Source organism: Globicephala melas, chromosome 8 (assembly GCF_963455315.2).
Source record: "Globicephala melas chromosome 8, mGloMel1.2, whole genome shotgun sequence".
Lineage (NCBI taxonomy): Eukaryota > Metazoa > Chordata > Mammalia > Artiodactyla > Delphinidae > Globicephala > Globicephala melas.
This window is the reverse complement of record NC_083321.1, coordinates 5,713,223-6,273,749: the sequence shown is the minus strand read 5'-3', so window position 1 is coordinate 6,273,749 and position 560,527 is coordinate 5,713,223. Positions and strand designations below refer to the sequence as shown.

The 560,527-nt window shown below is 49.0% G+C and overlaps 23 protein-coding genes, 1 long non-coding RNA gene, 1 other non-coding gene and 1 pseudogene across 71 annotated transcripts in view; 12 read left to right on the top strand and 14 right to left on the bottom strand.

The window, feature by feature from the left end:
* The window catches only part of CD248 (CD248 molecule), a 2,507-nt gene extending 1,755 nt beyond the window's left edge, over window positions 1-752 (bottom strand). The window contains exon 1 of the mRNA XM_030833523.2: window positions 1-752. This exon is cut by the window's left edge and continues 1,755 nt beyond it. Within this exon, the coding sequence (XP_030689383.1) occupies window positions 1-752 (752 nt within the window).
* Window positions 753-12,456: 11,704 nt separating this feature from the next.
* RIN1 (Ras and Rab interactor 1) lies at window positions 12,457-17,612 on the bottom strand. Its single transcript, XM_030833510.3, has 10 exons — window positions 17,481-17,612; window positions 17,158-17,338; window positions 16,946-17,060; window positions 16,781-16,853; window positions 16,547-16,638; window positions 15,655-16,392; window positions 14,746-15,051; window positions 14,300-14,431; window positions 14,023-14,174; window positions 12,457-13,075 (listed from the first exon to the last, which is right to left on the bottom strand). The coding sequence occupies exons 1-10, from the start codon at window positions 17,564-17,566 to the stop codon at window positions 12,590-12,592; spliced, it is 2,361 nt and encodes a 786-aa protein (XP_030689370.1). The 5' UTR covers window positions 17,567-17,612; the 3' UTR covers window positions 12,457-12,589.
* Window positions 17,613-19,003: 1,391 nt separating this feature from the next.
* On the bottom strand, window positions 19,004-25,769 carry BRMS1 (BRMS1 transcriptional repressor and anoikis regulator). 7 transcript variants are annotated; one of them, XM_030833517.3, is made up of 11 exons: window positions 25,618-25,769; window positions 22,874-23,019; window positions 22,716-22,806; window positions 22,473-22,600; window positions 22,246-22,325; window positions 22,065-22,161; window positions 21,400-21,492; window positions 20,187-20,251; window positions 19,652-19,691; window positions 19,409-19,518; window positions 19,043-19,139 (listed from the first exon to the last, which is right to left on the bottom strand). In XM_030833517.3, the coding sequence occupies exons 1-11, from the start codon at window positions 25,767-25,769 to the stop codon at window positions 19,074-19,076; spliced, it is 1,068 nt and encodes a 355-aa protein (XP_030689377.2). In that variant the 3' UTR covers window positions 19,043-19,073. The 7 variants fall into 7 exon arrangements, with proteins under 7 accessions (XP_030689381.3, XP_030689377.2, XP_069902191.1 ...); XM_030833521.3 differs by lacking the exon at window positions 19,409-19,518 and having other exon boundaries at window positions 19,004-19,139; window positions 25,618-25,747; XM_070046089.1 differs by lacking the exons at window positions 19,043-19,139; window positions 25,618-25,769 and adding an exon at window positions 23,541-25,565 and having other exon boundaries at window positions 19,151-19,518.
* Window positions 25,770-26,018: 249 nt separating this feature from the next.
* Window positions 26,019-28,290, bottom strand: B4GAT1 (beta-1,4-glucuronyltransferase 1). Its single transcript, XM_030833516.2, has 2 exons — window positions 27,125-28,290; window positions 26,019-26,883 (listed from the first exon to the last, which is right to left on the bottom strand). The coding sequence occupies exons 1-2, from the start codon at window positions 28,178-28,180 to the stop codon at window positions 26,692-26,694; spliced, it is 1,248 nt and encodes a 415-aa protein (XP_030689376.1). The 5' UTR covers window positions 28,181-28,290; the 3' UTR covers window positions 26,019-26,691.
* Window positions 28,291-28,764: 474 nt separating this feature from the next.
* Window positions 28,765-28,846, top strand: TRNAS-GCU (transfer RNA serine (anticodon GCU)). The gene has a single exon. It is a non-coding gene; the product is annotated as a tRNA-Ser (tRNA).
* A 5,188-nt stretch (window positions 28,847-34,034) lies between these two features.
* SLC29A2 (solute carrier family 29 member 2) lies at window positions 34,035-42,731 on the bottom strand. Of its 6 annotated transcripts, XM_060302901.1 has the most exons (13): window positions 42,536-42,725; window positions 41,981-42,178; window positions 41,669-41,750; window positions 40,076-40,236; window positions 39,703-39,842; window positions 39,183-39,317; window positions 38,440-38,537; window positions 38,134-38,218; window positions 37,431-37,567; window positions 37,064-37,169; window positions 36,880-36,965; window positions 35,811-36,010; window positions 34,035-35,164 (listed from the first exon to the last, which is right to left on the bottom strand). In XM_060302901.1, exons 2-13 carry the CDS (start codon window positions 42,028-42,030, stop codon window positions 35,053-35,055), a joined length of 1,392 nt encoding a protein of 463 aa, XP_060158884.1. In that variant the 5' UTR covers window positions 42,031-42,178; window positions 42,536-42,725; the 3' UTR covers window positions 34,035-35,052. The 6 variants fall into 6 exon arrangements, with proteins under 6 accessions (XP_060158884.1, XP_060158885.1, XP_060158883.1 ...); XM_060302902.1 differs by having other exon boundaries at window positions 35,811-36,006; window positions 41,981-42,731; XM_060302900.1 differs by having other exon boundaries at window positions 41,981-42,725.
* Window positions 42,732-63,505: 20,774 nt separating this feature from the next.
* Window positions 63,506-69,106, top strand: NPAS4 (neuronal PAS domain protein 4). 2 transcript variants are annotated; one of them, XM_030834024.2, is made up of 8 exons: window positions 63,506-63,820; window positions 64,548-64,699; window positions 64,878-64,980; window positions 65,099-65,372; window positions 65,554-65,663; window positions 66,010-66,145; window positions 66,267-67,684; window positions 68,378-69,106. In XM_030834024.2, exons 1-8 carry the CDS (start codon window positions 63,646-63,648, stop codon window positions 68,404-68,406), a joined length of 2,397 nt encoding a protein of 798 aa, XP_030689884.1. In that variant the 5' UTR covers window positions 63,506-63,645; the 3' UTR covers window positions 68,407-69,106. The 2 variants fall into 2 exon arrangements, with proteins under 2 accessions (XP_030689884.1, XP_060160363.1); XM_060304380.1 differs by lacking the exon at window positions 68,378-69,106 and having other exon boundaries at window positions 66,267-68,366.
* An 11,224-nt stretch (window positions 69,107-80,330) lies between these two features.
* Window positions 80,331-83,239, bottom strand: MRPL11 (mitochondrial ribosomal protein L11). Its single transcript, XM_030833509.3, has 5 exons — window positions 82,965-83,239; window positions 82,494-82,589; window positions 81,977-82,070; window positions 81,733-81,892; window positions 80,331-80,607 (listed from the first exon to the last, which is right to left on the bottom strand). Exons 1-5 carry the CDS (start codon window positions 83,085-83,087, stop codon window positions 80,502-80,504), a joined length of 579 nt encoding a protein of 192 aa, XP_030689369.1. The 5' UTR covers window positions 83,088-83,239; the 3' UTR covers window positions 80,331-80,501.
* Window positions 83,240-92,931: 9,692 nt separating this feature from the next.
* LOC138842771 (uncharacterized) lies at window positions 92,932-115,851 on the bottom strand. Its single transcript, XR_011377608.1, has 3 exons — window positions 115,543-115,851; window positions 106,857-106,997; window positions 92,932-98,797 (listed from the first exon to the last, which is right to left on the bottom strand). It is a non-coding gene; the product is annotated as an uncharacterized lncRNA (long non-coding RNA).
* Window positions 103,393-115,435, top strand: PELI3 (pellino E3 ubiquitin protein ligase family member 3). 4 transcript variants are annotated; one of them, XM_030833500.3, is made up of 8 exons: window positions 103,398-103,569; window positions 104,719-104,871; window positions 105,412-105,483; window positions 107,590-107,719; window positions 108,316-108,417; window positions 109,215-109,409; window positions 109,727-109,915; window positions 111,320-114,314. In XM_030833500.3, the coding sequence occupies exons 2-8, from the start codon at window positions 104,720-104,722 to the stop codon at window positions 111,887-111,889; spliced, it is 1,410 nt and encodes a 469-aa protein (XP_030689360.1). In that variant the 5' UTR covers window positions 103,398-103,569; window position 104,719; the 3' UTR covers window positions 111,890-114,314. The 4 variants fall into 4 exon arrangements, with proteins under 4 accessions (XP_030689362.1, XP_030689360.1, XP_030689361.1 ...); XM_030833502.3 differs by lacking the exon at window positions 109,727-109,915 and having other exon boundaries at window positions 103,393-103,569; window positions 111,320-115,435; XM_030833501.3 differs by lacking the exon at window positions 105,412-105,483 and having other exon boundaries at window positions 103,399-103,569.
* DPP3 (dipeptidyl peptidase 3) lies at window positions 115,471-150,777 on the top strand. Of its 3 annotated transcripts, none has more exons than XM_030833475.3 (18): window positions 115,471-116,071; window positions 117,262-117,536; window positions 126,452-126,541; window positions 127,151-127,288; window positions 127,870-127,944; window positions 128,566-128,659; window positions 132,282-132,412; window positions 132,522-132,652; window positions 132,727-132,785; window positions 135,488-135,682; window positions 135,901-136,013; window positions 136,378-136,470; window positions 137,954-138,016; window positions 138,116-138,240; window positions 138,364-138,484; window positions 140,163-140,342; window positions 147,536-147,698; window positions 150,127-150,777. In XM_030833475.3, exons 1-18 carry the CDS (start codon window positions 115,909-115,911, stop codon window positions 150,297-150,299), a joined length of 2,382 nt encoding a protein of 793 aa, XP_030689335.2. In that variant the 5' UTR covers window positions 115,471-115,908; the 3' UTR covers window positions 150,300-150,777. The 3 variants fall into 3 exon arrangements, with proteins under 3 accessions (XP_030689335.2, XP_030689334.2, XP_060158872.1); XM_030833474.3 differs by having other exon boundaries at window positions 117,259-117,536; XM_060302889.2 differs by having other exon boundaries at window positions 116,051-116,076.
* A 256-nt stretch (window positions 150,778-151,033) lies between these two features.
* On the top strand, window positions 151,034-169,425 carry BBS1 (Bardet-Biedl syndrome 1). 5 transcript variants are annotated; one of them, XM_060302895.2, is made up of 17 exons: window positions 151,034-151,440; window positions 151,785-151,861; window positions 151,977-152,011; window positions 154,989-155,261; window positions 155,377-155,423; window positions 155,565-155,603; window positions 155,726-155,798; window positions 157,701-157,889; window positions 158,739-158,845; window positions 160,028-160,148; window positions 160,323-160,481; window positions 161,593-161,662; window positions 162,252-162,410; window positions 164,907-165,040; window positions 166,111-166,200; window positions 167,010-167,096; window positions 167,330-169,425. In XM_060302895.2, exons 1-17 carry the CDS (start codon window positions 151,394-151,396, stop codon window positions 167,414-167,416), a joined length of 1,794 nt encoding a protein of 597 aa, XP_060158878.1. In that variant the 5' UTR covers window positions 151,034-151,393; the 3' UTR covers window positions 167,417-169,425. The 5 variants fall into 5 exon arrangements, with proteins under 5 accessions (XP_060158878.1, XP_060158879.1, XP_060158877.1 ...); XM_060302896.2 differs by having other exon boundaries at window positions 151,041-151,440; window positions 166,066-166,200; window positions 167,697-169,425; XM_060302894.2 differs by having other exon boundaries at window positions 151,047-151,440; window positions 151,788-151,861; window positions 166,066-166,200.
* A 4,645-nt stretch (window positions 169,426-174,070) lies between these two features.
* On the bottom strand, window positions 174,071-180,058 carry ZDHHC24 (zinc finger DHHC-type containing 24). The gene is made up of 3 exons (XM_030833506.2): window positions 179,719-180,058; window positions 178,268-178,545; window positions 174,071-174,681 (listed from the first exon to the last, which is right to left on the bottom strand). The coding sequence occupies exons 1-3, from the start codon at window positions 179,997-179,999 to the stop codon at window positions 174,386-174,388; spliced, it is 855 nt and encodes a 284-aa protein (XP_030689366.1). The 5' UTR covers window positions 180,000-180,058; the 3' UTR covers window positions 174,071-174,385.
* Window positions 180,059-180,398: 340 nt separating this feature from the next.
* ACTN3 (actinin alpha 3) lies at window positions 180,399-193,650 on the top strand. The gene is made up of 21 exons (XM_030833473.2): window positions 180,399-181,078; window positions 184,533-184,647; window positions 184,826-184,945; window positions 185,248-185,334; window positions 185,416-185,503; window positions 185,980-186,058; window positions 186,149-186,230; window positions 186,976-187,061; window positions 187,381-187,473; window positions 187,915-188,145; window positions 188,271-188,418; window positions 189,433-189,583; window positions 190,143-190,251; window positions 190,347-190,487; window positions 190,747-190,929; window positions 191,609-191,743; window positions 191,839-192,018; window positions 192,443-192,589; window positions 192,685-192,750; window positions 193,226-193,384; window positions 193,467-193,650. Exons 1-21 carry the CDS (start codon window positions 180,929-180,931, stop codon window positions 193,623-193,625), a joined length of 2,709 nt encoding a protein of 902 aa, XP_030689333.1. The 5' UTR covers window positions 180,399-180,928; the 3' UTR covers window positions 193,626-193,650.
* A 252-nt stretch (window positions 193,651-193,902) lies between these two features.
* CTSF (cathepsin F) lies at window positions 193,903-199,074 on the bottom strand. Its single transcript, XM_060302887.1, is given in 14 exon segments — window positions 193,903-194,445; window positions 194,524-194,582; window positions 194,994-195,084; window positions 195,175-195,239; window positions 195,327-195,446; window positions 196,310-196,390; window positions 196,471-196,567; window positions 196,656-196,801; window positions 196,905-197,018; window positions 197,589-197,664; window positions 197,782-197,925; window positions 197,927-198,022; window positions 198,339-198,437; window positions 198,699-199,074. Coding segments are annotated over 14 exon segments (1,476 nt in total). The 5' UTR covers window positions 198,912-199,074; the 3' UTR covers window positions 193,903-194,370.
* Window positions 199,075-216,004: 16,930 nt separating this feature from the next.
* Window positions 216,005-219,572, bottom strand: CCDC87 (coiled-coil domain containing 87). Its single transcript, XM_030833471.2, is given in 2 exon segments — window positions 216,005-217,002; window positions 217,005-219,572. Coding segments are annotated over 2 exon segments (2,730 nt in total). The 3' UTR covers window positions 216,005-216,840.
* Window positions 219,573-219,706: 134 nt separating this feature from the next.
* Window positions 219,707-233,029, top strand: CCS (copper chaperone for superoxide dismutase). Its single transcript, XM_030833472.3, has 8 exons — window positions 219,707-219,867; window positions 220,186-220,258; window positions 226,755-226,892; window positions 227,097-227,274; window positions 227,864-227,924; window positions 232,387-232,464; window positions 232,536-232,639; window positions 232,721-233,029. Exons 1-8 carry the CDS (start codon window positions 219,829-219,831, stop codon window positions 232,872-232,874), a joined length of 825 nt encoding a protein of 274 aa, XP_030689332.1. The 5' UTR covers window positions 219,707-219,828; the 3' UTR covers window positions 232,875-233,029.
* Window positions 233,030-247,790: 14,761 nt separating this feature from the next.
* RBM14 (RNA binding motif protein 14) lies at window positions 247,791-263,940 on the top strand. 3 transcript variants are annotated; one of them, XM_030833458.2, is made up of 3 exons: window positions 247,791-248,231; window positions 254,020-255,484; window positions 256,261-257,143. In XM_030833458.2, exons 1-3 carry the CDS (start codon window positions 247,895-247,897, stop codon window positions 256,466-256,468), a joined length of 2,010 nt encoding a protein of 669 aa, XP_030689318.1. In that variant the 5' UTR covers window positions 247,791-247,894; the 3' UTR covers window positions 256,469-257,143. The 3 variants fall into 3 exon arrangements, with proteins under 3 accessions (XP_030689318.1, XP_030689319.1, XP_060158864.1); XM_030833459.2 differs by having other exon boundaries at window positions 254,020-254,130; window positions 256,261-256,418; XM_060302881.1 differs by lacking the exons at window positions 254,020-255,484; window positions 256,261-257,143 and adding an exon at window positions 263,801-263,940.
* On the top strand, window positions 263,869-271,480 carry LOC115840480 (RNA-binding protein 4). 2 transcript variants are annotated; one of them, XM_030833467.2, is made up of 4 exons: window positions 263,869-264,003; window positions 265,124-265,547; window positions 268,690-269,377; window positions 271,065-271,480. In XM_030833467.2, exons 2-3 carry the CDS (start codon window positions 265,136-265,138, stop codon window positions 269,367-269,369), a joined length of 1,092 nt encoding a protein of 363 aa, XP_030689327.1. In that variant the 5' UTR covers window positions 263,869-264,003; window positions 265,124-265,135; the 3' UTR covers window positions 269,370-269,377; window positions 271,065-271,480. The 2 variants fall into 2 exon arrangements, with proteins under 2 accessions (XP_030689327.1, XP_060158867.1); XM_060302884.1 differs by lacking the exon at window positions 268,690-269,377.
* An 18,245-nt stretch (window positions 271,481-289,725) lies between these two features.
* On the bottom strand, window positions 289,726-300,088 carry LOC115840479 (RNA-binding protein 4B). Of its 5 annotated transcripts, none has more exons than XR_009564758.1 (4): window positions 299,636-299,765; window positions 298,840-299,263; window positions 291,019-293,566; window positions 289,726-290,409 (listed from the first exon to the last, which is right to left on the bottom strand). XR_009564758.1 is itself a non-coding variant. In XM_030833462.2 (4 exons), exons 1-3 carry the CDS (start codon window positions 299,651-299,653, stop codon window positions 292,899-292,901), a joined length of 1,110 nt encoding a protein of 369 aa, XP_030689322.1. In that variant the 5' UTR covers window positions 299,654-299,765; the 3' UTR covers window positions 289,726-291,240; window positions 292,890-292,898. The 5 variants fall into 5 exon arrangements, 4 of the variants coding, with proteins under 4 accessions (XP_030689322.1, XP_030689323.1, XP_060158866.1 ...); XM_030833462.2 differs by having other exon boundaries at window positions 289,726-291,240; window positions 292,890-293,566; XM_030833463.2 differs by having other exon boundaries at window positions 289,726-290,328; window positions 292,890-293,566.
* Window positions 300,089-305,679: 5,591 nt separating this feature from the next.
* On the bottom strand, window positions 305,680-344,319 carry SPTBN2 (spectrin beta, non-erythrocytic 2). Of its 5 annotated transcripts, XM_070046087.1 has the most exons (38): window positions 344,044-344,319; window positions 336,897-337,075; window positions 334,368-334,466; window positions 332,133-332,284; window positions 331,527-331,700; window positions 330,618-330,709; window positions 330,380-330,460; window positions 329,972-330,087; window positions 328,032-328,144; window positions 327,722-327,909; window positions 326,136-326,253; window positions 325,418-325,576; window positions 324,781-325,083; window positions 323,479-323,632; window positions 322,380-323,250; window positions 320,626-320,763; window positions 319,530-320,286; window positions 318,639-318,841; window positions 318,205-318,295; window positions 317,816-317,962; window positions 315,282-315,545; window positions 313,845-314,069; window positions 313,501-313,590; window positions 312,888-313,148; window positions 312,678-312,808; window positions 312,264-312,468; window positions 311,260-311,634; window positions 310,327-310,571; window positions 310,093-310,231; window positions 309,728-309,812; window positions 309,211-309,407; window positions 308,735-308,877; window positions 308,570-308,645; window positions 308,436-308,486; window positions 307,777-307,997; window positions 307,349-307,522; window positions 306,851-306,893; window positions 305,680-306,522 (listed from the first exon to the last, which is right to left on the bottom strand). In XM_070046087.1, the coding sequence occupies exons 2-38, from the start codon at window positions 337,051-337,053 to the stop codon at window positions 306,289-306,291; spliced, it is 7,272 nt and encodes a 2,423-aa protein (XP_069902188.1). In that variant the 5' UTR covers window positions 337,054-337,075; window positions 344,044-344,319; the 3' UTR covers window positions 305,680-306,288. The 5 variants fall into 5 exon arrangements, with proteins under 5 accessions (XP_069902188.1, XP_060158862.1, XP_060158863.1 ...); XM_060302879.1 differs by lacking the exon at window positions 334,368-334,466; XM_060302880.1 differs by lacking the exons at window positions 334,368-334,466; window positions 344,044-344,319 and adding an exon at window positions 343,376-343,468.
* A 12,824-nt stretch (window positions 344,320-357,143) lies between these two features.
* Window positions 357,144-445,762, top strand: TOP6BL (TOP6B like initiator of meiotic double strand breaks). Its single transcript, XM_070046086.1, has 16 exons — window positions 357,144-357,298; window positions 359,285-359,426; window positions 364,782-364,835; window positions 396,076-396,185; window positions 403,102-403,185; window positions 404,362-404,417; window positions 405,157-405,228; window positions 406,734-406,929; window positions 414,349-414,499; window positions 417,899-418,045; window positions 422,142-422,263; window positions 424,514-424,624; window positions 428,130-428,228; window positions 441,531-441,609; window positions 445,319-445,506; window positions 445,606-445,762. The coding sequence occupies exons 1-16, from the start codon at window positions 357,269-357,271 to the stop codon at window positions 445,669-445,671; spliced, it is 1,707 nt and encodes a 568-aa protein (XP_069902187.1). The 5' UTR covers window positions 357,144-357,268; the 3' UTR covers window positions 445,672-445,762.
* On the bottom strand, window positions 429,141-433,316 carry LOC132597686 (histone H3-like centromeric protein A pseudogene; annotated as a pseudogene).
* Window positions 445,763-445,765: 3 nt separating the features above from the next.
* On the top strand, window positions 445,766-458,951 carry RCE1 (Ras converting CAAX endopeptidase 1). Of its 9 annotated transcripts, none has more exons than XM_030833441.2 (8): window positions 445,766-446,086; window positions 446,242-446,344; window positions 446,439-446,522; window positions 446,773-446,851; window positions 447,383-447,550; window positions 447,677-447,748; window positions 448,018-448,080; window positions 458,432-458,951. In XM_030833441.2, exons 1-8 carry the CDS (start codon window positions 445,902-445,904, stop codon window positions 458,938-458,940), a joined length of 1,263 nt encoding a protein of 420 aa, XP_030689301.2. In that variant the 5' UTR covers window positions 445,766-445,901; the 3' UTR covers window positions 458,941-458,951. The 9 variants fall into 9 exon arrangements, with proteins under 9 accessions (XP_030689301.2, XP_030689308.1, XP_030689305.2 ...); XM_030833448.2 differs by lacking the exon at window positions 458,432-458,951 and adding an exon at window positions 448,381-449,047 and having other exon boundaries at window positions 447,703-447,748; XM_030833445.2 differs by lacking the exon at window positions 458,432-458,951 and adding an exon at window positions 448,381-449,047.
* PC (pyruvate carboxylase) lies at window positions 450,909-557,748 on the bottom strand. 6 transcript variants are annotated; one of them, XM_060302874.1, is made up of 23 exons: window positions 557,644-557,729; window positions 552,837-552,875; window positions 478,261-478,932; window positions 473,489-473,624; window positions 473,189-473,373; window positions 472,636-472,801; window positions 472,397-472,542; window positions 472,157-472,274; window positions 471,717-471,868; window positions 469,748-469,866; window positions 467,331-467,493; window positions 465,004-465,186; window positions 455,708-455,852; window positions 455,254-455,343; window positions 454,942-455,163; window positions 454,273-454,429; window positions 453,454-453,694; window positions 453,097-453,346; window positions 452,627-452,871; window positions 452,362-452,541; window positions 452,035-452,283; window positions 451,620-451,760; window positions 450,909-451,539 (listed from the first exon to the last, which is right to left on the bottom strand). In XM_060302874.1, exons 4-23 carry the CDS (start codon window positions 473,622-473,624, stop codon window positions 451,291-451,293), a joined length of 3,537 nt encoding a protein of 1,178 aa, XP_060158857.1. In that variant the 5' UTR covers window positions 478,261-478,932; window positions 552,837-552,875; window positions 557,644-557,729; the 3' UTR covers window positions 450,909-451,290. The 6 variants fall into 6 exon arrangements, with proteins under 6 accessions (XP_060158857.1, XP_030689274.1, XP_060158856.1 ...); XM_030833414.2 differs by lacking the exon at window positions 478,261-478,932 and having other exon boundaries at window positions 557,644-557,748; XM_060302873.2 differs by lacking the exons at window positions 478,261-478,932; window positions 557,644-557,729 and adding an exon at window positions 557,117-557,284.
* Window positions 459,152-462,576, top strand: LRFN4 (leucine rich repeat and fibronectin type III domain containing 4). 2 transcript variants are annotated; one of them, XM_030833438.2, is made up of 3 exons: window positions 459,152-459,550; window positions 459,999-461,357; window positions 461,881-462,570. In XM_030833438.2, exons 2-3 carry the CDS (start codon window positions 460,009-460,011, stop codon window positions 462,440-462,442), a joined length of 1,911 nt encoding a protein of 636 aa, XP_030689298.1. In that variant the 5' UTR covers window positions 459,152-459,550; window positions 459,999-460,008; the 3' UTR covers window positions 462,443-462,570. The 2 variants fall into 2 exon arrangements, with proteins under 2 accessions (XP_030689298.1, XP_030689297.1); XM_030833437.2 differs by lacking the exon at window positions 459,152-459,550 and having other exon boundaries at window positions 459,654-461,357; window positions 461,881-462,576.
* Window positions 557,749-560,527: the final 2,779 nt, after the last annotated feature.

The window sequence follows — 560,527 nt, the reverse complement described above, 5'->3', positions numbered from 1 at the left end:
TCTGCCTCCTCCACGCACTCGTGTTCACAGCCCCCGTTGTCCGGGCCGCAGCCAGTACCGGGACACAAGGGCCCAGTCCGCGACCAGCCCACGCCACCGTCAGGCTGCTTCACGCAGAGCAGAGAGGCTTCTCTGCCAGCCTGGCACGGCACGGCAGCCACAGAGCCGAAGGGCAGCCACTGAAACTCTGCAGAGACCAGGTGGAAGGGCGTGGTGTAGACGGCGGGGCCGGCCTGGCCTGCCTCATCGGGCAGCGCTGGGCAGGAGCCCTCGAAGCCAAACTGGCACAGGTAGCCATCGACGGCCAGCGTGCACGAGCCCTCGAGCCAGCGATGCTCGCCACTCGCCTCAAGGGCCGCACAGCGCTGGGCCGGGCAGGGCCCACCCGTGGCGGGCTGGGCCCAGTTGGTGAAGGCCGTGTCCTGGTCCCCTGTGGTCCACGTGAAGCCCCGCAGTGGGCGCTGAGGCTGGCAGTGCCGGGCCTGCCGCTGCAGCCCGATCCACAGCAGCCGGCTGGCCGGGCCGGGGCCCACCAGGCTGTCCACGCGCCGGGCCTCCTCGGGGGTCCGCGGCGTGGCCAGGTCGCCCCCCAGCTCACGGCAGGCCCGCCAGGCCTCCAGGAAGGTGCGGCGCCGCGGGAAGAGCGCGTAACAGCTGCCGGGGCCGCAGGCAGCGCGGGGCTCGGCGGCCCAGGGGGCCTGGCCCAGCGTAGGCACCGCGGCCGCCCAGGCCAGCAGCAGGCGCAGCAGCATCGCGACGCCCCCTGACTGGCCCGGGCCCGGCCGGCAGCCGCTCTTGACAGGGGGAGTGACTGGGGCCTCCGGCGGGCGGGCCGGGGGCGGGCCCGGGCCGGGCTCAGGCCTTGTAAGGAGTGGGCTGGGGCCGCTGCCAGCTCCCTTCTCTCGCTCCCCGGGGGCCGCCAGAGCAGGAAGCAGTCGGGCGGGGGGCAGGGGTGGGGGGTGCTGGGAGTGGGGGCAGGGGAGGGGAGGAGGCGCTGCTAACGGGCTGGGAGTCGAGAAGAGGAGGCTGGACGACCCTCAGAGAACTCCAGCGCCGTCTGGGGCTCTTGGCAGAGGTTGAGGTCGCTTCCCAGAGACTCACAGAGACCCCAATCGGGACACACTGACCTCATCACACCCGTGAACAACTGCTTGTCATGTGTGTGGAAACATGCTCTGACTCACGCTCTCACATCACACACGTGTGTATGCTCCTGTCCACACACAAGAGCACTCTCTCGATACTCTGTCCTTTCGTCCCAGGTTGCACATACTCTGACATGCTAAACCCTTTAGGTGTACATGCGAAAGTGGTGTGGCGTTCTGCAGGCCCTAACACAGGAAGTCACCCACCTTCGCATGCAGGCCCTGGACGTGGGAAGCACCTCGATCACACAGGCGTGGGCATCCACAGCCCTCATTTATATACTGAGCTCCTACCTCTGCCCTCAAGCCTCCTGGCTCCAGCTGGACCGGGTGTTGGGGGTGGCCGGGGAAGGAGGAGGGGCAGGGGGCTGCCCTCCCTTCACCTCTGCTCAGCCTGGGGCCCTGGGAACCTGGACTTAGAGGGGGAGGAGGCGGCCCCCAAACAGGAAATGCTTCTCTGGGCTCCCTACTGCAGGAGGGCAGGGTGCATGGGGGAGGGGGTGGGCAGGGTGAACAGGGCTGGCTGGGAGGGGACTGGTGAGAGGCCACGTATGGACATGGGGCGCACAATGGTACACACGTGTGTGTGACACAGCCGTCACATGTGTGGAGCTCTCCTTGCCCCCAGACAGGGCCTGCTGCGCAGGCCTGGCTGGGGTCCTCTTCCCGCCCCTCCTGGAAGCCTCTGGAGGCATGTGTACTGAGCCCATTATTCAGGATGGTCCCTGGGGAGCTGGTTGTCAGATTAACCCGTGCACACCCACTGCACTCTTAGCAGAAATTTGAGCCGGGGCGGGGATGCTGAGAAGAGGTTCTGCCCCTCAGCGTGCTGTCGTGATCCGGCTTCCCACTCTGCCACAATCGGCTGTGTGACTGCAGGAAGTCGCTGACCTTCTCTGGGTCTCCACTTTTCTTACTTACAAAACGGGGCTAACGTGTCAGGGCCCTTCAGCTCAGCAGGGCTATTGTATCATGGCACTCAGTGTGTGCAAACGTGCTTTGTCAGCTGCAAAGCATGAGACAAATGTTCCTTAGTCTTCTGAGCAAATCTGGGGGGGGGGGTCGGGGGATGGAACCAGGGCGGCTTTGCTAACCTTCTTACAGTGGCAAGGCTGGCCTTGCAGACGCGGCCAATCCCCTTGAGAACCAGGACTTTAGAAGGGCTTGCTATATGCCAGGAAGGTCATTCTTTCAAGGTTTACATCTGTGAAGCACAGAGAATTATCCCCCTTCTCATGAGAGGAAAGTCAATGCGGGGCAGTTCATCCTTCCCCTGGCTCAGACCCAAAGCCTTGAGGTCATCCTTGACTCCTCTTTCTCCCACACCCCACATCCAATCTCTCAGAAAATCCTGTTGTCTTCACCTTCAGAACAGATCCAGAATCTGACTGCATCTCACCACCTTTGCCACCCATGTCTGGCCCAAGCCACTACGCTTGTCCATTTAGATTTGTGCAACACTCTCTCCTCTGGTCTCTCTCTTGCCTTCTCCATCCTGCCAGAGGGATCTTTTTAAACCCCAAGTCAGATCCAGTCACCCTCCTGCTCAGAACCCTCGAGGCCCCCGTCTCAACTCAGAAGAAAGGCCAGTCTTTACCACGCTCGGCCTCCAGGCTCTTGTGATCTCCCCACAAACTCCCTCTCTCATCCCTCTCCCTTCCCCTCATTCCCTCTGCTCCAGCCACTCTGGCCTGTGGATGTTCCTTAAACTCACCAGGCACATGTCTACCTCAGGGCCTTTGTATTGGCTGTTCCTCTGCTTAGAACACTCTTCCTGAAAGATGCAAAGTCTCTGCTTCTTCACTTTCTTCAGGTCTCAGCTCAGGCATCAACATCCCAGACCACCACCCTCCTCCGCCATACGCTGGGGCTCCCTGGCCCCCTGGTCTTGTTCCATTTTTCTCCTTTGCACTTACCCCTATCTGACGTGGTATATATTTGCTTGCTGGCCTGAATTCCTCAATAGCCAGGGTTTCTTGCCTTCGGTATTATTGAGATTCAGGGCTGGGTAATGATACTTTCTAGAGACTGTGTTGTGCATTGTAAGATGTTTAGCAGCATCCCTGGCTTCTGTCTAGATGCCAGTAGCATCCCTCCAGTTGGGACAATAAAAAATGACTCCTTGGGACTTCCCTGGTGTTCCAGTGGTTAAGACTCCACGCGTCCACTGCAGGGGGCGCAGGTTCCATCCTGGGGAACTAAGATCCCGCAGAACTCACGGTGCGGCCAAAAAAAAAAAAAAGACTCCAGACATTGCCAAATGTCATGTCCCCTGGGGGCAGCATTGCCCCTAGTGGAGAACTCCAGCCCTAGGAGACTGCGAGCTCCATTTGGGCAGGGTCATTGTCTTATTCCCTACTGTATCCCCTGAGCCTGGAAAGCTCCTGGCCCACAGATGCTGCTCAATGGGTTTTGCTGAACGAAAGAATGAATGAACGCACGCATGAATGAGTGAATGAGACTCAGCTAAGTGAAGAATCTGGCTCAGTGCAACGCAGGGGGGGTGATGCGATTCTGCCTGGAGCCAAAGCCCACCTGCTCCCCACATTCACCCAGCCTTCCCCAGAAGTCATACCATCCCAGGCCTGGGAGATCCCTGGAAATCAGCAAGCTTTTTTGTGGGTGGGTACACTGAGGCCCAGGGAGTCTCAGAGAGTTTGTGTGGGAGGCCTCGGACCCTTCTTCCAGTTCTTTTTGCTGCAGTGCCCTGAGGAGTCGTTGGAGCAGTCTGAGAGTTGGGTATGATGTCAAGAAATGAGGATGGAAGGAAGGCATGATGGGAAGAAGGCACAGCCTAGACAAAGTTACTGAGCTGGGAGAGCTCAAGATGTGTTTGGAGAATACAAAGGACTCTGCCGGGCCCGGAGGGAGGTTTAGGGTTAGAGGGACAGTGAAGACTGGAGAGAAAGTATCAGAAACGGGGTAGAGGCCTGGCCTGGAAAGCGATGGAGCTGCCCCTGGAAGGCTGGCCTCCATCATGGGGGTCACAGGGAAGAGGCGTGATGAGAGATCCCTGTGGCTGGTATGTGGTGGGTGGAGGGGGGACTGGAGGCCAGGGACCAGTCAGGAGGTTGCTGCAATAGTCTGGGAGAGGGGAGGGAGCTGGCTGTAGATCTGGGTAGCAAGGCGGGGCAGGCTGGGGAAGGCAGCCGCTAGAGGCTCTTCAGGGGCGGGCGGGGGCTGGCCAGAGCCTGGTCCAAGGGTGTGGCGGTCCCAGTCATGATTCGGGCAATGGCCAGTGCTGGGGCGTCTGAGGGGAGGCTGCAGGCCGTCTGGCGAGTGGGTGGGTCAGATCAGAGGTCAGGACTACAGCCTCAGTGGGGGTGAGGCATTGGGGGGCAGGCAGGAGGAGGAGGGTCAAAGGCCAAATTCCAGATGGCCTGGCTGGGCAAGTGGAGGGAAGCCTGAGCCAGGAGGCGGGCGGTAGTGGGGAGGAGTGGGACACCCTGACCCCAACAAGACTAAGGGTTTGGTAGGTAGAGAATGAGACTTGGAGATGCACCTGGGTGCCCAGTTTGGGTGGGCATCTAGCACTCACTTACCCCCCACCCCCAGGGCCATCCATGTTGGGAGAGGTGAGGTGGAGGCTGCCTAAGGTTTCCTTGGTGGCGCAGTGGTTAAGAATCCACCTGCCAATGCAGGGGACACAGGTTCGAACCCTGGTCCAGGAAAATCCCACATGTCGCGGAGCAGCTAAGCCCGTGCACCACAACTACTGAGCCTGAGCTCTAGAGCCCGCGAGCCACAACTGCTGAGCCCACGTGCCACAACTACTGAAGCCTGGGCGCCTAGAGCCCGTGCTCTGCAACAAGAGAAGCCACTTCAATGAGAAGCCCGCGCACCACAACAAAGAGTAGCCCCCGCTCACCGCAACTAGAGAAAGCCCATGCAAAGCAATGAAGACCTAACCCAGCCAAAAATAAACAAATGAATGAATGAATGAATTAAAAAAAAAAAAAGAATTTCCTACCCTCGTCAGGAGAAGGTATTTAGTGGGCACAGCATCATGGATTTGGGGGTGAGGGGATAGAGGGGGGCTTGTTGTGGTCTTCATGCCAGTCCCGTTCAGCCGGACTCATCTTGGTTCCCCCATAGCACAGAGAAGATGCTAACTGATGCAATAAATGCTTGGAGGATGGGGGGATGGATGGATAGATGGATGGGTGGGCGGATGGATAGATGGATGGATTTAGGAATGAGTAAGTGGATGGATGGATAGATGGCTAAGTAGATGGGTGTGTGGATGAGAAAATGTTTAGATGCGTGGTTGGGTACAGGGAATCAGGCAGAAATGCTAATTTATAATTAGCTGCCACTGTGATGGATGGCACACTCAGAATGTAACCCTATGGGTCTGTAGGAGTGCAGCCCAGGAGGACGGGACAGCTTGGGTCACCATCAGCAGGCAGCATGCGTGACGCTTCCCGGTTACCACACAGCCTGTTTTCTCCGTTGGGGCCTGAGGCCAATGTGTCTCCCTGGCTGGGGTGGGGACAGCTCAGGACACCAGGCGTGGCTGACTCACATTGGGAGTCAGGAGGCTGGGGTTCCCTGCTCTGATCATGGCCCTTTTGGGGAGAGCTCACCTCAGGAGGGCCATGGAAACAGAAGCCCACTTCCCCAGAAGGAACGTTGTCTTCCAGCTACTGGGACAAGCCAGACGGTGATTCTGGATGCAGTATGTGGGCCTGTTGGTGTTGGGGTGAAGGCGGCTTGCAGAGGGACTGGCCCTCAGAGGGCCCAGTGGAGCAGCCAGCATGGGGGAGCCGAGTGTGATTGGGGGGCGCCCCCCCGGGCAGGAGTCCTAGAGAGCATTGGCATGAGGGCCGCTGAGCCAGCACATTGCTTTGTGTACAAATCACCTCCTTTCCTCCTTTCTCTTTTGTCCCCATCCCCCCACCTCTCTCCATTTCTAAATTCTTCCCAAACCACCCCAGCCTTCAGGCTTCAGGAGGAAGGGCCAACGGGTGGGCGGGAGGCGCCTGGTCTTGGGCGGGAGAGGTCCCAGGGCAGGAGTGGGGAGGGAGGGGAATCTGGGAAGGAGGGGGTTGATTGCGGCCCCCTCCCCTGCCCCACGTGCTGTGCCACACCCTGTGTGCTTCTGGATGGGAGAGACCCACAGGAGGGGTGTGTTGCTGGACCAGACAGGGTGGGAGAGAGAGGCTTGGAGAAGGTGGGACCCAGGATGAAGGGTTGTCTTCCAGGCCTGGCCCCTGGGGTAAAGGATTCTGACAGCTGGAGGGGGCTGAGGTGGGGCAGAGGTGTCTTTGTCATACAGAGAGACTGTGTGTTTGTGGATGTACCTTGGTGTCTGTGCATGACCGTGTGTGTGTGTGTGTGTGTGTGTGTGAGCATGCGCGCACGCTTGTGAAAGCCTGGCACTGCTGTGGGTGTGCACAGCTGGGTGACGTGTGTGTCCTCGAGGGCCCGCACGTGTGCCCACAGCTGTGAGGGGAGAAGCATATGGCTGCCCCTGGATTGCCCAACCTGGGCCCAGCTGGAGCCCCAGTCTCTCTCCTGGCAGATGCCTGACCTGAACATCTGGCCACATCTGCCCAGGGGGCCATGAGTCCTGGAGCTCCCATCAGAGCTAGAGGGGCCCGGCCCTTCCACTCAGTGTTCACACGGCCCAGAGAGGGACGAGGCTTGCCCTAGGTCACACAGGCGGAGGCAGAGCGGGGACTGTACCCGAGCCTGGGGATCCCAGGACAGGTGCTCTCCCGGCCCTCACTGTTCTTGTCCTCCCTCTGGAGCCCTTTGCCCGTGCAGCTCCATGGAGCATCCCTGAAGCTGGTCCTGCCTTGGCCCTGCCATGTGCTCCAGGGACGTCCCGGATGGCCCTTCTCGGGCCACAGCTTCCTCATCTGTGTGAAGGGTACCTATGCGAGTGGACTCTGATCCCTGTGGCATCTGGCAAAGGCCTGCCACCCAGGGTGACCCACTCTTCCCCGTTTGCTGAGGACTTGCCTGGTCTCAGCACTGCAAGTGCTGTGTCCCTGGAGCCCCCTCAGCCCCGGGCAAACAAAGATGGTTGGTCATCCTGTCTCCAGGGACATTTCTCTTTCCACCACATTCTTTCCATTGCTACCCTGGTCTCCGCCCCTGCCGTCTCCACTGGCACCTGGAACTTTCCCCTTCTCTTCCTGCCCGTTCACATTCCCCGGGGACCTCTGTGTCTCACTGTCCCTCCCTCTGACTGCAGGGTCTCTTCCTCCCTGTTCCCCTCTTCCCTCTCTGTCGGGGTCTCTAGCTCCCCTGTCTGTCTCTGGGGTCCCTCTTTCTCCTCTCCTGTCCCCAGCATTGTCACCTTGTTGGTTTCTGGGGTCTCTCTGTTCTCTGCCCTCTTCTGTTCCCCCCTCTCCATCTCTGGTGTCTCACCCGCTCTGTCTCCCTGGTCCTGTCCCCGGGTCTCTGGCTCGCCACCTTCCCTGGGTGGTCCAGGCCTCCCTCGCTCCTCTCCCCCAGCTCGCACCCCCAGTGCTGGCTGGGGTGGGAGCCAGGTCTGGGGGCTGTGACCGGGCTGGGAAGGGGAACCCAAGCAGACATGGTATTTACGTTAGGACTTCAAAGTGGAGCAGAGCCCGAGGCGGGGGTGGTGAGGGCTGTCGGGGGTGGGAGGGGTGGGAAGATGGCGGGCAGAAGCCAGACTGAGGTCAGCTCAGGCCCCTCCCTGGTGAGGGTCTCCTTGGTGACACACACCTCCCCCGTGGGGACACTGAGACCCAGAGTAGGAACAGAGTGGGCTATTTTGGTGCAGAGTTCCAAGAAAGGCACTTCCTGCACCCCCGCCCTGTCCCCTCCTTTCTTTCTTTCTGTCACCCTGCAGGAGCAGCTGTGTCCTCTGAGCATCAGCCCGGCCTGGGAGGCAGGGGCTCCGGGGCCAGCAGGAGCAGAGGGCTGCATCTCAGCAGGAAAACATCCCTGGCGCTGGGACAGGAGCGCGTTCTCAGCTCTCTGGCAGAGGTCTTGCCTGGCAGGGCAGCGAGGGTCTGTAACCCTGTCGGCCCCGACTGGGCCAGGCTGGTTCAGCCCCTCGAGGCCTCTGGGGGCCACTCGGGCTGCCTGCCCCAGGGCCCAAGGGGCCAAGATGGCCGTGAAGGTCACCCCACCCCTGCCCCCCCACCCTTGGCCTAACCCCTGCTAAAGACACCCAGCTGCTGGGGCCAGGAAGGCACGGGGTCAGGGGCCCAGGCCATGGGCGGGGTGGGCAGGAGGGACTGATTGTCTCATCCTGCGACTCAGATCTGTGTCCTAAGCCCCTCCCAGGAGCCAGACCCAGCAGACACCCCTTCAGCCTGGGCCACCCCCTCGGGAAGCCCCCCTCCCAGACCAGAGGCTTGCTCTGGACCCGAGACCCTCTGATCTGAAGCCCACCCAGGCCTCCAAAGCCCCTGCCCCTGGACCAGTCTCCCCCCCGCTTCCCCAGGCACTTCCCGTGAATCACTCAGGCTGGAATCTGATGAGCTCAGGCCTCCCCACCCAGTGCTGCCGGCCTCTGCCTTCTGCCTGGCCAGTGGGGTCACCACGCCCCCAAGAGGGTCTTCTCAGCAACTCCCAGCCCCCAGCAGGGTCCACCATGGGGTGGGGTAGCTGAGTGGTGGCAGGGATAGGCCACGGCTGGGGGTGAGATTAGTCAGGAGAAGGACTTGGACCTCTTTTGCATCATCAAAAATGTATGTGTGTCGTTATGTTGTATGTGTATCTCTGTGTGTGTCTGCACTTGTCTCTGAGTTTGTGTGTGTGTCTGCACTTCCACGCCTGTGCAGCGTGGGAAGCAGCAGGCATGTCCGAGAGGGGGCCTTGGGTATGTCAGCGGCAGTCCTGCAAGGGTAGGTGTAAGCGTGCCATGAGGGTCCTTGTGGAGCAGGTCACCACATGTCTCTGTGTTGGCCTGTCTCCATGTATGTGCGTCAGGGTGTCACATTCTGAACCCGAGAGGGAGAGTGTGAGGGAATATCTCTGAGTTTGCAGATCTAGGGATGTCTGCGTCAGGGTGTGGCTCAGAGGAGGGGCCAATGTGTGTCACTGTGTCCCATCCTGCAGGGCATGAATGGCTAACCGTGTCAGGGTGTCCTAACACTCTGGGTGTTCCTGTTAAGGGTGGCGGTGCTCAGGCTTCACTGTAGGTGACCCTGGCAGGGCAGGGTGTCACACAGCCTGTGTGCAAATGTGAGTCAGGGTGTTTGCGTGTTAAGCTGTGGACATGAAGGCGGTCACAAGGCCATGGCGGGGAGTTAACTGCTTGGTGTTGAAGTTGAGTCAGGGCGTTTGCGTGTTAAGTTGTGGGCATGAAGGCGGTCACAAGGCCATGGCGGGGAGTTAACTGCTTGGTGTTGAAATTGAGTCAGGGTGTTGTGGGTCTCAATGACCGCTTTCCTCACCACCCTGGCAGGGTCCTCTCTCAGGCCACCCCACAGGCCTGGCTCCTGAGCCTGCCTGGCCAGAGAGCCCTGGGGGGAAGAGGCCGCTCTCTCATTCCCTTCCCAACCTCCATTAGCAGGATCCCCATTCGCAGGACGGTCCCAGGGCCCTTCCTGGCACCAGGCCCTGCACAGGTCCTCTGAATGCCCTGGGTCCCCGGGGGGGCCTCAGGAGAGAAGGGAACCTGGCATGTGACTGGGAGTGGGGCACGCCCGCCCCCTGGTGGCAGCAATGGAGGATGTGCCGCCCCATGTCCCAAGCCATGGGATGAACAGTTAGGCTGAGTCTTCAATCACTCCACATATATTTACTACATGCCAGTTCCGGGCCAGGCATTGTTCTAGGCCCCCAAGATTCAGCAGGGAACAAGGCCGACTTGGCTCTGGCCTTCTGGTGAGGAAGACAGACAATAAACAAACTCACACAGGGAACTACTGTGAGGTGATAAGTGCAACATTTCCAAGTGAGGAAATGACTCTGCTGCTCCTCCAGAGATCCAAGCGTCAGGGTTCCAGCCCTGCCCTGCAGCAGTGGATGCTGGAAATGGCACGGCACCTCTCAGAGCCCTGACTTCCTCTTCCAGAAGGCCAAAGGTGGAAGGCAGTAGTGGGAGTGTGGGGGGGGGCAGTACGGAGTCCGAGCGCACAGTAGGCCGTTACTGCCCAGATCACAGCTGTCTCCCTCTGGCTGGGGCTGCGGATGCTTGGTCCATACGGACACAACAGATTGCTGAGTGGATGAGTAAACAACTCCTTCTGTTTTGGAGGATTGCAGAATCCGAAGCTCCACGGAACCTGGTGTCTGAGTCCTCTGCCCTGTAACAAGCCACTTTGCCTGAGCAAGCCTCAGTTTCCTCATCTATAAAATGGGGACAATAAGATCAGTTCTAGACCAGCCTGTCATTGCCTGCCCTGCCTGGAGCCCCAACCCCTGTCTCATGACCCTTGGTCATGCTGATTTATCTGGCCGGGACCCCTAACCCATCAGAATTTCTTCAGAAGGTAAACCAGAAGATTCAGGGAGCAGGCAGGGCCTGGCAGTGCTCCAATGAGCCACTGCTGGGGGCATGCTGAATTCTCAGAGCCAGGAATTAGGACTGAGCATGGGAAGGAGGTGGGAAGGGCTTGCAGAGGCCCCCTCGCAGGGGCCCAGAAGCCTCAGCCAGCCCTAGTTCCCATGAGACCAGCTCTTCATCCGGCCCTGGGGTTCTCTGAACACCCCCTGCAACCATTCCAGGTCCTTCCTCTGAGACTGAACTTGAGACATCCTGTGTTTGGTTCCCAGAACCCAGCCCTCCCTTAACCTCCCAGCCCGCTGCCCTTCCCTCTTAGTTATCAAACTCCAATTAGTGGACAACATTTATTGTGCGCCTGTGGAGTGCCCAGCACTGTACAGGGCACTCGGGTGGGTGCGGGACTGGGGGGGACATACAAAAGAGTGAAGGGAGACTCCCCACCAGCGAGAAGCTTGTGGGGGGCGGGTAGAAGTGGGGGAAGTTAGAGCTGCTGATGGCCTAGTGAGAAATTTGGGAGCCCTGCAACCTGGGCTGTATCTGGAGGGTCTGAAATCCCAATGTCCAGGATTTCTACCTTCCAGCTGTCATGTCTGATATATGAGCTGATGTCCCTTTGTGCTCAGTGTCTGAGGGAGCACCTCAGAGACTGGCTAGGGTCCTCCTTCCACCAGGGGCTAGTTCCTTCCCAGGGAGTGGTCCCCTGAGGCTGGCCTCATTCAGACCCCTGACTCCCAAGACAGCTGAGGGCCAGAGGTCTTGGCCCTGGCACTGTCCCCAAGTTGCCTGGCAGCTGCCAGACTGCAAACCCCGTGACCACCTACACTGCCGCTGCCCTGGAGCTGCGTTCGTCCATCAGGTCACCCTCTTGGCAGCTTCCTGAGCCATGTGCACCCCCTTGTGGTTGTTGCTGGTATTTTCTTTGCTCATTTGTTGCCTGATCCAGGCCTCCCTTTGGGGTCTACCGGACCTTGAGGGTTAATTTACTGGTGGTTTAGAACACAAGGAGTAGCTGGAACCTGACCCCTGGTTTGGGTGTGGGGATCCCAATGGCCTCCTGTGTGGTGTCTTAGGAGTCACTTTCCCAAGCCTCAGTGGGTAAAAAGCCAGGCCCTGTGTCCCGTAAAGCTCTTGTGAGGTCCAAGAGAGTCAAGTGCAGAGAAGATGATTTCCGAATCCTCACCTCACTTCAGAAGCCTGTCTCCTCTGTCCCATTCCCTTGGGACATCACAGTGCCTGGGAGGACTTCCCATCTTGGGGAAAGACCAGAATGTGGGTGTTCTCTCAGCTGGACCCGACCCAGTCCCCAGGGCTGCCTGGAGAGCCTCTCCCTTCTGTGAGAGTGAAGAACAGACCCTTGGAGAGGTGTGTGTATGTGTGTTGCTAGCATCCAACCTCCTTCCCTCCCCTTTCCCCTAGTCTGAGCTCTGCTTTGCCACAAAACCATCCATTCTGACCCATGGAAGACTTCTGGGAGAAGGCAGGGCAGCAGTAGCACCCCGACTTCACAGACGAGGACACTGAGGTTCGGAGGTGCTTGGCCTCCAGGTGGTCTGGGCAGCACTGGGCCCCAACATCTTGCTGCCTCCCCAAATCCTCCTGACACCCAGGAGTGGGTGGGGCCTTTCAGGGCCTTGAAGCCCCACCCTCCACTGCCAGAGGTCAGGCCCCTGTTTGATTTGTCCCCTGTTGGGCACACTCACCACTGCGGGACGGCTGGCCTCCAGCTGGGGGAGAAGGATGAGAGGCCAAGGGGCCTTGGGCCCTTCGTCTGGGCCCCCCCCCAAAACCCCCTGGGCTTTACTCCAGTGCCCAGATGTGGCCAGTCCAGGCACCTCCCAGCAGGTGTGATCAGAGGGCTAGACAGTCAGAGGAGGTGGCAGACACGGAGCGGCCCGGGGTGGGGAAGACTAGGGGGCTGTGCCTTGGCCAGTGGGGTGGATGGCTCTGAAAGGCCTTCCCCCCAGGCTCAGAGTTTTCTGCCCCAAATGGCCCTTCTGCCCACTCCCAGCTACTCCTCTGCTGCCTGGCTTCCCTCAGCCTCTGGCCCCCTTGGCTGGGCAGGGCCTCCCCTGGCCTGGTCCTCGCCCCCCTCGGCCATCGTCTCAGACTCTCCCCTGCTGTCCCTGGGACTGGCTTTGACCTTGGTGTCCCCATCTCCCCAGCCCCCTTTCTCCTGCTCCCTGCCCTCTGCCTCTGGCCTCCCACTGCCCTCCTCTGGGGCAGCCCCCGGGGAGGTGCCCTGGGTCTCGCGCCACTCTGTCCGGCGATAGATGAGGTAGCCGGTGGTGGGGAGCTGGTGGGCCAGGGCTCCGGGGGGCAGGCGGTGGTAGTCCTCCTCCTTGTATAGGAAGAGGCTGAAAGTATCAGGCTGGGTCACCCGGAACTTGGTGGCACAGAGCTTATTCAGCATGGCAATCGAGGCCCCTGGGGGCACGGCTAGCGTCTTGGAGGTACAGCCACTGCTGGGGTCCTGATAGGCTACGCGGAGGAGGTGCTGTGCAGGAGAAGCAAAATCAAGAACTCAGTCCTGCCTGGTGCGAATCTGGCTGCAAAGCTTGAGGTCTCAGTAGAAGCTCTGCAGGAACAGGGCTGGGATGGTACATATCCAGTGGTAGAACCAGTGGCAAAAGCTTTGTGAATAAGGTGAGCTCTGAGCAGGGGCTCTGAGGAAGGGAGGGATGTGCTTGGGCTAGCGGGTCACAGCTGCAGGCTGGAAGGACGCCCCAGCAGGCCTCTACAGCCTAACAATCCTACTCAGGTAGAGCTTACTCTGCGCCCTCAGTACTTGTCCTGAATTAACCCATTTCATCCAAATATCAACCCCAGGAGGTAGATACTATTACCCCATTTTATAGACAAGAAAATTGAGGCACAAAGAGGTTATATAACTTGCCCAAGCTCCCAGAGCCAAAAAGCAGCAGAGCCAGCATTTGGATCCAGGATCTGGCTATCAAATCTGGACTCTTAGCCAAGGCTAGAAAGGGTCTCTTGACTGCATGGAAGGAGGGTGAAGGGCAGAGATGCTGTTTGGCTCTGAGGACACCACGCCTGAGCCCAGATGGGAGGGTATGGGGGTCACGGGCTGGAAGCCTGAGTCCAGTTGGGGGCCAGAAGCCAGGATCTGCCTGTGTCCCTTTCCCTCCCCATGTCATGTCTCAGTTTCCTCATCTGTAAAATGGGGATAATAATGATCCCACTTCAGAGTTTCTGTGAAGATTCAAGGCTGAGCCGCCAGAGCACTGAGCACAGTGCCGGCTCGTGGAACGCAGCCTCCAGAAAGCCTGGCTCGGACGTGTGTTACGCACGGGGCGCTGTTTCTGTCGTGGGCTAATGCAGGACTGGCCTTTCCCCTTCCCCCTCCTTTCCTGGGTCTCATTGGGCAAAGGAGAGGACTGCGCCAGACAATGCCAGACTCCCCCCGGGGGTGGCCAGTCCTGTTACCTGGAAGCTGTGGGTGGCGGGCAGGCGGCGCTGCTCCCAGAGGCTGAGGGAGGACTGCAGCTCCTGCGAGGGGCTCAGCGGGAGGGTGTGGGCCTCGTTCAGGCCACTCAGCAGGACCAGGCTGGCCGAGAGGCTGGTCAGGTAGTAGCCGCCTGGGACACAAGGGGAGGAATGCGGCTCAGGCTGGGCGTGAGTGACCTGCTCCTTCTGCCTCCTCTGCTCAGTCAGGGCGCCCCAGCCCCACCCAGACAGAAGGGGCGTGTGTGGGGTTCCTCACCCTCTCCAGTGAGCAAGGCAGGCTCCAGCAGCTCTGACATGTACTCGGCCTCCAGCAGCAGCTCAGGAAGGTCGCACTGGGCCAGGACGAGGCTCAGCAGTGGGAGGAATTCATCGGCCCCTGCACCCTCCCCTGTGGTGGTGGAGGAGGAAGCTTCAGGCTCCTCTGGGACCCCAGGGTCAGAATCCACTACTTATCTTAGACAAGGACCCTCCCCTCCGCCTGCCAGGCCTTGGGCACTGTGGTCTCTATGGCAACCAGGGGGCAAGGCCTGGGGAGTGGATACTCTGCTTTCTGGGCCACAGTTTTACCATCTGTGAAATGGGAGGGTTGGACCCTTTTTTTTTTTTTTCCCCCCTCCCTGCTGTGCCATTCCTGGAGCCTCTGCCTGGTGGCCTGCCTCTGACTTGGCAGGAGCCAGTGGGAGGTGGTGGGAGGGGGCATACCTGCCTGGGTCCTCAAGGCTGTGTAGAGCAGCTTGCAGGCCTGCAGGAGCCGCTTGACCTGGGCGCTGGGTGAGTAGGCACGAAGTAGCTGCAGTAGCTTCTGGCGCACCTGTTCCATCTCTACTGGGGAGGGCAGGCTTAAGTGGGACCCAAAGGCTCTGGGGCCCTGGGCCCGGGCCAGGCAGAGGCCTTCAGCCAGGCGGCCCAGGGAGCCGTTGGTGGAAAGACGGCGCCGCAGGCGGGCCACCAGGATGGGCCGGAGAGGCTTGAGCACGGAGCGATGCAGCGACTTCTCCAGGACGCATTCTGCGGGGGAGAGGTAGGCTGGGGTCAGGGGAACCAGGGGGGCAGAGTCCCTGGGAGGAAGGGCATGATCAGGAGAGGAGAGGGATGAAAAAGAGGAGGAACCTTGGGACTTCCCTGGTGGCGCAGTGGTTAAGAATCCACCTGCCAGTGCAGGGGACACAGGTTCGATCCCTGGTCCGGGAAGATCCCACGTGCCGCGGAGCAACTAAGCCCGTGTGCCACAACTACTGACCCTGTGCGCCACAACTACTGAAGCCCGTAAGCCTAGAGCCCGTGCTCCACAACAAGAGAAGCCACCACAATGAGAAGCCTGCTCACCACAACAAAGAGAAGCCCCTGCTCGCGGCAGCTACAGAAAGCCTGCATGCAGCAACGAAGACCCAACGCGGCCATAAATAAAATAAATAATAAATTAAAAAAAGATTTGGAAACTTGGTGACAGGCAGGCAGGCGGTGGACAGAATTTGCTTGAATGGTGGTGAGACAAGGTGGGTTTGTAAAGCCGCAGAACAGACTGAGAGACAGGCTGGCAGTGTGGGGAGGCAGAGAGAGTGGAATGCGGAGATAGTGCTGAACCGGCAGAGCCCCGGGCTGGAGTCTCACCCAGCCTTTCTGGTGGCAGCAGCTTCTCCGGGCCCAGCTCCGCGCTCAGCATGGCTCGGGCCCGGCTCAGCGCCTCGCGGATACCCTGCAGCTCCTGGGTCTCAGGGCCGGCCCGCACCTGGGTCAGTAGGTCCTGCACCAGCTGGCCCACGGCTGTGTGTCGGTCCTGCATCAGCGCTGCGGCTGCCCGGCCCACCTGCCGCTCGGGCGCCAGCAGGGAGCAGAAGGCAGCGCTCATGGACCGAAGCAGCGGCCGCCGGCGGCCCAGGCGGGGTGAGGTTGCTGGGCTCCCCTGGGACCCTGGCACCCCCTCCTCCTCTGAGCTGCTGGGGGAGCCGCAATCCACCTCCTGGAGGGAAGGCAGTGGCGGGAGGCTGGGGCCGGTGCCCCCTGGCACACGGTACCCCACTGAGCTCTCCCTCCGCAGCAGCTGGCGAGAGGGCAACCTTTCTGTCTGGTTGGGGGCTGTCCCTGGCAGCACTGGGACTGGGGGAGGCGGCACAGCTGGTGGAGACAGGGGGCTGGAGGTCTCTGTGGACACACGCACTTTGAAGCTCCTCTTGAATTTCTCCCGCTTGGTGGGGCCCAGGTCCCCTGGGAACAAGGGGTTGAAGAAACACAAGGCAGCTCCAGTGCCCTGGTCCAGCTCTTGTGGGGACCGGGGCTTCAGCCTGGGCAGCAGTGGGCCTTCAGATGGGCCTGGCTGAGCCTTGGTGTTGAGGGAGGAGCTCCAGAACTCTAGGGAAGAGAAACAGGTTGGGGCCTCAGGGGGTTCAGGGAGGGGGCCCAACCGAGGGAAAGGCACAGGCTTCAGGCTGTGTGCCCATGCCTTCCCTTTCCCTCTTGGCCTCAGCTTGTCCATCTGAGCAATGTGTAGCAGGGGAGCCCTTACCAATGCCCAGATGGGAGATGGCTTCCAGCTCCTTGCGGGTGGCTGCCTGGCAGATGGCTCTGGGGAGCTGAAGCGGGAGGAGAAGAATGTCCCTGAGGCCGGAGAGGGGAGCAAAAAGTCAGGAGTGAGGAAAGCTCCGGGCTGTGGGCACTGAGAGCGTCTGTGTGGGAGGAGGACAGGGTATCCCAGGGAGTAGGGCCCCATGGACAGCAGGCGCCCTGCAGGCAGGCTCACCGGGTGTGGCAGTAGGCACAGATGAGCTGGACCAGGTCCAGGAACACAAGCTCTGAGCCCTCCAAGGAGACGCCTGAGAGACGGGAAGTGAGGTTGTTCTCTGGGGAACCCCGGTGCCCTGCCTTGATGGTTTCCAGCCCCTCCCTCCAGGCCGGTCCCTCTCACCCCCAGGGCTCTCCTGGATGTAGTGGCTGGAGACGAAGGAGGGGCCGCTGGCCTCGGGCAGCCGCATGCACAAGGCTTGGCACTGGCGAGTGTTAGATTTCCGTACCAGGAATGTCTGCGAGTCGACAGGGGTCGGAGGCTCAGGACCTCCGCGTCCAGCCCCGCTCCCTCCCACCCTCGGCCACCAGCCCCAGGGGTGGGGGAAGACTCACCCCGGGGGGCTCGGTCCTCAGCACGTGCAGCGCGGCCGCGGCGTTGGCCCGCAGCTGCAGCCACACGGGCCGGGTAAGCAGCAGGCGCTCCCGCAGGCTCACGGTGCGCCCGGGCTGCTGAGGCCCACCTGCTCGTGCCCCGCCGACATCAGGCACATCGTACAGCGGGTCCTGCGCTGGCCTGGGGGCAGGCGCCAGACCTGAGCAGGGGGCCAGGGGCTGGGAACCTTGCCCAACCCTCTCCCCCTCCTTGCCCAGGACAGACCCAGTTCTGTGGTCCCCCCGCCCCTGCCCCACCGGGTTGCCCTTCCAACTTCACTAACTTTTCTCTCTCCAGGTGCCCAGGTGCGAAGCTGGTTGGGCTGGGGGCTCCGAGAAGGCCTGCTCCAGACTCTCCAGGGGCTTCCATGGCTGGGAGCTCCTTCGGTATCTCCGGGGACTCAGGAAGAGAATCCAGCCCCCAAGGCAAGAGCACTCACATTCCCAGTGGTGAGTAACACTTCCTGAGGGCGGTTCGCCCTGTCACAGCCGCCAGTTAACTCTTGTGTGTCCACTCAGCCCGGGCAGTGCCTGCTTCCTCTGTTCTGGGCCCAGCCTCTGGGGGCAGGGATCGTCTCCATGCAAGTGGCCCTCCGAGGGCCCCAGCTGTGGGGCTACCACCTCCACACAGTGCGTCCTAAAGCCTTGCCAGCCTCCTCGAATCATACAGGTGGGCAGAAAGGGGTTAAGCAGGGCCTATCTAGGTCCCCACAGGCCTCGCCTTTGGGGCATCTTTAGGTCTGTGGTCAACTGCTCATCTGTCCACGGTCTTGAGCTCAGCCTTGTGGGAGAGCGCCCCCTACAGGTCACCGATGACGCATTCCTGAGCTTAACTTGCGTTTTGGGATTTCAGGTTGCCGTGGAGAAAGGATGCTGTGTCTCCATGGAAACTAACCTCTTTGCTTAACTGAGGTTCTGGGGGCGGTTCTAACAGTCAGCGCTAAACAGGGGGGAGTCTGGCTGTGAGGTCGTCAGAACATGGCGCTGCTGCCAGCTGCCTCCCACGCACACAGGCTCTGCCAGCCTGCCTTGCCAATCTGCCAAGTGACTGGGGCAGGTGCAGACATGATCCAGTCTCCAAGCACCGAGTACCCAGTCCCCGTCCCCACCCAAGGCCACGTGCTCTGCCTGTGCCACATGTTGCTTCAGACGTTGCTCACCAGCACCAGGCAGTCCAGGGCCCAGCCCCCCAACCTCTGGGGAGCAGGCAAGTGGGAGAACCCCCCTTCCCCAGCCTATACTCCAAGTTCGAGTGGGTAGGCTCCCGCTAGGCAGTGAGAAGAGGTACCAGGGACCCCAGAAGAGACTGCCTGTCACAAGCACTCTCCATGAGAGCCCTGATTCCCTTGCAAGGTAAATTAGACACACGCCGGTCACGCCAGAGTCCCAGAAAAGGTTTTAATTCCAGTCCCTGAAATCTGGGAGGCGGACACCAGGAACCGCCTTGAGAAGGAAGACCTGGGGAGCCTGCCTGCTCACCTCCAACAACAGCCAGGACACAAAGGTCCCCCAAATATCATTTCTGACCCAGAGTTCCCGCGAAGTGGGACCCAGCTCACTGGCTCGGTGACTAGGGAGCCGGGTCCAAGGTCAGCAGAAAGGATGTTACTTTGGCTTAAGATGAGACACATCATCATCAGGGAGGGCACCGCGAAGGCTGACCTTCGGTGGGGGCAGGTGGTGGGCTGGCCGGGGATGGAGGAGACAGTGTTGCCTGGCTAAGGCAGCTCCAGGCCACAGTTGAACAGGGCCCCGAGGAGGGGCAGAGGAGGAGTCCAGACCAGTGGCGGCTGGAGGGGAGGGCCACAGCAGCACTGCAGGGCTGGCTGGGCAGACGCTGAGGGGCCTGTCAGTCTGCCTTTCTGCAGCAGGTAAGTTCAAATGCTGGGTTTGCTGCCAGCTGCTCCAAGGGCCCCCTGGCTGTGAACAGCAGGGTCAAGGTCCTGGGGGTACACAGGAAGGGAAAAACCACTGCAGGTGAGAGGACGCCGAACCAAGAGGGAAGCAGGCACTTCATGTGCGGCACTGAGAGGAGTGGCCTCAGTCTGGCCCAGAGCAGGCAAGGCCAGGAGGGCACAGGTCAGCTCCACACCGCTGATTCCTGGGCCTCTCTGGTACTCTGGGCCCGCCAGGCCGGCTGCTAGGGCTCAGCACTCCACCCTCCCTAACCAGAGCTGGCGGGGCGGGTCCATCACCTAGCCCCATTACTCACCCCCACCGTAGCTCCCACAATGCCCTCACACCCAGACCGTCCTGACTCTCTCAGGTCACTGATCTGACACAGTCCCTGCCTCCCTCTGGGCTCCTTTCCTGGAGGCTGGGCTGGGGGAGGAAGAACAACCCCAGTAGTTTGTGGGTTTTTTTGACCAGGGATCAAACCCGCGCCCCCTGCAGTGGAAGCGTGGAGTCTTAACCACTGGACCGTCAGGGAAGTCCCGACCCTGCTGGTTCTTACCATCTGATTTTCTCTTCTGAGGGGACACGGCTGCTCTTGCCTGGGTGGGTAAGAAGAAAACCCCCTGAGAGCCTGCCTCCAGCTTGGCAAATCCCCCTTCCACCATCAGCCTTTCTGAGGTGGAGGTGCTGCTGGGTCCGGGCTGCACTAGAGGGGTTGCCGGGATATAAGACCCTTTCTAGGCAAAGGTTTGATGTGCTCTCCAGTCAGAGACTCAGGCAGCCCAGCTGCTTTCCCGCCTTCCTGCCCTCCCTTTACCCCCACCCCCATCAAAACCTGCCCTGCAACAAGGGGCTGATGTAGACTAGGAACTCCCTCCTCCGGAACAGCCTCAGGCCAAACGAGGCTTGTGAGCTCAAGCAATGCCAGGGAACCTGGGCTGAAGGCAGAGGGTGCCGAGGGCTGAGCAGAGAGCTTCCCAGGCCCTCAGGAAGTCCACACGTGGAGCGCCTGCAAAGCCCAAAGCTGGCATCTGGTTGGGGAGGGGGCACTGCACTGCCAGCCCCCATCCTGAGACAGGCAGCACCGGACCCACCTTTTTGATGGCTGTCCAGTCCTCCAGGATGTCGATCTCCTGCAGCATGTACACGATGTAAGGGCCTGCAATGGGGGTCAAGGAAGCAGGAAGCCTGGTGGAGGGGGCAGGTGACGGGCCTTGGCCCGGGAGCTCCAACACTCAGAAGAGGCGGTGCTGTGGACATCGGGGCAGGGAGCCGAGGACCTAGTTAAGAGCTCAGGCTCCACCTCCAACCTCTTGGCCCCCCGGTTCTCGGCAGGGTGGAGAGGTGGCATGGCTATGGCCTATTTCACCCACTCCACAGGGGGCCTTCCAGTCTCAACCCTACCACTCCTCAGCTCCCCTCACCTATTCTCCGGTCTCAAGGTCAGAAGGCCAAGGTCCATGCCACCCACTCAGGGATCTGGCCCCTTTCCCCATCTACAAAGAGACTCTAGTCTCCTCTGTCCTGAAAACAACCCTCCTTCGGTCTCACACTCCCCTGTGGGGACCAGCCACTCTGTCCCCCTGATGTCTCCACACCCTCACCTCCCATTCACCCTTCAAGTCTCTGCAGTCCAGATTCTTCCCTCCCTCCCTGCGTGAACCTGATTCCCACCACCAGGAGGTCAGTGCCCTGAGAATCTGGTTGCTGCAGGAATATGAGGGGTGGGGTGGGGTGCACAAGAGAATTCAATTCAATTCAACTCCGTGCTGCTGTGCCAGGAGGGAGGAAGGCACAGCAGGCCCTGGACCAAAGGGACGCACGCCTGGGGCGGGGCAGAGATGACCATGCCCAGATGGGAGGCAGGTGCCCCAGTTTAGGTACAGGGGTAATATCTAAATAGCCATTTCGGCGGGGAAACTAGGAGAGGCTTCGTGGAGGAAGTAACAACCGAGACGAGCACTGAGCAGGCACATGGGCAAAGGCAGCTGATAGGAGAACGGAAAGTCAGCAAAGGCATGGGGGTGGGAAAGCCTGGGACGTCATGGGAAAGCCAGAAGGGCCTCAAAGGAGAGCTCACTCCGGAAATTATGGGGAAATCTCTGGATGGATGTTTCTACTTTTTTACAGTCCACACAGCCTAGGAGGACCCCGTAAAAAATCCCTGACAGCTGGATTTGACTGGACATGGCCACAGGATGCCAGATGACCATAAATGAGTCTGGTCTGCCTCTGTCTTGCGTGTCCCTCCACCCTCCTCCGCCCTGACCTCTCGCCCAGCTCGGGCCACCGTGGGGGAAAGGATACCGGAAACAAGAGGGGCCTTCTTCCTCTTGCTGGGCTGCACGGAGCCCCAGGTCTTCGAGCTGCCTCTGGCGTGCAGTTTGTCATCCCACCACTCTGTGCCCCAGACCAGGGTCAGGATTGGGGTGCCGGCCATCCCAGGACGCCCCACCCCTGTAGCCTGTGTCCCTCACCCGGGCCAGGCCAGCCCTTCCCCATCACTCGCGCCCCTACCCCAACCAGGGCAGTGCAGAGAAGCCTGGGCTTGGGGTTGGAAGCTGAGTTCAACCCTGGGAAAGAGGTCACTGTGATTTTGTGAGGCTCGCTTTCTTCATCTGTTTCATGGACAGGGGTACGATAATAATTCCTCCCTCCCCAGTGCCCTGTATGAACGTCGGCCTGTGGACATGGAGAGGACTTGGCCATGGCATGTGCGTGTGTCAGAATGACACCTCCGTTCTGGAAACTGAGCAGGGGGGCAGGGGACCCGCTCTTCCTGAGTCCCCACTGTGTGCCAGGCTCTGGGCTAGGCGCTTCCCTGGCTGCTTTCATTCAGTCCCCACAGTGACCACGAAGCAGGTCCTCTTACAACCCCCCTGTGCAGGCAGGGAAGCTGAGGCCGAGATGGGGGGCAGGCACTGAAAGCACAGGGCCTGGGGCAGGGGTGCCCAGCCAGCCGCTCGCCTCACCAGAGCTGATGTCCAGGCTCTGGCGGTCCTCCTCCAGCCTCTGGATCCGCTCCTGCAGCTCCCCCTGCAGGGTGTCGTAGAGCAGCAGCTTCTCACTCTGGAAGAGGCGGAGTGGCTCAGCCAGGCAGGCCGGGGTGGCCACTTCCGTCCCCACCTAGCACCCAGCGCCCGGCACATTCACCTCCAGGTGCTGCTTGGCTCCCTGCAGCTCACACTCGTACTTGTTCCTGATCACGTCCAGACAGAAGCCCTTGTAAATCCCTGTGGAGGGAGGGAGAGGGAGGTCCTGCTTGGCCAGGGACCCAGGGGCCCATAAAGGGGGGCCAGGGGCACGGGTGAGGCAGAGCAGGGACGAGAGGGGAAGGGGCCAGAGAGCCATGGCTTCTGGTAGGGGAACAGGGCACACACCTGCCACCTGAATGCGGATCTTGAGGCTCCGCTGCAGCCCCCCGAGAGGCTCTGTGTATTCGGGCGCCCTCTCAGCTCCCACCTCCTCCAGCCGCACCCGCAGCTGACTCAGCCGTTCCCTGAACAACCTGGGAGGTAAGAGGCAGCCGCGCACCCGTGTGCTCGCCCGTCAAACACGAGCGGAGCACCCGCTCCACAGCAGGCCCCAGCCAGCCCTGCCCGGCCCCAGGGTCCCTTGCTCACTTCTCCTTCAGCTCCGAGAACTGCTTCTCCAGGTCCAGCATTTCACTGACGCACTCGCTGCGGCGGCGCTCGTAGCCCTCATCGTCCATCTCTGGGACAAGAGGCCAGTCAGGGCGGGCAGAGCGGGGGCGGGCGGCACGCGGGCGTGTGGGGCTCACCTGAGCTCTCCTCCTCGGACTCGGTCTGGCTGCCGCTCCGTTCCTCCTCGCTCTCTTCCTCCTCCCCATTCATCTCGGCGGCTGAGTCGCCCTCTGCTTCCATCTCCTCTGTGTCTTTGCTTGGAGGCTGGACGGGCATCTGGGCTCTGGGAGTAGGAGTGGAGCCATCACTCGCCACTGCCCACAGCTCTGAGCGGGAAAGTGGCCACTTGGGAAGTCAAACCAAGCCTCACTGCTGACGGGGACAACCGGGGGGGTGACTGGACTCGCCACACCCTGGGCACACACTGGGTGGGGCAGGTGCAAGTGGCCCTGCCTGCACATCTCCCGAAGCCTGGGAACCACAGAAATGCCCATGCCCTTGGACGCTGCCAGTGATCCCAATCCCGGGAAGAGTGGCCAAGGTGATGATCCATAACATGGGAAAGGCCAAGGGTGGGCTCCCCACTGTGGGACTGGGCCCAAACATCTGACTGGGGCTTTCAAGGCCCTACATAGACTGGACTTGAACTGCTGGTCCGGCTCCTTCACCCCACCTTCTAATGCTTAGTTCTCAAATATACCATGCACTTCCTACCCAGCGCCCCCCGCCCACCGTGCTGCTCCTTCTGCCTATGATGCCACCACTTCTCTTCCTGAGAACACTCTACAATGCTCATCTTCTCACCGTGCTCAAATCCTATCTCCCTCTGCTTCCTCTAAGACCTCACGTCATCAGTGCTCCCGTCTTCTGCATCCTCCACTCTCCCTCTTGACAGCTCTGTCCCATGAAACTTTAGACGCGCTCAGGAATTTCCCACCATATAGAAAAAGCAGAAACACAAAACTTCACCCCACTCCACTCAATCGCCCCCCGTTTTCCACCTTTTCCAGGCCTTGCTCTTCCTACTTTCACCTCCCGCTTGTTCCAGTCTGTTTCTGTATCATCGCTCTCAGCTGAAACTGATTCTGCAGAGTTAACAGATGACCTCCTTGTACCTAATGCCAGTATTTTTTGGTGCTTACCTCAGGTTGACTTCTCAGCAACACTGAACACTGTTAAGCATTCCTTCATTTATTCACTCATTTAATCTTTATTGAAAATCTAATATATGCTAGGTACCATCAGACACCACGGTAGGAGGCAGGCACAAGTGTGACAGAAAGACAGTCTCTGACCTCAAGGAGTTTACAAGTTCCTGGATGAGAGAGAGGCCAAGAAGCAGATCATTACTGTGGAGTGAGAAGAGCTAAGATGAGGGGCATATGGGAGAGACAGCTAAACTGGGACCTGGAGCCTGCTGCAGTTTTGAGGGCAGAGGAAGATGGGCCAGACAGATGAGCTGAGCTGGTTGAGGGAGGGAGCATTTAACCAGAGTAAGTAGTGTGAGCAAAGACCCCGAAAGGAGAGAAGGGGCAGGGTTGGGGGCACCTGGGTCTAAGCCTCAGAGAGAAATCTGGGCTGCAGAGATCTGGTCATCACATATAGTGAGTTCTTCAGGCCTTGGGAGAGGGTGCAACCAGCAAGGCAGAATGTGTGGAGTGAGAAGGGGCTCGTGATGGAACGCCCAGGGTCACCAAAGGGGCAGATGATGCGACCCCTGCAAAACAGAAGGAAAGTAGCAAGAGGTGGAGGAGGGAAAACTCAAAGCATGGAGAGAACTTCAGAATGAAGGAGACGTGACAGTGCCAAGTGCGGCCAAAAGATCACTCAAGAGGAAGAATAAATAGTCTTCTCAACAGATCATCTCTTTGTCTACTGGGGGCTTCTGGTTCACTGTGATATGCTTGTCTGGGCACTTCTCTTGTAGTCCTTTAGTTCCGTGTAGACACCCTTCCTTATTTATTTACATGTCTATTGGCCCATTCTCATGTCTGTCTCCCCAACCAGTCTGTAAGCCTCACCAGGGCTGGGCTGCACATGCGCTTTATTCGCCTAGCACAGTACTAACTCATTCGATGACTGGAGGATTTGCAAATACAAATTAAACCAAACAAACTTTTGCAGGGCAGGGATTGGCTCTTACTTCTTGGTAGCCCCCGGCCTCTGTAGTGGTAGCAAACGTCAATTCAAGTAAATTAACTGGCCTAGCCTAGAGGACAGTTTCGAAACATTCCTCAATGATTTCACAAATGATCTGACCCTGACCTGAAAACTTCGGTTCTCCAAACCAGCCTCATCTTTCCCATTCTCAACCCTCAGTTCCTGCATTTCCCAAACTTCGCAATTCCTCTTCACTGTTAAATATATTAATTTTGGAAGATGCAGCGGTAGGTAAGTCCTACCTTTCCGGACCAGAAAGGGTGAGGGGTTGGGGGAGGTCTCTCCAGCAGTCTGAGTCTACTGGGTGAGCTGAATTAAATCACAACCTCCCCCTCCTTACCTTGGGTATAAAAAGAGAATAATAAAGATTGCAAGCGATAAGGAATGGAAAAGCAAATTATAAGGCACTGTGTACAGGCAGTTTATCTCTCAGAAAGTGAGCATGTCGAGGGCAGGCCTCCTCGAAAGGAAGATTCTTCCCTACCCTCGAAGAAGCCAACACAGCCCCTCTACGGCGCGCCGAGAGCCCCCCGTCCCGCTCCATCTGCGTACGCGCGGGCGCGGGCGGGACAATCACTGGCTCTTCCACGGCCAGCACCGGTCCCGCGGCCGCCGGCACGCATCCGGCCGGTTAAGTCTCCGCTTCGGCCCTGGAGATTGGGCCGGCTCCGACCCACTGGCCGGAGAGGGCGAACCAGGCGCCAGGGTTGGCGTTACGCACCCGCGGGGAGTGGGGCCTCCGGCCTCACGTCCGAGACTCCCTGAGAGGTGCCGGAGGCAGCCGGTACTGCCCACCGCCGCGGAGCTCCCAGAAGCGCCGAGAGAGCCTTTTTTCCTGAGGCGAGAGCCTGTCCACGCTTCCGCATGAGTCATCAGCTGGCGCCCGTCGGAGTGCTCACAATTGGACAGCTCGGGGCTAGGCATGCCGGGATACCGCGGGCCGGTTTCCATAGCAACCGACTGAAATTCACACAGGCTTTCAACAGGCAGGGAAGGCCCTCGTGCGTTTCTTGCTTTGCAGCCAGCGCGCCTCGGTCCGCAGCCACCACCCACGGCTTGAAAGGGGAGAGCCCGCGACCTGCTCCCCCACCCCGCCCGGTTCAGGAGAGTAATGGAGCCAGCTTTAGGTGTGAACACTCATTTATTTACACATTGTAGTCGGTAGGCAAATTACCCAGCCCAGCCTATTCAGAGGTCCAGATCTCAGACTCCCACGCACAGAGCCTGCAGACCCATCCCTTCTCCAGGGCCCCCGAGACGGAGGCCTAAGACAACCAGGAAGTTGCCCAAAAGCTAAGAACTAAATTCAACGCCTTCAACTGATTTCTTTCCAAAATGCCCATTTTGTTAAGTACTCGGACTTCTCAGCTCTGCCCCATTCATACTTTTTGCTCTCCTATAGCCCACCCACCCAAGAGTGTTAATAACAATAATAATAACAACAATAATAATACTGTAATAATATTAATAATACTTCACATTTGTACGAAGCTTACAGAATGTTTTCACATGTAGCATCTCATCTGAACCTCCCAACAGTTCTGTGAGGTAGGTATTCTCACCTCCCTTTAACAGATGGGGTAACTGAGGCTCAGAGAGCGAACGGGATTTGCTCAAGGCCACACAACTAGTGGTTAAGCTAGGACTTGATCCCAGCATCCCATACTCAAGTCCAGTGTTCAAACACCACAGCTACCACTGTAAAGTGGAGTGACATTTCTTACCCCAGTCAGGCCTGAGGCGCGGCCTAAGGAGTGAGGAGGCTGAGACTTCTCAGACTAGGGGAGGGAAGGGCTCAGCAGTGACGCGGGGAGTCAGGGTACTTGGCCTTCAACTCCTGTTTGAACTGACGGTAAAGGATCTTATTGTGCTGATTTTCGGCCTCTTTCTGGGGATGGAATTTCAGAGCTTCTTTGAAGCCCTTATGAACCAGGAAACCTTCGTTCAACACCTCGAAATCGAATCCTGCCACGTGCAGCTCACAGGCCTGTGGGGGAAGAGACAGGTCAGCAAAATTTGATGACATTCTTAGGGCAGAGACTGACATCCCTGCTCGCTCCAGCATTCCCATTCCTCTGGAGGCATCCTGGATCTTCCAACCATCCAACCACCTCCTGAACTATGATCCCTCCTGCCTCATTGCCTCTTTTCCATCCAGAGCCACTCATAGCTCCCTGACCCCACCATCCATCCTGCCCCATTTCCCCTGCCCTCTCCCTTATGAGCACCTGGCTGATACGATTGAAGCCATACTGCCGAAAGCGCTCGTCGAAGTTGGGCACCTTGCCTCCGGCCACGTAGAATGGCTCCCAGGGGTCTTGCCAGGGCACCACGTAGGCAGGCCTCAGCAAGGTCTCTTCTGGCAGGTTGACCCAGCGGGAGTAGTTGGTGGGCGCCTGGCAGGGGGTGCACAGCCCATAATAGAAGGGCCGCACCTCGCCCACCTGGTAGAGCTGCAGCAGCTCGTTTTTGTTCGTGGGCATGCGGCGGGCTCGACGGATCTCGAAGGCAGGCACCACCAGCGCTGTGCCCGCCCACTGCTTGCTCTGATCCAGCATTTCTCGCAGGCCTCTCCACAGCCCCTCACTGGGCACCATGTCCACGTCGATTACCAGGGCATAGTTGGCCCCCTCACGAGCCAGATTCCTCAGCAGGTTATTGGGGTAGGAGACATTGGTGCCCAGCGCGTAATTGATCCCGGGCTGGGCCACCCTGGCTAGCTTGTCAAAGACCTCCTGGCAGGACCGCAACAGGGCAAACTCCCCTGGCTCCCGGGGGTCGGGCACGGCGGCCTCATAGCGTGAGGGGCACACAAGGTGCATGGCAACCCTGGCACGCATATCGGGGCAGTGGCTGCTCAGCGCGTAGGTCAGCACCGTGGCCAGCTGCGCCTCCTCCTTGGTGGCGGCGAACACCGACACGGATAGCGGGCCCTCCCAGCGCTCCAACAGGCCCGATAGGTGCAGCAGGTTGTCCACACTGGCGTGAGTGGCCAGGATCACATCGTTGGGGTCCATGGTGGTCTTCAGTAGGCCCCTGTAGACGCGATAGTCGCCGCTAGCGTCCAGGACGCCTCCGGAGGCCAGCGCGGTGCGAAGCTGCGCCTTGACTTGGTCCACCGACCGCGGGGACGGGGGAAAGAATTCAAAATATTGGTCTTGCTCCTCCTGCCCGTGCAGCCCGGACAGCAGCGACAGGTAGAGCAGCTGCAGCATCGCCACCAGCATTAGCGCGGCCAGCAGCAGCTGGTAGAAGGCGCACCGTATGGCGTAGGACATCTGCATGGCTCTCGGGGCTCGCGGCGCGCAGCAGAGACCACCGGGCCGCAGCCTCTGCCTGCCGCCGCAAGCCCGGATTTACCGCAGCCTGCCGAGCGCGGCCGAAGCGAGCCGAGGCGAGCCGAGCCCCTCGCGCAGCCGCGCCCGCCCGCCCGCGCCGGCCTCGGGCGCGCCAGCTCGCCCCCTGTGCGCCGGGAGGAGCTACTGCATTCTCTGCCCGCGCCGCGCGCTTTGTAAACGCTGGAAACTGGCCGCCACCGCTCCGCCGCGCCTGCTGGGTTCCCAGAAACAGGCACCCCCCCTCCTCCGGGTCAGTGCGCGACCTCCTGGACCAAGCGCGTCCTGAAACCCCGGCGCGCTCGTCCCCGACTTAGGGAGGGGAAATTGTGGCAGAGCTTGGCTGCAGAGTGGTGAAGGATGGCGCGGGTTCCCGCCTGTGGCAGGCGGAAAGGAACACAAAAAGCCCCTTTCTGTCCGCCGTCTCTCCCTCCTCTAGGTCTCATCACGTCTGTACTGAGGAATGCTTGCGAGGGTGCCGGGAGGCGCGGAGATGAGAGATAAAGGAATGTGGAAAAGAGTGCTGCACGTGGGACGAGGTGGCCGAGTGGTTAAGGCGATGGACTGCTAATCCATTGTGCTTTGCACGCGTGGGTTCGAATCCCATCCTCGTCGGTCGTGTTTTACAGTGGAGATGATTCTTAATTTTCACAACCCGATGTCTGGAGCAGCGGGTCAAAGAGAACTGAACAGGAGGTGGGACCCAGTTCCGTCCGGACCGGGCCTCTCTTCTGTCTTTGTTCAACCTGCATTCCTGGCCGTTTCATACTCCAGGTACCTGGACCTTATGGGAGGAGGTTGGAGGTGTGCTTTTCCTTCTCCCTAGAAAGAGGGCCCGGGGTTTGGTGGCACCTAAAAACCAGAACCGGAATTCTGGCCAATGCTAAATTGGGGGCCAATATGTTTTCCGCAGGAACTAGAGAAAACCACCCTGGAGGAGCTGCTCTGTCTAAAGTACTGGAACTTGACGGTGGCAGTGGCGGTGATGCTTGATCATTTAAATTATTAATCTATTCAGCGCACTGATTCCCCTCCCCCAGCACTTGTCCCAGGGCAGAGACCTTGTTTGTATCCACACACCTGCCTCCCTAACACACACACACACACACACACACACACACACACACACTTAAGCAGAAGGCCTCGAATATCTAACACCAGTCAGCGTACACAGAAGGTGCTTGATAAGTGTTTGTGGAATGATTGCTCCATGGACTCTTTCAAAGAGGAGAGGCTGTGGGGAAGGGCAGGTACTTTGATATGTATTGTAGTAACTGTTCGAGCGCTGTGAATCTTGGAAAGGTGCTTTAGGACAGTCAGGGGAGGACCTGGAACGTCAGGATAAGGTGTTCGCCGGCTACTCCACACACAGTAGGGAGCCAAGGTTGTTGAGTTGAAGAGTGATCAGGAGACCTATATTCTGCGGCTCCAGCTTGTGGAATCTGATGCTGTCTCCAGGTAGACAATGTCAGAACTGAGTTGTGTTGTAGAGCACTTAGCTGGTGTCAGAGAATTGCTTGGTATGGGGGGGAAAAAAACCACGCATCAGAATTGATGCCAAAATTGTCTGTATAGAAATAAAACTGAATTTTGTGTATTCTTGAATCCTGCAACTTTGCTGAAGTCATTTATTAGCTCTAATTGTATGTGTCGGTGTGTGTATTCTTTAGGATTTTCTGTATGTGTGTGTATCACTTGTGATTATGGATAATTTTCCTTCTTCCTTTCCAATTTGGATGCCTCTTATTTCTCTTTCTTGCCCAGTTGTTCTGGCTAGAATGTCCAGTACGAAGTTGAATAGATGAAACGGTGAAAGCAGGCAGCCTTGTCTTTTTCCTGATCTTAGGGGGAAGACTTCAGTCTTTCATCATTAAGCATGAAATTGGTTGTGGATTTTTCATAAACACTCTTTATCAGGTTGAGGAAGTTCTTATTTATTCCTTGTTTGTTGAGTGTTTTTATCTTGAGAGGATGTTGGATTTTGTCAGATGCTTTTTCTGCCTCAGTTGAGATGATCATGTGGTTTTTCCCCTTCATTTCATATTTGGTGTATTACAATGATTGATTTTTGCAGGTTGAAACACCTTGCATTCTAGAGTAAATCCCACTTGGTCATGGTGTATAATTCTTTTAATATGTTGCTGGGTTCAGTCTGCTAGTATTTTGTTGAGGAATTTTACATCTATATTCCTAAGGGATATTAGTTTGTAGTTTTCTTTTCTTGTGATGTCTTTATCTAGCTTTGGCATCAGGGTAACGCTGGTCACATAGAATGACTTAGGAAGTGTTCCCTCCTCTTGTATTTTTTTGAAGAGTTTGAGGACTGGTGTTAATCCTTTAAATGATTGGTAGAATTTGCCTGGGAAGTCATCTGGTCCTGGAGTTTCCTGGGAGGTTTTTGATTACTGATTCAATCTCATTCCTTGTTATAGATATGTCCATATTTTCTATTTCTTCTTGAGTTACTTTTGGTAGTTTGTGTGTTTCTAGGAATTTTTCCATTTCATCTAGGTATCTCATTTGTTAGCATACAGTTATTCATAGTGTTCTCTTATAATGCTTTTTATTTCTGTATAATCAATAGTAATGACCCCCTTTGATTTCTGATTTTAGTAATTTTCAGGTCTTCACTTTTTTTCTTAGTCTACTCAAAGGTGTGTCAATTTTATTGACCGTTTCAAAGAACCAACTTTTGGTTTCATTGATTTTCTGTGTTGTTTTTCATATTCCATTTTGTTTATCTCCAATGTAATCTTTTTTTTTTTTTTTTTTGGCCACATTGGGTCTTCGTTGCTGCGCACGGGCTTTCTCTAGCTGCGGTGAGTGGGGGCTACTCTGCTGCGGTGCACAGGCTTCTCATTGCGGTGGCTTCTCTTATTGCGGAGCACAGGCTCTAGACACACGGGCTCAGTAGTTGTGGCTCACGGGCTTAGTTGCTCCGTGGCATGCCCACTCTAATCTTTATCATCTCCTTCCTTCTGCTAGTTTTGGGTTTAATTTGCTTGAGATCCTCCTTTTTAATGAGGCATTTACAGCTGCAAGTTTCCTCTCAGCACTGCTCTTGCTGCATCCCATAAAGTTTAGTATGTTACCTTCATTTCCATTTGTCTCAAAGCATTTTCTGATTTCTCTTTTGATTTCTTTTTTAACCCATTAGTTATTTAGGGGCATGTTGTTTAATTTCCACATATTTGTGAGGTTTCCAGTTTTTCTATTATTGGTTCCTAGTTTCGTTCCACTGTGATTGGAAAAGATACCTTGTGTGATTTTACTCTTTTAAAAATTATTGCAGGGACTTTCCTGGTGGTCCAGTGGGTAAGACTCCACGCTCCCAATTCCGGGGGGCCCGGATTGAATCCCTGGTCGGAGAACTAGGTCCTGCATGCATGCCGCAACTAAGGAGTCTGCGTGCCGCAACTAAAGATCCTGCATGCCACAACTTAGACCTGGTGCAGCCTAAATAATTTTTTTTTTTTTTTTTTTTTTGCGGTATGAGGGCCTCTCACTGTTGTGGCCTCTCCCGTTGCGGAGCACAGGCTCCGGACGCGCAGGTTCAGCGGCCATGGCTCATGGGCCCAGCTGCTCCGCGGCATGTGGGATCTTCCCGGACTGGGGCACGAACCTGTGTCCCCTGCATCGGCAGGTGGACTCTCAACCACTGTGCCACCAGGGAAGCCCCTAAATAAATATATATTTTTTTTAAATAAATATTTTTAAAAAATTATTGCAACTTTGTTTTGTGAGCTAATATATGATCTTCCCTGGAGAATGTTCCGTGTGCACTTGGGAAGAAGGTATATTCTGCTGTTTTTAGGTAGAGTGTTGTGTGTATGTCTGGCCTGTTTGGTTTGGAGTGTGTTCAAGTCCTGTTTCCTTGTTGATCTTCTGTCTAGTTGTTCTATCGTTTATTGAAAGTGGGATCCTGAAGTCTCTATCATTGTAGAGATGTCTGTTTCTCCTTCAATTTTGTCGATTTTGGCTTCATAGTTTTTAGGACTTTGTTGTTAGGTGTGTATATGTTTATAATTATTATATCTTCTTGATGGAGTTACGCTTTTACGAATATATAATATCCCTCTTTGTCTCTTCAATGATTTTTTAATTAAAGCCTATTTTTTCTGATATTAGTATATCCACCCCAACTGTCTTGGTTACTGTTTACATAGAATATCTTTTTCCATTCTTTAACTTTCAACCTATTTGTGGTTTTGGCTCTAAAGTGAGTTTCTGGTAGATAGCAAGCATATAGTTGAATCATTTTCAAATCCATTCTGACAATCTTTGACTTTTAATTGGAGAGCTGAATCAATTTACAAACCAGCAGGTGTCCTCCTCATAAAAAGGTGAGCAACTGGAGGATAAGGACTGACCTTGCAATGTTTGTGTCCCTCCACCAAGCCTGTCTCAGTGCCCTCCACACAGAGCCCTCTCCAACTGTTTGCTCATGGACACTGGCTGCTTCTGAGGGAACCTGGGCCTGTTGGCAGAGCTGTGTCAGGCTGGGGATGTGGCGGTGGCCAGGGGGGCTGGGCATCAGGAGAGGGATGAGCCAAGTGTAGCCCATCAGCCCAAGAATTTTTCTAACATCAAAACCAGCTGCATCCTGATCTGATGGGAAAGTTGGGCTAGGTACACGGGGAAGGAGGACAGGAAGAAGGAATTCCATGTTGTGACATCATAAGGATATCTTTCTGGGCCCATCGTCCACTGCTCAGCCCAACCCGGCTGAACGCGGACCAGTACCACTGGGTTCCCCAGGGTGGCTGGGTCTGGCAGGTCTAGGGAGCTTTTGGGTACAACAGACAACAGTCTCTGAAGGTAGAGAAGGAGAAGGGGACCTAGGAAGTACTGGGGTCCTGCTCCCACCAGTCCCAGCCAAAGGGTACAGCTAGGTCTAGTGGTCTGCACAAAATAATCCCAGAACTACAACTACCATTTAGTAAATGTCAGTCTGTACTCCAGTGCTTTCTCCAGGACTGCAGTCTCCAGGAATCCCAGTTCCCACTGCTGGGAAAGGGCCTGGCTTCGAACCCAGGACTGTGGGTCAGGGCACATGCACTTAACCACCAAGTTAAACGGCCTCTGTAGAGGCAGCAGCCTTCTCTTCTGTGTGCCTTCTCCTCTCTCTAATCCCCTGGTTAGGCCTCAGGCCTAAGGCCCTTCAGCGTTTGTCCCCAGCCCACTGCCCCAGCCTCATCCTCTCCCGTCCCTTTCCTCACACCCTAGGAGTTTCCGCTCCCCCGTGACCTGTCGCCAGAAGTCCCCACTGTTCCCTGAATATTCCGTGTCCATGCCTTCCACATTTTCTGGTACCTCTCCTGGGATGCCCCTCCCCTACCTCAGCCCAGCAAGCTCATATTCATCCCTCAAGGCCCAGCTCAGGGGACACCTCCTCAGGGATGCTTGCCCCAACTTCCCAGTTGAGATCACTGGCCCCCTCTTCTAAGAGTTTCATATTACACATTCTGCAGTGTCCTCACAAGCCCCATCACAAGTTACATTCTATTTCCCATGGCCTTGGGAGGAGGGTCACAACTCCTTCGCTGTGGGGAAGCAGAGGACACCGGTGGGGGAGAGAGCGATAGTCATCCATGCGGCCAGGCACTCTGCCCGGGAGCACAGGGCTCCTTGCAGGCCAGTACCCCTGAGCCATGATGTGGTCAAGAGGGCCCAGCGCAGGGATGCCCACAAATCCCTGCCACTCTCAGGGCCTTGGTCATCCCATCTGTCAAGTGGGTACAATCATCCCCACCCCACCCAGCTCATCAAAGCCAATAGAGCTGAAAGCACTTTGGAAAGTGAATTCATTGTACAAATGGAGAAGGTTATTATTAGACCCAGGAGCAGGGTCAGAGAGAAAAAACAAGCAAAAAGGTGGAGTAAGTGCTTAGGGCTCTCGCCTTGAGCCCCTCAAGGAAAAGGGAAGCAGGCCGTGGGCAGGAAGAACAGCACCTACAGGGAGGTGGGGGCTGGGTCCTGGCTCTGCCAAGAACTGGTCACTTCCCCCTGGGACTCGGTTCCCTCACCTGTACAGAGGGGAGCACAATCCCTGCTGGCCTCCCTCCAAGGGCCTCAGTGTGGCTTCAGTGAGACAGCGGGTGCAGAAGAGCTTTGCAAACTGTAAAGTGCGGCGCACACATGCAGGCTAACTGCAGTTCTGCGACCCAGGCCCAGCTGGGCTCTGGGGAGTGGACACAGTAAATGCTGGCGACGAAAACCCTGTTTGAGGCCCAGAGGGTCCTTCGAGCACCCTCAGATCCTGAACTCCTTCTCCCTGTCCCCTCAACTTCCCTGGAATCCTCTGTTCTGGAGTCCAGGAGACTTGACCATGGTGTCACTGAGGCCTGGAGAGAAGAGGAGCTCCTGTCCAGGGCTGGTCCCCACTCCCACTCTGAATCTGAAGCTGCGGCCACACGAGCCACACAGTTGGCAAGTTCCCACCTGTGGCCTCTGAGCCCCAGCACTTGGCCAGTGAGTTTCTCACGATTAACAAATGCACTCCTGGTGGTGAGGAAGGGCCATTGTCCTCGGCCCTCTTTTTCCTGATCATCATCCTTTCAGTGAGGTCTGTGTGCATCTAGATAGTCTGTCTCTGCGTCAACTCCACTCCTGGGGAGGGTTAGAATGGCAGGTGGTGAATTCTTCCTTGCAGCACCCGAGGTGGCCACCAGCCCAGGAAAGAGAGCAGCACCCGCCTCTTCCTGGGACCCTCGGACCGCGGGGCCCCAGCCCAGCCGAGGCTTGAGCCTGGCCCACCATTCCCCCTGTGCTGGGTTTCAGCTCCGAAGAGAAGATGCTGGGAGAGACCTGGACGGAGCACTTCAGAGCAGCGCCTTGAGGAGGAAGGAGAGCGAGGCTCCACAGGAGAGCCCCAGAGCCAGGAAGAAGGTCATGAGGGTGCCGGCCACCTCCCTCTCATGTGGCAGCACCTGCCTAGAACACACAGGAGTAGGAGCTCTTAGAAAATGTCAGGCCCAACCTGGACCCAGCCCTGTGCCCTCCGCCCTCCTAACAACAGGACGCCTGAGTTCTAGTCTGGGCTGACCCAACCTCTGGTCGCTATAATTAGGCCCTTCTCTCTGGACTCCAGTTTCCTGATCTGTAAAATGGGGCCACTGGACATAGACATCTCTCACGCCCCAGGGGCCTAGATGCAACTGCCTTCCTTCCTGGCAAAATGTCCCCTACCTGGTCCTCCCGGTCACCTCTGCTCTCCCCGGATTCTCAACTCCATTTTCCCTAGAGTAAATAGCCCAGGAACTCTGCTTGTGATCAAAACCTTAGCTCCCTTGCAACTGAGAATTTGGGGGAGTAGCTGGGCCCTAAGGAATGACAGTCCAACCCATTTATTTCACAGATGGCGAAACTGAGGACCAGAGAGGAGGCCCCAAAATCAGTGCCTGGGCTACTTTACTGGGAAGGAACCTCCCCAGCCAAGTCCTCCTCTCCCCAGCTCTTGGCCTGGGACCGGCTCAGCAGTTAAAGCCTGACCTGACAGGTGGCACCAGTGAGGCCCCTCAAAGAGCTAGCCCACCTCCCTGCTCCCAGGCCCTCCCCCCCACCTTCCCATCCCCCAGACCTGGGCGCCAGGCACATGGTGAGGGACACCAGGTAACCATTTGAAACAGCAAAAAGCAGCATGAAAGTGATGAAGTAGGCGTCCTGTGGGAAGAGGATGGGCAACCGGGACCTCTTGGGCACGTGGCACAGCATGAAGAGTGGCACAAACAGGACGCGCAGGCAGACCAGCAGGGGCAGCAGCCGGCTGTCTTTGTCTGGCTGCGGCAGAAGGTTGGGGTGAGGGTGGTCCCTGGGAGCAGGGTCTCTGCTCCGGGGACACCCCAGATAGACTCAACTATCACTTCCCCTGACCTACTCCATGTGTGCCAGTGAGGACCGAGCACTTGGGCCTCTGGAGAGCGAGCGGCTGGGCCAAGGCCACCCAGCAATCAAGGACCAGCCTGGGGCTAGACTTTGCCTCTCCTGAGCTCCAGTTCGTGCTCTCTCCACGGCAGAACTAGACAAGCATCTTCGGTTTTCAACGTCGGTGGCTCTGATCACCCCTGGGTTCCAAAGACCCCTTTGGGGAAGATGGGTTTGGAAGCTGGGGATCCAGGCCCTGTCCTGGCTTGGATGCACAGCTTGTGGGATCTTAGTTCCCCGACCAGGGATTGAACATGGGCCCTTGGCAGTGAGAGCTCGGAGTCCTAACCACTGGACTGCTGGGGAATTCCCAGAGCAGCTGCTCTTTGATCTACTTTGTTTGTTGTATGTCCTTGGAAGTTTTCATGTAAAGAAGCAGCATCTTGGCTAAAAGCAATCTAAATACTAGGAATCTTGTCTGACCTCCCACGTGGTGCAGGAAACTCCACATAACCGCCTCTAAGCACCAGGGCCTGGGCCCTAGGCTGGATGCTGGAGACACAGGTCAATTGGACAAGGCTTCTGCTTTCAAAGAGTTCACAGTCTAAGCCCTGGCTTGCATATCTCCAGGGGCCAGGTGCTCACTGCTAAACCAGCCAGCTGTTCCATTACCAGACCCAGACCAGTGGGACTGTTGGGACATCACCTTTCTATGCTCTTTCACACCCTCTGATCCCCGACTGCTTCCCCAAACCGTCAGATCACCCCAGCCTAGGTGTGCTCACCCACAGGAAGTAAGAAGTCAGGCTCCGTCCCAGACAGTCCATGACGTTGAAGAGAAGGAAGCAGCAGATGGGGTTGAAGAACTGACCTGGGAGGGAGAGAGGGCTTATCCTGGTCCTGGCTGCCCTCTTCCCTCTCTGCCCTTCATTCCCACTGCCCTGTCCTCTTCCGCTTCCCAGCACTCACTCCACTTCCCAGGGCTGGTGGAGCTGGTCACCATGGCTGTGATGGCTGGGAAGACGGACAGGGTGACTGTGAAGACCAACACGAGGCACAGCGCCGTCAGCCAGATCTGGGGGTCGGAGGCAAGGGTGTGAGCAGGCAGGCAGACCCAGAGCCCAACACGCAGCCAAACCCTCCTGCTCAAGCCCTGGCCCAGGAACAGGGCACTGGGGCCTGGCCCAGCATGTCTCTGATCCACCATGACCCTGTCACCTTGGGTGGACCAGGTGAGTACAGGCCTCAGCGCATTCTAAGAGTCTCTGGGGACGGCTGGAGAGAGCAGCCCTCTCTTCCCCAGGGGTGGTGGTTGGGGGCTATATCCAAGCCAAACCTTCTGGAAGACAATGAAAACTGAAGGTTTCCCTGGCTTCTGGGGTTCCTCTGGCTCCATCTCTGTCTCCTTCTCAGGGTCAAGGTCCAGAGTCAGCACTGCCCTTTGGGGGCTGTTGGGAATCCCGTTCTTCTCATCTGGGGCAAGAGGGGAGGGCAGGGTCATGCCTGTGACCCACACTTGTGACAACCAGGCCCGAGGGAAGGAGATTCCAAGCAATTAAAACAAGTGACCCTCCACCAGCCCAGGGTGCAGGCAAAGAATTAACAATGGAAAGATGCCGAGCTACTATTTATTAAGCCCACACTTGTGCCTGGCAGAGTTAAGCACCTTAAATGGATTATTTCACTGCCATTGCTTTACAAATAAAGAAACTGAGGCTCAGAGGGGTTACATGACTTGACTAAGGTCACACAGCTTGGGTGTTATGAAGCTAGAATTCAAACTCAGACACACTAGGATCTAGAACTTGTATGCCTGAAGCTCTACTGCCTCCCCATTTTATAGAGGAGGAAACTGAGGCCCAGAGGGCAAAGGGATGACTTTAAGCCCATTGACTTCCCTTCAAGATCTTCTGCCTCTGATTACACGAGGCTACTAGGGATGAGGGTTCTAGTTGGGGACGGAGGGGAAATGCTTCCCTGTGGTGGTGGCTCTAGCCTCTGCTGGGACCTCCACCTCCCTGGCAGGGTCCCGGGCTCACCAGGCTTGAGGAGCTCAGCTTTGGTCTCCAGCTCTTGACCTTGTGCCTTTGATGGTTTCTTGGCCAGGTAGTAGCGGGCAAACTTCTGCAGAAGGAAAGCGTTGTCCCTGCCTGGCTTGGCTGAAGTGCCTGGATCCCTCCCCACCCTGTTGACTTAGAGGCTGGGGTCCCCCAGTGGCTGACTCCTTTGGGGATCAGGGCTGGGCCCAGGTCCCCTCTGCCTCCTTTGGCCTCTCTCAGGGCCTCAGACTCAGAGCTGTATCTGTGATGCTCTGAAGTGGGCCTTGAGCCCAATACCAGGCTCACCAGGTGGGGCAGGCTCAGGTAACACACGATGGACATGAGGATGCCCACGCAGGGCGTGATGAAGTACCCCAGGGCGGAGGTCTGGGCATCCACGCCACCTGTGCAGAAACTTCAGCTGCAGAAGGGAGGTGGCTGGTCCACCAGCTCCCGCAGGGCTAGCAACTCTTTTCCTGCTTCGCATTATGCATGTCTCAGATTCACCTCCCGGCATCTTCCACTCCTCCCACTAACAGATTCAGGACCCTTGTGCCGGGGGCCCCAGCCCAGCCCTTCACTCCTCTCGCTCTTCCCCATGTGTCATTTTTGTTGAGCACCTACTATGTGCTCATTATTACTGCATGCTCCTTACAATCTGAGGATGGAGCTATAATAATCATTCAGGTGGGGAACCTGACACAGGTAAGGGCCAGCCAATGCCCCCAGCTAGGGAGCAGTGGAACCGGGATTCAAACCCAAGTCTATCTGAATCCCAAACCTGTGCCCCCTTCCCTCAACCTCAGCCTACTGCCACATGCCAGTGCTGGCCTCAGGGATCCTGCCCCTGGCCCCAAGTTAACCCAATCCTCACCTAGTCATTCTCTCATTGTATAACTCAAGAGCCCCAAACCCAATCCCCAGCTCCCCCATCACCCCATCACCTCCATCTCCACCAAAGCCCAAGGCATCCTGCTCTTGGCACATTCTCTCTGCTCCCCAGATTCCCAGAGGCCACCCCTGCCCTCCAGCCACCCAAGTCTACTCACTGGCCATGGACATGAGCATGGCAAGAGCAGCGAAGATCCCAGCCAGGCCCTGCCCGCTGAGGAAGAGGGTGCTGTACGTGGAAGGCATGGTGCCCAGTTGCCCAAAGAGGCTGCCCTGCAGAACCGCACAGAAGGCTGTGGAGGGACAGGATTGGGGGCCGCTGCTCAACTAGGTAGGCCTTGGGGACTCCCTGGAGGAGGTGTTGGCAGGGTGCCTAGGGGACTCCGGACTAGGTTGGGTAGGCATGTTCCGAGGTAACACCCCACATTCATCCCTCCTCCGAGGTGCAGCCCTAGGTGTGAGGGGCTAGGGGCCAGGAGACCTGCTCTTAGGTCACTGTGGGGCCTTGGATGAGTGACTTTTCTTCCCCACTGGGCCTCAGTTTCTCATCAGGGATATGGGTGATGCTACTGCTGTCTTCCCTTCTTGGATACCTTGGGCCCTTTCAGTAAAAAGAAGAGGCTGGGCTGAAGCCCTGGGAGGCTGGGTGGGGAGATGGGGAAGGACAGTGGTGCTCACAGTTGATGAACCAGACAGAGGCCATGGTGATGGAGAAGAAGGGCTCGGGGCTCATGTCCACCTTGACCAACACCGCCGTCAGGGTAAAGAGCAGCAGGATGACCAGCAGGCTGCCCAGAATCCGCACAGTCTCAGAGATGCTGCTCAGAACGGAGGAGGGCAGCGTGGGCATCGCTGGGCCCAGGCCAGGTGAGGGGAGGGGGCAAGAGTCTCATCCCAGGGCTGGACAGTGGGGGCTGGGGAGAGATGCAGGGGGGAGGGGAGGAAGCATGGGAGGTCTTCCCTGGGCCCAGATGGAGCTGCCTCAGCAAAGGCGGGGAAGGGACAACAGAGGGATGGCCTGGCATTGAGCCCAAGGGGCAGGGCTTCTCACCACTGGTACAGGAAGGAGTTGAGGAGTGTGAAGAGCAGCAGAGGCAGCTGGGACAGCAGTGTCACCCAGTTGTTGAAGTTGAAGGTATCTGCAGGGCTCATGTGGTTGGTGCCCAGGGTCTCAGTGGTGCCGTTGGCCCCTGCCAGACGCCCCTGGAAGTACTGCCAGGATGCCAGGGGAGTGGGGTACAGGGTCACCCTACAACCTACCCTCAGGAACCCCCCAGCCTTCTCCCTCTGCCTCCTCCCATGCTTGGGATTGCTCCGTTAACTTCTGCGGGACTGACTCTCTGTCTTTGCACCGTCCCCAGCACCTGGCACACAGTTGGAGCTCGATGAACGTGCATTGAATTGAACGGCTGAAGTCTGGGACCGAGCCCAAGCACTAAGAACCCCCAACTTGGGCTTTGCTCCATCTCTGGATCACCCCTCCTGTCCTGTGCCCTGGCTCCAGCCCCCACCCCCACTCCTGCAGCAGCTTCCAGGTTCCCCAGTACTTATGGAGCTCCTACTGTAAGCCAGGCTCTGGCCCAGGTGCTGACCAACTGCTTTCTCTCTGGAACACACATCCTGCCACGACTCTGCTTAACTCCCCTGCTCCCCGTCCATGGCTCCCTGTTGCCTGCAAGGCAAAGCCCCAAGGTTTTGGAACAGCATTTGGGCCCCTTCAGAACCAGACCCTGGTCTCCCTTTTGGGCCCCATTTCCTGTTCCGTCCTGCTAAGCTCCAGTCACCCCAAGCTCTGGCCCTTTCTCTGAATAAGCTGGTACTCTCCTGCCTCTCGGTGTCTTTGCAAGGCTGCTGTCTCTGCCTGGAGTGCCCTCTCCCCTCCTACCACTCCCCTCCCCCAACACAAATGCTTTACCCAAGTTACAAATCACCTCTTCCGTTAAGCAGAAGGAATTGCTCCCTCCCCTGGGGACCCACAGGGCTCTGCTCCAAGCCTGGGATGGCACGTGTCATGTTACATTATTTATACTTCTTATGCACCCATCTTGCTCTCAAGACCATGGGCTGATTCATCTCTGGGTCTCCAGGGCCCAGCACAGAGCCAGGCACTAAAGAGGCATCTGGAAAGTTGTTGCATTTAATATATAAGAATAACCCAGTCCCAAGGAGAACACCAGCCCCACATTCCTGCCTTCCCTTGAAAGAATGTAAGCTCCGTGAGGATGAAACCTTCCTCTGCTATGTTTCCTTCTGTACCCCCAGTGCCAGGAATTCTAGGTGTACATTAACTATTTGTTGGATGAATGAATGTAATTCATGCTATTTCAAAGAAAACCAAAGGCTTGGATAACCCAATTTTTGAGTGACTAGCAAGGAATAATGACAAACAGGGGAAGTAGGTGGGTAGCTCCTTGCTGGTTCCACAGGATCCCCTGACCTGGTGGCCTTGCCCCTCTAGGATCTGGGCATCCCTCAAAGCTTGTTCGTCCTAGCCATGAGAGAGGCACCTCCCCTCTCTGAGGATCCTGCCTCAGCCGACAAACGGACGTAATGTGGAATCAAAGGCGGCGTGGTGGGGAAAGGCAGCTGGAGGGACGGACGGTGGTTGTGACCGTGGGGCTGTCACTCCAGCCATGAGTCTCACCGGGATGGCTGTGATGAAGAAGTTCCAGGGAAGGAGGGTGCCCAGCCCCAGGATGAAGAAGCTGATCCCGACCAGGTGGTAGCTGTGAGGATCATTGAGAAGGTCACCCGGAGGACGTCCCGCTTCGGCGGCCCCTCCCACCTCCCAGGGCAGCTCCTCCAGAGAGCGGACTACAACCCCCATCACCCAGGCTCAGGCACCCGAGGGAGGCGGCTGACGGGAATTGTAGTTCCAGCTGGTCTGCTTTGCGCTTTGGAGAGCCCGAAGGGAGCGGGTCTGAGCTGCCCACGGCCACCGGATCCCCATACGCACCCCATCCGGTCCCCAACTCGCCTGTCCTGCGGGGCGTCTCCTCGCGCCATGGCCGCCCAGCGGGATGCGCCCGGGTGGGAGAGAGATGGGGAAGCCGCACCTGCACCTGCTCCGGGGCCCGTGGGCCGAGCCGGGGACCCAGGAGGCTAGGTCTTGCAGGTGGTGGACAGGGGAAGGGGGGGTCGGGTCTCCCCGAGTCTGGAGCGGGGTAGGGGGAGGCTGGAGCCGGGCAGGGAGCCTCGGGCCGATTTCGCCTAGTCTCAGGCTCCGCAGGCTCCGACCTCGGCTCCGCCCCCGGGGCGGGGACAGAGGGTCGCACCACCCCTCCCGACCTCAGGACTGGGGACTCCAGACTCCCGCGTCTGACCCCGGCCCGACCGTGCCGTCCCCGGACCCCAACGCACCCCGTGCCGCCCAAGAGGCGGTGGCCCGGGAAGATTCCCCCGCCGCCTCCCCTCTCTGCGGGCGCCTGGCCCGGACCAGTGCGGGCGGGGTGGGGGGAGGTAGTGGGGAAGGTGCCCCCCCACCCCCGCAGCGGAGTGCTGTGGAGCTGACCTGGCTCAGTGTTCTCCCGGCTCCGCCAAGTCGGAGGTGGTGCCGTGGCGCTGCTAGCGCCGGCTAACTTGGGAGACCGCCGAGGGGCCGGGTCGCCGCGCGCCCGCCAAGCCCCGGCCGAGGGTGTAATCCGAGAGCGGCCGTTGCTGGGGGAAGCCAGAGAGACCGTCTGACGCCAGCGGTCCTGGCGGGCTGCGCCTAGATGGGTTCCCCGGGAGGCAGAGGGGAGGGCCAAGTGCAGGTGCCGGTCTGGAAGACAGACGAACAGATGGACCCTTCTTCTCCAGTGGGTGCCTGGGGAAGCGCCGGGACTTTGGGGCGCACAACGGAGGGGCGAGTCCCACCGGGGCCTCCAGGCGGGTTTCCCGGTGGCGGTGTGGCTGAGCTCCGGAGCAGTGAGGGGCTAAGCAAAGGGTCCGGAGGAATGAGTGAGCCGGCGGTGAGCCCAGACCCGCTCCCTAGCCTCGCCTGGTGCCCTCCTACCACCGCCGCTTAAAAAAAAAAAAAAAACTTTCAGCGGTCCCACCTCACATCTTATCAAACATTAAGATGCATCCACTTCCCACTTTTTTCCGTTAAAAACTTTGAAAGGTGATAGACCATTGCCCTTTTGTAATTAATTCTCTCTAACTCATATAATTTACGAGTGGGTTTGTCTTCTCTTCAATCGCCATGCGTATTGGGGATGCTGGAGAAATAAGAGGTTTTAAATCACAAATTATTTTCATTAGTAATGACATTTTTTGGCCATTTCCAGGTTCTTGTGTTTTGTTTTGTTTTGTTTTTCTCTAGCCAACTGTGAGTATGTGAAGCAAAGACTGTACTTACCTTTTTTTTTTTAATATTTATTTATTTGGTTGCACTGGGTCTTAGTCGTGACAGGCGGGCTCCTTAGTTGTGGCTCACCGGCTCCTTAGTTGTGGCATGTGAACTCTTAGTTGTGGCATGCATGTGGGATCTAGTTCCCTGACCAGGAATTGAACCCGGGCCCACTGCATTGGGAGCGCGGAGTCTTAACCACTGTGCCACCAGGAAAGTCCCTACTTACCTGATTTACTGTTTATTGCAAACATCTAGCGCCACTGCCCGGTACATAGCAGGTGCCTGATAAATGTTTGGTTAATAAATGGATTGCAGTGATATACAAATGATTTTAGGGAGAACGGAGACATCATTAAATTACAGTGAGTGAGAAAGTTATTCTCTCTTCAGTTTGCTTTCAAGCTTTCGGAGTACAACAAGGGGGAAAGTCTCAACTGCGGTGCTAGCATGTTTCTAACACCTGTTAATCTCTCTCTCTCTCTCTCTCTCTCTCTCTCTCTCTCTCTCACACACACACACACACACACACACACACACAAACTGGCCTCAGGGCTTCTGCTGACAAATTTACCTAAATAGAGATTAATAACTTATGTTAATTCTATCTATTTTTATAGTTACTTTATTTTTAGGGCCACTTATTTTAGGGCTACTGGTTTCCTATTTATTATAAGATATACTTTTTCTTGAAAATGAATTCATTTATACACTTAATGGGGGGGGCACAGCTGTGACACAAGTTTCCATGGAAGTACATGAAGAACTGAGGTTTAAGGAACATTGCATTTGTGAGGCTGTGAGCGAAGACGATGAAGGCGTTTCACCGAGAGAACAACCCGTACCACGGTCAGGGACATAAGAATGCCGACACATTCTGGGACATACAAATAGATCCCTTTGGCAGGCACTGCAGGAGGAGGGGACAGAGCTTCTGCGACAGCCGGTCTAGTTATGAACGGCCTGAGGGCTGAGTAAGGAGTGTGGATTTCATTTTAAAGGAGGGGTTCTCCACTCAATCAGACTCAGTCATCCTTCTAAGAGAAAATATTTTGTTACTATCCTGCAGTGAAATTCATCCGTAATAAAACCTATCTATATATGCAAAAGTTAATGTCAATAAAATACCCTAATTGTACTACCCAGGCTAGAGAGAAGTATCTAGTAATAAAATAATGTGTGTTTGAATATGTTAATGCTCAGGCACAGTGAAGCAGTCTGATTCTGGCCCCTCTTTATAAAACTACTGTTCATGCAATGGCTGTGGATGCATACACAGTACAGGCGAACCAGCCACTCCAAGACCACTAGTTTGCTATTGGTGATGTGATTTTCTGAAAGGGTGACCAAGTCTTGGCAAAATTCCAAACAAAACAAAGTGCAGCTGTCCCTCTACATAGAGAGTCTCTGCGTTACTGAAAAATGCAGTGTATACTCGAACCTTACAAATAATACATTTTATCCATACATGAAATGTGATTAGTCTAAGAGAAAATTATCAACATGGTTTTCAAAAATAAATAATAGATTTTATTTTTAGTACTGTTTTAGATTTACAGAAGAGTTGAGTAAATAATACATAGAGATCCATATACTCACCCTTGCACTCCATTGTCCAGTTTCCCCTATTACTAACATCTTGTGTTAGTGTGGTACATTTGTTACAATTGTTAAACCAATATCAATATATTATTATTATTTTTAAAAATAAATTTATTTATTTATTCATTTATTTAATTTTTGGCTACATTGGGTCTTCGCTGCTGCACACGGGCTTTCTCTAGTTGCAGTGAGTGGAGGCTACTCTTTGTTGCGGGGCGCAGGCTTCTCATTGTGGTGGCTTCTCTTGTTGCAGAGCACAGGCTCTAGGCGCGTGGGCTTCAGTAGTTGTGGCACACGGGCTTCAGTAGTTGTGGCTCGCGGGCTCTAGAGTGCAGGCTCAGTAGTTGTGGCACAGGGGCTTAGTTGCTCCGCAGCATGTGGGATCTTCCCGGAACAGGGCTCGAACCCGTGTCCCCTGCATTGGCAGGCGGATTCTTAACCACTGCACCACCAGGGAAGTCCAATATATTATTATTAACTATAGTCCGTAGTTTACATTAAGATTCACTCTTTGTGTTGTACAGTCTATGGGTTTTGACAAATGTATAATGTCATGTGTCCACTGTTACAGTTTCATGTAGAATAATTTCACTGCCCTAAAAGTCCCCTGTGCTTTACCTATTCACACCTTCCCTCCATCCCCTGAACCCCTGGCAACCACTGATCTCTTTACTGTCAATATAGTTTTGCCTTTTCTGAAATGTCATATAGTTAGAATCATACAGTACATAGTCTTTTCCCAACCTCAGCACTACAGACATTTGGCTGGATAATTCTTGGTTGTGGGAGCTGTCCTGTTCATTGAAGGATGTTTAGCAGAGTCCTAGACCACACCCACTAGATACCAGTAGCACCTTCCCCCAGTTGTGATAATCAATGTCTCCACACATTGCCAGTTTGCCCTGGGGGCAAAACTGCGCCTAGCTGAGAACTGATGTTCTGGAGTCTTTGTTCTCAGCTCTGTCAGACCCAACACCCTCTTTTTTTTTTAATTGAAGTATAGTTGATTTACAATGTTGTGTTAGTTTCAGGTGTACAGCAATATATATATATTCTTTTTCAAAATATTTTCCATTATAGATTATCAAAAAATATTGAATATAGTTCCCTGTGCTATACAGTAGGTCCTTGTTGTTTATCTTTTTTATATGTAGTAGTGTATATCTGTTAATCCCAAACTCCTAATTTATCCCTCCCCTGCTTTCCCCTTAGTTAAACATAAGTGTGTTTTCTATTTACAAACATTCTATTTCTGTTTTGTAAATAAGTTCATTTGTATCGTATTTTTATTTTTTAAAAATTTATTTATTTTTGGCTGCGTTGGGTCTTTGTTGATGCGCACGCGCTTTCTCTAGTTGCCGTGAGCGGCGGCTACTCTTCATTGCGGAGCTTGTGCTTTTCATTGCGGTGGCTTCTCTTGTTGCGGAGCACGGGCTCTAGGCACGCGGGCTTCAGTAGTTGTGGCTCGCGGGCTCTAGAGCATAGGTTCCGTAGTTGTGGCGCACGGGCTTAGTTGCTTCGCGGCATGTGGGATCTTCCCGGACCAGGGATCAAACCCGTGTCCCCTACATCCTTAACCACTGCGCCACCAGGGAAGTCCCCACACTCGTTTCTATCTTCCTCCCTGACATCTCTTTGCTGATACGGGCCATGAAGAATTGGGGATTATTGTTGCCACAGTATAACATGCCTACCATTACAGCTCTAACTTGTCAAGAAGTTCTTCCTGTTACTCTATTTAAAATTCCAAACCAATTTCCCCATCCCACAACCCTGCTCTACATTTTCTTTTTCCATAAACTTAACACCTCCTAATTTTTTTTTTCTTTTTTGGCCACGCCACATGGCTTGCAGGGCCTCAGTTCTCCCACCAGGGATTGAACCCCTGCCACAGCAGTGAAAGCCCAGGATACTAACCACTAGGCCACCAGGGAACTCCCTCTCCTAATTTTCTTAGACAGAATGTCCGTTGTTTGGTCTGTCTGTCCTCACTAGACTGTAAGCTTCACAGGGGGAGAAACATTCATCTGGTTCGTACACTGATGTATCCCAAGTGTCTTGAGCAAGATCTAACATGAATATTTGTTGAATGAATGAATAATGCTTTCCTACTTGTATATAACAAGTTTTTTTCCCCCATGAATGTTAATGGGAATCTTTCTGTATCTGTGGAATCTAGTACCTTCAGGATATAGCTTTGTTCTATCCTTTCATGTGATTCCTCCTCTCCCTTAGGACATGTGTGCTTTTTCCATCTATGAGCTCTTTATATATAAAGGCCATTCCTTGTTTTGGAAAAGTGTGATACTATATCTTTTAATAATTTTACTGTGCATTGTTTTCTGATCTCTTCACTGGGAATGCCAGTTATCCTATGTTTGACTTCACTTATGAATCTTCCATCTCTATCATCTTCTTTATAATCATTTTACATTGTTGCTCCCTCCCACTATGTTCTGGCTCAGATATAGGAATCTTACTCAATTCCAGCCAATGAAACCAATGGGATAGACCTGTAGGGGAGGGCGTCTGTCAGAATCCTGGGACCGAAGCAGATAGCACAAACTGGGACAACAGTATTATCTACAAAGCTACGGTTTAGAGAAACAAGGGTCGGAGAGCAAGAGCAGAGGGCCATCACCACACCTCAGCCTGAATTTAGAAAGTGGGAGCTGTATGGAGAGAGGGCTCCAGTCTTTGATACAGAAACTGCCACCAGTCCATGGTGGCCCAGCAGAAATGGAGCTGGGAGGTTTGAATACCTCGAACTCACTCTCCTCCTGCCTTCTATTCTCTTGCCAAGGACTCCTGTTGGCCACATTGCCTGGCAACAAATGGGCAAAGGAGCCCACTGATGCTATTGTAGAGGTCGCCCTCCCAGGGCTTGGAGCAAGCTAGAGAAGGTGGCAAGTGGGTCTGGAGGTGCAAATGGAAAATAACCAGTACCAGAGATTTGGTGGGGAGGAAGCTTCCTCTCTTCTGAGAAAGAGATCCAGGAATAGAAAGACCCGCTCTCTTTCTCCTCTGGATATTAACCACTGACGTCAGCTTCTCCCATTCAAACCATGAACCTCATGCTGAGTCTGGCAGAACAGAGACATGGGATGATCCTGAGTCCTTGACGATATTCTCAGAAGTTTAAATCAACCACCCTTCCTCTGGATTTCCCCATCTGTGAGATATTACATTTAATTATTTTTAAACCACTTTGAGTTGATTTTCTTTTACTTGCAGCTGAACGCTTGATACATGGATGATAGTGAGCTGCCTTGAGTGGCTTCTACCTACTAATAAATAAAGTTCTGTGGATTCAAATTTTCTATTTATGGGTGGTGCTTGTGAAACCTAATAGCACAATCTTTTTTTTTGGCTGTGCTGTGCAGCTTGCAGGATCTTAGTTCCCTGACCAGGGATTGAACCTGGGCCAGGGCAGTGAAAGTGCCAAGTCCTAACCACTGGACCGCCTAATAATACAAATTCAGAACCGGGTAAACATCAATTCTAGGAATGCAATATAGAATAATGAACCTCTTATAAATCAAAGTGTGAGCAGGCATAATTCACTGTCACCATAACTGGCTGTCGTAGGGAAACTCATGGAGGCTGTGGTAAGTTAACTGCATTCGTGGCCCCAGTTTCTGGCCTCTCTGCATCCACACCATTTGCCCTGGAACTCTGTGGTCTCCTCACACTCTGATGCAGGGTTGAATTTGTAACTGATTTGGCCATATAGAACGTGGAGAAAGTAACACAATGTCATGCCTTGGCCTCAGAAGGCTTTGTATGCCACTTCTCTCTAGGAACCCTGTCACCTCCGTGTGGACAAGCACAGGCTTGGGTGCTAGAGGATGAGAGACCACATGGAAGAGAGCCCAGCTGTCCCTTTCAAGACTATACTGGACCAGCCTACATTCAGCTGATCCCCAAACATGTGGGAGATCCCAACCAACATCAGCAGAATTGCCTACCCAACTCACAGCTGACCACAAAGCATTAACTGAACACATCCAACACCAGAAGAACTGCCCAGATAATCCATAGACTTGTGTGCAATAATAAATGTGTAATGTTTTAAGCTACCATGCTTTGGGGTTGTTTGTTACAAAGCGATAACTAACTGATACAGAATCTCAAGGATTAACAAATCTGAACAGATATGATGCACAAAGATTCACATAAAGTGCACAAAGGTTGACCCCACTGAGTGTAGGAATAATGTGGAATTTTTAATCTCTTTTTAAAAAAATTATTTATTTATTTACTTATTTGGCTGCACCAGGTCTTAGTTGAGGCACTCGGGATCTTCGTTGTGGCATGCAGGAGGGATCTAGTTCCTTGACCAGGGATCGAACCCGGGTGCCCTGTATTGGGAGCACAGAGTCTTAACCACTGGATCACCAGGGAAGTCCCGGAAATTTTTATCTTCAACCAGTGGCCTACCTGCAACACGTGGATTATGGTTGGCTTATAAGAATTTACTAGATATGGCTCCAATTGAAAATGCTCATGAGACAGTTCACAGCTCTGCCTGGTGGAAATTAGAACTGAACCGCTATGGGAAACCACAGCTGAGAGGTACATCCTTGTGGCCATCCCTGGGAGCCACTCAGGGACAGATATGGAATTGGTGGGAAATTACACACGTATGATCATAACCTAATGGTGGAATAGTGAATGGATAAGGAATTTACCAACTGGTCTCAAACTGTCCTACCCCTAGAGACTTTCTGGAGCTACTAACTGTTCCAGAGACCATTGATGTCAGGAGGCAGAAAGGGTCTATATGGGCAACTGTAAGCACACCTTGTAAGAGAAACTTTGGGGTCAGAAAGAGGGGACACCCTAATATCAGTCAGCAGCTGGAGGAAACAGTAGGAAAACATTTAGGAGAAGCTACTTGGGGACACATCTGGGAAAGTCTAGATAAAGGTCACTTCTGGATGGATTTCTCCAGCCCTTTCAGAATTGCCATATTGGCAGCAAATCCTGTTTACAAGCTCACGGGAAAACAGCAGAGCCATCCAGGATGAAGGAAAGGGGTTGACTTAGTTGGCGTCCCTTGAATGGGACAAGATGGCCATTGACAGGCCTTGGAAGTCCACGATCTGGTAAGTGGAGTTATTGTCACCCACGTGGGGACAACAAGCCTTGTAATTGATGGTTTACTGTAAATTCCTGAAAAACCTAAACCATGCTGGTTGCAGTGCCTTTAGCTTTAGAAATTGTGACCAGCAGCCCCTTGGATTCCCTTTAATGGTTAACACTCAATCCTTTGGCATCCTCAAGTGGCTTAGCAAAGAATAATGGGTAAGACAGGAGCTGCAGCTGAGGTACAGGGTTTGAATCTCCACGAATTCCCAGTTGAAAACAGAGCAACTAGATAATATAACCAAATCCTGTGGGGGATTTTTACACCAAAACTAGGTGATAAAGTGTGTCCTTCAACCCAAAATACAAGTTGGTAAGAACAAACCATCAACAGCCCCCAGAGACCTTCATGGAGTCAGCACCTCTGCAGGAAAACAAGAAAACCATAGACCTGAGAACAGTTACTCTCTGGAAAATTCACAGGTCAGTTTTAAAGCAGCAAGCTGAAACCAGGAGGCATTAATTTCACCCCAATAGTAGACAATAGCAAGGGACCCAGCATAAGCAGGAAGACTGCATTAGAAGATACCAATACAATTTGAAAATATATATATATAATATATTATATATATAATATGTATATTATATTATATATAATATATTTTTATACTATATTATATATATATAAGACAAACTGGAACATCTAGGACCTACGAACTCTCAAAACCTCGGGAGGTGAGGGAGAGTTCCTGCCCCTCTCCTGACCTTGGCCTACTCCATTTGCTCCATTGTCCACGGAGGAATAGCCCGGGATGAGCTAGTCCCTCAGTCTCTCTTGTCAAAGAGGTAGAGTCTCAGAGGAATGTGCTGGACTCCCTGTTGTCCAGCCACCTCATCCTAAAATGCCTAGATCAGGGACCTAGAGGCCTGGGCTCCATCCATGGCTGCTCAAACTTCGGGCAAAACATTTCACTTCTCTGGGTCTCAGTCTCGTTATTGGTAAAATGGGAATAATTTTAATGAGTGCTGTCCTGCTTATCTCAAGAGGCTATGAGCTGGATCAAAAGAGACCATGGGTTTGGAAGTGAAGGGGTCACAAACGCCTTTCGCACAGTCATGAGTTCAGGTGGTGGTTCTGCCCGGTACAGCCGTAGGATCTTAGGCAAGCCCAACTTCTCTAAGCCTGTTTTTCTCACCTGTAAAATGGTAGTAGCTGTGGTCATCGTCACCATCTTCATCACCATCTGCATTGCAAGGTTGCTGTGAGAATGCAATGATATGGGGGAAGCCCTTAGCAGCGATCGACACATCGGGAGCAGTCATTAAACGTTAACTACTGATGTTATAATGATGTCTTTGTTCATTAGGGTCTTAATGTGAGGACCGTCGAGATCCTTTATGCTCTTCCCTCTCACAAACGCTAGAGGACGATATAGACGGCGAGACCCCAGCCACAGCAAGCCAGACGCAGCGACATTACCCGCCACGCGGTGGCGCTAAGCCACATTATGTCATTTTCCGCAGAGTTTGGGGAGCAGAGAGAAGTGACGGAGTGGGAAGGTAGATGAAGGTAAAGGGGAACCCTGGGAACTGAGGATGCTTGAACCAAAAGATCAGGGATCCCTGCCGGAATTGAGTAGCTCCCGAGTTCCCAGGACATAATAGAGTCAGTAGAGATGAATGGGTCTTGGAGCCCTTTTGAATACGAGGGCACCCGCTCCTCCCAGTGCCGGGTCTGCATCCCCTTTCCTGGGGCAGCCTCTAAGCCTGGACGCCTGAAAGAGGGAGCGCGCTCCTCCTTCCTTCGCGGTAGCTCATTCATCTGCGGCCGCGGCACGCCGTTGCCATGGAGACCTGATGCAGGCTATGGGGAGGGAGGCCCCGGGTGACGTCTGCGCTGCTAGCAGCTGGTCTCTCGCGGCCTCCCAGTTCTTGCCTATTTTGGAAGAGAGCCGCAGCCCTTCTGCTGATGCGCGCGCGCTGGCGCCTTTTAAAGGCAACCGGCGGAGTGGCGGCTCAGCCAGAGCCCGAGAGCTGCCCCCGCCCCCGAGCCGCGACCCCCGCGCGGGGCCTGGGCCCGGGAAGACTCCGGTGCCATGCCCCCGCCTCCCAATCTTAGCGTCCTCCACTCACTTTGGGGAAATTTCAACCTCGGAGAAAGGAGGTCCTGCCCTTGCCCCCCTCCCCACCACATCCCCCCATCTCTCTCCAACCGGGAGACCCTTCTTCCATAGAAGCCTTGGAAGGAAACAAGATGCCAGGCCTAGCGCGTTTGGGGATCCTCTCTGGACAAGGCCACAGAGTGAAAACACCAGGTGAGGACTTCTCTGCTGGCCGGGCTACACTGGGTCTCTGGTGACCCATGCCCCTCCAGCCTCCTGCCTTAGCCTTTTTCTCCTTGGGCACAGCCTGAGGTCAGGTTAGGATCTTAGCTGGAAGGACCCTCACCAGTTTCTCCAACCCTCTTATTAAACTGAAAGAGAAACTGAGGCCCAGAGAAGAGTAGTGACTTGACCAAGGTCACATGGCACATTCCTGGACAACATGGGCCAGAGCTCAGGGATGCTGACTTCCTAGCCAAAGATCATTCCCCCGGTGCTTAACATTGAGAATAGCGGGCACGGTGTGCCAGTCTCCGGCTCCTGCCTTGTACCCAGTAGAGGGGCTAGATAACTTTTGCAGCAGTGGCACCAGCTGCTTCTTTTTCCCCAGCAGAGTCCAGACCTAGGTAGGCTTTCTGGATCGATGATCACTTTGGGGAAGCTTCTGGATCCCATGGACTCCATGACCAACAAACCAGATTGCTGCTTACAAACATCTGCTTCCGTCAAAAGCTTATGGCAGCCCACCAGCTCTCTGGAACTTTCTGGAGCCAAACCTTCATCATACTGCTTGCAGATGCCAGTTGGCTTCTGGTTGGAGATGTGGCCTTCAGGCTCTGGAAGGGCTCGCCAGGGCCCTGTGGACCCAGCTCTTTGGACTCCGCCCCCCCCCCCAGACAATCCTGATGATGCCTGTACTCTCTCTGCAGCACCTGCAGGGGTGTTTGACCAGGACTCACTGAAGACAGCTGTGAAGTACTTGACCGAGGTCAGGTACATGCCCGAGGAGCTATCGATACATAGGTTTCCAGACATCTCTGGGCCCCTACTCTGGACCAGGGCTGGGGCCCCAAAGGTGGATATGATCCAGCCCAACTGTGGGCACCAAGTCTGGCAAAGGAGAGAGGTTCATGTTCTGGAGAAGTTAGCCCTGGACTTGAATGGCTCTTCCCAGGGGCATCCATTGTTAGGGCCAAGCCTTCAATGCACAGAAGGGGAAACTGAGGCAACCCTCCAAGAGACGTTATTTGCCAGGGTCACACAACAAGTCAGTGCATTGTTGAGACTAAGACCCTAGAACCCTGCCTCCTGGCCCAGGCTCTCTCTCTACACCTTGATCTCAGAGACCAGCCTTTGAGAGGTGCTCAAAAGGTCATTGTGCTGTGAGCCAGGTCCTTGGTTCAGGGTCCCCCTCTACTAAGTGTTGGCTGTGTCACTTGGGCCACTCCATTCTCTGCATGAGGCCTCAGTCACTCCAGGTGGATGATCTCTGAGGGGCCCCCACTTCAACTGTGAGTCTGGGATTCTCTGAATGGGGTGTCTTGCCAGGCTGTGGACCCTCTCTGTGGTGGTCTGTGGGACACTTCTGGGGGTGTTTTCTTCCTCCCACCAGACCGAAGCTAAACAATACTGGAAGTAATAGTCGCTTCAACCACAGGCTGTGCAGACCACCCGAGGATGACCTGGGGTCTGTTTTATATACCTTGGAACCTATCAGATTCCCCCAGGGGTGAGTCCCCTGGAGCTCTTAGCACAGACCTGTGAAAATGGCCCCTGATGGGTTGGGTTTGAAGAAGGAAAACCATACCAGCCCTGTGCCCCCATGCCCTCAAGGCCAGGTCTGCAGGGCCCAATACGGGCTGAGGACTTGGTCCTCTGGGAGACTTCAGGCCCACTGAGACCCTAGCACTGGTCACATGGGCTCATCCCCACCTGAAAGTGGGTCTCAGGGCAGCAGCGTTTGACTTCTAAAGCCTGAGAGGCACTGGCCAGGGGAGACCTGGGCCCAGAGATGCTCAGGGTGCCGGAGATGGGAGGGCCCTTCCAAGCCAAGGGGTCCAACCCACTCACCTGCCATTTTGCAAATAGGGAAACTGAGGCCCAAAGAGAGGAAGGGACTTACATAACACCCCAGTAGGCTGGTGGCAGAGCTAGGACCAGAACCCCTGTCTTTAGATCCTCCTGTCCAGGACTCTTTCCCCCCCCCGCATCGAACATAATCTGCTGACGTCTAGACTGAGCCCACCTCCAGGTCTTTCCAGACCTTCGAATCCTTGACAGAAGGCTTCTCCAGCCCTCCCCTGTCTGCACTGGCTGATTCAGGAGCTTTCCCCTCAACCGGTGGTCCTTTCTCCTAAAGCTTCCTGATGTCCCCTTTCCATTTGTCTAGGGCTCATCTTTTCCTGGTTCCAGAAGCTTCTCTGTCAACAGATGATAACTGCGGCTAACCCCCCTTCTTGCCACGGTTTGACCAACTCCCTGCAGTTCCAACATTCCCAGGGGTGGGGGGTCATCATTCTCCCAGCTCTTGGGGGGTCTATTTGTTGCTCCTAGGGCTTCCCTTCTGTCACTGGCCCGGGCCCAGGCCTGCTGCTCTTCCATGGCCACCCCAGCCTTGCATCCCATCAGTCTCCCCTGGGACTTCATGGGTCATTCCCTGCAGACTTCCTCTCTGCTGGGCCCAGGTTCCAGTGGAAATAACAATAACAACCCAGGCGTCACTGGGTTGCTGCGAGTTGTGAATGAGTTAATGCATGATTAGGCGTATAAGGCACAGGTAAGTATCCATAAACTCTCATGTTATGAGGTGCATTAGGTGATAAAAAGGAGTCCCTTGAACCTGGAGCCTATGATGACCTAGGCACCTGGGGGGAGAAGGGGCGAAAGGGCCCGGAGGACCTTTGGTAACAGGGAGTGACGGGAGCCAGGAGGGTTTTTAGCTGGGGAAGAACACGGTCAGGTTGGCTTCTAGGAAAATAACAGGGGGAGCTTGGTCGCTGAGCACTGCTAGGGGCTCCATCCCCGGGCTTGTTGAGCAGTGCGGCCGCCAGCCGATGCCCAGGGAAGGAGCGTACGGGGACCCAGGCCAGAGCCCCTAGTATGACTTTGTGTGCATCCCTCAACCTCCCCAGGCCCCCAGCTGTCATCTCTGTCCTTCTCTTTGGAACTGCTGCAGCCCCCAGCCTGCCCCACCCCAGCTGGTGCTCTCAGACCAAGCTGCGCCAAGGCTGCAAAAAGCCAGTGGGTGTCCAGGCCCTGTTCCCACACTTACAGTGACAGAGCGTGTGCTACCTCCCAAACCAGCCCATGCTATCTCTTCAGAGCCTTGTTCAAAATCATATTTTCATAAAGTTAACAATGACTGACACTCCTTCATTCAACGTTGATTGTACTCCTTTTGTGTGCCAGGCATTGTTCCAAGTACTTTAATGATTTAACTCAATTTCCTCATCAATCCTTTTTTTTTTTTTTTTTTTTTCGCGGTACGTGGGCTTCTCACTGTTGTGGCCTCTCCCGTTGCGGAGCACAGGCTCCAGACGCGCAGGCTCAACGGCCATGGCTCACGGGCCCAGCCGCTCCGCGGCATGTGGGATCTTCCCGGACCAGGGCACGAATCCGTGTCCCCTGCATCGGCAGGCGGACTCTCAACCACTGCGCCACCAGGGAAGCCCTCTCATCAGTCCTTTGATGTAGGTGCTACTATTCTCCTTACATCCCTATTTGACAGACAGGTAAACTTAGGCACAAGAGGTTAAGTCACTTGCCCAATGTGAAGGAGCCAGGACTCCGAGTGGGCATCTCACCCCAGAGCCTCCTTCCTGGCCTCCACCCTCTCCTGCTCCTGCTTCTCCAAGCCTCAGGCTCCCTCCCACCCACCTGCCTTCCCACAAAGAACTTATTGGCTTTCTGCCCATGAACCCCTCTGCTCAAGGCTGAGCCACTTCATCTCAGTCCTGCCACAGGCGCCAAACCTGGTCGAAGTGGAGATTGGCCTCCCTTACCAGTGGCTGCCCCTCTGCACCTTCACACTGTGCATCTGTAAACACAGCTGCGGGCTTTGGTGGCTTCTTTTGTGGCTACATGTCCTGTGTTGTCTGATTTATGATACTGCACTCCGCCCACCCCACCCCACCTACTCATCACAGCTGAACATGGTCAGCCAGTCACTTGACACCTGGCAACTCAGCCCAATCACACCTCCTCCGGGAAGCCAACCCAGACTCCCAGGCTCCATCATCCCTCATTTTGCTCTCCCCAAACACCCTGTATGCCTTCCTCCCAGCAGTCATTCCACTTAAATGGCTTGATCAGGTTCTCACTTTCTCACCAGCCTGGATGCTCCCTGAGGTTAAGACCAAGGCTGTGTTTCTAAACCACTGCATCACCAGTGCCTAGCACAGAAGCTGGCACAAACTCAGCCCTCAGATGTGTGTGCGTGAATGAATGAATGAGTGACATACCTGAGGCCCTGCTCTGGGCCGGACCCTATGCTGGATGCTGAGAATACGAGACCAGGCATAGACGCTGGTGGGGGAGACAGACAAGCAAACAGGCGGTGACAATGTAGGATGAGAACTGCACTGATGAGGAAGCACAGGGGGCCGCGGGGGGCATTGAGGAGGGGCCCTGGACCCAACCGGAGGACCAGAGGACAAGGAGTTAGCCAGCTGGAGAGCGGTGATGGAGAGGATCCTGAAACTGGACTGAACTAATGACTGAATGTGCGGAAGGTCTGTCTCCTCCCCCAGACCTCCAGCTCCCTGAGGGCAAGGCAGGCATCCTGCACTCCTTTCTCCCCTACAGTGCTTGGGGAAGTGTTGGGTCCCTGAACTGCATTTAAAGAGTGGTTTCAGTTGATTGATTTTCCTTCCCTCCTTGGAACATGGCTGGTCTGACACGCTCCTCACTGCGTTGCTTGTGCCACATCTTCTCTCAGCCCTGCCTTCAGACCCTGCCCTAGAAAAGCTGCATCTTTTCCCACCTGAGCTACACTCTCCCCCTCACACCCTCTCCATGGTTCCGTGCCCCTCACCTTCTCTGCTCAGCCCACCCACCTGGCTCTGACCGTCTCAATGTGTGGGCGCCAGCGTGTACCTTCTTCACATGAGATTTGTTGATTTCATAACCATAAATAGATGAAATGTTCTGAATACTTCCCTATGCAAGTAGAATTGGGGGAGTGATAACATAATGAAAAGACCTTAAGAGAAAGAAAACAGCCTGCTAGGGTGCGCCTTTGTACAAACCAACATGAGGATTATATTTTCACTGCAGACTGGTGGACCCTAGCCCCAGGATGGGGGAGGTTCTTGGGAATCTGTTAGAAAACGTTTACATGGTTTCAAACTCATGGATTCAAAAGAACAACCTAGTTAAGAGTAGCAAGAAGTAGAAATCAGGAGACCTGGGTTCTAATTCTGGATTTATCTCATTCTAGCTGTGTGACCCTGGACAAGTTACTAAACTTCTCTGAGAAAGTGGATAGAGATTCTTCCCCTGGGTTAGACTGGAGGCTCTAGGAGGCCTGAGACCCCACAGTACTGTCATTTTCCTCCCAACAGGACATTTTGTCTTCTTGTTTAATACCTTAATCACCACCCAAAATGCAGTCTTGAGACTGGGGTTGGGGTAGGATGGAATGGAGTATCCTGACTCTTCATTGCTAACTCCAACTCATGTTGCCATGGGGACAGGATGCGGAACATCAGTTCTGCATGGGGAGGCTACATCCACACAGCTACAGAGTGGCTAGAAGCTAGTAAGGAGCCTAGCCCATAGGGCTTCCCAATCTCTTCACCCTTAAGGAGTACAGGGACACTACTGCTCCATGGCATTTGGAAGAGTAAAGGGAGATGAAATGACATTTTGGTATGCCCTGGGTCCAGAGAGCTTCTGGTTGAGAAAGAGAGAGATGAGCAAAGATATTCCTAGCATGAACTCATCCTCTACTCCAAAAGAAAACAATCTTTTTCTGTAAAGTGTCAGTTTGTAAATATTTTAGGCTTTCAGGCCATATGGTCTCTGTTGCAGCTGCTCAACTCTGCCATTGTAGGGTGAAAACAGCCATAGACAATATATAAACAAATGGATGTGGTTGTGTGCCAATAAAACTTTATTTGCAAAAGCACTTTGTGGGTTATATTTGGCATGCAAGTCAGAGTTTGCAGACTTCAACTCTACTCCAAGGTACAAGAGAAAGCCTGGACTTGGGAGCAAGAGCTCGGCTTAAGGCTCAGCATCGCCAATAACTTGCTGTGTGACTTTGAGTAAGTCATTGTGTCTGAGCCTCAGTTTCACTGTTTATCAAATGAGCATAATACTATCAACCTGATTTGGCATGAGAATAGGTCTAACAGGTCAGAACAGATCTGAAGTTTTTTCATCCCTCTGTTCCATCACTTCAGGTAGAGCTAACCCCCTCCTCAGGCCATGCCCTTGCCTGCTGAGGTTGGGCAGGAGCCTGCTGGAAGGGAGGAGGTGTTTCTCTCTAGAATCAGATTCTTGGTCTGGCTTTCCAGTCTCCAGCCCCAAGTGACCCCATTTATGCAGCAAGCCAAACACAGGAAGAAATGAGGAATCCCTTCGTTTCCACCATGCAGTCATTTGGCAGGAGGCTACAGTTCACTTGAGAAAGTGATGTGGCTGCAGTGGCTGGTGGCCAGGCTTCAGAGGAGGCATTTGAGACTCATGCTGGGACTAGAGTTTGGAAAGGTAAGCTTCAATGCTCTTCTAGATTGTTCACCTATGACCCCAATTTCCCTGGGGTCCAAGTCAAGCAGCTGCACCTGTGGTCTGGTGGTGACTTGCAGCACCACCAATTGCCTTAATGGACCTGTCTTGAGCCATCTTGTCTGTCTGTCTGACCTGACAACCACTGAGATTTTGCATCCTTTGGCATCTTGTCATCTGTTCCGAAGACCCATCAAGTGATTCATTCATTCATTCATTCATATTTTCCCTCTCTCTCTCTCTCTCTCCCTCCCTCCCTCCCTCCCTCTTTGTCCTTCTCATAGACACATTTGTCCAGAGCCATACAGGACACACCTTGACAGCTCCCTGTCTAGATTCTTGCCCCAAGTCTCCAGAAAATTAGCCTTAATCAGGAATCTCCATGCTGTTTTAAAGAAACAGACTCCCCATTCACCCTCCAGCTCCCTCCCAGCAGGTCATCCTCCCTGAAATCTCTGGAAAAGATATACCTTCTCTTCTCTGATAGAGGCTGAGGGGTGATGTCCCTCCAGGTCCCCAGTAAAGCCATGTAAGACAGGGGCAAGGGATCTCACGGCCTGTTCTTGCTATAAAAATCCCTTTTTCGGAAAAAATAATAAAGAAATAAATCAGCCAATCCCTCCTCGATGCCATCACCTCTTCTTGGTGATTTTTCGGGGAAGGAGTGGGTGGGGTTGCCATGGCAACAGATGCGAGCTTGTCTCGGTAAAGAAGGGACCTTGATATTTTTTCTCTCTCTCATTCTCTCTTTCAGTTGTGTATGTGTGTGCGTGTGTGTGTGTGCTCTGCGCATGCTTGTGCCCACACCAGGAATTTTTTTTTTTTTTTTTTAGAACTAAAGAAAGCCCTTCTCTTTCCTCAGCTCCCCAAATATGGAGTGATGGAAAACCATTTACTCCTGCAGGCCAGGGACAATTCAGGATGGTTCAAGAGAAAAGGAAGAGGTCATACGGGGCTCCTTTCCTCCATCTTTTAGCTAGAGATTGCATGCAGAGAGACCTTCACAAATCGCTGGGGTCCAAGAGCTGGAGAGAAGGGAAGATGTTGGGTGGAGAGAGATGATTAAGGCATAAATGGTGCAAGAGCCCAACAAGTGACATCTGAGAGAGCAACAGAAGGTGCATTGAGGCTAGGGATGCAAGCAAATCCGCACACACCATCAGGTGCTGGGAGAGAAAGGCACAGAGCCAACTCAGACGTGGACACAAACACACACATGTACAGGGAGGCACACAGAAAGCTGCAGACATATAAATACATACCAGCACAAACATAGAACTACACACAACACAGGAAATCATAGACGTTCTTAATAAAGACAGGCATAGACGCAGGCATAAGGAAATGCATAGATATAAAGGGATACAGACACACAGCTATGAAGACACATGCGAACAGACATACAGAGGCCTACAAATACAGTCATGGTCAGATGGACAGACAGACACACACGCACATTCTCAGAGTCTGGCCCCCTCCCTTCAATTGCCCAAGCATCCCCAAGCAGCAGTGCATAGCTGGAAATGCTGCAGGCTCACACAGAGAGTTTGGGTGGGTGGCTTCTGCTCCCCCAATTTCTTCTACAAACTCACCCCAAGGCCCCCTCTGAATTCATTCCCTTGCCCACTTTCTTATAGTCAATGGGCTCTAATACCTCCCTCATCTCAGACTTCCAATTCTTAGCCTGTTCTGCTGCTGCCGCCTGCTGCTTGGGAGGGGGAGGGAGGTGTGTGTGGGGTGACTCAGCCAGGCCAGGATGACTCACACTGCCAGTATTTTTAGCAGCGGCCAGGAGCTCTCTAGCGTGCCAGCCGCCCCCCTCCTCCTGCTTGCTATTTTGGAACCATCACTGGTGATATAAATAGCTCCTCTCCCACATACTGAAGCTGCTGCCAAGCTATTTTTGGTTCTCCACAGTTAAAAATAGCTTTAAGGAGGTGGGATGCAAGGGGTGTGGGAGTTGGCCTGGGGAGAGAAGACATTGGGGCATACAGCGCTTCTCAACTTGAATCAGAGTGGGCGAGCTAGGATGAGCTCTTCTGTGCCCCCTCCCTTGTCCCTTTCTAGACCCTTCTTCTCTTCCAGAGTGCCTTCCCCCCCAGTCCATTCTGGAAAAATCCAAGGGCTCTTCCCTTGAGCCCAGTTTCCCCCCCCCGCATTTACTTCACTCCTAGAGTTCAGATATCCTGCCCCCCTACAATCCACCCCCTTATTCATTCTCAGAGGACAAGGGCACAGCCAGCTGGGGCCTCACTGTGAGACCTGTATGGATTCAAGCTCTACTTTAACGTCCCATGTTCCATATGACATTCCTTGGGATAGTTCAGGACCACGGACAGCGGCGAGTGCCCCATTCTTTCACCGCGGCTCTGCTCAGCTTGCTGGACCAAACCAACAGGCACCTCTGGTCATGGAGAGGAACACTAAGAATGCCTCTCAGTCAGGGATAAAGAACCAATAAGTGAATAAAACAGGAACACTGCCCTGGATTTTCCTACAGGAAAGGGGTCCAAAGATTAAGGGCTTGTCCAAACAGAAGCTTGAGCGAGGGGTGGGTGAGTACGTCGGGGGTCAGACAGAGATGAAAGTGGAACAGAGATACGCTTTCTGAAGGAACCATTTTTCTGTCACCCAGGTAAATAGGGTTAGAGATAGTGGCAGACAGACATACCCCTTCCCTCCATCTCAGCTGTGCCACTGAATACGGGAAGGTTGATGTGGATGGACCCAACCTCTCCCAAAATACACAAGAGGTCAGGATTGGGCCCTCAGAGACCCCCTTCTTAGACAGCCTTCTTCTCAGCTGTCTCTCCTCCTCCCACTCTACCTCTCTTGCTTCCACCCTTTTCCACGAGGAGTGAAGACCCCAAATTTTGCTTCTTGGTGTCAAAGTTTATCTCCACCCCTCCTACGTGGCTTTCTACAATCAGGCCAATCCCTTTCCCCCAAATTTTAAGTGGTCCCATCCCCAGCCCCTCACGTGACTTCACACACACCCTTACCCCACAGAATTCGATTTCAGATAAAATGTCCCCTAGCCCATTTCTTTCCCCTTTGTTTGGGGGAAACAAAGGCACCCTTCAACCCCAGTAGAGAGTGACCATCCGTGCAGAAAAGAGCAAGAAGAAAGAGGGAAATGATAGGGCAAAGTGATATGATGTGGAGACAAAATTGACAAAGAAGAGAGACGACAGAGAGCAGAAGGGGGACGTTGGGGGGGGCGCAGAGGGCGCACATAGTTGAGATAGACCACCAAGCCGGCAATGAGATAAAGAAACTAGCTGGTGCGGGGCGGTGGGGGGTATGTGGAGAGTTGAAGATGGAGAGACAGCGAGGAATCCTACCGCCGATGACGGGGAGGGGGTTGGAGGGGAGTGTGGACAGCCCGACGGAGTTAAGGGGTCTCTGGTAGGTGCCTGGATCGTGCAGAGGGTCCAGCACGGCCCCCTCGCTTCTCTGCTGCGTCCCCATCCTCCCCGCTGGAGGCAGGGGGGAGCCCTCCGGAGCGTGGCGGAGGCAGCCAGGCCCCGCCCGCCGCTGCCGCCGCCGCAGCAGCCGCCGGAGGATTCCTGTCCTAATATGGAGCTGGGATTCCCCCGGCCCCGCCCCCGCCCCCGGCCCGCGGGGAGACGAGGCTTGCACTCGAGCGGGGGGGTGGAGGGATATGGGGGTGGTGGCGGGGGGAGCCGCTGGCTCTGAGGGCTGGCAATGGGGGAAGGGATACCTTGGTGTAGACCCAGATCCTCACCAGGCCCTGGGACCCTGCCTCAGTTTCCCCCGTCAGTGGCTGAGGTTAATTAGTTGACAGAGAAACGAAGAGTCACTGCCGACTGCGGCGTTGGTGCAAGTGTTCCTATTCTTGGCTGTGGGAAAGTAGAACCAAGGCCAGATTCAGCTGGTTCCTCTCCCTCAGGACCCTTTTCCCACCCATCCTAGGGACATAGAGCCCCACCGGCCTCCCCCTGCTAAATCAGCAAGGCCCGGCTTTGGAAAGGGGGGAGGAGGAGATATGTTCTTTGAAAGTGACTAAGGGAATCCCGGATTGAGTAATCCCTAGAGAGAAACCCCAGCTGTGACCTATCCCACAGAGGCCAAGGAAGGTCCTTCTCCCCACCCCCATCGCCCCGCCCCAGACGAACTTGACCTTTGGCAAATAGGGAGGGGGGATTTGTGTACGACCCTGCTCCTCCCCTTTCCCTTATCTCTTCAGAAAAATCATTGTCAGAGCGAGCCCCTCTACAGACTTTCCTGCCAGGGGCTTCAGACCGCCCCAACACTTGCCCTGTCCCTTCCCTCAGCTGAATACATTAGGATACCTGGGTCCCTGCACCCCCTTTCAGGCCTTCCTAAAGCAGCGCCTGCCTCTCGGCGCAGCTGCCGCCAGCCGCGGCCCCCTCCGCAGCCTGCGTTCTCCCCCTCCTCCCGGCACCCCTCCCGCTCTCGTTCTACGTCATGGGATGACGTCGGAAGCCTGGGAGGGAGGAGGAGCGCGCCCCCCCAACCCCAGCCAGCAGCTCCCGCTGCAGCTTGCTTAGCCCAGCCTCCCGCCCCCCCTTTCTCTAAAGCGAGCCCCCCACGCCTGACAGGAGCTATATAAGGCGGAACAAGGCAGGCAAGGGGGGCAGCGCAGCCGAGCGGAGCCCAGGAGAGGAGACAGAGAGAGAAAGAGCCTGAGCGAGAGACGGGGAAGCAAGGAGGAAGCCACCGGTGCGTCGGGACAGGAACGCAGGTGTTCGGAGCGCCCGAGCTGGAGCTCCGCAGCCGCTAGTCATGTATCGCTCCACCAAGGGCGCCTCCAAGGCGCGCCGCGACCAGATCAACGCTGAGATCCGGAACCTCAAGGAGCTGCTGCCGCTGGCCGAAGCGGACAAGGTCCGGCTGTCCTACCTGCACATTATGAGTCTTGCCTGCATCTACACTCGCAAGGGCGTCTTCTTCGCTGGAGGTGAGCAAACTGGGGCGGAGACACGAGCTGGCGCGCGCCGGGGAGAGTGAAGCAGAGGGAACCCACTGGGACTGCCGCAGGTCTAGGGCAGCGTGTCGGCGAGCTGGGGTGAGAAGGAACTAGGAGAACTCAGGAATTCCCACTTTTCCTCCTGAGTTCTGTCCAAACCTCACCTTAGTTCTGAATGAGGATTAGAGAGCCTGGATAGTGTCCCTGGTGCCAGACTTATGGGAGGGGGAGAGCCAGGACGGAATGGCCCCAGTCCCCACCAGCGTAGAGGCGCTCCGGGGAGCCAGCGAAGGGAAACCCGGGAAGTTACAGGGACGGAGCCGCCAAAGCCTGGGGAAGCACAGATGCTGTTCACGATACTGGAAGGGCTCTTCTGCAGCCGGTGGAGCGCTGCCCGCGGTGCTGACAGCACCACCGGGTTGCAAGGCACTGCCCGCGGTGCTGAACGCTCGGTCGGCTTTGGAGCGCTGTCCGTGGTCCTGAAACACAGACCCGCCAAAGCCCCAGCCCCGACTTAGAAGTCGAAGGGCTCGCTGGCTGGAGAGATCCAGCAACAGGTTCCCCGGGCAAGAGCTGTGGGCAGCAGGTCAACAGGTGTGTGCAGAAGCAGGTCCATGAGAAATTCCTCAGAATTTTCTGAAACCCGGTCCATGTCTTTCTCACTTCTGCTTTGCTTCCCAGTCTTACTCCTGACTCACCCTGTCTTCTCACTCTGCAGGCACTCCTCTGGCGGGCCCCACAGGGCTTCTCTCAGCTCAAGAGCTTGAAGACATAGTGGCAGCACTACCTGGATTCCTGCTTGTGTTCACGGCGGAGGGGAAGCTGCTATATCTCTCTGAGAGTGTGAGCGAGCATCTGGGCCACTCCATGGTGAGTGCTGAGGACCCTTTCAGCTTGGACTGCAGCACGGATGGGAACACAATGAGTTTTCCACTTTTGAGAATCTGGGAATTACAGGGGAGGAAGTTATAGCCTACAAGATGCTATGTGCCAAGGATTGGCTCTTGCTGCCTTCATTAATGGTCATCTCTCCTTTACCTTTCTCCAGGTGGACCTGGTTGCCCAGGGTGACAGTATCTACGACATCATTGACCCAGCTGACCACCTAACTGTGCGCCAGCAACTCACCCTGCCCTCTGCTCTGGATAATGGTGAGAACTCCTTTCTCCTTTCCTCAATCCAATATGCCTCCTGCTGCCCTGCTCCTTCCCATTTGCCATCTCTCTCAGCCATTCACTCTCTTACCAGTTTTTCTCTTCACTCACCTAGATCGCCTCTTCCGCTGTCGCTTCAACACTTCCAAGTCCCTCAGGCGCCAGAGTGCAGGCAACAAACTGGTGCTTATTCGAGGCCGATTCCACGCTCACCCACCTGGGGCCTACTGGGCAGGAAATCCTGTGTTCACAGCTTTCTGTGCTCCACTGGAGACAAGACCCCGCCCTGGCCCTGGCCCTGGCCCTGGTCCTGGCCCTGCCTCACTTTTCTTGGCCATGTTCCAGAGCCATCACGCTAAGGACCTGGCCCTGCTGGACATCTCAGAGAGGTAAGCCCAGAGTGTTCAGATCCCAGGGAAAAGGCAGGTCAGAGGTGAGGGGACCCTAGATTCTGGAGTCAGGGACAGGGAGGATGGGATCTAAGGGTGCAGAAGACCTGGGAGGGAGTGAGATGCCTGGGTATCAAGCAGGGAAAACAGAAAGCTGACCTCATCCTTTCCACCTTCCCAGTGTCCTAATCTACCTGGGCTTTGAGCGCAGTGAACTGCTCTGTAAATCATGGTATGGACTGCTGCACCCTGAGGACTTGGGCCACGCTTCTGCTCAACACTACCGCCTGTGTGAGTGTCCAGAGAGGCTGAGGACAAGACAGGGAGTTGGGAAAGGGCATGGGAAACCTGACCAAGAAGGGCTGTGATCAAGACTGATGTCGGGGAGATATCAGAGGCTAACAGCTTTGGATGCTATAGGGTGAACACTAGGGCAAGGAGTCAAGGTGAGAATAGAATCAGAACTGGGGGACTCTGAGTGGTGAGGTCAAAGTGGGGAGTTGAATGGTGCAGGTTAAGGTAGTCAGAAAAGAGGATGTCATGAATACCCCAATTCAGTGGAGAGGTCAGAGAGTGGGGAGAATAGGTTGTGCTGTCTGATGGGCGTCCTAACTCTGCATCTCTTCTTTCTCCTCAGTGGCTGAGAGTGGAGATATTCAAGCAGAGATGGTGGTGAGACTGCTGGCCAAGCCTGGAGGCTGGGCATGGATTTATTGCCTTTTATATTCAGAAGGTCCGGAGGGTCCCATTACTGCCAATAACTACCCAATCAGGTGAGCTGCAAGCCAGGGGCCTGGGAGGCAGCTGAGGTGGACATGGAGGAGATACAAATCAGAGAACTTCTCTGGGAATGGACACCACACCCTTACCGGCTGCCTCTTCTCTCCTCTCCAGTGACACGGAAGCCTGGAGCCTCCGCCAGCAGTTAAACTCTGAAGAAACCCAGGCAGCCTATGTCCTGGGCACCCCGACCATGCTGCCCTCATTCCCGGAGAGCATCCTCTCGCAGGAGCAATGCTCTGGCCCTAATCCACTCTTCACCATGGGGCCTCCCCGAAGCACCAATTTCCCCAGTGCTCCTGAGCTGGGTGCTGTCTCAACACCAGAAGAGCTTCCCCGACCCCCCAAAGAGCTTGGCTTCAGTTACCTGACATTCCCATCTGGCCCTGAGCCTTCTCTTCAAGCAGACCTGAGCAAGGATCTTGTGTGCACCCCACCCTACACGCCCCACCAGCCGGGAGGCTGTGCTTTCCTCTTCAGCCTCCATGAGCCCTTCCAGACCCACTTGCCCACTCCATCCAGCTCTCTCCAAGAACAGCTGACTCCGAGCACTGTGACCTTCTCTGATCAATTGACGCCCAGCAGTGCAACTTTCCCAGATCCACTGACTAGCCCACTACAAGGCCAACTGACTGAAACCTCAGCCAGAAGCTATGAAGATCCTTGCACCTCCACTTTCCCAGATCAGCTGCTTCCCAGCACTGCCACCTTCCCAGAGCGTCTGAACAGCCCTGCCCATGAGCAGGTGACTTCTCCAAGCACAGCATTCCAAGCACACCTGAACAGCCCCAGCCAAACTTTCCCAGAGCAACTGAGCCCTAATCCCACCAAGACTTACTTCGCCCAGGAGGGATGCAGTTTTCTCTATGAGAAGTTGCCCCCAAGTCCTAGCAGCCCTGGTAATGGGGACTGCACACTCCTGGCCCTAGCCCAGCTCCGGGGCCCCCTCTCTGTGGATGTCCCCCTGGTGCCCGAAGGCCTGCTTACACCTGAGGCCTCTCCAGTCAAGCAGAGCTTCTTCCACTATTCGGAGAAGGAGCAGAATGAGATAGACCGTCTCATCCAGCAGATCAGCCAGTTGGCTCAGGGCATGGACAGGCCCTTCTCAGCAGAGGCTGGCACTGGTGGGCTAGAGCCACTTGGCGGGCTGGAGCCCCTGGACCCTAACCTTTCCCTGGCAGGAGCTGGCCCCCCTGTGCTCAGCCTGGACCTAAAACCCTGGAAATGCCAGGACCTGGATTTCCTGACTGACCCTGATATATTCCTGGAAGAGACGCCCGTGGAAGACATCTTCATGGATCTCTCTACCCCAGACCCCAATGGGGAATGGAGTTCAGAGGATCCTGAGGCAGCAGTCCCAGGAGGGGCCCCATCACCTCGCAACAACCTGTCCCCAGAAGATAGCAGCTTCCTGGAGGACCTGGCCACATACGAAACCGCCTTTGAGACAGGTGTCTCAGCATTCCCCTACGATGGGTTTACTGATGAGTTGCATCAACTCCAGAGCCAAGTTCAAGACAGCTTCCATGAAGGTGAGTTGAGCCAAAATGTTCAAGAACTCAAGTTCCTCTCCTGCCAATGAGGTGCTGGGTGGAGTTAGATGAGTAAACTGCCCTCTCTGTTCCTCAGTTTCACTAATAGGATAAGATCACCTGCTGTGTAGGATAGCGGTTAGGATAAGAACTAATGAAAACAATATGGAAGTTCTGGACAAGTAGGCCTGGGGGGCAGAGATTAGGGGTGTGGGATAAGATGCAAGAGAATCTTGGGTAACGGTTTGTGCTTCTTAACTCTACGAGGGACCTAGATCAGCCATCCCACCCCATTTTACAGATGAAGACAGTCAAGATCCCGAAGTTAAAGAAACTCCCCTGAGGTTGCACAACAAACTGATGGAAGCGGGTTTAGAGCTCTATCTCAGTATTCTTTGTCCCCCAAAGGGAATACAGAGTGAGAGCTTATAGGAGTTTGGGAAAGAGAGTGGGACTCAGCCCCTGGCCCCGACAGAGTGTCCCTGCTATGGCTCCATCCTTTCCAAAACCACAGACATAATTTCACTCCATTCATCCAAACTACTCCCGTATCTTCTGAGCCTCTGGTGATCATTCAGTCATTGGACCAGCGTACTGGAAGCCCATACTATGTGCCAACAGTGCACCACATCCTCAGCCTGTCTTTCCTAATAGGCCTAACTGACTGTTGTCTCTCTCTCTCTCTCTCTGCAGATGGAAGTGGAGGGGAACCAACGTTTTGAATAAGTCTGTGACTTAACGTCGTCAAGTATGGCATATTGTCATCAAGACATGGAGCCGCTCTCCACCCCCCCGGGATTGTTGGGGGGATTCTGGGGGCCAGAGGGGGATAGATCCGATTCCCCAGGCCCTGCAGGATTTGGGGGGGGGAGGTGGGAGGGCAAGGGAGGGGAGCTTCTTTTTAAAATTTAGAGACATCAAGCAATCCCAGTTTCCATTTCAATCTGTATTCACTCGTAGTGAGTTTCCTTGAATGGGATTTCAAGCGGAGAATGGGGGAGTCTCACTTCCCCCGCCCCGCGCTGCCCCATGGGCCTGGGCCAGTTCTCCACTCCTGGGGGCCAAGCCACCCCTGGGCCTTGGTGGGGGAAAGGCAGTGCCCACCTGGGCCAGCCTGTGCCCTGAGGGGCTCTTGACACCCACGTAGAATTCTCTACACACCAGTAACGGGATTTCAATTCCGATGGACTCTGCCGCCCTGGCGGCCCTTCTTGTGACTTTTGCGCCCCGCGCCTGGGGTGGGGGGCGCGAAGAGACGCTACGTTCCTTTCCGATGGAGGAAGGCAGACCTGCCGCCGTCACACGTGTGCTTGCACGAGTGCGTGTACTTGGTGCGGGACTCACCCGGCTGCCCAACTGCCTGGGACTACCCAGGTGGTCACCTCGTGGTGCTGCGGTGACTTTGTAGCCAACTTTATAATAAAGTCCAGTTTGCCTTTTTGGTACACCTGGTGTCATGCACTTCTGTGAAAAGGGAAGGGCAGTGACCTGAGAAGGTTGAGAGGTCCCAACAGGAGCCTGGAGGTTAGGAGGTAAACTCTGGACCTGCTGACAGCCCTGGCATTTCTTCATTCACTCATGCACTCATTCATTCATTCACTCAACACCTGAGTGTTCTGTGTGTGGCCCACCCTGTTCTAGAAGCTGAGAGTTTGGAGCTGAAACAGATGCTACGTCTTGGCTTCAAGATGCTTTGACATCCAATGCTAAAGGGTACTGGAGTCTCCTCTCTGCTCCGGGCTTGCAGTGCTTCCAGTGTGGGAGGGAGCAGAAGTGTCTGGGGATGGGTAGGGGATTCAGCTTGGCATTTTCCTGGACATGAGTTTGGAGTTTCAGAACATGAGTTTCTTTCTTCAGCCTGGCCCTACAGGCAAGCAGCTTCCCTGGATTTAGGGTCCTGGATCTCTCACTGGAAATGATAACCACCTCTTTTATCCCTGAATGGGGCTTTCAGCTGACAAACAATTTTATATCACTTAGTCGCTGCAATAAAGCCTCTGGACAGGTGTATAAGCACCATTTCATTGATGGAGAAACTGAGGATCACAAGGAAAAAGTGATTTTTTTACTCCCACAGTTAGTGAGAGCCACAGGTGGGCAATACACCCACGTCCTCTGCCTCCAAGCCCTGGCCTGTCTCCTCTGCCAGATTCCCCAGGAAGGGCAGGCTTGGGATGGAGCAGGGGCCTCCTCCCCTCCCAGTCCACAAACTAGAGCAGACCCCAAACTTCTGAGCAGAATATAACTTAGTGGATCAAGAGGAAAAGTTTCCCAAAACACTGTCTTCCTCTAAGCTTGAGGGCCATACACCACAGGATATGGTGGGGGCAGAAATGAAAATTAGGAGCCAGAAAGAGCTGGATTCAAATTCCACCTCCACTATCTGCCGAGTAGGACGTGAGCCTCAGTTTCTTCACAGGTAAAATGGGGCTGAAAGAAACGGCCCTGACCTCCCAAAGATGCTGCTAGGACGTGATGGGGCCTCTTATAAGCTGAGGAGCACAGAAAGGACTTAAGTTATTAAACTGAATTAGAAAGCAATGGTGACCACGAAGGCTTACAAGTTTCTTTCTCAAGGTGGGGAAGGAAACTCCAGGCCCCAGTCTCCCCCACCCCAGCCCACTGAAATACGGGGGCTGGATTCCAGGAGCTGAGAGCACAACACTGAGAATTCCCTAAACCTCCTCTCATTCCAAATCCTCCAGTTCTGAGGCCATGCCCTTCAGAGGTCCTATGGGAAGGCATTCCAGGGACCTGTCACCTTTTTTCCACCTTGGATACATCCTTGGGTGAAACAGGAAGGTGCAGTGTTACCTTCTGCCTTCCTGTGCGTCTATTCTCCAACTTGAACAAAAGAACTGGACTGGAAGCCCCAAAAGGACCCTGTCTCTGCTCCACCCCCCACTGGTGCCGATCACAGGGCCAAACACACGGCAGGCACACTAGAAACATTTTATCGAGAGGACCACTTCTGAAGGTCAGCCTAATAAGAACCTGAGTAGGAAGTTACCAATTTCTACCACAAGAATTTTGTGCCTAAGTTCCCCAGAGGGCCAAGCATTGTATCTTTCAGCTTTGAACCTTAAGTGACCATAAGCTCAAGACACATGTTGGAGTCCCATCTACAAACCACCCCTGGTATGTTAACTAAACTTACTGTGGCAATCACTTTGAAATATATACACATATCGAATCATTATGTCGTATACCTTAAACTTATACAGTGTTATATGTCCATTATGTCTCAAACGCTGGGAAAAATTGTTCATTTTCTAGTAAAACTGTTCATCAACTGAAAAAAAAAAACCTAAAACCTCCCTGGTGGTCATCAAAAGCAAGGAAAGTCTGAGAAGCTGGGACAGCCAAGAGGAGCCTATGGAAACATGATGACGAAATGTAACGTGTTCTAGATAGGATCCTGAAACAGAAAATAGACATAGGTTAAAAACAAAAGGAACCCAGGAATTCCCTGGCCCTCCAGTGGTTAGGACTCTGTTCTTCCACTGCAGGGGGCATGGGTTCGATCCCTGGTCTGGAAACTAAGACCCCTGGCGTGGCCAAAAAAATAAAATAAAAAATTAAGGAAACCTGAATAAAGTGTGGACTTTAGTTAATAACAATGTATCGATATTTGTTCATAAATGTGACCAATGTGCCATATAAGTGTATGATGTTAATAACAGGGGAAATAATAGTTGTGGAGTATATGGAAACTAGTATTTTCATAACATTTCTGTAAATCTAAATATATTCCGAAATAAAAAGTTTCTTTAACAAGTAAAACTAAATAAATGAACATTTAAAAACTTTTAAAATGTGAGCAAAAAAATGAACACCTCACTGGTGTTTGGTGGTGGCGGTAGGTGATAGTAGAGTGTGCGTTTTGATGAGAAGACATCTCAACATTCTGAATGAGAGATCCCGGCAGCCAAGTTCAAAAGAGCCAATGGCTCTACCTGCTGGACAGAGAGGGATCTGCTTCTGTTCCTCTCACTGGCAAGGTCCCTGTGGCTCAGAGCGTCATACCTTAGCACTGGTGGATAAACGGAGGCCAGCGGGGAGGAAAGGACTTGTCCGATGGCACTACCAGAGTCGCTGCAGAAGCCAGATCTGACCCTCAGCCAGTTCCCTTCCCACGGATTCCAGACTCTGCCCTGGGAGCAGAATGTAGGAGAAAGAGCACAAGTTTTGGGGCCATAAAGACTGACCCCAAGGGCTGGCTCTGCAGCCTCATTTTTTTTATGTGGGAAATATTCACAGTAACTACATGTGCCAGGAACGTTTCTGGGTGCTGGGGACGCAGCAGTGAACAAGACAGACAAGATCTCTGGGCTCACAGAGCTTACATTCTAGTTGTGGGGAGATGTAACCAAAAGTAAGTAAAGTCTCAAAGGAGCACACAGAATGTGCAGTAAGGGACAGAGCCAGGCTGCTACGGTAGAGAACCACAGCTCTGGTTCAGAGGGTCCTAATGCAGAGTGGGTGACAGGAAGCCCTTTCCTAGAAGGTAACATTGAGCTAAGATATCAAAGACGAGGAACAGGAGTAAGAATGTTCCAGGCCAAAGGAAAGCAAGAGTAGAGGTATTTAAATGGGAAAAGCTTTGACCTGTTTAAGGACGAGCAAGGAAATCAGTGTGGCTGGATCAAGGCCAGCGAGAGGAAGAGTGGTTGGAGAGGAGGGAAAAGATTACTCAGGGCCTTACACCACAATAAGAAACTTAGATTTTATTTCACATGCAATAGGAATTGATTGAGGAGATTTAAGCAGGGGAATGACATGATTTAATTCACATGTTTAAGCCATCCCTCTGACAGTGTGTGGAGAAAGGATTAGTAGAGGCAGGAGTGGAAGCCGAGAGACCAGCTGGGCTCCTGCCGTGGTCCAGGCAAGAGGGGATGAGAGCTTTCACCAGGCACAGATGGGGGTAAGTGACTGGATTGGGGATACTTTGGAGACAGAACTAACATGATTTGCTAATGTGTTTAGAGGGGCGTGAGGAAAAGAGAGGAGTCTTGTGTCTCTGACTTTAGTAACCGGGTGAAGAGTTGCTGTGTATTTAGCCTGGGATGAGATGAATATCAGGACTTTTGTAGTCTCCTCTCGTGCCCAGCAGGACTAACTGAAAACCTCTCTGGATGAGGGCATATCCATCTTAGGCCTCAAGGAGCTTCCATAAATAACGTGTCACAGGCATTGAGCAGGACACAGTCAAAGATAACCAGACACACAAAGAAGCAAGACAATACGGGCAGGAACTAGCAAAACAGATACACACAGTGCGTATATCGGAGGGGTCAGTTACTGACTTTAAAACAACTATACGTTTTCATGTTTAAAGCAGTTAATTACCAAGTCAAGAACATCTACAGGGAACATGGGGAATTCCCTGGCAGTCCAGTGGTCAGGACTCAGTGCTTTCACTGCCGAGGGCCCGGGTTCAATGCCGCAAGCCGTGTGGCGTGGCCAAAAAGATGAAAAACAAACAAACAAAAAACACTTTAAAAAATTAAGTAACTCACTAAAAAGAAAATGGTACAAATGAACTTACTGACAAAACAGAAATAGAGTCACAGATATAGAAAACAAACTTAGGGTTACCAAGGGGGAAAGGGAGGGGGATAAACTGGGTGATTGGGATTGACATATACACACTACTATATATAAAATAGATAACTAATAAGGACCTGCTGTATAGCACAGGGAACTCTGCTCAATACTCTGTTATGGCCTATATGGGAACAGAATCTAAAATAGAGTGGACATATGTATATGTATAACTGATCCACTTTGCTGTACAGAAGAAACTAACACAACATTGTAAATCAACTCTACTCCAATAAAAATTAATTAAAAAAAATAAAGTCCACAAGGCAAGTATAAAAATAAATAAATAAATAAGAAGTGATTCAAATATGCAAAGTTTAAAAAAAAGGAACATCTACAGGGAACACGAAATGAAAACAGTGATAAGCAGACTTGAAAAAGAACCAATAGATTTTCTAGAAATACGATAAAAAAGATGAAAACTGAAATTAAAAATTCAATTGGAAAACAATTGGAAATGGAAAATTGGAACCCGTATCAAGGGTTTTTTGTGTGTTTTTTTGGCAAAAAATGATAAAACAATGTGCTGAGTGGCCTGTTTGTACATTGTCTGAAAACCATGTGGGTATCTTAATATATCACAGGCTACTATAATCTATACTAGGCCAAGTTTTAGTAAAAGTACACAATCCAAAATATTATTTTCTATTTCACTTATTTGAGCAAAATAAACTCACCCTATTGATATAATGAACACATGTAATTAAAAATCATTATTTGAAATAAAAATTGGTGGCATATACTGCATATGAAGTATAATTATGTCATACACAGTGCCAGAAACTCAGGACCAGTCTCCCCATCGAGACATCAGCCAGATTTCAAATCTGCACAGGGATGAATGCTAAACTCAAAACCTCTGAGGGGCAGAACTGAATTTCCCCAGATTTTCAGAGCTGAAGAAAATCAAGTGCAGAAGCAATTCAATGGAAGAAGAATAACGTTTTCAACAAATGCTACTGGGGTAATTAGACGTCCGTGGCGGGGGAGAAAAGAATTTCAACCTAAGCCTCATACTTTATAAAAAAATTAACTCAAAATGGGTCACAGACTTAAATGTAAAACATAACTATACTGTGGATATGGTTTAAGAGGACATGGTGCTTAAGAAGACATAGCTAATTTCAAACTTCTTCGAATTTAAGATTGGCACTATATACCCATGATGTGCTTACAAGCAAACCAGGATGTCTAGATTGCTTCTTAGTTACACCCAAGTAGCCATGTATAAGGATTTTAGCTTCATCTTCTTTCCTTTTCACTTTTGATACAAAGTCCCTGCTAGAAGGCTTGGAAGCAGACTCATATTTTCTATGCAAATATCTATGCAAATTTTTGCCTGGAAATGCCAAAGTTGAAAATAACAAGAAATAGTTTCTTAAAAGGTTCGATGAAGTCACACACACATAAAGAGTCAGCTGATGGGCTTCCCTGGTGGCACAGTGGTTGAGAGTCCACCTGCCGATGCAGGGGACATGGGTTCGTGCCCCAGTCTGGGAAGATGCCACATGCCGTGGAGCAGCTGGGCCCGTGAGCCATGGCCGCTGAGCCTGTGCATCCGGAGCCTGTGCTCCGCAACGGGAGAGGCCACAACAGTGAGAGGCCTGCGTACTGCCAAAAAAAAAAAAAAAAAAGTCAGCTGATTCTCACAAGGCAAGTAAAGCCATTTAGGCACAGGATAAGAACTCCTTAAGAAAACACAAACTGCCTTATGAAAATGCAAGGCCAACCTTCACGATTGTTTTGCAAGTTGAAATATACCTCTGAGACTTCATTCCAGCTTTGCTGCAGGCCAGTGACTAAGATTATCTACAGAATAGATGAAAAAAGCAATGTAATCATCGTTTAGTTGGAAGACATCTGACACAGTGCTGTAACTGAGCACACCCAAATAGTCCAGGGGAAGAAGTAGCCACACAATAGTTAGAAATCATCTGCTCCTCTCACTATGGAGCTGTGGCAGAAGTACAACAAAAATTGAAAAATATAAAAGGTGCAGTATGGAAGTCACTAATATCATCAGAAGCAGGGGGTGACAGCAGACCTCATTCACATCACTCAAATAGGAAACTTGGAATAAAATGCAACAATATATAAATTTTTCAAAAAGAAATGGCCATGGCTTTTTTTCTTAAAACGTAGGTTGAATTGAACCTATACATAATATATATATTGAGAGTGAGAGGCAACAAGATCTTAACTTCTTTGCACTCTTGTTATAAAAAAGTAAAACTTCAGAATGATTTTTTATAATCCTTTGAGAAGACTGCATGTAAGAGCACCAGGAGAGTAAGTGTTACATCTCCCATTCCTAGAAGAACAGTGGTCCATGAGGTGATTTATGAGGATTAGGAAAGTTAGACTCACCCAAATATGATGCACTATTTAAGATTTATTGTTCTTGAATAAGCAGTCCTTCCTCTAAAATGCAAGTGCCCCAATAGGATTAAATGCATGATTGTTGTTAAAAATTCATGGGAATTCAGCAAATTAAATGCTTTCCCTAAGGCCAACTGAGTTTCCATCAAACATACAAGGAGATTATATCTAGCTAAGGAGGAGGAAAGTATGTGCCAGGCTGGATAACCAAGCTGGGGAAATGCTAGGATTCTGGAAGCTACCTGAGAACACAAATGGAAGAGTAACATTTGGTCCTTCAAAACATTGTACATGTCTGACTTTTCCTACTCTTTTTTCTACCAGTAGCAACTTCAAGCTCCCTCTGAAAAATTACTACTAAGACTGTAAATGAAGCAGAAATTTTTTGCCGTCTAGAAACTAACCAAGATATAGCAGAATAGGTATAGTTTTTAAAGAAAGTCTACTGATCTCCATGGTCCATGTAAAGTGGCGCATCCCTAGCCATGACCTCAAACGAACCGTATTTTTTCTTTGCCTCACCTCACCATTCTCCTTTCTTCTGTTTTATATTTCTATCTCACCCCTCCCCACCTTGGTATTCAGAGTTTTGGTCCAAAAACCGGCAACACTGACATCACCTTGGGAGCTTGTTAGAAATTCAAAATCGTGAGTCCCTCCTCAGATATTAAATTAAATTCTGCATTTTAACAAATTTCCCCAGGTCATTCATAAATAAAGTTGTTTATCAAATAAAAAAAAAGGGGGGGGCTGCCCTGGTGGTGCAGTGGTTGAGAGTCCGCCTGCCGAAGCAGGGAACATGGGTTCGTGCCCCGGTCCAGGAAGATCCCACATGCCGCGGAGCAGCTGGGCCCGTGAGCCATGGCTGCTGAGCCTGCGCGTCCAGAGCCTGTGCTCCGCAATGGGAGAGGCCACAACAGTGAGAGGCCCACGTACCGCAAAAATAAATAAATAAATAAATAAACAAAAGAAGACACAGCTATAATAAAGTTTTCATGATGTGGACAGAGAGCTAAAAATAAGCCATAAATATAACATTTTAGGAAAAAACATAGGAGAAAATCTTAGGTACCAAGGGTTTGGTGAAGAGTTCTTAGGCATGACACCAAAAGCATGATCCATAAAAGAAAATAATTGATAAATTGGATTTATTGAGATTGAAAACTTTTGCTCTGTGAAAGATCTTGTTAAGAGGATGAAAAAACAAGCTACACAATGGGAGAAAATATTTGCAGACCACATACCTGACAAAGAGCTCCTCCCTAAAACTCTCAAAACACAGCAGTTAAAGAAAAACACAACAATTCATTAGAAAATGGACAAAAGGGAATTCCCTGGCGGTCCAGTGGTTAGGACTCGGCACTTTCACTGGGCCCACTGCCAAGGGCCCAGGTTCAACCCCTGGTTGGGGAACTAAGATCCCACAAGCCACACAGTGCAGCCAAAAAAAAGAAAAAAGAAAGAGAAGAAAATGGACCAAAAAATGGAGACAATTCACCAAAGAACATAGATATATAGCAAATAAGCACATGAAAAGATTTTCAACAACCCTAGACATTATGGAAACACAAATTAAGACCACAACAAGATATCACAACCCACCTATTAGAACAACTAAAATAATAACAACAACATCAAGTTCTGATGAGGTTGCAGAGAAACTGGATCATTCATATATTGCTGGGGCAGTGTAAGTAATGTAGTTACTCTGGAAAATAATTTTGAGGTTTCTTAAACAACTGAAAACACAATTACTATATGACCCAGCAATTGCACTCCTGGGCATTTATCCCAGAGGAATGAAAATTACATCTTTCAAGAATAATCCCTGTATTTGTAATAGCCAAAAAGTGGAAACAACTAAATGCCCTTCAATAGATAAATGATTAAACAAATTGTGGTAAATCCATACCTTGGAATACTATTCAGCAATGAAAAAGGAACAGACTATTAATACACACAACAACTTGGATGGATCTCAAAGGCATTAGACTGGGTGAGAAAAGAAAACAACCTCAAAAGGACATATACTGTATGAGTTCACTCATATAGCATTCTAGAAATGAGGACAAAGACCTCCCTATAATAGAGGTAGAGAACAGAAAAGTGGTTGCCAGGGATTAGGATACTAGGAGAGAGGTGGGTGGGTGCAACTATAAAGGAGAGAAGGTAACCAAGATGGGAGCTGTGGGGATTAGGATGACCTAATCTTGGAAGTGACATGACAGCACTTCTGCCAGTCTTGGTGACATAGACTAACCCCAGCACAATGTGGGGGAGTGTTAATTACTAAGAGGTAGGGTTCGAGAGCCATTTGGGAAGGTGGCTACCACACCAACTAATTCTGTTACAAGAGCATCTAAAACATAATAGGAAAAGGTGGAAAGGATGTAAAAAAAAAGATATATTGTGCTGACTCTAAACAAAAGAGAGATTGGTGTAGGTATATTTAATAACAGACACAACAGACTTTGAGACAAAAAACATTACAAGCAAAGAGTAAATGGGAGATGAAAAGTATAGAGTCTGTTTAGACAATTCTTTTAACTGTTACAGTGAAAGAAAACAGAGCAATGGGGGCTTCCCTGGTGGCACAGTGGTTGAGAGTCCGCCTGCCGATGCGGGGGACACAGGTTCGTGCCCCGGTGCAGGAGGATCCCACATGCCGCAGAGCGGCTGCGCCCGTGAGCCATGGCCGCTGAGTCTGCGCGTCCAGGGCCTGTGCTCCGCAACGGGAGAGGCCGCGACAGTGAGAGGCCCGTATACCACAAAAAACAAAAAAACAAACAAACAAAAAAAAACCCAGAGAAATGGGGCAGTGGCTAAAGGGCGATGCGAAGCAAGAGAATTGCTTGTTCTTGAATGATACTAGAGTATATGTGTGTGTGTGTGTGATTGTTGTTTTTCTGGGTTTTTGTTTTTGGTTTTTTTTTTGTTTTTGTTATTGAGTTGCATGAGTTCTTTATATACTATAGATATTAACTCCTTATCAGGTATACGATTTATAAATCTTTTTCCCTTATTCTGTACATTGCCTTTTCATTTTGTTGACGGTTTCCTTTCCTGTGCAGAAGCTTTTTAGTTTGATGTAGTCCCATTGTTTATTTTTGCTTTGTTGCCTTTGCTTTTGCGGTCAAATAAAAAAACTCACTGCCAAGAACAATGTCAAGGAGTCTGTTTTCCTCTAGGAGTTTTATGGTTTCAGGTCTTATGCTCAAGTCTTTAACCTATTTTGAGTTAATTTTTAAAGTTTCATTCTCTTGCAAGTGGTTGTCCACTTTTCTCAACACCATTTATTGAAGGGACTGTCCTTTCCCCATTGTATATATATTCTTGGCTCCTTTGCCATAAATTAACTGGCCATATATGCAGTTATTGCTTCAACCTTTTGAGATAAGCACTATTTTCTCTATCTTATAGATGATGGATCTAAAGCACAGAGTAGTTAAGTAACTTGCCCAAGACAACACAGCTAGAGAGAATGGAAATGAGTATGGCCTCTGACTGATAACCAGCAAGAAATTGAGGCCCTCATGCAACTGCTCAGAAAGAATTAAATGCTGCCAACAACGAGGTGAGTTTGACAGTGGATCCTTCCCCAGTCAAGCCTCAGATGAGACCACAGCCCCAGCTGACACCTTGATTGAAGTTTTGGGAGACCCTGAAGCAGAGGACCAAATGATGTTCATCACAGGGTTGTGTGTATTTTTTTTTTTTAATGCAAACAACAAACGTACCCAACAGTTGAGGACTTGGTTAAATAATGGTCTACCCATAAGGCAGAATACTAAGTAGCCATTAAAAATTGTTTTAGGAAGATGATTAATAATGAAAAAATGTTCTAAATCATTGCCAAGTTACAAGTAAAAGTAGAATACAACAGTATCTAGAGTATGACCCAAATTTGTTTTATTCTTAAAGTATTATATATAAACACAAAGAAAAAAAAACAAGCAGAAAAGATATATACCACAATATTGCCAGGAATCTCATCTAGGTGAGGGGATTACTTGAGGCTTTTCTTTTCTTGTAGGGTTTTTCCTATGCTTTCCAAATCTTCTCGGTGTAAAACCAAGTACCTAGCACACAACAGGTGCTTAGTAAATGTGAATCCCATTTTCCCCCCAACTCCTCCTCTTTTCTCTGAGGGGACAATAGTCCTTGATATTATGACTAATGGGAAAACAAAAGGCCAGGGCTTCCCAAGGACTCCTCCCACCATGGGCAGGTACCTACCGATGCTTTGCTTCTTCCATGGGTCTGTAGCCATAAACCCCACAATAATTCACATTCAGATATCACCTGACTCAGAGCCAGGGTCAGCTTAATAGAGGGGCCTGAAGTAGCCCTTGGGATCCAGGGCACTCCATGTAGCAACCCTGCTTGGGGCTGTGACCTGAAGTCCCCAAAGGGTTCTGTCTCTGTTGAGGTGGCAAGTCCCCAAGAGATAGGAGGCATTTCTGATGGAAGCAGAAACAACATCTGCTGCCTCTGTACACCCAAGTCCAGCAGCCATGCCCCCACCTACCTTGCCCTTTCTCTCACCCCTGGAAAATGGGAAAACACAGGATTTTCTGCTACCCCTGCCAATTCAGATCCTGGGCAGTCGCTCTGCGTGGATGAGGTCCCCTTCTCTGGGGTCCCAAGGCAGAAACTGAGAGTGGGTGACAAAAGATGTTTATTCACATTTGATCCTTTTGATATAACCACACATGCATACATAATTTAAAGTCAGAAAAATATAATCAGGTTGATGTGACCTCCCTTCCTCCCCGCTGGCCCCGCCTTCCCAACTGGCCCCTTCAAAATCCTGGAGGGTGGGGGGCAGGGGTCACTTCTTGGCAGCTTCTGCCTGGGCGGCCAAGTCTGCCTCTCTCTGAGCAGCCAGGAACAGGGCTCGCTCCTTCTGGAAAGCTGCCAGCTCTTCTGAACTGAGGCTGCAGGTACAGAAAAACAGACGGTAAGTGAAGGGCCGGTCACTGGTGGGGAGCTCACAGCACCATGTCACTGTCTCAGAACCCCTCTCCCCTCCTGCCCCCATACCTTTGCTCATCTGTTTCCTCTGCCAGAACTGTCACCCCACTATCACCCCTGCCTTTTACTCCTTTCTTAAAGCCCTACTCACCTTTTGAGGATGAGCACAGCTACACCCTAGTCCAAATTAACCTGCCCTTCCTCTGCGCCCCAAAACATTTTGTGAAATGAAGTCATCAGGTGGTGCACGCATATCTCTTTCAGAGCAAGGATCAGATTCACTCACTTCTGTACTCCCAATGCAAGTAAAGATCTGAGCAAAGTAAAGTCTATCCCTGTTCCACGCTTAACCCCACTCCTCTTGGGAAACAACCAACCGTAAGCCTTTGCATGGGGTGTGACACCAGCAGCAAGAGGCCAGCAAAGGGTTGAGTGTTGCCCCTGCTGTCGTCTGGCCAGAGGCTCTCCCACCCTACATCTCACTTCAAGGAAACAATTTCTGAGGCCATCCGAAGCCCCATGAGGGGGCCTGCTGCTGGCCTCAGGATCAAGTCTGAATTTGAGAACCAACTAGTCCGTTTGGCTCACGTCCTACTATGTCCCATTCTGCCTCTAGCATTATATACCCAGATCACATTGAACTTCTTTGCTCCATTCCTTCACCTTACATCCTTCACAGGGACTTTTCTACTTCTTGCAATGCTTGCCCCAGTCCTTGACCTCACTTCCCAGGGCTCTGCTCCCTGTTCTAAGGATACCTGTAGTTCCTTTTATCAACACTGACCATCTGGCAGTATACTGCTCCATTTATGGATCTGCCTCCATCTCTGGACTCTGAGTTCCTTAGCGAGCAAGGTCAAGCACGGCTACTTCCTTCCTAGCTGCATCCAGTGTCCAGAACAATGCCTGACACATGATAGGTACTTAACAAGTACATTCCAAATGAATGAATGAGGCTCCCCACTCCCAAGAATCTAAGATCCATTAACTCAGAAGCTGACTCTCCCACTCACTGGACCCCCAGCTTTGTCCCAGAGTCAAGAACTTTCCAGGCCCTCCCCTCACACTGAACTTCCCCGGAAACTCACTCCTTCACCACACGAATGCCCAGGGAACGGGCAGAGCCAATGATGGAGCGGACAACAGAGGACAGGGGCACATCCTGCAAGGCGAAGGCGTCATCCTGAGCTTTGACACGGGCGATTTCATACACGTGCTTCAGTGTCACTAGGCCTGCCACCTCTTTCCCTGGGAGCAAGGAACAAATAGCCCTTCAGGTGTCACTGCCTCCTTCCAGAGCCCAGAAGCCCAGATGGCCACCCTGCCCCGTACCTGTGTGCCGGGCCCCCTTCTCAATCCCAGCAGCTGCCTTCAGGAAGTAGGAAACAGTGGGTTGGCCAATTTTGATTTCAAATGTCCTGTCAGGCTGAAAGGAAAAAAGACACATGAGAATCTTTCTTCCCACCTCCCCCAACCCCTGCTGCCCCAGCCCAGGGAACTTCTAACTTCCTGTCCCCCCTTCCCTCAGCTCACCTTCCTTCCCTTTAACTGACAACAAAACCACAGAAGAAACAAATCTGCAACAAACGTCCCTGTCACTTCTATTCCAGGTCCAACTCTGCTCTGGAAGCCCCAGCAAGTTGGAGAAACAAAAGAAAGATCTGCAATATGGCAGCGCGGGTTCAGGAAAGATATGGCCTAGTCCCTACTGTATAAATGGGGAAAGTGGGGCCGGGTAACCGGAAAACACTTGCCCCAAGTTATGCGCAGAGTAGCAACCCCAGGTGACCAGCTCCAGGGCCTGGGGAGAAGGAGAAGGAAACTGGGGATCAGAGTCCCGACTCCTCACCTTCACAAAAATCTTGGTAGGCAGAGGAATGCCTTCTTTGATGTCCTTGGTCTTCTCGTTGAACTCCTTACAGAACTGGTTGATGGAAACACCTCGCTGTGAGGGAGGCATAGGGGTCAGCGTGCGGAGGAAGGGACGGCTCCCTTTCCCCCGGAGGCTCCATCCATTCTCTCCTCCGTCTTCACTTCCCTAAGCTCCCATTCTCTTTTCTCTACCCAGATCCAACTACCATTTTATGTGCCACATGATTCGTATGTTTCACGCCTCTCTATCCTTACAACAGCTCGTGGACGAAGAACAGAGGAAGCTGAATCTCGAAGAGGCTGTGTAACTAACCCAAGGACATACAACGTGTGGGCAGCAGAGCCGCGTTTTAAACCGAGGCCGCTCTGGCCCAGCCCGCACCCGCCACCCGGGTTCTAGCTCCCACCCTCCGACGCCTCCCACGCCAGGTTCCTGCCGCGGCTGCACCTGACCCAGGACTGGGCCTAGTGGGGGCCCGGGCATGGCCTGGCCTGCCCGCACGATGGTCCGGATCACACCGCCGGCCTCGGGCTTCCTGAGGGCCCGAGTGGCCCGGCTTAGCTTCGACATGAGGCGGAGTCCCCGGCCTTAGATCATCTCAGGTCCACAGCAAGAGCTAAGGCTCCTGGCGCCGCCACCTTGGGTTAAAGGTCAAGGGTCCTCACGTTAGGGTGAGGCAGATGAAGCCAACCAATAGCAGCGTTGATTCATCCTTCCGCTCTCCAACTAGTAAGACAAGGAGGATGAGATGAAGCGGAAAAAACTTTTAACTTGCTACCTTAAGACTGAGGAAGGACCCGAATGTCTCAGATACACACGTTCCTCCTGGAGAGCACACAGGCAGTGCCTCAGACAGCTAAACTGGCAGGTGGCCCTTAATATCCGCACTGCATTGTGGGTATAGTAGTTTTGACCGCGTATGCGACTCCCACAGCTTGCTATGTCCTGGGGCGCCATCTGCTGGACATAGTGATAATCCCTGGGTTGGAAAATAGTTTAGCGCTCCTTCTTAGGAGTGGGGATCTCTTCACTTTCTGAGCCTGTTTCTTCACCTGTTGTTGAAAGGGAAGATGGTTAAGACTACGGACCTTGGAAGTAAACTGCCTGGTTGCTTCTCTTGCTGGCTGTGAACTTGATCAACTTATTTAATTTATGCTCAGTTTCCCCCTCTGTACAAAGAGGATTATAATAGGTAGTACCTACCCCTGGGATTGTTGTGAGGATTGAGTCAGCAAAGTGCTTTAGAACAATACCTGACACCTAGTCAGCACGTGCTCTTCACTGTACAATAAGGACAAAACCTTGCAGAGCTCTTGTGAGGCTTAAGAGGCCCAGAACGTAGTTGATACATCACCTGTGTCCAATAAAATAAGCCAGCATCTTCTTCTTCTTGTTGTTATTATTATTAGCATTTGCTACTTGCCAGGCACTGTGCTAAGGGCATTATTATCTCATTTAATCCTCACAGTGGCATGATGTATATTGTTTTATTATACCCCCTTGACAAATGAGAAATTGAGGCACAAAAAGAGGCCCTAAAACACCGACCCTGTGTGTGACAGGGCTGGGAAAGAAATATGAGATGATCTGATTCTAGACCTTGTTCTGTTTACCACAAGTCTGTACTGCTGTAATCCCTGGTTAAATGATATAATCCATGTAAAATGATATGATCCATGTGAAACCACACTGTAAACTGTGAGACACATAAACTTTTTATTCTGCATTCGCATTGGACTCCCACTAAGGAAATGTGATTGCTCCTGTCTCTGAAGTCTACCAAGTTCTTATAACGCTCAGCCTCATAAACCTTCTCAAGACTCTGGAACCAAGAAGGCTCTTTGATTTACTAGCTGTAAAACCTGGGGCACAGTAGTTAACTTCCCTGTGCTTCCGTTTCCTCACTAGTAAGATGGGGCTGAATATGATACCTACCTCACAGGAAATTAGTTAATTCAGGTAAAGCACATAGAAGAGGGCCTGGCCCAGAGCAAGCCAAGCTGGGTAGGATTTATCTCTGGGTGCCCCACATCACTCAACCTATATTTACAAATTTATTTACAAATAAAGAAATAAATCCTTCCTGAATGAAGGAATCAGGAAGCAAATGGGCATGGCAGGTGCTCAGGGAGCCAAGAATGTGGCCTGGCACAAACTGGGCTCCATTGGGTGCAATTTCCACTTGCTGTCAATGAAAGGACAGTTTTGATTACTCAGCTCTTACAGATGATAAGGAAGCAACTCCCTAGTCTGCGTTTGGATATGTGGGAGGCCAGACTGTTCAGTGGCGAAGATGAGCCCAGACAGGCGAGTGAGGACCCGATCTCACGGGCCTTGCCAGCCTGCTAAGGAGTGCGGGCTATACAGTAGGAAGCCATTGAAGAGTGTTAAGTATTTGCATCATATTTGCATTTTGAAAAGGTGACCCTGGCTTGGATGTGTAGAGGGATTGGAGGAGAGCAGGGATTTGATGCAGCGAGACCGATTAGGTCAGGGCAGTAAGACGGTGCAGAGATAACGGTAGCTTGGGACCAGTCCAAGAGATACTTAGAATATAGAGTTTATTTTAGTCAACAAATGCCTGTGTAGTATGAAGTGTGTACATCTTTATGAAGAGTAACTCTTTTTTTTTTTTTTTGTGGTACGCGGGCCTCTCACCGTTGTGGCCTCTCCCGTTGCGGGTCACAGGCTCCGGACGCGCAGGCTCAGCGGCCATGGCTCACGGGCCCAGCCGCTCCGCGGCACGTGGGATCTTCCCGGACCGGGGCACGAACCCGTGTACCCTGTATCGACAGGCGGACTCCCAACCACTGAGCCACCAGGGAAGCCCTCAACCAGCATTTTTAACAAAAAAGAACAAAACAGAAAACAGCAGAGTACATCACATGGAGTAAAGGTACATGTTATCTCATGGAACCTGTGTTTCCCTTGTGTGTGTGTTGGGCCACAATGAAAATGTATTTCTTTTTTTTTTAATTTATTTATTTTAATTTATTTATTTTTGGCTGCGCTGGGTCTTCGTAGCTGCACGGCGTTTCTCTAGCTGCAGCGAACGGGGGTTACTCTTTGTTGCACTGCGCAGTCTTCTCATTGCAGTGGCTTCTCTTGTTGCAGAGCATGTGCTCTAGGCATGCAGGCTTCAGTAGTTTTGGCACACAGGCTCAGTAGATGTGGCTCACAGGCTCTAGAGCACAGACTCAGCAGTTGTGGCGCACGGGCTTAGTTGCTCCGCGGCATGTGGGATCTTCCCGGAACAGGGCTCAAACCCATGTCCCCTGCACTGGCAGGCAGATTCTTAACCACTGCGCCTCCAGGGAAGCCCTTTTTTTTTTTAAAAGTTAGTTGTAACTCATTTTCTTTTTCTTGGCCTTGCTCTTCCCCTACCAAGGATCACACCCAGGCCCCGGCCAGTGGAAGCACAGAGTCCTAACCACTGGACCGTCAGGGAATTCCTGAATATGTATTTCTTACATGCTCATGGCCAAAATATATAGAAAGTCATTGCAGTGGCCTGGGTGACCCTCAAAAATAATGTTGCACCTACCTTGTTCATTTCTGTGTTTCTGTTGCAAAATAAACTAAGGCATATTAAAATTTTTAAGAGTTTATTTGAGCATAATATCATTCAAATTGGGCAGCATCCAATCTAGCAGATAGAAGGGAGCTCCGAGGAGCAGTACAAAATGAAGGACTTTTATAGGCAAAAGGGAGCAGGAACAAGGAGGTTATAAGAGGCAAAAAAGTGGGTTGGTTATTGCAAGGTCACCTTCCTTTAGGGGACGGCAGGGATCTATCAGGGGTCTCACTAGTGCTGGTCAGGTGATTTCTGTTGACTGGTTTAAGATTCTGGGAGAGTGGATATTGTAATTAAGTCTGGTGATGTGAGACTTAGCATAAGTGACTCCACTTTGGGCCTGTTGTCTTGTTTTTCAAACAAGTCCAATGCCCGACCTAGCACCTGGCAGGTCTACGTGGTTAGGTCTTTGGGAAATACTTGTGGGGCAAGTGCAATGATCCTTGCATATATTACCTCCTCTATTTTGGTTCCAAGAAAGTAGGTTCTTGTCTCGTCACAGAAAGAATTCAGAGATGAGACACGGAGGCCAACAAAGCAAAGCGAGTACAATAGTACACTGTCAGGAGGGAGAGCAGGCAGGCTCAGGTGAGCAGCTGCCCTGAGTTTCTTTGGCAAGCTGGTTATATGGGGTGTGAAAATGACTGGGCAGAATATTCATTGAGGAGGGAGGGGTTTTGGTTCATATTGCCTGAATCTCATCCCAGTTCCACCTTCCCAAGGGGAGGAGGGATTTTTACCCTTATTTGGTCTTGATCAGAAGTGTCATGGAGTCTTCATGGGTATTTCTTGGTGCAACACAGGTGTCATGGTGCGTGATGGGTACTTCTTATTTGCAAGGCTAATTTTATTGTAATGAGAGGGTAGTGAGCAAAAGGTTACATTCAGATGCTGGAGATTCCTGCCTTTTACCACCTTTCTTTGTTGGCCTCTAGGACCCCTGGCGTTCACAAGATGTATGGTTTCCTGGACCTGGCCTGTGCTCCCCTTTCTCTGTTCATATCTTAGCTAACTGCCTGTTCGAATACTTCCACCTCTGTGACCCTAGTCTCAGCACCAAAATCTTTCACCTGGATGAGAACAGCCTCCAACAGGTGTCTGCTTCCACTTTGGCTCCTCTGCAGGCCCTCCTTCAGCAGCCAAAAGGGGTCTTTCTAAAGCTTGTCAGGTTTTGTCACCCCAAAGTCATCATGCCACTCACCTACTCCAGTGACTTCCCACTGGAACCCAATTGAAATCCTAATTCCTTATCTGCCCTATAAGGCCCTTCTCCTCCCTCCCTCCCTCATTCCACTCCAGCCACACTGACCTCCTTGTTCTTTGTGATACTGTGATTTATGATGAATATATACAATCGCCCCTCAGAATCCACGGGGATTGGTTTCAGGCCCCCTCCACCCTACCTCACCCTCCCCTCCCAGATACCAAAATCCAAGGATGTTCAAGTCTCTTATACAAAATGGCATAGTATTTGCATATAACACATCCTCCCATATACTTTAACTTAGTTATAATACCTAATACAATGTAAATGCTATGTAAGTACTGTAAGGTCGGATCTTAACAAACGGCACCACAAAACTGAGGAAAGCTTCAAGTGAGCTTTATTAGGGAGCGCTCCCGGGCGAGGTGCACTGGTCCGAGAGAAAGGGGCCAGAGAAGTCGCGCCCGGGCGAGGGTTGGGCAAGATTTTATAGGGGACGGAGGGAAAGGGGTGTGGTGAATCTGGGAGGGCGCAGGGTATTCCTTATTTGGTGGTCTTTTCGGGTATCCTGGGGGACCGTTAGTCCCGCCCCTCGAAAGGCGGGAAGGCTGGGCTGGGTTCAAAGTCCCCAGGTCAGTTCCTGGAACTGGGTGGACCGGAATGTCTCCAGGGCAGTTTCTGGAACTGGGTGGTCCCGAGAATTTCGTTCTGATGCAAACTGAATCTGATTGTGTTCCCCTGCCTCGGGCCAGTTGGCCTTACATCCCGACATCCTTGGTGTAATGGGGTGGCGTTCTGATCTCTGGCTACTTCATGCTGAATGGGGGCATCGAAAGGGGAGTCGGGAGACCAGAGGTCCGAGGCTTAGGGGAGACCAGTGGGGGGTTCTGTAGGAAGCAAGGTGTAAGGACCGAGGAGCATTTGGTTTGTGGCCACCCGAGAGACTTCCTCCATGTGCCTGCGAAGGAACCTAAGAAAACAGGGAGCAAGCATGAGCAAGATACAGATGAGAATTAAGGGGCCTAAGATTGGTGTTAGCCAGGTATAGAGGGTGGATTGCCACCAATTGGGAATTGGGGAGGCGGACTGTTGGTGTTTGCGTTGGAGTTCTTCTCTTAAGCGATGGAGGGCTTTTACGTTGTCTTACGTTGTCTTCGAATCCTGTTTCATTGATGTAATAGCAGCATTCCTCCTGTAGGAAGAGGCAGGTACCTCCTTTGTCGGCCGTCAGGAGATCAAGGGCTCGTCGATTTTGGAGGGCAACTCGGGCTACTGAGGTGATCTGGCGCTGGAGGGAGGTGATGGAGGCGGCAGAAGCCTCGATGGCTAGCTGGAGTTTCTGTTCTAGGTACACTGCGTGTTAGGGCTCCTCCCCCGATGGCCGCAGCAACAAGAGAGGAGGCTAGGGAAATGCCTGCGACCATAGGGAGAAAGATGGCCCTTTGGCCCTTAGGTCGAGGGCCCGCGTGAGTGCTATCAGTTAAGCCCTTTGAGAGGTTGTCCCTTCTGGGAGGCTGTTAGCCTTGATAATAGTTGAGATAGTTACCACCGCATAGGCTGCCCGTCGGAGTCCGTCAGGACCGAGTATTGAGCTACCGTCCACAAAGAGAGTGCGGTCCGGATTTGAAAAAGGGGTGTCAGAGTCCCTCTCTTGGTGGTTTGAAGGGTTCTATGACATGAGGGCAGGAGTGGGATGGAAAACCCCCGGTGCCAGAGATAGGCAGGAGGGAAGCCGGGTTCAGGCGAGGGGAGAGATCAAGAGAAACAGCTGGGTTTTCAATGAATATTAGGTGGAACTCCTGGATGCGGGAGGGGCCCAGGAGGGAGAGAGACTTGTGGCCTAGGAGGTCTACCAGCCGGTGGGAGGAAAACACGGTTAGTGCGTGGGACAGAGTCAGTTTGAGTGTTTGTTTGGTCGGTTCGGCTGCCGCTGCTAGGACCCGAAGGCATGGTTGCCATCCCCGCTTGGTTGGGTCTAGCTGTTTGGAGAGGTAAGCCACGGGGCGGTAGGAAGGCCCTACAGGCTGGGCAAGGAGTCCAGTGGCTATTCCAGCCCGTTCATCCACAAAAAGGTGAAAAGGTCGGTTTGGGTTAGGCAGAGAAAGGGGAGGAGAAGATATCAGAGCGTTACAGAGGGTGAGAAAGGCCTGTCGAACGGCGGAAGGAGAGGTGAGGGGTCCTTGAGGGGTTTCTTTAGCGGCTAAATATAAGGGTTTAGCGAGGAGAGCAAAGTTAGGGATCCAGTGTCGGAAAAATCCTATAAGGCCCAAAAAGGAGAGAATTTGTTCCGCTGTTTCCGGAGGCTGGAGTTCACGGATAATCCGGGTGCGGTCGGCTGTTAGACCTTTTGTGGTAGGGGTAAGGTGGAGCCCCAGGTAGGTTACAGAAGATACAGATAACTGAGCCTTGGCTGGGGAGAGCCGATAACCGCGAGAGCCAAGGTAATTGAGGAGATCTGCAGTATGTTGTCTTGAGAGGCTGAGAGACGGGCTACAGAGGAGGAGGTCATCTACATATTGAAGGAGTGTGCTGGGGGTAAGGGAGCAGGAAGTGAGGTCCCATGCCAGCGCCTGACCGAAGAGGTGAGGACTGTCGCAGAAGCCCTGGGGAAGAACTGTCCAGGTGAGCTGACTGGAAGTATGAGTATCCGGATCCGTCCAGGTAAAGGCGAAGAGGAAATAGGAGTCGGGATGTAGGGGGATAGTGAAAAAGGCATCTTTGAGATCCAGAACCGTAAAGTGGGTTGTGGATGGGGGGATATGGGAGAGCAAGGTGTATGGGTTTGGTACTACTGGCTGGAGAGGAATCATGGCCTCATTGATTATTCGGAGGTCCTGGACCAGGCGATAATCCCCAGAGGCCTTGCGGACAGGCAGGATGGGGGTGTTGCAGGGAGAGTCAGTGGGGATAAGGAGTCCCTGGTTTAGGAGTCTGGTGATAATAAGTTGTAGGCCCCTAAGGTGAGTCTCAGAGATAGGAAATTGGGGCCTTGATGGAAATTTGGAGGGGTCCTTTAGGCGGATGAGGACGGGGGAATGGTGTGTTGCTATTATGGGCTTAGAAATATCCCAGACTTGGGGATTGATTGGGTTCGGTGTGATTGGAAGAGGGGGATAGGAGGGGGAGTGTTCTAGAGACAGGCCGAGAAGAGGAAGCAGGAGTTGGGAGGAGGGGACCTTAGGGTCAAGTCTAACCAGCTGGAGGGAGGCCCCTAAGTGGAAAAGGACATCTCGGCCTAGCAAGGGAACTGGGCAGGATGGTATGACTAAGAAAGAATGAGTAAAAGGGAGTCCTTCGATATGACATGGGAGTGGACCGGTCTGGAGTGGGAAGGGTGGTTTGCCATCAATACCCATGACCGAGATCTGGGAAGGAGAAACTGGCCCGGAATAAGTAGGCAGGACCGAATAGGTAGCCCCCGTGTCCACCAGAAATGAGATGGACTTACCCGCTACCTGTAGCGTTACCCTGGGCTCGGCGAGGGTGATGGGGGTCTTCGAGTCCAGGCGCCGTCAGTCGTCAGCCAATCCCAGCAGTTTGAGTGGTAATGCCGTTGGGTCGGCCTGCCCTCCGCGTGGAGACGCTGAGGGAGGGCCAGTCGTAGGGCAGTCACTCTTCCAGTGGCCCGTTAGCCCGCAGCTGGGACAGGGCTTAGAAGGTGGTCGGGGATTGGGACATTGGCGAGCCCAGTGGCCTTCTTTTCCGCATTTGAAGCAGGCCCCCGGCGGGGTTGCCCTTTGCGGACCCCGTGGATGCTGTGATCCATGGGAGATGGCCGGCCTTAGGGCGGCTACAAGAGCTTGGGTTTGGAGGGCCACCTTCTGGTGCGTCCGAGCCTGTCGGCTGGATTTCGCCAAATCCTCACGGCCATTATAGACTTTAAAGGCCATTCTTACCAGATCTCGAATAGGGGTTTGAGGGCCGTCTTCTGCCCGTTTTAATTTCTTTCGGATGTCCGGGGCTGATTGGGTGATAAAATGGGTGGCTAGGACCGCTGCCCCTGCCGGGGTGTCGGGATCCAGCCGGGTGTAGAGAGTTAAGGCCTCTGTAAGGCGATTGAGAAAGATAGCTGGATTTTTGTTAGGTTCTTGGGTTATCTCTTTTAGTTTTTCAAAATGGACTACCTTATGAGCGGCAGCCTGCATGCCAGCCAGGAGGCATTGGATCATGAGGTCGCATTAACGACGGCCATCTTGGCCATCCTGATAAGTCCAGCCTGGATCGGTGCCAGGTACGGCAGTGGCTCCGACAGGCATGGAGCTGTCGGTAAGGTGAACCTGATCTGCATGGTTTCGGGCAGCAGTTTGAATTCTTTCCCTTTCGTCAGGGGTTAAGGTAGAGGACAGAACCACAAAGATATCGTGCCAGGTTAGATGGTAAGCTTGAGATAAATAGCGAAATTCTTTGATGTAGCGGGAAGAGTCGGCAGAAAAGGAGCCTAGTCGCTTTTCTATTTGAGAGAGATCTTGGAGAGGAAAAGGGACATGGACTCTGACCAGTCCTTCCGCTCCTGCTCCCCTCAGAGGGCAGAGGAGATTTGGATCTTGGGAGTCTTGAGAGCGTGTAAGCAAGGGGCGTGGGAAGAGAACTCGTTGAGGGAGGCGGGGGAGCGGTTGGAGGGGCTGGAGCGGGTTCGGGAGGAGGAGGGACCGCTTCAGGGTAGGGTGGAGGTTGGAGAGGAGTTCTGAAGGGGGGAGTGGTAAGAGATTCAGGAGGGTCGGTTAGTGGGGAGGAATCCAAGGGGATTGAGGTTTTGGACGGAGGAGATGTTTGTTTGGCAAGGAGGATTTGAGAGGTAGAACAATTGACGCAAAGGGAGGGGCGGGAGCGCAAATACCAGAAAACCTGGACATAGGGGACCTCAGACCATTTGCCCGTCCTGCGGCAGTAATTATTTAGATCACGGAGGATGTTAAAATCGAAAGTCCCTTCAGGAGGCCATTTGGATTGATTGTCTAGAGGATATTGTGGCCAGGCCACAGTGGAATAGAAAATAAGCCGTCGGCGACGGAGATCTTGGGAGAAACCGAGGGCTGTAAAATTGGCTAGGAGACACCCCAGGGGCGTCTTAGGATCTGGTTTCGATTGTGAGGTTCCCATGACCCCCAGTCTGTCCTTGAGTGAATGGAGAGGGAGAGAGGCGTCCCTGGTCTCAGTCTCCAATTCACGGCAGGTCGGAGGGCGGTCAGGCGATTGGGACGTCTCCACAATCACCCGAGGCTCGGCGGGTCGGAGAGCGGTCAGGCAATTGGGACGTCTCCACAGTTGCCCGAGGCCCGGAGAGAGGACGGAGGAATCCCTGACGCGGCCGCGATTAAGGACAGGGAGTCCGGTGGGCAGGCACTCTGAGGGTCGGAGGCAACAAGGGAGGGGGACTTACCCCGTTTTCTGCCGGATCGGGTGGATGAGTAGAGGTTCCCTGGTTGTCTCCTGGGGGAGGGGAGGAGCGGCCCGCGCGGTAACCCGCGGGGCTTGGTACCCCCTCCCGGGTTTCGGCACCAAATGTAAGGTCGAATCTTAACAAACAGCACCACGAAACAGAGGAAAGCTTCAAGTGAGCTTTATTAGGGAGCGCTCCCGGGCAAGGTTCACTGGTCCGAGAGAAAGGGGGCCAGAGAAGTCGCGCCCGGGCGAGGCTTGGGCAAGATTTTATAGGGGAAGAAGGGAAAGGGGTGTGGTGAATCCGGGAGGGCGCAGGGTATTCCTTATTTGGCGGTCTTTTCGGGTATCCTGGGGGACCGTTAGTCCCGCCCCTCGAAAGGCGGGAAAGCTGGGCTGGGTTCAAAGTCCCCAGGTCAGTTCCTGGAACTGGGTGGTCCGGAATGTCTCCAGGGCAGTTTCTGGAACTGGGTGGTCCGGAATGTCGCCAGGGCAGTTTCTGGAACTGGGTGGTCCAGAGAATTTCTTTCTGATGCAAACTGTGAATCTGATTGTGTTCCCCTGCCTCGGGCCAGTTGGCCTTACAAGTAGTTGTAAATACAATGTAAATAGTATGTAAATAGTTGCTGGTGCAAGGCTAATTTAAGTTTTGCTTTTTGGAACTTTCTGGAATTTCTAAAAAACAAATATTTTCAGTTCCAGATTCGATGTAGAATCCAGGTTGGTCTTTGTCCCTGTTCCTGGCACAGAGCTCCTAAAACCCTTGGAATTTCCTAAGTGATAAGAGCCATAAAGGTGAAAGGAGAGCCTTTTGTTATTCATAATAATCCCCTTTCAACAACTGGTGACTTTATGTTAATGAGGTGATTTTCTGAAAACCTCTAGGTAACCAGAGGATGGTGACTGGTTGCCAGGGAAACCAACCACGTGACTAGAGGATTGGAACTTTCAGACCCATCCCCCAACCTCTGACCTCTGGGGAGGGGAAAAGGGATAAAGAGTTGACTTAATCACCGATAGCCAATGATTTAATCAATCATGCCTACTTAATGAAGCCTCCATAAAAACCCAAAAGGACAGGGTTCTGAGAACTTCCTTTTGGTGAACGTGTGCAGCTGCTGGGAGGGTCTTGTCTCTGGAAACTCCATGGCCCATCCCCATACCTTGCCCTGTGCAATCTCTTCCTTCTGGCTGTTCATTTGTACCCTTTGAAATATTCTTTGTAATAAACTGCAATCGTATAAGTAAATTGTTTTCCTGAGTTCTGTGAGCAGTTTTAGCAAATGATGGAACCCAAGGAGTAGGTTGTGGAAACATTTTATTTTTATTTTTTAAAGTTTTTTTTTTGAATTTTATACAGCAGGTTCTTATTAGTCATCTAATTTATACATATTAGTGTATACACGTCAATCCCAATCTCCCAATTCATCACACCACCGCCCACCCCATGCCGCTTTCCCCCCTTGGTGTCCATACGTTTGTTCTCTATATCTGTGACTCAATTTCTGCCCTGCAAACCAGTTCATCTGTACCATATTTCTAGGTTCCACATATATGCGTTAATATAAGATATCTGTTTTTCTCTTTCTGACTTACTTCACTCTGTATGGCAGTCTTTAGATCATCCACGTCTCTACAAATGACCCAATCTCATTACTTTTTATGGCTGAGTAGTGTTCCATTGTATATATGTACCACATCTTCTTTATCCATTCATCTGTCAATGGGCATTTAGGTTGCTTCCGTGACCTGGCTATTGTAAATAGTGCTGCAATGAACATTGGGGTGCATGTATCTTTTTGAATTATGGTTTTCTCTGGGTATATGCCCAGCAGTGGGATTGCTGGGTCATATGGTAATTCTATGTTTAGTTTTTTAAGGAACCTCCATACTGTTCTCCATAGTGGCTGTATCAATTTCCATTCCCACCAACAGTGCAAGAGGGTTCCCTTTTCTCCACACCCTCTCCAGCATTTGTTGTTTGTAGATTTTCTGATGATGCCCATTCTAACTGGTGTGAGCTGATACCTCATTGCTTCATTGTAGTTTTGATTTGCATTTCTCTAATCATTAGTGATGCTGAGCAGCTTTTCATGTGCTTCTTGGCCATCTGTATGTCCTCTTTGGAGAAATGTCTATTTAGGTCTTCTGCCCATTTTTGGATTGGGTTGTTTGTTTTTTTAATATTGAGCTGCATGAGCTGTTTATATATTTTGGAGATTAATCCTTTGTCGGTTGAATCGTTTGCAAATATTTTCTCCCATTCTGAGGGTTGTCTTTTTGTCTTGTTTGTAGTTTCCTTTGCTTTGCAAAAACTTTTAAGTTTCATTAGGTCCCATTTGTTTATTTTCGTTTTTTTTTCCATTACTCTAGGAGGTGGATCAAAAAATATCTTGCTGTGATTTATGTCGAAGAGTGTTCTTCCTATGTTTTCCTCTAAGAGTTTTATAGTGTCCAGTCTTACATTTAGGTCTCTAATCCTTTTTTTTTTTTTTTGGCGGTACGCGGGCCTCTCACTGCTGTGGCCTCTCCCGTTGTGGAGCACAGGCTCCGGACGCGCAGGCTCAGCGGCCATGGCTCATGGGCCCAGCCACTCCGCGGCATGTGGGATCTTCCCGGACCGGGGCACAAACCCGTGTCCACTGCATCGGCAGGCGGACTCTCAACCACTGCGCCACCAGGGAAGCCCTCTAATCCATTTTGAGTTTATTTTTGTGTATGGTGTTAGGGAGTGCTCTAATTTCATTCTTTTCCATGTAGCTGTCCAGTTTTCCCAGCACCACTTACTGAAGACACTATCTTTTCTCCATTGTATAGCCTTGCCTCGTTTGTCATACATTAGTTGACCATAGGTGTGTGGGTTTACCTATGGGCTTTTATCCTGTTCCATTGATCTATGTTTCTGTTTTTGTGCCAGTACGATATTGTCTTGATTACTGTAGCTTTGTACCATAGTCTGAAGTTAGGGAGTCTGATTCCTCCAGCTTCGTTTTTTTACCTCAAGACTGCTTTGGCTATTCGGGGTCTTTTGTGTCTCCATACAAATTTTAAGATTTTTTTTGTTCTAGTTCTGTAAAAAATGCCACTGGTAATTTGATAGGGATTGCATTGAATCTGTAGATTGCTTTGGGTAGTATAGTCATTTTCACAATATTGATTCTTCCAATCCAAGAACATGGTATATCTCTCCATCTGTTTGTGTCATCTTCGATTTCTTTCATCAGTGTCTTATAGTTTTCTGAGTACAGGTCTTTTACCTCCTTAGGTAGGTTTATTCCTAGGTATATTATTCTTTTTGTTGCAGTGGTGAATGGGATTGTTTCCTTCATTTCTCTTTCTGATCTTTTGTTGTTAGTGTATAGGAATGCAAGAGATTTCTGTGCATTAATTTTGTATCCTGCAACTTTACCAAATTCATTGATTAGCTCTAGTAGTTTTCTGGTGGCATCTTTAGGATTCTCTATGTATAGTATCATGTCATCTGCAAACAGTGACAGTTTTACTTCTTCTTTTCCCACTTGAATTCCTTTTTCTTCTCTGATGCCGTGGCTAGGACTTCCAAAACTATGTTGAATAATAGTGGTGAGAATGGACATCCTTGTCTTGTTCCTGATCTTAGAGGAAATGCTTTCAGTTTTTCACCATTGAGAATGATGTTTGCTGTGGGTTTGTCATATATGGCCTTTATTATGTTGAGGTAGGTTCCATTTATGTCCACTTTCCAGAGAGTTTTTATCAAAATGGGTGTTGAATTTTGTCAAAAGATTTTTTTGCATCTATTGAGATGATCATATGTTTTTGTTTTTGTTTTTGTTTTTTTTGTGGTACACGGGCCTCTCACTGTTGTGGCCTCTCCCGTTGCGGAGCACAGGCTCCGGATGCGCAGGCTCAGCGGCCGTGGCTCACGGGCCCAGCCGCTCCGCGGCGTGTGGGATCTTCCTGGACCAGGGCATGAACCCGTGTTCCCTGCATCGGCAGGCGGACTCTCAACCACTGCGCCACCAGGGAAGCCCCCAACTGCCTTTTGTAGTGGACACATTTAGGTCCAATCCATGACCTTGATGTTCCCCCATTCTCTGAAAATGCACCTCCAGTCCATGGGGTTGGACCCAGCAACTATTTTTATATGACGTGATCCTGCCTATCTGTAGTTGACTGGCCAGGAGCGAGCATCTCACCCAAGCTGGGCCAGAGTTCCTCCCCTTGTGATTTTTCATCAAAAGTTAGGAATTCTATTCTCAATTTGGACTGGCTTCCTGAAAGGAGAAGATATCAAAACTTGGGAGATGTGGAGCAGCCACTTCCTACCTCAGAACAAGTATGTTGGTCTGAAGGGAGGGAAGAGTGATGCCAACATACAGAGAGACAAAGAGACAAAAAGTGGGGAGAGACGGTTCCTTTCAGGTTCCTGCTGTCTGTTGCCACTCCTCAGGAAGAACTGCTTTCAGGTTTCTAAGGGTGTCTGTCAAGGTTCTTAATTTCAAGTACAGAAGCCAATTCTGGTCAACCTAAGCAGGAAGAAAATTTATGAAGGATACTCAGTAACTCACAGGATCTCCAGGCTGTTCAGGGAACTAGGCACAGTAGCTAGGCAAGTGGGAACACACCCAAAATCGTGACACAGAACTGGTCCTAAGAATACACCACTGCCCACGCTGGGCATAGCATCTTCACCACTGGCACCGCTGGCGGAGGGCTGCAGATTCTGCCGTTGGAAATACTTTTACTGCTACTTCTGAAATTGGACATAGCCACTGTCTCCTCCACATCTGCTTCTTTAGGAAATAGCCTCTGATTCAGTCTGAAGCAGATGCCTCTGCCTGGAAGAATCTAAGACATGTGTCTGCACCCTAGATGCAAGGGATGCTGGGAAAGGGAATACCTGGCATTTTCAACCTTTATAGTTGGAACTAGTCTCTGTCTCATCAAGTTGGGTTCACACACACACACACACACAGGAAAAGGTTTCAGATTATGGACAGCCAAAAATATATCAAATGTCTCTCACACTAGGATTCTGTAATACCCTGTTGCATCTAATTATGGAATCTCTCCTCTTTTTTTTCCTCCATATACAACCCATAAATAATACAGAAATTGGTGCCAGGAGTGGGGTTTGAAAGTAACAATCATAAAAACTATGGAACTGTCCAAATATGGTAGAGGCTGAGTTGTAAGTAGGGATAATTTTCATGACCTAGGATGGAAGTGGCAGTTCTTGTATCCAGTGGCAAAGCAGTTAGTTCAATTATCCCCCAGTGTCTCTTGAGACTTAGGTCAGGTGCCCACCAAGGGTGAAGCTTTGGCATAGCAAAACCAGTTTTCCATGATTCTCCAACTCTACAGCAGAAAAAAGCTATCTCTGAGTCTCCATTCCAAATTCCCAACAGACATAATGTGATTGGCCCAGCCTGGGTTACGTTGGCACCCCTATTCCCTTTAGCTGTGGCCAGGGAATGATATCACAAAGATAAACATGATTCTGGGGATGCAGCACTGGGGATTAAGGGATTAGGGAGAAGTAGGTTCATTGGTGTGACCCAAAGCAAGTACTTAATAACACTGTTGATCAGTGGGTAAATAAATGAATAAATCAAGCTATCAACATTTGAAGCTCTAGGGGCCCTTCTTATCCCTTCCCATAGCTTTTCTTCTGTCTGTGCACCTGCTGTCACTGGCTTCCTCAGCTCCTCTTCACTCACTCTGGCCATGGCTATCTCAGCCTCACCAGCCTCCTCTACATCCTGACTTTTCAGCTGGAACAACTCCCTACCCATTCAAATTACAGAATGTGAGGGTTTGATTGAACCAACTCTTCTTTTTTCTTTCTTTTTTAAAATAAATTTATTTATTTTATTTTATTCATTTTTGGCTGTGTTGGGTCTTCGTTGCTGTGTGCAGGTTTTTCTCTAGTTGCAGCGAGCGGGGGCTACTGTTCATTGTGGCGCATGGGCCTCTCATTGTGGTGGCTTCTCTCGTTGTGGAGCATAGGCTCTGGGTGCGTGGGCTTCAGTAGTTGTGGCTCACGGTCTCTAGAGCGCAGGCTCAGTAGTTGTGGCGCATCGGCTCAGTTGCTCCGCGGCATGTGGAATCTTCCCGGACCAGGGTTTGAACCCATGTCCCCTACAATGGCAGGCGGATTCTTAACCATTGAGCCACCAGGGACGCCCCTGAACCAACTCATCTTATTTTTAACATTTTTATTATAAAATACAATAAACAAACCAAAAGCTCACACAACATAAATGTAGAGCTTAACAAACATTAAACGAGCACTCAGGTGAGTGCCACTCTGTCAAGACACCAAACAGCAACCTGGACAGCACCCCAGACAGCACCCCAGAGCGCCCGCTGTTCTCCTTCCAGCCTGATTTTCAGGGTGTTAACTTCCTTGCCTTTCTAATTAGTTTTACCAGCAAAGTAAGCATCTTGAACTGACATAGCTTAGTTTGGACTATTTTTGAGATTTATATCAATATAATTATAGAGTATGATTATATAATTAATATAATCAATATAATTATATAATTATAGAGTATGAATTCTGCTGTTTAGCTTCTTCTACTCAATGTTATTATTTTTTGCTTGTTTTGTTTTGTTCTATTTTGTTCTTTTTTAGTAAAAGCTATATTGAGATATAATTCACATATCATACAATTCACCAATTTAAAGTGTACAGCTTAGTGGTTTGGGGTATGTTCATGGATACATGTAACCATCACCACAGTCAATTTTGGAACATTTTCATTACCTCAAAGAGAAACTCATACCCTTTAGCTATCACCCCTCATTCCACCATCCCTCCCGGGCTAAATGAGCACTAATCCACTTTCTGTCTATAGATTTTCCTATTTTGATATTTCTTGTAAATGAAATCATACAATATGCAGTGTTTTATGACTGACTTCTTTCACTTAGCATAATGTTTTCAAGGTTGTAGCATATATCAGTACTTTGTTCCTTTCTATGGCTGAATAATATTCCATTGTATAGATATACTACATTTTGTTTATCCATTCAACAATTGATGAACACTTGGGTTGTCCACGTTTTGGCTATTATGAATAATGCTACCATAAATATGTGTGTAAAAATTTTTGTGTGGGCATATGTTTTCATTTCTCTTGGGCCTATCCCTAGGAGTGGAGTTGCTGGGTCACATGGTAACTATGTTTAACTGTCGGAAGCAATGCTGGACTATTTTCCCAAGTGGCTGCAGCATTTTACAATCCCACGGTCAGTGTGTGAGGGTGCCGATTTCCCCACATCCTGACAACACCTGCCTGGTTTTTTCCTAGTCTATGTGTCATCCTTTCCTGTTGGAAACTGAAGATTTTAGATAATATATTGTGGCACCTTTGCATTTGCCACCCCCCAAGGGCTTACTATTGTTATTTGCTTGTTTAGTGACTGGGTGGATTATTTTAGTAAAGTCCATCCCCCTTTCCCACAGCCTGAGTTTAAAGCCTCTGTCCTTGGTCCTCAGTCTGCATGCCCACCGCAGTCACCTAGGATGACTGATTTGGGCAGAGCTCTCCTTGACTGACTCTCCCTGACCACACCCAGCTGTTAAACTCCACTCATTGCCAGCTGAGTTCTCTATTGTTTTCAACAATGTCCTAGAACATAAATTGTTCCACAAGCTGATCCAATCAAGTTTGGACTCTGAAGGAATAGGGTTTGGATCCCTAAATCTATCTGAGGGGTCTGTCTTTTCCCAGCCCCACGCTTCTATCTACAACAAGGCCTCAAAGGCACAGCTCAGCATCTTAGCTCTTCCTTATCCATTCCTCTGCAAATCTCTTAGCCCAGAAAGCGTTTGTTGTTGGTTGGTTTGTTTGTTTGTTTTCAACATCCTTTCTCAACTAGATGCACAAATACTCTTCCAAACTGTTTATGCCAGCCCCTATCTCTGGGCACTTGAACCCAAGAATTGAAGAAATACGGGCTGTATCTTGTTCCTTTCTTTGTCCCCTTTTTAAAAAGCAATAGGGTTGGGACTCCCCTGGTGGAGCAGTGGTTAAGAATCTGCCTACCAATGCAGGGGACACGGGTTTGAGCCCTGGTTCGGGAATATCCCACATGCCGCAGAGCAACTAAGCCGGTGCGCCGCAACTGCTGAGCCTGCGCTCTAGAGCCCACGTGCCACAACTAATGAGCCTGCATGCTGCAACTACTGAAGCCCACATGCCTAGAGCCCGTGCTCTGCAACAAGAGAAGCCACCACAATGAGAAGCCTGCACACCGCAGCAAAGAGTAGCCCCCACTCGCCTAAGACCCAAAGCAGCCAAAAAAAAAGAAGCAATAGGGTCAAGATCTAGATTGAAGAGAGAAGGGAGGGGCTGAACAAAAAGGTTTTCAAAACAATACTGCACATTTTTATCCCACTTCAGGAAGGTACTATTATTATTCCCATTTTATAAATACAGGAAGTGATGCCTAGAGAGATTAAGAAGCTGGAGTTCTTTTTTTTTTTAATATTTATTTATTTATTTGGCCGCACCAGGTCTTAGTTGCGGCACACGCAGGATCTTTTAGTTGCGGCACGTGGGATCTGGTTCCCTGACCAGGGATCAAACCCAGACCCCCCTGCATTGGGAGCGCGGAGCATTTGCCACTGGACCACCAGGGAAGTCCCGAAGCTGGAGTTCTTAGGACAGAGCATGGGCCTTAGAGCCAGAAGCCAAGGCTGGGACTTGAGATTCTGTGTCTGTTGGTGGTGTTCCAACTCACCCTTCCTCTCCCTGACCTGGACAATGCAATGCTTCAATCAGGCTCATCACGTGCTCCCAGAGGTCCCTCCTGGTCTGGCTGTACCCACCATGCAGCTCCAAGCCCAGTGCTCTACCACAGGAGAAATCTCTGCCTCCTGGGACAAAGCCTTGGAACTTCTCTTAGCCCTTCCTGCAGTCTGGTGTCGGGTCGTAGCACGGGGGCTCTGGTCAAACGTCAGTTCCATACTTGCCTGGCTGTGTGACCTGGCTGCCCACCCCCACCCCAGCCTCACTTTTCTCATCTGTAAACTGGGAATTCTAACAGTAATTCAGTACGTGTTCACAGAGGGCCTGCTCTGGCAGAAAATGTGCTGGAAGCTGGGAGTGCAAAGGGGAGTAAGACTGTTGCAGTGTCCCTGTGTTCTATTATGGCTGTGCATACCTGGCATGCAGGTGGGCATACTGTAGGCAGTCAGGGATGGAAGCTACCCTGTGGTGCAGGATTTGTATGACCTGCTGCCGGCAGCTCAGCAGTCCAGCCTGCCCTGTGGTGGCCTCTCAGGGAGTTTCTCTTTGATTAATGACTGCTTTTGTCCTCAAAGGGTGTGCTGTCAGCTGCTTTCTTGTTTCATCTGGCTGCTGGGGCCCCAGAACAGTTGGCAAAGCAGTTGGTATCTTGGACTATTTTTAGGTGGCGGAGTTAGTGGGGTGTGTGGATGTGGTGGGGCCCAGGAGGAGTCTTGGAGACGGGCAGCTTCATAAACAACAAGTTGGGGAGACGGAGGGGAAGTGTGCCCCCTCTCAGGAATGTGTGGGCAAACTTTCACTTATCCTTCTTGACTGGGGCCAAAGGTGGCCTCCTCTGTGCAGCCTTCCTTGATTTCCTCAATAAAACATGCACTCCAAAGATGCAAATGAAAGGTCCACCCTCTGGGCTTCCCCCAGCTCTTGGTTATAGTTCCAAACAGACCAAGAGATAATGAGCTCTAGGGGTCTTATCTGATGCATCTCTGGGTCTCTCTGGCTCTGCACCTCTGAGTGCTGTCCAGCCTTCCCAAGTCATAACAACAAGGTATAGAAGTTAGGAGTCCGGACTTTGGAGTCACATAGCTGAGATCCACTCTTGGGCCCTTTCTAGGAAAATAACCACGACCAAGTCAGGTTCCTAAATCTCTGTTTTCTCATCTGTAAAATGGGTGATTATAGTGCCTGTCTCCCAAGAATTAAAGGGCTTATTTTGTTCAAAGCACAGCACATAGCACCTGGCACAGACTGACAGACGAGATCTCTTGCAAGCCCAGGACCGGAGGGGACTGCAAATCCCCAAAGGTCTCCATCCCCTTTGCGGCATCTCAGGTAGTGTGTGCAAGCTGGCGGGAGAGAGAGAGGAGTTCCTAGACACCTGGGGGGCCCCGAGTCAGCCGGAGGTTGCTCAGCGAGAAAGCAGCCGAGCTTGGTGGGGGAAGACAGGTCTGCTACTGGAGTCAAACGCGGCGGCTTTCCTCTCCTTCCTGCTGACGCACACCCCCTCCTCCGCCTCCTCTAGTATTTTCCTTCTCTCTCCTTCCCGCCCCTGCCTCTCTCCTCTAATTCCGCAGCTTCCCCATCTGGGAGGCGAGTTCTCGGGCAGGAGGTGGAGAGTCCCTGGCCTAAGGTGGGGAAAGAAGCCTCCAGTCCAGTGGGAAGGTCCTAGACCGCGGTGGGGGAGGGGGCGCCAGGGTCTCAAGGAGAACTCGGGAGTCCCCAGAAATGAGGGCGGGGTCAGGGGAGCCCGAACTGGGGGAGGGGTCTCGTAGACTACCTAAGAGTCCCAGAGCTGGCAAAGTTGGGCGGGGGAGTTCCTAAAATAGAGTGGTGGGCGGGGCTTCCAAGGGCCCGAAGGCGGGGCCATATAAGGGGCGTGGTTTCCTGCGAAAGGGCGGGGCTCCGCCGACTGGGGAAGAGCTTCGCCGCAAGGGGCGGAGTCTTGAGTGGGGCGGGGCTTACACGGGGCGGGGCATAAGGACAGGGGGCGGAGCGTGGCTGTTGGCGCCTGTACCCCTCCCCCGGCTCCGGGTGTCTCCGTGACGAGGCAGCGCGGAGCCGCCGCGGGCCGGGCCCATCCGGCCGCGGCAGCCCCAGGGCCGAGCAGGAGGGAGGCGCGGAGGGAGAGGCGCCAAGCGGAGGCCGGAGCTCGGCCAGGTGAGGCCGCCGGGGCGGAGGGGGCGGGGGCTTCGCCGGGCGGGCCCCAGCGGACGCTGGGGGCGTGTTTGAGTGTCTGGGTGGCAGGGGTACTTGGTCTGAGGGCGGGCGCCTGTGGCTCTTTGCGCGATCGCGCCTGCTGTGGCGGGTCGAGGGTGGACTCTGCGCCCGTCCGGGCACTGCCCGCGGGGCTCGGGTTGTGCTGGACTGTGTGTGTGAGGTGTGAGCGCGCGTGTTTGTGTGGAGGGGCCGCCGGGTGTGTATCTGCGTATGTGCTGGGCTGTCATTGTGCCTAACCCGGGCGCGGGGCGCCGGCCTGCCCCGGCGCAGTCCCTCCTGCGCTGGGATATTTTCCAAACAGGCTTCCTGCGGGGACCGGCTCTGCTGCAGCCCGAGCGGGAGGGGGGAGCGCCGCCCCCACAGGCCTCCAGAGACCCGGGCGGCCCGGGGACTGCAGACTGACACCTGAGGGAGGGAGGGGGGTGCACCGGGGAGGGGTCCAGAGGCCTGCCCGCAGGGCGAGGACAAGATGGGGAGACTGGGGCAGATGGATGGGGAGGTAGAGGTGGCCAGACAGGCGGAGATGGGGAGGAGCGTGGGTAGAGAGATGGCGAAAAGGACAGCGGCGGGGACAGAGAGTCACTGAGAAAACAGACAGACAGACAGAGGCCTAGACCGGCAAAGGGGCAGAAAGATTAAGATGGACAGGTAGATTCCAAAAACGTGACAGAAGTGTTACTCAGAGGTCCTGGGGCTGAGAGCCAAACCCAGGAACTGAGTGAAGGATGAGCAGTAAGGGCCCCCAACTCCTGGGGTGACTTTCTTCCAAGCACATCCCAGACTGAGGTCCTGGCCAAAAAGAAGCTTCTGGCCACCCCAAGTTGGTCCATCCTTCTGCCCCTGCCAAATATTCTGACCCTCTGTGCAGCCCCACCCTCTTGGTTCCATCCCATCCATCTCCCTTCCCTGGTATCCCAGCAACCCTGTCAGTTTAGGGGAGGCAGAAGTGAAGTGGTTGCCATAGCAACAGAGTGGGTGAAAGGTCACTCTGTTGTTAGCCTAGGTGGCCTGCAGCAGGCTGGAGCTGGCATTGAGGGGGCTGGGGTGGAAGGCTGCAAAGCTCTTTTTCTCCTCTTCCACTCTGCCCAGAATGGTGTTGGAAGGAAACCCTGAAGTGGGCTCCCCCCGAACCTCAGACCTCCAGCACCCAGAGAACCAGGACTCTTGTGTCCTCTCTTCTCCCAGTGAAGATGCACAGCCAGGGGAGGAGCCCATCAAGTATGGTGAACTCATCGTTCTGGGGTGAGCCTCCCTGGTTCAGGTGGGGCGGGGCACCAGGCACCCCACAGGACAGCCAGACCAAGGGCCCCGGCTCTCCCCACTTAGGGCCTTCTGCTGTTTGTCCCTCCTCACCTTCCCAGCTGAGAGACAAAGTTGACCAAGCCCACCTCAATTCATAATTATTATTTTATCTTCCCATTTTTCATAAATTACTGAGACAACTCTAACTGCCCACCCACGTTTCTGAGCAGAAGAAAGTAACACCAGCTGCCTTTCATAAAGCACCTAGTGTGTGTAGTCTGAGGTGAAGAACTCTGGTTCTCCAGCAAAACTGCTTGGTTCAAATCCTGCCTTGCAAGTTGCTTAACTTCCCTGTGCCTCTGTTTTCCCATTTCCAAATAGGGATGCTAATAATAATACCTCAGAGGGTTGTTGGAAGGAATGAATGAGGTGATTTCTGTAAAGCACGTAGGACAGTGCCTGGCACACACCAAGTGTTCTGGGAGGCAGGCCTGTGCCGAGCCCTTTCATGGACATTATTTCATTTCAATCTTCACAAAGATGCTGTGAGGAAGGAGGTGAGGAAACCGAGGCTCAGAGAGGGGAAGTGACTGGCCCAAGGGCACACAGCTGGTAAGTGGCAGGGCTGGGATTTGGACCCAGGTCTTTTTACTCTAGGTCTAGTGAACTTTTGCTAAGCTACAGCTGACCCTCATGCTACAGATGAGGAAACTGAGGCCAGGAGAGAGGAAGAGACATGAGTTGGTGGCTGAGTAGAGCTCATCCCTTCCTGGTCTTCACCTGACCAGGATCTCTGCACCACCCACCTAGCTCTTGCCCCAGGCAAAAATTCCTCTCCTTCCTCCCCTGTCTGTACCTCCTTTTGGCCTCTCTCTCTACCCCAAAGAAAGTATATGATAAGCTATGTTATCATTGTGATGATTATTTAGAAATAATAATGGCTACTGTTTGTTGACATGTACATGCCATGTACTTTTTTTTCAGTAATAATAATAATAATAGCTAACACTTACCAAGGGCTTGCTATATATATGCCAAACTCTGTGCCAAGCATTTTTAAATGCTTTATCTCCTTTAGTTCTCACAATGAACCTGTGAGGTAGGTCCTGATAAATTAACCCCATGTTACAGAGGTCATATGATAAGCGGGAAAGCCAGGATTTAAGCCAGGCCAGTCTGAGCCCCCAGCCTGTGTCCTGAACTGTCCCACCCCCCATATGTGGGAAGAGCTTACAAGGGCAAAAGTGATGCCCCTCTCAGGGGTGCTTGCATTAGAAAAGCAGCTGCTTTGGAATTCCCTGGTGGTCCAGTGGTTAGGACTCCACACTTTCAAAAAAAAAAAAAAAAAAAAAGCAGCTGCTTGATGTCCCAAAGGAAGAGCTGGCATTGCAGCTGAGGGTGAGGCCACTGATGAGGGAGAGCTCAGACCTAAGGGGACAGGCCCTCTTGACTGCCATTTGTTCTCTGCAGGGCAGTGAAGCCCCACACTGGCTGGACATCAGAGCCACCTGGCGAGCACATTGGAAAATACCCATTGACAGGCCCATCCCAAACCTACAGAATCAGAATCTCCATGTGTGAGGCCGGGGAAGATTCTGATTCAAGTGGTCCTCAGCTGTATTTGCCAGCTATTCATCCTTTTCACTTCCTGCCGCCAAACCTTCCATGGCTCCCCACTGCTTATGGAATAAAGTCCGGAATCCTCAGCCTGGTGTTCAGGGCCCTCCCACCAAGTTCATTTTCCCCTGCTGCACTTTACCACCCAAATCATCACTCTGTGATCTCACCAAACCCTTCCAGCCTCAAGGCCTTTGCTCAGGGTGAGCCCTCCTACAGAAAGTCTTCTGCAGAAGAGGCTGGAGTCAGACAGACCCGAGTTCACATCTAGACTTTTCCCACTGACTAGCCTGGGACCTCAGGCAAGTCATTTTATCTCCCTGAGCCTCAATTTTCCTCATTCGTATAATGAGAAGAAAGATACTTGCCTGGCAGGACGTTGCACACGTTCCATTAGGTAATTAATAATGCGAAGCACCAAGAACACGGGAGGCTCCGGTACATGGCAGCGATCAAGGTTATGACTCACTCCATCTTTGCCTTCCACAATCATTCCCTCCGGACGAGAGCTGGAAAGGAAGGTAGAAATTTGATGTGTGTGGCGATATGGAGGTAGTGGCATTGTGGGTCTGTTTTTTTTCTTTCATTCTGGTTTCCGGTAGTACTTGTGATATAATTAATGACAGTTTGCTAAAGGTGAATCCTTTCTAGTTCTTCAAGGCCCAGTATGGGTGTCCCCTCTCTTAGAAACCTGATCCTGGGGCCAGAATTCCCTTCTCCTGTCTCTGGGCCTGGGGCACACTTGGCTTGTGCCTGGATCATGGCAGGTGGCACCCAGGTTCCTTGAAAAACTTAGGGCACAGAACTGACTGTGGTGTGTCACTATACCATGCCAGCACCTGGCACCCGGCCAGGCATGGTTCAGGAATCCAGAAAACACTGGTTAATTGGATGCAAGGCCTTTTGAGGATATTCTGACCCCCACCCCACTCCCCGAAGGCACCAATTGGATAGAGTAGGGTCTTCTAGTTGTGGGTGGTTCTAGGGCTTGTTTATTAAGGTAGGATCTGCCCAGAAGTTGGCAGTTCCTCCTAGTCTCTCAGGGGCTCACTTTCTCTCTCTCTCCCTGCAACCCTTTCTTCTTATCCCTCACATCCACAGCTACAATGGGTGTCTGGCAAGTGGGGACAAGGGCCGCCGCCGAAGCCGCCTGGCACTGAACCGCCGGCCACACGCCAATGGAGTGAAGCCGGACGTCATGCACCATATCTCCACACCGCTTGTGTCCAAGGCAAGCAGCTTGTCCTAGCAGTCCTGGGTGCTGGTCTTCCCAGTCCTACCTGCCCACAGCCCCGCTGGAGCAGGGGAGCCCACTGTGTCTTCACTCACTGCCCCAGAGAAATGGTGCTGGTGGGAGATCCCTTGCCATGTGTTACAGTCTGCACAGTGTTTCCTTGACCACCAGACCCCATTCGTTGGATGGAAGTGGTCAGCATCATTTTAGAGGCGGCCAAGGCTCAGAGAGGGGATGTGACAGTCACACAGCAATGACAAAGGAAAGGCCTTTGGCTGCAGAGGGTTTGGGTTAGAATTCGGGCTCTGCTGTTTCCAGCTGTTAGAACTTAGGCCAGTTTCTTCTCCTCTTGGAGCTGCAGTTCCCTCAACTGTAAATCGGGAATGATAACCATGCCTCCTTCGGGTGGCTTTAGGGATCAAACAAGGTAACCTGTGTAAAGTGTCAACTGCACAATACACCCTCTGCAAAGGGTGGAGCCGCCCCTTCCCTAGGAAGTGGCCACTGGGCCTTGGGCTCCAGCTTCTGGCTTAGAGGCTCACCCTTCTCCTGGCCACATGCCCGGGAAAGTGACTTCTCCTTTCTGTCACCAGGCACTGAGCAACCGTGGCCAGCACAGCATCTCGTACACACTGTCCCGGAGCCACTCGGTCATAGTCGAGTACACACATGACAGTGACACAGACATGTTCCAGGTATGCTCGGGTGCCTCCACAAGCCTTGGCCACTGGACCACCAGGCCTGGACACTCAGCTCTGCAGGTGTTCCAGGGGGTGGCTCGTGGCCACGGGGCAGGTACTTTGTGTCCTCAGTGCAGTGGATCACTCTTCAGATGAGGAAGCAGGACACCCCAGTGAGGGTTGTTGACTTCCCAGTCACACAGGAAGTCAGTGGCTGGATCAAGATTCAGACCCAAGCCTGGACTCCCACCTGCGGGAGGCATACAGTTTAGGAGTTCAGAGTGTGTTGTGAGAGTCGCACTGCCTGGCTTCTGCTCCCAGCTCCGTCGGTTAGTAGCTGGATGACTTTGGGCAAGGGTCGCTTAACCTCTCTGGGCCTTGGTTTCCTCATCTATAAAGTGGGGCCCATTATAGTCCCACCCCAGGGCATCGTTGGGAAGATTAACTGAGATATTGCACACGAAATGCTTAACATGATATATAGTAAATATTTACCAAAAATTCACTATTTTCTACTAACATCTGAACATTCCCAGACTATGGGTGTCCGTTACCCTTTCACTGTTCTATCCGCAAATCAGCTAGTTTTTAATTGAGTGGGGTGCTTCCAGGAACTGGGGGGGAGACAGAGAAGGAGAAACACAGACACCAGTGATTGGATGTGGAGACCCCCAGGGAGCTGGGATGGTGCTGTCCCCTCCTTGTTTGCTGACCCTGCACACAGAGCAGCTGCTGGGAACCCTGGGATGGGAAGCCCGCAGGACTGACCTGTGCACACAGCATTCCTGTGCCTGCCCTCCCCTCCCTCACAGATTGGCCGCTCCACGGAGAACATGATCGACTTTGTGGTAACAGACACGTCCCCTGGAGGAGGGGCTGCCGAGGGCCCCTCTGCCCAGAGCACCATCTCCCGCTATGCCTGCCGCATCCTCTGTGACCGCCGGCTGCCCTATACCGCCCGCATCTATGCCGCTGGCTTCGATGCCTCCAGCAACATCTTCCTTGGAGTGAGTGAGCCCCCCGGGCAGGGACCAGCACTACATCTGAGAGTGAGCCGAGGGGTAGGCTGGGGAGGGGCAGCATCCTGGGGTGATGGACCAGCCTGCAGTAATCATAACCATGACCTATGCGGGGATTAGCAGCCCCACTTAACAAATGAGCAAAGCGAGGCTCAGAGAGGTCAGGTGACGCCCAAGGTCACGCAGCGCCAATTCTAGTCCTCTCCGGGCCACCTCTGAGCTCGAGGGTAGAGGGGCAGCACTCCTGGCTCGCAGCCTGCTGGGGGCCACTCGGGGATGTGATCTGATCCCACGTGTGGTCCCAGGAGCGGGCAGCCAAATGGCGGACCCCTGACGGCCTGATGGACGGCTTAACCACCAACGGGGTCCTGGTGATGCACCCAGCAGGCGGCTTCTCTGAGGACTCGGCCCCGGGTGTCTGGCGGGAGATCTCGGTCTGTGGGAATGTATATACTCTGAGGGACAGCCGCTCGGCACAGCAGCGGGGGAAGCTGGTAGGTGGCCTGTCCACCCTCCTCCCCACCCCCTCATCCTTCCTGGGTCCTCCCAATCTCCCCTTCCCCCTTCCCAAGCCAGGACAGATGATCTCCAGTCCTGCTGCACAAGGGATCCCCAACAGGGTCCATCTGGGGGCACGTGCCACTTGCACCACAGAGGGGAACAGACCAGCATCTCCAAGTGTAGCCCACATACTACCGGAGGTCCCTGGGGTGATGTGAAGTGGCACCCACACAAACACACCGTGCAGTACCAAGTGGCTTTGAGGATGCCAGCAGCTGAAAAATTCACACCCTCCTATGAGGGTGACACTTGGCCTGTGTGTGAGCAGTTTGTAGCCTGAAATGTTGGCAGTTTGTAACATGTCTGTCGCGTTCACACGGGTTTAGCTTTATTCTCTCCCAGCAGGAAAGGGCCTTGGAGTAGTTCTGACACAGGTGACAGTGAACGCTCCATGTGGTACAGACCAGAGAACTACTGTTAGGGGCTGGGAGAGTCCTAGAGAGACATAGGGGCTTTGCCCAACGTCATGTGGCGAAGATCCTCAAATGGGCCACGCAGAGCTTTTCCTAGGTATGAGCACCTCAGGCAAGGAGATGCCAAACCTCGAGGAAAAGCATGGCTTATCTTTCCAGAGCATCAATTCTATTGGGAGATCTGGGGAAACATTACTTTTTAAAATTATGCTTTTGAACGTTTCACTAGGACACACTTATTGAGCACCTACTATGTTCTGGGCATCGTTCCAAGTGTTTACATTGATTCATGAAAACCACTTGCTATACAGGGAAGTAAAATCCATCTTGAGGATAAGGAAATTAAGACACAGAGAGGATAAGTTACTTGACCAGGGACACAGAGTTAGTCAATACTGAGGCCAGCATTCACACCCCGATGATCTAGCGCTAGAGTCCTTGCTTTTAACCTCAACCCTTAGGACCCCTGCTTTGGGCTAAGTCCCAGCGTTTTGGACAGAGGAGTTTCTGGCCTCTGCCATTAGGGGAGAGCCTGGGAAAATGTTTTAGAAAACTCCCATTTTGGTCCAGGCCTTCTGATTTGACAGATGAGGTGACCAAGGCCCACGTTCCACTGAGTGTAAGGAATGGTGCCTGCCTGGGTGTTTTTTGTTGTTGCTGTTTTTTCGGACGTGCCTGCCTGGGACCACTTGCCTCCCCTCCCACGTGGCTTCTCAGTCTTTTCTGCTGCTCTGCCCCCACCCTCCCCCCTCCTCTGCCCCAGTCCAACCCCCTCCTCTGCCCCAGCCAACCCCACGGGTCCAGAGTGCTCTCTCTAGGGAGGTTCAGTGGGATGGATGGGTGGCTTGACTGGGGTCACGGCGGCCCAGTGGCAGGGGGTTCAGGAGCCTCTTGGGCAATAAGGCTCTTCTGCTGCCCTTGCAGGTGGAAAACGAGTCCAATGTGCTGCAGGACGGCTCCCTCATTGACCTGTGTGGAGCTACGCTGCTGTGGCGCACGCCGGCGGGGCTGCTGCGGGCGCCCACGCTGAAGCAGCTGGAGGCCCAGAGGCAGGAGGCGAATGCAGCGCGGCCCCAGTGTCCCGTGGGCCTCAGCACCCTCGCCTTCCCCAGCCCGGCCCGTGGCCGCACGGCACCTGACAAGCAGCAGCCCTGGGTCTACGTCCGCTGTGGCCACGTCCACGGCTACCACGGCTGGGGCTGCCGACGCGAGCGGGGCCCCCAGGAGCGCGAGTGTCCTCTCTGCCGCCTCGTGGGGCCCTACGTGCCCCTGTGGCTCGGCCAGGAGGCCGGCCTCTGCCTGGACCCCGGGCCGCCCAGCCACGCCTTCGCACCTTGTGGCCACGTCTGCTCTGAGAAGACTGCCCGCTACTGGGCTCAGACGCCACTGCCCCATGGCACCCACGCTTTCCACGCTGCTTGTCCCTTTTGCGGGGCCTGGCTCACCGGCGAGCATGGCTGTGTCCGCCTCATTTTCCAGGGGCCGCTGGACTAGGCTCCCTGGGGGCCCCCTGCTGCCGCGCCCGCCTGCCCACCCAGGTCCCCCACCTCCTGCAGCCCAGAGGGAGCTCTGCATGTGGGACTCTACCTGCTGGCACATCGCCACACCAGATGGACGGGTTGGATGGATGGTGCCCTTCCCCTCTTAACTCTGGCTCCAAAGGGGGGTCTCTGGGACCCCTACCTTGGTCAGAATGATGGGGCCCTCAGCACCAGCTCTGTCCCGGGCTGATGGAGGGAGGCTCACCCCTACGCCCTGGCCCTTCCTGGGGCATCCCACATCATGCCACCTACACTGTGCCCCTGGGGGAATGAAGGGGCCATGGGCCCCTGACCCCCAGCTTAGGCTGGCTGTGCCCTGAGCCTGCCGACCCAGTTCCAGATAATCACCCTGCTGCTGCCCTGGGTTCCTCTATAAACCTTGCTGCTCAGCTGCCCTCACAAATCCCTCGTGTCCTGCATGTGTGCAACGCCTCCAGCCCCTAAGGGAGTGCCGGGTGGGCAGCAGGCTGGGACCGACATCTGCGGATACCTACTGTGGGCAGGACTCCTTGCCAAGTGGGATCTGGGGACACAGAGACAGAGACAGTCAGACCTGGTTCCCTGCCTGGTAGAGTTCACAGCCTAGTGGATGACAGACCAATTACTGAAGGACAGCATGGCTTCCTGTGTGCTGGGATCAGAGAATCACCAGGAGCTGTGAAGCTGGTCTCACTGGAGGGTAGAAAAGTGAGAAGTGAGAGAGGCTTCACTGAGGAGGCGCATAAGGGCTCTGCCTCGTTGGACTGCTGGGAATCCCCACAGGAAGGATCCACAGGAAGTGGTGGGGGGGTACTTAAGGCAGAAGGGAGGCCGAGTACAGGCTCAGGTGTAAGTATGCAGGGAACTGAGTGAGAGGTTCAGAGTGGCTGGAGCATGGGCTTCAGGGGGCAGAAAGGTGGCTGGAACGAGATGCTGGCGCCATGCTGACAGGGAAGATGCTGGGTGAAAGTTCCGATTCTCATTTCTGGACAGTCAGGAGTTGAGCAGGGGCGGGGGGGCGGGGAGAGGACTCGTGGTTCCAGAGTGTTTGCTGTGACACAAGGGCTACCATCACCGAATGCCCACTGTGTGCCCTGCACTGTGCTAATGGTAATAATAACTATGTTCATTGAGCACTCACCAGGCACCAGGCTCTGCTTCTCAGAGGTTTTATTATTTAATCCTCCCAGTAACCCAGGGAGGGAGGTGTTACCATTTCTGTTTACAGGGAGATTAAAACACATGCTCCAAGTCACACAGCTGGAAAGTGGCCAAGTCAGATTCGAATCCGCAGCTGACTGCCTAGCCTCAGAGCCTGCCCTCTCCCCATCACACTGGGCTGCTTTCCTTGGACAGGGATGGAGGGGTCTGGAGGGCAACCCAGGTAAGGGGAACAGCATGGGCAAAGGTGTGGCAGGGAAAATGCTTGATGACCAATGAGGTGGGTGTGAGGAGGCAGAAAAGAGGAATGAAGGCTGGGAATGTTGGGCTGGGGTCTGGTGGGCCTTGATTGCCATAGAGGCCAAGTCTGAACTGGATCCCTATTCATCTTGGCTAAGTGTCGCCTCTTCCTGAGAGCCAAGGCAAGCTCGGGGTGCTGCTGGGATTGTCCCAGAGCTTTCCTGGGGCAAGCAAGTTGGAAAGACAGGTAGATGGAGGTTCTGGAAATATAAAAATCTGAAGAAGAGGCTCTGAGTACCAGCCTGACCTGGGCATCATCCCCAGTGGAAGACAGAGCCTTAGGGAGTACAGATTCCAAGGGGAGGGACCTGCCCTAATCCACACGGTGGGCTGGAGCCACAGAGACCAGACCGGGGACTGTTGAGAGGAGAGAGGGCACTTGCTGGTGGTGAGAGGAGGTGATCAGACTCTTGCTTCTAGAGCATCACACTGTCACAGAGGGGGAGCCCAGATGGGGATGCTGGGGTGGACTTGGGAGCATTGCAACTACACACACACACACACACACACAGCCAGAGCAGTAAGAATCCAACTCTTTCCAGTTCCTCTCTTCTCACTCTTTTGAGAACCAAACGGGGGAACACTCCCATGCCATTTCTGTCAGGGAACCTCAGACTCTCTAGGAGGAGAGGCAAGCAAAAGGCACACGTGCCACACGAGGGAGAACTCAGAGGTGTTGGTGGAGGGGATCAGACAGCCCTGGTCTTGGTTCAGCTCTACCCCTTTCCAACTCTTGGAGCCTCAGTCTCCTTAGCTGTTAAATGGAATAACAGTCCCTATGTTGCCAGGTGGTTGTGAATGTATGGAGGACACCTGTAACATAGTATGTACTTAATATTACTTCCTCACCTTCTCCTTCATTCCCATGGGCAAGAGCCAAGGTTGGGGATGGTCATGACTCCAGGGATTAGACTGCTGCATGTGACACTGTGTGTGTGTGTGTGTGTGTGTGTGTGTGTGTGTGTGTGTTGGGACAGGTGGAGGGGACAATGTGGTGGAAGGCTAGACCCCAGTTCAGGGACACCTGAGGACTTCCTGGGTGGCCTTAGGGAAGTCAATGAATCCATCAGCCTCCATTTCCCCATATGTGCAACAGGTAAAATGATATCCTATCTCAGGGTTTCTGCAAGAATTAAATGGGATCCTCCATGTCAAGCTGCTAGTACAGACCCTCAGGAAGTGCTCATATTAGCTGTGAAGATAAAAATGCAGCTCGGTTGGGGGTTTCCCAGGAGTACTGGGATCTTTCCTTCGCCTGAGCTGCCCACTGGTGTCCATGGAAGGCACTTCCTTCTTTATCTGTGTACATTTCAACCTCTCCCAAGTCAAGGAAGACTTTACACGCATGTTAAAGACAATGAAAATCGAGGCACAGGGAAGAAAAGTGATTTTCTAAGGACACAGACCAATTTATTGAGCTCCTCCCTACAATGAAAATCACCATCAGAGTCAACAGTTCACACCACTGTGCCAAGCAGGGCCTTGGGCACTTTTTGTGAATGAGAAACTGGTGCCACTCGTGGGTAGCTGCTGCTCTGGGCTGAGACACAGGTGTGGCCAAGGCTGGCAAGAAGGGTATCCCCTCTCTTCCACCCCTCTCTGCACAACACTAGGGGGCAGCACTACCCTGTCAACACTTCACTCAAGCCTACAACATCCCTCCGAGTAAAGACGATTTTTAGCCTGGTTCTCTGGCTGAGGAAGCCAAGACTCAGAGAGGTAAAGTGTCCCACTCAAGGACACACAGCCAGTAGGCAGGGGAGGCCTGACTGGACCGTAGATGGCCTGGCTCTGCCCCACCTCTGACTTGGGACCCTCACCATGTTCCCCACGTCGCCCAGGCTGGGCGCTTGGCCCTTCCACATGCCATTCCCCGCCCAGGCCATCCTCCTGTGAGTCTCTCCAGACATCCAAGGCTCGGCTCTGCCCTGGGCAGCCTTTTGGGGTCACAGGCGGCTTTCTCATCCGTCAGGCACCCGGCAAGCACCAGGGAACTGCCAGGCCCCTCGCCCCTTTGTGCTGAGGAAACTGAGGCTCGAAGATACTCAGCTGCAGCCCCCATCAGGCCCACGGTAAGTCGGTAGCGGTGCAGGGAAGTACTTGGGGGCGTTTCTCCGCGCCCCCCACACGGTAGGACCATGTCAGCCCTGGCAGGAGCCCGCTCACCTGTAGCCTCGATTCCCTGCGCGAAGGGTTTTGCAGTCTCGGAAGAGTCTCCGCCCCCTGGCCCTCGACTCCACCGAGGAAGGACCACATCACTCCCACGGTGCAGGTTCCCCCATACAAAACTGAGCTCGGGGGACTGGGAGAAACCCCAAAGGAGAGCGGAGGTCAGGACTGTGGGGGGGTAATCCCCACAGTCCCCGCCTGGACTCGGGGTCCCTTGCCAGCCCCGTCTGCCGGAACTAGGCCGCCACCGGCCAGGCCACTGAGGTTCCTGACCCCCGCGCGGGCGCCACCTGCCGACAAAAGGCCAAGGCCACAGGGGCCGTTCTGCTTACGACGCCGTGGTGCCTGGGGCGGGGAGCCGGCATGCCGGCGAAGCTCGCCTCGGCGCGCCTATTGGCTGAAGGCGATGCCCGTCCGGACCCCGAGGCCCGGCAATTGGCTGGTGGGGGCGGAGTTCGCGGAGCCCCAATGAATGGGGGGGAGCCGGAAGCAGGAAGTGAGTTTGCGATCGGAGCAGCTGCTGCAGGTGAGGTGAGGCGCGGCGCCCGGGATTTAGGGTCACAATGTGTCATCCTCGGGGGACAGGGCGAGTCTGGGCCGAGCGCAAGATCATTCTCTTTCTGCCCCCCATCCCGTACCCCTGCCAAATTCATCGCGGCCCCGAGGCCAAGGAATGCTCCAGGCAGCAAAGGGTTAACACTCCTTTTAGAGCCCAGGGGATTGTGCTATTGGGGAGCAGCATCGGGAGGGGCGGGGGAGGTTGGAAACTCATTCCTAGTAAGAGAGGGCTTTGTGGAGTATACTCTGGGTTGGGAGACACCCGGATCCCAACCGGGCAGTGAGACCTTCGGTAAGTTGCTTGGCCTCAATCTCCCTAACTGTAAAATGAGTTTTCTCCCAACTCTGAATTTCTGTAGCTAGGGTAGCTCCCCTGGCTCAGTACAGGGAGAGGACAGGAGGACGGAGGACCGAAGAAAAGGCAGAGGGATGAGGGTGGGACAGATGCTGGGATCAGTGAGAGAGGAAGAGTTCAGGGAAAATCATTTACTGCTGTAGGTACATTCCATTCGATAGGGGTGACCTCGTGACCTCGTGACCTCATCTAATTTGCATACCCACCTGGTGAGGCTGGGGTTACTATCAATCTCATCTTACAGAGGCTGTAATGGAGGGGCAGAAAAGTAAAACAATTGACTTGATATTAGGAGTCTGGGGCTGAGCCAGGATTGGAACCTGGGTCTTCCAACTGGGACTTTGTCCTTATGAGCACAGTGGTGGGCAGAATTGAAGAACCTGCAGGATGATTCTGAAGGAGGAGGCTAGGAGGTCAGAGAAGGAGGAGGGGAGGAGTGAGGCCTGGGGCTGGGAATCCAGAGATGCAGATCTCTGCTTCTGACCTCTCCCTTGTGTTATTAGGCAAAGCTCTAGCCTCTCTGGACATGTTTCCCCAACTGTAATACTAGGTAGTTGGATTCAGTCTTTAAGTTTGAGAGGCCATGGGCCAAACATTGCCTACCAGAATATTTTGTAATCTCCTTGGGTGAGTCACCTAACCGTGGCTGAGCCTCAGTTAGCATATCTGGTGCATGGGTACAGTGGTATTCCCTTCCTCATGGACTTTGGAGAGGATTAAATCAGACTGTGAGAGTGCAGAGTCAGGTGTGCAGTTGGCGTGCGATAAATGATGGCTGTGATCATGGTGATGGTTCTCAGCAGGGCCCATGGCGGACACCCAGTACATCCTCCCCAATGACATCGGCGTGTCTAGCCTGGACTGCCGCGAGGCCTTCCGCCTGCTGTTACCCACAGAGCGCCTCTATGCCCACCACCTGTCACGGGCTGCCTGGTATGGAGGCCTGACCGTGCTGCTGCAGACCTCCCCTGAGGCCCCCTACATCTATGCCTTGCTCAGCCGCCTCTTCCGTGCGCAGGACCCCGACCAGCTGCACCAGCATGCCCTGGCTGAGGGCCTTACCGAAGAGGAATATCAGGTCAGTTCTCTCAGGCCAGCCTGCATTTCCTGAGTGGCTTCTGGGTGTGAGAGGCCAGGAAGCAGGGGTACAAAGGACTTTCTGTCTCTTTGCATTAGACGAAAGGTTTCAAACACAGGGACATCCCCTCCTGGAGCTTCAGTCTTCTCATCTGCAAGATATGCGTGAGGATAGTCTGTACCTCTTAGGGTTGTAGCAACCTGATGCCAAGATAAGTGGTGGCTGCTGTGATTATAACAAGGGCTGTGGAGTAAAGGAAACAGCTGTGGAGATTCGGAGGCGGTAGAGGAATGAGTCCAGTGTAGGAATCAGGAGGTCTGTGTTCTGACCATATCTTCCTCTACCGTGTTGTGTGTCCCTGGGCAGAATGTTCTGCCTGTCCCCTTGTTTTTGTCTGTCTGTGGGTCTGTTGGCCAAGGAATACATTAATGCATTCTTAGTGCATTACAGAAATGCAGAAAGACACAAAACAAAGCAAAAAGATCATTTGTTCTCAGTGTCCTCCCCAGAGGTAACCACTGAAGATGGTGGGATATATAACCTTTTCAGTCCTCTGCCTGTATTGCATACCTGTACATGTACATATGCACATGTATTAGTTCCTTATTTTCTCTTTTACATATGAGATCACATTCTATGTATGCTTATGAGTTCTGCTTTTTTCACCGAACACCATGTCTTGGAGAACTTACATGGGGTACGTATAAATCCACCTCATTCTTTTTTATTGGCTGTGAAGCATTCCACAGCAATGTACACTATAATCAATTTAATCTTTTCTTTATTGATGGACATTTAGGTTTTTCTCTACTCTTCTTACAAACAATACCACGATGAGCATACTTACGCACATGTGTGAGTAGGATCTATTTGTAGAAGTAGAATTGCTGGGTCAAAGGCTCTGTACATTGGCAATTGATTGGTGCTGTTAAATCATCCTCTGAAAAAGCTTCACCAAGAATGTATGAGGATATGGTCTGTCTTTCTATATGTAAAATAAAGGGATTGGATTGCTTATCTCTGCGCTGAGGCCCAGGCTGTTTCTTCTACGTTTTTTTGAACTGTGAGTAATCACATCCCGTCTCTAGGCCTTGATTTACTCATTAAAAGAGCTAATAGCTGGGGAAGTACTTATTAATGGAAAAGTGCTACCCAAGTATTCATTATTTTCAGTGGGATTCTTTTGTTTGTAAGTAACAGAAACCCACCTCAAATTGGCTTAAATGAAGAAAAAAAAAAACCTTGACTCCCAGTCTGGTCTGGCATGTAAGGAAGCTGAAGAAATTGAAAAATCAACAACTCTTCTTAGATCCTTAAGAGAAGTGAGGTCACAGGGCAAACTGCTGCCCCCAAAATTGGAGAGACAGACAGGCAGGTACAGAGAATCACAACTTACCAGAGCAAAAATTCACGAGCAGAAACCTCCACAGAACCAGTGCTGGGGTAGGAAAACCTGAACTGTAACTGACGAATTGCTGGAGGCTCAATGTGGACAATTCTAAGAGTTAAAAACTCCAAGGGGACCCAGTCATAAGGGGGGCCCACAGTTTGGGGGAATTTACGTCCAGGAGCTTGACCTGGTTCTCATAATGAATTTCAGAGAAAAAGTCCCTCATGCTCCTCACAGGAGGAGAGGAAAAGGAACCATTTTTGAAATATGCTAGAACATTCTGTTCTTCCTAACACAGTCTGCCCTCAGGAAAAACTGTTTAACCAGAACCAAACCTGCTAGGGTTTTATCAGAGCCTAACTGATCTGGAAGAAGGGAAATACCCAGCTCCATAGCTCTGACCATCTGTCCCACCTAAGAGGAGTGGTGGGAACATGGGACTGAGAAGCACATGTGAAGTTCATAGTCCAGCAGCAAAGGCACACTAAAGGACTGAGACCTAATCATGGGATTCTAGAATGCTTCCCCTGCCCCCACACCTTACCATCACCTTAATAAAGGCCTATTTATGACAGTTCCTTTTACCTAGCACATCATGTCTGGCTATCAAGAAAAAAATTCCAAAATATTCTTAAAGGCAAAAAACACAGCTTGAAGAGACAGAGCAAGTATCAGAACCAGACTCAGATATGGCAGGGATGTTGGACTTATCAGACCAGGAATTAAAAGAACTATGACTAATATTCCAAGGGTGCTAATGGAAACAGCATGCAAGAACAGATGGGCAGTTTGGGATTAACATATATACACTACTATATATAAAATAGGTAAACAACAAGGACCTATTGTATAGCACAGGGAACTATACTCAGTATCTTGTAATACCCTATAATAGAAAAGAATCTGAACAAGAATACATATATAGGGCTTCCCTGGTGGCGCAGTGGTTGAGAGTCCACCTGCTGATGCAGGGGACATGGTTCGTGCCCCGGTCTGGGAAGATCCCACATGCCGCGGAGCGGCTGGGCCCGTGAGCCATGGCCGCTGAGCCTGCGCGTCTGGAGCCTGTGCTGCGCAATGGGAGAGGCCACAGCTGTGAGAGGCCCACGTACTGCAAAAAAAACCCCAAAAAATCCATATATAGATATATACATATATATATCTGAATCACTTTGTTGTATACTTGAAACTAACACAATATTGTAAATTAACTATACTTCAATTAAAAAAAAAAAACAGATGGGCAATGTAGGCAGAGAGATGGAAATTCCAACAAAGATCCAAAAAGTGCTAGAGATCAAAAAAACACTAATAGAAGTGAAGGACACATTTGGTGGGCTTATTAGTAGACTTGACATAGCAGAGGAAAGAATCTCTGAGCTTGAGGGTATCTCAATAAAAACCTCCAAAACTGAAAAGCAAAGAGAAAAAAGACTGAAGAAAACAGAATAAGATATCTAAGAACTGGGACAACTATAAGCAGTGTAACATATATATAGTGGTAAAACCAGAAGAAGAAAGAAAGAAACAGAAGAAATATCTGAAATAATAATGACTGAGAATTTCCCCAAATTGATGTCAGATACCAAACCACAGATCCAGGAAGTTCAGAGAACACCAAGTAGGATAGTAAGTGCAAAACAAAAAAGAAAAACAAACAAAACCTACATGTAGGCATATCATGTTTAAACTACAGAAAATCAAAGAGAAAGAAAAAGTCCTGAAAAAACCCAGAAGGAAAAATTATCTACAGAGGAACAAAGAGAAGAATTACATCTGACCTTTCAGAAATCATGCAAGCAAGAAGAGTGGGCTGAAATATTTACAGTGTTGAGATAAAAAGGCACCAACCTAGGGCTTCCCTGGTGGCGCAGTGGTAGAGAGTCCGCCTGCCGATGCAGGGGACACGGGTTCGTGCCCCGGTCCGGGAAGATCCCACATGCCGCGGAGCGGCTGGGCCCGTGAGCCATGGCCGCTGAGCCTGTGCGTCCGGAGCCTGTGCTCCGCAACGGGAGAGGCCACAACAGTGAGAGGCCCGCGTACTGCAAACAAAACAAAACAAAACAAAAAACAAAAAAAAAAAGGCACCAACCTAGAATTCTATACCCTGTGAAATTATCCTTCAAAAGTAAAGTGGAAATAAAGACTTTCTCAGACAAACAAAAATTGAGGGAATGTGTTGCCAATAGATCTGCTTTGCAGGAAATGATAAAAGTTCTTTAGAGAGAAGGAAAATGTTATAGGTCAGAAACTCAGATGTACAGTAAAAAAAGGAAAGGCACTGGAGAAGGAATAAGTAAAGGTAAAATAAAACCTTTTATTTTTCTTATTCTTAATTGATCTCAGAGATAACAGTTTGTCCAAAATAATAATAGCAGCAACATATCCAACTATGTGTGCTTATGTGTACATGTATGTATATGCTTATGTATGCTTATGTAGAAGTGAAATGAATGACAGAAGTGATATGAGGGAGATGAGGCAAGAATTAGGATCCTTTTGTTATTATAAGGTACTCAAACTGCCCATGAAGTGGACTTGAATTAGTTGTAAATGTATATTGCAAACTCAACCACTGAAAAAACTAGAAAAAGAAGTACAACTGATATGCTAAGAAAGGAGAGAAAATGGAATCATATAAAACGCTCAGTTAAAACCACAGAAGGCAGAAAAAGAATGGAAGACAGGTGCCAGCATGGTTGGGTTCTGGTGAAAGCCCTCTTCTGGGTTGCAGACTGCTGACTTCTCACTGTGATTTCACATGATGGATCATTTGAGCTGGCTCTCTGGGATCGCTTTTGTAGGGGCACTCATCTCAATGAGGAGGGCTATTCCCTCATGATCTAATCTCCTCCCAAAGGCCCCATCTCCTAATACCATGGCCTTGGACGTTAGGTTTCAACATACTGATTTTGGAGGGACACAAACATTCAGATCATAGCAATCGATAAACCTCTAGCCAGGTTAACTAAGAAAAAAAGTGAGAGGTCGCAAACTGCTAATATCAGAAATGAAAGAAGGGACATCACTACAGATCCATGGGCATTCAAATGATAATCAAGGAATACTATGAAAAATTTTATGCCCACAAATTTGATAACCTATATGAAATGGACCAATTCCTTGAAAGACATAATCTGCCAAAACTCACACAAGAAGAAATAGATAATCTACATAGGCCTATATCTATTAAAGAAATAGAATCAATAATTAATAAACAACCTTCTAAAACAGAAAACATCAAGCCAATATAGGTTCACTACTGAACATTTAAGTTAGTAGTACTAACTTAATTGATACTAAACATACCAATTCTCTACAATCTCTTTCAGAAGAGAAAAGCAGAGGGAATAATTTCTCACTCATTCTGTAAGGCCAGTATTACCCTAAAACCAAAATCAGACAAAAATTACAATGAAAGAAAAGAAAACTACAGACCAATATGTCTCATGAGCATAGATGCAAAAATCCTCAATAAAATGTTAGTAAATTGAATCCAACAACATATAAAAAGAATCATGTACCATGACCAAGTAGGATTTATCCTGCCAATCTGGTTCAACATTCAGAAATCCATAAATGCAAATCATCACATCAACAGGCTAGAGAAGAAAAATCACACGATCATATCAATAGATGCAGAAGAAGCATTTGGCAAAATCCAACACCCATTCATGATAAAAACTGTCAGAAAACCAGAAATCTTACAGCTAACATCATATTTAGTGGTGAAAAACTTTCCCACTAACATCAGGAATAAGGCAAGGATGTCCCCTCTCACCACTACTTTTCAACATTGTACTGGAAGTCCTAGCTAATGCAATAAGACAAGAAAAAGAAATAACAGGTACACAGATTGTGAAGGAAGACTTAATACTGTCTTTGTTCACAGATGACATGATTGTCTATGTAGAAAATCTGAAAGAATCAACCCAAAACTCTTAGAACTCATAAGTGATTATAGCAAGTTTGTAGGATGCAAAGTTAATACACAAAAGCCAATTGCTTTCCTATATTCCAGCAATGAACAAGTAGAATTTGAAATTTAAAACAGAATTCCATTTACAATAGCACTCAAAAATGTTGAAATACTTAGTCGTCAATCCAACAAAATGTGTGCAAGACTTATATGAGGGAAACTACAAAACTCTGATGAAAAATATCAAAGAAGAACTAAATAAATGGAGAGAAATTCCATGTTTGTGCATAGAAAGATTCAATATTGTCAAGATGTCACTTCTTCCCAACTTGATCTATAAATTCAATGCAATCCCAGTCAAAATCCCAGCAAGTTGTTTTGTGGATACCGGCAAACTGATTCTAAAGTTAATATGGCGAGGCAAAAGACTCAGAATAGCCAACACAATAATGAAGCAGAAGAACAAAGTTGGAGGACTGATAGTACTCTAGTTCAAGACTTACTATAAAGTTACAGTAATCAAGACAGTGTTCTGGGGCTTCCCTGGTGGCGCAGTGGTTAAGAATCCCGCCTGCTGATGCAGGGGACACAGGTTCAAGCCCTGGTCCCGGAAGATCCCACATGCCATGGAGCAACTAAGCCCGTGCACCACAACTTCTGAGCCTGTGCTCTAGAGCCTGTGGGCCACAACTACTGAGCCCACGTGCCACAACTACTGAAGCCCATGTGCCTAGAGCCCATGCTCCGCAACAAGAGAAGCCACTGCGGTGAGAAGCCCACACACCACAATGAAGAGTAGCCCCCGCTCGCCGCAACTAGAGGAAGCCTGCGTGCAGCAATAAAGGCCCAATGCAGCCAAAAATAAAAATTAATTAATTAAAAAAAAAGACAGTGTTCTGTTGGCAAAATAATAGACTAATAGATCAGTGCAGTAGAATAGAGAGCCCAGAAATAGACCCCCATAAATATAGTCAACAAATCTTTGACAAAGAGCAAAGGCAGTACAATGAAATAAAAATAGTCTTTTTAGTAGGTGATGCTACAACAACTGGGCATCCATATGTTAAAAAAAAAAAAGAATCTAGACACAGACCTTACATCCTTCACAAAAATTAACTCAAAATGAATCACAACCTTAAATATAAATACAAAACTATAAAACTCCCAGAAGATAACATAGGAGAAAATCTAGATGACCCTGGGTATGCAGGTGACTTTTTAGATACAACACCAAGTATGATCCATGAAAGAAATAATTGATAAGCTGAACTTATTAAAATTAAAGTTTTCTGCTCTGTGTAAGACACTGTCAAGAGAATGAAAAGATAGGTCACAGACTGGGAGAAAATATTTGCAAATATATGTCTAATAAAGGACTGTTATCCAAGATGTACAAAGAACTCTTAAAACTCAACAGTAAGGGCTTCCCTGGTGGTGCAGTGGTTGAGAGTCCGCCTGCCGATGCAGGGGATGCGAGTTCGTGCCCCGGTCCGGGAGGATCCCATGTGCCGCGGAGCGGCTGGGCCCGTGGGCCATGGCAGTGGGGGGCCCGCGTACCGCAAAAAAAAAACAAAACTCAACAGTAAGAAAATGAGCAACCTGATTTAAAAATGGACAAAGACCTTAACAGATATTTCACCAAAGAAGATATGCAGATGGAAAATAATCGTATGGAAAGGTGCTCCACATTGTATGTCATTAGGGAATTGCAAACTTAAAAAACAAGATGCCATTATATACTTATTAGATCAGCCAAAATCTAAAACACTGACAACACCAAATATTGGCAAGGATGGGCAAAAATAGGAACTTTTGTTCATTGCTGGTGGGAATGCAAAATGGTACAACCACTTTGGAAGAGAGTTTGGCACTTCCTTATAAAATTAAACGTACTCTTGCCATACGATTCAGCAGTCATGCTCCTTGGTATTTACCAAAGTGAAAACTTGAAGTGAAACTTATGTCCACAAAAAAACCTGCACACGATTTTTTTTTTTTTCGGTACGCGGGCCTCTCCCTGTTGTGGCCTCTCCCGTTGCGGAGCACAGGCTCCAGACATGCAGGCTCAGTGGCCATGGCTCACGGGCCCAGCCGCTCTGCGACACGTAGGATCTTCCCGGACCGGGACACGAACCCGTGTCCCCTGCATCGGCAGGCGGACTCTCAACCACTGCGCCACCAGGGAAGCCCCTGCACACGATTTTTATAGCGGCTGTATTCATAACTGCCAAAACTTGGAAGTAACTGAGATGTTCTTCAGTAGCTGACTCAATAAACAAACTGTGGTACATCAGACAATGGAACATTATCTAGTGCTAAAAAGAAATGAGCTATCAAGCCATGAAAAGACATGGAGAAAGTTAAATGCCTATTACTGGGTGAAAGAAACCAATCTGAAAAGGGTACACACTGTATGATTCCAACTATATGATATTTTGGAAAAGGCAAAACTATGGAGATAGTAAAAAGATCAGTAGTTGCCAGGCGTTGGGAGGGAGGACGGGCACAGAGGATTTTTAGGACACTGAAACTACTCTGTATAATACAGAGTAATGTATCATACATAATGGTAGATATATGTCATTATACATCTGTCTAAACACATAGAATGTACAACGCCAAGAGTGAACCCTAATGTAAGCTATGACCTTTGGGTGATGAGGTGTCAATGTAGGTTCATCAGTTGTAAGAAATGCACCAGTCTAGTGCGGGCTATTAAAATGGGGGAGGCTGTGCCTGTGTGGGGATAGGGGACTTTGGAGTAATCTCTGTGCCTGCCGCTCAGTTTTGCTGGAAACCTAAACCTACTCTATAGAATAAAGTCTATTTAAAAAAAGAGAGAATTACTGGCTCACATAATTGAAAAGTCCAGGGCTAGGGAGGCTTCAGGCACGACCAGATTCAGGGGCTCGGTGATACCATGGTGATGCAGTCATCATCTCTCAGCTTTGCTTTCTTCCGTCACCCCAGTAGGGGAGCTCCAGGGGACTCAGGCCTGATGAGTCTTGGTATAAACCGGAGGCTCGTTGCCACTGGGAAATGTCCTGGTTGGGCTCTTATTGGCCACCTTGGGCCTGTGTCCAGCCCTGGAGTTGGGGAAGGGAGATTTCGCCCTATCCCAAAAGGAAAATGTGAGGCCTTATTGCCAGAGGAAGGGAGCCTAGATTTGGGGCCGGCAAAAACCACAGAGTAGTTGACCAAGGCCCCTCCAGCCCTAACGTTTGATGCTTCCGGTGCTGGCTGCCTGCCAGGTGAGGGCTGTGGACAGCCCTTCCTGCAGAAGGAGGTGGTGTTTGCACTGGGCCTCGGGAGTCACATGAGAGGGCGGCAGGTGGCTGGGAGGGTGCTGGTGTAAAGGGAACAAGGTGCATGAGGGCTTGGATGTATTTGGTAGCTGTTGAGAAGACCAGTTTGGCTGGACGATGAGTGTGTGAAGACTGGGCTGTGAAAGCATGTTGTGGCCAGACTGGGGCCTCCCAGGATGTGGGTCCTGCCCCGCCAGTCTCCCAGCCTCACCCATACTGCTTCCTCTGGGGTGTTAATATCCCAGGAGGGAACCTCCGTGGGGTAGGGAGGCTGTGCTTCCTCTGACCCCCTTTCCCCCAGGCGTTCCTGGTCTACACTGCAGGTGTCTACTCCAACATGGGCAACTACAAGTCCTTTGGTGACACCAAGTTTGTTCCCAACCTGCCCAAGGTGAGCTGAAGACGGCTGGGAAAGGTGGGCAGTTTGGGGCCGGTGGGATGGGGGGGCGGGGCATGCAGCAGATGGAGCCCCAGTGGGAGTCGGGCCCTGAGAGGAGCTTTGACCTTGTCACTACCACACTGCACGGCCTTGGGTGCTGCAGCCACCTCCTGACCCTGCTGACCCGAGGGACGAATGAGCGGAGGCTGTGAAAGGGCTCTGTGCGCTGTTAGGTGCTGCAGAGGTGGAGCCTGCCTGTCACCACTGAGGACAGCGGAGGAGCCTGGGCATGAGGAGTCCCTCTCTGGGACCACGGGGCTCAGGCCCATCTGGGGCAGAGGCAGCTCTTACACCAGGGCTCTCAGCCCCTGCTGAGTGCACGAATTGCCTGGCGAGCTTGTTGAAATGCAGCTTCTGACCCAGCAGGCCTGAGCAGGTGGGGCGTGAGGGTCTGCATTTCTCGGGCAAAGTCAGTGCTGCCGGTCTGTCAACTGCACTCTGGGCCAGAAGGTCTTAGACTGTGGGAGAAGAGCTTGGGGGTCGATGGGGGCAGGGAGGGGGGCACTCCAGGAGGCAGGTTCGGGTGGTGTGGCCAGGCCACGGGCCTCCCTCCCCCTGCAGGAGAAGCTGGAACGTGTGATCCTGGGTAGTAAGGCCGCGGAGCAGCACCCGGAGGAAGTCGGGGGCCTCTGGCAGACCTGCGGGGAGCTCATGTTCTCTCTGGAATCGAGGCTTCGACACCTCGGGCTGGGGAAGGAGGTGAGGCCCCCCCAACCACACTGGGGACTGGAGGGCATCCTTGGGGGCCGCCTGGTATGGAGGGAGGGGCACCCGATGGGGAGGCAGCGGGCTGTCCGTCACGCCTGAGGCCAAGCTGCCCTCCACTGCAGGCCTCAGCGCCATCATTTGTAAGCAGGTTGGATGGAATGCTTTCTGAATGCCCTCCCAGTTCTGACATCCTGGGATGCCATGTGCAGGAGGAAGGAAGGAGAGAAGCTGAGAGCTGGAGGGAGCTGAGGAGGGGGCATGGGAAAGGAGGGGGCCAAAGCTTCCCACCTCTGGAGGCTGCTTGGGAGCTGCGTGGGGTGAGGGATGCAGCAAACCGTAGGGGCGGGCCCGCGAGAGGCTGGCACAGAGCTTCAGGAAGGCTGGACTTGGGCCTCTGTTTGTTGTTTGTGTTGTAATTTTTTCCCCCTGGAAAGAGTTGGAGAGGGACAGTGGAGGCTGCTGAGAGGAAGTGGAGGAAGCCAGAGGCTGGAGAGGGTGGCTGGGAAGGAATTCACCAGCTTCCCCAACCCAACTCAGCAACGCCTACTTCCCATCTGCCCCTTCCCCGACAGGGAGTCACCACCTATTTCTCTGGGAACTGTACCATGGAAGATGCCAAACTAGCCCAAGGCTTTCTGGACTCACAGGTTTGGGGGTTGGGGAACTCGGGGTGGTGGTTTGTTGGGGTCCCCTTGGCACTGGCGCTCACTCCTGTGTCTCAGCTTGGGCCCAGAGGCATGGGCATCTTGGGTCCTTGAGGTGGAGAAGACTTGGGAATCCTCGTCTAAGGGTCAGCCTGGCGTGAATGAAGATGTCCCCGTGTGTGCCCTGATGGAGCTGCCCCTGCCCCACCCTGGGCTGAAGGGCCTTGTGACAGCCTCAGGGCAGGAGGACACAGAACATCAGAGCTGCTTGGATTGGGCTGGGGCATCCATGTGTCACTTTCACCTCCCAGCTCAGCCGCACAGCGACATTTCCTTATCTGTGGAATGGGACCTGCCTCCTGTACCCCGGGTTAGCTGAGGTCACGAAGTGTCTTGCACAGCGCTTAGTAAAAGTTAGCGCTTAGTGTACTGAGCAGAGCGAGAGTCTGCCCTGGCCTGCCCCTGCTCTCTCCCCTCGCAGACAACTCAGGCACGTCCACCGGAGGCCCCGGACTGCTTTACCTGTGTATCTTCTCTCTCTGGTGTGACCCACTTTCCCTCCCCCCACCCCACAGCCCGCTCTGGACTTACTCTCCCCCAAACCCCTGCCCTGGTCTTTTCCAGAACCTCAGTGCCTACAACACACGGCTCTTCAAGGAGGTCGGCCAGGATGGGAAGCCCTGCTACGAGGTGCGGTTGGCTTCTGTGCTGAGCACAGGTGAGCTCACGCCCCTTCTCCTCCTTCCTGTGTTCCTGGACCAGCGTGGAGGGGGCCAGAACCCAGGACAGGGTTAGCCGACTATGGTAGCTGCAGGCAGTAACCACAGTTGTAATAGTTACGGCACACGTTGATCGAAGGCTTGCTAGGTGCAAGCCCTAGTGCTCAGCAAATGGTGTTCCTGTGAGGTGAGCGTCCCCAGCCCCGGTGCTGCTGGTGGTGATGTAAACCTAAGAGGAGGCTCAAGGGCAGGGGAAGGGCCTTTGTTCCACCTGGCGAACATCACTGCTGCAAGCCTCTGACAGGGGCCACGTGTTGGCCATGGTCCTCATCCTCCAGGCAGTGGCGCAGAAGATACCAATCCACGTAAACAATGGAAGTAGAGGCTGGACCATATGTCCCATGACAGCCTAGAGGAGAAATCCAAACTGCACATCAGTGAAGGCTTAATGGAAAAGGTGACCACCTGGGCTTCCCTGGTGGCGCAGAGAGTCCGCCTGTCGATGCGGGGGACGCGGGTTCGTGCCCCGGTCCGGGAGGGTCCCACATGCCGCGGAGCGGCTGGGCCCGTGAGCCATGGCTGCTGAGCCTGCGCGTCTGGAGCCTGTGCTCCACAACAGGAGAGGTCACGGCAGTGAGAGGCCCGCGTACAGCAAAAAAAAAAAAAGGTGACCACGTGTGTCTTGGAGGTTGGGGACAATACAGAAAGGTGGGGGTGGTGAACTTACTAAAATCCACTTCCTAAATATCTCCCCAAGTACCTTCAAGGCAAAGCCCAGATGCACTTCTAAGGGCTCCATCATTTGGAATTTCTTGGTTATAAGTGAGGAAACCTGTTTCAAATTTGCCTACAGCAAAGGGGACTTCGTAGGCTTGAGTAATTAAGAAGCCCAGAATATAGTAGCTTCAGGCACAGCTGGATCCAGCTGCTCAGACAGTATTCTCAGAAATTTCTCTCTCTGTCTCTTGGCTCAGCTCTCTTTGACTTCACCCACAGCAGGCTGCTCCCATCTACATGTCCAGTGGTAGGTGTTAGCTGTTGGCTGGGGCCTCGGCTGGGGCTGTCAACCAAAACACACAGCCTGGCCCACCAGCTGGGCCATTCCAGCAAAGAGAGCCCTCTTCTCCCCGAAGTAGTGTCTTAACGTCTGGGAGTGGCTCAGGTTTCTCTGTTTCGGGTCCTTGTGGTTAAGGGACCCTGGTCCCAAGCCTACCTCACAGCCAGGTGGACTCACAGCCAGGTGGACCCACCACCTGGGCTCGGGGTGGTTGTGAGGGGGTGGTTCTCAAAAGAAAACTGGCGTCTGTTACCAGGTGAGGGGGATACAGATGCAGCATTAAGAGAAGCATCCAGGCCCCTGTGAGGACCTTTGTAACCCCGTCCTCCCTTCCACACCCACCTCCCACCTCCCAGCCCCAGCATCCCACTTAGACTTTGGGCTGCAGCCACGCTCAGCAGCTTCCAATTCCCTGAAAACCCCATGTTCTCACCTACCCCCTCCAGGCCTTTGCACGGTCTGTTCCCCATTGCCGCTTGGAATGTCCTTCCTCCTCTCTAGGTGTTCCACTGATGAACCCTAATCGTCCTGTAGGCCAGGCTTGGACCTCACCTTCCCTGGACCTGTCCCTGTCTTCCCACAGCCTCTTTGCTCATCAGCACGCCCAGTAATTTCCCAGTTATTTTTCTGTTGACTTCAAGCTCCTTGAGAGGAGGAACTCTGTGTTTCATTCACCGGTGCCTTCCCAGCAGCTCTCCCTTCGTTGATCCTCAGATACCAAGCAAAGGAGGACAGGTCGGGAACAGCACTCCTGGTGGAGGGAACAGCATGAGCCAAAGCAAGGTGGTGGGAAGGTTTAGGGAGCAGCACGTACGTAGTGCGATTTGACTAGGGAAGAGGATAAGGGTTCCAGGGAATAGGAGGGGATCACACGGGAGTATGAGCTGGGCCTCTAGGATGCAGCAGAGGACAGTGGTTAAGAGTGTGGCTCTGGAGCCAGGCTGCCTGACGTAACAAGCGCCCCCATTTGTTTAGTGATACAAAGCCACCTTTTCATGCTCCTGGGCTCTGTGGGTCAGGATTTGGATGAGGCACGCTAGGAACAGCATGTCTCTGGCTGACAATGTCTGAGGCCTCAGCTGGGAAGACTTAGAGGTGGGGGGCGACTCAACAGCTAGGGGCTGCATCCTCTGCCTGCTCACCGACTCACACGTCCAGTGGTAGATGTTAGCTGTTGGCTGGGACCTCAGCTGGGGCTGTCAACCAGAACACCTCACACAGCATCTTCATATTGCTCGTGGTGGCTGGGCTCCAGAGCGAACACCCCAAGAGAGCCAGGCAGACGCCGTGTCGCCGTTTGTGACCTAGCCTCGGCAGTCACATGGCGTCGCTTCTGCTGTAGCCACAAGCCTGCCTGCCCCGCTTCAAGAGGAGAAGTCCTGATAGGAGAAGTCACTTTGGGAGATGGGAGATACTGTGGCCATCTTTTCTTTTTTCTTAAATATAAGCTAGAAGTATGTTGTATGGATCAGAGACAACAGGCAAAATACAACAGTGTTAATATCCCATTGCGGACTTCCTGGTGGCGCAGGGGTTAAGAATCCGCCTGCCAATGCAGGGGACACGGGTTTGAGCCCTGGTCCGGGAAGATCCCACATGCCGTGGAGCAACTAAGCCCGTGCGCCACAGCTACTGAGCCTGCGCTCTAGAGCCTGCGAGCCACAGCTACTGAAGCCCACATGCCTAGAGCCCATGCTCTGCACCAAGAGAAGCCACCGCGATGAGAAGCCCGCGCACCACAACGAAGGCTGGCCACAACTAGAGAAAGCCCACGTGCAGCAACAAAGACCCAACACAGCGAAAAAAATAAAATCCTTTAAAAAAAAATATCCCATTGCTTCTGTAACAAATCACCACAAATGTAATGGCATAAAACAACACAAATTTATTCTGTTACAGTTCTGGAGGTCCAAAGTCTAAAAGAAGACTCCAGTTCCTTCTGGAGCCTTCAGGGGAAGTCTGTTGCCTTGCCTCTTTCTGTCTCTAGAAGCTGCCTGCATTCCTCGGCCTGTGGCCCTTTCCTCACATCTCTCCCTCTTCTTTCTTCTCTCATCACATCTCCTACCTCCCTTCACCCTCCTGTCTCCTCCTTATAAGGACTCTTGTGATTACATCTAGGGTATGGCTAGCTTTTTAAATACAATCTGCCACACTGGGTTTGAATCCGACTCTGCCGCTTGCTGCTGTGTGACCTTCAAAAACTGACTTAACCTCTCGGTGCCTTAGCTTCCCCATCTGTAGAACAGAGATAATAATTTCCCTCTCCCCACAGAGCTGATACAAGGCTCAAATGAGTTAACATGTAAATCACTTAGAACATTTCATGTAACATAACATTGGGTTGGCCAAACCGTTCGTTTGGGTTTTTCTGTAAGGTGGTACGGAAAAAGCCGAACGACCTTTTGGCCAACCCGGTATCTATATTTTTGAAGATGAAAGTTTATACTAATTTCTGTGGGCAGTGGGGAGCCATTGAAGATCTTCGAGTAAAGGAGTGTCACAGCGAGAAGCCTGCTGGGGTGTCTTGTATTAGCCTTTTCCCTGAGCCATCCTTTTTCCCTCAGAGCCTATTCTGGACTCCGAAATGAATTCCAAGCTGAAGAGCTATGAATTCCAGGGAAGCAATTTCCGGGTGACCCGGGGAGACTATGCACCCATCCTCCAGAAGGTAGTGGAGCACCTGGAGAAAGCCAAGGTAGGGCTGGCTAGGGGTTGAGGTGCTTCTCCAGGCCCCTCTGGGCAGCAGAGGTGGGTATGGGGATGGGTGGGTAGCCTGAGGTTGACCAACCCTTGCTCACCCCCAGGCCTATGCAGCCACCAGCCACCAGGAGCAGATGCTGGCCCAGTACATAGAAAGCTTCACCCACGGCTCTATCGAGGCCCACAAGAAGGGCTCTCGCTTCTGGATCCAGGACAAAGCCCCCATCGTGGAGAGGTGAGGCGCCAGCCTTCACCCCACCCTGCCCCCTCCCCCCGCCCCGCCTCCATCTCAGCCCTTCTCTCCCCCAGTTACATCGGGTTCATCGAGAGCTACCGAGACCCCTTTGGCTCCCGCGGAGAGTTTGAAGGTAACTTCTGGGAGGTGGGCGGTCGGATGGAAACCCTTACCCTTGTCCCCTGAGGACTCTCCCCTCCCCGCTCCTCCCTCAGCAGTAATAATAACAATGACAACAGCCACTGATGATTTGCCATGTACTGGACACGTAGCTCATTTTGACACCATCATCCTATGAGAATGTCTCTCCTCACTTCACAGTTGTGGGAACTGAGGCACAGGTCGTGGGTGGCCTAGTCTAGGCACCTTGGCTCTGAGCCACTTTGCTGTGCTGCCTCTCATGTCTGGTCCAGGCATAGGCTCCAGCTTTGTCACTTAATGGCTGTGTGACCTTGAGCCACTTAACCCCACCTCTGCGCATCCGTCACTCCTTTTTGGGTGTCGTGGGAAGTGAGGTATTATATGCAGACAGCTCAGCACAATGCCAGGCGTGGAAATGGTGCTGAGTTGATGGGAGCAGAATTAACACTGGGACTGTGAACTTGACTCGGCTGCTGTCATCTCAGGACAGGTGGCAGGCTGCCTCGGCCCTTGTGTCCAAGCCCCCATGGGAACCACTAGTGCAGGGCAGGGCACCCAGCCTGAGGATTTAGACTTGTTTCTGCCAAGCTTCATCCTCCCCAGCCCCTGGATGGAGAGTCTGGAGCATCCAGCTGCCAAAAGCCCGCGAGATTAGCCTTGGAGGAGAGAGGAAAGCCCCGACAGCCCATGAGGGCTTGGATCTGAGCCCAGAGATCCAGGCCCAGGGACACGGCAGAAGGGACAGGCAGTCCAGGGGCCGGAGGGTGAGACAGGTTTCCTGCCTGATTTGCCAGGCCTGCTCTGAGGGCCAAGACCCCAGGGCCTCCTCAGCAGCCTCAGTCTCAGAGGTCCCCCCCTTTTTACACAACTCATTGTGAGTATTAGAAAAGTAGTCTCTGTTCGTGGTCAAAAATTATGAAAATACAGACCAAAACAAATCAACTGGGATTGTACCCACCCCAAGGTTAAAATTTGGAATGTACTTTTTGTCTTCTGTTTTTGTATAGTGCTGTGCTTAAAAACGTGTGTGTGATTTAAAATCTGCATTTGTTGCAAGTAATTGGAACAGTACAGACGTATGTAGGATAAAATGTGAAATCCCTCCTTTACTATCCTCTCCTATGTCACACCCCTCCTGAGATCACCACAGCTCGCAGTTGAGTACAGGTCCTTCCAGGCCTTTGTCGAAGCATTCACACACACACACACACACACACACACACACACACACACACACACACACACATTCCTTTTTTTTTTTTTTAAATAAGTTTATTTATTTTTGGCTGCGTTGGGTCTTCATTGTGGCACACAGGCTTTTCATTGCGGTGGCTTCTCTTGTCGCGGAGCACGGGTTCTAGGCACGCGGGCTTCAGTAATTGTGGCTTGTGGGCTCAGTAGTTGTGGCTCGCGGGCTCTAGAGCCTAGGCTCAGTAGTTGTGGCACACGGGCTTAGTTGCTCCGTGGCATGTGGGATATTCCCAGACCAGGGCTCGAACCCGTGTCCCCTGCATTGGCAAGCGGATTCTTAACCACTGCGCCACCAGGGACGTCCCCACACATTCCTTTTAACTCATCTAGGTAAATGAGCTTATATTCTATGTATTGTTCTGTCACTTGGTTTTTTCACTTAATCATGTATAGTGGATACTTTTCCTATCAGTATATATAGACCTACCACATTCTTTTTAATAGGTGTATAGTATTCACAATATATCATAAATAATTCCCCACAGCATTTGATATTGTACTACATATCTAACAGCTGCATGGCATGCCATCACATAGCTGCCCCCTGATTTATTTAATAATCCCCAATCATTGGACATTTATTTAGGTCGCTTTTCCTTCTTTGCTATTTTAATCATCCTCTCTTCCTGCCCTGGTGTGATGATTTCATCAGACAGAGCGAATCCAGATGGAGAGGCATTGCCAAGCCCATCCCTCGGCCAGGTTAAGGTTGACCCCTTCCTCGGTCTAGGTCAGGCCTTTCCAGCGCACAGTCCCTGCAGGGTTAGCAGGAATTACATCAAGAAGGATTTGTTGCTCAGCAGCAGGGAGTCTCTGCTTGCAGGACTCTTTAACGTGCAAATGTGCATTGCGAACCTTTAAGAAGATGGAGGTAGAGTGTATAGTTTTGCCCAAAATTATCTGACCAGGGAGCTCTTTCTTTATGAAGGCTCTCATAGAAAATGTGTTCTATGGAGTACAATTTTGGAAATTGTACTGCTTTGAGCCAGGAACGCTAACTGCACTGAATCTGAAAGGATCAGTCCCAGCCGCCTGTGCGGCAGCCTCACTCACCACCGCATAAGCCAGGTGCACTAGCCGTGCAGGACAGTTCACAGTTCCCCCAAAAAGGAGAGCATCTTTTTTTGTTCACGTCGTCCCTTCCACTGGGCATCTGATCCTTTCCCCATCATCCCCTATGTACTCCCCACAATCTCCTTTAAGATCCACCTCAGGTGTTACTCAGCGAAGCCTTCTCTCTGTTCCCCACCCATCCCAAAACAGTGACCTCGTGGAGGCAGGGCCCAGGCCTGGGTCACCGTCCTCCCGAGTGGCCAGCACAGGGTCACTGTGCACAGCAGGCATTCAATACCTGCATGACGGCTGGAGGGTTAGAGGGGTTGAGGAGGGTGTGAGATCCCTTCCAAACCCTGCCAACCCACAGCCCACTCTGTCCCCCCACAGGCTTCGTGGCCATGGTGAACAAGGCCATGAGTGCCAAGTTTGAGTGGCTAGTGGCAAGTGCGGAGCAGCTGTTGAAGGAGCTTCCCTGGCCCCCAGCCTTCGAGAAGGACAAGTTCCTCACCCCCGACTTCACCTCCCTGGATGTTCTCACCTTCGCCGGCTCCGGCATCCCTGCCGGCATCAACATCCCCAACTGTGAGCTTCCGTGGGCCCTGCCCCTCGAACACGACAGGATGGCCCAAACCCCCAGGAGACCCCACTGAGAGTCGCACCCTCCGCCTCCACACACTCACCCTGACCACAAATCACCCTGCTCCGCTCACCATCCCGGCCTGTCCCTCTTGTCCAGACTCCTCGTCTGTGACCCTTGACCTTTGCCCCTTCTCCCTGGTCCCCACCCTCACCTTCTCCAGATGACGACCTAAGGCAGACGGAAGGCTTTAAGAACGTGTCGCTGGGGAACGTGCTGGCCGTGGCCTATGCCACACAGCGGGAGAAGCTCACCTTCCTGGAGGAGGAGGACAAGGTGGGCACCGGCAGCCCAAGGGCCGGCGCTGGGCCTGGCCTGACCTCAGCTGATGCAGGGAGGCGGACAGGCCAGCGCAGAGGAGAGGAAAGAACGTGGCTTCGGGCCTGGCTCTGCTGCTTCCCCACTTGTGACCTTTGACCTTGTGTCTTTGGAGCCTGTTTCCCCAGCTGGCAAACAGTGGAGGCAGACCCTTCTTCGCAGGTTGCTGCAAGGATGGGATGGGCTTTGCGGTGCCCAGTGTAGTAGGCCTTTAGCAAATGTGTGCATCACGATGGGCCCTCGGCCTGGCACGGGGGGTGTGGGCAGGCCGTGTGACCGTGGTGGGACAGTGGGCAGCATGGGTCTCTGCTTGTCTCGGCAGGACCTGTACATCCGCTGGAAGGGACCCTCCTTTGACGTGCAGGTGGGGCTGCACGAGCTGTTGGGCCACGGCAGCGGCAAGCTCTTTGTGCAGGTAAGAACACGGGGCTGGCCGTGGTGCCCGCAGGAGCCTCTGCAGAGCCAGGCCTACGGCTCCCCTCCTCCACAGTCAGCCCCTCAGAGGTGAAGCTGCTCCAGTCTTGGCCCTCAGTGTCTCAGCCTCCCCCAAGATGTCCCAGGATTGAGTGGGACCTGCAGGACTATCCAGCTAAGGTCCCCCCACAGGAAGAATTGCTTGGTTCAGGCCAGGGAAGCCTGCCCTGAGGGTGTGACCCAGGCAGCCCCAGGGCTAGAGAGGCCAGGAGGGGGCAGTGTCTGGAGCCCCTAGTCCTGAGGCTGCAGCACTGTGTGTCTTTGCACTGCTGTTCCCTGGAGCCTGTACCTTTCCAGGTATTGAAGGGGGCCCCTTCTCCCCAGAGCTGCCCCTTCCTCCTGGCCAGCCAGAGTGACTGGAGCGCCCTCAGCACCCACTCAGGGAATATGAGAAGACAGACAGCCTTTCTGGCAGGCCGGGAAGAGCCCATTGTGGACCCCCAGCCCGGAGCTGCATGGATGACATGACTGGGGGTGGGTGGGGCAGGGCTGTCAGAGAGTGCAGCGTTGGGCCTGCTCCTTGTGGGGTGGAGCTGCCTCTCCAAATGGGGATGGGCTGGGCCTGGAAGTCAGGAGGATCCAGAGAGCAGCTGATGGGGGCACAGCTTGGCATTGGGCTTTGTCCAGGCTTTGAAGTCCCAGGGAAGCGGGGACACATGTGGCCCCTCGATGGCCTTGCACAACAAGACAGTTCCCCTCCCTGAGCCTCAGTTGGCCCATCTGTAAAATGGGGTTCCTGACTCCTATGGTATGGCTTTTGTGAGGAATAAAGGCAAAGCCCTGGGATTTGCTTGGCACTCGATAAGCCCTCTGAAAATGGGTGTTATTGTTAAGAGACAGTGTGCACAGACATTATGTGCTCTGATTCGGCTTTGGGGTTCTTAGTCTCTGAGCCTTAGTTTCCTCCTCTGTGAAGTGGGGTAGTAATAGAATGTTCCTTGGAGGGTGGTTGCAAGGGTGAAACGGATGGTGCACGAAAGGCGCTTGGCACATGGAGAGGACGGTGAGGGTGATGCTTCTGAGGCCGAGAGTCACGTGCTGCGACCTCCTCTGCCAGCAGAGGGGCCAGGAAGGTGAGAAGCGGCCAGGCCTTCTGGTCCACCCACTGGGACATCTCCAGCTGGGCTCTGGAGATACTGAGTCCAAGTCTTCATGTGACTTTGGGCATGTGCCTCCCCGTCTGGCCTGCAGTGTCACTGTCTGTGCAGGGGTAGGTGCCTGACGTTCTCCTACCTCCGGGGCTTCTGAGATGTGTCACAGGACAGGTTTGGAGGCGGCAGTGTGTCAGTGGACCTGCTGCTCCTGCCATCCACTCACTGCTCCCGGCACCTTTCTGAGCCACTTGGATCCAGGGCTGAAGGCCTGGCCCAGGGCAGGGGCACCTTGCCCTCACCTGCCCCACATTCATGACCATTCTCCTGCAGGATGAGAAAGGAACATTCAACTTTGACCAGGAGACAGTGATCAACCCAGAGACAGGGGAGCAGGTGAGGGTGGCCTCGGCGGAGCCTTGGGGTGCTGGGACTGGGGCGGCCCAGGGGGATGGCAGGCACCCCTAAGCTTGCTTCCTGGGCCTCCCCTCCCAGATTCAGAGCTGGTACCGGAGCGGGGAGACCTGGGACAGCAAGTTCAGCACTATTGCCTCCAGCTATGAAGAGTGCCGGGCAGAGAGCGTGGGCCTCTACCTCTGCCTCAACCCCCAAGTGCTGGAGTACGAGCAGCAGGCCTGGGTGGGGGGGCCTCCTCTGTGGATGGAGGGGGTGCTGGCAGGGAGGGCAGGGCCCGGGTAGCCTCTGGCCCCCCTCCCCCCTGCCACTTCCCCTCCCTCCCCCAGGATCTTTGGCTTTGAGGGGGCTGATGCAGAAGATGTGGTCTACGTGAACTGGCTCAACATGGTTCGGGCCGGGCTGCTTGCTCTGGAGTTCTACACCCCTGAGGCCTCCAGCTGGAGACAGGTGGGGGCCAGGGGACCCCTCAGGAGGGAAGAGCCTTAGGTGGGGACCAAGATCAGGATTCTGGGTGTAGGGAAGGGACAACCGTACCTACGAGGCACATAAACTGGGTTGATCCCAGAGTCCACTGCATATGAGGGCAAGTCAGGTCACTGTTGTGAGTCTCGGTGTCCCTGTCTGTGAAATGGGAGTAATAATCTCCTTGCCCACCTTTGAGGGTGAATCAGATGAGATGATTTTACTATGATCACTAACAGATGACTTGCATGGGACTTACTCTGTGCCACTTAGTTCTAAGTGCTTTATGTGATTAACCCATTTGTCCCCAGTGTCAACCCAGGAGGTAGGTACTGTTATTACCCTCATTTTAGAGATGAGGAAATTGAAGCACAAAGCGATTAAGTAACTTGCTGGTAACAGAACCAGAATTCAAATCCAAGCAGCCTGCCTCCAGAGCTATTAGGCTACACTGTTCGGTGATGAGATGTACTTTAGAGATAGGGCAAGCAATTGAAATCTTTTAAGAAGTCAAGTAAGTCTGTTTTGAGGAGGCAATATTGTGTCATCAAAAGAACACACGGAGACTTCCCTCGTGGCGCAGTGGTTAAGAATCCACCTGCCAATGCAGGAGACACAGGTTCGGGCCCTGGTCCAGAAAGATCCCACATGCCGTGGAGCAACTAAGCCCCTGTGCCACAACTACCAAGCCTGCTCTCTAGAGCCCGTGAGCCACAACTACTGAGCCCACGTGCCACAACTCCTGAAGCCCACATGCCTAGAGCCCATGCTCCGCAACAAGAGAAGCCACTGCAATAAGAAGCCCGCGCACCGCAACGAAGCGTAGCCCCCGCTCACTGCAACTAAAGAAAGCCCGCGCACAGCAACGAAGACCCAAAACAGCCAAAAATAAATTTAAAATAAATTTATTTTTTTAAAAAACACTTTTTTTTTTTTTTTTTTGTGGTACGCGGGCCTCTCACTGTTGTGGCCTCTCCTGTAGTGGAGCACAGGCTCTGGACGCGCAGGCTCCGCGGCCATGGCTCACGGGCCCAGCCGCTCCGCGGCATGTGGGACCTTCCCGGACCGGGGCACGAACCCCTGTCCCCTGCATCAGCAGGCGGACTCTCAACCACTGCGCCACCAGGGGAGCCCTGAACACACGTTTTAGAGTCAGGAAACTTGGGTTAGTCCTTGCTCTCTCCTACGAGCTGTGTGACCCTGAGCAAGTCACTTCACCTCTCTGGGCCTCTGTTTTGTCATCTGTAAACTGTGGATAACGGTGCCCTCTTGATCCCACTGTTGAATGCAAACAGGATTGTGGAGAAGAAAGTGCTCGGGGTCCTGGTGGCGAGGGGCCCTCTGGGGGTAACTGTTGTCATGAGGGTGGGCTGTGGAGCAGCAGAGGGGATGGTGGGTGACAAGGGGGAACATGGGGCTCTGGGTCCTGCCTGGAAATGGCCTTCCTGTCTACCAGGGCAGCCTGCCCTCCCTTGTGAGAGGAGAAGGGAAGCATTTGAGGGGAGAGGAATAGGCACAAAAGGACCCACAGGCTGGGGAAGAATAAAACGACGATAATAATTGACAATTAGTGCGCACATATGATATATCAGACCTTGGAATGAGCTCTTGATACTTCTTGCCTCGGGGTTGCAAATGATTCCTTTCTCTTTGGCCCCGGCAGGCCCACATGCAGGCCCGGTTTGTGATCCTGAGGGTCTTGCTGGAGGCCGGCGAGGGACTTGTTACCGTCACTCCCACCACAGGCTCCGATGGGCGCCCAGATGCCCAGGTCCACCTTGACCGCAACAAGATCCGGACCGTGGGCAAGCCCGCCCTGGAGAGGTTCCTGCGGAGACTCCAGGTAAACAGGGGCCTCTCACCTTGGAGGCCCCCTCCAGCCTCACCCTGTCTCCCCACCCTGTAACAGGGAAGGCTTCTTGGAGGTGGTGGTATTTAAGCTGGAATTTGAGTGCCAAGGAGGAACCAGCTATTAGAAGATCTGATAGCAGAAGAAACAAAGCGTAAAGCCTGGTCTTGGGACTGGAAGGAGCTTGGTGGGTTGAGAGACAGAGGAGGAAGCCTGGAGCTTGGTGAGTGAACGAGGGAGGGACAGTGGTCACTGCAGCCCTGACGTCCCTCCCAGGTAGGGATGTTTAGAGTCAGTAGACCTTTTGGGGTTCTGGTGCCAGTACTAACCAGCTGTGTAATTGGGGTAACATACTTTGCCTTGCTGGCCTCCACTTTTCTCATCTGTCAAATGAGGTACATCACCTGCCTCACCTGGTAGGAATTAAATGAAACAACATATATGTGGAACTGAGCGATAGAATGTCGTGTTATCCAAGCCAGTGTGACACAAAGTGTGATCCAGAGACCAGCAGCAGCATTGCCCAGGACATGCAGATTCAAAGGCACCACCCCAGGGCTCCTGATTCAGAAATTCTGAGTGCGGGGCCCCGGAACCTGCACGTTTACTAGCCTGCCAGGTGATTCTGACACTCAACAAAGCTGGAGGACCACCGATGGTGACCCACTCCTTACCGGGAAGTGCCTTCCATCAGAACAGGGTCCTGCTGGCTTTTTCAACCTGAAGAAGGCCCAGCCTTCAATTCAGCAAATACCTCTTTATGATTGTACTCCCACCTATTTCCAGAAGGGATGTTAGGCATTTTTCCTAAAAAGATATGTTTGGCCATTAAAGTAAAATAAAATTAGAAATTAAAAATCATTAGATGCAAAACTCAGTGCAGTGTCTTGGGTCAGATTCCGGAATAGATAAAAGACATTAGTGGGAAAACTAGTGAAATCTAAATAACGTCTAGAGTTTAGTTAATACAAATGTACCAATTTTGTAAGATGTTAACAACAGGCAAAACTGGGCCAGGGCCACACGGGAACTCTCTGTACTATCTTGGCAACTTTTCTGTAAATCTAAAATTATTCCAAAACAGTCTATGAATAATAATAATAAGTCACTAGATAAAGGAGTCAAATCTGCCACATCTCCAGCCAGTATCGAACTGTGACTTAGTAGGGAGTGAACGCAGAGCATTCCGTTCTAGAGACTGAAGCAGGTGGGTCTCTGTACGAGAGGAGTCATTCAGCAGAATGGACAGTGTCTGCAGCAGTAGTTTTACAGAAGATACGGAATATGGAAGCATTTTTGGTGTTGCTGTTTCTTTTATTAGCCCCCAGGAAAAGCCAAGAGCAGAGCAAGGAGCCAGCCCCAGGGAAGATGAAGGCTTTTCCATAGGGAAAGGCTTCAGCCATGGGTCACAAACACAGTCATAGCTTTGGCCCACCCGTATTATAAAAGTTGGTGAGGTGAGACACAAATGTGTATTTCTGACTTCTTTGAAGGCCTGACATCAATAGACGTAATTCCCACGTGAACGATGGGCTGGAACTGAGCATCAGCCACTGCGTTTGCACACTTGGACATTTGGACATGGCGTGACTCTCCAGTTTGCCGGGTCCACTACCTACCTGCCTTACTCACTTGTTCATGATAACACCTGGGTCCCGTCAGCACCCCTGTTGCCAACTCTTTGGTTTAAGCTCCTGGGGTCTAACCTGTCGACCTGATGAATGTGTGTTCACATTCTGGGTGTTGAATATCATGCAGAAGAGAGAAAGGTGAGGTATTCTCTCTAACCTTCTCCCAGGAGTTCCCAGTCGGTTTTAATTACTCCAAAGCTAGGGAAAATCATTCTAACCCTGGGTCTAAGAGGGGGAGGCTTACCTGGAGGGTGCCCTAGTAGGAATCCTACTTTGCCACCTGCAAATTGGCAAAAGAAGTAAGGATCAGAGCCACAAAATGTCAGATATTTGGAAGAGAGCTACATAGACCTCCTAGCAATAATCTTTATAATCACTGAAACTAAAAATAGGCAGCTGAAACAGGGTTTAAATCCAGCTGAAGATAAAGGAAGTTATACAGCATGTAGCACAGAGACACAAAGCTAGGAAATTTAAAAGAGAGATTAAGAGACATGGAGGATAGTGTGAAAAGGTCTAATGTACATAAACTGAAGTTCCAAGAGGAAAGGAGAGAGAAAAGGTAAGAGAGGGAATATTAGAAGAGATAATGGCTGAGAATTTTATAGAACTGATTAAAGACCCAATTCATAAATCCAGGAAGCTCTAGAGATACCAAGAATGACAATTGGAACCCCTGTCTAGAAAAGTCATAGAATGGGAATTCCCTGGTGGTCCAGTGGTTAGAACTCTGCGCTTCTATTTCAGGGGGCCCAGGTTCAGTCCCTGGTCGGGGAACTAAGATCCCGCATACTACGTAGCCAAAAAAAAAAAAGTGAAGGCAAAATAAGAGTAGAAATTTAAAGGGGGACATAACTGTAAATATAGCAGGAATTTATGGCAATAACTTTTTAACTTGGATGAATGGACAAATTCCTAGAAAAATAATAACATTAAAATTGACTCATGAATAGATAGCTTGAATAATCCTATAGCCATTACAGAAATTAAATCGGTGGTCTAAAATCTTCATACAAAAAATGCTAAGCTGGGACTTGTCTGGTGGCGCAGTGGTTAAGTATCCACCTGCCAATGCAGGGGACACAGGTTCGAGCCCTGGTCTGGGAAGATCCCATATGCTGCGGAGTAACTAAGCCCGTGTGCCACAACTACTGAGCCTGCGCTCTAGAGCCCACAAGCTACAACTACTGAACCCCGTGTGCCTAGAGCTCGTGCTCTGCAACAGGAGAAGCCACCGCAATGAGAAGCCTGCCGCATCACAACAAAGAATAGCCCCCCCTCGCCGCAACTAGAGAAAGCCCACGTGCAGCAACGAAGACCCAACGCAACCAAAGATAAATAATTAATTAATTTTTTAAAAATGCTAAGCTCACAGAGTTTTACAGATGAATCCTACGAAATATTCAAGTAACAGATGGTATCAATTTTATATAAACTCTTCCATACAATAGAAAAAGAGAGAATGTTCTCTACCTCCTTGTAAGTTGCCAGTTTAATCTTGATACCAAAATCGAAGATAGTTCAGGAAGGGAAAATGTAAATGCCAAAATTCTGAAACAAAATCTTAGATCAAACCCAGAAAATATCAATTTGGGTTTAATCCCAGAAATGAAAGGTTTATTTAACATCATAAAATATATTTATGAAAATCACCATATTAAAGGAGAAAAACCATGATCATCTCAATAGATTTAGAAAAAGTTCTTGAAAGTCCATATCTATTTATGATAAAAAACGCTCAGGAAACTCAGAGTCAAAAAGAATTTCTTTAACCGATAAGAGTTGTCAGTCGCTGTTAGACTGAGGAACAAGTCCTGAGAGCAGGTGAGGGGATTAAGCAGAGATGAGGTCAGGAGGGTGGTGTACAAGCACACACACACTTTATTTCCTATCAAAACTCTTTATATATTGCAGTAGGCAATACATGTTTTTGTTAAAATCACAAGACAGAATCATCAGACAGTATTTCCTTAGTGTTGAAGTTATAGTACAAAACATTCTGCGAACCAGAATATAAACATGCATGAGAACAGACTGTGATTACCGAAACATGCCAAGGACAAACTATAGTTAGAGAAACCGCAAGCAGCCTCACGGGCCAAGACTCATATCTTCTCTAATAATCTTTCGGGTCCTGTCAAGAATTAAGCAGGACTTTGCCATGCTTTAAGCTGCAAGAACTGTCAGCTTGCAGCTGGTTCCCGACCAAGAGTGTCTCAAAAAAAGAAAGTACAGTAAATGTCATTTGTTGAAACACTAGAACATTCCTTTTAAAATCAGGAAGAAGACAAATATACTTTCTATTTCCACTTCTGATCAACAGTGTACTGAAGGTCCTAGCTTTTAGAAGGAAACAAGAAAAACAAGTAAAAAGTTTAGGCATTAGGAAGAAACAAAACTCATCGTTTTGGGAATTCCCTGGCGTTCCAGTGGTTAGGACTGTGCTTCCACTGCAGGGGACACGGGTTTTATCCCCAGTCGGGGAACTAAGATCCCGTATGCCATGTGGGCTGCCAAAAATTTTTTTTAAAAATTAAAAAAAAAACCTTGGGCTTCCCTGGTGGCGCAGTGGTTGGGAGTCTGCCTGCCGTTGCGGGGGATGCGGGTTCGTGCTCCGGTCCGGGAAGATCCCACGTGCCGCGGAGCGGCTGGGCCCGTGAGCCATGGCCACTGAGCCTGCGCGTCCGGAGCCTGTGCTCCGCAACGGGAGAGGCCACGACAGTGAGGGGCCTGCGTACCGCAAAAAACAAACAAACAAACAAAAAAACCATCGTTTTGCAGATGATATGACTGTCTACGTAGGCAAGCCAAAAGAATCTATAAATTATTGAAAGTAATAAAAGAGTTCAGGGGCTTCCCTGGTGGCGCAGTGGTTGAGAGTGTGCCTGCTGATGCGGGGGACACGGGTTCGTGCCCCAATCTGGGAAGATCCCACATGCCGCGGAGCGGCTGGGCCCGTGAGCCACGGCCGCTGAGCCTGCGCGTCCGGAGCCTGTGCTCCGCAACGGGAGAGGCCACAACAGTGAGAGGCCCGCGTACCGCAAAAAAAGAAAAAAAAAAAAAAGAGTTCAGCAAGGTTGAATAAAGGCCCAAGAGGGTTTTTCATGGAACTCTACAAGCTGATGGTAAAATCTAGATGGAAGCGTAAAGGACCGTGAATCAGAGCCACAACACGCTTGAAGCAAAACAGGCTGGGGACTTGTTCCACCAGATACCAAAGTTTATTCTGAGACTTCTAAATTCAGTGTGGCACTGGGGCAGGAATAGACAAATTGACCCGTGGAACAGAACCAAGAGCTTTGATTGGTATATGACAGAAGTGGTGTTGCAGACCACTGGGGAAGGAGGGACCATTTAATAGTGGCCTTGGGACAATAGATTATCCTTATGGAGAGACACTCTGGATTTCTACTTTATACCACACACAGAATTCAATCCCAGAGAGATTAAAGGCTTACACATGAATGGCAAAGTTTTAAACTGAGAAAAGAATATCTTTATGACCTCAGAGTGGAGGAGAATTTCTCCCCATACAAGAAGCACAGGCCATCAAGGAAGAGATCGATCCCTTTAACTACATTAAAAATGACTTTTAGGGACTTCTCTGGTGGTCCAGTGGTTACGACTTTGTGCTTCCACTGCTGTGGGCCTGGGTTTGATCCCTGGTCAGAGAACTAAGATCCCGCAAGCCATGCGGCGCAGCCAAAATAATAACAATAATAATAACTTTTATTCATCAAAACTTACCATAAAGAAGGTGAGAAGATGAGTCTTAAACTAGGATAGGGTATTTACCACATATGTGTTAACAAAAGGTTAGCATCTAAATATATAAAGAACTTTAAAAAAAAAAAAAAAGGGAGGAAAAGACAACCCAACAGAAAAATAGGCAAAACTCATGAACAGAAGAGGAAAATAAGTAGCCCACCAACCTGTGGGATGCTATTCCATCTCGTTAGTCATCAGAAAAGCACAACTTAAACAACGTGAGATTTCCACCCACCATCTTGGCAAAATGAAAAACTGTCAACGCCACCCTGGTGTGCCGAGCAGGACGGACTGCCAGCCCCTGCTTCTGGGAATGTAAACAGGTGCAACAACTCTGGAAAACAATGTGGGCATCGTCCTTTAAGGATGAGCATTCACCTGACCTCCAGACCTTGATTCTCTGGGGAAACCTGCCTCTGAGCATCAGGAGACGTACAGGATGTCCCCAGCAGCCCCAAAGGGCAAAAAGCACAGGTTACACAGCAACAGTGGGAGAGATGAAACTGTGGCGTGTTTGTAAGTGGAATACGTACAGCTTTGAGAAGGGTGAACTATAACTACACGCACAAACACAGATGAATCTCAGATGTAACTCGAGCAGAAAAAGCACGTCACAGGATGTGGGCGAAATTTATGGTTGAGAGTAGAACTCGGGGAAAACAAGGGACTAATGAGCACCAGGTCGAGTGCTGATTCGTCAGATGGGGGAGACCACAGGGTGCAGTCAAGGAGGGGGCGACTGGACTGACTCTTAAGCTGGGTGGTGGTCGTACGGGTGTCTTATTCTTTATAACATACATACTATATATTTTGGGTGTGTGAAATGTTTTACTAAAAAAAGAGGGTGGGGACTTCCCTGGCAGTCCAGTGGTTAAGCCTCCGAGCTCCCACCGCAGGGTCAGTACCTGGTTGGGGAACCGAGATCCCGCATGCCATGCAGCCAAGGAGAAGTATTTGTTGAACACTAAGGATAATTGCCTGAACATTTGTCATGGTGAAAATAAAACTGTTTTTATTTATTTTTATTTATTTATTTTTAATAAATGTATTTATTTATTTTTTGGCTGTGTCGGGTCTTTGTTGCTGCGCACAGGCTTTTCTCTAGTTGCGGTGAGCGGGGGCTACTCTTCGTTGCGGTGCACGGGCTTCTCATTGTCGTGGCTTCTCTTGTTGCGGAGCAGGGGCTCTAGGCACTCGGGCTTCAGTAGTGTGGCACGTGGGCTCAGTACTTGTGGCTCACGGGCTCTAGAGCACAGGCTCAGTAGTTGTGGTGCACAGGCTTAGTTGCTCCGCGGCATGTGGGATCTTCCCAGGCCAGGGCTCGAACCTGTGTCCCTTGCATTGGCAGGCAGATTCCTAACCACTGCGCCACCAGGGAAGCCCAATATTTATTTATTTGGCTGCACCGGGTCTTAGTTGCGGCACGTGGGATCTAGTTCCCTGACCAGGGATCAAACCCGGGCCCTCTGCATTGGGAGCGCAGAGTCTTAGCCACTGGACCACCAGGGAAGTCCCTAAAAATGTTCAAAAAAAAAAGAGGGTGATGATAATACCTTCCTTGTCTACAGCTCAAGTGAGACACGCAGAGGAGAACAATTAGCTTCACTTTAGTGTGGGCACTTACTCTGTGCTAGCACGTGATCCGCATTCCTCGCGTATTCAGCACAGGAAAGCTGCGAGAGAGCAGATGTAGTCCAGGGCTGGGCGCCGTTGGCTGTAGCCCCTGGCAAAGCTCCATGGATGCCGGGAGGGCGCCCATGATAGGCACTAACTGCTGCCTTCCCACAGGTGCTGAAGTCCACAGGGGACGTGGCTGGAGGCCGGGCCCTGTATGAGGGGTATGCGGCGGTCACCGATGCACCCCCCGAGTGCTTCCTCTCCCTCAGGGACACAGTGCTGCTCCGTAAGGAAGCCCGGAAGCTCATCGTTCAGCCCAACACTCGCCTCGAAGGTAATGGGTTCCTGAGCCCTCACTGATGGGGGCCGTGCAGAGCCCTCTGGGAGCACAGAGAAGGCCTGGAACCAACCCGGGCTCAGGAAAGGCTACCTGGGGTGGCCCTCCTCCCCATGCCAACCCTCAGGCCCACACCTTGGCATCTTCCACCCCCCACACACACGGGGTCAAGCTGCTTCTCAGACGGCAACAGAAGGTTTGAGGCAGGCCAGCAGAGCAGGGGCTAGTAGAACAGGCAGACCCCGGGCCTGTGAGGAGGCCAGGCATCATACCGGAGAATCAGGCCTGTCGGGGGCCCAGGAGTGAGGTCAACTCAGGCAGAGAGTTGGCACCCAGCAGGCCGAGTTGAGCCCAGGGGACAGCAGGACTTGGCAGAGCCCGGAGAGAGATCAGCACCCCCGTGGTCCTTCTCCCTCCTCAAGCAATGATGCCGTTGCCAGAATCCCTGGCCCTGTCTGCCTTGCGCTTGTACCTCTTGTATTAAAGGCGCTTTTGTATTAAGAGCGTTTGCTCCTCACTGCCATAGTCATGGGCAGTTGTGAGGGTTAAATGAAATAATTACCTCCTCCTGGTGTGGAAAAAGCATTTAAAAGGTTTATTCTAAACTCTACTCTGGGGAATTCCCTGGTGGCCCAGTGGTTAAGACCCGGCGCTTTCACTGCCAGGGCATGGGTTCAATCCCTGGTCAGGGAACTAAGATCCCCGCAAGACGCGTGGTGCGGCCAAAAGAAAAAATTAATAACAATGAAAATACACCTCATTTAAAAAATAAAATAGAGGAGTTTGGCCCCCACCCCTTGGCAACCCTCTCCCCGGCTCCCCACCCTACAGGCACACCCCCTGAGCTATCACCCAACCTCCTCTTCTTCAAACGGCTGTCACTCTGCCATTTTCCTGTCTGCTCGTCTGCTCATCTCCATGGCAGCAAGAGCAGCACATCCCTGACACCTGGCACAGGGCCTGGCCCACAGGAGCCTCTCAATGCCTGTCAAATGAGTGAGAGAATGGATCATGCCGGGCACATAGTCAGTGCTCATTACATGGACAATATCGTCATTGCTTTGACTGTCCAGCCCTGGGCAGGCATTGGGGTTGGACTACTCACTTCAAGTAGTTCACAGCCCATTAGGAGTGAGCCAGAGAGAGAAATGATCTTATAAGGGAAGTGTTCATGGGTGGCCAAGAGACACAAACAGTGGTCTGAACACTTAGAGAAGGGAAGATCACCTCTACTTTTGAGGGACTCAGGGAAGGGTCTGGGGAGGAAGTGGGGGTAAAACTTTAAGGCCTGAAGAACAGGTTGAATTTTCAAAGGTAGTGGTGGTGATGTTGATGAAGATGCTGATGATGATTGTAGCTGACTTTTGAGGACTCCCATGTGCCAGAGTCTGGGTAAAAACTTTCCATGGATCAACTCCCAACAACTCAATGAGGAAGTTATTATCCCCATTTTTCAGCTGGAAACTAAGACACAGAAGGGAATGTACCTGCTTGAGGTCACACAGTTAGTGGGTGGCAGGAGCAGGATTTGAACTTGGGCCATCTGAACTCAGAGCCTGTGCTCTTAGCTGCGTACATCCCATGATGCCACAGGGCACAACAAGGTGCTGTGAGTGGGTAGAGCAGTGGAGGGATGTTAGAGGGAAGTGCTTCCCAGGAGTATTCAGGAACACCCCATAAGTGAGATGGGTACCCTGGGAACAGCCTCACTTAACAGGTGAGTAATAGGTTCAGGGGTCGTGATGCTCGTGGTAGCTGGCGCCTGGTGAGCATTCCCTCAATGCATTCTTGTATTTAATCACCACAGCTTCTTGAGACAACAAGCACTGTGCTTGCCCACACTTTACAGATGAGGAAACTGAGGCTTAGAGAGGATGAGAAACTTGCCCAGAGTCCAGCAGTAGACAGAGATAAGGCAATTCCTGGAGGCCAAGGACTGTGTCTGTTTTACCTAACATGGCACTGGTGTAAATCTTTATTAAGTGAATGAATGAGTGCAGCAATTCACTGAATACCCCCCCTTTAATATTTCCTATCTCATAGGATTATTTTAAGGATTCAGTTAGATAAAGAAATATTGAGGGGCTTCCCTGGTGGCACAGTGGTTGAGAGTCCGCCTGCCGATGCAGGGGACACGGGTTCGTGCCCCAGTCCGGGAAGATCCCACGTGCCGCAGAGCGGCTGGGCCCGTGAGCCATGGCCACTGAGCCTGTGCGTCTGGAGCCTGTGCCCCGCAACGGGAGAGGCCACAGCAGTGAGAGGCCCGCGTACCGCAAAAAAAAAAAAAAAAAGAAATATTGAGCACAATTTTTGGCACATGGTAAGAGCTCAGGAAGAACTAGCTGCTCCTATGCTTATGATTGTGATTCTGCTTCCCTATTAAGACCTTTTCCTGCTGCTGTCTTTTTCTCCATCTCCTCCCCAGGCTCAGAAGTACAGCTTCTTGAGTATGAGGCCTCAGCTGCTGGCCTCATCCGATCCTTCTCTGAGCGCTTCCCAGAGGATGGGCCCGAGTTGGAGGAGATCCTCACCCAGCTGGCCACAGCTGATGCCCGGTTCTGGAAGTGCCCCAGTGAAACCCCATCTGGCCAGGCTTGAGGCAGATTTGCATGGCCCTTCCCCCACTCCACTAAACCAAGGCTGCAAGTGGCCCCCTTTTTGTCCGTGTCTTAGGGGCTAGGGGAGGGGCAGGAGCTCGGACCTTGGTGCTACCTCAGCCGAGGGTGGCGACACTAAGCCCTTCCATTTGACAGCACTTTCCAGCTTACCAAGTGCTTCCCCTGTGTTATCTCATCTGATCTGCACTGCCCTCTGTGGGGTGAGCAAGGCAGGACTCCTTATCCGGCTTCCCAGATGAGGCAATGCAGGTTCTGAGAAAGTGACCTGGCATCCTGCAGGACTCAAAACCTCTCCCAGTCCAGTGCTCTTCATGTATTACTTTTATAACCAGAAAAATAAATATTAGAAACCACCACCATCTTTGCAATTTGTGTGGTTCTTCCTTGCCTTTACCTCACTTCTCATTTGCTCCCAGCAAGGTGCTGGGATCAAGGCCTGCGGAGGGAGAAGGAGGGTTATTTTTAGGCTCCCATCCACAACGGGATTTTGACATCACCTCTAAATGTGGATATACAAAGAGTCAAGAGATGAACGTAGCACAATTTTTGCCGTCCTCCTTCGTGGCTTTTCTTCTATTTTAAAATATTCCAGGAACCTAAAACCTGGAAAGCCTCAACTTCAGCCACAATCCTAGGATTTAATCTCTTACCCTTTGTGTTTTTTCTCTGAGCCTGGACCTCTAGAGTAAGGAGGGAGAAAAGGAGTGGCCTCTTTTCCACCCGGTTAACCATGAGGATGAAGAGGGGAGGAGTTAGTTTTGCTGTTCATAAACACTACAGGGGCTCGTTTCCAGGGCTCAAAGCCAGAGGGCCCTGCTGCTGACTCTGAGCTGCAGGGCCCAAAAGCTCCTACTGGAAGGATCAAGGATAAATGATATGAGCTGGAATGAGGGATTGCATCTCAGTAGCTAGAAACCCGGCACAAGCCAGAGCATCCTGCTCGCTGGCCTCTGCGTCCCGGGCCGGAAAGCTGAGCGCCCGGAACCTTTATACGCGGGCTTTCCAGAACCCGGGCTCTATTAGGCGCTGCGCGGCGGCTTGCCGGAGCTGGTTGCCAGGGTGACGCCTGAGAAGATGGCTGCTGCGTCTTCGTCGGATTCCGACAGCGGCAGAGCTGAGAGGTGAAGGCTGGGGTCCTTGAGGCCTCTTTTCCTACCTATGTAAAGAGGGTGCCCTGGTCCCCGGGATCTGGGCTCCTGCGGTTCTCAGCAGCGCTGGCGGTCCTTGAAGGGCTCTTAGAGATCAAGTGGGGAAACTGAGGCCCAAGGAGTGAATGGGTGCGTGTGGGTGACTCGAGGTCACTGTGCGCCGGTGGTGGAGCCTGGACTTGGACCCAGATGTTCTATACCCCTAGTTCAAAGCTGCCTACACACCTCATTCTCAGAAACCAGCTCCGGCAAGTTTTCTTCCCCTTCCTTGGGATTCATCTTCCGCGCCCCCCGCAACTCTTTCCCTCTTCTCCCAGCAGTGAAGCCAGTTCGAAATGGCTGGATGCACACTACGACCCCATGGCCAACATCCACACCTTTTCCGCCTGCCTGCGTGAGTCTCTGGGACCAGGAACCCCGGTTCTTGGGGGACGGAGGAGTCAGATGGTTCTGTAGGGAAGCCTCTAGAATTCTGAGACCCTGGCTTATGGCTGTTTTATGTTTTCCAGAGCTGGCAGATTTGCATGGTGACGGGGAGTACAAGGTAAGCATATCACCCCAGAGGTGAGACTTCCCGATGGCTCCAAAGAAGCTCAGCATAATCTGGAATTAACGTGTACTTTGAAAAAGCACATTTAGGGTTAAATTTTATTTTTAATGTGGAAAGTGAAGAGAACCTGTTGATTTCACAGTACAGACTGCGGAAAGTAAAGCAGAGCAAAATGCTGCCGGAAATTATACTAAGATAAAACATCTTAATTTTGTTAACTTGAAGTAATTCTTTACTGGAAGGGCACATCCCTTGGTTGGGGGTGGGGCGTTACTCTGGAGGGAAAGTAGAAGGGAGGAGAGTGAGAGTTTTATGTTTATCAAAAGGACGGGAGAGGCCACAACAGTGAGAGGCCCGCGTACAGCAAAAAAAAAAAAAAAAAAAAAAAGGGCATAGGGACTTCCCTGGTGGTCCAGTGGTTAAGACTCCATGCTCCCAATGCAGGGGGCCCGGGTGTGATCCCTGGTCAGGGAACTAGATCCCACATGCCTCAACTAAAGATCCCACATGCCCCAACTAAAGATCCCACATGCCACAACTAAGACCCCAGTGCAGCCAAATAAATAATTTTTTTTTTTTTTTTAAGAAAAGGGTATAGATTTTAAGATTAGCCATGAGCTAATCATTGTTGAAGCTGGATGATGGGTATTTGGGGGTTCATTATATGAGTCTCTCTACTTTTGTATATGACTGAAAATTTTCCATAATAAAAAGGTTAAATTTAATTTAAAATATAAAAGTAAGTAAATAAAATATAAATAAAGAAATAAAAAATTGGGGGACTTCCCTGGCAGTCCAGTGGTTAAGAGTCCACACTTCCAATGCAAGGCACGTGGGTTCAACCCCTGGACGGGGAACTAAGATCCCACATGCCGCACGGGGTAGTCAAGAAAATATTAAAAAAAGAAGAAAAATAGGGCTTCCCTGGTGGCGCAGTGGTTGAGAGTCCGCCTGCCGTTGCAGGGGACACGGGTTCATGCCCTGGTCCGGGAAGATCCCACATGCCACGGAGCAGCTGGGCTTGTGAGCCGTGGCTGCTGAGCCTGCGCGTCTGGAGCCTATGCTCCACAACGGAAGAGGCCACAACAGTGAGAGGCCCGTGTACCGCAAAAAAAAAAAAAAAAAAAGAAGAAGAAAAATAGATAAAAAATTTTGAAGGCACAGGTTTTTAAAAGTTTGAGATATATATTGGGCTAAATAAAGGAAGTTAACATGTCTGGAGTAGACTCTCTTTGAGGCAGTTTCACATACATAGATATTATTTATTAGTGGGAAAATAGATTCTGAGAGGCTGAGTTTACCGAGTTTGTAAAAGGTGGCAGACCTGGGTCTGTCAGCTCAGCCCTCAGCAAGGGCAGTGAACCCACATTGGGTGTGTTATGTGGGCAGCTTGAAGGGAGTCATACCCTACATGGACTGTGCAGTCGGATTTGGTGACTTTGGCCCCCAAATTCCTATCCATAAATCATTCAACAATTCGGCAAGCATACAGTGAACCCCTTCTGTGTGTCAGGTGTTGTGCACACACTAAACTTAGAAATGAGCCAGTCCATAGTCAGAAGGAGATATAGACAATGCCCTTAATTCATCCATGATGTTGACTGAACACCTAGTGTATGCTTGGCGCTGGGCTGACAGCAGTGAAGGGTGGAGAAATCACAGACCCAATAACTAATGTGAAATGGTAATGCTTTTGTGTAATAACTTTTTCAATGGCTAGTTTGCTTACTGTCGATTCCAAGCATCTAACCCAGTGCCTGGCACAAATTAGATAATTGATAAATATTTTGGGGGTAGATGAGTGGATGCTAAAATAGAATATATGGAAATTATTACGGGAGCACCAATGAAAGAACAGTGACTCTATCAGGAGGCACTAGAGGGCAGTAACATGAACTGGTGCTGAAGGATGAATGAAGTGTCCCAAGAAGGCATGGAAGAGAGGAGGGCATTCCAGGCAGAGGGAACAGCACAAGCAGAGGCAGAGAGGCTTGGAAGTTCACAGCATATTTGGAAAGAGCAAATTTGAAATTAGAAAGTTGAGGCCAATATGAAATAATAGTTAAGACCACCGGCTTTGGATCCAGACAGACCTAGGTTCAGGTCCTAGCTCTACCACTGACTAGCCGGGTGACTTTTACCTAACATCTCTAAGCCACAGCTTCCTCATTTGTGAAATGAGGCTAATAATCGTACCTACCTCACAGGTTGTTGCTAGGATTAAATGAAAGGATGCATGAAGTTACTGGTGTGGCTCCTAGCACACTACATGCACAGAATTCGGGCATTCTGTGGCAGCCTGCATTCTGGCTGGAGCATAGCATGGATAGGGAGGTGTTAGAAAACAAGTTGGGAACCAGATCAGAGGGGCCTTGAAGGCCTCACTCAGGAGAATGGGTTTGCATGACAGCTACGGTGGCTTGGAGGGTGGAAAAGACAGGCTGAGGAGCTTGGTTCTCCTCTCTGGGTCCGTAGAGCACATCCTGCTCTGCGTGACTGGTTCTGCATCTTTAGCTCTGTTCCCGTTTGGAAGCCAGGCCTCAGAGCCCAGATATGAGTTTCAGGCCCCCCACTGACCTCAGCAACTGTTCCAGTGTCTAGAACAGTGCCTGGCGTGGAGCAGGCCCTGAAGAAACGTTTACTGAACAAGCAATGAAAACATGAGCTGCCACCTATTCCTCGCTAGGTTCTCTAGTTGATTACCTCATTTGATTTTCACTACAAGTGTCGTATGGTAGGTATTCCCCTTTTGCACGTGGGAAAACTGTGGCTCAGGAAGTTGCATCAGTTTTCCCAAGGTCACACAGCTTACAAGCCTTCTTGCAAAGCCTTTGCCCTTCCCCCACCCACCCATGGTGCATTGTGAGCGTATATGAATGTGCACCAGCAAAAAGCTAAGCCCAAGAAGAGGGGCAGTCGCGGGGGTGGTCTTTAGACCCTGAGCCAGGAATCGGCCCGCCTCTCTCTACAGCTGGTGGTGGGGGACCTTGGCCCAGGTGGGCAGCAGCCCCGCCTGAAGGTGCTTAAAGGGCCCACAGTGCTGAGCGAAAGCCCGCTACCTGCCCTGCCAGCCGCTGCTGCCACCTTCCTCATGGAGCAACACGAACCCCGGACACCAGCGCTGGCACTCGCGTCAGGCCCTTGTGTGTATGTGTATAAGAATCTCAGGCCCTACTTCAAGTTCAGCCTGCCCCAGTTGCCTCCAAACCCCCTGGAACAGGACCTTTGGAACCAGGCCAAAGAGGTGAGTGATGTGCGGGATGAGAACAAGAAGGCGAAGGTAGCAGCCTTGGGGTTGTCCTCGTTCCCTGCCTGGCTCTGGTGCTCACAGGCTGTACCTTCTTCCCATGCTGGCACAGGACCGGATTGACCCCCTGACCCTGAAGGAGATGCTGGAGGGCATCCGGTGAGATCCCACTTCCCCCTTCGTATGCCTCCTACCCCTCCCTCATTCCCCCACCCCTACGCCTTCATCCCAGAGCCCGCAGTCTGAACCCCAGGCCCTGTTCCTTAACTAAACCTGCCATGATGGTCCCTCTCCTTACAGGGAGAAGGCAGAGGTGCCTTTGTCTGTACAGTCACTCAGGTAAGGGCCCTCTGGAGGGCCAGGGCTCCAGAAGCTCCCAGCGGGGAGGGAGCGGCCCTGGAGTGGCCTGGGGAGGGCAGCCAGGCCCAAGGCATGCAGGTGTCAGTGCTCTGTGTGTCCAGGTTTCTGCAGCTGGAGCTGAGTGAAATGGAGGCATTTGTGAACCAGCACAAGTCCAAGTCCATCAGGCGGCAGGTACTGCCCCTCTCTTCTTATTTCCCTAGAAAAAATATGGACAGTTTTTTAAAGAGACCATGTAACGTTCGTGGTAAATTCTACAGCCAAATGCGACTAGTTTTACTTTGCAGTTACCCTTCCACATATATAGTCACAAAGCTGCAGGGCTTCTACTTTCTAGTTAACAGTAACAGCTTTTTTTTTTTAATAAATGTATTTATTTTCATTTAAAAATTTTTTTGCTGCATTGGGTTTTTGTTGCTGCACGTGGGCTTTCTCTAGTTGCGGTGAGCGGGGGCTACTCTTCGTTGCGGTGCGCAGGCTTCTCATTGCGGTAGCTTCTCTTGTTGCGGAGCACGGGCTCTAGGCGCGCGGGCTCAGTAGTTGTGGCACACGGGCTCAGTAGTTGTGGCGCACGGGCTTAGTTGTTCCACGGCATGTGGGATCTTCCCAGACCAGGGCTTGAACCTATGTCCCCTGCACTGGCAGGCGGATTCCTAACCACTGCGCCACAAGGGAAGCCCCACAGTGACAGCTTTGAATTGATATACAGTTATATAGCTTTATATAACTTTTATCATCTTGGGGGTAAAGGTAATATATTTTCATTAGAGAAAACTTTGAAAATAAAGAGAAATACAAAGGAGAAATATAAGTGACTACACTCACTACTCAGAGGTGCTCGTACCAGTTTGGTACATTTCCTTTATAAATATGCTTTTATATCCTGCTTCCCTTGAGTACATAACATATATCTTGAGCATTAGTCTTGAAGAACTCCATTTTTAATCAAGTGACCCCTTGATTATTTCATTGATTGTTCATTATTTCATTCATAGTTTATGTAACTATTCACATGCAGGTCATTGGAGAAGAAATGTCTCCTTTTTATGCACTTCATATTTTTCTTAGTTATGCTTTTAATGGCTTTATTGATGATCCTATTCGTTGATGAACTCCAGTGGTTCCTGACCTAGGGGTTCCTGACCCTAGCCCAGGGATGGGCTCCCATAGCTGTCCCTGCATTTCAGAAAGCCGCAGGGGAACCGGCTACTTCCTGTAGAGGCCACGTGAGCCGAACACACTGACCAACACGTACCTCAGCCTTTGGCTAGCCTTAGACAATTCTGTGAGAAACATTGTTCTCTCCTGCCGAGCAGCAGCTGAGGTCCACAGGTGTCACTATCATTGAGTACTTTTAAAATCAGGAAGTAAATGAATTAAGTATTGCTTAAAAGATGCAGTTTTGGGGAGGCCATCGTTCCAAGTATGTGCATGGTTACATGATTGGGAGCCACTAACGTCCATGTTTCTATACTTTTCTCCTTCCACTAGGCATTGAGGATCATTCCTTTTTTTTTAATCTTAAAGATAGTCACACAATGAACAGCTTTTTCCAAAGAAACATTTTAGTCCCGCTAAGTTACTTCCATAGGAGAAATTCCTAAAAAAGGGATCATCCCCTTCTCTTTTGTTTTCTCTCCAATCACAATTAGAAAAAGAACATATGCCCACTGTAGAAACTGTAGGAAAGCACAATGGAGAAATTAAACATCACCTATGATCTCATTGTCCAGAGATAACCAGTGTTTGTATTTAAGGGTTTAGCTTTCCAGCATGTTTTTTTATTCATATATTTTTTTTAAACTGGGATAATACTAACATAACTTTTTACCTGTGTTTTCTCTTAATACGTTAGAAGCATCCTCCCTGTCACTGAGTCTTCTTGTAAAATGTGATTTTTGTAAATGACTGCATGGGTTTTTTATCATACAGATAGTTTATAATTGACTTAGACAATCCTCTTTTGTTAGAAAGTTAGGTTTGTTGCAGTAAACACCTTTGTACATAAATCTTCTGTCACATCTCTGATACTCTTCCTCCTCCTTTGCCCTCTTTCTTCCTGGGGCGTCCTGGTAGTCTCTGGGGGGATGGTGTGAGGGGAGCTACTGGGTGACCCCTGGAGTCCCTCTGCAGACAGTCATCACCACCATGACCACCTTAAAGAAGAACCTGGCTGACGAGGACGCTGTGTCCTGCCTGGTGCTGGGCACTGAGAACAAGGAGCTCCTGGTGCTGGACCCAGAAGCCTTCACTGTTTTGGCCAAGGTCAGTGTGGGGCCTGGCTGTGGGCACACCCGTGGCCCAGGCTCCATTCCCTCCCCTGTTCCCCAATATCTCCTGCCCCCCAGTTAGTTCTTGGTAATATGTGTTCACTGTGGAAAATTATAAAATGTAGATAAGCGTAAAGAAAGAGATATAGGGACTTGCCTGGCGGTCCAGTGGTTAAGACTCTGCGCTTCCACTGCAGGGGGCACAGGTTCAAGCCCTGGTCGGGGAACTAAGATCCTGCATGCCATGTGATGGGGCCACAAAAAAAAAAAAAAAAAGAAGAAGAAGAAAAGAAAAAGATATATATCCCCAAATCCCACCACCCACAGATAAGTCTTTGGCATAAGTCTTTCCAGACATTTTCATATTTAGACACAGATATATAACTTTACGTAATTTTTTTTTTTTTTACAAATATGGCCTCTTGGCATAGGATCATGTAAGCTACTGTTTTCATGTAGCAGAAGCTTATCAATATCTTTCTGTATCTATATAAAACCACATCAGCCTTTGCAAAGGCCACACATCGATTATATAGATGTACCCTGTCACCTATTGTACATTTGTTTGCAGTTTTTTGCTATTATTAACACCACCTCAGTGGGCTTCCTTGCCCAAACATCTTTGCGTGCTTATCTAAATGCTTCCTTACGATGCATTCCTAGAAGTGGCCGAGTTTAGTCAAAGGGCTACATGTTGCCGAGTTTCCTTCCAGAAAAATTGTACAAGTTTAAACTGTGACCAGCAGGGTGTGAGTGAGGAGATTGGGACTTGGAGGAATTACTTCAGGTCAGGGAAGGGCTGGGGCTCCAGGGAAATCGGGATGTTTGAGTCTGTTCTTTGCAGATGAGCCTACCCAGCGTCCCCGTCTTCCTGGAGGTTTCTGGCCAGTTCGATGTGGAGTTCCGTCTTGCTGCTGCCTGCCGCAACGGGAACATCTATATGCTGAGAAGGTAGCCACATCCGTGGTCTCTGGGGCCAGAGGAACATCTCAGAAACCTGGTGGTCTTGAGGGCTTGTAAGATGAGCAGGGGGCTTTGGGGCTGGAATGTGGGAATGGAAAGAGCTGAGAACTTCATATAGGAGGCAGAGCCCTTGAGCACAGGGGACATGTGGAGGCTCGTCCGATGGGGCCTGTGAGAGACTGGGCCGGGTGGCCGTAACACGAGTGATGCAATCAGATATTAGAAGAAATGAAAATAGTCTCTCATACTTGTTCTGTTGCTTTTATAGGTATGTGACATTTCCTTATGCATTAGTTTGATATTTCTCAACAGTCATTTTTTTTAATTCAAGAAATGTTTTCGAGCACCTACTATGTATGAGGCATTGTATAAGGTGTTGGGGATATATTGATGAACAAAACATTAACAAAGATAGATATTAAAGTCAACAAACCAAGGTAATGTTGCAAACTGGATGCATGCTATGGAGGAAAAATACAGGCTCAATGGGAAAAAACAATGGGGTCAGGGTGATCAGCGAATGCCTGTCTGGGGAGATGACTTGAAGGTTAAGAAGGAGCCAGTTGTTCAGAAAGTGAAGCAAGGGCTTCCCTCGTGGCGCAGTGGTTGAGAGTCCACCTGCCGATGCAGGTGCTGGGTGGAGGGTAGATTGGAAGGAGTCCCGGAGACCAGTGGGGAAGCTCTCAGAGGAGTCATCAGGTGGGAGATGACTCTGGCTCAGACTTAAGCAAGGTGGGCTAGAGCCTGTGATGGACAGACAGGAATTATCCCTACTTTCTGGATAAGAGAAATTAAGACTCAGAGGCCAGGAAACTGAGAACAGTGCATTTACACAGAATAAACTCCTCATGCTTTTCTGATGAATTACTAAACTGCGTCAGTCCGTTGCTTTGTCTAACCTGCAGTGTGCTCACTGTAAACTGGTAAGTGCCAGGTTATCACACAAATTACTGTGGTAAAGTTGAGAGGAAGACTAGGAGGGAAGACACGCTTCCTGTTATCCAAGGTCGTGCAGCTACTAAGTCACAGAGGTGGAACTAATAGCGCAGTCATCTGCTTGTGGGCCAAGGTTCCTGCCAGGAGAGTCTGTGGGGCTTGGAAAGAGGAGGGTCAGCCGGGGAAGGAGAGAGGGTTCCTCTGGGGCTGGGAGAGTGTGTCTTTATTCCACAGAGACTCCAAGCGCCCCAAGTACTGCATCGAGCTGAGTGCCCAGCCTGTGGGGCTTGTCCGGGTTCACAAGGTCCTGGTGGTGGGCAGCAACCAAGACAGCCTGCATGGCTTCACCCACAAGGTGTGGCCTCTGGGCAAGCACCAGCCCCAGCCCCTCCACCCGTGCCTCCTCAGTCCCCCTCAGCAGGCGAGCCCTTCCGGCCTTCCCTTCCCAGCAACTCCAGCCACCCCTTCTTTCCACTCTTAAGCCCTGAGCCCCCTGCAGACATTTAGCCGTCCCTTGCCCCCCACGCAGGGTAAGAGGCTGTGGACAGTGCAGATGCCCGCAGCCATCCTGACCATGAACCTCCTGGAGCAGCGCTCCCGGGGCCTGCAGGCCGTCATGGCCGGACTGGCCAACGGAGAGGTCCGCATCTACCGCGACAAGGCCCTGCTCAGCATCGTCCGCACGCCGGTGAGCTGCTGCCTCCTCCTTGCCCCGCTCCCGCCTGTGGGGCCCCTTCGCTGCCTCTCCTGACCCCACTCCACCTGCCACCCTTAACTTCTGATGCATTTTGAAAACATTCGTTGAGCATCCCATATGCACAACTCACTGTATTAGAAGGATAAATCAGTGACTGAATCCTTACTGTTGGGGAACTTACAGTCTGAAGTGATAGCCAGCTAGAGACACAGCCGATTCAAATGCAAGGCAGACTAAAGCAGAGCAAAGCACTGAAAAAGCACAGAGGCAGCCCAGTGACTGGGGGCGGGGGGGGGAGGTGAAGGATAAATAGGGACGGAACTCAGGGGCCATTTCACAGGGCAAACCACAATTCAGCTGGGCCTCGAAGCAGTCTGCTTCGATAAATGGAGTGGATAAATGGAGATAGAATATTCCAGACTGGAAATAACATGAACAAAGGCTGAGAGGCATGAGTGTTCTTTAAAGGAGTCCAGGTAGTTTGATGAATCTGGACCAGACTTTTTCAAACAAAATCAATTTAATAGGCCAGCAACAGAACCAGAAAAAAGAAGTTCAGAATATATCACATGTGAAACTTTGTGTACTTGTATGTATAAAGTGTCATATGTCACAATGTAAAATTGGAAAGCAGCTGGTTTGGACCACAGGCTGCTGGGAGGGCAGGTGGTGTGGTGTGTGGGTTGGGGAAAGGGCAGGGAGAGAACTGATAGAAAAGGCAAGTTGGCGTCAGATGCGGAAGGCCTTGAATGTCCTGACAAGGAGGGCAAAAGCCACTGGAGGTTTTTCAGCAGGGAATAGGTGTGGTCATATTTATATTTTTGAAAGGCAGCAGAGGCAGCAGTGTGAAAGACACTGGGGAGGAAGACTAGGCTGGGAGACCTCTTAGAAAGCTGACCCCAAAGCCAGTGATGTTCAGTCTGGAACTGTGGCCGTGGCAGTGAGGAGGGGGCTGGGATTAGAGGCAGCGTGGCTCCAGGCCTCGCCTCACATCTCACCTCTTACATCATATCTGGGGTCTCCAAGCCTTATCCCCCTCCCCCCAGACTTGCTCTCCTCACTGAGTCATTTTCCCAGCTAAACTCTGACATCGCCACCGTAGGATGCAGTGACCAGCCTTTGCTTTGGCCGCTACGGGCGGGAAGATCACACCCTCATCATGACTACACGAGGTGAGACAAGTCAGGCCTGGCAGGGGTTTTAAAGTTGGGAGTCAGTGAGATAGGCCAGATCCTGGGAAAGAAGAGGAGGCGGATGTGGAACATTGGTGGGCCTAGGTTTGGAAAGCAGGGCTTGCAGACACGTCCTGTCTGGGCTGGGCCTTCACTGGGGACAGCTCACCAGCAGTCTGATGTCACTACCTGGGGGCCAGGCCCTGGCTGTGTCTCCAGTTCACCCCAGTATCCGCCACAATGCGGAACTGGAACATCACAGTGGTCAATAAATAACTACTAGGGAATTCCCTGGCGGTCCAGTGGTTAGGGCTCTGCACTTCCACTACAGGGGGCCCGGGTTCGATCCCTGGTCAGGGAAGTAAGATCCCGCAAGCAGAGTGGCGCAGCCAAAAATAAACAAGTAAATCAGCTGCTAAATGAATGTTTGAATTAATGGTAGGACACACTTCATTCCTTCCAGAAACTCAGAGTCTCAGCAGGAAGACTGAAATGGGTCGATATGAGACAGATTGTTTGGGAAGAAAGAATGGGAATGTAGGGTAGAAATGGGGAGGACAAATCTGCTTCTGCCTGTCCTCCTCCCTAGGTGGTGGCCTGATTATCAAGATCCTGAAGCGCACAGCAGTGTTTGTGGAGGGGGGAGGTGAAGCAGGTCCCCCACCAGCCCAGGCCATGAAACTCAACATGCCCCGAAAGACCCGGCTTTACGTGGATCAGACACTGCGAGAGCGGGAAGCCGGCACCGGTGAGATTCAGGCTGGCTCCTTCCTCTTCCTCCTCCCTTGCGCTAAAGCAGCAGGAACTGGGTGAATGCCGCCTGGGTGCCCTGAGCAGTGGGAGGAGACCTGGGTGAACCGGGTGGGTCTCATGCCTCTGGAAGCCCAGAGACAGCCTAGCAGGTACACCCTGCCAACAAAGAGCTACAGCTCAAGGGGGAAGGTGCTGTGGGTGAGGGCGAGAGCCCTTAGAATTCGAGGAGGGAGCAGCCACTTTTAGATGGAGGAATTCTCATGAGAGAAGTAGAATCTGATCGAGGTTCTTCCTTATCCTATTTGATTTTCCTCCTCTTTTTGTTCATTTATTCATACATTCACTTAATACCTATGATTATGCCAGGCCTTGTGCCAGGTGCCTAGAATTAGGCCAGTCCCTACCTAAAGAGCTCAGTAGACCTTGCTAACTTCATGTTGCATGACAGGTGTAGAATAAGTCTCTGCAGAGGGCTGTTGAGACACACAAGGGAGTGTGTTTGCCTGGGAGCCTGGGAAAGGCTTCAGAGAGAGATGATACTGGATTTGGCCCCAAAAGCTGATTATAAGCCTACCAGCCAGAGAGGGAGAGGGGAGGGCGATTTCGGAAGAGGCTTGGGAAAAGGCGCAGGGCCCTACGTGGATCTAAGCAGCATCTGTCATGTAGCTGCGGGTGCAGTGCAGGAAGGCTCAGTGGCCAGCGGGGAGGCTGGGAAAGCAGGTCAGCTGGCTCCGAAAGGGTCTGGAATGCGAAGTTAAGATGTTTTGGTTTATTCCGTGTAGTGGAGAGATGGGAAAGATGTTAAGCAGAAAAATACAGTAACTCAACCCCCTCTGTCTTTGAAAGGAATCTGGCTTACAGTTTAAAGGATAAATTACAGGATAAAGAAAATAGCTAGCAGGCTGTTGTAGCCTAGAGGACCCAAGAGAAGCAATTGATATATTAGAGAAATAATTAAGAAGTTCTCTAAGGTATAATGAAAATAGCAAGAATCAATAGCTTTTGTATATACCAACAGTATCCAGTTAGAAAAGAGAAAGTTTCCATTCACAATAGCAAAGAAATCCTTAGACGTAAACTTAACAAGAAAACATACAAAGTCTAATAAAGAAAATTATAAAACTGCTTTAAAGAACAGGAAAGACCACCTGAATATTTAAATGATGAGACTTACCAAGTCTCAGGGTAGTAAGACCTAAAGTTGTAAAGCTGTTGATTAGTTAACAGCTTCTGAAATTAATCTAGAAACATAGCAAAGTTACAGTTAAAATCCCTATGGGTTTTATTTTGAGGACTTGACCAGTTGATTCTAAGAGTAAATCTAAGAAGTTTGGGGAAAATAAGAATGAGGAGACTCAGCCTATCAGATAGCAGAATGAACTATGAAGCTGTAGGAATTAGCAGCTGTGGCATCAGTATGGGAATTGATACAGCTCAGTGGCACGTTTAGGAAGTCCAGAAACAGACCCTTGTACGCGTGGAAAGTCAGTATATGATAGATGTGTCATTTCAAATTAGTGGGGGAAGGAGAGACTGTCCAAGAAACATAATTAGGACAACTTGTTTCTAGAAAAAAAGTTAGAACTCTACCTCATACCAAACACAAAAGTTAATTCTGGGTAAATTAAAAATAAACTGTGAAAGTATTAGAGGAAAAAGGAAAGATGAAAGGATGGGGTAACATAAAGATGAAAGCTTCTGAATGGCAGAAGGCTCCTCGCAGGCACAAGGAGCAAGGACAGACTGGCTGACCAAGGTGCTCAGTCTGGAAAGTAGGGACAGTGGGATGGAGGGGAGGGAGTGGGCTCTGGAGAGGCCCTGAGGAAGAGTCATCCGACCTTGGCAAATGATTAGCTGTGAGGGGTTAACCTGGGTGACTTGATGGATGGGGATGCAGTGACGGAGTTAGGGAAATGAGGTTGGTTTCCGCAGCGTTGAGCTCCAGGGGTTGATGGGACGTCCAGGTGGAGGTGCCCATCAGGCAGTTAGAAGCAGCAGGCAGGCCGGGCGCCGAGCTGCCCAAGATGAGTGCACAGTACCAGGTGCAGACGCGGGCCAGACCCCGATGCACCCCTGCCCTCAGGAGCTCGCGGTTGTTCCTCTTTGGGGTGGTCACAGCCGGGGCAGGACATGGATGGGGCAGCGAGGAAGACAGAGGATGAGAAGAAGACCAAGGACAAAACTCGAGGGAACCCCAGCCCTTACTAGAAGGAGCCAGCAAAGGAGGCTGCGGTTGTGTGGGCAGCCAGGTGGTGCGAGAACCAGGAAGCAGGAGCAGGGAGTGGTCCGCAGCGTCCAGTGTCACCAGAGGCTGGCTGTGGGACCTCAGTCCTCCCGTTGCCCACGTTCCCAGCCTCTGCCCACTGTGCCTTCCTCTCGCACTCTCCCCACGGCCGCCTGAGCAGCACCCTCTCCCCCAGCCCTGCCCCCTCCTCCCGCCTCATGTCCAGCATGCTCACGTCCAGCATCGGCCCTTTGTGTGCCTCCTCAGCCATGCACCGGACCTTCCAGGCAGACCTCTACCTGCTGCGCCTCCGGGCCGCCCGTGCCTACGCGCAGGCCCTCGAGTCCAGCCTGAGCCCCGTGTCTGCGACGGCGCGGGAGCCGCTCAAGCTGCACGCTGTGGTGAGCACCCACGTGGCGGGGGGCATCAGCCACCTCAGGGCCAGGAGGGCAGAGGTCAGGGCTGTGCGGGCACCCCTCGGCCCAGGAGCAGATCCCAAGGCAACTAGGCCCCGTGCCCCTTCTCACCTTCCCACAGGCCCAGGGCCCAAGGCTCACGTCCTCCTCTGTGAGAGCGCTCTCACCTCTTTCCTGTGCCGCCTCTTCCCCTTGGCTGGCCGCAGAGTGGGGCACGCTCTCCAGCCCCCTTATTCCATGCGGTGCCTCAGACGAGCCCCCAGACTTGGGGCAGGGCGCACAGGTAGTCACCCTGGGCTGTTTCTTCCCAGGAGCCTTGAGGGACTCTTACAGCTGTGGTACAGGGAAGAAACCTGTTCATTTCGGTAACTGCCGGCAGCCCAAGGAGTTGGGACTGCCCAGTACTGGGAAGGGGCCATCCTGAGACTTACACTGGCACAAGGAGGATAAGGGCCCCTTGTACTCAGACACAAGTGACCTCAAGGTCGTCAGGGCTCCAGCCGGCTCTGAATGGGTCCCTGAGGTGTGCTGTCTGATCCAATTGGGCTTCTGATATCCCTTTCCCTAAAGAAAGTGGATAGATACAGAGAGGAAGCAGCTGCAGAGCAGTCGAGGATAAGAGGGAGGAAAGTGAAATCCTTGCAGCCACCAGAAGACGAGAGGAGGAGGTTGGGCCAGGCCCTGCGAAGAGCGGGGTGGGGCAGGGCATGGACACAGGTGGGAGCCAGGGCCGGCTTCCCCAGGCCAACTGTGCCTCCGACCAACTTGCTGAGTGGCCTCGGTCGAGCCCCTTCTCCGCTCTGGGATTTTGCTCATCCCTTGCACACGGAGCCAAGCTTCTGAGCTCCGTGCCTTTTGAGGGGCGGATGGACAGTGCATTAGAGTGGTTCGAGGAAGGTGACTTGAGGGCGCTGATGGGGGAGCGGGCGGGCAGGGCCGGGGTAGGCCATATTTGGCCCCCAAGGCCACTAGGTCCTACGGGCTTTCTCCCCACCCCACCCTCTACACAGGTTCAGGGCCTGGGCCCCACCTTTAAGCTCACCCTTCACCTGCAGAACACCTCAACAGCCCGACCCATCCTGGGGCTGCTGGTCTGCTTCCTGTACAACGAGGGGCTCTATGCTCTGCCCCGGGCCTTCTTCAAGGTACTGGACCCACCTTACTGAGACCTGGAGTGAGAAAGGGTGGGCGGGGCCGGATTAGATGTCCGCAGGTCAGAGGTGAGGGAGCTGGCAAGTGGCTACAGCCACAGACCAGACTAGGGTGCAGCAGGGGCCCTGGGGAGAGCCCCCGAGACCTGCCTCAGCTGCTTTTCTCCCAGCCTGTGAGAGGTCTCAGGGAGGCACACCGAAGGTTCTGGGAGAACAGTGAGAGTCCAGGCCTCACCGGTGCTGCTCTCAGAAGCCTGTTGGTGCTCTGGGGTCCCAGAGCCCGCCCTGTTTTCTAGCCACTCCTGCAGCGGGAATGGGAGCCCCACGGAGACTCTTCCAGAGTGAAGAGCCTTGTTTCCCCCCAGGTCCAGGTTTGACCCTGAGTTGGAAGGACCAGAAACTGAGAAAGACTTTGGGATGTGAAAGAAATAGCCCTGGACTTGGTTGGAGGTTTAGGTTTAGGGACTTCTCTGGTGGCCCAGTGGGTAAGACTCCACGTTTCCCCTACAGGGGGCACGGGTTCGATCCCTGGTCGGGGAACTAAGATCCCGCCTGCTGTGCGGTGTGGCCAAAAGAAAAAAAAAAAAAGGTTTAGCTTTAATTAGGGACATGCATGCAGCCCTGTGGCATTCACTCCCCCCACTGAGCCCACATCCTCCTCAAACTGGCTTATCATCCCTGCCCACCCTGCCAGGGCACACTGAAGTTCAGCTGGGACAACAGGTATGAGAGTGCTTTGGAATCTACCAAACACTGTCTAGGCGTGAGGGCTGACTTCTTTACCTCTTTGTCCCCAAACTTAGGTCCCCTTGCTGGTGCCAGGGCTCAACTACCCCCTGGAGACCTTTGTGGAGAGTCTTAGTGACAAGGGCATCTCAGACATTATCAAGGTAGGTTGCCGGTTGGTACTAGTTGGGGAGGTCAGTGTGAGTGAGTGCGGACAAGGCCCCTGGGTGGCTGCCAGGATGGGGTGGGTGTCTGCCCAGTAGAGGCCTCCCAGCCTCCCCCTCCCCTTTGACAGAGCCCTGCACTAGGGCCAGTGCAGACCAGACCGTGCTTGGCCTTTGCAGGAGCAGGGGTAAAGGGGGAATGCCCCCTACTACCTGGGGCACCTTCTCCATAGGTGCTGGTGCTCCGAGAAGGCCAGAGCGCACCCCTGCTCAGCGCCCATATCAACATGCCTGTGAGTGAGGGGCTGGCAGCTGCCTGACGCCTGAGCCCGTGTTAAAGCCCCTGTGGAATCAGGACCAGGGAGTTCCAGCCCCTCCCACTGAGCCGGGCAGAGTCCACGGCCCCAGGCCCACTCCAGTGCAGCAGTGTGCTGGGCAACAGCCTCCCTCTCCTCTCCTAGTGCCCCTTTCTCACCACCCTGACCACTGGGTGACCTGTAGCAGCAGGTCAGTGAGTCCCCAGGAGGTTGGGCTCCGTCCTCCTCAGGGAAACCCAGGCATTGGCCCTTTGGGCTCTCTCTTCTCCCCACTTTTCCCCAGAAGCCACTCCCAGGTCTGAAGGCAGAGTTCTGAAGTGCTCAAGGTGAGATGAGGGCATAGGCCCAGCCTCCTCGTCTGCCGCTTCCCTTAGGCATGTCACTCTACTGCTGCTGCAGAATTGGCTGGGGCCTTGCCTGAGACAATCAGAGGCTCTTCTTGGGTGAGACTGAGCCCCCTGTTGCTCCCTGGGGTTCCAGAGGCTTGGCTCCTCCCAGCTCAGCTTGCAGGCAAAACACATGCTCTGATCTCCCCTCGTGAGCTCAGCAGGGGGCCCTGGGAATAGCTGCCTTCCCACCGGAAGTCTTGGGCTCAGCCAAGGTCTCAGGCCTGTGATGCTCTGTGAAGATCACCAAGGGAGAAGCTGCTGCGGGGGGCAGAGAGCGCCGTGCAGGAGCTAGTGGCCCCAGCCCCCACCAGGCTTCTGAAGACCACACAGCTGCTGCTCCTGACTTGGATGCTCGTGCCCAGAAAGCATCCCAGGAGAGGAAGGCTCAGAGAGACAGAGCAGAGGTGGGGCCGCGGCACACAGGAGGGGCGTCTCTGGGGTCCTGGGGAGGGGCTTTGGGAGGCAGAAGCCTAGAACTGCCAGTCAAGATGCTCTTCTGTGCCCCGGAGCCCAGATCGGTCAGGTGAGTGGCAGGTTCACTGGGCAGTGGCCACAGTGTGAGATTCACTGGAAAGGCATGGACCATAGGTGTTGAGTCAGGTTGAAGACTGAATGAAAGTACATGTTTAGACCTTAAGCATCAGAGACCCACAGTCCGGGCCCTTGGTGCTTCCTGGAACCCCCTGGCTAGTCTGCCTGGCCCGCCTCACAGTCTTCTTTTGAGTTAGCGCTACCAGGGCCGCCCTGAGCCATTTGTGAGCCAGGAACCCTACTGCCTGAGGAAGGACCTATATCTTCTGTCTGACCAGGTACAGGCTAGCATGTGGCAGACAGCTCAGGCTTGTGGGAAGTACCCAAATCCCTGTGTGTTTCAGTTTCCCCAAGCGTAAAATGAGGCAGTTTGACCAGATTCAGCTCTAACATCCTAGAGTTGGCAGCCCCTCTAGAGGAAACAAGGAGTCAACTCCAGAAAGTAAGTGCAGGAGTAAGTGCAGAGCTTTTGCTCTTGAGACCAAGGGCCCCAAGCTGATTGATTCTGCCGGGCAACAGCCTCTGTGCCGGAGACAGTGAGGGACAGCCCACAGTCACCCCCTGTCCTCCCCAGGGAATGCATTCTGGGGCCAGGTTAAGAGAAGCAAGGGGACTGGACCAGAGAAAGAGCCCCATCCCCCTCCTCTCTGCAGAGTCCAGCCACTCGCAAACAAACCAATTGGATCAGGGTGGTCTAGACTTTCTAGATCGAGCTGACTGAGGCACAGTTGGAATAAGCAGGACGTTTTGTCTGGAAATGGAAAGACAGGTAGAGCGAGTGTCGCTGTCAGAGAGATTTCAGCTTAACCTGAAGAGTCTTCTGAGACAGCTTATCAGAGATGGAAGGGCCTGCCCTAGCAGGTATTGGGCCCCTTGTCACTGGAGCTGTGGCACTGGGGCTGGGCCAGATGACCTCACAATCCCTTTCACCCCAGTGAAGTGATGAACTGTGTGAACAAAGAAGTCTGATCTGGGTTCAACTCATAGTTATTCATGATGATGAAAGTGGAGAAGCTATTCCTAAGCCCAACCTAACGTGAATTTATATGATATAATACAATGTACCTATTATTAAAAAATATGTGAATTGTACTGGTCTGGACAGTGTAAATAAAGCAATACAAAGCAAGAAACTGTGCATGATACCCAATGCCCTCACCAGTTAGAGCTCCAAGAAACTGTACATTAAGGATGAGGAGAGTGGTGCTGCCTTTTTTTTTTTTTTAAAGTATCTAAAAACATGTACCTACTTGGTACTATGGAATTAGGCAGTTTATAACAAGAAAACAGCCTCTCAGGAATTTCCTGGTCTAGCAGTTAGGACTCGCGCTTTCACTGCAGCGGCCCGTGTTCAATCCCTGGTCAGGGAACTAAGATCCTGCAAGCCTCTCCCCATTCCCCAGTACTGCCCCCATGCTACAGTTCTCTTAGTTATTCTTTAAATATGTTTATGCTTAGACATTATTTCTTGGCTCCCTATCGTAATAGATGAGGCTTATAGCTCTCTTGTGGGAGCACCCTGCCCTCTCCTTTTCTCCCCAGTTTTTAGGTAAATTCATACTCACTGTTTGGATTACTGTGTGAAAGTTATCTGCTTATTATTACAGAGCCAAGAATTGGGCTATAATTAAATTACCTTTTTTGTGTACTTATTTTTCATGGAGTTAATAATTGCCCTGTTTTTTTCATTTGCTTAGTTTTCTATATTATACCGATTGCTAATTCTTCCTCCTCCCAGGCCGACGGTTCCTCTTTTTTCTGTACACTTCTGTTCATCCCCCGCCTAAGTGAATGCTGTTGGCTCTCTAGAACTGCAGCGAGCACTTCTCCTGGGAGTTCAGTTTGCCATGTTCTGGGCTAGATTCCCTAATTCCTGGACCCCCATGTCTTTTTTCATAATTCTTCCATTTTTGGTCAGGGAACTAAGATCCCACATGCTTCATGGCATGGCCAAATAATAATAATTTGAAAAAAACACTTGGGCTTCCCTGGTGGCATAATGGTTAGGAATCTGCCTGCCGATTCAGGGGACACGGGTTCAAGCCCTGATCCGGGAAGATGCCACATGCTGCAGAGCAACTAAGCCCATGTGTCACAACTACTGAGCCTGCACTCTAGAACCCGCGAGCCACAACTACCGAAGCCCGCACACCTAGAGCCCGTGCTCCGCAACAAGAGAAGCCACCGCAATGAGAAGCCCGCACGCTGCAATGAAGAGTAGCCCCCACTCGCCGCAGCTAGAGAAAGCCCATGGGCAGCAACAAAGACCCAACGCAGCCATAAATAAATAAATGAATAAATAAATAAGCAAACAAACAAATAAATAAATAATTTTAAAAAAAACTTAAAATGTAAGCAAGAGTATATAAAATGGGCAGGCAAACTTGAAAAAGAACCAAACAGAACCTCTAGAAATGAAAAATAAAACATTTGACACATAAAACTCGATGAGTTGGTACAACCACTAAAAACAAACAAAAACCAAAAAAACTTCAATAGATTGGTTTAGCAGTTGATGAAAGACTTAATTGGAAGATAGATTTGTGGAAATTATTCAGAATGCCAGAAACAGAGAAAATAGGCACTATTAAGAGACAAGGAGGGGGACTTCCCTGGTGGTCCAGTGGCTAAGACTCTGTGCTAGAACTGATGAAAGACATCAATTCATAGAATCAAGAAACCTAAGGAATCCCATTTAGATAAATACAAAGAAAACCACACTTGGACACATCACAGTAAAATGTAGAATACCAAAGACAAAAAAATCTTAAAAGCAGTTGGAGACAGAAAGTATCTTCAAAGGAACAGTAACAACAAAACAATGAAATAGATGGCAGCTGACTTACAGCAACAATAGACACCAGAAGACAGAATAAAATTTTCAGTATATTGACAGGAAATAACTATTAGCCTAGAATTCTACACCCAGCAAAAAAATAACTTAAAAGGGTAAAACACTAGCCAAGATAGGACAACAGCACAAAATAAAGGAGTAGAAATATATCCAAGAACGTTAATTACAATAGATAAAAATGACTAAATACTGGGACTTCCCTGGCTGGCAGTTCAATGGTTAAGACTGTGCTTCCACTGCAAGGGGCACAGGTTTGATCCCTGGTCAGGGAACTAAGAGCTCACATGCTGTGTGGCGTGGCCAAAAAGAATGGACTGTACTTCAGTTATTAGAAGACAAAGATTTAAACAATCCGTCTACAGGCCATTCTTAAGAGGCAGAGAATGAAAGTAAAAGAATCAAAACTCAACATACTTGGAATAGAAGGGAACTTTCTCAGCCTAATAAAAGTCATCTATTAAATAAAAAAACACAGCAAACATATTTTATGGTGAAATATTGAAATCATTCCCTCTATTGTGAGAAACAAGTCAAGGGTAGCCACCCTTTCTTCCACCCAGACAGAGGCAAGAAAAATAAGAGATAGTTCCCCGGTGGTCTAGTGGTTAGGATCCTGGGCTTTCACTGCCACGGCCTGGGTTCAATCCCTAGTCAGGGAACCGAGATCCTGTAAGCCGTGTGGCACAGCCAAAAAAAAAAATTAAAAATAAGAGATATAAAAATTGAAAAGGAAGAACAAAACTATTTTTCATAGATATGATTATAAATACAGAAAACCCAGAAGAATTTTCAAGGAAATAAATAAGTTTTAGATTTGCTGGACATAAAATTATTTTCATAAACTATGAATGATAGCATCACGATATCAAATACATAAGAATAAATCTAACCCAAAAAGGCATGATCTTTATGAGAAAACATACATAACTTTATTGAAAACATTACATGGAGAGATACACCATGTTCACGAACTGGAAAATTCAATTTCATGTGGATGTTGATTTTCCCCAAACTGATCTATAGATTCAGTTGGGTTCCAGTCACAATTTCAAGGGGGGGGGGTTTATTGGTGGAACTTGACAAGCTGATTCTAAAATTTATATGGAAGAGCAAGGGCCAAGTAGATCTTAGGAGATCATACACAGGGGCATATAAAATGATCAGTGGGACAAGAGAGAAAAATAAATTGTGGTATATTCAATGGATCACTATACAGCAAGGAAAAGGAGTGCTCTACAGCCACACACGTTAATTTGGATAAATCTTAGAAATATTGAAGGAAAAAGCAAATCACAGAAGAATAAACATGGCGTGGCTCCGTTTATATAAAATTCAAAAACATGCAAAACCAGTACAAACATAGCTAATAAAATCACAGGGCAAAGCAAGGGGACGATGAAGACAGCACAGTGTTTCCTCTACCAGGGAGGGGCACAGCAGGGACCTCAAAGGAAATAGTATCCATTTCTTAAATGGGGGTGGGGAGGGTGTTGTTTCTATTTTATAAATATTTCCTTATCTTTTCACTATAAAAAAAAAAACAACAAGAAAAGATATTCTGGAGGGTGAGGGGTAAAGCAGTAGAGGAAACAAGTCTTCCAATGCTTATGTACGGCACAAAGTGACAGGTACACCAAGTTCCTAACAGAGTTAAAAAATAGTAATAGAGCATGCTGTTTAGAAAAACAAAGAAGTCTTAGCAGCTCAAACCTTTGTGGGCATGGGCGGGGCCTGTCAGAAGGGTGGGCTTCTCTGCGGGTTCTTGGAAGGCAAGCCTGCCATGTCACTGAAGGACTGACTACCCCCCTCCCCCAGCAGCACTTGTAGGTTTTCACTTAACTCCATTTTTGGTCCAGTCCCTCACCCCCACCCTCCCCAGGGCCCCCCGAGATGCAAAGCTTCTTCGAAAAGCCCCCACCTCCACCCCAGTGGGGTAGCGAGGGGTCAGGTGGGTCCTGGGGGGCAGGGCAACCTAGCTGCTTCTCATAGAGACCTTGAATCAGTCCCGGCCCTTCTGTCAGCCCCAAACCTTGCCTTCCACGGTGAACCTCTCCAGGGCTCCTGGGGGTAATCGGGCTGCCTCTTGGCCCCTCCAAGAAGGGAACGCTTAATTTCAACTTCTAATTCTCTAAGAGAGTAAATGAGCCTCTATCCACTTTCCATCTTTCAGAATGTTGTCAGGCTCTTTGGTCTAGTGCTGTCTCCCTCCTATTTTCTTTGTCTTTGTAAATTTACATCATTTTTAATTTCTTTACTATCATTTTAGATTTTAAGAGGAAACAAACTCACATGTTTAAACCTGCCACATTTAACTGGAAATGTCTATTTACTATATTTAAATAGAAGTGTTTAACAAGTAGCTCCTGAAGCGTCCAGAGAGGAGGAGCTTAGCAGTCTCAGCACCACCCAGCCAGCACAGATGCTTGAACAGCCCCACCTGATCTCTCTGCCTTGATTTTTTCGGCTGTTCAAGGGTGAAGGAGAAAGCACAAAGGTCTGGGTTCAAATCTGGACCCTCCATTTACTACCACGTGATCTTATCACATCAACTCTCAGAGCTTTATCACCCACAAAATTGCTGCCCATTGCACCAGGTTAGCTGGAGAGAAGTTCACTGAAATTGTTGCTGTGAAATGTTCCTAACTATAAAGCACTGAACCTGGGGAAGAATTCTGGATTCTCATACCCTGGAACACTACATTCTGCCGTAAGCTGCTGGCCACCCCCCCACCCCCCACCCCCCGCCCCAAGGCCGCAGGAGGCAGAGCCCTGGCTGCTCACACCCTCAGGCATTCTGTGGTTCCCAGGCCTGCCAATCAGAGGAACCAAAAACAGCAACCCTGGAAACAGTGAAGGTCCAGAAACCCACAGAGACGGAGGGAGTCCAAGAACCAAGTGGGCACTTTATTAACCTGGCAAAGGGGCAGCTGGGCAGGCCGAGCAGCCCCCTGCCAGACCCTTCGCTGTACTCAGGGGCCACTGATAGAGGCAGAGCCGCAGGGCCCAAGCCCTGGACACTAGGAGTCCAAGCTGGGCAAGGGCAAGGCTAAGGGCGGGGCTGGAGTTGCCGAAAGCAGGCATCAAGTACCAGCGTACCAGCCTGCCGCCCCTTCTGAGGCTGGGGGTGGGCCTGAAATGAGTTATCTGAGTCCCCTCTCCTGTTCCCCACTCCTTGTACAGCTCAGGCTCTTCCTGGAGTCAGGAAGCCATGAGTCCCACATCAGCTGTGGTCTGGAACGTGATGCCGTCCCCCGGCAACGGGGAGGCCAGGAAGGGCCAGAGCCAGACAAGGACCCAGCGGGGCCCCAGGGCCGCCTGCAGGTTGTGGGAGAGGCCCAGGTCGTAAGAGCGCTGGCCCCGAGCCCACTCCCACGTGGTCTGGCCCCTCAGCAGCAACATCCCATGGAAGAGCAGTCCAGCCCCGCACAACAGTGCACCCGCCACACACGTGTCGGTCACGAAGGCCAGCGCGAACTGCGCCAGAGACACTCTGCCTGCAAGGAGAGAGCAGAGAGGGTCAAGGAGAAGCAGCAGGCCCCAGCCGTCCCAGAGCCCAGCTTCTGCCCTCCTCCCGTCCCCTACTCCACCATGAAGCAGGGCGCATTCCTCCACTCAGCAAACACTGAGTTGTTGCTCCCTGGTCAACCCATGCCGGCTGATGGGAACACACTAGTGAAACGGGCAGACACAGCCCCCTGCCCTAGATGCGACTTTCACTCATGCATCACAAACTTGTGAGCACCTCCTATGAATACCAGGATGAATGGCAGGTAGCATGTCCGACCTCAGGGAGCTCACAGACATTCAAGAGATCATGTCTCAGTTACTTAATTACAGCTGTGATGTGTGTGACAATGCAAAAGTACAGCATCTTGCATCATCTTGACCCACAGAAGGTAGTAAATATCAGGTGAACTAATGAACTACAAGATGCCATGAAATGTGATGTCAAGCGAGAGAAGGCAGACACAAAAGGTTATGTATCGTATGGTGCCGTTTATATGAAATGTCCCAAACAGACAAATCCATAGAGACAGAAGATTAGTGGTTGCCAGGGGCTGGGGGCACTGGGGGGAAATAGGGAGTGACTGCTTAACGGGTACTGGGGGCGATGAAAAGGGTCTGGAATTAGACGGTGGTGATGGCTGCACAACACTGCGAATATACTAAACGCAGCTGAACTGTGCACTTGAAAATGGTTAAAATTATGAGTTTCATATTATGTGAATGTTTTTCCAATAAAAAAAGAGAGCCTACTGGTGGGGAGATGACATGGAAACTTATTAAGAGGCTCAGGGAAATAAACTTCATCTATTTTGACGGGGATATTTTGGGTGATGCCTGAAGGTTAAGGAGGTATTTGCTAAGTGAAGAGGGGAGAACACATTCTGTGTGAAGGTCCTGAGGCAGGATGGAGAGGTGCCTGCGAGACAAGTGAGTGGACAGTTCTGGAAGCTCAGGAGAGAAGCCCAGGCTGGATACGTAGATTTGTGAGCGGTTGGTACCCGGGCGGTTCCGAGACCCGACAGAGTGTGTAGGGAGATGAGAATGGCGTCTCGACCTCAGCCCGGAAACCAGGTCCTTAGGGATCAGATATAGGGAAACCAGGAAGGAAGGAGGAAACCCCAAAGTACAAGCCGTCGGGGACGTCAAGCGTAGAGCCCTTTAAGGAGGCTGAAGGCCAGCAGTTTTATGAGGCTGAAAGGTCTCATAAGCAAGAAAAGAACACAGAAGGGTCCTCCGGGTTTTGTGGAGACAGAGGCCTGGGGACTGTGGCAGTCTCGGAGGACGGGTGGGGGCAGAAGCCAGTTTGGAGCAGGTGGAGGAATGGGTGGGAGGCAAGGAAAAGCAGCCTATAGCCCAGGCAAGTCCTTTGACTTGGCTGCTGATGGAAGAGCCCGAAGGCATGAGCTGGAAGAGGAGGACGTGGGGTGAAGAGAGGCTTTGTACCAGCTGGGAAAACCCAAAGGAAGCCAGTGGAGGGAGCCTGGAGTGGCAGGAGGAGAAGCGACCCACGGTGTGAGGGCTCCCAGCAGGGAGGAGGGGTCGGGCACCAGGAGAAGGCGGGGCAGTGAGCTTCTGCCTCCAGGACGGGACAGCCAATTCTGGACGTGCCATCTGATGACTAATTTCCTCTGTGATGTATTTTCAGGAGAGGTTGGGGCTTGGAGGACAGGAAAGTGGGAAGATTTGAGCTGCAGCCATTAGGGGAGGAAGCTTATGAGAAACCGGGGCAGCCAGGCACCGCTGAGGGCCTGTTGAGGTCAGCAGCCATGAACGTGACATGACACCGACTGCCACATAGTACCAGGCATCTCTGGCAGCTCTCCGCAGCCAAGGGCAGACACAGAGAAGCCAGGAAGGCACAGCGGAAGGAAGACGGAGCAAAAAGTCTTGAGATGAGATGCTGCGGAAGGCTGGTGGAAATGAGGGCCCTACGCTGGACCTGGGGTGGTGAAGGGGGAAGGTGCTGATGGACAGAAAGGTGAGGGCCAGGAGCTCCGGAGGGGGGTCGCGGAGCACAGAATGAGAGATAGATAGGAGAGGCGGTGGGGGCAGAGAGAGGGGTGACATGGGGTGCTCTGGGAGGTGACACGACTGGGGTGGGGATGTGGGAGTAGGGGAAGGGAGGAGGGGAGGAGAAGGTCAAGAAGCTGAGCGACTGGGGCCATTCACCCACGCTTTCAGATGCCTATGCCTTCAGCAAGGCCCAGGGCTGAGAGGGAGACGAGGGGCCGGAGCCCAAGTCTTCGGTGACTGCGGGGAGCGAGTGGGAGATTGTGGATGACCGGGGGTTGGGAGCGTGCAGACAGGAGCAGCTGGAGGGCTTGAGTCTCAGTGGAGGCAGGGGGGTCATGAGGAGGGCAGAGCGCTGCTCAGGAAGCCAGTGTGGGCACAGGAAAACCCTGACAGCCCCACTGGGCCTCCCAAGACGCCCCCTGGGCTGCAGGGAGGGGGTCCTGGGGACAGAGCCGGGCTTGGATAGGATGAGACAGAGCCACTATTCAGAGTTGTCAGGGAGTTTAGTAATTGCAGGACAAGGTTACAGAGAGGACCGTGGACAGGTCAGGAGGAAGGAGTCAGGGAAAAGCAAGCCCGAAGTGTTTTGGGGGGCAGAGAACAAAGTATAAAAAACCAGTGGGGGGCTTCCCTGGTGGCGCAGTGGTTGAGAATCTGCCTGCTAATGCAGGGGACATGGGTTCGAGCCCTGGTCTGGGAGGATCCCACATTGCCGTGGAGCAACTAGGCCCATGAGCCACAACTACTGAGCCTGCGCGTCTGGAGCCTGTGCTCCGCAACAAGAGAGGCCGCGATAGTGAAAGGCCCGCGCACCATGATGAAGAGTGGCCCTCGCTCGCCGCAACTAGAGAAAGCCCTCGCACAGAAACAAAGACCCAACACAGCAAAAATAAAATAAATAAATTAATAAACTCCTACCCCCAACATCTTCAAAAATATAATAATAATTATTATTATGTTTAAAAAAAAAAACAGTGGGGTTTCTACCTTGGGTGGTGTCAGAAGAAAGTGTCAACCAGAACACAGCCTCTCAATCAGTCTCCTGATTCAAAACATCCCCTCCCCACTTCCCAAGACTGGCCCTTCCCCTGCCTGTAACTTTCACTGGCTCCCCACTGCCCAGTCAAGTAAGGACCAACTCCTCACACTCCATTCAAGGCCCTCCACCATCCAGTCCTCACTTACTGCCCTAGCCTTAATTCTCACAATTCCCACCAAATGCCTTCACTACTCCGTGCCCAACCTCCAAGCCTTTGTTCACACTGCTCCCCTAGCTCCGAATGCCCCTCACTTAGAATGCTCTCTCACCGTCCCATCCCCCTCTAGGTGAAATCCCACTAGTCTTTCCTCCCCTGAGTCTCTCAGCCAGAACTCTGTACCTATGCTGAGGCCCTGTATTTTACCAGACGGCACACGCAAGTGAATACCAGGCTCCCTTCACCTCCCGTAATTGACGTGGGGACTAGGTCCCCAGGGCGCTGCCTGGAGAACCAGGCGGAAATCCCATCGCCTACCAGAATGGGCCTCTGCCTCTCTGTGGAGGCCTCCCCGGCCCCCCACCTGTGAGCAGCATGAGCCAGGGCAGCAGGAGGAGGGCGGCGGTGTGGAGGGGTGTGTGGGCTCGCAGCAGGGCCGACAGGGCAGGGCCCAGCAGCACAGAGACGTGCAGCAGGACGCCTGCGGCGTGAAGCAGCAGACACAGGAAGGGCCGGTAGTTGTGGAAGCCCACGCAGCGGCCCAGCAGGCGGCAGTGATGGTCCCGGCGAAGGATGCAGATGCGGCAGGCAGAGCAATGCCCGCTGCGCGGTGGCACCTGGCTTTGGCACTGGTAGCAGTAACTGCAGGGAAGGAACCACAGGGTCAGTTCCCCCAGCAGCTCTGAGTGCCCCATTTCATGCCCGGTCAGCCCCTGAGCCCATCCTGGGGAAGCAGGCACAGCCCCTGCCCTCTCTAAGCTTCAGGTTCTTCACAGGTAAATGCAGGCTAAACACCACTTCCCAGGCCCTGCCATTCCTGGCACAGCAGGTCTGAGGGCTCTTCCAGCTCTGAGAGCCCCAGTACTGAGGCCTTTCTCTGGTCTCTAACATCTGGAAGCAAACTTCTCCTGTCCTCCACTGTTACCACCTCCGTCCAAGTCACCATGAGCTCCCCCCTGGATTATTGCAACAGCCTCTTGCCTGGCTTCCCTGACTCCACCTTTGTCCCAACTGGTGTAGTCTCACCCCAGCAGCCAGACTGATCCTTTTAAAATCTAAGTCAGGGGAACTCCCTGGAGGTCCAGTGCTTAGGACTCCGCGCTTTCACTGCCAAGGGCCCGGGTTCGATCCCTGGCACGGCCAAGAAAAAAATAAATCAAGTAAATAAAATCTAAGTCATGTCCCTCCTCTGCTCAAAACCCTCCAATGGCTCTCCGTTTCACTTGTAGTAAAAAGCAAAGTCTTCGAGGTCTTAACAAGGTCTTTATGTCTCTGACTTCTCCCCCCTCACTCCACTTTGGCCACACTTGCTGTTCCTGGAACATGCTGGGCAAACAAATGCCTCAGAGTCTTTGCATCATCTGTTCCCTCTGCCTGGAACGTTCTTCCCCCAGATGACTGTGGCTAACTCTCCCCCCTCCAAGTCTTTGCTCAAATGCCACCTTCTCAATGAGGCCTACCTTGACCACCCTATTTCAAACTGCAATTTGAGTCTCCTTTATCCTGCTCTTTCTGTTTCCTTACCACCAACACCTTCTAACATTCTACATTATTTTCTGATTTATTACGCCTAAAGTTTATCATCTGCCCCCTCCCTGAAATCAGGAATATGTTTTATTGTACCTCCAGTGCCTGGAATAGTACCTTGCACGTAGTAGGTACTCAAATATTTGTAAGTGGATGAATGATACTCCTTCTGCCGTCTGGTTCAAGCGGATCTTACTGTAAACTGGTTCTAACATCTTCAGGTCCTGAGGCCCTCCCCCTGCCCAAAGCTCCCGCTTCTCCCCCCGCCAGATCCCGTGCCCCACTCACGCCCAGCCCTGGCCCAGACCACGGCCGGCCAGCATCACACCCCGGATGCTGGGGTCCGAGCGCAGGAAGAGCCCCACGTTGCCCAGTAGATTGAGCAGCTGAAAGGTTGCCAGCGCAAGCTGCAAGGTCCGGGCCAAGGGTCCCAGTGGGGGCGGCCCGGGACCCAGTACCAGCACGTAGGCCAGCTCCAGGCCCACGGCCGCGGCCCACAGCGCGGTGAGCACAAGAGGAAGCCGCGCGGACGCCGCCTCCGCGCTCCCCACAGCCCTGGGCTGCCCCATGGCCTGGACCCGCTAGCGGTCGGATCCCGGGTACCCCTCCGCTTCCGTATTGGGGCGGGGAGAGTGGCAAACGGATGTCTGCTACGACCAATAGGAGCTCTGAAGGGGGTGAGCGAGCGTTGAGGTTCACGGGGAGGGCCCGCAGATACGGAGATGTGATTGAACGGCCGAACGAACCAAAGAGATGCTTGGAATCTCGTTGGCGCTAGAGCCGGTAGGGCAGCGCGGTTACAGCCCACCCGCGCAGGCCCCGCCCCTCCCGCAGACGCTCCTCACGCTGGTCCCGCTGGCCCGCACTCCGGGAGGATTGAGTTGCAGTTTGGGTGCTGTTGGTGTTTCGCGGCTCAGCACATTCCCCCTCTCCCTCTAGTCGCCCCGATATTAATAGCCCTGTTTCGGCCCATCCAGCTGGCTTGGAGCCCCTCCCCATGCTCTAGTGTCTCCCTTCATCACCCCAGAAAACATTCAAAACAGCTCGGCGCCTCGGTGTTTCTGACTGTGAAATGGGAATAGTGCTCCCTGTTTCCCACCAGCGCGACGCAGGAAAAGGGTCATGAGGCCCAAAAGGTAGCTTCTAGAGCAGTGTGCAGCCACTATTATCGTCATCTTCGTTGTACATGTGAGGAAACAGACTCAGAGAGGCCCCGTGGCTTTCGCAAGAGTCACACAGCGCCCAAGCTGCGGAGCCGGAACGCGAACCCCGGATCTCCGTCACGGGGTACATCCCAGTGCCCCCAAATTCTGCAGTCTCCTAGCCTCAGGACAACCTGCTGCCTGGTCCCGACCCGAGTGGCCTCGCCCCCATCCGGCCCCTCCCTTCTCTCCCATATTTAGCAGGAATCCGATCCGGGGCTGGGCCGGGTGCTACTTAACGCGGCCCGCGTGTTCTGGAGCGCGCCGAACGGAGCGGAGCCAGGAGCCCGAGCGAGATGATGATGGTTATGCAGCCCGAGGGTCTGGGGACCGGGGAGGGGCCCTTCGCGGGCGGCGGCGGCAGGGGCGGCGAGTACATGGAACAGGAGGAGGACTGGGACCGCGACCTGCTGCTGGACCCGGCCTGGGAGAAGCAGCAGCGGAAAGTGAGTGCTAGCCCATTTCCTGATGGCAAAACTGAGGCCTAAGAAGCCAGACGGTTTGTCCTTGGCATCTCAGCAGATCAGGGGCAGAGCCTGTCTTAACCCTCAGTGCCACTTCCTCGCCCAGGCTCTGACCATCAGTCCTCTGCTGTCCCCCAGGGCCCGAAGAGAGGGCTGGAGACCCTCACGAGGGGTTTAGGAGGACAAGAAGAGTTTCAGGGGTCCCCACCCCACAGGGTTCATTCCCCTGGGCCCACTGCTCCACTTCTGCTAAGGAATATGGTTTGGGCAAAGCCCGGGAGATCCAAGTTCAGGGTGTGGGTGGGGTTGGGAAGAATGATCTTTGTCTCCACAACCCCACTCTCTAGTGAAATATTCCCAGACCCCACCTGCGGACTTGCAGCCAGGCAGCTAGAGGACTTGGGAGTGTGGGGAAGGGGTAACCGTCGCAGACCCCTTCCCCACCCTCTCTATGTTCTCTCCAGCATGGTGTCCGTGGTCACTCTATCCCAACTGTTAAATGAGGAAACTGGGGCTGAGATAGGAGCCAAATCATATGCTGTCAGAAAACAGAACGCCCCGCAACCTGAGGGTTTTTGCCCGTTGCTTGCCCCACCCCCATTCTTTCCCAAGATACCCCTCCTTACCCCAGGGGCCCTAAATCTGCTGAAAAGGCCACAAGGTCAGGGAGGAGGGGAGCCCTGGGTTCCCTTTCAGGTAGGTAACCTGACTCTCTGGCCAGATAGACACTTCGTGCTGAGGCAGCACCTTGGAGAGCTGAGAGGGCCACATGGGCAGCTGCTGCCCAGGCCCAGCCTTGTAAGGCACTCGGGCCTCCCCTCCCCGATCTATTTTCACTCGCAGACTTTCCCAAGTGGAGGGGGCAGGACACCTGGGGACCCAAAAGAGAAAATGATCCAGGCTGGAGTGAGGAAACTTTGGGGAGTGTGGCAGGACAGCGGTAGGAGTGTACCACGAGGTCATTAGACCCTGCTCAGCACTTGCCAACAGTGTATGAGTCCAGGAAAGGGCAGGGGAACAGGGGTGTTTGGTGGAATTTGCAGGATCTGAGAATCCCAGAATTTAGAATCAGAGCATTTCCTCTGGGTTAGTTGATAGGAGATGACCCCAGGGGCTGGGAGGCTCAGCTGACTCGGCTAGGGTGCCCGGGGTGACACGCCTCCCCCCAGGCTCCTTCTGCACCTGTCTCCAAGCAGGGCTGTGGTCCTTGGGTCCAGCAATCTCCCAGTGATGTCATCCCTGCCCCTGGCTCCAGCTGCCATCTGCTCTGCAACAACTCCTATCCCCCCCACCCACCCACCCAGGCCTCTCCCAGATCCAGGTCCACATGCCCCTCATAAGATACAGGCTAGTCTGTAACTTGCTTTCATCACTTAAAATATCCGGAGCATCCTTCCAACCCAACTTACAGCCACCCACCTCACTGACTCATTCAATGATTGCACAGAGTAGACGCTCTGTAAATTCATCAGCACCCCCTGGAGCTGGACATTCCGGTTGTTTCTCATCTAACATTGTGTATTACAATGTAATGAACATCTCTGTGCTCAGCTTTGGTCCCACCCCCATGCCTACTTCTCCTCCATGTCTTGAAGCCCTCCTGCCTCCCCCACCTGATAACCGAGTCCTCTTCATTCAACCTCATTGCAAACATTCATTCATTGTTTCTTAGGGAGGTCCTAGTATGTGCCAGCCACTGTTTTAGGTGCCAGCAATTCAGCAGGGGACAAAATTAAAGACACCGCCTCAGGGAGCTTATATTCTAGCAAGGACAAATGTTTTCATCTCATCCACTTGATCCTGCCCTGTCCCACTCACTGACACCTTTCCTCCCTCACCCTGGTCTCAGTCGGCACCTCCTCACTTCTCCCTTCTGCTCTGCGAAGCCATTTGTCTCCCCTCTGCAACCAGAATGAGCTTTCTAAAACGCAGTGCTGCCCCTCCCTGTCCTGTGCCTGAAAGCTTCCCTTGTTGCCCTCAAGATCAAGTTCAGACTCCCTGGCTTAGCACTCAAGATCGTGCGTGACCTGGCCTCTGCCGCCCCTCCGGCCTGCCTCTCACCACGTATACCCCAACACCCCCAGAGCAGTGCCCAGATAGCTGTAGCTCCGCAAACCTAGTAACTGTTTCTCATCGCCAAGCACTTGCCCGTGTGGCTGCCCCTGCCTGGAATGCCCTTGCCTGCCCTTCCCTGCCTGAGTAACTCCCGCTCTTCCATCACAGTTCTGATCAATTATTAACCTTCCCCAAGAGGTCCCCCACTTGATATGAAGAACTCCTCCCCTAGTCTCCCCAATACTAGTCTCTCCCAGCACTTCTCAGACCAACAGGACTCTTTGACTGACTGTGAGTTCCTTTAGGGCAAGGAGCAAATCTCATTAAAAGTCATGTTTGTCAAATGAAAAATGCCCCTTCCTCCACCACGGAGGCCTCACCCAGTCCTGCCTTTCCTCCTGCCCTATCTCGACCCAGCACCCACTTACACAGCGGAGGGAAAGAATTCCAAATGATTTCCAGGGCCACCTCCCTGGAGTATCTGCTTTGCGGTGGCGGCGGGATGCTCTCAATTCCAGAATCCTGCAAGGTCAGGGGAAGAAGGACCTGAGACATCACTGAGTCTGAACCCTTAATTGTGCAAATGGAGAGACTGAGCCCAAGAGAGGTCAAGGGGCACATCCCAGGTCACAGAGAGTGAGTAGCTCAGCTGGGATTGGAGCCCAAGTATGGATTCCACCAAGGACTGCTGATGGCAGAACCCAGGGCCTCGAGGCTTGGTAGGTTGGTAGAAACTTGTGCACTAGGTCACTGCCATCCCCCAAAGACACGCAGCCATATACCACCCCTCCCATCTCAGACAGAGGCTGAGGCGGAAGCACGCTCTGGCCGGCGAGGGAGGGCAGTCTCCTCCAGGAACTAGGTCAGGCTGGGCCTGAGTGTCCAGCTGATCCTCTACAGCCGGCAGAAAGCTCTTGCAGCCTCAGGGTCTGCTTGAAGGCCAGTTCACAGCAGCCTTAAGGGATCGGTGAGCCTGAGATAATAAAAACACGGGTGCACAGTCCCTCAGAGCCATCTGTCCTTCAACACAGAATTTTTCAGATTTGAGGCAGTATCACCTGCACTGACTCTTGTGCCTCAGAGAGCCCCACACTTTGGAGTGTCTGCTTTACAGGTTTCTAATTCCCCCTTCAGTGCTTGTTGTGCCGGCAGTGAGGCACCCCAAGTGCAAACTGGGACCTGAATGGGCCCCAGACCCCATTTCTCCTTTTCCAGGAGAATTAAATCTCAGAGAGGGAAAGGGGCTGGCCCCAGATGCACAGCAAGTCAGTGGCTGAGCCGGTACTTGAATCCAGGGCCTTGGGCTCTGAGATCTGCCCTGACAGAGGAGCCAGGGCGCTGTCCTCAGCACTAGGGTCTGAGCACTGTCCTCTGCCCTCAGACCTTCACTGCCTGGTGCAACTCGCACCTGCGCAAGGCTGGCACCCAGATCGAGAACATCGAGGAGGATTTCCGCAATGGCCTCAAACTCATGTTGCTCCTGGAGGTCATTTCAGGTGAGGGGTGCAAATCAGTGCACGGGGACCCCAGGACACAGGGGAAAACCCAGAGAGCTGGGGGAGTAGTGGCATCAGAGTGCTGGAGGGGGATTGCTGAGGGAGGGGGAAGTTTGAGGACCATGTCTTCAGCTTCCTCTCATGACCTTTGACCCTTGACCTCTCTCCTCACACCCAGGAGAGAGGCTGCCCAGGCCAGACAAAGGCAAGATGCGCTTCCACAAGATCGCCAATGTCAACAAGGCCCTGGACTTCATTGCCAGCAAGGGGGTGAAGCTGGTGTCCATCGGTGCCGAAGGTGAGGCGGTGGCAGGAGGAGGCCTGGGCAGGGGCCGGGGGTGCGGTCCCTCATCTCAACAATGGGGATAACCGTCCGTGCCTCGCAGGAGGGACTGTCCGGAGCGAAGGTACCCAAAGTGCCAGCTCAGGACCTGGCGCCCAGTAGGTGTTCAATGAATCATTTTGAAGGAAAATGATTGAGCACCTACCTACTAGGTGCCGGCCCTGGGATGGGGACAAGGGCCAGAGGGCGGAGCAGGGGGAGGGCAGCCAAGGCCTCAAGTGCCAGGTGGAGTGTGTCTCCACCCCCCCACCCTGCAGAGATTGTCGACGGGAACCTGAAGATGACCCTGGGCATGATCTGGACCATCATCCTTCGCTTCGCCATCCAGGACATCTCCGTGGAAGGTGAGCGGCAAGGAGGCAGGTAGGGTGAGAGGGCTGGCCCAAAGCTCTCCCCAACCAACACTCACCCCCGTCCCCGCCCAGAAACCTCGGCCAAGGAGGGCTTGCTCCTGTGGTGTCAGCGGAAGACAGCGCCATACCGCAACGTCAATGTGCAGAACTTCCACACCAGGTCCGTCTGCCCATCAGCGTGTGGGGCCTTAGCCGGGCTCTGGGCCCTGGCATAAGCCACAGGGCAGGAGAGGTCACAGCCAACTTCCTGCAACAGTGTCTGAAAATAGGAGGACTCGGTCAATGTTGAATCGAATCCAGGAGGGCAAGGGGGAAATTCCTGGAGGAGGGAGCACAGGAGACATCGCGGGAAGGGTGTTCCAGCCAGAGGGAACCTTGTGAGCAAAGACCTGGAGACCAAAAACACCTAGAAATTGGTGTAGCTTAAGCACAAGGATGTGAAGGAACCATGATGAGCTTGGAGGAAACGGTCCCAGGTTGGCAATCAAGGGCCTTAAATGCCAAGTCAAGGAGTTTGGACTTTACTCCATTTTACAGATGAGGCCGCTCTGATAGGGGTGCTCCTGGGACGAGGGTAGGACAGGGCTGCAGCTTGAACCCAGGCCTGACGCCCACACCCCCCTTCTCTCTGTGCAGCTGGAAGGATGGCCTGGCCCTCTGTGCTCTCATCCACCGGCACCGCCCCGACCTCATTGACTACGCCAAACTGCGCAAGGTAGGCCTCCGCCACCCGCAGCCCCGACTCCCCAGTCTCTGCCCTCAGCTGACCTTTCACCTCTCCCCCCCCACCCCGCACACCATCTAGGATGACCCCATCGGCAACCTGAACACTGCCTTCGAGGTGGCAGAGAAGTACCTGGACATCCCCAAGATGTTGGATGCAGAAGGTGAGAGTAAGCCTCGCCTGGGCGAGGACTCCCCTTACGCACCAGTCGGCACGGTCCTACCTCCACACCTTTGTCCCTGCTCCTCCCTCATCCTGCAATGCTCTGCCCCTCACCCTGCTCCCTGGGCAGAATCCTCCCTGCCAACAGGCCCCCTTCTCCAGGAGCCCGTGTCCGGTCCCCATCCCTCTCCACCCAGTGGAACCAGGCTCTGCCGCCTCTGCCTTATGTAATGGCTCCATCTTCTACCCCATATCCCAGTAACCTGGGTCACCTGGCGGCATGACGGTCACCCATCCTGGGAGCTGCTCTCCGGTGGGTCCTGCCTCTCGTCCCTGGGCCCTAAAGGCGTTAGTCAGTTGAACCAGCAAACATTTTCTTTGCACCTACTGTGCCTGGTACCCTGGATGTGAACTTAGGAGAAAGACAGACAGGCAGACAGACCAAGGTATGGGATGTTTAGAGACACCAGGCAGTGCGGACTGGCGCCTCATCAGGGCTACAGTGTCTGCTCACTCACCCACACCCTCATGCTCTCCTCACCCCATAGCGGGGGAGGTTGCTAGGCCCTGGGGTGATCCGAGAGGACTCCAGGGAAGAGCTGGGTTTGGAGCACCTGGCAGCTGGTGGCCATGACTAGATGTCTGTGCACCCTACCGTCCCGAGGGAACTCTCTGCCTGGGTGGGGACAGGAGCCCACTCCCCACCCCTGGCTTCGGCCAGTCAACACCTCGCTGCCATCCCGCAGACATCGTGAACACCCCAAAGCCCGATGAGAAGGCCGTCATGACCTACGTTTCCTGCTTCTACCACGCCTTCGCGGGGGCGGAGCAGGTAGGGGCTCAGCTGCTGCTGTCTGGGCTGGGCGTGTGGGCCCAGGGGCCCAAGCTTGGCGGCATCTCCACGTTTGGAGGTGCCAGGCCCCATGTGGGTGGGAGTGCCACTGTCCCAGCCGCACATACTCGATCCTTGGGGGAGCTCAGGCGCAGAGGCTTCTGGCCTGGGAGCCCATCCTTACCCTACAAGATGTGCCCCCTCATCCTCTCCTCTGTTGCATGGGCCCAGGTTTGAAGGGTTTACAGAGGGAGGCTGGGTCGGGGGTGTCTGTGGCAGCTTGCTCTAACGCCAGCCCTTCCGCCCACTCCCACCACAGGCAGAGACAGCCGCCAACAGGATCTGCAAGGTGCTGGCCGTGAACCAGGAGAACGAGAAGCTGATGGAGGAGTACGAGAAGCTGGCCAGTGAGGTGAGGCTGGGGCTGAGAGGACCTCCCCCTCTCCCCTACCTGTGCTCTCCCAACCCAGCTGAGCCCTGGACTGGACCTGCAGAGCCTACCTCTCCTCAGAGTAGCCGTGGCCTCTCCCAGCCTCCTCCTGCCATCTCTGCCCACCCCCGGCCCCCTTCCGCCCACCCAGGCTCCTGTCATCCACTCATCATCCATCCAGTTACTCGTTCATTTCTCCATTCACTCATCTTTAGGCAGTCTCCTGGCCCTTTGTGCTTTGCCGACCTACACTGGTCCCTGGACTCAGAAGTTAACCGTCCTGCCCCTGCCCTGACGAGCGGGGACCCCCACTCTGCTTGAGGCCCGGCCTTCAGGCCACAGCTTGGGTGTGGGTGGAGAGGGGTGGGTGAGGTGAGCAGGCCCACTCAGCGCTCTCTGCTCTGCCCCTGCCTGGCCCCGCAGCTGCTGGAATGGATCCGCCGCACCGTGCCGTGGCTGGAGAACCGCACGGGCGAGCCCAGCAAGAACACCATGCAGCGCAAGCTGGAGGACTTCCGGGACTACCGGCGCCTGCACAAGCCGCCCCGCGTGCAGGAGAAGTGCCAGCTGGAGATCAACTTCAACACATTGCAAACCAAGCTGCGGCTGAGCCACCGGCCCGCCTTCATGCCATCTGAGGGCAAGCTGGTCTCGGTGAGCCAGGCCAGGGGAGGTGGTGACCCCGGCCCTGCCCACATCCTCCGGGTGACCTTGGACTCTCTGTCCCCGTCTGTATAACGGGTGAACTGTGATGGCGGGCACCTCTGCCTGCCCCATAGGACATAGCCAACGCATGGCGGGGGCTGGAGCAAGCGGAGAAGGGCTATGAGGACTGGCTGCTCTCGGAGATCCGGCGCCTGGAGCGGCTGCAGCACCTGGCAGAGAAGTTCCAGCAGAAGGCCTCCCTGCACGAAGCCTGGACCCGGGGTAGGTACCTCTGGGGCCTGATTCTGTCCTGGTGTTCTGCAAGGAAGCTGGAGATCTGTTTTCTAGTCCCACCCTGACTTGCTGTGCAGTCAAGTCACTGCCCCTTTTGGGGCCACAGTTTCTTTATCTGTAAACTCAGGCCCCTAACTTTCTCCTGGCTCTGGTCTTCTGTAGGTCTGCTCTGATTAATTTGTCATTAAGCACTTTATTTGTGTATGTGGCAGGTGTCCAAAGGTGAGTCCCTCCACTAACATCACTTACATTATACCCAAAGTATACTGATGCCAAAATATTGCATGAATCAAATATATCACTGGGTGCAAACATTCGCTCTGTATTCTATCAAGGATTTTAATCCTATAACTGAATGAGTCCTGCTGAAAAAAATAATGAACGCTAATAATGGATTATGGACATATTGGATAGCAATGGTTTGACAGAATAATTCCTTAAATATACGGCCATTTATGTGATCCTGACAGGTCTTTGAACTTCTAAACCTCAGTTACCTTCTCTGCAAAATGCAGAGGCACTCAATAAATGGTTGCTGCTGCAATTACTGTGACTGTGGTCTTATCTGCATAATTATGGTAACTGTCATTCTCAAAGCACTTTTACATTCATTATTCATTCATCTAACAAATATTCATAGAGGGTCTACCAAGTGCCGGGCACTGGGTAAGCAAAGGAAAATGGATCAAGGGCTCACTGGGTTCACAGAGTCATTGGAAAGCACTTTGCGATCGAATAATACCAAAAGTGTACCAAGGGCCACCCCAAATCGTGCAGGGTCAAGGGACCCTGACATCACTCACAGGCCATGCCCTGAAACAGGAGCTTCACTTAACTTTATCATACTAGTGTCTCAGAGCAAACCCCGAGGGTAGGCTGGGCAGGTGTGATCACCTACATTTCACAGATGAGGACCCTCCATGGTCACACAGCCCGGCTTGGACCCCCTGCTCCTGTCGCAGCTGCTGCTTGGTGACCTGAGGCGGGCCTCTCTCCGAGCAGGGAAGGAGGAGATGCTGAGCCAGCGGGACTATGAGTCGGCTTCGCTGCAGGAGGTGCGGGCGCTGCTGCGGCGCCACGAGGCCTTTGAGAGCGACCTGGCGGCGCACCAGGACCGCGTGGAGCACGTCGCTGCGCTGGCCCAGGAGCTCAAGTAGGCGTGGATTGCTGCGGGGCAGCCCGGGGTGACCACGCCCCTACCTGGCCCCACCCCCTCTCCCCGCGGAGCCCTCCAGACCTTTTGCTCTCCCTGGTTTGGTAACCCTGCCTTGGCACCCATGTCCTTCCCCGTCACCACTTACTCTGCCCTCCTCCTGTAACCCTCTCCCCATCTCCGGAGCCCGCTCTGCTACCCACGTTCTTCCCACACTGGCGTTCGACCTGCCCCCCAACCTGGCGGCTCCCTTCAGCTTCAGGCAGGCCCAATCCTCACCAGCAGCCTGGGCCTTGTGCCACCTCTTGGAAACCGGCCCCCGAAACTCCAGGCCCTGCCCCTCCACCCAAGCTCCTCCAGGGACTGGAGCTGAGGACTCCCTTCTCCCGGGAATGCGCTGGGAAGCCCCTGCGCTAGGAAAGCCCCGCTCTGCCCCCACCTCCCCTGGCTCCCTTATGCCTTCACCACCACTATGCCCAGGTTCCAGCCCCTGGAGGGCAGTCAGGAAGAAATCTGGGCTGGAGTCTGGCCCCAAAGTTGCCCCCCTTCCCGCCCCCAGTGAGCTAGACTACCATGAGGCGGCCTCGGTGAACAGCCGCTGCCAGGCCATCTGCGACCAGTGGGACAACCTGGGCACGTTGACCCAGAAGAGGCGGGATGCGCTAGAGGTGAGGCTGGGGGCCAGGGAGGTGGAGGCTGGACACTGGAGGAGGTGAGAGGGCCTGCTGGGCAGGCTGCTGACTGGCCATCCCTGTGGCCCTAGCGGATGGAGAAGCTCCTAGAGACCATCGACCAGCTGCAGCTGGAGTTTGCCAGGCGGGTAGCGCCCTTCAACAACTGGCTGGATGGCGCTGTGGAGGACTTGCAGGACGTGTGGCTGGTGCACTCGGTGGAGGAGACCCAGGTGGGCGCAGGGGTTCCAGGTGTGGGGCAGTTGGAGGGGATGACAGGGAAGCGGCCTGTTTCTGTCAGCCACCCCTTTGGGCTCCTGGGAAATGGGGGGCCAGAGAAAAACACCAGTTCCCGAGTGCTGGGAGAGGGAAGGCCTGGGTTCTCCTGCCAGTGCTGCCCTGGCCCCACTGGATGGCCCGGAGCACGCTGCTGCCCTTTGTTGCTGCAGGAAGTGGGGGCGCTGGTTGATGCTTCCTGCCTGCCCTCCCCAGAGCCTGGTGACAGCACACGAGCAGTTCAAGGCGACATTGCCCGAGGCCGACCGAGAGAGGGGTGCCATCCTGGGCATCCAGGGTGAGATCCAGAAGATCTGCCAAACATATGGGCTGCGGCCCAGCTCTGCCAACCCCTACATCGCCCTCAGCCCGCAGGACATCAACACCAAGTGGGACACGGTCAGTGCCACCTGTGGCCTTTCCCTGCCTCCCCCCACTCAGATGCATTCTAACCACGCTGATCTGTAAAATGGCCATAACAGCAGCATTTTCCTGTGAGGTGTGATTTTTTCTTTCTTTTTTTTTGGCTGTGGTGGGTCTTCGTTGCTGCACGCGGGCTTTCTCTAGTTGCAGCGAGCAGGGGCTTCTCTTCGTTGTGGTGCATAGGCTTCTCATTGAGGCGGCTTCTCTTGTTGTGGAGCGCGGGCTCTAGGCACGCGGGCTTCAGTAGTTGTGGCTCGCGGGCTCTAGAGCGCAGGCTCAGTAGCTGTGGTGCACATGGGCTTAGTTGCTCCGCGGCATGTGTGATCTTCCCGGACCAGGGCTCGAACCCGTGTCCCTTGCATCGGCAGGCGGATTCTTAACCACTACGCCACCAGGGAAGCCCCTGGCAGGGCTGATTGAAGCAGACTTAGATCTGGTGTGTGGACATCCTTTATAAAACAATCTAAGTTCATTACGAATGATGTCATGGGCCCCATTTTGCAGACGAGGAAACGAGCCTAGAGAGGCTGAGTGCTCAGAGCTTGGCCCCTACAGAGCCCTGAGGCCTTGGCTCAGAGCGGCGGGAGCAGTGTGAGGGGCTGGAGCCCATCTCCCACTCCCAGAGCTGCCCCGGCACAACCAGCCTCCCTCCCAGGTCCGAAAGCTGGTACCCAGCCGTGACCAGACGCTGCAGGAGGAGCTGACAAGGCAACAGGTGAACGAGAGGCTCCGGCGGCAGTTTGCAGCCCAGGCCAATGCTGTCGGGCCCTGGATCCAGGGGAAGGTGGAGGTAAGGCTGGGATCATGGGGCCAGCCCGGGAGAGTAGGGCCAAGGCTGGGCCACCGGGAGCTGGGAGCCCTCATTCTGCCCGGCTCTCCCTGCAGGAAGTGGGGCGCCTGGCAGCGGGAATGGCCGGCTCTCTGGAGGAGCAGATGGCGGGGCTGCGGCAGCAGGAGCAGAACATCGTCAACTACAAGAGCAACATCGACCAGCTGGAGGGTGACCACCAGCTGCTGCAGGAGAACCTGGTGTTCGACAATAAGCACACCGTCTACAGCATGGAGGTGGGATCACACCCGCTCAGGACAGAGGGGAAGCGGCACTGGCTGGGGAAGCCTGGGGCGGCCACAGCTGGACACAGCACATCTGCCCCAGGGGTTCCCCAGTTCAGCGTGGCCAGGTCCCCCAAAGTACTTGTGGGGATACTGAGACCCAGCGAGTGAAAGTGACCTGGCCAGTCACAGAGCAGTCTAAACCCAGGCCTGGATTGGCCATGGCTGGTTGATCAATACATAATACATAATAAATCATCAAACTTTAAGGCAGGAAGGGCCACTGGACGTCACTCTGTGGAACCTCCAGATGGGGACAGAGGCCCAGCAAGGGGGAGGACTTGCCCAGGGTCAATACAGTGAATTGGGGGTGGAGCCAGACCTAGTGGCCAGGCACTGGCCACCCACTGACCCAGCCTGTTTTCTGCTTTCCCAGCACATCCGTGTGGGCTGGGAGCAGCTGCTCACCTCCATTGCCCGCACCATCAACGAGGTGGAGAACCAGATACTGACCCGAGATGCCAAGGGCCTGAGCCAGGAGCAGCTCAACGAGTTCCGGGCATCCTTCAACCACTTTGACCGGGTCAGCAGGGGCTTAGCCCTGTGCGGTGGTGGACTTAGGGGCAGCGGGGGGGCGGGTGTTGGGGACTGAGCCTGACATCTGCTCCCTCACTACAGAAGCGGAATGGCATGATGGAGCCCGACGACTTCCGGGCCTGCCTCATCTCCATGGGCTACGACCTGGTGAGTGTCCCCCAGCCGCGTCCCAGCCGTCCCACCTGTGCCTGTGTCCCTCCCACCTCACACACGACCTCATTTCCTCCTCACCCACCCGCTGGGGCTGGGGAGAATTACCCCATTTCACACAGGGGCTACCAAAGGCTCAGAGAGGTAAATTAACTTGCCCAAAGACACTAGATTTGGACCTTGTTCTGTGTGACTCCAAAGCCTGAGCTTGCAACGTTTCTACATCACAGAAACGGCACTACAGAGGCCCAGGAAAAGGTCAGGACCGACGGGCAGCAGGAAGCACTGCCGCGGGCAGGAAGCAGAGCACAGCCTAGCAGAAAGGATTTCCCAGACCTAGAGCTAAGGCTGCAGCGGATGGTCTATGGAGAAAGGGGGCACCTTGTCACTGGAGCTGTCAGGCCAGGGGGACACTGGGAGCCCTCCTGGCTTAAGCACCCCCGGGCACGGTGCCCGGCCTCTAACCCTGCAGGGGGAAGTGGAGTTTGCTCGAATCATGACCATGGTGGACCCCAACGCGGCCGGGGTCGTGACCTTCCAGGCCTTCATCGACTTCATGACCCGAGAGACAGCCGAGACCGACACGGCTGAGCAGGTTGTGGCCTCGTTCAAGATTCTGGCGGGAGACAAGGTGAGTCCCTGGTGGTGCAGGGGGCTGGCGGGCGGGGGCAGGGAACAGGACCTGTGGGCCCTCAATCCCTCTTCTTCCCCAGAACTACATCACACCTGAGGAACTGCGGCAGGAACTCCCAGCTGAGCAGGCCGAGTACTGCATCCGCCGCATGGCGCCCTACAAGGGGGCCGGGGCTCCAGCCGGAGCCCTGGACTATGTGGCCTTCTCCAGCGCCCTCTACGGGGAGAGTGACCTCTGACCTCGACCCCTGAGGTTCTCTATGCAAGTCCAGAGAGAGGATGCTTCCTCCGGCTGATCCCATCCATCCCTCGGAGCAAGGGCCCTAGAGAATGACCGGCCAAGTGTTTCTCAATAAAAAGCCATAGTGGGCCCCTCTCCATCTCCTTTTGCTTCCTGAAGCAGAAGCTGGGCCCTCAGTCTTCTGGGCAGGACCAGTTGCCCGACCGTGACCCTCCTCCAGGGGTCCCCACCACCCCTCCTTGCCCTCCGGGTCCGACATTCACACCACACTGGGCTCTAGGACACCTCTTTATTGTGTTAGAAAAGGTTGGTTACAACAGTTTCTCTAGACATGGAAGGCAACACTGTCCCCAGATCCAGGGGGGACCAGGAAATTTATAGCATCAGAGGAAAGCCGGGGCAGGAAGCCTGAGCCTACAGAGGACAAAGCTGGCTTTAAGACCAGAATATTTTCTTCCCCCTGCTCCTTACCCGAGCCCAGGGTTCTTGCCCCAGCTTTGGCTGCCAAGGCATCATCCTTCACCCCAAGATCCTCCTAGCTACCACAATTCAACAAAGGTGCAGTTGGGGAACTTCAGGGTGGGAGTAGGGGCTGTGCCCCTAGCCCAGTGGCCTTTGCTCACCCTGAGGTACCTGGTGCCCGTCCCTCAGCCAGCTGTGCCTCCTGGGGAGGGGCCTGGTCATGCAGGTCAGGCAGGGGAAGGGGCTGCTCTGGTCAGCACCAGGCCCGGAGCTGGTATGCCTCAGTCCACCACTGCTGAGCTGGCCATGATGTTCACACCACAGGCCCCGGAGCCACGGTGCAAGTAGTAGTAACCCTGGGAGACGGGGGGGTTGGTGAGGGCACCGGGGCAGGATGGGGGCTGGAGGGCTGGGGCCAAGCGGGCGAGACTCACCTCCTCGCCCCAGTCAGTGCCCCAGCTGTTCTTGATGGCCCAGAAGGGAGTGGCAGAGCCTGAGGAGCAGTGCAGAGAGCAGGGAGTCAGGGCCTCAAGCACTTTGCACTCTTCAAACATCTGCTGTGGGCCTACTGTGTGACAGGTACTAGGAAAAGAGCAGAAAGCAAGACAGGCCCACCTACCACGCTCCTGGAGACCTGGTACGGCTCTGGGGTTTGGGGAGGACACCCCCCACCCGCCCCTAGCAGGGCACCCATTCATAACACCTCAACCTCCCAGCGCCTTGGCTTTCCCATTCATAGAGAGGATGGATGATCCTGCCTGGCCCATAGACCGAGGCAGAGTTTAGGACAAGGTTCCTTGGTGTTCCCCTGATGCCCCCTCCAGAGGTCCTGAGATGCTGTGGTCCAGCCTCTGCCTGTGACCTGGGGTGGATGGATGGGCAGAGCAGGGTCAGCGGAACTCACGGTTGCCGTAGCCCACGAGCAGCACGGCGTGGTCGATGAGCCAGGGGCTGCAGAGGGGCCGCAGTGGGTGGGAAATCCCATGGCGGTAGAACTGAGGGGGAGAAGACGAGTAGGGGGCCAGCTCTGAGAAGTGGGGGAAGAGTCAGCAAGAACCGGAGCAGCAGTGAGGCTGGGGTCCTACCTGCATGCCAAAGGCATTGATGGCAACGGAGATGGGGCCCTTCTTGGCCAGCCAGGCCGCCAGCTCTAAGACAGAGGAGGGGCAGTGTCAGGGGCACCCAGGCCCCAGCCCTACCTGGCCTGTCCTCACCCCCGCACCCCTCCCTCACTCACTTTGCTCATTCTGGCTCAGCTCCACTGAGTCATTGATGTAGACCTTGGCCTTGTCTGCAGAGAAGCTGCAGGCCTGCAAGTGGCCGTGGTAGCTGTAGTCGTCCTCTGTCTCCAGCCCTCCTGGGGAATGGCGGGGGGCAGATTGGGGGTTAGAGAAAACGTGGGCCCCAGTTCATAACACTCATCTGCTCCCAGGCAGGGGCTGTGCTAAGCCCCTCCTCCACAAGGCCTCATGTTCTCTATCCACCCCCAGCTATAGGCCATCCTCTCTGAGGGAGGCCTCATTCTAGAGGTGACACAACTGAGGCCCAGAGGGATGGGGGAGCCCCCAGTGAGAAATGTGGCAGAGATGGAATCCAGCTCCCAGCTTCTGACTCCTCACTCATCCCAGCTTCTGACTCCTCACTCATCCCAGCGTTCCTGGGACTCCTGACCTTGGCTTGCTTGTCCGGCCCTGACAGTTTGCTCCCAATCTGGCCCAGACCCCTGCCAGACTCCCTCACCAATCTTGGTACAGCCACCTCAATCCCTCAGCCCTTATTTTCCTGCCACTGCGACCCACTGCTCAACTGAACTGCCAATTTAGGACAATGCCTCCCTCTCAGGGCTGAGGTGTGCTGCTCCCTGGTTTAGCAGCATTATAGAAATACAGACCGCCAAGCAATACCGAGAATACTGAAAATACCGAGAATACTGAAAATACCGAGACCCCCTGCTGTGCACCAGGAACTTTACATGTATTTCCTCACTTGACACTTAAGACGATCCTACAAAGTGGGCATGAGGAGCCCCATTTCCCAGGTGAGACAACTGAGGCTCTGAAAGAGCTGACCTGCCCAAGGTCTTCAGCCGGTAAGGGTCAGCAATAAGACTCGAACCCAGTTCAGGTGACTGCCACGCTCATGTCTCTCCCCTCCCAAAGTGACTTCCTGTGGAGGGAGCTGGGGCTCCTGCTGCCCCTCCTGAAGCCCATGAATGCATACCCAGAGTCCTTATGGCTGAGTAGGCGTTGGAGGGCAAGCCACCCAGGCAGGCCTTGTCCACCTTGTCACAGTCCAAGAGCTCTAGGAGACAGAAGCCTGGTCCCGAGGAGCCCTCCGGAGGGGCTGGGCTGGGGACAGGGTGGGCAGAGTGGGATGCTCACCCTGCTCAGAGAGGGAGAGCAGGGACCCCCGTTTTAGGAACCACTGGCCCTCCACGTTGCCTGTGACTGAGAAGGCCCAGCAGGAGCCGCACATGCCCTGCAAGAGACAGGGAGAGTCAGGGCTGGGTCCCTTCCAAACGCCAGTGCAGTCCTCATGTCCCACCCTCACTTCTTGGGGGTCCAACCTGGTCCTTGACTTTGGTGACAGCCCCCTTACTCCTCCAGTCCCACTCAGGTGGAGGAAGGTCAGGGATGGACTGGGCTAGGCGCATCCTCTTGCCAGGCTCCTCTTTTAGGAGGGGATTCAGGTAGATGGTGCGGAACTCCTCCTCTGTGGGCAGGGGATGGGAAAAGAGTATTCTAAGCCAGTCCTGACCAGGGGCCTTGGGAGCAGGCCCTGTCTCTTCCAGGTACCATGACGGCTCTGACCCTACCTGTAAGGTCACTGAACTTGGTGACCCCATACCGAGCTGTGCCACGGTCCAGGGCCTGGATCTTCTGCGCTCGCACCATGTTATTGGCAAAGACGGACATGCGCCACCTGGCTTCTGAGGAACGAGTAGGAGAGAGGCTTGGGCCCCAGGCAGATCATAAAAGGAGAGGAGGTGCTTGGGGATAAGAGGCAGAGGTTTCCCCGGGGAATGGTAAGCTCTGGATCAGGCCTGAAGCTTATTTCAAGAAGGGCAGAACCCTGGGGTGGGTGAGGGTAGGGGGCCAGACCTGCAAGTGACAATGGGGCCAAACCGGGGTGATGACTTCCCAGGTATGAAGGCAGAACCGAAATGGGCTCCAGAGGACATCCTGACACAGGAGGTTGTGGGAAAAGGCCACCATGCCAGGGGTCCTCCAGCAGAGAAAATCTGGCCTTTGCCCCATCCCACTCTACCCAGGATGATGGAGACCTATGGTTTCTGACTAGGAAAATCAGATGGGAGAAGGGGCCAGGTACCTGAGATGGCTGCCAAGTCCTGGGAGGCTGAGCAAGAAGTTGGGGATTTAGGGGCCCTTGAAAGGATGCACTGCCCCTTGTGCCCTTCCCCTCTCCCACACCAAGGTGCCAAGTTGGGGGGAAGGTCCTGATCTGATCGGGACAGGTACAGCCAAGGCTAGGTCCTCACCCTCCGTCGTTTCATATGTCCGGTTATAGGTGGTGACAAAGTCCTTGAAGATTGAAACCATCTTCACAGAAAAGTCCTGGAAAGGCAGAGGGGTCTTTACAAGGCGTCCTTCTCAGAATGAGCCGGGAGCCCCAGGCCAGGGTGAGGGGAATATAAGGCAGCAGCCAGTTCCCCAGACAAACAGGCTCCTCACCTGGGGCAGGGGATCCTTGTTCAACAGTGGAAGGAATGAACTGAAAGTCTCATTTTTGTCATCTGGAGGAGAGAGTTGGAACAGAGAAGAATCAGGACTGACCCCTGAGGGAAGTCTGACCTGAGCTATCCCAGCATCCCTGGGCTATCCCAGCACCTGTAATCTTGGTATCCACTGGGCCACAGTCCTGCCTCAGCAGCATGTGTTTCCCCAGCTCATCCAGGACTTCAAAGCTGCAAAGCTGGAGGAAGAGGAGGAAGACCGTTGGGGGGCTGGGACAGGAGCAAGGCCTTGGCAAGATGGAGCCGGAGGGTCCCCAAGTGAGGACCACCTCCAAGGCAACCATCCCCATAGGGGAGAGCGAGGCACAGTACGGGAGTAAGCACCCAGACACCCTCCCTTTTACAGCTTCTTGGTCTCTGGCCTTCCAGGCCTGGGGAGTGACTCACGGTGGGGTAGCTGCGGCCTCAGATCCCTCCCTCTGGACTTGACCGATCATCCCAACTACTGCCAGACTCAGTCTGGGGGCAGGGTATCGCAGGAACCCCATCACTCACCAGGGTTTTCTTGGACACACGGAGCTGGCACACCGTGGGGTCGTTGCAAGGCGGCTCCACCAGGGTCGCCTTCAGGGAGTACAGCGACCCCCGGCCCGCCTGGATCGGTGTGGAGGGGGGCGCCGTGAGGCGGGCACAGCCACTCCCTCCTCAGTCCGGCCTTCGTGGGGCTCACAGCCCCACCGTGCCGTTCCCCTTCCCAATCCGTAGAGGTCCAACGCTCCCATCCCAAATCAGGCGTACAACGCCCCCGCCCCAAGTCTACCCCAAAGCTCCCAGCCCTCGGACGAGAGTCCCGCTCACCCCGCACCGGGCCCCCACCCACCGCCGCCGCCGCCGCCGCCCCCAGCGCGTCCTCACCCGGCGGACGCGACCGCGCACGACCCTCAGCGCGGCCCGCGTCCTGGCAGCCCGGCCGCGGTTGTACATCTCTAGGGCGAAGCGGGCGGGCTCCAGCAGCTCCGGGGACTCCAGCTCCCAGGCCTGCGCGCCGGCCGCTCGGGGCTCGTTGGGGGCCGGAGCGGCGCCCGGGAGCAGCCCCAAAAGCAACAGCAGCTGCAGCCAGGGCGCCATGGCGAGGGCGAAGCCGGCGTCCCGTCCTCAGGCTCTGACAGACGCGCGACCCAACCGACCGGGCTGAGCAGCCCGCAGTCGGGGGGGTCGGGGGGGTGGGGTGGGTTGGGGGAGCCCTGAGGGTCCTTCCCTCCGTCCCTCCCTCAGCTCCAGGGCGGCGGGGTGCCGGCCAATGGGCGCCGGTTGGGGGCGCCTGCGCGCTCGCTTATTCACGTGAGGCTCATGGGTCGCGCTGGCTGTGCAGGCATCCTGGCGCTAGTCCCGCGTTGATAACGCATCCTTGCACCAGCCGGGTCTGAGGAGGGGTGGCCCCAGCCGCAGCCTTGAAGTAATCTTCTTACGTCTTGGAGCTGCTGTTTGTGTAGCAGGAAGAGCCAGTTCTGACTCCCTGTTGGATCTGTTTCTTTTACTTTAACCTTTGCTTTTCGTTGCTTTTGTTATTATAATCACTGTCTATAGCTGTGAGCATCCTGCCACAGGGAACCCTGCCCCTCTGCCAGTTAAACTAAAGTGCCTTTGTTCAGCTCACAGAGAGACATTCTGACCTTGTCCATCTGTGAGTGGCTGCACAAAAGAAGAGATTAACACATCCCCTCCTATTTTGCAAGATAAATGGTATTTTTACTTTACTTCCTCACCTCCTCCCCGTCTCTGTTCTATAAAAGAAACTGGCATCCAGACCCCGATAAGATGTTTTTTGGGGGACCCTAGTCCACCATCTTCTCAGTCTGACGGCTTTGTGAATAAAGTCGTATTCCTTGCCTCAACACCTCGTCTCCCGATTTATTGGCCTGTCGTGCGGCGAGCAGGGCGAGCTTGGACTTGGTAACGTTTGGGGAGGAGAAAGGATGCCGGCCTGAGAATAAAAATAACTAGCATTTATTGCATGCTTATTATACATGTTATATGCCATCTCCCTTTAATCTTTGTAGCAATCCTGTGAAGTAGATGTTATTATCCCCGACTTATAATTGAGAAAATACAGGTTTAGGGAGATTAAGTGGCTTGCCAAACAGCTGCTAAGTGAAAGAGCTGGACTTGAACCCAGAGAGTTGGCTTCAGAGCTTGAGTTCACAGCTCCACCAGCTCTTCGAAGCCCCTCTTCTCATCAGCAAAATGGCAGCTAAAATTCCCTGCACTGGTACTGCCTCAGGCAGTCATGGGGATCAAACACAAACATGCAAACAGCGCACAGGGTTGGGACCGTTCTTTTGTTCCACCAAGTATTCACCACTGTGTTCAAGGCCTAGCAAGAAGAAGCATGAACAGATCCACTAGGCATAGTGCTGCCTATTCGGAGCTCCCAGTCTAGTGGAGAGAGATGAGTAAAAGGAATTTTCCTCCAAGATGTTACCAGCTGTGGGACAGGAAACAGGGAAGAGAGTTTTTAAGGGAGTTGGGGAAGCCCCAAAAGTGGGTAGAGGGTTAGTTTGGGCATGGAGAGTGGGGAGAGCAGGTCCTAAAGATCATCCGGTCCACACCTGACTTCTTTTGGTAGCAGAGGGCTATCGAGGCGAAGTGACTTTCAGCTACTCAAAACTTAGTGCTGGAGCCAGACCAGAGTCAGCTCCAAGCTCCCAGCTGATGTCTGAGAGGGAAGGGCCTGAGGGAGCCCAGCAGTGGCTGATCTCCCCCTGCTTGTGCCCTCCCCAGTTGCAGCTCTTCGGGGCTCCCTTTGTCTCTCTTGCAGGAGACAGTCCCAGGTCCTTAATCTGGCTCCTAAGGCTCCCTTCAGGTCCAGAAGCACCTTGGCCGTCACCTTGTGCTGTGCACTTGACACTCCAGTCTCACTCTATTTGCAGAAGTTCGAGCTCTTGCGCACCCTGGAAGCTTCACATTGCTCTTCCCTTGGCCAAACTCCCAGACACCTTTCAGCTCTCGGTTTAGAGGATGATTCCTCAGGAAGGCGTCCCTGACCCACCCCTGAAACAGGAGGGAAGGGGGCAGGGCACAACCTCTGAAAGAATGACACAGCCCAAGGACATGACATAAACTGATTAGAACCAAATGGGTCCAAGATGGTGGACAAGTCGACTTCCACTAGACCTTCAGCCTCAGTATACCTCACTGTAACACGTCAGCAAGCTAAATGACATACCTACAGGCGCCATGACAGTTCCAAGCCCAACCACAGGGATCAAAAAGTGGGCGGTGGCCCAATTCCTGGAAATCCCGGCCCCTTCCCGAAATAGCTGGAATACTCCTCCCACTCATTAGCCTAAGAAATTACCCACCCTTATGAAAACTGACAACCCCATACCCTGGGGCCACTCTTGCCTTCTGAGATGGCCTACACTCTGTCTGTGGAGTGTGTTTCTCTCTAAATAAATCCACTTTTTACCTATCACTTTGTCTCTCACTGAATTCTTTCTGCAGTGAGACATCAAGAACCTGAGCTTCATTAAGTCCTGAAAGCAGGTGTATGGCCTCAGTTGGAAGACCAAGGCTTTTGGTCGGGTTTGAGTCCTGGCTGTGTGGGTTCGAATCCCAATCTGAGGTGCACGGTTTCACCCCCACTGCCCCTGGTTGAGCTCAGTGCCATTGCCTCTGTATTCCTAGACTCTTAGCCCCGTGAACTGCCTCCTCCTGAAAGGTCTAGCAATTTCTAAGGCCCAGCTGGGGCAGTGAGACTTTTCTTAGATCTGGGTTTCCAGAGATCCACATTGCTGTCGTATTTATTTCACCTTCGTGGGAAACAGTCATCTTCCCCAAAGTCTGTTCCTTGGGCACCGGAGCCACCTAACAAGTGTCTGGGGGAAAGGGTGCCTCATTTTCTCATCAGAGTGAGGGAAGAGCGCATACTTGTAATTCACAAACGAAAGGGAGGAATTTTTTTTAAGTCACACATATGTTATCTCAGGCAATTCTCACAACAACCTTCAAGAGAGAAACCGTACAATTACACATGAGGAAAGTGAAGCCAGGGGCATGGCAACATCCAGGCGCTGAGCTGAAAAGAGGGAGGCAGCAGAGGAGACTGGGAAGAAATGGACATTGAGAGAGAAGGAAGTCTGAGAGGATGAGGTCAAGAAAGTAGAAGAGAGTGGATTTCAAGAAAGAGGAAGTGGCTGGCTGTGTCAAATGCCACAGAGAGGGCAAGTAAGATGAGGAGACAGAAGTGACCTTGGGATTGGGCAACATGTAGGTCATGGAGGACCTCATTAAGAGTGGTGAGTTGGGGGCTTCCCTGGTGGCGCAGTGGTTGAGAGTCCGCCTGCCGATGCAGGGGACACGGGTTCGTGCCCCGGTCCGGGAAGATCCCACATGCCGCGGAGCGGCTGGGCCCGTGAGCCATGGCCGCTGAGCCTGCGCGTCCGGAGCCTGTGCTCCGCAACGGGAAAGGCTGCATCAGTGAGAGGCCCGCGTACCACCAAAAAAAAAAAAGAGTGGTGAGTTGGGAATTCCCTGGTGGTCCAGTGGTTGAGACTCCATGCTTCCACTGCCAGGAGCCCGGGGTTCGATCCCTGGTGGGGGAACCAACGTCCTGCATGCCTTGGGGCACAGCCAAAAAGCGTGTTTTTAAGATGGGAGACACTGGAGTATGCTTATGAGTTGATGGAATAGAAAGGGAGATATTGATGATTCAGGAGAGTGAGGGGAGAATTGTAGGAACCAATAGTTTGAAAAGAGAGGGGTGGTGTATCAGTTTTCTATCACTGTGTGGAACATTATCACAAAATGAATGGCTAGGGCTGCAGTCTCATTGGAGGCTGGACTGAGGAAGGATCTGCTTCCAAGCTCACGGGGCTGTTGGCAGCACTCAGCTCCTTGTGGGACCTCAGACTGGGGCCTCAGTTGTTTGCTGGCTGATGGCTGTCTGCCACCCTCAGCTTCTTGCCATGTGGACCTTCCCAACACAGCTGCTTGCTTCCTCAAAGCAGGTAAGGGAAAGCGAGGATATTAAAGTCTTGGCTAATATAATCACACATGTAATCACTTGTATCAATCACCTCTGCTGTTTTCCTTTCCTTTTTTTTTTTTTTTAACTATTTATTTATTTTTGGCTGCATCGGGTCTTAGTTGCGGCACCCAGGATCTCTTGTTGTGGAGTGTGGGCTTCTCTCTAGTTGTGGCACACAGGCTCTCTAGTTGTAGTGCTCAGGCACCAGACCATGTGGGCTCAGTAGTAGTGGTGCACAGGCTTAGTTGCCCCGTGGCATGTGGGATCTTAGTACCCTGACCAGGGATTGAACCCGTGTCCCCTGCATTAGCAGGCAGATTCTTAACCACTGGACCACCAGGGAAGTCTCACACTTCTGCTGTTTTCTGTTGGCTAGAAGCAAGTCACAGGTCTCTCCCATACTCAAGGGGAGGGGAGAGGGTTACACAAAGATGTGAACACCAGGAGGTGGGGATCATGGGGCCCACCTGAGAGGTCTGTCTGCATGCGTGTTCCCCAGAAGAGAGCCCGGTACACAAAAATACTAACAACAGTAAAAATAATGTCTAACATTTAATGAGCACTAACTACATGCTAGGCACTCAGCATTCTCAGTACATGCATATGTATTAGCCCATTGAACCCCACAACAACCCCACAAAACAGCTATGATGCAGATAAGGAAACTAAGGCAACAAGAGATTCAGTTACTTGCCCAAGCTGTAGAAAGGGTGAAGATGGAAGCAGGGTTTGAATCCAGTTCTAATACAGATAGAGATTCTGCTTCTCAAACTGGCCTCTGCAGACCCCGGGGTACAGGAGGGGTGCCATTTAAAGCCAGAGGATAAACAGAGCATTGTTCTCCCAAGTAAGCTCAATGAACTAAATAGATCAGCCACCGGAATTCCCTGGCCCTCCGGTGGTTAGGACTCTGTGCTTCCACAGCAGGGCGCACAGGTTCGATCCTTGGTCTGGAAACTAAGATCCTGTAAGCCGCGCGGTCAAAAAAAAGAAAAGAAAAAAAGATCAGTCACCCAGTGGCCAGGGGGTGTGGAGTGAGGAATGGGGGAGTAGTTGAAAATGCATGGTCCCGGCTTCTGCTTCAGTAGGTCTAGGTAAGGAACTTGGAATATGTGGGTGAATCTTAGAAACATTTATGTTTGAAAAGTATGCCCTTATATGTCAATTTCTACACTGAGATGAAGTTTATTTTAAATTTATTTTCTATTGGAATGTCCCCCAAATATTAGGGATGGTGTGCAAAATTTACAGTTTTTTTTGGCCGTGCCAAGTGGCTTAAGGGATCTCATTTCTCTGACCAGGGATTGAACCCAGGCTGTGGCAGTGAAAGCACCAAATGAATCCTGACCATCGGACTGCCAGGGAATTCCAGCAGCACTTCTTTAAAGACCTAAATTTTCAATGAAATGGTAGTTGCTTGCAGCTCATCCCTAGGTTCCAGGATAAGGGGTTGATTTCACCCTCTTCTGCCACTAGGGTTTGAGAAGGTCTGCATTTACACTGAAGCAAATGCTACCCAGAAATGAAAATGTCTAGGGGATGGCCCAACACCCTGGACCTGGCCAAATGGAACTTCCCTTTCTAGGACAAGGTAGGGCAAACAGCAGGGTTTCCTTCCGGGAATTTCACCTGATTTATGAAAATTGTAGTTAAAAGCTGTATGGTCTGAATCTATTCCAGATCCCTCCAGCTCACCTCCTGACCCTTGGAAATGGTGGACACTTCTAAAAATTTTACCCAGTAAGTGAAATACTTCAGTTTCCTAAGACTTGTTTCCCGAAGACTGAGAGGTAGGAGAAAGTGAGAAGGGATTAGAAAAGAGGGAAAAATCACAGGCTTTAGAGTCAGACTGACTAGCTTTTAATTCTGGTTTAGCCACTTCAAATTGGCTGTGTGGCTATGAGCACGTTACTTTACTTCTCTGAGCCTATTTGCAGAAATAAGATAGAAATGTACCTCATTCATTACCTCAGTTCTAGTCTTCTAGCAACAAACAAACAAACACTTGCAGAGAGAGTCCTAAAGGGTGGGATGAGAAGTGAGAGTGTGAAAGCCCAGATCCTTGGGGGGGGGGGGGGACAGGAGGGGGGGGGCTCGGAAAGAGGAGAAGGCCAGTTAAGCAAAGCTTAGGTGGCTAGGCTTTCACATACACCAGAGGTTTCAAGGGATCTCTACTGTCCCTGGAAATTTGAACTTGGAAATATGTAGGGGCATTTTTGTTTTCCCATTGATAGGGGCTCTTCTGGTCCTTAGTAGACAGGGGCCAGAGATGCTAGACATCGTTCAATGTTCAGGACAGTCCCACATAACAGAATTGTTCCGTGTCCTGCACAGATTTCTAATGTCCCACTGGTCATTTATGTAAGAGGAAAAACCTGTTTATAATTATCTGCGCCAAGAACCCTAACTCTGTTATATATGTAAACATGTAATATTACGTGCAGTTATAGCATACACTAAATTTTCCAGGAAGTCTACTAAAATGAAACTCCAGGGAAGAATTTTCCTTGTATGAGTTCAAATCCTTACAAAGGGCATTCACTGTAAGGTCGGATCTTAACAAACGGCACCACGAAACAGGAAAGCTTCAAGTGAGCTTTATTAGGGAGCACTCCCGGGCGAGGTTCACTGGTCCGAGAGAAAGGGGCCAGAGAAGTCGCACCCGGGCGAGGGTTGGGCAAGATTTTATAGGGGAAGAAGGGAAAGGGGTGTGGTGAATCTGGGAGGGCGCAGGGTATTCCTTATTTGGTGGTCTTTTCGGGTATCCTGGGGGACCGTTAGTCCCGCCCCTCGAAAGGCGGGGAAGGCTGGGCCGGGTGCAAAGTCCCCAGGTCAGTTCTTGGAACTGGGTGGTCCGGAATGTCTCCAGGTCAGTTTCTGGAACTGGGTGGTCCGGAGAGTTTCGGTCTGATGCAACCTGTGAATCTGATTTTGTTCCCCTGCCTCGGGCCAGTTGGCCTTACATTCACCATTTCAGAAGATCATGTTTCAGACTTCCCTGGTGGCGCAGTGGTTAAGAATCCGCCTGCCAAGGCAGGGGACACGGGTTTAAGCCCTGGTCTGGGAAGATCTCACGTGCCGCGGAGTAACTAAGCCCACGTGCCACAACTACTGAAGCCCGCGCCGCCTAGAGCCTGTGCTCCGCAACAAGAGAAGCCACAGCAGTAAGAAGCCCACGCACCGCAAGGAAGAGTAGCCCCCGCTCAGCACAAGTAGAGAAAGCCCACGTGCAGCAACGAAGACCCAACGCAGCTAAAATTAATTAATTAATTAATTTAGAAAAAGAAAAGAAAAAGATCATGCCTAGATCAGTATCTGGGGTGATCCCAGTTCACAATAATCACCTTGTTACGTCTTCCGATGTGATCCTGACTGAGCATGTACATGTGGAAATGCAGATTTCTTTAGCACAAATTGCTTTCATTTTCTTTTTGCTTGATTTAAAAAATTATGTCGTTAGGTAGGATACTATCCATGAATTTTCTTTCATTCATTTAACAAATATTGACCGAGTGCACAGTAATGCATCAGGCACAATCCAGATGTCGGGATGTAAAGAGGGCATTGTAAAACATTTACTGTTAAAATGGCGTGTTGGATCTAACAGAATTGAGATCCATTGGTAGGCTGACCTGGGTTTTAATCCTAACTCCACCACCATCTACTAGTGTATAACCTGGGACACATCTTTTCACCTCTCTGAGCCTCCTTGTATTGATGCGTGTAGATTACAAGGGATCATTGCAGCTCCTCCTATCTGCTCACTGAATGGTAGCTGTCAACATTATTATTATGTTGATTGATTCCTTTATGGCACAGGTACAGTAACACCATTTTATCTTTCTCACATAATTCCTCAAACTCCGTTGCCTAGCTACCTCTTTCTTTTGAGGCTCCTCATCTCCCGCCCACTCTGAGTTGTCCAAAATCTGCAGCGATTTACTTAGTCCGAAAGAGGCGCTGGTTTCTGAGGGTATTTCCTGTGGTCTGACCTCTTTCCCCACCTTGCAGGCAACTGAGGTCTGGAGTCCACTGCTGTTATGGCTTATTACCACCACACGATGGCGCTGTTGAGGCTTGGTCCTGGACACTTCCAGGGTCTTGAGCCTGTAAGGAAGTTGAGGGGCGCTCTCTCCCTGCTCTCTCACCTCCCACCCAGCCACTTCCCTCAGGAATCCCACATCTCAGCATATGGCATCACTGTTCCCTCGGTTGTTCAGTCCACAGACCTGAAGCGTCCTTGATTCTTCCCTTCCCTGCATGCCTCACATCTAATCCATCTTCAAGTGCTCTGGTTCCACCTCCCAATGTCTCCAAGAATCATCCACTTATCTGTATTCCCACAGTCATCACTCATGGCCAAACCACCATCACTGCTGGCCTGGCTGGACCCACTCTTCCCTCCAATAATTCTCTCCACGCAGCAGCTAGAGGGGCCTCCTTAAACATAAACTGGATCAGGTTGTGGGCTGTGACGCACAGACCAGATTCTTCTTCAGGGATGGACTTGGTGTCCAGCTACTGGCTCACTGCCCTCCGCTGTCAACCCCTCAGGGCCTCGGCTGAAGAGTCATGCCCACTCCCCCAGGCAGCTGCATCTAATGACAAATCTGAAGGGTCATCTCAGCTTCAGAATTCCCTGCTGGGTCAGGGGAGGTGCCCATTGAGACTGCACGCAGATCAAATTCTCCCTCTGTTCAGTCTTGCCTCCCTCCCCTCTCTTCCACCCGTGTTGATCCTGAGAGCACTCCTTAATGGACCTCCTGCCCGCCAATCACCCTCTCTGAATCTGCTCCCCAGGGAGCCAAACCTAACTGGCACTCTCCACTTAGAACAAAATCTCAACTCCGTACCATGGCCTGTACGGCTAGGCATCACCTGGCCCCTGCCCTCCTGTCTGAACTAATCTCGTGCCCCTCACTCAGCCCCTGCCACAATGACCCTCTTCCTGTCCACAAGCTAAGTGCTTTCCAGGTTCAGGGCCTTTGCACTGGCTGTTCCCTCTGCCTGGAGAGACTCCCCCTGCTCTGTAGGGGGCAGGTTCCTTCCCAGCTCTCCTGTCTCAGCCTAAATGCTATTTCTTCAGAATAAGGACCACCTCGTCTAAAGGAGCCCCCTCCCTCTCTCTCAGAACACTGTATCTTTCAACATCCATCATACCCTGTCCTTACTTTGCTTATTCCCACTGGACTGTTTTTTTGTTTGTTTTTTCTTTATTTTTACATTTTTCTAGCAAATCATAGTTTAAACAAGTTAAATGAAGTCAGATAATTTCAAAAGCAAAACTATAAAATTTCTTTCAAATAAATTTACAGCAAAATATTATTTGATGTGGGACATAGGTGCATTTGATCAGATGTGAGAAGATGTGGGGTGGGGACCCCAAAAGTCTGACAGACTAAGACCAACAAGGGTCAAAAAATGACCCTGCCTTGGCCCTTAGTGGATTTACTGTAATATTTCTTCGATGATTTGATGGATGAATGGATGGAAATTCTGGGCCCAAAGTCTTGAGCCCAGACTCCTTTCCTAGAGGTGAATATATCTCAGGGAACATCTCTCAGCCTTGAGTGAGCAGCTCTGGTCCACTTCCAGGTCTCCCTGGCTGAATCATTAGGCCTAGGGTTAGTGTACTGACCTTCCCCACCTCCACCCCCAAGGGCTCTAGAGCTCCATGCATAAATCGATGCATACCCTCACTGCTTTGTGGCTAAGATCTCAGGCTGCAGCAGCTTCAGAAAGCCCCTGAAGATTTTTTTTTTTTAAATAAATTTATTTATTTTATTTATTTATTTTTGGCTATGTTGGATCTTTGTTGCTGTGCGCGGGCTTTCTCTAGTTGCAGCGAGCAGGGATTACTCTTTGTTGTGGTGCGCGGGCTTCTCATCGTGGAGGCTTCTCTTGTTGCGGAGCACGGGGTCTTCAGTAGCTGTGGCACGTGGGCTCAGTAGTTGTGGCGCACGGGCTCAATTGCTACGCAGCATGTGGGATCTTCCCAGACCAGGGCTCGAACCCATGTCCCCTGCATTGGCAGGCGGATTCTTAACGACTGCGCCACCAGGGAAGCCCCCCTGAAGATTCTTGTTACACCCTAATCCCAGAATGACCTCACCTCACTGTTGTATAACTCCTAGGAATCATCCGATAACAGCAACAACAATAATAATAACGCATAGCTAGTGCTTACTCTGTGCCCCATATTACACCCTTCATAGGAATTACCTTTTAATTTAGAAAGGTCATCTCCAAGTGACCAGAGGCCTTCAAGGTCCTGAAGTAGGAGAGGATGACATTTTAATAACTCCCTCAGTGGAACCCACTTCAATCTCTGCCTTAATCAGCCATCAAGTTGTTATTTTGGGGAGTTTGGTCAGATGAGGTGTCGCGATTTAAAACCTGAAACTAGGGGCTTCCCTGGTGGCACGTGGTTAGGAATCCACCTGCCAAGGCAGGGGACACGGGTTCGATCCCTGGTCCGGGAAGATGCCACATGCTGTGGAGCAACTAAGCCTGTGTGCCACAAATACTGAGACTGTGCTCTAGAGCCCGCGAGCCACAACTACTGAAGCCCGTGCGCTTAGAGCCCGTGCTCCACAACAAGAGTAGCCACTGCAATGAGAAGCCCACGCACCGCAACGAAGAGTAGCCCCCACTTGGCACAACTAGAGAAAGCCCACATGCAGCAATGAAGACCCAACGCAGCCAAAAATAAATAAATAAAATTTAAAAAAAAGAATAAATTGGGTTATTTGTCTTTATTATTGAGCTGTAAGAGTTTTTTATATAGTCTAGATACAATTCCCTTATCGGATATGTGATTTGCAAATCTCTTTTCCCATCCTGTGGGGTGTCTTCCACTCTCTCGATGGTGTCCAGGGAAGCACAAGTTCTAAATGTTTATCTATCACTTATTAACTATAAGACTTTCAGCGAATAGCTCTGCTTCTCTGAGCATTTCTTCATCTGTAGGGTAAGCATATAGATGTCTTGCAGGGACGAGATGAGAGTACAATAAAATGAGGCACATAAAGCCCAGGTCCCAGGTCCCAGGGCTTGGTTGGGCTTGAACATAACCTACCTGCTCCTAAGTCTCTCAAGGCAGGAAGGGAGGCTCAAGGTCACGGGTGATCCACAGGCCTCTCCATTACTTCTACTCGCTCTTGAGGGCAGAAACCCTGTCAACTTTGCTCATTCATTGCTTTCTCCTCAGGGCCTAAGCACAGCCATAGCTCACTGAATATGCGATAAATGAATGGGTGAAAAGGAGATGGAATTCATTGCCCAAGGTCACAGACAATGAATGGGAAATCTGGGACTTCTTTCTGTTTGTTTTGTTCTTTCTACAAGTATTTTCTCTTCTTCCTTTTTTTAAAAAAATTTTTATTGGAGTATAGTTGATTAACAATGTTGTGTTAGTTTCAGGCGTACAGCAAAGTGGATCAGTTATACATATACATATATCCACTCTTTTTTAGATTCTTTTCCCATATTGGTCATTACAGAGCATTGAGTAGAAATTCCCTGTGCTATACAGTAGGATTTTATTTTATGTTATTTATTTTATTTTATTTTATATTTTTCATTTCATTTTATTTTATTTTCTGGCCACACGGCAGGCAGGATCTTACTTCCCCGACCATGGATGGAACCTGTGCCCCCTTCAGTGGAAACACCAAGTCCCAACCACTAGACTGCCAGGGAATTCCCTATTTTATATATAGTAGTGTGTATATGTCAATTCCAATCTCCCAATTTATCTCTCCCCCCGTTTCCCCCTGGTAACCATAAGTTTGCTTTCTACATCTGTGACTCTGTTTCTGGTTTGTAAATTAGTTCATTTGTACCATTTATTTTAGACCACATATAAATGATATCATATATTTGTCTTTCTCTGTCTGACTTACTTCACTCAGTATGACAATCTCTAGGTCTATCCATGTTGCTGCAAATGGCATTATTTTGTTCTTTTTTATGGCTGAGTAATATTCCATTGTACAATATGTATGTACCACATCTTCTTTATCCACCCCTCTGTTGATGGGGGAAACCTGGGACTTCTGACTCCCTGGCTGGGATATACCTGATGATGCCTGTCTCTGTCTGCTCAGGCTGCTGTAACAAAATACCACAGACTGGAGGCTTAAACAAACATTTATTCCTCAGTTCTGGAGGCTGGGAAGTCCTAAATTAAGGTGCCAGCAGACCAGGGCCTAGTGAAGGCCTTCTTCCTGGTTTGTCATTTGCTGCTCTCTAGCTGTATCCTCCCACGGTGGAAAGAGAGGGGGCTCTGGTTTCTTCTGCTTCTTATAAGGGCTGGGGCCCCACTCTCATGATCTCATCTAACCCTAAATACCTCCCAAAGTACCACCGAACATCATCACATATGAGTTTTGGGGGGGACACAAACATTTAGTCCATAGCAATGCCTAACTCAGTGGTATTAGGTGAACTTTGTATTTAGTGAATAATAGCTTTTAAAAAAAAAGTTTAGCTTTGGTAAAATTGTAAAAAAATAATTCTTTTACACATTTTAGGCCCCAGGTTGACCTAGAAAATTAGTTTGTGATATCTGAGCAGTGACATAAGACATATGGATATAAGTATGCTGTTTAAAGATTTCCATCTTTAGCAAAATTTCTGTCCATCTAAGAAAAAACATTTGCCTCTGGATCTCCACTTGGATGCCCTGCAGGCACATCAAACTTAACTTTTTTTTTTTTTTTTTTTTTGCCATGAAGTTTGTGGGATCTTATTTCCTGGACCAGGGATTGAACCCCACCAGCCTGCAGTGGAAGCGTGGAGTCCTAACCACTGGACCACCAGGGAATTTGCAAACTTAACCTTTTCAGGGCTGAACTCATCATCTCCCCCCACTGCACTCCCACCAAACCCTCCATCCTCTCGTTTCATGAAGGGCTCCACCAGAGGCCCAAGCCAGACACCCAGGAGGACACTGAGGAGGTGCCCTTGACTCTCTACCCTCATTCCCCACAGTCAGTCTTCACCAAACGCTGCCAAATTTGCCTCCTAAACACTCCGTCCTGGCTCATCTTCCCACCGTGGCAGCCTCCACCCTTGTCTGCTAGCCTCCAACCCGCAGCCTCCTAACCCTCACCCGTGGGGCAGCCAAATGTCACTCCTCTGACTAAAGCCTGATAAAACCCCCTTATTTCTCTGACCTAATTCCCAAGCATTCCCCACCTGGTCCGTGCCACTCCAGCCACACTGGCCTCCTGACTCACCAGGCACACACCCGTCTCAGGGCTTTTGAACTTACGTTAGCCCCAGCCTAGAATGTTCATTCCCAGGTATCACACAGCTCTCGTTCCACTCCTTCCAGTCTTTGCTCAAATATTCCCTCTTTTGATCCCCTATTTTCTTTTTTTTTTTTTTGCCGTGCCCCGGCTTGACCAGGAATCAAATCCGTGCGCCCTGCAGTAGAAGCGCAGATTCCTAACCACTGGACAGCCAGGGAATTCCATGATACCCTATTTTATAAATTTATTTATTTTTATTTATTTTTAGCTGCTTTGGGTCTTCGTTGCTGCGCACAGGCTTTCTCTAGTTGCAGCGAGCGGGGGCTACTCTTCATTGCGGTGTGCGGGCTTCTCATGGCGGTGCCTTCTTTTGTTGTGGACCACCAGCTCTAGGCGCGCGGGCTTCAGTAGTTGTGGCTCACGGGCTGTAGAGCGCAGGCTCAGTAGTTGTGGCGCATGGGCTTAGTTGCTCCGCGGCCCCGCGGCACGTGCGATCTTCCCGGACCAGGGCCCGAACCCGTGTCCCCTGCATTGGCAGGTGGATTCTTAACTACTGTGCCACCAGGGAAGTCCCGATCCCCTATTTTAAATTGCTTTTCTCTGAATTTTCTCTTGCCATTTTGGCTTTTTCCCCCTGTATCATTTGTTTTACCTGCCTGGCTGTTGTGTCCTCCCCCAGAACACGAAGCGTCCTTGTCTGTATTGTGCAGTGTGGCGTCCTCAGCACCTGGAGCAGCCCCAGGCACCGAGCAGGTGCTCGGTAGGTATCTGCTGGTGAATACATGGCTTCCCAACACCTACAGAACAAGGCCCACACTGGACCTGGCCCTGCCTCCGCCTCCGCCTCCAGTCTCACTCCCTTCCCGGCCTTTTCAAGGCTGATTAATGCCAAAGTACTTGTAGTTCTCCCCCATACACTATGCTCCTCTCCTGTACTTTTGCTCACGCTGGGCTTGGAAAGCTCTCCTCTTCTCCTCTGCCACCATGTGCCTGCTGACTCCCACTCAACCTTCTAGAATTTAGACTCCAATTGAGTGTGGCCTCCTCCAGGAAGCTCTCCCAGATCACCCTTCCCCTATGCCCCGGCTCTGTTGAATATCCATTTTGTGGGCTCCCACCGTACCCTTCACTTGCCATATTATTGAAATTATCTTCCCTACTAAACTTTAAACTCCTCCGCGACAGCGACTGGTTCTTTCTGGTTTCCTCTGGCTCTGCTTCCCACCATCCCCCCCTCCCCCCCCACCAAGCAGTGTCTGCCACTTGGGAGGAGTTCAGTGCTCTGGGCCTGAAAGAAGAATGATGTGGGCCTCAGAGTCACCGCTGGGAATCAAGTGGGCTGTCCGAAAGCCTGATTTCCTCCGGGGACAGGTAACGATGAAAGCCGAAAATCTGATAATATTCAGCTTCTCCCCATGGACTTCAACTGGGCAGACCTGTTTTTTTTTATATTTTATGATAAGAAACAGTACAGTGGTTAAGAGAATGTACTTGGAGTCAGACCTCTGGGTCTGAATCCAGACTCTGCCATGTTCCTAGTTGTGTGACCTTGGGCAAGTTACATAACCACTCCGTGCCTCAGTTTCCTCATCTGGGCCTTGAAATAACAGTAGTGCCTACCTCACTGCATTGCCATGAGGACTCAATGAATTACTGCATGAAAAGTGTTTAGAATGGAGTCTGGCACTTAATAATCACTATATAGTATTAGCTAGTGTGATTAAAATTGCCTTTTAAAATAAGTTTTAAAACAGAGTCAGTGGGCTTCCCTGGTGGCACAGTGGTTGAGAGTCCACCTGCCGATGCAGGGGACACGGGTTCACGCCCTGGTCCGGGAAGATCCCACTTGCCGCGGAGCGGCTGGGCCCGTGAGCCACGGCCGCTGAGCCTGCGCGTCCGGAGCCTGTGCTCCGCAAGGGGAGAGGCCACAACAGTGAGAGGCCCGCGTACCGCAAAAAAAAAACCAAAAAACAAAACAGAGTCAGTATACTCAGAGACATAGAGGACAGACTTGTGGTTGCCAAGGTCGGGGAGGGAAGGACTGGGGGTTTGGGGTTAGCAGATGCAAACTAGTATATCTAGGATGGGTAAACAACAAGGTCCAACTGTAGAGCACAGGGAACTATATTCAATATCCTGTGATAAACCATATGGAAAAGAATATAAAAAAGGATGTATATATGTGTGTAACTGAGTCACTTTGCTGTACAGCAGAAATTAACACAACATGGTAAATCAACTATACTTCAATACAATTTTCTTAAAAAGGGAGTCAACATAAAGAAAAGGGTTTGATAAACAACAGTACAAGGAAGAGGTGGGCCAGGCACAGAAACCCCAAGACCAAGGGGGTGGGGCTGTAGGCTTAGTGAAGTCAGAAGCACCTGGGCCTAGATCCAGTCCCCGCCAGCACTGGTGAACCGTCAGGACTGGACTTCAGCTCTGTGGGTCTCAGCTTCCCAGCGTGGCCAGATCACCAGAAGCCAATGTGCTTGTCCAGCAGCTAAATGACCAATTTGCAGAATTGCCGATTGCTTTTTTCAAGTTGTATTTTACCTCTGGCTTGACATTTTATAAGCAAACAAGCTGGTCACCCAACCCTTCCCCCACTTTCACTGCCCCTGCCCCAGCAACTGCCCACTCCCCCGAATCATGTCTCACAGTCCTTAACACCACCCTCACTACTGCCTTTGCTCCCACCTGTGCCCCTTCCTCTATTTCAAAAAAAATACAAATAGGGCCACCCCAGACCCTTTCTGGGGTTTCATGATATCAAAACCATTTTCAGGGCTTCCCTGGTGGCGCGGTGGTTGAGAGTCCGCCTGCTGATGCAGGGGACGCGGGTTCGTGCCCCGGTCCGGGAAGATCCCACATGCCGCGGAGCAGCTGGGCCCATGAGCCATGGCCGCTGAGCCTGTGCGTCCGGAGCCTATGCTCCGCAACGGGAGAGGCCACAACAGTGAGAGGCCCGTGTACCGCAAAAAAAAAAAAAAAAAAAAAAAAAAATTTTCATAATACTGCTGACACGTTATTTGCCTTTTCTACCCTCCCTGTTTCTGAGTACAGTGTTTTCCAGAGGCTGCATGACGTGCAATATCGTAACAGATGCAGCAGAAACATGAGAATCCAGTTGTCTCCTATTAAGCCAGACATTCAGGAGATTTGCAAAAGAGTAAAATAGCCACTCTTCACTACTTTAAAAAGAAAAGTTGTTTTTCATAACATATATTATCTCTGTAAACACATAATGGGATTAGTGTTAATTTAAATAAATAGTAAGGAACTTCCCTGGTGGTGCAGTGGTTAAGAATCCGCCTGCCAATGCAGGGGACACGGGCTTGAGCCCTGGTCTGGGAATATCCCACATGCTGTGGAACAACTAAGCCCGTGCACCACAACTACTGAGCCCGCGCTCTAGAGCCCGCGAGCCACAACTACCGAAGCCCGCATGCCTATAGCCCATGCTTGGCAACAAGAGAAGCCACCTAAATGAGAAGCCCGCGCACCACAACGAAAAGTAGCCCCCGCTAGCCACAACTAGAGAAAGCCCGCGCACAGCAACAAAGACCCAATGTAGCCAAAAAAAAAGAATAGTCAAAACCAATTGAAAAGTGGGCAAAGGGCATGAGAATTTTACAGAAAATAACCCAGCTTTTAAATATCTAAAAGATGCAACTTCACTCATAAGACAGATGAGAACACAACTCAAATGAGATGCAATTTTTTCACCTATTAGATGGTAAAGATTAAAAATTTTGATAACACTATTGATGAGAGTGGGGAATTATTATTATCATCATGCAGTGCTGACAATAATGCAAATGGTTACAGCCTTTGTGGAGGGTAATCAGTAATATCTATCAAAATTACAAGTGCTTATGCTTAGATATAATTCCACTTCCAGGAACTTAAACCATAGAAATAGCTGCACATACTAAAGAGATGAACAAGGATTTTTTTAGAGCATTGTTTTTGTTTGTAAATGTCCAACAATAAGAGACTGGTTAAACAAAATAAAAATACACCCAGAGAATTCCCTGGCAGTCCAGTGGTTAGGCCTCCACGCTTTCACTGCCGGGACCCAGGTTCAGTCCCTGGTTGGGTGACTAAGATCCTGCAAGCCGCGTGGCACAGCCAAAAAAAAAAAAAACCAAAACCAAAAACACCCAGTGGGATACTAGATAGCAATCAAAAAGAATAAGGCAGATCTATGTGTACCGACGTGGAATGAACTTGAGGCAAGCTCATTGGGGAAAAAAGAAAGGGGCAAAACAGGGGACAGCATGCTACTGCTGGTGTAAAGACATGTGTATAGACAACATATTCATGTGTGTTCATACATGCATAGGCTATCTCTGAAATCATTTTTACAATGGCCTACAGGCCTTACATAATCTAACCTGCCCCCTGGCACCTTGTCACGACCCCTCTGACTCATCCCTCTTTCCCCTTAGCTCTGCTCCACCTGCATTGGCCACCTTGCTTTTCTGGACCACCCCAGGCACCCACCTGCCTTACGCTTCCCAATAGCTGGCAGGAACACTGTTGTCCCAGAGGTCCATGGGGCTCACTTCCTCCCCTCCTTCAAGCCTCCGTTCAAATCTCCCCTTCCCCGTGAGGCCTACACAGACCACCCTAATAAAGCTACATCCTTTACACTTTATTTCCTCTTGCCCTTCTCTATTGATGCATGAGTTTTTGGCTGTGCTGTTCATGGCTTGACAGAAATGGGACTACTGGGCTTGTGGATTTTTTTATGAGAACTTCATGGTCAAAATAAAGTGCTAATTTCAGTCCCCTGGTAGTTGGAAGCACAGTTTTCCTGAACCCCGCACTCCCAGATATTTCTTCTTTCAAAGCAGTCCAGAGGTCTGGGTGAGCTGCTGGGTGTATGGGGGTGAGGGAGGGACCTGAGGGCACTTGACCTGGTCAGAGAGTAATGGGCGTATTCCCAGGGGCTATTAAAGGCTGGCTGCTGAGCTTCCTGGACAGGGCTGACTGATGGGAGGCCCTCTTGGCCCAGACCAGGTGGTGGAGCCGCCGCCACTGCTGCAGCCAGTAGAGCATCTCCACTTTGTCATGCTTCATCTTGTCCAGGTAGCGCCGCCCCTTGAAGGTCACTGGCTCACCAAAGACTAACTCGATCTCCTCCAGGAGGGGAACCAAAGGAGCCTCCACTAGACCGAGCCTCTTATGGAGATGGTTGCGGATCTGATTCTCCTCCAGGAAGCGACTCAGGCCCATGTCGGTCTTGTGGAAGAAGCGGTTAGGGTCGGAGGCTTGTCGCTCAAACCACTCCAGTTTCCCCAGCAATACCTCCCGCAGCTGAATGGGCTGCAAGGCCTGCTCCCAGGCACTCACCAGTGACGGCAGCTGCCTCAGGCGGGCATTGGAGCTGTACTTGATGGCCATGTCCAGCCGGTCTTTGTCAGGGACCTCAAGCATGGACCACAGCTGCTCCAGACGCTTCTGTAGGCTCAGGATTTTGTGAGAGTCTTCCAGGAGGCTGTTGTTCTCAGTTCCCAGCCTGTGCTCCAGCACCGTGTCCCAATCCCACTCTCCTGGCACAAAGTCTGGCTCGTCGTCTTCTAGCAAGGGAGGTGGGTGCTGAATCTTTCGGGACTCTCTGACAGGGGCCACGATCTCCACAGGAACCTCCTCTTCATACATTTGGAAGATGACATGGAGGAAGTCTGTCTCCTGGGTGGTGAGGTACTTGAAGTAGTCACCCACAGACAAAGTCGTTTTCCACCAGTTCAGCCATGAGGCCTTGTTTGACCACTTCTCCCAGCTTTTACGTGCTTGGAATGATGTGAAGGAGGACATCTTATCAGGGTTGGACTGTAAAGTGTTAGCTCTCAGGGAAGAAAGTCCAGCCAGCTTGGTGTTGATGAAACGATGCTGTTTTTCTTGACGTAGAAAGACTGAGAATAGGAAGGCCGACCAGTCTTTATTGGCTGCAGGCTCAACCAGGGGCCCCTGGTCAAAAGAGAAGTGGTCCTTAGAGACATGGCTCATCAGCTTCTTGTACACCTCCCTGATGCTACTGCCCAAAGTGCAATCAGTATCCATTTCCTCGATAAGTTTGGGTTCCAGTTCACCAGCCAGGTGGTTGTATAGGACTCCGGCCCCCTCAACGTGGAAGGAATCCAAAAAGTTTCTTGCTGAGACCTGTACAGCAGCTGCCTGGACCACCTGATTTCTTAGCTTCAAAGTAACAGTCACTGGCTGTGGTTCAAGTGGATGGGATCTGGGGGACTGGTGGCTCCACTGCTCTGAGGCTTCCTTCTCCTCAAGGCCCTTCAACATTCTCTGCAGCTCTTCCATGTGATGTGCTGCAGCTGGGCGGTAGGTCAGGGCCCCCAAGAGTGGGGGCAGGCCCGAGTCCAGCGGTGAGTAGTGAGACCACCCCAATTGCATGTTCTTCATCCTCTGCTTCAGGTCCTCAGCCACAGTGTCCCCTGCCAGCTCTGGTTTGCTCTCTGCAACCAGGACCAGTGGGGTTAAGGGGCGAGGAGAGAATGGAGGAAGGCCCAACTCATCTGCTAGTTTCCAGCCCTCACGCAGAGAGGGCATGGACTGGCCCCTCTGGAGCTGGGAGGAGAGGGGCAAGTGGGAGGTGGGGGGAACCTGGTTGGGGGTAGCCACAGAGGACCCAGGCAGTGAGGCAATCTGTGAACTGAAGTTGCTTTCTCTCCCCTTTTGCATGGTGGACAGCCAGCGGAGAGGCTTCTTCTTCTTCAGCTGGGGAATGGACTTCCATTCCTTCACTGGGTCCGGTTCAGGCTCACTGACAAGCTCTCGCGGGCGGCTGAGTTGGATGAGGTAGTTCAGGCTGAGGTTGGAATATGGCACTTGGGCAAAGCCAGTGCTGTGATGCCACGGGATAGGGCAGAGCCTGAAAGCCGCAGTGGGGCCGAGGGGGCGCAGTCTGGACACGCAGACTTGGACCTGCCCTTCCTTCAGCAGGGCGCGGAAGTCGGCGAGCAGGCCACGGTAGACCTCGGGACCGGTAAGGAAGACTGTGCAGTCCCTGGCGAGGCTGGCGGCCAACCGGGTGAGCGTGGCTGATTCGGTGAAGACAGCTGCGGGGGTCGACATGATCTTCTGAAGGTGCAGGTAGCGTACGAAGAGCTGCTCGCTGCTGAGCAGCACGTAGACCAGGAGCCGCTCCCGCAGCCTCTGATTGTTCAAGTAGCTCAGACCAGGTTCGGTGGGGGGCTCCTGCCAGCTGCACTTTAGCTCATCCAGGATGACCTCGGTGAAACGGAGTCGTACCTTGCGAGGCGCGCGCGCCTCCAGCCCGCTGTTGGCCAGCCGCTCCGCTACCTGGCGGCAGAGCGACGCCACCGTCAGCCGTGAGACCGGTAGGGGCAGCAGCATCAGGACCTCCTGCGAGAGGCGCTTCTGAGACTCTGTGCGCGTCGTCGTGCGGGGGAAGAGCGACAGCGGACGCAGCAACCGGTGGTAAAACCGCTGGAACTCGGGCTTATACGGCTCCATCTTAGACCAGGCGGCGCTGGCGGCGCCGGCGGTTACTAAGGCAACGAGGGGCCGGATGGCCCAAGTGCGCCTGCGCAGCCCTTGCCCGCCGCAGCGTGGCCGTGGGTGGGTGGGTGGGATGCAGAGCCTTGCGTGCGCTCGCAGCGGGAGGCGGGGCAAGGAGTGGCTTCCGGGGCTCCGCCTCTCCCGACGCGTCTCAGGGTTGGCGCCACAGGACCTGGACAGTTCGGGTCCTCCGGTGGTGACTGCGTTCGGGATGGCATCGGACTCGGGGGACCGCGGGACTACCTGCACGGTGAGGGTCGAGGCCTCGTGTGGGAGCCTCGCAGGGGCGAGAGCTTCGGCCCCTGGGGTGATCGTTAACTTGAGAATGGGGGAAGGAGCGTACACCTGGGTTGGGGCCTGGGATCCAGGCTGGAATGTGAGAGTAGCAGGGCCCTTGGCGTTAATGTTGAGGGGTGTTGCTCTTGGAATGATCGTGAGTGATAATGAAGGCGCTTGAGGAGGGGTCACGTGGGGCGTTACTCCAGGCCTTTGGGGGTGGTCGCAGGGAAGGTAGTGAAACAGGGTCACGCAAGAAGGTTCCCTAGCTCTCATCGGCCCGTCCTTGCAGCTGGAGTTCGCGGTGCAGATGACCTGTCAGAGCTGCGTGGACGCGGTGCGCACGTCCCTGCAAGGGATAGCAGGTAAGAACCTGCTTAACCAGATTAACTTTTCAGTGCGCAGTCAGGAGGCCTCTGGAAGGGGCAGGCAAATCTCTTAGACCAACCCTACTCCCATTTACAGATGCAGAAATTGAGACCTGGAGAGAGGAAGGAATGTTCTCAGAGTCACACAGGGACCCAGAGGCGGAGTCTAGAGTGCAGGTCTCAGGCCTGCCCTGCCAGATTCTTCTACTGGCTCTGCCTGCCCTTCTGGTGTCTTAAACCTCCAGTGCCTGGAGGTGAGGAGGGAGGCAGAGCGTAGTCCCCCCCTACAGGGGTTTTCCCTGGCACACAGGCAGTTCTTGCTTGAGAAACAAAATAATCTTGACAAAGCAAACAGCAGCCCTAGCCATGTTCCATCTTAGGCGGCCCTGATTCTTTTTTTTTTTATTTTGGCTGCTTTAGGTCTTCATTGCTGCACTTTCTCTAGTTGCGGCGAGCGGGGGAGGTGCACAGGCTTATTGCCGTGGCTTTTCTTGTTGCGGAGCACGGGCTCTAGGGCGCGGGCTTCAGTAGTTGTGGCACGTGGGCTCAGTAGTTGTGGCGCACAGGCTTAGTTGCTCTGCGGCATGTGGGATCTTCCCGAACCAAGGATTGAACCCATGTCCCCTGCATTGGCAGGCAGATTCTTAACTACTGCGCCATCAGGGAAGTCCGGCCCTGATTCTTAAAAGCCAGCTAGCCGGTCTGGAGGTGACCAGGCACAATCGGAAAGATCTGAGAAGGCAGAGCCACCAGCATGGCCATGGGAACTGCCTGTCTTTGATTCTGTCAAATGTTTATCCAGTCATTCAGGTATAGACCAGACACTGGGGGCTTTTTAGGGAAAAGTGTTCACAAATGTTTCAGGCACAGCCTCTGCCCTCAGGTAACATGAGCACACAAGCATTGCGCTGGGAAGAGCAGTTCTTGGAGGAGCTGCCATGTGATGGCTTCTGAAACTGGGACATTGGTGGCACTTGGCTCTGTATAAGGCAGCAGTGTGTCCTAGGTCTTCGGGGTATGTGCTCTAGAGTCAGACTGTTTGGGTTCAAATCCCCCCTTTGCCACTTAATGGCACTAAGACCTCGTGCATGTTACTTTTTGTGTCTGTTTCTTCAGTGTTTAAATGGGCAAGGTAATGGAAGTTACCCCAGAGGTTCATTGTGAAGAGTAAATTAGTTAATACATGTAAAAGCACTTTAGAAAGGTCTTTGGCATGTAGTGAGAGCCCACTAAATCTTAGGAATTATGAGAGGCAGGGCTTATAGGTGGTAAGCTGGTTGGGCAGAGGCATGAGGGGACAAAACTTTTTTTTTTTTTTGGCCGCACCGTGCGTCATGTGGGATCTTAGTTCCCCCACCAGGTATCGAACCTGTGCCCCCTGCAGTGGAAGCGCAGAGTCTTAACCACTGGACCGCCAGGGAAGTCCCTGATCTTTTTTAAGTTGTTCAAACTGTCTTATTTAGGGGTTCCATTTTCACTCCTCAATAGATTTTATGTATTTCTCATATGCTTCCTTACCCATTAGTTCATCTAGTTCTGAGGTGTTCCTGAATGTCATCTTGATCAGCCAACCATCTTCATAACAACATTTGTGGACAAGTCCTGGATTTTCTGCAAGAGCTTCATTCATTTCAGTTACTTCTCCTGATAGAGGAAACTAGAGTTCACTAGCAGCTCTCACACTTTCCAAAGCACCAAACTGCTCTTGTTGGTTCAGTTTTGTCCCAACTTCAGGCAGACTACAGTAAACAACATCTCCCAAAGCGTCCTGTGCAAAATTGTTGATTCCCACTGTTCCAACACCATTTCACTTTGTTAGCCATTCACGTTTGCCCATGAATCTTATGCATGGAGAGCAGAGCGGGGCTGGTGCGCAGCGGCCGGGCAGCACCTGCCCTCAGCCCCCAGAGCGCTTGGTGCTGGCTTCCAGTGCCATGTTTGCAGAGGGGGACAGATCCTAAAGCTGGGTTTGCTTTGACTATGTGTTTGGGAATGAGGGGTGAGTGTCTGAGAAAACTGAGCCATTCCACTGAGAGTGGAGTGTTCTGACCAAAGCTTTCCAAAGCTGTTGAACTCTACCTCCTGTAAAACATTCTTACTGGGAGAGCAGACAGCTGGACTTCTGTTGGACATAGGGCAGTTTTTAGCCCTCTGCAGGTTTCTTAGAGGCCAGATAAAGACTTCTGGTGACTACATTTTCTGGTCTGGGTAACTGGAAGCAGCTTCGCTTTCTCATGGGCTGGCTTCCCAGATACAGAGAGGGAGACAGAAAGAGTGATCGGGTGATTTGCCCTCTCCAGGAGGCCTGGGCTTTGGGGAAGAAGGCTCTGCTCTCCTCCTAAGGGTAAGTGGGAGGACCTCCCAGCCCAAGGCTCACTTCCTTGAACTCTTATCACCCACCCTAGAGTCCCCTACGGCCTTATCTTTTCTCCCTCTCTGGGCTCTGAGCTAAACAGGTACTACTGGCCAGGCCACACTCCACACCAGCCAAACCGAACTGCTGCTCAGCTGGGGAGCCAGCGTTCTTGGTTCAGACTCAGGTCAAGGTTTTGGGAATTGCAGTCACAAGGAGCTTCCCACTGGGGCCCTCCCACTTTCAGTGCAGAGACGCAGCTCTTCTTAGGAGACCCCAGAGCAGCAACCTACCTGTGCCAAAGCCAGTCCATCAGAAAGTCTTGTCTGCTGTGTCTAAAACTCTTTTTCTGTACTTTGGGCTTCACACCAAACCAGACCACCTCACCTCACCACAACCCACACGAGAACCTCATCTTTGGGCTCTCTGTTGCCCTTTCCGATAGGTTCTTCACATAGAAACCAGAGTGATTTTTTTCCTTTTTTATTTTCAATTATTTTATTTTATTTTATTTTTTGACTGCCCCGCGTGGCTCGTGGGATCTTAGTTCCCCAACCCGCTGGTCGAACCTGCACCCTTGGCAGTGAAAGCCTAACCACTGGACCGCCAGGAAATTGCTAAGAATGATTTTTTAAATCATACATCAGATGTTGTCACTGCTCTGCTTAAAATCCTGTGAAAGTCCTAATATTTAAGAGCTTCCCATAGGCCAGGCACTGTTCTAAGTGCTCTATATGAGATAACTCGTTTAGGCCTTCAGTAGCCTGCTGAAGTACGTCGTATTGTTATCTCCATTTGTAGAGGAAGAAACTGAAAAGAAAACAGAAAGGTTGAGTAAGCTAAGGCCGCACAGCTAGTAGGTGGCAGACTCAGAATTTCAACTCCAGAGCCCACACCCTCAACCACTGTACTCTGTGGCCTCTGCCAATGGCCTCCCCTTGCATTAAAATTAAATTCCAGATTCTTTCCTGTTGCCTGCAGGGCTTCGTTTCATTGGTCTCCACTTACAACTTTGTATCTTATCATTCTCTTTACTCCAGCTCCAGCCACTGGGCCTTTCTCTTCCTAGAACACATAGATGTTGTTCCTGCCTCAGGGTCTTTGCCCAAACTGTACCCTCTGCTGGAATGCTCTTCCCTGACTACATTCAGGCCTATGCTTAAAGGCTCAGAGAAACTTTCCTTCACCAGCCTAAGTGGCTCACGCCCCGGTTGTTCCCCAATAGCTGTTTCATTGAGCACACTTTGCCCTATCTGAATCTCCCTGTGCATGTGTTTGATATCCATATTCCTGTGCTGGAACACATGCTGCTTGATGGGGCAGAGACATCACCTGACTTGTTCCCTGCTGCATCCCTACTGCCTGGAACGGGGCGCATGATAGGCACTTAGTGTACATTTGTTAAATGAATGAATAGGCAAGTGAATCCCTCACACTGCATGCTTACTTAAGCTCTGGGAGCCTCAGACAATCAATCCTTTGGGGCCCAGTCCTTCTTCCTGTGGGGCAAGGGGACCAAGCATCAGCTCTGGAGTTGGACAGGCTGCCTTCTGAGCTTTGCGATCTCGAGCCAGTTGAGAAGCCCTCCAGCCTCATTTCTTCACTTGCCAGAGGAGGACAGTATCACTGTCCTGATGTGTGTAAAGCTGAGCACACAGCTCTTGGCATTCCCTAGAGGCTCAGAGTTCCCTGCCGTCCTCCCTACCACTTTGGCATCCAGAGGCACCTCTGGGTGGACCTGGAGCTCCAAGGCTTCACGCTAGGTGGCCCAGGATGAGACATTGTGTTAAGTGACAGGCAGTTGGGTTATTTGGGGGGTTTTCTTCTGGCAGAATTGCCCAGTACTTGCCGGGAGGAGATGGGTGTGTCTGTCTGATTTCTGTTTACAAATTCGGCCCCTCCCCCAACAGTGTCACCGATGGGGCAGGGGATCTGTAGAAGCAAGACCGTGGGACCCTTTGTAACCACAGGCCAAACAGTCCTGCCTCTTGGGTGCTACCTCCGCCCAGTACCATCTCCCCGTTTGGCCTCAAGTTGGAAGGAATCTGAACAGCTGAGGTTCCTTGTGTGTGCCTCAGGGACTGTTATTCCCATCTCTGCCTGATGGTTAATCCAGGTGTAGTCTTGATTCTCCCACAGCCCATGAGCTCCCTGCGGACTAGGACTGGTGCTTTCCCTGACCCTGGCCTCCTCCAGGCCCAGCACACGTTTGTTGAACGAATACAGGGCGGGGGTGGTGGTGGGTGGGGGAACCAAGGATGAAGGGAATGCAGACAGTCAGTGCAGCCTTCAGTTCACACAGCATTGGCTCAGCAGAGGGACATGCCTCGCTTAACCTGTCTTCTGGGCTGCCCAGGGCTCCCGGCTCCCATGGGCTCTACCCTGCCAGAGCAACAGACACACTTACTAAGATCAGAGCAGAATGGTTGTAAGCTCCACAGGTGAGATCATCCCTCAGAGTTCCCAGCCATCCCCTGTGCTCTGGCTCAGGATTCAAGAGTTCTCTTAAAAGGCTTATGAGCCCTGAACATCTGAATGAAAGAGAAGCCCCTTCTCGTCCTTCTTTGAGGTGGCTCGATGGCCCTCAAAACTGAGCATGTGTCAGAATCGTCCCGCAGGTTGTGTATACACCAGGGTGGCTTCAGGGATTTGGAGGGCAGTTGAGACCCTCTGACTTTTGAACCTGACCCTTGTGGACCACACAGAGCTCCTGCCCACACAGAGGATTGTAATCGGTGCAGCATGAGTTACATAGGAGAAGTGGGAACTGCCACAGGAGGATGGAGGCAGGGGCGCCAAGCCAGCCTGGAGGCTGGAGCTGCTTCTCAGGGTGAGCAGTATTCAGGTGAAGTGCTCGGGCTCTGGAGCTAGGCTGCCTGGGATGAGTTCCAGTCCCACCATTCACTACAACGTGACTTGGAGCAAGTTGCTTAACTTCTCTATGCCTCAGTTTTCTCATCCGTAAAGTGGGGATAATAGTGCCCAACTCACAGGGTTACTGCATTAATACAGGTAAAGTACGAAAAAGCCCACAGTGCATGTTCAGTAAATGTTAGCTTTCAGGATAGTGGTGATAGCCCCCTCTTTTTTATGTGTGCCAGCTTTATTGAAATGTTCATATATCATAAAATTCATCCATTAAAGTATACAGTTCAGTGGTTTTTAGTATATTCACAGAGTTGTGCAACCATTACCACTATCAGTTTTCTATTTCATCACCTTATGAAGAAAATTGTACCTTTCAGCTATCACCCTCCTACTCCCCTACCCACTAATCTACTTTCTGTCTCTATAGATTTACCTCTTCTGGGTATTTCATCCAGAATGACATCATCTAATATGTGCTCTTTGTGACTGGCTTTTACTTAGCATAATGTTTTTAAGGGTCATCCACATTGTAGCATGTATCAGTGCTGAATGCCTTTTTATGGGTGAATAGTATTCCATTGCATGGGTACGAGTTTTGTTTATCCACTCATCATTTGATGGGCTTTGGGGCTGTTTTCACCTTTTGACTATCATGAGTAATGTGGCTATTGATAGCCCACTTTTATACAAACATTTTTTTTTATTGTTTAATTTTTAAAAATTGAAGTATAGTTGATTTACAATGTTGTGCTGAAACATTTTTAAAAGAACTATCTGTGTTTCAAAAGTTATAAAGAGGGGCTTCCCAGGTGGCGCAGTGGTTGGGAGTCCACCTGCCGATGCAGAGGACACGGGTTCGTGCCCCGGTCCGGGAAGATCCCACATGCTGCGGAGCGGCTGGGCCCGTGAGCCGTGGCCACTGAGCCTGCGCGTCCGGAGCCTGTGCTCCACGACGGGAGAGGCCACAACAGTGAGAGGCCCGCGTACCGCACAAAAAAAAAAAAAAAAAAGTTATAAATAATGCCTCGCATGAAATAAGAATTCACAACACTCCTGGGGGCAAGATGGCGTTATCCCCACTTTATTCATAAAGAAACAAACTCAGAGAGGTTAAGGGCCTTACACAGCTAGAAGACAGCTTCAGAGCTTGCCTCCAACCATAGGAAGGTTGGTTAAGATGGGGATGGGGAATGGCCCCCTGATTCTCTCTTCCCTGCTCCCAGCACAGGGGTGCCAGCCCTCTGCTGCCCACTGTCTCCTGTCTTCTCCCAGGTGTCCAGAGTGTGGAGGTGCAGTTGGAGAACCAGATGGTCCTGGTACAGACCACCCTGCCCAGCCAGGAGGTGCAGGCCCTTCTAGAAGGCACTGGGAGGCAGGCGGTACTCAAGGGCATGGGCAGTGGCCTGTTCCGTGAGTAACCTTGGCCTTGGCCTCTCTGGGAGGGAGGTGGCCTGGGTGTGGTACAGATCCAACCATGGCCTTTGGGGGCTCGGGTTGGCGTGGCTTTAGGGACCCCGCGAAGTTATGGGGGCTCTCTCCACGTCGTTTCCAAGTTGATAAATGGGTGGGGCTGGGTGAGGTGACGAGCCAGCCCTGGTGTTTAATACCTTACAGAGAATCTGGGGGCAGCAGTGGCCATTCTCGGGGGGCCTGGCCCTGTGCAGGGAGTGGTGCACTTCCTACAGCTGACCCCTGAGCGCTGCCTCATCGAGGGGACCATTGACGGCCTGCAGCCTGGGCTGCACGGACTGCACGTCCATGAGTTCGGAGACCTCACAAGGAACTGCAACAGGTGAGTCCTCTGTAACCTCCCTGTAGCATCCTTATTGCCCCAGTTGTGCACCCACATAAGTGCAGGGGGCTGTGTTCAGCTTTTCACACACTCTTTCACGTTTGATCCTCACAAGTACCCTGGGAGGCATATACACAAAGGCCCAGTCTACAGATGAGAAAACTGAGACTCAGAAAGGTTAAATGTCTTGTCAAAGACCCTAGAGCATGTAAATGGTAGAGTGGGGATTTGAACCAAAATCTGACCTAGACACTCCTGCTCCTAGCCACCTTACTGCCTCCGAGATGGAAGGTGACTCCTGGACACGGGAGAGTCAGGTCTCCATGTCACGGTGTTTGTCATGCTGTCATGCCATTAGTTGTTTACTCATCTGTGTCTCGCCTGGAAGCTTATTGAGGGCAGGTCCCATGACTGATTCTTCTTAGTGCCCTCAACTCAGAGCCTGGCACAGAGTGGGCCTGTGTGTTGAATGAGTGGATGAATGAATAAGTGAGTGAATGAATAAATGAAACAAATGTCAAGTAAGAGGATGGATCACCTGGCCTGTGAGCTATTGTTTCACTGCCCACCTGCTATCTTTCCTTCTTAGCTGTGGGGACCACTTTAACCCTGATGGAATGTCTCATGGAGGTCCCCAGGACTCTGACCGGGTAAGTGAAAGCCCAGAATCCTAACCACTAGGCCACCAGGGAACTCCCCGACCAGGTAAGTATTCTTTTTAGGCTGAGAGAGAACCCAAAGTCTCAGAGGCAGGGCACGCAGCTCTTGGGGCCTGAAAGTATGATTCCTTTTTGTTGGGGTCTTTTTCCCTCACTTTTTTGGTTCCATTTAGAAACATTTATTGACACTTTCTGTGTTGAAGGCCTGCTCCCTAAGACTCACAGTCTGGTGAGGGAGACACTGAGAACTCCTTGGTTGCAGTGCAGTGAGAGAATCCTTGCAGGAGCCTGCCGGAGGCCCTGGGAGCCCAGAGCAAGCTCCTGACCCAGCCCGAGGGGCACATGCAATGGGAGAAAGCTTCCTGGAGAAGGTGATGGTGTGGAAGTTAAAGGTTTTACCTAAACTAGAAAGGCCATCCCAGAACTTCTCTGGTGGTCCAGTGGTTAAGACTCCTCACTTCCACTGCGGAGGACATGGGTTCGATCGTTCATCGGGGAAGTTCCGCATGCCTCATGGTGTGGCCAAAAAAAAAACAAAACAAAAAACAAAACGCTGTCCCTGACGCTGCAGCTCCTGGCCCTGGAGTTTAATTTTACACCAGAGAATTGTTTCCCCATCAGCAGTGAGTCACATGCTGCCTTAATGATTCTTGCCTTATCTGAGTACTACTTGTTCTGTTAGTTACTCAATGTTTTTATTTAAATTGACTGATTTTTTTCCCCTTAGGTAAATTTAGTTATTTTTAACATTTTAATCTATCACTGAAGGTTTCAAACAAGTTCTAAAAGTGGAGAAACTAGAGTCCCGAACCCCCATGTCCCTGTCACCCAGTTACCAACTCGTGGCCAGTCCTGCTTCATCTACCCCCCGACCCTTCTCCACCATTATTTTGAAGAAAATCAAGACATCATTCATGTAATTAAGGTAGATTTATTTTTAACAAGAAACTTGATATGGCCACAGAAAATAAGAAACCAGTACTTCTAGCCCCAAGAGGAGGATCATTGTGAAGGTACATCAGTGCAGACCTAAAACGTGTCATTAGGGTCCTGCCAGGGACTACGGCCTGCTTTACCGTTGTCAGGGTGATTAGTGAATGTCAGAGAGGCGTTAAAGACGTTTTAACACCAAGCTGACATTTTGTCCTGGATGTCGTGCCAGGAGGACGGCCTCCTCTCTCAGTGATGGGATGTTTCCTGACGCCCTGTCCACACACACCTGATTCCGTCTCCTCCGCCTGCGGGGCTATGTGTTCCCCTCCTCAGGGATTCAGAGGGGATCAGCCTCTGAGCCACACACCAGGCCGCTTGCTCCTCCGCCCAGTCCTGGAAACGCCTCCCCCTCCTTAATCTTCCTACCGCAAAAGACCCCAACACCCGGCACAGCAAAAAGTGCCAGGTGTGAGCAGCAGACGTCCCAAAGGGAAACAAGATAAAGCAGAAGTGGCTCTTCTTGCTGCTTGCTCGTCAGCCCCGTCACAGAGCCCCACCCACCCGTGTGCAGGGGAGGGCAAACAAATGAAAACATGGTGTGTGTTTCTTAATTCATGTAAGTGATTTTTGTTTTTTTGGACTTTTGACAGCTCTGTCACATTTCTAGTGATCAAAGTTTTTACTCCTCGCCCCCCGCCCCCTGGGTCCATTGCATAGTGTCATACTTGCGTTCTGTGTGTCAGTTATCTATTGCCGAGAGTCAAATTACTCCAAACTTAGGGTTTTTTGTTTTTTTGTTTTTTGTTTTTTTTGCGGTACGCGGGCCTCTCACTGTTGTGGCCTCTCCCGTTGTGGAGCACAGGCTCCGGACGCGCAGGCTCAGCAGCCATGGCTCACGGGCCCAGCCGCTCTGTGGCATGTGGGATCTTCCCGGACCGGGGCACGAACCCGTGTCCCCTGCATCGGCAGGCGGACTCTCAACCACTGCGCCACCAGGGAAGCCCTTTGGGTTTTTTTTTGGCCAAGCTTCTCGGCTTGTGCAGATATTAGCTCCCCAACCAGGGATCGAACCCACAGCAGTGAAAGCGCCAAGTCCTAACCACTGGACCACCAGGGAACTCCCAGGTTTAAAACAAACAACAAGCATTTGTCATCTCACAGTTTCTCTGGGGTAGGAATTCGGGTATAGCTTAGCTGGGGACCTCTGTCTTCGGGTCTCTCAAGGCTCGATGTGGGGAGGACCCACTTCCACACGAGCTCATGTTGCTGTTGGCCGGCCTCAGGGCCTCCCTGGCTGTTGGCCAGAGACATCAGTCCTTTGCCAGGTGGGCCTCTCCCTAGGCCAGTGCACAGCACAGCAGCTGGCTGCCGTCAGAGCAAGTGAGAGAGAGAAGGCGTCCAAGACTGAAGCCACGCTCCTTTTGTAACGTAAGCTTGGAGGTGACGCCAGGTCCAGCCCACCCTTGTGGTGGAGCACACAGGGTGTGAATCCAGGGGGTGCATCTTAGAGGCAGTCTTCCTCATTGAAGCCTTGAAAGGTGCTGAGCAGGAATCAGGCAGGTGAAGAAGGGAGAGTGGGAATGGAGGCTCAACAGGGGACGCCCCGTAGACAAAGCCCTGGAGGCTTGAACCGGCAAGAAGGAGGTCTGGGAACTGGCAGCGCTATGCCTCTTAGGAAGTGGAGTTTCTGAAGGGCAGAAGACCCCCTCGTGACCCGTGCCTCGGCCTGGGCCCCTCCCGGGGAGGGCATCTGAAGGGGCTGGGACCAGCTGCTGTCTTGTACCCGAGCCCTCGGTATAGGCAGAGGAAGACTTGAGCAAGAGCTACATGTCCAAGGAGCCATGATGACTGGCATGTTCCTTTTGGATTTCAGCGTCTGGTTTTGTCCAGACAGAAGTGAATTCAGTGTGGGGATTTATGTCCAAGCCTGGTTGTCCCTTTGCACATCTCCTAACTGGTTTCTAAGCTTCCTTCCCTTCTCTCCCCATCCACCTCCCTTCATGCACGGTATCAGAGGAATTGTTCCAAAGCATGGAGTGACAAGGTCACACCCCTGCCTGAAACCTTTCTTAACTCCCCAGTACCCAAGGGGACAGATCTCACGTGGCTACTTGGTGTGACGTTCAGTGCCACCTGGCCCAGTTCCACCCACCCGTGTGCAGGGGAGGGACTAGAAAGCCTGCGTCTCCTGACCCTCTGCTGCTGGCTCGTGCCTCTGAGCCACACACCAGGCCGCTTGCTCCTCCGCCCAGTCCTGGAAACACCTCCCCCGCCTTTATCTTCCTACCGCAAAAGGCCCCAACACCCGGCACAGCAAAAAGTGCCAGGTGTGAGCAGCAGACGTCCCAAAGGGAAACAAGATAAAGCAGAAGTGGCTCTTCTTGCTGCTTGCTCGTCAGCCCCGTCACACAGTGACATGCTTTGTGACCCTGCTTTGCGGCAAGGCCATGTGTACCAGCCCATGTTGGCTCAGGCTCTTACTTCTGCCCAAGTGTCAGGTTGGGGGCAATTTATTTGCACAGACAGACGTGGGTCTCTGGGACTCATCAGTAGGGCCTTGTCACCAGGAAACACACTCACTATTGTGCTAACCCTATGTTTTGTAATCACTAGTCTGTTCCATGTCTGTCTCCTCACCATGCTCTGAACCCCTTGAGGGGTGTTGACCACATATACACCATCACCTCCCACCCTGCCTGGCAGAGGGTATCTGATGTAGGCGGAGCTCCGTAGCTGTGTTAGGACATTTTTAAATATATATATTTATTTATTTATTTGGCTGCACCGGGTCTTAGTTGGGGCGTGCGGGATCTCTTTAGTTGCGGTGTGCAGGATCTTTTTAGTTGTGGCATGCGGGATCTTTAGCTGCGACATGCAGGATCTAGTTCCCTGACCAGGGATCAAACCCGGGCCTCCTGCATTGGGAGCGCAGAGTCTTAGCCACTGGACCAGCAGGGAAGTCCCAGGACATTTTTATTACCTTCAAGGGAGAAGGTGGGCAGAACCAGGTGTTGGGGGCAGGAGACGCCCTCTGCCCCTGTGTTTCTTCTTTTCCTGGAGGCCGGACGTCAGGGAAGGGATGCTGACTGCCTCTGATGGTCAAGAAGCCAAGCTTGGCCAACTTAAGCCCAGGGGAACTGCAGACTACCAGGGGCTCACAGAGTCATCGGGAGGCTGGAGAAGTGGGCTTGGAAAAGAGCAGGAACCAGGCTAGATTCTGAGGCTTGGATGCAGACTGGGCAGCAGCCTTGTAGGAGAAGCAGCCTGGTCTAGTGACATGACTTCCTAGGGAGGGAGTCACTGGCCGTTTTCAGCGTGCTGTCATTCAGCGTGCCCAGGATTTTAGTTCCAGGGAGAGAGAGTCCAGTTTCCTTCCTTGTGTCCTGGGCCGTCCCTTCATCCTACCAGACTGGACCCATAGGAGGACACTGGTACTTTGAGGAAGGGGACCCAGATACTGGGAAGCCAGAAGTTAGCAGCCATGTCCCACGTGCCCTTTCCCCCCCGGGTCTCATTGCAGCACCGTGGAGACCTAGGGAACATCTACGCTGAAGCTGATGGCCGAGCCGTCTTCAGGATAGAGGATGAGAGGCTGAAGGTGAGGTGGAAAAGAAGGTGGGGACCTTTCCTAACAGGTCCACTGTCTGAGGTCTTTGTCTCCCCTCAAAGGTGTGTGATGTGATTGGCCGAAGCCTGGTCGTCGATGAGGGAGAAGACGACCTGGGCCGGGGTGGCCATCCCTTGTCCAGGATCACAGGGAACTCAGGAGAGGGGTGAGTGCTCTGCCCGCAGTGCCCGCGGAGACCGGGAGGGGCCAGGCAGGTGCTCATCTCAACCCCACTGCTCTTCCGCAGGTTGGCCTGTGGCATCATCGCACGCTCTGCTGGCCTTTTCCAGAACCCCAAGCAGATCTGCTCCTGCGACGGGCTCACCATCTGGGAGGAGCGAGGCCGGCCCATCGCTGGCGACGGGCGAAAGCAGCCCGCCAGTCCCCCCGCCCACCTCTGAGCACAGCCTCAGCCTCGCGTCTGTCACTGTCCTCCCTGCTGAGCACTTCCAGAGGGAGGCCCTGCTCACCCAGTCCTAGGAGCACTAGTGTGTGGGGTGTGTAGGGGTTGCTGTGATCTTCCCTTGGCAAATTAAAGTTTTATTTTCATATGGAACTTGGTGTTTTGTCCATGTCCTGTTGTCCCTTAATGGGCTTAATAACCACAGTCCCTCTGCCTCTGTCCTCCCTGTCGAGGGCCACCTCTTGGCTTTAGAGGCAAAGAAAACTGGATTCAAAGCCAACCAGTTCCTGAGGGCCGTATCCTTCTCCTCAGGGTCAGAGTGAAGGACCATAGCAGACATATTTCTGTTTGTGGCCTGTCCCCCTCCCTTCACTATGGCCAGTTGGAACCAAAATGGACACCTGACCCACACAGGGCCTTGCTTTCCCAGAGAAATCAAAGTGGATCCAGCTTTAGTTTCTCCCTGGGGTTGGATCTGTAACATGGGAATATGGGAGCTGTGGGTGGGCCTCTTCTCCCTGCATTATGGACCGAGTATCAGAAAAAGCCCATCGGCTGAGGAGGAAGAATGAGGCAGATGCACAGGGAGAACCTAAGAGTCGCAGGAGGATGCCAGATGCTCCAGAGTCTGCACTCTGGGCCTTTCCTGAGGCCAGCGACCTCCTGATCTGGGAGTCAAGAGACCATCCCCCCACCAATGCATCATCACCCACTTTCTAAAAAAAGTTAATGTGGCTTGAGTTGATTTCCTTACTCGCAAGTAAAAGACTCTTAATTAATCGAGTAAATAAAGTGTTTGGCACAGGGCCTGGCACAGGGTAAGTTAAGGGAGCAGTGCCTGTGATTCTGAGGCCAAATGCGGCCCCTGGAGGCCGACCCAGCCAGGCTCCCCTCTCACAGGGATGGCCGATGTCCAAGGACATCGAATTCCTTGGGGAATTGGGGCCGGGAATTCTGGGGCTTTGCAATCATCTGTTGTGCCCCCTGCCCCCACTGGACTGTGTCATGCTTGCTCATCCATGACGAAGCTGCTTTTGTGACGTGTTAGGCTGGCAGAGTGCAAACTTTGCCCCTTACACTGCCTGCTTGGAGCAAGGTGGGTGGATTAACAGCCAGCTGGCCTTGGCTTGAGGCACCTGGCTCTGCTCCCATTCCCTGGGCCCTGTCTGTTTCCCTCTCAAGACTGCTGGCTCTGCCTCTAGCCCTGCTCTTTTCTCGCCAAACCTATGCTGGTTGCTTTCCAGCCCCCCTTGGTTCCTGGGGAACCAAGTCCTTTTAAGCCTGGGACCCGGACTGTGTTTCTCCACCTCAGAATCATTGCAGGAACTCCCCTTGGACTCTGCTCACAGCCAACTCCTGACCTCCTCTCACCTTCATTCTGGAATTCTAGCTGGATTTAACCCATTTATGGCTAAACCGCTCACCATCCCCTGCCACTCTTTTTCTACTCCTAAGGGATCAGTATCCCCATTAACTTTTCTTTCTTCTAAACTCTTAGCCGTGTGGTTTTCAAACTTTGTTTTTAAATCACAGAACACTGTTCAAATACCTTGAAACCCTATCTGTAAAGCAGAAGTGGATCTACAGCCAAAGATGCTTAGCTCTGACTAAGCTTCCCAAAAACCCTGGGGCTTCAGGGAGCACAGGTGGAAAATCTTTGCCAAATTCAGGCATTTTCATGTTCTCTCTCAACTTCTGCCATGTCCACCAACCATCTGTACTATCATTTACCAAATACTATTCTTTAAATTAATTCACTTTTAAACTTACTTAAAAAGGAAAATTTAGGGCTTCCCTGGTGGCGCAGTAGTTGAGAGTCCACCTGCCGATTCAGGGGACACGGGTTTGTGCCCTGGCCCGGGAAGATCCCACACGCCGCAGAGCGGCTGGGCCCGGGAGCCATGGCCGCTAAGCTTGCGCTTCCGGAGCCTGTGCTCCGCAACAGGAGAGGCCAGAACAGTGAGAGGCCCGCGTACCACAAAAGGAAAAAAAAAGGAAAATTTAATCATATTAGCTAACACCTGTATAATGATGATTAAGTGCCAGACTCTATTCTGAACACTTCACGTGCAGTAATTCATTGAATCCTCATGACAATACTACAAGGTAGGTTCTGTTTTTGTTTTTGTTTTTTTCTTGGCCACGCCACGTGGTTCGTGGGATCTTAGTTGGCAGTGAAAGCTCGAGTCCTAACTACTGGACTGCCAGGGAATTCCCAGTAGGTTCTGTTATTATCCTATGTCACAGATGAGAAAAGTGGAACACAGGGTGATTATGTAACTTGCCCAAGATCACACAGCTAGTTACTTGGCCAAGTCTAGATTCAGACCCAGGTGGTCTGGTTCTAAGTCTATATTGGTTCTCAGTGTAAAGTATGGAAAGCAAGAGTCATTTGCCATAAGTAGAAGTTTTCAGGGACTTCCCTGGTGGTCCGGTGGTTAAGACTTGGTGCTTCCACTGCGGGGGGCAGGGGTTCGATCCCTGGTTGGGGAACTAAGATCCCACAAGCCGTGCGGCTCAGCCAAAAAAAGAAAAAGAAAAAAAAACTGTTCCACAAATTGCTCAAAATCATGTGTAACTCCAAGGATTTTTGCACTGTGTCTCAGGGAACCCAGATACTTTCTTTTGCCCCCTGTTCTCTCAGCTGCCCTTTAGCATCTTTCCTCTGCCGCAGCTGCTTTCTCAGTGGCTGCCAGTGCCCAGCCTCATAATCCATGTCTTGGAAACCTCCTATCTCTTCTGCCCTCTTCCCCCTGGGTTTTCACCTTCTGGCATTGCATTCTCAGTTCTGCCTGGGGTTCCACATTGTGGGTTTGTAGAGCTGCTCCTTTTTCCCAAGCGGGAGATCTCCCCAGCTGAATCCTGGTAGAGGGGCCCAGTTGGAGTCACTCTTCAGAGCCGTGGCAGAGCCTCGGCTCAAGGGCTCCTGGCCACAGGTGGGGTCCTTGGAAGAGGTGGGGGCGATTATGCGAAGGTAAGTGAAAGTCTGGCTTCTGAAAACCCTTCTCTCTGTTCCTCCTCTGTCTTCTCTGCTTTACCACTACCAGTGGCTCTCAAGTGGGGGCCCTTGTCATCCCTGACCAGAGGCTTGAGCAACACCTGGAAATGTTTGAAATGCAAATTCTGGAGCTTCACTCCAGACTTACTGAATCAGACACTTGGTGAGTGAAGCCTAGGAATCTGTTTTAAAAGCCTTTGGCGGGGTGGGGAGGGATAAACTGGGAGGTTGGGATTGACATATACACACTACTATATATAAAATAGAAAACTAATAAGGACCTACTGTATAGCACAGGGAACTCTACTCAGTGCTCTGTCATGACCTATATGGGAAAAGAATAAAAAAGAGTGGATATATGTATATGTATAACTGATTCACTTTGCTGTACAGCAGAAACTAATGCAACATTGTAAATCAAGTGTACTCCAATAAAAAAATTTAAAAAAAAAGGCTTGTAGGTGATTTTGAGGCATACTAAAGTTTGAGAACTACTAGTCTCATGTTTTAAAACTGGTTAGGGGGACTTCCCTGGTGACGCAGTGGTTAAGAATCCGCCTACCAATGCAGGGGACACAGGTTCGAGCCCTGGTCTGGGAAGATCCCACATGCCGAGGAGCGACTAAGTCCATGGGCCACAACTACTGAGCCCGTGTGCCACAACTACTGAAGCCCGCACGCCTACAGCCCATGCTCTGCAACAAGAGAAGCCACTGTAATGAGAAGCCCACGCACCGCAACCAAGAGTAGCCCCCGCTCACCGCAACCAGAGAAAGCCGGTGGGCAGCAATGAAGACCCAACGCGGCCAAAAAAAAAAAAAACTAGTTAGGGACTTCCCTGGTGGTCCAGTGGTTAAGACTCCAGGCTTCCACTTCAGGGGGCACAAGTTCATTCCCTGGTTGGGGAACTAAGATCCCCCAAGCTGCGGGTCACGGCCAAAGAACAAAACAAAAAAAACAACAACAAAAAAACTGGAGCTATGTGTTTTAGGAGTAGAGTCAGGACTATCCTCCAGCCCCCAACATCTTCCCCTCTAATTTAAATACATATATGTCACGTACTTCCAAAAAGGACTTGAGGTATCTTAGCCAGAGACAGAGAGAGAGAGAGAGGAGATTATACCTAAAAACCCTGGTGATAGAAAGCACCATAACAGAGAGAGGGCTGAGCTTTAAGGCCAAGAGCAAAGTGCTCTGGGTTCCCTTGGTCTAATTGCCTAATAATACCGCTAAAAATTTCAGCAGGAGAGAATCCTGTCCCTGTGTCTATGATGCATGTTAGTGGTATTGGTGCACCTGAAGAGACTGTGATTACTTCTTTTTTTAAAGTTACTGTGATAGGCTCATAATGCTTCCACTACCACACACAAATTATCGGGTCCTAATCTCTGGAAGCTGTAAATATTACCTTATCTGGGAAAAAGGGTCTTGGCAGATATGATTGAGTTACAGATTTTTAGATGAGATTATCCTGGATTACCTCGATGGGCCCTAAATGCAAGCACAGGTATTCTTACAAGAAGAAGGCCCAGGAGGTCCCCCCCACAACCCCCCGGCACCACGGGGCATACGGGATCTTAATTCCGCGACCAGGGATGAACCTGTGTCCCCTGCAGTGGAAGCATGGAGTCTTAACCACTGGACCGCCAGGGAAGTCCGGAAAGAAGTTTAATGATGTTGACCTTGGAGACTAGAGTGACGCGGCCACAAGCCTAGGGATGCCAGCGGCCACCAGAAGCTAGCTGGCAGGGACAGTTTATCTCTTAGAGTCTCTGGAGGGCACAAGGCCCTGCTGACATGTTGATTTCAGCCCAGTGCTACTAATTTGGACTTCTAGCCTCCAGAACTGTGAGAGAATAACTTTCTGTTGTTTTAAGGCACCCAGTTTTTTGGTGATCTGTCACGGCAGCCACAGGAAACTAATACAGGTTACTATTCAATTGTATTAAAGTAACATACTTAAAGCCTAGCTTTCCTTAAGGCTTTAACTTTACAACGTTTATTGTTCTATCTATAAATCTAGTAAGATAAGAGTTATTATCTTTACCTTTTCTTTGATAAACTCTGGTTGGCTACATTGGACTCCTTTAAATAATCATACCCATCTGCAACTTAAATTCCTTCAAACTTTAAAGAATTGTATTTGTATATTTAATATGTTTAATTTTCTTAAATACCACAGATTCCTAGCCTAAATGTAAACTTCTCAACATACTTCCTAAGTCTTTTTTTCTTTTAAAAATATTCTATTATGTGGGTCCCTATCCTTTTTTTTTTTCCTTTTTTTTTTCTTCGGTACGCGGGCCTCTCACTGTTGTGGCCTCTCCCACTGCGGAGCACAGGCTCCGGATGCGCAGGCTCAGCGGCCATGGCTCACGGGCCTAGCCGCTCCGCGGCATGTGGGATCCTCCCGGACCAGGGCACGAACCCGTGTCCCCTGCATCGGCAGGCGGACTCTCAACCACTGTGCCACCAGGGAAGCCCATCCCTATCCTTTTTAAAAAAAATAAATTTATTTACTTACTGACTTTTGGCTGCTTTGGGTCTTCATTGCTGCACGCAGGCTTTCTCTAGTTGTGGCAAGCGGGAGCTACCCTTTGCTGTAGTGCGCAGGCTTCCCATTGCAGTGGCTTCTCTCTTGTTGCTGAGCATGGGCTCTAGGTACATGGGCTTCAGTAGTTGTGGCTCACGGGCTTAGTTGCTCCACGGCATGTGGGATCTTCCCGGACCAGGACTCGAACCTGTGTCCCCTGCATTGACAGATTCTTAACCATTGCACCATCAGGGAAGTCCCCCTGTTAAGTCTCATAAATACGTTGAAACTATTCTACGACTGTTTACAAACTTTAAAAAAAAATTACACATTTTAGCTAAAAATCGTGACCCTAAAGTCAATTTTTTTTTTTTTTTTTTTTTGCTTTACGCGGGCCTCTCACTGTTGTGGCCTCTCCCGTTGCGGAGCACAGCCTCCGGACGCGCAGGCTCAGCGACCATGCCTCACGGGCCTAGCCGCTCCGCGGCATGTGGGATCTTCCCGGACCAGGTCACGAACCCATGTCCCCTGCATCGGCAGGTGGACTCTCAACCACTGCGCCACCAGAGAAGCCCCTAAAGTCAATTTTTGAAAGTGCTTTATTTTGAAATTATTTTAGATTAACAAAAAAAAGGTGCGATGTGGATAAATCTTGAAAACATTAAGCTAAGTGAAAGAAGCCAGACATGTGAGCCATATATTTGTATTGTTCCATTTATATAAAATGTCTTGAATAGGCAAATCCAGAGCCAGAAAAATTAGTGGTCACCAGGGTATGAGTGAAGGGGAGAATGGGGAGTGACAGCTAATAAGTATAGGGTTTCTTTTTGGGGGTGATTAATTAAAATGTTCTGGAATTAGTGTGGTGATGGTTGCACCACCCTGTGAATATACTAAAACCACTGAGTTATACACTAAAGGGGTGAATTTTATGTTGTATGAATTGTATCTCTTTTTTTTTGGCTGTGCTGCATGACTTGGATCTTAGTTCACTGAGCAGGGATTGAACCCTGGCCCTCAGCAGTGAAAGCGTGGAGCCCTAAGCACTGGACCGCCAGAGAATTCCCTCTATCTCAATATTAAAAAATCATTTACATTAAAAAAGCAGTAGAGGGCTTCCCTGGTGGTGCAGTAGTTAAGAATCCGCCTGCCAATGCAGGGGACACTGGTTTGAGCCCTGGTCTGGGAAGATCCCACATGCTGTGGAACAACTAAGCCCGTGCGCCACAACTGCGTAGCCTGCGCCCTAGAGCCCGCGAGCCACAACTACTGAGCCCGTGTGCCACAACTACTGAAGCCCGCGCGCCTAGAGCCCGTGCTCCACAACAAGAGAAGCCACCGAGATGAGAAGCCAGTGCACCGCAACAGAGTAGCCCCTGCTCGCCGCAACTAGAGAAAACTCGCGCGCGGCAACAAAGACCCAACGCAAAAAAAATAAAGTACTTTGAAAATTAATAAATTTTTATTTATTTTATTTTTAAAAATGTATATATTTATTTATTTATTTTTGGCTGTGTGGCTCACAGGCTCTAGAGCACAGGCTAAATAGCTGTGGCGCATGGGCTCAGTTGTTCCGTGGCATGTGGGATCTTCCCAGACTAGGGCTTAACCCCGTGGCCCCTGCATTGGCAGGCGGATTCTTAACCACTGCGCCACCAGGGAAGTCCTAATTTTTTTTTTCCTATATTTTGATTTTTATCTAAGTAACATAGGTACACAACTTAAAAAGTCAAATAGTACTACTATGCTTATAATGAAAAAGAGCAATTTCTGTCCCATCTCTTCCCAAATCCACTTTCTAGAGGTAAGACATTTCAACTGCTTTAGCCATTTCTTCTGGAATTTACCTCCATATTTTTAGACAACATGACTGTATTGCTTTTTTTTAAAAAAAAATTTATTTATTTTTGGCTGCATTGGGTCTTCGTTGTTGCACGCGAGCTTTCTCTAGTTGCGGTAAGCGGGGGCTACTCTTCGTTGCGGTGCGTGGGCTTCTCTTATTGCAGAGCACGGGCTCTAGGCGCGCAGACTTCAGTAGTTGTGGCACACGGGCTCAGTAGTTGTGGCTCGTGGGCTCTAGAGCGCAGGCTCAGTAGTTGTGGTACACGGGCTTAGTTGCTCCGTGGCATGTGGGATCGTCCCGGACCAAGGATCGAACCCGTGTCCTCTGCATAGGCAGGCGGATTCTTAACCTGCGCTACCAGGGAAGTCCCAACTGTATTGCTTTTTCTTTTTTAAGGTGTGAAACTGGTCTTTTTAAAAATATTTATTTATTTGGTTCTGCTGGGTTTTATTTGCAGCAGGCGGGCTCCTTAGTTGCGGCATGCAAACTCTTAGTTGCGGCATGCATGTGTGATCTAGTTCTCTGTCGAGGGATTCAACCCGGGCCCCCTGCATTGGGAGCACGGAGTCCCACTCAACCACTTTTTTTTTTTGGCTGCGTTGGGTCTTCATTGTTGCATGCTGGCTTTCTCTAGTTGCGGTGAGCAGGGGTTACTCTTGGTTGCCATACTTGGGCTTCTCATTGCGGTGGCTTCTCTTGTCACAGAGCATGGGCTCGTGGTGTGCTGGCTCAGTAGTTGTGGCATGTGGGCTCAGTAGCTGTGGCGCACAGGCTTAGTTGCTCCATGGCACGTGGGATCTTCCTGGCAGGGCTTGAGCCCGTATCCCCTGCCTTGGCAGGCTGATTCTTAACCCTGCGCCACCAGGGAAGTCCCCCTGGTCTTTTTTTTAATATAAATACTTTTTAAATTTTATTTTTATACAGTTTTTAAAGGTTATACTTTGTCGACTGAAAAAATAAAATAAAAACGCACAATCTGAAAGTTGAGAGTTATGTTTTTCCTCTTTTTTTTTGGCCGCACCACGAGGCTTGTGGGATCTTAGTTCCCCGACCAGGGATCAAAACCACGCCCTCAGCAATGAAAGCTGGAGTCTTAACCACTGGATCGCCAGGAATTCCTGAGAGTTATATTTTATTCGGCAGACATTCTTAGGACTTCAAGCCCATGAGATAGCATCTCAAATAACTCTGAGAGACTGCTCCAAAGAGAAAGGGGGAAGAGCCAGGATATATAGGAGTTTTTGCAACAGAACCAATGTAGTCAGAACCTCAAAAGATTACTTGATAATAAAAGAAAACCAGATATCTCAAGTTAAGAAATTTTCCACTTTTCTATGTATGGGAAGATGCGAGAGTCTGGGCTCACTGAAACAGGGGTAATGTGATGGCTGATGGCTGTGAAATCCTTTGTTTACTGATATGGCAGGCAATAATTTAGTTCTCAACTCCATTTAAAGTTATTACAAAATATTGGCTATATTCCCTGTGTTATACACTTCATCCTTGTAGCCTGTCTAACGCCCAATAGTTTGTACCTCCCACTTCCCCAGCCCGGTACTGCCCCCCCCCGTAACCACTAGCTTGTTCTCTGTATCTGTGAGTCTGCTTCTTTTCTGTTATATTAACTAGTTTGTTGTATTTTTTAGATTCCACATATAAGTGATAGCATACAGTATTCATCTTTCTCTGACTTATTTCTTAGTATAATGCCCTCCAAGTCCATCCACGTTGCTGCAAATGGCAAAATTTTGTTCTTTTTTATGGCTGAGTAGTATCCCATTGTACATATATATCGTGTCTTCTTTATCCATTCATCTGTTAAAGGACACGTAGGTTGCTTCCATATCTTGGCAATAGTAAATAATGCTGCTGTGAACATTGGGGTGCGTGTATCTTTTCCAAGTAGTGTTTTTGTTTTTTTCCAATATATACCCAGGAGTGGAATTGCTAGGTCATGAGGTAGTTCTATTTTTAATTTTTTGAGAAACCTCCATACTGTTCTTTACAGTGGCTGCACCAAATTACATTCCCACCACCCATCTGGACCGCCAGGGAATTCCCTGTGTTCTTTCTGATGCTATCCATTCTGACAGGTGTGAGGTGATAAATCAAGGTGATTTGATTTGCATTTCCCTGATGATTAGCAAATCAATTTATCGCTAATCACCAGGGAAATGTACTGCTTTTTCTTACTTGCAGTTTTGATACTGTCTGTTGAATTCTATATTAGGATGAATTCTGCTGCAAGTAGCAAGAGTCCTAATAGGGGTCAAAGCAATTAAGACATTTAATTATCTCATAAGATAAGCAGTCTGGAGGTTTGAGGATTCAGAGCCGGTCCAGTGGCTCAGTGGTGTCAGGACACTGTGTCACCCTGACCTGTACGTTTCTCTTAGCACCCCCCTCCCATTTTGGTTGCAGGGTGACTGCTACCACAGCCCCAAGCCTCCGCTTTTCACACCCTTACATAGGACAGGGTGGAGAGCAGGAAGGAAGAGGGTCGAAAGGGGAAAAGTTTGGAACAAGATAATATGAGTCCATGCTGTGAAAATATCTTCATTTGTGTTGTTAAAAAAACAATTTACAACTCTATTCGTTTCCCGTAGCTGCTGTAACAAATTACCAAAAACTGGGTGGCTTAAAAGAGATCATTATTCTCTTACAGTTCTGGAAGCCAGAAGTCAAAAATTAGTACTACTGGGCTGAAATCAAGGTGTCAGCAGGGCCACAGTTTCTCTGGAGGCTCTAGGGAAAAATCCTTGCCATTCCTTGCCTCTTCCAGCTTCTGATGACTGCTGGCATTCCTTGGCTCACGGCCAATCGCTCCAACTTTCAAGGCCAGCATCTTTAAAACTCTCCCTGCTCTGTCTTCCCATCACCTTCTCCTTCTGTGTATTTGTGCCAAGTCTCCCTCTGTCTCCCTCTTATGAGGATACAGGTACTTGCATTTAGGGCCTAAGCAAGTAATCGAGGATAATCTCGCCATCTCAAGATCCTTAAATTCATCACATCTGAAAAGACCCTTTTTCCAAATATGGTAATACTTACAGGTTCTAGGGATTAGGAACTGATATCTTTGGCCTACTACAGTCACCAACTAAACCAAAAAGTTTTTGGTTTGTTAGTATAATTAACTGAGATGTCCTTGTAGGTGAAAAATGTGTTTATAATTAGAACCTAATTTAGTTTATCATTTATTATTTTACTTATAAACAGTGAAGTATTTTTGATGCAGCCTTAATGGATACTCTGAGTCTCTGATCTTTTTTTTTTTAATTAATTAATTTATTGGCTGCATTGGGTCTCCGTTGCTGCGTGCGAGTTTTCTCTAGTTGCGGTGAGCGGGGGCTACTCTTTGTTGCAGTGCGCAGGCTTCTCATTGCAGTGGATTCTCTTGTTGTGGAGCACGGGCTCTAGGCGTGCAGGTTTCAGTAGCTGTGGCTCGCGGGCTCTAGAGCACAGGCTCAGTAGTTGTGGCACACGGACTTAGTTGCTTCGCGGCATGTGAGATCTTCCCAGACCGGCGCTCAAACCCGTGTTCCCTGCATTGGCAGGCGGATTCTTAATCACTGCGCCACCGGGGAAGTCGCTGAGTCTCTGATCTTTAAAGGGTTTGGGTCAGCCTGGCCTGGCCTGGCTCATCCTGAAGAATCCTTGGCAGCTCTGACACTATTTGTTGATGGATATTTCTGAGCTTGATCTTCCTGCTAATCCTCATTCCTCACACTTGGCTCTGAAAAATATAGGGCTATTTTAAAAAATCACATGTATCCCCAACGTTGAAGTTTCGCTTTTCCAAAGGATGTCTCTTCAGGATCTAAAGGCCATTTCAAGAAGAGGGCTAAGCCTGCACTAGCCAAGATGGCAGCCACTGGCCACATGTGGCTACATACTGAACACTGGAAATGTGGCCCGTCCAAATTGAGATGTGCTGTAAGTGTACAATACACAATGTATTTCAAAGACTTAGTTGAAGGAAAAGAATGTAAAATATCTTAACAAGAATTTTTATATTGATAACATGAAAAAAGAATATTTTTTTAGAAACACTGGGTTAAATAAGATATATTGTTAAAGTTAATTTTACCTGTTTCTTTTTATTTTTTAAAGTGGATACCAGAAAAATTAAAAGCACATATGGGTTTCACATTATATTTCTATTGCAGTGTTCTGACTCTAAACCCAGGATTTTTTGGAACAAACATGGAACTGCCACCACGAATCCTTTTAAAAGACTATGTGCCCTGGGTGTCCAGAGGCCTGCTGATACCCTGCTCTGAGAATAGTGCCAGCAGTTTGGATTTGTGAATGTATCAGAGTGCCCCTCTTTTCCCCCTTACAGTGTACTTTTTTAAATTATAAAAGAATTAGATGCTCATTGTTGAAAGTCTAATGATACAGAAAAGCATAAAAAAATTAACCCCCATCTCATCCCATTGAGGTAACCGATATTACTTTGCTGAAAAAATGTATGCGTATTATATTGAGGGTTTTTCACCTACAGCTTAGAAAGATGTAATGTTATATAATTACATTTTTTCCCTCTTAAATTATGGTCACCCTTCCATGTCAATAGATTCTGACCTATTTTTATTTTTAGAGGGTTTTTTTTGGCCTCGGGGCATGTGGGATCTTAGTTCCCTGACCAGGGATGGAACCTGTGCCCCCTGCAGTGGTAGTGCAGAGTCTTAACCACTGGACCGCCAGGGAAGTCCCCTGACCTATTTTTAATAGCAACATAATATTACATCATAAGTCAATATTTCCTTATTTATAGACATTCAGGTTGCTTCCCCTGCTTGCTACTACAAACAATGCAACAATAAATAAATTTATACCAACATCCTTATTGATGAGTTTTCTGTAGGCTAGATTTCCAAAGCAGGATTACTATATTAAAGGCCCACTACATTTATTTATTTAATAATTATTTATTTGGCTGCGTTGGGTCTTCATTGCTGTGCAGGCTTTCTCTAGTTATGGTGAGTGGGGCCTACTCTTTGTTGTGGTGCATGGGCTTCTCATTGTGCTGGCTTCTCTTGCCGTGGAGCACAGGCTCTAGGCGTGTGGGCTTCAGTAGCTGTGGCTCACGGGCTTAGTTGCTCCATGGCATGTGGGATCTTCCAGACCAGGGATGGAACCCATCTCCCCTGCACTGGCAGGCGGATTCTTAACCACTGCACCACCAGGGAAATCCCAGCTCACTACATTTAAAGTTTTGATATTGGCAGAATACTTACCAAGAAGGATGTAGAGTTCACACTACATATGTAGTTCATAGATACAATCTGTAAGTGTAATTTCCTCACACCCTTACCACCAACAGATATAAATCTTCTGAATTTTTTGCACATCTGAGGGGCGAAAACGTTCTCATTCTCTCAGGAAATTGCATTTCCCTGACGAGCAATGAAGTTTCTTGTTTATTGGCTATTTGTACTTCTTTTCCTATAAAATTACCAGTTAGCATCCTTGGCATATTTATCTCATCTTTTTTTCCTGTCAATTTGTAGGAGTTCTTTGTACAGTATAGATATTAACTCTTTAGACTCACAAATTTGTATCTTCAGCCCAGACCTCTGCCCTGAACTCCAGACACATATCTAATTGTCCATTGGTATCTCCACTTGATGACTTAGAGGCATCTCAAACTTATTATGTCCAGGGAACTCCCTGGCAGTCCAGTGGTTAGGACTCCATGCTTTCACTTCTGTGGGCCTGGGTTTGATTCCTGGTCAGGGAGCTAAGATCCCACAGGTGGTGATGCATGGCCAAAAACAAACAAAAAACCAAAAAACCAAAAAAACAACTTATTATGTCCTGGTCATCCACAATGTTCCCTATCTCAATAAATGGCAACTCCATGTTTCCATTTACCTGGAGTCATCTTTGACTTTTCTCACAACTCACATCCGATCGCACATTCTGTTGACTCTACCTTCAAACTACTATATCCAAATCTGAGCACTTCTCCTGAATTCTGCTGCAGCCACCCTGATCCATGTCACCATCATCTCTTTCCTGGATTTTTTTTTGGCCGTGCTGCATAAGGGATCTTAGTTTCCCGACCAGGGATTGAACCCAAGCCTGCTGCAGGGGAAGTGCGGAGTCCTAACCACTGGACCTCCAGGGTAGTCCCTCTCTCCTGGATTTTTGCCATAGTGATAACTGTTCTGAGCAAATGACTGTTTTCTCTTTGTTTTTACCCATTTCAATAGCAGCCAGAATGATACTTATAAAACTATGAAAGATAAGTCATATCAGATGAACCCCTCTGCTCTCTAGACTTCCGGTCTAAGAGTGAAAGCCAAAATTACTTCAATGGCCCACAAGGTTCTACACCTCCTCCCCATCCTTACGCTCTATTATTCACTCTGTTCCCCCCTCCAGCCATACTAGCTTGTGATTCCTTGGACAGACATGCTCCTGCCCCAGGACTTCCTGACATGTACTTTCACGCTGGAATTATTCCCCCCAGAGGATGGCTTGTCTGCTCCCTCAGTTACTTCAAGTCTTTATCACTACCTAGCGGGCTAAATGTTTTACTTGTTATTATCTGTCTCTCCCCACCATAATATAAGCTCCGAGGTCGGGATTTTTGTCACTTTTTGTTTACTGCTTTATCCTTGGTCCTGCCCCACAGGGTAGGTTCTCAATAAACTTTGTAGCATGAACTTGTAAGCAAACATTTCCCTGAACTTGTCACATGTTCTTGTTTTTGACGTCTTCTGCCATGCAAAATCTTTTTATTTACATACGTACAACCGTCAGTTTTGAAGTTTTTCTTCTTCTATTTAAAGGCTCAATTTTTACCCTCTCAAGGACCGTTCTTTTGACTTAATTTCCTATTTTATTAAACTTTCTATTGTGGAAAATTTCAAACATACACAGAGATATATATCTCATTCCTCGTTTGGAAAGTCCATAAAAGGGAGAGGCTCTTACTGATTTTTCAACGTCTCCAGCCTCTGCCAGGACCTCAGCAACCTCAGGGAATGCGTTTCCAAAGAATAAATTAATGGCACGAGGGTTTCTCCAGGGCAAATGCCTCTCAGGGTCCCCTCAGACCACAGGCGGCAGTCCTGGGAGTCGTTTGCTTAAGGAAGGCGTCTGTCCTGTTTTCTCCCGCCAGGCTGGGCCTTCCCGTGGACACTCGCTGCCACCTCTAGGCGCGTGTTTGGCCTAGGTTGCCAGAATGGGAGGGGCTCTGACTTCCGACTGAACAAAGTTTTTTCTTGGGGCCCGCCGATCTCGGCCCCACCCAGGCCAGAGGCCGCCTCACTGACTAGGCCTCTCTGCAGCCACTGCGCTCCTCGCACGCGTATCCCACTCTCCAGCCCTTCTTCCCCCTCCCCCCGGCAGCGGCGGTTGGTCGCGCGCAGTCGTCCCTCTCCCACCCCCTCCGCTAACGAGCGGGCTCCAGGCCCTCTGGGATTGGCTGCGCCTGAGTGCATTTTCTCTCAGCCTCTCTGATTGGCTGCAGGGCACGCGGGATCTGGGCTCCGATTGGCTAGGTCAGAGCGCCTGCGCGGCGGGGTTCTCCGTCGCCAGCCATTCCTGGGGAGGACTGCCGGCGGGTCAGACGTTTCGCCTGTCGCTGGAGGAGAGGTCCAGGCTCTCCGGGAAGGCGGCTGCGGCGGCAAAATGAAGATATTCGTGGGAAACGTCGATGGGGCGGATACGACGCCGGAGGAGCTAGCAGCTCTCTTTGCGCCCTACGGCACGGTCATGAGCTGCGCCGTCATGAAACAGTTCGCCTTCGTGCACATGCGCGAGAACGCGGGCGCGCTGCGCGCCATCGAGGCCCTGCATGGCCACGAGCTGCGGCCGGGGCGCGCGCTCGTGGTGGAGATGTCGCGCCCACGGCCTCTTAACACTTGGAAGATATTCGTGGGCAATGTATCGGCTGCGTGCACGAGCCAGGAATTGCGCAGCCTCTTCGAGCGCCGCGGACGCGTCATCGAGTGTGACGTGGTGAAAGGTAATGTGGAGACGCGGGCGCGGGCGCGCTCGGGGCACTCTGCTTGTTAGCCACGCCCCTTTCCCGGGGGTCGGTCACTGCGCGGTTGGCGGTGGGGGCTGGGAGAAGTCCGCGGGAGTGAGGCCGGAGGTGTTGGGGGCGCGTTGGGTAGAGCCACCCTCCTCCCGTGCGGGCCAGGCACCATTAACCAAATGGGAGGAAGCGGCTCTGGGTGGGTGCGGCGGCCACTGCGAGCCGAGCTACGGGGCCGGGGACGCGCCTGAGAGACTTGGGAGGGTACCGGGGGCGCGCCTTCCACTGGGCTCCTGGGCCTGGCGCCGAACGGAAATTGGGAAGTGACGGGCACAAGCCGGATCATGGAGCGGGGAAGATTTCGCCACTTCCCCACTTCCTCTTCAGAAGTCTGTCAGAGCAAGGGAAAAGGGAAAAGGTGGGGGCTGAACCCCACCCCCCCCAAGGCCACCGTCGTGTTCCCTCTCGATGAATGCTCCCGAGCGGAAGGTAACGGGGCCCTTGGAAGTTTCTTGGGCTGGGATCTTTTAGTATTGTGTGGCGTGGGTCTACTGATGGGTATAGTTACTCGTGGGTACAGGAGGGGCCCCTTCCTAACCACTTTGGCCTTTCAGTATTGTTAGGTGGGTTAGGCGTGGCAATTCTGTGCTTTCCAACTCCCTCAAACTTTTTTTTTTCCCCTTTGGGATCGATTTTACATCTATAAACTGGAAACCCCGACTTTTCGCATGTGGACGAAGGCTTGTTTTATGAAATGGCCTCTTCTGAGCAACTAACTCGTCAAGCCGGTGCCCTAGGGCGGTATCCTTTTAGAAACTTGGTGATTTTGCAAGGGGGCACACTCTGAGGGGGACGTGGGGACTTAATGGTCATCTTTGCTTGAGTAGTCTAATTGTCAGGGTAGATCCCTAGTTTGCCTTCGAGAAGAATATATCACTATAATTTAGGCCTGACCTCCTTTTTGGGACTTAGTTGACTTTTTTCATAGTCTGGGTTCTTATCCCTAAGCTCTTTTTCTTTTTTGTTGGCAAGATTTGGAGGTATAGCCCTTGTGTATGTGGCCAGTTTCTGTTCCACTTGGGAACAGATCAGAGTCAACTTTGCCTTGCTATCTTCAGGGATGCAACCTGGGAGTGAGTATCTGATCCCTTGCTCCTGGTGTTGGATTCATAGCTGCTCATACCCTGTGTGAGAAGTTTTAAGGGTAGTAAATACATTTGGGAGCAGGTGCTTATTCATTTCCACCAAGATACATCTTTTGGGTCATTCCTTATCCTTTCCGTAACTGGGGGAAGTGTGAGGGTTGCAGTCTCCACCACTAGGAGTAATTCCTCCTTCTGCATTAATACTGCATTTTGTTTTCCTCAACTCAGGCTATGCAAATTCATGACTATCTGGAATCAGGCTTTCCTGCTGGGTGCTCTGATGAGGCAGGCTGTATGGTGCATGAATTTTTGCTTTTATTTAGAGTGAAAGAGTGGGAAGGGCATCAGATTGGGCCCCTGGCCAGGAAATGTATATGACTCATTATGAGAGTTCTGTTTGATTGACCTATTACATTTTTTTGTGTGGTTCTCAGACAGAGTGGCTACTAGATTGGGAGTCTAGAAACTTGCATCTGAGGGGACAGTCTCTATGGAACTCATTGGTCAAGAAGCCTTCTTTGGGTTGGTAGAGAAGGCTAAAAATTTGCCTGAATTTGCTTGGGACTGACACCAAGTGACAATGGGGGGGTGGGGTGAAGTGTGTAACTGCATGTGGTTTTTAGAACTCTTGACTGTTTTCTTTGTGAGAGTTAGAGTGAAAGTTTTGTGCATTTTGTCCCTTTGCGAACATTTGATTGGCAGAGATGCACTGATTTCCTTAGGGAGTGGTGGTTAGTTGTTGTTTGTAGTTATGCTGATATGTAAGAGAGTGCCTGATAATATTTTGAGGTAAGGGACTGTGGTAAAGATTTGAGGATCATATTCTCCACTGATGCCTTTCTATTTAGAGTGAAGGAAAATGAAGTTTTTAAGTTGGGAATGTAGTAGAAGAGACTTGGCTCTGGCTCTATAAATAGCTTACTTATTTCTTGCTCTGGGAATGGGCACTTGATTGAGTCATCTTGTGTTGGTTGTCAGGTCTTTGAAAAGCACAGAAGCTTGGCATTGCACAGGACAGCCAGTTCCGTTTTATTTCACAGGGGGAATAACGTAGTTGCTTGGTTCCAGGAGCTTAGATATGATTTGTAGAATAAAAATTTCCATAGCAACAGCAGATTGTAACCACTCTCCACAGCTACATTCTGTTGGGTGTTCAAGGATGAAGTTTGAGAGTTGCTGACAGCTTTAGGAACCATTTAGATTCCATGAGAAGTCTGAAGGGCAGAATAGGAAACTGTTTCCTCTCCTTTGTTGTGGGTGGCCATTCTTTCCTCCTACATACAGCTCTGTAGTTTCAAATTAGAATTTTTTTACTCTTCTGAGAATAGGAAAACTCATTTTTCTGGATTCTCTTAACTTTGGTACTGGAGGAATTGTGAAGTCACCAGACCCTTAGGATAGCTCTGTAAATCATTGCCTGCTAGTCCCTTTAAATGCGATGGATTTCCTTCAGGGGTCACCGTTTCCTTGAACTACCTCTCCAGGCAGGTGGGTCCCTGGAGTTTTCTAGATCTTTGGTTTTTCTTTATTGTCCTAGGAGTAGTTAGGTTCCTGGGCATCTTTGGAAGGGCTGGGTCTGGGTTTAGCTGCTCACTGTGATAAGGGTTAGTTAGCCCTCATGTGATGGAGTCAGCTGGACAACCTATTCGCACTTCCCTCCAGTATCAGGCTTAGAAACTCTCAGATATAAATTGGATATAATTGTATCTGATGGCTTTCTTTTTATCAGCTATATAGCTTATCTGTGTGGTCAATTGAATTGTACACATGAAATCTCAATTTTCAAGTTTCACAAGTTGGTCTCTTAATAAAACCGAGCTAAGTAGGGAATAGATAATGTGACATCCTATTGCTCTTGTAAACCCATTGAAAGTTTTTGTTGGGTGTTTTTTCCTAGCTTATTCCAGTCCTAGGAATTTGTGGATAGGTTAACCAGGAATATAGTGTGGTTCCTTAATATTCCCTCATAGTGCCTGAAAGTTTTTTAATTCCCTTTAATCTGCCTACACTCTTGCTTTCTGCTTGCCATTGCATTCTCCTGGTGGTAGGGTCAGCTCAGCCTTTGCTTTTAAAGAGATCTGGGACCACCAGCATTGATTTTTAGCTCACTGTACCCACACTGGAGGTGAGAGATGAGAGGACAGTTCTGGTGCCCTGTGGCTAGGCCTAAAGGAACGCTTTGCTTTTCGCCTTTCGCAATTGGAAGAATCAGGTTCTGGCCATAGGGGTGTAAAGACAGTTGTGATAGTTCATTTTGTTCCTTTATCATCTCTGGCTAGTTCCAAATTTGCATTTACAGGTTACATTGTATTTCTTGTGTTTTATTAGAGATGAAAGATCATATCTGTAGGGAACTAAGCCTGTGGTTATTCCTAGGCTTGAATAATTATCATGATTTTTATCATTATATAGCTATTTATACTTTACAAGCCTTTTTTTTTTTTGGCGGTATGCGGGCCTCTCACTGTTGTGGCCTCTCCCGTTGCGGAGCGCAGGCTCAGCAGCCATGGCTCACGGGCCCAGCCGCTCCGCGGCATGTGGGATCTTCCCGGACCGGGGCACGAACCCGTGTCCCCTGCATCAGCAGGCGGACTCTCAACCACTGCGCCACCAGGGAAGCCCTACAAGGCATTTTTATCATCTCATTTGAATCTTCTAACTCTGAGGTGGGTAGGACAGATTGTCAGATGGAGAAATAAATTGTAAGTTCCGTAAGAACTTACAGCAAGTCAGTGAACTGGATCTTCAGCTGAGGCATTTTAGCGCCTAGCCCCAGGATTCCTTTTGCTATACCACACTTCTGACTTCTACCTGTTGATTATTTTACTTTATTTTTTTTTTTGTGGTACGCGGGCCTCTCACTGTTGTGGCCTCTCCCGTTGCAGAGCACAGGCTCCAGACGCGCAGGCTCAGCGGCCACGGCTCACGGGCCCAGCTGCTCCGTGGCATGTGGGATCTTCCTGGACCGGGGCAGGAACCCGTGTCCCCTGCATTGGCAGGCAGACTCTCAACCACTGTGCCACCAGGGAAACCCCTGTTGATTATTTTTATTCTTATTTGTATGAGAGTCACGTTGGTGGCTTACATCCAGGAAAATGGCTTGCTTTATAGGAACAGCTAGAGAGGGCATCCCAGTATGAAAGTTTCTAGAAATTAGGACACTTGTTTAGAGGCCATTTAAAAGGATTTCTTATCAAGAATGGAACCTTAGTAACTTCATCTAGGTAATTCATTTCCTAAAGTGATGTGAGAGAGATGGGGTCCTGGTGCTTGGACTTTAAAAGTAGCCACAGGTCCAGATGGGGTTAAGTGCATGGCCTTACTTACCACCAGCATGACCTTTTTCATTGTTCTTCAGATTCTGCTTGCACCATCGTGGTTTGTGAGTTTGGATGTGAACAAGAATTTCTTCCTATTACTTCCTTTCCTAAAGTTTTCTTGTTCTATATGGTAGATGAGTAGGACTTTGAGATCAACATCCTGTCTTAGAGGCTTTCCTACCACAGCTCATTTAGAACTGAATGAGGACCTGAGGGGTAACCTGCTTAGCAGAGCCTGCTAGTTGTGGTAATTGCAGCTTCTTGCTGTGAAGCTGAGAAACCAAATCTTTTCTGTGAACAGAAGCCCAAGGGGTAAGGAATACTTCTGTCTCTTGATGAGTAACCTCTGATGTAATGTAGCCTGGGGGTGGGGGGCGTGTGTGTGTGTGCGCGCGCGCGCGCGCCTTGGGCCTGAACTCAGCCAGGAGGCTCAGTTTCCATTCTCACATCTTATTGGCTTACGTGGGGTCCAGCTTCTCCCCTTCTAAGCTTAAATGTCTAGTCTTAATACACAATCCTGCCTTACACATTGACTTCTCAGGGGTAGACTGGTGTAGTGAAGAGGCATGGAGAGCAGGGATTCTGTTTCTGGGTCTGACACATGGTTTTGTCGCAAGCCGTATAAATTCTCTGAGTGTGTTTGCCCACCTGTAAAATAAGGATAATGATCCTTTGCTCTGCCTGCCTCCTGGGATTGTTGTGAGGCCCAAATGAGGTCCTGTGCATGGAAGTGCTTTGAAAACGGGGAAGTACTGTGGGGAAGGGGGAGATTGTACTGGAGGAATTTCATGGACTGTGCATTGCAGTGTAGCTCTCCTGCCTTAATTGGACCCTGGGCTGAGACATGGGTCATTCCAAGACATAAGTGGTCATTTTCAGTGTTTGAGAGTTAAGCCTCAAAGGTGAACAGTAGTGTTTGGTAATCTTGGGATAGACAGTACTGAATAATTGAGTGATCCAGGAATGCTTTCTGCTTTTTGTCTGCTCGTTTATACTTACAGGAGACGTGAAGATTTTTATCCTGTGTTGCTGTTCATCTTTGCTCTTTCTTCTCTCACCAGGAAGTTGGGTGAGGTGGCAGGGGGAACGGGGAGAATGGGAAGAAAGCCATAGACAAAGCTGCCTGCTTGGGACAGTCAGAAGCTTTGTTATATGGGAGCCACATTTTATGACCTACTCCTGGAGAGGAGGGTTTGGAGGCCTGGAGGTAGCTGGCAACAGCTGGGTGCTGTTGGTGTGTCCAGTTTGGGACCCATCAGGTAGCATGCCCTGCCCCCCTAATTGCTAACCCTCTGTCTGCTGCTTTATCAGACTACGCGTTTGTTCACATGGAGAAGGAAGCAGATGCCAAAGCCGCCATCGCGCAGCTCAACGGCAAAGAAGTGAAGGGCAAGCGCATCAACGTGGAACTCTCAACCAAGGGTCAGAAGAAGGGGCCTGGCCTGGCTATCCAGTCTGGGGACAAGACCAAGAAACCAGGGGCTGGGGATACGGCATTCCCCGGAACTGGTGGCTTCTCTGCCACCTTCGACTACCAGCAGGCTTTTGGCAACAGCACTGGTGGCTTTGATGGGCAAGCCCGTCAGCCCACACCACCCTTCTTTGGTCGCGACCGCAGCCCCCTGCGCCGTTCACCTCCCCGAGCCTCATATGTGGCTCCTCTGACGGCCCAGCCAGCCACCTACCGGGCCCAGCCCTCAGCGTCACTGGGCGCTGCCTACAGGGCCCAGCCTTCTGCCTCTCTGGGTGTCGGTTATCGGACTCAGCCCATGACAGCCCAGGCAGCCTCTTACCGCGCTCAGCCCTCTGTTTCCCTTGGGGCCCCATACAGGGGCCAGCTGGCTAGCCCTAGCTCCCAGTCTGCCGCAGCTTCCTCGCTTGGTCCATATGGTGGAGCCCAGCCCTCGGCCTCGGCCCTCTCCTCCTATGGGGGTCAGCCAGCTGCGGCTTCTTCGCTCAACTCCTATGGGGCTCAGGGCTCCTCCCTTGCCTCCTATGGTAACCAGCCATCCTCTTATGGGGCGCAGGCTGCCTCTTCCTATGGGGTTCGTGCGGCTGCCTCCTCCTACAACACCCAGGGAGCAGCTTCCTCCCTAGGCTCCTATGGGGCCCAGGCAGCCTCCTATGGGGCCCAGTCTGCAGCCTCTTCACTAGCTTATGGGGCCCAGGCAGCTTCTTACAGTGCCCAGCCTTCGGCCTCTTATAATGCCCAGTCTGCCCCATACGCTGCACAACAGGCTGCTTCCTATTCTTCCCAACCTGCTGCCTATGTGGCACAACCAGCTACAGCTGCTGCTTATGCTAGCCAGCCAGCTGCGTATGCTGCACAAGCCACTACCCCAATGGCTGGCTCCTATGGGGCCCAGCCAGTTGTTCAGACCCAGCTGAATAGTTATGGAGCTCAAGCATCAATGGGCCTATCAGGCTCGTATGGGGCTCAGTCAGCTGCTGCGGCCACTGGCTCCTATGGTGCTGCAGCTGCCTACGGGGCCCAACCTTCTGCCACCCTGGCAGCTCCTTACCGCACTCAATCATCAGCCTCATTGGCTGCTTCCTATGCTGCACAGCAGCATCCTCAGGCTGCTGCCTCCTACCGTGGCCAGCCGGGCAATGCCTACGATGGGGCAGGTCAGCCGTCTGCAGCCTACCTGTCCATGTCCCAGGGGGCCGTTGCCAACGCCAACAGCACCCCGCCGCCCTATGAGCGTACGCGCCTCTCCCCACCCCGGGCCAGCTACGACGATCCGTACAAAAAGGCTGTCGCCATGTCGAAAAGGTACTGTATGCCCCCCCGCCTCTGCCCCCAGCTGGGGCTCAGGGCAAGGGGCTGAGGTTGGCATGGGAGGGAAACTGGAGCCATCGGCCCCTCCCTTGGTCTTCTCTACTCCTGTGGGATGTCCAGAAGCTGAGGGGGGTGATGTCTGTGAACTTTCCTGGTCACCAGGGTTCAGGTGGAGCATAGTGCTCAGACTGGGGTGGTACCAGCTAGTCAGGCTGGGAAAAGTGTCACCTGTCAAGGCTAGCCCAAGTGCTATTGGAGCTACTGCCTGCAAGATTGTGGCCCATAGTCTTTCCCACTGTCTGAAGGATCCTTAAGCCTGTTACGTGGTTGTCCTGGCCTCTGGTGGGGGTGGGTTTGAAAGAGTAGTCCCTTTGGCAGTCACTGGCTGAAGGCAGGGTGTATGTGGTGCGTCCACTCTTTGGGAAGTTGGGGACCTTGCTTTCGTCCGCCGTTCTGTTGGTAAACAACCAAGGTCTTTCTCTGCAGGGCCCAAGGGTGGGGATAGTTTGTCTGTGGTTTGGGAATGCAGACCAGAATCCACCTTGGCCAGTTCAGAAGGGTGGTCTTCAGTGGTGGGCTTGGTTTCCCACTGAGTTGGACCAGGCTTGAATTCTTGCCCTGGATAGGGTGTTGAGCCTTCTGACAAAATCTTGTTTGTTGGAGACCAATCTGATTACACCCTCCCTATCCCCATTGGCATCTCCCCCGTGCCCACCTGGAGCCCTCCCCTCAATTGTCTCATTCACCAACTGTCTTCTTCTCTCGACTAGGTATGGTTCCGACCGGCGTTTAGCCGAGCTCTCTGATTACCGCCGTTTATCAGAGTCGCAGCTTTCGTTCCGCCGCTCGCCGACAAAGTCCTCGCTGGATTACCGTCGCCTGCCCGATGCCCATTCCGATTACGCACGCTATTCGGGCTCCTATAATGATTACCTGCGGGCAGCTCAGATGCACTCTGGCTACCAGCGCCGCATGTAGGGCCATCCTGGGACAGGGCTCCACAGGGAGGGAAGGAGAGGAGAGGTGGGGTAGGGTGCAGGCCCAGGTTGTAACCACTGGCCCATACCTCTCCTGTTTGCGGTTTTTCATCCCCTCTACCATGTGGACCTTCCCCAGGAGACGATCCTTTTGAGTGTTCGGCAGTAACCTACTTTATTCCTTCGCCTCAGCAGCGAATCTTGCTACTGGCTCTAGATCTGCGGTTCCCCTCTCCCCTGCCTCCCATCTCCCCAGGATGGGAATTTCTTTTATGTTTTTATTTTTTTCCTGGCTCCCTTTTATTTTTGTGCGCGATATTTAAGGTCGTCTGGATGGGGAAGCAACCTGCAGCTGAGGTCGGCGGCGCCTTTTTCTTTTTAGATGTGAGGGAGGCCAGGAAAGGGTTAGCTTAACCATTTCCTATGCGCCAAGCTGTGCCAGTTGTCCAGGGGGCCCTGACTTTGTCCCTCTGTAGACTGTGTTGAGACTGAGTTCCTGTTGGGACAGTTGGTTGGTATATGTCCAGATCCCTACTGACCCCTGATGTTCTAGCTGATGCTGTGCGGCACAGTCCACTTCCCCATCTCCCCAAGTAGGTGGTGTTAGAAAACCTTAATTTTTTTTCCCTTTTGTATGGACTACAAATAAAACTTGGGGCGATTTGCAGTTTGGAAACCTGGTTGTCATTGTCTTGATTGCACTCAGTTTCAGGAAGTTTGACATCCAGGAAGACATGACAACTAAAGGGAGGGTGGCCAGAGAACCCAGGGCAGATGAGGAAAGGGGTTTGAATGTAGGAATTAGAATGATTTCCCTGCTGCCAGAGGGATTTAACCCATCGTCGTTCTGCTAGCCTGCCATCTTTAGGACTGGAGAGTCTGGCCCAAGTTGCTTCAGCTTGAGTTAATCACACCAAAATGCAGTAAATTTACTGCCCATTTTCCTCGCCTGTGCTTGGCTATTTTCCTTGACTTGTCTCCAGTTCAGGAAAATCCTGAGCTCCAGCAGGGTGGTTCTGGGGTTTGGCTTCTCAAGTGAGAAGTGGGGAATGGGTGGCTTTGGTGCTTATGAGGCTAGTAGGTCCTTCAGGCAGTGGGCTCCAGTAAGTACTGGGGCTGGGACAACTACTGGGAAGGAGCCAGTAGTTGGGGTGGGGGGGTCATGTCACTGTCTGGTAATGCCCTGTGGTCGGGACAGTTGGAAGCTGGTATGGGGGATTCTGGCTATAGACCTGGTATTTCGCACGTCGAACATCAGCACGGAGTGTCCTTCCTGCGTCCTGCCAACCCCTGTCATAGTCACCTGAGACTCAAATTGCCTATCTTCATTTGTTAGGGTTTCCAGATGTTTTCTTGTTGGGTTTATATTTGAAGGTGTTATGATAGACTCTGGGAAGTGGGTGAGGTGCAAGCGTAACCAAATAGGGGTGCTGGGATAGGCTGAGGAATTGATTGTTTATACTTTCATTCTGGGACTAGGGGTTCAGAGGACCTGGGCACAAAATAAGACAATTCCAGCCATGGACAAGACAGAGGCTTGGGCTTTATGATGGGTGAATGAAAGACTGGTTGGGTAGGGTGGTGACAGGAAACTGACATTCCTTTGGGAAAGGGGGCTTTATAAATTTGATTTGGGAGTCTGTTGGGGCAGGGTGGTTTTGGGGTGTGTGTGTATCAGTCAAATGGAGTTCAGGTGGGTTCTCTTCTGCTTCCTTCACTGGTTTCTTGTGAACTTCCCTGTGACAGAGTAGTTTGCCCCAGGTGTTCTCTTTCCTCTGCCCAGTGGGCAAAAGCATATGTTTTTTGTTTAACTGTGAGCTCCTATTTGTGGATGCAAACTGGGGGTAATCTCAGGGGTACTGAGGCCATAGTGCTCTTCCTTGCTTTTCTTTCTTCTCACTTCTTTGCCTTCAGGTGCTTTGCTGCTCCTTTTCATTTGTTTGCAGGACTGTGAGGAGGGCGAATTTGATAGGTTTTTTGTCACTTTTCTGCAGTGAGGGTGGGGTAATCTCAGGGCCAAGCTAACAGGCTTAGCTCTGGTTATTTCCCTGGAAAATCAAGGGTTGGTTAATTGTAGTGCTGTGATTGTGGCCTGCGTATTTGTAATTACTTCTTTGTCAGTGGCTTTCTGTCATCTTTCTCTCCAGTGAGGGTTCTGCCACTGTCCCAATCCCATGGTTCCTATGAAACCATTAGTACATGGTTCCTAATGTGCTCTCAGGGCCAGTGCTGATATTTCTTTATTGCAGCCCAAGTTCTTCAGGCTGACCTGGCCTAGATGATCACTCTGCTTATTATCTTTAGGTCCTGATGCCCTTGTTGCCTCCGCTGCCAGGCTTCTCATTTAAGCTAGAAGGAGCTAAAGCTAAATCATTTGTCATTTTCCTCTTTCTTGCAGATTGTTTTAAAATTCCCTCCCTCTGTAAATTATGCCACCTGTGTTAATCCTATAGCCCACTCTTCATACTTTGCTTTTTGTGGATTTCTGATTTCCAGGGTCCTAAAACTCGGAGACGGTTGGGTTGAGTGAATGGAAGGATAGACATTTAATGTGTGTTTTGGGAGAGGTGGGTGGGAATATGCGCTCCCAGTGTCCTTCAGATCTTTGCTCTTCTGATCTATCACCTCTATAACTCGACCTTCATTGGAGAAGCTTTAGATGGTTTATTCCTGGAACAAGACTATGTAAAGGCTTCTCCCCTCTACAGCCTCTTCTCTCCTGCGGTTTGGACCTTGTTTCAGATTCTGTCTGGGGTAGGCCTGGGGCCCCATCCCTTGTGCTGGAGGTAACGGGACTATCACTGAGTGGTCAGCCTCCATGGGTAGGCTGCCTTTCTAGTCATGCCCATCAGTTAAGCTCTGCCAAAGTCTGTGCGCAGACTGTTGGTTCTGCAGTCATTTTGTCCTATCAAGCCAAGTAAGTTGACTATAATGTGGGATGACTAAGGTCATAATGAAACTTAATTTCCTAGATTTATGGACTAGTATGTAATGTAATAGGAGTTTGGGTGATAAAGAAGATAAGATGGATATGATAGGTGGAAAATTCTTATTCACCTAAATTCTATAGGAACCTTTAAAAAGATCATAAAGGGTAGAATCTAGTTTTCCAGGAAGAAAAATTTATTAATAAATGATTTCAAGTCTAGCTGTAAATCATTAGAAACATTGTGTGTCTGTAGTGCTGGAAATAGTGTTCAGGTAGCTGAGCCCTTGGGCTGACCTTGGGAAATCGATAGTGGGGGTGGGTGCAGGACCTACCTCGATGAACTAGTTACAGTTAATAAGCAATGCTGGGGAAGTGACAGGTAAGGAAGGAGAGGATGGGGCAGCCCCACTAGAGAAAACTGTGGAGATGGAATTTGTTTGATTTGAAAACTGACTTGGCACAGAGAGAATTACTGAGGGTACTGGCTCTAAAATCAGGCTTCCCAAGTTTGAATCCCGGTTCTGCCACTTAATCTGGGTGATCTTGGACATGTCAGGAATTCTACCTAAGTTTTTTCATCTGTAAGATAGGAAAAATAGTAACATCTATTTAACACATGCTAAGCATTGTTAAAAGTGCTTTTCATATATTTCATTTTACCTTCATTGCAACTCAGATGTATTAGGTACTTTTTTTTTTTTTTTTTGCGGTACGCGGGCCTCTCACTGTTGTGGCCTCTCCCGTTGCGGAGCACAGGCTCTGGATGCGCAGGCTCCGCGGCCATGGCTCACGGGCCTAGCTGCTCCGCGGCATGTGGGATCTTCCCGGACCGGGGCACGAACCCGTGTCCCCTGCATCAGGAGGCGGACTCTCAACCACTGCGCCACCAGGGAAGCCTGTATTAGGTACTTTTAAACCTATTTTGGAAATTGAGGCTGTAGGTTAAGTAACTTCTGAAGATCACATGGCTAGAAAGTAGTGGATCAAGGAATTGAACCAGCCATTTTGGAGCAAATAACATGTAGCAAGTGTAGAGCCTCATATATAGTCACTGCTCATTAAATGCTAGCCATCTCAGAAATAAGAAGTTAGAACATTCTGGGGAGATTGGGACTGTGTAGGGTAGCACACAGCTGAGCAAAGGACTTTGGGTGTAGGTGTGAGTACAGCACGTATGAGTAACAGTGAAGAAGGGGGATTTCTGTAATGAGTGGTACCTAGGTGTGATGTAGGCCACTGGACCATACCAGTTTTGGCCACCTCCAGTGTCAGACAACACTGTTGTGTCCTGAGGGTCAGATTCCCCTAGGTATGGAGAAGAAAGGTACGGAGTAGGGGCCCTGCACAGACATTAAGGGGAGGCTTAGAGTGTGTAGTTGGCAGTGGGATTGGAGGCTTAGGAAGCTTGCTGACTGGCCTAGTGGCTCCCTCTGAACATCCTTGGAGATTACTGGTTTTTAATTTGAGCCCTTATTATACCAGTAACTCATTTCTGGATTAGGAGCCAGAGTTATTAGGTATATAAGTTGTATACATTCCTAAGAGTGTGAAAGGGTTTGAAACAAATAGATTGCTTATTCACATTTGAGTGGTCTACACTGACAACAGTGTTTCCCTCTGAATTTGGATTTGTTCCTCATTTCCCTTTCAAGAGTCCAGGCTCCAGCCTCTTTCATCTCTTCAAGATGTGGAGCCAGAACATACTTAAGCTTGGCTCTGACAGAAAGGCTAGATGACTTTGGACAAGTTGCTTTATCTTTTAATTTAGAGGCTTGGTAACCTGATCAGAAGAATCACCAAAGTGGCCGTTTTCAGTGTTCCAGACAAAGTGCTTTTAAAACATCCGATTCTCTGTAGTTGGTGTGGTAAGGTAGAGGGTTTGGACCAGATATCCTTAATTTAAAAACCTTTAATTTTTAAGTATTTTGGTAAAATACAGTTGGATAAATGAACATCAGTATGGAGACACTGGAGCTACAAATCTCCCTACCTAAAGCTTCATTTTGCAGCATTTGTGAAACGTAATCCTGGTGATCAGAAGCTGTAGCATAAGTTACCCCTGGCTTTTGGGCTTTTTATGTTTGAGGGAGACTGGAAAGTATACTAGGTGATAAGAGCAAAAGGGCTTGTTTTTAGTACTAAGTGTCCATGTTCTTAAGCTGATACTGACTGCAAATCCAAAGTCATTTCTCTCCTCTTGGTTATCAAGGTTTTAACTCATGCTTTATCTATTTGTTAAGTTAGTCAACAAATATTTGAGTGCTTACCACGTGCCAGGGGCAGTTTTAGTTTTAACACAGGGTAATAGACAACAAGAAAAGGTCCTTGCCCCTGTAGAACAAGTATTTGCTGGGGGCAGGGGCTGGGAGGGAGTAAGAAAATGAACGAATTTCAAGTGGTGGTAAGTATTTGGAAAAACAACATGGAGTCATGGGATAGAGTTCCAAGGTGTAGCGTTGGAGTGGGGGGCTGTGTTTAGATGGGGTGGCCAGCGAAGGACCTGGAGAAAGAACATTTCAGTCTGAATGAGCTTGGGACAAAGGGGCCAGTGTGCTGGAGCATAGTTGGGGTGGGGTGTGTTAGGGATGGGGGTGGGAGAATTGTTACAGAGATTGGGAGATTCTGGCAACAACCAGATTGGGTAGTGTGAATTGAAACTTTTCCAGTTGCCGTTGGTTTTAATTTAAAAAGCAGGGGAATGATTTAATGTGGTTTACTCAGTTGGATGAGCTTGCAAAATGAAACAAATATAACTGGACCTAGAGGGCTTTCAGAAGGTAAACCAAGAATAATTAGATCAGGGGGTGGGTGTGGGTGGTGGTCTGCAAACTGGCCTGAACTGTGATCCCGAGAAGATTTCTATTCCCAGTTTTTCCCCTTTGGACTTGGAGAGATTCCTAGTTTCATAGAGTAAGCTGATCTCATATGCTTTGGTATTTTGGAAGAAAGTTTTATCTCCAAGGCTATTAGGACAAAAATTTTGGAAGATCAAACAAAGGAGCTGAAAGGATTTCTATACCAGATGTGTTTCCGAACCTGCGCACAAGGAGTTGTGACCACCTCCCGATGCAGGGCCCCTCCAGAGGGCACACTTGCAGCTAACATGCAGTTGGTTTTCTTCATCACTGATCCTTTGGCCTTTATTCAGAGCCGCAGTGTCAGCATCAGGATCCACAATGAAAACGGACCAAGATTAGTGACCACTACATTTGTAAATGTGACATTTTTAGATTTCTGCCTTTTCCCACCCTAGAATAAATTATTGACCAATTCCCCACCGTTTGATTTCTGAGTCACGTCAGGTTTTAAAATCTACTTCCATAACTTTGACTTCACCTTTCTCTTTATGATCCCCACCCCTTTTGGGGGGGCTGCTTTGAACGGTAGTGTGTTCTGCTTTTGTCATCTTCACTTCCTGATGATCCCTTTCCTCACTGCTTTTATCATGTTTTAAGTTCTTCCATCCCCCTTTTTAAACTCCCTCTTCAAAAGCTGCCTTGCTTGTTCAGTGAATTATGGGATTATGTGAAGAAGCCGAAGGATGATAAAAAAAATGTGAGGAGGGAAGCCGGACCCTCTGGAGAATGCTGTTTTGATTGTATTTTGCTTATAGCTGGTTGTGACTTAGGCTCTTCCCTCTAAGGTCGGTTCTAGGAGTTTAAACCTACAGCTCTGGCTGATGGCGCCCAATAAAATAAAACAAAAAACTTTGCTGCTCTAGTTTTTTCTCAGGGCGGGGTGGGGGTGTATGCGTAATCTCCACGGTCACACAGAGAACCCTTTTCTTCATCTTGGACCCCGGGAGGCTGGTTCCTCCAAGGAACTTGTCTCCTCGGCGCCTCCTGAGAAATGCAGCCGTCAACCAAGCCGACGTCGGGGCCTTTATACCCTAATTGAAGCTGAGCCCATTAACCGTTTTCAGAGTTCCTTTCACCACCTATGAAAGTAGTTTCAATGTGGGGGTAGCTCCGGGACTCCCAGGGCGCCAGTGCGGATTCTTGGCCAAAGGAGGAGGTTGGTTTCTTCAGGTGGGAAGCTTTGCTATTTTTCTTACCTGGCTTCTGGGTCTGCGTAAGCTACCGCCCGCAGCACCCTGGCTGCGAGAGGGATGGCGTTTGGGAGATTAGAGGGAGAAGTGTGGAGTAGAAGGCAAAATGGAGCGCACGTGGAGTGGCGAAATGTGGAAGCTTAACAAAGTTGGCGCCATGAAGCTGAAGACCGCCACACCGGATCCCTAGCTCGCTCCGCCTAATGGCGGGCGGAACCCCGCCAGCGAAGCCCACGTTGGTAGTTCTTCCCTCACGCCGACCTTCCATCCAATCAGTGACCTCGGTTTGTCGAGAGAGGTGCTCATTGGCTTTCGTATAGACTCTGTGGGGTTACTGACGTTTCCACCTCTTCCAGGCCTCAGGTAATTGGCGTTCGTGGTAACCAATCAGGAAGAGGATCTACGGGAACGCCTGCCTTTTATTTTATTGAACGGCCAATCCGGTGGTAGGTTCACCTCCCCCTCTCTACCCAGAGTCACTGCTGCAGCCGCCGCCATTTTAGCGTTTTGTCAGAAGCGTCCGCGCCGCGAGGAAGAGCCCCTGCTGCTTTTCGTGCGGGTGAGAGACTCCGAGCCCCTTCACTGTCTTTTTTTTGCCCTGTTAAATCTCACGACTTGGGCTTTAGGGGTATCCTAGGGTGGTCCTGGCCTCCGCACTCGTCACTGAGAGCCGACCTCGGTGCTCGGCGTTGCGCGGTAAGCCTCAAGCAGCCCTTCCCCCACGACCTCCCCCGAGAATACCTTGCTTTTTTCCCCACCTTGCCCTCTATCCGACTTTGCTCGGCTTACTGCCTCGAGGCTTTTACCGAGATAACCGCTTTTCCGTTAGACTTAGGAATTACAACCCCGTTTCGAAAATTTTTGAAGCCCCGAGACACTGTCGTCTGGCCGTTGAGGCTCAAGGCCCCTTCTCTGGCCATGCATTTCTCCAATTCTCCAGGAGCTCGTAGGACGGCACCCCGAGAGAGGCGTTCCCCGCTCCAGCACTTCCTGTACTCTCCGAACGCCTCGCTATCCAGCTTAAGTCACGGGTTCACTGCTTCCAAAGGAAACCCTAAAATGTAGCTATTATAAGGTCCTTTTTTCAGGAAATGGCTAATTCGGTTACGAGAGGAAGAGCCAGTTCATAATTTCAGTCTGTCCAGCCAGCCAAGTAGTTAGACCTTTGTTTTCTATCTTTTTTTGTTTTTAGCGGCGGAGCCGCCGCGTGGCTTGCGGGATATTAGTTCCCCGACCAGGGATTGAACCCGGGCCCTCAGCAGTGAAAGCGTGGAGTCCTAACCGGACCTCCAGGGAATTTGCTGTCTATTTAGTAGGTAGAAAGCCCAGTACCCCTAGGGCTGCATTTATGCCCCGCTTTCATTTGCGTTTCCGTTTGAAACTATTCAGCTCTTACCAAACCCTTTGTCTGTGTTTGCTAAGGATCTGTGTCACAGATGCTTTCTCCTTTCTGTAGGTTCTATAGCTGGAATTGTAGCGGGCCTCCTTATTCCTACTTCCCTTTGATTATTATCTGGGGGTGTGCGTGTGGGGCGTCTGAGAGGGGGGAAAACTGGAAATATTTGCCAGACCCAAAGGAGATGGCAGTATTGTTTTTTTTGTTTTTGTTTTTGTTTTTGTTTTTTTAACTGACATGGGCCTGAGGTCTTTTGTTAGAAATTTCATTTTTTTTCGCCCAGGCTGTGTCCGAGATGGTGAAGCTGTTCATTGGAAACCTGCCCCGGGAGGCCACAGAGCAGGAGATCCGCTCACTCTTCGAGCAGTATGGGAAGGTGCTGGAGTGTGACATCATTAAGAACTACGGCTTTGTGCACATAGAGGACAAGACGGCGGCCGAGGATGCCATACGCAACCTGCACCACTACAAGCTGCACGGGGTGAACATCAACGTGGAAGCCAGCAAGAATAAGAGCAAAACATCCACAAAGTTGCATGTAGGCAACATCAGTCCTACTTGTACCAACAAGGAGCTTCGGGCCAAGTTTGAGGAGTATGGTCCAGTCATCGAATGTGACATCGTGAAAGATTATGCCTTTGTACACATGGAGCGGGCAGAGGATGCAGTGGAGGCCATCAGGGGCCTTGACAACACAGAGTTTCAAGGTGAACCACCCTCTTTGGGAAGAGGGCTGAACACAAGGTTTTGTGTAGAAAATAGGCTGGATAGGAGGGGTCTGGGATAGAGAGAGAGATACAGCTGTTGGTTGGCTGATTGTGAGGATTAAGTGTGGGTGATGGGCTTAAATGGAGAATGCATGGGATTTAGAGGCTTTACCTTAGGCAAATCAAGTTTGGGAGAAGAACCACTTGGCATTAGTTTGGAACCCCTAGGCTTTTTTGCCTATTAGTGCAGAAATCCCTTCCTCTGAAGATTTATTCAGTTTTGTCTTTTTTGCGGGGTGGGGGGGTAGTAGAGCACCTAACAGTGTTTCACTCTGAAATTTATTGCCTCAGCACCCCATGTGTTATTTTGTATGTGGAAGGACCTGGCAAAAGCTGGCTTAAGCCACATGTTTAGGAGCAAAATATCTGTGAAGCTCCCCCACCTCATCCCAATTCATGGCTTCTCGGTAAATATAATTTGTCGTTAAACAAGTCTTGAGAGAACTAGTGTCTTTAAATTGTTATAGCTCTTACCGCTTTTCTGTTACGCTTGCACCAAGAGGTTCGGTTTGGAGGACGAGGACACTCTAGAACTGAAGGCTAATTTCAGGAGTTTCTGAGGAGAAGGTATTGGGATTTGGGGGGCGATAATGGCAAAGCCGTTTCACTGGTTTGAGGAGTGAGCTCTAACATCCTTGGTGATTAGAGTACTTAGATGGGTGTTAACCTTGGAGCCTTGACTAGATTAATAGTGTGCCTGGAAGGCAGCATGAATGATGCTGTGGATAGACATTTTGTTTTCTTGGTTTAAGATCTAAGCTCCTGTGGCAAGGGTGGCAGTTGTGAAGGGGGTGGTAACCATGGTGAGTTGCTAACTCTACTGTTCGTCCACCCACTTTGGGTTCCCAGTGTCAAAGCCAGAAAAGAGCCTTTCCCCTTCAGTGTAACTACTTCTAAATTATGCAGTATTCCCACAACTCCTTGTTAACATTTTAAATCTATATTCCAACCTTTTTCAGCCCGAACAAGGTAGTAGCTGCTGCTTCTCCTGAGCACTCCTCTTGTTAAGAGTCATTTCGGCTATCTTTGATGTTTACTTAAATTGGACCTTCTTAGACCTGGAAGTCTGATCATCATTTCTTCCAAGTTAATGGTGCCCTGTGTTATGGGTATTGCTGTGCATTATTAAAGAAAAATGTCACAGGTCTCTCAGGTCTGGTTTTCCATTTTTAATTGGTAAGTTGAGAATTATTTTGTGTCAACAACTTAATTGGGAGGAAAGGCTGCTCTGGTGGAGGGTTTATGATATCTAATTTTTGGATACTCTTCTACACTTTAACCAAGTCATAGAAGAGGTGGTGGTGTCTCCTTGTAACAGTTAACACATGTAAGGGAAGGGTATTGTGAACTGATACAGGACACATCATACTTAGAGCATAACTCTTGGTATCTGAAGTCTAGGCTCTCTGAGGTTTAGTTGTTTTTGCTCTGTTTTCCTTACTGTTAGTCATTCTCTTTAGCATTGTCTAGTACAGTTTTGTATGTACATAGAGTAGCAGTATTTATTATGATGGTCTTTTTCCCTTTCAGTTTCTCAGTGTTGGGGATATTCTTTTTATTGTTTGCCCATTTAAGGAACATCCATTTTAGATATTTTTAAAGACTTAGCTGCTTTTTCTGACTTTGGAATTTTTTCTGGCAAATCTTTAGGTCAGGACATTTATTAATGACCTTTATGTCTTGAAGAGACATGGTTGGTTCCTCGGTTGCCCTTATTTTCTCTGGTTTTGTTAGGTGCCAAAGTGGCCACTTGGACAAATAATGAGGGACATGGGTTAGCACTTAAAGCACTTAAGTACTTAGTTGTACATCTTAGCTTTTCACTGGCAGCCTACACTTACCAGATAAAATGTTTGAACCGGGACTTTTTTTTTTGATATTTTGGTCCTTCCCTTTTCCCTTTTTTAGTCTTCTAGAACCTAACTTTAATTTTGTAGGTGAAATTGTATATTTACCATTTTCTATAACGTTACTTGAGTAGATGACCTATCTGTTAACTCCCCTGGTTCTAAGCATTCACTTCTTCGCCATCTGCATGCTTGGGTGCATGATAGCCATTTGTATTGGAAAGGTTTTGCTGGAGTTTTGCTTACATTAAAATGGTAGATCATGTTAGGTGGAAACTGCTCCTGTGAAAAGGTTTAAAATTTAAACTTTTTCATTTCCAGAATACAAATTGTAATTTTCAGCAAAAACTAGTATCAAGTGCATGTTCTTAGGATCTTAGATCTCTAAAGGAGAAAAAGTACTTTAATCTTGCGCTAACATGAACAGTTTGATACACTAACATTATTGGTCATTCTCCACTTTTTTCATCCCCTCTTTTCTTCCACATTTTTCATAATACTCTTTCTGAAAATTCAGGCATCTTGTGAACGGCCTGACCTGTTTTGTTTGACCCCCTGTTATAAGGGGTCACTAAATATTGTAAAGGATCCCTGTTAGAATGAATATCAGAACTAACAATTTAAAGGACCCAGTTTAGGGGGAAGGCAGTCCTTCAACTCGTATTTCACCCCTCTTCCCCCATTCATGAGTGTTTTTCCCAAAAGTCTTGAAACTTGCCTACCGCACTCAGCCACGGATCAAGTCTGGATTACTGTCAATGGTAACTTTAGAGTCCTACTCTATTCTCTTTGATTTTGGGGCGGTATGGGGGACTGACCTTTGCATTCTCCTGCTTACTGAATTCAGGAGTCTTAATAGTGAAGATTGGAGGTGTCAGAATGTTGTGGAGCACTATTATTGTGGTTTCTTTTGACATTGGGCCACTGTTCAGAGTAGTTTTTGTCCACAGTTACTTGGCAAAGGATGAAATGCCTATTTTTGAGCTAGAGTAGTTTCTTTCTTAAGCGTTAAACTGGTGTTAGAGCTGAAACATTTCTTCCTTTAATTGATCTTTGCCTGAAATCAGGTCATTATACTGAATTTATACTGGACCTTTTAAAAATATCTTAAAAATGGCAATGAATCCTGCATTAGAGTTGTCTAGGTAAAGCCATTGCTATGACCAGTGTCTGGGGTAGGGGCTGGGGCTATGACTAAGAGTGATAGCAACCCTTCTTGCGTCTGTTTCTTCAAGGCAAACGAATGCACGTGCAGTTGTCCACCAGCCGGCTTAGGACTGCGCCCGGGATGGGAGACCAGAGCGGCTGCTATCGGTGCGGGAAAGAGGGGCACTGGTCCAAAGAGTGTCCGGTAGATCGTTCGGGCCGAGTGGCAGACTTTACCGAGCAATATAATGAGCAATATGGAGCAGTGCGTACACCTTACGCCATGAGCTATGGGGATTCATTGTATTACAACAACGCGTACGGAGCGCTCGATGCCTACTACAAGCGCTGCCGTGCTGCCCGGTCCTATGAGGCAGTGGCTGCTGCAGCTGCCTCTGCGTATAATTACGCAGAGCAGACCCTGTCCCAGCTGCCACAAGTCCAGAATACAGCCATGGCCAGTCACCTCACCTCCACCTCTCTCGATCCCTACGATAGACACCTGTTGCCGACTTCAGGAGCTGCTGCTGCTACAGCTGCTGCTGCTGCAGCAGCCGCTGCTGCTGTTACTGCAGCTTCCACTTCATATTACGGGCGCGATCGGAGCCCCCTGCGTCGCGGCCCAGTCCCCACTGTTGGAGAGGGCTACGGTTACGGGCATGAGAGTGAGTTGTCCCAAGCTTCGGCGGCCGCGCGGAATTCCCTGTACGACATGGCCCGGTATGAGCGGGAGCAGTATGCGGATCGGGCGCGGTATTCAGCCTTTTAAAGCTTGAGGTGAGAGCGGTGGGGTGTCCCTTGTTCTGGTTTTGCCATCCCTCCTGCAGCCTAAAGGCTCCAGTTAGGCTGCCCTGCTTGCTTGCTTTTGCAGGGTTAGGGTAAGGTTGCTAATGGTTCAGAGGATAGGGAGAAGTCCTAACTATTTTGTGAAATATATAAACATCCTTATCCCTCATGGCTGTTTTTCCAGGGCTCCTAGTCCTGGGAGTCAATCTGATTCCATTTGTGCCTGGAAAAGCAAACAGTGGTGTGATGAATCTTGGGTCACACCTGTGTGCTGTAATTGAACCAAACCTGGAAACCAGACATTCAGACCCAGGTGTGCCGTTTCTCAGAGCCTTCGTTGAAATTCCTAGGTGTGTGACATTACTAAGGTCTGCAAGGTTCCTGTTCTGCTTCATGCTGTGTGAAAGGTCTGATGGTAAGTTGGGGCAGAGAGGAGTAGAAAAAGATATCTTTCAACTTATAAAGTTGATTTCAGCAAGGAGTCTGGGGCATAGACTCAAATTCAACTTCTCTGGTCAGTTCACATTCATTCCCTGAGCTGAATAGAATGCCTACCCCATTGCTTTATCTTTGAATCTGTCCTGTAAGAGCCCATTTACTTTGTTCAGTTTTGTTTTTAAACTGTCCCCACGGTATTAGATTTGACATTCTCTCCACTTCTTTAAGGTACATAATAACGTAAATATGTACGCACCCTGTTAATTCTACTCTTCTTCAGTAATATTGAAATCCAAGGTTGGGAGCTTTGCCTTAAGCACGTCACTCCCTTCATCTTCCCACCAGCTATGAGCATTTAACACTCTTCAACCACCAGCTCTACCTTGAGTCCTCTGGCTTTTTCCTATACATTTTGAGCCTCATGATCCATTTGGCTCTACTTGAGTGTATTCTCTTCTGATGCTTGCCAGCTTTGGGCTCTAGGTGTTTGAGACTGCTGTTGTATTAAAGGGTGTTTCACAACACCGTTTGTCTTGAGTAGCTCCCATTGTGTCCCAGACATTACCATTGATCTGTAATCCTGTAGTAACAGGGTGGGTGATACTGTCATCTTTTCCATTAGGGCAGAAGGTATGTGACTTGCCCAGGGTTATTGGATAGGAGATCACTGATAGGGCTGGAGAAGAAACTTGAGTGACCTGATGTGTAGCTTACACATGCCCTCCAGTACGTTCTTTTATTTTCTTCCCTAGTCAGAGTTGGACGCCCTCAGGTGTTACAGCTTGTTCAGTTAATGCCACTTTTTCCTAGACCTTAAACGATTTTTAACTTGTAACTCCAAGATTCAAACATACTTTTTACTGTGGAGAGCTAAGAGCTAATTGGAACCTCTCCCTTTTTCCTGCTCTCCAGTGACAGTTTGTAAATGTGGAATTGCCTTCTCTGAGGAATGCTAATGTGCTAACATCAAGAGAAATGCAATGTCTGTCTACTCTCGTGAAAGAAAATTTGCTATTTCGTTTAGAGAAAGGCTAGTCTGGGATTGCTTGAGCCTTCCCAGTTACTGTCTGGCCTTCAAGCTCTTTTCACTTTTAGAGATTATTATTATACTATGGATGGATACAAGTAAACTTAAAAGGAGTGTCAAGTTACCGTACTTTGTAAAGATGTTCTTTGAAGTGTAAGTGGGAAAGCCCTTGTGAGCTTTGCTGTAAAGCCCCTGTATTGTGCTCTCTTTCAGGTGGGATGTGTGTGGGCTGAAATTCCGAGCTGCAGTTGTGCATGAGAATACACCCTTCGTGGTACCCCATCTCCGGGACGTTCTCAGCTCTGTGCGTTCAGTCCCCCAGGAACCGTGGACCTTAATTTACCTTGTTAAGTTCAGACCACCTCTTCTTTCCTCTCTCCTGCCCATTTCCGTGTTCTTTCTGTCCTTCAATACTTCTGTAGCTTCCCATCATGTTCTGTTCTCCCAGCAGGTCTCATTGTGTGCAGAAACTGGTGGGGGTTGTACTGTATCCCCACCTCCTGCTTCCAGTGGGTGTTGTGAGAGTGTCACTGCTTCTGAGTCTTTTTGACCTAAAGGCTTATGGCAGGTAGACACATAGCGTTGGATCACTTTTTTCTTTCCGGTGAAATAAATGGTTTTTCAACTTAGGGAATGTGTGCTTTGAGAGAGTTCTTACTTGGGCTTGTGTCTGGGTTCTTTATTTGTCTCTGGAAGAGAAGGGGAGGGTATAAAGTTTGACATTCAGTTCTGGGTGAACATCACTGCAGTTGTTTTCCTTATTGTAGATAGGATTTATAGGTGCCAAAGGTAAAAGAGGACTTACATAGAAGAACCCAGGTAGGCAGGCTTATTCCATTAAAGACTTTCTGTCTCTCATACACCTTTGTTATAAAACCATCAACTTACTAGGAGTTTTGAGATGTGGGACTTTTCCCTGCTTGAGAAACAATTGTCACCCACCCCTTACTACTAACATTCCAACCACCCAGTCAATCAGTACATCTAGTTTGACTTACTTTCCAAGGAAGAGGTCTAGAATAAGGAAGGGTTTGAGGGAACAGGAGGTCAGCTTTCACTTCATGCCATGTGGAAAATTAAGTTGTGGCTCCAACAGCATTCTGCTATTTTCCTAGGCCAGTAAGCAACACCTTTTGATGCCTTTCACCCTCTATTTGTACAGTTCTGCCAAAATCCAAAGAATTCCTCAGTGGCCCCACTAGTACCTCATTTCCTTTAGAATGATAGGCATAGAAGAAGGACCCAGAAGTGAGCTTTAGATTATTTAACAAGGATGGGGGGTGAGTACAAGGAAGACCCACTGCTTCTTAGTTCCATGCTTTTATCAAAACAGACTGTCTTGCAGATGTGTTTTGTCTGTACCTTCTTGCTCCAGTTTTAATATATATAGTGGGATTCTGTCTGGTTAGGGCATTTCCCAGCATCATTCAGTACTCAGCACCTACTGTATGCTGGGCCTTATGCTTTTAGGAAAGGTGGGTTGTGGTAATGGGAGGTAAGAAAAAGCAGCTGGTTTTTAGTTGGGTAGTCTCTCATATTTTTCTACTTAATGTTTCTAATTCATAGATGGCTGAGATGGGGATAACAGTACAACTTGTAATTTATTGGATATTTGTTCTCTGAAACCCTGTGAGAGACGTTTTGTGTGTTAATCTCCCAGCCACCATTTTACTGAATATGGAAGTTGTCTTTGGTGAGAGGTCAAGTGGTAAAGACAACAGTTCTGGGAAAACTGTTGGAGTTGGGATTAGGGGTGGGAAGAGTTATTGGCTCCTACAGATAAGAAGTGATCAACAAAGAAGATTATGACTAATATCTAGGCTAGGTCCTTGTGTTTGTCTTTATCTTCCCTGGCGGGCTTGGTTTTCTGCCACTGCCACTTAGAGGGTTTTCCTGCTTTGGTTCCTTTTTTCCGCCAGAGATGGACCCATTACTGATCAGCACTGATGAACATACCCCTTGGTCCGATGGGTGGGGTTGGCAAGTTTCAAAAGATGGGCACTAGCAGTGTTCACTGATTCAACAAATAAAAATTTTCAGTGATACTCTGCAAGGTACTGTTTTAGGTCTAGATCTGGAGCTTATATTCTAAGAGAGGGAGACTACATAATGTCAAGTAGAGCATTTAGATGGGAATGGTCAATGAAGGTGGTGACGTGTCACAGTGGATTAAATATGGGAGTAATATATTTTTGCATGATAAAGCATTCTTTCTCCCTCTGAGAGCATGATCTCCCTGTAACACAACCTGAGTTTTTCATGACTGCCAGAATCTGGGCTGGTTTAATGCTGTATTCCTACTATAGTGTTGAGGTTTTTTGTCTTTTTTTTTTAATTACTGTTGAAAGGAAAAACACTGTTAAGAACAGTGGAAAAGTAGTTCTAAAACTTTAAAAAGGTGTTTTGAAATGATTGAATTCGCTATTTCAACACTACATTTTGTGAAATTATTTTTGTGTGTATTTCCAATCCAATGTATCTCGAGTTGAGGCCACGTAGTCTGCCCTGTGTCATTGACAAAGTTATACTGCTAACGCTTAGCCTCAGGAGTTGTACAGTAGTTTTTTAAGAGTGATGCTTTAATACACTAGCTTTCTGTAGCCTTCCACTTTTTTTTTTTGGCTGCGCTGCATGTCTTGTGGGATCTTAGTTCCGCACCAGGGGATTGAACCCGGGCCCTCAGCAGTGAAAGCACTGAGTCCTAACCACCAGACAGCCAGGGAATTCCCATGTAGCCTTCCACTTTTCTTTTTGTTCCGTTGAGTAAACTGTGGTTGGCATCCACCTGAGAGCTTGCTTTGCACATTGTGAAGTACTCACTGGTTACCAGCTACGTGTAAGTACCATGTGGAGAATAAAGATGATTAGGTGCCTGTCCTTATTTTGCCTACACAGGCAGCTTTGTGCATAGGCAATTTGGGTGTGCAAATAACTGGTATATATGTTAGGTGGAGATAGGAATGGTTACACCATTCTGTTGTGATGGCGTCTGGCCAAGCCCGATTCTGGATGAGTCAGAGGGCTTAGGAGGGCAGTTTTCAGGATGATACTGATTTGGTGTTAGATTAACTTTCACTTAAAAGTCATCCACACACCCTCAAAATTGGGGTTGAGTTGGAATGCTAAATTAAACCAGGCTTCTTATCCCAGAGCTACATCAGCAATAAGCTAGACTCTAGGGGGATGGAGTAGTGAGAGGTAGACTATTTGCATTGTGGTATTAAATGCTGGTGCAAATTACTGAAGTGGAGTTTGCTTAGTACTGGAATTCTCCATGTGGTCTCATGCGGAGGCAAACGGAATTCCCAGAAATGATGGCAATGGGAAGTCCCAGGACTGCTTTTCTGCTTTGGCTTGGAGAACAGTACTCTAGGTTGCAGCAAGGGAAAGTTGAGTTCTAGAATGGAATGACTCTTAAGACTGATTTTGAAACTTAGCATATTTGAATATCTTGAGGAAATTTTGGTTCATTTGAAGAGTTAGCTCAATTGCTGATAAGAAAATAGAAAATAAATGAAAAAATGTAAATGCTAATTCCAGAGTAAACAAAAACTCATAAAATATAATTAGGAGCTCTACCGAGTCATAATCATGGCAGCATGATTTATATATTTAATAAAATAATTTTCATCTAAATTGGGAGAATAGGGAAGTGTGGATGGGTAAGTAATGGGGTGTGTAAGAGCAAAATTTAGAATTTCATAATAGAAATCAATAGATAGGGACTCCTGGCGTCCAACGCGGAGGCCCTGGGTTCGATCCATGGTCAGGGAACTAGATCCTGCACGACACAACTGAAAAAAAAAAAATCCCGCATGCCACAACGAAGATCCCGTACACAGCAGTGAAGATTCTACGTGCCTCAACTGAGACCTGGCGCAGCCAAATATTACCCAAAAAAAATAGATAATTTCTTAAAGTGGTAAATGAAGAACAGGGAGCATCTTACTCAGACACAAAGGTAAGGAACGCTGAAAAGAGCTAAGATCTGTTGCTTCTGGGGAGGATGGGGCAAGAGACGTGAAAGCCTTGTTATATTTGCTAAATCATGTGCGTGGATAATTTTTCTTTTTTTGCGGTACGTGGGCCTCTCACTGTTGTGGCCTCTCCCGTTGTGGAGCACAGGCTCTGGACGCGCAGGCTCAGCGGCCATGGCTCACGGGCCCAGCCACTCCGCGGCATGTGGGATCTTCCCGGACCGGGGCACGAACCCGTGTCCCCTGCATCGGCAGGCGGACTCTCAACCACTGCGCCACCAGGCAAGCCCGTTCGTGCATAATTTTGATAAAAATAAGTTTTATGCTAACGGCTTTTTTCTGACTTAAGCCTGAGATGATGGCTTAACATAGGAAACCTTCCAACTTCTCACCAAATACAAATTTTCTGACATGAGTAGGGCCTAGTATTATTCACTGGCAGGTAAATAACACCCCTGAGATACAGGGTAGGGGTGGTGCTAGCAGTTTGTCAGGGAGATAAGACACCAAAGAAGGAAGGGGCTTAGCTAATGATAAGTAAATCTTAAAGTTGAATTGAGTATGTTACTACTGCTCATGTTTTCTCTAACTTGTCAAGGCCAATAGGGAAACTGAGTACTATGCTCTTAGTCCACTGGCGCTGGTTCTTTGAAGGGCTAAGCCTGCTGGTTCAGTAGAGTACCTCTACTGAACATACTGAATTGTTCGTACTCAGTTAAACTGCGAGATGGGACCTCTCTCATTTTCACTATGTAGGGAATATTGAAACCAGATTGAGTTTGGAGCTTCCTTAGCACCTGGGGTCCCCAACCCCCAGGCCATGGACCGGTACTGGTCTGCTTATGAACTGGTCCGCACAGCAGGAGGTGAGTGGCAGGCGAGGGAGTGAGCGAAGCTTCATCTGCGGCTCCCCATCACTCGCATTACCACCTGAATACCCCGCCCCCGTTCGCGGAAAAATTGTCTTCCATGAAACCACTCCCTGGTGCCAAAAAGGTTGGGGACCAATGGTATAGACCATCCAACCTGATCTGTTCCATCTAGCCTATTGCAAGAGGAAGGAGGATCGTTTTTACACACTAGCGTGAGCTGGACTAGGACATTCTGATTTTATTTATAGACTTGAAATGGTTTGAAGAGCAGACTTTCGTAGTAAATGATGAAAAGTTTTCCCTGGAGAGCCAGAGAAGCAATCTGGGAGCTAAGATGCCCAAAAAGTTTTCCTGTAGAATTTCAGCATGGCACATCTTGTAAAATTCAGGATGCCCAGCAAAGATAGGGAACCAGATTTTGAATATTTACCTCAATTTAAAAAATTATGGAATGAAATTAATGAGGTTATAGAATATATATATATATTTCCCCCACATTTTTTTTTTTCTTTTTTTTTTTTTTTTTTGCGGTACAGGGGCCTCTCACTGTTGTGGCCTCTCCCATTGCGGAGCACAGGCTCCGGATGCACAGGCCATGGCAGTCAGTGGCCATGGCATCCCACAGTGGCATGTGGGGTCTTCCCGGACCGGGGCACGAACCTGTGTCCCCTGCATCGGCAGGCGGACTCTCAACCACTGTGCCACCAGGGAAGCCCCTCCCCCACATTTTTTAATATCAGAAATTTGTATCTTAATATCCATAGTTTAATTGGCAGTGTTTTGATTTTAGTGGTACATAAAATAACAATGCATCTTAAAATCAATGATGACCTTAAAATCAGTGGCATTTGGATTAGATGAAATATAGTTACTTTGCATGAGTGCAAGTGTATCTGTAAGTTATATTCCTAGAGATGGAATGGCATTTTACATTTTGCTACATGTCAGATTGTTCTCAGAATTTATTCCAGTTTTTCAAATGTTTCTTTAAACCCTCATCAGTGCATTTGTTCATCTTTCCCAACCCGATGGGTTAAATGGTATCTTATTATAGTTATACTTAGTGTCTATTTTTATAATGAATGAGGTTGATCATCTCTATATTTTTAAGAGCCATTTGCATTTTTTGTCTTTTCATATCCTTAGTCTTTACCTTTTTTTAAAAATTGGGTCTTCATGTTAACTAACTTGTGGAAGCAATGTATATGTTTAGGAAATTAGCTCTTTGTGGTAGGAGTTGCTAGTGTTTTTCCCAATTTGTCATTTTATTCATGATGTTTTTGCCATGTAAGAAAATAAAATGTATGGTAGTTGAATTTCCAGCCTTTATTCTTAGGACTTCAGGATTTGCATCATATTTGGGATTTCTGCACTTGAAGAACATAAGAAAATTCTTACTTTTTTCCTGATACTTTAATGGTTTCATTTTTTAACTAAAAATTTAATCTATTTGGAATTTATTTGATATAAAGTATGAGGTAGATACCTGACTTTGCTTTCTAGGTGGGCACTCAGCTGGGGACCAAATTGAAAGAAATCTCAATTTAATTGCAGTAGAACTAAAGGAATGAAAATAGTGTTAGAACATCATATTTCCTCTTCTGATTATAAGAAGCAAGAAATTTTAGCACTTTTCCTGGAAGACTGGAATGAACGGGATACAGATGCGTCCTACCTACTCTAACAAAACCTGCTTATCCAGAGGGAACCACTGCCTTAGACCCTTTAAATCACAGTCTGTAGGGGTTGGCCTTGGGGGAAAAGTCAACCCTGGTTGTAAATCTGTGCCTAGAGTGCTCTGAATAATGTATTTAGGCTTTACTTATAGAGTATAAATCGGATTTGTTGTGGTTTGGCATGCCTGTCCTCCAGGGATTCAATCTGTAGGAGTCAACCTACAGAACCTACCAAACAACCAATAGTGCTCCCCAATCCAGTTGTGACAATGCCCAGGACTTCTCTAATAGTATTGAACCTACAGGGACCCAGTGTGCCTCTATTTGTCAAGATGGATGAGAATGACATTTCTGTCTTCACCTATTCTGTCTTACACTGTTTCCATCTCTGGTGGACAGCATGCAGAACAATTGGGGGTAGATACATAAATTTTAATCCCTTTTGAAAATTTTTTTCTTTGTCAAGTTATCCCCCCTTGGCAATCCAAAACAAAGCTTATTTGAGGGTTGTTTTTTTTTTTTTAATATTTATTTATTTGGCTGCTCCAAATAAATTGTTGTGGCACGTGGGATCTTCATTGCAGCATGCAGGATCTTCTAGTTGTGGCAGGCAGGCTCTTAGTTGTGGCATGGATGTGGGATCTAGTTTCCTATCGAACCTGGCCCCCTGCATTGGGAGTGTGGAGTCTTAATCGCTGGACCACCAGGGGAGTCCTTTTTTCGAGGTTTTTAGAACCACCTCATATTTGGTGAAGGAGCTCTTCTACTTGATTGGTGATAAATCTGTTCCAGTTTCATATAGGTGCATTGCCATATTTGGCCTGTTCTTGTGTTTGCTATTTTGAAGTTTACTTATGTCCCATGGCCTTTTTCTTGAATTGGGCTTTAAGGCTATAGGTAGCCTTTTACAATATGTAAGTTATCTGGCTGGAAGACATACCTTAGACTTATAAAATTGTGGGCCATTATGTTGGCCTAAGTGGAGATCTTATCCCCCAGATGTCCTACTGGGTGGAAGACTTTACCCAACTGGTTTTCTGCAGTGGTTGTGTAGGTCAAGCTATAGCTTATTAGCAGATATCTTACTCTCTTGGTGCCCAAAGCCATGGGTTTTTTGTTTTTATTTTCCCCTCTTGGTGTCCTGTTCGGCTACATTCTCGTGCTGCAACAAGAACAGCCTTTAAAAATTTTTTTAACACCCACCTCCCTGCAATTTCACTAAAGTATTTGACTGACTTGGAGTGTATAGACCAGCATTCTTACTGTTTGGTCCAATTTTTCATCAGAGATTAATTTCTTATGTAGTTACTATAACTTTGGATTTAGAAAGAGTCATGTTAGAACCATACTGATTTGCTTTACCAAAGTGAAGAATGAAATAATAAACAGTACCTGGGCATCCTCCAAAGTCAGTCATAAATTAACTTAGTCATTAAACAATTTCTTTAAACAAATTTCCTTTAGGTTTTGGTGTTGAATGTCTCTTTCTTTTTAATTTATTTTATTTTTGGCTGTGTTGGGCCTTTGTTGTTGCGCATGGGCTTTCTCTAGTTGTGGAGAGCGGGGGCTACTCTTCGTTGCGGTGCGCGGGCTTCTCATTGCGGTGGCTTCTCTTGTTTCGGAGCACAGGCTCTAGGCGCGTGGGCTTCAGTAGTTGTGGCCTGTGGGCTCTAGAGCGCAGGCTCAGTAGTTGTGGCGCACGGGCTTGGTTGCTCCGCGGCATGTGGGATCTTCCTGGTCCAGGGCTCGAACCCGTGTCCCCTGCACTGACAGGCGGATTCTTAACCACTGCACCACCAGGGAAGCCCTTGAATGTCTTTTAAGATAGCAGATGGATAAGAAACCTGGTTGGCAGTGTTTTCCCCCTTCATCAAGGGGGAATGGGTAAATCATCTCAGTGGTGCACCATTCTTAAACACCAGTTGATATAGAAGTGTGTTTTGTTTTTTTGGTTTGAAGACAATCCTTCAAAAATGCCATCCTCTTAGTCTTTTGAAATTTATTTCTTGTCTTCAACTCAGCCATCTTCTGTCATTCCAGATTGCTTTCTTTAACATTCTAATCCTTTTGATCCCATTGGAACTCCCAGCTCATTGATTTTACTTTTCATTGTCCCTCACCCTCTAATATTATCACCTCCTTATCCAACTTGAAAACCATAGCCAATCACTTTCATTCTTTTGCTACCCCATCATTTTTCTTGCAAGCCCAAAGCCTACCCAGTCCCCAGCTTTATCATACTTGGCAAAACCACAACCCAGATTAAATGCAGTTCATCTATTCATTTGTCTGACTGATGAGGCTGAAGGTTGCTGGAGAAAAACAATCTCAGTGACTGCTCTCACTTTAAATAAATTATTACAAACGTTATATCTTGTGTAGACCCATAATTCTGTTAGGCAGAATTAGAGAATAGGTCCTTGGTCCATTTGCCCTCCCATTCACTTCCTCTCCTCTCATGCTTATTTACCTAATGAATGATGTGTTTCGCACCTTGCAGAAGAAACTGAAGCAATCAGAAAAGAATTAACATTCTCAGCACACCTATTCACCTTCCAGCATCCCAATTAACTGCATTTATCTAAGGCTAGTTGCTCTACTTATGCTTTAGGGCCCTTCTTCTTGTTCCTGTAGTTCTATTCCTCTCATATCATCTATTTTCCTTTTTATTAAATCAGTCTTGTTAGCATTACAGACATTCTGTCATTCCCATTTTACAAACGTCTTGACTCTGTTTCCCCTACCAATTATCACCACTTTATTTCTTCCTTTTGTACAAAACTCAGAAGTGTTTTATATGGTTTCTTTCTCTAATGATTGCTTTCCATTTTCTCTTAAACCCTCTTTAATCAGGCTTTTACCCCTGCCATTCCACAGGAATGTTGCTAGTGATTTCATGCTAAATCGTGAAATGATTTTTTTTAAACGTAAAAAAGGTCAGGGCTTATTTCTTGTTCATGCCACGTGTCTATTATGGTTGACATGCTGGTGGTTTCTCCTCTTTGTTAGTCTCATCACCCGAACTAATGGAAGCTCCACCATCTGAAACTTCCATTCCAACCCAAGACAGACAGTGAACATAGTAAATAAGTAAACTGTGTGTTAGGAAATAAGAGCTTTGTATTAAAAAGGGTAGAGTTGCGTAAGGAGGACTGGGAGAGCTAGAGCAACGTATGTGGGTGTAGATTACTGAGAAACTGAGATTTAAATAGACTTGAATGAAGTGGAAGTTGGCCATACAGCCCTCTAGTATTCCAAGTAGAGAGAACAGCTTGAGCAAGGGCCTGGAGGTGGGATTGTAGCTGGCCAGTTCTCAAAGTAAGGAGGCCAGAGGCAAGAGCGGAGTGATGGGGGAGAGTCGGGTAGGTAGAAGAGGTCAGGTAGTTAAATGATCATCTGGGGCACTTCTGGTCTTTACTCTGAATAAAATAGTCTTGCATTGTTTTTAAGCAGAGGAATATCATGATGTGATGCACTCTGGCTGAAAATGATGGTTATACCCACATTCAGTCCATTAGGAAATCTTATTGGCTCTACTTCTTAGAATCTCCCTGTTAATACTCTAGTCAGAGCCACCAGCATTTCTCACCTGGATTTCCTAAATTCTTTACTAATTAATGTCCCTGCTTCTACATTGTTTACAACCAGAGTGATCCTTTTAAAAGGGAAATCAGATAACGTCACAAAATGCTCAAACCCCCTCTCCCCCCAGGGGCTTTTCATTTCAGTCAGAGTAAGAGTCGGATGCCAAGGTCTGTAAAGCCCTACATGATCTGCCCCCTCCTCTTAGCTGACTTTGTCCTCCTCTCCTTTGCTCACTTGGCTTCAGCCATACTGTACGCCGGACTTTTTATACATCTTAGTCAATGCCAGGGCCCTTCCTCCCTTAGTATTTGCACCAGCTAGTCCTCTAGATATTCCTTAAAGGCCTGGTTTGTTTGTTTTAAAAACAGATTTGGGTTTTCAAGGTAGAAAGGAAGCTGATAAGTTTTCAGGACTGTTAACAATTAGGCTAGGGCTCCTCTATTATCACCAGTTTCCTTGGCTTTACCCACCATGTAGATTCCAGTCCCAGACTTTCTCCTCTATGCTCAAGCAAGCTGTATGTCTACATACGAGGCCATAGAAGCTTGATACTGAATCTATACCCATGGTTTCCTCTAATTTGGATAACCCCCAACCTCTCCAGATAGTTATGTGGAGTTTCTCTTTGGGGACAGTGGTCCTTGGTAAATGCTACCATTTGTCAAGAGGAAGGGATCAGATGAGGAGAGGAAAACTTGATTATATAAGAAGTGACAGTGGGGGAGGACCTCTTGCTGTTGCTGTTACCAACATTGGTTGGGTGTTTTCATGTACTAGAAACTGGACCTCTGCAGTTTTCACATGAAATCACCTCACCCCTTCCTTTCAATTCCCTAGGGCTTACAGTCCTAGAAAAATTGAACCAGAGAATTGAACCTTTTAATGCTCCATGCACACTACCTAAGGCAGATGGTAAGGCTGGTGTTCCCAGCGTTCTCCTGGGCCCTCTGCTTTCTACACTCTCTCTCTGTCTAGGTCAGTGGTTCTCAATCACTGGTGATTCCCCCTCTTCACTCTTCACCCTTTGCCTAGGACATTTGACAATGTCTGAAGTCCTTTTTAACTGTCAAAGTTGGGAGGATGCTACTGGCATCTAATGGGTGAAGGCCAGGGATGCTGCTAAACAGCCTATGATGCACAGGATAGCCTCCTCTCCCACACAGAGAACTACCCAGCCCCAAATATCAGTAGTGCCAAGGTTGAAACCCTGTTCTAAGGGATTTCATTAGCCGCCTTGGCTTTGTGTACCATCTAAAGTTGTGCTGTCCAGTATAAGAGCCACAGGCACATATGGTGCTGTGAGTATATAATACCCATGGGATTTCGAAAGCGTCATATGAAAAAGAATGTAAAAATACTCATTTTTTGAATCATATGTTTTGATCATATGTTGAAATAATATTTTGGATATATTAGGTGAAATACAATACATTATTAAAAATAATACAATTTCACCTGTTTCTTTTTACTTTTAAAAATGTCGCTATTAGTAGTTTTCAATGATTACCCATGTGGCTTTTGCAGTTCACTTTATATTTCTGTTGCATAATGCTGATCTAGATGCTGAAGACTCAAATTTACATCTCTTGTCCCAAATCTCTTCTCTGTGCTCAAAGTTCAGGGATCCAAAGACCTGCTTGAGCATTCTCCTTGGTTGTCAACAGAATATCTCAAACTTGATGTGTGTGAAATGGAACTCCTGAGTCACCCCACTCCAAAATAATTTCTCCTCCAACCTTCCCTATTTCTTTAAATGGTGTTACCGTCCATGTAGCTGCTCCAGCCAGATTCCTGGTAGTCATCCTTGATTCTTCCCTCATTTCTTATCCCCCTTGTCTGTCCCTCAGCATATTTTATATCAAACGTTGCCACTTCTGTCCATGTCTTTGCCACACCACAGTGGAGACCATACAGTCCCACCAGGACTATTGCAGTGGCATTCTGGCCTCTCTTTTTCTCCTTCCTTTTTTTCCTCTGGTCATCTTTCAATTTAATCTCCATTCAGTAGCCGAGATGATGTTGTTAGATATAAATTAGATTGTCACTCCATAACTCCAGCTTCCTATTGTGTTTAAAATGCCAGTCCTTAGGCCTTGAAATATCTGGCCTCTGCCCCGAACTCCAGTGTCATCGCAGGCCCCCCACCCGCCTTTCTCTAACCACACTGGCCCTCCTTTCAGATCCTGTTCACCAAAAACTTTCTTGCCTCAGGACCTTCTTTCTACCTGGAAGGACTTTCCCCTTGACCACTTTAAGATTAATTTCTTACCTTCAGGTCTTAGCTTCAGGATCAAGCATCAGAGCACCCTCCTTGACAGCCTCTAAGAGATGCCCCCTTATTCTTCCCTACCATTTTGCCCAGTTTTTGTATTTTGTGGTACTTATCTCAGTTTCTTTGCTTACTCATTTAGTGAATATTTTCCTCACAGAATTGTAAGGGGGACAGGAAACTACCCCAGTGCCTGGCAACAGTGCCTGACATGTAACAGGCTTTTAATAATAAATCTGTATATATGTAAGCTATCATTTGAATGATGTGCTCCTCCTGGGAACATACTACCCTCTGCCCTTGCCCTCATCCATTCATTGCCCTAGCAGTTACCAGTCATTCAAGAAACTGAGTGCCAGCATAGGACCAGACCCGGGGGTAGGACTGGAGGATTCCTGGATGGCCCTTGTTAGGGTTGGTGTTGTGCCCCATCCCATAAGTCAGCAGTCAAGAAAGACAGAGGTGGCGGAACTGATAACCTAGGAGGGCCCTTCAGCTTTGAGATTTGGTGATCCCTAAGGGCAGAGCTTGAGTGGGTTTGTGTCTAGGTCCCACAGCTGGAAAAGAAAGGAGGAGGAGCTGGAATCTTTGAAACTGAAGAGGGAGTGATGACAGCTCTCCTCCCTCCAGCTCCCTACATGGACAGGGTGGAACCCTCTCTTTTGCTTGCACACATCACAGGTCATCTGTGATAATAATGGCCAATTGAGTGCTTTGCATTTACTCCGAACAACGCTTAAGAGGAAGTTTACGATGAGGAAACGGGCTCTGAAAGGTTAAATTGCATGTCTAAGACTACAGAAAGGGCTTGGATTTAAGTTCTGGCTTAATTTAAGTCCAGCTCCGGAGCCTGAATTTCAGCCATTAGTCTAGTGAGTGTCCTGAGACATGTGGCAGTGCGAGCTCCACTCCCAGTCGCACTCGGGGTTCTGACTTCCCTGCAGGGTCCGGACCTCCGAGCTTCCTCCAGCCAGACCTGCGCCGGCCCATCTTGAGCTTGGCTTACCTTGTCTGGTTCAGTGCAGTGTGGTTCCGGGTGCGGGGGGTGGGGGTGGGGGTGGGCGTGTGGCAGCAGTGGCATGGTCTCTGGAGTGTTGGCCACTTACTCAGCTTAGGTGGTCTTGGCCCAAATACCTCTTTGTGTCCCTATGGAGAGGCGAGGTATGATTCACAAACACAGCCACTGAAGCGTACTGGCCATGCCCCAACGTGGAGGGAATATAACGGTACTTAGGGTGGGGGGTGCCTTTTCCCTAACCACTCATTTTCCTAATTCTCATAGCCACTGTCCTGCCTCTGAGATAAGAGCCAAGGGTGGGCCAGGGACACTATCACTGGAAGTCTAGTTCACCTTGCCAAATGCAGAGGCTTACCCCGCCCCCAAGTAGGGTAGATAGAGTCTAGCCTTAGGACTGCTGGGTGCCTTTGCCAACTGTTCGTCTCCATTTCAGTAGCTTCTTTCTTTGGCTTTCTGCTGTGGTGAATAGGCAGTAGGAATCGGGGGTCTTTTTTCCTCACCACTGTGTGTTTGTGGGGAGGGTGGCCAAATTATTTAATCTTTCTAAACTTCAGTTGCTTTAATTACCAGGGGAGCCAAAGGATGCTACCTCATTGGGTTCTTGTGGATTAGTAGAGATAATGGGTGTCATTGAATCTGTAGGGCTGTTGTGCGGTTTAAATTTGGCCTGGATCCTCAGAGGTCCTGCAAACCTGAGACACTGCTGACTGAAATCATCTTGCCAGACCTTTCCCTCTTCCTTTGTGGGTTCCTGGGACTGAACTGTCATTTCTTGCGCTTCGGTTCTCCTTGGCAATAGAGCATAGCCCTGATCTTAAGAAAGCCTTGAGGTGGATTCCTCTGACAAAGCTGACAGCTCTTCCTAGGAATGTATTTTTATTTCCTCCTTTCTCCTCCCAGGTATGCCAGAGACACTTCATCTCAGGCCCAGATTTGTGAGCCAAATTCTGACAAGCCATGAGGCCAATCTTAGGCACGTTGCTTCCCTTTCCTGGGCTACCTTGCAGCCAGCAAACCCTTTCCTGCCCTGTGGACAAGCTCTGTGCAGTGCATCGAGTGCCCTGAGGGCGTCTTATCTCTCTGTGCCACACTGTCTAACTTCATCGTGTGGCCAGAGATTGGAGGAAAGGGGAGATTGGAGTCCGCCACAGGCCTAAGAGGCAGGGTTTGGGCTGCAGTGGTCTCAGCGTTTGCCAGGCTGGAGCGTTTGCCAGACTGTCCTGCCAGTGATACGGGCTCCAAGTCCATCCATGTTGCTGCAAATGGTAGCTGTTTGTTTCCCCCCACTGCCCTAAGGAAGGTGTTGAGTAACAGCCAGGAGTTCAGAGACACCACCTGGGGGAATCTGGATGCTTTTCTCCCAGCTGCAGTGTTTGAGTCAGTCTGCGGTTTCTTTTGCCTTGTACCTGAAGTACCTCAGAGTGCTGCTGCTGTGGCTGGGCCTTGCTTGAGTGGTGCCCAGAACCCCACCTCCAATAGCTGACGGCTCAAGAAGAAATTCATGGAGATGGAAGGCCTCAGGTATTATTCTAGCTTTTTCTTTTCTCCAAACTGGGCCAGGGATGTCCTCTCGGCCTTCATCCCTCACAAACATTTCACCCTCTTTGTGGACTACTGATAAGTATTCTCATTTCAAAGGAGAGAAATATTAAAAAAAGAGTTTTAATCTTAAGGCACTGAGAATAAGCTACAGAGTTTTGGTAGGATTGCATAAATAATTGTCCTCTGAACTCTCACAATGCTTTTACATTTTTTCTTTTTTTATATATAAATTTATTTATTTTATTTTTGGCTGTGTTGGGTCTTCGTTGCTGTGCGTGGGTTTTCTCTAGTTGTGGCAAGCAGGGGCTACTCTTCGTTGCAGTGTGCAGGCTTCTCATTGCAGTGGCTTCTCTTGTTGCAGAGCACGGGCTCTAGGTGTGTGGGCTTCAGTAGTTGTGGCCTGTGGGCTCTGGAGTGCAGGCTCAGTAGTTGTGGCGCACGGGCTTAGTTGCTCCGCGGCATGTGGGATCTTCCTGGTCCGGGGCTCGAACCTGTGTCCCCTGCATTGACAGGTGGATTCTTAACCACTGCACCACCAGGGAAGCCCTACATTTCTTATAGCAGTTACTGTTTTGGTCATACTTTCTCATCTCTTAAGATCTCTGAGATCTATCTCATCTCCCTTGCCCTTCAGCATTCAGTGGTGCCTAGTGTAAAACCCTTAGGTAGGGCCTGGCCCGCAACAGGTGCTCAGCAATGTTAGAGTGGGAGAGGCACAACCCATCCCTGTAAAGGCTTGATCAGTCAGCCTCAGGATTTAAACGCTGCCCCCTTGAATCACATTTCCTTATGAATGGTTGTTTTCCTGTCTTTGAGGTATTTTTTCTTCCTTTAAAACAAAACATCAACTCTATCGGCCTCATGATTAGGGGAGAGACCTCTGTTACATATCAGGCAAATCTCACTATTCACTTCTTTTAAACTTTTAAAAAGTATTTTAAAAATTGAATTCTTTAAATTCAATAGTGCTTTACAATTTTCAAAAGTTTCACACAATTTCATATAATCCTATAACACTTCCCCCCCACCCCCACCCCTGTACTGCCCCTCTCCTTTCCCTCTCCCCACTGGTAACCACAAGTTGGTTTCTCTCTATCACTAAGTCTGCTTCCTTTTGTTTTATTCACTAGTTGTATTTTTTAGATTCCACATGTAAGTGGTATCATACAGTATTTGTCTTATTTCACTTAGCATAATGCCCTCCAAGTCCATCCATGTTGCTGCAAATGGCAAAATTTCATTTTTTATGGCTGAGTGGAATTCTATTATATGTATCTATATACCACATCTTCCTTTATCCATTCATCTGTTGATGGACGTTTAGGTTGTTTCCATACCTTGGCAATTGTAAATAATGCTGCTATGAACATTGGAGTGTAATGCTATTCACTTTTGTTCTGTCCAATCACAATGATCTTTCAGGAAAAATGAATCTGATCCTGTTACCTTCAAACTTAAAACCCTTTAATAGCTTGCATTAAGTCTTTATTTATTTATTTATTTATGGCTGTGTTGGATCTTCATTGCTGCGCGTGGGCTTTCTCTAGTTGCAGCAAGCGGGGGCTACTGTTCATTGCCGTGCACGGGCTTCTCACCGTGGTGGCCTCTCGTCAAGGAGCACGGGCTCTAGGCACGCGGGCTTCAGTAGCTGTGGCACACAGGCTCAGTTGTGGCTCGTGGGCTCTAGAGCGCAGGATCAGTAGTTGTGGCGCACGAGCTTAGTTGCTCTGCGGCATGTGGGATCTTCCCGGACCAGGGCTGGAACCCGTGTCCCCTGCACTGGCGGTGGATTCTTAACCACTGCGCCACCAGGGAAGTCCCCCAGTTAGTCTTAAAGATGAAATTCCTTAACACAGCCCACAAGTCTCTCGTGAACTGTGCTGTAAGTTACCTCTTCAGATTTCTGCTACACAGATTTCTCCTGCCACAGAGCTCCCTTTCTGGTTCCTAATGGGCACCACACTCTTCCTTGATCAGGATCCTTCACATATGCTGTTTCAACCTGGAATAGCAACTGCCCCCCCCACCTGTCCCCCAAAGTCAGTCACTATTTACATGTTTTCAAGGCACCCCGTACTTGTCCCTCTGTTGTGCTTATGACAGACGCGGTCAAAGTTTGCTTCTCAACTAGGAATCACGTGTCTCATTCATCACCCAAATCTTGGCCCAGAAGCAATTCAAATCACTGATCAATGAATTCCAGAGCTTTTAGTGTGAGAGGCCTAGTGGGACTCTAAAATGGTCTATAATGAGCAACTTGGTCTTGGTGAATAAAAGGAATTTTGTACCCACAACATGCAATTTCTAAACTGAGGTTTAGAAATAAACCTATTTGTTCCTATTCAACAGTCCTCTTATGTTGGCTGAAAACTAACCCCTTTCCCAGTGTCATCTGTTTTGGGTAGAGTGAAAGGATTTTCTAAGGGAGAAATATTTTATATGATTTCTTCAAGGCTTTTCTCCTCCTAAGAAACTTACAATATTTTACCATTTATTATTTTCTAAATTAATTAATTTTTTTGGCCACACCACACAGCATTCGGGATCTTAGTTCCCCGACCAGGGATCAAACTCGTGCCCCCCTGCAGTGGAAGTGCGGAATCTTAACAGCTGTACTAACAGAAGTCTTTACTTTACCATTTAAACTGTGCTGTGCAATACAGTAACCGCTAGCCACATGTGGCTAATTATACTTAAAATAAAAACTTCAGTTTCTCAGCTTCGCTAGGCACATTTCAAGTACTTAACAGGCACATGTAGCTAGCAGCTACAAATTGGACAGCACAGATATAGAACACTTCCAACACTGCCAAAAGTTTTACTGGACAGTGACGTAAAACTGTTTTGCAGAATCCAATTTTTTTTCTAGCTTGTCCTGCCAGTGATATGGAAATCAAGATATGTTAAATTTCTATGTTAACTTAGCACAGAGGAGGACCAGAGATTTTGGAGAGGCTAGCAAAAGCTGTACATACTTTCTTTGCTCTGCCCGATGCCTTGCAGATCAATCACAAGGAAATCCCAGTATCTCTGCCTTCTTTTTTGTAAAACAAGGACAATCCCGCCTCCTTGGGGAATACTGGAGCTAACATGAATATTGTATATACATCATCACTAGTTGGAGTGTGTGCATAGAGAGATTAACCTCTCCAGATTGTTGTATCCTACCCCCAAAAATCAAGAAGTTTTGCTTCACCTATGTCAAAAGTATTTTAAGAAGTACAAAATATGTGGGGAAAGTACTGTATGATTGTTAGATAAAGCTTCACAGAATTTATATCACCATGTGATACAGGATATAATAAAGCTTAAGTGGGGTTGAGTCCATCATTAAACTTGTTTTATGAGGATCTAAGCAATGATAAAAAAATAGCATGTCCATAAATCTTTAAAAAAAAATTCTAGGACACATTTTATTGCAGAATATTATCACTGCCAGTTACGAATACCCTATTTGCTTTTCTGCTCAAAATACACGTTTCTCCGTATCATCGTAACTACTGTATTCACTTTAGCCAAAGTCTAATCCTAGTTTAAATTGTGAATTTAAATGAACATGTACTATGAAGTCGAAGTGAGAATCTGACAGGTCCTTTGTTCTGGCTCAGCCATTTCCTGATGCAGGGTTCTCTCTGTGGGGCTTACTTCTATCACTACTAACCTGGGTTCGCTGGCCTATAAAAGGGGAAAAGCAGCTCTGGTTATTTAGAGAGAAGCAGCTGACTACCAGGTATAGCATATTTATCAGTGTCTCAAGATGCTGGCTCACTTATCTCCACTTATTGCTGCAGCCATACTACTTATCTCACTAAATCCTTCCTTGTACATCTAAATTTCAGATATCTATTCTGTCACTGAAGTTTGTGGTTTGAGCACAATTGAAAAAGAACCAGAAGATATGGGTGGTAAATAACAGTCACACAAATACAAAAAGATACTTAAGTGTTAGAAACGTTTATTTGTCAAAATATTAAAAAAAAAAGGGGGGGAGAAGTGGAGTAAAACAAGGCTAAATTTCAGCTAATGCTGTACCATGATCACAGGTCAGACATAAAAAAACAAAACAAACAAAACAACAACCACCAAAACCCCAATGGTCCTAGCAGTTTCAGAAGATTAGCTTCAATGTTAGAGTCCAGAGCTAACAGAGAAGAGTAAAAGGCTGCTTGCCACTACATGGTCATTTTAAAGGGAAAGGAGATGTTGCAGGTAGACAGGGAGAAGGGTTCAACTCCTAAGGAAAGCAAGATAAGAGGGATTCCACTGTACAGGAAAAAGGGGATGCCAGCATAATCCTTACCTAGGGCTGCTCAGAGGCTGAGAACATAAGGAATAGAGTGAAAGGCTACAGAGACTAGTATCAGGAGGAAAGAAAAGTCAACTTAGAAGAATTAAATTAAGAAAGAAAACATAGTTGGTCACAAACTCCTTTGTTTACTGAAACATGAAGCAATGGAAACATCCCGGCAAAGGGGACCGCGCGGAGCAAGTTCTCATATATGACCGCAGCCCGAGGGTTCAGTCCGCAATTATCCTACCTGAAAGAGAGCACAACACAAGAGGCTTACACAATGCCTGGAGAGCAGCTTGGCTCCGAGTACAAGGGCCCCGGTCCCGTCCTGTATTCCAGGGGGAAAGAAAAGAACAGAACAAAACAAATCCAAGTCAGACCAGATCAAACTTACAACTCATATAATTACCTAGGAGTCTTCTATGGCTATATATAGGAGTTTACTTTTAGCTATATATAGAACAAGAAGCAGTCTATCTGGAAGACTGCTGTGTTGGTGATAAACATATCTTTCTCACTTTCTCACCAATCTTTTAGGCAAGACTACTTCTGTGATACAAGGCTACTGTCGCTGCAACAAAGGGCATACAGATACTATCAAGAACCATAATTTATCCAGAACAATCAGAAGATGCCAAGGTCTCAAATATGGCCAACTGCAGTCTTCTAAATTTGTCTCATTTTTAATCTTTCATAGTGAACAAATTTTCAGAAATGGGTATCACAATCACAAAGGGTATCAAGGAGTGGTTCATTCATCCTCCAACATATCTGCATATCACACTGTCACAGACTTAGAGCCATAATTCCAGTAGTTCCTTTAATTGACCAAATCTCCCTTACCAAATCAAAAGAAGAAATCCTAAATTCTCTAATTCTTCCACTGATGATGGAACTCCAGACACCAATGGCTGGGGGAAAAAAAAAGTTAACTCACACCAAGTTCCTCTACTTATTACAGACAAAGGGCCAAATCTTGGTCTTGATCTGTGCCAATCGACTTCAAAAGTTGTGACGTTCTTGAATCAGTTCTGCTAGGGTGAGACCCGAATTTGGATCCCCAACAGTTCTGGAGTATTTCATCCTGGCAGCCTCATTAACATCAGGCTCCTGGGACTGCAACCAACTCAAGGTTATTCAGTCCATTTGAGGTTCACACCTGGAAGGTAAGTTTCTTTAAAAGTCATCACTAAAAAGAGGTTAGTTGAACAACCACTGCTCGCAGTCAAAAACCACTTAAAAAATACCTTAGCAATACCCTTTAAAGACCACAATATACACTAATTTAATATTTAACTTTGGAACATATCTGAGAGAAATATAAGTTATCCGATAGAAGATACCACCTTACTTTAGAGGCATATCCTACTTCATGGCAGATCCAGCAGCAATAAAAGTAAAAAAAGTAAAATGGCAAACTACACTAGTTGTAAGATTGTCCTCTTCATGCACATGAACACACACTACACAGCGGTCTCAGAGGATCCGTCTTGTCATGGTCATATAGGACATAACTTATCACAGGTTCGCATCATATTTGCTTCCCACTACATAAAAGGGCAAATTCCTGTCACTTGGTTTTCTTCTACACATATACCAAAAGGGTACTCAGGAACCCTGAAAACTCAGTGGTAACTCAGTTTAACTTTGCTACGAGGCCTCCAGTTCTACTGATGGTCAATTTCAAGGTACAAGGAAAACTATGAGAATAGAAAGTTATAATGCAGTTTCCACTCAGATGAAGAGATTTATCAATCTCTAGATACTCCTAGTTATTCTTGACATTCAAACATCTTTGCTATACATTTTCTGAAGTAGGAAAAATTGCAAGGTTACCATCAATGGGACTTACACACATCAGAAAATTACCTGTTTTATCTAGCTCCTTAAATGTTCCTCTCAAACAAAAAAAAAAAAAAAAAAAAAAATTGCTGGAAGAAATGTTAAGTGTCAGGCTCTAAATGACAGCATCATAAGCCATGCAGAAATACGGCTTAAGTGCCCACACAGAACACGATGCTCTGGATTACTAACAAGGAAGGGACTCGATGGGACAATGGCATCAAAACGTTCTGCTTTCAGGCAAGTATCCTGGAACTAAACACCTAGAATTTAGAGGATTTTATTTGGCTTATAGATATGTTAGAAGAGTTTCCTCTGATAAAGGCTCATGACCGAAGTAGTAGTTTTATTAGCAAATTGGATGTCTGAAGTTACAGCTTAAATTCTCACTGGTGACATTCATTATTAACTCCTGAACCTGTACTCTTCAGCGTACACTACAGTGACTTTTGTGGTGGAAAGAGAAAGTGGTTTTGGACTCAGGCACGCCTGAGTTTGAATTCTGGCTCTACCTCTCAATTACCAGGTGACTTTAGGCAAAGGACTTAACCCCTCTGAGCCTTAGTTCCCTTCTCCATAAAAGAAAATATCTTAAAGGCCAGCTGTATAATTAAATGATATAATGTACAAAGAGGGCACTCAACAAATGTTAGTTCTCTTAACTATGTCTCTGTAACCCAGATCTGCTTACACTTGATTAAAGAAAAACATTCTCACTAACAAACTGAGTTGCTGTTGTTCTCTCAGAAGGAACAAGTTGGTTGGTTGGAGTTGTAAACTAAAACCTCGACAGGCCAAATGAACCCCTGGCCTAAGTTAGAGAAATACTTAAGACTAACATGCAATTTATACCTTTTGGATACTGTCCTGACAGCAAACGGATGGCTTTAGCCTCCTCTATGTGGCACAGGTCTCCCTCCTGGGGAACTAAATGGAATCTCTTAACCACACCCACCCCACTCTCACCTCCAGTTTTTAAAAGGCTGAGTACCGTGCTCGGTCCACATACTGCTCCCGCTCATACCGGGCCATGTCATACAGAGAATTCCGTGCAGCTGCTGATGCCTGAGACAGCTCACTCTCTGGCCCATAACCGTAGCCCTCTCCAACTGTGGGGAGCACAGCTGCAGCACGACGCAGGGGGCTCCTGTCCCTTCCATAATAGGAGGAAGTGGTGGCAGCGGCAGCAGCCATAGCAGCTGAGGTGGCAGCAGCGCCTGAGTTTGGCAACAGGTGTCTGTCGTAGGGATCAACAGAAGTGGAGTTGAGGTGACTGGTCACAGCTGTGCTCTGGACTTGAGGCAGATGGGACATGGTCTGCTCTGCGTAGTTGTACGCGGAAGCTGCTGCTGCTGCTGCCACTGCCTCGTAAGAACGGACTCGGTAACGCTTATAGTAGTCGAGCGCTCCATACGCATCGTTGTAATACATGGATTCCCCGTAGCCCATGGTGTAAGGTGTGCGCACTGCTCCATACTGTTCGTTATACTGCTCGGTAAAGTCCGCCACACGACCCGTACGATCTACTGGACACTCTTTGGACCAGTGCCCCTCTTTCCCACACCGATAGCAGCCACTCTGGTCTCCCATCCCAGGGGCAGTCCGAAGCCGGCTGGTAGACAACTGCACGTGCATTCGTTTGCCTTGAGGAAATAGACGTAAGAAGATTTATTATAACTCATTGACATTCTTCATCCTCCCCAAAATGAAAGTGAACTAGTTGGCAAAAGACATGCAAACATACGCACACTCCTGCAACCCTATTTCAGCAATCCCCTCCCAAAGAAGTTGAAGTTTTAACAGACGAGAGCTAGAAAATTTAAGTTCTCAGAAACCAGTCAATACTCTACTTACACCAGTAGATTGGGATTCCCTCCTACTTCCGTCTCCACAACTTTCTTCTCCAACACAGAAATTGAGAAAGTTTCCACTTTTCACTACTAAGACTATTATTAATTCTAACCATTCAAAACCTGACAGTTTTTCCAAATCAAATATCCAACAAAACCTCAGTTATGCCAGAGGAAAGCATCCTACCTCTCAATGATTTACTCAGGGCCACATAAGGCCTGAGCATTTACTGTAGCTTAAAAACCACAGCAGGGCTTCCCTGGTGGCACAGTGGTTGAGAGTCCACCTGCCGATGCACGGGACAGGGGTTCGTGCCCCGGTCCGGGAAGGTCCCACATGCCGCGGAGCGGCTGGGTCCGTGAGCCATGGCCACTGAGCCTGCGTGTCCGGAGCCTATGCTCCTCAACGGGAGAGGCCACAACAGGGAGAGGCCCGCGTACCGCAAAAACAATACAAACAAACAAAAAAACCCCAGTAATATGCTGTCCATCTTGTTTCCTCCAGCCATTTTTGCAGGTGTCACCAGAAGGCTATGTTGGGTACACAAATCATACCTGGCTCATCATCTGCTTCAACTCTAGTACCTCTAAGAGTTTGTTATAAGACCCTCCACATTTCAATCCCACCTCCACTTTTTTCAGCAAGGGTGAACCCATGCCTACTGTGGAAAAGAAAACTACTTGACCTAGGCCTGTCAACAGCTAGAATTAGATCTTGAAGCAGTACTGGTTTCTTAGGGACAGTGTGCTTCCATGTAATGGAATGATCGCCATTTCATCCTACTATGTAGTTTACAATTCTTTATAGGGGATTATCTACTTGTTAGAAAAATGCAGCATTTGCCTAAAGGCTTCTGGGCACCCATACAAACAAGCCACATCCATACTTCCAGAAAATGACCAGAACGAGGAACAGCTAAGAGAAGAAACAATCTTTGCCCTGGCCGTGTGTACCATCAAGCCCAGGGACCCTTACTAATGAAAGCATCCAAGGTCTTTAAAAGCAGTTTGAGAAAGGCATATTCTTGGCAGCATTTAGTGCCAAACTGCCTAAGACTTTGGAGACAAGTCAATGCTTTACAAATTGTAGCCAAAAGGCAGCCAGTACAGACGTAGAGAACATCACTCTAAAGGGCGGCTCAGAACAAATCCCCCCTCCACGATCAGTAAGTTGCTCTCTCTTTAACAGACCTTGTTCTGGATGCAGCTATGCGATAGGAGGCCTCGTGCTCCACCATCCTGTTGGAAACAGCCCGATTCAGGACGGCAGCCAGAACAGCGCCATGCACTGACCCTGAGAGGGGAGCGGGTTAGTGCAGTAATATCACTTTAGTCAAACTCAGTTCTGCCCAATGTCCAACATTCCTACCACCCCAGTTTCTAGCAGTTGCCGCCTCAAACTTAAAACCCTTTCTTTAGCAGAAACAAAGGTGCTCAGGTTTTTACTTCCAGCTGCTAGTAGAGAGGCAGCATCCACCATCAACACTGATACCATCAACAGACACCAAATGGCAATAATTCTCTGAAAGCAGCAGTTAGCCATCCCAGTATTTTCAGAGATTTAGATACTCCCATTCTTAGAAGTTATTATGGGCCAAATGCTAACTGTGCTTAGAACAGAAACACACGGATTTTTGCCCCAATTTATATCCCAAATGTAGAATTCCCTATAATTTAGACTGGAGGATTACAAGTTAACTTGGCTTTCAAACATGCACGGTGACATTAATCTGTGTGAAAGACACAAACTGTGCTCCAATTCTGAAGTCAGTGTAACAATGCCAATCTAAAAAACAGCCAATCCAGAGAACTAGAGGTACACTTTTAAGGAAAATATTTAACTTGCTCCTTTATAGATTATGGGTCCATTTTTTTTGAGAAATAAAACCCAGGTTTTTTTGCCCCCACTTTGATGTTTCTATTAATACATCCAGTCTTCACCACTGATTTAGAGCGGAACTCAGAAGTTTATAAACATCTGTGGCAAAATCTACCTCTGTAGTAGCTGTGAAAAGGATTCAGGTAAAAAAATTTTTTACCTAGAACTAAAAGATCTGCAACAGAAGTGACAGGTTTTTTTTTCCACATAATCTTTCCAGAGGTTGTAACTAGGCTTTTAATTTAAATCCCCTAAAGCAGCGGTTCCCAACCTTTTTGGCACCAGGGACCTTTTTTGTGGAAGACAGTTTTTCCAAAGACCAGGGTGATGGGTGGGGAGGGGTTTGGATGATTCAAGCGCATTGCATTTATTGTGCACTTTATTTCTGTTATTATTACATCAGCTCCACCTCCGATCATCAGGCATTAGAGCCCGGGGGGGGGGCCTGCCCTAAAGTTCTTATAATTGAAATATACTGTGCTTCTCTATTACCTGAAGGATCCAGGCCAAAGAAAATTGAAAGAAGATTAAATTCTACCACTCTACTACACTTTGGCTTTGGAGAGGCCAAAAGCTTAAAGATTTTCTGAGATCTCCAAAACATTACTGAGATGTGTTGCCAACATTTCCCAGAAAACCAGCCCCCACAAAAGTGTTTTGTTTTGAAACAAAGAGGAGGGCAACTTGGGGTCCTCATTGCTGAGCTCCTATCAAGGGATATAGCTGATATACAACTGTACTCCAATTTAATGCTTGTTTATATATTGGGGGAAAAACGAAACATCTGAACTCTTACATATCATTCCCAATTCAGCTGCCTGAGTTTTTACTTGGGAATAGCTTCTTTAGGGTCTTCCGATGCAAACTTGTTTGCTAACTCAATAGTGGTTCAGTTCACTGCTGCCGGTGGAGAGGAAACATCCTGAAAGACCCAGGTAAACTCAGATTATGCTGCTTTCTTTCAGAAGTCATACAATGAGGAAGCCTATGGAAGCCATTAACAAATACAGGTTCAAAAGATGCCCAAAATGGCACTCTTAAGAGGCCCCCTTCATTAGGAGATGACTGAAAAGCTTTATGGAAAAATGTGACAAATTGGTATTTAGATTGTATTTTCTGTAAAACTGCAACTTATTATCCAATGCTAAACTTTCTCTTTTGTCATCTGGAAAAAAAACAGAGCTGGTTATAAAACTGTCTGTACGTACGTACCGTACGCCGTTGAGTGCTTTTTCCAGGGGCCCAGGCTAAGAACATGAAAAACCAAATAAAGGATCCTTTTCTTCCAATAAAGACATTAAAAAAAAAAATCTCATGGATCATCGCGTTACTCAGATATCCGCTTCCTGAAGTAATTAAACTCACTATATTAAAACAAACATTCGTTTCAAGCCTACTCCCCCCAGTTAACCGATTTCCATATACTTATTTTGGCCCCTACCCTTTTATTCAATTGCATATTAAATAGGCAAGAACATGCAGTATTATACCAGAATACCTCTGCACTTTGTACCTGAGTTTAATTGCACTTTTTACATTTTGCTTGTTACTTGTCAAGAGAGAACCCCCATTTCCCCAACACTGTCCATTTACGATCCCCTCCCTCATCAAATGAAAATAATTAAGAATATTTTTAAAGCTGTCTGAAGTGCAACAGCTAATAATGAAAGCCAACTATTACATTTTAAGTAAGTTTCTAACCGTAACAGAAACACTCATTGTTGCAATCACCACTCACCTTTCATCATACAGTGCTTTTACTGTTAGAACACTTTCACATCTTATTACCTCATTCTAGCCTCACTACCATCCTGTGAAGGAGGTATGGCAGGGATCATTAATTCTATTTTATAAGTGGGGAGAATGAAGCGTTGAGAGGTTAAAACACTTGTCCAAAGTCATACGACAAGTTCACGGTAGAAAGTATCTACAACTTTTGCCCTGTGCTTTAAAGAGTAGCTACAGGCCAAGACAACACTGGCTGAGGCCAGAGATGTCTGACGCACCATTTGTAATCTACTATTTGCAAACTTTCTTACCCTTTTCTGGTCAATTTTTCCTCTTCTCCATCTCTTTTCTGTTTTCTAGGTTTAGTAGAGGACCCTTAAGTACTTATTAACGACCCTTTTAGTGGCACTCAGAGAAAAAATGGTCTTAATTTATGAACCTGAAAAGCGGCTATAAACGTGCGGTCCAAGATGATAGGGTCAACAAAAAACTTGAAGAACAGCGCTGTACAACAGAACTTTCTGTGACGATGGAAATGTTCCATACCTGCACTAACACACTAACCACTAGCCTCATACGACTTCTGAGTGCTTGAAATGTGTGCAGCACAACTGAGAAACTGAATTTTAAAATTTATTTAATTTCAATTTAATAGCCACATGTGGCTAGTGGCCACCATATTAGCACAGTCCTAGAGAGTCTTCAGTCAACCTCTTGTGGTATTAATGACAACATATGTATGTTTATTAATGACGTAAGTAATTCGATACAACACCCTTACTGGAATCTCCTCAGAAGCAGGACCATCATTCCCATTCAACCTAATATTTTTAGAAATTTCCTTTTTTCCCCTTAGGGTTAAATAGTAGTAGGTGGAGCAGAATAGTCCATGGCATGGCTTTTGGCTCTGCTTGTATAGTTCAGACCGAACAAACCTGAGTATTCAAAGGATACTCCCCCAAATCCAGATTCACCACCCAGATTTATAATATAGGGATTCTTCGAGATGTCTTCATTGTTCTTTCCCACAGCCCATCACCCAAGGCAGTGAAGAGTATAAACCCTAAGCACTGAAACTCTCAAAAGGCTTCCTTGTCATAACAGAAAAAGCAGGTAACCCACAGACCTTTATCCTCCCTTCTCCCATGAGATACTCATTTGCCCAGGCAGATTAAACTTCCAACAGCACCCAAATGAATGATGGCCTGCAGGATAAAGTAACCCACCGTTTGCAATTCTACAAAGTTGCTGAGGAACATCTCGGCAAATCTGGAAAGGAGAAGTGTTTGCTTCTCCAAGAGTAAGCTGTGCTTAAGCGTGGTAAACACAATCTTTCTATCATTTCCGGCTAAAACGGAATGGAAGAAACCACCCTGCCAGCCCCACAGTCCTGTGTTCTTGCCTCTGTCTAGAGCTAAACCCCACTCAGTTTTGCCACCCAGGCCCCAGAGCAGTTCACCTTGAAACTCTGTGTTGTCAAGGCCCCTGATGGCCTCCACTGCATCCTCTGCCCGCTCCATGTGTACGAAAGCATAATCTTTCACGATGTCACATTCGATGACTGGACCATACTCCTCAAACTTGGCCCGGAGCTCTTGGTTGGTACAAGTAGGACTGATGTTGCCTACATGCAACTTGGTTGAAGCTTTGCTCTTATTCTTGCTGGCTTCCACGTTGATGTTCACCCCGTGCAGCTTGTAGTGGTGCAGGTTGCGTATGGCATCCTCGGCCGCCGTCTTGTCCTCTATGTGCACAAAGCCGTAGTTCTTAATGATGTCACACTCCAGCACCTTCCCATACTGCTCGAAGAGTGAGCGGATCTCCTGCTCTGTGGCCTCCCGGGGCAGGTTTCCAATGAACAGCTTCACCATCCTGACAAGAGCCTGGAAAAGAAGAAAGGAGATTTCCAAAAGTTAGGGGTGGAGGGAAAAATTTCAGTGCATTGCATTTTGGATTAATCCTCCAAAGTTCTTGGCACCATCAAGATCTTCACAGAGACGTTCATTATGTTTTCAACAGCGGGAGGAAAGGTTTACTCTTAAGGAGTAGTGTGAGTTGTGTGTGACACGCGAACAGGTCGAGTGTCAGCAGGCAGTGCACAGCCCATCACCTCCGTTAAATGAGGCGCATTTTAGGTAACAGGGTTAGCTGAAAATACTCTTTGGGGGGCAGGTAAGAGAAGAGTCCAAGCAGGGGGCAAGAGGCATATATCTTCCTGTCCCTGGTAACAAGGTTTTGGAGGGAAATCTGTGTACCTCTCTTCCGTGCCGCATCACCTTTCAAGATACTCTAAGAATTAAAAGGCCCCCTTTGCCCCAACCTGGGACACCCACGCCCCAGCGGCCCAACTCCAGTTCCTTCGCCCCAACAAAGACTCGACCCGACCTCTGCCCCGCCCCCTCCGGAAACCCGGCCCCGCCTCCTCCCGGTGTCTTCCCCGGACCTCCCGCAGCAAGAGGAGAAACCCTAACCCTGGGCCAACCCCGTCAGCCAGGGTCCGGCCCGGCCCTCTCTCAGGCTCCCCACACACCCACAAGAACCCCTCGCACCTCCGGGTGGCGGCGACGGCGGCGGCGGCTCCCGCGTCAGAGAGAACCCTACAAAATGGCGACAGCCGCTCAAGCCTCAGCGTGACCGGGCCCTTTCTCGCGCGCCAGCTCACGCACGCGCGAGTGCGCGCTGCCCCGCCTCACCCTCGCGGGAGCCGGACGACCAATCCCGCGGCCGCATACAAATGGCTGCCCTGGGCTCTGCTCCCAGTCGCCCCAATACGGGGGCGGGGCCAGCTGGTGACGGTACTGCGGACGGAGGTCAGCCCGCCCCCTGGCCTGACTAGCCAATCACCACCTTGGAAGGTGGGCGGTCGTCGCTCAAGCGTCGGAAGGTTTCTGGACGCAACCACTGACTTGGTGAAATCAGAAGCCCGGGAGAATCACTAAGCATCACAATGGATCGTGCTGCTGGGCCATGTGGGGGAGCGGGGGTGGGGGAGGAAGGCGGCTGCAGATGACAAAGGGTTATCTCACTGGGCCCCCTAAAAGGGGGTTTTCTTAGCGCCTGCCAGCCTCTATGGCAGTTTGGGACAACATTTTAGAAATAGAGGCGCGCCACATTTTAAGCCAACCTAGTCTTTTTTGGTAGAGCTTTTATACATAATTTTAAAATTTTAAATTGCAAACACGTTATGCATTGGTGAGGAAAAGGAGAACCAAAGATGGCAGAGCTGAGATGGCTCTAAGAGGCATTCTATCCTAGCTGCACTTAATCAGTCAAGTTTTGTCACATATACATGAAGGCTGGTTTTCTCTCCCTAGCTAGAGAATTAAGCTCTAATTCTGTGTCCTTCACAGTTCCTGATCCGTGGTGAGCACACCAAAGGAGGCCCAGAGAGGTTTCTTGTTTTGGGGGTAGGCCAGGTCTCCGTGTCCACACCAAGCTGCTGGAGGACTGGGCAACTGAGTCCCTGAGCACTTTCCGGCTTTCAAAATTCAGCTGTGGTCCAAGGGCACCTCCTGGTGGTAAAAAGGAAGATACTGAGTTGGATTACTCTCTGTCACCTTTGAACAAAGAATAGAAGTTTATGGAGATTGATGGACTGAGCTTATCTCCAAGTAGAGCATGCCAGGGTGGTTGTCAATCATCATTACTCCTTGGTATGCTTTCTGATGCTGTTAGGCACAAATTCTGCAGGCTGACCTCTTCCTCTCCAACTACTTTGTTATGTTTCTTTCACTGAATTCTTTGTTTCCCAGCAATTTCAGAAGAGGCACTGTCCTTCCAATTCTGATAACAATCATGCTTGTCTCCCACCTAATTCTATTTACCTCTCCCCTTTCCTTCTCCTCTTGGTCGTTTCCACTTTCTCTCTACACTCAGACTTTTAAAACATGTATAGGGACCTCCTTGCCCATATCTGAAATAGCTTTCACTCATCTTCACTGTTATGGTTTTTTTTTTTTTTTTTGGTATGCGGGCCTCTCCCGTTGTGGAGCACAGGCTCTGGACACGCAGGCCCAGCGGCCATGGCTCACGGGCCCAGCCGCTCTGCAGCATGTGGGATCTTCCTGGACTGGGGCGCAAAGCCGTGTTCCCTGCATCGGCAGGCGGACTCTCAACCACTGCACCACCAGGGAAGCCCACTGTTGTGGTTTTTTAAGTTGGGTTTCTTCCCTGTGTTCCAGGACAGACTTCCACAAATAGAGTCTGAACCTGCTGTCGCCCACCTTCGTGCACTGTGTTTCGGGTTCTGTCCTCCTCTCCAATGCCCCAAGTTTTCTGAGGTCACCAAAACTAATGTCCTTTTAACAGTTTTCACCCTTCTAAAATTTTCATTCATTCACCATCCTTTTCTCCTGTGTTTTTATGCTGTTTCTCCTCATAGCTCTGACTATACCATTACATCTCCTTCCCCCCATCTATTTCCCTGTTCTTATCTATTCCCTGTTACCTCCCTTCCCCTTCCCTCATAGGCAACCAGTAAATGAGTTTAGTGTGTATTACTTTGTTTGTTTGTGTTCTTGCAAGACATGTCTTTTTTTAATTGAAGTATATTTTTTTAAATGTCTTGCAAGACATGTCTTTTTTTAAAATTGATTTACAATGTTGTGTTAGTTTCTGGTATACGGCAAAGTGATTCAGTTTTATATATACGTATATTATTTTTCGTATTCTTTTCCATTATAGGTTATTACAGGATATTGAATATAGTTCCCTGTGCTATACAGTAGAACCTTGCTGTTTATCTATTTTATATACAGTAGTTTGCATCTGCTAATCCCAAACTCCTAATTTATCCCTCCCCCACCTTCCCCTTTGGTAACCGTAAGTTTGTTTTCTACAAGACATGTCTTTTTAGTGCACATTTACTTTTTCCCTTTAATTTAAAGTTTTATTGTGGAAAATTACAAAAAGGCACAAATAGAGAATATTATGCACTCCTGTGGACCCCTTACTCAGCATTGACAGTTATCAGCATTTTGCTGATCTTATTTTGTGTAGCCCCTCTACTTTTTGTGTGGGTGGGTGGGTGGGCTGGAGTTTTTTAAGGCAAATCCCAGACATAATGTCATTCGCCTGTAAGATTTTCACTAACTGCCTCTAAAGCATCAGCTCTATGCTATGCTAATTTCATCTAATATTTATATTTAAAATTTTCCTAGATTGTCCCAAGTATCCCTTTTTACATTTGGTTTCTCCTAATATGGATATAGACAAAGCCCGCCCATTGTTCATTTGGGTTAATTAATTTTGCAAATGTTTATGTAAATTGTGTTGTATAGCTCACCGTTTCTCTTTTCACTAAGCACTAAGTTACCGTGTGGTGTCTAACTATTGAGTAATACTCCACAGTGTGCAGCCACCATGTTTTGCCTATCCTTATCCCAGCATAGGACACTCAGGTTGCCTCCCAACTCCTTAGTGTTGCTATAAACAAGGTTGCAGTGGACATCCTTATGTTAATTCTGAGCGCCCTAATGGTTTGGTGTGAGAATTTGAGGGGAGATAAGCCCAGGGGTGGGATTGCTGGGTTGCTGGGTCATAGGGTATACTTGGAACTAACTTGTCCAAGTAGTGCCAGGTTGTCCTCTGGAAACCAGTCTACCCTCCCACCTGAGGGGCCCTGCATCTCAGTGTCTCTGCCAATGTTTGCCATTATCCAGTTGTCTAATTTTGGGCAGTATAATAGGTATAAAGTGGTATATCATTGTTGCTTTAATTTGCATTTCTCTGATTACTAATGATTCTAAGCATCTCTTATTTCTCTGAAGTGTGGGAGGTTGACTCTTCTGTAACTTCCCTATTCGTATCTTTTCCCCATGTTTCTTGTCAGGTTACAGTCTCCTTTTTGTTTGCAGGATTTTCTTGTATGTTCTAGATATTAATCTCTTATTGGTTTCAAATATCTTCTCTCATTCCACCAAATTATTAACTTTGTCCATGGAGTCCTTCCTTCACTGAACAGAAATCCTTACTGTATTTTTTTTTTTTTTTTTTTTGCGGTACGTGGGCCTCTCACTGTTGTGGCCTCTCCTGTTGCGGGGCACAGCCTCCGGACGTGCAGGCTCAGTGGCCATGGCTCACAGGCCCAGCCGCTCCGTGGCATGTGGGATCTTCCCGGACCGGGGCACGAACCCGTGTCCCCTACATCGGCAGGTGGACTCTCAACCACTGTGCCACCAGGGAAGCCCGAAATCCTTAATTTTTTTATGTGATCAACTTAATCAATTTTTGTCTTAAAGTTTGTGCTTTTGAAGTTTTGTATAAAATGTCCTTTTCCATCCCCCTGAGTCACAAATATATTCTCCTACATTTTCTTCTATTAACATTAATGTTTTTACCTTTCACATTTAGGTCTGTAGTCCGTTTAGAGCAGTGCTGTCCAAACAGAAATATAATGTGAACAACATATACAAAATTTTCTGGTAAACACATTTAAGAAATAAAAGGAAACAGTTGAAATTAAATTTAATATTTTCAAAATCCAATATAGCTAAACTATCTCAACATATAATCAGTATAAAAATTATTGAGATGTTTTAAATTCTTTTTTCTCCTCTTCAGTCTTCAAACTCCGGAAAACATTTTACACTTACAGCACATCTCAATTTGGACTAGCCACATATCAAGTGGCTAGTAGCCGCGTATGGCCTGTGGCTACCACACCAGATAGCACAGATCTAGAGTTCACCCTTGGAGGTGGGGTTAGGTAAGAACGCAAACATTTTTCTCTAAATAATTAATCCATTTTTATCTGTCCCTATTTCCCCATTGATTTGTGGAAGCCGCATTATTGTATTTTTGTGCTCTAATCTGCCTCATATCCGTCACTCCGTTCCATTCTGTCATCTTTCCTGGAACTTTCCCTGTCTTCCACTCATTCCTGAAGGTGTCTCCCAAGACTTGCTTCCTGACCTTATGCTTATGCTTATCCTCTTCTATGTCCTGTCCTTAAGGATTCCTGGACTCAGGTAGCTTCAGCTACCATGTGTTCATAAATGCTCAAACCATATTTTTATTACGTCTCCATTCACAATGTCTGACCGCATTCTGCAGGACTGCTTCACTTGGCTGCCCTATTTACAAGTTAAAATGATAACTCCTCCATTGGTTCCTCACGCCCATATACGTTTCCTTCTAAAATCTCCAGTTATTGCTTTCTCTCCCAACCCACAGGCTTGTCACCAAGGAGGACGAATACCCAGATTCCCTGGGCACGCCGCAATGCGTGATTTTCTCTTCCTTCGTACGGTGGAGATGTTACAGTTATACCTGAAGAACAAAAGAAGGTGTCTGTGTAGTGCTGATGTATTACTCCATTTACTCCCACGACAGATTATTCCAGTTACATTATCCACATGTTTACTTTGGCATACTGAATCTGCTCTTCTTAAGAGAAAGGGATAATTATTCTGTGTACTATCTGGTCTACCACAACTCATGTTTGGAAATGTTCTGGGCCTGCACACACCTGACCCTGTCTTTGTCACGGCTGATGACAGTCAGGGTCTGCTCAGCCAGGGCCCTTGGCCGATTATGCTAAAGATGGGGCTGCTTTCCTGGAAAGACCTCTGAGCCCCAAAAAGAAATGGTTGTTTGTATATGGGAAGCAGTGAAAGAACAAAGCTTTTCCTATAGGAGGCCACCAAGGCAAATACTATTGCCCTGAAACCTCCAGTTGCCGAGCCAGAGACAAGAGGGAAAGCCCCCTGCTCCTTTTTTTTATACTTCACTGGATCTAAAATACATTCTCCTGTGTTTTCGTTTACACACTTAGGATGTATCTCGTGGCTTCCCAGGGTGATCTCATTCTATTGGTCAGTGGATTGGGAACCTGTTACTTATCTGATCCCTGTCTGAACTCCCTCGATCCCCTGTTGGGGTCCTCTCTATTGAGACAGAAGGTGGGGGTCAGTAATCACCACCTACATGCTCCAGTCTCCGCTGTCAGGCTGAGCAGTGGCTGAGACTAGGCTGTCTTCCATTTTTGAAAACAGTTGAGAGAATCACGAGTGAAGAAAGTTGTGCACCAGGGAAGCAGTCATTCACTGCCTCCATACTGCTTGTTAATATCATGGTGAACGTCTTTGGTCTGAAAAGAGGTTTGACATTGGTCATCCGAGCAAAGAGGAGGTCATTGTCATGGGGAAATGAGGAGACTCACAGGATAATGTGGTTCTTGGCGGGATGCTGGGGGCAGAGCGGGAAACCTGACACACAGGAGACCAGGGCCAGAAGGAAGAACAGGGGCATGGGCAGAGAGGCTTGTGGTCAGGAAAGCAAAGACACCCAGAGGCAGTAAGAGAAGCTGAGCTGTTTAATCACCTCCGTGGCCAGACTCAAGGCCATGGTTGCCCCTGAACAACTCACACCCGGAAGCTGTTGAGAGTTGCTGGAGATGGAGGGGCTGCTTGAGTCAGAGGATGAGGGAGGATGGGAAGGGGGAGCTTCGGCGTCTCTGACCTGTCATCTGGCAATCTTGCCCCCAGGTCCTGCTTCAGCTCTGAGAGGTTCCTGGCTGGTCCCCAGGGGCAAGGACTGGATGGCGTGCCCTAGCTGTGGCGGGAGAATGACCCCGAGGCAGGGGCAGCCATTCCCCATGTGGCCTATGGAGAGGGTGCTGTGCTGTGGTGGGGATAGAGGCGTAAGGCTAGGGGAGGAGGGAAGAAGGGGGGGAGTGGAATTGGGGGTTGCCTGGGCCCCACCACCAGTCTGGAATTAAATAGCAGAAGAGAAGGGTTGCCCTTGGGGACACTGACTTGTCTCCAGAGACAGTTCCTGGTGATGGGTTGACCTTGGCAACAGACCCTAGCAGCAGGCAGTTGTCCTGACAAGAGGGTGGTCCCTGTCGACGGTCCCTGGCAGTTTCCTGGACAGAGGGAGGCAGCTGGCCTGGGAGTCTCGCCCCCAACTACTTGTTCTTCTTGAAGAAGCTGAAGCGCTTTTCTCGCTCTCGTTCTCTGCCATCCTTGCCGCGAAGTACGACAGGTCCCTCCGCCCCGACCGGTGATACCGGGGGCATGGTCATGGCCCGGGTCATGCCCCGGGTGGCAGTGGGCACCGCTGGCTCTTCAGGCTCTCCAGAGGCCGAGGACGCAGTGGCAATGGCTGCATTCACCACCCTCAACCACGAGCTCATCTCTGCCTGCAGTGGGGCGCGGAAAGACAACTGGTCAGCTTGGAGGATGCTATGTTTGGGTGGCTGGCTCGCCCACAGTGGGGAAGTGGAAGAGGAGGAGGTGGAGATGACTGCCTCATCTCACTGGAGAAAAAGACCCCTTTAAGGGAGGGAACATGTTTTGGTGTGGCCTTCACAAACATCCAGTTGGCACATTGTGGGTTGTCTGATATCGAAGAATGAGACACTTCAGACAAGGAAAAAGAGAGAGGCGAGGGAAGAAAGAAATGTGCATCTGGAGGTTCTAAGACTTCCCAGAGAGAAGGGGGACATGGGAGGAGAAGGGACAGCTCACCTCATCCTTGGCCTGGAATAAATATTCTTTCCCATCCTGTAAGCTGTTGGGAGAGAGAGAAACTTCAGGGCAGAGCTGAGACTCTGATTGGCCAGATCAGGGCTGGTGAGAGCTCACTATCACCCAGAGACCAGGCTGGAGAACATGCCCGGGAACCTCAGAGCCAGATCAGACACGTTCTGCACGTTCTTCAGATTCCCGGGACTGTGCCAAAGCACATCCTTCCTGATTGGCTGCCGAGGACCAGGGGCAGGCAGGGGCAGGCCCCCGGAGGTACCTGGAGACAGGGGAGCGCCAGCATCCTGCCTCAAGACCTCCCAGGCAGGATAACTTTTCAGCTTGACAGGCCTGCGTCTTGGTGCTTCGGCTCCCCTTAGTGTGGAATACAGCCAGATCCCCCGCCTCTCCCTCCTTGACCTCTCTGTCCCCTAGTGGCTCCCCTGTGCCTTGTATCACTGTGACCTTCCCTCCCATCCCGAGGGCACGTTCCATTCCTACCCCAGCTTGAAGACATGCTTGCGCTTTCGATAATCAAAGGCAACGCTGCCCTGGGCTCTGGCCAGGCTGACAGGCACTTCTCCGTGGTACGGCACTCCTGCACTGGCTGCCTTAGCATCCTTGTAAAAGCCAAGGCTCCCACGCCGCAGGACACAGTACACGTTCTGCCATGACCTGGGAGAGACATGGTGCAGGTGACGAGGAGGGGACGCAGGTGACCGACTGGACTTTGAGGGGCCAGGCATCCTGGGAACAGCTTGGCTGTCATTGGGCCCATCGTCTCTACACCCTCCCGGCCCTCACCTGAGGCCCCACCTGCTCCTGAGTCCTACCCCCCACCGCCCCAGTCTAGGAAGAGGTTCTGGGCAAGCCTCTCCAGAAGGCAGGAGCCGCAGAGGCCGCAGGCACCACACGACCAGACCCGGTACCTGTTGGCGGCCTTCTTGCCAAAGGCCTCCATCTCCTGTTTGCGGCACAGCAGCCCCTCCATCTGTTCTTGGGCAGAGAGCTCCGGGCCGCGGGTGGGCAAGGTGGCAACCCGGGCTGACTCGGATGACCTGCTCTGGGGCATTATAGGAGGGGTCGGGCCCCGTGTCCGGGTCTGCTTCTCTCCCCGTGGCCCATTGGCCTCGTCCCCAGCACCAGACCCCTGTGAAGAAAATGGTGTCTGTGTCAAAAGATAAGATGGGGGTTTCCCTGGTGGCGCAGTGGTTGAGAGTCCGCCTGCCGATGCAGGGGACACGGGTTCGTGCCCCAGTCCGGGAGGATCCCACATGCCGCGGAGCGGCTGGGCCAGTGAGCCACGGCCGCTGAGCCTGCGCTTCGGGAGCCCGAGCCCATGCTCCGCAGAGGCCACAGCGTGAGAGGCCCGTGTAACGCAAAAAACAAACAAACAAAAAAGATAAGATGGGAGACACCTAGCCTGCAGGTCGTGAAGCTGGAAGTCCATGAGCTGGTCTTGCCACCTCCACGTTTCCTCTGAGTCTCTGCCCTCTCCTGACCCCGCTGTCCCCACCGCCCAGCTCACACCCCCATTTCATCCCATATCTCCCAGTTATCGATACCCACACCTCCAGGAGAAACTCACAGGCCCTTCTGGGAAGCTGCCCTGCTCAAGTCTCTGTTGTTCCACCAGGGGCTACAAGGACAAGACGCTGTAAGCAGATGTGCAAGGGGAGGGGCTCAGATTCTGATGGGGGCGCTTGGGGCAGCAGGAGTCACCTGTGGGGCTTCCGCATCTGTGCAGACGCCGTTCACGCTGGCTGGCTGTGAGGGTGCTGGCAGGCGGGGCTGGGCTCTGGAACGGCAGAGGTGACAGAGAACGTGAAGTCTGTGTGTTGTTCTGGCTCAGGCCCCACTTCCTCCCCGAAGTGTCCCACCTCTCACCTGTCCCAGGTAGCATCGGGAGCTGTCTGGCTGTCCAGCAGGGCCCCTTCAGGCACACTGGCTGTGGGCTCTGGGGCAGGGGGCTGTTTCCTCCGTTCCTCTTCCTCCCTCTTTCTTTTCCGCTCCTTCTCCTGCTCCTCCAGCTGTCAAAAATTTCTGAGGTCAGAGCATGGAAGGTCCCAGGCATTGGGGAAAGCTGAAATGTCTCAGCTCTAGTCTGATGAAACAGGAAGAATGGAGACTATAATTCCAGATGAGGGCGGGGATTAGGAGTTATGGGGGGGATGGTGTCTCTTAGTGCCACCCAGGGAAACGGATGGCTCCTAAAGCTGAGGTGACAACAGGGCACTCTTGGCTCACATCTGGGAGACGCTGGGCCAATGGGAAGAGAAGAAATGCCTTCTTCAAGCAGGAGAGCGCGCGGAGTCTGGGGCAGTGGGATGGGGCCGGTACTCCTGGGGTCCTGTAGCCCTCACCGCTGTGAGCTTCTCCAGTGCGCTGAAGCGCTCCTCCCAGGCCACTGCGGACTTCTGGAAGGCTTCGTGCCGCTTGATGAGGCTCTCGACTTCATCGACTGTGCAACCCAGCTCAGCACTTCGCACCAACGGCTCCTGGCTGCACAGCCAGGCCTCCGCCATACCTGCATCTCTCCCAAACACGAGCACCTCCAAAACTGCAGGTATTGGGGGTTGCAGGGAGGTGGCAAATCAGGGTGGGCAACGACAGGGTATTATAGCCACAGCAGCTTCAAGCACAGGGGCACAGAGAAAGCCACTGCCCCAGAGCAGGAGCTTAGGGCAGAGCCAGGCAGTGCCAAGGGTGGGGGCCTTGAATTCCATGCCCCAGATTCCTGGTCTCCCCTACTCTGGAAACTACAGGGTGCAAGACCCCCAGCCGCTCCCTCACCGCCCAGGGCCTGGAGCTGGTGCAAGACCCCCAGCTGCTCCCTCACCGCCCAGGGCCTGGAGCCCTCAGTTTCCTACAGCGGCTCACCAAGCTGCAGCCAGTCCATCTTCTCCTGCCACTTGTCAGCTGTCTCCTGGCGCCGTGCCTGAAGCTGAGACAGCTTCTCTGAGATCTGGGTTGGGGCGGGGGGGGGGGGGGAGATGCGAGTTAGCACCCAGAGGGGCCTTGCCAGGGTCCCTGGGGGTCTCACATGGGGGAACCAGTGATTTCTGATTTCAAGAGGCAGACAGTTCTGGGAGAAAGACAGAATGGGGAGATCCCTGAACAGCACTAAGGGGAAGGTGAAAGGTTTCTGCAAAGAAAGAATGAAAGGAAGCAGGAAGACTCAGAGGAGAAATCAGCATTCAGCCCTCCCCCGTGAGGGCGCCCGGCTACGCCCAGGCCTCACCCACCTCCTCAGCCGCGTAGTGGCTCCTGGCGAGCAGCCCCTGTCCCATGTCGATGCAAGAGGAGAAGCGGTCAGCCCTGGCCTCTATCTCCGCCTTGATGCCTTGGTGGTTCTTGATGACCAGGTCTGCGGAGGAAACATCCCTGGGGGCACGGAGACCACATCACCCGCTGCCCACAACCCTATCCCGGCCACCAGCCCATAACCCCCGGAGGCCGCCAGGCTCTGTGGGCCTCACCGGGGCCGCTCCTGGGCATCCATCTGCAGGTTCACTCCGTCCATCCACAGCATCAGCTCCCGGACAGCCTTGAAGAAGCGGAACTTGTCCGTGGTGTCCAGCAGCAGCTGGCGGCGGGCAGCAGAGCTTCCCTGAAGCTGCGCCCAGGCCTCGGCCACGGCCTGCATGTGGCGGCCGATCTCCTCGGCCTTGTCTCCGGCGTAGGCCTTCTGGAGCCGGTGGCCGTCATCCTGCACCTGCTGGGCCTGCCGGGGCCCAGGTCAAAGTCAGGCAGAGTTGGGAGACTCTGAGGGGCTGCAACCTTCCTCAGTCCTGACCTCTGCTCAACAGCTCCTGCCCATTTTACCAGCCAGAGAAGCAGGGGGAGGAGTGGGGGGGGGGTGCTGGGAAAGATGAGAGCTGGAGTCCAGAGTAAGCCCTGTCATACTCTGCCCTGTAGGGTCTTACCAGGGGGCCTGGGCTTAACCTGGGGATCAACCCTTTAAAAGGGTCACTAGCCGGTGAGCTTTCAGAGGCCTGTCCAGCTCGTGGGGGACCTCAGAGATTGCTAGAGTGAGATTTTCGGCCTGAAGAAGGGACTTCAGTGGGGGGCCGACCGGGTTTAAATGGCTGCGGGAAGGATCTATGCTTATTTTGTGTAGGTCTAACACCTGAGTGGGACCAACAGATGGGTTTTAGTACACCATGAAGAATCTTCTACCCACCAGGACCACGTGAAAATGTCACAGGCCCTCAAAAAGCCTTGTCATTACAGGTGTGGACGGGGTGGCTAGATGTCCCCTGGCCAGAGACGGTTTCCTGGAACCATCCTAACGTCATCCCTACGTGGCCCTGCAGAGGATGCGATCCCTCCAGCCTCCCCATGTTCCCCACGGAGTCTCCTCTAAGCCCCCTCATCCCTCCCCCCTGCCTCCACCCATGCTTGAGTCAGACCTGGGCGCTGAGGGCCTGGATGTCGTGCTCAAAGGCACAGTGTCGGCGCTGCAGGGCCTCGGCAGCGTTGAGGTCCCGGCCGGTCCCGTCTGGAAGCTGCTGCTGCTTGTGCTGCACCCGCGCCAGGGCCTGGCGCGCACCGTGCAGGAAGCGCTGCAGCTCGTGTGCAGCTGCCAGCACCTGACCCCGCGTGTCCAGCAGCTCGAGCAGGTCAGCCCAGGCCTCGTTGAGACTGTCCTTCCACTCAGCCACCGTGGCCCGGGCGGCGTGGCCCCCGGCGATGAGCCCGTTGGCCAAGGCATTGGCGCTGTCCACGCGCTCCTGGCCGATCGTGCTCGTGTCCCGGGAGAACTCTCGGAATTTGTCCCGGAGCATCTGGCAGAGGAAGCGGTTGCACGGACAGCACTGTGATGTGGTCCCTGACTTGCGGGGCAAGTCCTTTCACCCCAGACTGAGAACCCACTTCTTTCCCTGGGCCACATGGGCCAAAACAGATTTCTTCAGCAGGGCCGAGTTAGGCAGCAGAAGCAACTGGTTCCCACTGACCCTGGATTTGACTGACACGCCCAGCCTCCAGCCCCCAGCAAAGGGGTACTTGGAACCTTGAGTCTTCAGACAAGGATACCCTAACTATGGTCCATATTTCGGCACCAGTGAGTGTCCAACCCCCAAACCGTGGGGAGGAATCTCAAGTCCCCAGTGTACTGGTGAGGTCTACTGGAAAACAGTGATCGGTCATTTCCTTTTGGCCCGCGTCTATGCGCAGCCCCACGTCCTCCTTTCTGCACGATTCTCCCAATTAAATATCTCAGAACCCAGAGGACAGCGTCTGCACGACCTGGTCTTGCACCCCTGCCCCTTGGTGCTCCGCCCAGGATGAAGTGCTAGTCTCCCAGGGGCCCTGGTGGACAGCCAGACAGCACCCGATGCTACCTGGGACAGGATGAAGTGCTAGTCTACCCTTCCCGGAGCCCACCTGTGGCCGCTGTCCTCCCCGCACTCACAGTCACGTGCTCGTAGTCCTGGCCCAGCTCGTGCGAGGCTGCCACCACCTCGCGCTCCTGGATCCACTGCTCCAGGTCGTCCAGCTCCCGGCGGAGCTGGCACAGACGCAGGTGCTCGTGCAGGCGCTCCCGCCGCTCTCCCGCCAGCTCCTTCAGGCTGGCGTACAGCTTGTCCACCTGGGCTTGGCGGATCGATATGCGCGTGCTGCGGGGGAGGGGAGGACACACTGCTCTGACCCCTAGTCTATCCCAGAGAGTCCTGCCCCCCAACTGCTTGCCAAGTCCCTGCTTCTCCAGCTTTCTAGATGGTCCTGTACACATGCAGTACGGAAGGCTCTGCAATCTCTGGGCCTTTCTGGAACTGGCTCCCCTCTCCCCCAGGGACTGGCCTGGGGGTCCAGGTGCTATGCTCACCTCTCTGGGTGCTCGTGGTCAATCATGTCTTGGCTGCTGGCTGCCAGCTGGTGGATGGTCTGGGCGTAGTCGGCCAGGGCTTGTTCCAATACCTGATGCTTCTTCACCTCTGCCTGGGCACTCAGCTCGTCCTGGGGGAGGGGAGAGTGGCAGCAGAGAGTAGGGGAGGGGGGAGGAAGGCCGTAGCCTGAGCTCTGGTCTGGCTCTCACCTTGGCCTTCTCCTGGCCCATCATGTGTAACTCCTGCTCGCCCATCCAGGCCTCTGCCTCCGCGGCGTCGCGGTAGAACTGCTGGGCCCTCAGGGCCTCCTCCAGTCGCTTCCCTCGAAGCTCCAACTCGTGGCCCAGGCGCTTCCACATTTCCTGTAGCTCAGCCAGCTCCGGGCCTGCTGCCGCCGCACCCAGAGCGCGCTGTCGCTCCGTTAGGTCCGCGATCCGCGGCTCGTGGCCCTGGATCTCCTTCTGCAGGGTCTGTCCGTGGCGACAGAGGAGGAGACGCTGAAAGGCTTGCCGAGGGACCCCCTCACCCGACATCCCCCCCTTACGCTTACTCAACAGCAAGCCCCCCTTCACACCATTGTTTCTCATCCTCCCTGCGTCCTCTCACCTCCCCTCTTTTCTGGCCCATGACGCCCCTTCAGTCCACACGATCTCCCATCAGGGGAACCCACCCTCCCGAGGTGAGGAAAGGTGAACCACTGAAGTCTAGGGTTACACCCAGCAACCAGGGGGAGCCAGAGGAACCCCAGTTCTTAAGAAAACACACTTTCAAGTCTGGGGAGGCTCTTGGGACCCTTTCTTCCGCCTTTAGCCTCTGCCTCACCTGGTTTTTCTTCATGAGGAGCTGGACACTGGGCAGGTCCCTGCCATGCTCCATGGAGCTAGCCACGGGGAGCCGCTCCGTCACCCACAACTGGATACGAAAGTGGGGGTTAGTGGAGGTCCGGAGGGCAAAGTCCGAGCTAGGGGTTGGATAATGGGGACTCCTGGGGGAAGGTTTTCTAGGGCTCCCGGTTCTGGGGCCAAGGGACCTAGAGGGTGTCCCTAGAGGGTTGACTTTCAGTGCCAAAGGGAAGAGAAAACAGAGCACTGCTGGCATTCCCCCCAGCATCCAAGAAGGAGATTAGAGAGCCAAAGGCAGCCCCGTCCCAGGCGCCGGAGACTCACGATCTCATCCTCCACGTCCCGGTGGAACTGGTGCTGCTCGCGAGAGGCTTGCAGGCGCCGGCAACGCTCCTTCATGGGCTGGCACAGGGCCCTGAACTTCTCCTCCACGGCCCGCGAGGTCCTCTCCACCTCCCCTGCACCCTGGTCTTCCTGGGCCAGAGCTTTTGCCTGTGCCTGGATTGCTTCCACCTCCTTCTCTCGCACAGCCATCTCCCTTTCCAGCATCTGCCAACCGGAAGAGGAAGGAGGTGTTATCACCGTGCCTCCACCTTCAAACTCAGCGGAGACACTGGTCTATATCGAGCCAATCATGAATTCTTATCCCTGGGGCTCAGCCCAGGGAGAGTATCTCTTCATGGCCTACATCAGTGGATCTCAAACTTTAATATATATGAGAATCCAGGGGGTGTGAGAACTGTGCTAGCTATCAATTTACTGTCTCTCAGTCCCCAATCCATCTCAGGTCCAAGTCCATCTTTGCCCATTTTGAGTCACTGGAACTGGACCCTGTAAATATTTCTCCTTTGCCAGCTGGTGCAACACTAGGCCTTGTCCGTAGAGGGCGCTGGAGGGACACCTGGATGCACAGGCGAGGCGGAGGCTTCTAGCTACGGTTCCAGTGTGCTTTCCTTCTTGCTCCTACGGTACAACTGCCCGCGGTGTGCAGGAGACCCGGTGGCCCTCACCCTCCAGCAGGTTTTGCTGGCATCTCAGTGGCAACTTCCTGATGGCCAGCCTTGGCCTGCCAGATTCAGACCTGCTCTGGTCTGTGACACCCCATCAAATTTCTACGCCATCCAGCAGGCCTCTGCCTTCACCAGTGAGGTCTGAAACTCAGCCTTGGGGTAGGAGGAGGGCATCCCATTCCTTCCTGGGTGCCCCCTCCTCAGTCCTAGAGGCAGTAGCTGCTCCCTACATGTGCTATTCCCGCATTCTTTAGACCAGCGGTCAGCAAACCCCGCCCCTGGCTGGGTTTTGTAAATCAAGTTTTATTGGCACACAGCCACACCAGTCTTTTACGCATCGACTACGGCTGCTTTTACCCGAGGAGGACAGAGTTGAACAGTTGTGACAGAGACCGTATGACCCTCAAAGCTCAAAATACTATTTGGCCCTTTACAGAAAAATGTTTTCTGATCCCTGTTTTGGAGTTCTCTTTACCCCACTGGCAGGTAACCCTCTTTTATTAGTTAGTAGTTCTTTTCACTAAAGTTTCCTTGTTCAAGTTTGAGTGTGGTTTCTGTCTCCCGACTTTACTCTGACTGACACACACTCCCAGAGATTCTGACATTGGTGGCCCGTGGAAGTCGCCTTGAGAAATACCAGTGAAGACGCTGTCTGCGAGGGCTGAGGATGGTCTCGTGAATCTCAAGAGCTACTGACTCCCCCCTCGTTTCTTCTGCTGTTCACCAGTCCCACCAAAGGCCCGCCGTGTACCTGCTGCTTCTTGAGCAGGATGTTGACGCTGGTGAGGTCCTTGCCGTAGTCGTCGGAGTGCAGCTGGGCCTGCAGGCTCTCCAGCCAGCTCTCCAGGGCAGAGCAGCTCTGGGCAAACAGCTCAGCTCGGTTGGCATCAAAGAGGCTGCGGGCTTTGGCCTGGGTGGTGGTCTCCAGCTCGTCCCAGCGCCTGTGCAGGTCGTCTAGCTTCTCCCACACCAGAGCTTTCAGCTCCGGCTTCTCCAGGGTCAGCTCCCGCCCTTCCTGGGTGTGGGACAAGGAAGGGGTGTCAGAATTAGATACCACTGAACACGAGCCGATAGCAGAACAGGGACCTAAAGGGCAGCAGAGACCTGAAGTAAGGGCTATCCTACCGAGTTCTTGGGTGTTCTCCAAGCTTTCTAAGCTCTCCTACCCTCACTGCTGAGTAAATCCTACTCCTTCCTCAAGGTCCCATCAAACCTCGTCTCAGGGCTTCCCTTGTGGCGCAGTGGTTGAGAGTTCACCTGCTGATACAGGGGACACGGGTTCGTGCCCCGGTCCGGGAAGATCCCACGTGCCGCGGAGCGGCTGGGCCCATGAGCCATGGCCGCTGAGCCTGCGTGTCTGGAGCCTGTGCTCCGCAACAGGAGAGGCCACAACAGTAAGAGGCCCGCGTACCACAAAAAAAGAAAAAAAAACACAACTTTGTCTCAGTTAAGAGGCCAGTGCGCTCTCTCCTTATTTTGAGTTCCCTGGTGCTTGTGGTTTTCAGTGTCATATTGCACGTGCTATTGTGTTATCGGCCATCATTTTGTGTTTCTCAGCTCATTACCTCTCACCTGAACTACGGCAAGTGACTCTCACCTGGTTTCCCCACTCCCAGCTCTTCTGCTTGAGGACTTTGGTTTCTGGGGAGGTGAGGGCAGCGTGACTTGATCTGTACGCAAGGTGGCCTGGAAGTGCCAGGGAGTTATGCCCCCAGAAGCAGTCCTCAACCAGCGACAGCCAGGGCATTGGTGGACCAACGCTGGGAGTCCTTGCTTTGGTTGGGATAACTCATGCATGTTCCACACCGTCGCCCAGGTGTCCCATGAGGACTGAGTGCCAGGTGCCCACTGCGGTGACTGGCATGGCAGTGGACCCTTCACTGACTACCTTCCCTTCTCCGCCTCACCTCCCCACCCGCTACTGGCATTCCTGTGATCACCTCCCGTGGAAGTGGCCTGCACCGGAAGCCTTGCTTCTAGGGGAACACAAACCAAGACACTGCCTTCAGGCCAGGATGAAGAGCACCACTGGGGAACTTTACCAACCGTCGGCACAATCCACTCTGATGCACAGTCCTTATGTGGTGATCGGGGCTTTTCATGACCCGGCCTGGCAGGCTTTTCCCACCTTTCCTTCCATGGCCGCTTCATGCATTCTGTGCTCCTGCCAGAAGGACTTACGCCCTTGCTCCTGGACAGGCGCCCCGCTTCCACACCCCTGGTTTCTGGTTTCTCTACCAAGAAACATCTTTCCCTCAACACCTCTGCCTGTCCAAATTCTACTCGTCCTTCATGGACTGCCCCGCTGGCCCCTGCTTCTAGGATTCCCACGTCTCCTCTCTCCTTAGTGCCCAGGCTTTATCAGGCTCTCTCATTATATTTGTTATATTCTGCTTTGGATTGACTTTAGCTGTTTGTGTACATGTCTCATATCCTGGCTCCTGTGTCATTCCTCGAGGGTGGAGCCTGCAATGGAATCACCTTTGTTCCCCACTCAGTGCCTAATACAAGGCCTTGTACAGAGTAGCACAAAGTAAATATTTGCTGAACAAATGGAGAAACTGGATCCACACTGGTCTCTTCCTCTTCCCAACCGTCATGCCCTTGAGGGAAGGAAAGCATCTTTTTATATACCTTGCAGCACCTAGAAGAGTGCTGAGCACACAGGATGTTGTCCAGGAATACTTGCTGAGTAGAAATTAAGTTTTGCCTGTGCTCAGCTCTTGAGGCAGAGCTGGGTGGGAGACCAAATACCAGGAAAGCAAGACTCAAAAACGAGGTTGGCAAACTGTGGCCCAAGGGCCAAATCTGGCCCACCACCTGTTTTTATAAATAAAGTTTTATTGGAACCCAGCTACACTCATTCGTTTATGTATTCCCTGTGGCTGATTTGGCACCACACTGGCAGAGTTGAGTAATAACAGCAGAAACTGCGTGGCCTGCAAAGCCTAAGGTATTTTCCGCCTGGCCCTTTAGAGAAGTTTGATGACCCCACTGAAGAGTGCCCTCCTGCTCTGGACCAGGAATAGAAATCGTGCTGACCCAAAGCTGCAGTCTGGCTCCGTACTAATTTGCCTTTTCTCAAAGTTCTGGAGTCACTGTCCCATTGACCTAAGACATTTGCTCCCCAGACCATTTCTTTCCACCTTGGAAGTTTGGCACCAAGGGCTCCATGATCTCTAAACCAGATCCTGAAGCCAGGACCCTCCCCTGCACTGCGGCTGGGACGCTGAAGGGAGGAGGTTCCAAAGGCTTCCTTCTTGCTGCCCCCGTCCCATTGCTCACCTTGTCCACCTTGTCCAACCAGTCCTTGTTGGCGGCCAGCTCGGCCATGAACGCCTGGTGCTTCTGCCACTTGGTGTGCAGGTTGCGGGCCTCATCATAGGACACGTCCTGGGCTGTCAGCATCTTCTCATCAATCCAGAGTTTCAGCTGGACCGATCATGGAGCAGGGATGGAGAAGGGCAGAATACACTTCAGAGAGAGGGAAGCGGGAAGCGGGAAGGGGGCGAGGGTGAGTCGGGGGAGGTGGGGGATGTGGGGAGAAGCCAGGCAGGGATTCACATGCTCAGGTGACACTGCAGTGGACTGACTCCAGGCTCAGAGAGCGAGGGCGTTGTGGGAAAGGGTGGCCAGGGAACGTCAGAGGCGACATGGGGGACTGAGAGCCTCACCTCGTGACAGTCTTGTAAGAAACGCTGCCGCTCTCGGTTGTCCCGAAGACGGCCCAAAAGCTGCTGCACTGCTTCTTGATTCTTCTTGTGTCTGTAATGACAGGCCCCTGTGAAGCCCTTGAACTTGCTATGAAAGAGTTATGACCGTCTAACTAACCTAGAAGCCCTCAGTCCTCCTCCTCTGGGGACAATACCTTCCGGGAGCGCTACAAGTCAACCCAGCAACCCTGAGGCCCAGTGTCCAGCTACCCTAGGAGACTTCGGGGAGGCGTAACTTCCCCGCCTGTGACTCAGTCCCTCTCGGACCACTTGGTTTTTCCTCCTCTGCTTTTTGTCAGCTCCCCACCCCCATCTGTCGGTCTGAGTGCCACGTTCATCCTGTTTTCACCTGGTCCCCTTTAGGGACCCTCATTTGCCCACTGTCCTCATCATACCTCCTCTCTATGGAGTCTGCCTTCTCTTGGATCTTCTCGGCATGGATGTTGCCCTCAGACACCAGCTGGCGCCCGGCTTCCAGGAGCCCGCGGATCCGCTCACCGTTGGCATCCATGGTGCTCATGAAGTCTTCCAGTTTTTTAATGGCGGCATCAGCAGCCTGGAGTGTCCCCGGCATCTCCGTGTGAGACAAAACATATTCCTGTGTGGGAGAGGAGATACCGAGCTCATTTCTCAACCTCTCAGAAGGAACCTACCAAAGGGCCCATCTGAGACATGGAAGCCAACCAGGTAGGGACAGGCAGACTCTGGCTCTGAAGACGGAGGGATGGTGCCTGATTATGTGGGAGTCTCAGAAAGTTAGAACGGAGCTGGGCTGGAGGGACTTTAACACTCCAAGTCGTGTTCCATCTTATTTATAGCTGCTGATTACATTTCTGTTATATGACAAGCCAGGTTTTCTATTTCTTCTCTAGTCAGTTTTGGTAAGTTATGTTTACATCTTTTTTTTTTTTACTCCCTTTTTTTTTTTTTTTTTTTTTTTGCGGTACGCTGGCCTCTCACTGTTGTGGCCTCTCCCGTCGCGGAGCACAGGCTCCGGACGCGCAGGCTCAGCGGCCATGGCTCATGGGCCCAGCTGCTCTGCGGCATGTGGGATCTTCCCGGACCGGGGCACGAACCCGTGTCCCCTGCATCGGCAGGCGGACTCTCAACCACTGAGCCACCAGGGAAGCCCCCGTATTTTTTTTTTAACGTGTTCTCCCTGCCCATCCTGTTCCCTCACCTACTCCATGTGCTGCGTTTACCTCCTCATCCACCACTCCTTCACATTCCTTTGGTCCCTATTTCCCACTTTTTCCTGGTTGGGACTTTGCCCCCCGGACTCTTACCTGGCTGCTGAGCACGCCCTCGGCCTGGCGAGCATCTCGCAGGAACCCCTGGAAGCCGTGGGCCTGGGCAAGACGGCCTTGTCGGCTCTCCCACATGCGGCCCAGCTCCTCCCAGCCGGTTCCCAGCGCTTCGAGTCGCTGCCGTAGGAAGAGGCACTGGGGATCGGCCTGGTCCCGGGTCACCTCCTCACCCACGGCCCGAAGCTGGCTGTACTCGCTCCGGGCCCGCTCCACCTCTCCCCGCAGGGCTGCATGTTGGGCCAGGAGGGCCTCTGCCTCAGGCAGGGTGGCCGGCCCTTCTTCAGAGGCCACGGAGGTCTGCGTGCGGCCGAGCCAGGCCTGGAAGTCATCCAAGCTGCGCAGGAAGTCCTGCAGCCGCCGCGCCTCGCCCAGCGACTCCTCTCGTCGCCTCATGGTGGCCCTGAGGTCCTCCCAGCCGGCTTGCACCTCTCCAAGCCGGGCGCTGATGGCAGGGGCTTGGGCGGGGTGGCCAGCAGCCAGGGCATTTGCCTCTCGGGTCAGTTCGCCCACCCGGGCAGCGATGGCCTCCAGGTCCCTCTCGGTGCCGGCCAGCTTACGCTGCAGCGCCAGCACCCCGGCCAGGTCATTGCCCAGGCCCTGGGTGGACTCGATGACCTTGGTCTTTTCTCTCATCCAGGCCTGGGTCTCTGTGCACTCTAAGTGGTAGTTCTGGATGCTCAGGGCTGACGTCAGAGCTGCCTTCTTGCCGTCCGCCAGGGACCGAAACTGCTGCCACCTGAGGGCAGAGGGAGTGTCTGGAGCTGCTCAGCTTTCCCGCCCTGTGCAGGTAGATGGGAAGCTTCTTCCTGCTCTCTCGCCCTTGGTATAACCTACCGCCTGCTTCTGCTGTTTAGAGAGCCTGCTCCCCACTCATCTTTCCATGACCCCTCTTGTCTGCTCCCTGTCCAGGCACCAGCCCCTTCAGACGACCTTTACCCCACTTCCATCTCTTTCATCACCACCCCCGTCCGACATATTTCAGATGGCTTTCCCTCCTCATTTTAGCCTCCCTCCCATGCCCTACAGAACTCTCTTCCAGCTGCCGTCCTGTCTGCTGCATCCTTTCTCACCCCACCTGTGGTTGAGCTGCTTCTGGGTGTTGACAATGCTGTCCTTCCCCGGGGGGTTGGCCTTCAGCAACTGCTCTGCGATGTCATTCACAGCAGTAATTCGCGCTGCAAGGGCGTTCATTTCAGGCTCCAGGGTCTCGAACCTGATGGGGTGGAAGAGCTGGGCATGAGTGGTGGGAAGCAGCGGTGCGCTGGTCCACCTCCCTTAGATGCATGCCCACGAGAACTCCTCTCCGTCAACATGAGGCTTATTGACAGGAGCCTCTGCACCTCTTCCCTACATGGTTCATAGCATCTGTGGATCAAGGGGGAGCCCCCAACTCCCCCCAGACAAGTAGAAAAACTGTCATCTCTAGAGTGGCTCAAAAACATGGTAAAAATTAAAGGTGAGGACCAGCTGGACAACAAGTCAAACTAATCCCTGGCACAGGCCTTCCCCCTTCAGCAGAACCTCCCTTATTCCTCCTGGGACTCACCCCTTAGCTGCCTACCTGGGTCTCACCTTACTAATATGTGTTAAAAAATGAGTTGATAACGAGAAAAATTTAAGTGATAAAGATGTGAAGCATAACTTCTCCTGGAACATTTCATATCCTCATAGAGCAGAGTCTGCAAATGGGCCACGTAATAAATATTTTAGGTTTTGTGAGCCATTCGGTCTTTATCACGAATATTCAGCTCTGCTGTTTTAGTGCAAAAGCAGACACAGGGATGACATGCAAATGAATGGGCATGGCTATGTTCCAATAAAGCTTTATTTACAAAAACAGGCAGAGGCTGTATCTGGCATAGGGGTTTCTGACTCCTGTCATGGGATATATTGAAAAAAGCAACAAAACATCTTTAATTACATTTTTAAGACCACCAGGAAATGTGACTAGAGATTGAGTAGTAGGGACTCCCCTGGTGGTCCAGTGGTAAAGCATCTGCCTTCCAATGCAGGGGACGCGGGTTCCATCCCTGGTCAGGGAACTAAGATCCCACACGCCACAGGGCAGCTAAGCCCGCGCGCCTCAACTATTGAGCCCGTGCGCCACAACTGGAAAGAGAAAACCCGCACGCCAGAACTAGAGAGAAGCCCGTGCACCACAACGAAAGATGATCCCGAGTACCGCAACTAAGACCCGACGCAGCCAAAAAAGAAAAATAAATAAATAAATAAGTAAACCAATAGAAGGAAAAAGAAGATTGAGTAGTAGGTGATATCAAGGAATTGCTAATTTTGTTTTATGTGATAATGGTATTGTGTGTGGTTCGATAAGAAAAACATCATTTCTAAATTATTTTAGGATTTCTTATTCTGTAAATAAAGCTACTTCACGAGGGGGTTAATCAGTGTCTCTGTCTAAAAGGTTTATAACTTCAAAGCCTTAGCTAGTGTAAGCCTGCACACACAATTACAAAATAGTGTACTCATACTGCAAATTTCTGTGCTCCTGGAGAATACAGAGGTGAAACGTTAATACTGGGGATTTGCTTTTGAAAAGGACAATTAATCAAACAGAGCAAGATACTGATGATGACTGAATTTGGGTGAGGGCTGTATAGGAGTTTGCGGCATAATGTTTCTATTTCTGAGGCTATTTAACGTTTCTCATTAAAGCAGAAACCGGACGACTGGCAAGACTCCAAAGGATGGATGTAGCCAGAGCAGGCAGTTTATGGTGGCACCCACCACACACCACCACATGGGGGCCACCCTATACACTGGCCCCAAACTCAAGGCCACTCGGGAGGGCGGGGCGTGAGCGGGGCCCACCTTTGCTGCACGACCTCCAGGTCCTCCAGGCGCTCAGGCAGGGCGAGCCCGTTTAGCCACTGCTCCTTTTCCTCCACCCAGAGCCCGCAGGCCCCCGCCTCGCTGAGCATGGTGTAGAGCGCCAGGGCCGCCTCCAGGGCACGTGCGCGCTCGCCCGCGCGGGCCAGCAGCTCCTCGTAGTGCCTCTCCAGGGCGGGCAGGCGGCCCTGCACCTCAGGTGCGCGGCTCAGCACGGGAGGCAGGGCCGCAGCCTGCTCCCTCAGGGTGTCCAGGGTGGGCCGGTGGCCTCGGATCTCTTCCTCCAGGGCCCGATGTTGCCGGGCCAGGGCCTGCGTGGAGAACTCATCGTGCCCCAGCTCGGGGCTGGACACCAGGCGCAGCGCGTCCACCAGCCAGGCCTCCATGTCGTTTGCGTCCGCCTGGAACTGGTAGAGGCTGGCGGCCTGGGCGAGCCGCTGGGCACGCTCCTCCGCCAGGGCCTCCAGCTTCTCCCACTGCGCCTGGAGCTCGGCGGTGCGGGCGGCCGCCTGGCCTGCCCCGGGGTGGCCCTCGGCCACTAACTGCCGGCCCTGCTCCAGGGTGAGCTTCAGGGGCCCCAGCCGGCCGCTCATCTCGCCTCGCAGGGCTGTGTGCTTGTTGAGCAGGCGGAGGACGCCGGTCAGGTCCCGGCCGGTTTCTGCCGAGGCCAGCAGGTGCTGCTGCTCCCGCACCCAGGCCTCGGTCTCGCCCACCTCCCAGAGGAAGCGCCAGAGTCGCCGGGACTCCTCCAGCCGGGCCCGCCGAGCCGCTGCCAACTTGCACAGCGACTCATAGTTCTGCTCCAGGGCGGCCACCCGCTCCAACACCAGCTGGGGATCGCACGGTTTGTACTCTGAAACAGTCACACCAGAGGGCCAAAAGCTGTGGCCCAGCCCTCTCCTGCCCCCTGTGCACCACTAGTTACGAATCCCCCCACCCCACCCTCTTAGCTCTGTCGCCCACCGTCCACGCATCATCTTTCCCGTCCCCAGGTTTTTCCAGTCTTGCTGCTTCAGCTCTTAATGTTCTCCTTCCCAGCCCCCCCACCTTTTCTCCAGTTCCTCCCTCTCCCGGTTTTCACCTTTTCCTGGGTCGCAGAAGCGCAGTGCAGAGGCGCTGACGGCCCGCACCCTCTCAGCCTGTACAGCAATGTCGGCTTCCACCAGCTCGTGCAGCTGCAGCAGGTCCTCCACTCCAGCCAGATGCTTGCCCAGGTCCTGGGACTGCAGCCGGCCCTGCGGGGCGCACGCAGCGTGTCGATGGCCGTCTGAGAGCCGCCCGGTTCCCTCCCAGTCAGGCCTCTTGCCCCGCCACACACAGGCACTAACCTCGTCCCATCTTCCTGGATCAACCACACATCCCGACCTCTTGGGGCGGCTCCAGGTGTTGCACCCAGGTGAGCACACATGCTCCCAGCTGTCAGCCCTCACTCACACACATAGTGACCCCTGAGTTCTCTCCTGGCACCCTGGCCTCTTTGTACTCAACTCCCCTCCTGCTGAACAACTTTCCTACTAAACCCTGCTCCTGGAATCTCCGCCCTGACTCATCATCTCAGCACCAGAATTATCGCCACCCTCCTATGGTCGTGGCTCAGTCCCCAGCACCCCAGCAATCGTCAGCATCTCTGCAGACCTATCCACATCCCCGTCTCTCGCCTAGATCACTGCAACAGCCTGTGACTGGTCTCTCTCTGCTCCCACTCTGGCTGCCCACAGCCATTCTTCAAATAGCAGTCAAAGTGACATTTAAAAAAATGTAAAAACGCAGAATCATGTCTCTCCCCCTTTTCAAAACCTTCTAATCACTTTCAATGCTCCATGTTACTCTGAGTAAAATCCAAACTCCCTGACCAGGCCTGCAAGCCCTAAGCGAGCAGGCTGCTTCCTCCCTTACCTCATCCCCTGTCCCCTCCCTGTTCTTACAGCAGCCCACCCCCACCCCCCGGCCTCCCTTCTCATCCGGAACATGCCACATGTGAGCAGGCCAAGGGCCTTTCTGTTCCTTCTGCCTGGAAACATTCTCTCCTTAGATCTCCCTGTGCTGGCTCCTTGGGACATTCTGCTCTCAGCCTAAATGGCATTTTTCAGAGAGGCCTTCCTGGACCACTCCATCGCACGGCCTGTCTCCCTTTCCTCATAGGTTTCACGCCCACCTGCTATGTTGTTTTTTGACAGGCCCACGGGTTTGATCATCAGCCTCCTCCCACTGGAACGTGAGCCCCCTGAGGACAGGGAGCTGTTTGCTCTGTTCATCTGAACCGGGGACAGGGCCCTGGACTGGTACATCCTCTGCAAAGGTTCGGCTGAGCAGATCGGCGAACGTGCCCCTCGTACTCCCACGGTCCCGACCACCTTGACCCCACCTCCGCATCCGCTGGTACCTTCATCTCTTCCATCCAGTCCATGAGGTAGAGGAGGTCCTGGAACACCTTCTGCAGCTCCAGGTTGAGGAGAAGCCGCTCCCGCCGGGCGGCCACCATCTGCCGCAAGAAGTCCCAGAGCCGCGCCACGTTGTGCTGCCGCGCGGCGATGCGCTTGATGTCGTGGTAGTGCTCAGCGGCCAGCTCGGCGGCCACGGCGTCCACCGCCTGCACCCGGCCGCTGTAGGCCACGATGTCCGTCTCGATGGCTTCGTGCTTCCGCACTGCTGCCTCCACGGCGGCCAGCTCCAGCCCAAAGTTGTCCTGGGGCGGGGACAGGGAGGGAGGGCTGGGAGCTCCGGAAGCCGCTCTGCTCACCCCCTGCCCCCCACCCCCGGAGCACTTCTGCTGCGAGGTGCCAACTCCACGGGGTGGCTCTCAGCGTCCTCTCTATCCCACCCCATCCTGTCTCACCAGCCCTTCTCCTGTTCAACGCTCCGGCCCCTGGCTCCCGGGCTCTTGGTCTCCAAGTCTGTGTGATGGAGTTCTTGTTTCTTTAGCTCCCCACCTCGCAGGGCTCCTTATCCACCACTCTCTCTCACTCTCCCATGTCTCCAGACCTGCCTGGACAGGCCAAGAGCCCCCCGCCGTGTCCTACCTGGGACACAAGGCGCTGGTTCTCGCTAAGCCAGGTCTCCCGCATGGCGGCCTTGCGGTCGAAGCGGGCGGCCAGCTGCTCCAGCTTCTCCTGGCGGATCAGCTCCGTGCGCAGGGCCAGCTCACGCTCATGCTCAGCTTTCTCCAGCCGCTCCCAGGCCTGCGAGGTGGAGACAGGATTAGTGCTAAAGGGCCAGGGCTCAGGAAGTGAGGGCGGGGAGGGGTCACCGGGGCTGGGGGTGCAGGGTGGGTCCCAGGGAAGCTCGGTCTAGTGGGTCTGTGGAATGCGGTCAGACGCCTGTGCAGGGAAATATGAGGAACAGGGTGGCGTGAATGCCGTGGAGCCCCATGAAAACCACGTCTGCTGGTGGACAAAGACGGGAGGGGGACAGGGAACAGTGGAAATCACTGGATTTGTTTCTGGTGGTGGGGCTGTGGGCGAACCCTATTACTTTTGTTAATCTTATGCTGTGAAAAAAATGAAACAAAAGTAGGGCCCGTGAGTCGAGGATATGCTGAACAAGATAAGGGACTGGGGTATAATTTGCATGGAGAGACCGAGGGAGGAGGAGGGGGACGTGCAGGACTCGGGAGAGGATGTGGGAGTCACGCCTGCACCCGGGATGGGTGGGTTCAAGCCAGGCCGAGGGTTCAAGCAGGGACAGTAGGGGCTGGTGCCGAGGGTGGGTCGTCCCAGGGATGGAAGGGAGGCTGTGGACCTTGTTGATGTCAGAGATGAGCCGGCCCTCGCGGGGCGTGTAGACCTTCTGGTTGTTGGCCCGCAGCTTGCTCTGGATGGTGAAGAGCAGCACTTCCAAGTTCCCTTTCTCAGTGAACCTGAGGCAGGAGGCCAGGTGGGGTCAGAGTCAAAGGCCACGAGGGGCCCGGGGGCTCTTTACATTTTAGAATGAAGTTGTTCTGTGTTGCTTTCCTTCTTATAAAAGCTTGTGAAAATATTGGTAAACCACGTTTAAAAAGAACCTAATTTTAGGGCTTCCCTGGTGGTGCAGTGGTTGAGAGTCCCCCTGCCGATGCAGGGGACATGGGTTCGTGCCCCGGTCTGGGAAGATACCACATGCCGCGGAGCGGCTGGGCCCGTGAGCCATGGCCGCTGAGCCTGCGCGTCCGGAGCCTGTGCTCAGCAGCGGGAGAGGCCACAACAGTGAGAGGCCCGTATACCGCAAAAAATAAATAAAAAAGAACCTAATTTTAAAACAACTGAAAACCACACAGACACGACCACTGTCACCCTTGGGCATGTATGTACTGCATTTTTGCTTTACACAGATGGGATCATACCATAACCACAGCTAACATTTGTGGAGGACTCACTCACGGAGAGCCAGGCCCTGTTCTCAGGGCTTTGCATGCACTAACTCCTTCTCACTGTTACCTACATTCTCTCATTACCCCCATTTTCCAGATGTGAAAACCGAGGCACAGACAGGCTAAATAATGCCCAGTGCTCACAAGGGTAGGTGGCAGAGCCACAATGTGAACTCAGGTACTTTGAATCTGGACGCTTAGCCCTTTGCTCTCTGCCATCCACAGACAACTGTCTTGTAACTCTTATGTTTCATGAACGTCTTTTCAGGTGAATAAATGCATTTCTCCGATATTATTTTCAGTGGCTGTACCATGACCTGTTTTTCTTTTACAAAGGTCACGTTCGTGAATATCCTTGAAGCTATTTCTTTGTTCAATGCCCAGAAGAGGACTTTCTGGGTCAAAGGGCACACCTCAAATCATTCCCTGGAATGCACAGGAACAGATGTTTTCTGGCTTAATATTAGTTTTGGGGCTGAAACACATTAACTCCAAAAGAGCTCAAAAACAAAAAACACAGAAGTTTTAGCATGTACCGTATAGAACCAACTAGTAGTAATTCCATACTTCAACAGTCAGTTGCTAAAATACATAAATGATAAGAACCTGTGCAATGTGCAAGTGACCAGCCACATGCACGTACTGCCAGTGACAACCTGCCTGTCGGATCCAATCCCCTGTCCTTAAGCTGGGATTGGGTTGCCGAGACACCCCGACCAATCTCTTCTGAGTAGACCGCACCGGCTCTACATACCATGGCAATCATTTCCACAGCATGATTTCTTGTAATGGGTGACCATTAAAATTTTTTACTTTGGAAACTGCTAATGGGGCTCTGAGCGGGGGGAAGTGAGCCTCCACTGCATTTATGTGCTGCCGCATCTCCCTCCCAAAAGGCTCCCCTCATTTAGGCTTCCTGCTGTGTGAGCACAGCTTGGGGCAGGCAGGCCGTGGCAGGGTGTGGCTCAGGGACACCTACTTGGGTGGCTTCTCCACAGTGCGGTAGGAATTGAAGGACTGGAGCTGGTTCTGGACACCACTCAGGGAGTTGGCCAGCTGCCGGTCATTGAGGGTCACGATCGTTTGCTCAATCCACTGCAGCAGCTCTGAGGCCAGGGACTCATACTTCTCCACCAGGCGCTCGGCCTCCATGGCGTGGTCCAGCACCTGTGAAACCGTGCTGTGGGTTCCCTGGCCCAGTCCTCCCCTGCTCCTGCTTTAGGGGAGTAGGACCTCTAGGCCAGGCCTCTTCTGGTCTTTATGCCTACCACCCCCATGCTGGAGAGTACCTTGCCAATTCTTTTGCCTTCCACGGCCAGGGCCTTCATCTTGGAGAAATAGTGGTAGTAAGTAGCCACGTAGGTAATAATTGATTTCTCATCTGGTTGGTCCACATTCACATCTGAGAAAAAGGACCACTCAGATCAGGCCGAGATTAGAAACCTGCCTCCCAGAAGTATGCCCCAATCCTAGGGGCCTCCTAGCCCTCCCAGGCTGATGATATCTTTCCAGCTCCCTTCAGAGTAAAATGACAAATAAACTATTTGGACTACAAGGGCATGAAAAGCTAACCTCTCTATTCCCCCTCTTCCTAGAAACAAGCGGAGTTTAAAAATCCAGAAGCCCAAAGAGTTTCAAATCCAGAAGCCCAGTGTAAAATTAGTTGTTTGGAGGAAGAGAGACAAGAAAAGAAATAGCATTCCCATTGGGGGATGGATCGTGGACTTAAGGGCTGGAAAGATGCCCAAGAAGTCATCCAATTCAGGGGCAGCAAGACAGAAGGTATGAACGAGGCCTCCTGAACCCAGAATGTTCAGAGGGATGGGCCCAGGGAGCCCTGGAAGCAGGGACAGAGGCCAGTTCTCAGGGCCGTCTTGGGGCACAGTCATGGCTATTTCTTGCCTCAGTCCCAAAGTTCAGCTGTGGGCCCAGGAGGTGAGTGTCCTTCAAGCCAAATTAACTCCTACCACGAGGACACCAAGGCTGACTATGACTTGAAATCTCTTAATTGGTTCTCTTAATTGGGCCAGCTTGCATCCTACCTACAGGGAAGACTATTAGACCAGAAGCCCTCCTGACCACCTCTGACCTCCCACAGGCAGGCGGGAGCCACGGAAATCATCTCAGAAAGTTATGGGATACGAGGCTTTACTTAAATATCCTTTATCATAGCTGTGCTTTATCATAGCTTTACCATAGCACAGCATTGAGCTGTGCTTCTCAAATGCTCTCCCAGCAACCTTGTACTTGGCCTGCTTCGATCACTACTTAGCTGATGTTTGTCACTCTGGACTAAGAAGCACGGGAACAGGGACTGCAGGTGCGATGGAAGACAGGGAGAAAGTAACCAAGTCCGAAATCTGCCCAAGGAGCTTCAGAAGGAGCATTTTCAGCAAGGAAGTCACTCGACCCTTCCGTCCTTCCCTTTTCCGGCTGCACCAAGACGGCTCTCTGCTCTCCCAGAGAGGTGACTGAGGAAACAGGCTCTGGAGCCAGGCTGCCTGAATTTGAATCTCAGCTCCACCAGCCGTATGACCTTGGGGAAGTCACTCAAGCTTTACAGGCCCCTGTCTTCTCTTCCATAAATGGAGCAGGATATTGATTTCAAAGGGGGTGTTGTGAGGATTACATTAATTAGAGCACGTCAAGTGTAGTGCCAGGTACAAAACAAGAGCTCAGTGGCCATTCCCAGTCTCATCAGCATTAGATCAGAACCACAGGGGCCAATGAGTAGGGTCAGCTGACCATAAGGCCAGTGCTTTGTGAGACCTCAAGGTCACGGAGCTTAATTTAGAACCCTAGAGTTTTGGGATTAGAAGGGCCCTTAGAGACCACGGAGACCAATCTTCTCACTTTAGAGGTGAGGAAACCGAGCCACAGAGAGGCCAAGCGACTGGCTCTATGTCACAGAGCTGCTCCGTAGAGGGGCTGGGATAGAACCATACCCCAGGGCTCTTTCTGCCACGGGGCTGCCTTTCTTCCTATATTGAGATATACTTTTCACGCCATAAAATTCACCCTTTTAAAGTATACTATTCCACGGTTTTTAGTACATTCACAAGATTGTGCAACCGTCACCACGATCTAAATCCGGAACATTTCCGTCACTTCCCAAAGAAATCCCGTAGCCATCTGAACGATCTGCAGTTCCTTCCCGTTCTCGCCGCCCTCAGCCCCCGGCACCCACTCATCTACCTTCTGTCTCTAACCCACAGCCTCTCTGCCCCACCTTCAGGATCCAGCAGCTTCGTAAGTCCCAGCTCCTTCTCAGCCAGATTGAAAGCGTTCTGCAGATTGTAATGTGCATTACACTTCTTCAGGGACTCAAAATCCAGCAGGTCTGGCCTGGGTGGGGAAGGAATATAGAAGGTATCAAGGGCAAGTGAGATTCTGAAGAGAAAAAGTAAACCACCCCTATCTTTCTCCCTAAGTCCCCAACCCTCCCTGCCCCAGGGCTCCCATCGCAAGCCCTCCATGCAGTAGGCACCCCGACATCCTGGCTCTTCTCCGAACGTTCCTTTCCCGTAACTGCCGTGTAGCTCATCTCATCTCACTGCTTTGTCTATGTGTGCCTGGGCCCATGGGTCATCAACCCATCCAGTAACTCAGACAAGCTCTCGAACCCCCGTCTTCTCACCGGTGTTTATGTACAATGGCGTTGAAGGCCAGCCCATCTCTCCAGCTGGTGGTGAAGTTGTGCACGTTGACATTGGGGTACCTGTAAACAGAGGCCAGGATAGACAGTGAGGAGGGCCATCCCGGTCTGTGCCTCGAGGACGGACCTCCAGCTTGTGGTTCCTGGCCCCCATCCTTCCTTTTCTGCACAGCCTCGGTGCATCCAACCCTCCAAGGCCACGCTGCCCGGGCAGCCTCACCCCGCGGTCTTCATCTGGCACCACAGCAGCAGGGCATCCTTGGCTGACTTCTTCTCCTTATTGTCTTCTGTTTCCACACTTATGTCTTGGATCTAAGAAGGAAGGAAGGACAGAAGGAAGGAAGGGAGGAAGGCAGGCCCTCACTCCCTGAACAGGGGCTCCTGGAATTATCAGAGATGCTCAGAGATACACGGCAGGAAACTGCTCCTTAGATTCCTGGATTAGGGGTCCAAGGACAGAGCCTGGGGACCTTTCCTCCTGGGTCAGTGACCACAAAACTTCAGGTCAAAGGGATCTGAGGCAGCAGGATGGGGTGGGAACTCAGAAGAGTGGAAGTGCCTCGAAGCGAAGAATGCGGTTCCTGCAGGTGGGGGAACTGCAGGTAGTGGAGTGAACATTTCCTGACAGCTGGGTTTCAAAGGTGAAGCTGACAGAGCTCTGCTTAGGGCTGGAAGGAGCAGGGGAGGTTACACCCGGGGAGGAGGCAGGGGAATCAGCAGAGCTGTGATGGCGTTAAGGACACTGGACTGGCTTTGCTCAGAGCATAAGAAGGAGTAGGGTGGCTGTTCTCTTTTGAGGGAGGTGAGCAGAGTTTGAGGCAGCGGAGTGGGCTGGTGACCAGACCCCAAATGTAGCTCTAAAACTCTCCGTGGGGAAGGACCAGTCTGTAAAATTTCCAGTCCCTTGTGCAGCGACATGTGGTCCTATAGCCCGTGACCAGTACACAGACCAGGCCACAGGGAATTTGCCACAGAAGTTTGACAACATCCACGCTGGCCTCCACCCTGTTTAATGAGGAGCGTCCCCTGATTTGGCGTAGGAGGTCCTAGGCCCTCCGTGTGTGCAGTGACCTTGGGGGCTGCAGCACCGGTGTGCAGGGCACCCACCGAGCAACACCGTGCGGGGTACCTGGAATCGAAGGATGATGGTCCACACCAGCCCGAGGGTCAGGCGGTGGTTCCCGTCCACAATGTCATGCGAGCCCACATTTTCCAGGTGCACTTTTTGCTCCTTCAGGAACTGCAGCGCCTTGTCCACGTTCTCCAGGCAGTGGATCCGCATGCGGCCCTTTGTGGGCTTTGGCTGTCGAGGGACCGGGGACACAAAGCCATGGGACCATGGGCCTCCTCTTCCTTCCCTCCTAGCTTTCCCGGGGCCCTGCTTCCTACACCTTCCCCATGACCTCCCTCAGGAACACAGGGACCGCCCCAGGGAGCTAAAGCTGAGTTGCAGATGAGGCTTGAGGCAGATTAAGATTCCCAAGGGAATTAAGGACACCCAGAGTGGGTGGGAAAAAAATGTTTTCAATGGGGCCACTGTTCCTGTCTCCACGAAGCAATGCTCCTGGTTTAATTCACGCAGCAAAGCCTCTCAAAATGAAACCATCCTTTGAGCAGAGGGCGGCCACTGCTTTCTGCTCTGTGGTGTCACTCTTCTTGTTCGGGGCCACTCCCATAGCTTGTCCCCTTGACCACTGTATCTCAGGCCTCCTCCTCCCTGGTGACCACAGCTCACCAGTGTCTCTCCCGAGAGCACCTCGAGGAGCCTCAGGAGGTTACGTCCATCCCGGAGGTCGCTGTACAGGTCTCCCACCCGGCATGTCACCCGGGCCAGGTGAGAGTTGACCCACTTGGTGAAGGTTTTCTTCTGCACAGCTTCTCGCTCATCTGTGGCAGCAACATGGGGTCATTTCTGCCCTTCAAGTACCGTGCACCTGCTTCTAAACACCAGTTGGTGGGGTTGGGGAAGTGAGGTCTGGGGAGGAGGAAGGGCAGGAAGATGGCCGGGAGGAAAACCCATAGCTTAAAAAGCCGGGAAATACAGAAATTGGAATGAGTTCATAAGCAAGGTGAAGAACAAAAATAAGAGATGGAAAACAGGCGTTGAGAAGAAAGGATGAAAGAAATTAGAAGCAGGGGACATGCAGGGGAGGTCTGGGATCAGGACTCTGTCATGTAACAGTGGTGAAATGCTGTTGCTTCACCCATCAGGGCCTCACTTTCCTCATCTGTAAAATGGGCACATTACTTTCTCTTTCAGCAAGCCATTGTGTTGACTGAGACAACGTGTGTAAGATAAGGCACGAAGTGGCTCCTCGATGAGTTACTGTTTATAGGCATGATCTAACCCGAAGGAAAGAGTAAGAGTTGCTCAGGTCGGTCCAGCAGGAGGTATGGCTGTTCCCTTTTGGTGGTGGACAAAGGAGAGGGTGTGAACTTAAATTACAGCAGCCGCTGTTCCAAGTGGTCATTAGAAGGATGTGACATTATAGAGGCTGCAGGCCTCCTGAGTCAGCTTGCTCTCCTGGGATAATTTAAAGAAAAGACAGGCTCCTCTACTTCTGGGTTGACTTAATTGGTTGCAAGGGGATCCTGTCCCAGGACACTAATATTCCAATGCCAAGAGGGAAAACGTCATCGTGAAAGTAGGAAACAGGGGAAACAGTGAGTCCAAGGGGAAACTTGGTGAGTCCACCCCACCAAGGGGTGGGGCAGGGAGAAGCCAGGCAGAGTTTAGTGCCAATCTCCAAAAAAGTGAGGAGGTGCCTGCTGTCTGGTCCACAGGGGGACCTGCTGATGAGGGGATGCTGTTACATTTCACAGAAAAATAAGAATTAAAAGTATTATAAATGACAACGTGAGGGAAGAGGCTCAGGCCATCGGAAGCTGCTCCGGCCACTAGGATTTCCACCAGTTCTCCCCAGAGGAGCCCAGTGCAAGGACCCAGTCCAAGTGGCCAGGGCCTGAAGAGTCACTTGTCCTTCCGTCTCAGCATCAGCATCTCGGAAACCGAAAAGACTCACCCCTTAATCTCACATTCCTATGCACCTCACCCATAAAGCATAGCGACACACCCATGTCTATTTCTGTCTTTCTTACCTCCAACCCCGTACCTGGGACAACCTTGGGGTCCTAACAAATGCTCAGATATCCTGATGCTCTGTGGGCCTTCTCTCAGGGTCCACAGGCCCTGCCCGAGCCGGGGACTGCCCGGAACGTCAGCTATTACTGGACCCATGGAGTCTGCCCTGATGCCAGGCACACAGGGGTGAGGCCATTTTGGCGCACAGGTAGCATGAGAGGGGAAGATGTGGAAACGGGGGCAGCTAGGAGAAAAATGTGCAAAGCCAAGCGCCAGGGACAAAGTGTAACTTTACAAGGCGTCCACGGACACACAAGACACAGTGGCTCCCAGAGATACACTGGAGTATGGCCGCCAGGGTGAACACAGCCTGCTCAGACATATACCTGAGCCTGTCTGCACCAGCTCCCTTTGACACACTCCCTGGTTTCCACACACACTTAAGACACCCACTCAGAAACCCAGGGCAGCACAAACACGCCCTAGGTCCCTCGCCTACTGGCTCACTCTCCTTGTCTCCTTCCCTGACCACCCCAGCGGGCGTTTCCTCCCAAAGGCCGGAAAGTCTCAGCGAACCACGTTCGCTCCCCGCCTTCGAGGACACACGCCCAGCTGGGCCCCGACGCCGCCGTCACACCCGCTCTCGCTCTCACCGCCCCTCCAGCGGGTCCAAGCCTTTCCCGATTCTGTCAGCATCCCCGTGTTTTCCGGCCACTTGTAATTATTCCCCCGGCACTTTGTCTCCCAACACAAACGTCTGAGTCACAGAAGACGCTCCCCCCGACCCCGGGTTCCTGGCTCCGGCTCCTCTCCCACGCCCCCCGGGCCCCTCGCTCCGCGGGGCCCCCTCTCCGCGCGGCTCCCCTCCGCTCGCCCCCCGGAGCCCACCTTGAAGCTGCTTGAAGCGTCCCTCCAGCATGCTGGCGTACTGAGCCGGGCTGATGAAGGCAGCCGGCGAGAGCGGGAGGCCCCCGGGGTTCTGAGACTCTTCCACAGCCTCGTAGTAAAACTCGCCGGCCCCATTCAGGCCGTGCCCGTGCGCCCTGCTCACTCCGTGCCCGTTCATGATGCTGCTGCCTCTCACTCTCCCGGGGCCCAGCGTCCATGCTCTGCCCGCGCCGTGGCGGGGCGCCGAGGGTCGGCTCCCCCTCGAGCCTGGGATCCCGCGAGCCTGGGGTCCCCGGGTGGCAGGGGGTGTGCCTCAAGGACGGTGGAAGTTTCGAGGAGTGGGAAAAAGGAGTCACGGGATGTCTGAGCCCCGAGCTGCGGGACCCGTCGTCAGAACACACCTGGCTGCGGCGAGAGGAGACGGAGGCAGCTCCAGACAAACAGGTCGGACAGTGACGGGGGAGGGGTGGGAGGCGGAGCTTTCCGGTTGGGGCAGGGCCAGGCCCCGCGAGCCGCAGGAGGGAACTGCCGGGGCCTTAGAGACCTGCCCGTCTGGCCCCGAGTTGCCTCCGAGTACACAAGACCCGAGCGAGAGGCCCCCGAAGCAAAGTCCTGCTTTCCCAAGGTCTGCAGGTGTGATGAAGATGCCCCCTCTCTGTGACTCTGGGAGGTCTCCCTTCAGGATGTGGGCTTTGATCCCCAGCTCAGGGAGCAGAGAAAGAGAAATCCTTGAAGGGGCAAAGCCAGCTCAGTAGTACTAGCCAGGCACTGTGCTAGGTGTTTGCTTACATTCCTTCATTTGTGAGATAGGTGTTGTTATCTTCCTCACTTGTTTGTCATCCTCACCTCCAGTATCAGCTCCTTCCCTGCCATGGGGCCCATCAGGCCCTCCTCGGCCAGGCCATCCCAGGCCCCCAGTACACCCACTGCCGGGCACATCTACCCGATTTCCTTCTTACCTTTCTATGGGCTTCAGCCCTTGTCACTTACAAGCTACTCTTGCCCTTCTCCCATCTTCCTTCATTCAGTATTTATTTGGCATCTACTGGTACGAGGCGCAGTGCTAGGCAAAGCCCATACAGCGACACCTCCTCAGGAGAGCCCCGTTTAGTAGTGGAGATAAACACCTATTGACAGCATAGGTGGCATATGTCGCATGCACAAACATTGCAACAGTCCTGGGTATCACGTGTCATGTGCACACAGACATCATGACCATTCTAGAAGCTACTCTTATCCAAAATCAGGGTACCAGGGAAACTTTCACCCAGAGAGGTGAGATTCTCCATAACCCGTGTCTTCTGCCTTCTCTCATCTATAGAAACAGCAATATGAGTATTTCACAAGCCAGCGTGTAGACCTAACGGGAAGGACAGGGAGGCCCAGCAGAAGTTGATAAGGGACCCCCAGAAGCAATGGCTACCACATGGGGATCCTCAGAATGGTGTTGGGCTGCCTGAAAAGAATTACGTGGAGAGCTTAAAAATTCCGATTCCTGGACCTTAGGTCCAAAGATTCTAATTTGGTGTGTCCAGAAAGGGGTTTGAGAACCGATATTTGTGAAAACATCCGTGGGTGATCCTGTAAAAAGTGCGGCCAAGTTTGGGAACCACCCCCCTCAGTGTCTCCCTTCTTATAGGAGGCCACCCCACCCACGCTGGGAGCACCACCTCTCAGGAAGGAGTAGCTGTGACCTCTCCCACTGCACTGGGCTGGGAGGCCAGCAGGTCAGTGGAAAAGACAAGGGTGGCATGGAGGAGGGAAACCAAAAAGGTGGGTGGCCTTGGGGTGTGTGGGTGACTCAGCCCCCGACAGCCGCAGCCGGTGGTGTCAGGTGGCAGCCGCACTCTTGTTGCCATGACAACTCCTCCCCAGAACGCAGGGAGGCCCGTCGAACGGGTTTGCTTGTGTTCGCAGGGGCTGAAGGAGAGAACCGAGGCCATAGGGGAGGGCAGGGGCTGAGGCAGGCAGGGAGAATGGGCGGCTGCGGAAACCAGAGGCAGGCAGAGGGAACCTGCTTCAGGGAACCAGTAGATGAAATAGAGGGAGGAACAGGCGGCAGGTGGAAGGAACAGGTGGGGAGGGAGAGGAGAGGCTACTGGACTAGGAAGGGGAACAGGTGTGAGAGATGACGGTGGAAATCAAGGAAGAGACAAGAGGATGAAAGGTAAGGGAGAGGTGGGTGGAAACAGAATAGCAAGACTAAGCGCAAAAGAATCAAGGAACATGACTCAGGGACAGAGGCCGGGAAGTCAGCTGAGTGCAGAGGGGAACACAGCTGCGTCCCAGGGTCAGCACGGCTTCTCCCTGCTTGTGGGGAAGGAAGCTGGGCATGTTATGGATTGTGCGCGGTTTGTCCTTGAGGCTGGAGTTGGGGGCCAGGGGCTTGGTAGGGTGATCTGGATTTCCCGCTCTAGTGCAGCAGCTTAGAAAGAGTCGGTCTTCCCATGAAGTTGAAGGACTCTTCATGACAAGCTTCCCATCCCACATCCATTCTCAGCATCTCCCCCGGCCCTCCCCTGACCTCACCTGCCAGGGCCTTAATTCGAGACCTCTCAAAGAGGCGGGCCGAACTGCTGTCATTGTCCCAGTCCGAGTCGGGCAGGTCCCAGCGGTTGTTGATGTCACTGTACTGGCCCTGGATCTCCAAGCTGTCAAAGTCTGTGGGTGACAGGGTGCTGCTCATGGTGGTGGATGGCCTCCTGCTCCTGCAAGGGGGAATGTGGCTGGTGAGGCGCCTCTCAAAGCCAGTGAGTCCAACACTCACCGTGTCCTCCTCTCTTCCTGCCCTAGATCTGCTCTGTTCTCCTGACGGCCAAAGGTTGTGGTCGTTGTTTTCACCAATGGAAATCATCCCCCAGTGGGAGAGAGGAAGCCATGGTGGAGAAGCAGAGACAGACAGGAACACAACAGACACACGTGGAGTGAGGCTGGAAGGCAGCAGTGTCTCAGAGCGACATAGTGGAGATGAAGGTCTCCAGAACCTCAGGCCAGAGAGGGACAGTGGGCAGGGGGCCGAAGGTGGCGATGGCCCTCAGCGTGGCTCAGGACAGCAATATGGACACCAGGGCAATGCAGGAAGCAGGTCTGGGACCCCTTGGGCAATAGTGAGTATAAACTGGAATTCTTTCATTCCTGGTTCCACAAACTGTTCTGAGTGCCCCCGCCCCCACCCCCACCCCACCCCCACCCCAGGATGGGTCCATGGCCCGATAGGAACCAGGCTGCAGAGCAGGAGGTGAGTGGCGGGTGAGGGAGCGAAGCATCACCTGCAGCTCCCCATCACTCCTCATCGCTGGCATTACCACCATCCCCCCCACCCCCATGAAACCAGAAGGTTGGGGACTGCTGCTATAAGCGATTTGAGGTGAAAAGACCCACATCCTGCTCTCAGGCCAAGATGCATCTATGATACACCAGGAAGACTGATGCACTGCTAGTAAGCATGGATAAAGAGCCCAGGAGTTCAAAGGAGGACACAGTATGGTTATCTCCCCTTGTTTTCCTTTTACTTGTGACAGAGAATACTTAATAGGTGCTCAATGAACGTCAGCTGTGATATGTGTCCTCGCCATCTACATGCATCACCTCACCGCAACCCTCTGTGGGGCAAGGGTCCATTATCATCCCCATTTCATAGATGACGAACTTGCTCCATGAAAGTTAAATCACGGTTCAGGGTCACTGGGAGGCAGCTGGAAGGCGCAGAGCTGGGTTTTGAAGCGAGATTCTTTTTGATTCTGGAGGACAAGCGCTTAATCATAACATTTACATGTTCTTGAACTTCCTGGAGCCCTTCAGAGCTCCCTTCTAGGGCCCAGGCTGGGGAAACTGGGACCATGTGTGCTCGCCAGCACAACTCACGACTCTATTTTACACAAACAAACCCTGTCCTTCTCCAAACTAACAAATGAGTTTCAGATTAGCTTTTAGGGATTTTTTTTTTTTTAAACCTCTACTATCCAAAGTTCTCGAGTAATTCAGCAGCCATTCAAGAGAATGGAGGGGGCTGACTCTGTAACTGAACCCCAAATTCTTCATTTCTCATTTTCCTAGTGCCTCTTAAATACAAAGACATTTTCATCCTTAGCACCACTTCCTAGGGTTGGGGCTATGACCTTGGCAGTCTCTGGCTCTAGAAAAAAGGTATGCTACCTCTTGTGTGGTGTGGGGGAAGGAAGAAAGAATGGGTGGTGAGTTGTGGGTGGTTAGCGAGATGTGAGATGTGTTCCCATGGGTGTACAGGGCAGAACTTGGCTTCTGTCATTAAGTGGTTTCATCAAGCAGAACCCGCCCCACGTGAAGGCCAGGACTGTCTACCCCTCCCTTTTCTCCCAAAAAGAAAACACACACAAACATTTCCCTGGGAGTTAAGGTCTCAGGTTCCTAGATTTGGGCTTTTCATTCCTTGTAATAGGAAAGAGAGCTTCATTTTTACTAGGCTGAGGACTCCTTTCTCATTTAAAATCCATCATTTCCCCTAATCCCCAGCAGATTCTTTGAATTTGCTCTGTAAATATTTATATAAAAATAAATTCGAGGGCAGAGTCAAGTCAACCTGAGCAAAGAGTGCTGTAGGCAAGGTGTGACCTGAACTAGAGTCCCCGAGTACTCTCGGCCACCGGACAGGGAAGCAGCCTAAGCCCTGGGACCAATTCGAATTCCATTTCTCTGGGCCCCTCAGATTAGGGCTTCTTCCACAGCAGCCATGCTCACACTTAGCTCTGGGATGCACATTTCTAGCATTCCCGCTCTCCCTGCACAGAGCTCTCCACAAAAAACCCTACATACAATGTCCCGCCTTCTATTCTGTGACCCTTTTTCCTTTTATCAGGAGTCACAAACCTCCTAAAGCCAGCCCCCAGGGGTATGGCCAATGAGCTGTTATAAAAGAACTAATTTGGGATTCTTTTAGGTGGGCTTGCGCTTTCCACTTCTCTACAGGCCCCACCATTCCCTGTTGGCTCCTTCCCAGCCTTGTCACACATTTTTGTTACCTGCTTGGCCCCTGAAGGCCTCTGAGGTTTTCAAACCTTGTTTTATGTCTTTGTACTCCCCAAAGAGCAGAAACCTAAAGAAGCAGACTGTCAGACCCCATCTCCAAACTGCTGCGTGTCCCCAGGACCTCTGGAAGCTGTACAAAACCTAAACATATACCTCTTTGTCTTCTTTTTGGTGACCCAACTTTGCCCTCCTGACAGATCCTATTGGGACCAAGGCATGGGATCCAGACCTCTCAGGGAGGTCTGGGTGTTACAGCCTCTCCTATAACGTGGGGGAGAAAATATGAAGCTGAAACCTCCCCTTCTCCCAAATAAAATGGTCCCCTGGCTAAATCCAATCTGAGATGTACATGCTTTTCATCCTGAGTTTCCAAGATGCCTCCCATCATATAGATAAGGAACCAAGATGGCTCTGGTGTCCTTAGATCAGTGGTCCCCAAATTTTTTGGCCCCAGGGACTGGTTTCGTGGAAGATAATTTTTCCATGGACAGTGGTGGTCGGGGAGGATGGTTCAGGCAGTAATGCGAGCGATGGGGAGTGGCAGATGAAGCTTCACTCACTCACCCACTGCTCACTCCTACTGTGTGGTCGGGTTCCTAACAGGCCGCAGACCCATACCTGTCCACGGCCCGGGGGTTGGGGACCCTTGCCTTAGGTCACAGGACCCCATGGGGCCACCATGTTGGGACTCCAAGGAGTTTATTCCCATAGTGAGTGATGCTTTCTGGTGTCCTTCAGCACAGTGGTTCTGAGGGCCTCTGAGTTTTGGTTTTCAAGCATTTGGGCTCTGCAGACCCCTGGCCTTTTGGACAATATGCTGTGTTCTGTGTTCCCTGCTGCCATGTCCAGAGTCCTGTAGTTTTCTGGTTGAGTTTCTCTACATAGATCCCATCCTGGTTTCTCTTCTCTGATTTATCATTCCTCGCTTATGATTTGGGTCTCCATGCTCATTTCCGTAGTCAGCCTGTGTCCCAGCCCCATGACCGCCTAAATCAACTCTATGCTGGGGAATCATCAACCTGATTCTTCTCCATGGATTCCTGGACTCTGGCAATAGAACGGTACGGCAGCTAATCCAGATTACAGTTTCACCAATGCCTTATTCTTAGCCACTGACCTGGAGGCCAGGCCCAAGTAGCTTACATTGTTCATGCTATAATAAAGCCAACTCCCGCCAGCTGCACGCTTGGGGTCCTGCTAGATTATATGCCCAAGCGCTGCTGGATGCGGACTCTACTCAGCCTAGAGCTGGTCCTCAAGGGCAGCTGCCCCCCTTCCCCTTTCCTCCCTTTCGCTGGGCTGTAAAGCTAGAAATCCTATCCCCCCGGGCTAGAGTCTGTCTTGTACCCTAATTCCTTCTCTCGACACATCCTCCTCCTGATTAATTCTTTCCCTCCCTCAGAGCCAGTTGATCATTCCCTCCTCTGTGCTCCCACAGCACTTCAGCGTGCAGCTATTATTACACTTATCACATTGTATTACAGTGAGTTGTTTATGTGTCTCTCTGCCTGCTCCACTTTTAACCCATTGAGGACAAGGGCTGCATCTTACTCATGTTGGTGTTTTCCCAATAGATATTCAATAAAGAGATATTGAATGAACTAATAAAGACCTATTGTATAGCACAGGGAACTGTACTCACTACTCTGTAATGACCTATACGGGAAAGGAACCTAAAAAAGAGTGGAGATATGTATATGTATAACTGATTCACTTTGCTGTACAGCAGAAACTAACACATTGTAAATCAACTAAACTCCAATAAAATTTTTTAAAAAAGAACATTTAAAAAAGAGACATTGAATGAATGGACCATATTTTTTTCCCATCAAATTCATGTCTTTTTTAGATTTAGAGAAAAAAACACAAGGAAAGAATGAAAATGGCATCAGAGAAGACCCTCTGCTTCTCATCTGGAGTACCGTCAGTGTTGAGCTCTATAGTTCAGGATCAGGGATTCTCAACCTTGCATGAATCGTAATTACCTGGAGGGCTATTAAAACACAGACCACTGGGCCCTGCTCCCCAGAGCTTCTGATTCAGGAGATCTGGGGTGGGGCCTGGGAATTTGCATCTCTAAACTGTTCCCAGATGATACTGAAGCTACTGGTCTGGAGACCACATCTTGAGGGCCACTGTGGTCCAAAGATGAGAAGCAGTTAAATTAGTTAGAGAAGCTATGAGGACAGAGAAGACACAAAGTTTCAGGGATGAGTGTGACCTGAGGTTAGCCCCTGGGTCTGTTTAGGCTCTCTCCCATGCTAAACTCAAATACAACTTCCCCTCAGAAACCCCAAGATCCACAAAGAACCAGAAGCCTCAGGCAAGGAGAGAGGAAAATGAAGATGGAGTGGGCTCTAGATCTAATGAGACAAATAGAGCTGATGGCTGGACACAGGCAAATTGCAGATGTGCGGAAGGACGACGATATGGCTGGAGATGCTGCTGGGCGGTGGAGTTGAACAAATGACAGCGGGATGAATAACAGATGAGAAGGAATGGGGACTTTGGCAAAGTAAAAATCTTATTTGACTCAAAGTATGAGTGGACCAGCGGAGAGGTAAAAGGAAAAAGAAATCACAAACAAACGCGGGGCTCCTAGGACAGCAGAAGGAAATGCACGCAGGGCAACCAGAGAACCGAGAGACAAAACCCCAACCATTTCCCTCAAGGCTGTGTTCCTGATATAGCGCCAGGAACTCTCCTCCAAGGAATTTAGGAACTGGGCTGAAGAGTTGGACTATATTTTTGTTTGATCGTCTCCTTTAGAATCCTCCACTCAGGGCAGAATTATTCAGATTAATTTCCACTCCCTTGCTACGCCCCTCCCCCAAGTCTGTAACCGATGGGTTACATCAGTTTCCCTAAGGGACAAATCTAAGATCCCTATTAGCTTTTTTCTCCCTAATCCCTTGCTCTTCTGAATATGCCAAGAGGTTGCCCAGCACCTCAAGCTAAGTCACACATTTGGAATTCACTCTGCCCCCTTCACCTTCAAGGGAAACTGGTTTGTAGACACCGTGCCGGTGCCTGAACCGACCAGCTCTCCAGCGCCGGAATTGTGGCTGCTCTCGGAGGGGAGGAGGGCAGCTGAGAAACAACCCACGGAGACAGCATGTAGCAGGTTAGGACAGGGACAAGCCTGCAGATCAGACAAGTATGCAATGCCACGAGGTTAAAGGGGTAAAGTCGTTCTGAGCCACAGTGGGTGGTAAATGCCGATTGTGGTGCTGGAGTTGGAACCGCTCAGGAGGAGGCCTTGCCCGCTAGTTCTGTGCCCACGGACTCCAAGCCCTCTGCATATCTCGGCCACAGGGACACCTTACGCTGCCTCTTCCCCGCCACCCGCAGGGGCTTCATTCTCCCTTTTTCCTCTGCCGGTGTTCCGGTCACCACAGCCAACCGTGTCCCTCTCTCACACACACTGTGAGGGAGCATGTCACACACACTGTGAGGGAGCATAAAAGGAGAGCATGCAGCTAGCTAGCTACCAAAGAGGCGAGGAGAAGCCCACCGGCTCCAGAGGGAGCCCCCAGCCAGCTCCCGAGAGGGAGTCGAGCGCTCACAGCAGCGGGGCAGAGACAGCCGAGCGTGTCCGCAGCACTTGGACCCGCGCCGGCCGGCCCGCCTCCGCGATGCGAACAGCTGGCGCTGTCAGACACGCTCAGAGCCCAGCGACCCGATCCCTTAACGCGTTTGTCAGCCCCAACTCTTCCAGACTCTTCTCTGGTCTCCGGAAAGGCCCGCGTCCCGCAAGCCTCGATCCCCGCTGCTCGCACACGGGTACCTGGGTGGCTGGCACTTGACTCTCCATCCTGTCCCCGGGACCCAGCGGGAGCGAGCGCCAGGAGCCGCATCTTCCCACCCTTGCTCCCCTGGCCGGCCCCGGCCCCGACCCCGACCCCGACCCCGACCCCGACCCCGACCCCGCCGACCGCACGCGGCCGCACAAAGCGCACAGCCCCGCCGGCCGGGACAAAGCGGGCACGGGCACCGGCACCTACCTCGGTGCGGAGCGCCGGCCGGACAGCCGGGAGCGCGGCGGGCGGGGGCGCACCGGTCGTTGCCGCGCCCGCAGCCCAGCCGCGAGGGGCGGTTGCGGGCGGCGGCGGGGCGCACGGCAGGCTGCAGGCGGGCGCTGTCACGGGGCGCGAGCGGCGCGGGGAGCGCGCGGGGCCGGCGGTGGCGGGGCGCGGGCGCGAGCGGCGGGACTGCGGCGCCGCGGAAGGAGGACAATAGCCTCCCCCTGCCGCAGGCCGCCGGCTCCCGCGGGAGGCTCGGGACCATCTGGAGCCGGCAGCCCCGCGGGACTCGGGGCGGGGCCCGAGTCACCCCCTCCCCGCCCGGCGCCATGGCAACCGCGGCCCCTCTCGGGTCTCCGCTCAGCTCCCCGGCCCGGGGTCGCTGACCTTCCCCGGGGCTAACACGGCGTCGGCTCCTCTGCCGGCTCCCGACCTCCCCCCCAACCCACCCCCCGCCTACCCTGTGAGTGCCCCCAGAGCCCCGCCTTCCGGTCCTCGCCGGCCCTGGTCACCCTCGGGCCATCCGGGTACCCCCCACAGCTTGGGGGCTCTGGCTCCGCAGTTTGAGTAGCCCACCTTTGTCCCTGCTACGCTTTTCGCCCCAAATCTGTATCCCCGGGACACGCAATGCCTCCTTTAATGGCACTCACCGTCCAGAAGATTTCCCAATATTCAGCCTCTGTTTCCCGTTTCAATTTTTCCTCTTTGGGCACCTCCAGTCAATCCATCTCCCTTTAAGCATTTCTTTCATCCAGCCCTTCTCTCTCTGGTCCTCCTTCGGTCAGGTAGGCCGGCTGTCTTTCCCAAAGCATCTCCACGGTACATGTGGAGATTCGTCTCCTCGCAGATCAGATTCTCAGAACAGTCATCACTGCAGCTTCTCTCAGCTCCTTCTCAGCTCCTCTCATTTATCAACCAGAATTCCGGCCTACTCACTGTCTTAAAAGGGAATGGGGGTGGGGACGGACATATCTCAGCCTGTCACAGCTGGGTTTCTCCTTGGTTTAGTAGCATCGGAGTGGTCTAATGTCTAGTGGTCTAAGGTCATCGAATAGTGAATTGCTATCTCCTTAAGAGAGGAAAGAATTATGCCCAAATCATAAAGTTATAGAGTGCCAGGTAGGTGCTAAAAGTGTGTTATTTCATGTGACCCCCCCCCTCCCCAACTCCAGCTCTAAGAGATAGGTACAGTTCTTTCAGACTAGGAGACTAAGCTAAGAGATGAACTAGTAATAATAGACTGAGCTTTGTACAGAGCAGTCTGAATTGAACCATTAGATTTTACTGCCCCTGAAGATGTGGGCCTGTTTCTACCTGAGAAATGCTTGAAATGGCCAAGTAAGGGCAATGTGAAGAATGGGCTTTGCCTGAATTATTGGTTTAAGGTTTTGTTTATTTATGAGTAATGACATTTTAGGATTTGGCTCCTTTCTGAAAAGGTATACATAATGAAACAAATATGTAAGTACTTGAAGTACTTTCCAGATATGATTTTGGTAAGGTGAAATCGTTTGTGTTAAACCCACTTGAAAACATTTTCAAGGTAAAAAAAAAAAAAAAAAAAAGCCTGCTACCAATCCAAACTAGTTGTGTCATCTCACCTACCTGGCCTCAGTTTTCCTAGTCTATAAAATGGGTTGGGAGAGGGGTTGTTGTGTTAGTTGCACTAAAAGAAGAACTTGAAGTTCTCTCCCAGCTCTGATAGTCAGATTCCACCATTAAACTGGAACCAGGATTCTACCACCAAACTGGAACTTGGCCTTCCGGAGTGCACTTCACTGTTAGCTGTAATTCAGTCTACTTATTTTTTAACAGTCACTCCTCAGGCAACAAAATCAAAGAAGTGAGGGCATAAGCTGCAGCTGTTCCCAAAGGTAGTAGTGAGTGCATTCAGGAGGAAGGGAGCACCGAGGTGTGCTTTTGGTCATCAAGGAGACTTGGTCAGGGATGTTAAAGCTGATGGGATGAGAATCAGCCAACCTGCTGCTGCTGTACTGGTTATGGGAACCGAGGGTCTCCATGATAGCCTATTAGATTGTGACCCAACTAGAAGACAAGGATATTAGATCTTATGATAAACATGACAATAGTATCTTGTATATAGTAATTTCCCCTTTTCAACATCGCATAACCCTTTTAAAAGCCTCATAAAGTAAATGTCCTCATTCTCATTTTATTGATGAGCAAACTGATGCTCAGACACCTAAGCGAATGCCCAAGCACATAGAGTTAGTTCGTAATAGAGACACCAGGTCTTCTGATTCCTCATATGTTCTTTCCCCTCTGCTAGAGAGGGAGTATAGAAGAGTGGTTAAAAGCATCAATTTTGGGGAGGCATGGATTGGGAGTTTAGGATTAGCAGATGCAAAACATTATATATAGAATGGATAAACAACAAGGTACTACTGTAGAGCATAAGGAACTGTATTCAGTATCCTGTAATAAACCATAATGAAAAGGAATATGAGAAGGAATATATATATGTACAACAATCACTTTGCTGTACAGCAGAAATTAACACAACATTGAAAATCAACTATACTTCAATAAAATAAAAAAAATTTTTAAAGTATCAATTTTGGAGTCAGACTCCTGGGTTTATTTTATTTTATTTTATTATTTTTTTTATGGCTGCATTGGGTCTTAGTTGTGTCACTCAGGATCTTCACTGAGGCATGAGGGATCTTTTGTTGTGGCGTGCAGGCTTCTCTCTAGTTGTAGCGTGCGGGTTCTCTCTCTAGTTCTGGCACGCGAGCTCTGTGGTTTGCTGCACATGGGCTTTCTTGTTGAGGCGACCAGGCTCAGTAGTCGTGGCGCCCGGCATTAGTGGCCCCGTAGCATGTGGGATCTTACTTCCCCGACCAAGGATCAAACCCGTGTTCCCTGCTTTGGAAGGCGGATTCTTTACCACTGGACCACCAGGGAAGTCCTGGTGTCCTGGGTTTAAAACCTAGTTTTGCCACCTCCACCTGTTAACCTTGGGCAAGTTACTTAACCTCCCTGGAATTCAGCTCCCACATCGTAATGTGGGGATCAAATGAGTTATTGCAGATAAATTACCAGAACAGTGCCCCATACGTGGTAAGCACTCAACTAGTGCCAGCTATTATTTTACCATATTATCATTTTACCATACTGTTTCCCAATTTGGGGAGGAAGCATGTTCAATAAAGAGAACACTGAGATCGCTTGTCTCAGCTCTGTAACTGAGTTGCTTTGGAAACTTGTTATTTTGCTCTGTAGTGCGTTAGTACAGTCAATGATGAAGAAAATATCTGCTTTCTTTTTACATGAGTGGCAAAAGTGAATGGAGTGATGTCCACCAAATATGCTGAGCTTCTCGGATAAATCCAGGTTTGCTGCTTACATTACCAAGATTCATGGAAAGTTCTTGGTAGGACTTCCTGCCACCAAACCTACAGGCACAGCTGAATTCTCAGCTTTCGTTCCTATACCATGGAAGAGGTGTCCCTCCTTCTGTCTGAGACTGATTCTTCCTGCTCCTGCCCTAAGTCCCATCCCCTCGCACAGCCCCATGGCTCTCATCCCTTTTGGTGAGTTCTCTCTCCTCTGGCTCCTTCCCATCAGCATTTAAACATGCTCAAGTATCTGCCAGCTTAAAAATGTAGTGAGAAAACCAGATCCTTCTCCATGTCTTGCCCTTAATCTTTATGATGATAGTCTTCTAGAGTCATTTGAACTCATTGGCTCCGCTTCTTTGCCTCCTTTTCAATCAAACATTCATCCAAAACCTACCTGCTTTATATGCCAGACACTGTGCTGGGATCTGGGGATCTAATAATGAGTAAAATGGACACTGTCTCTGTCCTCTTGGAGCTTACAGGCTGGTAGCGCTGATGGATATTAATAAAATAATCCCTCGGGTATATAATCACAAAGTACTGTAGAATGAATGAAAAGTTCAGGATGCTATGTGAGAATTTAACAAAGTCATAACCTGGTTAGGGAGTTTGCGGTGTGGTGGGCAGGTGGGAGCAGAGGGAGGCGTCACGCAGATAATTTGAGCTGAGATCTGAAATATGAGAAGCATTAACCAGGCAGGGAACAGGGAATAATATTAGCAGTTGCTAACATTAATTGGGGACAATATTTTTATACTTTATTTATGTATTTATTTATTTATTTGGCTGTGCCTCACGGCTTGCTTGCGGGATTTTTGTTCCTTGACCAGGGATAGGACCCAGGCCCCAGCAGGGAAAGCACTGAGTCCTAACCACTGGACTGCTGGGGAATTCCCTGTTTCTATACTTTACACAGAACATTTCATTTCCTTCTTGTAACAACTCTAAGAGGTAAGTTTTAACCCCAGTCTACAGAAGAGGAAACGGAGGCATTGAGACATTAAGTGACATGCCCAAGGTCATTGAACCTGGAAGGGGTAGAACTAGGATTTTACCTCAGACAGTCTGACATTTGAACCATGTTCTTGGCTACAGGGACACAGAGTGTGTGATACTGCAGGAGGCATGGTGTGAGAAACAGAGAGAGGGACAGTGAGAGGGAAGACAGAGGAATTGTGTGGTGAATGCTGGCTAGGAAGATAGGCAAGGGCTAGATCATGCAGGGCTTACTAGGCCATTTAAAGAATTTGGGTTTCTACCTTTAGAGTCCTGGCAGCTAGTGAATGATTTGAAACAAGGAAGCGAAGTGATCAACTTTGTAGTTTTAAAAGATTACTCCAGCTGCTGTGTGGGGAACAGGTTAGAGGGGTATGTAATTTGATGTGAGAAACCAGTTAGAAGGCTACCACCGTGGTTCAGGTGAGAGAGAAGATGGTAGCTTGAACTTGGATGCTGGCAGTGGAGATGGAGGAACACATAGGTAGAAAGGATTGACAAGATGTGGTGATGGGTTAGATATAGGGGTGGTCGTGAGGAAAAAGGGTTTTTCATGGATGGACTGTGCCACTGGAGGAAGGGAGGTACCATTTGCCGAGATGAGGTTTGGGTGGAGAGAGTGTTGGTCTTGGAGACATTGAGTCATCCATTATATCTGGGTGTGGAGCTCAAAGAGGAGGTCTAGGGAATTCCCTTGCGGTCCAGTGGTTAAGGCTCTGAGCTGCCACTGCAGCAGGCACGGGTTTGATCCCTGGTTGGGGAACTAAGATCCCGCATGTTGCTGGCGTGGCCAAAAAAAAAAAAAAAGAGGAGGTCTGGACTAAGATATGCATTTGGAAGATATCAGTGTAGAGACAGACGGCAAGTGAAGGGGATAGATAGGCTTTGATGCAATTGATTTAATCCAATGCAATATAGCTTCTAGTCCTCTAAAGTTGCTTTCAACCAGGTCGTCAATAATCCTATTGCTAAATACCAGTGTCAACTTCCAATTACTATCTTACCATTTCTCTTGGCAGCAATGGACTCTAATTGTGCCTGCTTCTTGAAATGTTCTTCCTTTGGTTTAGGGTTGCCACACTCTCCTGGTTTTCCTTCAGCCCCTGTGGTCCCTCCTTTGTTTCTTTTGTGAATTCCTTTTCTGCTTGTCAAGTAATTTTGTTGTTATTGTTGGTGATGGTGTTTTGTTCTAGGCCCTTTTCTCCTTCTATGCATTGTTCCTGGGTCATTTTATCTACCACTCTGCAGCTTGAGTGCTCTTTTTAACACAACAATCTGACAGATCACTTCTTTGCTGAAAACCCTTCAGTAGCTCCCCAACACCTTTGGGATAAAGTCTAAAGTTCTCGCTGTTGCTTCCTTCACACAAAGCCTTCCCTGGGCTCCAAGTCTGGGGCAGGGGCCTTCTGGTATCACTCCGTACTGCACCGTTACTGCCCACTGGTCGTGTTTCCTCTTAGAGGATGAGCTCCATGAGGGAAGAGAGAATATCCCTATCACAGCTGTATCCTCTGCAGAGCAGACATGTAGATACCTGTGCAACAAATCAGTGAAAAACGGAAAAGACCTTGGGGGAGAAGGTGATTCCTTGTTGTAAACAGAAGCAACTGGATGTTTTCATACCAAACAATGTGTTTTCCATTTCTTTTACCCCTAATCTATCCCCCATCACTTAAGCAGCGGCAAGCGCTTTCTAGATGTACTGCCCTCTGCGTAGAAATGATACAGAAGATCAAAGTCTTGGTTTTTGAACTCTTAACTAGACCTTTTAAAATCTATTGCAGAGAAGATGTTCTTGAAAGCTTCAGTCTTTTTAATTGTAAGAGCCAGGTTCTTGAGAGGGATTTTTTTTTTAAATCCAAGAGACATCTCAAGAGCCAGAACCTGATGAACCTAAAGTTCAGTTTATGCCATCAACTGTCGAATTGGAAAGAACATGTGAGTTTCCCCTTCACAGAGAAAATATAATCCTTTTTGAGCTTGGAGCAAAACTGAAAAAGATTGGGAAAGGAGAACAAGAGAGTTGTTCTTGTTGTACAAGAACAACTAGGTGCAACAGTGGGGTTTTGTTTTCTGTTCCCCCCCACCAAACAATAGTAGACAGGGGGGTTCATGCTCCACTTCATTCCTGGAACTCTGAGGAGACACAGCCTTTCAAAGTACCCTGTGTCCACAAGGGCAACTGCCACAGAATAGAAGTAGCGCCGTCACCTGTGTAGGCAAAGTAGGTCTGAGATGTATTCCATCTCCTCACCACTCCCAGGCTTCTCACCCGCTAAGCCCAAGTCTCCTTGGCTTGTCGACCTTTGGAGGAAATCAGAAAAATTCCTTGGTGCCCAGCCCCTGAGAGGAGAGTGAGAGTGAGCTGAGAACTGGGTGCCTGCGGGGACTGCTGCAGGGTAGGGGGTGAGCACCCCACAGTAGAGGCTGAGGGGGTATGTGGCCCAAGCCAGGGACCCAATAGAGGCTCAGATATACCAGGAAGAGCTGAAGTGGGAGCCACCACTGAGCTCCCCACGAAGCAATCACTGCTCTTTGTCTATACCAAGACCACAGCTTCCACTCACCAGAGAACATCATCTCTGCAGCAGGTGCAGTGCCCAATGGCCAAGACCAAGTGAAGGCTAGAGTTTATCAGTTAGGCAAGAGAGCACCTGACCATAAAGCCTGTTCCCTGGCATCAGAATAATACATAAACCACAAAGTAGAACATTGTGAGAAGGGGGTTGGGAGGAGAATCCTAAGAGACTGACTTTAAAACTTGAGATGATTGAATTGTCTGGAATCGGCGTGGTTTACCAGTTTTCTGCCATTAGTAGAAATGGGGGCTGAAGAGCTAGGTCGAGAAAGAAAGAAAATTACATATTTCCTCCCCTAAGTCTATGACCTGAGGTTGTAAACAAGCGTGCTGTACAAGTAAAGGTCAGAAAGGTGGGCTTGCGATGGGAGCTCCAGGGCTTACAAGGACTGACCTGATTTCCCAAGATGACTGTGGACCAGGAGGCCTGTGTAACACCAATTCAGACATGATTTGCAAAGAATGATCATGTATTTGAAAGCAAAAGTCTGAGGATGAGCCAAGATAAAGTCTCAAGTCAAATGGGGAGTTCTGATGGTGGTCTGCGGAGGAGGGGTGTGGAGGACGGAAGAGCCCTACATGGAGCTCCCTTCTATAGTGTGGAAAAGCCTGGGGTTCTAGGAGCCTCACGGGATGCGTTCTGAGCTGAGCAATGTTGTGAGTGCATGCTGTTGTTGACTAAATTGGAGAAACTGGAACTGATTTGAGAACATAGAAGTATTACAACCATTTATCTTTGTCCAGTGTGGATTTAAAACAGTACTTATTGACGGACCATCCCTCCCAAACTACTTTTAACTTGCAAACCTAAGCACCATTAAAAACTGGACCTAAAAACACATTTGAGGTCTTCCCTGGTGGCGCAGTGGTTTAGAGTCCGCCTGCCGATGCAGGGGACACGGGTTCGTGCCCCGGTCTGGGAGGATCCCACATGCCGCAGAGTGGCTGGACCTGTGAGCCATGGCCGCTGAGCCTGCACATCTGGAGCCTGTGCTCCGCAACGGGAGAGGCCACAACAGTGAGAGGCCCGCGTACCACAAAAAAACCCAACAAAAAACAAAAAAAACCCCACACATTTGAATGATTCCAACTCACCTAGGAACAGGCTGGGCTCAAACATGATTCTCAATACTTTTGCTTTTACCTGGCAATAATGAACTACTTTTTCTTCTAAGAAGCTTATGCCACAAAGCCCTGGGAGTACACAGACTCCCATGAAAAAGTGTCTGATGATACCCATATATCTGAAATAAAATTTGGCAGTATCTGCTTAGTGCTAATAACTGAAGGGATGTCTTTGGGGTTCCTTGATCAAATTGCACTGGAAAATGTGAGTTGTGCTGGGAAACTTACAGTGCCAGAACCCCAAAAGAGTAGAATCTGTGTCCATCTTTGAAGCTATAGAAATCTCAGGTCAGTTTTCTGTATCGTAGCCTGATTTACTTGTGCTGTGGCACATAGCTAGGAGTTAGTCATTTCAACTATTATTGGCATTTGAAACTTCCCGGTGGTAAAGACACAAGGTTCTAGAGTCTTGTGACCTTGTTGAAATTCTGGGCCATCACTTTCTTTTTTTTTTGTTTTTTTTTTTGGCGGTACGTGGGCCTCTCACTGTTGTGGCCTCTCCACAACAGTGGAAATAGAGGATCATTCTAAGGGAAGTTGTGGTGAGAAATTAAATAATGCATGTCAGGTGCGTGACACCTGGAGCCAGATAAGGGCTCAAATGTTAGCTATTGCTATTATCATTATTTTACTTATTTTGTATGTAGGCAAATCTCCCCTCAAGTAAAACATCAAGTATGAAGATCTAGACTTGCAAAAAAGGTTAAATGCGGGGACGGGGTGGTTATTTGCATTACAAAAGGAATTTTTAGTTAATGAAAGAACTGATAACAGCGTTCCTTTCAGACAGTTTCCCAGTATGTTTAAAATGATTTGATTCACACAAAACTGGGTTTACACGTTTCAGGAACATAGCTAGTGTATAAAGCAAAGGACATCTGTAATACAATCATTCAGGCCAGTTCTGAACCACTGTGACAAGTTAACAATAAGAATTCTGGGTATTCCCCTCTACCCTTTATAAAAGGATTAGATGAATTCTCTGTGGTTTCAAAGGGCAGAGCTGGGACCAATGGGTGGAAGATACAGCAGGGGAGATTTCAGTTCAATATAATGGAAAACTCTACCAAACCACTGCTGTCCAAAACTGGAATGGATTGCCTCTGAGGTGGCATCTTTCCCAACAATTCAAGTAAATTCATCAATTCAAGTAAATTCAACAATTCAAGTAAAAGCTAGGTATCAACTTGTCAGGACAGTTGGAATGACTCTTGCATGAAATCAGGGAGGTATTTCCCAATCCTACTAAATACACAAAATACGCAAACTAGATCAATTCTCTGCCTTGGTTACAAGGAATAGGTTGAGGAAGGAGGTAGAGAGAGGCTATTCAGGAGGAGGGGTGGAGATAAAGGAAATGAATTGGAAAAAATATTGCTCCTCTGGTTGGGAAGTACTAGATTAAATGAATTCTAAGATTTCTTCTAATTTAAAGATTCTAAAACTCTCCAATTGTTTCACAGATGTTATTTTAACCATATTCCTGGGAGAATTTTCCTATTTTAGTTGTGGAAAACTAGAACATAACACCTAAAGTGACTAGTAAAATGGGAAAAGAATGAAGACATCCTGACCCTTTTAGACTTTTGATTCCACAGCCTTTTCTCAGCTGGTGAGAATGAAAGTTGGGGAAACAGAAGATAGAAGCGGCCTTAAAGCTAGAATGGGTGAAAATCAAGTCAACTTTGGAGACCAGTGAAAGATAAGCTCAACCAAGTTTCCATACTACTAGCTTTAAAGACTTCGTACACCAGCATTCTTGGAAAAATACTGCAGAGTACTGTAATCATACAACAAGTGAACCAAGACTGAACATGTGGATCCAGTGTCCTCTTTAATGGAGCACCTAGAAGAAGATTCTTTGTCCCAGTTAGCCTACTTGTCTTTCAAGTAAAGTTGATCATCTGGCCTTTGAATCAATTGGTTTACTTGGCCATATGTGACCAGATCACACTGCTGTTTCCATTCCTGAGTCTTCTATGCTACAAAGAATACTTCCCTTCCGGTGGACACCAGCTGGCAGGACAAAGCCAGCTCTGCCTAGAGAGAAAGTAAAAAGCCAATTACGGAGAGCAGAACCACTTTGTGATATACATTTTATGGGTTATCTAGAAAGAGGAGAAACCAGACACTAACAGGAAAGGAATGCTATCCTGGGCTGGCCCCAGAACCTGCTACTAGTAGATGAGAAATCAGAGATTCTGTGCAAAGGCTGATTATCAGCCAGGAAAAACAGGAAGCTACCCAGTATCATAGTCAGTCATTCTAAGAAGGAGAGGAAGAAAACATAGGGAATCGGGGTGAAGAAGAAATACTCTAGTTATACAAACAGTGATATCGTCTTGGGGGGAGAATCTTTCCTTTGCTGTAGTGCAAGAATTGGCACAAAAGTCAGCACCACTATAGCCTCTAGTGCCCCCCATAATCTAATATTCTTCTGCGAGAATATCCCTTTCTGACCCCTGATAGGGAAGCAGAGGGAGGTGAGTCATGAAGCTGCCCCAGATTCTGTGCTCCAGGTGGAGAAGGCCTCAAGAAGGTGAAGGGATGAGCTAATCTGAGCTTCCTGGCCCCATTTCCAGGGATGTGATTAGTGGAGAGGCACCTGGGACCTGCTCCATTTCAGGAAACCCGGTTATGGGAACTGGTGGGGCACAGCCTTGGCTCAGGACCCAAGAGAGGCAGTTAACCCTTTCCTATTGCCTATATGAGAAGCAGGCTCTCAACAGATTCCCAGGGGGAAAGAAACTACTCAAGTGGACTTAATTTTGCAACAGCCTGATAAGGGGGACCTCAGGGATATTTTCCACGTAAGTGCCTAGGGTCATCTCTTCGGGGCCTTTGAATGCTGTAGGGGAGCCTGAGAACAAGGTAGCTCCTAAGAAGTATCCAGGAATGATATACACAGAGAGGGCACATTCAAAAGGGAAAGACAGCTCAACAGTTCCTAAAATGTCACTGTTCACCTGGTAGCATTCCCTAGGATGTTCTGGCTCCGCTCAAACCCTTGGGTTTGGGTCAGAATCAATCCGGGGCTCTTTTGCCCAGACAGGGCATTTCTTCTCAGAATAAACAGCATGTCCCAAAGTGGACATGCAACAGTAATCCAAATCCTGAGGTAGGTGGAGGAATGCAGAGTCAATATGCCACTAAGTCTAAGGATAGGGGAGAACTGGCCCTCTGAAGACACTGGTAATATGACCCTGAACTCCAGGGCTGAAGATGTCCAAAGCAGCATCCAAAGGCTCCTCGGTTGACCTGGTTGACTAAGGTGACCTTAACCTCACACAGGTCATTTCGTTTCTTTGGGCCTCAAATTTTTTCATCTATTGGGGATCCCTGATAACCTCTACTACAATCCCTTCTGGCTCTAACACTCCACTGCTCTGAGGATGGGGTCTAAGTAAAAACAGTTTTAATAATGTGGAGTCAGTCCAATAGTATGTTAATTACTAGACCTCAAACAGGATGGGGGCACACACCGATGGGCGAAAGAAGGGTGGGAACTGTGGCTCATTCAAGCGTTAGTTTGTAGGGAGATGAGGGTACCTGAGTTCACTGTCTTAGCTTTTGCACGGAGGGGTTGGCTTCTCATGGTAATGTTAATGTCCCTGTACTACAGAACTCTGAGACAAGCAGTTAGGCAGTCATATCCACGTGGGAGAAGGAATGAGTGGTTAAGAGATTTTTATTTGAGATTCTGGCTCTGCCATTTACAAACTCAGTGTCATACAACCTCTTCTTGGAAGCTCATTCTGATCATTAATAAAACAATGATTATAACACTTCCCTTAACAAGATTGGGAGGATTACTTAAGATAAAGGAAAGGTGAAGACCACTTAGCACAGAGTAAGTGCCCACCACATGGCAAGCCTGCATCAAACTTTGCTGACTACAATGGCTTATGTGGTGGCAATCCTGATGGCAGGCCCTCGGATCACAGGCTCCCTTCCTCACTTCTGCCTACATCTGGCTGTGTCCCTGGCCACCTCTGTTAGGCCTCCCCTGCATCTAGGATGGTATTGGGTATTCCATTGCATGTTCATCCCTGATGCTCACTCCAAGGCCAAGAGCTGGAAGCAGGACGACCAACTCACTTGAAGTACTTCTACATTGGCAGCTGTTCCTCCACCCTTCCTTCCCAGTGTCATTCTCAAGGTGGGGCATTTTCTGCTGAGCCAACACTCTCCATGGGAAACATTTTAAAGAGCCATCTTCAGCATCTTGGTTTCTCACCCATCAGATAGTGAAGATAACAATTATCTCACAAGATACTTGTGAGGGTAAAAAAAATTGATGTAAAGAGCCAATGGTATCCTACAACAGGTAGTCATTCAATCTTAGCTCCCTTCCCCTTGGCAACTCCCCTTCCTAAAGGGGACACCCGAGAGAGAAGAGAGTGAAAGGGAGAGGAAGGCTCCAACGATTCCCCAAAAGTCAGTTCTCATATCAAGTCCGAGATGGTTTTATGACGAATTTTCCATAAATAAAAGCCACCTTTCTGCAATAGATCTACCTATTGAGCAACAGAGATGGGGAGGGTGGTCAACAGTGCTGAGCAAAGATGGACAAGGCTCTGTGATTCAGGTCTCAATAGTCATGTCCTCTGGAGTAGCACCAAGGTTATGTACTGGACAGGCACTCTGCCAGCTCCCCTGCCTGTTCTGCCCAGTCCTGGCTTTCTGGAGCTGGGGTGGAAGAATTTTCCTTGAAGGAAAGCAGCCAAAACCCTGCACCACCCTTCTCCTTGGGCAACGCTCTGCCAGGCAGGCCAGGCAGGACTCTCTCTCACCAGTTTTCTTTTGGATGCCTGAGGAACCAACTGCCAAATCATCAGTTTGGGCTCAAGCCCCTCTTACCATGCTCCTCCATGAAAAGCCCTGAGTTCAGCAGCTGCATTCTGGAGGACTGCCTTCCCGATCAGTTGGGAATGCTCTTGGAAATCCCCGGAGCTTCTGTCAGCTGGAGCCTAAGAAATCCAGGTCCTGTCGTTGGCATATTTAGTGCACAAACTTGGGGGGCTTGTGCCCTTCCAGATCCTGCCTAGGGGCTGGCTGGGCACCCTGGGATTAAGCTGGGGATCTGCCTGGGACAGGTTGCCAGATAAAATGCAAGACGCCCAGTCTTGAATTTCAGAAGAACGAATTTTTTTTTAGTATACATATGTTCCAAATATTGCATGGGATACACATATGACTAAAAAATTGTTTTCTTTTAATTATTATTTTTTAAAATCTGAAATTCAAATTTAACTCTTTTTTAACTTGCCAAGGGTGGGAAACCAGAGGTTGGCCTGGGGCACTTGGGGCAGTCCCCCCCTGGCGGTGAGACTGTTTGGAGGTCAAGCACCGGTTTGGGGATCTCGCTTCCGGCACCGGCAGCCCTTCTCCCGGCGGAGGCAAAGAGATGAGGGCTGCACCTCGCGCTGGGACCGTGGAAACGTTCTTTCGGGAGGAAGGGAGGAGTGGTGGCCTGTCCTCATTCTTGCTCGCCTGCAGCCTCGGTTGCCACCCGCGGGCTCTCCCCAACCCCGCAGCCTGCCCAGCGGCCGGCCCACGGACCTCCGCTACCGCGGGAACCTTCCGCACCACTCCTAGCAGGTCCTCGCTGCTCGCCGCAGGGGAGAAGGGCGGGGCGGAGCGGCGCTGAGTGCGCAGGCGCGGCGAACCGGTGGGCGGGGCTCGCTCGCGCGCGCGCGGGCGGGAAGGGACGGCGTCGCGCGGCCAGGCGTGGGCGTGGGCGTGGGCGCGGGCGGAGGTCGAATCCCTGGCGGGCGCCCAGCGATTGGGCGTCGCTACTGCTCGCCGCGCGGAATGGAGGGGACGGCCGTGGCTGTCTGCGAGGTGATGCCGGGAAGGGAGTGAAAGCGGAGGAGGACACTCTGAGGAGACGGGCCTTGTGAGGAGGCCGCGAAGTTTGGGCAGAGGGGTCTGGCTTTGCCTGAGGGGGAGAAGGAAGGTTCGGGAATGATAGGATTCGGTGAAAGTCAGCGTGTCCCTCGCGGGGTTGTGAGGAGCAGAGGAGAAGTGGGGCGTGGGAGCATCTGGGCAGTAAAGCCCGCGGGGTGCTCAGTGAGGAGAATTTGGTCCGTGGGTGGCATGGCCGTCCTCTGAGCGCTGGTGTCGCCCCCACCTGACAGCGGAGAAAACCGAGGCTCAGGCAGCTCAAGTGTTTGCCAAACCTCAGCGGACGCCCAGGTTCAAGCCCGGATGCCAGCCCAGGAGGACCCGCCCGTGCCGGGGAGGGCGAGCAGAAAGCAGGGGTGGGCGACCTGGGGGGAAGTCGGGGCCATCCGGTGCAAAGTGGGAGCGAGGGAAAGCCGTATCCGGCCCGCGGGTCAACCGAGGTGTGGAGGGGATTCCTGGGTCAGGTCCCAGAGCAGCTGCCTGATGAGAGGCTGAGGTTCGGAGGCCTCACTCACCCAGCTCGGACCACAGCACGCGCCAGAGATGCTCTGGGGGGTGGGACTGAACACCTGGCCCCGACTTGCCACCTTTGTTCATTCATGACAGCTTTTTTACAGCCTTACATGATTGAATTCTTAACTACTGGCCTCGTATTAGACAGATTAACTACTAGTACGTAACTACTAGACAGGTGAAATAGGACCAGAGGCCACAAGGAGTTGACCTGAAGGCACCTCGAGTTCTCCCAGGCTTCCTGCCTTCTTTGTTATCAGAGAGAGTTGGAGGTTTAGATTTTACAGATGACAGAACCTAGCATAGAACCCAGAGCTTCTGACTCACAGGCTGATGTTCTTTTCCCAACTGCTCTCTCATTATGGATAAAGAAACTGCGGGAAAATCTGAACAGAGGGAGCACAGTAAGTCAGAGGATGTGTGAAGGAAAGTGTTGGACTGTAGAAATGCCTGGAAACCTTTCTTACAAACTGGTACAGATTGGGATCTTAGTTCCCAAGTTCTCGTGCTGGGATCTCCCTGCCTTTAAAAAGAAAGGGGGGGGGGCGTGTAATAATTTTCGCTATGGTACCTCAGTGTGGAAGTGAGAGTCTACTTTCATAAATAGTAATGGAAATTAAATACAATATATTTTATTTTAAAATGGTCTCATCAAGATTGAATGTTTTACCAAGAAATCGTGGAGACCTGTTAAACTTAAAATATTGTGTGCAGATGAATTTGTTAGAAATAATAGCTAATATTTATTAAGCATTTACTATATACCAGGCACTGTGTTAAACATTTTGCACATATTGTTTTGTTTACGTTCAGCAGCTGCTGTATGTGGTAGATTTGTCCTCATTTTTATAAATGAGGAAGCTGAGGTACAGAGAAGTTAAGTAATTTGTGCAAGGTCACATGCTAGTGTTTGGCTCATCAGGGATTCAAACCCAGGCATCTGCTTCTGGAGCCAATGCTCTCAACTAGTATTCTGACCCTCAGAAGTGTTGATTTAATGAAAGGTAAAGGTGATTCACAAGCAGATGCCATTCTTATTCATAATCTTCATGTTGGCTTTTATTTAGGGAGAAGAAAAAAATAAAACAGGAAAAACAAACTCCCACTTAATTTTTTCAAATTATTATTTCCAGATGAACTTATCCTTTGAATAAAACAATTTTTTGTCTCCATTTCCTGTCTTGGACATTGTGTTGAATTTCGCTGTCTCCTTTTTTATGTCACTCACCTAGCTGTTTCTTCTGTTTAGACACAATGCTTCGTTCTTAACAATTGTAAATCTGACATTTTGCAAGCAAGAATATTAGTTTTTGGAAATGAGAATTATTAATTTAACCGTGTCATACAAGTTTATTATTACCATGATTTTTTAAAGAAGGTTGTGTTTTCTTTGAATTGTGCCCTTTTCAGATACTGAAATATTTAATTATTCACTGGAGGTGTGAAACAGGAAGAATATCAAAGGGAGCATTGCTAGAAGGAGAGCTAGTGATTTCCATAGAAGCATTAAATTCTAAGCACCAGGCAAATACTCTTCATTGTGTAACAACTAGTAAGTGGAGGAAGAAAAAATATTGATTTCTGTCTTTGTTTTGTCATGCTTTATGTTATAGTTTATTTAAAAATTTCAATTAGTCATAATCTTTTATTATGTTATTACTCCAGAGTTGTTCCATAATTAAACTTAAGTGATTATGAAATAAGTATCTGGTGATAGATTTACAAATCTGTCATACAGGAAAGGTGAGTAGGATGACTTATCAAAGGATTATTTATTTTACTGGTTTAAGTTTAGATTGCTCAGAAACAATCTAACTCTTGCTCTTGGTTTTAACCTCCTTTTTCATAGCTAAATGAACATCCTCCTAGCAGTGAACATCCTCAAGAGGGGTATGATAGTTTGGTTTGCTGTTACTCCACATGAACTCCACTCTGATTGGACAGAGTTCCCACCATTCGTGAGAGAGGTGGTTAGTTACCTGGCTAGGGTGATATTGGTCTGCATATGGTTCTCTTAGCTTGTGCATTGATTCTGATCCAGTAAACTGTGCTCAAGGTGGCAGGGTTGATTTCACTCAAAGAAAGGGACTTGAGCCACAATAGCTTTTGGCAAGAAACTGAATTCCATAGACATTTTGAGCCTAATGGACCTCTTCAGCCCGTCTAGTGTAAGGGACCTTTCTCTTCTGCTTATTGTCTCTTTATTATTTTTATTATTTTTTTGACAGGAGGAAAGGCGATACGTGCTTGTCATGAAACATTATAACATTACAGAAACATATATTATGGAAAATGAGACTCTTCAGTAATCTCACCCCTTGAGATAATTATTAACATTCAGTATATATTCTTCTAGATTTTTCTATGCATATGTTCAGAGTCTTTCACCAGGTAGATAAAAAGCCAGATTGCCAGCATTCTAGGATTGAGGGATTGGGGTGGGGGGAGTGGGGGGTGGTTGTATCTTAGCTTTCAATGTTTATGTTCACTCAATCCGTTTGTTTTTAGTACAACTTTAGTTCCCAGCCCAGAGACCCATGCTTCTATCTTTTCAAAGAATAACCTCTCCCCACCCCCTCACCAAGGTTAGGGAGTGCCAGTCCTTAGAAGGCTGAGTGGAGAAGGGAATCTAAAGATCTGACTACTTCTTAAATTCATTTTTTCAGCTGACTCTCCTTATTTTGGCTCCCACTACTACTTCCAGAGGTTCCTAATACTACCATTTTTGAGTCTTTGGGGATTTTGTTGTATAATTGGTGTTGTTTCTTCACCTTTCCCTTTTTTGGCTTATAATTCAATTTTTCAGGTCTTGAGTCCGAAATCCTTTCCCACTAGTCCTTCTGCTTTTCTGTTTCTATAATTTTATTATAATCATCTTTCTCTCTTATTCTCTATCTTTGTGGGTTTATTCCTTTAAAAAATACTCCTTTTCCATTTTATTGAGATTTCAGGAGGGAGTAAAAGTAGATGTGTATGTTCAATCTGTCATCTTTACCTGAAAGTGTGGATTGGTGTCATTGGGCTAGGGCTGGGAACTAAACCTGGGGCTGCTGTAACAAAGTATCACAAACTGGGTGGCTTAAAACAAAGTAAATGTATTCTATCACAGTTATGAAGGCCAGAAACCCACAATCAAGATCTCAGCAGGGTTGGTTCCTTCTGGAGGCTCTGAGGGAGAAATCTATTCCTTATCTCTCTCCTAGCTTCTGGTAGTTGCCAGCAAGCCCTTGGTGCTTCTTGACTTGTGGATGTATTGCTCCAATCTCTGTCTCTGTCTACATGTAATGTCCTCCCTTGTGTTTGTGTCTTCACATGGCCTTCTTATAAGGGCACCAATTGGATTTAGGGCCACTCTAACCCAGTATGACTTCATCTTGATGACATTTATGAAGACCCTATTTCCACGTAAGGTCATATTCACAAGTACTGGGCCTTAGTTCTTCAAAATCTCTTTTAGAGGCACAAAATGCAACTCACAACAAACCAGAAAATTTTGTTGCTGGAATGGTCCATCTGTGAGAAGCTGAGGGATGACTATATATTAGGTTGGCCAAAAGGTTTTTTCTGTAAGATGGCTCTAGTAGTGTTTAGTTGTCTTTAACTTCATTCAAAACAATTTTGTTAGATTGTATTGTGACAGCTGTCATATCAGCGTGCATTTAGAAAAAAACTTACCAAATTGGTGACTTTTTGTGTAGCCATTTTAATATTGAAGATGAAAGAAAAAAGCAACATTTTCAGCATATTATGCTTTATTATTTCAAGAAAGGTAAAAACACAACTGAAACGCAAAAAAAAAAAATTGTGCAGTGTATAGAGAAGGTGCTGTGACTGATTGAATGTGTCAAAAGTTGTTTGCAAAGTTTCGTGCTGGAGATTTCTCACTGGACGATGCTCCACGGTTGGGTAGACCTGTTGAAGTTGATAGGGATCAAATTGAGACATTAATTGAGAACAATCAACATTATACTACACGGGAGATAGCCGACATACTCAAAATATCCAAATCAAGTGTTGAAAGTCATTTGCAGGACTTCCCTGGTGGTGCAGTGGTTAAGAATCCGCCTGCCAATGCAGGGGACATGGATTTGATCCCTGGTCCGGGAAGATCCCACATGCCACTGAGCAACTAAGCTTGTGTGCCACACACAACTACTGAATCTGCATTCTAGAGCCCACGAGCCGCAACTACTGAGCCCACGCACTCTAGGGCCCATGTGCCGCAACTACTGAAGCCCGCGTGCAAAGAGCCTATGCTCTGCAACAAGAGAAACCACTGCAATAAGCCCGCACCCAGCAACGAAGACCCAACGCAGCCAAAAATAAATAAAATTAAAACAGAAATCATTTGCACCAGCTTGGTTATGTTAATTGCATTGATGTTTGGGTTCCACATAAGTTAAGCGACAAAAACCTTCTTGACTGTATTTCCGCATGTGATTCTCTACTTAAACGTAACGAATGTTACGTTCCATTTTTAAAACAAATTGTGACAGGAGATGAAAAGTGGGTACTGTACAATAAGGTAGAATGGAAGAGATCGTGGGGCAAGCGAAATGAACCACCATCAACAACACCAAAGGCTGGTCTTCATACAAAGAAGGTGATGTTGTGTATATGGTGGGATTGGAAGGGAGTCCTCTATTACAAGCTCTTTCCAGAAAACCAAACGATTAATTCCAACAAGTACTGCTCCCAGTTAGACCAACTGAAAGCAGCACTCTGAAAAGCATCCGGAATTAGTCAACAGAAAATGCATAATCTTCCATCAGGATAACGCAAGACCGCATGTTTCTTTGATGACCAGGTGAAAACTGTACAGCTTGGCTGGGAAGTTCTGATTCATCCATTGTATTCACCAGACATTGCACGTTCAGATTTCCATTTATTTCGGTCTTTACGGAATTCTTTTAATGGAAATTTCAATTCCCTTGGAGACTGTGAAAGGCACCTGGCCCAGTTCTTTGCTCAAAAAGATAAAAAGTTTTGGGAAGATGGAATTATGAAGTTGCCTGAAAAGTGGCAGAAGGTAGTGGAACAAAACTGTGAATATGTTGTTCAATAAAGTTCTTGGTAAAAATGAAAAATGTCTTTTATTTTTACTTAAAAACTGAAGGAAATTTTTTGCCAACCCAGTAGTTTTTCCTATCAGTAATTGTTGAAGGCTTTAACAAGTATTATTACTGCAGTGTTTCCCAAAATGTGTGCTACAGGATGTTTATATAAATTATGAGAAGGGAGTTATGCAGTCATCTAAACTTGAGGAATGCTGGTTAAAATCAAATGAGTTTTGTTACTTTAGATCTTCTCAGAACCTTTAATATGCAAGCACGGACTGTGAATCTTTAAAAATGGGCTGTAGTATACAGCATTTCCCAAACATATTTGACCTCGTAGCTTTTTAAAAAATCATCTTCTGTAAAGAGAATTTGGGGGAATGCTGTGGCTTTAAAAATATGTGTTCTGTCATCTTTGCATTTGAAGGGTAGCACTTTATTTAATACAGAAAGATTAGGAGCATAGCTGAAAATTTGGGGTTGGATGTGGAGCAGGCAGAATGATTGCTCTCCCTGCACATGTTCACCCAAAGTGACCCATTTTCAACAATTGTTGGTATGATAGGCGTTAAAACTAAGAAAGGTTGTTAGAGGGAACAGTGTGATATATGCAGTTGAGAAACATCATGGACACACTGTGAGACATACAGTTTGTGGTTTGTTTCTTGTTGATATTCTAGCTCCTTGCTAATCACTGGTGTCGGCCTGCTACCACCTTCCATCCGTGTCCCAATCACAATCACCCACTCCTTTAGGTCAGAATCAGTGTATCAGTGTGAGGAACACTAAGTTTAAAAAAAAAAAAAAAGATTGTTTTTGTTAAATATTCTATGCTACCTGGGCTCAGGCCTTTTGAAATATGTATCATTTATCCAGAATCATTCAAAATCTGGAGATCTAGAACAATGCTATCTGATAGAACTTTTTGTGATGATGGAAATGTTCTTTATGCTGTTCAGTACCGTAGCCATTAGCCACGCTTGGCTATTGAACACTTGAAATGTGGCTAGTGTGACTGAGGAACAGTTTCTCATTTGATTTAATTTAGTTAGATTTAAATAGCCTCATGTAGCTAGTAGCTACTATATTGGACAGCACACATTTAGAGAATGGTATTGCCTCTCACCCTAGATCAGTGGTTCTTAACCTTTTTTCCCTGCCTGAAGAATACATATTTCTTGAGGGATAGACACATTTCCATTGGTTCTTGTGGCAGTGATTCTTAGATTCTTAACTGTGGGGTCGCATCACTCTGGGGGAAGTCATGTTCTATTTGGGAAAAAAAGCCTCCAGGGGATTCTGATCTTTTCCCCCCTCTTAGGTACCTGCTTCCTCCCTTACTGTCTTTCCCTGAAGAATTATTGCTCTAAGTGCCGGAATGTTCAGATTTAGAACTCTAGGTACAGATAATTCTTACCTGATAGTCTAGTAAAGAGTAAATTTACTAAAGAGTAAATTGGTTAAAAGAAAGGCCAAAAATTTTAATTGAATCTCATACTGGAATATGAGTTATTGGCATGATATACTCTGGTTACTAGCAAGAGTCTGTGGTCTTCCTATGATCCTTTTTTATCAGGAATAGTAATATTCAAAGAGGCAGCCCTGGTGTTTAATATAGGTAAAAAGAGTTGCTATTTGGTTCTCATCTCTAAGAAGTTATTCTGCCCCTGAACAGTTGTAGCCTCATAATACTTCTTTGGTGCCTCCATTTTTACTGAATTCATTAGTAGTGACCATCTTTTAATGTTCTGTATCTATAAACAGTGATTTCAGGCTCCCATATGATTCTTTAGATGAAATCCATTGAATTGCTTTATTTATGATACTTCTTTGTATTCTGTTTCTTACAGTTGCTTCTGCAGGAAGCATTTTTGGCGGTTTGGTCCTCAAGAAGATCCTAAAAGGTAAAGAATTACCCAACTTCCACAAGATTAAATCTCTTCCTGTCAATAAATTTGGTATTTTTGAAACAAATTTAACATATACTGAAAGATAGAGTTGTCAGATTTAGCAAATAAAAATACTGGACACTCACTTAACTTTGAATTTCACATAAACAATGAATACTTTTTTAGTATATTTGCATGTTCCATGCAGCAGTTTATCCTGTAATTTATCTGAAAATCCTGCTGAAAGATGATCTATAAAATTGTACAGATACAGGAAAATTGTATAGACCTAAGACAAGATACCTAGGTCACTGTAGCTTCTCTGAAAAGTCTGTATACAACCTCAGGCAGAATTTTCCCAGATGTAAAATACAATTTTTAGTAAAGTATTTGTTCACATCTACCTAAAAGAAATAATATATGGAGAATGCTTTTACTATAAAAGATTTGGGCTGGTATTAATACTGTTTTCCACATGCCAAGGTTTACGGTTTAGGAGTTTTCAGTGACCTTAGTTTTAGAAGTTCTTCTTTCCTTTGATTTGAGAATAATCTAAAACCAAAGGACATACATACATTATTTTAAGGAGACCAAAATGATTTGAGAACCATTGTGCTTTCATTTTTATCTTTTATGGTTGTGTGACTTGTAAATATTATCTAATGGGTCTGTCTTTTCCTAATGAGTGGTTAATTTACAAATTTTACAAAACAATTTTTTAAAAGAAACTTTCCCCAACTAAACCTGGAATATAAATAGATTGTGGTGTTTTTTTTTAACTTTTTATTTTATATTGGAGTACAGTTAATTAACTGTGGTGGGTTTTTTTTGACTTATGTTTGTCACTGCTTTAAGAAAATATGCTATATATTAAATATAGAAACAATCAAAAAGCTACATTAGAAGGGTATAATGTTATAAAGTAAATGTTTGTGAAATGTATTACCGTTGGACTTTTTCAAATAGCAGGGTTTCTTAATGCTTTTTAAAATACAATCAATTTAAAATTTTAATTTATACCCAGATTTCCAGCAACTCAATTACTGCATAAACCAAAGTACCTTCCTTTATCTTGGTCTTATCAAAGAAAAGAACAAACTATTTTTTTGCAACTCACAATATGAAAGACTAAAGACATAAACATGTAGGAAACAGTTCTACCTTTTGAAACTTCTTATCTGAAGTAATTTTTAGTTTAAGCATGGGGATTTAAAAGTGCTTGCTTGTTAATTTAAGGGTCATCAGGTGTATTCCCTTTAGCCTTTGAAATTGTCTTGGCCCTCTGAATCTACCTTCCAGCTGTCTGTACACTGGATTCCTAATAAACCTCAGCTTTTTGCTCTGTGGTCCTAATTTGTTTAGATTCTGCTTGGTGTGCACACATTTAAAAGCAGTAATTGTGGAGGAAAAGTAATAAAACAAAAAATTGAGATTTTTATTCTTAGCTCCATAACAGATGTACTGTGGGAGCTTGGGTAGAATGTTCTCCCTGTAGTAATAATCAAAATGATGATTTATTGAGCATTTACTGTGTGCTGAGCTTTGTGCTTGACACAGAGGGGTTACAGTGGTGAATATGATAGATTTGATTTCTCCCCTTAGTGCCATATTTAAGATATCTTAATCATCTGATTATACTGCCTCCCAAAGCCTATGCCTGGAAGAAAGAGAGAGTCAGCTTACTGTCCTGGAGAGTTTGCTGCAATTCTAAGACTTTTAGAAAATCTGAATTCAACTTTAAGAATCATGAGTTGACTGCCTCAAAATCATCTAGTCTATTTATCAATCTTTAGTTCTCTTCCTTTTTGGATTATGCCACTGAGATGATGCAAAGAGTGGAAAGGCATTCTTAATGCCATTGCTCCAGTTAAATGTGTGAAGGTGCTTTGAAAGAAATGAAAATTCATAAAAATAAAACGGAATATGTTATTAACTCTAGGGAGGATATAGGAATATTTCCTGCAACTTAAACCTAAACTGCACAATGAGTGGTTAGATTATACATAGTGCTGCTTCTTTGTCTAATATTTGTGAAAGTGCTTTGAAAAAAGTGAAAAGCCATGTAAGTACAAAGAAATGGTTTTATTATCATTGTTAATAATAGGGAGAAGGTATTGAGTATAGTTTATGGAATAACCACCTATTTATTATGCTAATACAAACTTTAGACAGTTTGTGTCATGTTGACTTAGTTTTAATTTGTTATTTTAAAAGCTCAAAGCAATTTTGTGCATATTTATTTAGTCTGTTTTCATATCCTTGTGATGAAGTGGAGGTGGCTAACTTTTTGTACAAAGAGGAAGTAGTGTACATCAAATACACAATAAAAATTGAGTCATTTGCTCATAGTCAATCACATTTAGTAACCGACTTTAGCCTGTCTTCTCTCTAGCTGTTAGGGCTCATGATATTAACTTCCACTTAATAATGCTATTTATTCTTACTAATTAGTAACAAAAATGACTCAGTGAAGCTCACAAAGGAAGCTGTCCAAGACTAAGATTTGAATTCCTTAGCTCCCTGACTTATGTACCATTAATTATGCCTTTATTACTCTTGTTACTTATTTAGCATTCCTATAACATTATTAGCAAACTGCTTTGAATTGGTCTATTCACAAATCTTTACACTATGTAATTAACTTCATCAGGAAGTCTCTGGTGGCTGATTCATTAACCATCAGATTTCCCAGTGCTAAAGAATTATGTATCTGTACAAAATTCATATGCCTCTGAATTCAGTTTGTTAGCTATGTCATCCTCTTCATTGCTCAGTTGATTTCTCTCAGTGCCTAAAAAGAGGTCTGCCCTCTCTTTAGGGGAACTGTACTGTTGTAGAGCCATCCAGCTTCAGTTTTCTTTACTCTTCAATCTATTCTATCAGAGTTGTATCAAGGTACTTTTTCTCTGGATCTGGACCACTTCAGATCAGTTCCTATACAAACAGGCTCATATTTCTGGGTGTTTTATTTATGCTGGATTAATAAATGATGACCAAGATAATCTCCCTGTTTTTCTACCTCTCTAAAAATTTATGTTCTTTTTAAGTTTTCTTTTGTCTGTGGTACCTAATTGTTTGAACTTTTGTCCAGTAAACCTTTATTGAACCTCTACCTTGCCACAAAAAAGTTATAGTGAGAGGTACCTCTGAAAATAAAACACAGTGTGATAAGTACCATAGTGCTTCTTTGGTAACACAGAGGATATTCTCTAAAGTTCAGTCACCAATATGCCTTTCTTCCCTTTATTATTCTGCATCATTATTCTACGTTTACTTCAGATATCTTCTGCTTTTAAGGCTTTAACTATTATTTCTATGTTGATGAGACTTTTTTTGGTCTCTATCTCTAATGTGTTTCTAGCTTTGATTGTCAATTGGACTATTCCATTTGAGGGTTCCTCTGGAATATCATGTGTAACATGTCTCAAATAGGGTTCATTTTCTTAAACTAACTTACTGTGTAATCCCCATTCCTTTCAGTGATACTAACATTTTCATAATTCTCCAGGCTTAAAAGTTTTGGCTTTTTTTGAGGGGAAGGGGAGACTTCTCCTTTTCTTTTCTCCATTATCTAATGTAATTGAATTTTTGGTTAATTTTGCTTTTATAGTGTAGAATTATTATTTATTAAATTATTTATTAATTTAAACACAGCTTTATATTCCTCCCTTAATGACTCCCAATTGCTTATTAGAATAAAACACCTCAGACCCGATTTGAGGTACCCTGTCAATTAGAATAATCTTCTGCACTTTGAAGGATGATGCTCATTAAGATAGATAAATTCTTACGTGTTTAAAAATTCTCATTCCTTTATATTAACATATGTACTACTATTCTGCATCATATAGTTATCCATTTATGTAGAAATCCATTTACATATTCATTTGTTATCCATTTATGTAGAACTAATTCTATCATAAATATCTATTTGGTGAAACGGGATAGTTTTAGCTTGTCCTTCTTGCCCAAATCTAGAAGCTACTTCCTAACATGTCCTTACTTTAGTGAAGAAAAGAAGGAAAAGAAAGGGTAGAAGAGAGTGATGAGTTGGAGGAATATGAAAAAAGCCATATATATATAGGTCTTTATTTATTTCACTGTTTTTTTGTCTCTCCTAGTCATATTATTTTTACTTGTTTTTTAATCTTATTTTAAATATCTCCTCATTCCCATGTTTATTGACATAATTTAACGCTTTACTAAAATACAGTTTGGCCAATCATTTAAAAAAATGTTCATGTATTTTTCCCAAGTAAGAAAATTTACAACTTTGTTTTCTTCAAAAGACTAGATAGGAATACCAACCCTTGAAAGTGGGGAAGACAGTTTTGCTGTTGATGTACGGTTACATAGTTATGATAGTTCAGCTTTTGCCTCCAAAATGGCATCAGGGAGATTTAAAAAGAAAAATATTTAGTTTTGTCCCTTTTGTTAATTTGTTGGGAATGGAAGTCAGGAGTTGTGCTTTTCATACATTAGAGAGATTGATGTGTCCAGGCTTGCTCAACACTGAGTGAAAAACTCACAATGGTGAACTCTTGGATGTCTGACTTAATATATGTTTTTAAAATCTGAGATGCTCATAGTCAAAAATTTAAAATCTATTATAATTTTCTATCTTACAAGATCAACAACTCTAAATCTTACTACTTATCTAACACTTTTTCTCCTGGGAGCTCGTTTTGTAGACATGACCTCATTCTCGAGAGATAGGTCAGACATAAGTTATCACCATTTCTGTTTCAGAGATGAGGAAACTGAGACTTACCTCAGTCTCCGATATTAAGTTTAGAAGTAAGGGAAGAGCTTGGGGACTTAGGTCATTTGTTATCCTGTGAGTCCACGCTTAACCCTCACGCTTTTGATACATTTTAAATAGTCTCTTGCTGCTAAATTTGCATAACACATGGAAAGATTTTATAACGAGAAGATTGATTGAAGATCAAGAGAAGTTAAAATAAATGAATTTGTCTTCGTTTCTTTAATATTTAAATATGCCCTTTATTGGTTTGAGGAAGTTCTCTTTTAGCCCTGGCTTGCTGAGAGTTTTTATTAGGAATGGATGTTGGATTTTATCGAATGATTTTATGCATTTATTGAGAAGATCATATGATTTTTCTTTTTTAGGCTGTTAATATGGTGAATTACATTGATTTTCAAATGTTAAACCAACTTTGCATTTATGGGATAAATCCCAGTTGGCCATTGATGCATTATGTATCCTTTTTATGTATTGTTGGATTTGATTTGCTGACATTTTATTTATTTATTTAAAAAAATTTTTTTAAAAATAAATTTATTTATTTTGTTTATTTTTAGTTTTGGCTGTGTTGGGTCTTTGTTTCTGCGCACAGGCTTTCTCTAGTTGCGGCGAGTGGGGGCAACTCTTCATTGCGGTGCGTGGGCTTCTCATTGTGGTGGCTTCTCTTGTTGTGGAACACGGGCTCTAGGCACGTGGGCTTCAGCAGTTGTGGCTCACAAGCTCAGTAGTTGTAGCTCGCAGGCTCTAGAGTGCAGGCTCAGTAGTTGTGGCGCACGGGCTTAGTTGCTCCACAGCATGTGAAATCTTCCCGGACCAGGGCTCGAACCTATGTCCCTTGCATTGGCAGGCAGATTCTTAACCACTGCGCCACCAGGGAAGCCTGATTTACTGACATTTAAAAAATAATTTTTCCATCTGTGTTCATAAGAGATATTTGTAGTTTTCTTTTCTTGTAATGACTTTATTTTGGTATCAGAGTAATGCTGACTTTATAAAATGAATTAAGATGTATTCTCTGTTCTTCTCTGTGGAAGGTATTATTTCTTCCTTAAATATTTGGTACGATTCATCAAAGGAAGCCATCCGGGCCTGATTTTTCCTTTGTGGGAAATATATATATATATTTTTTTGCGGTACGTGGGCCTCTCACCGTTGTCGCCTCTCCCGTTGCGGAGCACAGGCTCCGGACGCGCAGGCTCAGCGGCCATGGCTCACGGGCCTAGCTCCTCCGCGGTATGTGGGATCTTCCCGGACCGGGGCACGAACCCGTGTCCCCTACATCGGCAGGCGGACTCTCAACCACTGCGCCACCAGGGGAGCCCTGTGGGAAATATTTTAACTACAAATTCAATTTCTTTGATGATTATAGCGCTATTCAGGTTATTTTGTTTTTTTGAGTAAGTGTGGGTAGTTTGTACCTTTCAAGGAATTTGTCCATTTCATCTAAGTTGTTAAATTTATTGACATAAAATTGTTCATAATATACCCTTATTATCCTTCCAACACTTGTAGAATCTCTAGCAATATCACCTCTCTCACTCCTGATGTTGGTGGTTTATATTCGTCTCTCTCTCTTACTTTCTCACTTTCTCTTTCTTTAATCAGTCTCGCTAGAACCATATTCTTTCTGTTGTATTCTGTTTCATTGATTTTCACTCTGATCTTTTATTCTTTCCTTTCTTCTGCTTGTTTTGGATCTTTTTTGCTTTTCTGTTTCTAGTTTCTCAAAGTGGAAGCTGTAATCATTGATTTGAGACCATTCTTTTTTACACTGAAGTCATGATATTCTTTTAAATAGTTCTTTTAATAGTTCTAAAATTTTAAAATTTAATTATTATTATAATTATAATTAATCTAGAGTTTATGTTTATTTATGATACAAGTTAGGAATCTAATTTAAATCTTTTCCTTTCCCCAATAATTTGTGTTATTATGCTTTCATAAACTAGGGCTCTATATATGCTTGGATCTGTTTCTGGGTGCTCTAGTCTTTATGTCTGTCCCTAGGCTGGTATCATAGAGTCTTATTTCCTAAAGTTTTAGAATTAATCTTGTTGTATGATAGGGCAAATCCCCCCTCCTTATTTTTTTCCAGAATTGCCTTTGGTTTTTAAAACCATTATCTTACTTATGAATTTTTTTTTAATTTATTTTTGGCTGCTTTGGGTCTTCGTTGCTGTGCGCAGGCTTTCTCTAGTTGAGGTGGGTGGGAGCTACTCTTCTTTGTGGTGCACGGGCTTCTTATTGCGGTGGCTTCTCTTGTTGTGGAGCACAGGCTCTAGGTGCATGGGCTTCAGTATTTGTGGCACGTGGGCTCAGTAGTTGTGGCTCCCGGGCTCTAGAGTGCAGGCTCAGTAGTTGTGGCGCAGGGGCTTAGTTGCTCTGTGGCATGTGGGATCTTCCCGGACCAGGGCTCGAACCTGTGTCCCCTGCATTGGCAGGCGGATTCCCAACCACTGTGCCACCAGGGAAGTCCCGCCTATGAATTTTATAGTTAGTTAAGTTCCATGAAAAATCTTATTGTGATCTTGATTGTTATTATTCTGAATTTGTAGGTTAATTTGGTAGCAATTAGCATTTTTATAGTATTAAGTGTTTCTGTGAGTTGATATACTTTATCATTTATTTAGATCTTCTTTTTCTTAAAAAAATATGTTATTTAATTTTAATTGTCACAACTGGGAGGTAGGCCCTATAATCTCCAGTATATAGATTCTAGAGAATAAGGGACTTTCCCAAGAGCACCTGGCTAGTAAAGCTGAAGCCTGCCTGACTCCAGAGGCCATTTTGCTAGATTTTATTATTTGTTTGAAATATTTTCTTCTCTCCCTATGGGCTGGGCCATGTAACTTGCTTGGGCCAGTGAAATGCGAATGGAAGTAATATGCACCACCTCCCAGGAGAAGCTTTAAGAGCCAGTGTGTTTTTCGGTCATAGCTCCTTTTCTTCTGCTGTGAGGCTAGGATGCCAGGCTAGGATGCCTATGATGGAAGATGCTCCTTTAGCCTGGATTCTGCTTTGGAATGACTCCTTTCTGTGCTTGCCTGGCATGCCTCTTAATTGGTTTCTAGAGTTCTCAAAAAGGCAATTTGATATTGTTGTTAAGTTTGGTATCTCCAAGGGAGAGTGAGGGCCTGAGACTTGCTCTTCTGCCATCTTGCTGACGTGATTCCTATTTAGATCTTCTTTTATGTTAACACTTCTTTATGTTAACACTTCTTTTCATAAGTCCTAGACATCTTTTGTTGTATTTATTCCTAATGTCTTATAGTTTTTATTGCTATTGTGAGTGGTATTCATTTTTTCAATATTACTGACTTGAACTGTTAAAATTTTGATAATTTATCTGTAGGTTCTGTTGGATCTTCTATAAGGACAATCAAAGCATTTCTAAATTCTTACCGTTTTTTTTCTTCTCATTTTCACTTCTTTTATGGCTTATTTCTTTTCCTTGTCATATTGCATTAGATAGAACAATATTAGTATTGGATAGAAGAGCACAGGTGATATTAGGCATCTGCGTCTTGCCTTCCTTCAATGATATTACTTAAAATTCTACCATACAGGGCTTCCCTGGTGGCGCAGTGGTTAAGAATCCGCCTGCCAATGCAGGGGACACGGGTTCGAGCCCTGGTGCGGGAAGATCCCACATGCTGTGGAGCAACTAAGCCCGTGTGCCACAACTACTGAAGCCCGCGCGCCTAGAGCCTGTGCTCTACAACAAGAGAAGCCACCACAATGAGAAGCCTGTGCCCCGCAACAAAGGGTAGCCCCCGCTCACTGCAACTAGAAAAAGCCCGCGTGCAGCAGCGAAGACCCAATGCAGCCAAAAATTAAATAAATGAATAAATAAATAAATAAAATTTTCTACCATACAGTATGATTTTACTATAGTTTTTTGATATTTGCTCCTTGTCAGGTTAAGGAATTTCTCTTCTTTTTTTTTTTTTTTTTTTTGCGGTACGCGGGCCTCTCACTGTTGTGGCCTCTCCCGTTGCGGAGCACAGGCTCCGGACGCGCAGGCTCAGCGGCCATGGCTCACGGGCCCAGCCGCTCCGCGGCATGTGGGATCCTCCCAGACCGGGGCACGAACCCGTGTCCCCTGCATCGGCAGGCGGACTCTCAACCACTGCACCACCAGGGAAGCCCGGAATTTCTCTTCTTAATTTGCCAGTAGTGTTTGTTATAAATGAGTATTGTATTTTCAAAAGTGCTTTTTCTACATCTTTTGGGATTATGATGTGTTTTTTTAAGTTTTTAATCTATTAATGTGATGAGTTATGGTGATAGACTTTCTGATAAAAAACACCCTTGCTGGTTGTTTTCATTATATAATTGTTACATATCCTGGATTTAACTTTTGCATCTATATTCCTAGTGAGATTGGTTTATATTGTCCTTGTCTTATTTTGGTACCAAGATTATACTAGCTTTGTAAAATGAGTTGAGTAGGTTTATCCATTTCTGTTCTCGAACTTTTTGTATCTGTTCTCTGAAAATTTGGTAAAACTACCCTGTAAAAAAATCATTTGAACCTGGTGTTTTGGGGGTGTGGGAGGTGAAGAAGGAATTATTTTTGATAACCAACTTGCTTTCTTTAATAATGTTTGGCTTAAGTTTTCTATTTCCCCTAGAGCCAATTTTGGAAATACAGTTGATCCTTGAACAACATGGGGGGTTGGGCCACCGACCCCACACACAGTCAAAAATCTGCATACTGTTATCTCTGCCTCAAAAACAAATGAATTGATAAACGACTCACCCAAGGGCAGGAAGTTGAAACCGTTTGGATAGAATCAGGACTCAAACCCTAGTTCTTTTGATTCCACGCATGTGATCTCTAATCAGACAGAAACTTTTCCCCACACTTAATTAAAGATCTGTAAAATGAAAACGCAGGTGCTATAGTTATTGAAAAAAAAAATCAGCATATAAGTGGACCTGCGCAGTTCAAATGCGTGTTGTTCAAGGCTCAACTGTATATGTATATTAAAAAAGAAGAATGCATGCGCGCGCGCGCACACCCACACACCCACACACCCACACACCCACACACATTATCCCTTATTCCTTTTAATTCATTCATCCAGTACGTATTTATTGAGCACCTGCTATGCGTTCGGCATTTCATCTTAGTTTTCAGATTAATTGATGTGAAGTTATTTATAGTATTGTTTAAAAAATTTTTATTTTTTATTTTTGGCTGCTGGTTGGGTCTTTGTTGTTGCACGTGGGCTTTCTCTAGTTGCGGCGAGCGGGGGCTACTCTTCGATGTGGCGTGGGGACTTCTCATTGCGGTGGCTTCTCTTGTTGTAGAGCACGGGCTCTAGGTGTGCAAGCTTCAGTAGTTGCAGCATGCCAGCTCAGTAGTTGTGGCACGCGGGCCCGAAAGCACATGGGCTTCAGTAGTAGCGGCATGTGGGCTCAGTAGTCGTGGCTTGCAGGCTCTAGAGTGCAGGCTCAGTAGTTGTGGCATGTGGGCTTAGTTGCTCTGTGGCATGTGGGATCTTCCCGGACCAGGGATCGAACCTGTGTCCCTTGCATTGGCAGGCAGATTCATAACCACTGCACCACCAGGGAAGTCCTATAGTATTTCTTTATGATTTAAAAATATTTGTACTCTTATCTCTTTGGGGTTTCTTATGTTGTTTTTGCACCTTCTCTTTTTCTTGATGGTGATAATGATAACACTAATAGGAAACATTTCATTTTAAACACAAAAAGGTGAAGTAACTTGTTCAAAGTCACAAATCTATTAAGTGATGGAGTGGGTTATATGAACCCAGACAGACTGGCTCCAGAGGCTGTGTCTTAACCACTATTCCATAGTATTTTGGTCTACTATACAGTATTCTATTTTGCTAGAGGTTTGACTATGTATTAACTTTTCAGATGATCAACTATTTATTTATGCTCAATGAATGAATAGATATTAATTTCTCTCTTTCTTTGACAACTTCTCACTTCACTCTCATACCGCAAGTTGAAGAAGTCTGTAGCCTGTATCATTTTTGGTGATTGAGTTGTTGAGGTTGTGTGAAGAGGTAAGTGTAGGCTTGGAAGAATTATCATGTTTTTCTTACTCCATTTTCAATCTACATCTATTTTTTTTTTTTTTTTGCGGTACGTGGGCCTCTCACTGTTGTGGCCTCTCCCGCTGCGGAGCACAGGCTCCAGACGCGCAGGCCCGGCGGTCATGGCTCACGGGCCCAGCCGCTGCGTGGCACGTGGGATCTTCCCAGACCAGGGCACGAACCATGTCTCCCGCATCGGCAGGCGGACTCTCAACCACTGCGCCACCAGGGAAGCCCCAATCTACATCTTTTTGTTTGGGGTGGTATGAGGCTCAGGTGCATATTCCTTTGTTAGGTACTTGAGTGACCACACCTTTGTTGACTGGCTTGCTTGGCTGAGGGAGCCCACTGGATATGCAGCAATGGCCACTAGTCTCTCTGCTTTTTGAGGCAGTGAATGAAGATTTGACACAGTGTTTCTGAAAGGTTGCTGATTCTCCATTATAATGTCCTGCTTTCTATTTCCTTCTCTAAAGCGTGTCTGGGGTTGTTTTATAATGTGGAAATAATTAGCCAATTTAACTAATGACATCAAGCCACAGAGCCAACCAAAGAACTTTTCATCTTTTGGCTTAATTAGCCTCATTCTTTAAAATGTTTGGTATTACTATTGTTACTTTATTCACTGGTTAAAGGCAAGAAAACCAAATAATTACTGGTTTGCTGAGTCTGTTGGGAAACAACAACAAACAGCCAGATCTCAACTTTTGCCATCATCAGAGAAATTATTTTTAAATGGTACTTTTTGTTATAGAAGCAATATAGCCCATTTTAGAAAACTAGGGGAAAATAGGGAAAAGGAAAAAACTTCTCACAAACTTTTCCCCCATGTATTTTTAATATAGTTGTAATCACAATATATACACAATTTTGTCCTACTACTTTTTTTTCACTTAACGTGTCAGCATTTTTCATGTTATGACAGTCTTCTAGTCATTATTTTTAATGGATAAGTTGTCCATAAGAAGATGTATCATAAATTAAGTAACCATTTTATATTTTGAGGCTTTTAGGCTTGTTCTTTCTTTTTTCCCATTACTATGAATAGCAACATATTGTAGAGGTTAAGAACTCATACTGTGTATCCTTGAGCAAGTTATTTGATCTTTTGAAAAATACCTACCTCATAAAGCTGTTTTGAGGATTAAACGAGGTAATACACATAATGTATGTGGCATAGTGGTTATTCTGAGTGCATAGTTCTCAATAAGTGCTAATTAATGTTAATGTCTCTGGGATGAGTATCTTAATGCATATAGCTTTTTACTTAATTGAAAAATTTAGGACTAATTTCCTGAAGTAGATTTAAGTTGATTAAAGTCTATATTTTTATGGCTCTTGAAATTGCTTTTTAGAAAGTTGTATCATGTAATAGTAGCATTTGTATATGAGGATATTAACTTCCTGTACTTTGCTAGCATTAGGAATTTCAATTACTTAAACTATTTTAGCCAATTTACTAGTTAATTAACAGGTATATAGTTTTAATTCATATATTTTTGAAACTTTTTATAAGTGTTTACTATCTGTACTTTCTTTTTTCTGAACTTTTTCCATGTTTTTAGGGAAAAACTTCTAAGATGAAGTTTAAAATAAATTCAGCCATTAGCTCTGTGCTATGGTCTGAATGTTTATGTCCCCCCAAAATTCATATGTTGAAATCCTAATGGCCAATGTGATGGTGTTAGGAGATGGGACCTTTGGGAGGTGCTTAAGTCATGAGGGTGGAGCCCTCACAAATGGGATTAATGCCTTTATAAAAAAAGAACTGACAGAGTTCTCCAGGTTCTTCTGCCATATGAAAATACAATTAGAAATTTGTAATCCAAAAAAGAGCCCAGAACCAGACCATGCTGGCAGTATGATCTTGGACTTCCAGACTCCAGAACTGTGAGAAGTAAATTTCTGTTCTTTATAAGCAATTCAATCTGTCTTATTTTGTTATAGCAGCCCAAAGGGACTAAGATACTGTGTAAATTGTATTTTTAGGCTTGACACTATGATGTACAAATCATTGAGATTCAGTTTTTCTGTTATAATGCCATTTTGTTTCAAGATGCACAGTTGGCTGTGGAATGATAGGTCTAATGTAATGATTTCCTAAATCTCATTTTCTTCTAATACTCTACTGATACAAGAATATCACTATGGATGTTCTTTTTTTTTAATATAAATTTATTTTTTTATTTTTGGCTGCGTTGGGTGTTCATAGCTGTGCGCGGGCTTTCTGTAGTTGCGGCGAGCAGGGGCTACTCTTCGTTGCGGTGCACGGGCTTCTCATTGTGGTGGCTTCTCTTGTTGCAGAGCACAGGCTCTAGGCACGCGGGCTCAGTAGTTGTGGCACATGGGCTCTAGACCGCAGGCTCAGTAATTGTGGCACACGGGCTTAGTTGCTCCACAGCATGTGGGATCTTCCTGGACCAGGCTCGAACCCATGTCCCCTGCATTGGCAGGTGGATTCTTAACCATTGTGCCACCAGGGAAGTCCCCAGTGTGGTATATTTTTTTATTTTTCACTTTGAGTAAGAATTTTCTTATCTCACAAGGTCTTTAAGAATATCATTTAAAAATCATAGTAGAGGTTCTAGCCAATGTAAACAAGGCAAGAAAAATAAGTACAAGGCATAGAAGTTGGAAAGGCAGAAGTAAAACAGTCTTTATTTTTAAATGATATAATTTTTTTAATGTACAAAATCCTAGGGAATCTACAAAATAAATATTAGAAGAAATATGTGAATTTAGCAAGGTTGCAGGATACATGGTAAATATACAAAAAGATTTTTGTTTTTGGCTGCGCCATGTGGCTTGTGGGATCTTAGTTCCCTGACCAGGGATTGAACCCAGGCCCTGGCAGTGAAAATGCTAAGTCCTAACCACTGGACCACCAGGGAATTCCCCCACAAGATTTTTTTTTATACTAGCAGCTAACAATTGTAAAATAAAATTTAAAAATAGTTCCATTTATAATAGCATCAAAAAATATGAAACACATAGGGATAGATTTAATGTTATAAGTAAAAGATCTTTGCTGAAAGCTATAAAACATTGCCAAGAGAAATTAAACAATAAATGGAGAGATATATCATGTTTATAGACTGGAAAGTGCAATATTGCTAAGATGTCCATTCTCCCCAAATTGATCTGTGGAGTCAACACAATCATAATATCAGCAGACTTTCTCTAGAAATTCACAAACTGGTTAAAAATTTTACATGAACTGATAAGCAGTTATAACAAGCTTGCAGGATACAAGGATAATATACAAAAGTCAATTGGTTTCCTATATGCAAGCAATGAACAAGTGGAATTTTAAATTAAAAACACATTACCATTTACATTAGCACCATAAAAAACAAAATACTTAGATATAAAGCAAAGAAAAAAACCCAGAAAACCCCAAAACCTATGTATAAGAGCTATATGAGGAAAACTATAAAGCTCTGATGAAATATATCAGAGAAGAACTAAATAAATGGAGAGATGTTCCATGTCATGGATAGGAAGATTAAATATTGTCAAGGTGTCAGTTCTTCCTAACTTGATCTATAGATCCAGTGCAATCCAAATAAAAATTCCAGCAAGTTATTTTGTGAATATCAACAAAATGATTCTGAAGTTTACATGGAGAGGCAAAAGACTCGGAGTAGCCAATTCAATATTAAAGGAGAAAAAAGTCAGAGGACTGATACAATGTGACTTCAAGACTTACAAAGCTACAGTATTGGCTTCCCTGGTGGCACAGTGGTTGAGAGTCCGCCTGCTGATGCAGGGGACACGGGTTCGTGCCCCGGTCCGGGAAAAGCCCACATGCCACAGAGCGGCTGGGCCTGTGAGCCATGGCCGCTGGGCCTGCGCGTCCGGAGCCTGTGCTCCACAACGGGAGAGGCCACAACAGTGAGAGGCCCGCGTACCGCAAAAAAAAAAAAAAAAAAAAAAGGCTAAATATAGAATTGCCATACAATTCTACTCCTATGGATATGCCTAAAGGAGTTGAAAGTGGGGATTTAAAATAGATACTTGTACGCCAGTGTTCATTGCAGCATCATTCACAATAACCCAACGGTGGAAGCAACCCAGTGTCCATCAATTTATGAATGAATAAACAAATTGTGATATATATATATATATACATATATGAATATTATTCAGCTATGAAAAGGAATGAACTTCTGATATGTGTTACAACATGGATTAACCTTGAAAACATTATGCTAAGTGAAATACGCCAGACACAAAGGACAAATAATGTATGATTCTACTAATATGAAATATCTAGAATAGGCAAATTCATAGAAACAGAAAGTGGATTAGAGGTTACCAGAGATGGGAAGCGAGGAGGATGGGAACTTACAGCTTGATCGTCGCAGAGTTTCTGTTTGGGATGATGAAAAAGTTTTAGAAATAGATAGTGGTGATGCTTTTATAGCATTGTGAGTGTAATTAGTGACACTGAATTGTATACTTTAAGATAGTTAAAATGGCAAATTTTGTTATATGTATATTTTACCACAACTTAAAAACTAATAATGTAATATACTCCCAAACCACTGAATTGTACACTTTAAATGGATGAATTGAATGATATGTGAATTGTATCTCAATAAAGCTATTTTTTTCTTTCTTTTTAAAAAATATTTATTTATTTATGTATTTGGCTCGCCGGGTCTTAGTTGCGGCATGTGGGATCTTCGTTGCCACGTGCGGGATCTTTTAGTTGTGGCATGCGGGCTCTAGTTCCCGGCTAGGGATCGAACCCGAGACTCCTGCAATGGGAGTGTGGAGTCCCAACTGCTGGACCACTCGAGAAGTTCCAAATCTATTTTTTTCTTAGTGGGCCAGAGATTTGAATAGATACTTCACAAAAGAAAGTATCTGAATGGCCACTAAGCCCATGAAGAAGTGCTTACCATCATCAGTCACCAGAGATTGTAAGTTAAATTCACAGTCCACCAGAATAGCTAAAATTAAAAAACGCCAGATGTTAGCAAGGATGTAGAACAATCAGATCTCTGATATAATGCTGGTGGTAGTGTAAAATAGTACAACCACTTTGGAAAACTGTTTGACTGTTTCTTATGAAGTGAAACATATACCTATGCCATGACCCATCAATTTCATTTCTAGGTATTTACCCAAGAGAAATGAAACTGTCCAAAACAAGATTTACACCAGCTGTTGATAGCAGCTTTATTAAAAATAGCCAAAAACTGGAAAAATCCAAATGTCCAACAAGAGAATGGATAAATAAGTTGGGTGTATACATGTAATGGAATGCTAGTCAGGAATAAAAAGGAATGAACTACAGGCATACCTTGGATATTTTGCAAGTTCAATTTCAGACCACTCTGATAAAAAAAAACCTCAATAAAGCGAGTCACGAATTTTTTGCTTTCCCAGTGCATATAAAAGTTATGTTTACACTATACATAGTCTATTAAGTATGCAACAGCATTATGTCTAAAAATATACATACCTTAATTTAAAAATACTTTATTACTAAAAAATGCTAACCATCATCTGAACCTTCAGCTAGTCATAATCTTTTTGCAGTAGTACTATAACATCAAAGATCACTGATCACAGAGCACCATAACATAATAATAATGAAAAAGTTTGAAATACTGCAGAAATTATCAAAATGTGACACAGACACTAAGTAAGCAAATGCTGTTGGAAAAATGGCACCAATAGACTAGCTCCATGCAGAGTTGCCACAAACCTTCAATTTGTAAAAAAAAATACAGTATCTGTGAAGTGCAATAAAGTGAAACAATAAAATGAGGTATGCCTGTGCATTAATCTCACAGACATTATGCTGAGAAAGAAAATGGACACAAAAGAATCACTGTATATGGATTTCATTTATATAAAGTTCAAGAACAGTGAAACTAAACTAATGAAAAAACTTTTAAATGATTGCCTCTGAGAAGTGTTCACTGAGAAAAAAGCAATTAGGAATTTTCTGGGATGATGGAAATGTTCTGTATCTTGATGCAGCATGAGTTACCTGGTTATATGCATTTGTCAAAACTCTGCACGTTGTACACTTAAGATTTGTGCATTATATTGTATGTAAAGTTTACCTAAATAAAAGAACTATAAACAAATGTTGAAATCTAGTTAGTAGGTTTGCTTTCCAGAGATAAGGTTTAACAATTCTGAAACTACTTCCTGTGTATTCTAGCTTGATAAATTGAGTAAATGTATTAAGATTAATAGGAACGTGATTTTTCACTGTTGGATAAAGAAGTTACAAGTATGGAAAGGGGGCAGACTAAAATGCACCCTGTGGAATTAGAACTCATGGTTCCAACTGTATAGTATATATTACATATGATAGATAAATATAGAAACATAGATATACGTGTATGTATCCTAGCTTTGTCTGTTGAGAGAGCCTAGAAATAATAATATCCCAATAGCAATTGCTTAGCTCTCAAATCTTGGTTTCCAACCACACTTCTCCACTAAAAAGAACTAGAACTCCTTGGGGAAAACACTGATTCCAGGATTGGGGTAGGAAGAATACAAGATGAGCCTAGAATATCTGTGATTTTAATTAAAAAAATATTTTATTCATTTATTTTTGGCTGCATTGGGGCTTTGTTGCTGAGTGCGGGCTTTCTCTAGTTGTGGTGAGTGGGGGCTACTCTTCGTTGTGGTGCATGAGCTTCTCATTGCTGTGGCTTCTCTTGTTGCAGAGCATGGGCTCTAGGCACATGGGCTTCAGTAGTGGTGGCTTGTGGGCTCTAGAGTGCAGGCTCAGCAGTTGTGGTACATGGGCCTAGTTGCTCTGCGGCATGTGGGATCTTCCCGGACCAGGGCTCGAACCCGTGTCCCTTGTATTGGCAGGCGGATTCTTAACCACTGTGCCACCAGGGAAGCCCCCGTATCCTTGAAATAAAGGAATTCCTGAAGGTGATGTGGACAGACAAGCTGTGGCCAGCTTGAAGGGACTTCCATTGACCAAATATGGGACAATAATATAGGGTAAATAATGATAGTAAGAGATTATAACTCAGTGAATAAAATAAGAACACATGACTCCACACAGATGTAAATAAATAAGGAGAAAGGAAAGCTGTTCATTACAGATAGAATGCCAACTAATAAGTGTCGAAAAGATAAAGGACTTAGGAAATCATCAATGGATGCTAACACTAATGAGTGCGATTTTAATGAGGAACAGATACATAATTTGTGGAGATTACTTTGAAAATATTTATCAATCACAAGGGGAAAATACTAACTTTTGCAGTAAAGGAATCTATGGGACACGTTAAACAAAAGATCAAAGTTAACATCACCAGTGTTGGAACAAACTGTTATCATGTGCTTCCTGATATGTGCTGAGAAGGCCACAACATCACTTTTGTGGTATTTCTGCAAAAATTGCATAACCTGAATATTTTAAGGAACAAGCAGCTGATCCAATTTGAGGGATATTCTATAAAATAAATTGGTCTGAACTCTTCAAAAATGTCAAGATCAGGAAAGGCAGAGAAATAAAGGAGAGTAAGACTGAAAACTAAATCTAATGTGCAATACTAGATTGAATTCTGGGCCAGGAAAAGATAGCTATAGAGGACATTATTAGGATAATTGCTGGTATTTGAATATGGACTATGGATTAGATAATAATACTATATACATTCATACTAAATTTCCTATTTTGATAATTATACTGAGATTATATAAGAGACTTTCTTCTTAGAACATAAGCACTGAATTATTTTAGGGATAAAGGGGCACAGTGTCTCCAGTTTATTCTCAGTTGGTTCAAGAAAAAATATGCATACATACACACACAGAGAAAGAAAGAGGTTAAAGCAAATGTGTCAAAATATACAATTTCTAAATCTGGGTAAAGGGTATATGAGAGTTCCTGGTACTATTCTTGCAACTTTTCTGTAAGTTTGAAATTATGTAGTAACAAGTTACAAAAATTTATACTATTACATTGAAAGGTTATAATAATTTATTAAGCTTTCCCCTCTTTCAGGATGTTTGGTGATTTTAATTTTATGGTATTATAAATAATACTTTGATGAAATTATTAAATTGTTCTCCATAAAATTATTGCAATTTACATTTTTACTATCAATGTATACAAACACCTGTCTGATCCCCTTCTTACCAGTATTGTGCACTACTACTCAAAGAAGCCTTGGTTAATTTGATAGGCAGATTGCCTTTCATTTTTTAGATATTTAAAACACTTAAAAAAAAAATACCTCAAAAGTGAGAGTTCCCTGGCAGTCCAGTGGTTAGGACTCAGAGCTTTCACTGCTGTGGCCTGAGTTCGATCCCTGGTCGGGGAACTAAGATCCCACAAGTCGCATGGTGCAGCCAAAAAAGAAAATTTCAAAAGCAATTCCCATTATTATATATATAAAAAAAAACTAAAGGTGAAAAATAATTATAATATTATACATATTTATAATATAATCTCAGAGACAATCATACTTTGAAAACCTTGGCATACCTTCTTTCAAATTACCATAGTGTGTGTGTGTGTGTGTGTGTTTCTATTTCTACTTAGGAAAAAACTAGTGTTATTGTATCTCATTTTAACTTGCATTTAATACAGTGAAATGACTGTCTTATGTTTATTGATTTGTTTATTTCTTTGTTGAATGTTTGTTCACATTCTTTGCTCATTTTCCCCTTTAGGATCTTAGTGCTTTTCTATTTTAAACAAAGTTCTATACTTTGTATAGTAAGTATAGTAAACCTCTTTGTCATTGTTGGCAATTATTCTCTTAGTTTTTTGTTTGTGCAGTATGTTAATTTTGAGTGAGTTTAAAAAAATTTTTTTTAGAATTTTATTTATTTTTTTATACAGCAGGTTCTTATTAGTTATCCATTTTATACATATTAGTGTATATATGTCAGTGCCAATCTCCCAATTCATCACACCACCACTCACCCCCCCCAACCACTTTCCCCCCTTGGTGTCCATACGTTTGTTCTCTACATCTGTGTCTCTATTTCTGCCCTGCAAACCGGTTCATCTGTACCATTTTTCTAGGTTCCACATATATGTGTTAATATATGATATTTGTTTTTCTCTTTCTGACTTACTTCACTCTGTATGGCAGTCTCTAGATCCATCCACGTCTCAACAAATGACCCAATTTCGTTCCTTTTTATGGCTGAGTAATACTCCATTGTATATATGTACCACATTTTCTTTATACATTTGTTTGTCGATGGGCATTTAGGTTGCTTCCGTGACCTGGCTATTGTAAATAGTGCTGCAATGAACATTGGGGTGCATGTGTCTTTTTGAATTATGGTTTTCTCTGGGTATATACCCAGTAGTGGGATTGCTGGGTCATATGGTAAATCTATTTTTAGTTTTTTAAGGAACCTCCATACTGTTCTCCATAGTGGCTGTATCAATTTACATTCCCATCAACAGTGCAAGAGGGTTCCCTTTTCTCCACACCCTCTCCAGCATTTGTTGTTTGTAGATTTTCTGATGATGCCCATTCTAACTGGTGTGAGGTGATACCTCATTGTAGTTTTGATTTGCATTTCTCTAATGATTAGTGATGTTGAGCAGCTTTTCATGTGCTTCTTGGCCATCTGTGTGTCTTCTTTGGAGAAATGTCTATTTAGGTCTTCTGCCCATTTTTTGATTGGGTTGTTTGCTTTTTTGATATTGAGCTGCATGAGTTGCTTGTATGTTTTGGAGATTAATCCTTTGTCAGTTGCTTCATTTGCAAATATTTTCTCCCATTCTGAAGGTTGTCTTTTTGTCTTGTTTATGGTTTCCTTTGCTGTGCAAAAGCTTTTAAGTTTCATTAGGTCCCATTTGTTTATTTTTGTTTTTATTTCCATTACTCTAGGAGGTGGATCAAAAAATACCTTGCTGTGATTTATGTCACAGAGTGTTCTGCCTATGTTTTCCTCTGAGAGTTTGATGGTGTCTGGCCTTACATTTAGGTCTTTAATACATTTTGAGTTTATTTTTGTGTATGGTGTTAGGGAGTGTTCTAATTTCATTCTTTTACATGTAGCTATCCAGTTTTCCCAGCACCACTTATTGAAGAGGCTGTCTTTTCTCCACTGTATATTCTTGCCTCCTTTATCAAAGATAAGGTGACTATAGGTGTGTGGGTTTATCTCTGGGCTTTCTATCCTGTTCCATTAATCTATGTTTCTGTTTTTGTGCCAGTACCATATTGTCTTGATTACTGTAGCTTTGTAGTATAGTCTGAAGTCAGGGAGTCTGATTCCTCCAGCTCCATTATTTTCCCTCAAGGGAAAAAATGCTTTGGCTATTCGGGGTCTTTTGTGTCTCCATACAAATTTTAAGATGATTTGTTCCAGTTCTGTAAAAAATGCCATTGGTAATTTGATAGGGATTGCATTGAATCTGTAGATTGCTTTGGATAGTATAGTCATTTTCACAATACTGATTCTTCCAATCCAAGAACATGGTATATCTCTCCATCTGTTGGTATCATCTTTAATTTCTTTCATAAGTGTCTTATAGTTTTCTGCATACAGGTCTTTTGTCTCCCTAGGTAGGTTTATTCCTAGATATTTTATTCTTTTTGTTGCATTGGTAAATGGGAGTGTTTCCTTAATTTCTCTTTCAGATTTTTCATCATTAGTGTATAGGAATGCAAGAGATTTCTGTGCATTAATTTTGTATCCTGCCACTTTACCAAATTCATTGATTAGCTCTAGGAGTTTTCTGGTTGCTTCTTTAGGATTCTCTATGTATAGTTTCACGTCATCTGCAAACAGTGACAGTTTTATGTCTTCTTTTCCAATCTGAATTCCTTTTATTTCTTTTTCTTCTCTGATTGCCATGGCTAGGACTTCCAAAACTATGTTGAAAAGTAGTGGTGAGTGTGGACATCCTTGTCTTGTTCCTGCTTTTAGAGGAAATGCTTTCAGTTTTTCACCATTGAGAATGATGTTTGCTGTGGGTTTGTCGTATATGGCCTTTATTATGTTGAGGTAGGTTCCCTTTATGCCCACTTTCTGGAGAGTTTTTGCATAAATGGGTGTTGAATTTTGTCAAAATCTTCTTCTGCATCTATTGAGATGATCATATGGTTTTTATTCTTCAATTTGTTAATATGGTGTATCACATAGATTGATTTGCGTATATTGAAGAATCCTTGCATCCCTGGGATAAATCCCACTTGATCATCGTGTATGATCCTTTTAATGTGTTGTTGGATTCTGTTTGCTAGTATTTTGTTGAGGATTTTTGCATCTATATTCATCAGTGATGTTGGTCTGTAATTTTCTTTTTTTGTAGTATCTTTGTCTGGTTTTGGTATCAGGGTGATGGTGGCCTCATAGAATGAGTTTGGGAGTGTTCCTTCCTCTGCAATTTTTTGGAAGAGTTTGAGAAGGATGGGTGTTAGCTCTTCTCTAAATGTTTGATAGAATCCACCTGTGAAGCCATTGGTCCTGGACTTTTGTTTGTTGGAAGATTTTTTAATCACAGTTTCAATTTCATTACTTGTGATTTGTCTGTTCATATTTTCTATTTCTTCCTGGTTCAGTCTTGGAAGGTTATACCTTTCTAAGAATTTGTCCATTTCTTCCAGGTTGTCCATTTTATTGGCATAGAGTTGCTTGTAGTAGTCTCTTAGGATGCTTTGTATTTCTGCGGTGTCCATTGTAACTTCTCCTTTTTCATTTCTAATTTTATTGATTTGAGTCCTCTCCCTCTTCTTCTTGATGAGTGTGGCTAAAGGTTTATCAATTTTGTTTATCTTCTCAAAGAATCAGCTTTTAGTTTTATTGATCTTTGCTATTGTTTTCTTTGTTTCTATTTCATTTATTTCTGCTCTGATCTTTATGATTTCTTTCCTTCTACTAACTTTGGGTTTTGTTTGTTCTTCTTTCTCTAGTTCCTTTAGGTGTAAGGTTAGATTGTCTATCTGAGATTTTTCTTGTTTCTTGAGGTAGGCTTGTATTGCTATGACCTTCCCTCTTAGAACTGCTTTTGCTACATCCCACAGGTTTTGGATCATCGTGTTTTTGTTGTAATTTGTCTCTAGGTAGTTTCTGATTTCCTCTTTGATTTCTTCAGTGATCTCTTGGTTATTTAGTAACGTATTGTTTAGCCTCCATGTGTTTGTGTTTTTTACGTTGTTTTCTGTGTAATTGATTTCTAATCTCATAGTATTGTGGTCAGAAAAGATGCTTGATATGATTTCAATTTTCTTAAATTTAGTGAGGCTTGATTTGTGACCCAAGATGTCATCTATCCTGGAGAATGTTCCGTATGCACTTGAGAAGCAAGTGTAATCTGCTGTTTTGGGATGGAATGTCCTATAAATAGCAATTAAATCTATCTGGTCTGTTGTGTCACTTACAGTTTGTGTTTCCTTATGGATTTTCTGTTTGGATGATCTGTCCATTGGTATAAGTGAGGTTTTAATGTCCCCCTCTATTATTGTGTTACTGTTGGTTTCTTCTTTTATAGCTGTTAGCAGTTGTCTTATGTATTGAGGTGCTCCTATGTTGGGTGCATATATATTTATAATTGTTATATCTTCTTCTTGGATTGATCCCTTGATCATTATGTAGTGTGCTTCCTTGTCTCTTGTAACATTCTTTATTTTAAAGTCTATTTTATCTGATATGAGTATTGCTACTCCAGCTTTCTTTTGATTTCCATTTGCATGGAATATCTTTTTCCATCCCCTCACTTTCAGTCTGTATGTGTCCTTAGGTCTGAAGTGGGTCTCTTGTAGATAGCATATATATGGGTCTTGTTTTTGTATCCATTCAGCAAGCCTGTGTCTTTTGGTTGGAGCATTTAATCCATTCACGTTTAAGGTAATTATCGATATGTATGTTTCTTAATTGTTATGTGTTTGTTTTTGTAGGTCCTTTCCTTGTCTTGTGTTTCCCACTTAGAGAAGTTCCTTTAGCATTTGTTGTGGAGCTGGTTTGGTGGTGCTGAGTTCTCTTAGCTTTTGCTTCTCTGTAGAGCTTTTGATTTCTCCATTGAATTTGAATGAGATCCTTGCTGGGTAGAGTAATCTTGGTTGTAGGTTCTTCCCTTTCATCACTTTAAGTATATCATGCCTCTCCCTTCTGGCTTGTAGAGTTTCTGCTGAGAAATCAGCTGTTAACCTTATGGAAGTTCCCTTGTATGTTACTTGTCATTTTTCCCTTGTTGCTTTCAGTAATTTTTCTTTGTCTTTAATTTTTGTCAGTTTGATTACTATGTGTCTCAGTGTGTTTCTCCTTAGGTTTATCCTGCCTGGGACCCTCTGTGCTTCCTGGACTTGGGTGGCTATTTCCTTTCCCATGTTAGGGAAGTTTTCGATTATAATGTCTTCAAATATTTTCTCGGGTTCTTTCTCTCTTCTCCTTCTGGGACCCCTATAATGTGAATGTTTTTGCATTTAATGTTGTCCCAGAGGTCTCTTAGGCTGTCTTCATCTCTTTTCATTCTTTTTTCTTTACTCTGTTCCACAGCAGTGAATTCCACCATTCTGTCTTCCAGGTCACTTATCTGTTCTTCTGCCTCAGTTATTCTGCTATTGATTCCTTCTAGTGTATTTTTCATTACAGTTATTGTATTGTTCATCTCTGTTTGTTCTTTAATTCTTCTAGGTGTTTGTTCCTTAATTCTTCTAGGTCTTTGTTAAACATTTATTGCATCTTCTTGATGTTTGCCTCCATTCTTTTTCCAAGGTTCTGGATCATCCTCACTATTATTATTCTGAATTCTTTTTCTGGAAGGTTTCCTATCTCCACTTCATTTAGTTGTTTTTCTGGGGTTTTATCTTGTTCCTTCATCTGGTACATAGCCCTCTGCCTTTTCATCTTGTCTATCTTTCTGTGAATGTGGTTTTTGTTCCACAGGCTTCAGGATTGTAGTTTTTCTTGCTTCTGCTGTCTGCCCTCTGGTGGATGAAGCTATCTAAGAGGCTTGTGCAAGTTTCCTGATGGGAGGGACTGGTGGTGGATAGAGCTGGGTGTTGCTCTGGTGGGCAGAGCTCAGTAAAACGTTAATCCGCTTGTCTGCTGATGGGTGGGGCTGGGTTCCCTCCCTGTTGGTTGTTTGACCTGAGGTGACCCAACACTGGAGCCTACCCGGGCTCTTTGTTGGGGCTAATGGCAGACTCTGGGAGGGCTCACACCAAGGAGTACTTCCCAGAACTGCTTCCAGTGTGCTTGTCCTCACAGTGAGCCACAGCCACCCCCTGCCTCTGCAGGAGATCCTCCAACACCAGCAGGTAGGTCTGGTTCAGTCTCCTATGGGGTCACTGCTCCTTCCCCTGGGTCCTGATGTGCACACTACTTTGTGTGTGCCCTCCAAGAGTGAAGTCTCTGTTTCCCCCAGTCCTGTTGAAGTCCTGTAATCAAATCCCACTAGCCTTCAAAGTCTGATTCTCTAGGAATTCCTCCTCCCGTTGCTGGACCCCCAGGTTGGGAAGCCTGACATGGGCTCAGAACCTTCACTCCAGTTTGTGAGTCATCCACCCAGCAGTTACGGGATTTGATTGTATTGTGATTGTGCCCCTCCTACTGTCTCATTGCAGCTTCTCCTTTGTCTTTGGATGTGGGTATCTTTTTTGTTGAGTTTCAGTGTCTTCCTGTCGATGATTGTTCAGCAGTTAGTTGTGATTCCTGTGCTCTCGCAAGAGGGAGTGAGCGCATGTCCTTCTACTCCACCATCTTGAACCAATATAAAATTTTTTTCTTCTTTTAGCTTATGTATATCATTGGAAATAGATTAAACTACTTATGATCAGACTTGTTACAAAGAATCCCCCCTTAGCATACTTGATAATTGGCAATCTTCATAAATGCAGATTCTACATAGGTTAAGTCTGAAAGTTTTTAAAGTTGAGGTATAATTGACATGTAACATTATATTAGTTTCAGGTATACAACATAATGATTCAATATTTGTGTATATTGCAAAATGATCACCACAATTAGTCTAGTTAACATCTGTCATCATATATACTTACAATTATTTTTCTTGTTGAGAACTCTTGAGATCTACTCTTTTAGCAACTTTCAAATATGTGATACAAAAAAGGTAGTTGCCGTGCTGTACATTATACTCCCGTGACTTATTTATTTTATAACTAAATCCTTTGACATAATCTCATTGGCCTTTGATAACTTCCTTGCTTTCTGGCCCAACAAGATACCCATCTCATCTTGTACAGTTCTACTTTAGGCCCAGAATCAGCCATTTCTCCTTTTTAGTGAGCCCTGGTATTTAGAGAACGCATTCTGAGTACGAGGAGTGTTTGTTGCTTCTTAGTTTTTAATGACCATTTTAACAGGTGTGAGGTGGTATCTCATTGTGGTTTTGATTTGCATCTCCCTGATGATTAGTGATGTTGAGCATTTTTTCACGTACCTGTCCATCATCTGTATGCCTTTTTATGGAAAATGCCTATTCAGATCCTCTGCCTATTTTTTAATTGGGTTGTTTGTTTGCTATTGAGTTGTATGATTTCTTTATATTTTTTGGTTATTAGCTCCTTACCAGATATATGATTTGCAGATTTTTTCTTCCTTTTCATTTTGTTGATGGTTTCATTTGCTGTGAAGAAGCTTTTTAGTTTGATGTAGGTTCCACTTATTTATTTTTACTTTTGTTGCCTTTGCTTTCAGTGTCAAGTTAAAAATATCATCGCCAAACCCCATGTCAAGGAGGTTACCACTTATGTTTTCTTCTAGGAGTTTTATGGTTTCAGGTCTTATAGTCAAGTTTTTAATCTATTTTGAGTTAATTTTTGTGTATGGTGTAGGATAGTGGTCTAGTTTCATCCTTTTGCAGAGTATTTACATTTTTAATTTGAAAATAATTTTTGATTTATAGAAGAGTTGTAAAAACAGTACACAGATTTCTTATATACTGTCCACCCAGATTCCTCTGCAGTTAATATTTTGACATCTGTAACATCTGTAACAGGCTTGGTTTTTATTGACTGCTTTTTTGTATGAGTTATATTTTCCTTTTTCTTTGCATGTCTATTAAATATTTATTTTCTACTGGATAATGTGATCTATATTCTGTTCTACCTCTGAAGAGTGTTGATTTTTGTTCTAGCAGACAGTTCTAGCAAGCTAATCACCCTAACCTTGTGTAGGCTTTTAAAGTACATTTTAAAGGGTAGATCTATAGGAAGCCGAGTCATTTTCAAACCCCTCTAACTTGATATCACATAACCTCCAACTGTATCTTCTCTGTGAATCTTGTTGAGACTTGGTTTTAGGCTTTTTAGGGTGGATCAGACCTTCTTCTTGAATGTGGTTTTTACTACTAAAATATTACCTTTTTGCCATCTCAGCTGGACACCATCAGTTTTATCAAGTTCTCTCCATTCTGGCTGGGCCTGAAGGCCAACATTTCCCACCATTGCTTCACCACTAATTTCTTGTTCCATTTTCAACTCCATTGCAACTGCTCTCTGGGAAATCTTATATAGTCTCACCGCTGTATGCATAGCCCAGCCCTTGGCCAAAGGCTCATGGGGAGCTTCCATACAGACTTTTGGTACCCACTTCTGCACAGTTCCCTCCTCTCCAGTGCCCTGCCTTGTAGATTCCAGGTACTTTCACAACCCTGAGCTCTATTTGCTGTCTCCTCAGCTTAATGGAACCACTGTACTCTGCTTGGGCTCCAGCTCTGTCCTCCATGGGCAGGAAAATTTCCCCAGGCAGACATCCAGGGCAATCATAGGGGTCATGTCATGCGTTTCCCTTCTCTCAAGGATCACAGCTTGTGCTATTTATTGCTCAATGCCTGAAAACAATTGCCTAGTATATTTTATCCAGTTTTATAGTAGTTTTTGGTGGGAGGGCTTATTTGGTACCAGTTATTTCATCACTGCAGAAAGGAGAAGTCCCAATATATGGTTTTGATGTATGTTCACATTGCCACAAGACTGAAATTTTTCTATCTACTTTTTCTTTAAGAGTTGAAGAGCTATGTCAATAAGTAGTTTGATATTGATATTATATCATTCTTTCCCCCTTATCTCCACCCCATCTCAGCAAAAAGGTGCAAATGTAAACTCATTTTCAAAGATCATGCTGGTTTATTTAGTAGTTCTTTCAGCAAGGGCTTAAGGAATATAAACATATTAAGTTTCTCATTCTTTAATGGTAGTTTGTTTCTCTTAAAAGTCCAGAGTCAAAGTGAATTTTCTTCAGATCTTTGAAGATAGTACTCAATTATCCTCTGGCATCTAGCATTGTTGATGAGAAGTCTAACTCATGTTTCTTTTGGCTAATTTGATTCTCTTTTGTAGCTTTTAGGGTTTTCTCTTTATCCTTGTTATTCTGGGTTTCATTGTGATGTGTTTAGCTGTGTGGCTCAGTCATTCTTTATTCTGAATTTTTAAAATTTTTTTTTAGTGTTTTTGCCTTTTAGAAATCTGTTCTTAATGTCTTTTATCTTTTCCTTCTTTTAATTGATATATAATTCACATGTCATAAAATATACCATTTTAAAGCATATAATTCAGTGGTTTTAAGTATATTCACAAAGTTGTACAACTGTCATCACTATTTATAACATTACATTTTCACCCGCAAAAGAAACCCTGTACCCATTAGCAGTCACTCCCCTTACCCCACCCCCTGTCCTTTGGCAAACACTAATCTACTTTCTGTCTTTATGGATTTGCCTGTTCTAGACATTTCATATAAACAAAATAATACACTATGTGGCCTTTTGTGTCTGACTTCTTTCACTAAGCATAATGTTTCCAAGATTCATTTATGTTAGTATGTAGCATGTAACAGTACTGAATTTCTTTCTCTGGCTGAATAATATTCCATATTTTGTTAATCTGTTCATCATTTGTTGGACATTTGGGTTGTTTCCACTTTTTCCTACTATGAATCATGCTTCTATGGACATTCAAGTACTACTTTTTCTTTTAAATATGCTCTTTTACAGTGTCTAATCTACCATCCATAGGGTTTTCATTTCAAACACTGTATCTTCAATTTCTAAGATTTCTAATAGGGTTTTTGGCTGTTACTTTCTGTTTAATTGATGGCAGTGTATTCTTGTTTCATGGCTTCTTTTTATATTTGAGGGTATAAAATACAGAGCACTTATTTTTAAAGTTCTTTTCAGATTGTTTTATTAACTCTATTTCTTTCCTCAGGTATACATTTTGTTGGTTGATATGTGTCCTATTTTTCATGGTATTGGTCTTCACTGGTTGGTAATTTTTAGTTAAGAGCTAATTGTCCATGACCCTTTTGTCCTGAACACATCCTGCATTGACAGCCTTCCAGTAGGAGGTTCTCTGGGTTGCTGAGCCCTAATCTGCAGGGCACGTATCTTGGATTAAACTTTGCTTGAGTGGAAAGATAAAAGGCTCTTGTATCTTAATAGAATATATAGTTCTGAGTCTCATCCGTACTTATATTACATGGCTCTAAGGCCCTCAGCCTGCATCACTGATGCTGCTACTAGCATCACTTGGCTTTTAACCAACCCTCAGGTAGGCAGGTGGCATCCCTTTGGCTTTTGTTCATGTTTTGGTCCCTTGCTTATACCTCCTATGTGTGGCCTCTGTGGCTCTTGCTCTTAAACCTGTTGGTGTTGCAATATTAGCTCCATTTTTTTTTTCCATTCCATGCCTCAAACATGGGGCATCTTTGGTCCTTACTTACCATTGTGGATTCTCTCTCTCTTTTTCCTTTCGAAGATTAGGGAAGAATACCTCTCTATTTCTGGTCTATAAAGATTTCTCTTTTCTTTTTTTCTCACTATAACTATATTTTGTTTTGTTTTAATTTTTATTTATTTGGCTGTGTCATGCGGTATGTGGGATACTAGTTCCCCGACCAGGGATCAAACCCGTACCTCCTCCATTGGAAACGTGGAGTCTTAACCACTGGACCACCAGGGAAGTCCCTATGACTATGTTTTATTAAAATTTAAAAATACTTGTTTTATCATTTTATGTGTTTGAATGGGAAGATAAAATTTCAACATATGCTTGACTTATCTTGAAACAGAAGGCTTTTTATTTAGTTCTACTGTTTTACCTTTTCACATTTAACTCTAGTCAATCCATCTGGATTTTTTTTTTTTTTTTTTTTTGGTGTATGGAGTGAGTTAATTGAAATTAATTTCCCCCAAATAACTACTCATTTAAAAAAATCATTATTAAGATTTCTAGAGAATTCCAAGTTATTGACAAACCTTTTTCTCATGTATCTACATGTTTTCCCTATTTTTCACTGTATTACCACTTTATAGGATTGAGGAACAATTTTTTCTTATTTCACAGAAAGGTAATTGAATCACAGAAAAAAGGGGGTCACCCTAGGTCAGAAAGTCAGTCAGTGGTAAATCTGAAGATTGATGTAAGTCATCCTGGTTTAGTGCCAACTTCATTAAACTTCAGTGTAGCATAACCTTGCTGCCATATTATCTCAAGCTTTGTTACTGAATTATATTTGAAAAACAAACTAATGGCAAGAAAAATATTACCCATTAAGATTGATAGCTAGAACTTGATCTTCTTTGAGATAGTTAAAGCTTATTAGATATATGGTATGAATGTTTTAGAAGAAAGTTGTGCTATTATTTTAGGATATATGTTATTGTTATTAAAATTTTTAAGTTGAATTCTTTTATAATATCAACATTGTCAACCTCATTTATAAGGTAGAACGTTCAGAGACTGAGATATATATTTTTATTCATATTTAGTTCTCCATTCTAATACTACTATAGAGGGGAAATAAGGGATGGCATTTTATGAAATGGGAGATTTGGGTTTTTTTCCCTTTATAATATTAGTGCCAGGGTACAGAAAGAAAGAAGGATGGTGCATACTTTGAGGTTCTATTTGTTGGTGATGATCCAGGACTCACTGATGCTTTGTGTAAAGAGTTCTGAATCAACATATGTAAATATACGAAGTGGTTAATTGACAATTAAATTAGCAAGAGTTTGCTTCTCTTGGGTAAAAAAAGGCATTAGGCATTAGGTAAATGCCTGAGAGGGTCATTCTTGAATTTTTCTGTTTTAAGTTCTAAATTAGCTCACTTACTGGATTTGTGTTATTAAATAATGAATTGATTTATTTAAAAATATAAGAATATCAGTTAGAGCTATCAACTCTGAAGATTTGTGGCATTGGATATGTCCTTGTGGAAATTAAGTGAAAATACAAATTGATTTAGCAAATTTTCAATTTGTGTAAAATTGAAAACATGTGATTAAATGTCTTATCCCCATAAAGTAATTCTAAATGTTTAAGCAATTTGCTGATGCATAGCCATCTCCGGTCATATTTAAAATTTTGCAGATAATCTTTTCATCAGGGAAGAGACTTCTTGGCTTATCAGTTTAATAACTCCAGAAACTCTGGTGCTTATGCAAACTGCTTGTTCTATTCTGCCACCATCTCTTCTCACACAGAAATACAGTCTATACTGCCTGGACTCTCTGCAGAGCTGAGCTGGACTTCAGAGGAAACCAGCTATTCTCAGGACGTGTCAGGGGTAACACCCTTCCAGATGATTTTTGAGGCAAGTTTTGCTGTGGTTCTATAAGTTAATGATGTTTTGATTCTTATTTTTCTACAAATGTAATAACAGGAAAGAAAAACCTAGGTCCGTTACAGTTCAAAGTTGAAATGAAATAAGGCATTGGTCCCCAAACTTCCGTGTGCCGATTTTAAATCACCTGGGAGCTTTCAAAATAGTGATGTTTGTGTCCCACTTCAAGAGGTTGTGATTTAATTGGTCTAGGGTGCTGGATTAGCCTGCTTAGGCTGCCATTAAAAAAAAATACCACAGGTTGGGTGGCGTAAACAACAGAAACTTATTTTCTCATACTTCTGGAAGCTAGAAGTCCAAGATCAAGATATCTTGTCACTGTTCACATGACCTTTCCTCTGTATGTATGTGGAGAGAGAGCCTTCTGGTGTCTTTTCCTCTTCTTACAAGGACACTAGTCCTATCAGATTAGGGCGTCCCGTTATGACCTCATTTAACCTCAATGACATTCTTAAGGCCCTGTCTCCAAATACAGTCACATGGAGGCTAGGGCTGCAACAGATGAATTTTGGGGGACACAATCCAGTCCGTAAGATGTGTGGCCTGGGCTTTGGAATATTTTTAAAATCCCAGATGATTCCTAATGTGCAGGTAAATTTGAGAACCACTGAAGTAAATCATTATTTGAATTTGGATCTCCTGAAAAAGAAAATAAAAATGGATTCCCAGTGCAGATCCTATTTACATACATTTTTATTAGGTTGGTTTAAAGATCTTTATTGATTTTTTTGTAGCCCAGATTTATGAGAGTGACAATTGAGTTCTCCATTCCCTTTAACAATTCTCGGATCCCCTATCTTGCTTCCTTTGAACTGGTAAGAGACAAAGAATTAGAGTACTTTAAATGTTCTCCCAAAAAGCACTTGGGAGGCCTTTCTCCATGTTGGAACAATTATATCCTTCTTCTAAAAGGAAATGACTATGGTATCGGGACAAAAGATATCCGTGGCTGTGCCTTATCTTGTTTAGGGGAACGAAGGGTAAACAGTCTGGAGCAATTAATGGTTAGTCAGCTCTAAAACTATTAATGTCAAGTAGCAATAAAAAAGCTGATTTCACTGAGCCAAGGAAAGCAGTTCTAGAAAAGGAAATCATGTGTTTTAGCCAGTCTGAACAAACAATGGTAATTCTTATACCTAACATATATATTATTTAAGCCTCCTGACAACTCTATGAAATGGATAGGACAAGGATTATCATCACCCCATTTTACAGATACAAGAAAACTGAAATTCAGAGAATTTGACTGACTTTCCCAAGGTCATACCAAAGTTAAGGACAGAAATAGAATCTGAATCAAAGTCTTACTCACATTGATCAGTGCTGTTTCAATATTCATTTCTTTACTCAGAAACCTGTGTTTGTTCACGACAGCTTCACTGTGCTAGACAGAGTCCCAAGACATGTTACTTGATCCCAAGGAACTTGGAATCTAAAGGAAAAGATAGATAAGTAAACAAATAATTACAATGCAGTGTAATATATATCATGATACAGGTATGCACTGATGCTGAGGTAGCTTAGAGGAAGGGTACCTAACCCAATGGGAAGTTGTCAAGGTCTAGAGGTCTTTGATGAGACTGAAAAACAGATTTTCTGGGTATAAGAAGTTCAGAGACTTGAAAGAACAAAAATTTATCATCAGAGTGATAAAGTTTCTTTCTTTTTTTGTTTTGTTTTTCCTTATTGCAAGAGCAGTGTTTCCCTCAGGAAAATCAAAGTGTGCATTTAGAGTACAGATAATTGACTTAATCAAGGTAGCCACTATTAACATCTTGGCGCATATTTTTTCATGTAAGAGTGGGACATTTTAGTTTAAGCCTTCCAGAACAATACAGTTCCAATCTATGGCCGTGGAAGTAGGTGGCTGGAAATGAGTGGAGGTCAAGGTCGTTGGAGTTGAGGAGGTCAGAGAATTATGAGACCAAATTGTTGCTTAGACTGGTCATCTGTTTGTATGTGGAAGTCAGCCAAGATGATGGCAGGACAGAGGATGATGGCAGAGGATGATGGCAGTACAGAGGAGAACTGTGAGCTTAGTGCCCAGTAATCAGTTGGTGATAGGTGGGGCGAGGTAAGAGCAGTATAACCTAAGAGGAACAAGGATTTCCTGAAAGTATTTGCTCTATTACATCTCATTGTCTCTGATACTGTGCAGCTATTTAAAATATTTTTTAAATAAATTTATTTATTTATTTATTCTTTATTTTTGGCTGCGTTGGGTCTTTGTTACTGCGTGTGGGCTTTCTCTAGTTGCCGGAGCGGGGGCTACTCTTTGTTGCGGTGCACAGGCTTCTCATTGCATTGGCTTCTCTTGTTGCAGAGCATGGGCTCTAGGCGCATGGGCTTAAGTGGTTGTGGCTTTCGGGCTCAGTAGTTGTGGCTCACAGGCTCTAGAGCGCAGGCTCAGTAGTTGTGGCGCACGGGCTTAGTTTCTCTGCGGCATGTGGAATCTTCCCGGACCAGGGCTCAACCCGTGTCCCCTGCATTGGCAGGCGGATTCTTAACCACTGTGCCACCAGGGAAGTCCCTATTTAAAAGATTTTTGAATGAAGAGAATGAGAAGAGAAAAAGGGGAGGTTGTGAAAGATTTCATCATACACGTATATCTCAACTGGGAAGAAGGGTCAAGTGGCAAGGTTTATAGCAAAGGCTAGTGAATGGAGACCTCCATGAAAAAGCGGTAATAAATGATCCACTGCTTTGGGCATGTGAGGAGAGCTCATTCCAGGGAAGACTGAGGAAAACTTCATTTAAGAGAGATGCTGGTTTTGTGTTTATGCTCAGTCAGTCCTGCATCTTGGAGTCCATTAGGCTAGATAACATGTCTTTCCAAAAACAGTTTGATTTTGCAAGATCTTCTTGATGAATTTATCCATTTTTGTATTTATTTTTGCCATGATACAAAATGATAAAATGGGTAGAGATATACATATATACATACAAACCTATCTATCTTTGTATTTCTCTATTTCTCCATTATCTATCATCTATCTACTTACCTATTTAAGCAAAGAGAGAGAGAGACAGAGACACTGACTTTCTTTTAGAAAGTCATATAGAACCCATAACCACATAAGTTCATGTTTGAAAATATAAAACAGCTCCCATATTGTATCATATGATTAGACTTGTATTTAAAGGCTGAAACATGTGCTTCAATAGTAGTTTCCGCTGCCCAGGGCTGGCAGCATATGTTTTTTCCTAACAACATGTAAGTAAATTCACTGCTTCTGAAGGTATGTCAGGCCTGGAGTACTGGGTTTCTAACACCCAACTGTAAAAGGCTGTAAAAGACTGTGTAGTGTCGCTTTCTTTCTTTCTTTCTTTTTCTTCCTTTCTTTCTCTCTCTCTCTCTCTCTCTCTCTCTCTCAATAATTTATGAGTAGATCTTAAAAGGAGCTATTTGCTTTGTGTTAAGTATCCTCCACTGACCTGACGTTATGTCACTTTATCTTCTCAGTCTGGATTAGGTGCCAATTGTTCTTGTGTATTTCTTTAGCGTCTCTTATATATTTAAATCATAAAGCTTCTTCACATTGTCATACAAATTATTTATTTTGTCTTTCTCTTCTACTTAAGTGTAAATTCTTCAAATTCAGAGATTGTTTTATTTATCTCTGTAAGCCTAAGTACATGATAAGCTACATTAAGTGTTTTATCAGTGAATAAATACACATACATGTTCAGTAGTCATGTTTAAGCATTGCCCATCAGGCTCCATAAAAAATAATGATAGATTACGTAGTATCTGATTCAGATAGCTATGTGTACAGAAAATGAACGTTCTTGGAGAGGCAGCGTTTCATAGTGAAATGTGGGCTCTGGAGTCAGATCTAGGTTTGAATCCCAGTTCTGCCACTTAATTAGCTATGTGTGACCTTGGACAAATTAATTCGCTTATTTAGTCATTATCCTCATCCATAAAGTGGGGGTATTTCCTACTTGTATATAAACTGCTTGGCATGTAGCAGGTGTTCAGTAAATGGTAGTTCCCATCCTTACTAATTGTAGACCCTCTCTGGTAGCTGCTCAAGGAACTTTCACTTACTTGGTTGCCTTACTGCTAGATATAATTAAGCCCTTTCTGTGATATACCCTATAATCACTAAGTTACAAAAGTTTGAAACTGTTCCAAGAAGTTGTTTTGGAAGTGTTAAGTATAGGAAATGCTTTTAAGAGACCATTGCTTTTCTACTATTTGAACACTTTATAATAAAAAATTTTAAAAGAAGGTTGTGACTATGGTATGTATGCTGCAATTACTGTTTAATTACTGCTGTTTACATGTGTGAATAATCCTAGATTTGTTTCCAGAATTTTTTAATAATCCCCATCCATTTTTCTAATACTTTCAAATATTTTTATAATAGTTTTTCTAATTATCCCCACCCATTGCACAGTTCTTTTTTTTTTTTTTTTAAACGACAATAATCATTTATTATGTCTCACAATTTCTGTGGGTCAGGAATTGGGGTGCTAAATTTTGGTTCAGGGTCTCCCATAAAGTTGCAGGCAGATGTCAGCTGGGGCTGCCATTGCACAGTTCTTGATCTCTTTTTCAGTGTACTTATAAAGAGTATTATATTTCTTTTTATTTTTTAAATTTTTATTTATTTATATTGCGGTACGTGGGCCTCTCACTGTTGTGACCTCTCCCGTTGCGGAGCACAGGCTCCGGACGCGCAGGCTCAGCGGCCATGGCTCACGGGCCCAGCTGGTCCGCGGCATGTGGAATCCTCCCAGACCGGGGCACGAACCCGTGTCCCCTGCATCGGCAGGCGGGCTCTCAACCACTGCGCCACCAGGGAAGCCCATAAAGAGTATTATAATAGTTTATTCTTCATTAGATATTTACATGTTTCTTCTTTATTGTGTTATGAGATTTTTGGGGTCTGGGACCTTTTTTCTCTTTTAATATACACCTAGTACATGGCTCTGTATTTTCTGAGCCACTAATAAGAACTTACTGGTTGGACTTCCCTGCTGGTGCAGTGGTTAAGAATCCGCCTGCCAGTGCAGGGGAAACAGGTTTGAGCCCTCATCTGGGAAGATCCCACATGCTGCAGAGCAACTAAGCCCGTGCGGCACAACTACTGAGCCTGCACTCCTAGAGCCCGTGCTCCTCAACAAGAGAAGCCACCGCAATAAGAAGCCTGCGCACCGCAATGAAGAGGAGACCCCGCTCGCTGCAACTAGAGAAAGCCCGCGCGCAGCAGTGAAGACCCAACGCAGCCAAAAATAAAAAAATATATAAATAAATAAATTTATTAGAAAAAGAAAAGAGGGGCTTCCCTGGTGGCGCAGTGGTTGAGAGTCCACCTGCCGATGCAGGGGACACGGGTTCGTGCCCCGGTCCGGGAAGATCCCACATGCCGCGGAGCAGCTGGGCCCGTGAGCCATGGCCGCTGAGCCTGCGCGTCCGGAGCCTGTGCTCCACAACGGGAGAGGCCACAACAGTGAGAGGCCCGCGTACCAATAAATAAAATAATAATAAAAAAAATAAAAATAAAAAAAAAAAGAAAAGAATTTACTGATTTCTGACTCTATTTCTTCTTCATTGACTTCTCCATTTTTTCGGAGACGCATTTTAACTTCGGTTTTAGGGACACTATATTAAATATAGTATAGGAAAGTGGTTAATACTAAAGCTTTGGAGCCAGATCAGGCACACCTTGGCAAAGTTGTTTAACCTCTTTGAAATTCATTTTTTTTTATCCATAAAATGTAGGTTATATGTACCTAATATGGTTTCTGTGAGGGGTAAATGAGGTAATATAAGTAAAATATTTAGTACCATTCCTGGAATAGAGAAAGCCCTCATTAAGTGATAAATCTTATTATATTTGTATGGAGGTATCAGGGTATATTGGAAAAAGCATGGACAATTGTTGTTAGATAAACTTAGGGTCAAATTCTGGCTCTATTACTGAATATCTTAGGCAAGTTGCATAACTTCTCTGAACCTCATTTTTTGGTTGTTTTTTTTTTTTGCCGCACTGCAGGGCTTGCAGGGCCTGAAGGGATCTTATTTCCCCGGCCAGGGATTGAACATGCGCCCTTGGCAGTGAAACCTCGGAGTCCTAACCCCTGGACCTCAAGGGAATTCTGAGCCTCATTTTTTTTAATCTATAAAGAGGGGATTGTAATACCTGACTTGAGGATTGTTGTAGATATAGCACCTGCACATTGCTTGCCACATAGTAGGCATTCATCAAGTGGTATCTATTATTGTTACCATGTCTAACATATATTTTCAGATTATTCTTTGGTCTTTAAAACAGTTTTGTGAGGTTGAAAGGCTAAGTTTTATGCCTGTTTTGCAGATGAGGAAATAAGGTCCAGAGAAGTTAAGTGATTTTTTTTTCATGATTACTGCAGTAATTTTTATAGAGCCAGTATTAGAACACAGGTCTTCTGACTTCTGAGCTTTCTGCTTTGCAGCTTTTCCTTAAATACAAATGTTTGGATGAATGGATTAAGGTTTAAAAATAGGTTCTTTTTAGTGCCTGCTCCTTTGACTCCACTCAGATTCTTAATACAGATTGACCCACATTAGAATAGTAAAGATAGAGTTACTCTTCTCAGCTCCAATGTAAATTACTTTTAAATTTGTTCCAAAAGGTGGTTTTGAGATTGTGGGTTTTACTCTGGTATTTGTTCATGTCTCCTGAAGTTCCATGAAATTAGGTACCTTAGCCCAAGAAGTGATGGCTATTAGATTACCTTTGGTGTTCAGTTTTCAGACCCAAAGATGTTTCCCCTTGGATGTCTGAAAAGCTTTCTGAGGTGTAGTTACTTTTATAAGAAGAAATACCATAATTTAATTCACTTGTGCTCTTGGGTTTGTGTATGTGCAGTGGATGTTTTTGTTATGTTGTTACAGGTTCATGAAAAGCCCAGAACTTTGATGACAGATAGCCTGGTTATAAAGAATTTTTTACGCAAAGTCATCACTGTGCTCCCCAAGGTAAGCTGTTCTTTTGCACAATAACGATTCTCTTGTTTAAGTCATATGTTTTTAAAAGACTTCTACTCTGTAGGGCATGGAAGGATCTGATTGGTCCTCTTTCTTTTAATTACAGTGATTAAAAGTTTTAATATTGAATTGATTTGGTTCCTGTATCCCTAAGGCAGGCTTGATGTTGGTCATGTGACATAGTTGAGAGCCCTTGGATATAGAGAGAACTTTCTTTTGGGTTCTTATTTTCACTGCCTTACTGTTTTATTGTATCACTTTGGATACCTCGTTTCCCTCTTCTGCGCTTCATTTTTCTTTTAAACCTGGATGATAAACTTTGCTGATTATCTCCTTTTTTTCTAAAGTGACTATAAGAGCAACTAAGGAAATTTTGGTAAAATACTTTGAACTCTGGAAAGCTAAAATTTTTATTATTACCTGTAGTTTGATATGTTCATAAAGTTGCACACAAGTATGCTATATAACTTCCCCTTTTTTTCTGGCATGTTTCCTACTTTTTCTGTCTTAAGCAGGATTCAGTACTTAATTGTTTGCCAGTCATTCTTCCAAGTGCTCTCCACGTACTCACTCATTCAACCCTGCCAACACCCCTTGTGAAGTAGGTTTTATCATCATTCCCATTTTATAGCCAAGGAAATATGGTACAGAGGTTAAATCACTTGCAGGACCAGGATTTGAAATGAGGCAGTCTGGCTCTAGAGTTCCTTGTTACCCATTATATTATATAGAAAAAAAATAGAGGTTGAAGGTATAAAATAATTAGAACAGTGAAGTAAATTGGAAGGAGGACATAAGAGATGGGGATAGGGGAAGAAAAAACAAAGAAAAAAGCATGGAATATTCCATATATGAAAACAATGGAAACAATAGAGAGAAAAATTGATAATTCATTTAAGACGGGGAGAAGAGATACATTAGGAGAACAGCAGAGGACAAAAGGGTAGTATTTCCTCATAATTTGTGACTACTTGGAATTGTAATGTAGAACTCAATGTATTTAAGATGCAGAATTTGAACACAGACAAGTGTTAAGTATGTTTAGGGAAAGTGCAATGGAAAAAAAAAAGTGATACAAAGAATATCTTCTCCTTTAGGAATTGAGTATGGAAAATTTTAATCCCTATTCTGGTTCATGTTAAATATCACACCCCATTTATTTTGCAGATTAGATTTAATTTTAGTGTAAAGGTGAATGGAATCCTCTCCATGGAGATCTTTGGGTAAGTCCTTAATCCATGGCTTAAGTTTATGCAGTGGCTCTACAATTTTTCTCAGTCATTATTGTCCTATTATTTCCAGTGGGTTCACAGTTTGATTTCTTGACTCGAAGTCACTTTGAAACTAATTTTCTGAGACCCCGCCCCCCACATTTTCTTATTGTAGATTAGTTCTTTTTTTAATAAATTTATTTATATTACTTTTGGCTGTGTTGGGTCTTTGTTGCTGCGCGCAGGCTTTCTCTAGCTGTGGCGAGTGGGGGCTACTCTTCATGGCGGTGTGCAGGCTTCTCATTGCGGTGGCTTCTCTAGTTGAGGAGCACGGGCTCTAGGCGCCTGGGCTTCAGTAGTTGTGGCACACGAGCTCAGTAGTTGTGGCTCGCGGGCTCTGGAGCTCAGGCTCAGTAGTTGTGGCGCACAGGCCTAGTTGCTCCGTGGCATGTGGGATTTTCCTGGACCAGGGCTTGAACCCGTGTCCCCTGCATTGGCAGGAAGACTCCCAACCACTGTGCCACCAGGGAAGCCCTCTAGATTAGTTTTTAATGAGTAAGTAGATTAAACCTTTCATGACTTTCCCTTTCACTAGAATGAGAAAACTTAAAAATAGACATTTTCCCCTTGGTTAATTGGTTACTAAATTTCAGTAATTTCTGGGGTTGGTACTCATGGGCCAAAATTTGTAAGAGGCAGAGATTGGTTTTAGAATCTTTGAGATATGGCTTATCTTTTCTTTGCTTTGCAGGGCAGAGAATGAACCTACTTTGAACCTGTCAAATGGAATTGCGCTTGTCGTAAACCATCAGCATTATGTGAGGTGAAGGGGAAAGCACTGTTGTCCCTCTCCATGTTTTACTCTCTTACTATGAGTATGAATGTGGGCAGAAATTGAAAATGGTCTCAGCTGTCAATTCTTAGTGCCAAGTGTCAGATTCTCTGTAAGAAAATTGAAAGTAAAAATTTTAAGCTATCTGTATTGAAAACGATGATTATTCCTGGCTCCTTGAATATATTCTAATTGACCTGAGGACATGCATGTTCCTTCTCCTCTCCATGCCTTAATTTCTTCTGTAAATGAAACAAAACAAACCCTGCTAACTCCAATCCCATTTAGACATGAGAAGAGAGGAATGACTTTAGAGATTACTTAAACTCTTGGCTAGAGAGATACTATGACTGCAAAGGAATTCTTTGTATATTATTGCTTGTGTATTAGCATTTTGCATAGGTTTAGAAATCATCTTTCTTCCCACCTCTACCTTTTTCAGACTGCAAAAAAATCCATGGAGGAGGTGGAAAATAAATGGAGTAGAACCCTGTGCTTTGCCTTCCTGTACTATCCAGTTACCACAGAACCCAAAGTGAACATGAATTATAGCAAGAAAATGCCTAACTTATGTTTAAGTCCAGCAAATCTATTCTTTATTCAATAGTTTCTGCCTCCACTTATATGCCCTGGATCAACACTGGTAGTCATAGGATCTTAAGGCTTGAAGAGACTGTCTATGGTTTTTCAGTCTGTTTTCTTACTTTTGACCAAAATTACCTCTCAGATTAGACTATGTTTTATTCTTTAATATCTGCAGGACACAAAACCCCCACCCCACATCTTTATTTAGTAATCTTCTAGCATCATACAATCCCTACAGGCAGACGGCCTTGCTATCATAGATTGACTGAGAGAGTTCCTCTAAGCCAATGTTTGTGGACATATTTCCCTGGGTGACCTGATTAGTTTAGAGAAAGGGGGAAAGGTTCATTAACATTTCTTTTCTGTTTAGAAAAGAGCTGTTGGAAAGTAAGCAAATACCAAATTTCACTAGATTCTTTCTAGAAGAGAAAGATGTCCCAATTTTTTCTCATTACTCCTACCAAATAGTAACCTCAGACTTCTTCAGGGGAAGGTGTAGCATGTGTAAAAGCAGAAACCTAAGTATCATGAGGCCAGTTTTAGGCCATTTGTGATTCAGTGACCCCTGACCCCCACCCCCACCATGCTGATCTTTGAATGATCTTGGAAACTTCTGCTCAGAACCATAGAGTAATTTTAGTGGAGGGAATATACTTTTGAAAATATAAAACTGCCATTAGTGGCAGCAAAAGCAGGAGCCATGCTATAATTCCTGAAATGCCAATTTGTCTACTTTTTCCATTCCCTGTGATTCACTGAGTGGGACACAAGTTACTTATACCAACAAAATTTATGTGGTGGTTGATATGGTTATGCATATGCTAGAGGTTATAAAAAGAATTTTGAATTCCCTTTAAAATAACTTCTTAAGAGGGAAAAAAGCTAAATTTGTCTTACCTGTTTTTTGACAGTACACCAAAATTTGGTACAACTGAATTACTCTGCAGCAGAATCCATCCCGTGCTAGGACATCCAGTAATGCTCTTCATCCCTGATGATGTGGCTAAAATGGGCTTGTTGGGGGAGCTGATACTGACTCCAGCTGCTGCTCTCTGTCCTTGCCCAAAGGTCTTTTCCAACCAGCTGAACAGGATTTCTTCAGCTTCCATATCCTTTTAATGACAGAGTCCACCAAAATGTTCAAATTCATTGTCTTTGAAAATGGATTTTTATATTTCAATTCTAGAAAAGCCTCTAGCATATAAACTCTGTATCTAGAAGCTGGTACGATTTGTATAAAAACAAAAATCCAATATGAAAGCTAAGCTTGAGAATTTTTCCAAGAAACTTTAAACTATAAAATATGACAAGTGCCACACTGTTTTCATATAATCCAGTATGACTGAAGCATGGAATGAATGGTGCAAGAGGGAGAGATGAGGCTGGAAAAGTAGTTTGGGGTTGAATATGGTGGATCTTGAGTGCCACACTAAGGAGTGTGAACTTTATTCTCTATATAATGGGAAACCATTAAATGGTTTAGGAATCTCTAGCAGCCTTGTACAGGATGGGTGGGAGAGAGACGTCAGTAATCACTAATTAAATAAGTGAGTGAGCTGGGCAAGAGCTATTAAGTGCATGAATTAAAAGTGTGATGAGCATGGAAAGGAGAGACTTATCACTGGAAGGAATCAACATGATGAGGTAACCAGTTCGTTGTTTGGCTAGGGAGAGATTAGGGGCAGAGAATGGCTAAAGTTGATGTCAAGAACTCTATATCCAGAATAGGCAAATTTATAGAGACAGAAAATAGATGGGGAATGATTCACCTGGGAGTGATAAAAATGTCCTAAAACTGATAGTGGTGATGGTTGCACAACTTTTTGAATATACTAAAACCAATTTAATTGTACACTTTAAATGGGTGATTTGTATGATATGTAAATTAAATCTCAGTAAAGCTGTTAAAAAAGATTTCCATAGATGGCCAACAGAATAATGATACTGGCAACAAGATCTGAGGAGTGAAGAAGATTAGTCTGGCTTTACATAAGTTGCATTTATGGTGCCTGCAGGGCATCCTTTAAAAATGGCAAGCAGCCATGTAGAAATTTTGGTCTGGAATTTGGAAGTGGTCAGATTTAGAGAAATAGATTTTACAGCCTCAGAGTTTTCTCCATAGGTAACTATAGTATAGTATAGTGCTAGGGCTAGAGCATGACACAGGAGTAAAAATGCTAGATTCACCACTAATTAGTTGTGTGACTTTGCACAACTTACTCAACCAGCCTAAGCCTTTATTTCCTCAGCTTTAGTATGGGGATAATAATACCTACCTCATAGACTTATTTTCCCTTGCAAAGGTTTCTCTTGTTGTTGTTCTTTTGGGATTTGTTTTAGGGTTAACTATATAATAATCCATGTGAAGCTCCCAGCATATTGCCTGACACATAATATAAGTGTTTGATAAATGTTCAGTATTATTATGATTATATGATTGAAGCTGTAGGAGTAAAGGAAGTTGTAATAGAGTATAAAGAACAAGAACAGAAGAGGGCCAAGGTCCTGGTATGTTAAATGTCAGCTGAGGACGTCTTTAAGGAGGAAGAAGGAGCCAGGATAGTGATAAACACTGTGTGTGGACATTTCATATTTTAAAACATGCTTTTTCTTAATATCTAGATCATACAGAAGAGTGTAAATAAAATATGAAAGTTTCTCTTCGTCCTCATCCCATTCTCAAGAGGGAATAAGACAAATTTTCTATCCTCTTGGAGTTTACATTTTCATGGGAAAATTTAATAAATAAATGGATGTTAGGTAGTGATACGTGCAGTGAAGATAAAATAATGTGGGTAAAGAGATAATGATGGGAATGTCATTTTAAATATTATGGTCAGTGAAGACTCCAGGGAGGTGATGTTTTAGTAAAGAGAGAGAGCTAACTATGAAAACTGGTGGGATTTCAGTTTCTGAAAATGGCAAACTAGGTAATTTAGACCAACCCTCCTAATGAAGACAAAGGCTGGATGAAATACCAAGACATCATACAAGTATCTAACAGCTAGTGAATAGGGAGGAATTTCTGGGCCGTGATTTAGCAAAGAAAGGAATTAGAAAAAGCTGAGCCCAGCACTGAGGGCTCTTTTGCCCTAGGGTCATTTGCCAATTAGAGCAAGTAGCTGAGAGACTAAGACAACTTCTGAATCAACCAGGAGAAGAAGGCCAAAGAGCTTGGGAGTGCTGTTAAAGACACCTCTTGTTTTGGACAGGGATAAGTAAAAGGCTATACTTTAAGGAGTAAGGTGAACCTGAAATAAACCATCCTTCAGTGATGTGCATTTATTTTGGGGGGTGGTTTAGGCAGGCCAGAAAATCTTAAACTTTGAAATTGGTTTAAGGTGATTCTAAATTTCTAATTCTCCCAGATGCCTTGTAGAAGCAAACAGAAATTCTTGCTAGAGGAAGATAACTGCATCTATGCTTCAAATTATTTAACAGATACTTAAATATAACATCCAGCTCCCATGTGCATGCACACATTAACATATACACACACACAAAATCAGGTACAAGAGAAGACAAGGAGGCGTGAACAAGAGCTAACAAAAACAAAAGCAACAGCAACATGCACTGGGACTCCAGATAATTGCTAATATCAGATACTGATTTTAAAAATAAAAAAATATGCTTACTATGTTTATGAAAATGAAGGCAAGCTTAAAAATTTTGCCAGGGAATTGAAACTATTGAATGTGACATAATTTTAAAAAGAACCAAACAAATTGTAGAACCAAAATATACAATAACCAATATTGAAATTCAGTAGGCAGGTTTAACAGCAAATTAGACACAGCATAACTGAATTTACGAACTAAAATATAAGGATAGCAAAAACTGAGCAAAACAAAGCAAAGTGAGACAAAGGATGGAGAATACAGAAGAGGTAAACAGTGAGAGGAAACAGTGAGACATTCTAATGTACATTTAATTCATGTTCCAGAGAAGAGAGAGAAAAATGGGGCAGAAACTATATTTGAAGAGTTAATGGCTGAAGCAACTAAAACAGATTTCAAGCTGAACAATCAAGCAGGTTAAATAAAAAGATATCCACTCCTTGGGACTTCCCTGGTGACACAGTGGTTAAGAATCCGCCTGCCAATACAGGGGATATGGGCTCGAGCCCTGGTCCGGGAAGATCCCACATGCCGCCGAGCAACTAAGCCCGTGTGCCCCAACTACTGACCCCGCATGCCACAACTACTGAAGCCCATGTGCCTAGAGCCTGTGCTCTGCAACAAGAAAAGCCACCACAACGAGAAGCCCACGCACTGCAGCGAAGAGTAGCTCCCGCTCGCTGCAATTAAAGAAAGCCCGTGTGCAGCAACGAAGACCCAACGCAGCCAAAAATAAATAAATAAATAAATAAATTTATAAAAATATATATCTGTCTATATATCCACACCTTCTAGAAGATCAAAGACAAAAAGAAAACCTTAAAATCACCCAAGGAAGACAGACAGATTTTCTTCAAAAGAGAAACTGACAGCTGACTTCCTCATACCAACAGAAAGTAGTAGAATAATAGTGTTAAGGTCCTGACATAAAATAATCATCAACCTAGAATTCCATACCCAGTAAAAATATTCTTCAAGATAAAAGGTAATGAACCTACCTATATATTATATTACTGTTGTAATCCATACAAGAGGAAGAATTAATTCAACTGACTAGAGCATAGTGTTTTGACTGTACATTCTTGGTGGGATATTCTAAGGATGAAATGAACTGCAAAGAACTCTTAAAATTCATTAAGTGGTCTTGATTCTTAGGAATAATATTGGTATTATTATATTGAAATTGTGTGCATACTTATGTAAAAACAAATAAGTAATTATGTTAACATTGTTAGGAACCAAATTTTTTAGCATAAGATAGAAGATATATGAGTGTAAATTCAAAGAAATAAGAATCTTTAAAAGTAACTTTGAGACAGAATTGAAAATACCAATGTGAATCCCCAATTTTTCTGACTTTAAAAATTATATATTTCTTAGCTCTGTCCACTAAAAAAACCTTAGAAGCAGTGAACACTCGTGGTACTCGGAATGTGTCCTCTAAATACCACTGCTCACTAAAAAGGAGAAGTGGCTGATTCTGGGCCTAAAGTAGAAATGTACAAGATGAGCTGGGTATCTTGTTGGGCCAGAAAGCAAGGAAGTTATCAAAGGCCAATGAGATTGTGTCAAAGGATTTAGGAACTTCCACTTCCAGCCATGATCAAATAACAGGAACTGGATTTATTTTCCTACCCTGAACAGCTAGAAAAAATGGACAAATTATATTAAACAACAGTTTTCAGGTATTACACAACAGATAATGCAAGACAGTGGTTCTAGAAGGAGGAGAAACAAACAAGTGAACCCTGTGTTTGCCCCACTGTACTGTCTAGAGAGAATTTCCAGGCTACAACACCAGGAGGGGATACCCAACTGGAGTCTGGTGGATCTCTCTGAGTTGAGGAGACAAAGTTCAAAGTTCAGGGGGGTCTAGACAGCTAGGATTTATAGAAAAGAGTACTGAAGAGGAAATAAATACATAGAAATAGAGATCCAGACAGAAGAGAATCCCTGGAATGCACACAGAGCTGGGAATAGTTCCTGTTCCTATCAGGCAGGGTGGAAAGCCTCATACTTCTTAAGGCATGAGGTAGAGTCTTAAGAAGGCTTTGCCTGAGTAGTGGGGAAAAGTTAGCCATAGCCTACAGGATTCTCTAGTCCCACGTATCAAAACTTAAATGTAAGACCAATAAGACTGAAACTGTTTCCAAATAACTTTACAGTGTCCCAGAAAAAAAGTTCAAGAATATTTATAGGAATACAAAAATATTCTGCACCCAAAAAGGTAATCTTCACAATGCTGGGCATCCAATAAGAAATTACTTGGCATGCAAACAAGCAGGGAAATAGGGCCCATAATGAAAGAAAAATTTCAATCAATGGAAGCCTACCCAGAAATGACACAGGTGATAGAATTAGTAAACAAGGACATTAAAACAGTTATAACTGTATTCCATGTTCAAAAAGTGAGAGTAAAGATTGAACATACTAAATAAAGAGGTGAAAGAGATTTTTTAAAGACCCAAACTGAACTTCTAGAGGAAAAAAATATAATTTTCAGGATGAAAATAATACTGAATGAAATTGATGGCAGATTTACACATTGCAGAAGGAAAGATTAGTGAACTTGAAGACACAAAACTAGAAACTAAAGTGAAATAAAAAAAGACTAAAAAAATAAACAAAGCATCAGTGAACTGTGGGACAACTTCAAGTGGCCTAATTCAGGGATGTGTAACTGGAGTCCAGCAGGGAGGCAAGGCAGATAAAATATTTGAGGAAATAATGTTCCCCAAATTTCCAAATTTGATGAAAACTATAAACCTGCAGATCCAAGAAGATCAATGAACCCTAAACGTAAGAAACATGAAGAAAATTATACCAAGCCACACCATAATCAAATTGCTTAAAGCCAGTAGTAAAGAAAAAAATCTTAAAAACAGCTAGAGATAAAAAGACACATTACATATTGAGGAACAAAGATAAGAAATACCACAGATTTCTCACTGGAAACAGTATAAGCTAGAAGAAAATGGAGCAACATCTTTAATAAAAGAAAAGAAAACTGTTAATGTGGGATTCTATACCAAGAGGAAATACTTTTCAAAAATGAAGGCATAAATTAGATAACTAATAAGAACCTGCTGTATAAAAAATAAATAAAATAAAATTCAAAAAAAAAAATGAAGGCAAAATAAAGAATATTTCAGATGTACCAAAGTCTTCATCACCAGGAGACCTGTTTTATAAGAAACGTTAAAGGAAATGCTTTAGGCAGAAGGAAAATGGTACCAGATGGAATTCTGGATCTACTCAAATAAAGACGAGCACTGGAAATCATAACTATTTGGGTAGATATAAAAGATTTTTGCCCTATTTAAAAAACCTCTTCAAAAGATAATTGACTGTTCAAAAATATCAATAGTGTATAAGACTTACAACATGTGTAGAAGTAAAATGTGTGACAACAGCACTAAGGCCAAGAGGGGAGAAATGGAAGTACATTGTTGAAGGATTCTCATACTATACATGTGTGAACTGTTACAGTATCACTTGAAGGCAGACTGTGATAAGTTAGAGTTGTGTACTGTAAAGCCTAAAGCAATCCCTAAGTTAATACCACAAAGAGTTATAACTAATAAGTCAGAAAAAGGGATAAAATGGAGTTATAAAAAATACCCAATCCAAAAATAGAAAAGAAGAAAAAGGAAATAAAATACAAGGAACAAATAGAAAACAGGTAACAGGATGCTAGATTTAAACTCAGCCATAACAGTATTCATATTAAATGTAAATAGTTTAAACAACCCAATTAAAAGACATTCACACATTTTGACTCTTCGGATATTTCACTCTTATTCTGAGTTTGCAGCACCTAAAATCTCCCCTGGCTCTAAATAGTGAATGTGTTGGCCTTAGCTCAAGTGTTAATGCCTTCTTGGATTTGTGATGGAGACTTCATTCATAGGCACTGCCTCCCTTTGCTCTGTTGTGACTTTCAGTAATGCCCCAGTCCCTACTGGGTAAGGATTTTAATCTTCACACTTAATGACTCATGTTTACCCTATGAAAAAGAGGATGAAAACAGAAAGATACAGGACAATATATATTCTGGTCTTATTAGCCTTGGTTCAGGGGACAACAAAGTTTAGGCAGTGGTTCTTAACTGGGTGGTTTTGCCCTCAGAGGACATTAGGCAATGTCTGGAGACATTTTGATCCTTATGACTGGAGGGAGAGGGGATATTGGCATCTAGCGGGTAGAGGCCGGGGATGCTGCTAAACATCCTACAATGCACAGGACAGCCCCACAATAAAGAATCATCTGGCCCAAAGCGTCAACGTGCCAAGTTGAGAAACACTGGGTTACAGGGAGGGTGAGGGTAGGAATGAGAAGTCAAGAGAAAGAAACCATTTAAGGGCCTACCTTCCTTAGTCTTGGTTAGAGAGTAGGTTGGAGAAGGTGAAGTGTTTCCCTCTCAATCTGAATATACTTAAATACTTGCTGGGAAATATTCCTTTGTATATACTTTCATTCTAGCATGTATCATATCATATTACAGTTTACTGGTTTTTACGGGTATCTCCCATACTATAAATATAACTTGAAGGTAAGTATTAAATCTGTATATTCATCTTTATATCCCCAGAACTTAGTACAGTGTAGTGTTTAGCCTGTGGTACCATTCAAACCTATGATTTAATGAGTAGGAGAGTAAATAAACGAATTGTCCCAAAACTATATTTGTAGCTCACACTCATTAAACCCAAAATAATTCCTGGGGATTCTAGTGGATCTATCTGTGGCGCCTCACACCTATCCTTAATGTGGAAAAGGCTTAATATGTAATCGCCTAGCACACTAGTTTATTTCTGAGGTGTGAACCAGGTCAGTGTTGTGTTTGTTTTATGCATATAAATACAGTTATAAAAAACTAAAAATTTGCAATTTTCTTTAGCAACTATACATATTTCTATATGGACCTTCAGGTCTGCCTCTGATATTGCTAAATCCGGAGCAGCCAACTTCTACTATCTTCAAAGATACCTCTTATTTCATTAACTGGAAGAAACACCACTTGTGTATGGTGCCCAATTTGGATTTCAATTTAGATAGAGGTAAATCTCCCTCTCTTTGTTTGCATAGGAATAAAGAACTCTGGAGAATATTAGAGAAATGCAAGGAAATATAAATAGCAAGTGTATATAAGAATAGGACCGGGCTTCCCTGGTGGCGTAGTGGTTGAGAGTCCGCCTGCCGATGCAAGGGACACGGGTTCGTGCCCCGGTCTGGGAAGATCTCACATGCCGCGGAGCTGGGCCCGTGAGCCATGGCTGCTGAGCCTGCGCGTCTGGAGCCTGTGCTCCGCAGCGGGAGAGGCCACAACAGTGAAAGGCCCGCGTACCACAAAAAAAAAAAAAAAAAAGAATAGGACCTAGTGATCTGATGGCTTAGGTTGGGGGTTACAGGTGGGAGTCTGGCTAAGTTTGAGATTCCACATGAAGTGAGTCAAACAGGTGTCAACAGGCAAAGCCCCATCAGAGCCTAACCGTTCTGGCATTACGTGTTGATGCTGGTTCTCCTCATTTCTACTGCCTTCTCTATTCCTGGCCCTCTTGATGTAGTCAGTGGGCCTTCACCTTCCAGGGACTTGTTCAGAGGGTTTCTATTGTACCTTAATCCATCAACTCTGGGGTTTTAGAAAGGTTAGTAAAGTTGCAAGGACATCTTTGAACTATCGTGGAAGAGAAATATTTCCCAATGAAATGAAAAAATCCATATAAAATTACTTAGAAAAATTGTAATACTACGTAAAAGCAAGGCAGGAGTATAAACCATATAGTGATAAACCTAGGAAACTGACTGTACTATTCATATAGAGCCTGATCACATTGGCTTTGGGTGAATCATACTGAAATTGGATGCTTAATAATTAGACCAACAAATAAAACTGAGAAATAGGAATATGCAACGATGAGCTGATGTCTAGGAGCTTTATAGTCTTGAGTTTGACTGTTGTTAGCTAGAATCCTTTGAAATTTAGAAGGCAGTCTGTTCAACTGGATCCTGAGGAAGTTCACCAGTAGCGAGGAGGTATTCTAGAGTTGTGACTGGTATGAGAAGATTGAAGCCTGCCAGTATAGGGAAGTATTTCCGGGGGAAAGATAGAATCTTCATCTTGGAAGTAGGCCTCGTGGTAAGACACTTTTTCTTGAGTAGGTAGTTATTCCAGAGGGCGGAATGAAAGGAGGGTGTCCTTGGGCTTCTGGAGGTAAGTGGTTTTGTGAGGAAAGAATGTTTGGTCTTAATAAGGCTGTGGTCACAGCTGTGGGCTGCCCCTTAGCACTTATATGGGGCCAGCAATGAGGGTGAAGTGCTTTCCTTGCTCCCTTGGGTAATGGCTGCTTACCGTACCACCTGGCCCAATGAGGGGGAATACCTACTACTCCTCTCCCCTGGCAAACTGTGGAAGATGTATTAAGAGAACAGTGTCCCCTAATGGCTCTGCTATTGTACCAAAGAGAGCCTTTTGGAATTGGTTTGGCTTTTATCTTGGGGGTGTGTGTGTGAGTGTCTGGGTACCTGAGTCCAAATCCTGTTCTCTCTTCCTGGTTTTAACCCTCGCTAGGGGGGTCTTAGTAACTTGAATGGTGATTCATGTTCCTCTGAAAGTGAGGCAAGCGAATGTGAGTGAATGATATGTATTATTGTCTATTACTGTTATTTGTTTAAACTGAATTGGCTATTTAGAAACTGAAAAAAATCCCTGAAAACATCCAAGATGGGACTCTTCTGACGTTCTAAAAACTGGTTTTTGCATAGGCCTTAGAGGAAGTTAGCTTTCTAGAAGGAATTGGTATTTCTCTTCCTGTGTCTTTGAGATGTTAATAATCTACCTGGGCTCTCAGGAACTTTAATTACCTGTGATCCTTGAGAGTGAAGAAAAAAAAAAAAAAAGACCTTTTTAAACTCTAGCAAGAAAACAGTGAGATCTCTGTGTCCACATAAATAAATGTGTGTCTATGTGTACCTTATAAACATAAGGTGTCTCTGCCTCCAAATGGCACTGCCAAGATTGGTTTGTGGATGAGCTCTGTTTAATTGGCTTAAGAGAAATTAAGCACTCATATAAACTCTCAGAAATATAAAAGAAACTCCAGAATGAATTTCAGTTTCACGTGATATGGGAAATATTCAGTACTGAATGGATATCTGGTATTGAAGCTAGCTTAAACTTGTTGGTTTGATTAATATAGACATGTCTTTAGAGTCATCAGTGTTAAGTATAATACTTATACCTAGGCTTATTTTGAGATCAAATAAGACCATATTATGTCTGTTGCAAATTTGTCAGCAAGGAAAATATCTTGCTATGATGAAATTTTAAGTAAATGTAAATAAGATAAGAGCCTTTAGGTAAACTCTATAGGAATAATTATGTTTTGGGAATGTCTATCTAGAATAGTTTCTCCAGATTTTGATAACCATGTCCTGCCTGCTGTCTGCCACACACAGTGGGGTATCACTCCAGGACCTTGCTTCAGACATGTAAGATCCCCCTATCCATTAAACCATTGATGTCACTGAAAAAAAAAAAATATTAATTTTTGGTCTTAACAGATGGGATGTCATGCTATCAGGATTTTTTAAATCTCGAGGGCTCTCCATATCTCCTTTTCTCTTTCATTTTTATTTTCATGCTTTGTTGATTTCCTTCATTTTTTGCCAATTTGTGATGCCTAAACTTGCTCAGTTAATTTTGGAAATGAATAGCATAGAAAATGTCCGCACATGTCACCTTCCCTCATTACAGAACCAGGATCCACATGGAGGTACTTCTCTATATGGATCTGGATGAAATTTAGGACTATAGTGATTATATTCTAGAAAAAGACCATAGGGATCAGATTACTTGGGAATACAAATATTATATAGCACTGTGGTTAAGAGCACAGATTTTGGAGTTAGTCTAAAACAGTTCCACCACTTCATGTCTCATGTTGGGCAATGTATTTAACCTACGTGTGCCTCTTTTCTTGCCTGTAAAAGAGCATAAGAATATGTCCCATACCATAGTGCGGTGAAGTCTGAATGTTGAGATAATACATGCCAAGAATTTAATGTGGTACGTGGCACGTGGTAAGCATTCAATACAAGTTAGCTGTTATCATTACTCTTACTAGCTATACCTACTTTTTACTAGCCTCTTATTAGTGATACCTACCTTAGAAAGTTACATGAGGAGTGAATGAATTTACTGTATAATACTTCCCAGTAAATTCTAAGGAATGCTGTTTGGTTTGCATTTTATACACCCAGTTGTTATTTTGATGTTCTTCCTGTGAGTCACTATTATTTACTTTTATCATGTGGGTAGAGAAACAGATTCAGCAGGAGAAGGGAGTGTTCAAATTTAGATTTATCTCAGATCCCTCTTTGTTTGAGGTATAGGTTCTTCATTCACTTAGCATTTTGAGGGCTTTACTTAGGATACTCTGTAATATCTTGTCCTCTAGATTTGGTGCTTCCAGATGTGAGTTATCAGGTGGAATCCAGTGAGGGGGATCAGACTCAGAATATGGACCCCCAGGGACAAACTCTGCTGCTTTTTCTCTTTGTGGACTTCCACAGCGGATTTCCAGTCCAGAAAATGGAACTCTGGGGTAGGTATAGGAGAGTGGGGCTGCCAGCTTGGGTGTGCTTAAATGTTAAGAGAATAAAGAAAGGAGACTTTACATGATGCATAAATCTGAATAGATGTGTTTCTGTAAAATAACTCATTTCAATGAAAAACCTTGCTTAAATAAGTTAAAAAAATTATATGCTCTATGCGAAAGATCTATATCTTGAAGCATCACTTAGATGATGACATTCCCAGATTTGGTTGACCAGAAATCAGCAGACACTTCCTGTTGGTTCCTCCAGAGTATATTACCTTAGATGGGTAGTTCTCAACCTCAGCTGCACAATGTATTACCTGGGGAGCTTCTAAAAAATGCCCAAACCTCACCCCCCAGAGATTTGGATTTCCTTGGATTGAGGTGGGCCTCAGGTATCAGTATGTTTTTAAAGCTTTTCAGGCTTGAGAACTGTTCACCACCCTACTGCTTTTCCAAGTGGAATCAAGAAAGTTATCAGTTTTACTTGGCCTTAATGCAACATCTCAGATTGAACAGAGGTGCTGTGGGAGTACATTGGTATGAATGGCTTTGTGTGATTGCCACATCAACCTCTGGAAAGGGAGAAATTGTCCTTGTTCAGGCATACAAATGCCTTTGGCCTTTATCTAGCAGATAGGTGATAACCTGTTATCAGAAGGTTCTCTCTGTTAGTGGTAAAGCAGTGATTTCACTGTTCTGTGGTCTGTGAAACACACGCATCAGAATCACCTGGAGTATTTGAAAATGTGCAGCTTCCTGGGCAAGGATTAACTCATTGTTTTGCTAATGTAAAAATCTGGTATGGCTCAAGAATATGCATTTTAAACAAGATTCTCAGGTGATTCCTAAACATAGTAAAGTTTGAAAACCACTGAGTATGAGAGTTGGCTTATGCATTTTTTTTTTTTTTTTTTTCCGGTACGCGGGCCTCTCACTGTTGTGGCCTCTCCCATTGCGGAGCACAGGCTCCAGACGCGCAGGCCCAGCGGTCATGGCTCACGGGCCCAGCCACTCCGTGGCATGTGGGATTTTCCTGGACCGGGGCACAAACCTGTGTCCCCTGCATCGGCAGGTGGACTCTCAACCACTGCGCCACCAGGGAAGCCCGGCTTATGCATTTTAATCCAATAAAGCCTGAGACATAAATTTAAGTGTTTCTCAGTGCCCTCCTAAACTTTGAAGGAAGAAGCAAGAAGTGGAGCTTATAAATGTCTGGGGAAATGTTCATAAGCCTTCCTTTTGGTGTTCCTGATATGTTTCTGGGTTATTCTTTCTTTGTGGGCGACTGTTTTTTCTTGGGACTTTACTCTCTAGGCATTCCAGTGCTATTTGGTGTGGCCCTGCTTCCATTGAGTCATAAGAGAAATGAGACAGCTTACAACACCAGATCAGAAGACCTCTCACATTGCTGCCAACTATTTGTTGAACCTGTGGGATTCTTTTCTACTGCCAGCCTTGCATGCCTCTCCTACCTTTTTCCATCATGTATATATTCTTTAGGAGAGAAGCACTGCTTTCCAGGGCTCTGGCTTGTAACTCTTTTATTTGAGGAGCTGGTGTTCTCTGGTGCCCCACTGTTCCATTCATTAAGGCCCTGGAATGGGAACATAGAAGAGACTCAACTAATGAGGCTTCCAGCAAGGAGGTCAAAGGTGAGAATGCCTAGGGCTATTATCCCACCTGTGCTGGCATGGACAAAGACTCAGAAGCAGCTTAGTATGGTGGAAAGGACTTCAGGGTACAATCAAGAGACCTGGGTTTAATTTTAGTACTGCTACCAAATTCCTTAATGATTTTTTGGAAAGCAAGTTGCATAAATCATCTGATCCTTCCTTTTCATATATTTAACATGAGATTGTTAGACTAGGTGCTATCAAAGGCCCTTCCAAGTCTAAAGACCCTCTTAAGATGTAAGATCTGCTATCTTTGGCAGTTTTTCTTTTTTTTTTTAAGGTTGGTCTGCTAGAGGGAGCACCATGTTCAGTCTTTCCTAGGATGACATAAAATCTGGTACCACATTCTGAATCCTATTAAACATACTTCCTCAGAAACCAGGGTTACTATCATTATTATAATACTGTGATAGTTTGTACACCTCTGTTTAGCTTGACTCTGAAGGCCTGCAGCATCTCAGGTAGTGGTACTCAGTACTGGATTAAACAGAAATCCATCACTGCATTAGTAAACATAGTAGTTATCTTTTAAAATTTCCTTATACATCTGAGAGTTTAGGACGAGCCTTTGAAGAAGATGCACTGTAAGGGTAGGTAGGTATAGACACATGGATATAGATATATGTAGTATTTTATTTTATTTTCCCCCTCTTCTTTCTCAGATCCTTGAAAGCTTTCTCCAGAGCTCCTTTTAGGAAACAGCTTGTGCAGAACTACAGTCTGTTTCCATGTGTCTTAAAAAAGAAAATCACTTAATTGGCCTTCTGCCTACCTTGTCATGGTAACTTTTCTATGATTAACTCATTTTGCCACAGTGTTAAAGGCATCTGGTGGTATCAGCAGTTTTAGGGATGAAACTATAGCTTTTTAATTAAATGTCTGCTTTCAAAGGGGCTTCAACTGATTTCTTAAGGCTATTCTTAGGACCAAACTATAGAAAATAGTAATCCACATGATATCATAGCAATAGTGATATTTTCTCTTTGAATATTGCAATGTACATTTCAAAACACTTTATATATATTATCCCAGTTTATCTGCACAAAATACCCATGAGAGTAGGTGGTATAAAGGCACTTTCTGTACTAAAATGAGAAAAGTGAAGTGACTTGGTCACTATTAGTTGATAGTAAAATTGATGCTAGAATCTATATTCTCTTGATTCCAGTTCCAGACCCCTTTTGAGCAGAGCAGTTCTTCCCCTCCCTTCCAGGAAAGCATCATGGTACCTTGTGGTAGAAAATGTTCCTTCTGACTTGCATTTTTTTTTCTGACTTGCATTTTAATTGCAGCCCTGAGAAAAGCCAGCCAGCTTTACCTTTGAACAGACCATACAGGGAGTAGAAAAACACTGAAAGAAGAAAGATTAATTAAGAAGCATTTTCTCCAGGTGCCCCAAAAAGTAAATTTGTCTTCCTGTATTGGTTGTATCAGGATCATCAATGCTGGCATATTGTTTAATGATGTATTTTGCCCATCGGTCTCACGTGTTAGCTTTTCTGAAGGATGCTGAGCAGTGGTGCCTATGGTTACTTTATCAGAGATAGTCCCTCATTTAAAAAGACCTTATACCAGCAATTCTCAGATTGTGAGTTTTAACTTTTTCTTTAAATAAATTTATTTCATTTATTTACTTTTGGCTGCATTGGGTCTTTGTTGCTGTGTGCGGGCTTTCTCTAGTTGTGGCGAGTGGGGGCAACTCTTTGTTGTGGTTCGTGGGCTTCTCATTGCGGTGGCTTCTCTTGTTTCAGAGCACAGGCTCTAGGCACGTGGGCTCAGTAGTTGTGGCACATGGGCTCAGTAGTTGTGGCTCACAGGCCCTAGAGCGCAGCCTCAGCAGTTGTGCTGCACGGGCTTAGTTGCTCCACAGCATATAGGGATTCTTCCCGGACCAGGGCTCGAACATGTGTCTCCTGCATTGGCAGGTGGATTCTTAACCACTGCGCCACCAGGGAAGCCCTTAACTTTTTCTATACCACAGTGTATCTAAAAGGATTGATACCCTGACAGTAGCAGTGGCTCACCATAACAGTGACGCTCAAATAGGAACAGAGTAGAGTTAGACATACTCTCCAGGAGGTTTTTCCTTTCCTTTGGGAGCCACCAGTGTCATTATTTATAGTATATAGCATATATTTCTGTTTCTGATGTGAATTAAACAGGACCCCTCATTTGATTCTTCAAAAATAATGTCATTCTTCACTTTAATTTTAGTGAGCTTTCGTTCATTTGTAAGTGGGAATTGGGTAGGTTTGTAAATTGCTGGGGGTTTTTGTCTAGAAAAGTAATTATCTCTGGATAGGCAGAAGTGGCTTCTTTTTTCAAGTGGCCTCTTTCCCATTCTCAGCCCTGACTCACAGCATATGAACAGCAGTCTTGAAGTGGTCATTCTCACTCAAGGTTACCAACATTTTCCCTCCCCTTAGGAGTCCACACTTTGCTCACAACTCATCTCAGTGCCATTCTCACGGAGAGCCACAGTGTGGTGCAAGATTCCATCCAGGTCGCTGTGGACCAGGCCTTGGAGCAGCATCACCACGCTGTCAAGGTAATAAGAAATTCACAACTCCCTTTCTCCTTTCTCTAAGAAAAAGATAGAGTATATGGCAGACAGGGCCTGAGAGCCCTTCCTCTCTGAATGCTTCTTCCTCTCTTTGGTCATCTGGGCTGATCTTTTTAAAAATATTTACTTATTTGGTTGCACCGGGTCTTAGTTGCGGCATGCATGTGGCATCTAGTTCCCTGGCCAGGGATCAAACCTGGGCCCCCTGCATTGGGAGTGTGGAGTCTTCACCACTGCGCCACCAGGGAAGTCCCACCTGGGCTGGTCTTATAAACTGCATCTAGCCTAGGAACTCGGGCTTTAACTTAGATGGGTCACTGTAACCAGCTTGCTTAGTCTTATCTCCTAGTAGGTGAGTTTGAATAAATATGGGCAGAACAGTAGACCAGGGAAAATGACTGATAACATACCTCTTTTCTTTTCTTTTTTTTTTGAGTGTGAACAGATTTTATTTTTTTTGGAACACGTGACTTACGATGTGAGTGTGTTTTTTCACAAGCAAAATGAGCTTGGTTTTGCCTGCCTGTTAGTTTGTTTTCACCACTCCCATTATACCAGGGGACAGGAAAACATTTATAAAAGAGGAACAGTAAACACTGAACCCAGGACACTATATTCATTCTAGGTAGTTTTACACCTTGAAGTATTTTTGTATATTAATTTGTAGTGTCGTTAATGTCTTCTTCCCTCTTTCACACCTTGAAGTGCTATATTATTGACTATAAGTTCTGGATAAATTGAAAGCACATGGATGCACTTGGCCTGAAATTTTTTTAATTGAAGTATAGTCAATTTACAATGTTGTGTTAATTACTGCTATACAGCAAAGTGATTCAGTTATACATATATATACATTCTTTTTTTTTTCTTTGCGGTACGCGGGCTCCTCACTGTTGTGGCCTCTCCCGTTGCGGAGTGCAGGCTCAGCGGCCATGGCTCACGGGCCCAGCTGCTCTGCAGCATGTGGGATCTTCCCGGACCGGGGCACGAACCCATGTCCCCTGCATCGGTAGGCAGACTCTCAACCACTGCGCCACCAGGGAAGCCCTATACATTCTTTTTTTATATTCTCTTTCATTATGGTTTATCATATGATATTGAATATAGTTCTCTGTGCTATACAGGACTTTGTTGTTTATCCATCCTATATATAAAAGCTTACATCAATGTGTATCTTTCTTATCTATATATTTCCCCTTCCCACACATGTGTCTAGAGCTGCTGTTTCACTAAATCTTACATTCTTCCCCCATTTCCTAATCCTTTATAACATCACTTTGTCTTCTTACCTGACTTTTTTTTTTTCTTCATGATTCAGGCCAGAGGTTTTTTTTGTTTTTTTTTTAATGTTGAGCCTTCTTTTAATTTATTTATTTTTATTTTTGGATGTGTTGGGTCTTCGTTTCTGTGCGAGAGCTTTCTCTAGTTGTGGCAAGCGGGGGCCACTCTTTTTTTTTCTTTTGCGGTACGCGGGCCTCTCACTGCTGTGGCCTCTCCCGTTGCGGAGCACAGTCTCCGGACGCGCAGGCTCAGCGGCCATGGCTCACGGGCCCAGCCGCTCCGCGGCATGTGGGATCTTCCCGGACCGGGGCACGAACCCGTGTCCCCTGCATCGGCAGACGGACTCCCAACCGCTGCGCCACCAGGGAAGCCCGCGGGGACCACTCTTCATTGCGGTGCGCGGGCCTCTCCCTGTCGTGGCCTCTCTTGTTGCGGAGCACAGGCTCTAGACGCGCAGGCTCAGTAGTTGTGGCTCACAGGCCTACTTGCTCCGCGGCATGTGGGATCTTCCCGGACCGGGGCACGAACCCGTGTACCCTGCATCGGCAGGCGGACTCTCAACCGCTGCGCCACCAGGGAAGCCCCTTACCTGACTTTTTGAATACCTCCATCCTGTGTACTTTTGGTAACACATTTCTTACTTCATATGGCCTCCTTTTCAGGGAAAAGACAAATATACTAAAAGAGTAAAGCTTAAAGCTTTTTGTTTTTTAATAATAAATATATCTGTTTTGTTGCTCAGTGTCTTACTGCATGTCTTTTCTGAATGTATCTACGTCAATAAGTCTAAGTGTCCTTTGTATGTCATGATCTCAGTAAGTATTTTTGGTGGAGGGGGAAGAATTTTTGAAATCCTGCTCTGACTAAAATCTTTGGTCCCTTTGGGATTATCTGAACCAGCAGTTTGGTATTATTATAAACTGCGGCCTCCCCCTTCCTTGTTTTATTCTCTAGGCTCATCAGAAACTACAGGCCTCACTCTCAGTGGCTGTGAATTCCATCATGAGTATCATGACTGGAAGCACCAGCAGCAGCTTCCGAAAGACATGCCTCCAGACGCTTCAAGTTAGTAAGAGATTGGGGATGCTTAAATGTGCCAGGGTTTTAATGACATTCTGCTACCTATCTTAGTAATATGTGCAGTGCTCTTAGAAACCTTATTTACTTTGATCCTCCTATGATTCTACATAAGTGTTTTAAGAAATGTTTGTTGAATGGATAGTGATGTATATACTATTTTATAAATGAGAAAACGAGTTATTTAAAATTTCTGTTTCCTTTCTATCATACAGGTAGTTATAAGCAGAGCTAGGATTAGATCAGTGATTCCCAATTTCTTATTGAAGAATGTTCTATTACCTCATGGCAACAGAATATACTGAAAATAACTGAGCAACCATAAGCATTACATGCGTTTGGCAGTATGGAATAGTGTAACAAGGTTTGGAATCAAAGGCCTGAGTTCAAATTTTGGCTCATTTGTTTACTAGCTAGGTGGACTTAGGCCTGTACTGAACTTCTCTGAGTTTCATCTACAAATTAGAAAAAAATAATAGTACCTGACAGGGTTATTATGAAGTTGAGAGCTAAGTGTGAACCTGCATAACACATTGTAGATTCTTTTTTTTTTAATGCTAAAGTTTTAATACATTTCATCTTAAATTGTCTTAAGTAGTATGTGATGGCTAGTATTTTATTTTTTTGAATTTTATTTTATTTATTTTTTAATACAGCAGGTTCTTATTAGTTATCTATTTTATATGTATTAGTGTATATATGTCAATCCCAATCTCCCAGTTCATCCCCCCACCCCCCCACCCCTGCTTCCCGCCCTTGGGGTCCATACATTTGTTCTCTACATCTTTGTCTCTATTTCTGCCTTGCAAACTGGTTCATCTGTACCATTTTTCTAGATTCCACATGTATGTGTTAATATACGATATTTGTTTTCTCTTTCTGACTTACCTCACTCTGTGTGACAGTCTCTACAAATGACTCAAGTTCATTCCTTTTTATTGCTGAGTAATATTCCATTGTATATATGTACCACATCTTCTTTATCCATTCGTCTGTCGATGGGCATTTAGGTTGCTTCCATGACCTGGCTATTGTAAATCATGCTGCAATGAACACTGGGGTGCAAGTGTCTTTTTGAATTATGGTTTTCTCAGGGTATATGCCCAGTAGTGGGATTGCTGTGTCATAGGGTAATTCTATTTTTAGTTTTTTAAGGAACCTCCATACTGTTCTCCATAGTGGCTGTATCAATTTACATTCCCACCAACAGTACAAGAGGGCTCCCTTTTCTCCACACCCTCTCCAGCATTTGTTGTTTGTAGATTTTCTGATGACGCCCATTCTAACTGGTGTGAGGTGATACCCCATTGTAGTTTTGTGTTGCATTTCTCTAATGATTAGTGATGTTGAGCAGCTTTTCATGTGCTTCTTGGCCATCTGTATGTCTTCTTTGGAGAAATGTCTATTTAGGTCTTCTGCCCATTTTTACACATGGTAGATTCTTAATAAATGTTGGGTTTTTTCCTTCCTTCCTTCCAGTGTGTGCTGACCAAATTATCAGAGGGATAACACATTCTTTCCATGTCACTTCATTTTTTTGTACTTTTTTTCTTGAAAAGATAGTGTAATATACATAAAATTTAAAATAATAACTAATAAACTTTATCACTTAATTTTTGCATATTATCTCATATACATTATACTATATAGTCATAACCAAAGTATTTTATATTCATATATAATTTGACCTTTTCCCCTATTTCAACAGTCTTAAAATTTGTATTGGTTAACCAATATTCACCTATATTAGTTTAATCTAATTTAATAAACCATTCCCCTAATGACAGACATTTAAGTTGTTTACATTTTTTCTGCCAACAAATAGTGCTTCAGTTAATACCTATATGTGATCGCTTGCTTCTTTTGAATTATTTCCTAGAATAAATTTCTATAAATGGTAATGGGTCAAAATGTATAACACCTTTATAATCTAGTGCATCTTCTCACAGCTTCAACTTTCTGGGTCACATGGGTAGCACAGTGAAAGTCAGCCCTAACTTTCATACTAACTGGCTATGAGATCTTGGGTGGGTCACCTCTCCTTTTTGAATTTCAGTTGTCTCATCTATAAAATTAGTGTGTTCATCCCCAAGTTCCCCAGGGCTGCTCCTTTATAGTCAGGGGTAGCGCCACAATTTTGGGGGCCCTTGCAAAATGCAAAAAAGGGGGGAAGCCGTAAAGAATAAAGCTTTTAAATTTCTTCTGCAGTTTCATTTGACTTGTCTGGTGTTTTTTATTTGCTAGTTAATGTTCTAAGTAAAGAAAAATTAAAATTTTACATTATTTGTATAAATTTTATCATTCATTTTCATTCTGTGTGGTGCCAGTTTTAAATGCAAATATAAGAGCATTTAAGTGGTATGTGGCATTACTGAAATTATGCAATTTATATTTCATTGCTCGAGCATGCATATGTATTTTGTTCTAAATAGAATTATGGAAAGCTGCATGAAACTGTAACTGAGCAGGAGCCTATGGGGCCTTTCCTAAAGGGGAAGACCCCCCCACCCGTGTCCTCTGCTTTAGCTCCTCTCTGAGGTACCTAGATAACAGTATATGATGCACATTTCCTGAGTTGTTTTATATATGTTTTAAAAACCCTCACCGAATGGAGGATTCTAACTACTTGATGACCATGAGCAGTAGCCCCCATACCTACTGGAGCCTGAAGACTGATAATGTTAACTCCTGTGACTCCACCCTGTTACCTTACCATCCACCAATCAGAGAATTGTGCATGAGCTGATCACATAACCTGAGACTCCCTCCTTCACCTGGCCTTTAAAAATACCCCCCTGAAACCCATCAGGGAGTTCAGGTTTTTTTGAGCATTAGCTACCCTGGACTCCTTGTATGGTGCCTTACAATAAACACTGCGCTTTCCTTCATGACATACATACATACATACATAAAAATGAAATGAAATGAAATTAGTGTGTTGTATTAGGTGATTACTCTGGCCCCTTTTAACTCTAATATCCTATCAATACAATTCTATACTAAAAAGTAGAGGCTGTTACCCATTTCTTAATGGATGCAAACTAAATTACTGTTCCTTTCCTCCCTGAAAGATTTATCTGGGGAAAAGTTCCTATACCAGCCTTAGTTGTTCAGTAGAACCTCTGCTCTTTTGGAACTTGTTTTAGAGGAGAGCAGTTAATATAACCTCTTCACGAACAGATGGATCTCTGGGATATTTATCTCCTATGGAGATAGGAGAACAAAGACCTTGTTTGAAAGACCTTGCTTAGGTAACAGAAATTGGAAGATATGTGGGAGCCACAACTACCTGTCTCATGTCAAGTATCCCAGACCTTCTTTCTACTTATCCTGTGTCCACAAGAACTAAGGAAACTTCTAACACAACATGAAGGATGTCAGTGGTTTGCCTTTCTATTAGTCTCGATCTCTCCCCATGTAAACTTCCTGTGGGTACTTACCCTTTGGTTGCCAGTACTGGAACTCAACATATTCTGTCTCTGGCCCATTTTAGGCAGCTGACACACAGGAATTTGGGACCAAGCTGCATAAATCATTTCATGAGATCACCCAGAACCGATTTCTTCACCACTGCTCACGTGAGGTGAAGCAGGTAAGTGTAAAGTAATAATAGGTACGTTGGTGGAAATCTTCCATATTGATGTATGAGAACCCTGAGTACACAATGGGTAGGTGTAGTACTTTAGACTGCACAATCTGAGGTTAGCCTTTTAGCAAGGAAGCCTATGGTTTAGAAAAACTTTATAGAACATGGTATTACATAGAGGTTAAGAGCATGGTTAGAGATGTCACTTGAATTCCATTTCTGCCACAAACTAGTTGCATGGTATTATTATAAAAGCTATTTATTCCCAGTCTCAGTTTCTTTATCAGTAAAATAAGAATGATGCACACCTAAAATGATCATTGTGAGGTTTGAATAAGATAATGTAAGTAAACTGCTAAGCACATAGCTACTTTTATGAGGATGATGATATGATGGAATTCCTATGTTTAGTTTTGCCTAATGAAAAACATACTTTTATCTATTTACCCTTTTGGATGCTGGAGATACAGAGTTGCATTAGTTGGGGTCTCTGCCCTCATGGAGGTCAGATAGTTATAGGCTCCTCTAATGAGTGAAGAGAAATCATAACTGGGAAATTTTATGTATTTCCAGATTCTGGGTGTAGGTAGTAGTAGTGTTTCAGCTGAAGCCCACTTTTCTGGCTCTCTTGGCAACCATCAGCAGGATCGACTTTTCTGGAATTAAAGTATAAGATGAGTAAATAAAAGAGATTAAGAGGGAAATGATTATACAGCGGCTTCTGGCCAAGATAGAGTAACAGGGACCAGATTTACCCTCCTGCCTGAAATAACCAAAAATCTGGACAATAACAAAAAAACCCAACAACATATGAAACAATGGTTCTCAAGACATTGGGCCTCAGACAATGGATGGGATAGTCATTCCTGAGAGATGGAAAACAACGAAGTGAGCTCTATGAATGCCATTGCACACTGCTTAGAGAAAGTACAGAGACTGTGGAACAGGGAGAAGGAATCCAGGCAGAGCCTCATGGTGTCCCTGAGTTGAATAGATGAAGCTAGGAACCCAGGGATGCTAAGGCAGGTTAAGCTTTCAGGGCAGAGTACCAGAGAAGAGAGAGCTGCACAGAGAGAGAATTCTGGAGATCTGCAGAGGCTCCTCTCTCTGGTATTCAGTTGAGTACTGATCAGCTCATTCATGTGAAGAAACTGTCCAGGTAAAGAACCACTCAGAAGGATTACAGGGGACAATAGGCAGAGCTTACACAGGGCTGGGAATAGTGCCTATTTTCATCAACCAGAGAGCAAAGTCTCATAATTTATGGAGCATCAGGTAAAATACTAAGAATAGTCTTGCCTCAGAAATGGAAAAAAATTACATCTACAATAAACACTCCTTGGTTCTGCCTAACAAAGCTCAAAAGCAGAAGCAAGACCTAAAAGGATCAGGTGGTTTCCAAGTAATTCAGTGGCATCTCAGAACAAAGTTCAAGAATATTTATAAGAATACAAAAATATCCAGCACCCACCAAGGTAAATTCATACTGCCTTGAATCTAATAAAAAAAAAAACAGACATGCTAAGAAGCAGGAAAATACAACCCACAATGAAGAGAAAACTCAATCAATTGATCAATCCATCAATCCAAACTGATCCAGAACTGACATGGAAGATAAAATTAGTAGACAAAAACCAGTTATTCTTATAACTGTATTCCATATGTTCAGGAGACTAGAGGAAAGATTGAACATATTCGTTAGAGATGTGGAAGGTATAAAAAAGAAACAAACTTTAAGGTGAAAACTAATGTCTCTGAGGTGAAAATTATACTGGTTACACCGAATAGTATCAATAGCACATTAGACACTTAAGGAAAAACACATAGCAATAGAAACTATCTGAAATTAAACACAGAGGGGGCTTCCCTGGTGGCTCAGTGGTTAAGAATCCACCTGCCAACGCAGGGAACATGGGTTCGATCCCTGTGTGGCCCGTGTGCCACAACTACTGAGCCTGTGCTCTAGAGCCCGTGAGCCACAACTACTGAGCCTGCATGCCACAACTACTGAAGCCCATGTGCCTAGAGCCCATGTTCTGCAACAAGCGAAGCCACTGCAATGGGAAGCCTGCACACCACAACAAAGAGTAGACCCTGCTCACTGCAACTTGGGAAAGCCTGCGCGCAGCAATGAAGACCCAGCACAGCCAAAAATAAATAAACAAACAAATAAATAAATTAAAAAAATTAAACACAGAGGTTAAAATAATAATAGACCATTGAGCATCTGTGAGTTATAGGACAACTTCACATAGGCTAATACATGTATAATTAGAGAATCTGAAGAAGCAGCAGAGGCAGAAAACATATTTGAAGAAATAATGGCTGAAATTTTTCCAAATTTGATGAAATCTATTAATCGTACAGATCCAAGAATCTCAACAAACTCCAAGCCTAAGAAGCAAAGAAAACTACACCAAGGCACATCATAATTAAATAGGTTAAAACCAGTGGTAAAAAGAAATCTTAAAAACAAACAGAGACAAAAAAAAAACACCACCTTGTTATGTAATAACAAGGAAACAAAGATAAGGATTACAGCAAGTTTCTCATCAGAAACCATATACGCTAGAAGAAAATGGAATAACATCTTTATAGTACTGAAAAAAACCTGTCAACCTAGAATTCTTTACCCAACAAAAGTATCCTTAAAAACAAATATGAAATGAGGACTTTTTATGACATACAAGAGATGAAAGAATTCATTATCTGCAGACAAGAAATATAAATGTAAAAGAAGTCCTTCAAGCAGAAGATGATACCAGATGGAAACCTGGGTCTACACAAAGGAATGAAGAGTACTTAAAATGGTAACTATGTGGATAAATATAAAGACTTTTCTTATTATTTAAATCTCTTTAAAACATAATTAACTTTTTAAAGCAAAAACAGTAATAATGTATTTTGAGGTCTATAACCTATGTTAGAAGTAAAGTGTATGACAACAATAGCACACAGACCAGGAGGAGAGAAATGGAGATGTATAGTTGTAAGAATTTATGCTATCTCTGGGGTGGTATAATATTACTTGAATAAACTGGTAAGTTAAAGATGAAAGGAACCATCAAAATAACACATCCAGGAGTTATACCTAATAATCCAAGAAAGGAGATAAAATGGAATCATAAAATATATTCAACCCTCAAGAGAATGAGAAGACAAGCCACAGGCTGGAAGAAGATATTTACAAGACACCTCTGATTAAAGGACTATTATCCAAAATACACAAAGAACTCTTAAAAATCAACAAGAAAAAAAATTTTTTTTATAGTCATAGATAGATAAGCTTTATTCCAATGTCTACATAAAAATGAGTTGATGTCCAACAGGAAAAGGTTTTTCCAAAGGGTTAAAATTTATCAAACAACAGAACTTGGTCCTTTTCCCTTTAGTTTGTCTCTCAATTCAGTTGGCTGACACATCATTATTAGTATCCACCCTTACTAATCATTTTCACCACACACAATATCTAAAAGTCTTCGGGTGGCACTTTCCATTTCTCTGGAAATCTCTTAAACTGCTTTCAGTTACAAGAGATGGGCAAGGTTTTTATCTGCTCATACTCTACTCCACTGGAGACAAAAACACATCCCTGAATTCTCTCGTTTAAATTGTGGCTGTTGGCAAAGTGTCCAAATGAAGAACTTAACGCTAACACACGAAGAACACAGTATAATCTCTGTATAACAGTAACTTTTTCTCATTAAAGAATTATTTTTATTATATCTCCACAAGGAAGTTATAAAAAATACCTGTAAAAACATTGAAAAGGCTCTTAAAAGTCCTGGAATGAAAAATTCTGAAGTATAAATTATGATACATCGTCTATGATTTGCAAATAAGAATAAAATAAATTCTACAAGCTAGACTTTCTGAGTGATTTTTTTTTTTTTTTTTTTTTTTGCCGTACGCGGGCCTCTCACTGTTGTGGCCTCTCCCGTCGCGGAGCACAGGCTCCGGACACGCAGGCTCAGCGGCCATGGCCCACGGGCCCAGCCGCTCCGCGGCATGTGGGATCCTCCTGGACCGGGGCACGAACCCGCGTCCACTGCATCGGCAGGCAGACTCTCAACCACTGCACCACCAGGGAAGCCCTGACGATTTCCTATTTTCATCCCAATTGAGTTTTTGAAAAGCTATATAATCTGTCGACACGCACAATCCACACAGGAACTTGCTGCTGCCACTAATGATGAAGTCAATCTGAAGGACAGAGATTTGTATGCTGGATGCGCCAGGCTCTTCCATGCAACTGATTGAAGTGGTCGTCTCTTATTTTTTCCCTTACGTTTTAAATAAAAGTAAATATACATATGGTAAAAAATTTAAATGGTACAGAAAGATCTAAAATAATCAGTAAATATCCTTTTCTCCCATAACCTAGAAAATCTGATGTCTTCCAAATCATCAGTCGTATGAATAATTTGCAAAGTGAAGTCAAACTTGGAGTCTCCTCATCTGAAAATTATTCTCAGGACTTTCGGAATGTGTTGATTCTGTCATATATTACTTCTGTTACAGAGGAAAGCCATGCAGTCTTCTTTAAAAAAACTAATTACAAAAGCAACACGCACACTCTGCTCAGAGACAGCAAGTCCAGGCAGCACCTTGTACAGGATCTCGTCCTGGTTACGGGCAGATTCCCTGGTATTATCCAGAGTCACGGGCGGCAGGAGCTCAGCCGAGCCCTTCCTGATGCCTCGGATCCTCCTGGCCAGCGGCACATCCTTTGGGAAGAGAGTGACGCGGCTGGCATGTAAGGAGAGGAGATAGGCATCCTCAAAGAGATGAACTAGAAACGCTTCTGCTGCCTCTTGTAGGGCCAGCATGGCCTGAGCTTGCCAACTGAAGTCCACACCACGAGTGAATTTAACACATATTTCTCTTGCCAGGCGGCAGAAGGGGGTTCTTCCTTAACAACAGGTGTGTGCTCTTCTCAAGAGTTCGGATCTCCTTCAGAACCCAATGTCTCCAGCGAGCAAGTCGACGGGAGGAAGTGCCTAAGTATGGGCCCGGCCGGGTGGCGGCAGGAGCCGGGCTCACGGTGCGCCTCCTTGGGGCTTCGGACTTGCGGATCCATCGGCGTGGGCCCATGGCTGGCGCTCAGGGTTGCGGACCCACGGCTCCTTCTCGGCCTTCCGGGTCCAGAGGCAGAGGCTGGCGTCCAGGTGAGGACCAGCAGCACCCCAGCCGCATGCCCCGGCTGGGTGGCGTTCAAATTGCCCACTCGGCCGTGGATTCACTCAACAAAAATTTTTAAATGGGTCAAAGACCTTAACAGATACCTCACGAAAAATGGCATGAGATAAGCAAATAAGCACATGAAAAGATGGTCCACATCATATGTCATCAGGGAAATGTAAATTAAAACAACAATGAGATATCACTACACACTTACCAGAAGGGCCAAAATCCAAATGCAGGCAAAGATGTGGAACAACAGGAACTCTCATTTATTGCTGGTGGGAATGCAAAATAGTACAGCTACTTTGGAAGACAGTTGGGCAGTTTTGTGTAGAACTAAACATACTCTTACCATGTGATCCAGTAATCATGCTCCTTGGTATTTACCCAAAGGAGTTACAACTTAGGTCCACACAAAAACTTGTACACAGATGTTTATAGCAGCCTTCTTCATAATTGCCAAAACTTGGAAGCAACCAAGATATCCATCAGTAGGTGAATGGATAAATAAACTGTGGTACATGCAGACAATGGAATATTACTCAGCGCTGAAAAAGAAATGAGGTTTCATGCCATGAAAAGATATGAGGAAACTTAAATTCATATAAGTAAGTAAAAGGAAGCCAACCTGAAAAGGCAACATACTATATGATTCCAAATACAGTGCATGATATTCTGAAAAAGGCAAAACTCTGGAGACAGTAAAAAAAAAAATCAGTGGTTGTCAGGGGTTAGGAGGAAAGGAGGAATGAATAGGGGGAGAACAGAGGACTTTTAGGGCAGTTAAATTATTCTATATGATAGTATAATGGTAGATATGTATCATTATACATCTGTTTGAGCCCACAAAATATACACCAGGATGGAACCCTAACATAAACTATGAAATTTGGATGATAATGATATGTCAGTGTAGGTTCATCAATTGTAACAAATGTACCATTCCAGTGGGGGATGTTGATAATGGTAGAGGCATCAGTGGGGACAGAGGGAATATGGGAAATCTCTCTATCTTCTGCTCAATTTTGCTATGAACTTAAAACTGCTCTAGAAAATAATCTATCAAAAAATACTCAATCTCAAAGAAGAAAAAGATGAAAAAGAAAAGGGAACAAAGAACAGATGAGACAAATAGAAAACAATAAGATGATATATTTAAACCCAGCCATATCAATTATCATATTAAATATAGTCTAAACAACCCAATTAAAAGGCAGAGATTGTTAGATTGAATAAAAAGCCAACTATATGCTGCCTACAAGAATCTCACTTTAAATATAAAGACAGAAATGGATTAAAAATAAAAGAATAGAAAAAAGATATACCATGCTTACACTAATAAAAAGAGAGCTGGAGAGGGTATAGTAATATCAGACAAAGTAGAATTCAGAGCAAAGAATATTACTAGGGATAAAGAGGGTTACTTCATAATGATGAATATAATACAGTGAATACAATGAACACAATAGCTCTAAACATTCATAAAACTTTTTAGAGAGTTTTTAAATGCATGAAGCAAAATTAATAGAACTCTAAGGAGAAATGAAGTCCACAATTATATTGGGAGGTCACGACATACCTCTCTCAGTAATTTGTAGAACAAGTAGACAGAAAAATCAGTAAGTTTGGGGACTTCCCTGGTGGCGCAGTGCTTAAGAATCCTCCTGCCGATGCAGGGGACACAGGTTCGATCCCTGGTGCCGGAAGACTCCCCCATGCCGTGGGGCAACTAAGCCCATACACCACAACTACTGAGCCTGCGCGCTAGAGCCTGCAAGTCACAACTACTGAGCCCACGTGCTGCAGCTACTGAAACCTGTGCACCCAGAGCCCTTGGTCCACTACAAGAGAAGCCACCGCAATGAGAAGCCTGTGCAACGCAATGAAGAGTAGCCCCACCTTGCCACAACTAGAGAAAAAGCCCGTGTGCAGCAACGAAGACCCAACACAGCCAAAAAAAAAAAAAATTAGTAAGTTTGTAGAAGTCTCAAATAACACTATGAATTAACTTTACCTAACTGATATTTATAAAATACTCTGCCCAACCACAGTAGACTAGACTATACATTATTTCTAAGTATGCAAGGGACGTATAGCAAGATAGACCATATTCTGAGCCATTAAATACATCTCAATAAATTTTAAAGGATCTGAGTCATATAAAGTATGTTTTTTACCACAGTAGAATTATTATATTTTATTATTTTATTATAATAAAATCAATAAGAAAAAGATATCTGGAAAACTTCAAATATTTGGAAACTAGATGACACACTTATAAATAACCCATGGATCAAACACAAAATCAAAAGAGAAAGTAGATAATTTTTTTTTTTTTTTTTGCGGTACGCGGGCCTCTCACTGTGTGACCTCTCCCGTTGCGTAGCACAGGCTCCGGATGCGCAGGCTCAGCGGCCATGGCTCACGGGCCCAGCCGCTCCGCGGCATGTGGGATCCTCCCGGACTGCGGCACGAACCTGTGTCCCCTGCATCAGCAGGCGGACTCCCAACCACTGCGTCACCAGGGAAGCCCGAAAATATTTTAATTTAATTAAAATGGAAGTATATATTATCAAAATTTGTGAGACATAGCTAATGCAGTACTTAGAGAGGAAAATACCTGTGTTAGAAAAGAAAAAGGTCTCGGGACTTCCCTGGCGGTTCAGTGGTTAAGACTCCATGTTTCCACTGCAGGGGCAGGGGTTTGATCCCTGATTGGGGAACTAAGGTCTCACATGCCATGTGGTGCGGCCAAAAAGAAAAAGATAAAGAAAAAGTCTTAAATCAATGACCTCAGCTTCCAACTTCAACTAGAATAAGAAGAGCAAATTAAACATAAACAGAAGTATGAAATAATAAAGATCAGAGTGGAAGTCAGTAAAATGGAAAAACAATAGAGAAAAAAATCAGTGAAACGTAAAGGTGGTTCATTGAGAAAGAAGATTAATAAGAGAAGACACAAATTGCCACTAATACCAGAAATTAGAGAGGTGGCATCAGATATTAAAAGGATTATCGGGGAATATTATGAACATTGCACTAAATTTGACAATTTAGATTAAATGGAAAATTCCTTGAGAGACATAAATTACCAAAGTTCACTCAAGAAGAAATAGCTCCATATACCTGGTAGTTTTATAGTATTAAAGAAGTTGAACCTTTATTTAAAAATCTTACCGTCATGTTCAGATTATTTTAAAACTCTCAAACCTCAATAATAAGAAAACAAACAACCCAATTTTTTTAATTGGCAAAAGATTTGAACACACATTTTACAAAAGAAGATATACAAACAGCAAATAAACATACAAAAGTATGGGGACTTCCCTGGTGGCGCAGTGGTTAACAATCACCTGCCAATGCAGGGGACATGGGTTTGAACCCTGGTCCCTTCCACATGCCGTGGAGAAACTAAGCCTGCGTGCCACAACTATTGAAGCCCGCGCGCCTAGAGCCCGTGCTCTGCAACAAGAGAAGCCACCGCAATGAGAAGCCCAGGCACCGCAACGAAGAGTAGCCCCCACTCGCTGCAACTAGAGAAAGCCCACGCGCAGCAATGAAGACCCAATGCAGCCCCAAAATATAATTAATTAATTTTTAAAAACATACAATAATATGCTCAACATTATTAGTCATTAGGGAAGTGCAAATCAAAACCACAATGAAATAATATTTCACACCTACTTGTAATAAAAAGACTGACCATACCAGGTGTTGGCAAGGCTGTGCAGGAACTGGAACTCTTATACCCTCTTTGTAGGAAAAAAAAATGATACAACCACTTTGGAGAACAGTTTTGCAGTTTCTTAAAAAGTTAAATATACACCTGTCTCACGACCTCGACATTCTACTTCTAGGTATTTACCCAAGAGAAATGAAAGCATATACCACACAAAAATGTATACACCAATGTTCATGGCACATCTACCATATTTGTAATAGCCAAAAACTGGGAACAACCCAGTGTCAACAGGTAAAAGAATAAATACACTGCAGCATATCCATTCAGTGGAATACTACTCAGCAATAAAAGGAGTGAACTGTTGATACACACAGTAGGATGGATGAATCTCTAAATAATCATGCTGAATGAAAAAACCTGGAAATACAAGAGTACACACTGCTTGACTGAATTTATAACAATTCTATAAAATGCCAGTTACTCTGTAGTTACAGATCAGTGGTTGCTTGAAGATGGGAGGCATAGGAGTTGGAGGGAGTGGAGGAGTTATGAAGGACAGAAGAAACTTTTGAGGGTGATGGATATGCTGGTTATCTTGATGGTTTCACAAGTATATACATTTGCCAGAACTTATCAAATTGTACATTTTATAAAGATGCAATTCATTATATGTATGCAAGCTATATCTCAATAAAGTTGCTATAAAAATTATAGACACTGTTTCTGAGAGACACCTCTTCTGCCTCTCTCCCTCTCCTACTTCTGTTTGCCTGATCAGATGGGGAGGTTTGGGTACCTAGTCACCCAAGGATCACAGCATCTCATGGATTTGCCCACTCTCCTCTGCTTTGTAGCAGTGAAGCCCCTATAAGTACTCCCTTCACCACACTGTTTTTTCATGGCTGCATGTACCTTCTAGGAAGCACCTTCCTAGGAATGCATCTGCCATTCCTTTCAGCTGGCTCACTGCAAACACTCTTGCTGGTTTCCCTTCAGCTCGGTAAGCTGCTGCCCACAACTTGAGCGAATAGGTAAAAGCTAATACCCATTGTATCATTACCCGTGGATGCTGTAACAAATTACCATAAATTTGGTAGCTTAAAAACAAAAGAAATTTATTATCTCAGAGTTCTGGAGTCCAGAAGTCTGAAATCAAGGTGTTTGCAGGGCCACACTCCCTCCAAAGGCTCTAGAGGAGAATCCTTCCTTACCCCTTCCAGCTCTGGTGGCCCCAGATGTTCCTTGACTTGTGGCCACATGACTCCAGTCTCTGCCTCCATCTTCATGGCCATTTCCCTTTGTCTCTCAGGTCTCCCTCTGCCTTTCTCTTACAAGGACACCTGTCATTGGATTTAGGGCCCTCTCTAAATCCACAATGATCTTATCTTGAGATCCTTAATTACATCTGCAAGGACCCTTTGCACATTCACAGGTACTAGTGGTTAAGACTTGGACATATCTTTTGGGGGGCTACTATTCAATTCACTACAGCTATCTATATCTTCAAATTTCTAGGGATAGGTCAAGGGTAAGGCATGTGGCATTATCATAGGACCTGAGATACATGGGCAGGATCTACAAGTGTTTCAGCCTGTGAAGTCCTTTTGCTTGGGCTTCTGTGATATCCCAGTGAGATCTGAAAAGGAAATGATCTGACCTCCTTTGCCCCACTGTATTGCTATGGTGATGACCCATAGCCTCAGGGCCATTCACAGCCCAGTAAATTTGGCAGATGGCTGGCTAGTCTTATGCAGTAGTCACAGGGCTTGGAAGGAAGGAACATTTATTGAATCCCTAATCTGTGCCAAGATTTCCACTTTAATCTCTACAAAAATCCTGAGGTAGGTTGTAGATTTCCCATTTTATAGATGAAGAAACTGGTTAGGGAACTTTTCTAATTTGCCCAGAATCACGCAGTCAGTAAATGGCAAGGCTAGGATTTATAATGAGTTCTCCTGGATCCGAAGCCTAGTAACATTTTTGCCATATAGGACTCGATCACAAGCCCAGGGAAGATAAGGGACCAAACCCATACTTCCCTACTCAAGATCATTACCGTTTCCCTCGGAAAATGGCCATTTAGTGATTAGTAACTTGTTAGTGGCACACGACTGGCACCCAGTGGCTATAGCTAAAAACTACAAGATTAATGATAGGTCCAATTCTTTTACCTCTGCACCAGTCCCTCAGTTTCCATTTCTAAACAGGTAAAGTAGAATAGCTGACCTCTTGAGTAACATTGAATAAAACCATCTATGGCTATTATATAGTTTATGGAGAAATGAAAGAAATGAGAGAATATTTAGGGTTTTATAGAATATATTCATGGAAAGGTCGTGCCAAGAGTGGAGATATTAAGCCTTGGTGTTGGAACAGAGGACAGTGGGCCATGAAGACATGATAGTAATCCTGGACTTACTGTCACATTTGAGTGTAGGGACTAAAAACTTAAACCCAGAGTAAGCAGGAGCAGTAGCATGGAGGCAGCTTCCTAAGGAAAGGTATTGTTTCGCAGGTGGTAGACCAGAATGAAATGTCTCATAGAGTGTTAAACTCAAGGAGGTCTATCCTGAGGATAGGGCTCTCTCATCTGGGGGACCTGATGAGAATGGAAGGTGTGCAAGGCTCTCCTAGGACTCAGAGATTTATATCTGAATGTAGGTATTTCCTTGGGTAAAGGTTTGTCTATTACATGAGACTTCTAGGCTGGAGTGAAATAAAAGAATAAGCTTTTTCTTAAAGAAGAAAAAAGATGTTTGGAAATTTTCCTAATACTGTTTCTTTTTCACACCTTTAGGGCCATCTTTACCTCTTCTATGTTTCTTGGAATATAATTACTTAGAAACTGAAACTTGCCTTGTTAAACAACATATGATAGAATACATTTTTTTTGTTATAATTCACATACCATAAAATTTACCACTGTAAATTTACAATTCAGTGGTTTTAAGTATATTCACTGTGGTTTGCAGCCATCACCAGTAAATTCCAGAACATCTCCATCACGCCAAAGAAAAAAACCTTGTACCTAATTTGCAGTCAGTCCCAATTCTCCTATCTCCTGTCCCCTGGCAACCACTAATTTACTTTTCCTCTCAGTGGATTTGCCTATACTGGATATTTCATATAAATGGAATCATACAATAAGTGGATTTTTGTGTCTGGCTTCTTTCACTTAGCATAATGTTTTCAAGGTTCATCCATGTTGTAACAGGTAACAGTACATTCCTTTTTTATGGTTGAGTAATAGTCCATTGTATGGATATACACCACATTTTTTAATCCATCCACCAGTTGATAGACATGTTATTTCCACTTTTTGGCTATTATGAATAATGCTGATGTAAACATTTTTGTGTGTGTGGACATATGTTTGTCATTCTCTTTGGTGTATAGCTAGGGGCAGAATTGCTGGGTCATATGGTAACTCAAACTGTTTTCCAAACTGGCTGCATTATTTTACTTTCCCACCAGCACTGTGTAATGGTTCCAATTTTTCCATATCCTCATCCACAGTTGTTATTATCTATTATTATTACTACCATCCCAGTGGGTATAAAGTGGTATCTCATAGTGGCTTTGATTTGCATATCCCTAATGAATAATTATGTTGAGCATCTTTTCATGTGCTTATTGGCCATTTATATCTCTTTGGAGAAATGTCTATTCAAATTCTTTATCAAACCCATTTTTCTATTGGGTTGTTATTTTAAAGTTGAACTATGAGTTCTTTATTCTGGATACAAGTCCCTTATCAGATATGATTTCCAACTATTTTCTCCCATTCTTGTGGGTTGACTTTTCACTTTCAAGTGTCCCTTGAAGCACAAAAGTTTTTAATTTTGATGAAGAGGATATCTATTTTTATATACTTGTATTGAAAAACAAGGAACTGGGAGGATTGGGTTCTGACCTTTGTTTCTCTGTCCAAATTGAACCAAATAGCAGGGCTTTGAAAGCTACACAAGACTACAAAATGTGCCCTGTGGCTTCCCATGTTTGACCTCAGTCAGTCATTTGTTGAGCACTTACCGTGTGCAAGGCACTATGCTAGCTGTAAAAGAGATACAGGCATGATGAACCTTACAAGGAATTTAAGATGTAGGAAATGGACATAAATACATAAATTGATGAAAAGGGGCATGCAATGCATACTTAAAAGAGCCCAAGGAATGGAGCAGACAGTACATGAGTGACCAGAGTTCAGAAAAGCTAGGAAATGCCCGGAATGGCTGGAGTGAACTGCAAAGCCTCCAAAAGAAGAAGGAAGTCTTAAAAGTTGGGGGCTGGGCAGGGGGTTCACATGAGCCAGGAGGAAGTAATAGGGGGTTCCAGGTGAAGGAGGAAAGCCCTGTGAGGTCAACAAAGCCACCAGGCACGTGATCTCACTGGGGCTTGTTCATGCTTCTGCAAAACTCACTTAGGACTTCTAATTTTTTAAGCAGCTGCTCCCAGAGAAAAATAATACAGAGCAGAGCACAGAGGATGCACATGAGAACAGCAGCCTGGAGCTCCTTGCAGGTAAGGTTTCATTCAGCTTTTCAGGTGAGCCCTGGATCAAAGCTGGGAAGTCAAAGATGTGACTTCAAACCTTCAGACAGCACCTTACACCACAGCAACGTTCTGGGCTTTGGTTGTGGCTCCCACCACCACTCTGGGTATTCTGGGGCAGCAGGAGGCATTCCCTTCCAAAAGCTGCTACGATAGGACTAGAAATTTCTCAGTTTGTGCAGTTAGATAGCTGCACATGATGGGGCAGGGCCCTGAATTCAGTTGGTTCCTTCATGTTTTCATCATTATAGTGTTGCTACTGTGGCCGTCCTTAGTTCTGGTTACTACTGTGTTTGGGGCTCCGGAGTCTGCTCCTGGTTGCAGACACCACCTCAACCTTGATAAATGTTATGGGGAGGTGTCAGTGTGTGTAATGTGACGGTGATTATATTGTCTTTTCCCCTCCCTCCAACACTTAAACAGCCTTCAGGGCCTGCAGTAGCAGGTGTGTATGTCTGAAAATAATCACAGCCACTGGTGCTTGAACTGGTATGGTGCAGGTGCCAGGCACTAGTCCGAGATTTGAAAGTGTATTAACGCTCTTAATTCTCAAAACAGTACTATGGTACTATTATTATCCTCATTCTACAGATGTGGAAACAGAGGCCCAGAGATGTCAATAAACTTACCTGAGGTCACACAGCTAGTAAACGACAGAGCCAGAATTCAAACCCAGGCAGTCTGGCTCTGGTCTATCTCTAACAGAGCCAGGCTGGTGGGGATGCACTGTCGGACCAAACAATGCCTGGGCTTGAGGGAATTTGGGGACTGCTTTCAGCAGCGTGCTTTGTTGGTAAAATTCCTCTCTCCAGGGTAACAGCTACAACATACTGCATGGCGTCTGTGCTTAGGCCTAAGATGTGTTTCTGAATCATTCTGTCAATTAAACTGTATTTTAAATGTTGTGGGGGCTGTTCCTCCCAAAAAGAACCCTGCAGCAAAGGCTGGTACAAAGCCAAGAATCTATAATTTAGATTTGGAGATTTAGAAGAATGGAAGTGTATCATATAGCACAATTCAGCATTCACCACATACGATTCACTATTTATGTAGTGAAAAGACAAAAGAATAAGTACTTTCCTTAGAAGAAAAAAATTAACATTTAATTCAGCACCTTCTGTGGACCCAGGGAGATGCTAGGCTCTTCCAGTGACCACTCTCACAGTGACCCTTTGGGGTGGGTAGCATTGGCCCCCTCTCACAAGAGACAACCCAGGTTCAGAGATAGGATAGAGCACTTAGCAGGAGGAGGATCTGAACTCCTGCTGCCTCTATAGCTCATGCTTTCTCTACAATGCAACATAAGCCTTAAAATCTAGGTGTTTATGATCTGGTGGACCGCCCCCTAGAAGAGTGTTTGAGCTGCTCTGCCTTACAGAGCTGCAACTCTAGTTGCCGTCAGTCCTATGTTCCACATGGGCAGCTACACTGAAGAAAATCACTAAGTGTGTGATGCCACTGTACACCTGTGGTCCATTCCCTGAGGAGCCTTCAGTTTGTCAATTCTTTCCATTGTCTTCCTGGCCTTCTCCTCAGTGGCCACTCCATCCTTTTTTTTTTTTTTTTTTGTGGTACGAGGGCCTCTCACCGTTGTGGCCTCTCCCGCTGCGGAGCAGAGGCTCCGGACGCACAGGCTCAGCGGCCATGGCTCACGGGCCCAGCCGCTCCGTGGCATGTGGGATCCTCCCAGACCGGGGCACGAACCCGTGTCCCCTGCATCGGCAGGCGGACTCTCAACCACTGCACCACCAGGGAAGCCCGCCACTCCATTCTTTTAAAAAACTACCAAGCCTCGTCCTCCTGATTTAGCCTCCTACTTCACTTACTAATCTCTTTTTTCAGTAAACTCACCCAGTTTGTACTCCCCCCACTGCCAGAATCTTATCAGCATAGGGACTCACCCCCTCCAGGCTAAGGGGTGGCATTATCCTTACTGCTTCCATGGTAGCACGTTATCATCTCTGCACCTTCAACTTCTTTTCTGAGTTCCTTTCCCTCAGGAGGTCCATCTTCAAAAGGATATCTCCCATGATCTTGAACTTCTCCCACCTATCTCTCTCCATCATATCTCAATCAAGGTTCTCAAAAAAGCAAGCTACACTGTTTCCCTCTCTTTCTTTCATTCTCTCCCTAACCCAGGGCACTTGCTTTCCCTGTGGCCTCTGAACTGCAAAGTCTCTCGTTTGGGAAGGCCTCTTAATTACCAAATTGATGACTGTGCATTTATCTTTATCACACCTGGACTATTTGCAGAGCTTGGCACTGTGAGACTATGACTCATCAGGTTCTCCCCATCTCTTCTCTCTTCGACTAGCTTCCTCTGGCCACCCCCAAATAGTGCTCATACTGCGGTCCCTCCCTAGCTGCTCTCTTCCATCCCAGGCGTTGACCCCTGCCTCTGGGCAGAAGACTCCTCAGCTGGTATGACCATTCCAGGTCTCTCCTGAGTGTTAGGTGGGAGATATATCTGCTCACTAGGCTGCTACATATGGCAGTCCCACTGGTACCTCAATTTCCTTTCTCCTGATATCTTGCCCTCTGCACACACACCCAAAATCAGCTCTTCTTTCTTCAGTCTCTGTCATGACTACTAGCACAACCTATCCAGTTTTTCACATCTGAAACCTGAGACTCGTTTGAGATGCCCCCCATTCTAATGTTTCATATCCAGTCTACTACCAAGGCTTGTCAATTCGGCCTTATGAATACTTCTGACTCCTCCATCCCCGCTGCCTTCACTTCTTCTGGGCTCTTGAGGTCTTCCCTCCTCTAAGCTGACTCTAAGCCACACCTTTGACGAATGATGACTTTTCTGAAATACAAAATTAACAATATATCTCCAGTGTTTAAAAACTCTTCACTGCCTTCCTATTTCCTACAGATAAAAATCCATTTCTTAGCCTTCTCTGATTCCCACTAACCCATTCAGATTCATCTCCTTGGACCCCCCCTACACTTTGCATTTTGTGTGGGATACTGTTTAATGCCTTTGGGTGTTTGCTTAACCCTTTCAGCCTGTTAATCCTTTCCTCTGCCTTGTCAGTCTGGTGTATTACTCTTCATCCTTCAAAACCCATCTCAGACATTTCCTCAAGGAAACATTTTTCACTTACAGAGATGGTTAACAGCTTCTTTGTTTTACCCCTGGACTTTGTACACACTTCTGCATCGTTCCTAGCATCTGTGAGCTTCACCCAGGGAACAGCTCATTGATCTACATTCCTAGGACGTGCTCAGGAAGAACCTGTAGATCCAAACTTACTTTAAGTTTGCACTGCCTAAGCAGCGTGCCCAACAAAGGGGGAGAGAGGTGAGGCCGGCTTTCTGCCAGGGGAATCACAGTTTGGCAGGGAGGGAGGAGCTGGATGGTGCAGACTCCACGAGGAATCTGTGTGAAGTGACCAAGTGGGCGCAAGCCCCAAGTGAGGGCTTGGTTCAATCCCAGATGCCTCTTCCCAGGCCCAGCTCAGTGGCTACAGAGAGACCCCGAAGCCATTGTGCAGCCTCAGCCTGACCCTGAAGACCCGGAGCTGCCGGGTTTTGATCCGGACAGGACCAGATGAAAGGGTCCTGAGGTGGGAGGGCTAAGAGAGCCGGACTCCAGCTCCTCCCTTTCTCCCAGGTTTCCCCCAAGGGTCGTCCTAGCACAGGACATGGGAGCGGGCTTGTTTTCTCCTAGGGACCAGCGGGCAAGTAGAAAACAAGAGTCTCAAAAGAGGCAGCCTCTGCCAAGGAGTGGAGGAGACGCGGGCTTTCCGCTCCCCTCGGGCCCTGAACCCGTCAGAGGCCGCCTTGGGCCGCGCGGAACCCACCGCGGCTCCCCTGACCCCTAGCAGAAACAGGACGGGCCCCAGGAGCGGCCTGGAGGTAACCGGGCTAAGGCCGCGCAGGGGAGGGAGCGGCGGGAGGGCGGGGACCCGGCCGCTGCCAAGGGGTCCTCACCCCGGGCCCCCTTTCCTCCCGCAGGACGCGCTGTGGCTGCAGGAAATCTCCAATCTGTCCGAGTGGCTAAGTCCCGGCTCTGCGTCCTGAATCGGGCCCCCTCCCGCCGCCTCCACGTCTGCCCCACCGCTGCCGGGGCCGCATGTTGTCTGTAGTTCAATAAACCTACTCTGCGCGCGCAGTTTCTGCTTCAGTGTCGGGGAGGAGTCGGGGGCGGGGCTGGAGCCCGAGCCGCCGGGTGACGTCACCACGCTTCCGGCCGGAGCGGGCCTGGCAGCGGCGGGACCGCGTCACTGGGGCGCGCCGCGGGTCCGGGCGCGATGGCGGCGCTGGGCGGGGACGGGCTTCGCCTGCTGTCGGTGTCGCGGCCGGAGCGGCAGCCCGAGTCGGCGGCTCTGGGCGGTCCAGGCCCCGGTTTGTGCTGCTGGGTGTCCGTGTTCTCTTGTCTCAGCCTCGCCTGCTCCTATGTGGGCAGCCTCTACGTCTGGAAGAGCGAGCTGCCCAGGTGCGGGGGCTGCGCGCGCGCGCGGGCGCGCGCGCGCAGCCAAAACCCGCGCCTCCACGAGGCGGGGCTATGGGCGGAGCTTGGGCGAACAGAGGGTGGGGCCGCGCTGTCAGGAGGTGGTTGTGGTCCCCTTGAATTTACTGCCTCCTTCATAGGGACCATCCTGCCGTAATCAAGCGGCGCTTCACCAGTGTCCTGGTAGTGTCAAGTCTCTCGCCCCTCTGCGTGCTACTCTGGAGGGAACTTACAGGCATCCAGGTGCGAAGGAGGCGGGGCAGAGGGCAGCGGGCGAGAGGTCTCAGGGCTCATTGGGGGAGGAAGCAAGACTGATGCCCCCTTTCCTGTGGCTCAGCCAGGCACATCCCTGCTCACCCTGATGGGATTCAGGCTGGAGGGCATTTTTCCAGCAGCGCTGCTGCCCCTGCTGCTGACCATGGTGAGTGCTCTTGCTTTATTTTTCCTTCTCTGCTCTTTGTTATTAGCGTGACGCTTCTTTACGTGGCCTTTTATTCTAATCCTGATTGTATCCAGCTTTTGACTGATGGGAGACAAGAATTGTGAGATGGCTCAGGGCCCTCGGGTATGCATCTGTGGAAGCTTGAAGTCTCATGAAGCCATGTCTGGGCAAGGGCAGTGGATTATGGTTTGAAACTTTCCTTTGATCGCTCCTGTTTTTCTGCCCCCAGATCCTTTTCCTGGGCCCACTGATGCAGCTCTCTATGGATTGCCCCTGTGACCTGGCAGATAGGTTGAAGGTTGTCCTAGGTGAGTCCTCAGGGCCAAGGAAAAAAGTAGGTACAGGCAGTCCAGGACAATGAGGTAAGGGGATCAGTGTGCTTATGGTGGGTCCTGGACATGAGACACGAGATGTTCTGTTTCCTCATCAGTAAAGCGGGAGCACATATCCGGTGGTCTCAAAAAGTTAGTTCCTGATGCCCAGTGAGGCCTGTAGGGACCCCAGGCAGTACTTGTCGTGGACAAGAAAGCATTGTCCGTTACTTCCCTTAACCTTTGGTTTCCCGAACTAGAGCTGGTTTTGGGCAAGTTTTGATGTTTCCAGAGTTTACAGTCAGGACACCTTGCCTCAGCTACTAATGCCTTCCCTTTCGGTCCCCTTGAGACGCTGTTTTATACTAGGTCCGATAAGAAAATTTGACCCTTTCCTGTTCTCACAAGTATTTATGCCTAAGCTGAGTTTGGCCAGGGGGAGGTTGTGGCAGAGGGGCCCTTGGGGCCTCTAGGGTCATTTTGTTCAATAGCTAGTCACTCATTGCTTGCCCTGAATCCTCTCCCTAGCCCCTCGCTCCTGGGCCCGCTGCCTCACAGACATGCGCTGGCTGCGGAACCAAGTGATCGCCCCCCTGACAGAGGAGCTGGTGTTCCGGGCCTGCATGCTGCCCATGTTAGCACCGTGCACAGGCCTGGGCCCTGCTGTGTTCACCTGCCCACTCTTCTTTGGAGTTGGTGAGTTTGTCCAGCCTGGTCCTACTGAAATGTTCCTGGCATGGGAACCAAGAATGGGGTTTGGGGCAAGGGCAGGGCCTATAGGGCAGGCTGGGAGGAATGTGATGTGGTTCTCATCTTCCTCAGCCCATTTTCACCACATTTTTGAGCAGCTTCGTTTCCGCCAGAGCAGTGTGGGGAGCATCTTCTTGTCTGCAGGTGAGTCCTAGAGAGCTTGCCTGGGGCAGTCCTGGGTTGGGTGTGTGAGGGTGTCCCTGATAAGTCACTCTGGAGGAAGAATGGGGAACAGAGGGCTGCAGTATTGGAGGGGCCGCTGACCATGGGAGTTGGGGTGTAGAGAACAGCCTAGGTACTGGGGCAGGCAGCCACTGCCCCCAGGGGAAGGGGTTGTCTCTGGCTGATGGGTGTGCAGTGCTGGGGCAGGAAGGGCATGCAGGTGTGGTCACTCGAGGCCTCCCCGTCTCCAGCGTTCCAGTTCTCCTACACAGCTGTCTTCGGTGCCTACACTGCTTTCCTCTTCATTCGCACAGGTTGGTCCTCAGTCTCTCGGGTCCCCTGGGGCTCAAGGGCCCACAGGAGTGGGTGGGAGAATGGGAATCTGTGTCTGTTCTAGGAGCGACAAGTTTCTTCTACCGCAGTCCTTGAGACAGGCTGAGCCTGGGCCCTCGGCCTGCTGTGGTTTGAGAGCTGGCAGGAAGCACAGGCTGTGGTGTGTGGGTGGATGGGTGGGGCAGTGATCTCCTGTTTCAGGGGATGAAGGGTCTTAGCCCTGGAAGGGCCCGGGGAGGTGGTGGGGCTGCTCCATGAGCTACTCTGTCTCCCCTCCCCAGGACACCTGATTGGGCCGGTTCTCTGCCACTCCTTCTGCAATTACATGGGCTTTCCTGCCGTATGTGCGGCCCTGGAGCATCCGCAGAGGCGGCTCCTGCTGGCAGGCTATGCCCTGGGTGTGGGATTCTTCCTGCTTCTGCTCCAGCCCCTCACGGACCCTAAGCTCTACGGCAGCCTTCCCCTTTGTGTGCTTTTGGAGCGGGCAGGGGACTCAGAGGCTCCCCTGTGTTCCTGACCCACGCTCCTGTACACACTCCTATGAACTCTCATGGGCTTCCCAGCCCCTCCCCATCAAGGGGTACTGCAGGGGAGGAGCTGGCTGGGGTCCCCGAGAACTCAGGAATTTTTGTAGGGGATTGAAGCCAGAGCTAGTTGAATCCCAGGGACCAAGAGAAAGGAGTAGATATCCAAAGGATGTGGCCCCTCCTGAAAGGGGGTTGAGGAGCAGCCAGGAGTGAGGGGACAAGGGGCGGGTCCCAGGAGCCGTGCACTCCCTTCCTCACTTTGGACTGTTGCTTCTCTGAGCTGCTCTGTCCCCCCTGCCTCTGAAAAGCTGCTCGGGGGTGGAATTTACAAAAACCCTCCCCCCACCTTCCCAGGGTTTTCTCATTGTCTTTTTGCATCAGGACTTTGTATTGGGATATTAAAGAGATTTAACTTGGGTAACATGGCCTTGGACCTTTGGGAATTAGTCTCTTTGGGGTCTTGGGAATATGCCCCTCACCTGGTCCTGGCTACCTTGAACACTAACCTCTAGGCAGGGAAGCCTGGTAGGCATAGTTCCCTGAAGTACCAGACAGGATGGGAGCCTGTGGTTGCCCTGGGTCTGCAGCTTTCTCCTTCCTGAGCAAGGCCCCAAGTCCTAGCACAGGTGGGCCTGGGACTAGGTACCAGGTGTGGGCCCAGCTCATCCTGGGACCTGTGCCTATCTACCAGGATCAGAGTAGAACCCAGAGCCTTGACCCCAGTGACGGAGCCTCCAGCCTCTGAGAGGGTGGGGGAGTCCACTATGGGCCTTCCACCAGGACCTCCCCGAAGTCTACCAGCCTCACATTACACAAGAGGAAATAAGTGTAAACTGGAAGTTCAGTCACCTGGGAGGCTTCTTTGGCTCTCTCCACCTCAGACCTCTGCCACCGTGCCAGTCGTTTGGTCTCTGGAGGAACCCAGAACAAAGGTCCAGCAAGCATAAACAACCCTGCCAAGCAACACTGTAACTCAGGGTTCTTTCTAGAACTTGGTAGTGTTTTACCTGCTCTTCATCGTGTTTTTGGAATGGTTCTTATAGTCTCATTCCGCTGCCCCTAGGACACCCCCCCCCCACTTTTTTTTAAACATTCTTAATGTTATCCCTTTAGGTCCCATTCCAGACTCAAGGAGATTGTCCCAAGTCCCCTTCCCTGAGGCTGGTTGTCGAAGGAAAGGAAACCGCTGTGCAGTCACTCCCCAGAGCTCCCGCAGGTTGGCTGTGGCTAAACTGGATCTAAAAGGGCATCGTGACAGTCACATACCTACCTCCCTGGAGAGCTTTCCTCTCCCCCAGCCTGTGTAGCAGCTGTCAGGGAAGCCAAGGAATTGAGTACAGGCTGGTTTTAGAGGGTACATTTGGGATCTGGGAGTCGAGAGAGGAGGCGGCCCAGGACCACAGCAAAGGTTAGGTGTAGTACCCTGAGAGCACTAGGCTGGCAGGGTGCTGGGATGTACTTCCTGCCTGGTCCCCTGAGGGTCAGGGGATCTGGGCTCTGTCCCTCCTCTTCCTTATGCTCCTGCTCAGGAACTGCCCAGGATCCCCCTGCCTTTCTCTTTACTCACCATCCTTACCTCCCCTGTGCGGTGGGCAGCGGTGCAGTGACATGGGCAGGATTGCTGTCCCACCCCACAGGTGAGGGAACTGCAGGGAAGAATTGGGATTCTCCCGAGGGCTGATTTGGGGGTCAGGGGGTCAGGCAGGATTAGATCCTGGGACTCAGTCCAGTGCTTCTAACCTCCCACCAAAATCCACACCCAGAGGTTCCCACACCCAAGGGTCTCGTCTGCCTCTAGAAAGTGGTGTCTGTTTGCATCTAGTTCTGGATAGGGTGGTGGGTTGGTCCCAGCTTAGAAAATAAAGCAGTGTAGTTGAGAAGCAAGTCCACCAGCAGCCTGGGTTTGAACTCTCTCTGCCTCTTAACTAGCTGTCAGTCAGGTCCTGGACAAGTTATTTAACCTGGCTATGACTCCATTTCTGTGTCTATAAAATGGGTGAAAATGTTAATAGGTGTTGAGTTAATAGGTGTTAAGTGCTTGGAACAACCCCTTCCCCAGCCCAAGCTCTCAGTGACAACTAGATTATCCTATTTGGGGTGTGTATACAATAGGCACTTAGTAGTGACGTAAAACCAGGGCCACTGTTGTCATCCTCACCACCCTCCTAGGAGGAAGATACAACTGACTGCCCCCCTGCCCATGGGGGAGTCCAAGAGGCAGCCCTGCCCCTCTGCCGTGTGGCACTAGGGTGGGGTGGGCTGCACAGGACCCAGAATGGAGGGAAGGGGAAAGCCAGTTTTATTGAGTGAAGTTCTCAGACCTGGGACTTAGGTTTCCCCTGCAGGAGGCAGGGCCCCTAAGTCTGCTTCCCTAGGTCCCAGGCCTGCCTGCACCCCCACCTGTAGTCTCCAGCAGGGGGGGACCCTTATTTGGCAAGGGATGAATATGTGAGCGACTGTCCACCGGCAGGAAAAGGACAGAGGGCAGGAGGAAAGGCATGGGCCACCACAGGCAGTGTCTCTCCTGCCACAAACAACTGAGGACAGGAGCTCCAGGGCCCGCCCTTCCTGCCCTCGGGCACTGGCTGGCCTGGGCCTGCCCTGGCAGCGCAGCACCTTGAAGGCTTGGGGTGGGGATGGCCAGGCTGCCAGTCTGGGGCAAGATCACTCAATCTCCAGGATGAGGTCGTCACCCTCCAGTGTCATGTCTGTAGTCACGTGGACCTTGCGGACAGTGCCCTCCACGGGCGAAGTCACTACAGTCTCCATCTTCATGGCACTGAGCACACACAGAGGCTGGCCCTTGGTCACCTTGTCCCCTGCTGCCACCTTGATGTCTATCACCTTCCCAGGCATGGGTGCCCCAATCTGGCCCTTCACATCCTTCAGGGCCTTGGGGTGGAAGTGCATCTCCTGCAGACAGGGGAGAGGACGTGAGACACCAGGCCCTGCCCATCCCCACCGCCTGGCTGGCCCTGTGGGGGGGGCTGTACCTTCATGGCCTGAGTATCCTTGACCAGAATGGATCGCAGCTGTCCATTGAGCTCGAAGAAGACCTGCCTCTGGCCGGCCCGGTTCAGGTCACTTATGGCCAGGGCTTTGATGTGCAGCGTCTTGCCTCGCTCCAGCTCCACCTTCAGGGAGGGTGTGGAGGCTCAGAGCTGGGATGGGGGCAGGTGCGGGGAGGGCAACCCCCTGACCCAATCCCAGGCAAGCCCCCCCTCTCTGGGTCTCAGCTCCTCCCTTGTAAAGGCCTAGCTCCCTGGTCTCTTAAGGGTACTTTGTGAACCCATAGCTCACGAGGCCCAGTGACGGCCAAGCCAAAGCCTGGCACTCTAGATGTGCTGGGGTCCTTAGGGATAGCAGGAGTGCTGGGGTGGAGTGCAGATGGGTGCCAGAGCCACTGACCTCAAACTCCTCTGCAATTTTGGGTCCCTGCAGGAAGAGGCGGGTGTTGAGGCTGTCCAGGGGACCAAAGGTGGCAGTGAAGTCCTTGAAGTGGGCAAAGACGTCGGGGTACATGGCCGCTGAGAGTACATCCTCCGGGGTCACCTCCTCCCCATGCCGTTCTATCAGCCCCTTCTCCAGTGCCTGCAGATCCAGGGGAGGGAGGGAGGCTCCGGGCCGTCCCTCCACCCTTGGCAGGTCCTTTAGCACCTGGGGTGCAAAGCAGAGGGTCAGGCCTGATTCCTGGACTCCCCTCCGCCCCACCACATTGTGCTGGGCCTTCCTTACCTTGGAGCGAAGGGGCTCAGGGAACCCCCCGTGGGGGATGCCAATGTACCCCTGCAGGAACTCCACCACTGAGCGGGGGAAGGACAGCTCTTCTGCCTGAGCTTCGGCCTCTGCCCGGCTCAGCCCATTCTGCACCATAAACTGGGCCAGGTCCCCCACGATCTTGGAGGAGGGGGTTACCTGAGGAGAGGGGACCCCTGGGTTAGGGTGCCAGGTACCGTATAGAGGCCCAGAGGCGGGGGTAAGAGCACTGGGCCTGGCTCACCTTGATGAGGTCGCCCAGCATCTGGTTGGCCTCCACATAGGCCTTCTTGACCTCCTTGAACTTGGAGCCGAGCCCCATGCTATATGCTTGGAAGTGCAGGTTGGTGTACTGGCCCCCTGGGATCTCATTCTCATACACATCAGAGTTGCCAGACTTCATGGTGGCCGTGCAGTCAAAGGCCGCATACAGTCCCCGGGCCCCCTCCCAGTACTCACTGTAGTCAAACACACGGTCCAGGGGCACCCCTGCAGGGAGGCCAGAGGCGGAGAGGGCTTGGAAATGTGCTGAGCTTCCAGATGCTCCTCCCAGGACCCCAGGGCCAGGTCAGGCCACATCGCAGACGTGGCTGATGGAAGGCAAGACCAGGCCAGGCCGGAGCATCTGGATTCTAGGATATGCCCAACTCTGCTGGGACTGGTGAGGGCTGCAGCTCTGAGAGGGGAATGGCCTTGGGCTGTGGCTGTTCCTACCTGTGTCCAGGGGAGTCCCTCGGGTACAGGCCACCAGGGCCCCCATGCTGGGCTGTGAAGTCATTCCAGACATGGAGTCAGCTGCCACGTCTACCACATCAGCGCCTGCGTGGGCACAGGCCAGCATGGCTGCCACGCCTGCCCCTGACGTGTCGTGGGTGTGGATGTGCAATGGGAGGTCAGGGAAGCGGTCTCGGAGGGAGGTGACCAGCATGGTGCAGGCCGTTGGCTTCAGCAGCCCTGCCATGTCCTAAGGGAAGAGGGGAGGAGAAAGAAAGATGGTGAGGAGGGGGCGTGACATGGGGGGGATGAGGGACATGGTGGGGAGACTCCTGGGGGTGGGCTGGGCCCAGGCACCTTGATGCACAGGATGTGGGTGCCAGCTCGCACCAGCTCTTCAGCCAGGCCCATGTAGTACTGCAGTGAATATTTGGTACGGCTGGGGTCGGCCACGTCACCCGTGTAGGAGATCGCGGCCTCCACCACACCACCAGCACTGCCCGCCGCCTCCATGCCCAGCAGCAGGTTGGGCAGGTAGTTGAGGGAGTCAAAGACCCGGAAGACATCCATGCCATTCTCCTTGGCTACCTCACAGAACCTGAGTGGGTAGGAGAGCTCAGGGGTTAGCGCCATCCCACTCCCTGCAGCACATCCTTTTCTGCCTCCTGGCCCACTTGCAGCCCCTGGGGAATAATATGTGACAGTCGGGTCTGGCAGGGGGCGTGGCACCCACAGAGCCAGGGGCACCACAGTATGTCCATAGTGTGGACAAGGCCTCTCCAGGGCAGCCTGGGCTGGGCAGGGTCGCCCCAGCAGCATCCGGCAAGGACCGGAGCTGTCCTGTGCTAGTCGCATGCAGTGCAGCTCAGTCTGCCCAAGTTCGAAGAATCTGCTGGGGATTCTGCTTTGCAAAGGAATGGCAGGCTGAGGGAAACAGTGTGGCCTGGGTTTCAGCCCCAGCTCTATACCACGTGGCCTGGGACAAGTCACCTGCCCTCCTGGGGCCTCCACTGGAAGCCCTCCCAGTTCTCTGACTGTAACTTGCAGCCCTTGCTGGGTACAGCTACCGAGAGACTTGGTTTCAAGCCCGCTGTGGGGAGCACAGGCCATTGCATTGTGGCCTGGCACCTGCTGGGCCACATCGTGCAGTGTCTGCCCACCCCACCCCAGGCTCACTTGAAAACCACATTGTCGGGGTAGTTGGTGTAGCCCACAGCATTGGCCCCCCGCAGCAGCATCTGGAACGGGATATTAGGGACGAGCTCCCGGAGCTCCTGCAGCCGCCGCCAAGGGCACTCGTACAGGAAGCGCATCGCAACATCAAATGTGGCTCCTGCACAGGGACCAAGAGGCCCAGGTCAACCCCGAAACGTCCTGGGGACCCCACCACGCCCTGCAGCTCTGCAGCCTGAGCCTCTGGCCCTACCACCAGGCCCTGCTCATCTTCAGCACCCCTCGCGTCCCAGCCACAATTCCTGCAGACTTTTTCCTTTGCTGATCTCTTGGGACAGCTCAGGTTTACTGTGTCCTCTCTGCATCCGCTTTCACAGCCCTCACCCCATACTCTCTGTGCTATAATTAACAGGCAGGCATCTCCTCCCTGACCCTGAGCTGCCTGGGTCTCAGCTCTGCGCTCTCATGCCCAGCACCAGGACTGGCTAGAACGGGCACCAGTCACTATTTGCTAAACACATGAATGTCGTGCCTTGTTCCGTTCTCACTCGTTCCCTCAGTGTTAACATCTCTAGCTATTCCTGGAGAGCCCGAGTGGCCTGCCTGTACTGTGGATACCACATTCCTGCCATGCACTGTCCCACATCCCATCCCATCCCTCCTCCAGCCTACCTCCCCAGTTCTCTATGCTGAAGAGTTTGCTGAAGTTGTGGGCAACATAGGGGGAGATCTTTTTGAGATCGTGGGTTCGCACACGCGTGGCCAGCAGTGACTGGTGGGCGTCCCTGAAGGTCGTGTCCATCAGCAGCAGCCCCTGGTGGTTCCTCACCGCTCGAGCAAAGCCCTCGGGACCCTCCCGCAGCAGGATGTCTCTGAAACCAGCTGGGGGCAGGCCTAGAGCAGACTGGGGCGTTAGCACTCATCCTGCAGGGGGCAGCCTCCTCTTTGTCTCCCCTATGAGGTGGCAGAATGAATCTCACCTACCTATGGGCACCACAGGGACAATAGGGTCCGTGGGGCTGGGGCTGGCCTTGACGGGGATCGGGGTGGTTGGGCCGTTCACCATGACGTGTCCTGGGGAGAGAGTGGGCAGTGGGTCAGGGCAGGCTGGGCAGAGCCTGAGTTGAGGGCAGAGAGTTGCTGGGCTCGGGGATGGGGGGATTCCTCCAGGATCCCTGGTCTTCCAGCTGGCCCGTCCTCTCCAAAGCCGGGGCCTCCTGGGTCCAGGCAGTGGGGACCTAGTGACGGCCACATGGATGGGAAAGGGGGCCTCTAAGATCAGGAGCAAGGAAGGTGGGCGGGGTGGGAGGGTGAAGCAAAGGAAGAAGGTGCAGGACCAGACTGAGGACAGAGGCAGGGGCTGCTAGGAAGCTCTCTGGGCAGGGAGCCAGAAGCAAGGCATCTGGGAGGGGAGAGAAGGGCAGTCTCGGGGCCGGACCAAGGTAGTGCAGCAGCTTCTGGGCCCGGTTCTGTGCAGGCCGCAGCTGGAATAGCTCCGGGTTCTCATCGATGAACTGGGTGTCCACGGTGCCTGCCAGGAACTGCTGGTTGTTGAGCACGTTCTGCAGGAAGGGGATGTTGGTCTGCAGGACAGAGGCGGGTGGGAGGGTGTCACCGTGCAGCACAGACAGGGACAGGAGAGGCTAAAAGTGCCACCCTAGGCTAGCACAGCTGCCCAAGTTCCCCAGGGCACCATGCTGAGGCTGAAGCCTCCCTGCGGAGTGGCGTTCCCCCATCTCCTCACCAGACCCACCCCCGTTCTGGCAGAGTCCCCTAAGCCGTGAGGGGCCTGAGCCCGTCCTGCCCTCCTTGCTTGCCGTGGAGCATGTGCTGAGCCCCACCTCCTCCTTCCTCAGGGATCTGGAAATAAGCACCTCCTCCCACCCCACAGCCTAGATGGATTCGGCCTTCCCCACAGCGGTGCGGCATAAAGCGGTCCCCTCTGGCCCTGCTAGCTGCACCTCTTCAAAGAGGCTCCCGCCTCCAGCACCCTCCCCGCCACACACAGCACACGGCCATGCCCTGATAGTCTCCCTACGGCCCCTCCTTCCAGTTAAGGGGCCGCCTTCCCAGCCTTCTCCTGCTAACAGCTCCCACCGGGATGTTCTCTCCCTGGGCTTCCAAGACATCTTGCTCCCCTCCTTCTCCCTGGTCCCCACTGGGGGCTCCTCCCACCCCTGCAGGATGGAGTTCTCAGGGCTGTCACTGGGCCTCTTCCCACACAGCACACTCTCTCTGGGTGGCCTTGTCCTGGGCCTCCAGCTCCAGACCCAAAGTGGAAATGCCTCCTGGGCATCTGTCCTTGTGTGTCCCTCACACAAGCTCATCAGGTCCAAAATCAGCTTCTCTCACCCAGTCCTCTGCCTTCTGCTGGGTGTCTCACCATCTACCCAGTTACCAAAACCTCCACTAAAATCACCCTCACCCCCCACTCCTGTGCCACTGGTCAAGCCAGACGACTCTACCACAGCCATCTCTAGACTCTGTGACCCCTGTCCTCAGGCCATGCCCTCTGCCGGGCTTCGTCATCATGGCCACCTCTAGCCACACCAATCTTGCCTTGTGCTCTCACACCTCCACACCTGCCTGGTAAGCTCTTCCTGGAAGTCTGAACTCGAAGACCACCTTTGTCCTCATCCCCCACCCTCACAGTGGAGCCGGATGCTCCCTTTCTAGGACTCCATGGGATCAGCTGTTGGAAAGTTCCTCCCTCAGCCTCATCATCTTTCGCTTGTTTGTATCCCTCACATGCCCGGGAGCATGGGTGCTGTCTGAGGGACCGGTGCCCACGTGCTTTGTGCACAAGGGCCCCCAGGTCTGCTCGTTAAACAGCTGGGTGACAGAATGACGCTAGGGCAGGGTAAAGTCCAACCTAGAGGCCACATGGGGGCCTGGGAGCCAGCGCTGAGAGATGCCCCATGACTGCAAGTGGAGGGATTCCAGTGTACGTGTGCCTATGACCATATGGCTACAGCCTGGCTGTTACTTCAGAGAAGGCAGCTCCAATGTGTCACCCATTCGTGATCTCTGGTGGCACCTTCAGTAGGGACTCCAGGCCCAGCATGAGCTGCTGGGCCCTGCTGCTACTGTGAGATCCTACCTGTTCCCCCAGGGCTCCTATCACCTGGAGGCCCGGAATGGGAAGGGTGCCTCCCCAGCCAGCATCCCACTGGTGGCCACTGCAGAGTGGGGTCCAGCCGACATTGCCTCGTGCCTGTCTGGTGTGACCAGTCTGCCTGTCTGCCCCTGAGACTAGTCAATGCTCCTCTTAAAGAGATGGGGACATTTCACCTGCGCCAAGGCATGGCATTTGAGATGAAGAAACCAGTTAAACCATCTGAAGAACCTAGAGCCACCTAGGGGTGGGAAGGATCCTAAGAGGCCTCCCCTGTCCCACCCTGCATGTCCCTTTTGTAGACCCCTCCCCCTTTGTAATTTTCGGAGCCTCTGTCATCCCATCTGTACTCCATGGGGATAGCAACCAGGCCCATCTGGTTCCTGATGTACCCCAACTCCCTGCACGGAGTGGAACACGATGGATGCCAGTAAACACGTACGTTTAGAGTGAATGAAAACATTTTTGATGGGGAGAAGAGGAACAAGGGGATATCTAATGCCACTGAGCAAGAGTTGACCTGGGCTAGGATCCAGTGCCTTCATTTTACAAATGCAACAGCCGAGGCCGGGGGAGTGGCAACGGTAAGAATGGCTTCCAGCGGCCAGGTGGCTCAGCCCCTCACAGGCTGCTTCATTTCTTCTCCTCTCAGCCCTATGAAGCACGTAAAATTAATATTCTTTGGCATAGATAAGAAAATTGTCTCAGTGGTTAAAAAACTTGTCCAAGGTTACCTGGTGTACCAGGCAGGATTAGAGTTCCGTCTGTTTCCCTGAGGTAAGGGAAAGGATCTGAGTAGCCTGAGGACCAGGAAATACTTGGGGGAGGTGGTGACTTGCCTTGTTTCCCATCTGGGCAGCCACGACGAAAGACCAGAGTGCCCGACCTGGTTCTCAGCCCTCAGCGCTCCCACCCAAGCCCCGGATCTCGGAGGTAGAAAGCAGGGAACTCACGCCCCCCCCCCCGCCCGCCACTAACACACACACCCCGGGAGCCCCTTCTCAGCTGATCCGTCTAAGCCGAGCTTGTCCCGGGCCACTCTTCCAGGGAAATGGCCCGGTAGGGGCAGAAGCTGGACGGAGGGGCCGCCGGCACAGCCAGGACCACTGACGCACAGCTTGAAACAGCGTGCCACCGCCGGCCAGCTGGGAACCGCGCCGCGCACACCAATTGGGTCGGAGGCGGAGACCGGTTGGCTCCGGAGCGCACCAGGCAGGGCGGGGAGCCCGGGAAAGAGGGAGGGGCCGGCAGCGGGGGCGGAGCACGGCGCCAGACCCAAGGCCGAGCCCTCTCGGCCCCACCCCGCGGGAGCCGTTCCTGGGGGGAGGGGGAGGCGACGCCCCAAACCCTCCCCTCCCCCCGCAAGGCCAGTGTCTGTTGGGGACCCTCCACGTGACTTGGCAATGCAGAACGGTTATGACCTTCAGCGTGTGTCTGTGAATGCAAGGGTCCCAGCAACAGTGCGGGTTTGCACCCGGCCCTGCCTGTGGGTGCGGGGACGTGTGGGTGTGTGGACATGCGTGGGTGTGTTCGGGAGGGTGCCCAGCGACATGTGACGAAGACTCTCTCGTCTCTGGGAGATGGTGAAGGGGCCCGCGGGCTGGCGCTTTGTCTGGCTGTCTGCAGAGTGACGGTTCGCGCAGCGGCAGCAGGCGCCAGTGCGGTGCAGGATGCAGGGGCGCCAGGGTGGCCGGGGGCGCGCGCGCCTGTGCCAGGGTGAGTGCACTGCGGCGGCGCCGGGGGGCTGCGCGGCGGGTCCGCGCCGGCCCGGGCCTCGGGCGTGACCAGGAGCCACCCGTGGGCTCTGCAGTGGCCGCGTATCCGGGTGACCTCGGGAGCCGGCCTGGGCCCCGGTGGATCCCCGCGAGCCCCTCCACGTCCGCTCTCCACGTGCGTGTCCACGGTGCGCGTGCTCGTTGGCTCGCACCCCCCTGCCTGTCACTGCTGCTACTGCCGCTGCTGCCGCCGCCGCCGCCGCGCCGCGGAAAAGGTGCCGGGAACCGAGTGAGCCGGGGCCGCGGGCCCGAGCGCCATGGGCCGGAAGGCGTGCGGAGGGCGGCTGGTCAGCCCCGGGCCTCACCCCCGCGGGAGAGCCGCCTGGAGTCGGCAGGGGCCGGCCGGGCCCACGGGGAGGCCGGCCCGCGCCCCCTGAGCTGCGGACACCAGGTGAGGGGGCCGCGGGGGACAGACTGGGGGTTGGCCAGGGAGGGGCAAGGGGCCACGGGAGGGGTTGGGGAGGGGTTGGGGAGGGGCACCTTAGCAGGCGGGGGAGGGGATGGCGCCGAAGGGATGCCGGAGATTCCAGGGGACACCGGGGAAAGGAAGTTCCGGGACCCTCCCTGCTCTCGTGGCCACCTCCGCTTCCTGCCTCAAGCCTCACCTTGTACCCAGAGCCCGGACTCCCCCTAACTGCTTGGGGAATGTGACCTTTACTCTGGGGGCCCTGGCCCTGCAGGCTCCAGCCCTCTCTCAGCCTTGGGGGACCCCTTGGGCCTCTGACCCTGACCCCACCGCCAGGCCAGGCTCTCGAAGCTGGCCCCTGAGACTGGGTCTTGGGGCAAGTGGGCACCTGTGCCAGACCCACCTGTGCCTGGGCTGTGACCCTTCCCTACAGGGCGCTCACCATGGCCCCGCCGCTCCTGCTGCTGCTGCTGGCCAGTGGAGCGGCCGCCTGCCCACTGCCCTGCGTCTGCCAGAACCTGTCCGAGTCGCTCAGCACCCTCTGTGCCCACCGAGGCCTGCTGTTCGTGCCACCCAACGTGGACCGGCGCACAGTGGAGCTGCGGCTGGCTGACAACTTCATCCAGGCCTTAGGGCCGCCAGACTTCCGCAACATGACGGGGCTGGTGGACCTGACGCTGTCCCGCAACGCCATCACCCGCATCGGGGCCCGCGCCTTCGGGGACCTGGAGAGCCTGCGCTCCCTGCACCTGGATGGCAACAGGCTGGTGGAGCTGGGCACTGGCAGCCTGCGGGGCCCCGTCAACCTGCAGCACCTCATTCTCAGCGGCAACCAGCTGGGCCGCATTGCACCGGGGGCCTTCGACGACTTCCTGGACAGCTTGGAGGACCTGGACCTGTCCTACAACAACCTGCGGCAGGTGCCCTGGGCCGGCATCGGCGCCATGCCTGCCCTACACACCCTCAACCTGGACCACAACCTCATCGACGCATTGCCCCCGGGCGCCTTTGCCCAACTCGGCCAGCTCTCCCGCCTCGACCTCACCTCCAACCGCTTGGCCACGCTGGCGCCCGACCCGCTCTTCTCCCGGGGGCGCAATGCCGAGGCCTCGCCTGCCCCGCTGGTGCTGAGCTTCAGTGGGAACCCCCTGCACTGCAACTGCGAACTGCTGTGGCTGCGGCGGCTCGCCCGGCCGGACGACCTGGAGACCTGCGCCTCCCCGCCCAGCCTGGCCGGGCGCTACTTCTGGGCAGTGCCTGAGGGCGAGTTCTCCTGTGAGCCGCCCCTCATTGCCCGCCACACGCAGCGCCTCTGGGTGCTGGAGGGCCAGCGGGCCACACTGCGGTGCCGGGCCCTCGGCGACCCTGCGCCCACCATGCACTGGGTCGGCCCTGACGACCGGCTAGTTGGCAACTCCTCCCGAGCCCGGGCTTTTCCCAACGGGACCCTGGAGATTGGGGTGACGGGTTCCGCGGACGCGGGGGGCTACACCTGCATTGCCACCAACCCTGCTGGCGAGGCCACAGCGCGGGTAGAACTACGAGTGCTGGCCTTACCCCACGGAGGGAACGGCAGTACCGAGGGGGCCCGCCCGGGGCCCTCGGACATCGCCGCCTCAGCCCGCACTGCTGCCGAGGGCGAGGGGACGCTGGAGTCTGAGCCAGCCGTGCAGGTGACGGAGGTGACCGCCACCTCGGGGCTAGTGAGCTGGGGGCCAGGGCGGCCGGCGGACCCCGTGTGGATGTTCCAAATCCAATACAACAGCAGCGAGGACGACACCCTCGTGTACCGGTGAGGAGGGGCTTCGCAGTCCGTGCCCCCAGCGCCACCCCTGCCGCCCTCCTCTGAACCCTGCCCCACCCTTCGGGCTTGGCTACCTCTCCTGCTCCTTCTGCCTCCTCGGGGGCTTCCACACACCCCTCCTCAGCTTCTGAGCTGCCTGGGCCGAGTGGGGGCTGCAGGGGGAGGGGAGGGGGAGGCCTCGGGTATTGGCGGCCGTCTGCATTTAAGCTCACGGGCTTGGCCCGCACACGCGTGGTGTCTGTGCGTCTGGCGTGTGATTCTCTACCGCCTCGAGGCCAGCCCTGGGCCCGGGTGTCAACGTGCACACCTCTCTGGCCCCTGACAACCGGCTCCAGGGCCACACGTGCCTGTCCTGTTTTCTCTGCCTTCTTCAGTGAACACACAGGCCCGTGTGGTCCTGGGGAAGGGGGAGTTCAGAGCTGGGGCCTGGGGGCGTGTGGTGAGGCGGGTGGGGGTGGGCTGGGGCCTGGGCCCCCTTGCCTGCACTCTGACTGCCTGCCCTTGCCCACAGGATCGTCCCAGCCTCCAGCCACCACTTCCTACTGAAACACCTGGTCCCGGGTGCCGACTATGACCTCTGTCTGCTGGCCCTGTCACCCGCCGCTGGGCCTTCCGACCTCACAGCCACTAGGCTGCTGGGCTGTGCCCACTTTTCCACGCTGCCAGCCATGCCCCTGTGCCACGCCCTGCAGGCCCACGTGCTGGGCGGGACCCTGACTGTGGCTGTCGGGGGGGTGCTGGTGGCTGCCTTACTGGTCTTCACTGTGGCCTTGCTGGTTCGGGGCCGGGGGGCCGGGAATGGCCGCCTCCCCCTCAAGCTCAGCCACGTCCAATCCCAGACCAACGGGGGCCCCAGCCCCACACCCAAGACGCACCCACCACGGAGCCCCCCGCCTCGCCCCCAGCGCAGCTGCTCCCTGGACCTGGGAGACACAGGCGGGTGCTACGGGTACGCCAGGCGCCTCGGAGGGGCCTGGGCCCGACGGAGCCACTCTGTGCACGGGGGGCTGCTCGGGGCCGGGTGCCGGGGCATGGGGGGCAGCGCCGAGCGGCTGGAAGAGAGTGTGGTGTGATGGCAAGGGAGCCAGCCCGGGGTGGGCGGCAGAGGGTGTGGGGTGGGCAGCCTCCTGGCCCAGTGGGTCAGTGCTGCCTGGGAGTCCCTCCTGGTTTTACCCTGGGTCCCTTGGGAAGGACAGGGGGCGCTCTCCTTGGTTCTGGCCTCCAGTCGGGCAAAATGGGACAGGTCCCTGTGACAGGTGCTCACGGCCTCCGAGGCGGGGGCTACAGCCACCAAGTGCAAGTCTTGTTTTTCTTTATAATAAAATTACTGGGGTCACCTCACCGCTAGTCTCTGGTCTTGCCCTGCTAGGTTTCCTGAAAAGAGAGGGGGGACTCCGGCCAGTGGAGGCACAAACAAGACGGGGTCAGTGCTGGGGCTACCAGCCCCGTGGAGGCCCAGCCAGCCTGGGGTGCCCTCGGGTCCTGGAGTGCTGTGGGGCCCAGTGCCTCTGTGCTCTTTGCCCACGTCTGAGTGCAGGGAACGCCCCTTCCTGACAGCGCACGGGCAGGATGTCTCGCCCTCACCTGGCATGGGCGTTACAGTGCACTGGGTAGCAAAGGGAGCAGGTGGGAGGCGGTGCAGCCCTTCTGGGCAAAGGGACCTGGGCTGGTAACGTTCTTAGCAACTCAGTAAGGAAGTCCCCATTGGCTCCCGTGGGTGACAACCTTATTCATCATTGGCCAGGGCACCTTCTGGATGTATAAAATGTCACTCCAAAGGGATTGGAAAGGGACTTGGAATCCCATTGCCCTGCTCTCAGTCTGGGACCCCCCAGAAGGTTCCTGTCAGGGATGCAGGCCCTGAGCAAGATCTTGGCTCTCAACTGCTCCACTGACGCCCCTCGTGGCTTTGCTCTTGCTGGACACCCAGGGGCAAACACCAAGGGGGACCACGCCCACACGGCCCCTGCTCTAGTCCCCACCTCAAGGAGCCACAGTCGCGGGGCGGCGTGCCCTGCCCTGCCTCCTCCAGGCCCAGGTCCCCACCAGCCTCTGGCCCAGACAGGCCTCCTCCAGCCTTCAAACAACCACTGCTCCTGGGCATCAGCTGGGAGGAGTCAGTGCTCCAAACACACTTCCGGGCACGTGTGGCACAGCCCGTGTACCCAGTGCTTCGAGGACATGCAGGTGCCCGGGTCCCGCTGCGGAGGGTGGGCGTGGCACCCCAGGCCTGCTGTGCTGCACCTGTGCTGAGGGGTGTGTGGCCCTTTCTGCCTAAGGGGGCCCACTGTGGCTCTGATGGCAGCCCAGTGAGAGTTGGCGCGATAAGGTGCGTGCGTACACGTGGCAGGCCGAGCTCACACACTTGTATGTGTGCATGGCATCGACACACGTGTGCCTGCCCGCCCAGCCCCAGAACACATACCTGGATGTGGCCCAAGAGAGATCCTGGTTTAAATAAAATGAAACAAGGTCTTCAACAGAGAAGAGCAGGAGAGCGTGAGCCCTGCAAGGGGCCGCGGAGAGAGGGTGGAGAAGGCACAGGGGAAGGCGGGGGAGGGCAGGTGGCCTGCAGGGCTGCGGCGCAGGGTTGGCAGGGCCAGTGGCCTGGTCCAGGTGCACATTTGGGCAGGATGCTGGTGCCCCAGCGTGCTGTCAGCCTCCCACCTTCCTCGGCCCCTTCAAGGCCCCCGTGGCCCTGGTCTCCCTTCTCCACCTGCCAGCTCTAAGGCAGTGGGCGCTCAGGAGCCCTCCAGCCCATAGGACAGGTGGAGGGTCCTATGGCCCACGGGCACAACCACGGGGGGACCAGCCGGGGTCACCAACAGGACAACACAGAGCAACAGAAGCAGGCAGGCGAGGGGTGGGGTGGCCGGGCCCCCTGCACACTGGCCACCCCCCACCGGAAGCAGCCCTGGGACACCGTGGTAGGAGACCAAGCCCCCGCAGCAAGAAGCGGGTGGAGCACACGTCACGACACGTCTCTGCCACGTGTGCAGGAAATGGCCCCCCGACCGGGAGCCCTGAGGCTCCTCACGGAAGTGCAGAGGCCCCATAACACGGACCCTGGGAGGTGGGCTGAGCCCCACAGGCTCCTCCCTCCCACGTGCTTTTTCAAAACGCTTCTGCACCCTCGGAGCACCTACCAGACACTGTGGAGCATGTCAACAGGTGAGGGGAATGATGTGGGGCTGAGAGAGGACAGCGCTGCCCATGCGCCCCAGACCCAGCGCCGAGCCTGGACGCAGCAGGGCTGGAGCAGCCGAGGAGAGGGCGGTGCGGAGGGGCCGTCAGCCACCCAGCTCCCCGTGCGCAGTGGGCAGGGGATGGTGTCCTCAGCACGGGAGAGCATCCCCCGGGACTCTCAGGTGAGGAGGAGTGGGTCTGCCAGGCTGCCACCCTCCACAGGGGGCTGGGCAGCGTGATCTCCGAGGGGCAGAGCCCCGTCCTTCTGCCCCTCCTGCCTTGCAGAGTGTCTGACGGCAGCGTCTGCCCAGGGAGTGCCCGCAGCTACTCAAGCAGCGCTGGCCTCAGGGACAAGACAGTATGTGGCTGTGATTCCATCTCCAGCTATGCACAACTGACAGGGCCTGACCGAGAGGCCAATGGGCATCTCGGGCCTGCAGACTCTCACCTTCACGCCTCGGACTCTGAACTCGGCAAGGGCTCTGCTCATCTTCGTGGCGGCCGTGGGGTGGTCCTTGCCGTGGGCGATGACTTTGACCAGCAGGGAGTCGTAGTGGGGGGAGATGACGGCGCCTTGGAAGGCAGAGGCGTTGTCCAGGCGGATGCCCATTCCCTCCCCGCTCCGGAACACCTGCGGGGAGAGGCCAGCATGGGCCGGCAGGGTGCTGAGGGCCGTGCACAGGTGAACCCCAACTCTGGCTTGTCAAGTTCTTACTTTCTGCCAGCAAACCCAGGGGCACCCCACCGTGTGGAGGAAGGGCCACAGTCACCGCTCCCTCCTCCCCAAGAGGAGAAAGGGGGCAGGACAAGGGATGGGGAGGGCGTGCCCTGCCAGCCCCAGGGCTTGGCGCCTAGCACTCAGGGCTGATGCGGAGCCTGCAGGGCACGGAGGGACCAGGGCAAGCCGGCCAGATCCCACCGACCTGCCACTCCGCCCGCCTGACCAACCCTGTTGCTTTTCAGGTTCATTCATTAGTTCACTCATTCATTCCACAGCATGTGTGCCTGCCTCGTGCCGGGTAGTGGAGACAGAGCAGCTAAAACAGAGTCCCCTGCTCGCAGGGGGCTCCCAGCCTGCTGGGCGAAGGGGGCAGACAAACAAATGAGGAAACACACAGGCGGGTGACAAGGATGCTGCAGGACGAGAGCAAGGCAAGCGGAGGCAGGCCAGGAGGCCAGGGGGCGTATAACATACGCAGTGACAGGGAAGGCCTCCGTGTCCCCCCACCTTCCCTTCCTTCCAAATGGGAGGAGCCAGTGAGCGGATGATTAATACTAGGAACAGGGAGCCAGGCCAGATGCAGGGAGACACACAGGAGCCCACGGGCCCAGGAAGGGAAGCAGAGAGGGAGGGTCAGAGAGGCGTCATGGGGATGCAGGGGGGCTCCAAACGGTCGGATGCGGGGAGGGGGGCCACGGCACGGGGACAGGGGCTTGGGGCGTGAACCACTGTGGAGGGGGAGGGAGAGCCTGCACCCGGGGCAGGCGACCCATGTGCGGCACAGGTCAGGGAGACGGGGCGGGAGAGACAGCCGGGGGGGCTTGGGACACACGCTGCACCGTATTTCCGCGTCTAAGGGACACAGGCCCGTGTTCAATAAAAAGGAACTCAATAAAATATTTAAGGGTGACCACACAGCTGTGAGCAGGAACTGTCAGCTAAAAATATTCTGCGGTAAACTAGGCTCGGAGGAGCCAGGCCCCGGAGGTGGAGGTGCAGCAAGGCAGCGCTGTGTCTCCGAGCTGCCCCTTCCCGGCCGAGGGCAGGGAAGTCAGGGCCGCTCAGTGCACAGCACTCTGGCCTTGGGGCTGGCCCCCACCTATGGACTTGGACCCTTCCAGAAACGCAACTCCGGCGGCAGCTCTGCCTCAAGCCGAGCAGCTCTATGCGGCTTTCAGAATCCAGACAGCTCCCCTTCCCTCCCCGGCCACCCCACATCACTTGTCTCAGGAACTCAGGGTCTGCCTCAAAATCACCCTCGCCCTCCTCCCTGGACTCCTGCACGCATCCTGCTTCCTCAGAGGCTCGGGCCAGATGGGGAGCAGTAAACCAGCAGAGCCTGTGACAGCACTGCTGATGTGCAGGACTGGAGGTATCCTTAGCTGGTGGCATGAGACAGGACCAGGGAACAGGAGTCCCAGCAGGCCAGAGGGCGCCTGCCTGCAGCGGGCCCAGAGGCTGGGGTGGGAGGGGAGGGGAGGGAAGGGGAGAGAGGAGTGCCCAGGGGAGGGGCAGGGGAGCCCGCCCAGGCCCTCTCTCAGCCCCTGACAGGCAGAGCCTGCCTCTGGGTCTCCTCCCTGGCCCCCTCCATCTCCCCGACTCCCTCATTCATCCCTGATGGGTCCCTTGGCCCAGCCCGTCCCCTCCACTGAGACATAACGGGCCCCAATCCCTTGCTGCACCCAGGGTCTCCCTCAGACTGAAGGCAGGACAGAAGCCAGCAGCGCTGCTCGGTGGGCAGTGAAGCTTTGGGTTCTTGTGACACTTTGTTCCCAGGGACCGTGCACTTGGCACCCAGCTGGTCTGCTTCCTATTCCACGTGATCCCCCCCCGCTGGCCTTTCCGGCCTGTGCACATGGCCGTCTCTCCCCGGGAGTGTTCTCCCCTTTAGTCCTGGACAGTGCCTGGCTCCCACGTACTCTCAGCCAGCTTCCTGTCAGCTCAAGCCAGGGGCCTCCTTCACTGCCGGGCCCACAGGCTCCCTCGTGCCCCCTGGAGAAGCGTCTGCAAGCAGGCCGAGACTGGTGGCGGGCTCAGCGGGAAGGCGGCCCTACCTCAATGCGGCCGGTGTCCGGCTGGAAGCTGCGCGAGGGGTCCTCAGTGGTGACCCGGCACTGGATGGCACAGCCGTTGATGCGGATGTTCTCTTGCCGCAGGCCCAAGTCAGGCAGGCTCCGGCCCTCGGCCACGTGGATCTGGGCGTGGACCAGGTCCACACTGCAGGATGGGGGAGAGGCAGAGGAGGGGGAGAGCGTGAGGCAGGGGATGGGCAGGGCAGCCCCGGCCCCGCCGCCCCTGCCGGCTGACCCTTCGGCAGCCTCCTCCCAACCAGACTGGGCTGGGAACCCGCAGAGTCTGAATGAGGAGAACGCGGCAGCCGGAGGGGTGGCTGAAATATTAGCATCTACCTGATCTTGCACCCCCTCGCAAACTACTCCTCCCCACGCTCTGCCCTACTCCTTCCCTGGGGTCTCTCTGTCCTCCTGCCTCCCCCAAACCCTCCCTTGGCCAAGCCTGGATCTGAAGGCTCAGACCCTCATTCTTATGAGTGGTATGTGCCACAGGGTGTGTGCTGGGTGGGGCTGGGGGCCAGTTTGCAAGACGACAGGGTTATAGTGAAGGCCAGGCTTGCTGAGATGGGGCCGCAGCTACTGGAGGGTCCACACCGGTGGGCGCCATCGCGGTCAGGATCCCACCCTCCCAGGACCTATGTTGCAGCTGGGCCCGTCCCCAAGAAAGACCCTTCAGAGAAGATCTCACAGTACAAAGCTCTCCAAATGTGCCTGGTTTTCTAAGCACACCCTCGCTGACTGCCATGCTCCTAAGGACAGCAACAAATCTAAGTGGAACGGCTGTTAAAAAAAACTCAAGGTTTTAAATTTATTGTCACCGAGGCTTATGATAAGGACGGCCTGGGAACTACTGCCCTGGCGGATCTTCCTCAGCGTTTCGCATTTCCTGCTAAACCACTCCACAGCAGTGAGGATGACTACCATGCACCGCCGCGTCTATACCGCAGACCATGGCTGTGCTCTTTCCAAGCTTCACCTCCACGGTAATGCTCTGGGAGTCACTGTCATTCCCATCAGAGGAGGAGCCCGAGGGTCAGAGAGGCTGCAGCCCACCCAAGCTCTACGCAGCTAGTGACTCGGGAGGAAGCTGCACCCCAGTCTGTGTCTGTCTGACATAAAACCTCTGCTCTCGAGCAAGCAAAGACTCCCGTCCTTAGCAGAACAGGCTCCGAACAGGCTCAAGATTGACGACAATTTTACAGCAACGCAATGGGGAAAGTCTCACGGGGCCAGAGGGCGAGGCCGGAGCATGTGCCTCAACTCAGCCTTCACCTCGAGTGAGCAAGGACCCTGAGGCCTTCCGTGCACCTGCCGGGCAAAGGCAGGCGCCCCAGCAGCATCCTCAGTCTCAGGTGGGGTCAGGGGTCGGGGAAGGAACTGTCCGAAAGGTTCCATGGTGAGATGGACTGACCCAAAGCTAAGGTGTAACACTTGAAAGGCTCAATGTATGTATTTTGAAACCATGAAAGGCCGTATTAATTGTTTATAAAATGGGCAGGTTTTTTTGGAATGTCTCTACGCAATGCTTGTGGGAGAACAAATAGGAACAAGGGGTCTTGAAGGCTCTTCAGGTGAGATGTTGCTTATCCATTGCTCAGGTAATCCTACTAAAGGTGTCTGTCCTCAGAACTCTTCAGAGAGGTGGGCAAAGATTTAGGCCCAAAGATGTTAACTGACACACCCTTAATAACTACAAAAGCCAAACAACCTGATTGTCTAAAAATAGAGGAATATGTAGATAAGTTATAAAATACCCAGAAAATGGAATAGTGTGCAACCACTTAAAGTATTTGGAAAGAATGGGAATGCCTTAGACAAATATTAAATTTTAAATGTAGAATAAAAGTTCTATACAAAACATCTCAGTTGTGTCAAACTACTTATGTAGTAAAGATGGAAAGAAACCAAAAGATTTAGTGTGGGCGTAGGAGACACAGCACAGGGCTGGAGACGACCAGCTGTGTGACCTTGAGCAACTCTCTCAACCTCTCTGAGCCTCAGTTTCGTCATCTGAAAAATGGGGTTGATTGGCACCTTCTTCCAGTGAGGTCATTATGTGCAGCACACATCACAGCCTGCCGGGAACCTCCTCAGCATCCCGTTTCTGATGGGTGGGGTTCTGAGTCATTTTTATTTGCTCCTTTGTACTAATTCTTACAATAACCATGTAATGCTTTTATAATAATAATTTTCATAAAAAATAAGTACCTGGATCCCTAAATATTCTCTACCAGTGGACATGAGCTGAGCTCCCGCTGCCCACTCCCTAGGAACCACCTGATGTGGATTTCACACAAGATGGGGGAGACGCCCCTTCCCAGTACTGCTCCCCGCCGTTTGCAGCCGCGGGCTGGTCACGGAGGCTGCCCCTGCGTCACTGGGCCGACCCCTGTGCTCACTCGGTGATCTCCTCGGTGACGGTGTGCTCCACCTGCAGGCGCGAGTTGACCTCAATGAAGTAGTGCTTGCCGTACTTGTCCACCAGGAATTCCACCGTGCCCGCGTTCTCGTAGCCCACCTGTGGGGTGGCCTCATCAGCAGGGGCGCAGTGGTGGGAGCCCGATGGGGATGCAGGCTCACCCACTGGGTTGGTTCCATAATAGAACAGACTGCAGCAAACCCTGCCCCAACCGATGGCAGGCAGCCCACCAGCCCGGCCCCCGGGAGGCGAGAGCCCAAAACCCACAATGGGCCCCGGCCTGGACATCTTACCCCAGGCCTCCGCAGGAACCTCTGAGGGCTGCACACAGCTTGTCCGGGTGAGACATGAGCAGAAGCTCCTGTCTGGCCCAGACGGTGCCCTCTACCCAGCAGCTCCTCAGCTTTTGGGCACAGGCCCACCTGTGCACACCCTGGCCTCTCCTGGACCCTTCTTATTCTTAGAGGGTCTTCAGAAAGTTCCCCTCTACTTTACTCCATCATCACTTCTGGCCACTACCCAAAGAGATGCCATTTGAGAGGAACCAACAGATAAGGCTCTAACTCAAAATACAAGCCTAATTCTAGCTTCACTTCTGGTCCTACCAAAACCACAAACTAGACTTCACTCAGCTCCCTCAAATCTGTTCTGGAAGGAGACACAGCATAAGCCAATAAATAAGACCAAACTCAAGGCAAGAACAGTCCTCTTATAAAGGAACCAAAATCTCAACTATAATCAGACCCTAATCAATGCTGCATGTTAGCTGTGGCTGGCTTTCCATTTGGGGAAGGTTACAGAAGCGTCCATGGTCCGTGGGCGCGGGCTGCCTGAGAGCCTGAGGGAGCTAGGGTCTGGAAGGAGAGCGGGCCCAGGGGCCCGCCTGGCAGCCAGGGAGAGCAGATCTGAAGAGATGTCCACTCGGGCCTCTGGGATGGGGAGGCAGAGGCGGGGGTAGGATGTCTGGCCTCTGAGTGGGGGTGGGGTCAGGAGGGCCCCAGCGGAACAGAGAGCAGGGCCCCTGCTGCAGCCTGGTCACGTGTGGCAGGCACTTTCCTGGGCCGGCCTGGGGGAGTCACTCCATATCCCTGCAGAGCAGAGACAGGCGGAGGAGGACCTGGGGAGCAAATGGGTTGCAATAGATGTGATGTAGGGGACAGTTAAGAGTAAGCAAGGGGCTTCCCTGGTGGCCCAATGGTTAAGAATCCGCCTACCAATGCAGGGGACACGGGTTCGAGCCCTGGTCCGGGAAGATCCCACATGCCACGGAGCAACTAAGCCCGTGCGCCACAACTACTGAGCCTGCGCTCTAGAGTCCGCGAGCCACAACTACTGAAGCCTGCACGCCTAGAGCCTGTGCTCCGCAACAAGAGAAGCCACCGCAATGAGAACCCCAGGCACCGCAACAAAGAGTAGCCCCCGCTCGCCGCAACTAGAGAAAGCCCACACGCAGCAACGAAGACCCAGCGCAGCCAAAAAACAAAAACAGTAAGTGAGGAAGGAAGAGATGCCTGAATACTGTTCCTTAATCTTAACAGATCCCACTGACTCTCATCCCCTTTGTTCCAGGGGTTCGCTGGTGCTGCGCAGAAACTCAATCTGTGCAGAGGGCACTAAGGAGGGGCCGGTGGCTCTTTCCCTCCTCCTCTCAGCCTTTCTGGTCTCCAGGCTTGGCCTCTGGGCCCAACGCCTCTGCGGCTGCAAAGCAAGGATCCCGAGGGCCCCGCATCAGCCCTCAATCCTCCTGCCCCCGTCCCGGAGCTGGTCACCCTGGGCCTCCCTGCTCTGCAGCAGCTGGCCACATCTGGACCCCAGTGACCGCCGGCCGTGAGGCTTATGCCAGCAGGAGCTCAAAGCAAGCCTGCAGGAATGGGCTCCTTGTCTCCACATGGGGAGGAGCCCGTGCCCTTGGCTTTCAAACTCTGTCCCCGAGAGCCCCTGCCCTTCACCTGCTTTGCAAGTTTGACAGAGTCACTGGTGAGCCGGCTCCGAAGCTGGGGGTCCAGGTGGGCAGCAGGGGCGATCTCGACCACCTTCTGGTGCCGCCGCTGGATGGAGCAGTCTCGCTCGTACAGGTGCAGGATGTTCCCGTACTGGTCCCCTGGGGTGGAGGTAGACTGCACTCAGCTCCTCCTGGGACCCAGACACCCCTGAGCTGCTGGCGATCCCCGCGCAAGCACTGTGGCCGCTCGGCACGGCTCCCAGCGGTGGCTCAGCCAGGACAGAAACGGGCACAACGGAGGCCTTGGGCCCGACCAGCATGGCCCCACAGCCCACCTTCCTGGGGAGGGCCTTCCTGAGGGAGAGCCCCTGCAGCTTTCCCCAAGCAGAAGGGGCGGGCCCTTGGCAGCCGCCTCGCGCTGTGGCCCCGGGAACGCGCCCCACTCACCCAGGATCTGCACCTCGATGTGGCGCGGCTTCTCAATGAACTTCTCCACGAAGAGCGCCCCGTTCCCGAAGGCGGCCAGAGCCTCCGAGTAGGCCCGGGTGTAGTTCTCCTCCAGCTCCTGGGAGGGCAGGCGAGGGCCAAGGAGACAGTGGGTCCCAAGCTCTGCCGTGCGCGGCCCCGCCCGCCCCCAGCACCCCAGTCCCTCTGCAGGTGGTCTCCCAGCCCGCGGCGTCTGCTCACCTCGTAGCTCTGCACAACCCTCATGCCGCGCCCCCCGCCCCCATAGGCGGCCTTGAAGATAATGGGGAAGCCGTAGGTGTTGGAGAAATGGTGAGCCTCGTGCAGGGAAGTGATGGGGGCATCTGTGCCGGGGACCACGGGGACACCTGTTGGGAGACAGGCAGGTCAGGCCGAAGCCCGCCAGCAGCGCCCCCGCCCCAGACGGCCCCCCTCAGGAGCTGTGTGGCCCCCATGCTCACCTGCAGCGATGGCAATGGCCCGGGCTTCCACCTTATCTCCCATCTTGCGGACCACCTCAGGGCTCGGCCCAATGAACCGAACCCCGGCATCCTGGCAGGCCTGGGCAAAGTCTGCTCGCTCTGACAGAAACCCATAGCCAGGGTGCACGGCATCCACGTTGTTTTCCTGGCGGGGGGTTGGTGGCATCAGAAGAGTGGAGCTCACCTCAAAGCCCTTCACACAGGCCCGCCCAAACCCTGCAGCCCTCGCGCCTGCTCCCCCGCACTTGCTCCATTCATTCACTCACTCACTCATTTGCTCACTCACTCATTCACTCACTCACTCACTCATTCACTCACTCACTCATTCCCTCACTCACTCATTCATTCACTCACTCATTCCTTCACTCACTCACTCATTCACTCATTCCTTCACTCACTCATTCCTTCACTCACTCACTCATTCGTCCCTTCACAGGGACTCACTGCCAGCAGGGTCAAGTTTTGCGGCGGGCAGACACAGGACCCAGGCCTGGCCCTCAGGAGGCCCCCAGCCCAGCCCAGCCCCGCTCACCTTGGCCACCTTGATGATGTCTGGGATGTGCAGATAGGCCTGCACCGGGGCGAGGCCGCGGCCGATGAGGTAGGCTTCGTCAGCTTTCTGTCGGTGCATCTGGCCAGTGTCCTGCTCTGAGTAGACAGCCACGGTGCGGATGCCCAGCTCCGTGCAGGCCCGGAACACGCGGATGGCGATCTCACCTGGGGCCGGGGGTGGGCAACAGGATGGGAATTTAGATCCCCGGATCCTAAGAGACGCAGAAAAAGGGGCAGGGAGCTGGGGCAGGGGCTGGACACTGGCTCCCGCTGTGCTCACCTCTGTTGGCCACCATGACCTTCTTGATGGGCTTGTACTCCAGGCGCCGGACACTGGGCGAGGCAGCGGGGGCAGTGGAGGTTCGGCGGATACCTAGGAGCCTCAGGCCCCCACGGATAGTTTGAAACTTCAGCATCTAGGGAGGGAAGTCATGGCCAGGTTAGAGAAACCTCAGCTCGGAGGGTCCCCAGGAAGAGCGGGGGTCCCGCGCCAGCCTCCCAGCAGCCCCGCGTGAAAGCCAGCACCACTGTTGCCTCGATTCCTCCCTGCGGGGCTGAGTAACTATAGGGAAGGGAGCAAATTCACACCCAGATGGCACCCCAAGTTTACCCTCATACTCTAATACTCACTATAATTTCTAAAGCACCGCACTTCAAGCTTTTAAAGCAATTTCAGAGACGAGCCAGCAGCCCTGCATGACCACAGTGTGTAATGTCAGTGTCCCCTCTGCTGGGCACAGCTGTCCAGGCAACCCCAGACTTTAGAACCTTCGTGCCCCACACTGACCCCTGCGTCCCTCCCTCAGGGTTCCGTCTGGCTGGGCAGGGAGGGTGACAGTGGATCTCTCCAGGAGCGAACCCGCATCAGTGTGCTCTAGGGAAGCACAGCCTCTACTTGGTTAAAATGCAGATTTCTTCAAACTGCAGAAAACTTTCTTGCTACAAGGGCTACTAAGTAAATTAGTCATGAAACCCAGCTGAGGGCCAGTGAAATGGGCCAGTCACAAAAAGACAAATACAGCATGATTCTGCTTAGATGAGGTCCCTAGAGGAGTCAAATTCACAGAGACAAGACAGTGGGAGTGGGGGGGCCCGGGGATGGGGGTGGGGTTGGGGATTGTTTAAAGGGGACAGAGTCTCAGTTTTGCAAGACGAAAAAGTGCTGGAAATGGCCGGTAGTGATGGTTGCACAACGACGTGAAGGTACGTGACGCCGGTGAACGAGCCATACGCTTAAAAAGAGTTACGATGGCACATTCTGTTATATCAATACCTATTTTATCACAATAAAAGTAAATTGAGGGCAATTTACATCCCAGAATGTAGAACATCTTCAGAGGTCAACCACCCGCCTCATTTTACAAATGAAGAAAACCAAGGCCCAGGCGAGCTTTAAAAAGTGTGTTCAAAGTCACACAGCTGTTACAGCAGAGCCCAAACTGGCATTCGGTCCTTTACCCTTGCTCCGGTGCCTTCATCCAGCTAACCACGTGAACTATTTCTCAGTAAAGGTTAAATGCTTGACTCAACCATTTTGTTTTAAGTAAGAAGCATAAATATATATATATTTTTATACATAAAAACCTCAGCATCATATTATGGCCAACAAGACGGATAAGGGGAAATAAAGACCAAATAGAAAGACAAGAGAAGAAAAGAAATAAGGAAATAAAGAGAAGAAAGAGAGAAGAGGGAAGCCCTCAGACCAGGGGAGAGAGGGCGGCCCGCCGAGCATCGACCTCGCCAGGCACAGCGCCAGGCGAGGGCGTCGAGAACAAGGCAGGAAGGCCGCGGCGCTCACAGGAGGTAGACCCAGGGAAGGAGAAGAGAAAAGGAAAAAAACAGACAGAAACAAGGTCCTTTCAGATCATGACTAGTGCCCCAAGGGCAAGAAAACAGGTAACATTTTGTGAATTACCGGGCAGGGGGCTGGATATTAAGTGGGCCTCTCCGAGGAGGGCACGGACGTGGGGACCTAAATGCAGGAAGCCGCAGCCACACACAGATCTGATCTGCAGGGAACGCACCCCAAGCACAGTAACAGCCACGGCCAAGGACCCGAGGGAAGAAGGAGCTGGGTGTGTCCAAGAAAGATCCGGTCTGACAGCTGGGGGCAGGGACCCCACGGCTGAAGGTGAGACGGGCCAGGCTGCCGAGGCCTCTGGGTACGTCCGCCTCTCACCCAACACGGTGGTGGAGGGCACGACCTGCTGCGTGTTTGGAAAAGATGCCTGGGTTGGGAGCAGCGAGGATGGAAAGAGGGTGCACATGTGGGGCTGTGCAGGGGCTGAGACAGAGACAGCACCTCTGACTGGGGGGGACAGAGGGGGTGGGGAGGTATCTGGGATACAACAGGCTAGATTCGCTGAGACCCACTGTGGAAGATGAGGGGAAGGAAGAAGCCCAGGATGGGCGAGGGGAAATGCCTCCCCCACCTCAGGAGAGACCAGACTGGGGGTGGGGACAGGCTGCCAAAGAGGTTAGAGCCAGGCAGGAAGCCTGGGTGCTTCAGCAAAAGGGTGGGGTTGGAAGCCCTGGGCCTGGGGTAGATCTGCTGGGGACAGAACAGTCAAGAGAGGAGGGCTTCCCTGGTGGCGCAGTGGTTGGGAGTCCGCCTGCCGATGCTGGGGACACGGGTTCGTGCCCCGGTCCGGGAAGATCCCACACGCCACGGAGCGGCTGGGCCCATGAGCCATGGCCGCTGAGCCTGCGCGTTCGGAGCCTGCGCTCCGCAACGGGAGAGGCCACAACAGTGAGAGGCCCGCGTACCGCAAAAAAAAAAAAAAAAAAAGAGAGGAGTGGCGGGTGCACCAACGTTGAGTCTGGATGAGGAGGAAAGCCAGGAAGCACCGTGGGGCTGGGGCAGAAGCTCTCGGGAGTTGAGAGCCAACAATGGCAGAGGCGAGGGCGGGCAGTGGGCGCCCGGGGTCCCACCAGCAGTGCGAATGTCAAGGGTGGGGCAGCAGCCTCGCTGGGCTCTGGCTCATCTTCTAAAATGGAGCACACAGTCCTTACTTATTAATACAAAGTGGACGAACCTGGCAGACACCCCCGTACGCGTCATGCAGGTTAACATCACCAGCAGGAAACGGCCATCACATGCCTCCTGACGGGCGGCTAAGAAGGACCTGCGGGTGTTCCTGCCACAGATGCCCAGCCTGAGTCTAATCGGGAGCCAACACAAGGCAAACCCAGACTGAGGGACGTTCCACCAAACCACTGGCCTGTACTCTTCACACGTGTCAAAGGTCATGAGGAACAAAGACTAAAGAACTTCCAGGTTAAAGGAGACTAAAGAGCCAGAACAATGAAATGCACACGTGCTCCTGGATTGGATCTTGGATTTCAGCTGCAGTAAAGGACATTAGGGGGACAACTGACAAAATTTAAATGAGGTCTGTACGTTAGAAACGAGTACTGTGTCAATGTTAATTGTTGTACTGCGGTAACTTTAGAGAATATCCTCATTCTTAGGGAAAAAACACTTAAGTGTTTAGGAGTTTAAGGGCATCATACCTGCAACTTACACTCAAATGGTTCAGGGAAAAACATGGAAATAATGAAGCAAACGTGGTCAATGTTTGGGAAACTGGGGTAAGGGGTGTGAGAGAATTCCCCGCACTGCTTCCGCAGCCTGTCTGTGGGTCTGAAAGAAAGAAGCCATGCTCCAGCTGGCGCCGATGGAGGAACGACCCAAGGGAGCCCCCGGGACCCGCTCACAGTGGGTGCCAAGTACCAGCTGGGCCTCAGAGTGGAAACATTTGACTCCCACACCTTTCTGAAAGCCAGTGAACTTCAGATGCTATCCTGTTATCTCCCCCTCGCAGGTCTACTGGCAGCACCTAATCCTCTGCACCGGCTTCCGGATTCAGACACCCACCCACTAGGAGGGAAGCGCTTGCCCAGCGGAGCAGCCAGAAGCAAGCAGGCCCTGGCGGTCCATGGCGCACACCCCGGGAGCAGGTGTGGGATGCAAACCTCGCCCTCGTCCTGGGCACCAGATGCCTGCTCTGCTCAGGGCTGCAGGCGGGATCTTCCTCACTTATCTACAGGTGAGCAGCCTTACAGCTGGTACCACTGGCACGGAGATTCTCCATCCTCCAGGGACGTCTCAACTATTCCCAGGGAGGCACGCTCTTTTCTCCCACTTGGGTGGGTTTACTCCTGAGGACGCCTTAGGCACTACACATTGTCCTGTGGATAAACAGACATTTCTGCCCTGTCCCCAACCACACATGCCCCAATCCCTTTTCCAGATAAAGAAAGAGATCCCTGGAGGTTATGCCCCCGGGCTGGGTGCCAAGTGCCTCCCTAGCTCAGTCGGCAAACAAGGGAGTCTGAATAGAGACCCACACACATTTCTGCATTTGACCCTCACACGTGCTCTAGACGGCAAGGGCTTCCCTGGCGTCCCACTTTACAAACCAAGAAACCAGGGTCTGGGCACTGGGTGGTGGAGGTGGGGGGTCTCTGAATGCCCTGGAGCCCCCTGTCCTGTGCAGACGGAAGCAAACATCGGCCTGGACTTGAGACCTGAGCGGACCCTGGGGTGCGGGAGTGAGCAGGCAGATGTTTATAGAAGGGGAAAGGTCACGGTCCTTCGCTGAAGTCAGAGCAGTGGAAAAAGTGGGCAGAGGGCAGCCACCCGCACCGGCTGGCAGCCCAGTGTGAACCTGGAGTCAGCAGGCCTGGGTCTGGGCACCTGAGGCCTCATTCCCTCCTCTGTGGAAGTGGCCAACACCACCCCAACCTCGGCAGGTCGTCCTGGGGATCACTGAGCGGGGGCCCTGAGTGCCAGGCCTGGGCGATGAACGTGGCCGCCATCGCCATCTTCCCACTGGCCTTTCCTCCCTGATGAGTGCGGGGCACGAGTAGGAACCCCCGGCTCTGGTGCCCACACCCGCACGGCTCTCATTCCCGCCCAAACCAGTGATGCGGCCACCCGCCCAGTGGCTCTCGCTGGACAAGGGCCGGAACGTGCGCCCACAGAGAGCGGACCGCATTCTCGGGTGGGAAGACCTGCACGCGACAAGGGAGCCCTGGGGCACTCACCCCACACCAGCCAGGCACCCAGGGCTGCTTCTTCCCAGGGAGGCCACGCCATCTGCTCGGCCTGAGTCAGTGGCCCAGGGAACAAAGTTCTCCCGCCCCAGTCTGCTGGAGGCAGGGACGGCTGCCAAGGCTGAAACTGGCGGAAGGGGCGCCCCGGAGCAGGGGAGGCATGGAGGCTGGGTCACGCAGGCAGCAGGAGCTTCACAGCCCAAAGCCTGCTCCCTGATCCCCAGGGATAGGGAAAGAGCATGAAGGAGGTGTTCTTTTTTAAAAAATTAATTAATTAATTAGGCTGTGTTGGGTCTTCCTTGCTGCGCGCGGGCTTTCTCTAGTTGCGGCGAGCAAGGGCTACTCTTCGTTGCGATGCGTGGGCTTCTCACTGCGGTGGTTTCTCCTGTTGCGGAGCACGGGATCTAGGCGTGCAGGCTTCAGTAGTTGTGGCACACAGGCTCAGTAGTTGTGGCTCACGGGCTCTGGAGTGCAGGCTCAGTAGTTGTGGCACATGCGCTTAGTTGCTCCGTGGCATGCGGGATCTTCCCGGACCAGGGCTTGAACCCGTGTCCCCTGCATTGGCAGGCGGATTCTTAACCACTGCGCCACCAGGGAAGCCCGAAGGGGGTGTCCTGAGGCAGGACACCAGCCGGGAGCAGGACAGCGGACTTCCTGCTGCCCCTGCAGGTGAAAGGCACAGAAACGTCAGCCAACAGGCAGAGTGGGGTCTGGGGAGGCTGGTCAGACGGTGCCCTCGTGGATGCCCGAGGGCACAGGTCACACTGCCCCTCAGAGCCTAGACACAGCCCTGTAGCTCAGTTCCCAGCTTAGTCACAAGCGACCCCCACCCCCTGACCCTGCAAAGCCACGCTTGGGTCTTGAGGACACAAAGGTGAATAAAAATCCTGCTGCGTTCCCAGGACACCTCAGAACTTGGTTAACCCAGCACCCAGCCTTTTCCCTTGTCAAGTCCCACTCCCCTCCCAGACCTGAAACCCAGGGGGTTCGGCTGCCTGGTGCCTCCTAAGGCCTTTCCAGAATCAACTTCAGCTGGGAGAAAACCTGCAGGACAGAGGTGAGCCACCTCACAGAGGCCTCCCTTCCAGGAAGCAGGCCCTTCGTGGGTCGAGTGTGTGATGCACTCACTCTGGCTGTGTCGAGTCTGAGGGTCCGGGGTGGGCCGAAGGAGGCACTGAGTGGGCGGATTCCCGCTCGGGGTGGCGGAGGCAGGCAGCCAGGCACCCGGTGAGGCCCGGCAGCAGAAGCTCAGCGCCTGAGGTCTGAGCGTGGCCAGGCCTCAGGAGACCAAGCTCCCTTCTGCAGCCCTCCCAGAGGGGCTGCCTCTGGCATTCAATGGGACCCCCGCCCTGAGACCAAACTCTGGCACCTTGCAGTGACCTGAGTGCCAGCCCCTCTTCACAGCGCCACTTTCGCAGAGCACTGGCCTTCCCTCAAGCACCGTTGCAGGTAGCATTCTCGTCCCCTCACTGCAGAGCAGAGCACAGGTGACGGCACCGGTCACAGGAGGGCGGTGTGGGCAAGGCCCAGGCTCCCACCATCGGTGCCACACTGTGCCTTGCTTTTGAGCTTTCGGTTGCGGGATGGGAACCCAGAATTTCTCAAGGTCGTTGGCAGTTTGGCTGAAAATCTTCCTTAAAAACGCCGAGGGCTTCGTTAACCAAACCCGACGCCCTGGGAAGCCCTCGTGTTCTGTTGCATCAGCTGACCTTGCCCAGGGGAGCCACAAGCCTTCAGAGAGGGCGGCTGCTCTGCGGACGGATGGGACTCCCCCACTGGCTGGGTTCCCCCGGGGGGAGAGGCCCCTTGGAGGAGCCAGGGCACAGCCAGCCTCTGGTCACCTGCCTCGGGGACGCCACTTTGCCTTGCTCAGTGCCAGTGGCACACGTGAGCAAAAATCTCCTTTTCTGACCTCAGAGATGGGGGAGTGATGAGCAAGAGAAAAGCAACCGCCACCGCCCAAAGATCCCTTATCCGGTTTCCTCTCCAGTGAGCCGACAGGCCCAGAGAGGCCCGTTTGCTATTTTTGCAAATGCCAGCTGACAGATCCCTTTCCTTGGCCCCGGGTTGTGCATTAGAGACGGGGAGGAAGACGGCTTTGACTCTCACTTGGGACGTGTAAACAACGCCAGCAAGAATGAGGCACAGGGAGGCGGGGAGTGTTGGGAACACCTGTTTCTCCCCCGCTGCCTCTCAGCGTGACTCCACAGGCAGTCTCGACTTCTCTTCCAGCTTCAAACCTCCCCCCAACACTGAATGGATAAGCTCAGTGTTCTTTCCTTCCAGAAGGGAGTGGTGACGATTCAGTCAAGAGGGTGCTGACAACAACCTGGGGCACGAGGCAGGGGAGGTAGTGACATCGTCTGCCAGGCCCGGTGACCTGACCTGCCCCTGCGGCTTCTACAACGTCCAACACTCGCCAAGCTCCACCTCCGTGCCAGGCTGGTGCCAGCAGGTGGGGACACAGCGGGGAACAGCACACCTAGCAGAGTCTCTACTCTTTCCCAGGCATTGGGCTCCGCACGTACTAACGCAGGTCAGCCTCACAGCTGCTTATCACTCCCTTTGACAGAAGGAACCAGGCACAGTGGGATTAAGTCATACTCAAGGTCAGCCAGCAGGGGCACTTCTGAGCCCACTTTGTATGTCTCCTTCTAGAGCAAGAGCGCTGACCCATTAGGGTGTCCTCACCTAACTAAAGGAATAAGTTATGGTTTTCATCAGAAGCACAGTGTGACAGCACTTGGAAACCAAAAGCCAAAACCCCACTCCTGATAAAAATGCGTTACTGCCTGAACTTCGGCAGGGCCACCAGAGGGGCTCTGCACTTCTCACCAGGGAGCAGGCTAACAGAGCCAGCAATCACGTGTCCCTGATGCGCTAGGGCAGTTTCAATTCATCCAATAATCATCAAAATGTCACTAGAGGTCCCATTACTTCAGACCTAAACTACACCTCCCAGGCTGCCTCTTGCAACCAAGAGCAGCACAAAATTCCGCCGTCAAGCCATCACCATCCAAATTTTGGTCCAGACAATAAAGCCACTGGGCTCAAGGGCGGATGTGCTCTCAGCCAGAGCAGCCTTGCTGGGATCAGGGTAGGCGGCCACCTGAATAGCTGTTGTAGCCAAGCATCGGGCCCTGGAATGTTCCTTCGAGGATCTGTATTGCTTCCATCCTAAATATCCCTGTTCTTCACACAGCAGCTCCTGCAGACTCAGAGGGCAACTGTGGGCAGGAGGCACAGAGGAAAGTAAAGCTGTGGCCCTGCTTTGGGGGTGGCTGGCTGATGTGTTAGTTTTGGAAGCCCACAGACTGAACTGCCCGCCCCCAGTCCCCAAGTACCTGAGCACGTCCATCTCAGACGTGTGTTGGAGCAGCCAGGTGGGGTGAGAAGGAGGGAGAGCGGGTCAGAAACAGGCCCCAGGAATCTCCAAGTTAACTAGTGAGGCTCCTACACAATTACTTCCTACTACCCAACCCCAGCACTAGCACCCCTACCAGGCTTTATCCCCTGCCCCCAGCCGGCCTCAGCGGCTGGCTGCAAGCAAAAGCAGGTCAGAACCAGAAAGAAAGAGTTCTTGGTGGAGGACTCCACACTGTGGCAGAAGCGAGCCTCTGATGGATGGGGCTGCTCTCGGGGAGCCTTCCTTCCAGGCAGCTCCGCGCTGTCCTAAACGTGTCGGATGGTGGCCCGGGGCTGGAGGCCAACGGGGACAGATGAAAGGGAAAGACTCCACCTGACTTTCAGGGCTGCAGCGGCTGATATCAAAGCGCCCAAGAGAGGACAGACCAAGGCCGAGATTTCTGAGCAGGGGGAGCTGAAGGGAGGACAGGAGAAACAACGAAGGTGACAGATGAAGAAGAAAGGGGCGCCAGAACATCAAAGGCAGGAAGAGACTCCGAGCGCAAACAGCGCGGGGCCTGGGGCAGCACAGCCCACCTCCCACCCTGAGCGGCGGGGCTCTGCGTCGCCCCTGGCAACCCTCGATTTAGGCGGCAGGCAGAGGGGAGAGGGGGTAACAGCGGCACCTGGGACAACGGGCCCCGCGTTGGCCGAGGGGATTTGTGGACTGGGAAATGGGGGAGGCTCAGAGAGAGAGGCGCATGAGGACTGATCAAGGCCTGCAAGGGAGTGGCAGGAAGCACAGGGTGAGGAGGGGGCCCGGTGGGCACAGCAGCTGCCCTGTCCCAGCCTCATTTGAGGGCAAGGAGACTTTCAAGGCAAACACTGCCCCCTGGTGCAAAAGGAGTGCTACTGCCATCCTGTGCATGCCTGCCTGGGGACCTGAACGTTGGGCCAGGCTCACAGCCGGAAAGCCACTCGCGCGAATTTCTCCACATCCTTTAGATCCCACTCAGGAAGGTCCTCCTGGACTCCTCCACCACCCCAGGCTGCTCAGACACCCTTCCTCGGGCGGCCATCTGTCTTCACTGCAGCTCTGTCACTGTCCCTGCCACAACCCCTGTCCTCCTGCTTGTGGGGGTTCTCGGTGAGGTCGTGTCTGCGTCTGTGTCCTCAAGGAGCCCTTAGCGCTCCCCTGGTGGCGCAGTGCTTAAGAATCCGCCCGCCAATGGAGGGGACACGGGTTCGAGCCCTGGTCCGGGAAGATCCCACATGCCGCAGAGCAACTAAGCCCGTGCGCCACAACTACTGAGCCCGTGTGCCGCAACTACTGAGCCTGCACGCTGCAACAACGACCAAACGCAGCCGAAAATAAATAAAGAAATTTATTCTAAAAAAATGAAATTAAAAAAAAAAGGAGCATTTAATGTTATAACGATTTGCTGACCCGTCTCACCAGACACTGTGAGGACTTGGCGACAGGATTCTCAGTCTGTTTTGTCCCCCAGTGTCTCCCTAGCACTCTGCCCAGTGCCCGACACCGACATTAAATGTCTGGGGAATGAATGAGTGAATGAATGAATGACTGCTCCAGGCCACATGAGCTTGCAGAGTACTGTGAGCCCAGAAATACTGTGGAGCGGCTAGACAATGAATAAGGCATGGCCCTCCTGGGAGCAGCACACACAAGCTAAAGGGACACATGAGTGTCCCTTACACACAGATAAGAGCCCAAAGCGTTGACAAGGAAGGTCAAAGGGGCAAGGTCAGCAAAATATACCTCCCAGCCCGAGGGTGGAAACCAGGACAGCATTTCAGGGCTGAGAGGGTGACAGGCACTAAAGACTCAATTCTAACCATGGCTGGACGATGCTTTGCAGGGAGACGGACACCAAAACACAGCAGACATGCAGGTGGTCCAGAAAGCTCCCTGACACCTTCATGGCACACCCACCCCAGCTGGCGAGTCACATAGGACCTCGTCCCCACTCACTCACTCAGGTCACCCCAGTTTCAAGGTGGTAGGAAAGTGGACACCAGTGTATGGGCTGAATTTTGTTCCCCAAAGAGATACGTGGGCGTGCCAACCCCTAAGACCTCAGAATGTGACTTTAGTTGGAAATAAGGTCCTTTTTTTTCCTTTTTTTTCTTTTTGGGCCGCTCTGCACAGTATTCAGAATCTTAGTTCCCTGATCAGGGATCGAACCCGTGCCCCCTGCAGTGGAAGTGCAGAGTCCTAACCACTAGGCCACCAGGGAATTCCCCAAAATTAGGTCTTTACAGAGGTAATCAGTGAAAATGAGGTCACTAGGGTGGGCCCAAATCCAATATGTTTGGTGTCCTTATAAAAAGATGAAATTTGAACATAGAGACAGACACACGCAGATGGAAGACCATGTGGAGACACACAGGGAGAAGACAGCCATGTGCCTGGAGAGAACGCCAAGGATTGCTGGAAACACCGGAAGCTGGAAGAGATAAGGAAGGATCCCCCCCAGAACTGTCAGAGGGACCGTGGCCCTGCCGACACTTTGACTTTGGACTTCTGATCTCCAGGCTGTGAGACGATAAATCTCTGTCGTAAGCCATCCCGTTTTGGGTTCTTTGCTATGGCAGCCCTAGGAAACTAACAGACCCACGTTCCCTATAAATGACCAGAACCTACAGAGACCCTAAAACCAGGGGCTGGGGAGTACAGGGTATTAAAAACGCTCCCTCGAGAATTCCCTGGTGGTCCAGTGGTTAGGACTCCACACTTCCACTGCAGGGAGCACGGCTTCAATCCCTGGTCAGGGAACTAAGATCCCGCAAGCCACACGGCGCGGCCAAAAATTGTTTTTAAAAATAAAAAATAACCCCCCCCTCTCTCACCCGCTCATCCTGAAGCAGGCCAAGCGGGGGCCTTCAGAGCACGGAGCTATTTAGGACTGTGATCAGCACCCTCTCTGGGCCAGGAAAGGCCGAGTGGGTGGCAGCAAAAACGAGCCTGTGAACTGTGCCGATGCCAACACATGGCTGCACGGAGAGAGGGCAGAGCCAGCAGGAAGACCTCCTGAAGAAACACACCAGGGACGAATCAAAGGACAAGGAGGAAGGAGGGAGGTGGTTCAGGCGTGGGGACAGGGGGAGCAAAGACGAAGGACCAAACAGCCTGGCAAATGTCCACTGAGGCCAGAGGCAGGGAGTGAGGATGCCCAGGAGACCAAGCACAGACACCTAGACTCCAGGTCGCGAGCCTGCATGCGCAGCAAGGGGCGCAGACTTACCCTCAATGTCAGGGGATGTGACCCAGGAAACCAGGCAGGGGAGGAGGGATTTGCAATTTAGAGGGACCACTCTGACCGTTCTGAGGAAGACGAATTTGAGGAGGAAAGACTAGAGGTGGAAGAAAAACAAGGAAGATGTTCTAATGTAGGCAAGAAACATGCCGGAGGTACTCCTCCAGAACCTGTTCGACGAGGGGTAAGGAGGCCACAGGTAAGGGTGGCTCTTGGCTCCTGTTTTAAGGGAAGGGGTGAACAGTGGCAATGCCAAGTTAAGGAACACAGAAGCGGATGTAGGTAGCGGCCGGCAAGTTCAATTTTGACCCTGATGAGCTTGAATTAACTGCAAGCTATCCAGCTGGGGAGTCCAAACAGGCTGCTGGACGTGAGTCTGACGTTGAAGGAGAACTCTGAGCAGGAGAGGCAGGTCTGGGAGCCACGTCCTGCTGGGGACATGAGGGCAGGAAGGATGGATGGGGCGGCCAGAAACACCCACGGGCCAGGATGAGCCGAGGGACACCCAGGGACCAGCCAGGGCCGTGGGCGCATGGTGAGGGCCAGGGCTCTGAGGAATGTCAATGTCTAAGGCAGCAGAGCTCTGATAAGGAGTGAAAAAAACAGACATGGGGTTTGACAGCAGAGGGCTCACTGGTGGCCGCAGCGGTGGCTCAGAGGGGGTAGAGGTAAAAGTGAGTTAGTGGGAGGTGAGGAGGTCTCCGCTGTAAACTCCCCAATGTCCGGACAAGGACATTTTAACTTAACGTTCAAGTAAGAAGAGGAGAAATGCAGGATGAGCACTTGGGGATCCTAGACGATCCTAGAGGGTACTAGGATCGAGGTTCCCTCCCTCCCTCCCTCCCTTCATTCCTTCCTCCCTTTCTTTCTTTCTTTTTCTTTTCTTTATGAAACATTTGAAAAATACAGACCATACAGCTAGCAATATATATAAGACCCAGAAACTCAGAATAAACTGATGTCACTATGTTGACATATTTGCTTCCCATTTTATGGTAAGAACTAGGTCTGGTGAAATGTATGGATCGAACACAGGGGTTCATTTCTACCCTTCTGAAATCCCACTAAAACATCGGTAAAAGGATCCTTTTAAAAAGAGCACAAATCCCCAAGGACAAATGGGAAAGCCAAGGGCAGCAGATGAGAGAGGCCCCTAAAACTGAACGAGGCACAGCATGTGGACAAGTGGCAATGACGGGGGGTGGGGGGTGGAGAGCACGCAGAGGAATCCACAGAGTGAGCAAATGCGAGTTGCAGGCTCCCGGGAAGTTCAGAACTTAGTGGGTCGGCTGGACAGTGGGGCTGCAAACTGAAGGCCGGTTACAGTCTAAGGGAGGAAGAGCCCCAGACCCATCTCTGCACCACACCCCAGCAGAACCACAGGAACAGCAAACAGCCTCAGCCCTGCTGAGTCCAGTGCAGTCACTGGCTGAATCCTCGCAGCGACCCCTGCGACGGTTCACCTGCGTTCCCAGGTCTAGAGCCATGGAAACTGAGGCGTAGGCAGGACAGATGGAGTCATGTGCCCAAGAGCACGCTGCTAGGAAGTGTCAAAGCCAGGTGGACCGGTTATGGGCATCCAGGGCCCCGCTCCTGACCGCCAGGCACTGGCGCCTTTCAGAAGACGAGAGGTTGGGTTCCTGGAAAGGCTCCACTGTGGCCACGAGGCCCAGCCAGGGGAGAGGCGGCAGACAGGGCACCAGACGGCGCTGCAGACAGCAGGGGAGATGGCAAAGCCCTCGGCTACCACGAAGTGGTTCCCAGGCTGATGGCTAGGGAGCACCCTGAGGGCTCCTCTCTAGGAAACCACCCGCCCAGGACGGACGTCCCGTGGCTACAGACATGTAGTCGGCACCCAAAGAAAGGGGTGGCCTGCAGCCTCCTCTCAAGGTGAGGACAACTGGTCCATAAGCCCCACCGTGCCCAGGCTTTCCCATCGGCTTCAGTATGAAGGGACAGCCAAAATCACCAGATGTTTGAGGACAGAGCCAAAAAAATTCACCAAAACAAACTGGGAATAAAAACATGGGACTCTGAGGAGAAAGTAATAGAGAGAGCAGATACTTAGAAAAAAACCACTATAATTAATCTCAGAGAAGTAAGAGAAGCTATAGCACTGCGAGGTGGCAGCTATTTTAAAAAGGCAATGAGAAAGAGCTCTAGGGAATTAAAAATAGCATTGCAGACATTTTTAAACATAATAAATAGAAGAATTAGAAGACAGTGGAGGACATCACCCAGAAAGCATAACAAAAAGACTGACATATGGCAAATAGGAGAAAAGGTAAGAAAATAAAGAGGCTGAGTCCGGGGAGCCCACCCCCAGCCCCCCGGGGGGGAGCAGGGCAGAGTCAGCCAGCATCACCTCCTGCACCTCGTGCACTTGTGGCTGTGAGGACCCTTTGAGCCCCAGCACGATGCCCAAAGTCCTGCCTGGAAGTAAGATCAGGGGGATCCTGTTAACTTCCTGTATCACAGAGTGGGTGGCTTAAAACGACCAAAATGTATTCTCTTTTAGTTCTGGAGGCCAGAGTTCAGCATCGGTTTCACTGGGCCCAAATCGAGGTGCAGGCAGGGTCATATCCACTCCGGAGGCTGCAGGGGAGTGTCTTTCCTTGCCTCCTCCAGCTTCCGCTGCTGCCAGAATGCCTCTTCTTATGGCCACATCACTCCAGTCTCTGCCTCTGTCATCACTTGGCCTTCTAGAACCGCAGTGTGTGTCTAACCTCCTGCATCTCCCTTCTGAGGACACCTGCGATGGCATTTAGGGCCGCCGGATAATCCAGGGTCACCTCCCCATGTCAAGATCCTTCACTTTGTCATATCTGCAAAGACCCTTTTCCCTGATAATGTGACACTTACAGGTGCCAGGGATGAGGACCTAGACATCTTTGGGGGCCGTCACTCAGCCAACTACACTCCTGAAGAGAAGAAGGAGGCCACAGTAACGCTGAGCCACTTCTGAGGGAAACGCTCTCCAACCCATAATTTTCTACCCGGTTAGACCACCAATCAAGTGTGAGGGCAAAATAAAGGTATTTTCAGACCTGCTTGGCCTAGGAAAGTTTACCACCCTCGCGTGCATTTTCCCAGGAAACTCTTGGGAGATGAGCACCAACGAAACAAGGGAGTAGATAAACCAAGACCGAGAAGCCTGGAAGCCAGCACAGAAGGAAGCCCGGGGAGTTCTCAGGGGATGGTGAGAACTGCTTCTCCAGACAACAGCACGGGCTGGGAAGCTTCCAGAGATGGGGCTCCAAGGGGGCAATCGGGGGTCTAAATAAACAAACAAAAAGGCTGGATGACCTGATGTCTCTGAAAAAATGGGGAGGAGATGGCAGTTTTTACAGTTCGTCTGGGGATGAAGGAATGAGGTAAAGAGCAACTCCAGGAAACTGAGAAGTTATACAGGAAAACGTTACCACGTATACACTTGGTGTTCTCAACTGTGGATATTTACTTGATTTTAATAATGTAAAAACTGAAAATGTACTTTTAAATGGTTACGTAACCATGCGGGAAGGAGGAGAGCAGGGAAAGTGGGTATGTCTGGGCTGGGGGGTAAAAGCGAGCTAAACCTTCCACAGGAGGAGATCAGAAAACAGAGCCGAATGCTGTTTGGAAACAGGAGGGTAGGCTGCTAGGAGTTACAGAGATGGAGCATCCCTGTAAAGCGGCTCAGCTCAGGTGAAAGACTGGCCGTGTACTGGATGAAGAGCGCCTCCCTCCTCTGAGAGCAAAGCTCTAGTGCCAGTGTCAAATACCCCAGCACCGGCTGGGACCCAGGCATCACCCAATGCACTGACCCTGCCAAGGGCTAAGATGACCAGTGGCTTTTGTGCTCCGGCTCTCTGGGCTGACAGGGCAAGACATCACGTTCAGAGAGGCACAGCCAGAGAAGCAGCAGCCCAGGGAAGGCAGACCTGTAGACGGCCGTGCTTCCTGTTCACACCCAAACTCCTGGTTAGCCACAGCCACTCCAAGAAGCAGGATGAGACTAAGCTTTATGAAAAATATCTGGCCGGTCAGATCAGCAAAAGATACAGATTAGAAAAGGCAATGGCGTTTCCCTGTGAGGGGGGTTAAAAAAATTTTAGACAGTTTTCTGAATGAGTTGGTTTAGGTCAAATGAGTCTTCTGGAATAGCTAAATATTAGACTGATTGTATGAGATTTCTTAAGTTTCTGCTGTGATCTACCTGTATCTTGGCATGTTCCTACCAAGGTTGTGTTAATATTCTTTCTTTAGAGGAGAAGAGCAAAAGTTAGACATGTTTGGAATTTAGATATTAAGTATGTTTTACTTTAAAATGTACCATGACGGACTTCCCTGGTGGCGCAGTGGTTAAGACTCGGTGCTTCCACTGCTGGGGGCGTGGGTTTGATCCCTGGTCAGGGAACTAGGATCCTGCATGCTGCGCGGTACAGCCAAAAAATAAATTAAACAAACAAAAAAAGTACCATGAATCAGAGACTGGTAGCCCTCAGCACAATCTGGCCAGAGAAATGTGAGTAGCAAGACTGATTACTTCAATCTCCTCCTGGGCGCCTGACTCTTTTCTCAACCGAGATAAAGTCGCTGAGCCAAGGGCTGCCAGATTCAGCCAATTAAAATGCCAAGTGTCCAGTTAGAATCTGAATTTCAGCTAGACTGCATTTTAAAAAATGTACAAGTATATCCTGTGTAATATTTGGAGCATACTTAACACTACTAAATTATTGGTTTACCTGAAATTTGAATTCAACTAGCCATTTTAATAAACTAGCCATTTGAATTTAACCAGTATTTTATCTGGCAGCCCCAATGCACCAACAGTGCCGAGGCCCTGACTGGATCTTAAGGAGAAAAAAAAAAAAACACGTAAAGAGAATTCCCAGATGTTGACCTAACAGGGCAGGGAAAACACAGTGGTAAGACCCCAGGGGTCGAACGGCCTGGGTTCCAGTCAGGGCTCCACCAAGCCCACTAGCTCTGGGCAAGCTGTTTAATCTCCAGGCCTGAATTTCTTCATCTGTAAAATCAGGGATAATAACAGTAATGTGCATAGGCTTGTTACAAAGATCAAACGAGTTAATGCATGTAACGTGCTCAGAAGAGTGTCTGGCACATAACGGGCCTTTATTATAAACGTCAGCTTTCAGTGTCAGCAATGCAGAGGCTGAACAGGGGACTTGGGCCTGCTTCTGACGGGCAGAGGTGGGCAGGGCCAGGGCCATGAGGAGAGAACCACAGGCCAGCCCAGCTGGGCTGGGGCTTGTTTGTGGAGATGATGCTTTGAAGCACAACTTGACCCTCATAGCCTCCTTAGTCAGAGCAAGTCAGATGACCTAAGAAATGGAGTCCTCCCGCCCACACACATCCTTTGGGGGAGGATCTATCATGAGCCACCCGCACCAGGCACAGAATGATCGCTCCCACCGGCTCCCTGACTCTGCCCCTTTCCAACTCAGTGCTCAGTGACATTGAGTAACAGCCTGAAACTGATCACAGTGGGCATCTGTACACCACAGAAATCTGCAAATGCTACAACCAGGGCCCTTTCCTCACCTCCCCGGGAGCCACAGATGAAAAGAACACCTAGACGGGCTAAGCATCCCAAAGTGACCTGGAGACAGGCAGTAAGGGTGGGCTGGGTGAGTGGTACCCCCTCTCCACTTGCCCGTTTGGCTACAGACCCCAAATAAAAAGGCCTCTGTGGGAGGTTTATAGCAATACAATCTTACCTCAGGAAACAAGAAAAATCTCAAATAAACAACCTAAACTTACACCTAAAGCAACTAGAGAAAGAGGAACAAACAAAACCCAAAGTTAGTAGAAGGAAAGAAATCATAAAGATCAGAGCAGAAATAAATGAAATAGAGATGAAGAAATCAGTAGAAAAGATCAATGAAACTAAAAGCTGGTTCTTTGAAAAGATAAGCAAAATGGATAAACCTTTAGCCAGACTCAGGAAGAAAAAAAGGGAGAGGGCCTAAATCAATAAAATTAGAAATGAAGAAGTTACAACTGACACCACAGAAATACAAAGGATCATAATAGAATACTACAAGCAACTATATGCCAATAAAATGGACAACCTAGAAGAAATGGTCAAATTCTTAGAAAGGTACAATCTTCCAAGACTGAACCAGGAAGAAAGAGAAAATATGAACAGACCAATCACAAGTACTGAAATTGAAACTGTGATTTAAAAACTTCCAACAAACAAAAGTCCAGGACCAGATGGCTTCACAGGTGAATTCTATCCAACATTTAGAGAAGAGTTAAAACCTATCCTTCTGAAACTATTCCAAAAAACTGCAGAGGAAGGAACACTCCCAAACTCATTCTATGAGGCCACCATCACCCTGATACCAAAACCAGACAAAGATACCACACAAAAAAGAAAAGTACATGCCATGTTCATCACTGATGAACACAGACCCAAAAATCCTCAACAAAATACTAGCAAACCGAATTCAGCAATACACTAAAAAGATCATACACCATGATCAAGTGGGATTTACCCCAGGGATGCAAGGATTTTTCAATATCCGCAAATCAATCAGTGTGATACACCACATCAACAAATTGAAGAATAAAGACCACATGCTGGGGCTTCCCTGGTGGCACAGTGCTTAAGAATCCGCCTGCCAATGCAGGGGACAAGGGTTCGAGCCCTGGTCCGGGAAGATCCCACATGCTGCAGAGCAAATAAGCTTGTGCGCCACAATTACTGAGCCTGTGCTCTAGAGCCCGTGAGCCACAGCTACTGAGCCCATGTGCCTAGAGCCCATGCTCCACAAAAAGAGAAGCCACCGCAATGAGAAGCCCGTGCACCGCAACAAAGAGTAGCCCCTGCTCTCCACAACTAAAGAAAGCCCGCACGCAGCAATGAGGACCCAATGCAGCCAAAAAATAAATGAATAAATAAATTTTTAAAATATTTTTTAAAAACCCATATGATCACCTCAATAGATGCAGAAAAAGCTTTTGACAAAATTCAACATCTATTTATGATAAACACTCTCCAGAAAGTGGGCATAGAGGGAACTTATCTCAACATAATGAAGACCATATATGACAAACCCACAGCAAACATCATACTCAATGGTGAAAAGCTGAAAGCACCTGCTCTAAGATCAGGAACAAGACAAGGATGTCCACTCTTGCCACTTCTTTTCCACATAGTTTGGAAGTCCTAGCCACAGCAATCAGAGGAGAAAAAGGAATAAAAGGAATCCAAATTGGAAAAGAAGAAGTAAAACTGTCACTGTTTGCAGATGACATGATACTATACATAGAGAATCCTAAAGATGCTACCAGAAGACTACTGGAGCTCATCAATGAATTTGGTAAAGTTAGAGGATACAAAATTAATACACAGAAATCTCTTGCATTTCTACACACTAACAATGAAAGATCAGAAAGAGAAATTAAGGAAACAATCCCATTTATCATCACATCAAAAAGAATAAAATAGGGCTTCCCTGGTGGCACAGTGGTTGAGAGTCCGCCTGCTGATGCAGGGGACACGGGTTCATGCCCCGGTCCGGGAAGATCCCACATGCCGCGGAGCAGCTAGGCCCGTGAGCCATGGCCACTGAGCCTACGCGTCCGGAGCCTGTGCTCCACAATGGGAGAGGCCACAACAGTGACAGGCCCGCGTACCGCAAAAAAATAAATAAATAAAATAATAAAAATAAAATAAACCTACCTAAGGAAGCAAAAGACCTGTACTCCGAAAAGTATAAGATGCTGATGAAAGAAATTGAAGATGACACAAACAGATGGAAAGATATACCATGTTCTTAGATTGGTAGAATCAATATTGTCAAAATGATTATACTACCCAAGGCAATCTACAGATTCAGTGCAATCCCTATCAAATCATGAATGGCATTTCTCACAGAATTAGAACAAACAATTTTTAAATTTGTAAGGAAACACAAAAGACCCCAAATAGCCAAAGCAAACCTGAGAAAGAAAAACAGAGCTGGAGGAATCAGGCTCCCTGACTTGACTATACTACAAAGCTACAGCAATCAAAACAGTATGGTGCTGGCACAAAAACAGAAATACAGATCAATGGAACAGAATAGAAAGCCCAGAAATAAATCCATGCACCTATGGTCAATTAATCTATGACAAAGGAGGCAAGAATATACAATGGAGAAAAGACAGCCTCTTCAATAAGTGGTGCTGGGAAAACTGGACAGCTACATGTAAAAGAATGAATTGGAACATTCTCTAACACCATACACAAAAATAAATCAAAATGGATTAGAGACATAAATGTAAGACTGGACACTATAAAACTCTTAGAGGAAAACAAAGGCAGAACACTCTGACATAAATCACAGCAGTATCTTTTTGGATCCACCTCCTAGAGAAATAGAAATAAAAACAAAAATAAACAAATGGGGCCTAATTGAACTTAAAAGATTTTGCATAGCAAAGGAAACCATAAACAAAACGAAAAGACAACCCACAGAATGGGAGAAAATATTTGCAAATGAAGCAACCAACAAGGGATTAATCTCCAAAATATACAAACAGTTCATGCAGCTCAATATCAAAAAATAAACAACCCAATCAAAAAATGGGCAGAAGATCTAAATAGACATTCCTCCAAAGAAGACATACAGATGGCCAAAAAGCACATGAAAATATGCTCAACATTGCTAATTATTAGAGAAATGCAAATCAAAACCATAATGAGGTATCACCTCACACCAGTCAAAATGGCCATCATCAAAGTCTACAAACAAATGCTGGAGAGGGTGTGGAGAAAAGGGAACCCTCTTGCATTGCTGGTGGGAATGTACATTGGTACAACCACTCTGGAGAACAGTATGGAGGTTCCTTTAAAAACTAAAAATAGAACTACCATATGATCCAGCAATCCCATTCCTGGGCATATATCTGGAGAAAAACATAATTTGAAAAGATATATGCATCCAATGTTCATAACAGCACTATTCACAATAGCCAAGACATGGAAGCAACCTAAATGTCCATTGACAGAGGAATAGATAAAGAAGCTGTGGTACATATATACAATGGAATATTACTCAGCCATAAAAAAGAATGAAATAGTGCCATTTGCAGCCACATGGCATTATTATTATAATCTCTGATAGAGATTATCATACTAAGTGAAGTAAGTCAGACAAAGACAAATATCATATGATATAACTTATATGTGGAATCTGAAAATATGACACAAATGATCTTATTTACAAAAGAGGAACAGACTCACAGACTTAGAAAACAAACTCATAGTTACCAAAGGGGAAAGGTGGGGGGTGTGGAGGGATAAATTAGGAGTTTGGAATTAACATATACACATTACTATATATATATTAGATAATCAACAAGGACCTACTGTATAATATAGGGAACTCTACTCAACTTTCTGTAATAACCTATATGGGAAAAGAATGGATATATGTATATGTATAAATGAATCACTTTGCTGTACACCTGAAACTAACACAACATTGTAAAACAATTATACTCCAATAAAAAATAAAATTTAATTTTAAAAAAAGAGGCCTCTGTGTCTTTTGTAGAAGCCTCTTGTACAGAGCATTTAATTCGGTCAAAACATGAGGATGAGCTAAGGAAGAAATGAATCAGAAACTCTCTATGCTCAAGGCAGTTCAGAAGCCATCCTGCAACACTAATGAACCTGTGAGGATACCAAAATAAAGATTCCTTTGATAATCTCATTTAACAACGTGAAAATTAGTCTTTGCTTTTTAAGGGACTGATTTCCTTACTCATATACCCTTGACACCTTTTCTCTCTCCCCACCCCACCCCCTTCACTCTTTCTTAACCAACAGAGGCATTTGCAGGTTGAAATGTGAGGATTTAAAATAACAGCTGTTGCACATACATGTCAAATGTCTATTCTGTAACAGAACTTACCCCCTCCCTCCCCCATCCCAGATGACACACACTCCCCCAAACCCAACCAAACACCTCTTGTCTTCCATCCCCAGGGAACTAGGGCTTCAGTTTGGGGGTCATCTTTGTCCTTCCCTCTCCCTCTCCCACCATCTAGTCAAGAAGGCCCATCAGTTCTTCCTCTGAAATCGCTCACGTTCTCCTTGCTTTCATTTCCACTAACCCACCCTAGATCACCCCCTTCTTCCTACCTGAACTGCTGTAAAGGCCTCCTAACCATGACCAACCATTACCATTGGTTGGCTTTAGCTACTGATCCAGGCTATATACTGAGGACAGCATCCCCGGTGCAGGCATTCTTTCACTCTCTTTTTAAAACCCTCCACGACCCTTACTGCCTACAGGTAAGAATCTCGCCTCACATCATTAGTCCAACCTGCCTGTCGAGCCTCATTTCCCATCACTCCTCAGCCTCCTGGGTCCTGTAACTCCAGCCAAACTGCCTCCTCCTTGTTCCCAAATAATCCAAGCACGTTCCCGTCTTCCTCAGAGCACTCCTTCCACCAAGATGCTCCCCACCTGGATGCCCTTTTCCCTGTGCAAAGCCCACTCATGTCTGGGTTATGTGTCTAATTTTTCTCCCTCCCGAAATCCCACCAAAACTTTAGTAAGAGGTTTTTGTTTTTTAAGCTATGAATCCCCAAGGACAGAGAGACCAGGAAGGGAGACCACAGCAACATAACTGTGGAAGCAGCTTGGGTTAACTGTCCTCGTGGCCCTACCTGGCAGTGGGGAAGGCTGCTCATCCACCAGTTTCCACCACCAAGAAGCTAGGGAACTGTGGCTCCAGGTCCCCCGGGATGGGATGAATGGGCTGATACGTACAATGGAAGCTGGGTGAAAGCTTTTGAGAAGCAGTTAGATCCCTAGATCCGTCCCCCCACCTCATGCTGCTGGAGACCACCCCTCTCCCACCCTCTCCTGAAGAACAGAGGTTTGCTCTCTGGAGAGGACGAAGCTCAGGGTCTGCACTGGGGGGTGCAAGGCACAGGTGAGGGCCTGGGTACCTTGCCAAAAACAGGAGAGGAAAGTTAAGTGAGCCTATGCATCCTGTCCCCTTGCCCACTCAGCTCCTAGAACACCCTTCCCCTCCTCTGAGACCTGACCCAGCCCAAGAGGGGAGGCCTCAGGATATTGACACTGAGGTTCCCCAACAAATAGCATGCCTCATCACCACTGTGCACCTCAGAAACTGGACTCCCAGGCAGCTTTTAGCCCCTACTAGTCATTGTGAACCAGCAACCAAAGATCACTGGGCAGCCGAGGAGAGATTCCTTCAAAGAGAGACCAAAGGAAAGTAGCAGAAAAAAGCAACTTGGAGGAAACAGCCAATGCAAGGAGAAGAAAATTTAAACAAACATGGCATTAATATCCTCAGAGAAACAAGAAAAGATTACAGAGGTGGAACTGTAGGATGTTATGCACATATTTTTAAAGACCCATTCAGAGAGCAAGAAAAGCTCTTGGAAATTAAAATATAATGGGAAAAACAAACAAAAAAATCAATAGAAGGGTTGGAAGATTAGGTAAAGGAAATCTCCTAGAAACTGAAACAAAAAGACAAAGAAACGGAAAGTGGGCAAGAAAGGCAAGAGAGGGCTTCCCTGGTGGCGCAGTGGTTAAGAATCGCCTGCCAATGCAGGGGACACGGGTTTAGGCCCTGATCTGGGAAGATCCCACATGCTGCAGAGCAACTAAGCCCATGCGCCACAACTACTGAGCCTGCGCTCTAGAGCCTGTGAGTCACAGCTACTGAGCCCTCATGCCTAGAGCCCGTGCTCCACAACAAGAGAAGCCACCGCAATGAGAAGCCTGCGCACCGCAACGAAGAGTAGCCCCTGCTCGCCACAACCAGAGAAAGCTGGCACGCAGCAACAAAGACTCAATGCAGCCCAAAATAAATAAATTTATTTTTAAAAAAAAAGAAAGGGAAGAGAATCTGAGGTCAGTTCAAGAGATCCAAAAATTAAATAACAGGAGTCTCAGAAAGAGAGAACAGCTAAAACACAGGGGAAGAAACAAAATAATTCAAGAAACCCCTAGGACAGAGGCCACGTTTCCACATGGAAGGACGCACCGAGCCGACAAGATGGACAAATGCAGACTCACACCAGGCATGTCGTGAAATTTCAGACCCTGTAAGCTTGCAGAAAGTGGGGGAAAGGGGGCACAAATAATCTGAAATCAGCACGGTTTTGGATTTCTCAACAGCAACTTGGGAAGCTAGAAAAGAACAAAGCATTTCTTTAAAACTTCAAAAGGAAAATGATTTCTAGCCTGAAACTCTCTATCCAGCTGAACTATCCATTATGTGTGAAGGTGAAATAAAGATAAAGAGCAAATCAATTTTAATTGATTTCAATTAATCAATTTTAATCACTTTGGAATCGAACTCAATTTAAGAGCAGTTTATGTGAATGAGGATGCGTATGAGAATGGGACTTATACATTATTATGGTCAAGTTCTGTGGGAAACCTGGGTAGCTGCTATTTTGGGGTTAAACCGAAGTTCATGTATAAAGCCATTTCACTCTTGGTAAAATCTGAAACTTTCAGTCTTGTGACTGTGAAATCATGACTGTAATAAAGTGATACTCTGTTAGTATTTTGAGCTCTCTTCAAATAAAGACAAGAAGGAAAAAAAAATACAAAGAACAGGGCTGCCACAACTGACCTCCTGGCACTGCTTCTCAGGAAGCTACTGTGGATGAGCCCCACCCAAAAAAGGGAGAGAACAGGCCAGAAAGGCAGCAAGAGCTGCAAGAACAGGAAGGCAGAGGGCGTCCCCGGAGCGTGGCACTCAGAGGGGCACCAGGTAAGGCGTGGACTACACATGACCACTCCACAGGCACCCTTCCCCACAAGGGGACCTGAAGGGAAGCGGAGCCAGCATTCCTACTGATGGGACCCATGGTGGAAATGGCCTCTGGCTGAACCTGACTGTGACACAGGAAGACAACATGAGTGACAACTGAGGCCCAGGGCCTTGCTTCTAACTGACACAGGAATACTAAATTATATGCTCCTCTGTGTCTGGCTTCTTTCACGTAGCGTAATGTTTTCAAGGTTCATCCATGTTGTAACACGTAACAGTACTCTATTTAATTGCCAAAGAATATCTCATTGTACAGATATTCCACATTTTATTAACCCATCTGATGGACATTTGGGTTGTTCCTACCTTTTGGCTATTATGAATAATGCTGCTGTGAACACTTGTGTACAAGTTTTGGGTGCACATGTGTTTTCATTTCTCTCGGGTATACACTGCTGGATCATATAGTAACTCTATGTTTAACCACTTGAGGAACAGCCAGACTGTTTTCCACAGCTGTTGCTCCATTTTATATTCCACCAGCAGCTTATGTCTCCAATTCCTCCACATCCTCACCAGCACTTGTTATGATCTGCCTTTTTGATTAGCCATCCTAGTGGGTATGAAGTGATATCTCATTGCAGTTTTGTTTTACGCTTCCCTGATGGCTAATGATGTTCAGCATATTGTCATGTGCTTACTGGCCATGTGGATATATTCTTTGGAGGAATGTCTATACATATCCTTTGCCTTTGGATTATTTGTATTTTTATTGTTGAGTTTTAAGAGTTTTTCAAAATCTATTCTAGATACAAGGGCCTATCAGATATATGATTTGCAAAAAAATTTCTCCCATTCTTTGAACCACCTTTTTACTTTCTTGATAGTGTCCTTTGCTGCACAAAAGTTTTTAATATTGATGAAGCCCAATTTATCTATTTTTAAAATTTTATTGCTCATGCTTTTGCTGTCGTATCTAAGACACCACTGCCTAACCCAATATCACAAAGATTTATGACTATGTTTTCTTCTGAAAGTTTTATAGTTATTAGCTCTTATGTTTAGGTCTTTGATCCACTTTGAGTTTTATGTGTGGTATGAGGCTGGGGTCCAAGTTCATTCTTTTGCAAGTGGATGTCCAGTTGTTTCAGCACCATTTGTGGAAAAGACTATTCTTTTCCCATTAAGTTATCTTGGTACCCTTGTTAGAACTCAACTGACTATAAATGTGAGGGTTTATTTCTGGGCTCTCAATTCTATTCCATTGATCTGTATGTCTGTCCTTATGCCAGTACCACTCTGTCTTGATTATTGTAGCTTTGTGATAAGTTTTGAAATTGGGAAGTGCGAGTCCTCTGTGTTCTTTTTCAAGATTCTTTGGCAGTCTAGTTCCCTTGCATTTCCATGTGAACTTTAGGCTCATATTGTCATCTGCAAATAAAGGCAGCTGGAATTGTAAAAGACACTGCATTGAACCTGTAGATCAATTTAAGGATATTAAGCCTATATCTTAACAATATTAAGCCTTCTCATCCATGAACATAGGGAGTCCATTTATTTATTCAGGTTTTCTTTCATTTTTTTCAACAATGTTGTTGTTTTTTTTTTGCGGTACGCCGGCCTCTCACCGTTGCGGCCTCTCCCGTTGTGGAGCACAGGCTCCGGACGTGTAGGCTCAGCGGCCATTGCTCACGGGCCCAGCCACTCCGCGGCATGTGGGATCTTCCCAGACCGGGGCACGAACCCATGTCCCCTGCATCGGTAGGCGGACTCTCAACCACTGCGCCACCAGGGAAGCCCTATTTGTTTATATTTTATTTTTGGCTGTGCTGGGTCCTCGTTGCTGTGCGCGGCTTTCTCTAGTTGCGGTGAGCAGGGGCTACCCTTTGCTGCGGTGTGCGGGCTACTCGGTGCAGTGGCTTTTCTTGTTGCGGAGCACAGGCTCTAGGCCACACAGGCTTCACTAGTTGCAGCACGTGGGCTCAGTAGTTGTGGCTTGTGGGCTCCAGAATGCAGGCTCGGTAGTTGTGGCACACAGGCTTAGTTGCTGAGCGGCATGTGGGATCTTCCCGGACCAGGGCTCAAACCCATGTCCCCTGCATTGGCAGGCGGATTCTCAATCACTGTGCCACCAGGGAAGTCCGTCACACCTGTTGAGTCGATGTTTCCACCAGGAACTAGCCTTTGGGAGAGGTTTCCTGGTTGGTTGCTCTCCGCTCACTTCTCTGCATCTCCCTTCTCTGCCCTGCACCCAGCGAAGCTGAGGCCTGTGGATGGAGGTACCTGGACTCCCTCGCTGGCTGGCGTCCTGCAGGTTCAGCCAATGGGAGGCCCCGGGCAGGAGAGAGGAGGCTGGGAGAAGAGAGAACGTGGAGTATGCTCTTCCCTACTCTCTGCTGGCCTTGATGTCACAGTCCTGACTCAGGATATGTCTGGCCTCTATGAGATTCCCTGCTGGGCATCCTTGCCTCCACTCTGTCAACCCGCCCTGAAGTCTGGAGGAAACACTACTTCCTCTCCTGACCCCTTCAGGCCTACAGGTAAGTAATGACTTCCCACCGTTGCTCGTCCCTGGATGCCTCAACCTCTCTTGTTGGGTATGTGACTTGCCTTGGCCAATTAATTCAATTTCTCAGAATCAATGCATGACCGTCGACCATTCCTGGCCAGTCTTTACTGCTCTTCTGCTCAACACCCACACCCCGAGCAACCCTACAGAGGAAGGCACTGTGGAACTTCACTCAGCATGAAAACTTGGTTCTCTGGTAAACTGATCACCACCTCACAGAGTCCACAAGCCGAGGAGATGGTGACGGAATTCAGTGGCAAAGAGCTTCCATTCCTGGAAGAAGGAAAGTAAACAGCAACCCAGACAGGACACGACCTTGACTAGGGCTGCTGCTGCTTTCTCTCCCTATTCCTGATTCCCCAGGAAGCCGTTCCTTTGTTGCCCCTTGATCTGACCTTTCACCCTGCTTTGGAATTTGAGCACAAAAGCTGGCCAGAGGCTTCCCAGAGACAGAGTCCTAGGCATCCACTACTGCTGGTTTTATCCTAATGACCACGGCCACCTGGCAAAGCATCAGAACCACGGATATCGCTTGCATGGGCTTGCCACCGAGTGCCAGCCATCGCATTAAGTGCTTCACATTATCTCATTTAACCATCAAAAAACCTTGTAAGGTTTTTTGTAAGGCCCCAGCTTTGTAAGTAAGGAAACAGAAACTCAGGATATGTAGCTTGGCCACGGCAATCACATTCCGTTCTGCCCATCGTCCCAAGCTGTGCCTCAGTCAGGGTCCTGCTCCCCAGGAGCCTGCTGTGGATAGATTTAAGATCTACCATCCTATCTAGCTTACTCATTACCACCCTCGCTCTGCCCTGCCTGCCAACCCCCAACCGTTCCTCCCCAACCATCACGCTTGCCCTGGCTGTTCCCGGGCCTGCAATCACTGTGTGAGGGCCTGCCACCTCCCCCACCAGCCGGGTCAGCATCACACCCACGCCTCATCCCCCCAGCACAGCCTCTCCCGCACAGGCTAACTGGACCTCACTGGTCCTGTGCCCATCGCTGGTGGAAGTCCGACAGAGCACACAGCTGAGTGGAGCAGGCACCTCCCCCCTGGGTTGTTTTGAAGTTTTGCAGTGATAGCCAGGGTGCACAGACCCACACTGGCCTTTACCCTGCAGTGCATGCCCTGGGCGGAGAGAAGAGACGGGTGGCTGCCAGGAGCTCTGGCAACTACACCCACAGGCTCTTTTGCCTACTGAGCAGGTTCTGAAGTGCCAAGACTCACTTTCTGCTTGCCAGCAGCAGTGGGCGTGTTCGCTTGAAGGTAGTAGTTTCTCCTCAATGTTGAGAAGTTAGACTGCTGAAAATTCTCCAGGGAGGAAGGAGCATCCCAGCTGAGAAGTTTAGACTTTATGGAAAAACAGGGTTTCGCGACCTGAGGTAGTAAATGAATTACGAAAGCCCCAGGTGACAGACTGCCTCTTCTATCTTCTCAGTCCCAACCTACAGGTCCCTACTTCAGGAGGCCCTCTCAGTGCCACCCACCCCTCTCTGAGGGAAGACGCCATGTCTTACAATAAGTACAAAAACAATAATAGTGAATAATAGCTACAAGCGTCTGTTAAGTGCCAGGCCCTGGACGAGGCACCAGCCAGGTCACCCTCATACTTATGAGGTGGGTATTATCCCATTTGGAACTTTACTGAGCTGCAACTTGCATACTATAATCATATTGAACAACAATATTCTTATGGCATTGCAGTTTATAAAGTACTTTAATAGATGCTCTCATTTGCTACTAACAGGAACCTTGACTACTGGCACAGACAGCATTATCTTCTTTTTCTCATTTTTTAACTTTTTTTTTTTTTTTTCGGCTGCGCTGGGTCTTCATTGCTGCGCACAGGCTTTCTCCAGTTGCCGTGAGCGGGGGCTACTCTTCGTTGTGGTGCGCAGGCTTCTCATTGCGGTGGCTTCTCTTGTTGCGGAGCATGGGCTCTAGGCGCACAGGCTTCAGTAGCTGTGTCTCGCGGGCTCTAGAGTACAGGCTTCAGTAGTTGTGGCGCACGGGCTTAGTTGCTCCGCGGCATGTGGGATCTTCCCAGACCAGGGCTTGAACCCGTGTCCCCTGCATTGCCAGGCGGATTCTTTTTTTTTTTTAATTTTTTTGCGGTACACGGGCCTCTCACTGTTGTGGCTTCTCCCGTTGTGGAGCACAGGCTCCGGACACGCAGGTTCAGCGGCCATGGCTCATGGGCCCAGCCGCTCCGCGGCATGTGGGATCTTCCCGGACCGGGGCACCAACCCGTGTCCCCTGCATCGGCAGGCGGACTCTCAACCACTGCGCCACCAGGGAAGCCAAGCCCACCAGGTGGATTCTTAACCACTGCGCCACCAGGGAAGTCCCTCATCTTCACTTTCTAGATAAGGAAAATGGGCTTTCCAGCCCCATCTGTTGCCCCCAGGCCCCAGCACCACCTCCTGAACTCCCTGCTACCTCAGTGTTCCTTCATGCAGCCCATTTTCCATTTCCACTCACTGCACCAGCATCCCAGGAGCTGGAGCTTTGGAAGGATAAAGGGAAAAACAGCCAGGGTGTGGGAGGGGGTGGGGAGTGCAGGGGTGACAAGTGAAGTCAGGCAGGAACCTCCCTTCATGGAGGGCAGGAGCAGCTTTGAAGAAGCGAAGGTGGGGACCACACACCCCCATACGTCCCCTACACCACGTGGTCCCATAGGAAGGGCAAGGTCTGACAGTCAAAAAACTCAGGTTCAACTTGCGGCTTTGCCACCATCTGATCATTTGAGTCTGGGGATCAACCTACCTCTCTGCACCTGTGTGATACTGTGATCTATAAGAAATATATAATCTGGGTTTTGTCCCTGGTTCCTGGCACAGAACTCTTAAAATGCTTGGAATTTCCTGAGTGGAAGGGGAGCCAGGAGCCACCTTTCTCATTCATAATTAGCCCCTTTCAATCACACCTGGGTTTATGCTAATGAGGTGACTCCTGGTGTGTCCCTAGATAGCATCAGGATGGGGGCTGGTTGCCAGAGGCATCAACCCTGTGATTAGAAGGTTGGAACTTTCAGCCCTACCCCGTTACTTGGAGGGGAGGAACTGGAGATTGAGTTAATCAGCAATGGCCTATCATACCTGTGTAATGGAACCTCAATGAAAACTCTAAACGATGGGGTTCAGAGAACTTTCAGGTTGGTAAATCCACCCTTGTGCCAAGAGGTGGTGCACCCCAACCCCTGGGGACAGGAGCTCCTGCACTCTGGACGCTTCCAGACCTTGCCCTATTCATCTGGCTGCTCATGGTATCCTTTAAAATAAACTTGTAATGGTAAGTACTTTTCTGAGTTCTGTGAGCAGTTCTAGAAAATTCTCGAACCTGAGGAGGGGTCAGGGGAATCTCTGATTCACAGGAGGCCAGGTGTTGTCATTGGTGTCTGAAGCCAGGGCCGTCTTGTGGGACTGAGCCCTTCACTTGTGGGGTCTGCGCTAACTTTCAGTAGTGTCAGAACTGAATTGAATTGGAGGATACCTAGTTGATGTCTGCAGAGAACAGGAGAATCGGTTGGTGTGAGGAAAAAACCCACATATTCGATGTCAGAAGTGTTATGAGTGAAAAACAGTTCAGACCTGTTAGTTCACCTATAAAGCAGGCTTATCCATCCAACATGGAGGGCTGACAAGTGAGTGACCTGTTGTATGTGAAACCGCAGACTGTTCCTTCGGTTTCATAAACTGTAAACTGCAAAGCATCCTCAAAGGACTATGATTAGATTTCACACAATCAGAGCCATCCAGTGTTTATTGAGCACCTATTGCCTGTAACACAGACTTGAAGGACAGAGGATAATATAAAACACGGCCCGTGCCTTCAAGAAACTGTCTATCTGGCGAGGAGACAAGACTAGTTCACTTGAAATATAAGGAATATTAAACACCTAGCATACGCAAAGGAGGCGGGGGAAGGGTGAAGCAGCTGAGGAGAGCTGGGTAAGGTGTCATGGGGGTGGGGACTTGATCTGGGCTCAGAGGAAGGATCCACTCAAGAGGCCCCGGCAGGTCGCAGCGCCTGGCACACGGGGTGACGGCACCTGCTTGGCGGGCAGATGGACGGAGAGAGGGTCTGGCATGGGCCTCCTCTCCCTGCGAGCACAGTCTGGCCTGGCTAGTTTAGGGCCAGGGTCAGGCGTCACCAAGTAGGTGCTGATCAAGTGAAAAGTCTGGTATGAAATCAACAGAAAATGAAGTTGGAGAGGTTTAGTGAAATGAGAAGCAAAGAAAAGGCACTCCATTCATTCAATCATTCGATATTGACTGAGCCTTTGTAACAGAGCCAGGTGCCCTTAGGCACTTGAAAGAGAGAGAAGAGGTCCCTGCCCACGGGAAACTGACATTTCCTTCCAGTCAGAAGGAGACCAAATAGGCAAACAAGATCATTCCAGATCCATCCTGATTAGTAAGTACTGATTGCCTCCTTGTCTCAGACTTCCTCCTCATGGCAGGTGTCCCTTAGAGTTACCTGACTGTGAATAAAGTCAAAGGAACCACATCCCTCCACAGGACAGCAGGGAGAAAAGGCATATTCCTTACCAGCTTCTGCTCCTGGCAAGCTGGGGACAAAGCAGAGGGAACTGTATGTCCCTCCCTCTCACCTGCTCCTTGAAACACACAGACAAACACACACAAACACACACACACACACACACACACACACAGAGCGCCAGTTTCTCCCTTCTCCTTGAGTCTTTATCCCATGAGCTGGAGGACACTCTGGCGTGGTGTGAAGATAAGAACCAGAAGCCATTTGGGGCCCTTATCTGTTTCTCCTCCCTGTAAACTGAGGGAAAGGTTTTCTTCTAAGCAAATGGGATAAGTCCTCCCCCCTGAGGCCTGAGCTGCGAGTCTGCTCAAATGCCAGAAATCTGGCCTCCCGGAAGGGGGTGCCTCCCCACTTTCCATTCATTGCTGTCTAGGATATAATCACAAACTCACGTCTTGAGGAGAGCTGATCTTTCCCAGATCCCTAAAGGAAAGCCAGGCCTTCCTGTTCCGCGGCTGCAGAGCACTTCATCAAGGCCCGAGTTGGCCAAGCACGTGCAGTACAGCACGTGTGCACCCTGGGCCTGGTGCTGTGCTCAGAGCAGACCCTTCCCGACCGCTGGCAGCTTCACCATCTCAACAAGGGACCCCAGTCAAAGGAACCACGTGACCTTTCCCCTAAATGTCACCACCACACAAAGGCACTCTGGCCCACAGCTCTGGGACTCACGGCCCATCTTCCTCTGTCCCCAGGTCTTGGGCAGAACCCATTTTCACTGTCAGGTAGGGTTTGCCTACCTCGGGCTCCTCGGTCCTGCCCATCCCTGACCAGTGTCCCCAAAGGCCCATGAGCAATGATCCAGGCCACCCCTGGTTTCCTGTCTCTAAGGATCGTTCCCAGAATCCCTGTGCCCTCTCCTTTCCCAGGTACGAGAAGGCTGCCAAGTTCCAGAGAGGAGAGAAACGAGGCCACAGTGCGTGCACACCCCACCCAGGACAGTATGCCTAGGGGACTCTGAAAGGCGGTCCTCTTACCACGGCAGCTGGTCTGCAGAGCCCCAGGGAGGCCGTGCTGTCCTTGGTGCCGGAACACCGAAATCTGGGCCCTCTGCCTGCTGCCTGTTTATAAATGACGTTCTGGGTTAAGCCTCTGTCAATGACTTTCCAGAATTGCCCCCTCCCCTACAGCTCAGGCGAGAGAGAGGCTGCTTGTGAGCCAACCTCCAACTCAGGAGTAGACCTTGAACAGACTGTTTGAGAAAAGGCAAAAAAACAAAATCAGGTCAGGGGTGAGCTGAAAGGAGGCAGTGAAAAGCTGCTGCCCATGTGTTCTGACTGAAGGATTAAAGGGCAGTGGTATTTGGGTTTTACAAGGGGAGGAGGACTGGGGCCAGGGATGGGAGAGCCAGGCAGGAGAGTGAGCTTCTGGCCTAAGAAAAGGAGCAGAGGATCCAACAGGAGAAGAAAAAAAATGAGGTGTCTAATGTCTTTCTCCCCCTCCTGAGACCTCGGGATGCCTCAGGTTGTGCCCCTGGGAACTGGTAACATCATGGGGACAGGAGACTGGATTCCTCACAAGGGCACATGTTACCCAGTGGCTCTTGTGGGTTGTTGGCCTGGTATGACCTCGTCAGCAAGGTTTTTTCTAATTTTTTAAAATCAATTTATTTTATTTATTTTTGGCTGCGTTGGATCTTCGTTGCTGCGCACGGGCTTTCTCTAGTTGTGGCGAGCGGGGGCTACTCTTTGTTGCAGTGCGTGGGCCTCTCGCTGCGATGGCTTCTCTTGTTGCGGAGCACGGGCTCTAGGCGCGCAGGCTTCAGCAGTTGTGGCACGCGGGCTTCAGTAGTTGTGGCTCATGGGTTCTAGAGCGCAGGCTCAGCAGTTGTGGCGCACGGGCTTAGTTGCTCCGCGGCATGTGGGATCTTCCAGCACCAGGGTTCAAACCCGTGTCCCCTGCATTGGCAGGTGGATTCTTAACCACTGTGCCGCCAGGGAAGCCCTGGCAAGGTTTTTAAATGTGTGCCCACATTATTAAGCCCACCCAGACCAATTCATTTAGTGCAGTGTTCTCCCAAAGACCACTCCGGTCAAGAACAGGAGTAGAGGGACTTCCCTGGTGGTCCAGTGGGGAAGACTCTGTGCTCCCAACGCAGGGGCCCTAGGTTCAATTCCTGATCAGGGAACTAGATCCCGCATGCATGCCGCAACTAAGAGTTCGCATGCCGCAACTAAAAAATCCTGCATCCTGCGACAAAGATCCCGCGTGCCGCAACTAAGACCCGGCACAGCCAAAATAAATAAAATAAATAAATAAAAATAAATCTTTTAAAAAAAAAGAACAGGAGTAGCGTTCCCACCCACTGGGTACCACCCAATACCACCAAAACAAAAACAACCAGCCTCAGCTCTGACAAGCTCTTGGAGGCAGCAGAGTCAATAACTCACTGTTCTAACTTTGTTTAGTGTCCAGAACCCGAGGTTAATTAGTCAGAGAGGGCCTTCCCTGGCTCCGTGCGACGACCTGACCTGGCAGCTGGTGCCCAGAGAGCCTGCTAATGAAATGTGGGTGCACCTGGTCCCTAAGTCAGGTGAAGGTCCAAATCACAGGAGCCTCCTGGAGCCCATGAGTTAAGTGAAAACCCAGTGGGGGAGGGAACTTGCTCACTGCTCTCAGATCCAGATCCTGACCCGCACAGCTACCTGTGTTTCCACCTCTTCATCGTTCTCCAGAGCTGACAACAAGCAGCCTCGTGCTTCCCCTCCAGCCCACCAAGGAAGGGTGCGAACCACTAATAAACCCTGCAAAGACCGGCAGCTGGAGATCCCGGGAGATGAGGCCAAAATGACACTCCAACGAGAGGCTCCATCCAGGAATAGTAAAATGTTTTTGGGGATTAACAACATATACCTTGCACGGTTGTTTGTGAGGGCTCAATGGATCTGGTTACTATGAATAGCCACTTTCTATTCAACAGCAGCGGGAATGACATCTAGAGATGAGACTGGAGGTTAAGGAGGAGACTGACAGGTGGCCTGGCAGGGAAAGAGGAAGAGGAAGTGCTCCAGCAAGAGGGAGCATTGTGACGGGAAGGCCACCTGGCTTTGCGTGTTCACAAGCCATGTGTGGCTTGGTGTGACTGGGACACCCGTTGCCACAACAAGGCTGGGGAGAAAGGCAAGCTCCCTACCCCTCACTGCATCACAGAGGGACGTAATCATCTGTGCAGCTGTTTCCAGTCTAAGCAGAACATCCAGCATTGGAAATTGCAGCAACTAACTTTCTACGCAGCTGTGAAATACCACCAAGGCCACCAATTACTACTTCTTCATGGTTGTTTTCTTCATCTTAGGAAACAATTTGGGGGAAGGAGTAAGGATCTGTCGCAGGTAAACTGATGGCCAAGTTATTCTGGTTTCATGGGTTGCTCAGATGTAGAAACAACACTGTTGACCCTACGTGTGACAGACAGACCAGACATCCCATCAGGGACTCCAAGTAGGAACGACATCGGTCTGCACTCAGCTCTGGGGATGGGAACATGGTCAACAAGAGGCAGATCTTGCATCCATCTCAAGCCTCTTGTCTCGCACTACGAGAGCAGCTGGACCCCTCTAATGGCCTTGGTCCCCCATTCTTCTCTATCACCCCAAATCCAGCCACAGAGGCATTGAGAGTCTATAACTTCTAGGAGCAAAGCAAGCAGAATGTCTTCCATTTATTCAAAAAGCTTATAAGGAATGCCCACCGGGTAACAGAAACAATGCTAGGTGCTATGGAGAAACAAAGATAGAAGGTGATGTGACCCCTGCACTTTAAGAATTCACCATGCGTAGGGGCTTCCCTGGTGGCACAGTGGTTGAGAATCTGCCTGCCAATGCAGGGGACACAGGTTCGAGCTCTGGTCTGGGAAGATCCCACATGCCACGGAGCAACTGGGCCCGTGAGCCACAAATACTGAGCCTGTGCGTCTGGAGCCTGTGCTCCGCCACAAGAGAGGCCATGACGGTGAGAGGCCCGCGCACCGCGATGAAGAGTGGCCCCTGCTCGCCGCAACTAGAGAAAGCCCTCGCACAGAAACGAAGACCCAACACAGCCAATAAATAAATAAATAAATATTAAAAAAAAAAAAAAAGAATTCACCATGTGGATGGTGGAGGCAAGACCTACACGTGGCAAATGAGCTTCCACCACCAGAATTAATGACCAAAGGATGACGCCACAGGGTATAGGGTCACAGGGCTTTTCCAGGCCTCTGCTGGCACTTCGTCACCCTCAGAAAGACACAACAAGCCCACTACTTGGAGACATCAGCTCCAGACTAATGAACAGATGCTTCTAGATTGACCCAACCCAACCCTAGTGTTAGGGAGCCTCACAATTTCCAAGAAACCCCCATTCCCTTCCTCCTCCACACAGCTCACACCTTCCAGCACCACGACTCCCCTGGTCCAGCGCCACAGCTTGAGCTCTGGGAACTGTGCTGAACTGCAGCTCCAGCACGTAATTCTCTCTTTGACTTGGGAATATTCATAACCCTTTGAACCTTAGTTTTCTGATCTATAAAATGCAGAAAGATCTGAGTCATCTTGTAGAGTTGCTCTGAGGGCTTCAAGAGGTCATGTGTTTTTGAAATACCCAGAGAGTCTGGCACATTGGTGATGCCCAGAAGAGTGATCCTAATGGTCAGTCCTTGTGATATCAGCCTTCATCCATCTCTCTTCCCATCATGCCCAGGGGCTCAAGATAAGAGAGGTAGCAACACAGAAACAAACTTGGGGGCCAAGAATAGCGTGTCAGTCTCAGGGAGGATGATGACCAGAAGGAGCTGTGAGTTACTAAGCCCCGGGCCCTGCCTCTGCGACCATCGGCCAGCGCTGTGCTGGGACTCACCTTGCATTCTGGGCTTCGGTTTCTTCAACCGTTACGCCAGGGGCAGTAATGGCCATGCCTTCTTCACGAAGGTGGTGTGGGTAAAAAATCAATAAAACCATAAAACCTTTACTGTAGTGCACTGTGCTACTGAAGTGCCAGGCCCTATGGAGACTCAGTGTGGTTGAGAGGAGAGAGTGGGGAGGAGGGGTAAACAAGATACAGTTAAATCAAGATACAGTAAGACAGGCACCAAAAAGAATAAAACACCAAGGAACAGATTTAACAAAAGTGCGGACTGGTTTGCTGAAAACTACAAAATATCATTGAAAGAATGTAAAGACCTAAACAAGAACACCTCATTTTCACAGATCAGAGACTTAATATTGTTTAAATGGCAATATTCCCCAAACTGATCTACAGATTCAATGCATGCAATCTCTATCAAGAAATCACAGCTTACTTTATTAGAAATTGACAAGATGATTCTTTGCATGGGAATGCAAAGGAACCAGAACAGCCAAAAAAATACTGAAAAAGAAGATCACAGTTGGAGGACTCACACTTGCCAATTTCAAAACTTACTACAAGGCTACAGTAACCAAAATGGTGTGGTACTGGGATATGGATAGACATATAGATCAGTGGAAGAGATTGAGGGCCCAGAAAACTCTCACATTTACAGCCAATCGATCGATCTTCAACAGGGTACCAAGACAATTCAACAAACGGTGCTGGAACAACCAGATATATACATGCAAAAGAATGAAGTTGGACCCTAACCTCACACCATCTACAGAATCTCACACAAAATGGATCAAAGACTTAAATTTAAGGCCTGAAACTATAAAAATCTTAGAATAAAATATAAATCCTTGTGGCCTTGGATTAGGCAATGGTTTCTTAGCTATGACAGCAAAAGCACAAGCAATCAAAAAGAACATAGGTAAATTGGCTTCATCAAAATAAAAAAACTTTTGTGCTTTCAAGGACCCCAGCAAGAAAATGAAAAGACAAACCACAGAATGGGAGAAAAGTTTTATAAATCATATAACTTGATAAGGGTCTAATATCCAGAATATATAAAGAACTCTTACAACTCAATGACAAAAACACAAACAACACAACTAAAAATGGGCAACAGATTTGAATACACATTTCTCTGAAGAAGACATATGAATGGCCAATAAGCATAAGAAAAGATGCTCAACATCATTAGCCTTACAGAAAATGCAAATCAAAACCACAACAGGGGGCTTCCCTGGTGGCGCAGTGGTTGAGAGTCCGCCTGCCGATGCAGGGGACACGGGTTCGTGCCCTGGTCCAGGAAGATCCCACATGCCGCGGAGCAGCTGGGCCCGTGAGCCATGGCTGCTGAGCCTGCGCGACCGGAGCCTGTGCTCCGCAACGGGAGAGGCCACAACAGAGAGGTCCGCGTACCGCAAAAAAAAAAAAAAACCCACAAGAGGATACTACTTCACACCCACTAGGGTGACTATAATCAAAAAGACAGACAATAATAAGTATTGGCGAGGATATGGAGAAACTGGAACGCTCATACACTGCTGGTGGGAATATAAAATGACTACTTTGGAAAACTCTTTGAAGTTCCTCAAACAATTAAATACAGAGTTATCAAATGATCCAGCTCTTAGATATATACACAAGAGAAATGAAGACATTTGTCCACACAAAAACATGCATTTAAATGATCATAGTAGCACTGTTCATAATAATCAAAAATTGGAAACAACCTAAATGTCCAACTGATGAATGGATAAACAAAATGTTGTATAGCCATACAATGGAATATTATTCAACCATTAAAAATTAAGTTGTTACTTGCTACACAGTAGATGAACCTTGAAAATATTCTAACTAAAATAAGCCAGACACAAAAGGCCACAATTATACGATTCCATTTCTATGTAATGTGTAGAGGAGGTAAACCCATAGAGACAGAAAATGGTTGCCAGAGGCTGTAGGGGAAGGTTTCCTTCTGGGAAACAGGGTTTCTTTTGGGGGTGATAAGAATGTTCTAGAATTAGATAGTGGTGATGGTTGTATAACACTGTGGATATACTAAAACCACTGAATTATACACTTTAAAAAGGTGAATTTTAAAGAATGTGAAATATATCTCAATAAAGCTGTTATAAAAATAAAATTTTAAAAGTAATGCATGTTAAAGCTTCTCGAAAAGTTAACATTCTTATGCAAATAAGTTTTTTGTGTTTGCCTTTTAACCATCAATCAGAAGTCTAGATGCTCCTTGATCTCAGAGAGTTTTCTAATAAGGGGAGGAGGGGTTTCTGTAGACAAAGGAAATTCAGTGCTGGGTTATTCCAGGATGTGGTACCTTTGTTGATATTTATTAATTTGTTTAAAAATAACAAACACATTATAAGCTAACATAAATATTTTAATAAAATATAACTATATTTTTAAAAAATTAGTGAGAAGAATGGGTCTTGTTTTACATTTTGCAAATCTCTTTAATGTTCAGCTCAATAGAAGACGCTGGATTCTCATATCTGCACTTCTGTGTTCAATTTATTGTAATAAGTAGAGTCTATGAAGAAAATCTAGACTCGCCCAGACATGTAGTTGCAAAAGGGAGGAATATTTTAATTGCCTTTTCAGACAATTGTGGATACCACTGTTGGATACTATACCAAAACTTGACAAATGGTAGTTAATTATAATGTGAAATATGAAACCCTATGGACTTTAATGTACTGTTACGTTAAAAATCCATTGGCCTTTCTTTTTTCCCTAATAAATTTTATTTATTTATTTATTTATTTATTTATTTTGGCTGCATTAGGTCTTTGTTGCTGTGCGCGGGCTTTCTCTACTTGCAGCAAGCAGGGTCTACTCTTTCGTTGTGGTGCGTGGGCTTCTCATTGTGGTGGCTTCTCTTGTTGCGGAGCACGGGCCCTAGGCGCATGGGCTTCAGTAGTTGTGGCACACGGGCTTAACTGCTCCGCGGCATGTGGGATCTTCCCGGACCAGGGCTCGAACCCGTGTCCCCTGCATTGGCAGGCGGATTCTTAACCACTGCACCACCAGGGTAGCCCCCATTGGCCTTTCTTAAATTGCAAATGGGCCTTTTCCCAACATGATTTTGTAACGTCATACACTGGTCATTTGGAAAATACCAGTTTACTGAGTTATTCTAATCCTCAAGATGCTGACACATTTTACTGATATAATAAAATGCCAAGATGTCACAGATGTAATATCACCATCAATCTCATCAGAAAACTCTAAGTATTGAGAAGTTGTCGAGCACAAGAGGATGGATACAAGCTTTCCAAAATGCTAATTTTGGCCTGAAAGCTCTAATTTTACCAAATACTATTGGTAAACAAACTGGCAACAAATACTATTAGTTGTTTTCTTTGAAGCAACAGGCTCACTACATTCATTTTCGAGAAAAAGTCTGTCGGATACCCCAGTCTGAATAACCACAGCTGCCAGTTATTTTCAAGTAAAAACAGCATCTCCTGAAAATACGGCTAGTTCAGCTCGTAACTCAAAACCCCCCGAAGTGCTTTCCCTCGAGCCAACCAATGCAGTTTGTTTACTTCCCATCTCATCATCATAGAATATCAAAGACCTGCACACAAGCATAGAGAGTTAATAAAATGAGCCATCTTTACTGTTTCATCAAGGCCAGTCTTACGTGAAGCTGGCTCTTTTGAACTGCAAGTGTGTGGAGGTGAAGGGATCCGCCCTGACTCCTGCAAAGCTGCCAGCCGTTTTGCCCACCATTGCTTTTGCACCATCAGTGCAAATGTCAACACAGTGGGAAAGGCAGGTAACTTCCTAGTATTATATGAAAATCTGACTCAGGGACCCCCTCGAAATGGTCTTGAGTACCTGCAGGGACCTGGGGACCCCACTTGAAGAACCACTGGTCTAGGAAGCCACTCCCTGTGGACTGAGAGAAGGAAAAACAACTTTAAAATAAAGCAAACAGGCTTCTTCACTTTGAGACTTAAGAGGAGGTAGTGGAGGTGAGTGCAGAATGTGCTGTGATTCCTGCACTGAGTCAAGGCAGGCGGACTGACCTCAGTGCCCTATATTTGACCACCTTAAAGGGCCCAGGAGTTTCAACTGAGCAGATGGCTTCCTGCGGTTTCAAAGTCTTACAAACAAGCTCTCTGTCCCACACCACCTTTCCACTCCTTTGACCTTGACACAAAAGAGGCCCCTTCAATCTCGGGATTGTTCTGCTCTACAGTAGACAGGGCAAAGAGGAACACATGTGGCTGGGGAAGGATGGCAGGAAGCAAGGGAGAAAGGGAAGAGGGCAGCAAATATCTCACCTTGGCTCTGCCCAGTTGCCCCCAGTCTCAGTTCACCCAGGGGGCCCAGAGGGGGCTTCCTACCAATTCTCTGCATTCCTACCGCATTCCTCTCCTGCCAGGTCAGAGCTGGCCTAGATTCCTGCCAACTCGCCCCTTAGTTCAATGTGAACAAAGGCGTTTTCCACCTTTTGCTTCCCCCAGACTAAGGTCTCTTGGTAGGAAAGGCCCCCTTCTCTGCACCTCAGCTATCAGCTCCCACCCAGCAGCAACCAACACAAGACCCCATGTTGGCTCAAAGCCTTATCCTCCCATGATTCCAGTAAAACAATGTGAAGTCAGGGTGGGAACGAATTTCTCATTTGAGACAAGACTGTTACAACTGCAGCAGCAAGAAAGCTGCTGGCCCGGGAGCCAAGTGCAGAAAACAGAGTGCCATTCAGGCCCGAGGGAGAAACAATAGGCCCTTATCCTACACTCTGGTCTAGGCCAAGAGCTGCTAAGCAGAGCTGGAAGGCCCGATGGGTAGCCCCTGGACAGGGCTGCCCTAGGATACGTGGGGTCCCTGGCAAACACTTGGGGGGGCGGCGGGGAAATCCCCTTATCTATATAAAAAACTTGAGTCGCTCAAAATTAGCGTGTCAGCACCATTTTGGCCGCCCAACCTCACACAACCCTACAAAGGACTGTCGCAGCCGCCAGTGGAATCTGCCCTCCTGGAACGGGGCCTGGACTCAGGGCCCTGGGACAACCCCGCAGGACATCTGGTTGTCCCTGCACAGGGTAGAGGGTTGAGAGCTCCCCAAAGGGGCTGATGTGGGTCCCAGTCTGGGTTCGGAATGTCCAGCTGGAACAGCACTGGAGGGAGGCACTCCAACGTGTGGGCCCCTCAGGTGCAGAGTTCCAGGCAGAGGCCACACGTGCCCGGCCTAAGGGTGGCCCTGGCCCTGCAGACACAACCACAGTCATGGCCTGAAGGGCTACGAGGGCTGCCTTCAAAAAAGAAATCAGGGCCTCACAGCCCCGGTACTTCTTGTTTTCCGGTCACTGCTACCTGGGCAACCCCGAACTCAGTTTCTTCCACCTGTGCTCCTGTGGGTACCAAGGCGGTTTGTTCTGAATTCACACCTCACCCCGGCCCAGTACCTCTCAGTAAGGTCAGCAGGTAAGAGGCCAGGAAAAAAAGACATCAAGAAGACTATGCTGGGAGTTCTTCGAGGGAAGGGCTGAGCCTGGCCTGAAGTAAACACACCTAACAGATGTGAGGAGAAAACCAAATAATCCACAATCTGATAATCCGCTGCCGGGCAAGAAAGCATTTAATTCAACTTGAAACAAGCCCTTCTGTCATCACCCCAGTGACACCACAGGGGCTAGTTAAGAGCAGTGCCACACGGGGTCCTAGGGTGCGTCAGTGGGAAGGGACTCACCAGGACGACACAGCTCCGGAAGAGACTCCAGCTGGGGGGGGGGGGAGGCGTGGCTCCAGCCAGGGAGGGGGCGTGGCTGCCATAGCTCCTCCCACCCTCTACTCCAGTTCACTGAGAGTTTGAGACGTGAAACCTGCCCCAAGTTCCCCGGTGTTCTGCCAAGATCCTCACCCAGCCGCGCCTGCTGTGAAGCAGATAACAGCACAGCGGGGGAGGCTTCTCCTGGCCCACTCGGGTTAAGGCACTCTCCTTACATCAAGGCTGCAATTACACAGCAACTGGCCTTCTCTGTCTGCCTCCCCTGAGGACAGGAGATCAGGGCTGTTTTTCTGGTTCCCTGCTGTGTCTCCAGTGTGTAGCACGGGGCCTGGAACAGGGTGAGCACTCAATAAATGGTTGGGAAGCAAATGCAAGTCTCTCTCAGCTACACAGTGGCCCCTGAAGCTGAGGGCTAGCTGCTGACCACTCAGAGCCCAGTGACCATGGAGACCAAGGGCTCCATCCCAGGTGGGGCGGGTCTGTGCCAGGGGCCCTCCCCTCGGTGGGGGCTACTGGGAGAGGGGCAATAGGCCTCAGCGAGCTTCATGGGGAACAGTTCATTGAGAGGCACTGGGCCAGGTTCTGAGACTTCCATGACAAATATCCTTAAGTCTCGCGCTAAAGGAACAGAGAGGGCGATCAGGTGGAATTCCTGACCCTGAGGAGCAAGCGTGGGGGGAGAGGGAAAGGCTGGTTCCAATCCTCGGAGGCCCCAGATTCGGTTCACTCTCCCTTCTCCTTTCTCAGTCCTCGCCTAGCACCAGCTACTGCTTGAATCTTTTAGCATTTCAAGCTAAGTGCTAACTACCCTTTCTCCCCATGCTGGCTCAGTCTCTCCCTAAATGCTTTTATACCACCACCCCCGCCTCTGCTTCAGTCCCTCCTCCTCCTCACCCCCTGAACAAACACAACAACCAGCGTTGCTTTTAGCCACCAACAGAGTCTGCCAGAACTCCCTCTACTGCTGGCGGGACTGGCAAAAACGAAGGAGCTTTTCGCGGGGCCCAGACCTCCTCCCTCACTCTCCCATCAATCCTCAGGCTTTCCGTGCGTGGGCTCCACTTTCCAGGGAAGGCACCCAGTTCTCATTCACCACATCCTTCTTGAGTGCCCCCACCATTCGGCCCAGCCCAGTGCCTTCCCCCAGCAACGGGCAGGCCCAGTTCATGGCTCTGGACAGAACACCTGTTCTGCTTGTTGCCAAGCACATTTATTTGTGCAGTCTGTGTTCCGAAGAAGGTTAAGAGGAGCCTTACTTCCCAAGTGACGTGGCTGGCTACAGGCAGCCAGTAGCTCACTGCACTGCCAGGCCTGAGACCACGGCTTATTCATCTTGGCATCCCAAACCTAGCAGAGCAGGGAACCAAGCAGGCACTGGGTAAACGCTTAGAGAACAAATAAACCCTAAAGGGAGAGAAACATGGCTCTGCAGAATGTACAGAAGACTTGGTGGCAGAATACCTGACCTCGGGCAAATCATCTGCAAAATGAGACCGCTGATACCCCTTAGGAATGTATGTGAAAGTACTTTGCTTACTGTAAGGGCCTATGCAAACTGATATAGGTTTCCAGAGATGGCCCCTCACCTTTTCCTACCTGGGATAAGGAGTTCAAGGATATGGAAAATTGATAAGCCAAGAAAAAAAGTCAGGTCTGAAATTCCAGAACTAAGCTCCAAGGAAAACAGGAGCCAGGCCCGGGATGATCGCATTTTATCGTGGTTGATGTGTTTGTTGCTTTGTACATTGCTCTCAGGCTCTGTCTGGTATGTCTGTGTTTTGCCTAAGCTGGATTTAAGCTTCCTGGTAATCTAACACCTACATAAATGCATGTCAACTGCTCTGAAATAAGAAAGTTGCTGACAAGGGGAAAGGGTCTGGAAAACTGCTGGCATCGTGTATAACAAGGGAGAGATGAGTTTTTGGCCTGAGGTGCTGGCAAAAGGCACCTCAGGCCTGGCCTCAGCCTTCCGGACAGTGACACTCACAGCTCCGGGTGGGCTGTGGGCAGGTCCTTGGAAGGGCTGCCTAGGGCCTGGGATGGTCCATGAGGACCTCCTGCTGCAGGGAGGGGAGAAATTGGGATCCTGTTAGCTCTCCCCTAAGTTAGCATGTGTTCCTATCCAGCATGGAGCACCCAGCATCCTCCGCAAAATCTTGAGTCAAAATGCCCAAGTCCCTACCCTTGCTACAGCTTGTGAGCTCTCTAGGTGGTAAGGAAAACAGCAAGTAAAATCTTTCCTCCTCCTAAGTAATCCTGAACTAAAGGAAAATTCATGTGAAGGCAATGAGCACTCTTGTCTCCACCTGCAGCTCCTGCGGAAGGGAGATAAATAAACCACCAGGCCTGAGTCTGTAAGAGTCTACTCTGCTGCTAACATTTCTACTTCTGACATTCTCTTTTTGGGGTGGGGAGGTGAGATGGGTGGGAAGGTGAGAGGCAAAAGAACAAATAAATAAGGGAATGAATAAAAGGCTTCCCCACCCCCTAAGTCCCCAGATGTTCTGCTCGCCCTGGCCCCAAAGCAGAGCCCCCGCCCAGTGGAGAAGGCCCAGGACCAGAGGGCAGCAACACTCGGGTCTTCTCCCTGAAGATCTCCGATCCAGAAGCGCCCCTAACACAGCAGCTCCTAACACAGCAGCTCCTCAGAGAGGAGCTAGACCAAGCCCCACAAGCCTCCAGCACTCCCAGAAACGAGAGGGTTCCAGAAGAGGCCCTGGGAAAGACTCCAATAATCCTGGCATCATGGGCCCAAGTGGACTGATTCAAGCCACCAGGTTAGTCTCAAAGGGTAAAATAAGTGAATGGAGTCCCTTTTTCTATTTTCAAATTCTCCCTTCACTCACACCCTTAAAGAGCATCTTTGCGGAACCCTGGATGGGGCTTCCTGTGTGCAGTCAGGGACTCTCCAGAGACCTCCAGGAGCTGGACAAGCTGGGAAGGAACGAGAAGCCATTGCCTGGGGGGAGGAGCGCAGGGTGGGAGTGGGGGACAGGGTAGCTACAACAACCAAATGGGCTCCAGGCCAGAGGCAGTGCACAGGCCAATCCTGAGGATCTGTGCTAGGAATAGCAAACAGATAACAAAGGGGGAGGGAGGTTCTAACTCCCATCGCTGAGAAAACAATGAGACCTGTCAGTGAGGGGCCTGGTCCAGGCTCCCCACCTTGAATTGAGGTCAGAATCAAAATCTAGGCCTCAACTCTTTGGGGAAGAGGTACTGTATTAATCAAGAAGAAAATGAGTTTATAAAACGGGCATCAGGTCAAAGGCAGATCAGTGACCCAAACTTTTGCATATGATACTGGTTTGACAGTATCAGATACAGCCTTGAAAATGTAGGTTACCACAGTGCCAGGCACAAGAGGCTTGTTGAATGAATATGTGGGTAAGTGAATTCGGATTGAGGCTGGTTTGACCTGGAAGAGTCAGAGTAGCAGAGACGGAAAGAAGGTGCGTGTGCAACTAAGCTTATTTTACCACGGACCCAGGATACCACATGGCCCTAGCTGGGGCATAGAGGGCAGGGGAAGGGAGGAGGGGGAAAGCAAGGGAGATGTGTTCTCAGACTCTACATGCCAACAAGATGAGTCGCAGCTGGCTCAGGAGACACCCTGAAGAAAGGTGCCAGGCTACTCATCAGCAGGGCCTTCAGCCCCAGATTGAATATGTGTCTGGGACAAGTAGAGGGGAACAGGAGAAATGGTACGGACCTAAAATCGGGTACATAAAGTGGCAGTCACCAGAAGGCCTGTCTCTTAGGGACCTGCTTGCTGCTTCAGTAAGGGCAAAGGGCCAGCTCTAAGCAATGGCTTCTTGTCGACCCCAAGATCCCAAGACTCTCAGAGCCACTCCTGTCTTCACCGCACCCTCCTGCAAGCAGCCTCACTGGTTTGGCTTTCTTCCTTCTACCTGGGATCAGAACTCCAACCTCTTCAGGAATGGTGCTGGGCCTGGGCTCCCATTTAATTTGCTTAATGCAGAGAAATGTGGCCGAGGACAAGATGCCTCACTGGGTCCACGGCTCAACGCAGCTGCGTCCATTTATACACATGTCTCCTCCGCTTCTGAGAAAGACGACCCCCAGGGCATCAAGGAGTGTGGCAACAAACCTTGCTGGAAACCTCAACTGCTTGCTAAAAAACCTTCTCCCTTACATTTCTTCAAGCCCTTGGGCAGGATTATCTTTATCTTTACTACAGCCTTAAAGAAGCATTCCAGAAAGGAAACAAAGGCAAAAAGAGAACAGAGGCCAAGGATAATCTTGTAAAACAGATGAGAACCAAGATGTCTGAGCAGAGAACCCTGCTTCCAGGCCCTTGGCATCACTCAGAGGCTAGCAGGGAAGGAAAAATAGAAGGAAACCACAGGCTTTGCGAAGGACGCAAGCACAGCAATGACACAGGGAAACACACCACGCGCAGCACTCCGCAGCAGGGCGCGTTTTGCTCTTCTGGCAGCGCCTGGCACCGGGCACGGCCTGGGTTGTCGGGCAGAGAGACGAGTCTGAACCTGGGCTCTGCCACTTCGTACCTGCACAACTCTGGGCAATCAGCTCACCTCCTGGAGCCTCAGTTTCCTGAAGGTAACACCTTCTACCCTCCAGAAGAGACCACAGCAGAGCAGAATGGACGGAGCTGCCATTACTATTTTACTGTTGTATCCTTTTATATAAATTGAGTTCTAAACGAGGAAACAAATCAACCTGCAGATACAACATCACCCAAGAATTCTGACCTGATTTTGCCCACACTTTGGAACTTTCCCTGAGAGCTCCAGACTGGCAAACCTCCACAAAGAGAAAGCTACCTCCTCCACATAATTCGCAAAGGGGTTCCTTCCCTAACCCCCAGCTCAGTTAAATAGGAAAAAGGAAACCCACCACCTTCCTAAGTACAAGTCCTCTGTGCTTGTGAATGAGGTTGGGGGTCCCTTTGTCTGCATAAAGCCCACCCAGCATTTACGATCCCAGAAAAGATTTTCTGAAGAAAGAGGGTTTCAGACAGTATTAATTTAAATCAGAGGGGTGGGGGTAGAGAATGGGGTTTGGGGCTTGAAATCTAAACAAACAATAATGACAAGAAGGATGAAGAGGCAGCTACAGAGAGTGATACTTTCATTCAAAAAATCACGGTCCTATCCTAAGATTCAAATATTCTTTTGGTCATCAGCTCAGTGAGGAAAAGCAATGGCCATCAGCTCTGCTGGACTTGCATCTACAACTCCAGGGAGAAGTGCCTGGTCTTCCTCTGCTCTACCCTTTCATTTCCTGTCTCTGGCCCACATCCCCACATGGCTGCAGGTGACATGGGCATGAGTCGTTTACTATCCTTAGGAAGCCGAGAGCCATCGGCCTCTCCATCACTGAGAAGGCCTGTTAGTTGCACTCCAGGTCCTGGGCTCTCCCCTCACTCTGAGGAACTGTCCTGCCCAAGTTTGCCATTAGCTAAAAAGGGGGTTTCAGGACTTCCCTTGTGGCGCAGTGGTTGAGAATCTGCCTGCCAATGCAGGGGACACGGGTTCGAGCCCTGGTCCGGGAAGATTCCACGTGCTGCGGAGCAACTAAGCCCGTGCACCACAACTATTGAGCCTGTGCTCTAGAGCGCGCGAGCCACAACTACTGAGCCCGCGTGTGACAATGACTGAAGCCCACGCACCTAGAGCCCATGCCCCAAACAAGAGAAGCCACCACAATGAGAAGCCCGCGCACCGCAACCAAGAGTAGCCCCCATTCGCTGCAACTAGAGAAAGCCCACGTGCAGCAACAAAGACCCAATGCAGCCAAAAATAAATAAATAAATAAATTTTTTTAAAAAGGGAGGGTTTCGGGGCTTCCCTGGTGGCGCAGTGGTTGAGAGTCCGCCTGCCAATGCAGGGGACGCGGGTTCGTGCCCCGGTCCGGGAGGATCCCACATGCTGCGGAGCGGCTGGGCCCATAAGCCATGGCTGCTGAGCCTGCGCGTCCGGAGCCTGTGCTCCGCAAAGGGAGAGGCCACAACAGTGAGAGGCCCGCGTACTGCAAAAAAAAAAAAAAAAAAAAAAGGGAGGGTTTCAGACAAGGATGCAGAGAGTATGAGAGCATCCTCACTCCTGGAAAATAACTCCCAAGAGAAAAGCAAGGCACAGGTCAATAACATTAGCTTCATAGACAGAATGGCCAGTCATTGCTACCACGCCTCACCACAAGGTTGCTGAGCCATGAGTGCAGCAGGGAAAGGGGACCAGATACCACTGCGAAGCAAGAAGGCAGACTGGCGAGTATCTCTGCCACTCACAAAGGGAAAGGGAGAAGTCTTAGAAGTCCACCGCCTCCTTTCCGCAAAAGAGCTATATCATAGATGAAGGTTTTAAATGGGTCACGGAAAAGCACACAGCTTTGGAATTCAGAAAATGACAAGGCCACAAAAAGAGAAAGAGAGAAAGAAGAAAGTTAGGAATCAAGGGGGCGTTGGCTTAGCAGAACAAATGGCAAGCACTCTGTTTATTCTTCCTTCTTATTTGCAAACAAGAGAGATGAGATCTTTGGACCAGAGGACAATGGCATCCTAGGCTCCTGTCTCAGAGAAGGTGACTAAGAAGCTATTTAGCAGGAAATGATGAAAGCCAAGCAAACTCCAGATGCAGAGAAGATGATGAAAAGAATGACAGGGCAAATAGTTTTCAAAAAAGAAACTCCTTTGCAGATACAGAATTGTTTGGAGGCCTCTAAAATCTAAAGGCCATAGTCCAGGCAAGACCATTACCTGAACAACCTCTTATAATTAGCAGATATTACCTTTGTGATAAAAGGCAAGCAAGCTATTTTCTATCAGGAAAAAATATGTACACAGCTTACAAATGTAAAATGTAGAGCTCTTACTGAAAGGCACATAAACAATCTGGAACAATAGGTAATTACAGCTAACCTGCAATTGTCCACACTAATGAAATGGGAATAGCAAGCATAGGTAATTCAACAAATATTCGTAGCGTACTTCTTAAGTGCCTGGTATAGCAGAGAAAGTAGAATTTTTTTTTAAACTGTATCAAATCATGGTAAATTGATATGACCAGAGACTAGGTCCATGACCAACTAGAATTGTACAGCAGATGGGCCTGATAATGTACATACAGTGGGTTCAAGTATGTACAAAATGTACAGGTGCACTGACACACAGGAGAAATCGGTCCAATGTGATGTGAATAAACTTTCAGTTTGCTACTTTAGAAATTTTTTTTTCACTATTTTAACCATTTTAAACTATACACCTCAGTGGTTTTTAGTATATTCAAAATATTGTACATCTATCACCACTATCTAATTCCAGAACATATTCATCACACCCCACAAAGAAACCTGGTACCATTTACGGTCACTCTCCATTTCCCCCTGCCCCCACCAATGGCAACCACTAGTCTAGTTTCTGTCTCTATGAATTTGCCCATTCTGGACATTTCATATAAATTTCATACAGTATGTTGCCTTTTGTGTCTGACTTCTTTAACTTAGCATAATGTTTTCAAGGTTCATCCATGGTTGTAGCATGTAGCATGAATAACATTCCACTATCTAGATATACCACATTTTGTTTATCCACTCATCAGCTGATAAAAATCTGGGTTGTTTCCACTTTTTGGCTATTATGAATAATGCTACTATGAACATTAATGCATATGTGACATTTTAAATACATAATTTTTAACCATCCAGGCTGGCCTTCCTAGTTATGCTTTAATTAGTCAAGAACTTGACCCCAGTAGTCTGACTCCAGAGCTTGGCGCCCAATCACACCACTGTATTCCTTCATTTTCATTCTCTGATATGGAAGGTAACAGCAGTCCAGAAATGTGCTAGATGGCAGAGGGAAGCAGCTGAAATTTAAAAGTCATTGTCAACAGTCTATATACATGAAGCACCAGCTGCATGGACAGAAAACCACCTGATTGTACTCCTTCCTGTCGCCACAACCCAACAGAAGGGAGTTTGCAGATCGTCAGTGAGAAACTCCACAGGCTGACCTTTTGGATCCCTTAGTAAAACAGGGATGCTGTCATGTGCATCCATGCTGCTGTGAGGCTAAGTAAGACGAGGGGGTGACAGGTGGGCAAGCACTTACTCAAGCCCCCGGCACACACAGGCTTTCAGTAAAGGTTTGTCTATTCATGCAGTAAAGAAAAGGATAGAATTTGGGGTGCTAACTTTGGGTTCTGCTCTCCCCACTTGAAAGAGCTGGATGGTGTCAAACCTACTTAAGATGAAAGAGTGGTGAGGAAGGCAGGAAACCAGAGCACAGGAAACAAGAAATGTTTGTAGAATCAGGACTGAGAGAAAGAAAAGAAAAATGTAAAGAACAGAGGAAACTTATATGAAGAAACAGGAAGGGGAAAAGGCTAAGAAAATAAAAACAAACATACAAATTTATGTCTAAAATGGTCCAAAGAACAGACTGATGCCTTGTGATGAGCACAGCATGACAGGCAGATATCAAAGGGACTAAAGAGCACCACCTGAGAGCAGAGACAGAACTACTGAAGAGGCAGAAATGCCTCAGGGCGCACAGAGGTTCCAGGGCATTTCCCTGGCAAAGGAGGGGAAGCTGGAGAGCAGAGACCTAATAGGGGAAACGAGACCCTATGCAACTGATTACACTGAAAAAGGCAATGCTCCACAGCACAGAACATGTCAGAAATGTGATGGCTACAACTGCTAAACTCAGAAGGCAATTTATAGAACTGAGGCAATAAAAAATGCAAAATTCATGTAAAGAAAGTGGGAGGAGAAAAAAAGGGGCACTAGTAAAGGAGAATATGAAAAAGAAACAGGTATTTTACAGGAAAGTTGTCTTAATTTTTTATATCATTATAAAATGTAAAGTTCTACAAAAAAATGAATATAAACATGGGAAATAATACCTGTATATTTAGGGACACACCTGTAAGAGATGGGCGCCTTCCCAGAATCCTCCTACCTATTTTATTTTGTATACATACAGGGTAAATCACAGTTAGTTTTGGTCAACTGTGGTTAAGTTCAGTCAATTTCAGCTCCTAGCATAGTAGCATCTACCCATTCCCTACCCACCCCAATAGCAGGCAACTGGGCCACTGTTCTTGCAGTACCTGGCACAGAGCTTGTGGAGCCAGGGTGGGCAGAAAGGACTCTGTCCTCCAAATACTGAGGACAATCACTGGTTGCTGCTTCTTATCACAAAGGTGCAGACAAAGAGACAGACAGCCATTGTTGCTGCATCCCTCTCATCCCCCCCACCCAGCCCCACTGCTGCAAGCCCCACCCCCTCTGGCTGAAGTGACTGCCAGGGGATTTAAAAAGCCCACACCATCTTTTCTCCCACTTCATTTTTGGCTTTTTCTCCTTTTGGAAGCCAGGCATCAAAGACTAGGAAATTCAAAAACAACTGCATATACAGGGAAAATTAGAAAGTGACCATGCATGCCTAGGAAAGAAAACATCTGAAAAGACCTTAAGCTCACACCTCAGGCTGATCCTTGGCACAGAGACAGCCTACAACAATCAAAAAAACAAAAACAGCACACACACCCTGGGAAAGAGGAAGAATCTGATTTCCACAGTTACCCCATTATTAGAATCAACTGACCAGTGTTCAACAAAAAATATCACAAGGCATACAAAGAAACAAGAAAGTATGGCCCATTCAGAGGAAAAAACCTAACAGAAACTGTCCCTGAAAAAGACATATATATACTAGCAGATATACTAGACAAAGACTTTAAACAACTGTCTTAAAGATGCTCAGAGAACTATCAGAAGATGTGGAGAAAGGCAAGAAAATAAATGAAAATATCAATTAAAAATGAAAATATCAATAAAGACACAGAAAACCTTAAAAGAAAGAAACAAAAAAACTCTGGAGCTGAAAAGTACGATAACTGAAATGAAAAATTCACTACAGGGATCCAAAGCAGATTTCAGCAGACAGAAAACAGAATCAGTGAAATTTAAGATAAAACAATGGAAATTATCAGGCCTGATGAACAGAAAGAAAAAAGACTGAAGGAAAGGTGAACAGAGGCTAAGGGACCTGTGGTACCCCATCAAGTGTACCAACATATGCTTTGTAGGAGTCTCAGAAGGAAAAGGGAGAGGGCTTCCCTAGTGGTGGAGCGGTTGGGAGTCCACATGCCAATGCAGGGGTCACGGGTTCGAGCCCTGGTCTGGGAAGATCCCACATGCCACGGAGCAACTAAGCCCATGTGCCACAACTACTGAGCCTGTGCTCTAAAGCCTGCGAGCCACAACTACTGAGCTCAAGTGCCACAGCTACTGAAGCCTGCACGCCTAGAGCCCATGCTCTGCAAGAGAAGCCACCGCAATGAGAAGCCTGCACACTGCCAACAAAGGGGAGCCCCTGCTCACCACAAGAAAGCCCACATGCAGCAAAGAAGACCCAGCACAGCCAAAAACTAATTAATTAATTAATTACTTTTAAAAAAGAAGGAAAAGGGAGAGAAAGGGACAGAGAGAATATCTGAAGAAATAACAGCTGTAAATGTCCTAAATTTGATGAAAAACATAAATATAAACATTCAAGAAGCTCAACAAACTCTAAATAAGATGAAGTCAAAGAGACACACACCAAGACACATTATAATCAAACTTTCAAAAGACAAAGACAAAGAGGATTTTGAAAGCAACAAGGGAGAAGCAAACTGTCACATACAAAGGATCATCAATAAGATTAACAGCAGGACTTCCCTGATGGAGCAGTGGTTAAGAATCTGCCTGCCAATGCAGGGAAAACGGGTTTGAGCCCTGGTCCAGGAATATCCCACATGCCGCAGAGCAACTAAGCCCATGCACCACAGCTACTGAGCCTGTGCTCTAGAGCCCGCAAGCCACAACTACTGAGCCTGTGTGCTGCAACTACTGAAGCCCGTGCACCTAGAGCCCATGCTCCGCAACAAGAGAAGTCACAGCAATGAGAAGCCGCAGCACTGCAACAAAGAGTAATCCCTGCTTGCCGCAACTAGGGAAAACCCACACACAGCGACAAAGACCCAACACAGACAAAAATTAATTAATTAATTAATTTTTAAAAATAAGATTAACAGCAGATTTCTCATACAGAAACTTTGGAGGCCAAAAGGCAGTGGTTCAATATATTCAAAGTGCTAAAAAACAAAACAAAACAAACCTATCAAACGTAAGTCCTGTATTTGGCAAAACTGTCCTTCAAAAGTGAGGGACTCTGTGACCACAAGACCTACCCTGCAAGAAATGTTCAAGGAAATCCTACAAGGTGAAATAAAAGTATACTAGACAGTAACTCAAAGGCATATGAAGAAATAAAGATCTCAATAAAGGTAAAAACATTGGCAATTATAAAATCTACTATTATAATAACAATGGTTTATAACTGTACTTTTTGTTTTCTACATGATTTAAGAGACTACAACTGACCCTGAACAACACAGATTTAATCTGAATGGGTCCACCTATACAAAGATATTCTTCAATAGTAAAATCTATAATACTGCACAGTCCATGGTTGGATGAATGCATGCATACAAAGGAACCAGAGATACAAAGGGCCGACTATAAGTTATATGTGGATTAACCTCTGCATTGTTCAAGGGTCAACTATAATACATTTAAAGAAAAAAACATTATTAGTGAAAAAGCTAGTATTACTGTAACTTTGGTTTGTAACTTCAGATCTTGTTTTCTACATAATTTAGGAAACAAATGCACTAAAAGGAATTATTGTTTTATGTTTGGGGGCACACAACATATAAAAATGTAATCTTACGACAAAACAACTGATACTGGTGGGAATGTAGCTGTAAAGGAGCAGCTTTCGTATGATACTGAAGTTAAACTGGTATAAATTCAAATTAACGTTATAACTTTAGGATTTTAAATGTAATCCCCATGGCAACCATAAAGAAAATAGCTATAGAATATTACACAAAAGCAAATGAGAAAGGAATTTAAACATTTCACTACCAAAAAATAACTAAACACACACAAAAAAACAGTAACACAGGAAATGAGGGACCAAAAAAACTAAAAGTCATACAGAAAACAAATAGCGCAATGAAAGAAGTCCCTCCTTATCAGTAGTTTCTTTAAATGTAAATGGATTAAACTCTCCAATCAAATGACAGAGATTGGCAGAACGGATAAAAACACAAGATCCAATTATATGCTGTCTACAAGAGAGTCATTTGAGATCCAAAGACACAAACAGGTTGAAAGTGACTGGATGGAAAAACATATTTCATGCATAGTAATCAAAACAGAGCAGGAGTGGCTATTCTAATATCAGATTAAACAGTCTTTAAATAAAAAAAGGTTAAAAAAGACAAAGAAGGACATTATATGTTAATAAAAAGTTCAATACAGCAAGAAAACATAACAATTATAAACATTTACACACCTAATGACAGACCATCAAAATATGTGAAACAAAAACTGACAAAATTGGGCTTCCCTGGTGGCGCAGTGGTTGAGAGTCCGCCTGTCGATGCAGGGGACGCGGGTTTGTGCCCTGGTCCGGGAAGATTCCACATGCCGAGGAGCAGCTGGGCCCGTGAGCCATGGCAGCTGAGCCTGCACGTCCGGAGCCTGTGCTCCGCAACGGGAGAGGCCACAACAGTGAGAGGCCCGCATACCGCAAAAAATAAAAAATAAAAAAAAAGCTGACAAAATGGAAGGGAGACATAGACAGTTCTATAATAATAGTTGGAGACTTCAATACCTTATCAAAATAATAGGTAAAACAGAAGTAAGGAAACAGAGGACTCAAACAACACAATAAATCAGCTATATCTAACAGACATATGAAGAACACTCTACCCAACAACAACAGAATACACATTCTTCTCAAGTGCACATGGGACGTTTTCCAGGATAGACCATGTATTAGGCCACTAATTAAGTCTCAAAAGATTTTAAAAGATACATATCATACAAAGTATCTTCTACCATAACAGGATGAAGTTAAAAATTAATAACAAAAGGAAAACTGGAAAACTCACAAATTTGTGGAAATTAAACACATTTTTAAACAACCTATTGTTTAAAGAAGAAATCACAAGGGAAATAAAATGCTTAGAAACAAATGAAACCAAAAGCATGACATACCAAAACTTATGGGATGCAGTGAAAGCAGTGCTGGGGGTAAATTTATAGCTATAAATACTTACATTAAAAAACAAGAAAGACCTCAATCACCAACCTAACTTTATGACTTAAGGAACAAGTAAATGAAGAACAGCTAAGTCCAAAGCCAGCAGAAGGAAGGAAATAATAAAGATTAAGAGCAGAGATAAATGAAATAGAGAATAGAAAAACAACAGAGAAAATCAGTGAAACCAAAAGTTGGATCTTAGAAAAGATCAAAATTAACAAACCTTTAGCTAGATGGACTAAGAGAAAAAGAGCGAAGACTCAAATTACTGAAATCAGAAATGAAAGTGGGGACATTACTACTGATTATACAGAAATCAAAAGGACTGTGAGAGATAACTATGATCAACGGTACACCAACAAACTGAATCACCTAGATGACATGGATAAATTCCTAGAAACAGAAAATCACCAAGACTAAATCACATAGAAATAAAAAAATCTGAATAGACCTATAACTAGTAAGGAGATTGAATCAGTAATTAAAAACCACCCAACAAAGAAAAATCCTGGACCTGATGGCTTCACTGGTGAATTCTATCAGACATTTAAAGAACTAATACCAATCCTCCTGAAACTTTTCCAAAAAACTGAAGAGGAGGGGACATTTCCTAACTCATTCTATGAGGCTAGCAGAATCCTAATAACAAAACCTGACAAAGACACTACAAGAAACAAAACAACTACATATCAATATCCCTTATGAACACTGATGTAAAAATCTACAAACAGAATTCAGAGGCATATTAAAAGGATTATACACCATGACATAGTGGGATTTACTCCTGGAATGCAAGGATGGTTCAACAAACAAAAACACATCAATGTTATATGCCACATCAACAAAATGAAGGGGAAAAAACCCCACATGATCATCTCATTTGATGCAAAAAAAGCATTTAACAAAATTCAACACCCTTTCAGAGTAAAAACATTCAACAAAACAGTAACAGAAGTAAACTAACTCCACATAATAAAAGCTATTCATGAAAAATAGCAAACATAATACCCAATGGTGAAAGACAAAGCTTTTTCTACAATCAGGAACAAAGTAAGGATGCCACTTTCTCCACTCTATTCAACATAGTACTAGAAGTTCTAGCCAGAGCAATTATAAAAGAAAGAGAAATTAAAGGCATCCAAATTGGAAAGGAAGAAGTAAAATTACCTCTGTTTGCAGATAAGAGTTTACACATAAAAACTCAACAGAGTCCATAAAAAAGCTGTGAGAGCTAACAGATGAATTCAGCAAAGTATCAGGATACAACGTTAGCACACAAAAAACAGTTGCATTTCTATACATGAACAATTAATTATCTGAAAAGAAAATTACAAAAGCAATTCAATTTACAATAGCCTCAAGAAGAATAAAATACTTAGGAATTAACCAAGGAGTTGATAGACTGGTACAATGTAAACTATAAAGCACTGCTGAAAGAAATTAAAGAAGACATAAATAAATGGAAACACATTCCATGTTCATGGATTGGAAGACTTAATATTGTTAAAATGTCAATACTACCCAAAGCATTCTACAGATTCAAAGCAATCCCTATCAAAATCCTAATGACATTTTTTTGTAGAAATAGAAAAACCCATCCTAATGGCATCTCAAGGGACCCCAAATAGCCAAAACAATCTTGAAAAAGAAGAACAAAACTGGAAGACTCATACTTCCGGATTTCAAAACCTACTACAAAGCTACAGTAATCAATTACAGTGTGGTACTGGCATAAAGGTAGACACATAGACCAATGGAATAGAACAGAGAGCCTAGAAATAAACTCTCACATATATGGTCAAATTATTTTTCATGAGGATGCTAAGACTATTCAATGGGGAAAGGACAGTCTTTTCAACTAATAGTGCTGGGAATATTGGATACCCACATCCAAAAGAATGAAGTTGGACTCTTACCTAACACCATATACAAAAATAAACTCAAAATGGATCAAGGATCTATATGTAAAACCAAAAATAACAACACTCTTAGAAGAAAACAGGACAAAAGCTTCATGACTTTGGACACTGGACTTCTCTGATATGACATCAAAGGCACAAATAACAAAAGAAAAAATAGACAAATTGAACTTCATGAAAATTAAAAAAATTTGTGTATCTGAAGACATTATTCAGATGGCCAAAAAGCACATGAAAAGATGCTCAACGTCACTAATTATTAGAGAAATGCAAATCAAAACTACGAGGTACCACTTCATACCGGTCAGAATGGCCATCATTAAAAAATCTATAAAGAAGAGGCCGCGGCAGCGAGAGGCCCGTGTACCACAAAAAAAAAAAAAAAAAAAAAATCTATAAAGAGTAAATGCTGGAGAGGGTGTGGAGAAAAGGGAACCCTCCTACACTGTTGGTGAGAATGTAAACTGGTACAGCCACAATGGAGAACAGTACAGAGGTTCCTTAAAAAACTAAAAATAGAGCTACTATGTGATTCAGCATATACCCAGAGAAAACCGTCATTCAAAAAGATACATGCACCACAATGTTCACTGCAGCACTATTTACAACAGCCAGGACGTGGAAGCAACCTAAATGTCCACTGACAGAGGAATGGATAAAGAAGATGTGACACATATATACAATGGAATATTACTCAGCCATAAAAAAGAACAAAATAATGCCATTTGCAGCAGCATGGATGGACCCAGAGATCATCATACTGAGTGAAGTAAGTCAGAGAAGGACAAATATCATATGATATCGCTTATATGTGGAATCTAAAAAAATGTTTTAGATGAACTTATTTACAAAACAGAAATAGAGTTACAGATGTAGAAAACAATCTTATGGTTACCGGGAGGGGAAGAAGGGGAGGGATAAATTGGGAGATTGGGATTGACATATATACACTACTATATATAAAATAGATAACTAATAAGGACATACTGTATAGCACAGGGAACTTCTACTCAGTACTCTGTAATGACCTATATGGGAAAAGAATCTAAAAAAGAATGGGTATATGTATATGTATAACTGATTCACTTTGCTGTACAGCAGAAAGTAACACAACATTGTAAATCAACTGTACTTCAACAAAAAAAAAAAAGACGACATTATTCACAAAGTAAAAAGGCAACCCACAGAAAGGGAGAAAATATTTGCAAATCATATATCTGATAAAGGGTTAACAACTAGAATATAGAGAGAACTCCTAAAACTCAACAGCAAAAAAACAAACAACCCAATTCAAAAATGGAAAAAGGGACTTGGATAAACATTTCTTCAAAGAAGATATATAAATGGCCAATAAGCACATGAAAACACGAAAAGTATAATGATGGTTGCCAGGGCCTGGCAGGGAGGGGAGAATAGAAGTTATTGTTTAATGGAGTGAGTTTCTGTTTTACAAGATGAAAAGAGTTATGGGGATGGATGGTGAGGATGGTTGCACAACAATGTGAAATGGACTTAATACCACTGAACTGTATACTTAAAAATGGTTCACAGGGTAAAGTTTATGTGTATTTTACCACAATAAGAAAAAAAGGAAAAATAAAATAAATAAGTAGCCTTTTTCGTTTCCAGACAACAGAAGGACAATATAAAAAGGTTTTTAAGAAAACACAAAACCAAACAAGAATCAGGCCAGCCTGAAATTAACACATAACAAGATCAGTTTGGCAGTAGCAGAATGACAGCAAGGGTATTCAGTCTTCCCAGGAATGCCAAAAATATGTGAATTATGGGGAATTTCATAAATCAGAAGGGCAAAATAATTGGAAAAAGATCTATGTGAAAGTAGGAATCTGCAACCAGAGTCAAGGGGGACCAGGGTCTAAAATAGGATAATATCATTTTTAAAATCCCTTAAGACATGTATTAATAGTTGTGCTATTCCTGCTCTCCAAAGCAACCCTATCTATATAGTGAATGCTAGAGTGGACACAGCCCCTGGCTGGTACACAGCCCCTGGTACTTGGTACAGATGGGCCAACCACAGGTCTTTAAAACCAGGAGGGGCAGACCCCAGAGATTCCATCTTCCATTACAAATTCACAAAGTGGCCTTCTGGGACAAATCAGTGTCACATGAGTTTGAAATGAGTGAGTCACATTTCCTGGCCCAACCCAAGCAGCAAAGTACTACAACTCTGGGGGAACAGCCCAAACCGCCTCCATAACATCACTGTGATACTGATGGTCTTATTCTCAAGTGTGAAACCCAAAGACCCATGAGAATGGAAGCCACATCCCTAGGGATGCAAGGACTCCATTCCAAAAGCACTACTTTAAAAAAGAAATTTTTTAGCTGGGGGAGATAACCGTCCAACCCTCCTGCTGAAAACAACTAAAAATGCTAGATAAAATATGTGTGTGTCTATATATGTATATATATTTAAATTTTTTTCTTGAAGAATAGACAAGTTAGCAAGAAAATAAGGAACATTTGGGTCCAAATCTAAGCAGAGGCAGAAACCCAGAGAGGCAAGTAAACATTGAAGTTTTTGCACTGAGGGCATTTGCAGAACCAAGGCAAACCTGAGCTTCAGTTTTCCAAGTTTCAAAGGGCACACAGGCAGAGCCCAGAGCCCACCCAAGGTGGGAGGTCTAAGGAGACCTTACCTCCAGTGAAGTTGTGACTTCCAACGATACTCCCTCAGAATACGAGTAAAGCAGAAACAAACCTGATCTACCTCTCCTCACCCCCAAGAGCTACCTGCACAAAACATCAAATGTCTCTATCTTCGGCACTGAGCAGTTGGAGAAACAAACAAACTCACCCCAAGAAGTTGTAATCACAAGACAACACTCACAGGTTTGTGGTTCAAATTCCCACCACATGGGTGGTCAGAAAATACTCAATGCTCTATATTGCTGGTGGGAAAAAGGGTAAATTAGTACAACCACACTGGAATAGAGTTTTGCATAACCAGGAAGAGTTAGATGTGGCAGGAATTCCACTCCTACTTCATATCCTGGAAAAACTTGCTCCCGTACACCAGGGGCCATGTATAAGAATGTGCCCAGCAGGGTTATTCCTAAGAGCAAACACATACAGGCTTCCAGGCAGCAGAAAGGATAAATACACTGTAACACATTCATACAGTATAAAGCTACACAGCACAGAAAATGAAAGGAGTCACATGCATGCCCGTGGATAAATCCCAATGTAATGCGAAGCCAGTCACAGAAGTCACAGTACAACTCCATGTCTATGATGTTCCAAAAGAGGCAGAACTAAACAGTAAGTTATTTAGAGATTGTTCGTAAGTGGTAAACTATTGAGAAAATCAAGAGAATTATTACTACAAAAGTCAGAATAGGGACTTCCCTGGTGGCACAGTGGTTAAGAATCCACCTGCCAATGCAAGGGACACGGGTTCGAGCCCTGGTCCGGGAAGATCCCACACGTAATGGAGCAACTAAGCCTGTGTGCCACAACTACTGATCCTGCGCTCTAGAGCCCGTGAGCCACAACTAATGAACCCACATGCCACAACTACCGAAGCCCGTGCGCCTAGAGCCCATGCTGTGCAACAAGTGAAACCACTGAAACGAGAAGCCCGCACACCACAATGAAGAGTAGCCCCCACTCACCGCAACTAGAGAAAGCCCTCGCACAGCAACAAAGACCCAACACAGCCATAAATAAATAAATAATAAAATAAAATAAAAAAAAAAAACCAAAAAACCCCAAAGTTAGCAGAAGAAATCATAAAGATAAGATCAGAAATAAATGAAAAAGAAGGAAACAATAGCAAAGATCAATAAAACTAAAAGCTGGTTCTTTGAGAAGATAAACAAAATTGATAAAGCATTAGCCAGACTCATCAAGAAAAAAAGGGAGAAGACTCAAATCAGCAGAATTAGATATGAAAAAGGAGAAGTAACAACTGACCCTGCAGAAATACAAAGGATCATGAGAGATTACTACAAGCAACTCTATGCCAATAAAGTGGACAACCTGGAAGAAATGGACAAATTCTTAGAAAAGCACAACCTTCCAAGACTGAACCAGGAAGAAATAGAAAATACGAACAGACTGATCACAAGCACTGAAATTGAGACTGTGATTAAAAATCTTCCAACAAACAGAAGTCCAGGACCAGATGGCTTCACAGGCGAATTCTATCAAATATTTAGAGAAGAGCTAACACCTATCCTTCTCAAACTCTTCCAAAATACAGCAGAGGGAGGAACACTCCCAAACTCATGCTATAAGGCCACCAACACCTTGATACCAAAACCAGACAAGGATGTCACCAAGAAAGAAAACTACAGGCCAATATCACTGATGAACATAGATGCAAAAGTCCTCAACAAAATACTAGCAAACAGAATCCAACAGAACATTAAAAGGCTCATACACCATGATCAAGTGGGGTTTATTCCAGGAATGCAAGGATTCTTCAATATACGCAAATCTATCAATGTGATACACCATATTAACAAACTGAAGGAGAAAAACCATATGATCATCTCAATAGATGCAGAGAAAGCTTCTGACAAAATTCAACACCCAAAATAAAATACAACACCCAAAAATAAACACCCTGCAGAAAGTAGGCATAGAGGGAACTTTCCTCAACATAATAAAGGCCATATATGACAAACCCACAGCCAACATCATCCTCAATGGTGAAAAACTGAAAGCATTTACACTAAGATCAGGAACAAGACAAGGCTGCCCACTCTCGCCACTCTTATTCAATATAGTTTTGGAAGTTTTAGCCGCAGCAATCAGAGAAGAAAAGGAAATAAAAGGAATCCAAATCAGAAAAGAAGAAGTAAAGCTGTCACCGTTTGCAGATGACATGATACTATAAATAGAGAATCCTAAAAATGCCACCAGAAAACTACTAGAGCTAATCAATGAATTTGGTAAAGTTGCAGGATACAAAATTAATGCACAGAAATCTCTTGCATTCCTATACACTAATGATGAAAAATCTGAAAGTGAAATCAAGAAAACACTCCCATTTACCACTGCAACAAAAAGAATAAAATATCTAGGAATAAACCTACCTAAGGAGACAAAAGACCTGTATGCAGAAAATTATAAGACACTGATGAAAGAAATTAAAGATGATACAAATAGATGGAGAGATACACCATGTTCTTGGATTGGAAGAATCAACATTGTGAAAATGACTCTTCTACCCAAAGCAATCTACAGATTCAATGCAATCCCTATCAAACTACCACTGGCATTTTTCACAGAACTAGAACAAAAAATTTCACAATTTGTATGGAAACACAAAAGACCCCAAATAGCCAAAGCAATCTTGAGAATGAAAAACGGAGCTGGAGGAATCAGGCTCCCTGACTTCAAACTATACTACAAAGCTACAGTAATCAAGACAGTATGGTACTGGCACAAAAACAGAAAGATAGATCAATGGAACAGGATAGAAAGCCCAGAGATAAACCCACGCACATATGGTCACCTTGTCTTTGATAAAGGAGGCAGGAATGTACAGTGGAGAAAGGACAGCCTCTTCAATAAGTGGTGCTGGGAAAACTGGACAGGTACATGTAAAACTATGAGATTAGATCACTCCCTAACACCATACACAAAAATAAGCTCAAAATGGATTAAAGACCTAAATGTAAGGCCAGAAACTATAAAACTGTTAGAGGAAAACATAGGCAGAACACTCTATGACATAAATCACAGCAAGATCCTTTTTGACCCACCTCCTAGAGAAATGGAAATAAAAATAAACAAATGGGACCTAATGAAACTTCAAAGCTTTTGCACAGCAAAGGAAACCATAAACAAGACCAAAGGACAGCCGTCAGAATGGGAGAAAATATTTGCAAATGAAGCAGCTGAGAAAGGATTAATTTCCAAAATTTACAAGCAGCTCAATAACAAAAAAACAAACAACCCAATCCAAAAATGGGCAGAAGACCTAAACAGACATTTCTGCAAAGAAGAGATACAGACTGTCAACAAACACATGAAAGAATGGTCAACATCATTAAGCATTATAGAAATGCAAAACAAAACTACAATGAGATATCATCTCACACCAGTCAGAATGGCCATCATCAAAAAATCTAGAAACAATAAATGCTGGAGAGGGTGTGGAGAAAAGGGAACACTTTTGCACTGCTGGTGGGAATGTGAATTGGTTCAGCCACTATGCAAAACAGTATGGAGGTTCCTTAAAAAACTACAAATAGAACTACTATATGACCCATCAATCCCACTACTGGGCATATACCCTGAGAAAACCCAAATTCAAAAAGAGTCATGTACCAAAATGTTCATTGCAGCTCTATTTACAATAGCCCAGAGATGGAAACATCCTAAGTGCCCATCATCGGATGAATGGATAAAGAAGATGTGGCACATATATACAATGGAATATTACTCAGCCATAAAAAGAAACGAAATTGAGCTATTTGTAATGAGGTGGATAGACCTAGAGTCTGTCATACAGAGTGAAGTAAGTCAGAAAGAGAAAGACAAATACCGTATGCTAACACATATATATGGAATTTAACAAAAAAAAATGTCATGAAGAACCTAGGGGTAAGACAGGAATAAAGACACAGAGCTACTGGAGAACGGACTTGAGGATATGGGGAGGGGGAAGGGGGAGTTGTGACAAAGCCAGAGAGAGGCATGGACATATATACACTACCAAACGTAAGGTAGATAGCTAGTGGGAAGCAGCCGCATAGCACAGGGATATCAGCTCATCAGCTCGGTGCTTTGTGACCGCCTGGAGAGGTGGGATAGGGAGGGTGGGAGGGTGGGAGACGCAAGAGGGAAGAGATATGGGAACATATGTATATGTATAACTGATTCACTTTGTTATAAAGCAGAAACTAACACACCATTGTAAAGCAATGATACCCCAATAAAGATGTTAAAAAAAAAAAAAAAAGACAGTATGGTACTGGTACAAAAACAGAAATATAGATCAATGAAACAGGATAGATAGCCCAGAGATAAACCCACGCACATATGGTCACCTTATCTTTGATAAAGGAGGCAAGAGTATACAATGGAGAAAAGACAGCCTCTTCAATAAGTGCTGCTGGGAAAACTGGACAGCTACATGTAAGAGAATGAAATTAGAACACTTCCTAACACCATACACAAAAATAAACTCAAAATGGATTAAAAACCTAAATGTAAGGCCAGACACTATAAAACTGTTAGAGGAAAACATAGGCAGAACACTCTATGACATAAATCACAGCAAGATCCTTTTTGACCCACCTCCTAAAGAAATGCAAATAAAAACAAAAACAAACAAATGGGACCTAAGAAACTTAAAAGCTTTTGCACAGCAAAGGAAACCGTAAAAAAAAAAAAGAGAGCCCATAGAATGGGAGAAAATGTTTGCAAATGAAGCAACTGACAAAGGATTAATCTCCAAAATATATAAGCAGCTCATGCAGCTAAATATCAAAAAGACAAACAACCCAATCCAAAAATGGGCAGAAGACCTAAATAGACATTTCTCCAAAGAAGATAAACAGATTGCCAACAAACACATGAAAAGATGCTCAACATCACTAATCATTAGAGAAATGCAAATCAAAATGACAATGAGGTATCACCTCACACGAGTCAGAATAGCCATCATCAAAAAATCTAGAAACAGTAAATGCTGTAGAGGGTGTGGAGAAAAGGGAACCCTCTTGCACTGTTGGTGGGAATATAAATTGATACAGCCACTATGGAGAACAGTATGGAGGTTCCTTAAAAAACTACAAATAGAACTACCATATGACCCAGCAATCCCACTACTGGGCATCTACCCTGAGAAAACCATAATTCAAAAAGATACATGTACCACAATGTTCATTGCAGCTCTATTTACAATAGCCAGGACATGGAAGCAACCTAAGTGTCCATTGACAGATGAATGGATAAAGAAGATGTGGCACATATATACAATGGAATATTACTCAGCCATAAAAAGAAACGAAATTGAGCTATTTGTAGTGAGGTGGATGGACCTGAAGTCTGTCATACAGAGTGAAGTAAGTCAGAAAGAGAATAACAAATACCGTATGCTAACACATATATATGGAATCTAAAAAAAAAATGGTTCTGAAGAACCTAGGGGCAGGACAGGAATAAACACACAGATGTAGAGAATGGACTTGAGGACACGGGGAGGGGGAAGGGTAAGGTGGGACGAAGTGAGAGAGTGGCATTGACATATATGCACTACCAAATGTAAAACAGATAGCTAGTGGGAAGCAGCTGCATAGCACAGGGAGATCAGCTGGGTGCTTTGCGACCACCTAGAGGGGTGGGATAAGGAGGGTGGGAGGGAGACGCAAAAGGGAAGGGATATGGGGGATATACGTATGCATATAATGATTCACTTTGTTATACAGCAGAAACTAACACAACACTGTAAAGCAATTATACTCCAATAAAGATGTTAAAAAAAAAAAAGTCTGACAGTTCTATGTACCTTATATAAGTGGAATCATACAGTGTTTGTCCTTTTTTGTCTGGCTTATTTCACTTAGCATAACGTCCTCAAGAAGCTTTTACCTTTGAAGGCAAAGGGCAAGACAGAGAAAAGCTGGCAGCTGAATGACACTGTTGAACTCCTGCATCAACCCTTCACCAAAGCCCACTTCACGTCTGAGCTTTTTGGTTACTTGGTCACTATATTCCATTTATTATTTAAGCATATTTGTGTCTATATTTTCTATTATTTGCAAGTGAAAACACAGTAACTGATACCCTCCCTTTTTTTCCTCAAATAGAATTAACAGTTTGGTATATATTCTTTCAGACTCTCCAATATACAAATACAGATGTGCATTTTGTTTAAAAAAAAGAAAAAGAGTGAGGCAGACATCCGTATTGATATGGAATGTATCTCTAAGATACATTCATAAATGAAAAGGGCACAGAGCAGAGAGGGTGTAGGAGAAAAAAAGAACAGAAATATACTTCTATTTTAAATGGCCACATCGTCTCTAAAAGGATAGACAAGACACTTTAACCAGAGGTGGCCTCTAGGGAGAGACACTGGGTTATAAGGGAGAGAAAACAAAAGATTTTTTTTTTTTTTTTTTTTTTTGCGATACGCGGGCCTCTCACTGTTGTGGCCTCTCCCGTTGCGGGGCACAGGCTCCGGACACGCAGGCTCAGTAGCCATGGCTCACGGGCCCAGCCGCTCCGCATCATGTGGGATCTTCCCGGACCGGGGCACGAACCCGTGTCCCCTGCATTGGCAGGCGGACTCTCAACCACTGCGCCACCAGGGAAGCCCCAAAAGGAGATTTTTATACATTTAAACATCTGTACCAGGTGCAAGTATTACTGAGCTAAAATATAAAACTCTTATTTTTTTTTTTTAAGTCAAGCCCTAATCTTTTGGGTTACCACTTGGTAACCTGTTAAACTCTATTAGGTTCAAGTGTAGTGCTGCTGAGGCCATTACATGGATCACACCTGGGCTTCCTTTGCCTTATCAGTAACTGCTTCACCAGACCTCAGATTTCAGGGTGGAAGGTCCTCCATCATTGCAAAAAATTTCACAGCCAGGGTACAACTCCAGCCCATCCAAGCCCAGAATCCCACAGAGACCCTGCAATGTTGGGATATAATAAGAAATATATATTTGGTCTTTGCCCTAGGTTCCTGGCACAAGAGTTTCTAAAACGCTTGGAATTTCCTGAGTGATAGGGGTGAGAGGAGCACCTTCTGTTATTCATAAAAGTCCCTTTCAACCACGCCTGAGTTTGTGCTGATACAATGACTCTTGGTGAGCTCCTAGATATAGCGTCAGGATAGGGGCTGGCTAACCGCAGGAAGCAACCACGTGATTAGCGGATTGGCACTTTCAGCCCTAACCCCTGACTTCCGACTTCGAGGAAGTGGGGAGGAGCTGGAGATTGAGTTAATCACCAATGGCCAATCATGCCTACACAATGGAACCTCCATAAATACCCTAAACCACAGGGTTCAGGGAACTTCCTGGTTGGTGAATGCCAGTAGGGTGAGGCACCCTAACTCCATGGGGGCAGAAGATCCTGTGCCTGGATCCTTCCAGACCTCACCTAAAGTACCCCTCTATCTGGCTGTTTATTTGTATCCTTTAAAATAAATCAGTAAATGTAAGTAAAGTGTTTCCCTGAGTTCTGCGAGCCATTACAGCAAATTATCAAACCTAGGTGGGAATGCCCTATTTCTAGTCGGTTGGTCAGAAGTACAGGTGGTAACTGGGGACTGGGGACTGAAATAGGGACAGTCTTGTGGGACTGAGCGCTTAACCTCTGGTATCTGCGCTAACTCCAAGTGGTTAGTGTCAGAACTGAATTAAATTGTAGATCACCCAGTTGGTGCCAGAGTCAGAGAATTTGTTGGTGCTGGGAAAACAGCACGCATTTGGTGTCAGAGATGTTCAACGTAAAAAACACCATCAGAGACCCCTGGTTGGGATCCCATCGACAACTGACCACCTGGGCTTATTCTGCCGGGCTGGCTGATCTGGGACAAAAATCTCAAAGAGGCAGTGAGTGAAACGTCCTTCTGGGGCCATAAGTCTGCTAGGAATGGCTACATTCTGGGGCCCTCTGCCCCAGAAATGTCCTTCATCTGCCCCCTAGAGAGAAAGCCTCTTTAAGCTGTGTGTTCTCCCCAGCTGCAGAAGTGAGTCATGAGGGGGAAGAAAACTGACTCAGAGTTGTAAAAACAACAAAGGGAGAGGCCAGCTGCAAGACTAGACTCAGACCTTTCCTACAATAGAAGGTAAAGCTGACCATCCCCTAACTTGTGACTTCAGTCTCCACGCACTTCCCCTCTCGTCAGCAGGTGCCCCCCGTCTATTCTAACTTTTCTCCAGGTTAAGTTCTCAGGACTAACTGCTCCGGTCTCAAGCAAACTCAATTTTCTCAGGAAATTCTGAGCGGGGTTTAATAGCCCATCTCCAAAGATGGCACCCCACTTCAACTCCTTATTTCTACGCCTCTCCACTCTCCCCGACCTCAGTCCTTCAGCTACATGAATGCGTTGCTTTTCTTGCTCTGCATTTCGGGACAGAGGTAGAGTTACAAACTAGAGTTCTCCAAGTCCTCTCTCCACTTCGCTCCATGACAACCTTTCTTCTGTGTTCACTTCTTCCTTCCCATCACCACCCCTTCCCTAGTCCACACACGTGGTAACAGCTGGTCTGAATTGCAACAATTGCCTCTCAGAGCTGGTCCCCCACCCTGACCTCCTGCCTCTCCCCATGCCAGGTCAGCTGGCTCACTGCTTCCAGAAGAGTTTCTCAAAACCCCATTCACCTTTCGGGGGGTCGCCAGCTCAAGCATCTCAGAGGCTTCTTGTCTCAAATTCCAACAGGCAGCTGGGCATTCACAGAATGAATCTCCCAGCCCTGATGCTCACTAATCCCCAAGAGCATCCTTTTTTTTTTTAAACAGGGTTTCCTAAGTTCCAGGGTCCTGTGTGTTCAGCAGAAGACAAAGCAAACACAAATCTCCACCTTCATGGACCATCCATCGCCTTCCTCCTGACAGTGAGGCTAGGGGCATCACCCCTTTCCCATGCCTGGCTCTTCTCATCGCCATGACTTTCCTCCGTGTGCCACTGCCTGGGTACCGTCCCCTCCTCTCCACCAACCCCAATGTGACTCCCTCATTCAAGGGCCAGCTCTCCCAAGAAGTCCTTTCTGAGCAGCTCCTCTCCCACCCAGTCCCCTCAGCTTGCAGGCCCTTGGCCTCATGTATTCTACTCTCCATAATGAGTTCTCCTGGAACTATTCTCCACTGGCCCCATCAACACAGCCACCACTAGGATGTGCCCACTAAGTGCCACTTTACGTTATTTCATTTAATCCCCCCAATATCCCCATGAGGAAGGTCTTATTGCCCCTATGTTATAGACGAGGAAACCAAAGCTCAAAGAGCCTAAGGAACTTGCCTGATAATTTTCTACATTCGTTTTTGCATTTAGCATCTTACCTGCCACAGAAACAGCACTCAGTAAACAGCAGTTATGACTGTTCCTTATTAGCTAGTTACTACTTGAGCGAGCATGTATTTTGCCCCAGGACATGCATCCCTTCTCTCCTCAACCACAGGATAAGCAACTGAAGGCAGGGGCCATGTCGTCAGATCCATCTGTGCCTGCCACAGATGCACAGCAAATGCTTGAGCAAAGAACACTTTCTTAGAACAATGCACAGTAATAACTTTTGCCCTTTTTAAACCATTCAGTGAAGTGTGAAAACTCAGGATTAGATCACGGGGAATTTATTTTGCCAAATATTGAAACTGCCATTTAAGAATATCAGAAGTAAAAAGGGATGGAAAGATGATTCGGGTCAGCAAAAACACAAACAGCTGTTTTGCAACCGGCTGGAACTGAATAGTCAAAATCCAGAAAGGTTGAGGAAAGGCAAAAGGTCTTAGGCAACATGGCAGGGAGGAGAGCCCTGCCCTGAGTGAAGACTCCCAACCGGCCACAAGTCCAGGTGACAACAAATGGCTTTTGGGACAAAAGCAGCAAACACGGATGAAGAGATTAATTTAAGTAGGAAAGTCGGAGAGTTTCGGGTTGGTCTTCTCAGACCTGCGCACAGTGACACTGAGGCATCATGTTCTAATATTCTGGACAGCAGGAAGAACCCAAGGCCAGGAACTGGAACTGCTGCTTCCAAAGCTTGGCTCTGCCTCTTACTGGTGGAGCTGGGTAAGTCACTGAACCCCCCCGAACCTCTGATCCATCATCCATGACGATGAAACCACAACCTTAACCTGTCCCAATGAGAACTGTCCAATAAAGAATAAAACTCTAAAGTGTGATACACATATAAGGAATATTATCAACAACAAAAGCAACAGAACATCAGCAGTTGGTTCCATAGTGTCCTGGGGTCATATAAGGAATATTATCAACAACAAAAGCAACAGAACATCAGCAGTTGGTTCCATAGTGTCCTGGGGTCATATAAGGAATATTATCAACAACAAAAGCAACAGAACATCAGCAGTTGGTTCCATAGTGTCCTGGGGTCATATAAGGAATATTATCAACAACAAAAGCAACAGAACATCAGCAGTTGGTTCCATAGTGTCCTGGGGTGAGACAGTTGAAACCTTGATGGCTGATGGGTAGGGGAGAGGCTGCCATTAGTAGATTATAGTAGTTGTTCTATTTTTCTTGAGGTAAAGGTTGAATTCACCTTTGGGGACAAAAATTTTTTTTCTGTGTTGTAATTCCAACCTGCTATCCCCGAGCATTCAGTAAAATTTTGTGCAATATCTGGTAATATTTTATTTATTTTTTAAATTTTATTTATTTATTTTTATTTTTAGCTGTGTTGGGTGTTTGTTGCTGTGGGCGGGCTTTCTCTAGTTGTGGCGAGCGGGGGCTACTCTTCGTTGTGGTGCGCGGGCTTCTCACTGCGGTGGCTTCTCTTGTTGCGGAGCACGGGCTCTAGGTGCGCAGGCTTCAGTAGTTGTGGCTTGCGGGCTCTAGAGTGCAGGCTCAGTAGTTGTGATGCACGGGCTTAGTTGCTCTGCGGGACGTGGGATCTTCCCGGACCAGGGCTCGAACCTGTGTCCCCTGCACTGGCAGGCAGATTCTTAACCACTGCACCACCCGGAAGCCTGGTAATATTTTTAAAAGATGTACTTTGAGGGCTTCCCCGGTGGCGCAGTGGTTGAGAGTCCGCCTGCCGTTGCAGGGGACACGGGTTCGTGCCCCGGTCCGGGAAAATCCCACGTGCCGCGGAGCGGCTGGGCCCGTGAGCCATGGCCGCTGAGCCTGCGCGTCTGGAGCCTGTGCTCCACAACGGGAGAGGCCACAACAGTGAGAGGCCCGCGTATCGCCAAAAAAATAAAATAAAATATAATAAAAGATGTACTTTGAGAAGTTATGAGTTAAGTCTGTTTGCATGTTGAAGGCAAAATAGTATGAGGAAGGAGGCAACAGCCCTGAGACAGGGAGAACTAGTGACATGCAGAAGAGAAAATAGACAGCTGGCCAAGGAAATCAGTAACCCAGGTAGATTTTATTCATTTAACAAAGATTTTTTGAGCCCCAACTATGTCCCAGGCTTGGTGGAACACATAATAAGTATTCCTTAGGTATTTCTAAAAATACCTGCAGAGGTGAACTTGGTAAAAGAATTCCTACAGGTCAAGTGTGAAAGGAGCTTGAGTAATTGTTATTTAGGGACTACATTAACATGTTATCCCTGAAGATGGAAGAGATCAGAGCCATCTAAGACTCAAAGATCAAATACAGTTAAAGGTTTTGCCTCATATGGTATCTATGTTCATCTCACTGCCTTCTGGCATCCATGGTTTCCAAGGAGAAGTCAGCTCTTAACCTTATCAAAGGTCCTTGTGATGAGTCGCTTATGTCTTGCTGCTTTCAAGATTCTTTGATTATGATGTGTCTAGGTGTGGATCTCTTTGATTTTATCCTACTTGGAGTTCACTGAACTTCCTGGGTACATAAATTACTGTTTTTCATCAAATTTGGGAATTTTAGGGCTATTTCATCAAACATTCGTTCTGCTCCTTTCTATCCTCTTTCTAGGACTCCCATCATGCGTATGCTGTCGGTGTCTGAGGCCCTGCTCATTTTCCTTCATTCTTTTTTCCTTCTGTTTCTCAGTGTTTAACCTCGAATGACCTATCTTCAAGTTTGCTGATTCTGGGAATTCCCTGGTGGTCTAGTGGTTAGGACTCTGCACTTTCACTGCCGAGGGTGCGGGTTCAATCCCTGGTCAGGGAACTAAGATCCCACATTCTGCGTGGCGCGGCCAAAACAAAAAAAGTTTGCTGATTCTTCTGCCTGCCCAACTCTGCTGTTGAGCTCCTAGTGATTTTTTCACTTTAGTTATTGTAATTTTCAACTCCAGAATTTTTTTTTTTTTTTGGTAATTTGTATCTCTTATTGATCATCTCTTTTTGGTGAGGCATTGTTCTCATACTTTCCCTTAGTTCTTTAAACATTTTTTTTTTTTGGCCATGCAGCGAGGCATGGGAGATCATCTTAATTCCCTAACCAGGGATCAAAACCATGCCCCCTGCAGTGGAAGCTCCGAGTCTTAACCACTGGACTAACAGGGAAGTCCTAAACATATTTTTTGTTTGTTTTGGTTTTTTTTTTGTTTTGCGGTACGCGGGCCTCTCACTGTTGTGGCCTCTCCCGTTGCAGAGCACAGGCTCCGGACGCGCAGTCTCAGCGGCCATGGCTCACGGGCCCAGCCGCTCCGCGGCACGTGGGATCTTCCTGGACCGGGGCACGAACCCGTGTCCCCTGCAACGGCAGGCGGACTCTCAACCACTGCGCAACCGGGGAAGCCCTAAACATATTTTTAAACAGATGATTTAAAGTCTTTGTCTATAAAGTCTAAGGCCTGAGTTTCCTCAGGGACAGTTTCTACTGATTGAGTCTTTCCCTGTGTATATGCCATTCTTTACATGCCTCATAATCTTTTGTTGAAAACAAGATTCAGCCATTTTTCTTGAATAAATGTTCCCTGGATTGCTGTAAGCCTTTGGTTAATTTCCAGAGTTCTGAAAAAGTTGACTCTGACAATTTTTGCCAGTTTTCTCATTTCTTTTACAGAGGAATACCTTTTAAGAACTCCTTATTTCACCATTCCCGAGGAATCTATATCTCATATGGCAGTTAGAAAGAGGTTTTCATCCCTCTAAGCAATTTTTTGAAGAATATGGGTAAAAGAACTCTGATACTTAAACACTCTGTACTTGATCTTAAGTCGCAAATAGTGTTTTAAATGCCACACTTCTCTAAATTTTTTTAAAAATCTGATTATTTACAAGACACAGCAACGTTTATTAAACACATAATTTTATAATTCCAGCATCTAGAAAAAAAATTGGAATAACATTCCAAAATAACCCAAATGAGGTATTATTCATTTTGTTTTACCTTTTCTCGAGTAAAAGTATCCTGGCTCTTGCTCTGTGGTAATAGGTTTACAGCAACAGTTTGATCAGGGTACACGGGCTATGTTTAAAGTTGCATTGTATGACACTGAATGGACTGCATATGTAGCAATCCTTTTCTGATGTACAGTTGGTGGTTTCCCTTTTTTTTTTTTTTTGCTATAAAAATGTTGATCCAAACAGCCTAGTATGCTTGTGTGCTTGTCCCATTATACCTTAGGTTACATTTCTAGAACTGAAATTGCCATGTCAAATGCCTTGTCAAATGCCTTTTTTTTTTTTAAGTTTTAGTTTTAATTTTCTCTGTATCCTCTGCCATTTAATGCCCTGCCCTGATATGGAGCACATTTTCCTATCTCTTTGGATGCAGATGCTAATACTCAGTGATGTCACTGCCATCATTTAATAGATTCTCACGCTGTGTATCACGCAATGCTCCTTCACCACCTGAAGGGGGAACTCAGAGTCAAAGGTAAGGAAAGACTGTATTTAAAACTTCTGAAAAGCAGGAATCTAAGACAGTCCCCTATTCAAATTTCCTTTTCATGGAACTCCACAGACCTTTGCTTTTACCCATATGGAGCCACATAAGCATTAGACAACAGGGGAGAGGTCAGCCTGCATTAATAATTTTCAGCCAGGTCCCACTCACCAGTCACAAGCTTCCTAAGGCCACACCCAGTGACCAAGACAGGAACGCAAGTCCAGATCTGTTTATCATCTAAAATCCAAATCTCTGGGACTTCCCTGGTGGCACAGTGGTTAAGAATCCGCCTGCCAATGCAGGGGACACGGGTTCGAGCCCTGGTCCGGGAAGATCGTACATGCCGCGGAGCAACTACGCCTGTGCGCCACAACTACCGAGCCTGTGCTCTACAGCCCGCGAGCGACAACTACTGAGCCCATGTGCCACAACTACTGAAGCCTGTGCGCCTACAGCCCGTGCTCCGCAACAAGAGAAGCCACCGCAAGGAGAAGCCTGCGCACTGCAACGAAGAGCAGCCCCCGCTCGCTGCAACTAGAGAAAGCCCACGCACAGCAATGAAGACCCAACGCAGCCAAAAATAAATAAGTAAATAATAAATTTAGGGCTTCCCTGGTGGCGCAGTGGTTGATAATCTGCCTGCCAATGCAGGGGACACGGGTTCGAGCCCTGGTCTGGGAAGATCCCACGTGCCACGGAGCAACTAGGCCCGTGAGCCACAACTACGGAGCCTGTGCGTCTGGCGCCTGTGCTCCGCAACAAGAAAGGCCGCGACAGTAAGAGGCCTGCGCACCACGATGAAGAGTGGCCCCCGCTCGCCGCAACTAGAGAAAGCCCTCGCACAGTAACGAAGACCCAACGCAGCCAAAAATAAATAAATAAATAAATTTTTAAAAATAAAGTTTTAAAAAATCACTTTAAAAAAATAAAATAAATAAAATAATATCCATATCTCTAACAAGAGTTTGATCACAATGTCCCTCCAAAGAGACTTGTAGCTCTCCACTGGGAGGTTAGGGAGAGGCCAGGGTTCTCACCATTTCCAGGGGGATGAACTAAAGAATACGAAAAGGCAGGCATGGGTTTCGGGTGCCAGAATTTCTTAGTAACCAAGCCTGACCAGAAACCAAGAACCCTTAAGTACCAGACTCCCTTTCTCTGCATTTGATAAGATGTAAGGTATAGGGAGGAAACGCCAGACACAGAAGACTGGGACTCAAATTCCCACACTGCTGTGTCACTGGCATGATTTTTTTAAATTAATTAATTAATTAATTTTTGGCTGCATTGGGTCTTCATTGCTGCGCGCAGGCTTTTCTCTAGTTGTGGAGAGCAGGGGCTACTCTTTGTTGCAGTGCACAGGCTTCTCATTGCAGTGATTTCTCTTAGTTGTGGAGTATGGGCTCCAGGCACGCAGGCTTCAGTAGTTGTGTCATGAGGACTCAGTAGTTGTGGTGCACAGGCTTAGCCTCTGCAGCATGTGGAATCTTCCCAGATCAGGGTTTGAACCCATGTCCCCTGCACTGGCAAGTGGATTCTTAACCACTGTGCCACCTGGAAAGTCCCACTGGCAAGATTTTAAAACTAGTCCTTGATCAAAGGTTTGGAAGATATGCAGAATCTAAATTCCACCTATTTTGTATTTTAATTCCACCTATTTTGTGGCCATAGCGCACAGAAATGAAGGCTTAAGTAGATTAATTGAATCCAGTCACACAGCGTAGCAGCCTGGGTATAGAAGTGCAGAGTTCCATGAGAAGAGAAGGATTAGGCATGCCTCAATCTAGGGCACATGGGCTATGAAACCATCCCCAATTGGGGGCAAAATGGCAATGACTCGGGGCTCTGCCTAGCAGTTGGATTCAAAGACTAAGACCCAGTTTCACCCTGGGCAGCAATCTCTTGAATTATAAAAAAAAAAAGTGTTATCCAGTTGAGAAAGAAACTCCAAATGTCACTTAGGAAAGTGATTTACTACAGTTTGAGATCATATCATTATTTCCTTATTAGGCAAGCTTCTTTAACTCCAGGAAGACGAAATTTAAGCATATAAATATGCCTAAGAAAATAAAAACCATAATATTTATAATTTTGTGTTAAGAAATCTGTGTGTGTCTGTTACTTTATGTACTTCACTGTTCAAGGGAATTTGGTCTGTTCAGAGTAACGAGTCAGTCTCAAGATTCCAATTAAAATATGTAACTGAGTAATTGGTTTAAACTTAGGATTTTAACTCGGAATTTTACTAAGTTTAAAATCAGTATTGGGGCTTCCCTAGTGTCGCAGTGGTTAAGAATCTGCCTGCCAATGCAGGGGACACGGATTCGAGCCCTGGTCCGGGAGGATGCCACATGCCGCGGAGCAACAAAGCCCATGCGCCATAACTACTGAGCCCGCATGCCACAACTACTGAGGCCCCTGTGACTAGAGCCTGTGCTCTGCAACAAGAGAAGCCACTGCAATAAGGAGCCCGCACACTGCAACAAAGAGCAGCCACTGCTCACCACAACTAGAGAAAGCCTGCGCACAGCAACAAAGACTCAACACAGCCAAAAATAAATAAATAAAATAAAATAAATAAAACATTTTTAAAAAAAAGATGAAGTGTTAAAAAACTAATATAAAATAAAATAAAATCAGTATTGGCAGATGACAAATAAGCACATGAAAAGATGCTCAACATCATTAGCTACCAGGGAAATTCAAATTGAAACCACCATGAGATGCCACTACATACCTTTCAGAATGGCTAAAATGAAAAAGACTGACCGTCTCCATTGTTGGTAAGGGTGTGGAGGGACCAGAACCCTCCTCTGCTGCTGGTGGGAATGTAAAATGATATATCCACTTTGGAAAATGGTCGGGCAGTTTAAGTTAAACATATACCTACCATATGATCCAGCCACTCTGCTCCTACACATTTGCCAAGATAAAAGGAGATATATGTCCATACAACGACTTGTACAGAGGTTCACAGCAGCTTTATTTAGAATCACCAAAAACTGGAAACTAAAATGACCAACAGGTGAAGAGATAAACAAATTGTGGAATATCCACTAATGGAATATTACTCAGCAATAAAAAGAACTATTCATACATGCAACATAGACAAACCTCAAAATAATTATGCTGAGTGAATGAAGCCAGACAAAAAAGGAGTACATACTATATGATTCCACTTAGGTAAAATTCTAGAAAATGCAAATTAATCTATAGTAACAGAAAGCAGTTCAGTGGTTACTTGGAGATGGTAAAGGCAGAGAGGGGTGGGAGGCAGGGATTACCAAGGGGCACAAGGACACTTTTGGATAATCACTATCTTAATTGTGGTCATGGTTTCACAAGTGCATGCATATTTCAAAATATAAATTGTACACTTTAGATATGTGCAATTTATTATGTCAAAAACACCTCAGTAAAGCTGTGTGAAAAAGTAAGATAAAACAGTATAGGAATGTTTAAGAAAATTTCAGAGTCAGTTTAATTTATTAGTTAAACAGGAACATTTAAGTATTAAAGATTTGGTAATCAGACAATTTCAAGTATTATTAAAGGAAGTTGAATGTAATTCATAAACTCAATTTAAAATTTTCAAATGAGTTAAGATTGCAAATGGATCAAGTATTAACCCAAAGACCCCTTAAAGTGATTATTAAAATTTTCTAGAATCATAAGTAGAACAGAAAGATTTGTAGGCTACACTTAAAAGCTAAATGTAAAAGACTGGCCCTTAAAGGAAGAATGAGATTTTTGAGTTTGTAACTTGAACAAACTGAAAATCAATTTGTACAATCAAAGTAACTTCTGAATAATCTTTGCATTACACAAAAACCCGGGGGCGGGGGGGATGATTAAAAAATCTCACTCAAGCATGCTACTCACCAAGTCACTTGGTCTCACTGAAGTTCAGTTTCCTCATTCACGAGAGGAATGTTTTCCAGAATAATCCACTTATTATAAATGACTTAATATTAATCATTTTCATATTGATAAACAGCACATTAGTAAAAGCACTGGGAAAAGCATACAGCGATGGGCAAATAGAAAAGATCAGCAGCATGATATCACTCTATAGTAACTGCAGCCTTTCCCAGATCCTGGGCTGACCAGTGACAGACATGCGAAAGGTGACACACGTATCCTCAGAGACTAAGCATGACTCAGCACAGCCAGATCATGGAATTTTCCCGAGGCCTCAGCCAGAGAGGAGCTGCCACATGTGGAGTCTGGCCCACAGCTGGTGGAAATGTACCTAGAGCTGCCTTGGATATCCGATATCCCAGCACCACCGCCAAACGCCCCCTGCCCCACAGGCAAATCAGGGTAAGGAGGTGAGGAAGAGCAGCAATGAGGGGGTGTTGAGATGACCCAGGGTTATGCCTTCTGGAATAATACTTAAAAAAAAAAAGCCCACATCTACCTCCCTCCAGGATCACCAAGGCGACCAAAAGGAGGAGGACAGGGGAAGGCGAGAACCTTCAATGGCAGAGTCTTAGTTACAGTAACTAAGCAAAGCTCCATGGACTCAGGAGGGAAGTAGGGACTGAAAAGCCAAACAAGCTTTAACAAATTAGATGACCTGGCAGAAGAAGGCCCTTCCTGGCGACTAATTTTCCCTTCCTACTGATGGATTTGGGGAAGACATGCAAGAAAAGATGATACTCTGGAAAAAAAAAAAAAAAAGGAGGGGTGTCAGAATCTTGGATTCTGCTAATTAGCCTTCTCTGGGCCCCAATTTCTCAGCTCCGTAAGCTGAGAAATTGGGACTGTCACCAAACTCTCTTCCCCTCACAGGGATGCCAGAAAGAGCAACAACATTCAACTCTATCAGCTAAGATGGGAGACCGACAGCAAGCAGAGAGAATAGTGGGAAGTTTGTGGAGGGTGGAGTCCGTCACAGGTCCGGAGGCATTTCCACTCATACCACCTGCCTTTACACTCCGTCCACTTTTCCAAGCAAAAACTCCATCTCAGAGTGGAAAACGGCCACTCCTGGCCCAAGACCTAGGACACGTGAGGACTGTGGAAAAATCTCAGGACGGAGAACAGCTTATGGGTTCTGAAGGATCATATGGAAAAAGTCCCCGGACAAAGGAATCTCCACACTGAGCACTGAACCTGAGCTCTGGGCAAAGCTGCCCCTGAGCCACTAAGTTCCCAGGGCACCTGACTGTGAACCAGGGGGTAGCGGCTGGCCTGCCTCTGGACGAAGGGAAGAGCATACCAGTGTCTGAAATGCAGGCGGGATGCTACACAGAGCCAGGACCGTGCCCGGTTAGGGCCCTCTCACAGACCACCAGGTGGACCCCGGACCTGAGGGCCTTGGAATTTAGGCTGCGGAGATGCACCGGGATCAATGCAATCGGTGGAGTTTCCTGTGTGAGGGGAAACCTTAAGAGCAGGAGGTTATACAGGGCCGTGCTGCCACACAGAGCACTATGTGGGGGGAAGGAGGGGCAAGTCCACCTTCACCCCCTCATCGTTGTCTGGACACATGTGTCAAGTGCTTTTACAGCCAGCTGACAGAGCCACCTCCTGTGCCCAGCTGCCTGCTCTCCACGTGGACTCAAGGGCCCTTCTCAGAGGCTGCCCAGCCCTACAGATGCTTCCTTCCTGTGGTCCTGAGGAGCCTCGCCACTCTCCCCCACCACCAGGCATCCCAAGCCACACCCTTCCAGAAGCAGGGCCTCCTGCTGAGGCTGGCCAGCAGCCAACTGGGGCCAGCAGGGAGCCAGACATCACTTTCCTGTGAAAACCAAGAAAACCAAGAGAGTCTGGAACAGACAAAGACTGCATATATTTTCCAAAACTCAGAGCTTGGCCTTTTTCATTTATTGAGCTTGATCACTGATGTGCGAGGACTGCTAACATCTACAGCTGCTGCTCCCACAGGCATCCCACTGACCTGGATCCAGGCACAGGACTTACCCTCAAGTGTGTTGTCAGCTCTCAGGAGGCAGGGGTTATCTAAATTAAAGAAAAAGAAAGTGTTACCCTCGTTTCTCTCCCAGCACTCCCCAGAGAAGCCAGGCATAGCAGGAATACAGACTTAAAACCCAGAGAAGAACTGCTGCTTTGACTTCCCCTGATCTCAAGGGTATCTGGGGGGCCACCAGGACAGCACGGGGCTGAGAGCAACCCAGCTCTGTTGTCCAACTACCTGGGCTCTATTCTTGCTGCTTTGCCACCCGCTCCCAGAACCACTCAAAGCTTGTTTCCTCATCTGTGAAATGGGAGTAACACCACCACCCAGGGAGGAGGGCTCCCGAGGAGGTACACACTCAAAGCACTGGCACCGTGCCTGGTATAGAGGACGCGCTCAGACGGTTGGCCGACGTGCCTAATAAGAAGCACTTAAGTAAAACCTTTTTCTGGCACCCACTACACAAGAACAAGTTCTAGAAACTTTTCTTGTTTGATCTGAAGTGTCCGGTCTTCCTGCCCATTCCCATCCAACCTCAGGCCAATTTTCGAGCCACCTCCAATCCTTCAGGAGCTAACTCACCTCCGGATTCTCTGAGCCTGGTTCCTGTCTCACTCTGCAACTGGACGCAAATGAAGAAGCTGATGTGTTTCCTATTTCGCCAGCTATGTCCTCAGATCCCTTCCTGCAGAGACCACCACCCCACACACAAAGAGCACACCTGTGTTTGGACCCATGGGAGCCCAGTTGGTGATGCGTGACCACTTTCTAGAGTTTACAGACTGCTTGTTTTTGAAAGGCCACACCTGTCCGTTAGCTTTAGCCACTGGTCAGTAAAGAGCAAAATGGAGACACAGGCCAGCAAACCATCAAATGAACTAAGTCCATGTTCCAAGAAAACGAGTTGCCTTGGTAGATTATGTCAAGGCTGAAAATGAATGTTTGGGGCATTCAATTCAATAAAATACATCTTGAGCACAAACCCTGCATAGGGCACCATTGTTGGGGGCTAGCTAGTAGAGGTAAGAACAGGATAGTATGTGAGAGGGACCCGAGTGTGTACTCTGAGCCTGACAGCTTGGGGAGGACCCTAGCCGTGCCCTTTCCTAGCTGTGTGACTCTGAGGGAGTTATTTCACTCACAGTTCCTCATCTGTAAACAAGGAGCTAACTGTACTTTTGTTGTAGGGTTGTTGTGATAATCAAATAACACATAAAAGGGGCTTAGCAAGGTCCCTGCCACCACACAGTATGAGCTCAACAAAGGATGACTTTTATTATTAATAACAATCAATCATTATTTATCATCATTATTATTAAAAGAGAGAACCCACGTCCAGCTCAATAGATTCAGCAAGGCTTATTGCAGGAAAGCCTGAAGAGTAATTTCGACAGGACAAGAGAAGAGGAAAAGTCCTGCAGAGTCAAGATCGTCAGGAACAAGATCAGAAGAAGGACACAAAGAAGTGAGTTTCGGGGCAACAGCCAGTAGTCTCAGATGAGGCTGAGGCAGAAGAGGGTACCTGTGGGGTCAAAGAGAAGAAAAAGCCCAACAGGTGGGAGCCTATCTTTTCCTTCAGTAAGGAAGAGGAAACGGTTTCCTCTTCGTCACTGTCCCAGCTTCCACCGTCAGGCCCTACTCCTTTGACAGTTTGGCAAAGTATCCACAGCTGAGACAAGAGGCAGCTAAGACACAGAGGGAAGGGAAGAGATGGTCAGGCGGGCCCAGGTGAGGCTTCAGAGAGAGCAGGCAAATGCCCCACTTCTGTGAACGATGTGTCTGGAAGAGAAACTTGCCCCCAAACAGGCACACCTTCTGGATGGGGGGAGGAGGGCCCTGTTCAGAAGACAGTAAGATGCTACTGGGAGGGAGCCAGAGAGAAGGCCCACACTAGTCCTCACGGGGAATGTTTACCGGCCGGAGGTCTCCAGCTCACGCGGGAAAGTGCCAGGGAGAGATCTGGACAGTCTGGGGCCTGCCCAGGCCTTCCGCCCAGATCCTCTGACATACGACAATCATCCCTGCAGCCCCTGAATGTGCTGTGACTTGGAATGAGACCTGGATCTGCAGTCCTGCTGTGCCCCAGTGCCCCACGCCTCTGCAAACAGTGTCAGGACAGGGACCTAGCACAGCACCCAGGGCGCTGGAAGTGAGACAAAGGGAAAACAAGGCAGAGGATTAAAAAAAAAAAAAAAAAAAAAAAGATAAGCCGCCTGTACTAGCACCTCAAAGGCAGGAGGGATCCACCGGGGTTACAACATCAAGGCAAACCCCTCTGAGGGATGATCTTGGAGGTGAGAACTGGCACGGAGAGAGTCAGTCAAGCTGGGACAGGCTTCAGTAGAGAAAGATAAAGAGATAAGGAGCAGAGGGGACTTTGGGGTAAACTGCAGAAATTCTGAATGGCAGCCTAATTCAATTCAACCAATAGATACTGCGCAGCTATAGTGAACAAAGCCCTTTTCTGCAGGGCAGAGCAGCCACTAAGAAACTTCTCACAAGGACACGTGCTCATAGGTTGCTTACTAGAACACAAACAGAACAGACTGTAGCTCAGGCCCGCTGCTGCTGGGCCCTCAGAGCCCAACCAAGCACCCCGGCGCCTCTGGACCCAATCTCACTTCTGACTCACCCGCACCTTAGCAAGTGCCCTCACCTTATAACGCCTCCTGCAGAGGCCTCTGCGAGATGACCAACCAAACTTCTCACACTCAACTGGGAAGTGCTATCTCCACGTTCTCCTTCCACCTCCCTCAGCCTTCCTCTGCCAGGGTCCAGTTACTTAAAACTCACCTGTACTTCACCATAAAACCTTGGCTGCTCAAATCCAATCACTGCTTCTTCACTGCTGGCCGCCATGGAATCAAGAGGCTCACAACTCAGGCTTCCCTGGTGGCGCAATGGTTAAGAATCCGCCTGCTAATGTAGGGCACACAGGTTCGAGCCCTGGTCCGGGAAGATCCCACACGCCACGGAGCAGCTAAGTCTGTGTGGCACAACGATTGAGCTTGCGCTACAGAGCCCGTGAGCCACAACTACTGAGGCCTGTGCACCTAGAGCCTGTGCACCACAACAAGAGAAGCCACCGCCATGAGAAGCCCGCGCACCGCAACGAAGAGTCGCCCACGCTCACCGCAACTAGAGGAAGCCCACACGCAGCAACGAAGACCCAACGCAGCCAAAAATAAAATAAATAAATTTATAGAAAAAAAAAAAAAAGGAGGCTCCCAACTCGCCGCCTCCACCAAGCCTTCCCTAATCCATGCCCATCCAGCCCCAGCCAGTCCAGTTCTCCTGTCCCTGGCCTTGGTGTGAGTTTTGCCCTGATTTGCCAGCCTCTACGGAACTTCCTCTTCCACGTCCTCCTCTGGCCATACCTCGCCCACACCAGCTCTCTACAAACATCTGCGGCATGCCGACTTTCTGCTTACGCTCTGTTTCTTTTTCTCTCCCCCAACCAGTTTGTTGGCAGTTCTGGGGCACCTCGTCTCCCACGTCTTCGCGCAGCACCCAGTCTAGGGCTCTGAACATGACAGGTGTGCAAAGAATGTGATGAAGAGTTCAAGGGTTTAGATGAAGAGCAGGCAGGCAGAAAAGCTGTAGCTGCGAGGGCATCGAAATGCTGAGCACATCCACTCCAGTATGTGCATCACAGGCAGGGGAAGGGTGGGGGGGTGGGGAGGCCAAGGCTGCTGGTAGCAGTGGGTAAGGGAGCAACGGGAAGGCAAAGACTTCTTGGTAAAGACTGGGGAGGCCTTGGTTATGATCTGACAAATAGCGGCACCTCTCTGAGCCTCAGTTTTCTCAGCTACAGAACGGGGATCCCTGGCCTCCTCTTTATCACAAAATGAATTTTAATCAGATTTTTAAGAATTTCAAAGCTCCCAGGGACCTAGGGACCTGACCTAGCCCCGGCACTTGTGAAATGAGGAAAAGGATATCCAGAGGTGAAACAACTCACTCCAAGTACACAAAGCAAGATGTGCTGGGAGGAACGTGTATGGCAGGTCCTCAAAGCCAGGGCAAGCCAGGGCTTCAGACTGCGTGCCCAGGAGGGCATTTCCCGGAGGGCCAGCTGCTACTCACTGCACTTTGTAAACTGCTAAAAGCTGTAGAAATAACGGGCTGAGCTCAGCCCCACCTCCTCCTAATCACTGCTTCTGGGCGCCCGAAGCTTCCTCTTCTGAAACTAAGTGGAATTACAAGAATGCCCCCCAGGGTTACCAGGTGGATCCTATGGGAAGCAGAGTGCAGGCACTCGTAACACGGAAAACCCTCGCCTTACACGCCATGGCTTTCTTCAGAGCTGAACAACTTCCAGTATGGTGGGGGACACTTGGGCTCCGGATTCTGACAGACTTGGGTTCGAGCCCTCAGGGACCTCGCGCGAGGCATTTGAGGGCTCCGTGCCCTCAGGTTCTCCATCTGCAAAATGGGCCCGAGAGCAGGAATAAGGCCGCCGGCGGCCCCCGGGGAGCCGAGTGGACGAGGCCGGGCTGCGCCAACGCGGGAAGGATGCTCGCGGGGCGGCGGGCCCGGAGAACTGGGGCGACGGGTCCCCAGGGCGGGGGTGGGGGGCGGGCTCGCGCAAACAGTCCCTCGCGGGAGGGGGAGGGGAGGGGAGGGGAGGGGCGGCGCGCGGCGCGTCGCGCACCGCCCGCTGCCGTCTCCTCCAGCCGTCACTCGTGGAGCTGGCGCCGCCTTGGCGCGCGCGACCCTTACATAAGCGTCCCCCGCGGCAGCGCCGGCGCACGCCCACCCGCTCCGACCCGCTGCGGGAAGAGGAAAATGCACAGCGCCGCCGGCACTCACCTCCTCGGTGTTGCCGCAAGTTGCCGCCACCGCCTCTACCGCCGCTGCCTCCACTGACAGGGAACAGCTGCGGTCTCCGCGCAACCGAACTTGCTGCGGTCCCAGTCCCGCCTTGCGGACTTCCTATTGGCTCAGACAGCCCAACCCCTCCTGTTACTGGACAGCCTCCTCTGTCACTCACCGTTCCCCTGCCCGGGACTCCTCCCTACGCCCGCCTGCCCGTCACGTTTAAGCCTTGGCGCCCCACATCAGCCCCGCCCCTCCCGTCCCCGGCAGGCCCCTGGATTGGTGACGAGGCTGGGGGAGCCCGCCCCTGGCTCACCACCACCTACTCCCTGGTCTCCAGAGCCCCACGTGGGCCGCAAGGCCCCAGACGCGGCCCGCAATAGGCGGAAGTGGCCAGGCTCTGACAGGCTGTGATTGGCTGTTGGCGGGGGTGGGGACGTGCGATTCATTCACCCGGGTAGCACGTGTCTCTCAAAACCCCAAGCACAACAGATAACCCTCGGGCTCAAGAATCCAGGCAGACTCAGGTGCACGCTAATGGGTGGAGAAGAGGTCGGAGGAAAAAGGGTTTGCAAAGGGCAGGAAGAAGGAAATGGCGCTTGTGCCAGACAGGTTTACGCGATTGTCTTTTAGCAGCTGTGGGGGTGATGGTGACGGGCAGGAGTCTCCGTGTGACACTGGACAAGCAACCTCACCTCTCTGAGCCTCAGTTTCCTAATCTGTAAATAGAGGCCACTCAGGACCTAGAGGGTTTAGAAGGCTTGGTTGAACGGAAAGCTTCAAAAATTGGGCTCTGTGCCAACCAGGAGATGCAGGAGTGACCAAAATAAACCAAAATTTCTGCCTCCCAGTGAGAGAAGAAAGACGATAAAATAAAATATAAGGTACATCAGATGATAATCAAGGCATGGAGAAAAATAACCTGCTTCTAGACAGTTGGGAGAATCAAGGACTATGAGAACATCTTTTTAACTAAAATTTGATGATTGAGTATGGAGAGATATTACAACTGCATTCTCTTCTCTGTGTTGTGTCCATTTTGTTTGTCCTTTGGACAAATTTCTTTGTCTTTCCTTCCACATATCTGGCTGAACTCCAACCTGGGTCAGTCCAACACAGCTATTTTAGTACCAGAACAAGGATTAAAATTCCAGTTTTCCAGATTCAGGTATTCATTCAATTAACAAGCATCCCTTGAGCACCTACTATGGGCCTGGTGCTATGCCGGAGACGCACGTGAAAAAAAACAGCCTCTACCATCACAGCGTAGAGCTCACCTGACCACAGTTCTTGCCCTGAACAGGTCTCAGTAATAATGATCGTAAGGGAACAAACACTGTTATCAGGCAAGAGAAGTAACAATAGCAAAGATAATAAATCAGTTGTAAACTTCCAGTTCTGTTTCAATGATAAAGATTGGCCTGAAGCACTTTCTTGAGCTATTTTGCAGAACTTAACACCTTCCCCCACCAAGGTTCTCAACCACCAGGTCCACTGGAACCTAACTGTCCACCTTTGCCCCAATTCTATGCTGTGTTCTCCTCCGCTCAAGCCCCTTCATGAACATGCATATACCTTTAGCTTAAAACTTCCCCAATTTTGCTGTTTGGGGAGACACTGCTTTGGAAAAAATCCCCGGTGTTCTCCTTACTTGCTGCAAATAATAAATCCTTCCTTCTCCTGATCTCTGGCTTGGTTGTATCTTTTGGCTCCACACCCACCAAGAGGTGAATCCAGTTTTCGGGGAACATCAGCTGAGTCCCGGCTGGTCCCTGTGAAATCCTGAGTCTGGAGCAGAGGGCAGGTGGCTCCACGCAGGTTCAGGTGAATCCCATGTCAACACCACCAGGTGGAGGTCTGAACAAAGAAACTAATTGAGAGCTAAAAGATGGACTGCTGTGAACAAAAGTAGTATGGATTTTGGACAGTTAGCTCAGCCACATAAATTAGTTGAAGTTTGGCTAGGAAACAAGACATCTCTCCATCCAGGCTCTGTCCTACCTCCAGGCTGAGTCCTCCAGGAGGACAAAGCTGGGAGGGGTATTCCACCCCAGACAGAGAAAACTGCCCAAGAAAAAGCTGAGATGAGGAGTCCAGTGTGGCTAGAAAAGGCATTGCTCAGCGTGGGCTTCTGTAATACTAGTGACAGGATCTCCTTGGGACAAGGTACTGATTGGAAACACAGATTCTTGAGCCCCACTCCTCCCCCATGGTTCTTATACATATGAACCACCAACTCAGAGGTCTTAGAATCATCAGCAGAATACCACTTAAGTCTGTCTCTGGCGAATGGAATCCCCTGCATTGCATTGCATTGCTAGTTTTAGAAGCTCTCCAAATTGTTCTAATGTGGGTCAGCGTTGAGACCCACTGAGATTCCTAGAGAAGTTATTACCCAGACTTCCCTGATAAGAGGAATCCCCTGGGACTCTCTTTAAAAACAAAATGGATTCCCGGACCTCAGGCCCCTGTGGATCCTGATTCATGGGGTGGGGCCCAGGAATCTTTCTATTTAATTAATTTATTTTTTAAACAGGCCCCAACTTGTGAAATTGACTCTTGAGGCCCGGGAAGGTTGGGGAACGTGGCTGAGTTTCTGGGAGATGCAAGGGAAGGGGAGGCAGGACAGACAGGCTGAGACCAGCCTGTGGAGGGCCAGCCAGGAGAGGCATAGGCTGGGCAGCAGGGCTCTGTCGGGAGAAAGTGGGCCAGGGGCAGCTGCAGAGCAGCTCAGGGCTCCTGTTAGGCTGGGAGTATGTCTGCCTTATTGCTTCTTAGTAACTGTCACTTTTTGGAAAGTTCTTGGTTTTTGTCTGTTTATCTTCTGTACTCCTGTCCCTTCCCTACACTTGAACATCACCTCTACAAAAGGTGAGTT

Coding starts and splice junctions, on each gene's coding strand:
- BRMS1 (XM_030833517.3), bottom strand. CDS start 25,769: ATGACTCATGCGGAAGCGTGGACAGGCTCTCGCCTCAGGAAAAAAGGC. Junction 23,020..25,617: donor GGAGGCCCCACTCCCCGCGG/GTGCGTAACGCC, acceptor TCCTACTCCCAG/AGCCCAGATGCCCGTCCAGC. Junction 19,692..20,186: donor ACTGGACAGCCATCAAAAAG/GTGGGTCCGGTG, acceptor TTACCCACCCAG/GCAAGAGCAGCCGTGTCCCC.
- ZDHHC24 (XM_030833506.2), bottom strand. CDS start 179,999: ATGGGGCAGCCCAGGGCTGTGGGGAGCGCGGAGGCGGCGTCCGCGCGG. Junction 178,546..179,718: donor GGTCTGGGCCAGGGCTGGGC/GTGAGTGGGGCA, acceptor CCTTCCCTGCAG/TTACTGCTACCAGTGCCAAA. Junction 174,682..178,267: donor CTGGCTCATGCTGCTCACAG/GTGGGGGGCCGG, acceptor CTCTCCTTGCAG/GCAGAGTGTCTCTGGCGCAG.
- CCS (XM_030833472.3), top strand. CDS start 219,829: ATGGCATCGGACTCGGGGGACCGCGGGACTACCTGCACG. Junction 219,868..220,185: donor ACCGCGGGACTACCTGCACG/GTGAGGGTCGAG, acceptor CCGTCCTTGCAG/CTGGAGTTCGCGGTGCAGAT. Junction 226,893..227,096: donor CATGGGCAGTGGCCTGTTCC/GTGAGTAACCTT, acceptor AATACCTTACAG/AGAATCTGGGGGCAGCAGTG.
- RIN1 (XM_030833510.3), bottom strand. CDS start 17,566: ATGGAAGCCCCTGGAGAGTCTGGAGCAGGCCTTCTCGGAGCCCCCAGC. Junction 16,639..16,780: donor TGTGCCTACTGCCACACCCG/GTGAGCCTGCCT, acceptor CTCCGGCCTCAG/GGACATTCTTCTCCTCCCGC. Junction 14,175..14,299: donor TGCCTTGCTCACTGGAGAGG/GTGAGGAACCCC, acceptor CTTGTGTCCCAG/GCGGCTACTACCTGACCAGC.
- RBM14 (XM_030833458.2), top strand. CDS start 247,895: ATGAAGATATTCGTGGGAAACGTCGATGGGGCGGATACGACGCCGGAG. Junction 248,232..254,019: donor CGAGTGTGACGTGGTGAAAG/GTAATGTGGAGA, acceptor CTGCTTTATCAG/ACTACGCGTTTGTTCACATG. Junction 255,485..256,260: donor GCTGTCGCCATGTCGAAAAG/GTACTGTATGCC, acceptor TCTCTCGACTAG/GTATGGTTCCGACCGGCGTT.
- MRPL11 (XM_030833509.3), bottom strand. CDS start 83,087: ATGTCGAAGCTAAGCCGGGCCACTCGGGCCCTCAGGAAGCCCGAGGCC. Junction 81,893..81,976: donor GAAGGGGGCCCGGCACACAG/GTACGGGGCAGG, acceptor CCTTGCTCCCAG/GGAAAGAGGTGGCAGGCCTA. Junction 80,608..81,732: donor GGCATTCGTGTGGTGAAGGA/GTGAGTTTCCGG, acceptor CTGTACCTGCAG/CCTCAGTTCAGAAGAGCTGG.
- LOC115840480 (XM_030833467.2), top strand. CDS start 265,136: ATGGTGAAGCTGTTCATTGGAAACCTGCCCCGGGAGGCCACAGAGCAG. Junction 265,548..268,689: donor TGACAACACAGAGTTTCAAG/GTGAACCACCCT, acceptor TGTTTCTTCAAG/GCAAACGAATGCACGTGCAG.
- TOP6BL (XM_070046086.1), top strand. CDS start 357,269: ATGGAGGGGACGGCCGTGGCTGTCTGCGAG. Junction 414,500..417,898: donor GGATTTCAATTTAGATAGAG/GTAAATCTCCCT, acceptor CTTGTCCTCTAG/ATTTGGTGCTTCCAGATGTG. Junction 424,625..428,129: donor CATGCCTCCAGACGCTTCAA/GTTAGTAAGAGA, acceptor GGCCCATTTTAG/GCAGCTGACACACAGGAATT.
- ACTN3 (XM_030833473.2), top strand. CDS start 180,929: ATGATGATGGTTATGCAGCCCGAGGGTCTGGGGACCGGGGAGGGGCCC. Junction 192,751..193,225: donor TCTCCATGGGCTACGACCTG/GTGAGTGTCCCC, acceptor CTAACCCTGCAG/GGGGAAGTGGAGTTTGCTCG. Junction 193,385..193,466: donor AGATTCTGGCGGGAGACAAG/GTGAGTCCCTGG, acceptor CTTCTTCCCCAG/AACTACATCACACCTGAGGA.
- DPP3 (XM_030833474.3), top strand. CDS start 115,909: ATGCCGGCGAAGCTCGCCTCGGCGCGCCTATTGGCTGAAGGCGATGCC. Junction 132,413..132,521: donor AGCACCTGGAGAAAGCCAAG/GTAGGGCTGGCT, acceptor GCTCACCCCCAG/GCCTATGCAGCCACCAGCCA. Junction 136,014..136,377: donor TCCTGGAGGAGGAGGACAAG/GTGGGCACCGGC, acceptor TTGTCTCGGCAG/GACCTGTACATCCGCTGGAA.
- NPAS4 (XM_060304380.1), top strand. CDS start 63,646: ATGTATCGCTCCACCAAGGGCGCCTCCAAGGCGCGCCGCGACCAGATC. Junction 64,700..64,877: donor AGCATCTGGGCCACTCCATG/GTGAGTGCTGAG, acceptor ACCTTTCTCCAG/GTGGACCTGGTTGCCCAGGG. Junction 65,373..65,553: donor CTGCTGGACATCTCAGAGAG/GTAAGCCCAGAG, acceptor CCACCTTCCCAG/TGTCCTAATCTACCTGGGCT.
- PC (XM_030833414.2), bottom strand. CDS start 473,624: ATGCTGAAGTTTCAAACTATCCGTGGGGGCCTGAGGCTCCTAGGTATC. Junction 455,853..465,003: donor TCAGAGTCCGAGGCGTGAAG/GTGAGAGTCTGC, acceptor TCTGTCCTGCAG/ACCAACATCCCCTTCCTGCA. Junction 453,347..453,453: donor CCCACATCCTGTGCATCAAG/GTGCCTGGGCCC, acceptor CTCTTCCCTTAG/GACATGGCAGGGCTGCTGAA.
- LRFN4 (XM_030833437.2), top strand. CDS start 460,009: ATGGCCCCGCCGCTCCTGCTGCTGCTGCTGGCCAGTGGAGCGGCCGCC. Junction 461,358..461,880: donor GACGACACCCTCGTGTACCG/GTGAGGAGGGGC, acceptor CCTTGCCCACAG/GATCGTCCCAGCCTCCAGCC.
- PELI3 (XM_030833500.3), top strand. CDS start 104,720: ATGGTGTTGGAAGGAAACCCTGAAGTGGGCTCCCCCCGAACCTCAGAC. Junction 109,410..109,726: donor CCAGCAACATCTTCCTTGGA/GTGAGTGAGCCC, acceptor GTGTGGTCCCAG/GAGCGGGCAGCCAAATGGCG. Junction 109,916..111,319: donor CACAGCAGCGGGGGAAGCTG/GTAGGTGGCCTG, acceptor CTGCCCTTGCAG/GTGGAAAACGAGTCCAATGT.
- RCE1 (XM_030833441.2), top strand. CDS start 445,902: ATGGCGGCGCTGGGCGGGGACGGGCTTCGCCTGCTGTCGGTGTCGCGG. Junction 446,345..446,438: donor GGGAACTTACAGGCATCCAG/GTGCGAAGGAGG, acceptor CCTGTGGCTCAG/CCAGGCACATCCCTGCTCAC. Junction 447,551..447,676: donor CCCACTCTTCTTTGGAGTTG/GTGAGTTTGTCC, acceptor CATCTTCCTCAG/CCCATTTTCACCACATTTTT.
- B4GAT1 (XM_030833516.2), bottom strand. CDS start 28,180: ATGCAGATGTCCTACGCCATACGGTGCGCCTTCTACCAGCTGCTGCTG. Junction 26,884..27,124: donor GCTTCAATCGTATCAGCCAG/GTGCTCATAAGG, acceptor CTTCCCCCACAG/GCCTGTGAGCTGCACGTGGC.
- SLC29A2 (XM_060302899.1), bottom strand. CDS start 41,851: ATGGGGGTTGTAGTCCGCTCTCTGGAGGAGCTGCCCTGGGAGGTGGGA. Junction 39,843..40,075: donor AACTCCTTCCTGTACCAGTG/GTGAGAAGCCCT, acceptor CGTTCTGAGCAG/CATCTCTGAGACTGTGCGGA. Junction 38,219..38,439: donor ACCTGAGCCTGCCCCACCTG/GTGAGCCTGGTA, acceptor TTCCTTCTGCAG/AAGTTTGCCCGCTACTACCT.
- LOC115840479 (XM_060302882.1), bottom strand. Junction 293,567..298,839: donor TGACAACACAGAGTTTCAAG/GTGAACTGCTCT, acceptor TATTTCCTCAAG/GCAAACGAATGCACGTGCAG.
- BBS1 (XM_060302893.2), top strand. CDS start 151,394: ATGGCTGCTGCGTCTTCGTCGGATTCCGACAGCGGCAGAGCTGAGAG. Junction 155,424..155,564: donor GAGATGCTGGAGGGCATCCG/GTGAGATCCCAC, acceptor CTCTCCTTACAG/GGAGAAGGCAGAGGTGCCTT. Junction 166,201..167,009: donor TGCCCCGGGCCTTCTTCAAG/GTACTGGACCCA, acceptor CCCCAAACTTAG/GTCCCCTTGCTGGTGCCAGG.
- SPTBN2 (XM_070046087.1), bottom strand. CDS start 337,053: ATGAGCAGCACCCTGTCACCCACAGACTTTGACAGCTTGGAGATCCAG. Junction 326,254..327,721: donor ACTGTGGAGAAGCCACCCAA/GTAGGTGTCCCT, acceptor CTCCTGCCTCAG/GTTCACTGAGAAAGGGAACT. Junction 309,408..309,727: donor GATGGACTGGCTGCAGCTTG/GTGAGCCGCTGT, acceptor CAATACCTGCAG/TTTTGGAGGTGCTCGTGTTT.